Source organism: Hyla sarda, chromosome 1 (genome assembly GCF_029499605.1).
Source record: "Hyla sarda isolate aHylSar1 chromosome 1, aHylSar1.hap1, whole genome shotgun sequence".
NCBI lineage: Eukaryota > Metazoa > Chordata > Amphibia > Anura > Hylidae > Hyla > Hyla sarda.
In genome coordinates this window covers 477,002,488-477,579,203 of record NC_079189.1, presented here as the reverse complement: position 1 = coordinate 477,579,203, position 576,716 = coordinate 477,002,488, and the positions used below count along the sequence as shown (strand labels likewise).

Here is a 576,716-nt window from a genome sequence, read left to right as displayed (position 1 = left end):
CTGTAGGGGGCTTAGATATATAGACTATATGTCTGCCCCCCCCCTGCAGCGCTATATATCTTGCCCCCCACAGCGCTTTTAAGATAGATATGTCCCGCCTGCTACTCACAATGTACATTTTTAAATCTCTTGCTGGGAGCCTTGATTGGCTCCTCAGTACCGGCCATTCAGGGCTCCCCACAGGGGATTTAATAATGAAAGTTAAAACACACCATACATCGCAGGGTTGCGGAGCTTGCTGCCCGCTCTACTGCTTAATAACTTCTGATCACATGGGGTCTCACAAGTTAAACCCTGATGTCAACTCTTCTGAGCATGCTCAGAATAATGGATATTATAAACCAGGTGCAAATGGATGAAATAAAGGCTCATCCGTTTGCAATAGACTTCAATGTTAAAAATAACGGCTGTTAATTTACCCGTTTCTGGTGACGGAAGAAAAATTTGTGCATGTGCCGTTTTTTCTTTCATCACAAATAACGTCTGTTATTCATGACCGGCTATAACGGGTCATAACGGATAATCAAAAAATCCCATAGATTTGAATGGGATTTTGTAACGGATGTTTAACATCCGTTATTAAGGCTTTTCTAACGGATGTTTATAACAGCTCTTTTAACTGATGAATTTTATAGTGTGAAAGGGACCTTAGGAGGTACCAAGTCAAAAATGCTGGCCAACATCACCAAAGACTTTTGGCATTTTTGTCTAAATCAGAATATCACTCTTCAGGCAGAATATCTTCCAGGACTATCCAACTCTATTGCAGATTGGTATTCCCGATTCCTCATAGACAACAGTGATTGGAAGTTGGACCCCCTAATTTTCAATCAAATCAACTATGGGGCCCTCTTCATATAGACCTATTTGCATCTCGTCTGAATCATTAACTTCCTAATTTTTTCAGTTGGCGACCGGATCTGGAATCTTTAGGCACAGATGCATTGATTCAAATATGGCCAAGGAAAACACTATGGGGGAGATGTATCATTGCATTTAGACCATTTTTCACGTCTACAAATTTTGCGCAATTGCACTTTTTTTGCATAGAGCTGCGTTTTTTTTGGTGGACAGTTTTCTAAAGTTGTCACCAGTTTGGTCTACAGTACACCACCTAATCCAGTGGACTGGTATTTATCAATTGCGCAAAAAAAAAAGTAGATTTTTTTTTTTTTGCGCAATTGCGCTTTTTTTGCAAGAAAAGTAGTCTAAACCTAAGAGTGCTAGCAAGGACTCGTAGAAAATGGCAGACGGTGGAAGATGCAGGTGGGGGATGCAGGAGCTGTCTCTCAGCACTGCAGTACTACAACTACTCCCATCATGGGACAGAATCTGTCCTATAATGGGAGTAGTTGTAGAACCGCAGCGCTGAGAGACGCACATCCCCCATCTGCGGGACTCTATTGTGACTGTTAGGACTACTACTCCAATCATGGACAGACTCTGTCCATGATGGGAGTTGTAGTCCTGGGGCTGAAGGACAGATCGCAGCAGGTCATTCTCCAGAGACCCGCTGCAATCTGCATTTATTAACTTAAAAAGCCGGCGGTGCATGTGGCTCCCGTATGCAGATGTCACAATTCATAATCCCCGCCTCCAGGAGAGGGGAGCTCTGATTGGTGGAAAGCTATTCACCACTATTAGCCAATCAGAGCTCCTGTCTTCTGGTGGGGATTATGAATTGTGACAGGTCTATACAGGGGAGCGAGTGGAGCCGCTTCTACAGTATATAATTGTTATGTGTACTGTACCCCCCCCCCCCCCCCAGACTAATACTGACCCCTTCTATAGTGAGCGCTGGGACCACTGTGTGATTGACAGGTCCCCAGCGCAAGTGTCCGGTCCCACTGACCTTTATATGTTGTCAATCTTTATGATACACACTGCCCGTCCTCCTCTTCATTCTTCTGATACCGGAGACGAGCGGCTTCTGTACCATAGTCTATAGTCAGAGGGCCCCCTCCCTGCCTCCACACTGCACAGGGCTGGGGCCAGACAACGGCAGGGGGCGCTCTGACTATAGTGAAAGCAGAAGCCGCGCGACTCCGGTATCAGAAGAATGAAGAGGAGGACGGGCAGTGTGTATCATAAATATTTACAACATGTAAAGGTCAGTGGGGCCGGACACTTGCGCTGGGGACCTGTCAATCACACAGCGGTCCCAGCGCTCGCTTTACAGGGGGTCACTATTAGTCTGTGGTGGGGAAATACACATAACAATTATATACTGTAGAAGCGGCTCCACCTGCTCCCCTGTATAGACCTGTCACAATTCATAATCCCCGCCAGAAGACAGGAGCTCTGATTGGTGTATAGTGGTGAATAGCTTTCCACCAATCAGAGCTCCGGTCTCCCGGCGGCGGGGATTATGAATCGTGACATCTGTATACAGGAGGCGGCGGGGAGTGGAGTGTTGCCGCCGGATTTTTAAATTAATAAATGCAGATCGCAGCGGGTCTCTGGAGAATGACCTGCTGCGATCTGTCCTTCAGCCCAAGGACTACAAGGACCCAAGGAGTAGTAGTCCTGACAGTCACAATACAGTTTCACAGCTGGGGGATGTGTAAGAGCCATCCCTCAGCACTGCAGTACTACAACTACTCCCATCTTGGGACACAACATTTCCCATGATGGGAGTAGTAGTCCAAGGGCAGACTGACGGATCTCAGGGGTCTCACTCTTGAGACCCCTTGCAACTTCTCCGCCCCTGCCCCCTAGTGATGACATCATTAGGGGGCGGAGCTTCACAGTCCAGGCCTGAAGCCAGGGTGGTAAGTATGGCTCTGTTCTCATTATGCGTTTTGCATAATGGGAACAGAGCCTTTTTGGCAGTGTGTTCCCAAACAGGGAGACTCCAGCTGTTGTTTACCTACAGCCCCCATGATGGGAGTTGTAGTTTAGCAACAATTGGAGGCTCCCTCTTTAGGAACACACTGCATAATGTCCGCTCTCCCCAGGGGAGAGTGCCAAAAATGTACTGACCCATTTTTCGTGTTTTTATTTTCTTGTCATTTCAGAGAAGTGAATGCAGAGGACTACCTGAGATTCGGTGGAGTGTGATGAGGACTAGCATTTTTTAATGTCAATAAAAGGGTTAACGAGGGCTGTGGGGGAGTGTTTTTTTAAATACATTTTTTATTTCATGTGTTGTGTTTTTTATAATTGAAATTTCAGGCTTAGTAGTGGAAGCCGTCTTGTAGACGGAATCTATTACTAAGCTGGGCTTAGCGTTAGCCCCAAAAACAGCTAGCGCTAACCCCCAATTATTACCCCAGTACTCACCGCCACAGGGGTGCCGGGAAGAGCTGGTACCAACAGGCCCGGAGCATCAAAAAATAGCGCTCCTTGGCCTAGGCGGTAACAGGCTGGGGTTATTTAGGCTGGGGAGGGCCAGTAACAATGGTCCTCGCCTATCCTGGTAATGTCAGGCGGTTGCTGATTGGTTGGTGTCTGACTGACACTGAAAATATGGGGAACCCTATGTGTTGTTGTTTTTTTTGTAATAAAAAAAAAAGTGTGGTTCCCCATATTTTCAGTGTCAGTCAGACACCAACCAATCAGCAACAGCCTGACGTTACCAGGGTGGGCGAGGACCATTGTTACTGGCTCTCCCCAACCTAAATAACCTCAGCCAGGAGCGCTATTTTTGACACTCCAGGCCTGTTGGTACTGGCTCTTCCCGGCAACCCTGTGGCGGTGGGTAACGGGGTAATAATTGGGGGTTAGCGCTAGCTGTTTTTGTGGCTAACGCTAAGCCCGGCATTGAAAAAAAAATGTATTTAAAAAAAATAAAAACACTCCCCACACAGCCCTCATTAAACCTTTTATTGACATAAAAAAAAAGCTGGTCATCATCGCAATACACTGAATCTGACGTAGTCCTCCCCATTCACGTATCTGAAATGAGAAAAAAAAAAAAGGTTAGGACATCATTTGCGATCTCACCTGGTGAGTGCGCCCATACTGCAGTGTGTAACAGGGAGCCTCCAATTGCTCTTATCTGCCTACTTTATCCTGTATATACAGTCATCTATAGATGGCTGTATATACAGGAGAGCGCACAAAGATTTAACTCAGAGCTGCAGTGTGGGTTAACTCTTTCCTTGCTGGGCTCCTGTATAGTATACATGGATACACTATGCCCCCTGTATACTATACAGCGGGCGGAGGTAAGTAGTGATGCTCTGCACCCTGTATATGTATATGCTATACATCACTCCTCACCTCCTTACACTCCGTGGGGCGGGTGCTCTGCATCCGACCCATGGAGTAGTACCTGCAGTGAAAAAAATGCACACAGGGTACAAAAATGTTGGTTTCCGCACACCAGCAAAAATGCTAGAAAAAACACAAGGGGGGAGATTAATCAAAACCTATGTAGAGGAAGAGCGGTGCAGTTGCCCATAGCAACCTATCAGATTGCTCCTTTCATTTTTGTAAAGAAGCAATCTGATTGGTTGCCATGGGCAACTGCACTACTCTTTCTCTGTACAGTTTTTGATAAATCTCCACCAAGAAAAATTACCAAAATGCAGGAAAAGCTGGGACCGTTTTTCAGGGTTTTTTGCTGGTGGACAAAAAAAAACCTCAGTGGAATCCTGAAAAACAATAGAACAAAAGCCCAGCGTCCAGGATACACCACTATTCCTGTGAGGTGTAGAACAGGTCTACAAATAGAACTTTGTGGAGATTTAGACCATTGCACGAAATTTATCATGGGGCTTGCACAAGTTTGATAAATTTGGAGAAATTGCTCCAAATTTAGACCAACCAAAATGATCTACAAAAAACGTCTACCAATAACAACATTGATACATCTCCCCCTTAGACCATTGCACGAAATGTATCATGGGGCTTGCACAAGTTTGATAAATTTGGAGAAATTGCTCCAAATTTAGACCAACCAAAATGATCTACAAAAAACGTCTACCAATAACAACATTGATACATCTCCCCCTATGTGTTTCCACATATTCCTTTGAATCGAGACTTCTCCTTCTAACCAGATCACAGAAAGCGACATTAGTTGTGATAACTCCACTCTGGTCAGCCCAATCATGGTTCCCTCAAATTCTAGGAATGTTAATAAATTTCCCACGGATTTTACCAACTCACCAATTGATCTTAGTAGATCCCTCAGGGAACCCTCACCCTCTTGTACTATCAGGCCAACTACCTCTTGTAGCTTGGTTAATTTCAGGTCAACGGAATCTGAAAATTAGCTTTCACAATCAGCTCAAGACATACTCTCAGCTGCATGGGCTCCAGGTACCAGATCAGCTTATAAATCAGCCTGGAGAATTTGGTCTGATTGGTGCATACAAAGACAATTGGATCCCATACATGCACCTATAAGAAAGGTCATTAATTTCCTATCTCATTCTTTTAATATAGGTAAGGCATACCGTACCATCAATGTATATCGTTAAGCCATATCCTTTTATAACGCACCAATTCACTCTCTATCAATTGGTAAACACCCTTTAGTTTGCAAACTCATGAAGGGAATTAAATATAGGAGACCCCCTTTACCAGAATATCAATCTAGTATTAGATTTAATCAATTCTAGGGGAGACAATGAACTTCTGTCCTTAATGTTATTATCTTATAAACTTACCATGTCACAGTGTCTTATTTCTTTCAAAAGGGTGTCAGATGTTCGAGCATTCGATATTACACAGACAATTTTCTCCTCAAGGGGTTACCGTTTTAATATACAGAAGCACAAAAACCAACCTTCACGCCGTCTTTTACCCAGCTTTTCCCCATCAAGAAAATGCATGTGTTGTTAGTTGCTTAAAAGCCTAAAGAACTCAATCTCTCAGAAACCATTCATTTTCTCAATTATTTCTTTTTGCAAACCTCATTCACCTGTATCTTCCCCAACTTTAGCCAGATGTATTAGACAAACAATGGGGGAGATGTATCAATGTTGTTATTGGTAGACGTTTTTTGTAGATCATTTTGGTTGGTCTAAATTTGGAGCAATTTCTCCAAATTTATCAAACTTGTGCAAGCCCCATGATACATTTCGTGCAATGATCTAAATCTCCACACAGTTCTATTTGTAGACCTGTTCTACACCTCACAGGAAAAGTGGTGTATCCTGGACGCTGGGCTTTTGTTCTATTGTTTTTCAGAATTCCACTGAGGTTTTTTTTTTGTCCACCAGCAAAAAACGCCTGAAAAACGGTCCCAGCTTTTCCTGCATTTTGATAATTTTTCTTGGTGGAGATTTATCAAAAACTGTACAGAGGAAGAGTAGTGCAGTTGCCCATGGCAACCAGATTGCTTCTTTACAAAAATGAAAGGAGCAATCTGATAGGTTGCTATGGGCAACTGCACCGCTCTTCCTCTACACAGGTTTTGATTAATCTCCCCCTTGTGTTTTTTCTTGCATTTTTGCTGGTGTGCGGAAACAAACATTTTTGTACCCTGTGTGCATTTTTTTTCACTGCCTTCAGGTACTACTCCATGGGTCGGATGCAGAGCGCCCGCCCTACGGAGTGTAAGGAGGTGAGGAGTGATGTATAGCATATACATATACAGGGTGCAGAGCATCACTACTTACCTCCGCCCGCTGTATAGTATACAGGGGGCATAGTGTATCCATGTATACTATACAGGAGCCCAGCAAGGAAAGAGTTAGCCCACACTGCAGTTCTGAGTTAAATCTTTGTGCGCTCTCTTGTATATACAGCCATCTATAGATGACTGTATATACAGGATACAGTAGGCAGACAAGAACAGTTGGAGGCTCCCTGTTACATACTGCAGTATGGGCGCACTCCCCAGGTGAGATCGCAAATGATGTCCTCAACTTTTTTTTCTCATTTCAGATACGTGAATGGGGAGGAGTACGTCAGATTCAGTGTATTGCGATGATGACCAGCTTTTTTTTAATGTCAATAAAAGGTTTAATGAGGGCTGTGTGGGGAGTGTTTTTTTTTTTTAAATAAATTTTTTTTCAATGCCAGGCTTAGCGTTAGTCACAAAAACAGCTAGTGCTAACCCCCAATTATTACCCCGTTACCCACCGGCACAGGGTTGCCGGGAAGAGCCAGTACCAACAGGCCTGGAGTGTCAAAAATAGCGCTCCTGGCTGGGGTTATTTAGGTTGGGGAGAGCCAGTAACAATGGTCCTCGCCCACCCTGGTAACGTCAGGCTGTTGCTGATTGGTTGGTGTCTGACTGACACTGAAAATATGGGGAACCACATTTTTTTTTTTTATTACAAAAAAAAAAAACAACAACACATAGGGTTCCCCATATTTTCAGTGTCAGTCAGACATCAACCAATCAGCAACCGCCTGACATTACCAGGATAGGCGAGGACCATTGTTACTGGCCATCCCCAGCCTAAATAAACCCAGCCTGTTACCGCCTAGGCCAAGGAGCGCTATTTTTGATGCTCCGGGCCTGTTGGTACCAGCTCTTCCCGGCACCCCTGTGGCGGTGAGTACTGGGGTAATAATTGGGGGTTAGCGCTAGCTGTATTTGGGGCTAACGCTAAGCCCAGCTTAGTAATAGATTCTGTCTACAAGACGGCTTCCACTACTAAGCCTGAAATTTCAATTATAAAAAACACAACACATGAAATAAAAAATGTATTTAAAAAAACACTCCCCTACAGCCCTCGTTAACCCTTTTATTGACATTAAAAAATGCTAGTCCTCATCACACTCCACCGAATCTCAGGTAGTCCTCTGCATTCCCTTCTCTGAAATGACAAGAAAATAAAAACACGAAAAATGGGTCAGTACATTTTTGGCACTCTCCCCTGGGGAGAGCGCACATTATGCAGTGTGTTCCTAAAGAGGGAGCCTCCAATTGTTGCTAAACTACAACTCCCATCATGGGGGCTGTAGGTAAACAACAGCTGGAGTCTCCCTGTTTGGGAACACACTGCCAAAAAGGCTCTGTTCCCATTATGCAAAACGCATAATGAGAACAGAGCCATACTTACCACCCTGGCTTCAGGCCTGGACTGTGAAGCTCCGCCCCCTAATGATGTCATCACTAGGGGGCAGGGGCGGAGAAGTTGCAAGGGGTCTCAAGAGTGAGACCCCTGAGATCCGTCAGTCTGCCCTTGGACTACTACTCCCATCATGGGAAATTTTGTGTCCCATGATGGGAGTAGTTGTAGTACTGCAGTGCTGAGGGATGGCTCTTACACATCCCCCAGGTGTGAAACTGTATTGTGACTGTCAGGACTACTACTCCCATCATGGACAGACTCTGTTCATGATGGGAGTTGTAGTCCTTGGGCTGAAGGACAGATCGCAGCAGGTCATTCTCCAGAGACCCGCTGCGATACGCATTTATTAATTTAAAAAGCCGGCGGCAACACTCCACTCCCCGCCGCCTCTTGTATACAGATGTCACGATTCATAATCCCCGCCGCCGGGAGACCGGAGCTCTGATTGGTGGAAAGCTATTCACCACTATACACCAATCAGAGCTCCTGTCTTCTGGCGGGGATTATGAATTGTGACAGGTCTATACAGGGGAGCAGGTGGAGCCGCTTCTACAGTATATAATTGTTATGTGTATTTCCCCACCACAGACTAATAGTGACCCCCTGTAAAGCGAGCGCTGGGACCGCTGTGTGATTGACAGGTCCCCAGCGCAAGTGTCCGGCCCCACTGACCTTTACATGTTGTAAATCTTTATGATACACACTGCCCGTCCTCCTCTTCATTCTTCTGATACCGGAGTCGCGCGGCTTCTGCTTTCACTATAGTCAGAGCGCCCCCTGCCGTTGTCTGGCCCCAGCCCTGTGCAGTGTGGAGGCAGGGAGGGGGCGCTCTGACTATAGACTATGATACAGAAGCCGCTCGTCTCCGGTATCAGAAGAATGAAGAGGAGGACGGGCAGTGTGTATCATAAAGATTGATAACATATAAAGGTCAGTGGGACCGGACACTTGCGCTGGGGACCTGTCAATCACACAGTGGTCCCAGCGCTCACTATAGAAGGGGTCAGTATTAGTCTGGGGAGGGGGGGGGGGGGGTACAGTACACATAACAATTATATACTGTAGAAGCGGCTCCACTCGCTCCCCTGTATAAACCTGTCACAATTCATAATCCCCACCAGAAGACAGGAGCTCTGATTGGCTAATAGTGGTGAATAGCTTTCCACCAATCAGAGCTCCCCTCTCCTGGAGGCGGGGATTATGAATTGTGACATCTGCATACGGGAGCCGCATGCACCGCCGGCTTTTTAAGTTAATAAATGCAGATCGCAGCGGGTCTCTGGAGAATGACCTGCTGCGATCTGTCCTTCAGCCCCAGGACTACAACTCCCATCATGGACAGAGTCTGTCCATGATTGGAGTAGTAGTCCTAACAGTCACAATAGAGTCCCGCAGACGGGGGATGTGCGTCTCTCAGGCGCTGCAGTACTACAACTACTCCCATTATGGGACAGATTCTGTCCCATGATGGGAGTAGTTGTAGTACTGCAGTGCTGAGACACAGCACCTGCATCCCCCACCTGCATCTTCCACCGTCTGCCATTTTCTACGAGTCCTTGCTAGCACACTTAGGTTTAGACTACTTTTCTTGCAAAAAAGCGCAATTGCGCAAAAAAAAACATCTACTTTTTTTTTTGCGCAATTGATAAATACCAGTCCACTGGATTAGGTGGTGTACTGTAGACCAAACTGGTGACAACTTTAGAAAACTGTCCACCAAAAAAACGCAGCTCTATGCAAAAAAAGCGCAATTGCGCAAAATTTGTAGACGTGAAAAGTGGTCTAAATGCAAGGATACATCTCCCCCAATGTCTTTAGCTGGTATCGAGATCTCAATTTTTGGTGCTCATTCCACCAGAGGTGCTATGTCCACTAAAGTCAGGCAGGAGGCTCTTTATCATACATACTTAAAGCGGCCAACTGGTCTTCAGGATCATTATTTTAATTGTAATCCAGTATTTTGTATATTTATATATTTCTGGTATATATTTGTATAAGCTTTAAAACAAGCATAATGGGAGTCTCCTATCCTGTGATAAAATTGAAGATTTTCCTACCCTTGGTGATGGAAAATATAGATTTTATTAAGGACAGGAGACGAGCATTATCCCACCCATTACCCAACCCTGCTAACTCCTTTCATATTTATTTTGCAGATTAATCTATTCAGGCCTAAACAATTCCGAGTTCTTCTGTTCATTACATGGAATGTCTACATTTCAGTTAATGCTGCAATCAATACTTCACCAATGTTTCCTTTTTTTTATTCAAATAGATCTTCATATGTTATCTTCAGTTATTCCTATTATACATATTTTCTACATTAAAGAGGAGGAGCTACACCTGAGAGACCATTATATGCACATGGAACATACCAGTAGATGGACCACTATATATGTTACTCATCTTTAAAACTTTTTTTCTTTCTTGATACTTTTTAAAATTAACCCTATATTTGCTAATATTCTATCAGTAAAGAAAGATTTAAAGGGGCATTCCAGGCCCAAATTTTTTTTTATATATCAACTGGCTCCGGAAAGTTAAACAGATTTGTAAATTACTTCTACTAAAAAATCTTAATCCTTCCAATAGTTATTCGCTTCTGAAGTTGAATTGTTGTTTTCTGTCTAACTGCTCTCTGATGACTCACGTTCCGGGAGCTGTGCAGTTCCTATGGGGATATTCTCCCATCATGCACAGCTCCCGGGACGTGACATCATCATTGAGCAGTTAGACAGAAAACTTCAGAAGCTAATAACTATTGGAAGGATTAAGATTTATTAATAGAAGTAATTTACAAATCTGTTTAACTTTCCGGAGCCAGTTGATTTATATAAAAAAAGGTTTTGCCTGGAATACCCCTTGAAGCATAATGCTTGTCTCCTCTCCTTACTTAACCCCTTAAGGACTGAGCATTTTTCCACTTTCATTTTTTCCTGCTTACTTTTAAAAATCATAACCCTTTCAATTTTGCACCAGAAAATCCATATGATTGCTTATTTTTTGCACCACCAATTCTACTTTTTAATGACATCAGTTATTTTGCCCAAAAATCTACAGCGAAACGAAAAAAAAAACAAAAAACAGTGCAACAAAATTGAAGAAAAGACGCCATTTTGTAAATTTGGGGGCATCCGTTTCTACACAGTACATTTTCGGTAAAAATGACACCTTTTTATTCTGTAGGTCCATATGGTTAAAATGATACCCTACTTATATAGTTTTGATTTGTTGTACTTCTGGGAAAAATCATAATTACATGCAGGAAAATTTGTACGTTTAAAATGGTCATTTTCTGACCCCTATAACTTTTAAAATTTTCTGCATATGGGGTGGTATAAGGGCTTATTCTTGGCACCGTGATCTGAAGTTTTTAGCGGTACCATTTTTGTATTGATTGGACTTTTTGATCGCTTTTTATACATTTTTCATGATATAAAAAGTGACCAAAAATACTCTATTTTGGACTTTGGAATTTTTTTGTGCGTACGCCATTGATTGTGTGGTTTAATTAACGATATCTTTTTATATTTCCGCACGCGGCGATACCACACGTTTATTTTTATTTACACTTTTTTTTTACATGGGAAAAGGGGGGTGATTCAAACTTTTATTAGGGAAGAGGTTAAATCTTTAATAACTTTTTTTTTGCAATGTTATAGCTCCCATAGGGGGCTATAACACTGCACACACTGATCTTTTACATAGATTTTTGCTATCCCATAGGATAACATAGATCAATGATTCTGCCGCTTGACTGTTCATGCCTGGATCTCAGGCACTGAGCAGTCATTCGGCGATCGGACAGGAGGCAGGTAAGGCGACCCTCCTCGTGTCCTACATCTGTTCGGGATGCCGCGATTTCGCAGCGGCGATCCCGAACAACCCCCTGAGCTAACCGACAGCAGTTTAGTTTCACTTTAGACGCAGCAATCAACTTTGAGCGCCGCATCTAAAAGGGTTAATAGCACACGGCACCGTGCGCTAATAGCCAGGGGTCTTTGCCACGCCGTCGCCCCGCATTGTAAAAAGGGAGCTGACTCAGGGCATCCTTAAGGAGTTCAAATCTATATTTTCCGTCACCAAGGGTAGGAAAATCAAATTTTGTGGGTGGTAGGTTGACAGTCCAGTACATAAACTATGCCTTGCTCCTTGGAACAGCTTTAGAAGCCAGTTAAATCATTATTAGAGAAAAGCTGCAGAACTAGGCACCCTCCTCCTCCTCCTGTACTGTATACTACTGCTGGAAACTACCCTCTACTGATGTAAATCCAAAAAACAGGACGTCCAGCACAAATAAGGTATAAAGCAAAGGGCTTTATTAAAGGGGTACTCCGCTGCCCCAGTGTTTTGAAAATTTTGTTCTTATCGCTTGGAGCTGCGGCGGGGTCATGACGTAATGCCACGTCCCCTCAATGCAAGTCTATGGGAGAAGGTGTGATGGCCACGATGCCCCCTCACATCGACTTGCATTGAGGGGGCGTGGCATGACATCACAAGGAGCGTGGCCGTGATGTCACGATTAGAGATGAGCGAAGTTACAGTGATTAGCCACAAACTTCTCGGCTCAGCGTTTGCTGACTTTATCCTGCATAAATGAGTTCAGCTTTCAGGTGCTCTGGTGGCTGAAAAAGGTGGATACAGTCCTAGGAGAGAGAGTCTCCAGCCCACCGGAGCACCTGAAAGCTGAACTCATTTATGCAGGATAAAGTCAGCAAACGCCGAGCCGAGAAGATTGTGACTAATCAAATTACTGGAAGTTCGCTCATCTCTGGTCACAACCCCCGCCGCCCACACTCAGCGTTATAAACAAACTCCGGGTGCAGCACATAGATCGGGGGTCCCAGTGGCGGAACCCCCGCGATCAGACATCTTATCCCTTATCCTTTGGATCCTCTGTTGGCGAGTCTGTGCTCAGGTGTGATGCATGGAGATGGGAGAGGGCCTCTCCTTTTTTTTGTCACTACCATTACATACATGATAAAAAATGTTGTGGTCACCATAAATTTGAAGTTTATGGTGAGAAGTTCTCTGGTCGTCTCCCCCCCCCCCCCCCCTCTAAATCTGAAATACCCAGTAGGATTTAGGTAACCCCTTAGAGTACCTATCATCAAGTACTCCCCCCTACCTGTACATTACTCCCACCCTGATACCGGCAGGCAGGAGAGCATTCCCCGGCAGGCGCAACATCTTCTAAAGCCCTGCCGGGTGAACTTCTGGCCGCACTAATGAGCCCAGCATAGAAGAGGCACCCAATCGCTGCAGGCTTTTCACCCTCCCCTCCTCTCTGCATGAGGGGGGGAATGAGAGCAGACCTACAGCGATTAGCTGCACAAAGCAAGCGCTCTGCCCTGCATGATTGACAGCGCAGAGAGCAAACAGGGTGTATAGCTCATGTCCCGCCCGCACTTCCTGACTTTGGTCTCATGCTCGGCCGGCATGAGACCAAAGTCAGGTCCCGTGCAGACAAAAAAATGCAGTCAGCACTAGGAGGGAGATCCCTAATGGCCGTATTTTCGAAGTGTAGAAAAACCGTTACATATATGCGGGAGGAGACTACAGGGCAGGGGGTCTGTCATTGTGTCCCTTAAGTGCTGTGATCCCTATTGATTATTCCACATTAGGCGTAATGACGAAAATTGGCTGGATTGCAGATGTAAGTCATTGACAATGCATGGCTGACGATAGCAGCCACCACTCACAATCTGTGACAGCCAACAGCTGTCCGGGCTTGCTGGGAGTTGTAGTTTTGCAACAGCTTGAGGCACCCTGGTTGGGAAACACTGATCTACGAAATGGGCCCAGCCACAGATCTTTGGCTTCGGCTTATATAGTGTATAATGCATTTTGTCCACATATAAACAAACACACAATCAATAGGGCAAATATAATCTACTAAACCTTTATTTATTTAAAAGGAATATATCTTCTGTTTTGCATGAGAATTTTGCACATTTGAGGTTTTTACAAGGAAAAAAAAAATTTGAAAAAATTAAATGCTTACAAGGTTGTCAGTCAACATGATTTACTCGATGACTAACGCACGGTGTGTTCCATCTATTTGGGTACATTTTTCCTCCAATTTCGGTCGGAGACCCAGTGGTGGGACCCATACAATTCAGCTTCATATCCCCGATCCTGCACATAAGGAGTAACATTTGATCTTGGTAAAAACAAACCATTTTAAGCTGTTAAACGGTTTGCATACATAAAACCCTGTTATTCCATAGTCTAATATTCTGTAAACATACATCTGTAATATAATTCATACCAACCCCAAGCAGCAAGTATCAAAAGCAATATTATACATGCCATATCAATGAAAAAGCTAAACTGTGATATATTAACAATGATAGCTTTTTACTATCAATAAATACATTTGCTTTCCAGGACACATATATACATCTAAAAAATGTTTTACATGTTATACAGTAAGGCTCTGTCATTGCACAATGTAACTACTGAGGTCTACTCATAAGGCTTTGGCTAAACGCTACACACTGCAGACATCACATGGACTACACATGAATCGGCACAACATAAGGTGCTGTAAATACTAAGCAGGAGTGATTATTCTTTGTACCTAGCTTATGATTTTCTCCACCAACCCATTGGAACTAATAGCAGCATGGCCTTTACACCATAGTACCTCAAACTAAATAATATAACCTTACCTTCAAGAATACAGGTCTCAATAGATTTTAGAACATTATATGTTGGTAAAGTATTACCCTCTACATCGGTGTTTCCCAACCAGGGTGCCTCCAGCTGTTGCAAAACTACAACTCCCAGCATGCCCGGACAGCCATTGGCTGTCCGGGCATGCTGGGGGTTGTAGTTTTGCATCAGCTGGAGGCGCCCTGCTTGGAAACACTGCTCTACATCATTAGGAGTATATTGTTTGTGGTTTCAAGCACTTGAGTGGGCACTTAAGTATCATGACTAGAGATGAGCGAACTTACAGTAAATTCGATACGTCATGAACTTCTTGGCTCGGCAGTTGATGACTTATCCTGCATAAATTAGTTCAGCTTTCAGGTGCTCCGGTGGGCTGGAAAAGATGGATACAGTCCTAGGAAAGAGTCTTCTAGGACTGTATCCACCTTTTCCAGCCCACGGGAGCACCTGAAAGCTGAACTCATTTATGCAGGAAAAGTCATCAATTAACGAGCCAAGAAGTTCGTGATGAATCGAATTTACTGTAAGTTCACTCATCTCTAATCATGACAGCACTTTTTTCTTTTTCTTAATTTTTTTCACTTTTAAGTGAAAAAACAACAACCATTTGTGTCCCTTTGTGTTGTCAGATTAATCTATTTTGTCTCTCCACTTCGATACAAAGAAGACAATTTGGAAAAGAGGAGGGGGCTTTATCCTGTGTGTGTGTCCGGCTGGGGGCAAGCAAAGCCCCTTTCACAAAACACCATGGATAGGGGCCAGTCTAGCTTTTCAAGTCAGGACTGCAATTTTATTTCAAGAGCTTGCAGAAAGATGGTCAGAAAAAAGAAAAATACTTAATTCATAACTGTCTAGGTTCAGAGTGTATTCAACACCATCAGGGTTCTCAGCCACATACTGGCAATATAATCTTGTGACAAAACAGTACTACTTATGGGATAGAAACAGCACCATAATCACTACATGTATGTATATAGTGCAGGAAGCAATATATACCATTTAAAGTAAGAGTTCTTAAAAAAAAAAAACACTGGTGCAGCGCAACATAAAGCTACACAGTCAGGATGCAAGCTGAACTTATGTTGCCACTTAGAGGTGTACTCCCTTTAGTTGGCGAGGTTTAGACATTAATGGCTGTGTGTTGAGTTATTTTGAGGGGACACGACATTAACCCCTGAAGGACCGAGCGTTTCAGTTTTTTGCACTTTCGTTTTTTCCTCCTTACATTTTAAAAATCATAACCCTTTCAATTTTGCACCTAAAAATCCATATGATGGCTTTTTTTTTTCGCCACTAATTCTACTTTGTAATAACATCTGTCATTTTACCCAAAAATCTACGGCGAAACGGAAAAAAAAAATCATTATGCGACAAAATTGAAAAAAAAACGCAATATTGTAACTTTTGGGGGCTTCCGTTTCTATGCAGTACATTTTTCGGTAAAATTACACCTTGTCCTTATTCTGTAGGTCCATACAATTAAAAGGATACCCTACTTATGTAGGTTTGATTTTGTATTACTTCTGGAAAAAATCATAACTACATGCTGGAAAATTTATATGTTGCCCTCTTCTGACCCCTATAACTTTATTTTCCCACAAACGGGCTGGTATTTTTTGCACCGTGATCTGAAGTTTTTATCGGGACCATTTTTGTGTTGATCAGACTTTTTGATCGCTTTTTATTCATTTTTTATGGTATAAAAAGTGACCAAAAATACGCTATTTTGGACTTTTGATATTTTTTCCACGTACACCATTGACAGTGCGATTGAATTAATGATATATTTTTATGGTTCGGACATTTACGCACACAGCGATACCACGTTTATTTTCATTTTTAATTTACACACTTTTTACATGGGAAAAGGGGGGCGATTCCGATTATTAGGGAAGGGGTTAAATCACATTGATTAACTTTATTTTTTATGCAGTGTTATAGCCCCCTCTAGGGGCTAAAACACTGCATACACTGATGGCAGGCACTGGTCAATGCATTGCCATAGGAATGCATTAATCAGTGTTTTCTGCGCTTGATTGCTCAAGCCTGCATTTCAGGCTTGGAGCAATCAAACGCTGATCGGACAGCTGGGAAGAAGGTAAAACACCTCCAGCTGAGCCCGCTTCACAGATCGGGAGCCAGCCAGGGACGTAAATATATACATCCGTGGTCGTTAAGGGGTTAAACACTTACACAAGCTGTACACTCTTTACTACTTTACATTGTAGCAGCGCATTATTTCTTCAATGTTGTCACATGGAAAGATCGAATAAAATATTTACAATAATTTGAGGGGTGTAGTGCGTGTATATGTATATATTTAAAAAAGTATATATAATATATACACACACACACACACACACACACAAACGCATTTATTACCTGCATAGCTTGTTACATATTTACTTTTACTACAGCAAATTTATATTACTATTTATTAAAGGAGTAGTCCAGTGGTGACCAACTTATCCTTTATCCTAAGGATAGGGGATAAGTTTGAGATCGCGGAGGTCCGACCGCTGGGGCCCCCTGCGATCTCCTGTACGGAGCCCCGACAGCCCGCGGGAAGGGGGCGTGTCGACCTCCGCACAAAGCAGCGTATTTCGTGTGGAGGTCGACACCCGCTATCTGGCCGGAGAGCCTGGCCCCCGTACAGAGCGATCGCAGGGGGCCCCAGCTGTCGGACCCCCTGCGATCTCAAACTTATCCCCCTATCCTTAGGATAGGGGATAAGTTTCTCACCACTGGACTACCCCTTTAAACATGAGCCATTTATAGATGGGACAGAGTTGGAAGTTTGGCTTACAGACTCCACAGTTCCATGTGCACAGTATTTAAAGGCCCAAATGCCATCAGCACTTTCTATTTAGAAGACTATGAGCACTAACAACGATAACTATCGCATGTAAACAGATTTGTTACACCCAAGTACTACATGGTTGCCAGAGGTTTACACAGCTGGACTAGCAGCAAATCAGGCTAAAACACACCCTATAAACACAATAGGAAGGCACATAAACAGTACTTAACAAGACATTAGGGAAAATCCTACGAAGAGAACATATCAGTAAGACTTGGCATTAGTTAAAATAAAGCAACTGATACTTCATCTCAGTAGTAGCTTTTGCTTCTGATCTGTAATTCAGCTAGATTTTAAATAAACCTTTTATACAGTTTTGGGAAGGATTGTCATAAAGGACCACCCCCTACTTATGCTGCAGTAAATGAAGCGAACGCTTTCAGTTGTGAATGCAGTGTGAATGCTGCAATTCTTTGGATTATGAACACAATGCACTATGTGCTGCTTCCTCCACTGCTTTTCCCTGAGCTGCTGCTCTTCTGCATACGACTAGCACTAGACTGGCGGGGCACTCGCTGACTTGACCCTTCGCGACTGCTCCGTTCAGCTGGGCCTTGACTTGCATTTGTTGGAGGGTTCAGTTTATTTCTTCCTGCAGAGGAAAAACAGGGAGGCATTATTAAGCAAATTCTATTTAGAAAGGAACAATGTACATCATAGTCGTTTGGAATTGTTAATGTTCCTCCAAAAAGCTAAAGCAAGCACAAAAAGAGAGAAATCCACTAAGTTCTCAGAAAAAAAATCTGCATCATCCAGTGTCCCGATGCAATTGTCTTAGCTGTAGCGTGACATGTCAGGCCTGGGAAAAACCCGGCTTAATGTGTCATACTGCTAGTCAGCGAATGGCTGGTGGAGGCAGGACAATGCTGAGCAGCAGCAGGAGATAGAGGGTTTTGTTTTTTTACTCCTGCACAAGGTTTTGGGATAGGATTTCCACTCCCCATTTGTCTATATTTAAGTCTTGAAATCACAAATGTATTTACGAAAATTGCCATAGTTACTACAAATGCACATTTTGGGGAAAAGTTATCAAAACCTGTGCACAGGCAATGCTGACCAGTTGCTAAAAACAACCAATCAGATTGCTTCTTTTATTTTTCAGAGGCCTTTTTCAATATTAAAGACGTAATCTGATCGGTAGCTAAAGGCAACTTGTCAGCTTTTCCTCTGCACAGGTTTTGATAAATCTCACAAAAAGATTTCTCCCTTCCTGTGAAGCTGCAGACTGTAAAGCACTGTAAACATTTGGGGAGGTGTAAAGGAACATTAGCAACTCAAAGTCATCTAAGAGGGCAGACTGAGGAAACGCTGCTAATGTAGTTCACAGCCACGCAGCAAGCAGCAGCACCACAGCCCCAGGACCAAGCATTGGCATTACTGCTAAGGAAAGCAAATGGCAAATGAATACAAGCAATAAACAGGGCGACCATGAATTACAGGAAGAAGCAGCTTAGTGTAGATAGAATATAACTGGTGTGTACACACATTACATTATGGACTGCAAAATACTTCTCTTTCTACTGATTTATTTGATCATATATCGAATATATGAAAAGATTCTAGTTACTGCTTGGCTTATTGGTCTATTTCTCCCTTCTCATGTAATAAGCTAATTCTCATTTTCAGACCCAGATTAGCCCTCAGAGTGGTGATATTTTATACTGATAATCTGTATTTTCCATAGATCTCAGTTACATTTAATCATCGGAATACACTTGTGGTAAAATCCCATCGGGTGGACTATCATTCTTGTAAACCTGCATTTAGAGGTAAAAAAGTTGTAAATGTTTGTGCTGACTGCAGTTTTGGGCATCCCCATGCTACCTGTAACAAAAAAATTAAATAAAAAGTACTATACTTAAAATTTACTATACTTTAAATTTGGCATAGATTTCTAAGGCTGTCACACAGGCATTTATTAAGAGGCTAGTAAAATAAAGCTAAGGATAATGTTTTTGTGAGGGATACTGAGGAATACCTTCCCAAGGAGTCTGACAAATGCAGAATAAGGCATTTTCTGTAACAATTAGTGTTAAACTTTTTTTTTCTTTTTCTTTTTTTTTTATATCCTTAACGATTTATACAAAGGTTTGTTGAAAAGTTTGCGATTGTTTAAAGGAGTTATCCACAACCTTGCTGCATTCACTTTAATGAATCTGAACTGCAATACCACACACAACCTGAGGACAGACATGGTGGGAATAAAGGGAACACTAAGATAACACATCCTAGATCTGAATGAATGGACTAATCGTATGAAATACTTTCGTCTTTACATAGTTGAATGAGCGGACAACAAAATCACACAAAAATGATCAATGGAAATCAAGTTTATCAACCCATGGAGGTCTAGATATGGAGTCACACTCACAATCAAAGAGGAAAACCACACTACAGACTGATCCAACTTCTATCTAATGTCCTTAAAACAAGTCAGAATGAGGCTCAGTATTGTGTGTGTGGCCTCCATACGCCTGTATGACCTCCATACAATGCCTGGGCATGCTCCTGATGAGGTGGCGGATGGTGTCCCAGATGGTGTGAGGGATGTCCTCCCAGACCTGGACTAAAACATCCGCCTACTTCTGGACAGTCTGTGGTGGAACGTGGCATTGGTGGATGGAGCGAGACATGATGTCCCAGATGTGCGCAATGGGATTCAGGTCTGGGGAACAGGCCAATCTTGGTGTTCTCTGCCAAATTCCAAATGTCCTGCACGGTGTTGGGCTTTAAGCATAACCCCCACCTGTGGATGTCAGGCCTCCATATCACCCTCATGGAGTCTGTTTCCAACAGTTTGAGTGGACACATGCACATTTGTGGCCTGCTGGAGGCCATTTTGCAGGGCTCTGGCAGTGCTCCTCCTGCTGCTGGGTTGTTGCCCTCCTACAGCCTCCACGTCTCCTCCTCTTGTACTGGCCTGTTTCCTGGTAGCGCCTCCGTGCTCTGGACACTACACTGACAGATACAGCAAACCTTCTTGCCACAGCTCGCATTGATGTGCCATCCTGGATGAGCTGCACTACCTGAGCCACTTGTGAGGGTTGTAGACTCTGTATCATGCTACCACTAGAGTGAAAGCCCCGCCAGCATTCAAAAGTGACCAAAACATCAGCCAGGAGGCATAGGAACTGAGAAGTGGTCTGTGGTCACCACCTGCAGAACCACTCCTTTATTGGGGGTGTCTTGCTAATTGCCTATAATTTCCACCTGTTGTCTGTTCCATTTGCACAACAGCATGTGAAGTACATTGTCAATCAGTGTTGCTTCCTGAGTGGACAGTGTGATTGACTTGGAGTTACATTGTGTTGTTTAACCTCTTAAGGACCCATGACGTATGCATACGTCATCACACCCTGGGTCTTATGGACCCATGACGTATGCATGCGTCATGGTCTTTTCCTGGTCTCCGCCGCTCACCCGACGGAGATCGGAAGCGGATCCCTGCTGAAATCCTTCAGCAGGGATCCAGGGCAAACGCCGAGGGAGGCCATGTAGGCCCCCCATGTCGGCGATCGCCGCAAATCGCAAGGGAAATCGCCCTTGCGATCTGCGGCGATACCGGGCTGATCGGGTCTCTGGGACCCGACCGCCCGGTAATTTTGCATGATCCCGGCTGTCACAGACAGCCAGGACCATGCTGGAGTATAGGAGCGAGGTGGCAAGCCTGCCACCTCCTCCTATACCCTGCGATTCTTCGGTTAGTTAACCGACCAATCGCAGGGGAGGGGGGCGGTTACTTCCTCCCGTCCTGCCCGGCCCCTGGAAGTCCGGAGAGGATGGGAGGAAGACCGGAGGACGCGGCGGGGGACAGGGGAGTGCTGAGGACCGGCCCCAGAACTTACCTCGTCCCTGAAGACCCGGATCCCGGCGATGAAGACGGCAGCGACAGGTGAGTGGATCTTCAGCCGCGGTCGGGCCCTTTACAGCAATGCACGTCGACGTAAAGCGACATGCATTGCTGTATTGGGACCCTGTATACTACAACTCCCAGCATGCCCAGACAGCCCTTGGCATCTGGGCATGCTGGGAGTTGCAGTTTTGGGACCACTGTGCCCTTCCAGATGTTGCAAAACTACACATCCTCAGCATGCCCTTACTGTCCAGGCATGCTGGGAGTTGTAGTTCTGTAACATCTGGCCTTTCAGATGTTGCAGAACTACAACTCCCAGCATGCCTGGACAGTTTTGGCATACTGGGAGTTGTAGTTTTGCAACATCTGGAAGGGCACAGATTGGGAACCACTGTATTAGTGGTCTGCAAACTGTAGTCCTCCAGATATTGCAAACTACAACTCCAAGCATCCTGGGAGTTGTAGTTCGGCAACATCTGGCTCTAAAGAGGTTGCCGAACTACTACTTCCAGCATGCCTGAGAATGTTTGGGAGTTGTGGTTTTGCAACAACTCGAGGCACACTGGTTGGGAAACATTGTCTGTTTCCCAACTCAGTGTTTCCCAACCCGTGTGCCTCCAGCTGTTGCAAAACTATAACTACCAGCATGCACTGAGACTGTGCATGCTGGGAGTTGTAGTTTTGCAACAGCTGGAGGTCCCCCCCCCCCCTGTGAATGTACAGGGTACATTCACATGGGCAGGGGCTTACAGTGAGTATCAGGCTGCAAGTTTGCGATGCAGCAAATTTTGTGCGGCAGCTCAAACTCGCAGCGGGAAACTCTGTGTAACCCCCCGCCAGTGTGACTGTACCCTAAAAACACTACACAAAATAAAATAAAAAGTAAAAAACACTACATATACACATACCCCTACACAGCCCCCCTCCCCAATAAAAATGAAAAACGTCTGGTACGCCACTGTTTTCAAAATGGAGCCTCCAGCTGTTGCAAAACAACAACTCCCAGTATTGCCGGACAGCCGTCGACTGTCCAAGCATGCTGGGAGTTTTGCAACAGCTGGAGGCACCCTGTTTGGGAATCACTGGCGTAGAATACCCCTATGTCCACCCCTATGCAAATCCCCAATTCAGGCCTCAAATGCGCATGGCGCTCTCACTTTGGAGCCCTGTGGTATTTTAAGGCAACAGTTTAGGGTCACATATGGGGTATTGCCGTACTCTGGAGAAATTGTGTTACAAATTTTGGGGGGCTTTTTCTCCTTTCACCCCTTATGAAAAGGTGAAGTTGGGGTCTACACCAGCATGTTAGTGTAAAAAAATAAATTTTTTACACTAACATGCTGGTGTTGCCCTATACTTTTCATTTTGACAAGATGTAAAAGGGAAAAAAGCCCCCCAAAATTTGTAACGCAATTTCTCCCGACTACGGAGATACCCCATATGTGGGCGCAAAGTGCTCTGGGGGCGCACAACAAGGCCCAGAAGGGAGAGTGCACCATGTACATTTGAGGTGATTTGAACAGGGGTGGCTGATTGTTACAGCTGTTTTGACAAACGCAAAAAACAAAAAAAAACACATGTGACCCCATTTCGCAAACTACACCCCTCACGGAATGTAATGAGGGGTGCAATGAGAATTTACACCCCACTGGTGTCTGACAGATCTTTGGAACAGTGGGCTGCGCAAATAAAAAAATTTTTACAGCCCACTGTTCCAAAGATCTGACAGACACCAGTGGGGGGTAAATGCTCACTGTACCCTTTGTTACGTTCCTCAAGGGGTCTAGTTTCCAAAATGGTATGCCATGTGGTTTTTTTTTTTTCCTGTTCTGGCACCATAGGGGCTTCCTAAATGCAACATGCCCCCCAAAAACCATTTCAGAAAAACTTACGCTCCAAAATCCCCTTGTCGCTCCTTCCCTTCTGAGCCCTCTACTGTGCCCGCCGAACACTTTACATAGACATATGAGGTATGTGCTTACTCGAGAGAAATTGGGCTACAAATATAAGTACCGTATTTATCGGCGTATAACACGCACTTTTTAGGCTAAAATTTTTAGCCTAAAGTCTGTGTGCGTGTTATACGCCGATACACCCCCAGGAAAGGCAGGGGGAGAGAGGCCGTCGCTGCCCGCTTCTCTCCCCCTGCCTTTCCTGGGGTCTAGAGCGCTGCTGTCGGCCCTTTTCACCCCCTGGTTATCGGCGCCGCTGCCCGTTCTGTCCCCCTGACTATCGGTACCGGCGCCCCATTGCCGGCGCCGATAGCCAGGGAGAGAGAAGGGGCAGCGGCACCCATTGCCGGCGCCGCTGCCCCGTTGCCTCCCCCCATCCCCGGTGGCATAATTACCTGAGTCCGGTCCGCGCTGCTCCGCTGCTCCAGGCCTCCGTCGTGCGTCCCCGGCGTCATTGCTATGCACGGCGCGGCGCTTGACGTCAGAGCGCCGCGCCGTTCAGCGCATAGCAATGACGCCGGGGACGCACGACGGAGGCCTGGAGCAGCGGAGCAGCGCGAACCGGACTCAGGTAATTATGCCACCGGGGATGGGGGGAGGCAACGGGGCAGCGGCGCCGGCAATGGGTGCCGCTGCCCCTTCTTTCCCCTGGCTGTTGGCGCCGCTTCTCTCTCCCTGGCTATCGGCGCCGGCAATGGGGCGCCGGTACCGATAGTCAGGGGGACAGAACGGGCAGCGCCACCGATAACCAGGGGGTGAAAAGGGCCGACAGCAGCGCTCTAGACCCCAGGAAAGGCAGGGGGAGAGAAGGGGGCAGCGACGGCCTCTCTCCCCCTGCCTTTCCTGGGGGTATATCAGGGTATACACGCGCACCCTCATTTTTTCATGGATATTTGGGTAAAAAAACTTTTTTTACCCAAATATCCATGGTAAAATGAGGGTGCGTGTTATAGGCCGGTGCGTGGTATACCCCGATAAATACGGTATCCATTTTCTCCTTTTACCCCTTGTAAAAATTCAAAAATTGGGTCTACAAGAACATGCAAGTGTAAAAAATGAAGATTGTGAATTTTCTCCTTCACTTTGCTGCTATTCCTGTGAAACACCTGAAGGGTTAAATGCTGACTGAATGTCATTTTGAATACTTTGGGGGAGGGTGCAGTTTTTATAATGGGGTTATTTGTGGGGTATTTCTAAGATGAAGACCCTTCAAATCCACTTCAAACCTGAACTGGTCCCTGAAAAATTGTGATTTTGGAAATTCTGTGAAAAATTGGAAAATTGCTGCTGAACTTTGAAGCCCTCTGGTGTCTTCCAAAAGTAAAAACTTGTCAATTTTATGATGCAAATATAAAGTAGACATATTGTAGTGTGAATAAAAAAAAATAATATTTGGAATATCCATTTTCCTTACAAGCAGAGAGCTTCAAAGTTAGAAAAATGCAAAATTTTCAAATTTTTCATCAAATTTTGGTATTTTTCACCAAGAAAGGATGCAAGTTACCAAAAAATTTTACCACTAAGTTAAAGTAGAATATGTCACGAAAAAACAATCTCGGAATCAGAATGATTAATAACTCTGGAATGCTTTTAGTTATGTTTAAAGTGACAGTGGTCAGATGTGCAAAAAAATGGCCGGGTCCTAAGGTGTAAAATGGCTGGGTCCTTAAGGGGTTAAGTCTTCCCTTTATTTATTTTTGAGCAGTGTAGTCCCTAGATGTTTTTAATAAAAAAAATAAAAAGCTCAGTTTAGAAGGTTGTTACATGTCTCCAAGGCAGGAAGCATATATTGTTAAGAATGTGGCTGGGACAGCTTTTAGGCTGGGTTCACACCATGCTTTTGCAATATAGTTCCCGTATCAGGTTTTTGATAAAAAAAACGGATTACTCAAAACTTGACTAAACTGTATCAAAACGTGTGTACAAATTTTAATCCGTATACGGTTGAAAACTGTATATGGTTTGAAAAATGATGTCCGGTTGCATCAGTTTTTTAAGAGAAAAAAAAAAAAGTATGTTTTTAATTTTTCACTCCATTATGAATAAAGTTTCACTTGTTTGATTGAAAGTCCAAGAAAAAAAACTGTGCAAAGTCAAAAGATGTATGGTAAAAACCGGATGGAACCGTACACACATACAGTTCTGTACGATTCCCATTGACTCCATAAAAAAATAAAAACAACGTATAAAGTTTCAATACGGTTTTTCACCCGAACCAAAAACCGTGGTAGGCTACGTTGTGGGTACGGGAAAAAAAAACTGACAAAGCCGTACAGGATGCAAAACTGACACAACCTGATGCATCTTTTGGCATACGGATTTCAATGGAGAGTCAATGCACAGGTTTTAAATACGGTTCCGTACGGTTTTCAAATTGAAAACTTATACGGGAACTGTATTGCAAAAACGTGGTGTGAACCCAGCATTACACAAATTTGGAAATCGTTTTCTTGATGACCATTGAACCATGACAATCTCTATACAGTTCTGCAGGATACATTGGCACTATATAAATTAGAAGTCCTTTTGGCCTTCATTAGGATGGTATGTGTCAGTATACCCACCCCAAACACAATAGAAGCCTGTGAGTGATGGATGCCACCGTACACTGAAGGCAAGTCCTCCCAACTTAGGGTATGTTCACACTGAGGAATTGGAGAGGAATTTCCATGAGTAATTCTGCTTGCTTTTTCCTCTCCACATCATTCAGCAGTGAAAATCCCCATAGAGCTGTGCAGAATTTCTGCCCCTCCGTTCACACCTTTTTAGACAGCAGCAGGCGCCGCCCGCCCCCCCCCCCCCCTGCTTAGACAGCAGCAGTGGCTATACATATATATGTATAGCCACAGGACTACAATCTACTAGGGATGTAAGAAAAAATCGATTCTCGCGATAATCGCGATTTTTCATTTGCCGATACAGAATCGATTCAAAATATTTTTGAATCGATTCTTTTAGGGATGTGGAATTTTTAATAAAACGCACTTTATCTTACCTGCCAACGAGCCCGCGGAGCTCCGGTACAGGTGTTGGGTCCCCGGGCTGTATTCTTCTTACTTCCTGTTAGTCCGGCACGTCACATGGAGCTTCAGCCTATCACTGGCCGCAGCGATGTCCCGCCTCCGCTGGTGATAGGCTGAAGCTCCATGTGACGTGCCAGACTAACAGGAAGTAAGAAGAATACAGCCCGGGGACCCAACACCTGTACCGGAGCTCCGGGGGCTCGTTGGCAGGTAAGATAAAGTGCGTTTTATTTTATTTTGCAGCCCGGACAGGATAACTTGAGAAAAGTGCGCACCGGAGTACTAGATCGCCGCTGTCAAAGCTGACAGCGGCGTCTATTGGGATCTATGAATGCTCCCAGGTGGGCGATATATCGCGATGTATCGTCACCTAGACGGTATCGCGATATATCGCGATATATCGAATCGCCACACTGGTATCGCGATTCGAATCGAATCGCCAAATTCTTGGCGATTCACACCCCTACAATCTACTGACTACAACCTGAAACCTGTAGAATGGAATAATTTTTATATTACAGAGTGACTATTTAATGGCAAAAAGGCTTTGTTTATAATAGGACAGTGAGAATTTACAGAAAACAAACAACTAAATACAGTAAGTTTCTAAATAAAGCTGTTACATGTCTATGACAACTGCTTAGGGCCACTTGTTAGGTCGGTGTGAGATATTCCACATATGCCGGAGGAGCCTACCAAATAGACTGTACACAGCCAGCATTGCTGGTCACTGTCCTACAGCCTACTTTCTATATAGATCAATTTTCTGTATTTTATTAGTAATGGATGAGAAGAGTTTCCATTGAATGGAACCAATCGTTTAACAATCATCATTTTATGTATGTACAAAATAGGTAGAGCTGTATGGTACAGTGACCATGTTAAGGAAGCTGCATACAACTTTAGAAAGGATTTCAGCAGTTGGGCCCATGGCACACAGCTGACTGCCAGACTTGTTGTTTTACAAAGGGCTGTCTGGTTTGGGAATAACATTTTTAAACATCATACTAGGCCATTCTGAGTCAAACAGAGATCATCTATCGCTGAAGAACCCAAGAACTTCACACATTACATGGACAGATTACTGATTTCAATGTGCCAGTTTTCCAATTAACCCCTTCCCGACCTATGACATACCTGTACGTCATGGGTGGCAAGGTGTTCCCGACCCATGACATACAGGTACGTCATGGACATTACTGCCGCTACTCGCGGCATCCCGCAGCGCCCGGAAAGATGGTGGCTATCACTGATAGCCAGCCATCTTACCGTGCGACCACGGGGGGTTTCGTCCCCCACCCCCCCCAGCGATCGCTGCTATCAGCTGGTCAAATCTGACTAGCTGATAGCAGCGTTTCGCTATCAGAATACTTAGCAGCGCGGTGTGTGAGTTCCGATCACGGGGATCGGGACACACACCGCTCTGCTAAGTGTCCCTGACCCGTCCCCCGGCGTCACTTACCCGTCGGAGCGGTGTCCCGAGCGGTCCCGGCGTCCTCAGTGCGGTCCCGGCTGCGCTGCTTCCCGGAGGTGAGTTTCCGGCAGCAGTGCGGCATCTTCATTGGCAGCAGTGAGATCGCCGTAAAGCGATCTCACTGCTGCCTCTGAGAGTTTCAAAACTGCAACTCCCAGCATGCCCAGACAGGCTTTGGCTTTCTGGGCATGCTGGGAGTTGTAGTTTTGCAACATCTGGAGGTCCACAGTTTGGAGACCACTGTATAATGGTCTCCAATCTGTGCTCTTCCAGATGTTGCAAAACTACAAATCTCAGCATGCTCAGTCTGTCCAGGCATGCTGGGAGTTGTAGTTCTCTAACATCTGGAAGAGCACAGATTGGAGACAATTATACAGTGGTCTCCAAACTGTGGACCTCCAGATGTTGCAAAACTACAACTCCCAGCATGCCCAGTCTGCCCAAGCATGCTGGAAGTTGTAGTTCGGCAATATCTGATCCTTCAGATATTGCCGAACTACAACTTCCAGCATGCCTTGGCAGTCTGGGCATGCTGGGAGTTGTAGTTTTGCAACAACTGGAGGCACACTAGTTGGGAAACATTGTCCGTTTCCTACCTCAGTGCCTCCAGCTGTTGCAATTGTTGCAAAACTATAACTCCCAGCATGCACTGACAGACCATGCATGCTGGGAGTTGTAGTTTTGCAACAGCTGGAGGCACACTGGTTTGGAAACACTAAGTTTGGTTGCAAAACACTTGAAAGTTTATTACTTAACTTAGTGTTTCCAAACCAGTGTTCCTCCAGCTGTTGCAAAACTACAACTCCCAGCATGCACGGACAGCCAAAGGGCATGCTCGGAGTTTGCAACAGCTGGATGTTTGCCCCCTCCCCCCAATGTGAATGTACAGGGTACACTCACATGGGCGGAGGTTTACAGTGAGTGCTGCAAGTTTGAGATGGCGCAAATTTTGCGCTGCAGCTCAAACTTCCAGCGGCAAACTTGCTGTGAACCTCTGCCCATGTGACTGTACCCTAAAAACACTACACTACACTGACACTAACCTAAAATAAAAAGTAAAAAACACTACATATACACATACCCCTACACAGCCCCCCTCCCCCCAAAAAATGAAAAACGTCTGGTATGCTACTGTTTCCAAAACGGAGCCTCCAGCTGTTGCAAAATAATAACTCCCAGTATTGCCGGACAGCCATTGACTGTCCAGGCATGCTGGGAGTTTTGAAACAGCTGGAGGCACCCTGTTTGGGAATCACTGGCGTAGAATACCCCTATGTCCACCCCTATGCAAGTCCCTAATTCAGGCCTCAAATGCGCATGGCGCTCTCTCACTTTGGAGCCCTGTCGTATTTCAGGGCAACAGTTTTGGGACACATATGGGGTATCGCCGTACTCGGGAGAAATTGCCTTACAAATTTTGGGGGGCTTTTTCTTCTTTAACCCCTTATGAAAAGGTGAAGTTGGGGTCTACACCAGCATGTTAGTGTAAAAAAATAAATTTTTTACACTGACATGCTGGTGTTGCCCTATACTTTTCATTTTCACAAGAGGTAAAAGGGAAAAAAGACCCTCTAAATTTGTAACGCAATTTCTCCTGAGTACGGAGATACCCCATATGTGGGCGCAAAGTGCTCTGGGGGCGCACAACAAGGCCCAGAAGGGAGAGTGCACCATGTACATTTGAGGCGATTTGCACAGGGGTGGCTGATTGTTACAGCAGTTCTGACAAACGCAAAACAATAAATATCCACATGTGACCCCATTTTGGAAACTACACCCCTCACGGAATGTAATAAGGGGTGCAGTGAGAATTTACACCCCACTGGTGTATGACAGATTTTTGGAACAGTGGTCTGTGAAAATGAAAAATAAAATTTTTGATTTGCAGAGTCCACTGTTTCAAATATCTGTCAAACGCCAGTGGGGTGTAAATGCTCACTGCACCCCTTATTAAATTCCATGAGGGGTATAGTTCCCAAAATGGGGTCACATGTGGGGGGGGTCCACTGTTCTGGCACCATAGGGGCTTCCTAAATGGGACATGCCCCCCAAAAACCCTTTCAGAAAAACTCACTCTCCAAAATCCCATTGTCGCTCCTTCCCTTCTGAGCCCTCTACTGCGCCCGCCGAACACTTGACATACGCATATGAGGTATTTCCTTACTCAAGAGAAATTGGGTTACCAATTTTAGGGTGATTTCTCTCCTTTTACCCCTTGTAAAAATTCAAAAATTGGGTCTACAAGAAAATGCGAGTGTAAAAAATGAAGATTTAGAATTTTCTCCTTCACTTTGCTGCTATTCCTGTGAAACACCTAAAGGGTTAAAACACTTACTGAATGTCATTTTGAATACTTTGGGGGGTGCAGTTTTTATAATGGGGTCATTTATGGGGTATTTCTAATATGAAGATCCTTAAAATTCACTTCCAACCTGAACTGGGCCCTGAAAAATTACGATTTTGAAAATCTTGAGAAAAATTGGAAAATTGCTGCGGAACTTTGAAGCCCTCTGGTGTCTTCCAAAAGTAAAAATTTGTCAATTTTTTATGCAAACACAAAGTAGACATATTGTATATGTGAATCAATATGTAATTTATTTGGAATATCCATTTTCCTTTCAAGCAGAGACTTTCAAAGTTAGAAAAATACTAAATTTTCAAAATTTTCATGAAATTTTTAGATTTTTTACCAAGAAAGGATACAAATATCAGTGAAATTTTACCGATAACATAAAGTAGAATATGTCACGAAAAAACAATCTCGGAATCAGAATGATAAGTAAAAGCATTCCAAAGTTATTAATGTTTAAAGTGACAGTGGTCAGATTTTCCAAAAATGCCCAGGTCATGAAGGTGAAAATGGGCTGGGTCATGAAGGGGTTAAAGGGGTACTCCGCCCCTGGCATCTTATCCCCTATCCAAAGGATAGGGGATAAGACGTTAGATCGCCGCGGTGCCGCTGCTGGGGACCCCCGGGGATCGCTGCTGCGGCACCCCGCCATCATTACTGCACAGAGCGAGTTCGCTCTGTGCGTAATGCCGGGCAATACAGGGGACGGAGCAGCGTGACGTCACGGCTCCGCCCCTCATGACATCACGGCCCCGTCCCCTTAATGCAAGTCTATGGCAGGGGGCGGGACGACCGCCACGCCCCCTTCCCATAGACTTGTATTGACGGGGGTGGGCCGTGATGTCAGGCGGTGCCGTGACGTAACGATGCTCCGGTCTCTGTATTGCCCGTCATTACATGCAGAGCGATCTCGCTCTGCGCAGTGATGATAGCGGGGTGCTGCAGTAACGATCCCGGGGCTCCCCAGCAGCGGGACCCCCGCGATCTGACATCTTATCCCCTATCCTTTGGATAGGGGCTAAGATGTCTAGGGGCGGAGTACCCCTTTAAGGCACTGCAAGAGAAACACACTTCTTGTTGGTTTCCCTTTCAGATTACAGCAATAGTGGAGGCTGCCAGCAGCACGGCTGCATGTGATCAACATATTTTGGAGGACTTTTCAAACAAGAAGGGACCAAAAAATATGATCTTCCACTATTGTTTAAAGGACAACTGCAGCATTATTTCACTTATCCACAGGATAGGGGATAAGTGTTTGATTGTGGGGGGGTCCGACTGCTGGGACCCACCGCGATCAAACACTTATCCCCTATCCTGCAGATAGGGGATAAGTTGTTTTCGGCCACAGATGGCCTTTAAGACCTCTTATGGAGTTCTCCTTATAAAATACAATGGTCTACATAGATCATCCAATAAAAACCCTACTTGGCTCTAATAGTATCTGGGATAGATAACTGTACAGAAAAAGTTACCATGCTATACAGAACAGGTATTCCTCCAAGTCTCCCAGACATCAGATAAATGGCATCTCCCATACAACGAACTGTTCTAGGTCTCTTCTGCAGAGTGAAGACACTTTAGGGCCAATGCAAGGAGTTTCCTAGCTGAATTTCCTCAGTGGATCCACAATGCCCAGAATTGGTACTCATCTTGCAAAGAATTTTACCACAGAAAGTCAGATTCAAAAAGAAAAGTCCCATTGACTTTTCCAAGTGGATTCTAACAAAGGAATGAACATGTTCATTCTTTTGGCAGAATCTGTATCCACACCAAAAGTTCAGTTACAAAACATCCATATAGTGTGTACAATGCAGCAGAATCCCACTGAAATTGATGAGATTCTGCAAGCAGAACATCCGTAGTGTGCATGGGCCATTACACATATAGCTGGGCACAGTATATTCTTATAAGTTGCCGCCTTTTCTGCTCTGAATAAGAATAGATAGCAAATTGCTTGTATTCCACACATCATAAAAACTACCTACCTATACTACAAATTTTGATGCAAGCCGTTTACCTGTCAAGAATAGATATAGGAGCACTTGTTCAGTATAATTGTGTCTAAACCCCAAAGGAATTGACACTGCCATTGCATGAATGTACATACCAAGGCAAAGTCTACACATTAAGCCCCACTTGCAGCAGTCAGATCACAATAGGAACCATAACATTGCACATGCAACCAAGTAGTTTTTTGTAAATTGAGTCCGATAATGGTAGGTTCTCATGTACGTTTAACAGTTAACCTGAGGAATGTCATTTAAAGGCCTTATTCTAGGTCTTTTTTCCTTGATGGCCCAGAGTCAGGATAGGCCATCAATATTGGATTGGTCGGGTCCAACACCTAGCGCACCTGCCTCAGCATCCACAATGAATGACGTTGGTACCAGACAGCTCCACACATTGTAGTGTAGTGGTCATAGAGATACTGCAGCTTAGCTTCCATTTAAACAGGTACTCTGGAGAAAGAGAATGTTTTCAAGCCAACTGATGCCAGACAGTTAAATACGGTAGATTTGTAAATGATTTCTATTTAAAATCTACTAAAAGTTGACCCTACACAAGATGTTTCCACTAGTCTCTGACTTCTGCTGGAGATGTGGGGGAGCCCTGGGAACTTTGACTCACGTGTGGTGGTCATGTCCCTCTCTTCACCCATTCTGGACTGTAGTGTTGTCCCGTATACTAACCATCACTGGGGTATCCCAACGACCCGAAAGTCCTCCTGTTAACGATTCTCCCTAGATCGCAGAACTCTCCACCTAAGTTATTGGCACATTTCCTACTGATGGTGGCTAGGACGGTGATACCCAGACATTGGAAGGAGACCTGCCCTCCCTCACTTTCCGAATGGTATAAGGAGATCCACTTCATTAGTCGCATGGAGGAGCCCATGGCTGATTCCTCTGGTGCCTCTGCCAGATACTCTGCAGTTTGGCAACCATGGTTCACATTTACCGAAACCTCTCTCTACCATTCTGATTAGGCATACTCATATTTACTGGACCTCTTCCCTGACCTTGTGACCTTCACTTCTGTGCAGAGACCGGGTCGCGGAGCAGGTGACCTCTTGGCGTTCAGGTTTGTGGTTTTTGTTGTTCCTTTTTTTTAAATTTCCCCTCCTCCCCCCCCCCTTCTTTTTCTTCTACCTTTTCCTCTCCATCAATCCTTCCTGGATTTCCCCTCGCCCTCCCTTCCTCCCTACCCTCTCTGAATCCCCAACCTGTCGCCCCCTCCCTCGACCCCTCCCTATCCCCATTCTTACCCCTTCTATCTACCCACCTATGTGCCCCTCCCTGTTTTCCTCTTGTTTTTCTTTTTTCTCTGATCCACTGGATCTCCACTAATACCACTATGTTGTGATGCTATGCCCAGTGGGACTTGACGACACCACGTAGATACAACCGACATTGCATATTTGTTACCATGTCCCTCTCCTTTTGAGTGTTAAGTTTCGTGTGTTGTGCAACGCTATTACTGCTTCTCGTTGATTCCCACTCCACTGCGTTGGAGACAATGTGGTTCAGCTCTGTATGTTTTCCCTATTTTGTTATAATAAAACTACTTTTGAATAATAATAAGAAAAAAAAAAAAAATCTGCTAAAAACTGTTAAAACGTATCTGCTGCATGCCCAGCCAGAAGTCTATTCTTTCCAGTCAATTAGGGGGCTCTCTGTTGTCACCTCTGCCCATGCCCAAAACTGTTCAGAGCAGGACAGGTTTGCAATGGGGATTAGTTACTGCTCTGGACTGTTCCTGACACAGACAGAGGTGGCAGCAGGGAGCACTGTGTCTAATTGGAAAGAATTACAGTTCTTTTTCCACAGCATACAGCAGCTGATAAGTACTAGAATGCTAAAGATTTTTAAGTAGACTTAATTTACATATTTGTATAACTTTCTGGCACCAATTGGTATAAGAAAATGTTCTTGTCTCCACAATGGCCACTACACAATGCAGTAAGCCATCTGCTTCTGGCTACATTTTTATGTGCTAAAGCTATGGCAAATAGCTGATCGGCAGGGATGCCAGGTGTCAGACATCAATGGTCGATCCTGAGAACAAGCTATCAATAATAAAGTCCTGGTAATCCCTTTCATTTCCGCACTAGTATAAAGAAGTCAATATACCTGGTTCCTAGTATGAAAGCAGACTACTGGGGACTTTTATGAAAACATGTGCAGATAAAGTCGTGATGTAAATGGAGAAATGTGTTAATGTAAATCTGAGCACTATCTTGCAACAGTTTGCATAAATGTTCCCCAGAGCCATCCAAGTAGAATATACTAACAAAAGCAACCTGCAAATGGTGAGAACAGGCAGCAAGAAAGCTGGAAGGAACCAGGGGGACCTTGAGTAAGAGCTGAACAAGCATCGACAGGGCTGTAGACCACAATCTTAGCTCCTTTAATTCTTGGTGCTCGAAGATAAGAAGAGGAAAAGGAGTGTGGAGCTGGAATTTTACTGTTCTTGACTGTGAGAAATGGAAGTTCTAATATGAAGAGACAAACATCAAAAAAAGAAGCGACGTGGCGGATTTCAGAAACATTGGTTAAGAGCAAGGATATCACCTCCAAACATGTTAGTCATTCTAAGCAACACAATAAAAATGTGCACTTGCTTGAGTAAAAAAATGCATATATAAAAAGGCAGGAAAAAAAACTCTAACTCTAACTCTGAACTCTATACACACCACATTTATTTTCATCTGCCTATGCAAAAAAAATCTGTTTACTATGAGCAAGAAAGAACACTTTACTGTCTCTGCTTACTGCTATTCGCTCACTGGCGAAACAATAAACAATATGCCAAGGTATACACCAAATCAGAAAAATGTGCCAGCATTCTTGGCTGTAAGGATTATTTCACATGGGATGGAAATATTAAGGATATTCTACAGCAGTGATCTTATACCTGTGGACCTCCAGATGTTGCAAAACTACAACTCCCAGCATGCCCGGACAGCCGTTGGCTATCCGGGCATGCTGGGAGTTGTAGTTTTGCAACATCTGGAGGTCCGCAGGTTGAAGACCACTGTTCTACAGGTAAGTCTGCAGCAGCAAGTTTACACCAAATAGATCAGTTATCTGCAATGTTACTGCAGCTAAATCTGCAACACTAAAGGATTATTACAGGTTTTGCTGAGAATATAAAGATTGCAACACAGGTCAATTTCAACCCAGATTCTGAGCGGATCTTATCTGCAGTGTGTGGATAACCGTTCATAAAATCATATCCACTTAATAACTTCTGTACTACGCTGCAATGCTGAGCCAGGGGCAAATGTGAGTTCTGACATAAAAACAAGGCTTGTTAATAGATTGTGGGTGTAGAACTTTAAAAATACTGAAGAATTGACTAATGTGAGGAAATAGAGGAAATACAATTTTATTTCCAGTAAGACACCAAAACCATCACCAATCTGTTTTCATCTGCATCTGTTGGTAGTGGAAAAACTGAAAAAATTATGTGGTAAACAGTGTAAATATTCTGCCGAGAACTTTGGCAACTGGAAGAAGAAAAATCGGAACTTCTTTACAGAAGAGACAGTTATCAATCACATTATATTAAAGAGGACTGTTGTCTCTTTGTAAAAAGTGAGACACCGGGATAGTAAGGTGATCAGGCCCCCTGTTCTGGAAACATACGGCTTCTTAGCCCCTCTGATGAACTAGTTACTTCGTCAGATGGGCAGGGATGGCATTATACAGTGTAGTGCATTAACACTGTACCAGGATGGGAGATGTGCATACTTTCTGACCAGGTATGTTTTCAGCTCCCAAAGCTGGACACAGGCCCCGTCCATTAAATATGCACAGCCCCCCCATCCTATTACCGTGCACACTGTAAAGTGGCGTCCTGCCCATCTGATGGAGTAACTAGGGCAAATGAGCCCTATATCTTTGGAACAGGGGGGGGGGATCACCATACTATAAACATGTATGTGATCAGCCCCTCCTTGCTTATCTATAGATGCCAAGTCTGCTTTAAGGCATTGCTAGTGACCCAAATGATAAGTAAATTAGGAAAGTCATATCTCAATCAACAATGCACTGAGAAAGCTGTTGTTCCTAGTACCTACCTCTTGTATCTGAATGTGTAGTCAGTAAGGCAGCAGAATTTGCCTCAGCAGAGACAGGATCTGTAAGCCTGTGTCCAGCACACATGGATTTCAGCATCTGGAACACTGCCAGCGGAGCCACATTCATCTTTAATAAATCCACAATTATTCTGTAAATGCAAAGATAGAAAAAAATTATCTAAAAATGGAGCAGTTGTTGCACATAAAATAAAAAAGTAAAAAGTACACATCGACATCAGACAGAAGAAAGGGGTATACCAAATAACTGGCATGCTACACTATTCTACACCGAGATTACTAAAAATAAACAAAAAAAAAGTATGGTCACATTTTTAACATGGCAGCCTACAGGCAACAGAGGACTCAGAGTAGCAACTATTAAAGCAGCAGGTCAATGACGATTGTGCAGCACTGTGTCATCGTCCCCAACACTCTCTGCAGATCATGGCTGTGCGAAATCCATCTCCAGCACCATAGAATCAGATCACACTGAAAAATGACTCTTGTGCAAAGTGCTGTATTTATGGGAAGTCATTTGTCATTGATCATTATCTTAACCAGCAGCTTTTTCCCCCGAAGAAATCTCAATTTAGTCCCACTGCTGGTAGCATACAGCTGCTAAAAAGTACAGGAAGGGTAAAGATTGTTTAATAGAAGTAATTTACAAATCTGTTTAACTTTCTGGCACCAGTTGACTTCCAAATTTCTGAATGCGGATTCCGCACATATTCCGCACCAGCCAAAAACCACCCAAATGAATGCGGAAGCGAAATTTGTGTGGAAATTCTGCCGTGTGAATAGACCCAAAGGCAGAATTGGAGCACCATAGAGCGAGGAAAGGTAATACCTTGCTCCCAGATAACTTTTAAGTCTAGGCATGTTCCAACATCTCAAAAGTCAAAAGCACAGAAAGCTTTCTCACACCACATTTCTGATTTTGGGGGGCAGGGCAAATTATCACCCTTATATTTCTGAATATTGCATAAAGTGAATCTGTCAGCAGCACCACCTGCACTAACCTGCTGGTATAGAGTATTAGTGTCGGCGATGCTGATTCCAAAGTTGCTTACGTTTTAAGTGGCCCTGTTTCCGAGATATGCCCGGGCATTGAAATCAGTGTCACCCGCACTATTACCCTGAACCAGTGGCTTAGCGCAGGTGACATTACCTGTCACACATGCCGTATTTTTCTGCAGCTGATTTTGCTACCCATGGACTTCAATGGGTAGGAAAATACGTAGCAAAATAGGGTACATGTGACCATACCCTTAAGGTGGTTTTAAGGGGATGATAAACTAATTTGTGCTATAGCCCCCATGTAAAGTAAAAACAAAGAAACTTGCATACTCACCTCCACCGATCCCTTGCTGTGCCAATGGCATTTTGTGCAGGCAGGAACTACCCGCTTAGACCAGGAATTGGATTAGGCTCAGTGGGGGAGATTTATCAATTTTGTCTGTGAGAAGCAGCTTTTTATGCATTTTTTTTCTATTCTTTTCGAGGGCTGTGTGCCTTATTTTCAAAAAAGGCCCAGAGACTTGATAAATATGGCATATTTTTTTTTTTTATTACCTAAGAAAGCGCTTGGAGAAGCCAAAAGCACAGGCATTTTCCACAGAGCATTTTTTAAAAGGACACCACAATCTAAAATCAGGTAACACTATGTGCAACACAGCAATTTTTCCTTGTCAAAGGGTTAAATAATTCTGCCACACGTTGCTATTTACAGGACCTTAAAAAAAAAAAAATAAAAAAAAACTTGGAGGTAAAAAAAAAACAACAAAAAAGGGTTTGGCTTTTCACATGGAAATTTAGACTCAATTCAAAAAGCTGCGGCCAGGTGGAGATATTAAAGCAAAACTGTTCTTTAACAAAAATGCGGATTTGTAAATTAGAAAGAAACAAGATTTTTTACATTTAATTTGGTAAAAAGATGGAACAATTTAGTAAATGTAAAGCAGCGCATTAATAAAGCTATGACCCCCGCTGGCGCATATATATTTATATTAGGGATCGACCGATTATCGGTTTGGCCGATATTCACGATTTTGGACGTTATCGGTATTGCCCTCTTTAAATCAATGATCTGCAGCCACTTCTTCGGGGCCGGGGGGTTTGGGGGAGGTGTGTGTGGTGAAATAGCCGATAACTTATACCGGAATATCGGTATAAATTATCGGCTATTGGCCTGAAAGGCCACAGATTATCGGTATCGACCCTAAAAAAAAAGCAATATCGGTCGTTTCCTAATATATATCCCCTGCCGGCACATATATATGTATATGTGTGTGTGTGTGTATGTATGTGTTATACATACATATACACACACCCACACACACACACACCCACACGGCGCTTATCTATCAATAAATAAATATATATATATATATATTTTTTTTTTATTATACCCCCGCGCTGGCGCATTAATATTAATATGTATACACACATACTCTCACTCTCCCTCCCCCCCCCCCCCCGCATTAATAAAGTTACTACCCCCGCCAGCGCATTAGTCTTAATTTTCCATTGCAGCGCTATATGTGAATGGTATATCTATCAGAACGCATCCAGCAGCCACCAGCCAGATGATCCTGATAGATATACGATTCATTCATAGCCCTGGCGGCTGCATTTGTATATAGATGTGCTGGGGGGGGGGGCAGACATTTAGCGTTATCTGCCCCCGACAGCGCTTCTATATACATATGCAGCCGCCATGCTGGATGTGCTGCTATCAGATATACTTGTCACATATAGTGCTGCACGGGAAAATTAAGACAAATGCGCTATATGTGACATGTATAACTGTCAGCAGAGCATCCAGCAGCCGCCCAGCCGATGAGGGGGTATAAATATAAACAAAAAAGCTGGCGGGGGTCATTACTTTATTAATGCGCAGCGGGGGTATATTTTTATAATGCGCTGGGGGGGGCTAGATATATAGCGCTATATGTCTGCCCCCACTGGCAGCGCTATATATCTTGCCCGTCCCACGACACTTTTAATATACATATGTCCCCTCACATAGTTCATTTTTAAATCTCCTGCTGGGATCCCTGATTGACTCCTCAGTACAGACCATTCAGGGCTCCCAGCGGGGAATTTGAAAATATAAGTTAAAAAATACATTGTGATCGCAGGGTTGCGGAGCATGCCACCCGCTCCCCTGCTTAACTTCTGAACGGATTGGGTCTCAGAAGTGAGACCCGGTGTGATCAATCCCTCAGCCTGTACTACAACCCCCATCATGGAACAGAGTCTGATCCATGATGGGGATTGTAGTACAAACACTAATGTAGCCTCCCCAGCTGTCTGCAGACTCCTGCAGCCAGGGAATTACTACTCCCATCATAGAAACAAGTCTTTTCCATGATGGGAGTAGTAGTAGTCCCGGCTGTGGAAGCCTTTAGGCAGAGGTGTTAAACCGGCATTACATACATACGAATGTTATAACAGATCTTAATAGCAAGTAGCAAGGGACTAAACTGTAAGAGGGTTCTGCCGACGTTTTCAAAAGGTTGCCTCTACCCTGGTCTATATTTGCGCATTTTTTTTTACATTTTTTTATGATATGCACCAATTAATGTGCTTTATTTAAAAAGGCGCATATAGTAAATATCTTTCACTGCCTATGTCAAAACAGAATTCTGCTTCTCCCAGTCATTTTTGTTAAAACGACATATGAAAAAGGCGCAATTTTTTTTTCGCAAATAGCAAAAGATCCGCAACGGGAACAGCTTGATAAATCTCTCCCAGTATGTTTGGCATTTCATCAGGAGAGCAGATAATTGTAGCAAGTAAACAGGGTAGACTGAAGCATTGGAGCGGGTGAGGAGAGCACAATGTAAGGGTGCGTTCACACGGCCATCTGTCCCCGTTTTTTTATCCCCGTCTCGGTTCCGCTCTTGCAGGCTGTAAACGGATTAAAAACGGTTTTAACAAAATCCTATTCATGTCAATGGGATTTTTTACAATCCGTTTACATCCGTCTGCACTCATTTCATTTTTTTTGACGGCAGAAAAAACGGCACATGCAGTATTTTTTTTCTTCTGTCAAAAAAACGGAAGAAAAAAATAAAAATAAAATACAGTAAATTTAACATTGAAGTCTATGGAAAATGGATGAGACTTTAATGTCATCAGTTTGCATCCGTTTTTACTTCTTATAATTCTTAGAACCAAAAAAAATATATATTTTTTTTGTTTATTAACCCTTTGGGGATGGAGGGTTTTCCAGTTTTTGCACTTATGATTTTTAAAAGGTAAGGTGGAAAAAACAAAACTCAATTTTGCAGCTAAAAATCCATATAATGGCTTATTTTTTGCACCACCAATTCTACTTTGTAATGGCATCAGTCATTTTACCCAAAAATCTACGGCGAAACGGTAAAATAAATCATTGTGCAACAAAATTGGAGAAAAAATGCCATTTAGTAACTTTTGGGGGCTTCTGTTTCTACGCAGTGCATTTTTCGGTAAAAATAACACCTTATATTTATTCGATTAAAATGATACCCTACTTATATAGGTTTGATTTTGTCGTACTTCTGGAAAAAATCATAACTACATGCAGGAAAATGTAGTAGTTTAAAATTGTCATCTTCTGACCCCTATAACTTTTTATTTTTCCGCATATGGGTCGGTATGAGGGCTAATTTTTTGCACCGTGTTCTGACGTTTTTAGCGGTACCATTTTTGTATTGATCGGACTTTTTGATCACTTTTTATTCATTTTTTCATTATATAAAAACTGACCAAAAATACACAAATTTGGACTTTGGAATTTTTTTGCACGTACGCCATTGACAGCGCGGTTTAATTAATGATATATTTTTATAATTCGGACATTTCCACACACGGCGGAACCACATGTTTATTTTTAATTACACAGTTTTTTTCTTTAATTGGGAAAAGGGGGGTGATTCAAACTTATTAGGGAAGGGGTTAAATGATCTTCTTTCAGTTTTTTTTCCCCACATAGGGACCTATAACACTGCACACAAACTGATCTTTTACATTGATCAATGGTTTCTCATAGGAAACCATTGATCATTGATTCTGCCGCTTGACTGCTCATGCCTGGATCTCAGGCATTATGCAGTCATTCGGCAATCGGACAGCACGGAGGAAAGTAGGGACCCTCCTGCTGTCTTTACAGCTGTTCTGGATGCCGCAATTTCATTGCGGCAATCCTGAACAGCCCCCTGAGCTAACCGGCAGTGCTTTACTTTCACTTTAGATGTGGTGTTCAACTTTGAATGCCACGATCCGTGCCGCTCGCTATTAGCCACGGGTCCCGGCCGTTGTTTAACGGTCGGGCCCGACCCTCTATGAAGCGGGGCCATGGCGTGGCCCCGCGTTATAGAAAGGGAGTGGGCTGAGGGCGTACAGGTATGCCCTCCGTCTCCAAGGAGTTAACTGAACAATAACGGATACAAACGGATAACATCCGTTTGCATCCCTTATTGTCAATTTTTTTTAAAGTCCTTTTAGATTTTTGACAGGAGAAGAATGGGACAGGTCTAGATGGCAGTGTGATCGCAGCCTTATTTATTCATTATTTTCTAGCCCTAGCAGGCAGCTGTTAGTGTAATAAAATCAGAAACCCCCCTTTAAAAGTTTTGCCCAAGGCATTCTTTTTCCAGGTAAGGGTTTGTTCACACGACCGTTGCGTTCCAGTCAATAGGATCTATCAGTTGTGCCCTGACCTGTGTAAGGTTGTTTCAGCACCAAAAAAATAAATAAACAAATAGAAAATAAAAAAAATGGACCCTGAACAGGTAAGAGCTCAACAGTCATGTGGTGTCCTCGGTACTCACCTGCCCTGATGATTCCTTGTGCCACTGTATAGCACTTCCTGGGCTTGATTTCAACACAAGGAGATGCCCGCTAAGCAAAGCTTTGGCTGAGTTGAGTCCACACTGCGGCCAGTGATTTGCTGAATGGGCAATTACATATTTTGAGACAGACCTGGTGATGGTACACAGCAGGACAGGGCACCATCAGAGCATCTGTATGGCTGGGTTCACATCACCTTTTTTCCCGATACGGGACCGCATACGGTTGGGGGGAGCTAAAACCGGGCGCTCCCGTATCCCTGCCGTATGCTGCCTGTATGTAATGCATTTCAATGAGCCGACTAGAGATGAGCAAACTTACAGTAAATTCGATTAGTCACGAACTTCTCGGCTCGGCAGTTGATGACTTTTCCTGCATAAATTAGTTCAGCTTTCAGGTGCTCCGGTGGGCTGGAAAAGGTGGATACAGTCCTAGGAAAGAGTCTCCTAGGACTGTATCCACCTTTTCCAGCCCACCGGAGCACCTGAAAGCTGAACTAATTTATGCAGGAAAAGTCATCAACTGCCGAGCCGAGAAGTTCGTGACGAATCGAATTTACTGTAAGTTCGCTCATCTCTAGAGCCGACCGGAGTGAACCGTTCGGCTCATTTTTGCCTGTATGCGGTTTTCTACCGGACCAAAAACAGTGGTTGACTACGGTTTTAGGTCCAGTGGAAAAACACGTACGGGCAAAAAATGAGCCGACCGATTCACTCCGGTCGTCTCATTGAAATAGATTACATACGGCATACAGGCGGCATACGGCAGGGATACAGAAGCACATGATTTTAGCTCCCCCAGCCGTATGCTGTCCCCTATTGGGAAAAAATGTGATATGAACCCAGCCTAAGGATCAGAGCTGGTGAGTACAACTCATTGTAAAACTCACCTATAATACTCTAGAGTAGTGGTCTCCAACCTGTAGACCTCCAGATGTTGCAAAACTACAATTCCCAGCATGCCCGGACAGCCAACGGCTGTCCGGGAATGCTGGGAGTTGTAGTTTTGCAACATCTGAAGGTCCGCAGGTTGAAGACCACTGCTCTAGAGCAGTGTTTCCCAACCAGGGGTTTCCAGCTGTTGCAAAACTACAACTCCCAGCATGCCCGGACAGCCAGAGGCTGTCCAGGCATACTGAGAGTTGCAGTTTTGCAACAGCTGGAGACCCCTGGCTGGGAAACACTGCTCTTAAATGTTTACAGTGAACACAGCCTCAATCTCTGTATACAGCAGACAAGTGACGTGATAGCTTATGTAGGAGCCCAGCACCCGGTAGACTGAGCCTGGTCCGGATACAGATGTACACAAGACAGAGATGCTTCACCCCTGGTCAGCTATAAGCAGGCCCTCTGCCCAATTACACCCCAGCAGCCCGAGGCCTAGCTCTTACTTGAACACCTCCTGGTCCATGATAATGCCGGCCGCCTGCGCCAGCTCATACAGCTCAGCCTCCTCCGCCGTCAGCACCTTCTTCTTCTTACTCACGTACTTCTGCACCGAGCCGCTCACCGTCACCACAGCGTCTAGGCCGGGAGCGGGCGGAGGCGCGGCCATTGCTGCAGACCGCCGCTCTCCTCACACGGCCCCTGTGAAGGACAGAAGATAGCCGGTCACACGGTGTGAACAACGGGCTGGACGAAGCTCCGACAGCGGCCGTCAGTCCTACTTTCCCGCCCAAGGCCGCCGTCACACTACGCTTCCAGGTTGCCTAGCAACACAACGGAAACACCACTACTGTGCGCAATGGTAAAACTGCCGTCCGGAAACAAAAACCACTGTTCCGGAGTTTAGAAGGGAATGTCACAGATGGCTGCGTTCACACAGTCTTAGAATCAATCAAAATACACATGGAAGACTCTGCGCTGATTTTGAGGGGCTTATTCAGTGTAGTTCCCAAATAACACCCCGAAGAATTTATGGCTTCCTCCAGCTTCCATTGATTTTATAGTGTTAAAAAAAAAAGAAAAAAAGTGGTTTATAAATAAATAAACAAAACTGCAGGCCAGGGGGCAAGCGAACTACATGGGGGTCTTGAAACTACACACTGAGGGCAAGCTACAGGGTGTCCTAAATCGAAGTCCTTAAAGGAGAACTCCAGGATAGAAAAATTGTCCCCACATACTGCCGGGAGTAAAAAATAAAGGAGGTACATACCTTCCTTTGCTCCCCGGGGCCTCCCGTAACCTGCTCCGCTCCCCGCCACGATCCTCTTCCTGGTTGCTGGTGGTCGGCGAGTCATACTGCGCTCAGCCAATCACCGGCCGCAGCAAAGTCCCGACTCGGCAGGTGATAGGCTGAGCGGCAGTGTGAGAACACTTCAAGACACAAAATTCTTCACTACACCGGCACCTGCTGCCGAGGCCGAAAACGTCACACTGTCGTTCAGCCTATTGCCGGCCGAGTCGGAACTTCGCTGCGGCCGGTGATTGGCTGAGCGCAGTATGACTCGCCGACCACCAGCAACCAGGAAGAGGATCGCGGCGGAGACCGGAGCCGGTTACCGGAGGCCCCGGAGCAAAGGAAGGTTTGTACATCTTTATTTTTTACATCTTTATTTCTGGAGTTCTCCTTTAAGGACCCAGCCCATTTTCACTTTAAAGCGTACCCGTCAGATCCAACAAAAAACATTTTTTTTTATATATCACTCTACCTATTCCTGACCATGTACATCTAATTTTTATGTGTCTAGCACCTTTGTTTTTTTTATTACAATTTTAATTTAGCTCACTAGTCTGAAATCCTCTCAAAGGGAGGGGGTGTGGCCTCACTGTGCAGGTCTCCGCCCCCTCCCTCAGTATGCTGTCTGCTCACATCTCCCCTAGCATTAGCAAAACTACAACTCCCAGCTTGTCCTCACTGACCGTAGCGGGACACAAGCTGACAGTGGGAGGATTTTTCCTCCAGCTGTGAGCCCTGCACTCACAACTGTCAATCAAGGAAGTGTGTCCATGACATAGGTGATGATGCATGGACACAGCAGGATTAGTATGTGTCCAAGCAGGCAGGGGGGGGGCAGTTGTTTGACTGGCTTTTTCAGTATGAAATACTGAAATTTTATTAATGAAAGCAATTGCCAAACCTATTGGTTATACATGCTTTACAACATATCAAATGTTTTTGTATCTGACAGTGCCCATTTAAGGACGAGAGCATTTTTTGCAGATCTGACCACTGTCACTTTAAGCATTAATAACTCTGGGATGCTTTTACTTTTCATTCTGATTCCGAGATTGTTTTTTCGTGACACATTCTACTTTATGTCAGTGGTAAATATTCATCAATACTTGCATCATTTCTTGGTGAAAAATGCCAAAATTTTATGAAAAATTTGAAAATTTAGCATTTTTTTTATTTTAACTTTGAAACTCTCTGCTTATAATGAAAAAAGACATCCCAAATAAATGATATATTGACTCACATATACAATATGTCTACTTTATGTTTGCATCATAAAGTTGACATGTTTTTACTTTTGCAAGACATCAGAGGGCTTCAAAGTTCAACAGCAATTTTCCACAAAATTTTCTAAATCAGAATTTTTCAGGGGCCAGTTCTGTTTTGAAGTGGATTTGAAGGGCCTTCATATTAGAAATACCCCATAAATGACCCCATTATAAAAACTGCACCCCTCAATGTATTCAAAATGACATTCAGTAAGTGTGTTAACCCTTTAGGTGTTTCACAGGAATAGCAGCAAATTGAAGGAGAAAATTCAAAATCTTTTTTTACACTCGCATGTTCTTGTAGACCCAGTTTTTGAAATTTTACAAGGGTTAAAAGGAGAAAAAGCCCCCAAAATTTGTAACCCAATTTCTGTCAACTAAGGAAATACCTCATGTGTGGATGTAAAGTGCTCTCTGGATTCACTAGAGGGCTCAGAAGGGAAGGAGCAACAATGGGATTTTGGAGAGTGAGTTTTTCTGAAATGGTTTTAGGGGGGCATGTCACACTTAGGAAGCCCCTATGATGCCAGAACAGCAAAAAAACAAAAACAAAAAATCAACATGGCATACTATTTTGGAAACTACACCCCTCAAGGAACTTAACAAGGGGTCCAGTGAGCCTTAACACCCCACAGGTGTGCTCTCACTTCTTAGCCATGCTGTGCGCCCGCAGAGCATTTTATGCCCACATATGGGGTAGTTCCGTACTCAGGAGAAACTGCGTTACAAATTTTGGGGTTCTTTTCTTCCTTTTACCGCTTGTGAAAATTTAAAGTATGGGGCAAAACCAGAATGTTAGTGTAACAAATTTAAAGGGTACCTCTCATCAAAAAAACTTTTGATATATTATAGATTAATTTGCAACAAGGAAGATAGTCCGGCACAGAACTGTAGTATGCAGTTAAGAACTCAGAACTTTATTTCAGCATAACGCAGTACACAGAAGCCTGACGCGTTTCGCACCGGAGTGCTTAGTCGTACCACTAAGCACTCCGGTGCGAAACGCGTCAGGCTTCTGTGTACTGCGTTATGCTGAAATAAAGTTCTGAGTTCTTAACTGCATACTACAGTTCTGTGCCGGACTATCTTCCTTGTTGCAAATTGTGTGAGCCGGAGGCGGTACCGGCGTGTCCGCAGCACGGACTAAGGAGCAGTTGCGGGTGTGGTGAGCGGTAATCCATTGTTGTGCATTATAGATAAATGTATGCAGAATAACTTTACAATTGCATGTTATTAAAAAATATGCTTCTTTCTATTTAATTTTCCACTTTGAAGAAATGACCACTAGGGGTCTCCCTACCAGTCCTGGCAGCAAGCATTTCAGACTCGTGCTGGAGTCCTAAACACTACGAGCTGCCAATCTGCTTTGTTCACAAAGGAGAACACTCAGAGCTGCCAGCCTGCTTTGTTCACAGCCTGTTTGGCTGTGAACAAAGCAGGCTGGCAGCTCTGAGTGTTTAGGACTCCAACATGAGTCAGAAATGCTTGCTGACAGGACTGATCAGGAAAAATACAATAGAAAGAAGCATATTTTTCATTAACATGCTATTGGAAAGTTATTCAACATTCATTAATCTAAAATATATCAAAAGTTTATTTGATGAGAGGTACCCTTTAATTTTTTTACACTAACATGCTGGTGTACACCCAAACATTACCTTTTCATAAGGGGTAAAAGGAGAAAAAGCCCCCCAAAATTTGTAACACAATTTCTCCCGAGTACGGAAATACCCCATATGTGGCCCTAAACTGTTGCCTTGAAATACGACAGGGCTCCAAAGCGAGAGAGCGCCATGCGCATTTGAGTCCTATTTTGTTTCCCAAACAGGGAGCGCCATGCGCATTTGAGTCCTATTTTGTTTCCCAAACAGGGAGCGCCATGCACATTTGAGGCACTGTTTCCCAAACAGGGTGTCTCCAAAACTCAAAACAATTTTCACTTTTGCACTTTTGTTTTTTCCTTCTAAAAATCATAGCTCGTTCAATTTTGCACCTACAAAATGTTTATGTCACCAATTGTACTTTGTAATGACATCACTTATTTTATAACATAATATGCACAAAACAAAAAAAAACGTATTTAAGGGGTGAAATAAAAAAAAAGCCATTTTGAAACTTTTTAAAGCTTCCGTTTCTGCGCAGTGAACTTTTCAGTAAAAATAACACCTTTTCTTTATTCTGTAGGTCCATACAGTTACAAGCATACCTAATTTATATAGGTTTTATTTTACTACTTTAAAAAATTATAACTACATGTACCAAAATTAGTATTTTTAAAATTGTCATATTCTGACCCCTATAACTTTTTAATTTTTCTGCATACGGGGCTATATGAAGGCTCAATTTTTGCTCTGTGTTCTGCGGTTTTTATTGGTACCATTTTTGTTTTGACGGGACTTTTTGCTAGCTTTTTATTAATATTTTTAGGATATATGAAGTGAGCAAAAATGCACAATTTTGGACTTTATGGACTGGTATTTTTTGGACTGGTATTTTTTTCTTGTACGCCATCGACCGTGCAGTTTAGCTAACCTTATATTTTAATAGTTGGGACATTTACACATGCGGCAGTACCACATATGATTATTTTATTAGGGAAGGGGCTTATTCACATTTATTATTTTTTTTTTAGCCCCATAGGGGGCTATACCATGCAGACTTCTGACTGCATATACTGATCAATGCTATACCATAGCATAGCAAAGATTAGTGTTATCGGCGCTCTGCTGCTCCAGCCTGCATGGCAGGCTTGGAGCAATAGAGAACCGATCGGATGTCGAGAAGGGAGGTATGTACCCTCCCACTGTCCTCTCAGCTGATCAGGACATCACGATTTTGTCGCGATAGTCCTGATCAGCTCCGCTGATCTGCAGGGACGCTTTTACTTTCATTCTAGATTTGATTGCAGAGTCTAAAGGGTTAATGCCGGGCATAGGCCCGATCGGCAGTGCCCGGCATTAACCCTGGGTCCTGGCTGCTGATAGCAGTCGGGTCCCACGGGGATTGAAGCGTTCTCTGCTCATGATACTGGTAACGGGAATGGGAATACTGGTAACGGGACTCAGGGGCCTAAAACTACTGGGGGGGGTCCTAAAACTACCTACAGCAAGCGAGCTAAATTCAGAGGGTCCTAAAACTACCTGCAAGGGGGGGGGGGGAGAGAGTCATCCCGACGAAACGTACGTTGGAACGAGCGGTACTGGGCATAAGTACACTGGTAGCTGAACATGTGATCAAATGAGATATTGTAGCAGTACATGAGGCGTGGTTGTAGTCATTAAGACTGGCCGGGATAAAATGCATTCCACTTAGGACTCTGACCTAATATTGTGCAATAGAGGGCTATGAGCTATATGTAATTTCATCTTTGGGGCTCCCATCTCTTCACCCTGTTGTATATATTATTGTTTATATATAGGCATTTATCATCATTTTTTACAAACATCCAGTTCTGCCAGTATTGTTTTTAAATTCCTGATGTTTCCTGTGTATTATGTCACTTATATTTGATAAATAAAGTATATAAAATTTTCAGTAGCAGCTGCTCAGTTCTTTTTGTATAAAACTGCAAGGGGGGGGGGGTCCTAAAACTACCTGCAGGGGGGTTGTAAAACTGCCTGCGGGGTCCTAGAACAAGGATCAAGCTAACTACAGGGAGATCCTAACACTACCTCAAGGGGGCCAAGCTACAGGGGGTCCTAAAACTACCTACAGAGGGGTTGTTAAAACTATCTACGGGGGATTGGGGGCAAAACGACCCGCACATTTGACTAACCGGAAACCGCTTGGACTGCTTGAAAATGCAACGTCTCATAAATGGCAATGCATTTCCTTGCGGAATCCACAAAAACATGTTTAATGTTTTTGTGGACGACAGAATCCGGATTTCCGTGCCATGTGAACAGTTTAGCTGCTGCAGAATTTCTGTGCGGAATTCTTCTTCAGAATTCCCCACAAAAATTCCATCATGTAAACAAGGCCTAATTACAGACCAGTAGGAGGGCTTGTTTTATGCAAGACCAATTGTACTTTGTATTGACATCACTCACTTTACTACAAAGTCTACTGCAAAGCCAAAAATAAATTATTTGTAGGGCAAGATTGAAAGAAAAGAAACACAATTTAGCAATCCAGGGGAAGGGGGGGTTTGTAAAAAAAAAATCAAGATAAATCCCTAAATAAATGCAACAAAATAAAAACAACCCTTTTGTAATTCTGAATAACCCCTTTAAGGCTAAGTTTCCACAGTCCCTGGGGTGGAGCCCATCCGAGTTAATCATGCAGACAAAATTCCAGTATCCATGATACTGTTTTATTATTGTTATTACCATTCCTTTTAATGTTTCTATTGTTTTAGACTATTTTATCTCAGCATCTTATCATGATTCATAATGAGTGTCATTGTCCCACATTTTAGTGAAAGATAATGTATTTCAAGTAACATAGTAACAGAAAGATTATCAGAATTAGGGTTATTTAGTTTAGAAAAAAGAAGGCTTAGGGGAGACCTAATAACTATGTATAAATATATCAGGGGGCAGTACAGAGATCTCTCCCATGATCTATTTATACCCAGGACTGTATCTATAACAAGGCGGCATCCTCTACGTCTAGAGGAAAGAAGGTTTCTACACCAGCACAGACGTGGGTTCTTTACTGTAAGAGCAGTGAGACTGTGGAATTCTCTCCCGGAGGAGGTGGTCATGGTGAACTCTGTAAAAGAATTCAAAAGGGGTCTGGATGCATTTTTGGAGAGTAAGAACATCGCTGGTTATGTATACTAGATTTATAGGGACAGAACGTTGATCCAGGCATTTATTCTGATGTCATATTTGGAGTCGGGAAGGAATTTTTACCATGAGGGTTTTTTGCCTTCCTCTGGATCAACTCAGTAAGGACTCATTAGGGATATAGTTTGAACTTGATGGACCTTGGTCTTTTTTTCAACCCTTTGAACTATGTTACTATATCATGTACTGTATTTACACCGTACCATCTATGTCGTACCAGTTGCTCATCCTTTTCCTCTGTAACATAACTTATTTCAATGTAATTATTATAGTGATTTTAAGTAAAAAATATATATACATACACTTAGCACAATACTATTATATTTACTGTAACGACATATGCATCATCTAAACATGATATATACATATACAATCCATTTTTCTATTTTCCTTTATTCCTATTTTTTACTTTATTTAATGCAACTACTGTATAAACTTCTTTATACATAAATCAAATCTACTGTATTTATTTACTTTTTTGTTTCATAATTTAGACTCGGATAGACCCGGATCGGTGATGCCCGACTTTAGCCAGCATGAAGCAGCCACTCCACCCAATCCATGGCCTCCTCACCTGATCGTTGGAAGCATCGCTAAGCCAGTCATAGCTAGGCTGCAGGATTTCGAGGTAGTCTGAAGGCACGCGCCGCACTACACAGGGAGGGGGCGTGGGATCGTTGTGAGGCGGTGTGTTTGGGGAAATGGTTAGGGGTTTGTTCTGGGGGTGGGGGGAGTGTATGTTTCTCTATGGTGCACAGCGGTGGCATTGTGCAGCCTGGTGGGCAACGCAAGTGATTTCCAAAGAAAAAAATGGTTATTCATTTTTCACCCCCCCCCCCCCCCCCCCCCCGGCTCTGTAATCTGTGCGCCGTAAGGCAGTTGCTTGGTCTGCCTTTTTACAGTGCAGGGCCTGTATACACCTTCACTCCTGTCAGAGTGAGACAGCCTATACCGGGGGCACATATTAGGTACACTAATATAGTTACGGTAATTGTATCTAATAAACACCTTTATTATTTACTTCTCATTTGTGTCTAATTTACCTGAAAGTAAATCTGTTATCAGTGTCACATGCACTAACCTGTCGGTACAGACAACTAATGCAGGTGACACTGATGACAACAGTACTTATTGTCCTGTTCCGTGCAGTGGTTCTTTGGCTATCTTCTTCGGTATCTTCAGCTCATGGCCCAACTTGAAGCATGGGCGCAGCTTAGTGACATCACTGCTGCTGTTCTCTGCTGGGTCCCGCTGCTAGCAAACAGCAGCGGTGACGTCACTAAGCTCCACCATTGCTCCAAGTCACTCCCGGAGCTGAAGATACCGAAGAGGATAGCTGGAGAATCACAGCACAGAATGGGACAAGAAGTACTGTTGTCATCAGTGTCACCTGCACTAGCTGTTTGTACCGACAGGTTAGTGCATGTGACACTTATAACAGATTTCCTTTAAGGTCAATTTATTTTTTTTTATGTAGTTTTATAGATGTTAATATATCATTTACTGGTATTCTACTCGAATCTCTCCCATATAGCCTGAAGGACTGTATTCTTTTTGTTTCTGCACTTTTCTGAAACCAGCTGGCACTTTAGGCTGTTCATTTTCCAAATACTGCAGCAGTCTCAATTGAATAATCTTAGAATAGGACCACACTGTACTTTGCCTCCCGTTTGAGGTATCCATTAGCATCCTGCCAAACAGGGATGCCAACATATACTGTAACAGAGGGCAGCAGATACTGTTCATTTCAATGGCCCATTTGGATTGTATGTAAAAGTGAACTCAAAATTGTAGCAGAGTACCATCATACTCCTTGCTTAAAAGAGGCAAGCAAACAACAGGGTAAAGCAGCAACATCTCCATATATGTAGATACAAAATAATTTATATGCAAAAATATTGAAGAGCTTTATTGAAAAATATCACAAAGAGAATGAAGATACTGGATTTGCACTACTACAGGACAAGGCTGTGATCATACTGTGGCTTTGCAGTAGGCATTCACATGTACTCTACTATAATAGCATGCTCTGTTTCTAGTAGCTTGAGAATAAGTGTGGTGATGCTTGAAACAGAAGTTTTTCTACATATAGTGAGTGCCATTTTTCATTCTCTTTATGAAGATTTGTTTACTGAAAAATAGATTGCACAATTCATAAGATAAAATAAAAATATACGAAGAGAAATGTAAACCTCAACAAACACCGGAATCCACACATAAGAAAAGTACACATAAGAGTACTCTGGAGAGAGATTAACAACACACACAATGGCAAAAAGATTTAAATGCAGTGGGGAACAAACATCCACAATAAAAGTGCATTAATAAATAATCAATAGTAACGTAACATGTGCTATAAGAATTAATCATATAAAGTTATTATTATATACCCAAAGGCAAGTTAAACAGACTCCCGGATGAAGGTCCCACATGCAGAAACACATGTTGGAGTGGTGCTTTCCTGTTATAGGTAGTAATTGTTCTAGTGCAGGGTCTAAGATACCACCACTCCAATGTGCGTTTTGGCATGCGAGACCTTCGTCCAGGGGCTACTCCCAGACGATCTCACGTGCCGAAACATGCATTCGAGTGCTGCTATCCCGGATCCTGCACTAGAACAATTATTACCTACAACGGTTTGTATAGCTTGTACTTTTCTTATGTGCAGGTCCTGGCGATGTTGCCCTGTTTGTTGATGTTTGCATTCCTCCTCGTATATATATTTAATTTAAATATTTCTTTATTAAAAAGTTAAAACCGTATACATAAATAAAAAGACCATTACAATTCCATAATCACATAGAATAGAGTTCACATATACAAAGTCGTATTTATGTACAGCATATTCAACTATACATCTGTGACAAAAAATATGGGAAGCTTACAATTTCAAGAAAGAAACACAATATCCCATACAGTTCACAGTAGTATAGACAACTTTATAAATCATTTTCTATATTTTTCCCCTGATAACCAATTCCAACCAACGACCCCCCCCCCCCAACCAGGTTAGAAAAGAAAAATGTAATAAAAAAAATGTCAGTACATTTCCAAAAATCATTTATTTTATCTAATAAATGGTGCAGTCTATTGTTCAATAAAGCTCTCCAATATTTTTGCATACAAGTGACTCCTTTTCTGCTTCTTTGGGTTTGTATCACTATCATTCTCCCCACATTGCAGTTTCCCAATGCCCAGTTTCTTCTACAGCTTGTTTACTGCAGCTTCCACAGAAATTTAGGCCATTTCATGTAACACCTGCATTCAATTAACGCAAATCTATCTGCTAGTTACTGTCCAAGACTGATGCGTGTCCTGGCCGAGACTGGCACTAGGCCGAACAGCCCTCGATTTCAAGATAGGTGTCCGTTCCAGAGGTGGGACCCGATTTTAGGTGACATATCCAGAGAATATGCCATAAATGTCTGAAATTAGAATACCTCTATAGGCTGGTGTCACACACAGCAGTTTATTAATAAAGTGGTGCTGCAGTTTTTGAGCTAAAGCCAGAAGTGGATTTGGAAAGAATGGGAAATATAAAGGAAGGTATTGTACTTCCGGCTTTAACTTGCAGTGACACTCTTCCAAAATTCTGCTGTATGTCACACCAGCCTATAAAAGGTTCAGGAGGGAAATGTTAGACACAAGAACAAGGGTGCACAATCTGAGGTTATTATATAGGGCTAGGTTCACACTGGATCACCACCTGCCGTTTAATGTATTTTTCAGCATCCTGCGATAAACCCGATGTCGACATATACTGTAATGCATGGCGCTGGGTGGCATTCATTTTAATGGCCGAATGGAGTAATTGTTTGGACCACAAGCGTTGGGCGCCATTGAAAACAATGTCCTGGTTGGCCAGGACTCTTTGGCCCCCTCTGGTTGGCCTGGACTCTTTGGCCTCCTCTGGTTGACTGGGACTCTGCAGCTCCCTCTGGTTGGCTCAGCTATAAGCCCCCTATGGTTGGCAGGTACTTTGCGGGACCTTCTGGGACTCTATCGATACCTCTTTGTCCTCCTCAGGTTGGCCAGGACTCTGCGGTTACTTGGGACTTTTTGGCCCCCTCTGGCTGGCCAGGACTCTGCAGCCCCTAATGGTTGTCTGGGACTCTGTGGCCCCCTTTTTGGCTGGGACTCTGTGGCCCCCTGTGGATGGCTGGGACTCTGCGGCCCCCTGTGGTTGGCCAGGACTCTGCGGCCCCCTCTGGTTGGCCAGGACTCTGCAGGACTCTTTTTGGACAGAACTCTGCGGCCCCCTCTGGTTGGCCAGGGCTCTGCGCCCCCTCTGGTTGACTGGGACTCTGCAGCCCCCTTTGGATGGCTGGGACTCTGCAGCCCCCTCTGGTTGACCGGGACTCCCTGTGGTTGGCCAGGAATCTGTGGCCCTTTCTGATTGGCCAGGACTCTGCGGCCTCCTGTGGTTGGCCAGGACTCTGCGTCCCCTTCTTGTTGGCCGGGACTCTGTGGCCCCTTTGGGTGGCTGGGACTCTTTGGGACCCTTTGGGTAACTGGGACTCTTTGGCCCTTGTGGTTGACCGGGACTCTACAACCCCTTCTTTTTGACTGGGACTCTGTGGCCCCTATTGGTTGGCCAAGACTTTGTGACCTCTTTTGGTTGGCCATGACTCTGCAGCCCCCTATAGGTGATGGGGACTTGTGCCCTCCTCTTGTTGGCCAAGACTCTAGGACCTCTTTTGGTTGACCGGGACTCTGTGGCCCCCTGTGGTTGGCCAGGACTCTGCGGCCCCTTCTGGTTGGCCGACACTCTACGGCCCCTTGTGGTTGACCTGGACTCTGCGGCCCCCTTTAATTGGCCAGGACTCTTCAACCCCTACTGACTGTCCATGACTCTGAGGCCCTTTTTGGATGGCCAGGACTGTTTGGCGCCATGTAGTTGACCGGGAATCTGCGACCACCTCTAATTGACCAAGACTCTGTGGCTCTCTGTGGTTGACAGGGTCTCTTTGGCCTCTTCTTGTTGGCCAAGACACTCAGGCCCCCTGTGGTTGGCTGGGACTCTGAAGCCTCCTCTAATTGGCTGGGACTCTGTGGCCCCCTTTGGTTGGCCAGGACTCTGTGGCCCCTTCTGTTGGCCAAGACTCTGCAACATCTTCTGCTTGGCCACGACTCTTTTGCCCCCTATAGTTGACCAGGACTCTGTGGCCCCTGTGGTTAGCCAGGACTCTGTGCCCCCCCCCCCCACTTTTTGGCCTAGACTCTTTGGCCCCCTGTAGTTGACCGGGACTCTGCAGCCCCCTCTTTTTGGCCAGGACTCTGAGGCCTCTTGTGGTTGTCCGAGATTCTGCAGCCTCCTGTGGTTGGCCAGGACTCTGAGGCCCCTCTTTTTAGTTGGGACTCTGCGATCCCTTCTTTTTAGCCACTACTCTGAGACCCTCCCTGGTTGACCGGGATTTTGCATCCCCTATGGTTAGCCGGGACTCTTCAGCCCCCCTTTTTGGCCAGGACTCTGCGACCTCTTCTGGTGGGTCAAGACTCTGCAACCTCTTCTGGTTGGCTGGGACTCTTCGGCTTGCTGTAGTGGACTAAGACTCTGCTGCCCCCTTGGGTTAACAGGGACTCTGCTGCCCCATCTTATTGGCCAGGACTCTGAGGCCCCCTGTGGTTGGCTAGGACTCTGAGGCCCCCTATGGTTGGCTGGGACTCTGAGGCCCCGGTTTTTGGCCGGTACACTAAGCACCCTCTCTTGCCTGGGACTCTGCCTCAGAGTCCCGAATAAAAAGAGGGGACCACACTCTCTGGTTAGCCATGTGGAATCTGCCTGGCTCAGTGTGAACATGCTCTTATGTTTTATACACTTTATTAAAAATAAAACAGCACAGGTAAACAAAAAAGTTCTTTATTAAAAAAATATATATAAAGAACAGTATAAAAACCCAGATAACCATATAAAAATAATAATAAGGCATAGTTTTCCCGTTATCCTACAATAAATAAGTCACACCCTAAAGATACCATAGTGTATTTACACACAACCATGGTAAACTACTACAGTTCCATTATTTCTAAACCCACATTTTCACAGTATATATATTAAATTCACAGTGTTATATAAAGTTTCATGCTATTTTTGTCCAGTGTGAACATGCATACTGTCTATGATGCCGTTTAAAGCTAGGTTTCCTAGTTTTTTTTTTCTGAGTTTTATTTTTATTTTTTTTATTTTTATTTTTTTTACAAAAAACACCAGAAAAACTGCCATTAATTTCAGGCATTTTTGCCTTTGAGTGGAAATTGCATTTTTGGCCCCTTTGGCATTTGAATTTTTTTCAAAATTTGTTGGGTACAAAAAAATAAATAAAATAGATGCAGTAGGGATGGAAAAAGATGTATTTAATGAAATTTTTTTTTTTTTTGTAACAAAATTTTTATTAATTTTTTAAACAGGGACCAATCTATGTAGGCAGGCGGGGACCTAAAAAATGCAGCCGAAAATAATAAAAATGTAGAAAGGGGCCATTTAAATGTAAAAAATAATATATATTTTTTATAATTTTTATTAGTAATGTATTTTGATAATGGCCCTCATTTACTATTCTAAACCCGACTTCTTTTGTCGGGTTTTTTTGTCGCATCTTTGTCTGCGCCATGTCGCAGACATGGTGCGCCAGTCTGCGACACGATGCAACATTTTTTCCCGACGGACCCGATGTGGATTCTCCCAAACCCGAAAAAGGGGCGTAACCCGACATTTCTGAGCTTTCCCACGTATTTATAAAGGTTTCCAACCCGAATTTGTTGAATTGTTGTGGATTTTTTCCCGACAGCTCAGAGGAGTTGGAAACCAAAACCAACAAAACGCACGTGCGACAAACAAGATGCGACATAATAATACATACTAGGGGAAAAAAGCAGTCGGGTTAGAAAGCAAGATAGACTTACAACCCAATTTTCTAAGTAAATGAGGGCCAATGTGTTTAATAAAGTGTGTGTTTCACTTTTTTTTTTTCTCTATTTTTAATTTTTTTTAGGTAGTACTACTACTCCCAGCATGGAACAGACTGTTCCATGCTGGGAGTAGTATACCTGTACTAATAGACAGATTGCCCAGAGTGTCACTCCTGACACCTGAAGCCATCGTCCTTTCTATTGCAGAGATGTGGAGCGGCTTTCTCCTGCGCTCGCATCTCTGCACTATATTCCGGCCGGCCAGTGATGTGAATAGAAATTCACATCACTCATTCATATTTTCAACCCAGAGTGGTGATTGGCCGGATGGTGGCAGCCAATCACCGGGAAATATGAATGATGTGAATTTCTATTCACATCACTGGCCGGATGGAGTATAGTGTAGAGATGCGAGCGCAGGAGAAAGCCGCTCCGCATCTCAGAAGTATGAAGGACGATCGCAGCGGTGTCAGGAGTGACACCCGCTGTGATCTGTTCTTAACTGCAGGTACTACTGCTCCCAACATGGAGCACACTCTGCTCTATGCTGGGAGCTGTAGTACCTGCATTAATCAACAGATCGCAGCGGGTGTCACTTCTGAAACCTGTTGTACTCTTTTCTGCTACCACCATAGTATGGTCTGTAGTATATGCCGTGTATATACCTATTATTCATATTTCCCGTAGAGAGTTGTGATTGGCTGGAACCATCTGGCCAATCACAGTTCTCCGTGGGAAATATGAATCTGTGATGTGAAGAAATTCACATTGCAGAACATAATGCAGGATAGAGGAGAAGCGGCCGTGCCGCCGGCTTCTATACATTGTATAGGAGGATCGCAATGGGTGTCAGAAGTCACCCGGGCGATCTGTCTATTAGTACAGGTACTACTACTCCCAGCATGGAACAGTCTGTTCCATGCTGGGAGTAGTACTACCTAAAAAATTTTAAAGAAACAAAGAAAAAAAAAGTTTAAAAAGTTAAAAACACACACACACTTTATTAAACACATTATTAAAATACATTACTAATAAAAAGTTTAACAAAATTAATTAAAAATATATAATTTTACATTTAAGTGGCCCCTTACTACATTTTTATTATTGTCAGCTACATTATTTCCCTGCCCGCCCACATAAATTGATCCTTGTTTAAAAATAAAAATTTTGTTATAAAAAATATTAATTTTGTTAAATACAATTTTTTCCACCCCTACTGTATCTTTTCATTTAATGGTACCCTATGAAATTTTAATAAAATAATGTATCTCCATCCCTTTTTTGGATCGCTTAAGTCCAAAAAAAAGAATAAAAACCACCAGCAAATATTCTTGGCGCTTTTTCACACCCATAGGCTTCTATGGGAGGAAAACGCCAAGATTTTCCCGAAAAAACTCCAAAGTCTCAACAAGAGGTGGTTTTTGAAAAACTGCCAAGGAGCCAAAAATAGCTGAAAAACGACAAAAAGATAAAAAAAAATGCCAAACTGTAAAACACCAAGTGGATGTGGCATTTTGCAATTCCCTATTGACTTGCAGCTAACATCTGGCCACAGCGTTTAAAGAAAAAAAAAATCATGCGGCTGAATGGGCGTTTTTATTGGCGTTTTTGCAAAAAAGAAATTAGTGGAAATCTAGCCTAACACTAGTTAGAGTACATAGTAAATTAGTGAAGATTAGCTGAAATTAGTATAGAAAAAAATACTCTTGGTTGATCGCTGTGGTAGCACAGTGTACCAATGTGAACAGATGCTCGTAGCTGTGGGTTTTAATCTTGATGTCATCTCTCTCTCTCTCATGGTCTAGAATCCCACAAGATTTATTTCCTCATATATCCTTGGACCTGTGACATGGATCGCTCCATTATAATAGGCCTCTAAAATAGAATTTCAAATTTATTATTAGGTCACAACAGGGAACAACAACATCAAAATTGTGAATTTCATCAAAGCCATAAACTACCGTTCAGATTTCTAGGAAAGCTGTGTGGCATTCGCTGTGGAAGCTCTTAGGGCAGCTAGCTCTTTTTAAAAACAGAAATTACTAAGAAATTGGAAAATGTTTCTTAGGCTATGTTTACATACAGTTTTTTAAACCATTATTTTTAGCCTCAAGACTAAGGCTGAAATTACAGCTGTATTTTCAGCTGTTTTATTTTGCGCTGGGCTTTTTTTTCAGCCCACTTTTTTTCACCATTCTTGCAGCCATTTTTTTGCCCATATTCATAGTAACATAGTAAGCCTTTATGAAAACTTTCCATAAAAGTATGCAGTACAGCACTTAGCACTGGGTTCAGACCCTACGGGTTTCCGATGTATATGTCACATACTTACTCATGGGTGTCATCCAAACCCAGGCTCTATGAGTGTTCAATTGCCAGATGATAAAACTCACCTCCTGGCCTCAAGTGCAATGTGACAGATCAGCAGAGAGAATTGGTTTGTTTTCAGACATGGTTATAACTGGTTTTCAAACACATTTGGGGAGATTTATCGAAACATGTGCAGAGGAAAAGTCCACCAGTGTCCCATAGCAACCAGTCAGATTGCTTTTTTTATTTTTCAGAGGCCTTTCTAAAATTTAAAGAAGCAAACTGATTGGTTGCTTTTGGCAACTGGTAATTTTTCCTCTGCACAGGTTTTGCTAAATCTCCACACTAGAATGATAGATAACAAAATCTTATTCTCAGGGTGTTTGGTAATTTTCAGACATATGCTTACTGTTGTCATTTTGCTTTGATTCTGATCAGTTTTATATGACTACAGTCATGGCTGTAAATGTTGGCACCCCTGAAATTTTTCCAGAAAATGAAGTATTTCTCACAGAAAGGATTGCAGTAACACATGTTTTGCTATACACATGTTTATTCCCTTTGTGTGTATTGGAACCAAACCAAAAAAGGGAGGAAAAAAAAATAAAAAATAAAGATTATTGGACATAATGTCACACCAAACTCCAAAAATGGGCTGGACAAAATTATTGGCACCCTTAACTTAATATTTGGTTGAACACCCTTCGGAAAAAATAACTGAAATCAGTCGCTTCCTACAACCATCAATAAGCTTCTTACACCTCTCAGCCGGAATGTTGGACCACTCTTCCTTTGCAAACTGCTCCAGGTCTCTCTTATTGGAAGGGCGCCTTTTCCCATCAGCAATTTTATGATCTCTCCACAGGTGTTCAATGGGATTTAGATCTGGACTCATTGCTGCCACTTCAGAACTCTCCAGCGCTTTGTTGCCATCCATTTCTGGGTGCTTTTTGATGTATGTTTGGGGTCATTGTCCTGCTGAAGACCCAAGATCTCGAATGCAACCCAGCTTTCTGACACTGGGCTGTACAGTGTGACCCAAAATCCATTGGTAATCCTCAGATTTCATGATGCCTTGCACACATTCAAGACACTCAGTGCCAGAGGCAGCAAAACAATCCCAAAACAACATTGAACCTCCACCATATTTCACTGTAGGTACTGTGTTCTTTTCTTTGTAGGCCTCATTCCGTTTTCGGTAAACAGAAGAATGATTTGCTTTACCAAAAAGCTCTATCTTGGCCTCATCTGTCCACAAGACGTTTTCCCAGAAGCATTTTGACTTACTCAAGTTCATTTTGGCAAAATGTAGTCTTTCTTTTTAATGTCTCTTTGTCCGCAGTGGGGTCCTCCTGGGTCTTCTGCCATAGCGTTTAATTTCATTTAAATGTCGACTGATAGTTTGCGCTGACACTGATGCTCCCTGTGCCTGCAGGACAGCTTGAATATCTTTGGAACTTGTTTGGGGCTGCTTATCCACCATCTGGACTATCCTACGTTTTCACGCCCAGGGAGATTAGCTACAGTGCCATGGGTTGCAAATTCTTGATAATGTTGCGCACTGTGGACAAAGGCAAGTCTAGATCTCTGGAGATGGACTTGTAACCTTGAAATTGATGATATTTTTCCACAATTTTGGTTCTTAAGTCCTCAGATATTCTTCTCCTCTTTCTGTTATCCATGCTTAGTGTGGCACACACAGACACACAATGAAAAGACTAAGTGAACTTCTCTCCTTTTTATCTGCTTTCAGGTGTGATTTTTATATTGCCCACACCTGTTACTTGCCCCAGGTGAGTTTCAAGGAGCATCACATGCTTGAAACAATCACATTGTTCAACAATTTTGAAAGGGTGGCAATAATTTTGTCCAGCCCATTTTTGGAGTTTGATGTGACATTGTGTCCAATTTGCTTTTTTTTCTTCCCTTTTTTGGTTTAGTTCCAATACACGCAAAGGGAATAAACAAGTGTATAGCAAAACAAGTGTTACTGCAATCCTTTTCTGTGAGAAATACTTCATTTTCTAGAAAAATTTCAGGGGTGCCAACATTTACGGCCATGACTGTACATTGTGGGTCACTAATTTTATATGGTGTTTAAGAACCAGTCATAACCATGTCTGAATACAAACTAGTTCTGGTTGTGTCACACTGGAGGCCAGTAGGTGAGTTTTGTCATCTGGCAATTATATACTCATAAAGTCTGGTCTCGGATGACATGTGACACCCATTAGTAAGGACGTGATGTCTATGTCAGAAATGCGTAGTGTCTGATCCAAGCAACAAGTGCTGTACTGCATATTTTAATGGGGCATTTATTAAAGGCTATGTTTTGAAACACATACCGGGCTGGACATCCCCTTTGTTTTGCGAGTTGTGTTTGGGCTGGAAATTAAACCGTGTCCATGCTGATGAAAGAGTTTGAAGCCGAGAGGTGAGCTGAATTCATGGTGCCGCTGTGCACACTTATTTGCATTTGATAGCATTGTTCATATTCAGTTAAATCCAAGAAACCAAACAGTAGAGAACATGTGTCCAAAATGTGTACAATTATGGTAAATATTATAATCCACTACAACATAATATAAGCAAGCAGACATGTAAACATGGGAAATTTATCAAAACCTATGTAGAGGAAGAGTGGAGCAGTTGCCCAAAGCAACTAATCAGTTTTCTGCTTTTAATGTTCTGAGGCCTTTTTAAAAATGAAAGAAGCATTCTGATTGGTTTCTATGGACAACTTCACCACTCCTTCTCTACACAGGTTTTGATAAATCTCCCCCATTTGATACATTATATTAATAAATCAAAAAAGTGCCTATTGCAAAGATAACATACAGAAGACAATACCACAAGGCATTACCCGAAATAAAAGTCCTGCACAAGTTGCCCAAATGTGATATGTCTTTTACATATGTTTATATGTCTTCTTGCTGATATTATGCTGTAGTGTACCACAATATTTACCATACTACCCACAAAAACTTGCCATCAAGAAATGCCACAGTTCCCTGGTGGCTTACATGCATTTCAAGAAAAGAAATAAAAACACAAACAAAAAAGACAAACTTATTTTTCCCTTACTTTCTCTCGGTATGAGCCTCCTAGTAAACTTAAATCCTCCATGCTCCTGCCATGGTATCCTCCGTTGTCTGCCCGCAGTTCTTTCACTCTCCCTTGCAAATTGCGCAAAATCTTCAGTGCACTGAAATCATGCTGTGACACAGCACCATTGAGTGATGGGCTGGAGGCTGACCGCAGATGGGAATTGTCTTTTCTTTCCTGCCATTATAAAAAGCCAGTGTTCTATAACTATAAGCTCAATAAAATCCTCAATAAAAATGTTAGATAGCCTCTAAATAAACAGAGAATAAATTACAGCGCCCCTAAGGCGGTGATCCAGCATTTGCTATCAGGAACATGTTGTCCAATTTAGAGGAGGTTAAGGCAGTCTACTAGGCTGCAGGTACCTGAACGCTATGGAATGGTGGAGAAGTGGAGCTCAGTGGCTTTGGACTGGGATGTACTCTATTGTACGTATTAGTGTAGGAGAGAGTGAAGAGAGGCCAAGACATGATGTATAGCAATTATAAGGCTGGAACTCCACTGTGTTTTTTTTTGCAAAAACGCCGTCAAAAACGCCAATTTTCCCGCACGCCGTTTTTTCAGTGAAAAAACGCCGCGTCCAGATGTTAGCTGCAAGTCAGTGGTAAACTGCAAAATGCCAGATTCACTTGGCGTTTTTCAGTTTGCCATTTTTTTTTATCCTTTTGGCGTTTTACAGCAATTTCGGGCTCAGAGGCTGGATTTTCAAAACTAGTTTGGCGTTTTTTGCCCTGAAATTGTGACGTTTTCATCCCATAGAAGTCTATGGGAGAGCAAAAACGCCAAGAAAAACGCGATGTTGGTTTTAAATTTTGCGTTTTTGCAGGCAGTTTTTATTCTTTTTTTGACTTTAGAGATCCAAAAAAGTTATGGAGTTACCTTTTTTTTATAAAAATTTCATAGGGTACCATAAAAAAAAAAAAGCGCTCTCTTATGGTCCCCTGCACGGCCGTATATATACACCTTCTGATTTCCCGCAGAGAGCTGTGATTGGCCAGATGGTTCCAGCCAATCACAGCTCTCTGTGAGAAATCAGAATGTGTATATATACGGCCGTGCAGGGGACCATAAGAGAGCGCTGGCCGCTGCATCTATACATTATACAGGAGCATCGGGTGTCAGGAGTGATATCCGCAGTGATCTTTCCTTAACTACAAGTACTACTACTCCCAACATGGAGTACACTCTGCTCTATGCTGGGAGCTGTAGTACCTGCATTAATAGACAGATCGCAGCGAGTGTCAGAAATTACACTCGCTGCGATCTGTCTATTAATGCAGGTACAACAGCTCCCAGCATGGAGCAGAGTGTGCTCCAAGTTGGGAGTACTAGTGCCTGCTAAAGGACACATCACAGCAGGTGTCACTACTGACACCCGCTGTGACCGTCCTGTCTATAGCAGAGATGCAGAGCGGCTGTATACATCGCTCGCATCCCTGCTCTGCACTGTACTCCGGGCCGGCCGCTCATTCATTCATCTTTTCCTCAGAGCTGTGATTGGCTGCAACCATCCGCCCAATCACAGCTCTGGGCGGAAAATATGAATGAATGAATGAGTGATGTGAATAGAGCAGAGATGTGAGCGCTGTATAGAGCCACATCACTGCTATATTATGGACAATTGCATCGGGTGTCAGACTGACACCCGGGGCGATATGTCTATAGTACAGGTACTACTACTCCCATCATGGAACAGTCTTGTTACATGCTGGAGGTAGTAGTACTACATAAATAATGTGAAAAAAAAAGAGAGAAAAAAAAAGTTAAACACACACACACACACTTTATAAAAATGAAATATCAAAATTTTGTTATAAGAAATAAACATTTAGTTAAATACATTTTTACATCCCTACTGAATCCTTATTTTTTTTTTTTTTTTTTTGGTACCAAACTATTTTGTAAAAAAAAAAACGCAAAAGGGGCCAAAACTGCAAATTCCATACAAAGGTAAAAACGCCAGAAAAAACGCCAAAACACAGGGAAAAACTGTGGCAGTTTTTCTGGCGTTTTTAAACAACTAAAATCGCAGGGCAAAAATCTCAGTGGAGTCCTAGCCTAAGGCTGGAACTCCACTGAGTTTTTTTTTGGAAAAACGCCATTAAAAACGCCAAATTTCCCGCACAGCGTTTTCGTGGCATTTTCCTCCCATAGAAGTCTATGGGAGAGCAAAAACGCTAAGAAAAACGCCATGTTGGTTTTAAATTTTGTGTTTTTGCAGGCGGTTTTTATTCTTTTTTGGACTTTAGCGATCCCCAAAAATTATGGAGATACTTTTTTTATTAAAAATTTTTATAAAAAAGATACAGTACTGATGGAAAAAATTGTATCTAACAAAATGTATCTTTTTTATTATGAAATGTTTATACATTTTTAAACAGGGATCAATTTATGTGAGCGGGTAAAGCACTAAAAATGTAGCCGACAATAATAAAAATGTAGTCTGTGCGTGTTTTTCAAATTTTTTAGGTAGTATTACTACTCCCAGCATGGAACACACTGTTTCATGATGGGAGTAGCAGTACCTGTACTAATTGACAGATCGCCTGTTGCGATCCTTCTGTATAATTTATAGATGCGGCGGCCGCTCTTCTATGGTCCCCTGCACTGCCGTATATACACACATATTCATATTTCCCGCAGAGAGCTGTGATTGGCCAGATGGTTCCAGCCAATCACAGCTCTCTGTAAGAAATCGGAATGTGTATATATATGGCATGCAGGGGACCATAAGAGAGCGCCGGCCGCTGCAGCTATACATTATACCGGAGGATCGCAGAGCGTGTCAGGTGTGATACCCGCAGTGATCTTTCCTTAACTACAAGTACTACTACTCCCAACATAGAGCACACTCTGCTTCATGCTGGGAGCTGTAGTACCTGCATTAATAGACAGATCGCAGCGGGTGTCAGAAGTTACACTCGCTGCGATCTGTCTATTAATGCAGGTACTACAACTCCCAGCATGGAGCAGAGTGTGCTCCATGTTGGGAGCAGTAGTACCTCAGTAAGGGACAGATCACAGCGGATGTCACTCCTCCTGACGCCTGCTGCGATCCTCCTGAAGTGACTGTCGGGGTCAGCTGTTCTCAGGGCTACAGAGCCGGGAGAACAGCTGATCCTGAGCAGTAAGATATAGATCGTATACCTACTGCCCAGCAAGAACTTACAGTCAGCCTGCAATGTGTATACAGTATACACATTGCTGGCTCACTTAACCCCTTGCTGAGCTGTGCGCTATGGGCAAGCCCAGCAAGGAAAGAGTTAACTTACACTGCTGGACAGTGTAGGTTAACCCTTTGGGCGGTATACACTATATACAGCTATCTATAGATAGCTGTATATAGTGTATACAGAAGACGAAGTCAGCTTACTTCTCTCGAGTACCGGGCAGGTCAGTGTAGCTCCGCTCCATAGTGATGATGTAATTAGGGGGCGGAGCTACAGAAGGGAACCAGGATAGTAAATCTGAAGCTCTGTTCACATTGTCTGTTTTGTATAATGTGAACAGAGCCTTCTGGCAGTGTCTACCCAGACAGGGAGACTCCAGCTGTTGCTAAACTACAACTCCCAGCATGCCCAGACAGCCTTTGGCTGTCTGGGCATGCTGGGAGTTGTAGTTTTGCATCAATTGGTGGTTCCCTGTTTGGGTAGACATTGCATCATGGGTGCTCTCCCCAGCAAACAGCGCCAAAAATGGCATAACCAATTTTTTGTGTTTTTTTTCTTCTCTTTCAGATCCGTGTATGCAGATGATTACGGCGGATTCAATGGATTACAGCGGATTTTTTTTTCTTTTAATAAAATGGTTAAAGAGGGCTGTGGGGGAGTGTTTTTTCAAATAAAATAATTTTTCCAATGTGTTTTTTTTATTGAATTTTCAGGCTTAGTAGTGGAAGCCGGTCTTTTCGACGGAATCCATTACTAAGCCAGGGCTTAGCGCTAGCCCCAAAAACAGCTAGCGCTAAACCCCAATTATTACCCCTGTACCCACCGCCACAGGGGTGCCGGGAAGAGCCGGTACCAACAGGCCCGGAGCATCAAAAATGGCGCTCCTGGTCCTAGGCGGTAACAGGCTGGCATTATTTAGGCTGGGGAGGGCCAGTAACAATGGTCCTCGCCCACCCTGGTAACGTCAGGCTGTTGCTGTTTGCTTGGTATTGTGCTGAGAATGAAAATACAGGGAACCCTATACGTTTTTTATTTTATTTAAATAAATAAATAAATAAATAAAAACGCATAGGGTTCCCCGTATTTTCATTCTCAGCACAATACCAACCAAACAGCACAACAGCCTGACGTTACCAGGGTGGGCGAGGACCATTGTTACTGGTCCTCCCCACCCGAAATAACGCCAGCCTGTTACCGCCTAGGCCCAGGAGCGCCATTTTTGATGCTCCGGGCCTGTTGGTACCCGCTCTTGTACGGTGGGTACTAGGGTAATAATTGGGGGTTAGCGCTAGCTGTTTTTGGGGCTAGCGCTAAGCCCTGGCTTAGTAATGGATTCCGTCAAAAAGACCGGCTTCCACTACTAAGCCTGAAAATTCAATAAAAAAAAAAACACAACACATTGGAAAAATTATTTTATTTAAAAAAAAACACACCCCACAGCCCTCGTTAACCATTTTATTAAAAGAAAAAAAATGAATCCGTCGTAATCCATCGAATCCGCCGTAATCCTCTGCATACACGGATCTGAAACGAGAAGAAAAAAAAACAAAAAATTGGTTATGACATTTTTGGCGCTGTCCGCTGGGGAGAGCACCCATGATGCAATGTCTACCATAACAGGGAGCCACCAATTGGTGCAAAACTACAACTCGCAGCATGCCCAGAAAGCCTTTGGGGGCGGAGCTACACGGACCGTCCTGGGACTCGAGGGAAGTAAGCGGACTTCGTCTTCTGTATACACTATATACAGCTATCTATAGATAGCTGTATATACTGTATACTGCCCAAACGGCTATAGGAGCAGGGAGTCCTGTCAGTATAATGACAGGATTCCCGCCTCCTGTATAGTATACACAGGTACACTATGCTCCCCTGTATACTATACGGCCGGGGAGGTGAATATTGATGCTGTACATCACTCCTCATCTCCTTACACTCTGTGGACCGGGCGTTCAGCATCCGACCCACAGAGTGGTACCTGAAGACAGTGAGAAAACTGCAACAGGGGCCAAAACTGGCTATTTCCACACACCAGGAAAAACGCCAGAAAAACTTCCAACATACAAGGAAAATTCGTGGCAGTTTTCCTGGCAGTTTTTCCTGGCGGGAAAAAATCTCAGTGGAGTCCTAGCCTTATACTAGTAAATTTTTTAAATAAAATTTTTGCTAAAGTTACAGCAAGAAATGTGGTCATATTGTTTTTCACTTGCGAATCTGCTTATTGGTTGAACATACTGATCAAATGACAAATGACAGTTGATTTTTTTATTGAACACTTCCTTATTTCCTAATTGCAAAACAAAGCAACTTTTTAAATTATCTTCATTAACTATTTTAGCTGAAAAATAAGATAAATCCAATAAATCTTAAACAGCAGGTCAAAAGAAGGCGTTGTCCTCAGCAACTCGGAATGTGAACAGAGTGGAGAGCATACATGGAGGACAGCTCACAGAGGCGGTATATGGAAAGAAGAGCAAAGCAAACTCTAGACCCTTCTGAACACACAGACCTTACCATAATTTATAGGGAGAATACACACGCATAAGAAGACTTTGCACACTGAATATTAGAGGTCTGAACATGAATGAAGGATTAAAGGGGTACTCCGCCCCTAGACATCTTATCTAAGATGCGATAAGATGTCTGATCACAGGGGTCCCGCCGCTGGGACCCCCACGATCTTTGTACTGCGTTCAGGGTTCATTTAGAATGCTGGGTGCGTGCGGCAGGGGTCGTGACATCATGGCCACGCCCCCTCATGCTGTCACGGCCATGTCCCCTCATGCCGTCACGGCCATGCCTTCTCAATGCTATGGGAGGGGGCGTGGCATCCCATAGACTTGCATTGAGGGGGAGTGGCATGACATTGCAAGGGGCATGGTCGTGACCCCGCCGCGTGCTCCAATCGTTTGGAACAAAATGTTGCGAACACTGGGGTAGCGGAGTGTCCCTTTAAAGGTTGCAGACTATGATTTACTGCAATCTGAAAGAACAACTAACATATTTAAAAAAAAATGTCAAGATGTAAGTAAAAGATATGCAAACTTTAGCTACTGTAATATCATTGCAAATAGCAACCAATCAGGTTTGTTTTTACAAAGTACATCTGAAAAGCCCAAGCTAAAATCTATTAGGTTGCTTTTTTCTTGCACTAGTTTTGACAACAGACATAAATCCAAGATGTGGTTGGTTGGTTGGCGTGCAGTCCCACCACAGGCAGACCCTTACCAATGACAATCTCCGCACAGCTGATCCAATCCTCTCTGAGCTCCTGTGACTGTCTGAGGCCTTACTCCTGGACAAACTTCTGCACAAAAGATGTGAAATCGATCATTTATGTGAGAAATTTTAACAATAAAAAACGTAAGCACATTATCAAGTTGTTTAATGGATAGATCCTCTCCGTCACCCAAAAATTAAAGTGTAACTGTCATTTCAAATAAATTTGCATAAATCAATAGTTTAAGCAAATATAAGACACTGTACTACATGTTTTCAGAGAAAAAAGTTTTTTTCTCCACACCCAAGGATACTTTCCTCCCTCTCCAACTTCTTATCTGGTCACCATTAAAGGGGTATTTCAGGAAAAAACTTTTTTTTTATATCAACTGGCTCCAGAAAGTACAACAGATTTGTCAATTATTTTTATTAAAAAATCTTAATCCTTCCAATAGTTATCAGGTGCTGAAGTTGAGTTGTTTTTTTCTGTCAGGCAACAGTGCTCTCTGCTGACATCTTGGCTTGTCTCGGGAACTGCACAGAGTAGAAGAGGTTTGCTATGGGGATTTGCTTCTACTCTGGACAGTTCCTAAAACAGGTGTCATCAGAGAGCACTTAGAAAAGAACAACTCAACTTCAGTAGCTCATAAGTACTGAAAGGATTCAGATTTTTTTTATTAGAAGTCATTTACAAATCTGTTTAACTTTCTGGAGCCAGTTGATATATAAAAACATTTTTCCTGGATAACCCCTTTAAGGGAAATCCATCTTCAGCAGGGAGGGAGACCGGTTCTCAGCTTCAATTAAATCAGGTTCCACTGCCCATAGAAGTCTATGGAGAGGGAATGTGGAAGAGCAAGAAGGAGAGGAAGTGCAGGGACAAAACACTGATACAAACTCTGGATTCAAAGTATAGGCTGCTGTAAATGTCTTTCAAGCTGCTGCAACTTCTGAGTATTTTCTATAGAGAGAATGGGAAGCAGGATCTGCTGGTTTTTTTCTACGTAGTGTATGGGAGCCATTAAAGAGGATAGTCTACATCCACTCTGGAACTGAGCTCAGGAAAAGCTGACAAAGAGAAGGATTCTTCAGGGTGGGTTACCAAGAAGAAAATGCCATATACAAGATACATAATGGCCAGAAATAGTGCTGCCCTCATTTCAACACAAAACAGCTTATACAAAGAAAGTTACCTGAAATGACAGCTATTCTTTAAACAGAATCTGTCAGCAGTTCTGCTCACAGTCCTAAGCAGGCAATTGAAAGAGGAGAACATACATCATTTTGCTCTTAATCATGCCTATGACCAATAAGCAGGTTTTCAAAGGGAAACTGCCATCTGTGTCACCCGCACTAACCTGTTGGTACCCCAGACCCGGGGTCCTGTTTGTCTGTTATCTTCTTTAATCTGGTGGCAGGCTTGGTGCGCAGTCGGTGCTCCAGGAGCCCGCTGATGTTACCGCTGCTGTTTCCCCAAGCCTGTTTGCAGCGGGGCCCAGTGGAGAAGCAGCAGTGGTGACTTCAGCGTGGTCCTGAGGTGCACCAAGCCTGCGGACGGATTACAGATGATAAAAGACAAACTGGACCACGGATCGGGGGTAGGTAAGTATCATTATAATCAGCGTCACCCATACTACCTACCTGTACCAACAGGTTAGTGCATGTAACACTGATGACAGTTTCTAGCTACCACTCCTGAAGAGTCGGAGAAGCAGGGTCTTCCCCTGAAGTCCCCTCGGGCTCTGCCTCTCACCTTTGATAGACAGCTGTTTGGTCCACTTAAAAAATCGCTACTGCTATAAATCACAGGAGAGAAGCAGGACCAGGAAGGCTCTTATTACAAGACTCAAACTCTTTAGCAGCCAGGATTTTAAAACAGTTTGGTTGTGCAGAGATCAGAGGTATATCGGCCTTCCCCTTCACAGCACCTATTTATGGCTGTCAGCAGGTTTGCTGGCACACAATTGCTGACAGATTCCCTTTAGTGTTAATGCCATGTTCATTTTATAAAAGTGAGTTAATGACAAATAGTCAAAGTTATACTTACAGTCATTTCATTGAAAAATTTGTTTTTGTCCTTTTGTGGCATCACACATGACTAACAAATTGTTCAATAAAAATGTATGCTCCCCATGTACAGTTACACATTAACCACCAACCACAAGCAGACGCACAAGTATGTCACAATACCACTTTGACGATTAGCCCCCAAAGTTAAAAACAACTATTAAACAAGTTCCTGAATACCTGATAAATGCCAGATATTGTCATTATTTTCATAATAAACTGGCCATAGATGGCGAAATGGAAAACCTTCATTACAGTCAATGATTTAAATTCCCATGCTAAAGACAGATACAAACATTAGGCATTTGCTGTCAGATCACTGAATTTTTGTGCCATATGGTAAAAAGGCCATTTCTATGGTTTGCAATAAATATGATCATGTAAAAATCCGATTTATTTCCATGGGATTTAAGGTATATCATATCAGTTTTCATCAGCCTTCATCAGTTTCGTTCCTTAAAAAGTCACTGAATCTGCTAACAAATATTTAATGTTTATGGCAAAAAAAAAAGAGTATACAATGCTTCCCCTCTTCTATGATAAAAGCAAAGGGTGAGTTTATGAATGCCTGTCATCTCTTCTCACGTTGTAGTCAATACAGTGGTCCCTCAAGTTACAATATTAATTGGTTCCAGGACGACCATTGTATGTTGAAACCATAACTCTATGGAAACCTGGTAATTAGTTCTGAAGCCTTAAAATGTTATCCAAAAATAGGAAAATGTCAGGATTAAAGAAAAAGTAGATAATTAATACAGATAAAGCAAATCCTTACACATAAAAGTATGAAAGATCTGCTGGGAGCTGTAAATCACTGTCTATTTCAGTGTTTCCCAACCAGGGTGCCTCCAGCTGTTGCAAAACTACAACTCCCAGCATGCCCGGACAGCCGAAGGCTGTCTGGGCATGCTGGGAGTTGTAGTTTTGCAACAGTTGGAGGCACCCTCTTTTGGAAACACTGGTCTATGTGGAGGATAGAAGCTATACAGAACACGCAATGTCCTAAAAAAAAAGTAAAATGGAGCCGCCCTCACCTGGTGTTCAAAGAAGCAGCTAACTCTGGTACAGGCAAAGAGTACAGAAAATGTAATACCACCCTGTACTGTAGGGGGCGCTACCAGACACCAGTCAGTGCATACACTTTAGGACTACAGGGGTTTTACCAGTGAATGTCCATTCTGACTGGTAGATTCTTCCAGCCATTGACACGTTTCGCAGATTCCATAGCATTGTATGTTGAGTCTGGTTTCAAGTTACAATGGTCCAGAAAAGACCATTGTATGTTGAAACTATTGTATGTTGAGGCCATTGTAAGTTGAGGGATCACTGTACATGTATTCCCCATAAAATAACAATTTTGGAACATTTTCTCTTATAGGTCATGCCTCCTAGAATTTAAAACAAACAAACAAAAAAACTGACAACTGGGTGTTACTATCCTTCCTACTATAAAGTGTGTCCCTACGCAGTCTGACACTGGTGGCACTGATTGGACAGTTTTAAAGCATGTAAGACCACACCCCCAAATGGTAACACCCAGTTGCCAATTTGTTAATACATTTCTAGTAGGAATAACAGAGGAATGGAACAACGGTGTTATAAGAAAAAATGCTCAGGAACTGTTATAACCAGGGCTGTGGAGTCGGAGCCGAACGAAATTTTGGGTACCTGGAGTCGGAGTCGGCAAACAATGCACCAACTCCGACTCCTACTAAATTTAGATTGGAATACATTTTTTTTTTTTAAAAGCAAGTTTAAATGTCCCAATTCACAAAAAGTTATAATTAATGACTTCTCTACTATAAGAATAAAGACCAATGCATGCAGTGCCTCACGTAACCGCAAAACGAACACGTTAAGTGACCGTGAAGAAGCTTTTCATGTGCTTTACTATATAGCACACAACGCACAATTAGGAGCGGCAATACTTATACTTTCCATAGTGTTGTGTTCTGCTGTTACAGGGAACCCATGGGTAACCTAGCCTCTCACTGATAAGGATCAGAGGAAATATGTTTTTTGCAGGACTAGAGACACTTGTATAAGTGAAGGGAATGGAGGGTCAATAGTTCAAGACTGAAACTGTAAACCTTCGGAAAAACTGCTGCCATTCAGCTAAGGCTATAAAAACTTGTAAACTCAATTGTTAGCTTAAAGGGGTACTCCGCACCTAGACATCTTATCCCCTATCCAAAGGACAGAGGATAAGATGTCAGATCACCGGGGTCCCGCTGCTGGGGACTCCCGGGATTGCCGCTGCGGCACCGCACTATCATTACTGCACAGAGCAAGTTCGCTCTGTGCGTAATGACGGGCGATACAGGGGTTGGAGCACTGTTACGTCATGGCTCTGCCCCTCGTGATGTCATGGCCAGCCCCCTCAATACAAGTCTATGGGAGGGGGCATGGCGGTCTTCACGCCCCCTGCCATAGACTTGCATTAAGTGGGCGGGCAGTGATGTCACGAGGGGCGGAGCTATGACATTATGCTGCTCCGTCCACTGTATCGCTCTGTATCCGTCCCCCGAACTTGCTCTGTGTAGTAATGAAAGCGCAGTGTCGCAGCGGCGATCTCGGGGGTTGCCAGCAGCGGGACCCCGGGGATAAGATGTCTAAGGGCGGAGTACCCCTTTAAACTTTAAACATGACTATGGGATTCTACTAGGGAAATCATGTTTTATAATAAATGCCCCTTCCTTGATCCTCCCACTGCCCTATCTTCAGCAGCAGATCAGTACACAAACTGTTCAATACAGTAGATTGTTGGCTTCCCAGCCAGTAGTCCTGTGGTAATGACAGGTATGTTACCTTTCTTTCCTTCAAGGAATGTATAAAATACATTCACATATTAATACAGAGGAGTCGGAGTTGGAAGTACAGAAAAAGGTTTTAGTACTTATATTCTTTAATCGCTACATCTCACATACACTACTTGTAGTATAATTATATTGGTACACAATATGACACAATCACACATTTAATTTGGTCACATATGTCACCGCACACACTCACTATTATTTAATAGTTATTTCATTTACACATATAACACCATACACTCACATGGGGAGGGTTTTTGGTTTCAAAGACGGGCCCAGCGGCTTAAAGTAGAGAGAAGAGAAAAACTAAGGGCGAAATGGTTCAATTCTACATGATTTGGTTAACTGGACGAAGTGACATGGACTAAGTGGACACAAACTGTTAACAGAAGGAGTCCTGTTGATGGCCATGGGACCTGAGACTGCAGATATGGACCTCAATATGGAGACTGGAAACTTTTTGAGATGATCCAGACAAGGAGCAGATTTACAGGTCTTTTTCAGACCGTCCAATATGGACTTACTGATTTAGACTCTCTTGAGACATTATACATGGACTCGAGTATAGAGCAATTGGATGAAGGAAAGGACACTATGCCACATTCTTATACTGTGAATCAATGCTGAAGTATAAATTATGAAATAATATATATATATATTTTTGTATTTTAGTCAGGTGAAGTCGTAGGTCATGCGCCGTATTAGATGGAGGTAACTTTAATAGGCTATGTGATGTGGGTCTAAGACTAGGTGTGAGTGATTCGCTCTTGGGATATTAGCAGTGCACCTACATCTGCCAATGGTGAATATATGAATGGGAGATTAAGGGGATATAGCAGCACATTTGGATGTCTAATTATGTTATTCTGTTATATATTTGAAATTAATTACATTAAATTACTGATTGATGAGAATTGATGAATTGTTTTTATAATTGATCAATTGGTATTTACTATCATCAACCAGTATATCCATAATGATCAGCATTGTGTATAATATAAAAAATCTTTTTATCATATTATATCTGATTTTCTAGCATTTATTGGTATCAATGGATATATAATGTATAGTAATGTATAATGAGATATAACAGATATATAAAAAAAATATATATATAAATATATATATATATATATATATATATAATATTGGGCATTGTGTATAGTACATTCCAATAACATCTAGCACTATGCAAGGCACACATTTTTATTGTACATTAATATTATACTCAGATTTATTTATTTTGATTATTTATATTAGTTTACTTTACACTATTTCTTTTTTCTTTTTCTTATTTATATTTTTTTAATATTTTATTTTTTATTACATGACACATAATATATTACATGTCACTATATTGCATGTCACATGTTTTTCTCTTTTATCTATTTATTCTACATGACACAATATATCACATGTAAATACACTTTAATTATTCATTTTGGGGATAACTGTAAGCTTAGAATTACATTTTATTATTAATTTTTGATGAACTTTAGTATATTCTATGTTCAGTCATTGTTCACACTGGCAGATGCGGTGCATTGTTGATGTCATAATTTATCAAATGCATAGCGAAATCCCACTTACCATCTTGCAGTAAAAGCCTGGAAAATAAGACTATTAGGGTACACATGCGCAAAATAGAACCAAGTGTGCGCGATCTATAAAGTTATTTGAATACATGTGATCACATGGTGGACTCATGTGACCAGACGGGTCACGTGGGTCACCACACTATCGAGCGCCATATATTCGCGTGGGATAGTTTAGAATAGGGAAGCAGCGATCCAGTCATGTGACCCTAAGGGGTCACATGATCGGATGCGCTCGCATTACTTTGAATGGCACTCTCGGCCAGATACCGGAAGAGGGCGTGTGGGGCGGAAGTCCACGCCGATACTCACACAACGCGGCGCGATAGTCACAGACTCACCTGACAGGTATGATCATTATGTAGTAGACATATAAATATGCTGAGGGGGCATTATGACCACAACACCCCTATGGAAGTCACCGATCGTGACGGAACACGTGGGGCTCTGGGGTCCTGTCCCTGTGCACATTGTTATGGATCCTCTGTCTGTGGCTGCCGACATCTGGTGATATTATGTACTCTGTTTGTACTTATTTTATCCTTTCTATTTAGTAGTCATATTGTATCTGCTTGTCATTATTCAGAGTTGTTTAGCAGTTGCTATACATTGACTTGATTTTGTGCACCAGCAGCCACACTGAGTGAGTATATTACAGGGACAGGACATTGGTGAGGGGGGGGTTCATGGCGCCTCTCCCATGTTGGGTCATGCTTTGTTTAGCTTTTTAATAGATTTTAGCCCTTTATGTGTATTTGTACTGTATTTGGTAAATAATAAAGATTATTGATTATATTATATTTATGTGGTGTGAACTCTATACAGTATTTATTTTTCTTTGGTGTTATGGGAGTCGGAACATTTATCTACCGACTCCACAGCCCTGGTTATAAACATACAAGTATTTCCTAAACAGACATATAAGAATAGCTACAGATCTTGTGTAGCTACAAGATTTTAAAACATGTACAAATAGTAAATGCTAATTTAAATGATATGGCCACTATTAAAAAAATCAGATATGATAGGAAATCTGTCATAGAGTTAGCCATGCTTTAATACCCTAAAAAGATACTGTATCCACCACATAGCTTTTTGAGATTTCACTTGGGATGCTGCAAAAGAGTGGGTTGTATTTAGTTGCTAAGGCCTTGACCACTTCGCCACATTCACACCTCTTTTCTTACTTTGACCAGTTATGTTTATTGTCGCTAAACAAAGTATGTGGGTCTCACTCATCTATTGCCACGTGTAATCAGCGAATTGTGGCATTTATTCACACACTCATACATTGACACAATTAGGCTGGGATCACGCTACCAGATTTTTGAGGGCATTTCAAAGTGGAAATTCTGGTGCAGCAGAATCCCAGGGACCTTACTGCACAGACCACACAACGGAATTTCAGCAAATGAGCTCTCCGCTGCGGAAATTCAGCTAGCAAAATAATAAAATCAGTCATTCTTTGGGCGGCATATGTCCAATCTACAGGGACGGCAATGTCCACGTAGTCCAAGCGCTGACTGAATAATCTTTCTGCTTGTGGCCTTCCTTCTATAACTTCGGTTATGTTAGTGATGAAGATATTGAAAAATACATTAATGCGGGGCATTTATAACAGCACAGAGTAACTTTTTATAGGGATCTTATGAGTAGGACTAAAATTAAACCTACTGTGTAACTTACTAGAATTTTGTAAATAGCCACTTTAGACCATTCTTATATTCTTAGTGGTCTGTTTAGATGCCAAAATCTAGGTATACGTGTATAACTAGTTACTATAGGTCACGTTATGACTTCCTTTACTCTGAGCTTTATAAATGTCTCCTCAGTTTTTATAGACATGCTTTAGTATTACATGATGGATATCTACAACTAGTTCTCTGTTATTTCAACTATGTAACCAGTTACCTTTCTCTCAGAAAATCCACCTTGCATCTGTAGGAATAAACAGCTGCTTAAGTGCAAAATTCCACAGAGCAGAAGCAACCAAGTAAAAAAAAGAGAAAGTGAAGCAATGACAGATACACAGCAATGACTAGAAATGCGTCGGCCGCTGTGTCAAGATGTTTATTTCTAGAAGTAGCAAAATAATCAAGAATGGTTTGTTCCATAACTGAACATTAAAGGTAAAGTGGTGCAATTGCCTAATAAGGTTACTGCTTTGATTTTACAAAGGGAATCTGAAAAATGGAGGCAGAGTGTGCATGCTTGCTTTAAGTAAGGCAGTAGGGCATCTCTGGGTCTCGAGGGCCTGGTACATTGATGTATACATAGTAGGGATCGACCGATTATCGATATGGCCGATATTATCGACCGATAATCACGATTTTGGGCATTATCGGTATCGGCAATTACCTTGCCGATAAGCCGATAATGCACCGCGACAGCCCCCCCACACAGGGTCGCACCCCCCATTGCACCGCCCCCATTGCCTCCCCCATTCCCGGAGCCCACGCTACTTCTTGCTCCTGCTGCGTCCTGCGTTACGCTGTGCGCAATGACGAGTGACGTGACGTACGCGATGTGACGTCACCGTGAGTGCGCACAGTGACAGTTCAGGAGGACGCCACCGGAGCCAGATGTGGAGTGGACCCCGGGAACAGGTAATTATAAAACCGGGGATGGGGGAGGCAATGGGGCCGGTGCAGTGCGGGGGGGGGGGGCTGGGGGGGGCGGGCGCGGTGCGGCGGGTCGGGGGGGGGGGGGGGGGTGATTGCGGTGGCGGTGCGGCAGGGGGATCGGTGGCGGTGATAGGTCTCAAGACCCCCGGACAGGCAGGGGGAGAGTAGCCGGTGGCGGCGGCAGTCTCTGGCACCGCAAAAGCCGCTGCAGTTCATTGATTTAAAGCGCCCACTTTAAATCAATGATCTGCAGCGGTGTCGCGGGGGGATAAATAGCCGATAACTTATACCGGAATATCGGTATAAGATATCGGCTATCGGCCCTAACCTCCACCGATTATCGGTATCGGCTATCGGCCCTAAAAAAAACATATCGGTCGATCCCTAATACATAGATATCCTATTGCTTTTAAATTAAGCCATGTAATGTATCTTGAGAACACCTGGTCACAACAATACAACAATACCTTCTGCACAAAATAAGCGTCCTTTCACCAGATGCCCATGTCATGCTACTGGTTGTGACATCAATAGTGCACCACAATTACCTTGCATCCACCAGACCAGAGCAGAAATAACTATACCACAAAGTAAACAATGGGCATAGATGGGGCCATTACATTGAAATAATGCATACTTAAGAAGTATTCCCATCTCAAACATTTATGGTATATCCACAGGATATCTCCATCTCTAGGACCCATATCTGTTTTAAGAACCAAGGCCCCCTGCCTTATCCAGCCTGGTAGCAGTGGCTGGAGGTGGCCAGAAATGAGCAAACATCTAGGCTGGATGGGGCCAGGCCCCTTGCTGTAGAGAAAGGTGAAGGTCCCAGAGTTGGGACCCACATCTACCAGACATTTTTGGTACATCCCGTAGACATACCATAAAGGTTAAAATAGGAGTAACCCTTTAAAATAGATGTATTGTTGAAAGTTTTTTTTATCTTGCTGTTAGCGACAAATGCAGGGATTTGCAGAAATTCCCACTTAGATTGTTCAATTTTCTAAAGGTAAACTGACAGATAGATCAGCCCCACTAACTCTGGTGGCATACAGGTGGTTAGTGTGGGTGATCCTGGGTAAAACAATGTATTCCTTACCTGAAACCCTTCAGCTGTTCCCGAGAAATAAGCAGTTAACTGCACTGGAGGCAGATTTGAAGATTATCGGCACCTCTAAAACCATCCCTTGGGTCCCATTCACGCTACTCTGCTTATTAATATTCATCTCCTTTATATCCTTGATGAGGGAATGGCACGAACTTGACCCAGGGGATGGCATCAGAGGTGCAGACAATTAAGAGTGAATTTGCATATTGTAAGAATGTTCTATATCTCGGCTACAGTTGAATGGATTGGGGATAAGTAATATATTGTTTTACTCAGGATCCCCCACACTAACCACTTGTATTTTCAGAATACTGGGGTTGATCCATCTGTCGGTTTCCCTCTAAAAAGAAACCTCTGATATTGGCCAAATAATTGTGATCATTATTACAATCTTCTCTCATTTATAAAAGATACCATACCACTGACTTACTTTTCAAGCTCTGCATTAAGTTCCTCTTCAAATTTTTGAGCAAGTTTCGTGGCAGTCTCATCTTTCCATTTGGCCATGTTTCTCTGGATGGCTCTGAGCTCATTGTCCTTCTCTCTGAGCTGCTGCCGAAGAGACTGCTTCTCTCCTCCATTAGACTCTCTCAACTGGTCTTGCTGCAGGTTAGTGATTTCCTCTATGTGTTCCTGAGGGGCAAAAGCAGGTCATTCAGCTCCACAAGTAAATTAAAGTCTATGGTTAAAAGCTGAATTAAAATACAAGTAATAGTGTGTTGGGAAATTTTTATTCTCTTCCTAATTCTGTTTTACCAACCCTAATAATATGTTTCAAGGTAATTACCTTGAAATATCTTTACAAACTGAGCAAAGCATTCAAAAATACCAATTGCAATAGGAGCCAGAAATGCCATAAAAATAAACAACGTATAAAATTCTAAAACAGTACTGGTGAAGACTGATCCTCATGAGTAGTTTGGAAGAAGAGCTGCTGTACTTGCCTGTATGAGTCTCTCTTTTAACATTTCCAGAGCTTTTTCTTTCTCTAGCTGCAACTGTTCTCTTAATTGCTGAAATTCCCGTTCCTGTTCAATACACAAAGAAAATTTTATTTAAAAAAACAAATATATGTAAAACGTTCCCAAATCCACAGCAAAGAAGCAATATCTATTATTACAGTATAAGAAACGTATCCAGGTTGGTAGCTCATGGGAAAAGAAATGGAGGGTCTCATCCTGGTAGAAGTTATATAATATGTAGCTTACTTGGATAGAAGCATTATATAATTACCAGCATACCCCATTATTATCAACTGGAACCAACACCAATCTAATGTGCATAGGGCAGCCCCAATTTCCCTGGGGGAAGCAAATTTTGGACTACACAACCAACTAGAGTGATAAATGCTTTATTTTGTATTTTTAGTAAACTCCAACACCCTGTTCAAAAGGGGCAGGCTAAATTACAGTAGTAGTACATGTGCAATTTAGCATTAACAAAAATAAGGATCTAGTAGGAGATAAATTAAAGGAGTTATGTGGCGTTACAAATTTTTTTTATTTTTTTTTAAAAAAGGAACATGCTCAGACTGCTGGCATTTAAAAAAAAACAAAAAAAAAAAAACAGACTTACCTCCCGTTACTCCTCTGCTGCCTCCTGCTCTGTCCCCACTGCAGTCCTCCTTCTTGTTGCTAGGGGTCGACACGTCAGACTGCCAATCAGCTAGTTTCTGGCCACATCGTTGTTCTGCTTCAGCCAGTGGTAGGCTGTGCAGTAGTGTGACATTTTGGGCCCAGGCACCAGGAAGAAGACCGGGCCGGAGCTCAATACGCCACACACATCACTGCTGCCAGTGATTAGGGGAGTGTCAGTCTGACCCGTTGACCCCCAGCAACAAGAAAGAGGACAGCAACAGGATACTAGAAGCACAGGGAGAGTGTGGGAGGAAAGTCTTTTTTTTTTTGGGGGGGGGGGGGGTGGTTATGGTTTGTTTCAATGCTAGAGAGAGCTTCTCTGTGTCAAGGAAGTGCTCAGCTTGAAACCAGGCAGCATAGGCAGGGCATTGGGGAAGGGTAGTACATGAGTACAGCCTTCTTTGTTTTTATTTTGTTCTTTAGCCATGGACATCCCATTTACAGTTCTTTTACCCATGTGAGTTCCTCTTTTATGATTTGGTTTCTGGAAGCATAGTCTAGTAGATCAGTTTACTTACCTTCTCTCTTTGTAGATGCAGTGAAGTGCGCTTTTGAGCTTCTACATCTTGTTGTAACTTATGAATGAACTGGTTGGTCTCTTCACTTACTTCATGCAACACTTTCAATGCTTGGTTAGCTGAAGGGCGAGTAGGACTCCTGCAAGGTATATATTTCTATTATTTATCCAGTGGAAAACAATTTTTTCTTCTTTTAAAATATCTTAATCCTTCAAGTACTTTATCAGCTGCTGTAGGCTTCACAGGAAGTTTAGTTGCTGACACTTCTGTCCATGTCAGGAACTGTCCAGTGCAGGATACGTTTGCTATGGGGATTTGCTCCTACTCTGGACAGTTCCTGACATGGACAGAGGTGTCAACAGAGAGCACTGTGGTCAGACTGAAAATAAATTCACACATTTCTCCGTAGCATACAGCAGCTGATAAGTACTGGAAGGATTAAGATAGAAGTTATTTACAAATCTGTTTAACTTTTTGGCACCAGTTGATTTTAAAAAAGGAGATTTTTATGCTTACTGTAAAATCTTTTTCTCAGAGGATCCATTGGGGACACAGACCTTGGGGTATATGCTGCTGTCACTAGGAGGCTTGACACTATGGTAACAAAAAAATTCGGCCCCTCCCAGCAGGATATACCCGCCTACAGGCACCTGAGCTAATCAGTTTTTGTCCCAGAGCAGTAGGAGAGGACCGACAGGCAGAAAAAAAAAAGAACTGTCCGAGGAAACCACAGAATAAAAACTAAATGAACACACCCTTGGACAGGTAACCAAACCAGGAACACCAGAAGAGAAAGGGCGGGTGCTGTGTCCCCCCCAATGGATCCTCTGAGAAAAAGATTTTACGGTAAGCATAAAAATCTCCTTTTCTCCTCCATTGGGGGACACAGACCTTGGGATGTACCAAAGCAGTCCCTAGGGTGGGTAAAAGAAACCCAGTCAGGTGGAAGACTGGATCACCGCCACCTGAAACACCTTACGGCCCAGACTAGCATCAGCGGATGCGAAGGTATGAACCTGGTAGAATTTTGTAAAAGTGTGCAAAGACGACCAGGTGGCCACTTTACAGACTTGTGAGGCCGAAGCCCTGTTGCGGAGAGCCCAGGATGCTCCGACAGTACACATGGAATGAGCTGAGACCCTGAAGGGTGGGGGTCTTCCCTTTGCCGGGGTAAGTTTCCGAAATAGCAGACCGAATCCACCGTGAAATGGTGTCCTTTGAAGCAGGTTGTCCTCTATGGCGACCGTCCGTAAGAACAAAGGAGTCACACTGACAAAAAGAAGAAGTGATTGAGAGGTAGGTCTGGACAGCCCGCACCACATCCAGTTTGTGGAGCAAACGTTCCGTGGGATGAGATGGGGTCGGACAGAAGGACGGGAGGACGATGTCCTCATTGAGGTGAAAAACGGAAACAACCTTAGGTAAAAAGGACGGAACCGGACGAAAAACAACTTTGTCCTTTGACCAGGAAGGGAGAATGGCAGGAGAGAGCTTCCAGCTCTGAAACTCTCCTAATAGAGGTAATTGCAATAAGGAACGCCACCTTTCAGGAAAGGAGACGAAGAGAAACATCCGTGAGAGGTTCAAAGGGAGCACCCTGCAGGGCACCAAGAACCAAGTTCAAGTGCCAAGGGGGAGTAGGGTACCTATAAGGAGGTGCTGCATGAGCCACTCCCTGAAGGAAAGTCCAGATATGCAAATCGGACGCTACAGGACATTGAAAGAGAATGGAAAGGGCCGAAACCTGACCCTTAAGGGAGCTGAGAGCCAACCGTTGTTCCAGTCCCAACTGCAAAAAGGAAAGGAGTCGATGGAGAGAGAACGTAACAGGAGAAAAAGACTGAGATTCACACCAACGAAAATAAGACCACCAGGTATGGTGGTAAATCTTCGCAGAGGAGGGCTTGTGCGCCCTGGGCATGGTGCGAATCACTTGGGAAGAAAAACCACGAGCCCTTAGAACCGCGGTCTCAACCGCCACGCCATCAAATGCAGCGACGGTAAATTGAGGTGGCACAGGGGACCTTGAGGGAGGAGATCTAGACGAAGCGGGAGGCTCAGTGGTACGTCGTTCAGAAGTCTGACCACATTGGTGTGGTACGCCCTCCGGGGCCAGTCCAGAGCCACGAGAATGGCGGGGACGCCCTTTGCTTTGAGCTTCCTCAGGACCCTGGGAAGGAGAGGAAGAGGAGGGAAAAGAAAGGGTAGGGCAAAGTCCGACCAAGGGATCACAAGGGCATCCACATCCAGAGCCAAGGGATTCCGAGACTTCATCACAAAGTGAGGAACCTTCTGGTTGTGGCGGGACGCGAAAAGGTCCATGTCAGGAATGCCCCAGAGGTTGCAAATCTCTGCAAACACCTCCGGATGAAGAGACCACTCGCCGGGGTTGGCTGAAGACCAGCTGAGAAAGTCCGCTTCCCAGTTGTTCACTCCCGGAATGTGAATTGCTGAGATGGCCAGAACCCTGAGTTCCGCCCAGAGAAGAATTTTGGTCACCTCGGCCATCAATGCTGAGCTGCGAGTGCCACCCTGGCGATTGATATAGGCTACAGCAGTGGTGTTGTCCGACTGGACACGAACAGGACGGTCCCGAAGAAGGATCTCCCAATGGAGCAGGCAAAGATAGATTGCCCTCAGTTCTAATATGTTGATGGGGAGAAGGGCTTCTCGGGGGACCAAAGGCCTTGGACTGACCCGTCCCAGAAAACACCTCCCCAGCCCGAAAGTCTGGCATCCGTCGTGATGACTTGCCAGTGGAGGGTCAGGAAGGAGCGCCCCTGTAGAAGCAGGGGGGAATGAAGCCACCACAGAAGGGACCTCTGAGGAAGAATGATCCTGCGACACAGTGGAGAGAGACAATGGAGATCTGTCCCACTGGGATAGAATTGCAAGTTGAAGAGGCCTGTAATGAAACTGGGCAAATGGAACGGCCTCCATGGCCGCCACCATCAAACCCAGGACTTCCATGCAAAAGCGAATGGAAACCGGAACAGGGTTCCAAAGTATCCGAACTCCTGACAAAAGAGTCAGCTGCTTGTCCGGTGGAAGCCAAATCCTTTGAGACGCCGTGTCGAACAGGAAAATTAGAGACTGGGTGGGAGAGAGGTTGTACTTGTCCTGATTGACCATCCAGCCGAAACGAGACAAGGCCTGAAGGGGAAGACTGAGAGACTCCAGATTCTGGGCCCTGGTTGGAGCCTTGATCAGGAGTCATCTAAGTAAGAAATCACGGAGAGACCTCTCGTCCGTTAAAGGGCGATCACTGGCGCCAGGACCTTGGTGAAGAACCTCGGAGCAGTGGCCAGACTGAAAGGAAGAGCCACAAACTGAAAAAGGCCTTTTGGAACTGCAAAGCAGAGATACTGCTGATGTCCTGGAAATATTGGAATGTGGAGGTAGGGATCCCTGATGTCCACCGAAGAAAGAAATTCTCTTTGAACCATGGACGCCACAACCGAACCGAGAGACTCCATGCAGAAATGACGGAGGAGAAGATGTTGATTGGGGTGCTTCAGATCTAGGATTGGGTGCACGGAACCCCCTTTCTTGGGGACCATGAAGAGGTTGGAATAAAAACCTCAAAAAAGCTCCTTGGGAGGAACAGGAACGATTACTCCCTGGATGAGAAGGGACTGGAGTGCGCCCCGAAAAGCCTTTGCCAGAGAGGGGGAGCGGGGACCCGGGAACGAAAAAAGCAATCCCATGGAAGGGAGGCAAACTCGATCCGGTATCCGTTGGATACCACATCCCTGACCCAGGAGTCCTGCATGTGAGCAGACCAGACGTCCCGGAAGAGCAACAAACAACCTCCCACCCAAGAAAAATCTGTGGGTGGGGGCGTCCCTTCAGGCAGAGGTAGGTTTTTGGGTGCCCGCTTTGGCCGCAAAACGTCCGGAACGGTTGTCCATTTCCAGGAGGGACGGGTCTGGAATGAGGGAGCCTTCTTGTCCCGCAAAGGCGCCTGTCTGGATCCCCTATTGGAACCAAACACCTGAAAGGACCAAAAGGAGGTCGACTTTCGACGGGAAGCAGTACTGCGAGCCTTATTTTGAGGAAACAAGGAACTTTTACCACCCGTCGCCTCTGAGATAATCTCATCTAGGCGTTTACCAAACAGCCGAGAACCAGTAAAAGGAAGCTCAGTCAGACAGGAGGGGAAGAGTTCAGGACCAATGAAAAACGTGGCCCGGATTTGAGGCTAGGGCGCCTCTCATTGGTCTTAAGGGCAGACTGCCACGCGTGCAGAGCGCTGATTGGCAGATAAGCCGGGTGAATTTGCGGGTCTGCATTTGATAGGAAAGGAACCCCGCTGGCCGTAAGTGGGCGGAGCTAAAGCTGAGCAGGAGCCCGCGGCCGTTATGATTAAACACAACTGCGCCATAATGGAGCCCCAAGAAAGAAACAGAGCGCACAGAAAATGCTGCCGGCAGCGCGTGAACACTGTGCTCTGGTCGCCTAGCATATATGCGACCGAAGTAGGGGAGCCGGCGCCAGCCCGTGAGTGAAGGGAGGCTGTCGGCGGTGCGCGGCCACCGAAGAATGAATGAAGCCCTGCGCTCCCATAGAGAGATACGTGCCAGCATCTGCACACAGGCAGCGCCGGTAAGAGTGAGGGAAGGGAAACTAACAGTCCTACACCACTGAATAATACAGTCCTACAACACAGAATAATAGAGAAAACCCTCCCCATGTTGAGATAAATAGGGCAGGGATCCCTTAGCAAAAATAAACAGGAATGGGCTCCAGAAAGGGGTCTCCAGAGGTTGAAAATTCCTGTAACCTGAAAGAAAGAGGGGAGAAAATACTCACCTTAGTCTGAAGAACTTACCTAATGAAGTCTTCAGTCAGCTTTGGTCACCTGCATCATGCCGGGCTGTAACAGCAAGACAAGCAGGGAAGGTGGGGGACCCGGAACCATGAGGTACAACCCCAGGCGCTGACCATTAAGGAGAAGGGGTTGACAGTACATCCACGATGTCTGTGCCCCTTCAATCGTAAATGGGGAAACAGTGAACGCTATGTTCCTGAGTCCCTGAGTCCCCACCTGAAAACAAGGAAAATAAAAGGGAGAGAAAATTCTAACTATACGTCCCTAATCTTAAAAAATAATTCAACGGGTCTGGAGAACACCAAACCAGTGTCTGCCTCCTACAGACAATAAGCTAAAACTGATTATCTCAGGTGCCTGTAGGCAGGTATATCCTGCTGGGAGGGGCCGAATTTTTTTGTTACCATAGTGTCAAGCCAGCCTAGTGACAGCAGCATATCCCCTAAGGTCTGTGTCCCCCAATGGAGCCGATAGAGAGAAAAAATTTCCACTGGAGTACCCCTTTAACACTATAAAAGATGTCCTGTAGCAGTGCATTAAACATCTTACTTTCTGAGCTAGAGTAACCTAAAATGCTGTAATGTGTATATAAAATCACTGCTCTTTATGCTGCCCATAATACCATCTACGAATCTTCAGGTTTCTCAATGATCTGTGTGCTGCCACTTACCCATGGCTGCTTCGTGATGGACTTTGTACTTTAGACCTCCCGGGAATGCACTGCATGCGTTCACAAGCTGCATTGATCTCCCTGGCAAGGGCCCTTTCTGCTCGCTCTGCCTGGGCCATTGCCTCTCGCTCTCTGAAAATTGATTCATTCTTTTCAGCCCTTAGCTCATGCTGCTCCTCTTCCATTTGCTGCAGCCGCTGCTTCAGACGCTCAATGTCCCGCTCTTTTTCCTAAATAATTAACAAATAACTTAGTACATTGATAATTCAATACTTTCATCTAGGTCACTGGTGATTTTTCTGAAAGTAAATCTCATATAATGAATGAAAAATGAGTATTAAAGAAGTTAACTGAGCATGCAAAGTGAAATCTTTTTAACTCTGGCTATCACTGTCCTACAGGATGAAGGTAATTTTTACCAGTCAGGAAGAAGGGAGGCCTCTAGATCAATATATTACAACTTTATTAGTATAAATCTACTGTGTCTGTAAATATGAAAAAATGAAATGCTTAGGGACAGACTCTACAATATTTAATGGCAATAAGGGTTAGGTATCTGACCAGGAGTGGTGATGGTAAGATATAGTGGTAGGGTGAGAGAAGAGTGAGGGGGAGAGAACACATCAGTACAGGGCAGGGAGAGGGAATGGCAGTGCTGGAGTGCAGAGAGAATAAGCAGCCTATAACTGCTGGGGCCTCAGGAGACTGGGAAATCTGTGTGGCACTCTGCAGTATGCATGCTACTAAGCTTACCCAGTCTTCTGAAGAGCTACCTCCAATATGGCTGCTATATCAGACAGAAATTCTCTCCAGAAGACTGGGAAAACTAGGAAAGTACAGTGAGCCCTGCACAGTGTACTGCATGCTACCCAGTACACTGGGAAAGCTGGGTGGCAGGCAGTACACAGTGAAAAGCTCAAGGCACTCAGCCAGCTTTCCCAGTCTCTATCTATATATCTATATATATATCTATATCTGTGCTAGGGTCCCATCCTAAATGAGGCCACCTCCCCGTGGTGGATGGGGGATACGTTTTAATTAAAAAGAGCCTCAATTTTTTGACCAATGTGTGCTGCTGCAATCCTCTTTTTTTGTATACTCTATATCTATATATATCTCATTGTTCCCTGGGCAACGCCGGGTACTCAGCTAGTTATTTCAATACATGAAAACACATATTATTACCAGAAGAAGATAAACAGGAATAATGGACTCTGGTGGTAAAAAATAAACAAATGCACAAATATTCTATAAAATAGTTATCCAACATAAGGTGACTTTAGTAAATAACGTAAAACTGTAGTGCAATATAACTTATCTCCTATGCGAAGGATAGGGGATAAGTTACAGATCGCAGTGGAACCGACCTCTGTCGCCTGTACCGGTCTGCAGCAATCTGCAGGAAGTGCCTTGTCGTCCCCAGCAGGAACGGAACGCCCCTGTCCAGCATACTGCCGCGACCCTGTACAAGAGATTATGGGGTCCCAGTGGTCAGACCTCCTGCGATCTATAGGTGATAAGTTATATTGCAATACAGTTCTCCTTTAAGTGTCATACAGTAATGGACATCCTTATCAAGGATCTGTGCTTGTGTTGATGGTAAATGGCCACACTGCTGACTTGTTTTTTTAACTAGCTACTTCCTGTTTCTGTGGCCTCCCTCAGACTACAATCTCCAGGATCCTTTGTATTAAGATGGGAGGTGACTTATTTCCCTCTCATACATAAGTCGCCCCACCCTGACACTGCACAACCTGACACACAAGCTGTGCATCTGTGTGATGAAGAATGCACGCACGCACATGTGGGCTGGTAATGTCATCAGGGGGCTGACTTCATACACAACAGACAAGCAGCTAAGCCCTCTTTTCCTACCTGACTTGTTATATATTTTCTTGGACCACACAGCAAGCTGGAAAAGGTCTGGGACAACACTATTTCACCAGTTATAAGAGTGGTATAGCACAGAATAATGCATTACAATTACACACGATACCAAATATCTATGCATAATATAACATCATTTACAAATACGCATTCATTGAACAATATATATATATATACATTGAAAGGCTGGTAGCCAAAATAAACTGCTACTAGAAAAAAGTATAACTCAATATATAACCGCTTAAGTAATAATATTTGGGGCCAGTAAACAGAATGGGTATATGAACAATGAATAGTAGCCTTATATTGCACATGGTGCCATTATCATACATGAACAACTGTCCAAAATGCAGATAAAGTTATAAAGTGCTAGTGTGCCAAATAAGAAAACAAAAGGCAAAGGGAGAGGGATTCATGAAAACATGCCCATGGTAGACTGTGACATCAGGCAAAGGACCCATATTTGTAATTGTTGTTCTATACATAGGCATTTGGTATTGTGTAATTAGAATACATTAGGCATATTTTGACAACTGAAGTCCATAATTCCTGTTTATCTCTTACAGGTAATAACATGTATTTTAATGTAAAGAAAAGGGATGGAATTGTTTGAGTCGTCTTTCTGATGACTATAAAAAAAATCAAAAAAAGTATTCAGCAAACTATTGCTGAATACATTTAAAATAACAAAAGAAGGATACTACACTTCTACACCCCCATGCAGAGAATGATAAGTTATACTGAATGTGACCACTGAAGTCCCCTCAATGGATGTGGTAGGGACTTAGGCCTGGACCCGGGAACCAGTTATAATTTCCCTGCAGGAATGCATGGGGATTGAAAAGGCAATTACAACTACCTTTGTAATGTTACAATTTATGTGGGTGGAAGCCCCTTTAACCCCTTAACGACCACGGACGTAAATGTACGTCCTGGTTTGGCGGGACTTCCCGCACCAGGACGTACATTTACGTCCTGTGCATGACTGCGAGCATCGGAAGGGTGCTCGCGTCATACACGGCAGGTTCCGGCTGCTAGCAGCAGCCGGGGACCCGCCGGTAATGGCTGACATCCGCGATCGCGCGGATGTCCGCCATTAACCCCTCCGATGTCGTGATCAATACAGATCACGGCATCTTGATTGGATGATCGGATCCCCGCAGCGCTGCCGCGGGGATCCGATCATCCAGCATGAAAGCCGGATGTCCCCTTACCTAGCTCCGCCCGTCTCCCGGGGTCTTCTGCTCTGGTCTGCGATCGTGCAGACCAGAGCAGAAGATCACCGATAATACTGAGCAGTGCTGTGTCCTTTGCATAGCACTGCACAGTATTAGAAATCAAACGATTGCTATAGATAGTCCCCTATGGGGACATAAAAAGTGTAAAAAAAAAAGAGTTGAAAATTTTTAAAATAAAAAGTAAAAAAAAATTCAAAATCCCCCTCCCCCAATAAAAATGAAAATTGTCAGTTTTTCCCATTTTACCCCCAAAAAGCGTAAATTTTTTTTTTAATAAACATATTTGGTATCGCCGCATGCGTAAATGTCCGAACTATCAAAATATAATGTTAATGATCCCATACGGTGAATGGCGTAAACGTAAAAAATCCTGCTTTTTTGTCACATTTTATTTAAAAAAAATTAATAAAAAATGATGTAAAAGTTTTATACATGCAAATGTACAGATGACGGCGCAGAAAATGAGCCCTCACACCACCCTATATACGGAAAAATGAAAAAGTTATAGGTGGTCAAAATAGGGCGATTTTAGATTACTGATTTTGTACAAAAAGTTTTAGATTTTTTTTAAGCGGTACAAAAATATAAAAGTATCTAGCCATGGGTATCATTTTAATCGTATTGACCCACAGAATAAAGAACACATGTCATTTTTACCGTAAAGTGTACAGTGTGAAAACAAAAGCCTCCAAAATGTGCAAAATTTCGGTTTTCATTTAAATTTCTTCCCTAAAAAAAATTTTTTTGGGTTCGCCGTACATTTTAAGGTAAAATGAGAGGTTTCATTACAAAGTACAATTGGTCACGCAAAAAACAAGCCCTTATAAGGGTCTGTAGATGGAAATATAAAGGAGTTATGGATTTTAGAAAGCGAGGAGGGAAAAAACTAAAACGCAAAAAAAAAAGTGGCCTGGTCCTGGAGGTGAAAATGGGCTTGGTCATTAAGGGGTTAATATCAGCTGTCCAATCATACTTGTTCAAGTTCTTGCTCGAGTCTCCTCATCTCCTCTTGCTTTTCTTCTTTTAGGATAGCACGTTGTTCATCTAAAGCTTCTTGCTTCTCACGCTGTAGAGAACGCTGGTGAATTTCATGCTCCTGAATTATCTGTGAAAGAAAATTTACTGAATCATTATTAGGCTAATATGTGGAGGTACAGTGTTTTGTAATCTTGTTAAGTATAATTACCACAGCGCAGGTAGTAGTAAGACCTAAGCTTTTAATATGCAATGTTAGGCTGCATTCACACCTTGTTTTCAGCCTACACTTGGGGAGGGGAAAACTGGGCCCTCCCGTACCCCAGCTGGACCGGCTTTTACTTTAATGAGCTGAACGGTGTCAAACGGTGACTCCGGTCGGCTCATTTTTGACCCGTATCCGTTTTTTTGACCGGACCTAAAACCGGATACGGGTCAAAAATGAGCAGATTGGAGTCACCGTTTGACTCCGGTCGGTTCACTCAGGTGACTGGATTTCAGTGCTGATCCGGCTGGGGTACGGAAGCACTCGGTTTTCCCGTCCCCCAGCCGGATACGGCAACCGCAGGCTGAAAACTAGGTGTGAATGCAGCCTTAAAGAGGTATTTCATGTTACAAAGTGATGGCATATCACTAGATCCTGAAAATAAAGGGGTCTCAGTGCTGATGTAGTGCTGAAGTTTCCTCTGCACAACTGTGTTCTTATCTGAATAGGGCTGTATCAAAAGTCAGTGAGGTGATTTGAACACATTGGTTTTTACCGCTTATTCTGTATTGACACTTTCCAAAAAATTAAAGCCTTCGAGTTTCTTGACTTCGCTGGATTGTTAAGACTTTACCGTGCTTGAGGCAAGAAAGCTGAGTGATCAATGAGAGGGATTTCTGTGCTGGAATAAACTTTGTCTTTTTGTACCACAGTTCCCCTGCCTGCATATCCGGTACTGCTGTTTAAGAAAAAACATTAATGGGGGGGGGGGGGGGGGCGCAGCACTACACCAGCACTAGGACCCCTTTATTCTCCAGATTAGTGGGTGTTTCAGAGGTTATATGCCTTTATTTAAAACAACTTTTTACATGTTGCCCACGCGTCAAAGGTTTTGATCGCATCGGGTCTCACTCCTGGCTACGAATGAAGAAAGATTGGATCTGGACCTGAATGGAAGCATACAAAGGATTACATTGATCAGAATTCCCATGGTGTGACATTTTTTATCTAAAGTGAATAATTTATTAGGCTGCCCTAGTCATGAATATTACCATAACAGGTCTGAATAGCTTTTATACTAAACAGCACAAAAATATTGTGTTATGTACCATAACACAAACAAGAGACAAGCGCACAGCCTAAGACATAATGCAAACAGGTCAGTTACTCATCAGTAGTGAATTACCATAACCACTATAATAAAATGAAATGAACCAACAAATAATCACCATTCTGCTCCAACAAAGTCAGAAGAAAACCACCAAAATACACTGGGGCAGATTTGCTATTGCCAGACTTACATGACTCACTCCACATTTATTATGAAATTTGGGCACCTGATGTTTTAAGCACTTATGAGCCTCTTTCTATGATGACCTGGTTTAGCAGAAAGTGGGTGTGGCTTCACAAAGAAGGGGCGTGGCTTGTGTGCAACTCCATGCACAAAAATTGTGGCACTTTGAAGTAAACAAAGCCAACTGATAACTGGTCTAAACATAGACTAGATGGTCTAAAGATGTGCAAGATTTCTCAAACGGTATGATCTACTGTGATAAATCTGGAGCCTTTTTAGGTTTAGATTAGTCTAGGTCTGCACAGTTTAACTATTAGACAGTATTAGTACTGGGCCAATGTATCATTATTCTGTATATATATCAATATCGCATGTGCACATCAAATAAAAAAAAGAGAAGAAAAACAAAAACACAACTATTGTGTGGGTAAGTAACATGAAAGAGCATCTATACATATGGTAATGATAATCCCCCGTCCACTAGATTTGCCACAAATTTAAAGTACATAACTTTAAAGGGTCCCTACTAAGTTCAATTCGAGCCCGTTCCTTAAATTAAGTGTGGAGTGGTGCAGTCCACGATGGGCGGCACAGTTACTGATAACTGTATGGTATCCAGCGAGTTCCGTGCACTAGCCCACGCCAAATTAATTGGACTTGTGTACGAAACTCAGAGGGCTTCATATTGCTGCCTTGTTACCGCTCCACTTCATACCTGATCTGAAGAACAGGTGGGAGTTGATATTTGAAGGTCCACTTTAAACACCGCAGGAGGAGAAAAGTAAAAACCTGTCTCTGTATGCTGCTTCACTTTAGAATATAATGTTGCTATGTGACAGAAGGAATGAGGAGGCATTGGTCTGTAGCATCAATCCAAACAAACTGCCCTTGATGATGGACAGTGACAGATGAGTACAGGGATAACATAAGCTGCCATTCATAGTTGAAACCTGTTAGCTCCACTGATATACTGTATTTGTTTTAGTAAATACAAGATTTCCTTAAACTATAGTGGGTTGTTCCTATTCTACTTGTCAAAAGTGTGTGTGCCTACAGTCTGGTATTGTACTGGAGTAAGTAAGAACATGCCCCCAATTGGTAACACCCAAATGTCAGTTTACATCAGGGAGAAATAAGAAAAGATACTACATGACTGATATATCATGACCAACACAAATATTTACTAAAACAGATATGTCAGGAGAGACGGGTAACAGTCCAGTTATCATCCATTAGCATATGCTGGGCTGTGTGACAATGTATTTTGATAACTGGGCAGCCTTACATTTTGGAAGTCGGCACATTTCTTTTCCAATGTCATAGATGTCCTGCGCTCTCTTTCCAATGCTTCTCGTAGATCTGCCATTTCTTGAAATTTCTCTTCCTCCAACGTGTGCCTTTGTATTTGAAGGGCTTCCCTTTTTTCACTTTCCCACTTTTTCTGCTCTCTTACCAATGTATTGTGCACCTAAAATACAACAAAATGAATTGTACAAATATTCTTTATTAGCCATAATGATTCTGCAAAACTAAAGTACTAAGTAGTAAAGACCTTTATTCTTTAACCCATTCCCTCTCGGGCCATTTTTAATTTTTGCACTTTAGTTTTTTCCTCCTCATCTACTAAAAATCATAACACTTTACATTTTCCACCTACAGACCCATATGAGAGCTTTCTTTTTGCACCACCAATATTACTTTGTAATGCCATTAATCATTTCACCATACAATCTACGGCAAAACCAGAAAAAAAGATTTGTGGGGCAAAATTGAAAAAAAATACCGCCATTTTGTAAATTTTGGGGGCTTCCGATTCTACAAAGTACATTTTTCAGTAAAAATGACACCTTATCTTTATTCTGTAGGTCCATAAGGTTACAAGGATACCCAATTTATATAGGTTTTATTTTACTACTTAAAAAAATTATAACTACATGCACCAAAATTGGTATGTTTAACCTGTTGGGGACCACGGGCGTATGGGTATGCCCTTGCGCCCTGGTGCTTAAGGACCAAGGACATACCTGTGCGCCCGTGAGAATTTTGGTCCCCGCCGATAGCCGCACAGGGATCGGACCGGAATGCCTGCTGAAATCATTCAGCAGGCATCCCGTGCAAATGCCTGGGGGGTCCTGAGACCCCCCCATGCAAATCGCCGATCAGATCAGATCGGCGATTTGTGGCGATTCCAGGCTGATCGGGTCTCTGATGACCCGATAGCCCAGAAAATAGGGATGATCGGAGCTGTAAGAGACAGCTCCAACCATCCTGAAGGATAGGAGTGAGGTGGCAGGGGTGCCACCTCCTCCTACCCCCTGCGATTGCCGGCCGAGTCGGGACTTCACTGCGGCCGGTGATTGGCTGAGTGCAGTATGACTCGCCGACCACCGGCAACCAGGAAGAGGATCACGGCGGAGACCGGAGACGGTTACCGGAGGCCCTGTGGGAGCGAATGAAGGTATGTACATCTTTATTTTATTTTTTTACTGCCGGCAGTATGGGGGACAATTTTTATATTCTGGAGTTCTCCTTTAAAGAGTCTTTTTCCGTTTTTGCATTTTCATTTTTTCCTCATCACCTTCTAAAAATCATAATGCTTTCCATTTTGCACCTAAAAATCCATATTATGGCTTATTTTCTTATTTTTTTCCACCACCAATTCTACTTTGCAGTGACATTTTACCAAAAAATCCACAGCGAAACGGAAAAAAAATTCATTGTGCGACAAAATTGAAGAAAAAATTTCATTTTGTAACTTTTGGGGGCTTCCGTTTCTACCCAGTGCATTTTTCGGTAAAAATGACACCTTATCTTTATTCTATAGGTCCATACGGTTAAAATGATACCCTACTTATATAGGTTTGATTTTGTCGTATAATAATAACTACATGCAGGAAAATGTATACGTTAAAAATGCTCATCTTCTGACCTCTATAACTTTTTTATTTTTCCATGTAGGGGCCGGTATCATATTTTATCGGTACCATTTTTGTATTGATCGGACTTTTTGATCGCTTTTTATTCATTTTTTCATGATATAAAAAGTGACCAAAAATACGCAATTTTGGACTTTGGAATTTTTTTGCGTGTACGCCATTGACCGTGTGGTTTAATTAACAATATATTCTTATAGATCGGACATTTACGCACGCGGCGATACCACATATGTTTATTTTTATTTACACTGTTTTTTGTTTTTTTTATGGGAAAAGGGGGTCATTCAAACTTTTATTAGGGAAGGGGTTAAATGACCTTTATTAAAGGGGTTATCCAGGAAAACACTTTATATATATATATATATATATATATATATATATATATATCAACTGGCTCAAGAAAGTTAAACAGATTTGTAAATTACTTCTATTAAAAAATCTTAAGCCTTTCAGTACTTATGAGCTTCTGAAGTTAAGGTTGTTCATTTCTGTCTAAGTGTTCTCTGATGACACGTGTCTCGGGAACTGCCCAGTTTAGAAGCAAATCCCAATAGCAAACCTCTTCTAAACTGGGCGGTTCCCGAGACACGTGTCATAAGTGAGCACTTAGACAGAAAAAAACAACCTTAACTTCAGAAGCTCATAAGTACTGAAAGGATTAAGATTTTTTAATAGAAGTAATTTACAAATCTGTTTAACTTTCTGGAGCCAGTTGATATATAAAAAAAAAAGTTTTTTCCTGGAATACCCCTTTAACTTTTTTTTCACTTTTTTGCAGTGTTATAGCTCCCACTGCACACACTGATCTTTTACCCTGATCCCTGCAAAGCCATAGCTTTGCATGGATCCGCGTTCTAGGGGCTCGAATGCTCAAGCCTGTAGCTCAGGCTTGGAGCAATCAAACGCCGATCAGACGCAACGGAGCAAGGTAAGGGGGCCTCCGCTCGCCTCCTAGCTGATCGGGACATCACGATTTTATCGCGATAGTCCCGATCAGCCCGACTGAGCAGCCGGGAAGCTTTAACTTTCGTTTTGGATGCGGCAATCAACTTTGATCGCCGCGTCTGAAGGGTTAATAGCGCGCGGCACAACGATCTGTGCCGCACGCTTTTAGCCCAGGGTCCCAGCTATTATTAGCAGCCGGGACCGACCCGATATGATGAGGGGTCACGGCGTGACCCCGTTATAAATACCAAGACCGGGTATGTCCTGCGTCCTTAAGAGTTTAATGCTTAAAGTGACAGTGGTCAGATGTGCAAAAATTGCTCTGGTTCTTAGATTCAAAATGGGCTCGGTCCCCAAGGAGTTAAAATTGAACACTTCTGACCCCTATAACTTTAACATTTTTCCGTATATAGGGATGTATGAGGGCTCATTTTTTGTGCCATGATCTGAAATTTTTATCAGGGCCATTTTTATTTTGATAAGACTTTTTGATCACATGTTTATTCATTTATTTCTAGTATATGAAGTGCCCAAAAATATGCATTTCTGGACTTTTGAATTATTTTTATGCTTGCGCCTTTGACCATGCGGTTTAATTAACATTATATTTTAATAGTTCAGACATTTACGCACGTGACAATACCAAAAATGTTTAGGTTTGGTGTTTTTGGGGGGCAAAATGGGATTAAAAAGGGGTTAATGCATATTTATAAAAAAAAAATTTTTGGACACTTTTTTTTGTCCCCATAGTGGACTATAACATGCAATCTTTAGATTGCATACACTGATCAATGCTTCTCCATAGGATAGCATTGATCAGTGTTATTGCTCCATTACTTCAGCCTGGCAAAGCTGCACGCAAGGCTGGAGCACTGATCGGACGGCAGGAAAGAAGGTAAAATACCTCCCCCCATCCTCTCAGCTGATCGGGATGCAAATGTTTCGCCACGGCAGTCCCAATCAGTCCACTTAGCTAGCCGGGAACGGAATTAACCGCTTTTAGATGCCGTGATCAATTTTGATCGCGGCGTCTAAAGGGTTAATGCCGGACATCACCCCGATCGGCGATGTCCGGCATTAGCTGTGGGTCCGGTTTGCTGATAGCAACTGGGACCCACCGGCTATAATGCGCGCTCACCTGCTGAAAGTTTTAAAGTATTTTTCTTTTATTAGGCAGAAATTTGCCAACCTCTTTAAGGACCGAGCCATATTTCACTGAAACATTTAAAAACACAAGAGGAGTTGTATTTTTCAAAGGCACCATTTTTTCCTGCTGTTTACTGTGCAGTACAATATAATAACCTAACCTTATTCTATGGGTTAGTATGAATATGGCAATACCAATTATAGTCTTTTAAATGTTTTAGCAGTTTTACACAATAAAGTATACTTTACTCAAAGTCTTTTTTATTTTGCTGTATTTCATCTTTATAGTGAACTACTTTTTTAAATATATCTGCGGGTTGGAGTTTTTTTTTGTTTTTTTTTTTTACTCTTTTTTTGTGTTTTCTCTTGGGACTTGAAGCAACAATTTCAACAAACAAACAAAATTTGATCACTTACATGATGCTGTGGTCTGCGCCAGAATTGAAAAAGCCCGACAAACTCTCCATTTTACTCAGATAACCCCAAAAAAGGGGAGTGGTTGTCGGGAAAGGGGGCGTGGCCACAGAAAAGGGGCATGCCCCCAACATATTTACTAAGGTTTCCACATTAAATGTGGTGGATTTGAGCTGAGGAAAACCCTACAGATCAAAGCATGTGTAAAATAAAGCAAAATGTAGGGAAAAGTGCAAAATGTAGGGAAACCTTAGTAAATACCGTGGAAAATAAATTGTAGAGAATCAAAACCCACAAAGAAACCTACACTCCACTCTTAGTAAATCAGGGCCAATATGTCTCCTACCATTTCCCTTGCTTCTTGTTTAAGATCTGCAGCCAGTTTCTTCATTGATTCCTTCTGCAACTTCAGAGCCTCCCTCCATTTTTCAATATCTTTATCTTTAATCTGAATATAAAAGCACAGAATCACTAATAGTAAGAATTAATGGCTATAGCTAAAATTAGAATATAACAATAAACAATGTACTTTTACTAAGAAAATCCATTAGCGAGTATTGTAAGATCTTGCCAGCAATTGAAATAAATGCCTCTCAACCAAAACGAATCCTTTATGCATTGGGGATGTTACTTATTGAAGGGGTTACTTGGAATATGACAAAAAGGGTCTCGGTCAACATTCTTTTTACCCTTGTCTTTCTGCTATGTTCAGCACTGCAGCTCAGCCTGGTTTATTGAACCATATGTAGGTTGAGATACAGCCGGTGAACAATAGTGGGGCTGTTCATTGACATTTCAGGTCATTACATTACCTCTATTGATTTCACTACTTTATCCATTTCTTTTTTTAGAGATTCTGCTTGATCCAGTAGAGCTTTTGCTTTTACTTGTTCCATATTTTCTGCAAACTTCAATAAAAGAACAGTCAGAAACATCATGCACATAGTCAACTGGGAATCATAAAGAGGGGAAATCTGAAGTGTTTTTTTTCCATAGCTTCAACTAAGCAATAAAAATCACAGGATTAGATCTCATTTACTAATGCAGTGAATCCTCTTTAAAAGAAAAAATAAAATAAAGCTACACCCTTATCCAGACCATGTTTTCTGTGATGGATTTTAAAACCACTATGCATTATGCATTGTGGCTATTTTCTTTAAAAAAAAAAACTCCTCTGTAGAAGACAACATTTCAATGCAATTTTGGGTGGTTTCACTGTAATAATATCTTGGTAATGTTGTATTACCTTCTGCAAGATTAGGGGCATACCTGTTGGATTTCCTTTTGTTTTTGGATCTGCATTTCTTCCTTTAGTTTTGAGATATGGAGATCCTGGCAAAATAATTAAAGATAAAATTTTTATTTTTGTAATAAACACACACACATTAGGGTAGGGTCACACATGACATATTTTTCTGCGTATTTGCCTACCCATTGCAATTAATGGGTAGCAAAATCAGCTCATTGACTTATTGACTTCAATGGGTAGGAAAATATGCAGAAAAATCCGATACGTGTGACCCTACCCCAAGCGTATTTTGCTGCGTATTTCAGTGCGTATTTTGCTGCGGATTTTCAGCTGCTCATTTTCTGCTGCTTATTTTCTACAGCTTTTTTTCTGCTGCTTATTTTAGCTGGTAAGTCAATGATAAAATAAGCAGTAGAAAATAAGCAGCTAAAAATAAGCAGCAGAAAATAAAAAGCAGCACATCAGCTGCAGAAAATCCACACAAAAATCTGCTCATGTGCATGAGCCCTAAGGGTACGTATTTTACGCTGTGGATCCGCCGCCGAAGGACCCCTACAGGGTGCCTCAGATGTGCCTGCTCAGCATGGCAATACGTTGCTACGAGCAGACACACTGCTGCAATAAGCAAGTCGCCACACATGCACGGTGTGCTCGCACAGGTTGCGGACACTGCCCCTGATCCCTGAGCTTGACCGAGAGCAGCCGCCATGTGCGAGTATACTGTGCATGCGCGCAGCGACTCGCACATTGCAGTGTGTCTGCTCGTAGTGGCGTATTGCCACATCTAAAGGCACCATGGAGTGGTCCTTCGGTGGCGGATTAGCAGCGTAAAAAATGCTGTGGATCTGCTTGTCTGAACATACCCTTATACTGCATTGTTCACGATTTATATAGAAACAGTCAAAAACAAGTTCAGTAGTAAAATAACCATTACAGTAGTGTAGTTCATTGTTATTTATTTATTTACTTAACTTATTTATTTAAAATACCAATTTAAAGTTTGCTTTTCCAAGACAAGAAAATGACGCTCTAGCCTTATTATAGGACATCGATGACAGGTAATAGGTGTCAGACCCTAGGAACCTCCACCAATTAGCAGGATGAAAGGATTGTATAAGTAAGTGATATGACACCTTTTTATACACAGCAGCAGGTCTGTGAATGTGGCTGTGCCTGGTCTGGGTACATTTAGATTAGTGGTGCTATGCTGCAGTATCATGCTCTGTAGAATGTACACCATCAGTGTCTTAGTTCTTGAAAGAAATTGCTTTATTTTAGATCGTTAGTCTTTAGAGCAATTAGTGGACAGTAACTAACTCTATCCAGGTTACTGGTAAAGGAGTCAGGAGAAGTAATAAACACCAACAGAATTTGAATTCCTGCTGGACATTTAAGAAAACACCCCAATTTGCACAAGAAAGCCCACAAAACCTACCAATAATGTCAATTTGAGGCACATTATATAAACACTGGGGGGTATTTATCAATTTTGCCTGTTGACAGTTTCTTTTTACCCTTTTTTTTTCACTTTGGTTTTCGTGGACATGCACCAAATTTATCATTTGGTCATAGTTGTTAGTAATTTTGGCTCAAATGTTGAAATCAGCTGTTCACAGCGCCTTTTACACAGAACTTACCGCCACAGAGGACGCGTATTTTACCCCTTGTGCAGCCATTTCGGAGTCCCTCCTGCAGTATATCAGCAAGCGACATGAGGTATTTCTTTTGTGGGGTTTATAGCCACCATGTGAAATGGATTTTATTTTCAACTTGGGTAGTTTATTTTTGTTACTTTAGTGCAGTGGTCTTCAACCTGCGGACCTCCAGATGTTGCAAAACTACAATTCCCAGCATGTCCGGACAGCCGTTGGCTGTCCGGGCATGCTGGGAGTTGTAGTTTTGCAACATCTGGAGGTCCGCAGGTTGGAGACCACTGCTTTAGTGCTTACCTTTCCTGAACCTGTGTGGCCATGTCCAATGTTGGCTCAACGGAGGGTGAAGGTTCCTCAGAGACAACTATGTCGCAGGATAGTAATGAGAAGCCCTGGAGGCGTCGCTGCTTTCCCAAAAAAAAATTTTTAAGTATTTTGACGCCTTTACATTTTCAGACATTGCTATGTGTGTTTTCCATGTGCAACATTTCTTGGCGGTGATTTGCGCCCAAAAAAACCCTAAAGGCGCAAAATGATGAATTACTGACTAAAGTTAAAATCACACACAGGACCGTGTGATTTTGATAAAGTTGTAAAAATGACAGTGGAGAAAATGCGCCAAACTTTGGCGCAAAAAGACACTGCGCCAAAGTTACGTTAAAAAAAGACACAAATCCTTTGATAAACACCCCCCACTATCCCTTTTTAGTTCCATTAAATGGGACAGTTGATAGGTATGAAAATGTTAAATAAAGGGATATTTCTAACTTGCAACATAATCTCCTGTTCATAGGATTGGAAATAACAATTTGATTGTGGGGTCTGTCTTTCGAATGAATGGAGTGTACTGCACATGCACAGCTGGTGCTCCATTCATTCTCCATAGAGCTTTTTACCATTGCCAAGCTCAAATCCTGTAAATAGGGAATATCCCTTTAAACATACACATATCATCATGAGTTATGACATAAATGGGGAGATTTGTCACAAAGGAAGGAACAGTGGAGTAGTTGTCCATAGCAACCAATATTCCAGCTTTGTCAGAAGACTTTTTATCAAGAAAAGCTGAACTTCACTGTTCCTTTGGACATGCTTTGATAAATCTTCCTGCCTAAACAATGCACTGGATGTAGAGCCAGACGTACCTTATCTTGTTGATGCTGGACTTGCAGTTCAGTCAATCGTTTATTGTGTTCTTCTTTCAGAACCTCTGCTGCCAGCATCTGGGCTTCCTTTTCAGCATTTATTGAGGATATAACCTCTCTCAACTTCAGCAAGTCCAACTCTTTCTCAGACAGGATCTTCTCAAGGGAAGCAATCCTAGTGCCCTGCTCCCTAACCTGGGTGGTCAGATCAGTAATCTTTTGGTTGGACATGTCATTTTGTTCACTAGCTTCTTCTGCCTGAGTCTGAAATTGCAGAAAAAATGTGAAAAATGTTAAAAGTAGAAACAGAATTATAACGGGGCTCTTTACTTCATCATACTGCAAAACCTGATATTAAAGTGAAATGATTATTTATCTGCATTAGGGTGACATTCACAAACAACAAAATATAGGTGCTGTCCACAGTGCTGCATTCTGCGAATGTGGACAGGCGGTAACAGATTGCATTCATTCAGATGAATTTACCTGGATTTGGGTCTCATACGTCTTTTCAAGCTCTCGCAGCTGAGACTTAAGCTGCCGGTTCTTTTCCTGTTTCTCATCACAATCTGTCCTAGATTTTTCCAGTTTACTCTGACACTCCTCCAAACTCTGCAAACACAATCAAGTTTCTAAATATGTAAATAACTGTTGTAAATAATATTTTATAATATTTAATTATTTTAATGATTTACCCCTTGCAAAAAGTGCAATTGTGAACATACTGGATACAGTCTCTCTATACAAGCAAAATGTTTTACCCACTTAAAGGAAGAGAGAACAATAACTTCATTATAAAGTGCAGAGATTACGCTTTATTTACAGATAACACAGAAACCGTTAAAGGGGATGTCCAGGCAGCATACACTGTATAAATGACTCCATTGGGCTCCACTGCCCACCCCATGCTGACACAGCCTGAGAGTTTCCCCAGGATTGCAGGAGACTGATTGTGTAGCTGGGGCAGGTACTATATTCTGGCAGCCTCCTATGGGCAAAACCAAGCCCACATGCAGTGACCATCGATGTGCAATGTTGCTCCAGTGAGACTTACATAATAATGTCACTGCATTTACCACTCTGAGTGTCCGAACTGTGACACTAAAGAATACCAGACTAAAATTTCATATATGAAACTTGAATTCCCCAAAACAGCCTTAGTTTTTGTTCCTCTTACCTCATGCAACTTCTCTATCTTTGCTCTGGATGTTCGCTGCTCAGAGAACAGTTCAGACTTTGCATTATTCAGTTGACGTTCTAGTTCCTGCCTTTCCATAAATGTCAGGCTTCCCTCAAGTTGCCGCAGACGCGCCTTTAACTCGTCTCTTTCTGTTTTCAAAGAAGAGATCTATTTGGGAGATAGAATAATTCCAACTTAGTTCTTAACAGGTAGAATAGACTACTAGACTAATTCTATAACATCGGATTAATATAAACAAGAAAAGCAGAAGCCTGGCCCACCCTGCTGCGTTATGTAATGCTAGTATATATTGTAACAACTACTAAACAATAGGCGAGGACACTGTAGTGGTCAGAGACCTAGGCAAAAGTGATGTAGTCACTATATACGAGATACTGTAGATAGCGGGCTGTCACTGCGGGAGATCAGGGTGCTCGTGCCTGTGAGTCTGGGGGTGCTGGGGACCAAGAAGTCCAAAGTCATATAACAAATAATAGTACTGGAGAAACAGGTGCCCGCACTCAACGCTAGGCTGCTGTAGCTTGACTTCTCCGGCTGAACAGACGATCCGGTGTCAGACTTGTAGCAGGGCACTCAGAAGCGAGGCGACTGCTGGCAAAGTTTCGCGCTGATTGCGCTTCTTCCGGCCTCGTAGAGGCCGGAAGAAGCACAATCAGCCCGAAACTTCACCGGCAGTCGCCTCGCTTTTGAGCGCCCTGCTACCAGTCTGACACCAGATAGTCTATTCAGCCGGAGAAGTCGAGCTACAGCAGCCTAGTGGTGAGTGCGGGCACCTGTTTCTCCAGTACTATTATATATTGTATTGATGTGGATTACCTCGTACTGGAAGCTGGCCACTTGGCTGCTGTGAGTACTGGAGCATTGCTGTCGTATAGATTCCAGTTCCAGCTCAAGTTCCTGCAGTTCCTTCATGTACTCGCTGCGTTTGTACTCCAGGATCACTAGTTCACGCCTATGAACAGCAAAGGAAATTGCAATATAAAACCTCAACACCACTACAAAAAGTTATTAAACCTCAACTAATAATTCCCTTATATTATAAAGCATGTATTCACCCAAAACTAAAAAAAATATATAGTTTCTCAGAACTAAAAAGGTATTTCTTATTCAAGTATTTTTTCATTAATGGATGGATTATAAGGGCTCACACACACTATGGACATTCCAATGAAAATTCGGAGCGGAATCCACTTGTAGCAGCCTCACATTACATTGGATGGCATTCTGCTACCCAGTTCACATGTTGGAAATTCTGTAGCAGAACTTCCAATGCAGAATTGGATTTCACCAAGAGCCCATTAGTCAATGGGACTTAATTTTTTTTCCTTAAGTTTATTTCTGCTGTAAAATTCAGTGCACAATAAGTACCTATTCCAGGTGGGACAGATCTGCTGAGGAAATTCTTCACTTAATTTCCTCATTGTGCATGGGCCCTAACAAACACCAAAGAATTGTCCAGATGATTATCAGCTGAACAAACATATGAGATTTGGAGCACTGGGAAAAGTGTGTCCTCAATATTAATGGATTGTGAGAGGAAGATCAGAGATTGTGAGATTCATGCACTTCCTGGAAGATTACACTTGTCATATTCCAATGATCCATAATGTTTGCTATTTATACCATAGTAAAGCCATAGATAACATCCATGGCCGCAGAATGCTCACATGTCCGCAGGCTCTCATGACACTAGGATGTGAGAGTGAAAAATAATGAATGTTCATAAGCTGGACGGGCATTGCTCTATGTATAGAGGAGGCAGGGAAGCTCGGTAAGCCAACTCCCCGCTTCCAGTGCTGTAGCAATGCAGATACTGGGAGGCAGAACTTTTAATCTACTGCACCAATTTATGTAAGTGATCCCTCGTTGTAATGCTGTTGTCCCTCATTATAACCCAGTGTTATTAGTCTTACTGTGGGTAAATAGCCTGTAAGTTTCCCCTTAAACCTTGGGCTAAACTTGATTAATACACAACAACCGCATACTGAAAGCATATACCTTTTTCCCATTTATAATTATAATTTGTAGCTTTCTTCTGTTTTACTTGTTACCTGAAGTCCTCCTCTGTGATCTGGCTCTCCCTCATGCGTGACTCCATCTTCACAACTTCTTTTTGAGTACCCTCTAGTAAATCACGTAGGGACTGCAGCTCATGATAAGCTTCCTATCACAAACAGAGCATGTAATCTTTCACCATATGTCATATTTAGATCTTACAGTCTGTGTGTAATGTAACCAAGCAGATGTAGCAAATAATCTGATCTTATAAAGGGCAGAATTTTGAGTAAGGGCTCCGGTAACGCTCAATTTGAAGCATAAATCTGCAAACTGCTTCTTACAGAGATAGGAAGCAGCAAGACAAGGAATGTATGAGAGATTTAATTAAATTAAAGTTAAAAGGGTACTCCGGCCCTAAGACATCTTATCCCCTATCCAAAGGATAGGGGATAAGATGCCTGATCGCGGAGGGCCTGCTGCTGGGGACTCCCGCAATCTTTCATGCAGCACCCTGCTATCATCAGCCTCCAGAGCAAACAACAGCCGCCACGCCCCCTCCCATAGGCTTGCATTGAGGGGGCGGAGCATGACATTACACGGGGGCGGAGCCGTGATGTCACAATACTCCGGCCCCGTGATTGTGATTCATCAGACCTGGAGCGATGTTCGCTCCAGAGGCTGATGATAGCGGTGTGCTGCATGAAAGATTGTAGGGGTCCTCAGCGGCGGGACCCCCGCGATCAGGCATCTTATCCCCTATGCTTTGGATAGGGGATAAGATGTCTTAGGGCCAGAGTACCCCTTTAACAAAATAATAATTTAAAATATCTCCTCTAAAAAAAACTGCACTTAAAAGACAGGCTAGGGAACATAGGAAAGGCAGGAGGAACTTATAGAGGAAAAGCAAGAGTGGTTACCTTTTTCTGCTGCAGGATATCATTAAACAGCTGTTCTGCTTCCCTGTACTGGGATCTCCTTTGTGACAATCTGTCTTCTTCACATACTACATCCTATGATAATAAGATAATATAGCAAAATATTTAGGTCATTTTTACTATAGATATAATATAAAAAGTACTAGGCTAATAAAATCCATTCATTTGGGGGACATTTGTCTTCCATTCTCAGCAGTAGTGGGCCTATCAGAAGTCAGATCAGTACCAATCTGCTAGTTATTCCCTATACTGTGTGTAACTTTGATGATGAAAATACCTCTCTAGATAATATAAGTGCTTTATCATATATCATTGAATCTCACAAGATAGAGAACTGCATTAGCTCTGGTAAACTGTTTATATTACTTACCCTACGGAGTTTTGCAAGCGTTTCCTCAAGTAACACCTGTTCACCTGCGAGTTTCTCTGTGAGTCTTCTGCACTGTGCTTGCCCTGGGGAGCACTAAAAAAAAGTGAAACCTGAAGATGAGGATATAGCTACTTTTACAAAGGCTCCTGTGTTACCTCACTGCACAACTACCCATCCAAAATTCAACCATGGGACTCCAAGTTGTCCTACTTAGAACAGTTCACCACAGGCTGGGTCTCACAGGGGAACAGACCCCGCATACTGTAGTGTATACTGACAGTTATACTATACTGCAGTACAGATGTACCGAAGTATAGTATCAACATAAAAATGTTCTTCAATAAATAACGTGTAGTATAAATAAATGAATAAATGCACCTTTCAAAATGAATCCCTATATTATCATAAAAATATATTTTTTTAAAACAATACATAATAAGTATCGCCATGTTCGTAACAACCGACTTGTACTATGTATAAATAATGGTAATGTTATTTATCACTCATGATAAATGCTGTAAAAAAAAATGAAAAACGAGAATTGCTAATTTTGGTCACCTTGCCTCCAAAAAAGTGGGAAAAAAAATGATCAAACAGTAGCACGTATCGCAAAAATTAGGTATCAATAAAATGTACAGCTTGTCCCTCAAATAAGCCCTCACACAATGAATGAAAAAAAAAATATGGCTGGCAGAACATAAAAAAAATGGGAAAAAAAAAAGATTTTTTTGTGAAAAGGCAAAAAACATAAAAAGCTAAATAAAATGGGTATCGTCAATAACACTGTGGGAAATAATTTTATTTCTACGATATGAATTCGAGTAGAATACAGACATAGCGCACATCTACAATCTTGTATAATGATCTGATTGCTTCTCAGCACAATATCAAAAACTAACAGGTTGTTAGTATACATTTTTGATCAAAAAGGACCAAGCCCACTCGCCACGTCAAGGCCACCTATTCAGAGTGGGTCCCTAACGTCCCTAGCACTGGTGTGGTGCGGGGCGGCGTCCGTTGCTGCCGTGGCGCTGTGTCTGTGGGTGGGTGTGGCCCATAGACTGGTTTGAGAGGCATTGGGGCCGCTCTGCCAGTGGGTCGCTCCCCCCCGTGGGCATCTGTGTCGCGGCGGTGGTGGTCGCCGCCCGGTGCTACGCCATTTTATGCTAGGGACGTTAGGGACCCACTCTGAATAGGTGGCCTTGACGCGGCGAGTGGGCTTGTACTTTTTGATCAAAAATGTATACTAACAACCTGTTAGTTTTTGATATTGTGCTGAGAAGCAATCAGATCATTATACAAGATTGTAGATGTGCGCTATGTCTGTTTTCTACTCAAATTCATATTGTGATTTCTATCCTTCCTTTTTTTTTTTTTTTTTTTTTTTTTTTGAACATGTGCTGCACTCTTCCCCACCCCCTCAGCCCAAATCTGTATAGGTGGTAATTAGCCACACTAGGGCCATTTCACTCCTAGCAGCCTCCCAGTCTGACTGGGAGAGCATGGTAAGTGTGCTATTACACCTTGTTCACACTGGTGTGGTGCGGGGCGGCGTTCGTTGCTGCCGTGGCGCTGTGTCTGCGGGCGGGTGCGGCCCATAGACTGGTTTGAGAGGCATTGGGGCCGCTCTGCCAGTGGGTCGCTCCCCCCCGTGGGCATCTGTGTCGCGGCGGTGGTGGTCGCCGCCCAGTGCTACGCCATTTTATGCTAGGGACGTTAGGGACCCACTCTGAATAGGTGGCCTTGACGCGGCGAGTGGGCTTGTACTTTTTGATCAAAAATGTATACTAACAACCTGTTAGTTTTTGATATTGTGCTGAGAAGCAATCAGATCATTATACAAGATTGTAGATGTGCGCTATGTCTGTATTCTACTCGAATTCAATTTTATTTCTACATTGCTTATTGTGGAGGACCCTTACTCTTGGGTAGGGTATAATATTCAGACTGTTGGAGATGTATATGACCAAAATATCTATTTGTCCTTTGCACAGTTGCAGGAAAAATATGAGGTACCTGGCACCCAATTTATATCTTTATTTCCTTTGATAAGGATCTTAAAGGGGTACTCCGGTGGAAATGTTTTTTTTTTTTTTAATTAACTGGTGGCATAAAGTTAAACGGATTTGTAAATGACTTCTATTAAAAAATCTTAATCCTTCCAGTACTTATCAGCTGCTGTATAATACAGAGGAAGTTCTTTTCTTTTTGAATTTCTTTTCTGACCTCAGTGCTCTCTGCTGACATCTCTGTCCATGTCAGGAACAGTCCAGAGCAGGAACAGTTCCCCATAGCAAACCAACTCTGCTCTTGACAGTTCCTGACATTGGACAGAGGTGTCAGCAGAGAGCACTGTGGTCAGACAGAAAATAAATTAAAAAAGAAAAGAACTTCCTCTGTGTTATAGAGCAGCTGATTAGTACTGGAAGGATTAAGATTTTTAAATAGAAGTAATTTACAAATCTTTTTATCTTTCTTTAAAGTACCCTTTTAATCTTCCAGGACCCTCAGGTTTGTTCTCTGGTTTATACACACACTTGCTGTCTGCACACCTTCTGCCAGTTCATGATAAGTGGGCATTGGTAATCCCTGAGTTCCAGAATGATGACTGGGATCAGGCTATGGAGTCTCATCATACGTCAATCTTATCTTACACCCCTTGAGACTGTTTTGTATGCACCTGGACGCAGATTTTGTTAATCTCATTTGGTGTGTCCACATATTCAGTCCTTTTTGAGAGATGCACTATCTTTCCTTTCCTCTATGCTGGGTATCCAGTACCATTGACCATAGAGGTTTGTATCTTTGGATGAGGGAGTTTGACAGCATCATAATCGTATTTCCCTAAAAATATTGCGATGGATGGCAGATCAGCTTCCAGCTCTAACGATGTGGCAGGAGCTTGTTAACTCAGCCATTCCATATGAAAAGTTGGTGTACCAACACTGTCGCTGCCCACAAAAGTTCTCTGAGATTTGGGATGTCTGGAATGACTCTATACACATTGTCGGGGACGCCCCCACAAAATTCCCCTTACCTGTTACTCCTTGCTATGTTAGGCTCCTTTTACACTATATGTTGCTCTGTTTTAAAAACCCGTTACAATGTCCCATTAAGAAAACCATTAAAAATGGGCGTTAAAAAATCTCATTCAAGACTATGGGATTTTTAGATTATCCTTTATCACCCGTTATAGCCCGTTATGAATAACAGGTGTTATTTGTGATGGAAGGAAAAAAATTACATGCACTCATTTTTCTCCCATCACAAATAATGTCCGTTATTCATAATGGGCTATAACGGGTGATAACGGATAATCAAAAAATTCCCTGGACTTGAATGGGATTTTTACCGGACGTTTTTAAGGGTTTTCATAACAGGGCATTGTAACGGGTCTTTAAAATAGAGCAACATATAATGTGAAAGGAGTCTTAGGGTAGGCGGAACTTATGATGATATTTTTCTACTACTGTCCTTTTGGTGGACTATTAAGGAAGCCCCTGTAATTCTCTGTTTTGTTTACTGATGTCATAATTTGTGGTATTTGTTGTTGATATTATTATGCATGTACTTCTAAATGATATGTACATTTTCGGTGTCAATAAAATTAGTTTAATCGAACTGGCCCACAAAATAAAGAACACCATAAAAAAAAAAAACATGCTGCATGTATCAACCCAAATATACCACCAATATAAAGTACAATATGTCACAAAAAAATAAACAAACTCATAATCTATGCAATCAGTAAAAGCATTCCAAAGTTATTATCACATACAGAGACACATGTAGGACTTTAAAATGTTGCCCAGTCATTAAAGGGGTACTCCACTGGAAAACATTTTATTTTAAATCAATCGGTGCCAGCAAAGTAAACATATTTGTAAATTACTTCTATTTAAAAATATTAATCCTTCCAGTACTTATCAGCTGCTATATGGTTCACAGGAAGTTCTTTTTTTTAAAATTTCCTTTCTGTCTGACCACAGTGCTCTCTGCCGACACCTCTGTCGATTTTAAGAACTGTCCAGAGCAGAATGAGGATTTGCTCCTACTCTGGACAGTTCCTAAAATGGACAGAGAGCGCTGTGGAAAGAAAGGAAATTCATAAAGAAAATATCTTCCTGTGGACCATATAGCAGCTGATAAGTACTGGAAGGATTAAGATTTTTAAATAGAAGCAAAATCTGTTTAACTTTCTGGCACCAGCTGATTTTAAAATGTTTTCCAGTGGAGTACCCCTTTAATGCCAAAACAATCCCACGTCACTAAAGGGTTAATTTAAACTTAGTTATGAGATGTATTTGAGTGGCGGATGTTCCATAGCAAAACGTAGTAAATTTACCTGAGCCAGTGTAGTGATGACATAGTGGCTGTCAATTAGCAGTCCAAGAATAAATGTGACTATGAAATTATTTTATAAATTTTTGCAGCACCTTATTCCCTGAGTGATGATGATGACTATATTGATAAATATTCTGTGCGTTCAGATAGATATAAATCTTTAGCATAATTATACATGTATAACACTGACATAATTATACAATCATTAGAACATAGTAATTATTCCATACACGCTGTAGAGAAAGGATCAGGTCCGTGCAATTCACAGAGCTGATGTTAATATGAAGAGCTGTGAGACCGACATCTACTATGTAAATCCCCTTTAACTACAATAACCAGTGGTTGACATGCTTGCAGTTTATTTACATGACAGGTCAAGTTTATCAAAAATTACTAACAAACATGGCTGTGAATAAAAGTGAATTATACAGCAATTGAGAAATGTTTATATTTTGTTGGCTGTAATTATAGGTTGTTGTTAAAAGGTTAACAACTATCATCATTGCCTTCTTAATACCAGACTACAATTATATTTCAATATAAAAATCAGCTATTTGCTACATTTACAATTTTGTCTGGGGAATGCTTTTTACAGTGAACTCTGTGGAGTTTAGCATAAAAACTATAAAAAATGTGTACCTACTTGCCCCTGATCCCTCACTAGTGGCTGCAGGACAAGGCTCTGTCAGAATGGTGTACACAGGGGATCAGGGAGGTGAGTACACCTTTATTTTACCGTACCTGAGCCTATGTCACTGTTCAAAAAAAAAACCCTTTAAGTAAAAGAATCCAATGAATGACATAAGCACAGTCCCACATATAAAGTCATGGCTGTAAATGTTAGCAGCCCTGAAATATTTCAAGAAAATTAAGTATTTCTCACAGAAAAGGATTTCAGTAAAACGTGTTTCTCTATCGGCTCCATTGGGGGACACAGACCATGGGTATATGCTGCTGTCACTAGGAGGCTTGACACTATGGCAACAGAAAAGTCGGCTCCTCCCAGAAGGATATACCCGCCTCCAGGTCACTGAGCTAATCAGTTTTAGCTTAGTGTTTGCTATACACATGCTTATTCCCTTTGTGTGTATTGGAACTAAACCAAAAAAGGGAAGAAAAAAGCAAATTGGACATAATGTCACACCAAACTCCAAAAATGGCCTGGACAAAATGATTGGCACCCTTTTAAAATTGTGGATAAATAAGATTGTTTCAAGCATGTGATGCTCCATTAAACTCCCCTGGGGCAAGTAACAGGTGTGGGCAATATAAAAATCACACCTGAAAGCAGATAAAAAGGAGAGAAGTTCACTTAGTCTTTGCAATGTGTGTCTGTGTGGGCCACACTAAGCATGGACAACAGAAAGAGGAGAAGAGAACTGTCTGAGGACTTGAGAACCAAAATTGTAAAAAAAAATATCAACAATCTCAAGGTTACAAGTCCATTTCCAAAGACCTAGATTTGCCTTTGTCCACAGTGCGCAAGAAGTTTGCAACCCATGACACTGTAGCTAATCTCCCTGGGCGTGGACGGAAGAGAAAAATGTATGAAAGGTGTCAACGCAGGATAGTCTGGATGGTGGATAAGCAGCCCCAAACAAGTTCCAAAGATATTCAAGCTGTCCTGCAGGCTCAGGGAGCATCAGTGTCAGTGTGAACTATCCATCGACATTTTTAAATCAGATATTTTTTTATTAAAGTTTTAAACATGTTTTTACAAGAAACAGTTCACAAACAGCAAACCCCCCCTCCACCCACATCCATCGACATTTAAATGAAATGAAACGCTATGGCAGGAGACCCAGGAGGACCCCACTGCTGACACAGAGACATAAAAAAGCAAGACTACATTTTGCCAAAATGAGCTTGAGTAAGCCAAAATCCTTCTGGGAAAATGTCTTGTGGACAGAGGAAACCAAGATAAAGCTTTTTGGTAAAGCACATCATTGTTTACCGAAAATGGAATGAGGCCTACAAAGTAAAGAACACAGTACCTACAGTGAAATATGGTGGAGGTTCAATTATGTTTTGGGGTTGTTTTGCTGCCTCTGGCACTGGGTGCCATGAATGTGTACAAGGTATCATGAAATCTGAGGATTTCAATGGATTTTGGGTCGCACTGTACAGCCCAGTGTCAGAAAGCTGGGATTGGATCTGAGATCTTAGGTCTTCCAGGAGGACACTGACCCCAAACATACGTCAAAAAGCACCCAGAAATGGATGGCAACAAAGCGCTGGAGAGTTCTGAAGTGGCCAGCAATGAGTCCAGATCTAAATCCCATTGAACACCTGTGGAGAGATCTTAAAATTGCTGTTGGGAAAAGGCACCCTTCCAATAAGAGAGACCTGGAGCAGTTTGCAAAGGAAGAGTGGTCCAACATTCCAGCTGAGAGGTGTAAGAAGCTTATTTTTTCCAAAGGGTGTGCAACCAAATATTAAGTTAAGGGTGCCATTAATTTTGTCCAGCCCATTTTTGGAGTTTGGTGTGACATTATGTCCAATTTTCTTTTTTTTCCTCACTTTTTTTGGTTTAGTTCTAATACACACAAAGGGAATAAACATGTGTATAGCAAAACATGTGTTACTGCAATCCTTTTCTGTGAGAAATACTTCATTTTCTTGAAAAAGTTCAGGGGTGCCAACATTTACGGCCATGACTGTATAAAACTAAAAAATTAAGCAGGTGAACCAACAACATGCACTGGACTCCGGTGCGCTGCCAGGTTTCACGTAGTATAAAAAGTATAAAACTTAGGGATGATAATAGTGAAAATAATTCAGAAATGTTACCAAACTGTATATACTCACCAAAATGTCAAGGGGAACGCCCTTTGCATAGCTATTTTTGGGGGCCTCTGCTGATTTAATAGGGCTGGAGACCCATCGCTTAAAACTTTCATCCTTTAGTTCTCTATTTATAAGTGGTCTAGCAAAGTCTTCTTCATCATCTGTGGATACTTTACTAAAGTCAGGGTATCTGAAAGAGAACATACCAATGGATAAGTGAAGGAAATAATAGTCATTTCCACGTGCTTGCTTAAAATAAAAGAAGCGATCTGATTGGTTGCTATGGGCAAATCTCCCCCTATTTTCTTAGTATTTACAACAGCAGGGGATCTGACAGCAGGCTTACCTGCACTAACCTAAATACACAGGTTAATAGTGCAGGTGATCCTGATTAAATTGCTTCTTTCCTTATTAAAATCAGTCCAGCTGTTTCAAAATAATCCTTAGTTTTGCTAATATGCTAGTTTTATCATATGAGCAACAAGGCAGGATGCTGGTTTACTAGCAACCCCTCCTCCACCCTCTATGTCCTGTGATCAGCTCCCCCACAAACAAAAACCCAAGGGAAATACAACACCCCCCTGAAAGCCACCTACCAGCCCAACAAAACCACCCATCCCTCCCTACCCCCGAACAAAACTGTCTCAATTCCACCATAAATCTGTGTCCTTGTGCATCGACTTTCGAGGTGAACAGAAGCAAGACAGAGAGGATAATGTCCTGGGCATTCCTAACTATAATAGACTGCATTAGTACATAACATCTTAACCCCTTAACGACCACAGACGTATATTTACATCCTGTGGCCAGCTCCCGATCTGTGAAGCGCGCTCAGAAGCTTTGTATCTGCCGGGTCCCGGTTTCTATCAGCAACCAGGACCCGTGGCTAATACCGAACATCGCCGATCGGGCTGATGTCCGGTATTAACCCTTTAGACGCTGCGATCAAAGTTGATCGTGGCGTCTAAAACGGGAGAATACACTGCTGGTTAGCTCAGCGGAGCTGTTCGGAATCGCCGTGGTGAAATCATGTCATCCCGAACAGCTGACAGAACAGTGGGGGGTGTCTTACCTTGCTCTTTCCATATCAGGAACTGTCCAGAGCAGGAGAGGTTTGCTAAGGGGATTTGCTCCTACTCTGGACAGTTCCTGACATGGACAGAGGTATGAGCATAGAGCACTGTAGTCAGACAGGAAAGAAATTCAAAAAGAAAAGAACTTTCTGTGGAGCATATAGCAGCTGAGAAGTACTGGAAGGATTAAGATTTTTAAATAGAAGATTAACAGTGTACATGTACACGTAGAGCACCACCAGACTTGATAGCTTCCTTCGATTTATGCTCCCGGCCCAGGTGCAATTGGCTCACCTGGGAAGCAACATACTGTCAGTGAAGGTTCACATTATATGGTACTGGTGCCGTTTCCTTTTTCTATTAGAATTGGACTGTTCATAATTGACTAATCTGTTTAACATTTTGGCAACAGTTAATTAAAAAAAATAGTTTTCCACCCCTTTAACATGATGACAAGTCAGGAATGACCGTAACATACAAGAAAGTATCAGTCAGCAATGAATGCTAGTCAACTAAAAAATGCTGAGGGAGTAATGAGTGAAATGACCGCGAGCCAAGTGACCCTCTCCCCATAGGCTTCTTCGGACCAAAGAGAAGAGAACCCCTTAAGGTCACCCAGGGGCCCTACACCAAAAGAAACTTATGTTTTTCATAAGCTGGACCAATTTTATAAGGTAAACAGAATTTTTATCAGGATCACCTGCACTGCACATGTGTAGTATGGATGAGCCTGCTGTCAGATTTCCTTTAAATCACACTTTTCCTCTTATGATGATATTTTTATTAGTGTAAATTTACATAGTGAATATGTATTCAGCAAAAATGAAAGAACCTACCGTCCAGAGCTACTCCTACTGCGCGTAAATCTTCTGGTTTTGTGACTGGAGTCTGTCAAAGACATATATTTAGGATTTTCTATACAATTCATTTGTTTACCCAACAGAAAAACAGCATCAGAGATAAGACCGAACATTTTTACTCCACACCTACTGTAAATCAGCAAAAGATTTACAGCAAATTTGGATCATATGGATTATAACTATAAGGAGTATGGCTATAGAGCAAAAATATATAAAATAGTAGATAACAAGGAACAAGAATATATTAAACTTATTACAGTAAATATAGAAGACCCTTCAACCACCACTTCATGCTGCAGCCCTGACCCCACCAATAGGCAGATGCCATCCAACCAATACTAAAAGAAAAATATATATGCACAACAAATGTAAAACAAAAATCCCCTTTAGTATAAGCATAGTTCAAAAAACAAGCTAATGTATACAGTAAACCCTTCTATAACCTCTCACCTCCTTTGCTGTTGTTCAGAGCTTTACGGATGTGATCCCTGACTTTTTCTGTTGTCACAGAGTCCAAATCACTGTCAACAGTCACGGCATCAAAGCTCTTCAAAGGAACACCTTTATGGAAGGAATATGACAAGATTTACAATTATGTTGCCTAAAATTAGGAATCCAATACAAAATAATTCGCTTTTTGTCAGTATGACAAGCATTAGAGGTGGCCAGAATGAATTTATCAACCTAGCTTGAAATGGTGACAGACCGGATGTATAATACAAGGCACCTAAACTAAAAAAAAAATGTATTTAGGCCCTTTAAACAAGACTTAGTTGAAGCATCTCTGGCAGTGATTCAGCCTCCAGTCTTCTTGAGTATGATGCCACAAGGTTTGCACGCCTGGATTTGGGATTTTCTGCCATTCAGCTCTGCAGATCCTCTCAAGCTCAGATAGCACTATTGAGGGACAGCCATTTTTAGGTCTTTCCAGAGAAGTTCAGTTGTGCTCAAACAAGGTCTCTGGACCTAGACCACTTAAAGGGGTACTCCGGTCCTAAGACATATTCTAAGGATAGGGGATAAGATGTCTGATCGTGGGGATACCGCTGCTGGGGACAACTGCTATCTCGCATGCAGCACCCACCTCTGGGATCTGCATGCAGCGCTGCAGCCTCGGAATGTGCCGGGTCACGACTACGGAGCCGGAGTACCGTGATGTCACGTCTCCGCCCCCATGTGACACCACGCCCCGCCCCCGCAATCCAAGCCCCTTTACATAGACTTGCATTGCGGCGGCGGGGCCTGATGTCACACAGAGGCGGAGTCATGACGTCATGATACTCCGGCCCTGCTGCGTGTAGCTCCCAGAGGTGGGTGCTGCATGCAAGATAGCGGGGGTCCCCAGCAGTGGGGCCCCTGCGATCAGACATCTTATCCCCTATTCTTTGGATAGGGGATAAGATGTCTTAGGGCCGGAGTACCCATTTAAGGACATTCATAGAGTTGTCCCTAAGCCACTCCTGTGTTGTCTTGGCTGTATTCTTAGGGTTATTTTCTTGTTGGAAGGTGAACCTTAAGCCCAGTCTGAGGTCCAGAGCACTCTGGATCAGGTTTTCATTAAGAATATCTCTTTACTTTCTGCTGCTTTGAGCTTTCCCTCAACCACTACAGTCTCCCTAATCTCAAGCACTGCCACCACCATGCTTCACTGTAGGTATGGTATTAATCAGACGATGAGCACTGCCTGGTTTCGTCCAGAAATGAAGATTATAATAGAGACCAAAAAGTTCAATCTTGGTTTCATCAGACTACAGAATTTTGTTTCTCACAGTCATAGAGTCCTTATAGTGCTTTTTGCTAACTCCAGGCTGGCTTTTATGTCTCCTTTACAGAGAAGAGGCTTCTTTCTCTCCACTCTGCCATAAAGCCCAGATTGGTGGAGGCTGAAGTGATAGCTGACCTTCTGAAAGTTTACCCCATCTGCACAAAGGATCTTTGGAGCTTAGCCAGAGGAACCATTGGGTTCTTGGTCCCTTCTCTTACTAAAGCACTTTTCCCCTGATTACTGAGTCTGGTGAAGCAGCCAATTCTAGGAAGAGTCCTGGTTTTTCCAAAGTAATTTAATAATCATGGAGGCCATTGTACTGTTAGCAACATTCAGTGTGGCAGAAAAGTTTTTGCACCCTTCTCAAGCTCTGTGTTTCACACAATCGTGTCTCTGAGCTCTACATGCAGTCCTTCCCCTCATGGCGTGGTTTTTGTTTGCAATGCCAGCTGTGAGACCTTATATAGACAGGGGTGTGTCTTTCAAATTCCTATCCAATCAGCTGAATTTACCACAGGTGACTCCAATTAAGATATAGAAACATCTCAAAGATGATCAAGAGTCATAGCAAAGGATCTGAATACTTATGTCCATGTGAAATTTTGGTTTTTCTATTGTAATACATTTGCAAAAATTTCTAAACGTTCTGTTATCACGTTCTCAATTAGGAATATGGAGTGCAGATTGATAGGGAAATATGTAGAATACATATCTGTAAATAGCATTCCAGGATGGCTAAACTGAGTAGTTGTTTGGCAAAGATCTCATCTCGATGAAAACCTTATTTGGTCAGGAGTGGCACATACTGTATACCAACTATGGAATATATAATGCATTACATACCAGCCACATGTTTGTATAGACAAGAACTTTTGTTGTCTTCTGTCAATGAGGAGTCCACAGGGATCAGATCTTCCACTTGGTTGTTTTTTCCTGTGAAAACATAATCAAATACATAAAAAATCTAATCCTTAAAGGGGTACTCCGCCCCTGGCATCTTATTCCCTATCCAAAGGACCCCGGGGATCGCCACTGTGGCACCCCGCCATCATTACTGCACAGAGCGAGTTCGCTCTGTGCGTAATGACGGGCGATACAGGGGCCGGAGCAGCGTGACGTCATGGCTCCGCCCCTCATGACATCACGTCCCGTCCCCTTAATGCAAGTCTATGGCAGGGGGCGTGACGACCACCACGCCCCCTCCCATAGACTTGTATTGACGGGGGCGGACCGTGACATCACGAGGGGCGGAGCCGTGACGTAACGATGCTCCGGCCCCTGTATTGCCCGTCATTACGTGCAGAGCGATCTCGCTCTGTGCAGTAATGATAGCGGGGTGCTGCAGCAGCGATCCCCGGGGTCCCCAGCAGCGGGACACTGGCGATCTAACATCTTATCTCCTATCCTTTGGATAGGGGATAAGATGTCTAGGGGCGGAGTACCCCTTTATATAATCTAATCCTAAATAAAAAAAAGTTGAATAACATAAAATATGTTTGTTCATGACATACAGACTGACTGATTCACATAAAAGTCAATATATTCTGACTGCACAATTAATAATGGCAAGTAAGAGTTACAAAAGATTTGCTAGTTATATATCATTACTTTAGTTGATACTGTGTAAAGCCAAAATTAAAGATTTATTCCAGTAAAATATTTTTTTGATATGTTGCAGGGGTGGTAAAACAATAAAGAACAAGTACGACATAACTACTCAAAATGTATTTTTCCATGGTATTTACTATTGTATCATGTATATGGTGATTTTCCCTACATTTGGATCTTTTTACACCTGCTCTGAGTTGTCGGGTTTTCCAGAGCTCAAATCCACCACATTTTAGATGGAAACATTAGTAAATTTGTAGGTTTCTTTAGAAAATGTAGTGGTTTTTTTTAGGCACGCCCCTTTTCACTGATGGTCATGCCCCTTTGTAGGGTTTTCTGAGTTAAGGTATGTTCACACTACGGAATTCCGCGGTGTGAACTTAACATTAGTGTGAATGGGTCTCCGCAAGACCTGTCCACACTGCAGAATTTCAGCGGCGGACAATTCCGCCGCTGAAATTGTTCCGCGCAAAGAAAGAACATGTTCATTCTTTGCACGGAAGTCCGCGAGCACTGCATAGCTGTCAATGGTGACGGCGCAAACAATGCCGCGCGGTCCTACCGCCGCCGCCGGCTGCCAGGCTGAATCTCCGCTAGCTGAATTCAGCAAGCGGAGATTCCGTTCACACACTGTAGTGTGAACATACCCTTAAATGGAGAGTTAGTAGTTTTTTTTTGATTTTTTGTTGGAAATTCGGGTGCACGACACATGCGACACAAACAATCCTACAAAATCTACTCAGGAAGCCTTAGTTAATGAGGCCCAATGTCTCAGCAGGACCTGCTGGCAACCTATTACCAAGATGGGACACTGCTGTGGCCAGTAACTGTCTGGTAGGGAGGTAGGGAGAAGAAGCAAGCAGCGGGGGACCGGATCTCACTGGAATTGGAGCTGCATAAGAACGGGGTAGGTAAGTATCACCTGTTTTTATTTTTATACCACCCCAGCAAAACATCAAAAATAGTATGCTGGAATAACCCATTAAAGCTTTAAAGGGGTACTCCGGTGGAAAACTTTTTTTTTTTTTTTTAAATCAACTGGTGCCAGAAAGTTTAACAGATTAGTAAATTACTTCTATTAATAAAATATCAATCCTTCCAGTACTTATCAGTTGCTGAACACTACAGAGGAAATACATTTATTTTTGGAACATAGAGCTCTCTGCTGACATCATGAGCACAGTGCTCTCTGCTGACATCTCTGTCCATTTTAAGAACTGTCCAGAGTAGCAGAAACTCCCCATAGCAAACATGTGCTGTTTTGGAAAGTTCCTAAAATGGACAGAGATGTCAGCAGTGAGCACTGTGCTCGTGATGTCAACAGAGAGCACTGTGTTCCAAAAAGAAAATAATTTCCTCTGTAGTATTCAGCAGCTAATAAGTACTGGAAGGATTAAGATTTTTTAATAGAAGTCATTTACAAATCTGTTTAACTTTCTGGCACCAGTTGATTGAAAGAAAAAAAAAAAAGTTTTCCACTGGAGTACCCCTTTAATCACATATGAAGGTTGCAATGTCTCAACATTTCATCAAGCATAAGAAGCAAAAGGATACCTAAAAACACTAAGCAAAGTAAAGCCGAACTCACCAATTTCGGTGTCAAATGATTTGATTAAAGATGTTGCATATGCACACGTTCATAGATGACCATATACCACTGGCTAGCAAATATAGATGAGATAAGCAAGATAACCTCCCATCAGCTCAAAAATTAATCTCTGTCTGATGTGTATATTACACGGTATACAATGCATGTGTGAAGTCTTAAGACCAGGCATAACTTAAAGGTGCTGGGCTCCAATTAAAAAACTGTTACAGGGTCCACAGCTATAATGCTTATTTATAGCACTAGTCTACTGTTATAGGAAAGAGACCTTATGGGGTCCTAAGCTCCTGGGCCTGGTTGCAACCGCACCTCCTATAGTTGCACTTCTGCTTCAGACCCTTTCACTTTTTGTGGCACCTCTGAGCAGAACGCTCACCATCGGCAGGATATTGAATACATTAGCCTATTCTTCACAGGGGTGGGCCAGGCGGGGAATATTGAGGAGGCAAGAGGGCACACAGCAGAGCAATGGGAATAGAGGATTAAACAGACATAACTCTGCAACTACTACACAGATTATAGTAACCGATGACTGTTTTTAAAGCTGCTCACCAGCACTAGTGCGAGTGAACAGGCTGTCAATTTCTCTTTAAAGTTTTCCACATCAATTTGCACTCAATACTCCATAATGAAAATGTGAAACTGCTATGTGAGGTCACCCAATGATCATTCTAGCTGAGCTCCTAAGATCTTGTGTAGATTGGAGAAACTTCCAGAAGGGACAACTCTGTGAATGTCCTTGAGTGGCCAAGCCAGAGTTTTGACTTAAATGGGCACTGTCAGATTCAAAAACCTTTTTATATGTTGTACATCTTGGCAAAACATTAACTTATCTACTATACTTCATAAGAAATTAAAGGGGTACTCCGGCGCTTAGACATCTTATCCCCTATCCAAAGGATAGGGGATAAGATGCCTGATCGTAGGGGTCCCGCCGCTGAGGACCCCCGTGATCTTGCACACAGCACCCCAGTTAAAATCAGTCCCCGGAGCTGACAGCTATCACGCCCCCTCCCATGGGCTTGCGGGCGGAGCGTGACATCACACGAGGGGCGGAGGCGTGACGTCACACACCGCTGGCCCCGTGGTCGCCGGTAATCAGACCTGGAGCGAACATGCTACAGGGACTGATTTTAACTGGGGTGCTGCGTGCAAGATCACGGGGGTCCCCAGCGGCAGGACCCCCGCGATCAAGCATCTTATCCCCTATCCTTTGGATAGGGGATAAGATGTCTAAGCGCCGGTGTACCCCTTTAAGTAAATTAAATAAGAATTTTATTTCTTTTTTATAGAAATCATGGCTTATAAAATCATGGCTTTGTACAAGCTAAAGCACACTAAGTGAGGATGGCCTAGCACACTCCTCTGTGCGCTCTCCTGTCTAATGGGATTCCTCTGTGTCTGATAGGACTAAGGGGTACTATCAGACAGTAGAAAGCACAGATGAGTACTATCAGACAGTAGAAAGCACAGAGGAGTACTATCAGACAGAAAAGAGCACAGAGGAGAGAGCACAGAGGAGTACAATCAGACAGGGGAGAGCACAGAGGAGTACAATCAGACAGAGGCGAGCACAGAGGAGTGCTATCAGACAGGAGAGAGCACAGAGGAGTCCTATCAGACAGGAGAGAGCACAGAGGAGTGCTATCAGATAGGAGAGAGCACAGAGAAGTATTATCAGACAGGAGAGAGCACAGAGGAGTACTATCAGACAGGAGAGAGCACAGAGGAGTACTATCAGACAGGAGAGAGCACAGAGGAGTGCTATCAGACAGGATAGAGCATATAGGAGTAGTATCAGACAGGAGAGAGCACAGAGGAGTCCTATCAGACAAGATAGAGCATATAGGAGTAGTATCAGACAAGAGAGAGCACAGAGGAGTGCTATCAGACAGGAGAGAGCACAGAGGAGTGCTATCAGACACGAGAGAGCACAGAGGAGTGCTATCAGACAGGAGAGAGCACAGAGGAGTACTATCAGACAGGAGAGAGCGCAGAGGAGTGCAAGCCCACCCTCACTTACTGGACGTTGTCCATACCTGTGCTTTAGCTTGGACAAAGCCTGATTTTATAATCCATGATTTCTATAAAAAAAAATTTAATGAAGTATATTACAAAGGTCAATGTTTTTCTTTTGTTTGTTTTTTTACCAAGATGTACAACTAATTACTGAGCAAAGGGTCTAAAAACTAATGTCAATGCAATATATATATATTTTTTAATTTATAATTTTTTATTTAATTTTCAATAGAATAGAAAAAAATACCACAGTCACCATTACCCCCAATACATATTACATAATACCCTACTCCAACCCAACCACCCACCCGTCCCCCCAACCGAGGCAGGGGGAAAAAAAAAAGAAGAAGAAGAATAACTACTTTACAGGTTAGTCCATCTAGACTGGGGGGCCCTTTATTCCCATCTTCTAACCACACACCCCAGATCGCATTATATTCTTTAAGATTTAGACAGAATTTTCTCATGACGACATACTTTTTGTAGCAATAGCTGCCAATGCTGAACTTAAGGATGATTGGTATCAAACCACTTCCTCACCACCACTAGTTTAGCATATGAAAAAAGTCTTATTAAGGTTTTCTTATGAACTGACTCGCTACCAGCCCCCAGTATGAACTTTTTGGGATCGCCTGCCATTTTAATTTTTAGGGTGCGTTCACACGCTATTACTAGCAGTGGATTTCCCACTGCGGGAATCCTGCTGCGAGTTACGCTACCATTGATTTAAATGGGTCCACAGACAGTCCGCAATAGTGTCAGATTTGCGGACAGTCCGTGGACCCATTCAAATAAATGGTACTGTAACTCGCAGCGGGAACCCCCCCCCCCACCCCCACACCATCCCAGAAGGCCCGTATCTTAGGGCAACTCCAAAAAAGGTGCAGGAAGCCTTCCCACATTTTGCTTTGCAATATTTTAGTTTTTCTTTTACAAAAAATTATAAAAGATGTCCAACATTCTGTTTTTCACTGTCATTATGGGATATTTAAGGGGTACTCCGGTGGAAAACAATATTTTTAAAAACAACTGGTCCCAGAAAGTTATATAGATTTGTAAATTACTTCTATTCAAAAAATCTTAATCCTTCCAGTACTTATCAGCTGCTATATGCTCCACAGGAAGTTTTTTTCTTTTTAAATTTCTTTTCTGTCTGACCACAGTGCTACCACCTCTGTCCATGTCAGGAACTATCCAGGCAGAAGTAAATCCCCATAGCAAACCTCTCCTGCTCTGGACAGTTCCTGACATGGACAGAGGCGTCAGCAGAGAGCACTGTGGTCAGACTGAAAAGAAATTCAAAATGAAAAGAACTTCCTGTGGAGCATACAACAGCTGATAAGTACTGGAAAAATTAAGATTATTAAATAGAAGTACTCCACTGGAGTACCCCTTTAAGGGCAAAATGATGCAGGAAAACAAAAGCGTCTAAAAACTTCCTGAAAGCACGGTCTATCTAAAGAGGTGGTGACATCACTGGGATAACATTGGTTTACATGGGATTACTACTGTAGGAATTAGGTCACCACTCACCAGATAGAATAATCTTGTAGGCATCAGACAAATAACAAAGTGTTCCTATTTTATAGTTGCTATTACCAATAAACCTTGTATTGGAAAGATGCTAGGGTTCCATATGGCATTTGTGTAACTTTAACCAATGCGTTTGTGATAATCACAAGGTCACTTGTAACTCTCTCTTCCATAAGAAAACCATAGACTTAGTGCCATAGAATGTAATGGCACATGCTAGATAGTTACCTAGGAGGCCAAGTGGGAAGCTCTGTCTCCTTTTGCGCAGTTACAGTGGCTTGGAGCAGGGACAATGGCTACCTTGATCAGGTTTATGTAGCTTGCATGATATCAAACATTACATCGATGTAATGGTTACATTGCATCACATGGAAAATGCATTGTAGTAACAAAAGGAATAAATTTCCCTCAGTCAGAAAAGATCATTTTGCAATAATTAAGCTGATTGACTATAAACTGCTTAGAATATGTCTATAACCTGCTTACCATCAATGCCTTGTTTCTTTAAATAACTGAATAACATTATTGATTTGACCAAATTTATGATCTGACTAAACTGACAGTACAATTTCATCGGCCTATTTCTGTTTCCGAATATGATTTCTTACTAGGTAATGGAGTTCCTCCAGCATCGTCCTTCTTGTCCATACCACTTGGCAAACTGGAGTCAGACACTGTATGGGTACTTCTGGCAACTTCTTTTGTGGGAATTAAGGGATTTCCTTCAGATCTATTGATCCCGCTTGCATCCAGTGTGTCTGTAGGACAACCCGCACTTTCTGTGTCAGTAGTATTCATTATAAGATTTCTCGTTTTACAATCACTTTGCTCAACATCTGCAGGAAGCCTTTGCTCTTCATACAAATATGGAATCAGCTCCCTGACAGCCTGATAGTCGCTGAGTGACTGTGGAAGTTCAGTCTTGCTCATGTTTTCTCTTACAGCGGAGTTCCCAGTAAGAAGCACTGGCTGGTGCTCTTTACTACCTATGGACGACAAATGGCTTACCACAGAACTTCTCTCCAAACTTGGGAGGCTTGAAAGCTGAGAATGGTTTGCTTGGCTTAGTCTTGAAATCTGCCCACCTAAAGACTCCACGCTATCTTTTCTCTCCCTGTATCTGCCTGAAGCTTGATCCTCCACATTTTTGGTAAGAGCAGCTTGCAAGTCATCTTCCAACTCCTCTTTGAACTGTTGAAGAATGTCTTCTCTCCTTGCTGTGTTCAGATGGTCAACAGGGCTGTCATCAGACACTGGAAGTAACAGTGATCGACTTTCAGAATAATCTACCATAGTTTCCCCAGTGCCGTACTGTGCATTTTCATGAGCCTCTGAACTTGCCATTGGTTCCACCATCCTTTGTTTGAACTTGACTGCAAAGTCCTCTGTGCACACACTCTCTGCAGAGTTGGCGTCACTCTGGTATTCCTCACCCATTGTCTGTTCAGAGCCGAGTAGCTGTGATAGCCTCCATTTGTATTCATCTTTCTTACTGTCTGAATCCCTCCTTTGTTCACTAGCATCAGAGGTAACATCATCTTTAGCTTCATAAGCATTGACTTCATGCAGTTGCTGTTTATCTGCACAAGAGACTGAGAGGGTACAAGATAATATATAGTTATTGATGGTATAGGTCCTCCGTGTACATTTCCAAAGGTGTCAGGGCCTCACTAAATGAGGCACATGAAAACGCGCAAACTAAAGGGAATGTGTTTCTTACTTTTCCTCACATGTGCTTTCAAGCATTAGTAGCACATTCTTTTGCTCTGCTTTTTGTGTTCATATATAGTTTTGATTGAGCAACTACATCAATAATCCAATGCTGCAATCACATCATAAAGGCTTTTAGAGGTAACATGGAATAAAGCTTTAGAGCACTAAATGGAATTCCGAACTGTACAAAGCTCTTTTATAGACAAAGCTATGGAGTGTTTTGCAAGGGATGGGACGTGATTGTACCTTTTTGCATTTCCCATTTCACTATATGCCACTCAGACGTTCTATCTCATCTACATTATTAAAGTATTACATTTATTCCTCCAGTGGAGAGGACAAGGCTGCAATACATTGCACATACTTCTGCCTCAGACAGGAGTTCCAAATACGTTGAACTATTAGCAGAGTGTGCGCGGCCCTTCAATCAACTGCGGGATAGGGGGGAAAGTCAATCCAAAATTGATGCTATTAATATTCTTACCTAAGAAAACCCCTTTAGCTTTGACAAAAGATTGGTTTAGCCTGATGTGCCATGAAGCATGTCTGGCATTAATAACAGTCGCAGGCTCATGCTGTCATGACCCATTGTTCAAACAGTCACTGTCATTTCAAACAGCTTCCCTCCATTTGATGGCCTGTGTGAGTCCCAAAATATTTGTATATAATTTCCTTTACAAAAAAATTACTGTTTATCGGACTAGGTGTCTCACCATCCCTGCAATCTTCTGCCCACCGCCTCGTGTTAATGAAATTCCATCTCCAGCAGCAGAGAGACAAAAAAATAATAGTAATAAAAAGTGTGAGCAGGACTTAGTTTATACCAGTGTTTTTCAACCACTGTGCCACGGCACACTAGTGTGCCGTGACATAGTGTAAGGTGTGCCGTGGGAAAAACACCCGCCGGGTGTTTTTGCCACGGGACATCTCTGTGTCCCGAAAGTTGCTTTCGGGACACAGGGATGCCTCTAAGTCCCTGCGGCCCCGCGTTTACTTTAAAAACGCGGGGACCGCCGGGAGGTAGCGCATGCAGGGACGTCACTGACGTTGTCCCATGCGTGCACCCATAGCAACAATCGTGGAGGACCGGAGCAGCGAGGAGGACGCGTGCTGTCAACTTGGTAAGTGTTACCAGCGGCGCGTCTCCTTCGGTGTTCCGAGCACCGCTCCTCCGGTCCCGGGACCTACTGCTATAGCCGGACCGGAGGAGTGGTGGTCGTAACACCGAAGTGGGGCAGTACACAGGCATACAGCCTTCAGTAATACACTGTATGGCTGAAGGCTGTATGTCTGTGGGGGAACTATACTGCACCTAATGTGGGGGGACTATACTGGACCTAATGTGGGGGGGACTATACTGGGCCTAATGTGGGGGGACTATACTGCACCTAATGTGGGGGAACTATACTGGACCTCATGTGGGGGGACTATACTGGGCCTAATGTTGGGGAACTATACTGCACCTAATGTGGGGAGCTATACTGGGCCTAATGTGGGGGAACTATACTGGACCTAATGTGGGGGAACTACAACCTAATGTGGGGGTAACTATACTGCCAACCTAATGTGGGGGAAAATAAGATATATGCAAGATAAGATACATGCAGTGTGCATAGAAATTTGTTCATAGTTTTTTTTTTTTTTTTTTTAACTATAGTCCAGCCCTCCAAGGAGACAAGTGCAGTAAGTACTGAGTGACAGTGAGACAGATAAATAGATATAGTGCAGCGCGTTTTTTCCCTTTTTTTTTTGCTCGTCAACCTCGGTAGCGGTGCCCCGCGAAAAAGGTTGGGAAACACTGGTTTATACTATGTGTAGCATGCTAGCTGTGCATCTCTACCTCATTCAGAGGGTCCACACTGTGCCAGAAAAATAAATCAAGACTCTCTAATTTCTGACCACCCATTAAGTATTGGGCAATTGTCTCTTGTGTAAATAATTGTGTTATTAATGTGTACACAGTGCTGCCTCCTAAATGTAATCCTCGAAGCCTAATCCCTTTAGTTTGTAATTATGATTATCAACAGTTTATTGCTCTCAGGGCTGGTTAAAACAAAGACAACACCTGTGTGCATTAAACAGCATGCATGTCAATTATGTTGTGGATTTGTATGTTGCATATTTTTACAGTGAAATTCACCACTTTCTATGAAGCAAGGGTAACATACACAGTGAATCTTCTGCAAAATTCATCTGTAACACATGTGGCTTTTGCTGTTCATTCACTGAGGCTTTATGGTGAGATTCAGGATGGTAGGCAGGATTGTTGCATTTAAGTTTTTTTTAGGTGCTTCCTAATGTCATTTTGTGGCTTTTTTTTTTTTTTTTTTCAAAAAGAGTGTGTACATGCATTTTTTGTTTATTCATTGTGAATTAATTTATATTGAAGAATATAAAAACAAACACAAAACACAACAAAAAATGAAAAAAAAAAACATTGCCACATGCTTTTTCTTACAGCAGTTACTGAAGCCTGTTCTTGTTTTCTAATCTTTTTCTATATTCTGACTGTAATGTATTTTATTACATTTTTGGTACATTATAATAGGCTTCTATATTGTCTGAGCAGTTAGTGATATGCTTTAAAGGGGTAATCCAGTGGAAACTTTTTTTTTAATTAACTGGTGCCAGAAAGTTAAACTGTAAATTACTTCTATTTAAAAATCTTAATCTTTACAGTACTTACCAGCTGCTGTATACTACAAATGAAGTTCTTTTCTTATTAAATGTATTTTCTGTCTGACCACAGTTCTCTCTGCTGTGTCAGGAAATGTCCAGAGCAGGAGAGGTTTTCTATGAGGATATGCTTCTAATCTGAGCAGTTCCTCTCATGGACAGAGGTGTCAGCATAGAGCACTGTAGTCAGACAGAAAAGAAATTCAAAATAAAAGAACTTCCTGATGAGCATACAGCAGCTTATTATAGAAGTACTTTACAAATCTGTTTAACTTTTTTGGCACCATTTGATTTAAAAAAAAAAAAATAATTCTGCCGAAGTACCCCTTTAAAGAAGGACCCATGGACCATAGACAGCAATAGACAGGACATTTTCAAAGGTCAATCTACAGGGAGGCTGATCTGGTGGTGGATCCAGTATTATTTCTGTACTGGTGTCAACTTTCACTGTACTCCTGTCTCTGCTGAGAAGAAAGGCAGAGAAATTATCTGTACAGAACAGGAAGATACTGGTTTTAGACCAAGTGGCCAGCATGGAAAGTGCAAGATTTCAGAATTATTATAAAATATAGATAGGAAAATTGAAAATAATAAAAAAAAAAATGTTTCATGCCTCCCTATTGATTTCCAGCTAACATCTGTCTGCAGCCTTTTCTTGCACATAAAAAATAAATTCATGGATTTTTTTTTCCAAACCACTCTAAGTACAAGGACAAATGTGCACACGCCATTATTTAAAATTTTATAAACTAACACTAGATGGCAGACAAGGGACAACTGATATTTAAGAAGGATTTCATAGGATTTTGTGTGTGGTCAGATTAAAAAGATTATACATTTATGTAATGGAAAATAATCCACTTGCACTTTTATTACAAAATATGACTTTTATACTAGAGCATCTTGAATTTCACTAAACAAGGTAAAAAAAATGTAAGCCAGCTCACTGCTCTCCTCCATGTTGGCTGCACGGATCCACACTCCAGCCCTGTGCATATAGATACCTTACATCAAAAGTATTCAGTTCCAGAGTGTAGATGGAATTTAAAAAATATTACCTTTTTAATGAAATTGTGAAGAACAGACAGCGTGATAGCATTAGATGTCTTTGTAATCGGCCGACACATTATTATTATTTTTTTTAAATCAACTGGTGCCAAAAAGTTAAACAGATTTGTAAATTACTTCTATTAAAAAAATCTTAATCCTTCCAGTACTTATTAGCAGCGGTATACTACAGAGGAAATTATTTTCTTTTTGTCACAACCACAGTGCTCTCTGCTGACACCTCTGTCCATTTTAGGAAATGTCCAGAACAGCATATGTTTGCTATGGGGATTTTCTCCTGCTCTGGACAGTTCCTGACATGGACAGAGGTGTCAGCAGAGAGCACTGTGGTTGTGACAGAAAAGAAATTCAAAAAGAAAAGAACTTCCTCTGAAGTATACAGCCGCTAATAAGAACTGGAAGGATTAAGATTTTTAATAGAAGTCATTTACAAATCTTTTTAACTTTCTTGCATCAGTTGATGATTTAAAAAAAAAACGTTTTTCACTGCAGTGTACCCCTTTAAGCACCCTTACTTATGGCAGCCATAAGTAAGGGTGCTTAAAGGGGTTCTCCGGTGCTTAGACATCTTATCCCCTATCCAAAGGATAGGGGATAAGATGCCTGATCGTGGGAGTCCCGCCGCTGGGGACCCCTGGGATCATGCACCCCGGCACCCCGTTTGTAATCAGTCCCCGGAGCGTGTTCGCTCCGGGTCTGATTACAGACGCCCACAAGGCCGGCGGCGTGTGACGTCACTCCTCCGCCCCTCAATGCAAGGCTACGGGAGGGGGCGTGATAGCTGTCATGCCCCCTCCCGTCGGCTTGAATTGAGGGGCGGAGCGTGACGTCACAGGCCGCCGGCGGCGTGACGTCACACGCCGCCGGCCTTGTGGTCGTCCGTAATCAGACTGATCGGACTGATTACAAACTGGGTGCCGCGTGCATGATCCCGGGGGTCCCCAGTGGTGGGACTCCCGCGATCAAGCATCTTATCCCCTATCCTTCGGATAGGGGATAAGATGTCTAAGCACCGGAGAACCCCTTTAACAACTAGAAAGGCACAGGCCAATTATGTCCTCACAGAAAATCTCTGTATGGACATTTCAGAAACTGCGGGTGACATCATAATATGCTGGTGCTAGGACCACACGGGAATGTGCTGTCTCATAGACTTAGCGCCTGTCGGATCATTCAAATGTGTGGAATTCTGCCTGTGTTCCACACATTTTACTCCGTCTAAACATAGCCTTATATGTGTTGTAATGAGTAGTAATGCAGACATCAGTAAACCAGCAGGCTTCCTGGCAGTTTTAGTCCCTCTCCCCCATGCAACAAGGGACATTTTTATCTTACTTACCGTATATACTTTGTCTTCAAAGCATTAGTGTCAATAAATAAAAATAAAACTTTTGCCAACTATGGCCAAAAGTTTTAAACAGTCGGACTACTGAGACTCCCACCGTTCTCTAGACACAGCCAGGTGAACTGCAGAGCAGTGCATTCACTCCCCAGCTGGGAGCTTGTTGGAGACAACGGCCCACATTTATCATTGTCTTTAGACTGTTTTGTGTGTCTAAAAAGGGGCAAAAAAAGGAGCAAGCAGGTTTTTTTGCGCCTTTTTGTTTACACATTTCTGCTGATTTTGAGTTGTAATCCACTGATTTTGCCAATACACATGATATGGACGGGTTTTATCAACTGCTCCTTTTTGTGAAAAGGAGCAAAAAAGGCGCAAAGCCACTGAAAAGTCTCTAAGGGTGCGTTCACACGTGTGTATTTTCTGCTGCAGATCTTCTGCAGATTTGCTTTAGCAGATTTTGCAGCCCATTGAATTCAATGGGCAGCAAAATCTGCAGTAGGAAATCTGCTGCAGATCTGCAGCAAAAATACACACGTGTGAACGCACCCTAAAACGACACCAGCCCAGGCTTAACTTAGCTTTATGGTGTATGTGAAGACAGAAATTTCAGAAAATGTGACCTGCACAAAATTTATCAAATGGTCTGTGACCATTTAATAAATTTGGTGCTCCTACACATTACCAGCACACAAAAAAAGGTGTAGAAAAATGCTTCACTTACACCTACAATGATAAATGCTTCACTTACACCTACAATGATAAATGCTTCACTTACACTACAATGATAAATGTGGGCCGAAGAGTTCTATTACAAACGTAGCATCCGGTTGTGCGCATTTTGCATCATTTACGGTTTAATCTATTTTTTTTCCCCATACAAAAACTGTAGTCTATTACGGTTTTATGTCCGGGTGAAAAAACTGATAGAAACCGTATACATTTTTTTAAAAATGGTGGTCTATGGGAACTGTACAGAACCGTATGTGCGTACAGTTCCATCCGGTTTGCACCATATGGCTTTTGACTTTGCAGTTTTTTTTCTTGGAATTTCAATCAAACAAGTGAAACTTTATTCATAATGGAGTGAAAATTTAAAAACGTAAAAGTTTTTTTCTTAAAAAAACAGATGCAACCAGACATAATTTTTCAAACCGCATATGGTTTTTAACCTATATGGGTTAAAATTTGTACACACGTTTTGATACAGTTTGGTCCAGTTTTGAGGAATCCGTTTTTCATCAAAAAACCTGATACGGTAACTGTATTGCAAAAACGTGGTGTGAATGCAGCCTTGGCTGGTAAGAGCTAACACGCACTTCATCCGGCCATAGGTAGTCTCGTCCCTGAGACCCTGAAAGATCAAAACTTTAGATATGTCTGCATGCCAAAAGTTTTCTAATGACAGTAACATTTTAATTCCTTACAGTTGTAAAGTTCTCCATTTAGGTTTTCCCACCTATCAACACAGTAATAAATGTGAATGTCTGAGAAAGGTAGTCTGTTCCACCGACTACACTGTGATCATTCATTTTCTATTTTCTATTCCATGTGAATGGAGAGGCAGTGTGCTTGTGTGGCCAAACCATTGATTGTCTGTGGGGCTGATGGAGTATCATTGTAAATTAATAATAATAATGAATATTCAACAAAGATTTATAATTATAATAAGACCTGTTTCACACTACTGTTATATGGCCATATTTACAGCATTGCTGTCACAAAAAGCTTTCGGCAGGTCACACAGGCACATTTTTAAGTGCTGAGACCCACACCGATCACTAGCTAGGACAAGCAGGTGGCAGCATAGAGACCCTGACCAATCGACACTTGAGACATGTCAAAAGTTTTTTTAAGTGTTCATAAGTAACCACAAAATCTGCAATCAAATCTAGATAACCATTGAACTCTATATAGCTAAAATATGGTGGTGGATCAGATTTGATAAGGAGTCTAAATATGCTTGAAATAGACTTAAATGGGCACTGTCACCAAACTTTTTTTTTGATATGTTGTAGTACTTATGTAGTACAACATATCTCTAATATAAATCTATTAATTTTTTTTTCATTAAAATAGTTTATTTTAATGTTGAAAACCAGCCACTAGGGGTCTCCCTCCTAGTGGCCGGCTGCAGGCTGGCGTGACGTCACGCATGAATTCGGACCGATGCCAGCCGGGCATCGGTCCTAATTCAATTAGCCTGCGCTCGCTCCCTGCCTGTCAATCAGACAGGGGGGAGCGAGAACTGAGAGTGCATTGGCTCCCTGGCTTCACACCCCAGCCCCGTTTCCCGGCATCTACACGCCGCCGCCGCCGCTGCTGCTGCTGCTCTGCATTCGGGTATGACTGGGGGGGGGAGCGGGGTTCGAGGTAGCTCTGCGCCAACGATTGATTTCAATGGGGGGTGGGGGGAGCGGGGTAGCGCTGCGCCAACTATTGATTTCAACGGGGGGGGTGGGGGTAGCGCTGCGCCAACTATTGATTTCAATGGGGGGGGCGGGATTCATAAAAAGCTATTGATTTCAACAGGGGGGGGGAGCGGGGTTCGGGGTAACACAGGGTGCCTCCAGTTGTTTCACCACTACAACTCCCAGCATGCTCTGACAGCCACTAGATGTCAGGGCAAGCTGGGAGTTGTAGTGGTGAAACAGTTGGAGGCACCCTGTATAGTGAACTAAGGGCGGAAGTGTCGGCCCCAGCAGGCATCAGTGACGTTGTGAGCACACTACCAGGCAGACAAAAAGCCATTTTTAATATAGTAAAAAAAAAATGTAAAGGCAGGGAGGGGGTTAGGGATAGATGGGCAATAGGCAGGGACAGAAAAAAAATGGATGGTGGGAGCTACCCTTTAACTTATAAGGTAGACCTTTTCTTTTTAACATTATATAACATCTAAGCATTTTACAAAGCAGACTAGACCCCTTAAAGGGGTAATTTGGTGGAAAACTTTTTTTTATTTTTTTAAATCAACTGGTGCCAGAAAGTTTAACAAATTTGTAAATGACTTCTATTTAAAAATCTTAATCCTTCCAGTACTTATCAGCTGCTATTTTCTACAGGGGAAGTTCTTTTCTTTTTGGATTTCTTTTCTGTCATAGCCACAGTGCTCTCTGCTGACACCTCTGTCCATGTCAGGAACTGTCCAGAGCAGGAGAAAATCCCCATAGCAAACATATACTGCCCTGGACAGTTCCTAAAATGGACAGAGGTGTCAGCAGAGAGCACTGTGGTCGTTACAGAAAAGAAATCCTTATAGAAAAGAATTTCCTCTAGTATACAGCAGCTGATAAGTACTGGAAGGATTAAGAATTTTTAATAGAAGTAATTTACAAATCTGTTTAACTTTCTGGCACCAGTTGATTTAAAAAAAAAAAAAAAGTTTTCCATCAGAGTACCCCTTTAACTGTGATTTACATTTTTTTGGTAGGCTGGATAAAGTCTAAAACATAGTCTTACCTGTTGCACATGTATCTTTGGTGGTATTTCTCACGGAACTCTTGAAACTGGGTTGTGACTGAAAATCAAATAGACAGAAAAGAACTAGAAATGTACAATTTAAGGAAGCTATAGAAGATGTCAGTATACATTACCCCGGGCACACAGCAGCCTGGATGTCTTACTGCAGCCTTGTCTGTATTCTGAATATCTATTTTATGCAGATGAGCTATATCTGCTTTTTAAAGCTTTTAGTCTATTAGGTTCTGTTCACATTAACGTCATGGCATCTATTTATTTTTGAACTGATACTAAGCGAGCTTCAAAAGATCCCACTAACTACATGAAAAGATATTTCATTTGATCTTAACAATTGTTGATAGGAAACATTTTATTTTGATAACAAAATTCAGATAACAAAAGAAGGTCATTGGGGGATATGTATCATTATTTGTGTATGGTAGAACATCTGGAGGACATGCTCTACCAAAACGTGCGAAAAAAAAGGGCTTGTGCAAAATTTTGCGCAAAAAAATACACACAAAACAGGGGTAAAATCTTTTATACATGTCCCCCATTGAGCTTAAAGGAGTACTCTGCTGCTCAGCGTTTCAAACAAACTGTTCCGAACGCTGGAGCCGGGAGCTTGTGACATCATAGTCCCGCCCCCTCATGACGTCACACCCCACCCCCTCAATGCAAGTCTATGGGAGGGGGAATGACGGTTGTCACGCCCCCTCCCATAGACTTGTGTTGAGGGGGCGGGGCTATGGCATCATGAGCTCCCGGTGCCGGCTCCAGTGTTCGGAACAGTTTGTAAAACAATTAATAAAACTTAGTCTGGAGAAGGCACTCTAAGCACCTGAGATAGGCTGGGTCCACACTACGTTTTGTCCCATACGGGAGCGCATACGGCAGGAGGGAGCTAAAACCTCACGCTCCCGTATGTGACCGTATGCGCTCCCGTATGCCATTCACTTCAATGAGCCGACCGGAGTGAAACGTTCAGTCCGGTCGGCTCATTTTTGCGCCGTATGCGCTTTTACAACCGGACCTAAAACTGTGGTCAACCACGGTTTTAGGTCCGGTTGTAAAAGCGCATACGGCGCAAAAATGAGCCGACCGGACCGAACGTTTCACTCCGGTCGGCTCATTGAAGTGAATGGCATACGGGAGCGCATACGGTCACATACGGGAGCGCGAGGTTTTAGCTCCCTCCTGCCGTATGCGCTCCCGTATGGGACACAACGTAGTGTGGACCCAGCCATAGCTGGAGCAGTTTGCTTATGGGGAATGGGCCACCTGTAGACAAGTGCAGAAGTCTTAGGGCAGATTTATCAAACCCTGTCCAGGGGAAAAGTTGCCCAGTTGCCCATAGCAACCAATCAGATTGCTTCTTTCATTTTTAACAAGGCCTCTGCTAAATTAAAAAAGTGCACTGATTGGTTGCTATGGGCAACTGGGCAACTTTTCCTTTGTACACGTTTTGATAAATCTCCCCCACTGAGGTAATAAAATCACTTAGCAGTGACTGCCTCAAAAGGTTGTGCAACAAAATGTGAAGTTCAGGATACCATCATTTTTGTCCACGCCAGTTTACTATTTTGTATTTCAAAATGATTCTGTTAACCCCTTCCCTCTCAGGCCATTTTTCATTTTTGCACTTTAGTTTTTTCCTCCTCACCTTCTAAAAATCATAACGCTTTAAATTTTCCACCTACAGACCCATGTGAGGGCTTGTTTTTGGCACCACCAATTTTACTTTGTAATGACATCAATTATTTCCCCACAAAATTTACAGCGAAACCAGAAAAAACATATTTGGGGGCAAAATAAAAAACAAAACGCCCTTTTGTAACTTTTGAGGGCTTCCTATTCTATGCAGTGCACTGTTTGGCAAAATTGACACATTGGGGGGTATTTACCAATTTTGCCTGTTGACAGTTTCTTTTTACCCTTTTTTTTTCACTTTGGTTTTCGTGGACATGCACCAAATTTATCATTTGGTGCAAGTTGTTAGTAATTTTGGCCCAAATGTTGAAATCAGCTGTTCACAGCGCCTTTTACACAGAACTTACCGCCACAGAGGACGCGTATTTTACCCCTTGTGCAGCCATTTCGGAGTCCCTCCTGCAGTATATCAGCAAGCGACAGGAGTTATTTTCTTTTGTGGGGTTTATAGCCACCATGTGAAATGATTTTATTTTCAACTTGGGTAGTTTTTTTTTTTTTTGTTACTTTAGTGCAGTGGTCTTCAACCTGCGGACCTGCAGATGTTGCAAAACTACAATTCCCAGCATGCCTGGACAGCCGTTGGCTGTCCGGGAATGCTGGGAGTTGTAGTTTTGCAACATCTGGAGGTCCGCAGGTTGGAGACCACTGCTTTAGTGCTTACCTTTCCTGAACCTGTGTGGCCATGTCCAATGCTGGCTCAACGGAGGGTGAAGGTTCCTCAGAGATAACTATGTCGCAGGATAGTAATTTATATAGGTTTTATTTTGCTACCTAAAAAAAATTATAACTACATGAACCAAAATTAGTATGTTTAAAATTGTCATTTCTGACCCCTATAACTTTTTTATTTTTCCGTATATAGGGATGTATGAGGGATCTGAAGTTTTAACACCTTAAGGACTGAGCATTTTTCCACTTTCGTGCAAAACCCTTTCAATTTTGCACCTAAAAATCCATATGATGGCTTATTTTTTGCACCACCAATTCTACTTTGTAATGACAGTCATTGTACCCAAAAATCTACGGCGCCAAAATTGAAGAAAAAACGCAATTTTGTAACTTTTGGGGGCTTCTGTTTCTACACAGTACATTTTTGGGTAAAAATGACACCTTCTCTTTATTCTGTAGGTCCATACGATTAAAATGATACCCTACATATATAGGTTTGATTTTGTCGTACTTCTGGAAAAAATCCTAACTACATGCAGGAAAATGTATATGTTTAAAATTGTCATATTCTGACCCCTATAACTTTCTTAATATTCTGCGTACGGGGTGGTGTGAGGGCACATTTTTGCGCCGTGATCTGAAGTTTTTAGTGGTACCATTTCTGTATTAGCAATCAACTGATTGCTATGAATATTCCCCTATGGGGACATAAAAAGTGTATAAAAAAAAAAAGTAAAAAAAAGTCAAATAAAAAAGTAAAAAAAACTTGAAAAATTAAAACGTCCGTTTTTCCCATTTTGACTCCAAAAAAGCATAAAAAAATAATTAATACACATATTTGGTATCACCGCGTGCGTAAAAGTCTGAACTATTAAAATATATTGTTAATTATCCCATACGGTGAACAGCGTAAACGTTAAAAAAAAATTTAAAGTCCCAAATTTCTGCTTTTTTGTCCCATTTTATTCCAAAAAAATAAAAAAGAAAAAAAAATATAATAAGTAAAACCTAAGCAAAAGTGGTACAGATAACTGAAAACTACAGATCATGGCGCAAAAAATGAGTCCTCATATCGCCCCATATACGGAAAATGAGAAAGTTATAGGTGGTCAGAATAGGGCAATTTCAAACATACTAATTTTGTTAAAATTACAGAAAAGCATACAATGTGGGTATCATTTTAATCGTATTGACCCACAGAATAAAGAAAACAAGTAAAGTGTACAGCGTGAAAACAAAACCTTCCAAAATTTGCTAAATTGCGGTTTTCTTTTCAATTTTCCCACATAAATAATATTTGTTTGGTTGTGCCGTACATTTTATGGTAAAATAAGTGATGTATTTACAAAGTACAATTGGTGACGCAAAAAACAAGCCCTCATATGGGTCTGTGGATGGAAATATAAGAAAGTTATGAATTTTAGAAGGCGAGGAGGAAAAAACGAAAATGCTAAAATAAAATTGGTCTGGTCCTTAAGGGGTTAATGACTTGGAGAGGATCTGCAAAGAGGAGTGGGCCAAAACCCCTTCTGTGATGTGTGGCCAACTACAAGAAACGTTTAATCTCTGTAACCGTCAACAAGGGTTTTGCCACCAAGTACTAAGTCATATTTTGCAAAGGGGTCAAATACTTATTTCACTAATTAAAATGCACATTGATTTCAAATGCATTTTTCTGATTTTTTGTTGTTGTTATTCTTCCTCTCACTATACAAATGAATCTACCAAAATAATTATAAATTGATCATTTCTTCAGTGGGAAACCTAAAAAATCCGCTGGGGATCAAATATTTTGTTATATGCAAATTGGATATCATTGTTATCGTACCAATCTGAGGAATTCAGAACACATATTGCAGTGAATGGCATTAAATTAGATTTTTTTTTCTTGAATTTCACTATATCTGATGGTAACATGAAAGATGTCATTACAAATGACAATCAGCCCTGCAAAAAAAAAAAAAAACCCTCATATGGCTCTGTAGATTAAAAAAATAAAAAGGTTATGACTCGTAGGAGTAGATTAGGAAAACATGAAAACCCCAAAATTATATTTCCTGTACCATTAAGGAGTTAAAGGATATGTCCCCTTTTATCCCCCATTTGATCTAAAATAACAAATGAAATATCCTTGCAATAATAAAAAAACTCTCTATTGTTTTATGTCTACAGCTTAGGCTGCTTTCACACTATAAAAATTCATCCGATACAAACGTCCGTCAGAAAACCCATGTTAAACGGACTTTAAACAATCCCATTCAAGTCAATGGGATTTTTTTATTACCCTTTATGAACCGTTATAGCCCATCATGAATAACAGCCGTTAGTTGTGACGGGAAAAATAACGGGACATGCACTAATTGTTCGCCCCTCACGGGTAAATTAATGTCTGCTGGCACTATGCACTGCTAAAAGATATACTTTTCATTCATAGCGTTGCAGGGGTATATGTATATAGAAGCACTGGGGGGTGCAGACATATAGCGTTATGTGCACCCCACAGCGCTCCTATATACATATGCCGGCGCTCTGCTATGAATGAAAAGTATTTCTATCAGCAGCATCGGGCCGGCCGGCTGCTACTAGAATGCTTTTCATTCATAGCGCAGCGGTGACATATGTATATAGATGGCTGCGCTGCGAGGGCACAATATACATGCACTGCGGGGGGTATATATTTATTAATGTGCTGGCAGGAGGATATATTTTTTATGCGCCGGCGGGGGGTATACCTTTATGAATGCGCCGGCGGGGGGTATACATTTTTTAATGCACCGGCGGGGGGTATATATATTATATATATATATATAAATGCACTGCAGGGGGCATATTATAAATGTGCTGGGGGGCTAGGTATATAGGCTATATGTCTGCCCCCCCCTCCCTGCATTGCTATATATCTTGGCCCCCCCCCCCCCCCCACAGCGCTTTTAATATAGATATGGCCCCCCTACTACTCACAATGTTCATTTTTAAATCTCCCGCTAAGAGCCCTGAATGGCTCCTCGGTACCGGCCATTCAGGGCTCCCCGCGGGGGATTTAAAAATGAAAGTTAAAACACACCATACATCGCAGGGGAGCGGACCATGCCGCCCACTCTACTGCTTAATAACTTCAGATCGCATTGTGAAACCCAGTGCGATCAATCCCTCACCCCCTGTACTACAACTCCCATCATGGAACAGACTATGTTCCATGATGGGGGTAGTAGTACAAACACTAATGTAGCCTCCCCAGCTGTCTGCAGACTCCCGCAGCCAGGGAATTACTACTCCTATCATGGAAACAAGTCTGTTCCATAATGGGAGTAGTAGTCCCGGCTGTGGGAGTCTGTAGGCAGAGGTGTTACGGACATACATGAGGGATAACGGGTCTTACTGGATGAATATTTATTCATCTGTTAGCACCTGTTATTTCATCCGTTATTATACATCCGTTTTCACACAGAAAATGGACATTTAATAATGGATGAATGCTCATGGTGTGAAAGCAGCCTTATAGTAAAACCTATTGGCCTTCACAATTATAGAGTATGCATACAGACACCTTTTTGGAGATTTTGTAGTCATGTGTTCTAATAGAGTTGTTTGTATTGTTTGATATTTGCTATTATGCAATTTGCAAAGCAGCCAATTTTGCCATAAAAAGGGTGAAAAAGTGGGCTATATAATGTTGTGCCTATTGAAGTTTTCTGAACTGGAATTACTATAACTCAATAATCAGAAGAAAATAACTGAAAAAAAGCACACATTTTTTTTGGGATTGTATTTAGCATTTTATGGCTCTAAAACTACACAAACTACTGTGCGTCAACATAGCCTCCCTGTGTGTAGATCTTTTTCTTACTTGAAGCTGGTCGAGCTGTTCATCCAATGCATCCAGTAGGTAATCACAATGATCCCTATGCCTTTCATCTGATAGAAGTGGCATCGGAAGATCTGTAATAGTTTCAAGACATTATAGATAACAGAAATGTATAAACCAAATGATTTAACAAATGGGGTAAGCTTGTATTTCTATATGAATAAACAATAAAAAAAAACTAAATAATAATATTATTATTGGGCCTCACATAAAAAAATATATACATATATCTGTCTGCAGTGCCTAAAGATGCACAAAGTTTATTACAGTGGCTCAGTGTGTATGATAAATTTGGCACCTCTTTAGACACTATTGTCTTACTGTATCTTACCTATTGATTAGCTTTCTTTCAAATTTGCAATAAATTTTAGGGTGAAATTTAAGACTTGCATTGAGGGGGTGGGGCGTGACATCACGAGGGGGCGGGGCTATGACCTCACGAGCTCCCGGCGCTGGCTCCAGCGTTCGGAACAGTTTGTTCCAAAAGCTGAGCAGCAGAGTACCCCTTCAATGATCTGGCAAACACTATTTAACTTGCAGCCTAATTTTCCAGTTTTCACTGACTTTGCAAATATGGTGCGCCGTTCCAAAGTGACTGAAACCCTCCAGCAGCAGGTTGTCCAGATAAAGTCCAAAGGGGTGACCCTATCAGCAATAGCAAAAGAAGTTGGTCTTTCCAAGTCTGTCATTTCTAGAATATTGCATCTTTACATCACAAACTCATTCAAGTCCCCCAAGAAGGCTGGTCACCCTCGAAAGACAAATGCAAGAGAGGACATGATAATGCGGAGAATCTCCATGGGTAATCGTTTCACCACTGCAGCTGGAATTGCTCGCCAGTCCAGCACTGAACAGGGTAAAAATCTGTCTCATCATTTAGTGTCGCAATGTTTAAGAGCATTTGGACTGAAAGCCCACTCTGCAGTGACCAAACCAAGAATCAAATGGCTAGACTAACCTTTGCTGAGACGCATGTTGTGTGGACAGAGGAGAAGTAGTCCTGAGTTCATTTTAGTGCTGAAAGCAAGTTTAATTTATTTGGGTCTGATGGGAAACATTATGTCTGTCAAGAAACTGGGGAAAGACTGAACACAAAGTGTGTAAAGAAGTCAGTGAAAGATGGAGGAGGAAGTGTCATTATCTGAGGAATGTTTTGGAATGAGTTGGACCTCTTATACAGCTACATGGCAGAGTTAAAGCAAGTGTGTATCAGAACCTTCTTCAACAACACATGGTTCTTTCCTTGCGTTCATCACTCAATTAACAGTAATTTTCAAGCAGGACAACACCCCCTGTCACACAGCAAAATGGGTAAAGCAGTTCCATGAAACTGAAAACACTGAAACAATGAAATGGCTGCCCAGAGTCCTTATCTAAACCCAATAGAAAACCTCCTGGAAAATCCTTGGTGACAAAGTTATGGCCAAGAAACCCACAACAGTCACAGAACTGTGGAAGAGACTGGAAGAAGAGTGGAGCAAAATCCCACTGTTATGATTCGGCAAGCTGGAGGTGGATCCTCTGTGTCAGCGAGGGATTGGCGTGGACCGTGTCGGTGGACCGGTTCTAGGTTGCTACTGGTTTTCACCAGAGCCCGCCGCAAAGCGGGATGGCCTTGCTGCGGCGGTAGCAACCAGGTCGTATCCACCGGCAACAGCTCAACCTCGCTGACTGCTGAGAAGGCGTGGGACAGAAGGACTAGGCAGAGACAAGGTCAGACGTAGCAGAAGGTCGGGGCAGGCGGCAAGGTTCGTAGTCAATAGCAATAGCAGAAGGTCTGGAACACGGGCTTTGGACAACACTAAACGCTTTCTCTGGCACAAGGCAACAACATCCGGCCGGGAAGTGCAGGGGAAGTGAGGTTATATAGACAGGGAGCAGGTGGAAGCTAGTTAGACTGATTGGGCCAGGCACCAATCATTGGTGCACTGGCCCTTTAAATCTTAGAGAGCTGGCGCGCGCGCGCCCTAAGGAGCGGAGCCGCGCGCGCCAGGACGTGACAGCCGGGGACCGGGACAGGTGAGTGACTTGGGATGCGATTCGCGAGCGGGCGAGTCCCGCTATGCGAATCGCATCCCCACCGGCAGTGTCAGTGCAGCGCTCCCGGTCAGCGGGTCTGACCGGGGAGCTGCAGAGAGAGGAACGCCGCGAGCGCTCCGGGGAGGAGCAGGGACCCGGAGCGCGGCGCAGACGTGCGGAAGTCATTAAAAGCAAAGAAAACACTTCCTACCGATTGGTGACTGTTGGAACCTACAGAAAATTTACTTACAATCTTTCTCTGTGCTACAGTCATTGCTTTACTTGTATTGTATTATGCTGATATACTTTAGGTTATTTTGTAAAACAATGTTCTAATTGCATGCTGTACCCCCTGCGAAAAATCCTTCAAATGATGATCAATGTAGATTACATTATTTCTGAAAATATCAAGTGTTCATAAATTGTTCTCTAATTTTGATCTCCAGTGTAGATCATGAAATTATAATTCCATTTACCATGTAATTTGCAATGCAATCTAAATATGGAATTGTTGATAGATTTCTTACCAATTCCGATATCATCTTCTGCTAAATCTTCAAAATCTTTATCTTTGTCTTGTACTGTATCAGTCATATTGTCCTGAGGAGATAAACAGATGTATATAACATAATATATCATGGAAACCTTTCTTTCCTGTAACAAGTCTAAGACAAGGTTAGAGAAATGATTACTACAGACAATAGGAGCCAGGTCATTTATTCTGTGGTCATGAAACATGGACTATCCCAGGGATGTGGAAATCCTACTGCCAGACGCCGGGCAGGGGAATTTTTCATGCCCTTATCCCTGCTTTGGGCGTGCAGGGCTGGACCGGCTTCCCCCTTTGCTTTATTAACCCTTAACCATCCCTTGTGGTCTAGCGGGTGTCATTACAAAGTACAATTGGTCCCGCAAAAAAAAAAGCCCTCATTTGGGTCTGTAGATGAAAAAATAATAGTTATAGCTGTTATAGGGCGAGGAGTAAAAAACGAAAGTGCAAAAACGAAATAAATAAACAGCTTATTTACGTGCTATTTTGGTTGAAATTATTTTGTGTAGTAGGACAAATGGATTTTCATGAGGGACAAGTAGATTGTGTTCTGTTTTAGTCCCTTGGACAAGTAGTTTTTTTAATTTTTTTATTTCCACACCCCTTTATCCAATATGTCAATAGAAATAAAAATGAAAAAATGTAGATGAACTGGAAACCTGGTGATGGGTGCGAGCTCTAATTCGAGATATAAGGACCACACTGTCAAGGATCAACTACATTTATTTTTTTTTGGATAATAACCCCTAACAGCTAATATAAAGGAGGTTTCTGCATATGCTCATTGGGCTACTTGTTCCTTTTGCATACAAGGACTGTTACTGTGCAAGCCTTGTAAGCTGTTCGGCAAACACAAGAACCCCTCACAGGGGTGTGGAAATTTTATAAAAAACTACTTGTCCACGGGACAAAAATGGAGCAAAATCTACTTGTCCCTCATGACGATCCACTTGTCCAGGCCAATTTTCGCTTTTACGCTCTGATTTTTTCCTCCTCGCCCTATAATAGCCATAACTACCTACTATAATGATACCTTTAAAATTTTTAAATAACATATTCTCTGGACCCAAAAATATATATAATAAATATATATATATATATATTTATATATATTAGGGATCGACCGATATCCTTTTTTTAGGGCCGATACCGATAATCGGGGGAGGTTAGGGCCGATAGCCGATAACTTATACCGATATTCCGGTATAAGTTATCGGCTATTTATCCCCCCTCGACACCGCTGCAGGTCATTGATTTAAAGCGGGCGCTTTAAATCAATGCACTGCAGTGGCTTTTGCGGTGCCATAGGCCGCCGCCGCCACCCACTTCTCTCCCCCTACCTGTCCGGTAGGTCCGGGCCATCCATCCTTCCTGTAGTGTCCGGCGGCATTCCGGGTGGAGGGTGAACCGGTCCGGGCTGTCCTACTTCTCCGGGGGTCCTCTTCTCCACTCCGGGCAGGCTCCGGCCTAGTAGCGCAGCATAGACGCCGCTGCGCAGTGACGCCCGTGCGCAGCGACACACCTGACGTCACGGCGTAGCGGCGTACTAGGCCGGAGCCTGCTCGGAGTGGAGAAGAGTACCCCCGGAGAAGAAGGACAGCCCGGACCGGTTCACCCTCCACCCAGAATGGCGCCGGACAATACAGGAAGGAAGGATGGATGGCCCGGACCACCCCCATTACGGGTACGTTTATTTTTTTATATAGCGCCCAGCACTACGGTGGGGGGTGCGACACGGTGGGTCGGGGGGCGGTCGTGGTGCGGTGCAGCGGTTCGGGTGGGGGGGGGGGATGGCGGTCGCGGTGCAGGGGGCGGGGCATTATCGGCAAGGTAATTGCCGATACCATAATGCCCAAAATCGTGATTATCGACCGATAATATCGGCCATACCGATTATCGGCCATACCGATTATCGGTCGATCCCTAATATATATATATATGGTGAAGTGAAATAGTAAAAGATAATTTTGCTGATTTGGTGGTTTTTCTTTTCTACGCCATTTACCTTATGGTTGAGATAACATGTTACTTTCATACTTTAGGCCGGCCTGATTACAGCAATACCAGATTTCTATAGTTTACGTCATGTTTTACAAAAAAAAATTTATTTGCCATTTTTTTGACCCCTGTAGCTTTTTTTTCCCCACATATCAGGCTGTATGAGGGCTAATTTTTTGTGCCATAATCTGTTTTTTGTATCGGTACCATTTTGGTATTGATCTGACTCTTTAATCGCTTTTTAACTTTTTTTATGAGAATATTATAAAAATTGCAATTTTGTGGTTTGGTATATTTTTTTACATTTACCGTACGGAATACATAATGTTATATTTTAATAGGTTGTACAATTACGCACGAAGCGATACCAAATATGTTTATTTTTATTATGTTTGCATGTTTTTATATAGGAAAAGGGGGTGATTTGAACGTTTAACATAAAAGGGGTTAATGTGTGTCTATTAAACTTTTATTAAAACTTTTTTTTTTAAATTACACTTTATTAGACTTTTAGGAGGAATCATTAGATTCCTCATACAGATGAATAGAGTTCTATTGAACTCATTGATCTGTGTGCTCTGCAATCCATTGATAGAGCCTGGTCCAGCCAGGATCTATCAATGACAGAGCCACAGACGGCAGAAAACAGAGGTAAGTCCTCCGGCTACCTCTATAGTGGATCGCTCCCCTGCGATCACTCTGCAGGGGGGGCGATCCACACTACTAGCCCACAAGGGAGCATTCACATGTCCCTTTAGATGCTGCTGTCAGCTTTGACAGCAGCGATCTAATGGGTTAATAGCCAGCCACGGCGATCGTCACATGCTGGCTATTAGCGGCGGCACCCGGCTACTGAAAACAGCCGGGGGCTGCAGAGTATGGAGCAGGCAGGAGTCTGGAGCCCGCTCCATACAGACTGCAGAGCGCCGGAGCGCTTGTCAGGTCCGGCCCTGCTTGCCTGAACCCGGGCTAAGGGCCGGAAAAATTCACCTGCCCGGCGCCCGGAATTCACCTGCCCGGAATTCCATGTCCCTGCCCTCATACCTCATGCAGATAGGCACAAACGTGTTCACAACAACACAAGGTCAAAGTAAAAGTGCCATCCAAATGCATCTTATGACAGGGCCAGCTTCATTTATCAGTGACAATCCCATGCCATTTCTAACAGTGTCAGCCTTATGTCTCTATGCCAGTGCCAAATTATGCCCTTTTAACATTCTCTGCAATGGACGGCTGTCACACCCCCTCCCATAGACTTGCATTGAGGGGTGGGGCGTGATGTCATGAGGGGGCGGGGCTATGACATCAAGAGCTCCCGGCGCCGGCTCCAGCTTTCGGAACAGTTTGTTTCAAATGCTGAGCAGCGGAGTACCCCTTTAAATGACAATCTTTTTCAATGAAACTATATATGAATCTGCTCAGTTTTTCCTGCTCTTTAACATAATGCCATCAGATCGGACTATCAATCTGACAGGTTTCCTTTAAGATATGCATTTCCTACTGTAAAGTTTATTAACGCAGCAGTAATTGTTAACCCCTCCAGGACAATTAGTGGCTCACCACAATGATACACTTATTTCATGACATGAAAGGGGTACTCCACTGGAAAACATTTTTTTAAAATCAACTGGTGCCAGAAAGTTAAACAGATTTGTAAATTACTTCTATTAAAAAATCTTTACCCTTCCAGTATTTATCAGCTGCTGTATAATACACAGGAAGTTCTTGTCTTTTTTGAATTTCCTTTCTGTCTGACCACAGTGCTCTCTGAAAAAACCTCTGTCCATTTTAGGAACTGTCAAGAGTAGGAGCAAATCCTCATAGAAAACCTCTCCTGCTCTGGACAGTTCCAAAAATGGACAGATGTGTCAGCAGAGAGCACTGTGGTCAGGCAGAAAGGAAATTAAAAAAGAAAAGAACTTCCTGTGAAAAGTACTGGAAGGATTAAGATTTTTTAAATAGAAGTAATTTACAAATCTGTTTAACTTTCTGGCACCAGTTGATTTAACAAAATATTTTCCAGTGGAGTACCCCTTGAATGACTCTATTCACAGTTTAATAGAAAATGACAATTTAATTTGATAGAATTAATTCGTTTTCCATCAAGTATCTTAATAACCCACAGTAATTACCAGCTGCCACAGGTCCAGGGTGACGGATCAGCCTGACAGCAATGTGCATTATCTGGACTACCCGCAGTCACGTAAGTTGTTCTCGGTACCATAGATGGCACAAGATTGGGAAGAGGTTTGTAAGGGTGCATGCACACCACGTTTTTGCAATATAGTTCCCGTATCAGGTTTTTGATAAAAAACGGATTCTTCAAAACCTGACTAAACTGTATCAAAACGTGTGTACAAATTTCAACCTGTATACAGTTAAAAACCGTATACAGTTTGAATAATGATGTCTGGTTGCATGAGTTTTTTAAGAAAAAAACGTATACATGTTTAACTTTTCACTCCATTTTGAATAAAGTTTCACTTGTTTGATTGAAATTTCAAGAAAAAAAACTGTGCAAAGTCAAAAACAGTATGGTGCAAACCGGATGGAACCGTACGCACATACAGATCTGTACGGTTCCCATTGATTCCCATGTAAAAAAAAAAATGTATATGGTTTAATACAGTTTTTCACCTGGACCAAAAAACTTGGTAGTCTATGGTTTTGGGTACGAGTAAAAAAAACGTATAAGACGCATAACGGACTAAACCAGATGATGCGTTTGACATACGGTTTACAATGTTAAGTCAATGCATACGGTTTTCTATACGGCTCCATACGGTTTTTAACTTGAAACCATATACGGGAACTGTATAGTAAAAAGGTGGTGTGAATGAAGCCTAACAGATTTTGCATCAGGGTCCAGCCAGTAGTGTCCAACATGTTTCTCCATTTCAGTGCATAGACTCAGGTTTCAGGTTACTTTTTAATGCATTCTGCTGTTATATTTTCACCCAAATACAGCTATCACGCCCCCTCCCGTAGGCTTGCATTGAGGGGCGGAGCGTGACGTCACACAGGGGCGGAGGCGTGACGTCACACACCGCCGGCCGTGTGGTCGCAGGTAATCAGACCCGGAGCGAACACGCTCCGGGGACTGATTACAAACAGGGTGCCGCATGCAAGATCCCGGGGGTCCCCAGTGGCGGGACTCCTACGATCAGGCATCTTATCCCCTATCCTTTGGATAGGGGATAAGATGTGTAAGCACCGGAGTACCCCTTTAAAGGGGTTTCAAATCAACTGGTGCAAGGAAGTTAAACAGAATTGTATTAAAAAGTCTATATCCTTCCAGTACTTATCAGCTGCTGTATACTCCAGAGGAAGTTGAGTTGTTCTTTTCTGTCTGACCACATTGTTCTCTCCTGACACATCTGTCCGTGTCAGGAACTGTCCAGAGTAGGAGAGGTTTCCTATGAGGATTTGCTCCTACTCTGGACAGTTCCTGATACGGACAGAGGTGTCAGGAGAGAGAAATGTGGTCAGACTGAAAAGAACAACTCAACTTCCTCTGGAGCATACAGCAGCTCATAAGTCCTGGAAGGATTAAGATTTTTTAATGGAAGTAATTTACAAATCAGTTTAATTTTCTGGAACCAGTCGTTTTGAAAAATATTTTTTTCCACCGGAGTTCCCCTTTAACTTGATGGACCTAGGTGCTGGACATTGCCGCAATGATGATAGTGCAGAGGAGTTTAGAAAGGCGACAGGTCAAAGTTGATCGAGATCTTAGAATCTCAGCACACCTCTCTCCCACTCCTGCTGAGAAGAAATATTCCATGTAGAGGACCAGAAGTAATCTATCTTGCAGGTGGGGCGGTAGTGGGCAATATGTAAATCAGTGCACTGGCGGCATTGTTAACTTTGGCGACAATGTAATTTGGAGTGCTGAGGTGGCACTGTTCATGAGAGCTCTTAGGTAGCATTATTCCTGGAAGCACTGTGGTGCATTGTAAATGGGATCACCAGTTGGGCATTATCAAATAAAGACAAATTTTATTTGTACAATTTAGGATCTAGCGTAGTCAGCTTCCTGTACATACCGGTAACTCAATTTGTTTATTGCAGTAGATCTTACCGCATCTCTAAAGTCACAGTACAGAGATAATAAACATAGTGATGAAGTGCAATGATTTAATACCACTGAAGAAGAAGAAAAAAATATAGGAATGATGGCGCTTGTCCCAGAAGTATATGGCAGTAGATAAACTTGTTAATTCCATGAAAAACAATGCATTTCTTATCCTGGCACTTCATCATGTACATATATATATATATGTATATATATATATATATATATATATATATGTGGGTATCCAAGAAACGCATTGTATTATTGGAATGAACAAATTAATCTACTACCATATAAATCCGGGGCAACCAACATCATACCCCTATTTATTTTTCTTCAGTGGTTTAATCCTGTTACACTTCAATTGATGACCGGTCTACTTTATGAGACTCGGGTGGATGGAAAGGCTGCTATTCCGCTCCAAGAGTGATTCTACGTGCCTACAGAGGTGTTGTGTTTTTTTAAGACCGAATACGAGTACCGATACTTTTTCTTAACTACTCGCTGATACCAATTACCTTAGATACTTTTTTCAATGTCATGTGACAGGGTTTTTTTTTTTCCCCTTAAAGGACATCTGTAGTGCAATATAACTTATCCTCTATCCAAAGGATAGGGGATAAGTTATAGATCGCGGGGGATCCGAGCGCTGGGGCCCCCCGGGATCTCCTGGACGGGGCCGCAGCAGTATGCTGGAAAGGGGGCGTTCCGTACCCGCATAACGCTGTGGCCGACATGCCCTCCATGTATCCCATAGAGATACATGGAGGGGGCGTGTCTGCCGCGGCTTTCTACTGGGGACAAAACTTCACTTCCAGTAGACTGCTGCAGCCCTGTCCAGCAGATCCCGGGGGGGCCCCAGCGCTTGGACCCCCGTGATCTATAACTTATCCTCTATCCTTTGGTGCAACTTATCCCCTATCCTTTGGTGCATATGCGCAGTGTACTTGCACATTGCGGCCGCTCTCAGCCTAGCTCACGGAGCAGGGGGAACAGCCGCGAGGTGTGCGAGTACACCGCGCATGCTTTAGTGTGTCTGCTTGAGCGGCGTATTGCTGCTCCAAACAGGCACATCTAAAAGGCACCATGTAGCGGTCCTTCAGCGGCGGATCTGCAGCATAAAACATGTTGTGGATCCGCCCGTGTGAACGTACCCTTAATGGGAAAAAGGAGTGTATTTTTTGTTTTTATAAAAGAAAGGGCTTTTTTTTATATTAACAAAAATGTATAATTTTTATTTTATTTAAACTTTTTTGAAAAGGGGGTGATTAAATTTTTTTATTGCAAAGGGATTAAATCACATTTATTATGTTTTACAATTTTTTTAACTATTTTTTAGTCCCCATAGGGAACTATTACACGCAATCTGTAGACTGCATACACTGATCAATGCTATGCCGTAGCATAGCAGTGATCAGTGTTATCGGCACTCCTTGACTAATGGCTGTCATGGCTGGCAGCAGTAAAGTAGAGACGATCGGACACACAGAGCAGGGTAAGGGACCTCCGGCCATTCTCACGGCTGATCAGGACACCGCAGTTACACCTTGGTGATCCCTATCAGGCAGTTAACTTCAGGAATTTTAGATGCCGCGATCAGCTTTGATTGCGGCGTCTAAAGGGTTAATGCAGGTCCCGGCTATGATGTGTGCTCAGCTGCTGAGTGCACTGCATAGCTCAGGACCGGAGAGTGCAGGCAGCTTACCGCATCTCCGTGATACTTATCGGCGGGAGTCCCGCCGGCAGGTATCGGATTAGGTATCGGGACATCCCTAAAAACTGTGCAATTTTATATACACCATCTGTGGTACAGCGAACATAGTAATGTCACAGAACAGGAACAATATACAGTGCTACACCAAACTAAGTGATATCACAGTACAGGCATAATATACAGTGATGTCACAGTACAGGCATAATATACTGTGATGTCACAGTACAGGGATAATACACAGTCATGTGACAGTACAGGGATAATGCACAGTGATGTCACAGTACAGGGATAATATACAGTGATGTCACAGTACAGGGATAATATACAGTGATGTCACAGTACAGGCACAATATACAGTGCTACACCAAACTAAGTGATATCACAGTACAGGCAAAATATAGAGTGATGTCACAGTACAGGGATAATATACAGTGATGTCACAGTACAGGCATAATATACAGTGATGTCACAGTACAGGAAAAATATACAGTGCTACACCAAACTAAGTGATGTCACAGTACAGGCATATTATACAGTGATGTCACAGTACAGAGATAATACACAGAGATGTCACAGTACAGGGATAATATACAGTGATGTCACAGTACAGGGATAATATACAGTGATGTCACAGTACAGGCATAATATACAGTGATGTCACAGTACAGGAAAAATATACAGTGCTACACCAAACTAAGTGATGTCACAGTACAGGCATATTATACAGTGATGTCACAGTACAGAGATAATACACAGAGATGTCACAGTACAGGGATAATATACACAGTGATGTCACAGTACAGGGATAATATACACAGTGATGTCACAGTACAGGGATAATACACACAGTGATGTCACAGTACAGGGATAATACACACAGTGATGTCACAGTACAGGGATAATATACACAGTGATGTCACAGTATAGGGATAATATACACAGTGATGTCACAGTACAGGGATAATACACACAGAGATGTCACAGTACAGGGATAATACACACAGTGATGTCACAGTACAGGGATAATACACACAGTGATGTCACAGTACAGGGATAATATACACAGTGATGTCCCAGTACAGGGATATTACACACAGTGATGTCACAGTACAGGGATAATATACACAGTGATGTCACAGTATAGGGATAATATACACAGAGATGTCACAGTACAGGGATAATATACACAGTGATGTCACAGTACAGGGATAATACAAACAGTAATGTCACAGTATAGGGATAATACACACAGTGATGTCACAGTACAGGTATAATACACAGTGATGTCACAGTACAGGGATAATACACAGTGATGTCACAGTACAGGGATAATATACAGTGATGTCACAGTACAGGTATAATACACAGCGATGTGACAGTACAGGGATAATACACAGTCATGTGACAGTACAGGGATAATGGACACAGTGATGTCACAGTACAGGCATAATATACAGTGATGTCACAGTACAGGGATAATACACAGTGATGTCACAGTACAGGGATAATATACAGTGATGTCACAGTACAGGCATAATATACAGTGATGTCACAGAACAGGCATAATATACAGTGATGTCACAGTACAGGGATAATACACGGTGATGTCACAGTACAGGGATAATACACGGTGATGTCACAGTACAGGCATAATATACAGTGATATCACAGTACAGGGATAATACACAGTGATGTCACAGTACAGGCACAATATACAGTGATGTCCCAGTACAGGCATAATATACAGTGATGTCACAGTACAGGCATAATATACAGTGATGTCACAGTACATGCATACTTATCGGCGGGAGTCCCGCCGGCAGGTATCGGATTAGGTATCGGGACATCCCTAAAAACTGTGCAATTTTATATACACCATCTGTGGTACAGGGAACATAGTAATGTCACAGAACAGGAACAATATACAGTGCTACACCAAACTAAGTGATATCACAGTACAGGCATAATATACAGTGATGTCACAGTACAGGCATAATATACTGTGATGTCACAGTACAGGGATAATACACAGCGATGTGACAGTACAGGGATAATACACAGTCATGTGACAGTACAGGGATAATGCACAGTGATGTCACAGTACAGGGATAATATACAGTGATGTCACAGTACAGGGATAATATACAGTGATGTCACAGTACAGGCACAATATTCAGTGCTACACCAAACTAAGTGATATCACAGTACAGGCAAAATATAGAGTGATGTCACAGTACAGGGATAATATACAGTGATGTCACAGTACAGGCATAATATACAGTGATGTCACAGTACAGGAAAAATATACAGTGCTACACCAAACTAAGTGATGTCACAGTACAGGCATATTATACAGTGATGTCACAGTACAGAGATAATACACAGAGATGTCACAGTACAGGGATAATATACACAGTGATGTCACAGTACAGGGATAATATACACAGTGATGTCACAGTACAGGGATAATACACACAGTGATGTCACAGTACAGGGATAATACACACAGTGATGTCACAGTACAGGGATAATATACACAGTGATGTCACAGTATAGGGATAATATACACAGTGATGTCACAGTACAGGGATAATACACACAGAGATGTCACAGTACAGGGATAATACACACAGTGATGTCACAGTACAGGGATAATATACACAGTGATGTCACAGTACAGGGATATTACACACAGTGATGTCACAGTACAGGGATAATATACACAGTGATGTCACAGTATAGGGATAATATACACAGAGATGTCACAGTACAGGGATAATACAAACAGTAATGTCACAGTATAGGGATAATACACACAGTGATGTCACAGTACAGGTATAATACACAGTGATGTCACAGTACAGGGATAATACACAGTGATGTGACAGTACAGGGATAATACACAGTCATGTGACAGTACAGGGATAATGCACACAGTGATGTCACAGTACAGGCATAATATACAGTGATGTCACAGTACAGGGATAATACACAGTGATGTCACAGTACAGGGATAATATACAGTGATGTCACAGTACAGGCATAATATACAGTGATGTCACAGTACAGGCATAATATACAGTGATGTCACAGTACAGGGATAATACACGGTGATGTCACAGTACAGGGATAATACACGGTGATGTCACAGTACAGGCATAATATACAGTGATATCACAGTACAGGGATAATACACAGTGATGTCACAGTACAGGCACAATATACAGTGATGTCCCAGTACAGGCATAATATACAGTGATGTCACAGTACAGGCATAATATACAGTGATGTCACAGTACATGCATAATATACAGTGATGTCACAGTACAGGGATAATATACACAGTGATGTCACAGTACAGGCATAATATACAGTGATCTCACGGTACATCAATAATATACAGTGATGTCACAGAACTGGGCAAAAAAACTGTGACATTTAAGTATAGAATATATAAAACAAACACTGCTCTATACTGTGACATCATTGTGTTAGGGAACTTTGCTCTATACTGTGACATCATTGTGTTAGGGAACTTTGCTCTATACTGTGACATCATTGTGTTAGGGAACTTTGCTCTATACTGTGACATCATTGTGTTAGGGAACTTTGCTCTATACTGTGACATCATTGCGTTAGGGAACTTTGCTCTATACTGTGACATCGTTGCGTTAGGGAACTTCGCTCTATACTGTGATATAATTGTGTTAGGGAACTTTGCTCTATATACTGTGACATCATTGTGTTAGAGAACTTTGCTCTATATACTGTGACATCATTGTGTTAGGGAACTTTGCTCTATATACTGTGATATAATTGTGTTAGGGAACTTTGCTCTATACTGTGACATCATTGTGTTAGAGAACTTTGCTCTATATACTGTGACATCATTGTGTTAGGGAACTTTGCTCTATATACTGTGACATCATTGTGTTAGGGAACTTTGCTCTATATACTGTGACATCATTGTGTTAGGGAACTTTGCTCTATATACTGTGACATCATTGTGTTAGGGAACTTTGCTCTATATACTGTGACATCATTGTGTTAGGGAACTTTGCTCTATATACTGTGACATCATTGTGTTAGGGAACTTTGCTCTATATACTGTGACATCATTGTGTTAGGGAACTTTGCTCTATATACTGTGACATCATTGTGTTAGGGAACTTTGCTCTATATACTGTGACATCATTGTGTTAGGGAACTTTGCTCTATACTGTGATATAATTGTTGGGCATGCTGGGAGTTATAGTTTTGCAACAGCTGGAGGCACCTGGTTAGGAAACACTGCTCTTTATTGGGATAACTGGAGGCACTCAGGTTGGGTAACACTGGTATAGAGAATTAAAAATGTTATCCTCTTATGTGCTAGAGCACCCCTACCGCGACCCCTAACCTGTGGATCTCCAGCTGTTGCAATACTACAACTCCCAGCATGGCGCATGTGGTGAGTTGTAGTTTTGCACCTGAGAGAGACGCCGGTTGTAATCGTTACCATTGCCCTATAGTTACAATAATGAAAATAAAATCTATATCCAGCCCAACCATCGCCCCTGCAGTCCCCGCACTTACTGCTCCACGGTCCGGCCGCACGAGTTTACTCAAACTACTAGAGAAAAGTAGTCTCTCTGTGTCTCCTAGCAACGGCGAACGCCGGATGTCCCGGCCGGTGTAGTCATGGTAACGCCAGAGCTCGGGCGCGCTCATTGGTCAGGATGTACTGTTGTCTCCTAGCAACACTGTGAAAAGCTGTAGGAGCGCCAGACTGAGATTGTTAAGCGCGTATGTGAGAGAGAAGGACTGGAGAGGGGAAAGATGGCCGCAATGTGTGCGGAGCTGGAACAACATACAAAGAGCGAAAATGTTTGTAGGAGAGAGGTCTGAAAGGCGGAAAATGCGCTACCTCTGTCCTCAGGTTGTGTGTGGTATTGCAGCTCACTTTCATTGAAATGAATGGAGCCAAGTTGTAATACCACACACAACCTGAGGACAAGTGTGGAGCTGTTTTGGGGAATAAAAACAGCTATTGGGGAGATTTACTAAGCCCAGTGTTTCATACACCAGTTATAAGTGTGTAAATGACTGCGCAGGATTTATCTAGAGCTGTGTTTGCCAACCAGGGTGCCTCCAGCTGTTGCAAAACTATAACTCCCAGCATGCCCGGACAGCCAAAGGCTGTCCGGTCATGCTGGGAGTTGTAGTTTTGCAACAGCTGGAGGCACCCTGTTTGGGAAACACTTCTGTAGAGGCACATGTCTCAATAAAAGTATGGTTGGCCGAAGGCTGTCCGGGCATGCTGGGAGTTGTAGTTTTGCAACAGCTGGAGGCACCCTGGTTGGGAAACACTGCTCTAGAGGCACATGTCTCAATAAATGTATGGTTGGCCCATGCACCTCACTTATATCTAGGCTACAGATCACACCAGTTCTTTGGCATGTGCCGGAGGCCGTGCCCCCTTTACACCAAGCAATGCCCACTTTGTTGCAGCTGAGAGAAAAATGCAAAATGAATCAAATTGTAGCGCAAACTAGGGGCTTGCAGATATTAGGAGGCGCAGCTGCTTGAAGAATTTTCCCCAAGGTTTTTTTTATTTTTTAATCCTGGATTACTTAAAGTGCAACTTTCTCCTCAGTAGAAGGTACAGGGGTGCAGCAATAGGTAAGGCATAGGGAGATCCAACCCATGGTTCCTTTGAATCCTTATCCGGCATCTTGTAGACTTATATCGCCACTGTCTTGTATTTAGGCCAAACAATCGGAGGGGCCGGTGTTTCTAAAGTTTTCTTTAACACATGGGAAATTTCTAATGGAAGCGTTAACTACATCATGTGCAGTGTGCTGATTCATGTATACGCCTTCATCTCTTAAAACGGAGAATGCAGGCAGGGGGGGGGGGTGGTAGGGTCAGGGGGTTGAACTTCAAACCCGTGGATTTGTGATAACATAAAATATCATTGTGTAGGGGGAGCAGGGGGCCAAGACTCAGACCCAACATATACCATAATGTATGGGGGAGCAGGGGGCCAAGACTCAGTCCCAACATATACCATAGGGTATGGGGGAGCAGGGGGCCAAGACTCAGTCCCAACATATACCATAGTGTGGTAGCTTGGGGGGTGTAGGGTGAACAGGGGCGATGCTGAGTAGTGTTGCAGGGTCTAGCATTAACCCTTGAATGTCGTGACGCCAGGGTGTGGGTTCCTCTGTATATATATCCTACCGCCACCCGTCCCAGGAACGATAGGGAGGAATAAAGGATTGTCCACAGCCGGAATTGTAATAAACTTGAAATAAGATTTTATGCAGGATGCAATTAACAACAGTCTTTACAAGAGGACCGGGATTTAGGCTCCTCACAGGTTGGCTAGGACTTTGTAGGAAATAAACTTTGATTTCTTTCTATACGCTGTTCTGCTGGATTTAGGGGTATGTTTAGGTCCAGCAGTCACGTAGGATTAGCAGGATGGAGTTGGATTAAACTCACGGTTTAGGAAGGTGCAGAATTGGTAGGCTGCAGGTCTAGATTGTCATGCAGAATTGTACGGAGCTGTTACTGCTTTTTCAGTGCAGGAACAAGAAAGCAATAATTGGCTAACAGTGCCCTTATATCTCAAGAGGCAGGATCAAAGCTTATTGGTTCCCCAAACCTGTCAGTCCTAGTACAAAGGATTCTGGTTACATCACATGACCCAAAAGGTCCTTAACCTTAGCATAACGGAATTATTAAATATCACATGACCTAAGGTCCTGTACATTACTTATACCATTAGAAAATATATTAATTATATACATTTTTAAAGACACTATGAGGCGACTAGGGGTTAACCCACCAAGAGAGCCCCATCAGCACGGAGGAACTCTGACCATGGGGACCTACGGGACCAAGTCTAGTACCGGGACACCACAAATCCCCTTACTAAAGATGAGTCGGCCTCGACGATTGTCCCCTAAGACAGAGGGACGAAGTGCTAAGAGTCCTTGAACAGTCCTGGGCATAATGATAATGTCCTTTTTGTCAGGCTGTAGAAAACACATAACAAAGAGTCCTTGCGCATGGTGAGAACGTCCTTGCAAGCTCCAAAAATAAAACATATAAAAATGTTTCTTCTTTTTGTTTTTCTTCATATATATATATATATATATATATATATATATATATAGATAGATAGATATTATACAGGAAAAAAACAGCACAATCCAAAAAAATTGTTATGAATATATATATATATATATATATATATATATATATTAACAAGATTATTTTACATTAAATTACAAGATTGAAAGTACTAGTTAACTCACGAACAGGATTGTGAAATCCATGAATTCACGAACAGGATGATGTTACCCTAATTTGATAACAGGATTGGCAGAATCCGAGCAGGATTTTAGAGAGTTATGACTATGCATGTGTGGTAGCCTGGGGTTGTAGGGTATATGGGGTGTAGCTATGCGGTAACTAAAGGGTGCTTGTTTAAAGGAAGTACTCCAATGCACCACCCAAAACATGCCACAGTGTAGCCCATGCAATTACCTTTTAAACGACCCCTCTTTCATGAAAAATGGCCCAGCCTTTCTTCTTTTATTACCACCCGAAGTTTCCAGTACTTCCGGGTTCTCTTCCTTGCCCGCCATGTAAAAAACTACTTCTCCCAGCATGCCCGCTCCTGTCTTCCGGACAGCTCCTGTGAATAAGCGTATTTAGTACGCAAGATTTTTGCAATGGTGGGCCGTGCACATGCACGGTACGTAAGTGCTGATTGGAGGTCAGCGCTGCGATAGGTGTATGCTGAGCTGAGCCTATGGCAGCTCAGCGCATAAATGAATAAATTAAGTTAGGGGGAGTAGCCGACTCCGGGCTGGGAGGCCGGCACAGCCCGCAGTGACTCATGGGATCGATGAGTCACCGGGCAAAGATGGCGCAGGATCAAGAAAAAAACGCGGTCGAGCATCATCAAAGGCACCAGCTTCCGGCCTGATGGAAAACCGAAGAGAAGTCCGAGAAGAAGGCGATATGGACAAGGTGAGTAGCATTATTCATGCTTCTTTTCACAGGTAAAAGTTTTGTGTCGGAGTACTCCTTTAACCCTTATCACTCGTGACGCCAGGGTGTGGGCTCCTCTGTATATGCTTGTCCTATCGCCACCCATCCCATGAACGATACGGAAGTATAATAAATGATTGTCCACAACCGGAGGTTTTCATAAAACTGTCGGAACTTTTACTGCAGCTTTTATGCAACATTAAATAGGAACAGTCTTTGTATAAGAGTCTATTAAGAACCTGACAGTTGGTTGGGACCTTGTGAGTTCGGAGCTTAGAAAAGGATTAAGTGCTGTTCCGCTGGATTTAGGGGATTGAGTTTAGGTCTAGCAGTCACACTGCTGTGGGGCATTGATATTGTAACTATTAGATTCAGGCTGAGGCTGGCAGGCTTCAGGCCTAAGCTTGTCTTTGTAAGTAACACGGAACTCCTCTCTCTCTGATTGTCCGGCACCCAAGAGAGCTGTTACTGCTTTGTAGTACAGGAATAAGAGAAGATATGCTGCTTGCTTTGCAGCTCAGGAGCAAGAGAGCGATCATTGGTTGCAGCTCCCTTATATGGGTAGGGGCTGGTCTTAAGCTCACTGGTCCATACCATCTGTCATTCACGTTACAAGGAATTATGGTCTGACCATGTGACCACACACGTGTCCTAGGAAGGTCCTTCAACATACCTTACTAGAATTAACATTAGTCACGTGACCTAAGGTGTGACCTAAGGTCCTGCGACACTATATATACATATATATATATATATATATAAAATTAAATATACAATTATTTATACATGTAGACATCATAGAATTGAATAAGGAAGAGGCCACTAGGGGCTATCGCACTAGGAGGATGCTACTGGAACGAAGTAACTCTGACTTTGGGGACCACCACACAAGGTTCGGTATACCATACGGTACCGGGATACCACACATGAAATACATTTTATTATTTATTCACCATTATTGACTTTTTTTTCCTTTGACTGACAAAAGCTACTACTAGAAGTACGTATACTTATTTGAGCTTTCTACATACTAGAACATCAATAATCTCACTTACATTTTATTTATACCACATTAGATTACCTGTTTAATACACTGGTGGTGTATTGGCCTCAGGGCTGTCTGACCAATACCTAGCTACTAGGGTCTATTGGTTACACACTCTTATCCCTAGAACTCTTCCTAGATAACTCTGGCATAGGGTTACCTTACTGAATACGTGCTTTAACTTAGGCTTAGAGGAGCATCTTCTGGCCAGGAAGAACATCCTGAACACGTAGGAAAGAAAAGAACAAGTTAGTGTATAGTGGTATGGAACTGAGTAATGACATGTTACAGTCCCCAAAGCTTTTTGTTGAGTTTGGAAGTGTGAGATATTTATTTGCATTATGTGTACTGAATTTAGCATGAGGTAAGTACACTGAAGAATTATGAAATGTAATATGTGTACATGAAACTATATGAGATTAGTCTTGGTATCTTAGGGGAATGTTTTCCCAGAAGGTGCTAGTGAGGGGTGACAACAATGTTACTCCCAGAGGAGCTGGGAGAGCCACCTAAAACCAACTACTACAACACCCACAAGAATTTGTGTACAGGTGTACAGAGGTTGAAATTCTTGTACAATAACCATTTACATTGGGTTCACCTTTTAGCATAACTTTTATTGAAGAACACAAAAATTGCAGGTGCATTCACCTGCCATAAGTGCAAATTGGCAAGACAAGATAACAATATATTACTTTAGATATATATATATATATATATATATATATATATATATATATGTAAACAGTCACACAAGGATCAATAGTCCACCTATGCTAAGAGTCCACAAACACGTCTACCACGTATGCCGGGCACACACTTATGAATCTCCTAAGGACCAGGAGTCTCTTGGCCATAGGCCAGGCACAAGCTTGACATTTTCATTGCAGAACAAGAACTTTCGTGGCATAGTCCTGCCAGGCACCAGCTGGAACATAGTAACATAGTTCATGAGGTTAAAAAAGACCAGAGTCCATCAAGTTCAACCTATATGCCTACTGAGTCCCTACTGAGTTGATCCAGAGGAAGGCAAAAAACCCTTATACTAGAGATAAAAATTCCCTCCCGACTCCAAATATGCATTCAGAATAAATCCCCAGATCAACGTTCTGTCCCTATAAATCTAGTATACATAACCAGCGATGTTATTACTCTCCAAAATGCATCCAGACCCGTTTTGAACTCTTTTACAGAGTACACCATGACCACCTCCTCCGGGAGAGAATTCCACAGTCTCACTGCTCTTACAGTAAAGAACCCCTGTCTGTGCTGGTGTAGAAACCTTCTTTCCTCTAAACGTAGTGGATGCCCCCTTGTTATAGATACAGTCCTGGGTATAAATAGATCATGGGAGAGATCTCTGTATGGCCCCCTGATATATTTATACATAGTTATTAGGTCGCCCATAAGCCTTCTTTTTTCTAAACTAAATAACCCCAATTCTGATAATCTTTCTGTGTACTGTAGTCCTCCCATTCCCCGTATTACCCTGGTTGCCCGTCTTTGAACCCTTTCTAGCTCCACTATATCTTTCTTGTACACTGGTGCCCAGTACTGTACACAGTATTCCATGTGTGGTCTGACTAGTGATTTGTACAGCGGTAGAATTATTTCCTTGTCGTGGGCATCTATGCCCCTATTGATGCACCCAATTATTTTATTAGCCTTGGTAGAAGCTGCCTGACACTGGTCACTACAGCTAAATTTACTGTTAACTAAGACTCCCAAGTCCTTTTCTATGTCAGTCGTCCCAAGTGTTCTCCTATTTAATACATAATCCCAGCCCGGATTTTTCCTCCCCATGTACATTACCTTACATTTATCAGTGTTGAACCTCATCTGCCACTTCCCAGTCCAAACCTCTAACCTATCCAGATCCAGTTGTAATAGTGCCCTGCCCTCTATTGGGTTTACCGCTTTACAGAGTTTAGTATTATCTGCAAAGAATGTTACTTCACTATTCAACCCCTCAACAAGATCATTAATAAATATATTAAACACAACAGGACCCAAGACGGACCCCTGTGGTACCCCACTAGTAACAGTCACCCAATCAGAATAAGTACCATTAATAACCACCCCCTGTTTCCTATCACTGAGCCAGTTACTTACCCACTTACACACATTGTCCCGCAGCCCGATCCTTCTCATTTTATGCACCAACCTTTTATGTGGCACCATATTTAATGCTTTGGAAAAATCCAGATATACGACATCCAGAGATTCCCACAGGTCCAGTCTGGAGCTCACCTCCTCATAGAAGCTGATCAGGTTAGTTTGACAGGACCGATCCCTCATAAAGCCATGCTGATATGGAGTCATACATTTATTTGTATCAAGATATTCCAAAATAGCATCTCTTAGAAAACCCTCAAACAATTTACATACAACAGAGGTTAAACTAACAGGTCTATAATTCCCGGGGTCACCTTTTGTTCCCTTTTTAAATATTGGCACCACATTTGCCATGAGCCAGTCCAGGGGAACAGTCCCTGTTGCTATACAGGGGAACAGTCCCTGTTAGACAGGTGACCTGTACTGGGGATTTTACCTTATCACACTGTATTTCACCTGGCATGTTGCAGCACAGTCTGAGAAAGAAAAACAACTGAACCAAAGGAATTAGTGCAAGCTTCACTTGAATTCCTTCTGACGCCCCACCCTCTCCTGATTGGACTCTTGCCCCTTTGAGACTCAGGACCCCTTTACAGGATTGATGGTCGTATCCTAGGCAATGTTGGTGAGCTTAGATTGGGATACAAAAGGGTTCATATTGACCATGAAATTAACGTCTGCTGCTGTAGAGGCCGGTGGGACAATTGTTGGTGCCGGTTGATCCGGCCAACCTCCTTGGTAGGAGTGGACCGCGGCACGTCTGTAGGTGCCTGATAAATAGGCCAATCCTCAGGCAAGGAGTAGGCCTAGGCACAGTGGTTGGTGCCCGTAGTTTAGGCCTCACCTCCTTGGTAGGAGTAGGCCTAGGCACATTGGTGGGCATGAAGACATCTTGGTGGGACTCTGATTGACGCTGGAGGAAATCCTGTTCGCAGAACTTGACTTTGGAGGCAATAGGGGAAGACCTTTTTGGCCTCAGTCCAAATGGATCCGCCTCCCAGTCATCAGAGGGGAAGTGTTTGAATGGAAGCTGTGTGGGGTTTTTCGGCCTTGTGACCGCTGCAGCCCAATCACCCTGCAGACTTTATACTGGGGTGTATTGTACAATTTCTCCCTCTTCCAGGGAGTGATACTTCTTGGGTAAATAGTCCCTCTGAACGGCCCTCTGATTCAGCAGGATGGTACCCCCGAGCCTGCAATCTAGGAGGGTACCATATCTCCTGGCCTTATCAAATTTGGCCACTGTAGCGCAGCGGTGCTCCAGCTGTATTTCACCCTCTCGGGGATAGTCCCACATCCGCATGTAAAGGGCCTCCAGCTGTTTCGTGTCCTACTGTTGTCTAACACTTTCTTCATAAGGGAGATGGATAGATTTAGGGCCATAGAGCTCCCTATGTCAGGCTTTCAAGCTCTCCATGATCTTTGCCATTTCGGCCCCCCTGCGGGCCCTCTCTCTTTGTGCTGTGGGGATCGGTAGATGTGGCTTCTCGGGCTGAGGGAGGACAGTGTCATGCATAAACTGGATCAGCTCCGGTTCGTCCCCAAACACCCACTTAGGCAGAGGGGGTGAGCGCGGTCGTACACTCAGCAGGGTTAGGTGGGGACAGGGGAACCTCTGGCTCTGGGCTGGAGGAGGAGGAAAAATGCGGTACTCACAGAAGACTCCTCCCTCGGGATCTCGGCCCAGGATCCCCATGTCCGGTGGTGAGGGGACAGTCTCCCCGTTGATGCCGCCCTGGATGTCCCTGGAGATTCCCCTGTCGGGGTGGCCGGCCTGTAGTCGTCATCGGGCAATGGAGGTAGATCGCAGGTACCCTCAGTGCTGAGCGACAACCGCTGCAGGCGGTCGGCCAAGTCTTGTAATAGTTGCGCCGCGGCAACTTTACGATGTTAAGGCGCCATCTTTGGACTCCCAACACGTGGAACGCTGCTCTCCGCCATGTCTGTACTCTCCTCTTCCTCGTGCAGACTGAAGAGGTCGCTCTTCAGTGCTCCTTTTATATTGCGCTTCTCCAAAATGGCTGCCGACCGGAAGGACGTCATTGGTGCAGCCCCGACTTCCTGTCCCCCGGCAAACAACTGCAATTAATTTAAGTTCCCTTTCGGCTGCGACATGTGAACTTGATGGCCACTCCCAGGGGCGGGTCGTGGAGCAGCACGGGCTTTCTTCGCGCTCTTTTCGAGTAAACATTTAACCCCTGCAGTACTGAATGGCCCAGAGGATCGTAGCATGGCTTTGCTACGTACTTTACACATTTTCACAGAAAATAAATTATCTCCTCCCCCCTTACTTTTTGTGCGCACTTCTTACACACAGTAATATAAGCACCGTCCCGTACACTCGCGGCTTGCGAAATCTTTCACAGTATATTAATCACAGTTCTTAACGGGGGAGTACACTTTAAAGGTGGCAACAGCTGTAGGCACACACCCGTATCCTGTTCGTGATGCCAAAAAGTTATGTGGTAGCTTGGGGGGGTGTAGGGTGTATGGGGGAACAGGGGGCCAAGCCTCAGTCCCAACATATACCAAAATGTATGGGGGAGCAGGGGGCCAAGCCTCAGACCCAACCTATACCATAGGGTATGGGGGAGCAGGGGGCCAAGACTCAGTCCCGACATATACAATAATGTATGGGGGAGCAGGGGGCCAAGACTCAGACCCAACATATACCATAGTGTACGGGGGAGCAGGGGGCTAAGCCTCAGTCCCAACATATACCATAATATATGGGGGAGCAGGGGGCCAAGCCTCAGAACCAACATATACCATAGGGTATGGGGGAGCAGGGGGCCAAGCCTCAGACCCAACATATACCATAATGTATTGGGAAGCAGGGGGCCAAGACTCAGTCCCGACATATACCATAGTGTATTGGGGAGCAGGGGGCCAAGACTCAGTCCCGAAATATACCATAATGTATGGGGGAGCAGGGGGCCAAGCCTCAGTCCCAACATATACCATAATGTATGGGGGAACAGGGGGCCAAGACTCAGTCCCAACATATACCATAATGTATGGGGGAGCAGGGGGCCAAGATTCAGTCCCGACATATACCATAATGTACTGGGAAGCAGGGGCCACCAAGCCTCAGTCCCGACATATACCATAATGTATGGGGGAGCAGGGGGCCAAGACTCAGACCCAACATATACCATAGTGTACGGGGGAGCAGGGGGCCAAGCCTCAGTCCCAACATATACCATAATATATGGGGGAGCAGGGGGCCAAGCCTCAGAACCAACATATACCATAGGGTATGGGGGAGAAGGGGGCCAAGCCTCAGACCCAGCATATACCATAATGTATTGGGAAGCAGGGGGCCAAGACTCAGTCCCGACATATACCATAGTGTATGGGGGAGCAGGGGGCCAAGACTCAGTCCCGACATATACCATAATGTATGGGGAACAGGAGGCCAAGCTCAGTCCCAACATATACCATAATGTATGGGGGAGCAGGAGGCCAAGCCTCAGTCCCAACATATACCATAGTGTATAGGGGAGCAGGGGGCCGAGACTCAGTCCCAACATATACCATAATGTATGGGGGAGCAGGGGGCCAAGACTCAAACCCCACATATACCATAGTGTATGGCAGAGGAAGGGGCCAAGCCTCAGACCCAACATACCCCATAGTGTATGGGGGGCAGGGGGCCGAGACTCAGTCCCACCGTCCCACCAAATACCATAATGTATGGGGGAGCAGGGGGCCAAGACTCAGACCCAACATATACCATAGTGTATTGCACAGGACCGGGCCAAGCCTCAGACCCAACATATACCATAATGTATGGGGGAGCAGGGGGCCAAGCCTCAGACCCAACATATACCATAGTGTATGGGGGAGCAGGGGGGCCAAGCATCAGTCCCAACATATACCATAATGTATGGGGGAGCAGGGGGCCAAGACTCAGTCCCAACATATACCATAGTGTATGGGGGAGCAGGGGGCCGAGACTCAGTCCCAACATATACCATAATGTATGGGGGAGCAGGGGGCCAAGACTCAGACCCCACATATACCATAATGTATGGCAGAGGAGGGGGCCAAGCTTCAGACCCAACATATACCATAGTGTATGGGGGAGCAGGGGGCTAAGCCTCAGACCCAACATACCACATAGTGTATGGGGGGCAGGGGGCCGAGACTCAGTCCCACCGTCCCACCATATACCATAATGTATTGGGAAGCAGGGGGCCAAGACTCAGCCCTGACATATACCATAGTGTATGGGGGAGCAGGGGGCAAAGACTCAGTCCCAAAATATACCATAATGTATGGGGGAGCAGGGGGCCTAGACTCAGTCCTGACATATACCATAATGTATTGGGGAGCATTGGGCCAGGACTCAGTCCCGACATATACCATAATGTATGGGGGAGCAGGGGGCCAAGCCTCAGACCCAACATATAACCATAGTGTATGGGGGAACAGGGGGCCAAGCCTCAGTCCCAACATATACCATAATGTATGGGGGAGCAGGGGGCCAAGACTCAGTCCCAAAATATACCATAATGTATGGGGAGCAGGGGGCCAAGCCTCAGTCCCGACATATACCATAATGTATGGGGGAGCAGGGGGCCAAGCCTCATACCCAACATATACCATAGTGTACGGGGGAGCAGGGGGCCAAGCCTCAGTCCCAACATATACCATAATGTATGGGGGAGCAGGAGGCCAAGCCTCAGTCCCAACATATACCATAGTGTATGGGGGAGCAGGGGGCCGAGACTCAGTCCCAACATATAACAATGTATGGGGGGCAGGGGGCCGAGACTCAGTCCCACCGTCCCACCAAATACCATAATGTATGGGGGAGCAGGGGGCCAAGACTCAGACCCAACATATACCATAGTGTATTGCAGAGGAGGGGGCCAAGCCTCAGACCCAACATATACCATAGTGTATGGGGGGAGCAGGGGGCCAAGCCTCAGACCCAACATATACCATAATGTATGGGGGAGCAGGGGGCCAAGCCTCAGACCCAACATATACCATAGTGTATGGGGGAGCAGGGGGCCAAGCCTCAGTCCCAACATATACCATAATGTATGGGGGAACAGGGGGCCAAGACTCAGTCCCAACATAGACCATAGTGTATGGGGGAGCAGGGGGCCGAGACTAAGTCCCAACATATACCATAATGTAGGGGGGAGCAGGGGGCCAAGCCTCAGACCCAACATATACCATAGTGTATGGCAGAGCAGGGGGCCAAGCCTCAGACCCAACATATACCATAATGTATGGGGGAGCAGGGGGCCAAGACTCAGACCCAACATATACAATAATGTATGGGGGAGCAGGGGGCCAAGACTCAGACCCAACATATACCATAGTGTATTGCAGAGGAGGGGGCCAAGCCTCAGACCCAACATATACCATAGTGTATGGGGGGAGCAGGGGGCCAAGCCTCAGACCCAAAATATACCATAATGTATGGGGGAGCAGGGGGCCAAGACTCAGTCCCAACATATACCATAGGGTATGGGGGAGCAGGGGGCCAAGCCTCAGACCCCACATATACCATAGTGTATGGCAGAGCAGGGGGCAGACCTTAGACCCATGGATTTCTAAGACTCCCAGTATCACTTTTCTGCCCACCTCCTACTTCCCCCTACTCTTTCCACAGACCCATATGAGAGCTTGTTTTTTGCACAACTAATTGTACTTTGTAATGACACCTTTTATTTTACCATAAAATGTATTGTGCAACCAATAAAATACGATTTATAGCAGGAAATTAAAGAGAAAACCGCAATGTTTCAATGTTTCATTTTTAGGCAGTGCATTTTACAGTAAAATTGAGATGCTCTTTTTTACACCTTTAACCCCTTCAGGACATCGGCTTTTTAAATTTTTGCACTTTCATTTTTCCACCTTCTAAAAATCATAACGCTTAGACTTTTTCACCTACAGACCCATGAGGGCTTGCTTTTGCACCATCAATTTTATAATCACATAAGTAATTTCACCACAAAATCTACGGCGAAACAAAAAAAAAATATTTGTGGGGCAAAATAAAATAAAAAAAATACCATTTTGTAACTTTTGGGGGATTTTGATTCTAAGCAGAGCACTTTTTGGTAAAAATGACACCTTATTTTTATTCTGTAGGTCCATACCATTAAAATTATACCCAAATTATATAGGTTTTATTTAGTTTTACTTCTTTTTAAAAAATTATAACTTTTCATAGGAAAATTAGCATGCTTAAAATATTCTCTTCCGACCCCTATAACTTTTATTTATTTTTCTGTATATGGGGCTAAATGAGGGCTCATTTTTTTGCGCTGTGATCTCTAGTATATATTGGTATCATTTTTGTTTTAATCAGACTTTTTGGATTGCTTTTTATACTTTTTTTTAGTGTATACAATGTGACCAAAAATATGCAATTTTAGACTTTGGTATCATTTTTTATGTATACGCCATTGACCATGCAGTTTAATTAATGTTATATTTTTATAGTTCGGACATTTACGCATGTGTCGATACCACATATGTTTGTTTTTTGTTTTACATATTAACATATTTTTGTTTACATATTTTTTTTTAAATGGGAAAAGGGGATGATTCAAATTTTTATTAGGGAAGTAATCACTTTTAAAATAATTTATTACACAATAAATTTTTACACTACTTTATAGTGACTATTACATGCTTTAGATTGCATACACTGTTCAATGCTACACCATAGCATAGCATTGATCAGTGTTACTGTTGCTCGATTGCTCCAGGCTGCTGAGGTTTCCTGGAGCATCCTGGGAACCCCCGATCTGCTGGCGGCCAGAACGTCACGCCACATCCCCTCCATTCATGTCTCTGGGAGGGGGCATGACAGCTTGTACATAGCCGTCACTCCTCTTCCCATAGACATGAATGGAGGGGCATGGCGGCTGTGGTCACCAGTCATCCAGCACGGAGATCTGATGAATCAAGGAGTAAAATGTTTTTAAAAATATAAAATAAGCCCCTTGCCAAATAAAAATGTAATCACCCCATTTTACGAATGAAAAAAAGTAAAAAATAAATAAACAAACAAATTTGGTATCACCACATGTAGAAATGTCCGATCTCTTAAAATATAAAGTTAATGATCCTGTGCAGTGAACAGTGTAAGCGTAAAAAAATACCAAAAAAATCCTTTGGATAGGGGATAAGATGTTTTCCGGCAGAGTACCCCTATAAGACTGTCCTATTCTGACCCCTTCTAACTTTATTTTTTGTATATACGCTGCTGTATGAGGGCTCATTTTTTGTGCCGTGATCTTTCGTTTTTCTCATTACCCCATTTGCACATATGTGACTTTTTGAATACGTTTTATTCCATTTTTCTGAGATGTGATGTGACAAAAAATCTGCAATTTAGCACTTTGGTATTTTTTTTACATTGTTCACTGCACAGAATCATTAACATTATATTTTAAGAGATCGGACATTTCCACAGGTGGTGATACCAAATGTGTTTGGTTATTTATTTCTACTTTTTTTCATTCGTAAAATGGGGTGATTACATTTTTATTTGGAAAGGGGCTTATTTATATTTTTTACATTTTACACCTTGATTCATCAGATCCCGCAATCTCGGTGTGGTCCGATGGGTCTCACATAGACCCTCAACTGCTTTTGGATTTGTTATATATCAAAAGCACTAGAGATAACGCATGAGGTTTATCCCTATAAAAATACAATGGTTATTTAGAGATCAGTGAAACGATAAGTGAAAAAGTCACTCACATGTGTATCATGACTGATTAACTCATTCAGCGGCATCCCAGCTTCAAACATTGTTCACCAGTGATGACTTAACACGTATATGTTGAGTGTCAAAAATAAAGCTTTGTCCTGACATGTTTCCACACAATTCGTACACAGTTCATCAGGGGACTTTCTATCATGAAGAGGAAGGGGTATATAGCTATACTTGTTGCGAAAAAATATATACAATAATTGATAAAATATTACCTCTAAGCATTCAACTGTAGGGTGTTCCGATACATCCATTCCCTTGTCACAGTTGCATCTATAGCACGTTCAGATACATCCTTTCCATAGTCGCAGGGAATAGATATATTTGATTCTGTTTATATAGGAACACATACAATGGCCAGAGGATAGTTACTAAAGGGTGCCCTTATCTAGGGATAGTTTATTTTTGGATAAGCAGCTCCCTTTATGTGAAGGATATTTGAAGCTGGGACACCAATGAATGAGTTCAGTCATCATACACATGGAAGTGACTTTTTTACTTATTTCACGGATATTTGAATGACCATTGTAATTTTTATAGGTATATGCGTCATACCAATTATCTATGATGTTTTGTGATAAATGGTTTTTATTGGTAAATTAGTAAACGTTAGGTTTTAGCCAACTTTTCTCAGTGATAGTCCTTTGGACAATAAAATAACAGAATACAGGGGGGCACAATGATCAAACTGTAAGACTGTCCTTACTAACAACCAGAACTCAGCTTTCATTTCTTAAACCGCTCTGGTGCAAATAAAGCTGTGCTGTGATTGGTTGTTATGGGTAGACAGGTTTGGTAAATGAGACCAATGAAAGTCATCATTAGTACCATGTTACAGAACATTTTATAATGAATGTTATTCCAAAGGGTAGTTGTCAGATAATATAGCTACAGGGCTATATGTAATGTCTATACCAGAAAACCTGTCAGCAGAATGCATGGTACCATTTATAGCAGCCTGTAGTTTGTAAAGAGATTTCCGACAAAGATTGTCATAGAGTATCTTGCAGTGTATTCTTTAGGTGTGGAACAGCTGATGTCTTATGACCGGTACAGCACAACCACAGGAATGTGTTTTATTAGGGTAGAGCCTGAGGGCACATGATCTGTGGGGACCTTACAGCCCCATGATCACTTAGAGCATACCATATATATTTTTTTTAAGTAATACTCACCTTCCCTGATCCCCTGCGGCTTCTGTTTGGATGGCTCCCCATCCCCCCCTTCTCTCTTGTTCCTTTGATGCTGTGTCCCCAACAGGAACTGCCCCACTCAGCCAATCACTGGTCACAGTGGTGTCCCACCTTGGCCAGTGATTGGCTGAGCACGATGTTCCTGAGTAAACAACGCCTCACAGGAACAAGGAACAAACTATAACATACTGTATGTGGACAGGGAGCTGGGAGTTTTATTTTATAGCACCCCAGCCATATAAAAATATTTTTCCCCCTTTAAGGTCGATTTTCACACTATGGCATGTGCGCTCAGAAAAATTCCAGACTAACATTTCGTGTATAGCAGGCGTTGCATAAATCAGTCATGGATATGTACCGTCTCCATCGGAATTTGAATTTCCACAGCAGAAATTTTGCAGTGTGAATGGTGCAGCAGAATCCCAATAAAAAACAATAGGAGGCTGCTGCCACAGAAATTCCAAGCGGAATTTCCTTGACTGGAAATTTTCTAGTATAAATGGGTCCATCAAGTGTATAATGGTTATAGTAGTTGGTATAGGCCCCATGACCTTTACTACCCAGAGGCCCAGATCACTGGTCTATATGAAATAATACTCATTTTCCAGTATGAAGGACTCATTGAGTTTACACTGTGACTGAAGCATGACAACAAGATAAGATTGTATCCTTTATTGATGGGTTTGTGTGGGTGTTTCTGAGCCACAAAACAGGTTGTGCTTTTATTACAGTCTTTCAATGTCACAATCTCCACAGCTCAGAGTCTAAGAGACGTGAAACACATTTCCGGAGCATATCAACCTGTACACAGGAAAACACAGCGGGTAAGCTTCACAGCTTTTCTCCTTTATTCACATTTCAATACAGCCACCTTGTTTGTGACAGTACAGTCACTATCACAGTCCATCAATAACCAGTTCATATACATTCATCCTTTGGTTATTCTGACCCCAAGTCCTCCCTTCCATCTTATCACTGAGACTTTCCAGCGATGGGACCAGACGTTGTACTCTATTGAGTTTTAACTGCTTCACCTGAGATCTACGCACCTTTTTTCGGGATTGAAGGAGAGCTGCTGTTTTTATAGGGGATACACTTGGAGGTGTCAGTCCTGTGACCTTGTACCTTGATTCTACCTCTACCTGTATTCCTAAAAAAAATTCTTATATTGCATTAATAGATTACAGCATTCTGGAGCCGCTTGCTGATAAATATCCGGCCGCACCATTTAATATTATAAGGATTTACTACCTGCAAAATTCTGACTATTGTGACAGCTATGACTGAAAGGCTTTGCATGATGATTGAAGGCAGCAGATTCAGGCACTATAAAATGATTACAGCAAGATCCTACATAAACCCCACTGTGTAGAACAAGAAAACCTCAGCCAGTTTAGAGAGTACATACATATTAGAGCAGTGGTCTTCAAACTGTGGCCCTCCAGATGTTGCAAAACTACAATTCCCAGCATGCCCGGACAGCCGTTGGCTGTCCGGGCATGCTGGGAGTTGTAGTTTTGCAACAGCTGGAGGGCCACAGTTTGAAGACTGCTGTATTAGAGAGGCCCTGAAACCAGCCCTTTTACAAGTGTCACATTCCCTGGATCAATAAGAGACATGCCTGCTAAGGAAGTAACTGAAAAATGGGACAATCCATTCCTAAAAGAGATATATCCAGATCCTTTAAACATGACAAGTACATACGGTAATTTATTGTATATTTATCAGACATGAAGGTGGAGACAGGTCTGAATACATTTTAACAAAGGATGTATCACATGACCTACTGACCAATGTAAAACTGGGTTCACACCTGCATTGTCTTTTCTGTTGTTGTTCTGTTTTATCATTGGAGCAAAATAAAAGAAACCAGCACAGGCAGATCCCTTGCATGCCGGACACCAAAAGCGCCCAATAGACACCATTGACTTTAATTGGTATAATCAGATTTCAGTCATGGTGTCCGGCATGCTACACATCTTGTTCAGTATTTTTTACTTAACCTTATAATGCAGCCAACCAACTGTGCCTTCAATGCAGGTGTGAACCCAGTCTGAGGATGCTCATTACCTTTTTTTTTGCATTGTAGTCCTCAGGCTTTAAAAAAAAAAAAAAACTCTATTATGTCTGATATCATCCTTGTCATTTACTTTTGCTTTCATTTTTTTGTTTTAGCATAAACTGATGTTAAATAGGTACCCCAGCGCCTTAAAACTTGTGCGTCTGACCACGTTGAGTCTGACCAATGTGGCCCCCCGCCATCTCCAGAAATTACTTGTGCATGGAGCAAGGGATCAACACTCCCCCTCCATGCATTCTCAATGGGAGTGTCAGAGATACATAAGTACAGCACTCATGTATCTATGGCACTCCATTGAGAATGTATGGAGGGGGAGTGTTGACCCCACGCTCTGTGATTCGGGCAATGACTGGAGATTGCGGGGTATCCCAGTGGTTGGACCCCCATGATCAGATGCTTATCCCCTATACTTTGGATAGGGGATACGTTTTAAAAGGTAAAGTTGCTAGAAGGAGCTTTTCCCCCTTCATGACTTCCATTCCATAGTGCAGTAATACAAGAAAAGGGAAAACCACATTTAGGTCTCATGGACACAGCAGAGTTGTGTGCACTGAGCCCATACAGAGCTAATACTAGGAGAAAATAACTATGTATAGGGAAAGCCACCTTTTTCCTGTTATATACATTTGCTGATGCATCAGAGAAAATAACCTGTATGAAATTGGAGACACACGGAGATATATTGCTATTTTTTGTCTCCATACACCCCTTTATGGTAGCCATATACATCGCAAAGCTGTCAGCCAAATCATTATTAGGCCACCAGCTACAATAGCTGACTCATACTTAAAGGGGTACTCAGCGTTTGGAACAAAATGTTCCGAATGCTGGAGCCGGCACCGGGAGCTCATAACATCATAGCCCCGTCCCCTCAATGCAAGTCTATGGGAGGGGGCGTGACGCCCCCTCCCATAGACTTGCATTGAGGGGGCGGGGTGTGATGTCATGAAGGGGCGGGGCTATGACATAAACTGCCGGCTCCAGCGTTCGGAACAGTTTGTTGCAAACAATGAGCAGTGGAGTACCCCTTTAAAGGCATTGTCCAATTCAATAAAAAAAAAAGTGAAACTGCTGTCTACTGGTAAATAATAAAATACACTATGCTTAACTTATCCAGCCCACTCTGCTGCTTCTGTTCACTTCCCCTGATGACGTTCTCCTGGCTCTAAGAATAACGTGTAGTGTATTTTATTTTACAGCAGCTGCTAACCTCTTTGGTACAGCTTATCTCCAGGGGAAACAAAGGATCAAGGGGTTAAAATTCAACCAGTGATAACATTGTTAACCTTAACTAACAGATATTAGGGTTGTGTAGGCCATAGACTGTCAGCACCTCTAGATGGAATTAATGGGATTCATCAAATAAAAGATGAACGTCTATGGCCAGCTTTAGGACTGTAACCTCATTTTGTTATATTTACCAGCCATCAGGTAGTTAATTCTGTCCCCTCATTCTTTTAGCTTTTGGATGACGTGCCTTTTATGGCTCTGTGCTAGAATAAGGTTAACCATAGACCCTTAGGTTGTTAACTTACTGCACTGTATAGTGTGGCACAAGTTACATGTAAGAGGCCCCTGATATAGTTTACTGATCCATACACTATTATATAGATACGGTATATAAAAATACAGCTATAATATTATTTGGAGGAATATCTCCAGTGAAATGTCTAAAACTACTCTAGCTATTACACACTATATGGGGTCGATTATAGTCCCATGATTAGGAGTAATTAATGCATTAAAACTGAACGTAAGAGCTACTGTCACTAGTCACTGTAGCTACCTCACCATGATGTCTGTATAAAAAGGCAAATTGAGTCTTTTTATATACTTGATATAAAAATGGTTTATTCTTTTAAAAACTTAAGCCCAACAAAGCTCGTCCTGCTTTTAGATGGTATCATTAAAAATTATTTGCCATTAAATCTGAAATAGGTCATGACGGATTGGGGAAAAATATACCTTACCAGGGATCCATTGTTCTGCTTTTTGGTTTATTTTTTTTATTTTTTTAAGAAAAGCATCAGTAACCAGTAAGTGAAATGTATAGATAGTGTATATCATGTGTAGTGTTAGGGGATTCAAAACAGAAGTTTTTCATGTTTGTACTCCCAGACCACTGCGTGTCTAGTGGTGTTTAGTTAGTGGGTCTAAATCTGAATGCTTGTTATCTAATAGTTTAGTCTAAATAGGACTTTTGACAATTGGTGATCATAAAGGTCCACTGTTATGTCATGTTAACCCATTTATCAGTGTAAATAAATCTTATTGGATGCTCAAGTAAAAGAAGTAAGAATACAGATCACACAGGTATACTGTATCTTTAGTGCTGGTCATATTATTCATAATAGCACCATCCAGGCAATATGATGTGTCTGATGTTCAGGATATGCAGAATATATCTGAGGACTGTGGCCAGACGAAGGGCTCATACACACAGCAAAGCCATGCATGGACCCTGCACGATGGAACGCAGAGTCCCTAGGAATCCTTATTACAGAGCTGTAAGCACCTGGGTGCCATGGAGACATTGGTTCAGATTTACTATTGTTAAAGGTTTTTTCCTAGTTGAATGTTATCCGACTGGGTTTTTTTCCCACCAGATTTACTAATTTGGAGCACCAATAAAAGCCATTACCCAAACCATTAACCAAAAATGTATAATGCAAAAAATCCACAATAATTTTCCCCATCTAAAAAATTCTGCTGGATTTCCTGATTACTTTAAAATCTTTAAAGAAAACCAGCATAGACTTGCATTGAGGGGGCGGGGCGTGACATCATGAGGGGCGGGGCTATGACGTCACGAGCTCCCGGCGCCAGCTCTAAGCATTCGGAACATTTTGTTTCAAAAGCTGAGCAGCGGAGTACCCCTTTAAACTCCTTCACTATATTTACAGCTACCACTTCTGCAGGAAGGCTACAGGAAAGTAATATTTCCTAATATTACGACATAAACCTTTGATCCTCTATTATAAAACGATGTCCTCTTGTGGTAGTTTTTCTTCTTACAAATATTCTCTCCTCCTTTACCGTGTTGATTCCCTTTACGTATTTAAAAGTTTCTATCATATCCCCCCTGTCTCGTCTTTCTTCCAAGATATACATGTTAAGATCCTTTAACTTTTCCTGGTAAGTATATCTGGGCCATTGTATCCTTTCCTAGTAACAGTGTTTCTTGGGGAGAATACATATCATTGGAGATTCAGGGATTCATGAAGAAAAAATAGCAGTTTTTTGCCTCTATAGGAGCCTAAGGGCATCATATTATGGATTTGTACAGCATGGATCCATACCAAGGCAGTGTGCAACATGATTCCGTACCCAACATTATATCTTTACCACTACCAAAAAATAGAAAGTGATGTAAAACAATTGTAAAGATGTCTTGAGATAAAATCATGCTATGTAATGACATATTTTGAATAACCATTCATTATAAGGCCATGCTTACAAGGCAGTGCTGTCCTATAGGGTAGCCTTTTACCCTACTCTTAGAACAGGAACAGAAGGGCCTAATAAAAGATGGCAATGATAAAAAGTATCAATAAAAGTGCACTAGTCGATTATAAAATGAAGTGATGCTATTACACAGTGATCTTATGTGTAACTGAACATTGGATCCATCATTGAGTGTACAAAGTTTTCAAGAACGGTACAAATGCCCACTGTCATAAGAATCTGTCATTTCCTTGCTGCCCATAATGAAAAGCATAATATAATTTGTTAACAAGAATATACATATGCATCTAATGTACATAAATAAATAATATAGCTAAAAGTACCTTCATTTCCTAAGCTTTGCTTACAGTCTAAGATTGTACTTGTGAAAGATTGACTTCTGAACTAGAGGAAAACCCTTACTGAACAAAGTCCAATTATATATATATATATATATATATATATATATATATATTTATACATTTATGTATGTACGTGTATACATAGCAAATGTTAAAATAAACAGCAATAAAATAAATATTTTTCCCCCCAACTCTTATTAGTTGATAAAAAAGAAATTTCAAGGTTGTAAAACAAAAATATTTAGAAAATATGCTTCAGATCCCTGTTCCCCCTCGGATTTCCTCGCTCAGATGTGATTATTTTGGCATGTGTTTTGGTTTGTATTTCTGCTTTGTTCACATTGGAAGTCGGCCTTTGCCACCTGTTCCTGAGCGTTGAAGAGTCTTAGTCTGGTCTACGCAGTCCCCTCATCGAGGATGGCGAGATCTGTAAGCTTTAGTTGTCCAAGGCTCTGTCAGAAAATATCAGGACATTTAGACCAGTCTTGTTTTTCCTTGTACTCCCAGTAGCCTCCTTTATAAACGCACATGAGCTCATTGGTGTATGGATCGACTTTCCTCTCAAACCACAATGGCTGATATCCTTCATAGTCATTACCTGCAAAGAGAAGGTACAAGTGATGTGTAACAGAAAATGTTATAAAGGAAACTATAGCAAAATATTTTTGTGTAATAATAAATATGATGGGTTAAGTACAGTAAGGACTGTCATTTGAAAACACTGCATTGACAATGTATTCATGGTAGGCACCCAGGAAAAGTCTGAGAGAATGACCACCATACACTCAGAGTATGCCTTACCCTAATAGTGGGGGAAACTTTAGTTACCGTATTTTTCGCCATATAAGACGCACTTTTTCTTCCCCAAAACTGGGGGGAAAAAGTCTGTGTGTCTTATACGGCGAATACACCCCTATCGCGGCGGTCCCTGCGGCCATCAACGGCCAGGACCCGCGGCTAATACAGGACATCACCGATCGCGGAGATGCCCTGTATTAACCCTTCAGACGCGGCAATCAAAGCTGACCGCCGCGTCTGAAGGGAAAGTGACACTAACCCGGCTGTTCAGTCGGGCTGTTCGGGACCGCCGCGATTTCACAGCGGCGGTCCCGAACAGCCCGACTGAATAGCCGGGTTAGTGCTTACAGGACACCAGGAGGGACCTTACCTGCCTCCTCGGTGTCTTCTCCGTTCAGGGATCCCCTGTATGGCCGGCGCTCTCCTACCTCGTCATCACGTGCGTGCGTAACGACGTGATGGCGGCGACGGAGAGCAAGGATACCCGGCCGGCAGCAGAGACGTTCCGGAGCGATGGGGACACAACGACAGCGATGGAGCAACATCCAGGGCAGCGGTAACGGGTCCGGAGCGGCGGGGACACGTGAGTATTACCTCCTATGCAGTGGTCTTCAATCTGAGGAACTCCAGATGTTGCAAAACAACAACTCCCAGCATGCCCGGACAGCCAACGGCTGTCCGGGCATGCTGGGAGTTGTAGTTTTGCAACATCTGGAGGTCCGCAGGTTGAAGACCACTATTGGGTTCAAAATCTTTATTTTTTTAGATTTTGCACCTATAAATTGGGTGCGTCTTATACGCCGGTGCGTCCTATAGGACGAAAAATACGGTACTATGTAGCATCCCAAAGAGTAAATTTAAAGAGCTGGTGGCAGGGCTCACTTCCTTTGACCCTCTGAGTAACATTTTGGGGGCACAGTAAAATGTATAAAATTACCCCAACTTGTTTAACTTTAGTTTTTTGAAAGATATTTAGTGGAAAGCTTCTACACATATAGGTAAAGAAGATCGTATACCTTCTTCCAATGCCTCCACCGCCTCTGCCTCTCTCCTCCTTCGAACAGCTCTCTGTTTCTCTTCTAGTCGTTGCTTCTCCACATTGGCCTCATCCCACTTTCCATTTTCCATTAATCGCTGGTCTGGTCGATGCCGGCTATCCGTGGGGGCAGTGCTGTCATCAGGTTCATTCAGTGTTAGGGCGAGTTCAGAGAAGAAATACATATTTTCTGCATTCTCGCTGTAAAAAAATATATACCAAATTGTTTGAAATCGTCAAAGATATAAGAAGAAATCAAGAATTAGATTTTCTGTATTTCTTCTAATACAGCAGTTATTCCAGAATATTTGATAAATATTAAATCTCTTAGGATAGGTGATTAAATGGGCACTGTCATTAAAAATGTTTTTGCTATTGCACTGGTAAATAAAGAATCTTTTTAATGTACTTTTTTAATCGGATTAAAAAAAAAAAAAAAAAAAAGTTTTCTATGTTTTATTTGTGTTTAAAAAAGCTGCGACTAGGTGTCTCCCTATTTGTCCAGAGCACATTTCCACCCATCTCTTGCACAGACTTTGGACTCCTGTTGGCCTGGAAGAAGTCCGAATTCAGGAAATGCAGTCCAGGGTGCTGAGGGAGGTGTAGCCTAAAGTGCTCTGGGCTGTGTGTAGCAAAGTAAGGGAGGAAGTTCTCCCCTGTATGGCTTCAGATGATGTCACGCCTGCTGGGGAATGCCCCTTTCCAGTCTTTGAATCTGACTGAAAATAAGCTGAAAATACAGAGCAATATCAAGGTAGAAAACTAAAAAATAATAAAAATAAAGGCAGGGGGTGGTTTATCATGATGGGGGCAGTGAACTGGGAGGATTATAACATTTAACAAGATCATGACAGGTACTCTTTAAGTATCTGATGGGTGAAGTTCAACAGCTGGAAACCCCAATGATTATGACAATAGGGCTTTCTCTTCCCCAGTGTAAATGGAGCAGTGGACGAGCATGCACAATGCTGCTCAATTTACTCTCTATGTGAATGTCAAAATAGCCAAAAATGTGTATTTAGTATCTTTGTCAGTCCCACAGAGAGTAAATAGGTCAATCACAATCAACATTCATAAAAGGGGGGGCAAGAGACTCCCATTCTCAAGATCAGTGTTTTGGTCCCCGGAAGTGGACTTCAGCTGATCAGTTACTTATCACCTATACTGTGGATAGATGATATGTTTTAACTGTGAAATAACCCTTTTAATAAATTGAACGGGACTAAGCTGTAGTACCAGCCCAATATATGGAGAGGCTGATACATTTTTGTGAACAATAAAGAGGACACAGCACTTGCTAGAATGCTGTGGAACCTTCAGTCTGCTGATCAGTAGTCTGTCCCTAATGGTGGATGTACCAACAAAAATCAATTTTTTGATGGGGTCAGCTTCATTTTGGACATCCATTTAATGTGATGTTAGGCAACCTTATCTTATGACAATGTAACAACAATTAGGTATTATGGGGACAAGAAATTGCACAGCCATTTGTACACATTACATTAAAAGATCTATGGTTGAGAATTATTGTACCTCCATTTTAGGCTGGGGACAGGAGGTATAGATAAATGACCCCTTTCCCCATGATCACTACCTTACCTCACATATATCCAGTTTTAAAATATTTATAATTTATGTTGTTGACTTACGGTAAGGGATATTTTTTCCAGAGCAGTTTTGGAGGGAGGGTTTGGTATACTGTTTTCTGTTTTCCTTCAGCGCTGCCATTGCCTTGACTACTCTGCACAATCTTTGCACATTCCATCTTTTCATCCCATGTTCCAGATAGGACATAATGTGCTTTCCCATTTGCATCTGTCACAACTCCAGTCACCTACAAGAGATTGGTAAAGTTACTTTCTACCATTCTCCATTCCTCCAAGATTATTTCAAACATATTTGTAAATAATTTCATTTACCTAAAATGACTGCTTAACCAGGAAGAAGCCCTAAATTCTTTAGTACTAGGTGTCTCACTTCCCTGCTGACTACTATCTATTGTTAGGAGAATTCTGTTTTTAGCAGCAAAAAGACCAAGACTGAACACGGGAGAGCTAGTGCTATGCACAGACGAGGTCTTGGATTGTGTGCATGTAGTCTATCTGCGTCCTCTGTATCCTTCCCACTGTGACTGAAAGCTACTTTCTTTCTTTTTACACAGTGCTGCCCCCCTGAATGCAATCCCCCTTTCCCCCTCCCTTTAATTTTTGATTATCCTCAGTATTAGATGTTCGCTGTTTAGGCCAGGACTGTTTTTGTTACACCTTTCTCACTGTGATGTGGTTACCCCCTCTTCTCACATAACACCTTGAAAAGCCAATTGTGTATATAACAGGTAATTCCGAACGTGGTTCAACACTTTTATTATATTTTATAGCTAGGTATACATTGATACTTTTGATCTGTTTACTTTCTTATCTTGTAGCTCTTATTTTGAATCTTGTTGCTTTACATTTGGCTTTCGCTTGTTGCTTTGTTTCCGACTTTAACACTCAAGCAAACCATATCTATTTACTTAGCTATTGTGTGTGCACCTATTTTTTTTTACATAATTTTAGAATCTATTTTTTAACACCCTGGCATCAATAACCCTCTTCTCCAGCACTATGTGAAGGCATATCAGACAGGAGTGGGTGCTGTCCTGTGACTGGCCAGGGAAATAAGGGGAAGGAAGTTGATGTGTGAGTATTGCTGGCAGACAATCCAACTATGGTCCAGCCCCTTAAACAGAGAAAATAATAAATAGCTGTGAACCATTAAGGGCACTGGACTCTTGTGGGCTCAATAACAGCAGTGAAATCTGAAAAATTACCTAGTGACCACTTTGAAGAGTTAATATACTAAATTCATGCAAGTATTTTAAATTCTTTTGAAAGAAAAGGTCTTCTCTAAGCATATATATTAGCTAGAGTACCTAACAGTTCAGTAAGTTGCATTCTATAAACAAAAAACAAATAAGTTGTGTATCAGTGCTAATGGGGATGTATACCATGGATATAACTTACTTGGTTTCTGTAGAACGGGTTCATATGAAGCGTTCAGCATAGTCAGCATTCACTAGAAGAAAAGGACGTATGCCGTGATTTATCTTAATAATGATACGTTGCTGGTATGTACTCACAGCCCTGGTAAATATCATAAATGATAGGGATTTGCTTAGTGACATCACTTGCTGCAAAGGCAAAGGGCCAAAAAGGTTGTGGGATCCCACAACCTTTTTGGCCCTAGGCCTTTGCAGCAAGTGATGTCACTAAGCAAATTACGGGCCTCGGCTCAGTATTGTCAGACCATGGTAGCCAGCCGGTGAAACACTTCCGGCCGGAGTAGCTCTCCCGGCGTTCGGCCCCTGGTCGTTCATCCTGGACTATACCGATTACAGGAACATCAGTGCACCCCTGGAAGGACCAGGAAAGAGCCTAGCTGAACCCAGAGGTATGCAACAACTTTTGGGAGATCTGTTTGTATTATTTTCACTTTATGGAGGCACGTGTGCAGTAACGCACTGTTAGTTATTGCGGACAATAATTTTGACCTCATCGTATATACTAACAACTGCATCTGACGTGGGACCTTCAAATTAACCACAAGCTACAGTTCAAGTTGATACATAGTGCTCTTTTTATATTAACTACATCGGATAAAGTAGCTAGCTATGTGTATGGACATATCAAATGGTCTTGTAGTATATTCTATACCGGACACAATCGTTGTCTATATGTATAGACATATCCCTATCATTTGTGATATTTACCAGGGCTGTGAGTACATACCAGCAACGTATCATTATTAAGATAAATCACGGCATACGTCCTTTTCTTCTAGTGAATGCTGACTTCCACACGCTTCATATGAACCAGTTCTACAGAAACCAAGTAAGTTATATCCATGGTATACATCCCCATTAGCGCTGATACACAACTTTTTTGTTTTTGTTTTTAGTTTATCAAACATTTGAGGTGAAAAATCAGGGACCCACCCAGTGGTATCATAGCTGCTTTTATTTCCATCACTGCGCCGGTGCTATCAATTCTATTAAATTGAAGTTGCATTCTATGGGGGCATGTAATTTGGGATCAAGTCTGTTCTGTTGTGTTTAATACTTGTGATTCAAGTGCCACCAGTACCAACTCTGTACACAGCCAAATAATACAGACTAGTCAATACATTGCAAAGGGCAATAAATGAACAAAACATTATCCTGGTTTGACCAAGTCAGCATTTTATCAGCTTTCAGAGACATAATAGACTTCCCTTTGAATATTCTATGAGAAATGCACTTAGTGTTAAGAATTCTGTAAATTATGTCCCAGAACATCCTTCATTACGATCTCCTAAAGGAATAATGTATCTCTGGCTAAAGGAGAAAGCTGGCTTGCACAAAACATGAACTTTTCGTGCTAAGCAAGAAAGGAGACTGCTGAGTAATATATGTTCCTTCTTTCATCCAGGAGGCAGTGCTCAGCATGGATCCATTGTGTCCATGCTAGCTGAAGGAGAAGAACAGTGGTTAACAGTGGTTACATCCACTGCACACCATGATTTCATGATTAAATTAATGAAATGCACTAATAAACTACAGCAAACTAGATTAGTAAATGTCCCCATTACACTGTCATTTTACTACACAACTATTTTTAATATTAAACTGAATTTTGTTTCTTGTTTAGTTTTATCTCAGATCACTTAGGGCACTTTGATGCTGTCATGTTCTATGAGAGTTATTACAATATTATCTAACTGCACCATGGATTGAAGACATTGGCCCTCATTTACTATTGCAAACCCGACATGTTTTGTTGGGTTGTGCGCCAGATTCTGTCGCATTGCGCCAGAAATTTTGTCTGCGCCAGAATTTGCGCCAGATTTGAAAAAAACCCAGACTAACTCTCCATTTTGCTAAGAAAACCCGAAAAGGGGCGTGGTCGCCTTGAAAAGGGGGCATGGTCTCCGAAAAGGGGCGTGTTCCCAACTTTTTCACAAAAACCCAACATATTTACTAAGGTCTCCACAAAAAATGTGGTGGATTTGAGCTGAGGAAAACCCTACAGATCAGAGCATGTGTAAATGATGCAAAATGTAGGGAAAGTGGAAAATGTAGGGAAACCTTAGTAAATACTGTGGAAAATAAATTGTAAGGAATGAAAACCCACAAAGAAACCTACACTCCACTCTTAGTAAATAAGGGCCATAATCTCATAATAATCTCATCTGAGACTACCTCTTTCATTTTGGAAGCGCCTGCTGTTACAGAGCACCTTTTCACTCCGGCTCATAGAGGGTAGTCTCTAGCATGGGACCCCCTCTAAGGCTATGTTCACCCGGTGGAATGTTCACACAGAACATTTCTGTGCAGACATTCCACAGATAGAGGAGCGCCGGCACAACATGCCGGCGCTAGTACCACTCGAAAATGCCCCATCTCATAGATGGCAATACATTTCCGAGCGGAATCTGCAAAAACATTGAACAGGTTTAATGTTTTTGCGGACACTGGAATCAGGATTTCCACGGCAGATGTTGTTGCCATGGAAATTCTGCCATGTGATCAGAGCAGCAGAATCCCATTGAAATCAATGGGACTATGCTGCTATGAAATATGTGTGCGGAATATTCAGATAAACATTCTGTCTTGCGAACATAACCTAAGACATTCCAATGATCCTGATGGGCTTGTAAAAATGACCAGTTGTGCGATCATCTCCCCGTGTAAAAGGCACTTTATCTGTAGGACCTAAATCAGATTCTACTGTAGGGATTGCTTCTCTAGAGCAATGCAGAGATATGATTGGCTGGTATTGGTTAACCTCTGTCCCAGAACAACCAATGTTGTCGAACTATTGTACAGTACAGATGCCCCCTAAAGCATCATGGCGAAGGCCAGTAATAGAGAACATAGCATGTACAGAGACCTAAAATGGTTAGTGCCAGGAGTTACAATGCGCCAACTGCCAGAGTTACAACTACCCAATATTTAGGCTTTCATATTTATACTCCATCGTCATTTGGAAACCCCTAGATTATTTTTAATTGTAGTATAAACTACCCTATGTCATCCACCTTGCTGTGAATACTGTTCCACTGTTTGTTACCTTTACCATTTACATTAGGACTGGATACGTTTATAAGTTTACCAATAAGAAGCATTTCCACACACACAGTATTTTGCACCTTATTTTAGTCAGAATTATTACCAAAACCAAGAGTGGGTCCAAAAACACAGAAAACGTGCATATTTTTCAGGATTTTTTTTTCTGTGTCAGTTCTACTCCTGGTTTTGGTAAAACTACTGACCAAAATAACGCCCAAAATACTTTAAATGAATCCATCCAATTTCCATCTACAATGTCAAGCCAACCACTGTACTTTAAAGTGAAATGTTATTAAATCCTGTAAATGTGTAAGAAACCTGTTGGTACGTGACAAAACATGAATTCATGAACACAGTCACTACCTTTCTTGCAATGTCCCTTGAGAAGTAGCTATACGGGGTGAATTTTAGCTGGCATTTATCCTTGGTTTTATAGTTCGTAATCTCTATTTCTCCAGACTTGGGGGGAAAAAAGAGAGAAAAAGAGTTAAGTATTGATCATGTACTGCTGGAGGTGAAATAACAAAAAAGAAAAGAAAATGTACATTCTCACTTCTCAGTCCTATATTACTAGTCTTTTTCAAGCTGAGGGATATCACGTCTCATGTGTCTCTTATGGCAGCTACACTGAACATTTTCAAGAACCAGCTGTACGTTTTTTATGAAGCAGACAAAGGATGTTATTTTCAGATTTGGTGGTTGGGCAATATTCCAAAAAAAATGTAATTTTGTTTTGTTATTGACCAAGACATCTATATTAAATGTATCATTTTATGTGACTGTAACCTGGTAATGCAATAAGTATATATGGCTCCAAGTATGAATGGCTTGGAGTTATAGTTATAAAGGGCTGGACTAATCAGAATAGCAGAGGAGCCTCCAGTGGGTGTTGGTTTCCTCACAAAAATGAGCCCCCCCCCCCCCCCCCATATAAAGAAGACTTGAAGTCTTGCTACTTGGGTCCATATTTTATATGATATTTTTGTGTGTGCAATGATAACAACAAAGTTTATGATTCTGTTTAATGTGTACATGCACATGTTCTATATAGACAGGCCCTCGGAATCATTTATGTTGATGGGCACCTGGAACCCAAGGGGGCAGATTTATATTTAGATGGCACAACACTTAGACCAGTCAGCCTGAAGTTATGTCAAGTTTATCACAGTGGCTCACACTACAAGTTAAATTTAGTGCATCTTGTTAAGGTTGCATTCACACCATGTTTTCACAATACAGTTCCCGTATACGTTTTCTATGTGAAAACCGTACGGAACCGAATAGAAAACCGTATGTATTGACTCTCCATTGAAAACTGTATGCCAAAAGATGCATCAGGTTGTGTCTGTTTTGCATCCTGTAAGGTTTTGTCAGTATTTTTCCCGTACCCAAAACCGTAGCCTACGGCTGGGTTCACATCACGTTTTTGCCATACTGTTTTCAATCAGTTTTTCTGAAGAAAACCATATGGCAAAAAAACGGATGGAACAGTATGGGAAAAAGTAAACCGTATGCGTTTTTAAACTGTATACTGTTTTTAAAAGTGCATACAGTTCTGTCCGTTTTTATAAAAAAAATAAACATACGTTTTAGAAAATTTTGACCATTTTTAATGGGAGGGGTGTTGGGTGGGGACTTTAGGATGCAAATGCACATGTGCAAAGTAAAAACCGTATACGGTTTCCCGTTTGGGACTGTATACATGTGCATTTCCCATTGACGTCCATGTTAAAAAAAACTTATGCGGTTGCAGTATGGTTTTTATACCGGAGTCAAAACCGTGGTTCACCACGTTTTTGTCTCTGGTTTAACCTCTTCAGGACACAGGGCGTATGGATACGCCCTGCATTCCGAGTCCTTAAGGACCGAGGGCGTATCCATACGCCCGTGGGAAATCCGGTCCCTACCGCTAGCCGGTTGGGGACCGGAGCCGGATGCCTGCTGAAATCGTTCAGCAGGCATCGCGGCATATGTCGGCGATGGCCGCAGATCGCTGGACAATTCAGTCCAGCGATCTGCGGCGATTCTGGGTCAATCGGGTCTCCAGTGACCCGGTGACCCGGAATTACAAGCTGTTCGGGGCTTTCTCTGACGGCTCCGAACAGCCATAGCCAGCAGGGGTGAGGTGGCACTGGTGCCACCTCACGATCGCCCTGATTCGTCGGCCGGTTTACCGGCCGACCAATCAGGGCACCTGCTGCGGGTGTCACTCCCGCAACCCGCTCCGCCCCTCTTCCGGAGGACGTGAGCGGGTGCGGGAAGTTGACCCCGGCATCGGGGCCCCAGGAGCGGCGGCGATGACGAGGGACTGACCTGTGTGCGGCGGCGTGGAGCAGCAGTTGGAGGTGAGTGACAGCCTCCTGCTGTTGCTTAGCATCAGCTCCCAGCATGCAAAAAGGGCATGCTGGGAGCTTTAGTTATGCAACAGCAGGAGGCAGACCACCACAACTCCCAGCATTCCCTTATGGGCATGCTAGGACTTATAGTTTTGCAACAGCTGGAGGCACATTTTTTCTATGAAAAAGTGTACCTTCAGCTGTTGTATAACTACAACCCCCAGCTTGCACAAACAGCTAAAGTGCATGCTGGGAGTTGTAGTGGTGCATCTGTAGTGGTGCAACTCCAACATGCCCGTTGGCTGTCGGTGACTGCTGAGAGTTGTAGTTTTGAAACAGCTGAAGGCACACTGGTTGTGAAACTCTGTTTTTTTTTTTTTACCTAACTCAGTGTTTCACGACCGGTGTGCCTCCAGCTGTTGCAAACTACAACTCCCAGCATGCACCATACATGCTGGGAGTTGTAGTTTTGCAACAGCTGGAGGCACACTGGTTGTGAAACACTGAGTTAGGTCACAAACTCAGTGATACATAACCAATGTGCCTACACTAAAACTCAGCATGTACAGTCTGTCAGCGCATGCTGGGAGTTGTAGTTTTGCAACAGCTGGATGTTCCCCCCCCCCTCCCCAATGTGAACGTACAGGGCACACTCACATGGGGAGGAGGTTTACAGTAAGTATCCGGCTGCAAGTTTGAGCTGCAGCTCAAACTGCCAGCGAGAAACTACTGTGAACCCCCGCCCGTGCGACTGTACCCTAAAAACACTACACTAGCACACAATAAAATAAAAAGTAAAAAACACTACATATACACATACCCCTACACAGCCCCCCTCCCCAATAAAAATGAGAAACGTCTGGTACGCCACTGTTTCCAAAACGGAGCCTCCAGCTGTTGCAAAACTCCCAGTATTACCACTGACTGACAGCTACTGACTGTCCAGGCATGCTGGGAGTTTTACAACAGCTGGAGGCACCCTGTTTGGGAATCACTGGCGCAGAATACCCCTATGTCCACCCCTATGCAATCCCTAATTTAGGCCTCAAATGCGCATGGCGGTCTCACTTTGGAGCCCTGTCGTATTTCAAGGCAACAGTTTAGGGTCACATATGGGGTATCGCCGTACTCGGAAGAAATTGTGTTACAAATTTTTATCCTTTTTAAAAATGTAAAATTTTTGGGAAAACAAGCATTTTAGGTCTAAAAAAAAAATATTTTTTTTTACATATGCAAAAGTCGTGAAACACCTGTGGGGTATAAAGGTTCACTTAACCCCTTGTTACGTTCCCCGAGGTGGTCTAGTTTCCAAAATAGTATGCCATAAGGTTTTTTTTTTGCTGGCCTGGCACCATAGGGGCTTCCTAAATGCGGCATGCCCCCAGAGCAAAATTTGCTTCCAAAAAGCCAAATGTGACTACTCCTCTTCTGAGACCTGTAGTGCGCCAGCAGAGCACTTTTCACCCCCATATGGGGTGTTTTCTGAATCGGGAGAAATTGGGCTTCAAATTTTGGGGGGTATTTTCTGCTATTACCCTTTTTAAAAATGTAAAATTTTTGGGAAAACAAGCATTTTAGGTAAATGTTAATTTTTTTTACATTTGCAAAAGTCATGAAACACCTGTGGGGTATTAAGGCTCACTTTATCCCATGTTACATTCCCCGAGGGGTCTAGTTTCCAAAATGGTATGCCATGTGTTTTTTTTTGCTGTTTTGACACCCTAGGGGCTTCCTAAAGGTGACATGCCCCCCAAAAACCATTTCAGAAAAATGTTCTCTCTAAAATCCCTTCTGAGCCCTCTACTGTGCCCGCCGAACACTTTACATAGACATATGAGGTATGTGCTTACTCGAGAGAAATACAAATACAAGTAAAAATTTTCTCCTTTTACCACTTGCAAAAATTCTAAAATTGGGTCTACAAGAACATGCAAGTGTAAAAAATGAAGATTTTGAATTTTCTCCCTCACTTTGCTGCTATTCCTGCGAAACACCTAAAGGGTTAAAACACTGACTGAATGTCATTTTGAATACTTTGGGGGGTGTAGTTTTGATAATGGGGTCATTTATGGGGTATTTCTAATATGAAGACCCTTCAAATCCACTTCAAAACTGAACTGGTCTCTGAAAAATATTGAGTTTGAAAATTTTGTGAAAAATTGCTGCTGAACTTTGAAGCCCTCTGATGTCTTCCAAAAGTAAAAACTAATAAATTTTATGATGCAAACATAAAGTAGACATATTGTATAAGTGAATAAAAAAAAAATATTTGTAATATACATTTTCCTTACAAGCAGAAGGCTTCAAAGTTAGAAAAATGCAAAATTTTTCATCAAATTTTGGGATTTTTCACCAAGAAAGGATGCAAGTTACCACATAAATTTACTACTATGTTAAAGTAGAATATGTCACGAAAAAACAATCTCTGAATCAGAATGATAACTAAAAGCAAAAAGAGTTATTAATGTTTAAAGTGACAGTGGTCAGATGTGCAAAAAACGCTCTGGTCCTTAAAGGGTAGCTCCCACCATCCTATTTTTTTTTTTATTTCCCTGCCTATTGCCCATCTTTCCCTAACCCCCTCCCTGCCTTACATTTTTATTTTTTTTTTACTATTTTAGAAATGCCTTTGTCTGCCTGGTAGTGTGCTCACTTACCAGGCAGACTTCTCCAGCAGGCACCACGTCACTGATGCCTGCTGGGGCCGGCACTTCCGCCCTTAGTTCACCTATACAGGGTGCCTCCAGCTGTTTTACCACTACAACTACCAGCTTGCCCTGACATCTATCGGCTGTCAGGGCATGCTGGGAGTTGTAGTGGTGAAACAACTGGAGGCATCCACTAACCCCTGACCCCCCCCCCCCCCCCCGCTGAAAGCAATACATGCGGCGCTAACCCCCGCCGGCTCCGGTGAAAGCATTACACTTGTTTTTGCATAGCGCTGTGGCCGCGGCGCTAACCCCCGCCCGCCCCGCGGACAGCAATACATTTGTTATGGCCGCGGCACTATGCAAACCCCCCCACCACGTGCGCTAAAATCCCCCCACTCCAAGCAGACATACCCAAGTGCTGTGCTGAGTACTTCCTGAGGCAGCAGCAGCGTATGCCGGGAGGCGGGGCCGGTGTGTGAGGCCAGGGAGCCAATGCGCTCTCAGCGCTCTTCTGATTGACAGGCAGGGAGCGAGCGCAGGCTGAATGAAAAGGACCGATGCCTAGCCGCATCAGTCCTTTTTCAGCCGTGACGTCACGCCAGGCTGCAGCCGGCCAATAGGAGGGAGACCCCTAGTGGCCGGTTTTCAAACGTAAATTACACCATATTAATAAAAAAATAAAATAATGAAACTATATTAGAGATATGTTGTACTACAACATTTCAAAAAAAAAGTTGGTAACAGTGCCCATTTAAGGCCAAAATGGGCTTGGTCCTTAAGGGGTTAAAAACCGTACTGCAACCGCATACGTTTTTTTTAACATGGACGTCAATGGGAAACGCACATGTATACAGTTCCATACGGGAAACTGTATATGCTTTTTACTTTGCACATGCGCATTTGCATCCTAAATTCCCCACCAAACACCCCTCCCATTAAAAATGGACAACATTTTCAAAAATGTATGGGTTTCTTAAAAATAAAAACGGACAGAACTGTTTGCACTTTTAAAAAACAGTATACAGTTTAAAAACGCATACGGTTTACTTTTTCCCATACTGTTCCATCGGTTTTATTGCCATACAGTTTTCTTTAGAAAAACTGATTGAAAACAGTATGGCAAAAACGTGATGTGAACCCAGCCGCCATGGTTTTTGGTCCGGGTAAAAAACTGTATTTAACCGTATACTTTTTTTTTTTTAACATGGGAGTCAATGGGAACCGTACAGAACTGTATGTGCTTACGGTTCCATACGGTTTTCACCATCCGTTTTTTGACTTAGCACAGTTTTTTTTCTTGGAATTTCAATCAAACAAGTGAAACTTTATTCATAATGGAGTGAAAAGTTAAAAACGTAAACGTTTTTTTCTTTAAGAACGGATGCAACCGGACATCATTTTTTTTAACCGTATACAGTTTTTAACTGTATACGGGTTAAAATTTGTACACACGTTTTGATACAGTTTAGTCCGTTTTTGAGGAATCAGTTGATACGGGAACTGTATTGCAAAAACGTGGTGTGAATGCACCCTTATATATGTTAGTTGCTTCTGTCTATCTTTACAGTACCTATTGGCTTACTATGCACCAAGGTTGGGCCAAAATTTTGCTTTTAAAGCCACACCCTTTTCCCCTAAGCCATGCCAAAGCTCCCTCTAAGCCATGTCAAAAGTATCTAAAACAAATTACAACTATAATGCAAGCCATGTAACCTAGTTTATGCCACAAATCAAGCCAGAATATTGGGACTAGTAATTGTCATTGAGTTTACATTACAAAAGATAGGAGGCTGTACAATCATTATCTGACTATGTTAGGATTGAAGAAATCTTTGCCTTCGATGAATATTTTATATTCAATTAGATTAAGCCCATTCCCTTTATGATCCTTTCAATACATAAATAGAATGAACAGAATATAAACAATGGGGAAGACTTACCAAACCTGTGTAGAGTAAACATTGACCAGTCACCCATAGCAACCAATCAAATTACTTCTTTCATTTTTCAGAGGCCTTTTTATTTTTAAAGAAGTGATCTGATTGGTTGCTATGGGCAGCTGGTCAACGTTTCCTCTGCACAGGTTTTGGTAAATCTCTCCAATTGTGTGTGCTGTATGTGAAATGATCTGGAGCATAATATACTAGCACCAATGCCTAACATGCATTAATATGTACATTTGTTTTTCTGTTATGCCACAAAAAACGGTATACGGGAGGCACTACCAGATTCTCCTACACAGAGTTGGATATACTCAGGGATCAGCACTGAAGCGGGTGGAGAAGCAAATCAAGTAAATGTCTGGCGGTGGTGCTAGAAGAGGTGAATAGCACATAAATTATAGAAAGTCAATCCAAGAAAAAAACCTCTGCACTCACCGCAAGTTAATTGGCTGTCAGCTCCTAACTGGACGGTAACGGTTGACCGGCTCCCATAAGGTCTGTGGGCCCTCATAAGCGTCTGCAGACGCCTCTGAGCGCCCATGGATGTTCTGGGAGCCGGTCCACCGGTACCGTCCAGTTAGGAGCCGACAGCCAATTACCTTGCGGTGAGTGCAAATGTTTTTTTCTTCTTGGATTGACTTTCTATATTGTTCTTCTGTTACTACAACTATGGCAATAAAATATTCAGGGGAAAAAAATTACTTTGTAAATTATGATGGTTATGGATTGCTACCAAAAAAAATGTTTACTTTTCTCATGAGGTGAATAACCTTACCTGGTCTATCCAAAGCTTTCCTACAATGATGTTGTGCACCGTAGAGGTGACCTTCTTCCACACGTAATGGTTCCCACTGGAAAGAAACTCCAGGTGGATATCCCCTGTGACAAGCACAATGTGAATAGAAGACAATAAAATGGAGTAATTGGGATGGTAAGATGTTGCGTTACTACAAATCTGCCTCCAGATAAAACACAACTAAACACAGTAATGATTAAAATAGGGAAGTAGGTCAGAGGAAAGTGTATGCTGTTGTCTTGATAAAGATCTGAATAGATTAGGGAATTCAAGGCTCAGAGACTGAAGAGTATATTCTGTGGAAATACATGTAAACTTGAGTATTTGGGAATAATCACATTACACTTTTATGGTGCCATATACAATGTGACAATATACATGACAACCATATACATGACAACCAAACAAAAATAATACCTATTCCAATAAGGACACTTGTAAAGAACATCACATAAACAGACAAGACAAAGAATCAGCACTGCTACAACAAATCATATCCCACACTTTCACACATGCAATGCAATGCCCTCAACAGGGACAGCAGAACAAACCAGAAGGTGGCATCTAGGAAAATGTGTTAAACGTGCTCAGACTTGGTTAAAAAAAAGACAATACTAAAAAACTGTGGACCCAGGCACTGTCTGGCAGAATTGGCAAGGGAGTACTCTTAACATATTTTTCTATCACCAGAAATACCCCTCACCAGGACTGTGAAAACTGCACTGTATATGTTAGAGATGTGGGGGAGATTTATCAAAAACTGTGCAGAGGAAGAGTCGTACAGTTGCCCATGGCAACTAATCAGATGGCTTCTTTAATTTTTAAATATTTTTAAATAGCCCAAAATTTTTAAATAGCCCAAATTCACCTTAAGGACCAGAGCATTTTTTGCACATCTGACCACCGTCATTTTAAGCATTTAAGCACTCTGGGATGCTTTTACTTTTCATTCTGATTCCGAGATAGTTTTTTCGTGACATATTCTACTTTATGTTAGTGGTAAATTCTCATCAAAACTTGCATCATTTCTTGGTGAAAAATTACAAAATTTCATGAAAAATGTAAAAATTAAAAATTGCTTATAAGGAAAATGGACATCCCAAATAAATTACCGTATATATTGATTCACATATACAATATGTATGCAACATAAAGTTGACATGTTTTTACTTTTGGAAGACATCAGAGGGCTTCAAAGTTCAGCAGCAATTTTCCAATTTTTCACAAAATTTTCAAAATCTGAATTTTTCAGGGACAAGTTCAGTTTGAAGTGGATTTGTGGGGCTTTCAAGTTAGAAATACCCCATAAATTACCCCATTATAAAAAGTGCACCCCTCAAAGTATTCAAAATGACATTCAGAAAGTGTATTAACCCTTTAGGTGTTTCACAGGAATAGCAGCAAAGTGAAGGAGAAAATTCAAAATCTTCATTTTTTATACTCGCATGTTCTTGTAGACCCAGTTTTTGAAATTTTACAAAGGGTAAAAGGAGAAAAAGTCCCCCAAAATGTGTAACCCAATTTCTCTCGAGTAAGGAAATACCTCATATGTGGATGTAAAGTGCTCTGTGGGTGCATTAGAGGGCATCAAGTTTTGATGTGTAAATAAAAAAAAATTCTCAATAAAATGCAGTTTTCCCCCCAAATTTACCATTTTTACAAGAGGTAATAGGAGAAAATGCCCCCCCCCCCAATTTGTAACCCCATTTCTCCTGAGTATGGAAATACCCCATGTGTGGACGTAAAGTGCTCTGCAAGCGCACTACAATGCTCATAAGAGAAGGAGCGCCACTGAGCTTTTTGAAAGCTAATTTTGATTAAATGTTTTGGGGGGGGGGGGGCATAACGCATTTAGGAAGCCCCTGTGGTGCCAGAACAGCAAAAAAAAAAAAAATATGGCATACTATTTTGAAAACTACACCAGTCAAGGAATGTAACAAGGGGTACAGTTTGCCTTTACACCCCACATGTGTTTGACAAATTTCCACTAAAGTTGTATGTGAAAAAGAAAATTTTGATTTTTTTCACTAAAATGCTGGTGTGACCCCAAATTTTTCATTTTCAAAAGGGGTAATAGGAGATAAAGCCTCCCAAAATTTGTATGAGTATGGAAATACCCCATACGTGGATGTAAAGTGCTCTGCGGGCGAACTACAATGCTCAGAAGGGAAGGAGTGCCATTGAGCTTTTGGAGAGAGAATTTGGTTGGAATAGAAGTCGGGGGCCATGTGCGTTTACAAAGCCCCATTTCTATCTTGGACAGCCCCATTCACCCTTTTTTTCTGGGTCACCGGAGACCCGATTGACCCGAAATCGGGTCTTTTACTTGAACCAGTTAATGCTGACTTGTACTAATTTTCAGGTGTAAACTGTACATACTTAGGATAAAATCATTTAACAATACCACAAAAATGCATTGTGGGACCACTATAATATATTTACAGAAGTTGGAAGTCTTCCAGCTCTAAAAGCATAGTATGAGTTCCTTATCCTTACCTAATGGCATAATAGAAAGATATTTGCCCCTGAATTTGCTGGCAATGGTGATTTCCTGCCACAGGCTCCAGCCATTTTTGGAAAAGACATGATGAGCAGCAGCCGGAGGGTGATGACTGACCTGAAAGTAAAAACACAAAAAACATAGTCTTTCATACAGAACATTGTATTTTTTTAAATTCCCCATAATATACAATTCCTAAGGGTCGTTCATTGCAACTTTGGGGAAGATTTACTATTGCAAAGTGGCCGAATTCTGCTGCAATTGGCTCCAAATAGCTTACATGACTTTAAATACTCTTACATGGCTTCTGCCACATGGCCATGTTTTCAGATGAAGAATATGCTAGAATTCGGGGGCAGTTTAAGTAAACTAATAGTTGGTCTAACTTAGACAAACCGCTTTAGAATGCCACAGTTTTATCTTTCCATCTGATACACTTTGAGAAATCAGGCACATTCTTATTCTAATCTAAATTTACACTGTCTATGATTTAGACAGTTTTTGTAAATCTAGGCCTCTGTGTTGAGCCGATCCTATGTAGAAATCTAGGAATAAATTGAATACTGGGTGTTACCTTTACCTTGTCAGGCCCTCTTTAAATTTACAACTAAAGTGGACATTACTGTAAAGAATTGCATCACATGGGCCAAGCTAATTGCTTCCTGTTTGTTGTAATGAAAGAATTCCCCATATTTCACATTGCATTACACAGTTCTTCTCCTGATTTTAATAGCAGACAAAGACAGCTGCTAGCCTTTCCTTACGTATAACATTTTACAGGGCTGATCATGAATTTATCTTCTCCTACATGTACTGCCCTCCAACCATAGCTGCACACAGTCATCATGGAAAAAACATTTTTGCACATGAAAGTTGAACAGCTGCTCTCCATATAATCTTTGGCACATTGCCAGCGTCGGACTGGGATGCTAAAGGGCTCACCAGTGGAATTAATACTGGGGACTTAAAAGTGGTACTCAGCCCCTGGACATCTTATCCCCTATCCCGCCGCTGGGATCCCTTGCGATCTCTGCTGATCTTGCGATCTCGGCACCCTAGTCATCGAGTGCAAGGAGCGAACTTCGCTCCGTGTCGGATGACTGGCGATGCGACACTGGAGGCTCGTGACGTCATGGCCATGCCCCCCTCGTGATGTCGCACCCCCCTCAATGCAAGTCCATGGGAGGGGGTGTGACAGCCGCCACATCCCCTCCTATAGACTAGCATTTAGGGAGTGTGGCATGACATCATGGAGGAGGCGCAGCCATGACGTCATGAGCCTCCAGTGCCGCAGCTGGTGTTTTAAACGAACGCCGGTTGCTGCAGGGAGATCGTGGGGGGGGGGGAGGGGTGTTTTGTCCCAGTGGCAGGACCCCCGCGATCAGACATCTTATCCGCCATCCTTTGGATAGGGGATAAGATGTCCGGGGCGGAGTAAACCTTGAATCCACCGTTATTGTATATAAATTATTACTTTAAGGGTACACACATAAACACATGCTCTTACTGTCATTGATTAAAAGGGCACAGTGGCAATAACCATACGATCACCATGATGAAATAGTAAGTCATGGTGCTCTTACTATCTAAGGCCCTTGTGGTACTGTTATGTCAAGGTGTGGTAAGGGGTTAAAGTTGTGAGCCAGGCGGTGAGAGAAAGAAGTCGGACCCCCGTGATGGGCCATCACTATGATGACACAAATTGCAAGTGGCAAGATGACAATTTATCATCATGAAACTTGTTCAGTCAGTCAACCACAGAGACACAGTAAGTAACTTTGTCTCTTTCCAAACTAGAGACAAGAGAGGGACCACTCTACCATAGTGGCCAACCAGGGGATTCACCTGGTCCCATTTGGCCAGTCCAACCCTGCACATGGCTACCATGGAGGTCGGTCTCATCTATGTCAGCAGAATGCTAATGAGTATCTTAGAATCCTGATCCGACTACAGAATAACCACACAATTGTGTAGAGCTGCTGGGGTATCTAAAAATAACCTTATTAACAGATGTAATGCTTTAATTTTTTTACTTTTGCTTTGAGTATACTGTGAATCTCTAAAGCACTGACCAATCTATGTAATTCCCTATAGCTAGGGTAAAATAGGTTAAGCCTTTAATGCAGAAGTGTAAGATAGATTGTAGCACTAAATTGGTTTTCTAGAGAAAATGAAGGTGTCTATGGTTAAAAGGGGTTATCCAGGAAAAAACTTTTTTTTATACTTCAACTGGCTTCAGAAAGTTAAACAGATTTGTAAATTACTTCTATTAAAATTTTTTAATCTTTCCAATAATTATCAGCTGTTGAAGTTGAGTTGTTCTTTTTTGTCTGGCAACAGTGCTCTCTGCTGACATCTCTGCTTGTCTCGGGAACTGCACAGAGTAGGAGACGTTTGCTATGGGGATTTGCTTCTACTCTGGAAAGTTCCTGAGACAGGTGTCATCAGAGAGCACTTAGAAAAGAACAACTCAACTTCAGCAGCTCATAAGTACTGAAAGGATTAAGATTTTTAAATAGAAGTAATTTACAAACCTGTTTAACTTTCAGGAGCCAGTTGATTTAAAAAAAAGCCTTGTATTACATGAGGGTGTTCTGCACTATTAGCAATAGAAGAGGTCATCTATAATCTTTATTTCTTACAATGTTTCATCTCTTTCATCATCATTATATATCATTTTATATATATATATATATATATAAAAGTTTTTTCCTGGATAACCCCTTTACGGTATGTTCACACTACAGATTTGTAGCTGAATCTCTGCTTGTGGAATTCAGCGAGCGGTGATTCAGCCTGGCAGCCAGCGTCAGGATTGCCCGTCACTGCGCCGTCACCAGTGCTCGCGGACTTCCGCGCAAAGAATGAACATGTTCTTTCTTTGTGCGGAACAATTTCAGTGACTGAATTGTCCGCCGATGAAATTCTGCAGTGTGAACAGGTCTCGCGGAAGACCCATTCACATAGATGTTAACGTTCACTGGCCCAGATTTATCAAACTGTGTGAGAGAAAAAGTGGAGAGATTTTTCCACAGCAGCCAATCACAGCTCAGCTAACGAGCTCAGCTTTGGGAAAATCACTCCACTTTTTCTCTCACACAGTTTGATAAATAAGGGCCACTGTGCGGAATTTCACTCGCGGAATTCCGCACTGTGAAAATAATGTAATTTTCATCTGCAGGTTTATCATAGCCAAGGATACATGAGTACTAGAGATGAGCGAACTTACAGTAAATTCGATTCGTCACGAACTTCTCGGCTTGGCAGTAGACTTTCGCTGTGTAAATTAGTTCAGCCTTCAGGTGCTCCGGTGGGCTGGAAAAGGTGGATACAGTCCTAGGAAAGAGTCTCCTAGGACTGTATCCACCTTTTCCAGCCCACCGGAGCACCTGAAAGCTGAACTAATTTATGCAGGAAAAGTCATCAACTGCTGAGCCGAGAAGTTCGTGACGAATCGAATTTACTGTAAGTTCGCTCATCTCTAATGAGTACCACACCGTACAGTCTAAAACCCAGCCAGTATTGATTGGAATAGGATAAAGCTCACAAAGAATGGCAAACAATATAGACCAACGAAATGCAAAGGAGAAGCCAATGAAATTGTGTGGATAAAAGAGCTTATAGATCTTACAGATGTTAAACCTGACTGTTGTTTACACACGTATTGTTAGGATAGAACCAATTGTTGGCCTCTTTATCTTATATGGCCCTACTAAAGCCCAAAGGTGCATTTCCCCACAACTTGCAGGATCTTCAGTTCTAGAATAGAAATTCAGGCAATTCATGTGTACGTGCACCAAATGTACTAAATGGGGCTAGTACACACTTTTTTGCAATAATACTTTCGTACACCACTCTGTAAGGTTTTTGCTCTGTGACTTTGTAGAGAATTTTTAATCCATTGTGCAACTTTTTTTAAATGCTGTCCACAACATATTTTGTCAGCCAGGCCTGGTGTGTGTTTATGGTGTGATTGAGGGCATTACAGCAAACTTTTTTTTTTTTAAAGAAAAGTCGCACTTCATAAATCAGCAACCACCGCAAAGTGAAAAAGTGTATATGTAAGTCATTTAAGTCAAACTCACTTCAGCAAAAAGGCACAAAAATTTTACTCAACAGAGACATTTCTGCGACTTTTCTATACCAAAAAGACTCTAAATCTGTTGCTAAATTTCTCCGGAGTGTTTCAAGACCCCACCTTCCTGCACCTGTTTCAGGCTGTATGTGATTTGGGCAGCATAAAACAGGTGACAGATTCTCTCTAAATCTACAGTTAGATGCCAGTGAGTTCAGTGCCACTATCATCCGCTATGGTCTGAGCTTATAAGGTTTCAGAAAGGGTTGGTGTGATGGTGTAAAGAACCCCTGTCACATGTCCTTTTCATCTCCAGTTCTACTTACCTGTTCACAAATCGACCTGAACCCTAAATCTTCCAATCGGTCAAGTTCAAATGTTTCTCCTAATAAAGGATTGAATGGTTTTGCTGTCCGGTGGACTGTGGTGGAATAGGAGGACACAGAGAAGGCAGCAACAAAGCACATCTGCTCAACAGAATTTTCACACTTGACTGCCTTGTCCAGAAGTTCATGGTACTCCATGTCTTCAGTAAGTCTTTGCAGCATGGAGAGTGGCTCATTGAAATTGACCTACAATGAACAAAAAGTGAGACTTAAATGGGCACTGTCAGATATAAAAACTTTTGATATGTTGTAAAACTAATAGGTTTTGCAATTGCTTTCATTAAAAAAATTTCAGTATTTCATACTGAAAAAGCCAGTCAAAAAACTGCCTCCCTGCCTCCTGGAATACATACCAGTCTGGCTGTGTCCACTCGTCATCACCTACATCATGGACCCACTTCATGATTGACAGGTCTGCAGATCTAAAGCTGCTGTGATTGGCTCCCTCACTGTCTGTGTTTACTTCCCAGTCACCTGTGTGAGGAGAAGGGGCGAGGGGTGGGAGTACACTGCTGCCTGTCAGCAGATGATGAAAGAAGCTGGGGACTGAAAATAGCGACTGAATGGAGGATTTATTGTTTAAAAATTAAGTGTCCCTGAATGTATATATGTGTGTGTGGATATGTATGTGTGTAAATCTGTGTTGTCTAGGTAATGTGCATATGTATGAATAAATTAAGTCAATGTGTGTGTGTGTATGTATCTAATACAGGGGGACTACAATCATATGCTTCCAGCTGTTGCAAAACTACAACTCCCAGCATGCCTGCAAAGCCAAATGATACATGGGCACGCTGGGGGTTGTAGTTTTGCAACAGTAGGAGGAAAACAGCTTGTAGCAACACTGCTGTAAATAGAGTTTTACCAATCACATGCCTCCAACTGTTGCAAAACTACAACTCAAAAGGATGTGCGGGCATGCTGGGAGCTGTAGTTTTGCAAAAGCTGTAAGCACACAGTGGCCCTGATTTATCAATCTGTCTGAGACAGAAACTGGAGTGATTTTCCCAAGCAACCAATCACTGCTCAGCTTTCATTTTACCAGAGCTCCCTAAAATATAAAACATGAGCTGTGATTGGTTGCTTGGGAAAATCACTCCAGTTTCTGTCTCAGACAGATTGACAAATCAGGGTCAGTGTGTGTGCGCGTGTGTATGTATATAACATAAAACCAGAAAGGAAAGGGTTACAGATGCTCACTCCCGAGACCAGTGACTGAGGAGAGTGATGGGGAGGAGGGGGAGTGGTTATCACCTGAGGAGAAGAAAGGGACCCCCCCCCCCCCCCGCTTCTGGTCGACAGCATTAAAGTATTTCAGAAATAAAGCTAATTCTGAGAGAAATATAGGTCATAGACAAATAAAAATGATATGTACACGATCAGGATGAGATACTTTTTGAGATATGAGATATTTTTTTTTTTTTTTGAGTGATCTGACAGGTACGCTTTGAGCCAAAAGTGAGACTTATAGGGGTACTCTGGTGGAAAACTTTTTTTTTTTTTTAAATCAACTGGTGCCAGAATGTTAAACAGATTTGTAAATTACTTCTATTAAAAATTCTTAATCCTTCCAGTACTTATTAGCGACTGTATACTACAGAGGAAATTCTTTTCTTTTGGGATTTCTTTTCTGTCATGACCACAATGCTCTCGGCTGACACCTCTGTCCATTTTAGGAACTGTCCAGAGCAGCATATGTTTGCTATGAGGATTTTCTCCTGCTCTGGACAGTTCCTGACATGGATAAGAGGTGTCAGCAGAGAGCACTGGAGTACCCCTTTAAACATAGTGAGATGATCTAGTCTAGGGATTCTCCACATACCTGACGCTGATCATACCCATTAGATATAAATCAAACCTGTTGCGTCAGACAATGATCAAATGTGTATAGGAGACTCCCAAGCATTGGATATTAAACATTCCTAATCGAAGAGGTGACTGGCAGCTGCTTATTTCTTTCTCCCCTCTGAAATAAACATGTATGCATGCTCTTTGGACTCCCAGCTATTGCACATGTATGTCCATGTACCCCTTATTCAAACTAATTACCTTAAAATACCAAGTGATAAGGTCAAACTCTGTGCTGCCACAGCATAAGAACAGTGGGAGTACCCCTACAAAATAGCATGTATTCCCTTCCCCTGGGGTACACATTCCATGTTTTGAGAACCTACATTATAGACATACATACATACATAGGTTATGCTAAGAAAACTCCAAAAGAACGTGATTGGAAATGCTGCATAATTCTGCTCGATCAAGATCAGAAACAATAATGATGATGAAAGAGATGAAACATTGTAAGAAATAAAGAATATAGATGACCTCTTCTATTGCTAATAGTGCAGAACATCCTCGTGTAATACAAGGCTTTTTTTTTTAAATCAACTGGTGCCAGAAAGTTAAACAGATTTGTAAATTTGTAAATGTAAGTGTAAATGACTTCTATTAAAAAATCTTTACCCTTCCAGTACTTTTTAGCAGTTGTATGCTACAGAGGAAATTCTTTTCTTTTTGAATTTCTTTTTTGTCTTGTCCACAGTGCTCTCTGCTGACACCTGATGCCCGTATCAGGAGCTGTCCAGAGCAGGAGAAAATCCCCATTGCAAACCTATGCTGCTCTGGACAGTTCCTGATACAGACAGATGTGTCAGCAGAGAGCAGTGTGGACAAGACAAAAAAGAAAAGAATTTCCTCTGTAGCATACAGCCGCTAAAAAGTACTGAAAGGGTAAAGATTTTTTAATAAGAGTCATTTACAAATCTGTTTAACTTTCTGGCACCAGTTGATAAAAAATCAAAAAAAATGTTTTCCACCGGAATACCCCTTTAAATCTCTAACTGGGTTCTTAATTGTAGTAAAAACTGTGTAAGGCTGGGTTCACACCACGTTTTGTTAAATACGGCTCCCGTATACGGCTGGGAGGAGGTGGGGCGGGGCTTAATCGCGGCGCCCGCACTCAGCCGTATTCGGGAACCGTATTTAATGTATGTCTATGAGCCGACCGGAGTGAACCGCAACCTCCGGTCGGCTTCGTTTTCGGCCGCATGCGGTTTCCCGACCGCAGGCAAAAACGTGGTCGACCACGTTTTTGCCTGCGGTCGGGAAACCGCATACGGACGAAAAAGCAGCCGACCGGAGGTTGCGGTTCACTCCGGTCGTCTCATAGACATACATTAAATACGGTTCCCGAATACGGCTGAGTGCGGGCGCCGCAATTAAGCCCCCTCCTCCCAGCCGTATACGGGAACCGTATTTAACAAAACGTGGTGTGAACCCAGCCTAACATGGCAAGTTCCTGTAGAAGGATAGCACCCACTGGTACACTTCTCATGGTAATAGCTATCACATTATAATATACTAAATAGAACATGTTTGATAATATCTAATACATCTTGTCATCATACATACATCTTGTTTTTGTAAGAGGTAATGCCTCCCCTCTTTGCCTCTCAAATATGGGGGCGATATATATAATGGGGGAGATTTATCAAAATCTGTGCAGAGGAAAAGTTGACCAGTTGCCCATAGTAACCAATCAGATTGCTTCTATCATTTATCAGAGGTGTTTTAAAATGAAAGAAGCGATCTGATTGGTTGCTATGGGCAACTGGGCAACTTTTCCTCTGCACAGGGTTTGATAAATGTCCCCCAATAACCCTATACATGCTTTTCACATGGAAAGAATTAATAGTACTAGTAACATTTAAAAACATTTCTGCTGTACCAGAAGTTAAAACACTCTTTTTTAATATTACATATTTGCTGTGATATACGATATACAATCCCCATGCAAGCCATACATTTAAAATGCTACTTGGTGCAAGAAATTAAATAATTAAAGGGGTACTCTGGTGGAAAACTTTTTTTTTTTTTTTAAATCAACTGGGGCCAGAAAGTTAAACAGATTTGTAAATTACTTGTAAATGAAGACCCAGAGCATAGCCAAAAGTAAAAAAAATGCCCACCCCAAACCCTATGCTCTGAATCATCATTCTGGGAATGTGATGTGTGTGGTTGTCCCTAACCTGTTGCCTCAAATGTACACACCGCTCAGGTGGAGAGAGAGCGCTGCGCATTTGAGGCAACATAAAAAAAAACCTGGTGATAGTGACTCAGTGACCCATGGAAAAAATACCCCCAGAGGGCAATTTAGTGGTTTATGGGGTTAAAATCTGGAACGTACTCAGGACTTGGTACATTGGGGTCAAATTATGGGAAACTAAAATGAAAAGGGAGTAGTACTCCATGGAAGTGTGATACTCCCTGAAGCAGTTTTTAATGCAGAGGCCCGGATGATCGGGGGAAGTGTCACACTGAGTGGTGGTGTCCTTCCGTATCCCCCTCCTGTGACACACTCCGCATTTTTTCTGGGATCGTCCCTTCTTTCCAGTGTGGGGACTTTACCTGGATAGTGTTGGCCTAGGACAATCCTGGCACCTATAACTTCAGTTCCTTGGGAACTCCGTCCTGCTCTTTACCGATCGCTAAAGATCAGGGCCTTTAGGACTTCATCTTGGAACTGGAGGAATGTCCCTATGTTGCCAGCGTACTGGGACAGTACAAAAGAGTTGTACATGGCAACCTGTACCAAGTAGACCGCAACTTTTTTGTACCAAATCTGTGTTTTCCACATGTCATTATATGGCTTGAGGACTTGATCAGAGAGATCAACTCCCCCCCCCCCCCCCCCCCCCATATACTGATTGTAGCTCAGAATACAATCAGGATTGAGGACCAGTGTTGTGGTAACTCGCACAGGGACAGGTGAGCTGCCGTTACCATGAATTGTGGTCAGTATAAGGACATCCCTCTTATCCTTATACCTGACTAGCAACAGGTTTTCATGGGTAAGGGCACGGGACTCACCCTTGAGCATGGGTGTCTGAACAAAATTTAGAGGGAGGCCTCTCTGGTTCTTCCACACGGTCCCACAAGTGGATCTGGCGGAAAGGGATGTGAACAGAGGGACGTGGTAACCCTTATCCAGCAATGGGTGCACAAGGTCCCAAAGATTTTCCCGCTAACACCCAGAGTGGGGGGACATTCTGGGGGGTTCAATACGGGAATGTCGTCATCCCTCACATACTCTAAACTTGCAAGTGTACCCTGAGGTACTCTTGCAAAGTTTGTAGAGTTTCGCACCATACTGCGCCCGCTTCGAAGGAATATACTGGCGGAAGATGAGTCTCCACTTAAAACTGCCGCATTATCAGTGTAATGCAGGCATTTCCGTATGGCCTCGAACCGCCTCTGTGTCATGGCCATACTGTAGAGTGGGGTCTGGTAAAGGACGTCCCCACTCTGGTACTGCCTGACACTGGGTTTTTCGACTAGGTCCATATGCAGCACAAGGCCCCAAAATGTCCTCATTTTGGCTGCATTGATGGCATACCATTCATTGGGCCTAGCCAAAAGCAAATCTGAGTGGTGGGCAATGAACTGTTGGGTGTACAAGTTTGTTTGCTCCACAATATGATTCACAAAGTCGTTACTGAAATAACTAAAAAAGTCTGTTTCAGTGTATCCTATGTCAATCTGGATTCCCTAGTTGCCAACAAACTCAGGTATCCATGGCTGATATCCCTCTTGGGGTCTCCAGACAGGTTCACTGGAAGGGAGCTCCGGTACGCTTGTCTGGGGGGATAGACTCCTATTACGGGCGGCATGGCCACTCGTACTAGTGTCGCCCACTGGGTCACTATCATGGGGGATGCGTGGTCTCGCCTGGTGGCATCTCCGCCGCCGTGCAGGGGGCTCATCATCAGAACTAGATGATGACGAGGAAGAACACAGAAAAGTAGGATCTTCCTCATCCTCACTTGCAGATTCGGTGTCGGAGGCAAGTAAGGTATACGTCTCCTCCACTGGTGGGTCATCAGGGGGGGGCGATGTGTGCAGGGGTTGGGGAAGTGTCTATGTATGCGTGCAAACTATTTGGTGCAAACTTTATATCACACACCGTTATAACAAAAAAATAGGGCCCGGGTCACGCTGCAAAATGTGCGGCGGACCCTTGAGGACCTATTAGGGGATGGGGGGAAATTTTTTTTTTAACTCCATTTTTACTCTTTTTTTCAAAACTCCTACCTGTCCCTTCACACAAAACTCACCCTGACTACAGGTGGAGGCCACTTCTACTGGAGGCCACCTCTTCTGCCCTGAGGGGCACAGATCTGGTTGGGGGGGGGGGGGGGTCCCTATCTCCAATAGCAAACTAACCCCTCCTCTGCCAACCAATAGCAGCTTATTTTGGGGGGGGGGGTGACGTGATTGCCACCTCCCCCCAGCAACAGGAGGTGATTGGCTGTGTGTATTACTCCGCCGATCACCTTCTAATTCTAGGTCACGTGACCAGTATGGCCGGAATCGCCACAGATAGCCGGTGTGATTTCAGGATTTCAGGACCCCCCCCAGGCGTTTACACGGGATTCCTGCTGAATGATTTCAGCAGGCATCCCGGTCCAGTCCCTGCCCGGCGAGTGGCGGGGACCGGAATTCTCACGGGTGTACAGGTACGCCCTTGATCCTTAAGTTCCAGGGTGTACCTGTATGCCCTTGGTCCTTAAGTGGTTAAAGGAAATTAAAGGAGTACTCTGGGATATCAAAACTTATCCCCTTTCCTAAGGATAGGGGATACGTTTCAGATCACGGGGGGGGGGGGGGGGGGTCCGACCGCTGGGGCCCCCTGTGATCGCCCATACAGGGCCCCGGCAAGGGTCAGCAGCAAGAGGGCGTGTCCGACCACCACATGACACGGCGGCTGACACACACCCTCAATACATCTCTATAGGAGAACCGGAACATTGCATTCGGCAGTCTCCTGTTCTGCCATTGAGATGTATTGAGGGGGCGTTTTGGCCACCGCATCATGTGGAGCTTGAAATGCGCTATTTCAGCAAAGAGCCAAGGGCCCCGTACTGTAGATCGCTGGGGGCCTCAGCGGTCGGACGCCCTGCGATCTGAAACTTATCTACTATCCTTAGTATAGGGGATACATTTTCATATTCCGGAGTACTCCTTTAAGGTTTTCTCCAGACACAATGGATCCTGATCCCAACGTGTTATCCTGCTATATTTTATGGGGATCGAATATGTCTAGCAAATAAAGCATAGTACAGCAATATATACAGTATATATATATATATATATATATATACAGGATATGTGCTCAGTACTTACTATTTAGTGTGGACAGTGTCTATAAATATAAATACAGGGGCTCAGAATGGAGCCACCTTTTACACCCATTGGGGGACATGTATCATTGCATTTAGACCATTTTTCACGTCTACAAATTTTGCGCAATTGCGCTTTTTTTGTATAGAGCTGCGTTTTTTTTGGTGGACAGTTTTCTAAAGTTGTCACCAGTTTGGTCTACAGTACACCACCTAATCCAGTGGACTGGTATTTATCAATTGCGCAAAAAAAAAGTAGATGTTTTTTTTTGCGCAATTGCGCTTTTTTGCAAGAAAAGTAGTCTAAACCTAAGAGTGCTAGCAAGGACTCGTAGAAAATGGCAGACGGTGGAAGATGCAGGTGGGGGATGCAGGAGCTGTCTCTCAGCACTGCAGTACTACAACTACTCCCATCATGGGACAGAATCTGTCCCATAATGGGAGTAGTTGTAGTACCGGAGCGCTGAGAGACGCACATCCCCTGTCTGCGGGACTCTATTGTGACTGTTAGGACTACTACTCCCATCATGGACAGACTCTGTCCATGATGGGAGTTGTAGTCCTGGGGCTGAAGGACAGATCGCAGCAGGTCATTCTCCAGAGACCCGCTGCGATCTGCATTTATTAACATAAAAAGCCGGCGGTATATGCGGCTCCACTGCGCTGCCATCGGCTCCTGTATACAGATGTCACGATTCATAATCCCCGCCTCCAGGAGAGGGGAGCTCTGATTGGTGGAAAGCTATTCACCACTATTAGCCAATCAGAGCTCCTGTCTTCTGGCGGGGATTATGAATTGTGACAGGTCTATACAGGGGAGCGAGTGGAGCCGCTTCTACGGTATATAATTGTTATGTGTACTGTACCCCCCCCCCCCAGACTAATACTGACCCCTTCTACAGTATATAATTGTCATGTGTACTGCCCCCCCCAGACTAATACTGACCCCTTCTATAGTGAGCGCTGGGACCGCTGTGTGATTGACAGGTCCCCAGCGCAAGTGTCCGGCCCCACTGACCTTTATATGTTATAAATCTTTATGATACACACTGCCCGTCCTCCTCTTCATTCCTCTGATACCGGAGACGCGCGGCTTCTGCTTTCAGTCAGAGCGCCCCCTGCCGTTGTCTGGCCCCAGCCCTGTGCAGTGTGGAGGCCGGGAGGGGGCGCTCTGTCTATAGACTATGATACAGAAGTCCCTCTATGAGAAGAATGAAGAGGAGGATGGGCAGTGCGTATCATAAAGATTTATAACAAGGTCAGTGGGGCCGGACACTTGTGCTGGGGACCTGTCAATCACACAGCGGTCCCAGCGCTCACTATAGAAGGGGTCAGTATTAGTCTGGGGGGGGGGGTACAGTACACATAACAATTATATACTGTAGAAGCGGCTCCACTCGCTCCCCTGTATAGACCTGTCACAATTCATAATCCCCACCAGAAGACAGGAGCTGTAATTGGTGTATAGTGGTGAATAGCTTTCCACCAATCAGAGCTCCCCTCTCCAGGCGGCGGGGATTATGAATCGTGACATCTGTATACAGGAGGAGGGGGGGGGGGGGAGTGCAGTGTTGCCGCTGGCTTTTTAACCCCTTAAGGACCCGGGCTTTTTCCGTTTTTTCATTTTCAATTTTTCCTCCTTAACTTAAAAAAATCATAACTCTTAAAAATTTTCACCTAAAATTATATATAATGGCTTAATTTTTGCGTCACTAATTCTACTTTGTAATGACATTAGTCATTTTACCCAAAAATCTACGGTGAAACGGGAAAAAAAATCAATGTGCGACAAAATTGATGAAAAAACACTATTTTGTAAGTTTTGGGGGCTTCTATTTTTACGCAGTACATTTTTTGTCAAAAATGATACCTTATCTTTATTCTGTAGGTCCATACGGTTAAAATGATACCCTACTTGTATAGGTTTGAATTTGTATCACTTCCGAAAAAAATCATGAATACATGCAGGAAAATTTATACGTTTAAAATGGTCATCTTTTGACCCCTATAACTTTTTTATTTTTCTGTGTTCAGGGCGCTTTGAGGACTAATTTTTTGCGCCGTCATCTGAAGTTTTTAGCGGTACCATTTTTGTTCTGATCAGACTTTTTGATCACTTTTTATTCACTTTTTTGTGGTATAAAAAGTGATCAAAAATGCGCTATTTTGGACTTTGGAATTTTTTTGCGCGTACGCCATTGAACGAGCGGTTTAAAAAGCGGTATATTTTTATAATAAATGCAGATCGCAGCGGGTCTCTGGAGAATGACCTGCTGCGATCTGTCCTTCAGCCCGAGGACTACAAGTCCCATCATGGACAGAGTTTGTCCATGATGGGAGTAGTAGTCCTAACAGTCACAATACAGTTTCGCAGCTGGGGGATGTGTAAGAGCCATCCCTCAGCACTGCGGTACTACAACTACTCCCATCATGGAACACAAAATTTCCCATGATGGGAGTAGTAGTCCAAGGGCAGACAGACGGATCTCAGGGGTCTCACTCTTGAGACCCCTTGCAACTTCTCCGCCCCTGCCCCCTAGTGATGACATCATTAGGGGGCGGAGCTTCACAGTCCAGGCCTGAAGCCAGGGTGGTATGCGTTTTGCATAATGGGAACAGAGCCTTTTTGGCAGTGTGTTCCCAAACAGGGAGACTCCAGCTGTTGTTTACCTACAGCCCCCATGATGGGAGTTGTAGTTTAGCAACAATTGGAGGCTCCCTCTTTAGGAACACACTGCATTATGTGCGCTCTCCCCAGGGGAGAGCGACAAAAATGTACTGACCCATTTTTCGTGTTTTTATTTTCTTGTAATTTCAGATAAGTGAATGCAGAGGACTACCTGAGATTCGGTGGAGTGTGACGATGACTAGCATTTTTTTAATGTCAAGAAAAGGGTTAACGAGGGCTGTGGGGGAGTGTTTTTTTAAATACATTTTTTATTTCATGTGTCGTGTTTTTTATAATTGAAATTTCAGGTTTAGTAGTGGAAGCTGTCTTGTAGACGGAATCTATTACTAAGCTGGGCTTAGCGTTAGCCCCGAAAACAGCTAGCGCTAACCCCCAATTATTACCCGGTACTCACCGCCACAGGGGTGCCGGGAAGAGCCGGTACCAACAGGCCCGGAGCATCAAAAATAGCGCTCCTTGGCCTAGGCGGTAACAGGCTGGGGTTATTTAGGCTGGGGAGGGCCAGTAACAATGGTCCTCGCCCATCCTGGTAATGTCAGGCTGTTGCTGATTGGTTGGTGTCTGATTGACACTGAAAATATGGGGAAGCCTATGTGTTGTTTTTTTTTTGTAATAAAAAAAAGTGTGTGGTTCCCCATATTTTCAGTGTCAGTCAGATACCAACCAATCAGCAACAGCCTGACGTTACCAGGGTGGGCGAGGACCATTGTTACTGGCTCTCCCCAACCTAAATAACCCCAGCCAGGAGCGCTATTTTTGACACTCCAGGCCTGTTGGTACTGGCTCTTCCCGGCAACCCTGTGGCGGTGGGTAACGGGGTAATAATTGGAGTTAGCGCTAGCTGTTTTTTTGGCTAACGCTAAGCCCGGCATTGAAAAAAAAATGTATTTAAAAAAAAATAAAAAATCCCCACACAACCCTCATTAAACCTTTTATTGACATTAAAAAAAAGCTGGTCATCATCGCAATACACTGAATCTGACGGAGTCCTCCCCATTCACGTATCTGAAATGAGAAAAAAAAAGGTTAGGACATCATTTGCGATCTCACCTGGTGAGTGCGCCCATACTGCAGTGTGTAACAGGGAGCCTCCAATTGTTCTTGTCTGCCTACTGTATCCTGTATATACAGTCATCTATAGATGGCTGTATATACAGGAGAGCGCACAAAGATTTAACTCAGAGCTGCAGTGTGGGTTAACTCTTTCCTTGCTGGGCTCCTGTATAGTATACATGGATACACTATGCCCCCTGTATACTATACAGCGGGCGGAGGTAAGTAGTGATGCTCTGCACCCTGTATATGTATATGCTATACATCACTCCTCACCTCCTTACACTCCGTGGGGCGGGCGCTCTGCATCCGACCCCTGGAGTAGTACCTGCAGTGAAAAAAATGCACACAGGGTACAAAAATGTTTGTTTCCGCACACCAGCAAAAATGCAAGAAAAAACACAAGGGGGAGATTAATCAAAACCTATGTAGAGGAAGAGCGGTGCAGTTGCCCATAGCAACCTATCAGATTGCTCCTTTCATTTTTGTAAAGAAGCAATCTGATTGGTTGCCATGGGCAACTGCACTACTCTTCCTCTGTACAGTTTTTGATAAATCTCCCCCAAGAAAAATTACCAAAATGCAGGAAAAGCTGGGACCGTTTTTCAGGCGTTTTTGCTGGTGGACAAAAAAAAACCTCAGTGGAATCCTGAAAAACAATAGAACAAAAGCCCAGCGTCCAGGATACACCACTATTCCTGTGAGGTGTAGAACAGGTCTACAAATAGAACTTTGTGGAGATTTAGACCATTGCACGAAATTTATCATGGGGCTTGCACAAGTTTGATAAATTTGGAGAAATTGCTCCAAATTTAGACCAACCAAAATGATCTACAAAAAACGTCTACCAATAACAACATTGATACATCTCCCCCATTGTTCCTTGACAATGGAGACCTGCTCTGATATTGCCTTCCAAATGTGATGATCGTGTTTGACATATATTTATCACTATACTATGCATTATTTGCTAGCCATTTTGTTTTAAACTGTAAATTTTTATTAGAGTTTTTACAAAGTAATACAAACACACAATAAAAGTTGGGGATAAATTCCCTAGTGATAAGGAACACGCATAAAATAATAACATATGACATCCTGAGTAAACATATCAGCAATGCAATATAGAACGAATCCAAAGATCACTGAAATCTACTCTGTGTCCGATCAACATTGCTAGCCATTTTGACCTTCTGATAAAGCGTTAAGAAAAAGTGGAGAAACATGTCAGGCATAAAAAACTTAATGCAAGACGCGTTTCGGGAGTCACAGCTCCCTTTCTCAATTGCAGGTGGCGGATAAATGAACACATCTGAGTAATATGTTTCTACATAAGACTAATAATAAAGGTTACTTTCACCCAAATACTCTGTGAACATCTACAGGGCTTAACAACAGTTGGTTAGTGGGTGGTATTTTTTAGCAGTTGGGACAGGAACACTGGTCAGGGTTGAGGGAAAGCTAAATGGAGCAAAGTACAGAGATATTATTGTAAACCTGATCCAGAGGGTTCTGGACCTTAAACTGGTCTGGAGTTCATGTTACAACAATACAATGACCCTACGCACACATCCAAGACAACACAGGAGTGGCTTAGGGACAACTCTGTGAATATTCTTTAGTGGTCCTGCTAGAGTCCTAAACATCCCTGGAGAGAGCTGAAATTAGCAGTCTACCGACAGCCCCCATCTAACCGGACAGGGCTTGAGAGAATCTGCAGAGAAAAATTGTATAAATTCCCAAATCCCATTTTGCAAACCTTGTGGCATCATATTCAAGAAGACTGGAGGCTGTAATTAAATACTGAGTAAAGGGTCTGAATACTGATGTCATTGTAATATTTTAGTTTTTGCTTTTCCATAAATTACTGAAGATTTCTAATATTCAATTTTTACTCTGTCACTATGGGGGATTGAGTGCCAAATGATAGAGGAAAACTTTTTTAAATTTTATTTCAGTACACGATATAAATATTTTTTCTCTCACACAGTTCGATAAATCCGGGCCTTTGGCCCAGATTTATCAAACGGTGAGAGAAAAAATAGAGTGATTTTCCCACAACAACCAATCACAGCTCAGCTTTCACTTTACCAGAGCTAGTTAGCTGAGCTGTGATTGGTTACTGTGGGAAGATCACTCCATTTTTCTCTCACACAGTTTGATAAATCTGGGTCAAAGTATAAAAAAAATTAAAAGGGCTCAAGGCTTTCCATATGTACTGTATGTATATGTCCATATAGGAGTGGGCAGTGGTGGTCTCACTCATATCTGTTGAAGACATCACATTCTAACACATGTTGACAAGGGATCAATCGAAAGTCTCTTATTCACCAATGAAACAATAAAGGTGGTCAAACATTCACTTGTTACACTCAGTTTCAAGATAAAGGTCCTCATTCTCAGACCGTTGGGACACCCTTCCCCCCCCCCCCCCCCCCCCCCCCGCGATCTCCTGCAGGGCACCCCAGCAGTCCCCAAGGTTCAGGTATCTCCGGCTCTCCCATAGAGATACATGGAGGGGGGCATGTCCGCCACTTCGTACGGGGGACCGACACTCTCCCTTTCTGGGGACTGCTGGGGTGCCAAGCAGGAGATAGCGGGGGATCCCAGCGGTCAGACCCCAATAATGTAAAACTTATCCCCTATCCTTTGGCACAGGGGCTAATAAAGGAGGAGGAATGATGTGGAACAGGGGGAGGGAATCAGACTGAGGAACAGGGGGAATGATTGATGTGGCAAATGTTGAGGGAATGGTGTGACATTCCAAATAATTTATTTATTTTTTATTTAAATTTCCCTATTGAAATGAGGGAGCGTGTTATATGATATATATATATATATATATATATATATATATATATATAAAACTTTATATATATTTATCTAACTTTATATTAATGTTGGACACTTAGGTGCTCGGGACTGCGTTAGGGGTATGTGACCTCCCGCTCTCACTTTTCAAAGTTGTTAGTATAAAGGCCCTATTTCCTGCATAACATCCTGAGTGGGATGGAGGGGGGGGGGGGGGGGGGTCATAAGTGTCAGATTTGATGTCAGTCCCACCTCTTGGGGGGAAGGGGGAGTCATAATTGTCAGATTTTATGTCAGTCCCACTTCTGAGACCCACACCCTAGAATGCCACATCCAGGCAGTAGATGTACAGATGGAAACAGCTAAGCTCACACTGACCTGCTGTTACCGTAAATGAATGGGAATGGGGGTCGCGGAGTATAAGCAGAGAAAATCGGCACGCCGGCTCACCGCCTCCAATGCGCGCTGACGCACACTATATTCATATTGCACACCAGTGCACATTGGAGGTGGGCAACTGGCTCACTAAGCTCCCCTGCCTCATCTATATTCCACCCCAGGCTGCCCCCGTCTTGATTTCTTGATCCGTGGCTTATGTGCTGAATGAATGCTGAATAAAGGGATCAGTTTCTGCATAATAATGGTCATGAAAGGAAAGTACTGTGTAAAGTCTATAGGAAACTACAGTATACCGTGTTATACAACGACTATTGTAAAAGCAATGTGTTTACAAATGAGGGAGAAGATAATATTATGATTCTAACTATTATGACAAACCAGATAGGAACCATTAAGTCATATGTCTCATTCCCACTGGATCCATTAAGAAGCCATTAGCACCACTTTAGGTAACAGCAAGATCCGTTTGCCATGGTCATTGCTTATAAATAGCAGGGTAGATGGCACAGAGCCATACCTGTAAATAGCATGAATTATATCAGACACTGTGGATTGCTTATTTCCGTTGTGTGGGCTAAGGGTGTGAATGGAAGGTGAATCTGCTGACATATTTTAGAAAGCATATGTTATTACACAGATTAGAAAATTTGTTTTTGAATAAACAAGGATGGATGGATGGTGAAAAAGACTATGCATTCTGTATTGCAAATGTATCGAAGAAAGGTTTTTAGAGCAACACTTTTCTAAAAAACCCATGGACATATGACTGCTATTAAAGGTTTACCAGAGGCTGCTAGGGGAAATTTACTTATATAGGCATTGATACTTTCCTCTCTTGTGTATCATCGCATAATATGCCAGATTTAACAGGTCAGGTATAGGTGGTATAAGTGCTGCTTAGTTTTGCACGCACCCCTTGAGTGATTATATTTGCTACTTAGCGTACTGCGTTAAAAAGAATAGAATGAATATGGTAAAGGAAAGTGAAGAATAGTATCTGGAGAGACAGAGGAAAACAGATGAATAGTTGTAATGGACTGAAACCCAGAGGACAACGATGTTGGTAAAGAGCAGTACATTTTGCAGGAGGGGGGAGGGGCAGGCAGGAATAAGATTCTATTCTACATGGCTATTTGTAAGATGCTATTTCATTGATCACTTGCACATTACAGTTTGCATTATCCATCAAACGAAGAGGTGTGGGTGTTTCGAAATGTGTTATGAGCTTGGTGTTATAATAAAGAATTGGAAATTCTCTTTACAGTCAACTGGTCAGGAGAAGTGGTTTGCACCAGGAGTTTTGGGGTTTTTCCTTGTGTTTGTTATAGGGATCGACCCATATTGATTTTTTAGGGCCGATACCGATAATCTGTGACCTTTCAGACCGATAGCCGATACCTTATGCCGATATTCCGGTATGAGTTATCAGCTATTTCTCCTCCCTACCACCCCACCCCCCCCAGCGGGGCAGAAGCCGTTGCAGATCAATGATTTAAAGCGGGCGCTTTAAATCAATGAACTGCAGCGGCTTTTGTGGGGCCAGAGACCGCCGCCACCAGCTGCTTCTCTCCCCCTGCCTGTCCTGGGGTCCTCCTGAGTCCAACCACCACCGCCGCTGCCCTATTGCATCCCCCATCCCCGGTGCTATAATTACCTGCTCCCGGGGTCCGCCCTACATCTGGCTCCGGTGGCGTCCTGCGCTGTCACTGTGCGCACTGACGGTGACGTCGCGTTGAGGACGTCACTCGTCATTGCACATCACAGAGCACAGCAACAGCACAGGACGTCGCAGGAGCCAGAAGTAGCGGGGACCCCGGCAACAGGTAATTATAACATTGGGGATGGGGGAGGCAATGGGACAGCAGCGGCGGCGGTATGTGGCCAGAGGATGGGGACAGAACAGTACTACATGCCATGTGCTAGGATGGAATTCTCCTTTGGACACCAATCTATAATTCTGGCACACTGGAACAGATTTGCTATTGCAAATACACCAGAATTACTGGCACAATTTGCAACCCAAAACTACCAAACATGTCTTGTACCATATTTAGCTATGTTTCTTAGACATGTATTATGCCTTGTCAGACAAAAGGTGTGGCTTAGCAGAGAGGGGGTGGGATGGCTTGAGATCTAACACCATGTGCTAAAATTGTCAAAAATTTGTCACAAAATTCTGGTGCCAATTATGCCAACTAATAGGTGATGGAAAGTTAGACTAAAGATGCAAAAACTTGAGATTATCTGTAGATTTTTGTAAGTGAAAGCCACAGCAAGTAAAGTACATATAAATGTATCTTTAGAATGTTTTCTGAGCAATTTTATGCTCTTTTTTGGATGTATTTCAAGACCATTTTTTGGGCTTGAGCTAAAGCTTTTCCATCCCATAGAATTTATTTCCATAGAATTATACCAACAATCAAAAAGGTGATATGGCACTTGTAAAGACGACTTTGACACTTACATGAAAATTATTTATATGGACATGCAACTATCTACACCCCTTAATCCATGACTACTGTGACTGAGGAATCGGAAAAGAGTCTTTCTTCACATGTATTGGTGGCTTAATAGCATTTAATTCATACTTTAAGGTCAAAGCAACGACTAAAATAGTAAATGCCTTCTGTTCAAATCAGAGAACAAAAGTACAAGAGCAGCTGGAGGAAAACACTGTTTCTTCAAAATAACAAAATGCAAGGGGAGGAGCGCACAGATAAAAAAGGAAAAATCACAGGTACACAGCTAGGAGCACATGTGAGCAGCTAGAACACTTGACCAAAGATGGATGAAATACGGTAGTTGGCTACAAAGTTAAAAAAAATACAGAATGAAAGGGCACTTTGACATACATTACAGCTATTATGGACAGCTCTGCAGTTAAAGGCTGTTTCCTGAATGATGAAAAAAGCAACTTCTGTCTTCATTATAAATGTCCTACCATTTAGCTACTAATCAGAGTAAGATAAGATAAATCAGTTGGACAGACTCTCTGCCTGCTCTCACCGTGTAAAGGATAACAGCAGGGAAGAAAAGCGGATAACACACTAAGTCAAAGAATGGGATGTTTGTTGAGATGTGCGTGGGGGTGATAAAAGTATATCCTACAACCAACCTGGCACAAAAGAGAAAACCAAACATTCACTACCTACAGCACCCTTGATGTAAAAGACCAAGTATAAAACTCAAAGTGGTGTATGAAGTACTGTCATTTATTTTATTGATACATGTCTCCAAGTATCCAGTAAAATCCTAAACAAACAAGGTATAATTAATAATAGGACAAAGGAGCACAAAGATCTAAAAAATAAATTCATATAGGTAACATGAAAAAACACACTAAATACGAATATAAAAAGGTTTGGTATAAGCCCTACATACCGATGTTGCACACAGCCCAAAGGATTTAACATAAAGCCTCAAAGTGCCCCTTCCCTTCCATATTTTTTGTAGTCTCACTACTGCAGTGGTCTTTAGTATTATTACTAGCCGAGTACCCGGTGTTGCCCCGGTTTTTCCTTCCTCATCCTTGTTGGGGAGGAAAATCAACAAAGGAGGAAGCTTTTGACTTCATATCCCATCCCCATAGATTGTTGTCATATCCAAACCCCATATCCCGTCCTCATATCTCAACCTCATATCTCAACCTCATATCCCATCCTCATATCCCGTTCTCATATCCCGTCCTCATATCTCGACAACGGCAGGAAGAAAAAATTGCTGCGGTGGTGCTGCCCAGGTAGGTAGCAAGAAGATCGGACTCGGAGGATGTGGTGAAACATGTATTTTATTCATACATGGATCGGTTGTCCAAGACGCGCTTCGAGGGTACAGCTTCCCTCTTTATCAATTGCATACAGTAAGGTAATAACATAGTTACTTATATACAGATGTGGAGGGCGCCAAAACCGCTGGCGGGAGTTACAGGGTCAGGGTGGGCGGTACCACAGATGTGCTGGTAAAGGTGGCAGAGTTATAAGAAATCACAATATAAAGTAAAAAAACACATGCATGGTATAGCACATTAGTGTAGACATAAGGTCATATGTCTAATAGATGTGGTATTGAGTTGGGTACAGTGTTTTGGGTTTGTTACACTATGTACGGGGTGGATTTTTCCCGCTTTGTGATTCATAAAAAGCAGCGACCAATCGGGTTGCAGTATTAGCGTGACGTATTCCGTGTCATGTGGGGAGGGGTAGGTTAGTACAAGGTTCAAAATAGCCTTTTGTGATGGTTTAGAAAGTGCAGCCGGTCCGTGTGTGCCACGTGACTGGGTGGCGACCAATGGAGGGAGGGTTAAGGATGACGTACGGTGTGTCCAGCTTGTATGTTGAAGTGTTGGCCAATAATAGCTTACGGTTGTGATGGCACGTCGTCCAATCAGGACGGCATCTACTTTTTCAATGAAGGGCTATGGACCGGCTGCGTGATGAATCATGATGGTGTATGGACCAATCAGAGATTGCAGTTTGTGCGATACATGTGACGCGGGGGCGACCAATGAGGGAGAGGCAGAGTTAGCCAGTAAGATGTACTGTGAATTAGATATGTCCGCGATGATCCTGGCTACTATTGCTCGTTGCGTGATGGTGTGTCATCCAATCAAGACGGCGCCTACAGGTCCTCATATCTCGACCTCATATGCCAATCTTCTATCCCGACTTCCTATCCCGTCCTCATATCCCGACCTCATATCCCATCCTCATATCCCATCCTCATATCCCGACCTCCTATCCCGTCCTCGTAACCCGATCTCCTTTCCTGTCCTCATATCCCAACCTCCTTTCCCGTCCTCATATCTCGACCTCATATTCTGACGTCTTATCCCGTCCTCATATCTTGACCTCATATCCCGACCTCATATCCCATCCTTATATCCCGACCTGCTATCCCGACCTCCTATCCCGTCCTCCTATCTCAACCTCATATCCCATCCTCATATCCCGTCCTCATATCCCGACCTCCTATCCTGTCCTCCTATCTCGACCTCATATCCTGTCCTCATATCTCGTCCTCATATACCGACCTCCTATCCCGACCTATCCCATCCTCATATCCTGTCCTCCTATCTTGACATCATATCCTGTCCTCATATCCCATCCTCATATCTCGACCTCCTATCCTGATCGCCTATCCCAACCTCCTCTCTTTGTGAGATGGGGTGTGGCTTGCAAGCCGGATTGACCCATTCACCAGGAGATGCAGAGCGGAGCTTGTGGAGTAAGGTACTGGAAGTCCCATATACTCGCATGGGAATTGAAACAAAAACCCATCTTTTATGTAAGGGTGTAGATAAGGGTTAATTTAACTATCATATCTTTTTATTTGACATATAAGTAATAAGTGTACCAGGTATTATTGAAATATCTCCAGCCTTACGGAAGTTATATGGGAACATACATTTCCCATTGATTTGCATGGGACTCTAAACAAAAACCCCAACCCTCACAAATGGGGGTAGTTAAGGGTTAAAATAACTATCCTATATTTTAAGTGGACATATAAGTAACATGTGACCAAGCATTATCGAAACATCTCCAGCCTTTTGGAAGTTATGCAGTAACATATATTTCCCATAGACTTGTATGGGACTTTAAACAAAAAACCTGACCCTGGCAAATGGGGGTGAGTAAGGGTTAAATTACCTATCCTATGTTTGTTGTTGACATATAAGTAACATGTGTGGCAAGTTTCATGTTAATATCTTTAGCCGTTTGGACGTGATGCTGGAACATACACACATACATACATACATATACACACACACACATACATACATACATACATACATACACACACACATACATACACACACACTGAGTTTTAGATTTATAGATTTGTAGGACTTTAGTGCATATTCTATCTGTATTTAGTGGGTTGTTTTTCATGTTTCTATGATTATGATTTTATGAATTGCAATACAATACCAGCAGTATGATATAGATATATTGAAGCTATCTAGCTGAAGAAATAACATAAATGTGTGTACTGTATGTATACTCAGGCTTGGTATCTCACTTACAGGCATGGGGATCTTGGACAGCTCTTTTCCTATGCAGTTTTTCATTATACTCCAGAGATTAAGGCTGTAGTTTGGTTTGTCTGGAATTCGAGTTCTTCTCCTTTTCTTAGGTAAGAGATCTTTGCGTTTAGAGTCATAGAAGCTGCTTTCATGTGAGCTATGGAACACCTAGGTAAAAAATATAAAATATAGACATTAGGGCTATAGTTCAGGGAATGCATAATTAAATTCTGCTTATGTACTTATAAGTAGTGTTGCTCGCGAATATTCGCAATTCGAATTTTATTCACGAATATCGCATATTCACGAATTCGCGAATATTCGCGAATTCGCGAATATTCGCAAATATAGCGCTATATATTCGTAATTACGAATATTCTTTTTTTTTTTTTTCACAGTACACATCACAGTGATCATCCCTCTCTGCTTCCAGCTTATGTGGTGTAAGAAGGCTCTAATACTACTGTGTGAGACTGGTGTGCTTGCTTTTTTCTGGTGTGCTTGCTAATTTTCGCATAAGCGAATTTTCACTTATGCTAATTTTTTTATATGCACATTTTCGCATATGTTAATTTTCGCATACGCGAATATTCGCATATGCGAAAATAAAACGAGCATATTACGAATATGCGAATATTCGCGAATATGACGAATATTCGTCCATATATTCGCGAATATTCGCGAATTCGAATATGGCCTATGCCGCTCAACACTACTTATAAGGTTCACGTGTGGTCTAAAGTAGTGCTTCTCCAACTGTGAGGCGCCCCATAGTTGTTGGTGAGGTCCAGCTGGGGAGGCAGTTTTTACAAAAGTGGCTATAAGCCTTTTCCTGGCTCAAACAATCTCAGGTTTAGCAACATTATTGACACATTTTGTTCATAATTACAATGTTATACAGAGTTAAGTAAGGCAAATGAAAGGTAAGCTGGGCAATATTTAGAAATTTTGCGTTGACTTCCACCATAGATGGTAAGATCCAGGCATTCGCTTGGTCTCTCTTGTGAGGACTTTGGTCTCCAATAGTAAAAGTTTGAGAAGCCCTGGTCTAAATGTAATATTGTCTTTTCATGGTTAACGAGACATTGAATTAGCAAGATCATATCATTATCAGCAGGATCTCAGTGACCAAATGTGTATTGGAGCTAAAAAGTGTCATCTGGTGGCTGTTCCCTACGCCACTGGCAGGAACATACATGTGTGGCCCAATGTGCATATTAACTGAGACTGAAAAAGAGAATCAAAGGCCAAAATGTTCTTATAGCTCAATGTGAAATAACTGGCACGGATCCTGGTTGGCTTAAAATGACCATAAGTAATAGTTGTTTTGTTGACAGACCTTGCCAACTTCAGTCTTAGGGCTGGTTCACATCACGTTTTCTCCCATACAGGAGCGCATACGGTAGGATGGAGCTAAAACCTCGCGCTCCCGTATGCTTTTGTATGCGCTCCCGTATGTAGTTCATTTCAATGAGCCGGCCGGGGTGAAACGTTCGGTTGGCTCATTTTTGCGCTGTATGGGCTTTTTCCCTGGACCTAAAACTGTGGTCAACCACGGTTTTAGGTCCGGTTGTAAAAGCGCCGGCCGGCTCATTGAAATGAATTACATACGGGAGCGCATACAAAAGCATACAGGAGCGTGAGGTTTTAGCTCCCCCCTGCCATATACGCTCCGGTACGGGAGAAAACATGATGTGAACCCAGCCTTATTCTTGGGTGGGGTGTGCTGTGTTTGCCTTCTATAGCCAGTTATCTAATCATTTTAGCTCTGTAAATCCTCATTTTTGCGGGAATATACTTACATTGTCATCTAGATGCCATTCATCAGGGTGGCCTCCACTTGCACTACTCAGATTGCTGCCAGAACGCCTGCCAATACATATACAGATATGTTACTATGACAGACATCATACTGAGAAAAAAAGGAAGCTTAGACGAGCTATTTATAGTTGGGTGCTTTATCTTAAATGCTAAGTCAATTGGTGAAAAGTGAACGTACAATACACAGCCGTGTTCTGCTTCTTGATTCAATGCACATGATAAAGGTGCTTAGTTATTATACGGATATGGACAGATTTGAGCCCATCACGGGCAATGCATTGTGAAGTTACTCAATCACATCTGATAGGGGCTGTTGAGAATCAGAGTTTATTAGACTTTAGCTTATGATATACTATAGATCAAAGTCAGTTAAAGCCACTTCTTTATGTGACATCTGCTTCAATATCATCTGTATGGAGCTTTCCAATAGTCTAATGATGGCACATGGGGGAAAAAGGCATTGACAGAATACCCGATATTTTGTTCCCATGAGAAATTTGCCACTTGCAGATGTGTCTTACATCAGCTAATTACACATTCCCCAGTGAAATAAACATATATGTTCAGCCAAGTGTGTATGTTCATATTCAAAGTAATAAAGGGCATGGAGGATCTTCATTATGAGGATAGATTAATGGTCTATTCACACGTACAGTATTCTGTGCAGATTTGATGTCCAGGATTTTCTGCTGCAGCTTTCAATGTAAACTGTATGACTGAATACAGCTGGAAATCCTGCGCATCAAATCTGCACAGAGTACTGTATGTGTGAATAGACCCTAAAAGAGTTAAATCTTGATGTCTCAAGAGATGTGTAAGGAGGGACAAGATCAACATCCTATACAAAATAAAAATGTCTAAAGTTTTCGCATACAACTACCCCAAAGGACAAGGGGGCACTCCATCTGTTTATTCAACTTCTAGAGTTTTTAAGAACTATAAATCTGTGGCAAAGTATACAGTCTAAAGCTCCATACATTTATTACTGTAAAATTAATACATGTGTGCACAAACAAGATGTTTTCAATACAACTTTCTTCCACATCTTCTCCTATACCTTGGTTGAACTTGATGGACATGTGTCATTTTTTAACTGCACTAAGTAACTATCCCTCCCCTTCTCAATTCATTTGCATATTTGTCACAATTGAATGTTCCAGATCATAATACTACTTTAAGGGTATGTTCACATGTAGCGTATACTCACTGATGGAAATCCGCAGATAAAATATTCTATTCACTTTCTATTCACAGAATACATGCTGCAGATTTTACTGCTTGTATTAAAGTGGTACTCCGCTGCTCAGCGTTTGGAACAAACAGTTCCGAACGCTGGAGCCGGCACAGAGAGTTTGTGATGTCATAGCCACACCCCCTCATGACGTCACACCCCACGCCCCCTCCCATAGACTTGCATTGAAGAGGCGGGTGTGATGTCATAAGGGGGCAGGGCTATGACGTCACAAGCTCCCGGCGCCGGCTCCAGTGTTCGGAACAGTTTGTTTTAAACACTGAGCAGCAGAGTACCCCTTTAAGTGCATATACTAGTGTGATATCCATGGTGTATACATGACCTCTTAGCATACTCTTAATATTAGAAAGAGAATCCAAGTAAACAAAGATGCTTTCTAGGCTATGTTCAACATTGCATTGTACTTGCAGTATTGTTGCAGTACCTTGCATGTTCTTGACGCTTTTTACAACAAATGACTGAAATCGGAGGCAGAATACCAGTAGAATAGCCTCATATTTTTAGCATATTTCATCATTTGACACAAAAACACATGCGATACCCCTACAGTACCGCAAATGAAAACGCAACACGTAAACACGCCTTAAATGATGATTTAATTTATTGAAGGAAAAATACTGTATAGCCCTAGCTGGCCTTATGTGAAAAAGTAATTGACCCCTTAACTACTAAATCAACCAGGTAACTAAATTCAATTGACAATTCGGTTCAGTTTCACTAGCCACACCTAGTCCTGTTAAATCTACACATCAGTGGATTAAAACAATTCTGTAGGGAAGATGGGTCTGAAAATCCTGACCAGGTATGTAAAAAACTTATTGCAAACATTTGATCGCAACGCAGTTGTTACTGTCAAGGGAGGAACCACCTGTTATTTGGTTAAAGGGGTACTCCGCCCCTAGACATCTTATCTTCTATCTTATCTCCTACCCGCAGCTGGGACCCCCACGATCTCTGTGCAGCACCCCGCATTCGTTTAGAATGCTGGGTGCGGGCGGCGATGATCCTGATGTCACGGTCACGCCCCTTATGACGTCACGCCATGCCCCCTCAATGCAAGTCCATAGACTTGCATTGAAGGGGCGTGGTGTGACATCATGAGGGGCGTGACCATGACATCAGGACCCCTGCCACCCGCTCCAAGCATTCGGAACAGAATGGGACAGTGGAGTACCCCTTTAATAGGGGCAAATACTTTTTCACATGGCTGATTTATATTTTAGGAAAAAAATATCTCTTACTTCAGTATTACAATATTACAATTTGTTGGATGATCTGAAACACTTACATGTGACAAATTAGCAAAATAGAAGAATTAGAGCAAATACTTTTCATGTCATTGTATATACGTTGCACAAAATGAGAATTATAAAAAAGCGGTAAACTGTTCTTTGTGTTTCGGTGGCATAGGCCACCGAAACACAAACTGTAATCTGTTCCATACTTTTTATCCCTGTTGATAGTTCACACATGGGATGGGAACCTTTTATGATCACCGCTGTCTTGATATAGAGTGATGGAGACTACCCATCCCTAGTTTATACATAGACGTGAGGAATTCTGGGAGTGTGGCTTGTCAGTATCAGGCTTCTCCAGGCATTCGGTCAGAAAGCCATCATGACAGGCGGGCAGTTGTTGTCTACAAATTCCCTGGCTGGATATTTTTTTCTATGAAGAAAATATCCATCCGAGAAAAATTGTAAATCCACAGAACAATACAAGGACAAACAGCGCCCTGTGACGTATGAGTCCAACCAGATGAGACATCTGTCTTTTTCATCTACGCTGATCTACTGGTGATACTGAACTCTACGTCAGAGCAGTAAGGTGGGATCTGCCATGAAGTGGCAGCAAATGTCTCTAAGGCATGGATAGTGCATACATGTGTCATAATAGATATGCCCATGTTCTGTCCAACATGGCCAAAATTATGAATTGGTTGCTGTTTTGCAAAATGTACTAGGCCTACCTGTGCTGTTTGGGGTCAGTTGTTACTGTGATAAAGGCTGGTGCGTCCTCCATGGCATCAAAGTACTCTGTCTCCTCATCTTCATCACTGGCCTCCCCTTTTACAGCTTGTACACTCCCTGAAATAAGCAAATATGCACACAGGTATTGAATACAGGTAGGACCGGACTATTTACCTCACCTGATAATACAGTACATTTACATATCCCACCATTTGCTGGGAACTTTTATAATCAATATCAGGATGAAAACCAAACAGACCTAAAGGTGGCCATTAGAGATGAGCGAAGTTACAGTGATTCAATTCATCACAAACTTCTCGGCTCGGCAGTTGCTGACTTTAGCCTGCATAAATTAGTTCAGCTTTCAGGTGCTTCGGTGGGCTGGAGACTCTCTCCTAGGACTATATCCACTTTTTCCAGCCCACTGGAGCACCTGCAAACTGAACTAATTTGTGCAGGCTAAAGTCAGCAACTGCCGAGCCGAGAAGTTAGTGAAAAATCGAATCACTGTAATTTCGCACATCTTTAGTGGCCATACACATTGGTGGATGGTTTTTTGGATGAACGATCATGTCATAGCCATGAACATGTCAGTCCATATTGGCCTTCACAGTTGTTCAAACCGGCCATACACGATCACTGATACTGGGCAACCACAAAAGATCTTTATGTGAATATTCTTGGAAATTTCTGAGGTTCTTATTTCCTGACAGATTGTTTGCAGACATCCGGCTGAACTTTTCAAACATGGTCATGAAATCGTCCATTTTTATCAACTTTACTCTAATTTGTATACGTACCTCAACACTTTTCACAACTGAGATATTGTTACAATTGAATCCATTTTTGGCAACCCAATAAAAATAGTCAGAACTATCACTGTGTAAGTAGAAACTACCAGGCACAGTCCAAACTCTTACAACAACCGGGATGGTGTAATAGCGGCCACAAAAGATCTCAGGCGGTGCTACTCGATGTGTGAAGTCCATAAACTAACAATGAAGAGAAAAGAAGATAGGTGCACTCACCCTCCAGATATAAAATTATTATTCCATATGCTCAGCAGCAAATGTCCAACATCACAGGGTGCAGAGAATGCGTGCAGGCAGAAGCATCTCACCGAGCAGGCGACCGGACTTCTGGATCGGTGAGTGCTGTCTACTGTCCTTTCTTCACACCGCAAGTTTTATATTCTTCTTCCGGACACTGCACCCCATTATCCAGCCATCCGGGGTCTCCCCAGCACTATCCTGTATATGATCTGAGCACTTCTAGTGCTGCTGTGCTGTGCTGGCCTTTACATACATCTTTCTATTGGCATAGTCAGAACTTTTCATGCTTGAAATAGTTTGAAAAGCTTGGTAATACTGCAAAGCTATCTGTTATACAGTAGGAGCAGGGGATGCTAGGCAAGTTTGCCATTTAGAATGCTAGGAAAGCTGACAATCTATAGTCCATATAGACTGTCCAAGTGAAAAACTTGTAATGTATACTATTAAAGAAAAATGCTTCTTTATCAAGAATGGGGGGGGGGGGGGGTTGTAAGTGGAGAGGCTGGCAATTGCAGAGGGACAGCAAAGAGTGTACACAGGCACATCTGTAAGTAAAAGATCTCACCCTAAGGCTATGTTCACATGTTGGAATGTCCGCACGGAAAATCTCTGTGCAGACATTCCACAAACTGCGATTGACGGCTATGCATTCCGTGCAGTGTCCTTTCTGTCTGGCACGGAAATTCTGCGGTGTGCACAGCGCAGCAGAATCCCATTGAATTCAACGGGACTCTGCTGCAGCTGAATCTTCGTACCAAATTCCAATGTGGAATCTGGCATGGAAATTCCGAAATGTGAACATGGCCTCAGGCTTAAATCAGCTCAGACTATTCACTACTGTTCTTTAATGTTGCTGCTACTTCTAAGGGTATATGTGGAGAGATAGTAAAAAAGGATCTCCGGTTCTATGGGTGTGCAGTGTGTGGGAGACAACCAAGCTGTTAACTAATAAATAATACTCCTTATTTTGAAAAGTCAACTAAAACTACAGCTATGCTTAAAGGAATACTCTGATAAAAATGTATACCCACCAAATGTACCCCATGGCTGTACCTCTCTACGCATGTACTTATTTCTGAAATCGTTGCAGCCATTCTCCCGGTGCGGGGCCCTGTATTTTCTGCCACTTCCTGGTTATGGTGGTGTGGAGGATGACATAAAAATAATCATCCCCTATTCTGCATTGCTATAATTTCCTGTCCCTCCGTGCCTTCCTCCTCCTCAACCCCTCCCCTCCCTCCTGTTCTCCCCTCCCTAATAACTTAAATAAAAACGTCCCCCACTGCCGCCCATGCCCCGAAACACACCCCTATCATCTTTATCTCCCTCTCCCTCCATTGTACCAATGAAATGGAGCTCCGCCGCTGCACTCGGCTCCCAGTGGACATATAGCTATGTGAGTACACCCTGCTCTCATAGCTACATCTCCCGTGGTGCCTGAGAAGAAGTTTGCAATGGATTGCTTTTACTGTATTCAAGTAGCGCATGCACTTTGAATTGAGGCTACGCTACAAAAGTTACTAAGTAGTTTGTAGAATATCCCTGATAGTTATGCCAGCGTAATTATCAGGAATATCATTGGCCTACAGTAATTACATGTCTGGTCCCGAGGAGATGGTATGTGCGTATGCGCGGCCCGTTTGCGCTGATAGGCGCAGGGCATTCTGACGCATTTGCACAGATCACCCAATGACGGCTTTGCAAACAAAGACCAGATAAACCGGATTGCAGCGAGGCGGCAGGCTGAGAGCGGGGAGGACTATGAGAGCGGTGACGTTTTGTTAACCAAGATGGCTGCGGTCGGTTAACCACACCGGGTACCAAATTCATAATTCTGGCAGACAGGCTGTACTTCCGGATATTGAAGAAGTCGGGGATGCGTACAAGTGAGACTACTGAGGTAATTGACTTTCTTATAAAACGTCTTGCTAGCTGTGCATGCCATAAAAACACGTTGCTCCAGAATACTCCTTTAAATGTCAGCCTCCTGACACCCAGATGTAAAAGCTTAAGCTAGGTTCATATCTGCATCAGAGATCTGTTCAAATAGCTCTGTTCGCAGAACCCTTTAAAAAAAAAACTTTAAAAAAGTGGGGCATGAGCGGAGAAAAAAATACTGCGAGACATACATTTTTCTCTGCTCAAAACCTGCTAAGAAATGGACACCAGACGAAATCCAGACAGACCCTATTAAAGTCAATGGAATCCGTCAGGACCCATTGGTGTCCGTTTTCTGTCATGAACAGAGATCCGACACAGCTGTAAACCTTGCGTTAGAGACAGCTAAATACAACATTTAAATACTTCACACAAGAGTGGGACTTAGTTATTCTTATTTTAGGTTAAGAAGCTCTTGACAGATTTACTAAGACATCTCCTGCATTGTTCAGAGTCTGGTATAGTTTTTATCCTACACAATATCCCCTTTCATATCTATATACTTACACAATATGCTAGGTCAGATTCTGTTCCCACTTTGTTAACATACTTGTACATGGAAAATTCTATTCTATTCCTATTTCATCAGGCTGGCAATGAATTCCGCACAGACGTAAAGAGACTCACATCAAACCGATACAATGTTTTGGATCCCAGCAGATAATATGACTATACATATTGCCTAGGAATCAGATCAGACGTTTGATAAACAGGCAGAGACACTCACCCATTGTCAGTTGTCAAAGTAGAAAACTCAGCACCGCCGCTAAAAATATCACTGGTGCCAACCGAAAATCCAGGAAGAATTAAAACCAACGTCAGCTGAAAAACGCAGACTACCAGTGAAATACAACTTAACAAAGTGGATTTAGGATGCAGAAGTGCGGAGGGTCAATTTTAGTCCTGGTTTCTGTGTGTAAAAATAATAGCAGCAGCTATTTCTGCCTTTGGTCTACACACAAAAATAGTTAGGTATTTTAGGCCTGTGGAACTGCTACAACGTAAACCTTAAAGGGGTACTCCGCTGCTCAGCATTCGGAACAGTTTGTTCCAAACGCTGAGCAGGGGAGTATCCCTTTAAGGTTTACGACACAGAGACTGGAAAAGGCTTTTCACTTGTGCTGTATGAATTTAACCATTTATCATGGACATGTCTACTGTCTTTTTTTTTTTTTACTTATTTCATTTGCCCAAATTAATCTAAAATAAAAAATAAGCCAATGATGGTATTGGTTAAAAAATCCTATAGTGCTGTGTATCAGCTCCTATGCAGACTTATGTGTCTCCATGGTTACAGACTACTAAAAAAATCATTTTCAGGAGTCATACATTTATAGAGATCAGACAGTCTCAAGAAAGGATTGACTTGATCAAACATGGTGATCTGAGACTGAGATGTATTGTGCATAAAGGCCATGGGCCTCTTCCAACCATTATAGCAAAGATACCTGTTAGGCTGCATATAAAGGGACCTGTCACCAATTTCATTATTCATTGTTCAGGCAGCATGAAAGTGACAACAGAAGCACTACTAATCTCTTCATTGTTTTTTGCAGGCATTGCACATGAACTTTAAAGGTGGCTCCCACCATCCTATTTTTTTTTCTGTCCCTGCCTATTGCCAATCTATCCCTAACCCCCTCCCTGCTGTTAATTTTTATTTTTACTATATTAAAAATGCCTTTTGTCTGCCTGGCAGTGTGCTCCCTACCAGGCAGACTTCCCCAGCAGGCGCGACATCACTGATGCTTGCTGGGGGGGATTTACGCCCTTAGTTCATCTACACAGGGTGCCTCCAGCTGTTTCATCCGAAAAAACAACTCCCAGCTTGCCCTGACATCTATTGGCTGTCAGGGCATGCTGGGAGTTGTAGTACTGAAACAGCTGGAGGCACCCTGTGTAGATAAACTATTAGTTACATGCGGCGCTAGCCCGTCCCCTCTGTCTCCCTCCCCCCGTGCCATACCCCGTTCCCTCCATCACAACCCCCCCCCGCATACCCCATTCCCTCCATCACAAACCCCCCCTCCCGCATACCCCGTTCCCCCATTACACTTACTGCAGAGTCCGGCAGCAGGCGTGCAGGGACAGCGGCGGCGACGAGGCGGCGATGTGCAGGAGGAGTGGCCTCCCCGCCAGTGGCCGGGGAGCCAATGCGCTCGCTTCCTGCCTGCCTGATTGACAGGCAGGGAGCGAACGCAGGCTGAATGAAAAAGGACCGATGCCCGGCCGCATCAGTCCTTTTTCAGGCGTGACGTCACGCCACGTCACGCCCCTCAATGTACAACATTCGCACCCCATCCTATAGTGTCCCACCCATCACCCGATCGCTCCCATTATTGAAATTAAGTTCCTGCCCATTTGATTCCCTGAATTGTCAAACAAAATATAAACCTTCATATTTCAGGAACGGAAGGGCGTATCAAGAAATTGTAAAAGGGTGTGTGATCAGGGCACCCTGGGCATTTATTTATTGACAGTAAAATCCAATTTTTGGGTTGACCACAGGTCCTCTTTAATAAGCAAATTTTAATATCTTACATTAAACAGACTTTCCATATGGTGTCTGCAAAATAATTACACAGTATACAGAGCTATAAATAACTTGGCTGGGCATAAACTGCTTCTAAAACCGCTTAGACATGCTGTACTATTTGACGGGTTTTCATCACTCATAGCGGTGCTAGATCAATGACAGCTGTTGGTGGTTACTAAAAACAAACACAGAATAAGGCTGCATTCACACACACTTTCATGGCATTTATTTGAAAAAATAAAATAAAATTTACCTAAAGAACTGCAACATTTTCCTGCGCTTCCAGCGTATTTTTATGCAGCTTTTGTACTGTTTTTATTTCCCTTCAAAACAGTGGCTTATATTTATCAATCTGTTTGAGACAAAAACATAACAACCAATCACAGCTCAGCTTTCATATCTTAATGAATTCTGGTAAAACATAAGCTTAGCTGTGATTGGTTGCTATGGGCAAATTCAGACTGTATGGATGCATCTGGGCCAGTGTGTTTTTGATAGTGTTCTTTTGATGTGTTTTTATTGTTACAAGTCGTGAACAACACTTAGAGCATACTTTTGCCCCAAAAACACACCTCAAGTGAGGAAACTTACCAATGAGTATCCCGCTGAAGGTTTGAGTTTCTGGCTGCGGATTTTTAGCAGTGGAATCTCCGCAGCCAACAAACCACAGCAGTGTACAATGACCTCAGTGGGGTCTGCTGCTGATTTTCAGCCGTGGGAACATACCCTAAGAGGGGAATTCATCAAGATCAGTTTCTTATGCTGGTCTTGAAAAGAAGTGCACTGGTTCAGGATGTACCAAATTTTTTAAGAGCAAATCTTTAGCCGTCTGTGCTCCTGCAGCAGCCTGTTGCCTTACAAATCTATGGGTCAGAGAGGAAATATGTATTTTTGTTGTTTACACGATATAATCAAAGGAGAGTAGGATATTGTTTATAAACTATATTATTGTGGTGTCCCTGTACCGCATCCTATACGTACATACCTGTATATAGGTCCCCATAGCCAGAGTCCCTAGGACGTCGGGGTCCTTCTTATTTAGTCCACCCCTTGTCACCTCTCATCTAGATATTAGTTATCTTACAGTTTACTCTGGATTTCTATAAATATAGTTGTACAAATGTATATAAGTGGTTAATTACCTGTACGGAGCGTAGCAGGACCTGCGGGTCACGCGATCAGGTAAACTCTATGGTTTTTGCTTAACCTCTTAAGGACCCATGACGTATGCATACGTCATGGGTCCCGGTCCTGCGATATAACGCGGGGTCACACGGTGACCCCGCATCATATCGCGGCGGGCCCGGCGTCATAGTGAAGCCGGGACCCGCCTCTAATAGCGCGCGGCACTGATCGCTGTGCCGCGCGCTATTAACCCTTTAGCCGCGCGCTCAAAGCTGAGCCGCGCGGCTAAAAACGAAAGTAAAAGTGCCCGGCTAGCTCAGGGAGCTGTTCGGGATCGCCGCGGTATAATCGCGGCATCCCGAACAGCTGTAGCACAGGAGGAAGGTCTCTTACCTTCCTTCCTGCAGTCCGATCGCCGAATGAATGCTTCAAGCCTGAGATCCAGGCTTGAGCATTCAATCGCCTAAAACACTGATTGATCCATTCCTATGGAGATGGATCAATCAGTGTAAAAGATCAGTAAATGCAATGTTATAGCCCCTTATGGGAGCTATAATGTTGCATAAGAAAAGTGTAAAAAAATCATTAACCCTTTCAATTATCCCTTCCCCTAATAAAAGTTTAAATCACCCGGCATTTCCAAAAATAAAAAAAACATTATGTAAATAATAATAAAAATAAACATATGTGGTATCGTCGCGTGCGGAAATGTCCGATTTATAAAAATATACCGCTTTTTAAACCGCTCGTTCAATGGCGTACGCGCAAAAAAATTCCAAAGTCCAAAATAGCGCATTTTTGATCACTTTTTATACCACAAAAAAGTGAATAAAAAGTGATCAAAAAGTCTGATCAGAACAAAAATGGTACCGCTAAAAACTTCAGATGACGGCGCAAAAAATGAGTCCTCAAAGCGCCCTGAACACAGAAAAATAAAAAAGTTATAGGGGTCAAAAGATGACCATTTTAAACGTATAAATTTTCCTGCATGTATTCATGATTTTTTTCGGAAGTGATACAAATTCAAACCTATACAAGTAGGGTATCATTTTAACCGTATGGACCTACAGAATAAAGATAAGGTATCATTTTTGACAAAAAATGTACAGCGTAAAAATAGAAGCCCCCAAAACTTACAAAATAGTGTTTTTTCATCAATTTTGTCGCACATTGATTTTTTTTCCCGTTTCACCGTAGATTTTTGGGTAAAATGACTAATGTCATTACAAAGTAGAATTAGTGACGCAAAAATTAAGCCATTATATATAATTTTAGGTGAAAATTTTTAAGAGTTATGATTTTTTAAAGTTAAGGAGGAAAAATTGAAAATGAAAAAACGGAAAAAGCCCGGGTCCTTAAGGGGTTAAGGACCTTTGGAGGTCCCTGTGACGTATTGCACCCACAATTCCTTGTAACAGTGAGTGACAGATATTCGGACCAATTTAAACGGCCCTGCCCATATAAGGGAGCGGCGGCCATTGTTAGATCTCTTGTTCCCGGGCTTTGATGAGAGAAGGATCTGCGCTGCTGTCATCAGTGAGTTTAGGCCTGAGCCTTGCGGCAATGGCTGATCATTACCAAACCGTGAGTGTATCAATCCCTAAGCACTCTGCAAGATCACCGGACCTTATCTATCCACCAAATCCGGACAGATCTTCGCAATTAACCCTAAATTCAGAGACTTCTAAAACAAGTCAAGGTCCGCAACAACTGCCAGTCACTGAAGTGTATAGAGACTGTATTGATGAGACTGTTACTGTTCATTGGATGTACTTTAAGTAAAGTTTATCCAAGTTCAAGTTCAGCTACCTTGTGGACCTTCAGTCATTATTTGCATGCACCTATTGTTACTGGGAAGGGCGGCGATAGGCCGGAGAATTACCTCAGCATACTAGCGCTCAGCCTGGAGTCACGAACTATAGGGTTAACATTAACCCCTGATATACTAAAGCAAAACCCTGACTATACAACCACTACCCCAGAGGCCTACCACATTATGTTGTGTATTTTGTACATCTAGTGCTTCTTTAAGTGCTCTTGTATTGCTTTGATTTTCTACTTGCTTGTTCTGCTGAGTAGTCAAGTTCCGACAACAGCTGTGATAAAAATATGTACCTTTTACAGAACTGGGAATTCCTGTAGTGTTAGACGACAGACCAGGTGCTCCTCGACAAGCTCTTTCAAGGCTATTATGCTGTTTTGCTAATTGCTCAATGGTTTCTTCCAAACGTACTCTCTGCTCACGCTCATATTGCAAAGCACGATGCCATTTTCTACTATGAGATTCTGCTAATTCCAAGAAATCGCGACATGCCTAAAACAGGAGAGAAAGAAAAGAGAAGTTAGGTACCTACAGATTAGATTACTGGGTTTACCTTGCAGTTGGTCACTATTAGGTATATTTCCGCATTAACTATGTGATGTTTTTGGAAGTCCTATAAACCTAAAGCATTAGGGTATGTTCACATGAGGCGTACTATTTGGATTTTTGCCACATATTTTCACTCTTTATGCCATGGAGTCTCATTCAATTGAGATAATCTGTGTGCTGGCTCCTATCCGCCACTACTGTGCATTGGCCATCCTTACAGTCTAAGATGGCTGTGGCTATGAAGCAGCGTCGCACGCTGTTTCTGAAAGTACCCTGGAAGCGGCACGTGCACAGTACCTACATATAGGAGCAAGCAGGTGGATGGAGCTTTATGAATATTCATTAGCCAGGCAGACAGAGGATGAAGAAGTGAACCAAGTCTGGTAGTTTGCATATACCGAAACTGAAGCATAACCGACGAATGAAGTCACGGATCTGGCGGTGGTATCATCTTCATCACTATCACCCACAATACAAGCCTGTACCAACAGGTTAGTGGGGATGATACCGATGACAGATTTCCTTTAAATGATTACAAGTCTGCATAAAAGCCGACCAGTCTTGGATTTTTTAAAGAACCGACTTCTATACAGATAATAGTTTAGCGCATCTGCAGTATATTACAGCTGATGAACAAATATAAAGAAGTAAATAATAAAGTGATGCTATCACAGGAAAAAGGTCACTGATGTAATGATAAGTAAGGATCCAATATGAAAAAATTCACAGTAGAAGTAGTATTAGCTCTATTACAACATAACTTTTCTTATGTCAATTAAAATAAAGCGTCCTCAAATCAAATAATATCAACAAAGAAAGAATATGTGCAAGCAGGGTGGGGACAGGAGGTTAACAATGGACCACCTCACTGTTAGTCCCACCTCAGAGACTCAAAATGATTTCCTACACAGTGAAGACAAAATTGTGGTATCAATGGCCACAGTCGGATTATAACAGTCCCGACACGTTCCCCCCCCCCCCCAAAAAAAAAAAAAAAATAGATAGTAGGAGCTAATGCGGGGTTCATCAGGGAAACATAGGCAGGAAAATAAAGCATAAGTAAATCACATTTGATGTGGCTACCATTGACTTTTGCCAAAGAATGAAATAATGCCAGGTCCAGTATGGACCACTCACTCAGACCCTTGGATGTAATGGATGTAACAGGTGGGGGACAGAGGATGAAGGTATCTCCCCTGCCGCCTTGTAGGAGAGATACCTTCACCCTGTGTCCCCCACCTGTTACATCCAAGGGTCTGAGTGAGTGGTCCATACTGGACCTGGCATTATTTCATTCTTTGGCAAAAGTCAATGGAAGCCACATCAAATGTGATTTACTTATGCTTGTTTTTCCTGCCTATGTTCCCCTGATGAACCCCGCATTAGCTCCTACTATCTATTTTGGAGGGAGGAGGTGGGGAGGTGTTGGGACTGCTATAATCAGACTGTGGCCATTGATACCACAGTTTTTTCTTCACTGTGTAGGAAATCATTTTGAGCTTCTGAGGTGGAACTAACAGTGAGGTGGTCCATTGTTAACCTCCAGTCCCAACCCTGCTTGCACATATTCTTTCTTTGTTGATATTATTTGATTTGAGGACACTTTATTTTAATAGACATTAGTAAAAGTTATGTTTTAATAGAGCTAATACTACTTCTACTGTGAAATAATAAAATGACCCAGAGCCTTTGGCTGTCCGACCATGCTGGGAGTTATAGTTTTGCAACAGCTAGAAACAGTTGGGACAAACTTTTTGCATACTTGTGCACATATACTTTTCTATACATGCTGCGACTTTTAGATTTTTGCTTATTTCTGAAATCTGCTCACGTAATTTTTTTTTTACTTTGCAGTGGTCATGTATTTATCAAATGCGATAGTCGTTATTTATGACGAAAAATGTTGCCTCTCCAATTAAAAGTCGCATATGTATTCCAGGTCCAACCTGGCTTACGTCTGCTGAAAAGGAAATTAACACCCAATTTAACAATTGTTCTTGTTCTGCATCATGAAACAAAGCTACTACATTAATGTTAATGTTAATTATAGAAAAACATTATTATATAACTAATAACTATAAATTTTAAGGTTGAAAATACACACTGCACACCTTGTTAATTTAAATTTTTACTTACATGCTGGTGCACCCACTTGTTGTGTTAAAATAGAATAAGGCACAAAATAATTGTGTAAGAATTTTTACAGACTACGTAAATAACCCATATGTGGCACTAAAAATTTTCCTTAAAAAAAAACAAACATCCATAGTAATACAGCTTCATGAACATTTTGGGGTGGGTAAGGTACCGAGGTATTTAGATTTTTTCTTTTTTTGTGGCTTCACTATTGTTTATGTGCCTGCTGGTGCCTGTTTATGTTCCTTCCTGACGTAAACTCCGGCCTCAGCGCAGCGACACAAGACTCTGCCATCAAAGTCACAAAATGCGGGCTCAAGATTAAACAAAAAAGCCTCCAGAGTACGGATATTCATGGTGCGGCATAGTATGTTTTTAATATTTTTTAATTTCTGAGGAGGGTGGATGGGTTGTTGCCAGATAGTTGAAGTGCAGCTATTTAGTGTCAGGCAGGCCAGTCAGGGTGTCACCCGATGCGGTACGCCCCCCCTCCCCGTCACTCTCTAGCAACACTACTGGTAATAAAGGGTAGATAAAGAACTTCGGCTATTAACATGAGGGAAAATAAAATTTTCTGCTTTAAAAAATGCTTTTGTAAGCGAGTTTTCCGGGTTTTGCTTACGTGTGATTTATTTATCAAGGTCGTGCGACTATTTGGTAAATGGGCAGCACGTAAGCAAAAGTAAGAAAGAAAAATTGTCATATAAAAGCCATATGTTTGAAGAGAATGATAAATCTCCTTCTAGGAATATAGAAGTGAACACAAACAGGACTAATAGAGAAAGCCAAGGATTTTCTATAGTCCAGTCTTTATCCCGAACATGAAATATGATGACAAACAGCAATAGGAATTCATCTGGAAAAGGATGGTAACATTTTTTTTTAGAATTCTACCTGTAATTTATAACACATAGCATAAACCCACACCTTCTATTAAAAAAAGATAAGAAAGTTTGCACCAAAAACCACTTAAACCATAGATCTGACAGTATAGGCACAGTACAGGACAAGAACCTGGGGGCAGGTAGACGGCGCTGAGCCAGGAGTCTTCTGCTGTAAAGATCTAATCAGGAAATCTCCTCCGTAAATTACAATCTCATATAATTCCCCGGAGATTATTCTTCAGGATTACTGCACGGGATCTGGCTGCTGTGGTAGCATCAAAGTAATATCAATTCTCCAATGATGTGAATCCAAAAAGAAATGATATTCAATTCCTTAAAAGGTCACAGTAACTATTACGTCACATCATACTGAATTATTTTTGTATAACGTAACAGAATTTATACAGCCGAATGCACATATCCCATTATCAGTATCTATAGAATACCTATGGATTTCACAGGGGGAAAGCCAAACCTCCAGGAACAATAATTGCTATTCTGTAGGAACTGTATACTGACATAACAATACGTCCCAGGTATTGCCATCAAAAAAAGAAGGCAAACATATAGTGTGGTGCACAGCAGGGGGTCTATTCACTCGGATATCCTGTACACAGTCAGCTGGTGACTATAATGTTCTGGACGCTTCTAATGTGTACATGTTCATTTTGCTGAATTCAATGGTGTACTCTGAAGATCATGTTCAGGATATCAATATCATTTGACACTGTTGCGGATGAAAACTTTCAGCAGAATCATTGGCCCAGATTTATCAAAGAATGTCTATGGTAGAGGTAATTTCCCACATTTATTTGGGTGATGGGTCTGACCAGCGTGCATCTTATTTATCAAGAAGGTGCAGCAGGATGATGAATTTTGCGCAGCTCTGCTGTGGTGGGAAAAGCTCGACAACATACACTTTTTCTAGACACTCGTGAGGGAGTGAAGTAGACACTTTCCCGGGTCCTGAATTTGGCAGGTTAGGTGTTTTTATTTCCTTTCACAGAGCTGCCTGGATATTTTTACTTGCATTTAAGATGCTACAATCAATTTGATTGCGGTGTCTAAGGGGTTAAAGCCGGGCATCATCATGATCGGTGATGTATGGCATTAGAGATGGGTCTCGGCGGCTATCTGCCACTGGGTCCATTTGGTCCAATGATATTGATATCCTGAACATAATCTGCAGAGTACACCATTGAGTTCAGCAAAATTAACATGTACACATTGGAAGCGACCAGAACATTATTGGGGAGATTTATCAAAACCTGTGCAAAGGAAAAGTTTCCCAGTTGCCCATAACAACCAATCAGATCGCTTCTTTCATTTTTAACAAGGCCTCTGCAAAATGAAAGGAACGATCTTATTGGTTGCTATGGGCAACTGGGCAACTTTTCCTTTGCACAGGTTTTGATAAATCTCCCCCAGTATAGTCACCAGCTGACTGTGTACAGGATATCCGAGTGAATAGACCCCCTGCTGAGCACCACACTATATGTTTGCCTTCTTTTTTTGATGGCAATACCTGGGACGTATTGTTATGTCAGTATACAGTTCCTACAGAATAGCAATCAGTGTTTTTTTTTTTTTTTTGCGCAAACCTATTATTTTTGGGCAAATCTACACCACCAAATAGGACACATACAAAAGTGTCTATGCTGCAGCACAAAGCTTAAACCATTCTTTGCAGCTCACCGGTTTCTATAATTGTACAACATTTATCAAGCCCTGTGCACCTTTTTGGTAAATTTTGAGCAACTGTGCAAACAATACACCAAGCAAATAGGTAAAATCTATTCCACCTTACACCAACATTGATAAATGTCCCCCTATACCACTGTTACAACAAAGGAAGAAGGGCTCAACCAATATATTACAACAATATGGTTGGGGTGCTACTTACAGCAAAAAGACACATACTATCTATTTAAAAGAAAGCAAGCTGCAGACAGTGCACACCCAAAATGAGTATAAATGCAAAAAACTTTATTAGTAGAAACCATAAGAGGAGACACATACATCTAAAACCATTTTAAAAGGCTCCTAAGTGAGCCTAAAAACATCGCTGGGGAAGGGGACATGACCCCTTCCCCAGTGATGTTTTTAGGCTCACTTAGGAGCCTTTTTAAATGGTTTTAGATGCATGTGTCTCCTCTTATGGTTTCTACTAATAAAGTTTTTTGCATTTATACTCATTTTGGGTGTGCACTGACCCCTATGCCACTGGACTCTGGAGCAGTAGGCCCTTTGCAGGAATATTCTGTGCCCAGTGCACAATACCAGGTCCATGAAGCCATAAATAGATGGGTCTAGTATGGAAGGACTTAACTGGCCTATGCAGAGCTCTAACCTCAATCCTACCGAACACCTTTGTATAAACTAGAATGGAGATTGTAGGCCCTCTTGTTCTACAAAAATGTCTGACCTCTCAAATGCTCTTCTGGATGAATGGACAAAACAATTCCCATAGACACACTCCAAAATCTTGTACAAAGTCTTCCGAGTAGAGTAGAATACCTATGGAGATGGAATGGGATGTCCTAATAGCTCCTGTAGGCATCACAATTGTTTTTGTCCATAGTGTATATGATTTTATTAATGTTCTTATGGCCTGCCTTTTCTACCACTACTACATCTCGTCTGTGATATTGCAGATCTAGCACTCTTACTTCTCCTACTGCATTTGCTGCTCCTATTCTCAAAGGGAAAATGCGCACACAATTAAAGTTTCCTACAAAAATCTATATGGCCACATTGAACAACACTGCTACTAGTAAAGGGGGAAATCTGCAGCTTGTTCAACTTTCTGTGCTGGAAATGTCTGCAGCACGTGAACGCGAATTGTAAAGTATCATCCACACATATTGTACTATAATCCGCTGCACTAATCTGAAAGTATAACCCCTAGCAGGAATTTACCTTGTAAATTTAGCCATAAAGGAGAACTCCGGTGGAAAAATAAACGTTTTCAAATCAACTGGTACCAGAAAGTTAAAACAATTTGTAAATTACTTCTGTGGTGGCGGGGCGTGTGATGCAGGGCAGATGTTGTTACCCTAGGGGCAGATGGCATTAACCCCTTGTATTCATGACGCCAGGGTGTGGTTTAGCCTAATACCACCCGAAAGGTGAACCACTGGAGCCTGGGCTAGGCACCGAGGCAATTAAGACTCCGACGCCAAGTTACGGACAACGGTAGCTTTACTGAGGGTAGACAGTTGGTAAAGTCTATACAGTTATAACAGGGCCCAAGGAGGTGATCAGTGACTCAGAGACCTTAAGGGCTTGCTGGGACTAGTAGGACTGGACAATTGAATACAGACCATGGTGACTTGACAAATGACAGGGACTGACTTGACTCGTAAAGCTTTAGCTTACTTGACTTGATGGTGGCTGCAGGACTTGACTTTGAGGTCTCCAACACTCTGGACACACACACTAGGCCCAACTGCACTGGACCTCAGCAGGAAACAAGAGCTAAGAGCTCCAAGAGAGAAGCTCCACCAAGGGCTTATATGGGGGAGACTAGCAGGGAGCCCACAGGTCACTCTTGGGATCACCTGGTCACTGGTATCTCCTGGGTAACAATCACATGATATATCACATGGTATAACTCTTACAGCAACATTACATTTTATAACCCTTTACATGGTAAAACATATTTATAATGGGGAAACAAGTACTGGGGACACTGGGGAGGCTGCCTGACAGGACTTGGGGACACTGAAGGAGGCTGCCTGACAGGACAGCAGAAGCAAGGGGTAACACCTCCTGTACTGGGCCACCACACTTCTATTTAAAAGTCTTAACCCTTCTAGTATGCAACAGCTGCTGTATACCACAGATATACTACAGATACATTTTTTAAGTTCTCTCCAGTCTGACAACAGTTCTATCTGCTGACACCTCTGTCCCTGTCAGGAACTGTCCAGAGCTGGAAGAAAAAAACGATGTAAATAAAAATAAACATATGTGGTATTGCCGCATGCGTAAATGTCCAAACTTTAAAAATATATAATTAATTAAACTGCACGGTCAATGGTGTACACATAAAAAACTTCCAATGTCCACAATAGCATATTTTTGGTCACTTTTTATACTAAAACAAAATGAATAAAAAGTGATAAAAAAATGTCAGATCAAAACAAAAATGGTACCAATAAAAACTTCAGATCACGGCGCAAAAAATGAGCCCTCATACCACACCTTATACGGAAAAATAAAAAAGTTATAGGGGTCAGAAGAGGACATTTTTCAACATGTAAATTTTGGTGCATGTAGTTATGATTTTTTTTTGTAGTAAAATAACCGCTTTTCGTTCCCCTGCGCTAAAGACTCAATTACCTATCTAGGCATCCAATTGACATTCCCATGTAGTAAACTTTTTGAGGCCAACTATTCTACTTTGTTGAAAAGCCTGACTAACACGGTAGCAAATTTTCCAACTATGGGCATCTTGTGGTTGGGTAGAATAGCGGCTATCAAAATGATAATCTTACCCAAAATTATATATACGTTTAGAAATGTGCCTATTTATCTTCCTCCCCATTATTTGAGAAAGATCCAATCTATCATAATGCGATTTGTGTGGTCTGGGAGAAAATCTAGGATACAGATCAACTCACTTTTTCCCCCCATAACAGAGGGTGGTGTTGGTTGTTCCTCAATCTCCCACTATTACAGGGCGCTCCACTTAGATCAACTCAAAAGTCTGTGGCTTTATGACACTTCTAAACTGTGGGTAACAATGGAAACATCACTACTTGGAGGTATCCCTGTTAATCATTTTCTTGTTGCGGTACACGTCTTTAAAACTAGTTTTTCCTACAAACACCCCACTTTAGGAGCCACTCTCCATAGTTGGAATTGTTATATTACAAGTTGTGCACTGTTGATGTACTCCAGTCATCCACATATACTTTCATGGCCCACATATACCTGATCTCAACATCCGGAGCTGGATTTCGAAGGGTGTGCAGTGCATTGCTGAAGTCTGGGATGGTGGTAGTTGCGTGACATTTGAATCGTTGCATGATAAATTTCATATTCCTCATAAGGAGTTTTACAAATTTCTCCAGATTCGGCATGCAATGCGATCTGCTTCACTGCCCTTAGAAAACAGTAATTCCGCGCTCATTAATTGGTTGATGGACACATCTCTAGTGAGGCACAACATTTCATGGGGCTATGCCTTCCTTTTGAGGTCTACTTTGGAAATCCCCATCTCCTATAAGAGTAAGTGGGAATCCGATCTAAAATGTGAGCTCACAGATCATCAATGGAATAGAGCCCACTCTATTATCCCTAAATTCTCCAAATGTGCTAGCCACCTAGAAACTACAAAAAAATTTATATATAGGTGGTATTTAACCCCTTCTCGCCTTGCCCGATTTACCCCCTCCCCTGACACATGCTGGAGATGCCCAAACTCAGGCTCTTTCCTGCATATTTGGTGGGAATGCCCAAAACTGATTATATTTTGGAGAAAGTTGGGTAGATTCCTATCTCAGATCTGTGGTCTACCGATAATATTAAACCCCGCCCTAGCATTACTCAACATAGGCATTGATGCTTACTAATTTTTCCATAAGACTATTATTACTCATGCACTTATAGCAGCAAGCCATAATATCACTAGGAAATGGAAAACAGCGACGATACCTACGGTCAAAGAAATCATATGCAATATTAACTCGAATTGCTGGCATGAATATGAAACAGCGTGTGCCTTGGGAAGTGATCGCATCTTCCCGTCCAGATGGGATATATGGTTGAATTGTTCTCATAACACAGTGCAAATATGACTAACACCTATGCATTACTACTTGCCGGAAGGGAATACTTATCCCTAGACTTCCCCCTCCCCATTTTTTTTTTCTTTTTTTTTTTCAAGTATATCTTTTACATAACGTGGTGATGAGTACCCTGATATGGTACATATTCAGTTCTTTTTTTTCTCTTAATTTTTGTTTGTGTTTAGATTATGTCAATTCTACTGTATGGAGCTGTATATCTAGCATTTATGTACAATTAGCCTGGATTTGGCTTTTTTTTTAGCCCATATAACAACTGACTTGATGTAATGTACGTATGTTATTAACCCCTTAACGACGCAGGACGTATATTTACGTCCTGCGCCGGCTCCCGCGATATGAAGCGGGATCGCGCCGCGATCCCGCATCATATCGCGTCGGTCCCGGCGCTCATCAATGGCCGGGACCCGCAGCTAATACCACACATCGCCGATCGCGGCGATGTGTGGTATTAACCCTTTAGAAGCGGCGGTCAAAGCTGACCGCCGCTTCTAAAGCGAAACTGAAAGTGACCCGGCTGCTCAGTCAGGCTGTTCGGGACCGCCGCGGTGAAATCGCGGCGTCCAGAACAGCTGACCGGACACCGGGAGGGCCCTTACCTGCCTCCTCAGTGTCCGATCGGCAAATGACTGCTCCGTGCCTGAGATCCAGGCAGGAGTAGTCAAGCGCCGATAACACTGATCACAGGCGTGTTAATACACGCCTGTGATCTGTGTAGAAGATCAGTGTGTGCAGTGTTATAGGTCCCTATGGGACCTATAACACTGCAAAAAAATGTAAAAAAAAAGTGTTAATAAAGGTCATTTAACCCCTTCCCTAATAAAAGTTTGAATCACCCCCCTTTTCCCATAAAAAAAATAAAACAGTGTAAAAAAATAAATAAATAAACATATGTGATATCGCCGCTAGCGTAAATGTCCGAACTATAAAAATATTTCATTAATTAAACCGCACGGTCAATGGCGTGCGCGCAAAAAAATTCCAAAGTCCAAAAAAGTGTATTTTGGTCACTTTTTATACCATTAAAAAATGAATAAGAAGTGATCAAAAAGTCAGATCAAAACAAAATCATACCAAAATTTCAGATGATGGCGCAAAAAATGAGTCCTCATACCGCCCTGTACGTGGAAAAATAAAAAAAGTTATAGGGGTCAGAAGATGACATTTTTAAACGTATAAATTTTCCTGCATGTAGTTATGATTTTTTCCAGAAGTGCGACAAAATCAAACCTATATAAGTAGGGTATCATTTTAACCGTATGGACCTACAGAATAATGATAAGGCGTAATTTTTACCGAAATATGCACTGCGTAGAAACGGAAGCCCCCAAAAGTTACAAAATGGCGTTTTTTCTTCGATTTTGTCGCACAATAATTTTTTTTACCGTTTCGCCGTGCATTTTTGGGTAAAATGACTAATGTCACTGCAAAGTAGAATTGGCGACGCAAATAATAAGCCATAATATGGATTTTTAGGTGGAAAATTGAAAGGGTTATGATTTTTAAAAGGTAAGGAGGAAAAAACGAAAGTGCAAAAACTGAAAAACCCTGAGTCCTTAAGGGGTTAATTTATGTACGACTTCTTTTTATTTGTACAATTTTCTCAATAAAAATTTCCATGTTCAAAATAAAATAAAATCAAACCTATATAAATTGGGTATCACTGCAACCATATGGAACTACAGAATAAATATAAGGTGCAATTTTTACCGAAAACTGCACTGTGTGGAAACGGAAGCTGCTAAAACTGACAAAATGGCTTTTTTCAATTTTTTTTAATTTTGGTTCACAAATATTTTTTTTTCTGGTTTCCAGTAGATTTTGTGTAAAATTATTAATTGTATTACAAAGTAAAATTGTTGGTGCAAAGAACAAGCCCTCATATGGATTTTTAGGTGGAAAATTGAAAGTGTTAGGATTTTTAGAAGGTCAGGAGGAAAAAACAAAAGTGCAAAAATGAAAAATCGCCAAAAAGGGAAGGGGTTTAAGAAAAGTCTTGTGGGGTGTTTCCTTTGTGTAGTGCTTAGTACCTACCAAAAGTGGTCCAAGGAAGAAAACCCAGTGAATCAGCGTCTGGGTCATAGACATCCAAGATTCAATGATTGACATGGGAAGTAGAGGCTAGCCTGTCTGGTCCGATCCCATAGGAAGAGCTACTGTAGCACAAATTGCTGAAAGAGTTACTGCTGGCTTTGATAGCAAAATGTTAATGTTATGGTTATCACTGGCCATGCCTCATAAGTAAGCGTCAGATTAATTACAGATACTGCACTACAATTTGCAGTTTCATTTTATCCCTTTCCTTATATTCAGCACCAAATAAATCCACTTAGTTTCATTTACTTGCTAAATCCTGCATTCATTTCTCTAGAGCCTCTGACATATTCCCTACTCTCTTAAACCACATTTTACAATGCAGCACATATCAGCGCATTGATTCCAGCAATATTGTTTTGTATCCCTGAAATAGGACTCCAATGTAATTAACTAAATACACTTTTTAATATTTAAATTGCAACATTAAGAAGAAAAAGTTGTATAGAAATCACAGGGTCAAGTATGAGCACCATGGTATGCCTTGGCATGCTATCAATGAGGTTATTATTGGCTGAGGAATGTTCTGCCACCCTGAATGCACTTGGGCATGCAAATCATCAAGATCTTCTGATGGCATTCCCTTTGCTATTGCCGACCAATGATGTCCCAGACGTGCTTGATAAGAGGCAAGTCTGAAGACGTTGTAGATCATAGTAACTTATTTAGGCCATGGCAGGATGTTCACAGCACGAGCAACATGCGGCCTTGAGTTGTTTTGAAAAATGGCTCCTGAGACAATTCAGACCAACGGCAGTACCACTGGATCCACAGCCGCATCAATGTAACACTGGGCTGTTAGTGTACCTGAAATGAAGACTAAAGGGGTCTGGTTACCAAACAATATGCCAACCTACACCATAATCCTGGCAGTAGGACCAGTGTTACAATTCCTCATGAAAGCCTCTTTATGGTGTTACCCACATGGTCTCCAGATTAATCTCCCGTTATCATATCAAACACAAAAGCAGGACTCATCTCTGAAGAGGATAGACCTTCACTGCCATCTTGCTCCGCACCATGATAGCCTTTGTAAGCACTGGCGTCAGGTCAATGGAACACCTTTCATGCATGGGCCTTTTGATGGTTTCTGATACAGTAGACCCAGTGCATACATGAACAGATAGTGTCCCTTAGTGGGGACTACAGTTACACTGTCAACAATGTTTAAGGCATTGGCAATGAGTGGCAATGGCAATGAGTGATTCAAAGGAGAACACTGTGCCTGTGCCATCAAAAAAGAAGTCAAATAGATAACACACCATAGAAGAAAGATATAAATACACGGGCAGCCCTCAAAAAAACATAAAAAATATAGGTAATTACAGTGAGTTGTACAGTATCAGGTTTTAGTACACATTGGCCCTCATTTACTAAGCGTGTCGGTTTAATCTCTGAGTGTTTTCCCTGAATTCTCTGAGTGAAAATCTCCATATTTACTAATCTGTCGCTCGACAATTTTTTTTTGGCGCACGGGTTTGGAAATGTGTCCCACAGGTTTCCTGAAAGTGTTGCATGTTCTCGGAGTAAAAAAAAAAAAGGTGAAACATCTCCCTGATTTACTAATGTGTCGCATGGGAAAAAATTGTGTCCCACGGGTTGGAAATTGTGTTGCACGGTAAATTGTATATATGTCCCCGCACAGCGCATGTATATATGTCCCGCACAGCGCAATCATATGTCCCGCACAGCGCATCTATATACACATGCCTCTGAAGCGCTATCAATGACTAATGCAGTGGTCTCAGACTTGTGGACCTCCAGATGTTGCAAAACTACAACTCCCAGCATGCATGGAGCATTCTGGGAGTTGTAGTTTTGCAACATCTGGAGGTCCGCAAGTTGGAAACCACTGGCTAATACTTGTCAATGATAGCGCTTCAGAGGCATGTGTGTAGAAGCGAAGTGGGGAGCAGACATATAGCGTTATCTGGTCTCCACTTCGCTACAATACACAATCCTCAGCCATCACCGGAGCTGCCCCATCGCCTCCCCCATCCCCGGTGTTATAATTACCTATTGCCGGGGTCCGAGGTCCGCGATGCTCCTGGCTTCGATGCTCTTGCTGTGCGCTGTCACTGTGCGCACTGATGGTGACGTCCCCAACGCACGTCGTGACATCACCATCAGTGCGCACAGTGACAGCGCACAGCAAGATAACCACATAACTCTATATGTCTGCTCCCCACTTCGCTTCTACACACATGCCTCTGAAGCGCTATCATTGACAAGTATTAGCCAGTGGTCTCCAACTTGCGGACCTCCAGATGTTGCAAAACTACAACTCCCAGAATGCTCCATGCATGCTGGGAGTAGTAGTTTTGCAACATCTGGAGACCACAGCATCAGTCATTGATAGCGCTTCAGAGGCATGTGTATATAGATGGGCTGTGCGGGGGCATCTATAATCTATATCTGCATGCGCTGGGGGGGTATATAATAGCGCTATGCGGGGGAGTATATAGTATATATATGTGTGTACAAATGCGCTGCGGGGGGTATATAATAGCGCTATGCAGGGGGGTATATAGTATATATATATGTTTACACATGCGCTGCGGGGGGTATATAATAGCGCGGCGGGGGACAAGACATATTGCGCAGCGGGGGCAAGATATATAGAAGCTGTGGGGACATATACATTCTGTGGGGACATATATCTTTCCCCACCACAGCTCACAGGGAATAACTTTTGATCGAATCGGGTCTCAGAAGTGAGACCCGATGCGATCAACCCCTGTACTACTACCCCCAACATGGAACAGACCCTGTTCCATGATCGGGGTAGGATTCACTCGGTTTTCAGTAATTTCCCGACAGCTCAGAGCTGTCGGGTTTTGGTGAAGAAAAATTCACAGGTTTTCCTGTGAGTTTTTCATCATACTCCGAGTGTTTTTTCTTTTTTGGCGGGAACACGCCCCTTTTTGTGATAACCACGCCCATTTTGACGGGTTTAAAAAACACTCGGAGTGATGATATCTTTTGTCGGGTTGTGCGACCAAATTTGTGTCGCATGGGCAAATTTGTGTCGGTTTCACGTTAGTAAATGAGGGCCAGTGTGCACAGTTGACAGGAGGACAGGATGGGTTTATACAAGAAAACAAAAGAACCGTGTTTGTCCTGTCAGTCTACTACAAAATCTATTATTCATTATCATAAAAGATGTAAGTGAGAATGACACTCATAGAGAGATCATGACTATTATGATTCAGCCTGTTATTACAGTAGAATCTCCCAATAGTGGACATTCATGGGGGAAGAAAAAGTGTCCGCTATTGAGAGAAGTCCCTTATTGGGAAAAAAAAAGGCTCAAAAATCTTCCTGAATGATGGAATACTGTACTGTACTCACTACAGAGTGTAATTACCTATAAAACACAATTAAAAGCTATATTAGTTTCATTTCCCTTATCACTCCCCGGTACCATTTTAATGGACAGTTTTTAATTCCCCGGCAGAGTCCCATAAGACTTAAAGGGGTACTCCGCCCCTAGACATCTTATCCCCTATCATATCGCCGCGGTCCCGCTGCTGGGGAGCCTTGGGATCCCTGCTGCGGCACCCCACTATCATTACAGCACAGCGCGAGTTTCCTCTGCACGTAATGACGGGCAAAACAGGGGACGGAGCATCGTTACGTCACAGCTCCGCCCCTCATGACGTCACAGCCCGCCCCTTTCAATACAAGTCTATGGTAGGGGGCGTGGCGGTCGTCACACCCCCTGCCATAGACTTGCATTAAGGGGACGGGCCGTGATGTCATGAGGGGCGGAGCCATGATGTAACGCTGCTCCATCCCCTGTATCGCCCATCATTACGCACAGAGCGAACTCGCTCTGTGCTGTAATGATAGCGGGGTGCCGCAGCGGGGATCCCAAGGCTCCCCAGCAGCGGGACCGCGGCGATATGACATCTTATCCCCTATGCTTTGGATAGGGGATAAGATGTCTAGGGGCGGAGTACCCCTTTAATGTATTTTTCCACTCCGAATAAGGGACATTCCCAATACCGGACGTGGACACACCCAATCAGGGGCAAAAGGGGACAAAACACTCCTATTAAGAGACAAAACACTCCCAATAGGGGACAACCAGGCTTATGTGCTGGCTCTACCTTGTACACAGGGCCACCATCAGCGGGTACAGCCAATACCCCAGTAAGGCCCCCCCTTGCATTGTGCCAAATTATACTCCCATTACCCCCTGTGCCATTTCATTCCCTCTTTATTACCATCTGTGTAAATTCATCACCCCCCCCCCCCCTTAATGAAGTGGCACAGGGAGATAAAGGGGGAACAAAATAGCACAGGGAAAAAGGGGAAATGAAATGGCACAGGGGGTGGTAAAGAAGGGGTGATGAATTTACATAGAGGGAAATTAAAGGGGAATTAAATAGCACAGGGGGTGATGAACTGGAAGTGATGTGGCACAGGGGGTAATAAAGGGAGAGGGGGTGGCTCAGGGGAAATAAAGTGGCACGGGGGAAGGGGGTCAGGAAAGGAGGGGGGTGAATTATGTGGCCGGCAGACATACAGGAGCAGGAGACCACTGTTTAAACATCGGTCTTCTGCTTCTGTGCTGGGGCTACTGCAGGGGGGGAGGGGGGCCTTACTGGGGTATTGGCTGTACCCGCTGATGGTGGCCCTGTGTACAAGGTAGAGCCAGCACATAAGCCTGGTTGTCCCCTATTGGGAGTGTTTTGTCTCTTAATAGGAGTGTTTTGTCCCCTTTTGCCGGTGTGTCCACGTCCGGTATTGGGAGTGTCCCTTATTGGGAGGGGACAAATACATTAAGTCTTATGGGACTCTGTCGGGGAATTAAAAACTGTCCACTATTGGGAGGTGTCCCCTAAGGGAGATTCTACTGTACCTTAACCTATGTGCGTGTATATGTGTGTGTATGTTCCAGCATCACTTCCACACAAGTGCTAAAGATATTAACATGAAACTTGGCACACATGTTACTTATATGTCAACAACAAACATATATAATATATGTAATTTAACCCTGACCCACCCCCATTTGTGAGAGTCTGGGTTTTTATTTAAAGTCCCATACAAGTCAATGGGAAATATATGTTACTCCAAACACTGCTCTCAGAGCTGGGGGAATGTCTCTACTACTGAAGCACATTGTAGTAAAGTAGACTAAGAAGCTGACAGCTATTTTAGATGAATGTAGAGAGGATTGGAAATTAGCAGGTCTGCCACGGTATGACTAAAAAGTAGCCCACTAGGTGCTTTAAAGCATAACTGCAATGATCCTCCGATGGCAGGATACCTGTTAAAGATGATGTCCAGTGCTATGAAATGTATCCCCTATCAGCAGGATTAGGGATAAATGTCTGAATGCTGGGGGTCCGACCGCTGGGACCCCCCCGAGATCTTCTGTACGTGAAACCAACTTGGGCCCCGGTTGAAGTGCTGTGTGTGATGTTTCGCACACAGCAGGTCAGGTGGTACAAACACTCTGTGTCTCCACCTCTCCCATAGACATTAATGGAAGGGGCGTGTTTGTACCAGCTGAGTACGAAACACGCTATAGCCACACCCCTCTGTGTTTCCGGGACTGGAGATGTGATGCTCCCTCCCATTGTGACGTCACGAAGGGGGTGTGGCGTGTCACGTCTTCAGTCCCGGAAACACAGAGGTTTCCGAGACTGGAGCAGCAGCCCAGCATAGAATGTGGGTGCTGCATGAAGATCACGGGGGGTCTCAGCGGCAGGCCCCCCGCAATCAGACATCTTAAGATGTCTATGGCTGGAATACCCATTTAAGTATACATTTCCCATGCTATGTTTAATTTTCATTGAGAATCAGAGGGTCACTTTAAATGACCTTAAAGATTGTGTTACCTTACCTAGAGGATGCAATAACAACTACTAAATCAAATAGATGGGGGCCTCAACAGATTAACCTGAAAGAGCACCATATACTGTATTGCTACCATTTTTGGAAAAACGCAACAGGAAGTTCAGCCATATTGTTTTTCACATTTAAATTAGTATTAGAAACTATGGCATGAAATCCAAAAATAGCAAAATCGTGGCAGTGTCTCAAGGAGCGCAGATTTTGGCAATAATTCCACTTCTCGGTCTTCACAGGCAATAGCTTTATTATGTCTTACATGAACGCTTTTTTGGAGGATATTTATCCTTTGCACACTTTATAGATACATTTAGTTTGTAAATATGCGCACATTTATTTAACTTTGATAGGAATTCATACATTAATACACATTGTTGTCGGTTAAAGAGCCGCTGATCTGGTGGCAGGTTCTCTTTAAGAAACCCCCAAGAACTAAAACCAACTCTCTTGCATGCTGCAGATAAAATGTTTAAAGTTCTCCATTAATATCCGCAAAGAACATCATCCTTCACATATTAAACAAGTGTGATACATAATAAATCTGAGCACTAGAATAGAAAGCAATATAGCAGCATCACACATTCTAGTGCTGTGGTATAAATAGCTTCCCCCATGGATAGAAGCTGATATAGCGCTCACTTGGCATACACAGCAGAGAGAAATCAGAATGTATATTTGCTCACAGAAATAGAACAACTTCCTCCCAGCGATATAGATATTAATAAATGATGCCATTTGTAAACATGAGCTCCATGTGGGACTCCGATTTCCTTGCCGCTAAACATTTATATTTGATGAACTAAATCCGTATGACAAAACCTTAGCGCTGTATAATGATAGTTCAGTATCCAGCCAGATATTCAATGATCAGCACAGGATGGGAATATGTAATACTCACTCAAGAACAATTTGGGAGCGATGGGGGGTTATAAAGTCAGGGGGAGTGAATATTTTACATTGAGGGGCAGATATATCTAATACATCCCCCCTTACTGTAGTATCTCACCCCTAACTCCTATGACTGAAATTAAAATGCACCTGTCACATCCCACAATAAGTACCTAATCCTGACCATAGACATCTAATTTCTATGCCTCTCTCACCTATACAGTCATGGCCGTAAATGTTGGCACCCCTGAAATGTTCAAGAAAATGAAGTATTTCTCACAGAAAAGGATTGCAGTAACACATGTTTTGTTATACACATGTTTATTCCCTTTGTGTGTATTGGAACTAAACCAAAAAAGGGAGGGAAAAAAAAGAAAATTGGACATAATGTCACACCAAACTCCAAAAATGGTCTGGACAAAATTATTGGCACCCTTAACTTAATATTTGGTTGCACACCCTTTGGAAAAAATTACTGAAATTAGTCGCTTCCTATAACCATGAATAAGCTTCTTACACCTCTCAGCCGGAATGTTGGACCACTCTTCGTTTACAAACTGCTCCAGGTCTCTCTTATTGGAACACCAATTTTAAGATCTCTCCACAGGTGTTCAATGGGATTTAGATCTGGACTCATTGTTGGCCACTTCAGAACTCTCCAGCGCTTTGTTGCCATCCATTTCTGGGTGCTTTTTGACGTATGTTTGGGGTCATTGTTCTGCTGGAAGACCCAATATCTCGGACGCAAACCCAGCTTTCTGACACTGAGCTGTACAGTGTGACCCAAAATCCATTGGTAATCCTCAGATTTCATGATGCCTTGTACACATTCAAGACACTCAGTGCCAGAGACAGCAAAACAACCCCAAAACATCATTGAACCTCCACTATATTTCACTGTAGGTACTGTGTTCTTTTCTTTGTAGGCCTCATTCAGTTTTCTGTAAACAGTAGAATGATGTGCTTTATCTGTCCACAAGATGATTTCCCAGAAGGATTTTGGCAAAATGTAGTCTTGCTTTTTTATGTCTCTGTGTCAGCAGTGGTGTCCTCCTGGATCTCCTGCCATAGCGTTTCATTTCATTTAAATGTCGACAGATAGTTTGCGCTGACACTGATGCCCTTGAGCCTGCAGGACAGCTTGAATATCTTTGGAACTTGTTTGGGGCTGCTTATCCACCATCCGGACTATCTTGCGTTGACACCTTTCATAAATTTTCTCTTCCGTCCACAACCAAGGAGATTAGCTGCAGTGCCATGGGTTGCAAACTTCTTGATAATGTTGCACACTGGACAAAGGCAAATCTAGATCTCTAGAGATGGACTTGTAACCTTGATCTTGAGATTTTTCCTCAATTTTGGTTCTCAAGTCCTCAGACAGTTCTCTTCTCCTCTTTCTGTTGTCTATGCTTAGTGTGGCACACACAGACACACAATGCAAAGACTAAGTGAACTTCTCTCCTTTTTACCTACTTTCAGGTGTGATTTTTATATTGCCCACACCTTTTACTTGCTCCAGGCAAGTTTAAAGGAGCATAACATGCTTGAAACAATCTTATTTTCCCACAATTTTGAAAGGGTGCCAATAATTTTGTCCAGCCCATTTTTAGAGTTTGGTGTGACATTATGTACAATTTGCTTTTTTCCTCCCTTTTTTGGTTTAGTACCAATACACACAAAGGGAATAAATATGTGTATAGCAAAACATGTGTTACTGCAATCCATTTACTGTGAGAAATACTTTGTTTTCTTGAAAAATGTCAGGGGTGCCAACATTTACAGCCATGACTGAATTTATTATAAAAAAAAAACCTTTTCATTAGCTCACAGTGTTAGAAATCCTCTCAGGAGAAGGGGGCGTGCCCCTCACTTGCAGTGGTGAGAAGTGATTGGTGTATCTGCTCATGCAGCCTTTCAGGAGCCGTTTTCTTTATTAAAGGGGTATTCCAGCCATAGACATCTTATCCCTTATCCAAAGGATAGAGCTAAACCTTTAGCTTATCTCCTGTTCCTTCCTAGCCTCCACATGTGCTTGAGGCAGCGGCCCTGGGTGGAATGCAAGCTGATGGATTCTTATACTTTTTCTTTTCATTTGATAAGCCATTCTCTGCCCGAAGGTAACTGGGAAGCAGGGTGGCTCAGTGGTTAACACTGTTGCCTTGCAGTCCTAGGTTTAAATTCCACCATGGACAACATCTACAAGGGGTTTGTATGTTCCCCCAATGCTTGCATGGGTTTCCTCCGGGTACTCAGATTTCCTCCCACAGTCCAAAAACAAACAAACAAAAATAGGTGAATTTGTAATTTAAAGTGCAAACCTCAATAGGGACAGTGACCAATTTCAGAAAGCCAAGCTCTGTACCGCACTGCAGAATATGTTGTGTCAAAAGGGTCAGAAAACCCCTTCAACCATAGCAGCAACAATTTTTAATGAAAACAGATTCGTTTTGTACTATCCATACTATGGCCACAAGTCCTAGCCCAAACAGGAGTCTAATGTGTCTTTGAAGCTATAAGTTTCTGTTGTTAGGGGCTGTGTCTAAACAAGTGCTGATCTCGTTTATAGGGTGGCTTGGCCAGAGGCAACTTTACCATTAGGAGAGTTAGGCAGCCACCTAAGGCCTTACACTCGAGGGGGCCTCATGGCCTAAATTGCCTCCCCCCTAAGAATCTAAAGTAAGTGGCGATGCATACAATGTACACATGGCCACTTGGCAATGCTGTCACTAGGGGTGGGCTACTAGGGTTAGCCTCCATAGCCAAGAGTCTTCAGTGCAGGCACTTCAAAAAGACCTGCAGTCTAAGATGCTTTGACAGGCATGATGATATAATGTCTTTGTGCCTGCCTGGGGGACCTACTGGAGTGTCTCATAGACTGCAAGCCGGAAGAGGCACTAAACAGTATCATGGGAGAAAGCAGTCTAGGTAAGTATTAGTTTTATTTTTTTTATTTAGCTACAGCACATACACTACAAGGAGCATTGGGGGGGGGGGGGCAATGAGGGGGCAGTATTACTAAGTTTAGCAAAATGGGTGCCTAAACTACCTACCTATGTACACAAAAAACGTTACACAATTTGTTCAGCTCCTCCTTAATAACATGATGCCAGTAGACTGAATAGAATTTTTATCTTCTTCCTGTGAATCTTCAACTAAAGTAGTAGGAAAACACACCGAGCCGAATACATAATCTCAGTACAGATCAAAAGTTTGGACACACCTTCTCATTCAGAGTTTTCTTTATTTTCATGACTATTAAAATTGTAGATTCACACTGAAGGCATCAAAACTATCAATTAACACATGTGGAATTATATACATAACAAAAAAGTGTGAAACAACTGAAAATATGTCATATTCTAGGTTCTTCAAATTCTCTTGATGAGCTTCAAGAGGTAGTCACCTGAAATGGTCTTCCAACAGTCTTGAAGGAGTTCCCAGAGATGCTTAGCACTTGTTGGCCCTTTTGCCTTCACTCTGCGGTCCAGCTCACCCCAAACCATCTTGATTGGGTTCAGGTCCGGTGACTGTGAAGGCCAGGTCATCTGGCACAGCACCCCATCACTTTCCTTCTTGGTCAAATAGCCCTTACACAGCCTGGAGGTGTGTTTGGGGTCATTGTCCTGTTGAAAAATAAATGATGATCCAACTAAACGCAAACCGGATGGAATAGCATGCCGCTGCAAGATGCTGTGGTAGACATGCTGGTTCAGTATGCCTTCAACTTTGAATAAATCCCCAACAGTGTCATCAGCAAAGCACCCCCACACCATCACACCTCCTCCTCCACACCAGCACACCTGTGAAGTGAAAACCATTTCAGGTGACTACCTCTTGAAGCTCAACAAGAGAATGCCAAGAGTGTGCAAAGCAGTAATCAAAGCAAAAGGTGGCTACTTTGAGGAACCTAGAATATGACATATTTTCAGTTGTTTCACACTTTTTTGTTATGTATATAATTCCACATGTGTTAATTCATAGTTTTGATGCCTTCAGTGTGAATCTACAATTTTCATAGTCATGAAAATAAAGAAAACTCTGAATGAAAAGGTGTGTCCAAACTTTTGGTCTGTACTGTATGTACCAGTCAAGATAAAAAAGCTAAATTATTCCAACCCCCTATTATGTCCCAATGTGCTCTATCTAGACTATATACCCGTTTTCCACGCAAACAATTATGATAGTCTGCATACAGTTATGACTTCTCTGTATTAAAGTGGCTATCCAAAGACCTATCTCCTATACACAGGATAGGTCTACAGAAATCTCTTCTCTCCCAAGTATGTGTGCAGCTACATTCACTTGCTATGGACCTGCTGAAGATAGCTGAGTACAGCACTCAGTGGCTGCTGAATGAAGGAGCATACGTGCTTGACTGCTTCTCCATTCTCTATCATATGGATAAGTGATTAGCTTTAATCTTGTTAAAACCCCTTTAAGGGTGTGCTCACACATACTTAATAGGCTGTGGATTTCACGCTATGGATTTAGTCAATCACGCTGTGGATTTCGTAAAAATAAACAGTGGATTAGGTACATGTGAATGTACCCTTAGGGGATGTTTACTCCTACTCTATAGGCGGAATTTATCATGATGTTTAGAGGGTCTTTTTGGAGCAACACTTTTTTACGTCAAAAGTGTGCACATTTTGAAATCGAGAAATTTGTGAAGTGTTCTACAGTAGTTAGTTTTTTGGATTGGTTTGTGCAGTGGACATGCATTTACTATGTTTTTTTTTTAAGTTGCATAATTCTGGTGAAAACAGCCCTCAAATTGCACAACTCCATCTCACACTTAGAAAAGTAGAAAAGTGCTTGTGCAGAGAAATTAATGGATGCTGTTTAATTTGCGCCAAATTTACCACATGCTGTGCATACCACAATCACTTTTGATGAACACCCCCCCCCCCCCGCCTTTAAGCTGCAGATTTTAGGGGTTATCCACCATAAGGTGATTTTAGTACATACCTGCCAGAACAGGGTATTTCCTGTTGGATTTTGTGCTTTAAACTACACATCCCATAGTTTCATGCTTGAAAGTTCAAGATCACTTTCCTTCCTTCAACACATCAGCCACCCCACCCATTGAAACAAAGTGTTTTCTAATCAGAGGGCCTACAGTTGTTGTAAAATTGAAACAGGACTGGCTTCCTCTGATCACCTGACAGGTCTCGACGCACTGCAACCTGGGAAATCCCGAGATATGAGTAATATAGTATGCTGTTAAAAATAAATATTGGGGCGATAATCACAGAAGAATTGTGGGAAAACAGTCACACACAGGTACAGACACTATATTATTAACTACACTAACTTTACAGCCCCTGTTGCATAGTCAAATTAAATAAAATCCTGGAATACCCCTTTAAGCTTTAACATAAACTTTAAACCTTCTAGTGTAAGGGCCATATTATGGCTGAGTTGTCCTGTAAACACAATCTCATAGATAGTGTCAGGCAGGGAGGGCTGTAAAAACCATAGCCGGATCACTTTTGCAGCCCTTTGTGATCAGCTGTCGGCTGCACATCTACTTTTACAAAGGGGGATGTGCAAATCTACGCAGAATAATGTCTGTCTGTTTGACATATAAAATGCTTGGCTGGGGTGTGTTTAACATAAAAAGGAATTATACTCACCAACCCCGATCTATCCCAGTCTCATCATTACCCCTGGTTCTTGTTGATACTCTGTCTAGGTAGGCACTGCTCCCTTCACTGTGTACTGCCTCAGTGCTGAGATGGCACCTCAGGAACCAGGAAGTAACAGTTATGAGCGGGGATCAGGAGACGTCAGACCGGGAGAAGGGTATGTTAGTATAACATTTTTTATTCCTTTCTTGGACAACACCTTTAATTTGCTCCTTGATGACCAATGCAAGTTGAAAACATGGTTTTAAACCACAACGCCATATATAAAAGGTGGTATGGTGCAACCAAAATTAAAAACAAATTAAATGATATTAAAAATGAACATTACAGTACCTACAGGAGGAGACGCACAACCGCACCACCAATCTCTTGGTACTTGGCTCCATTCCTCCCAAAGGATCAGCACCACAACAACAGAGATCACTACAAAGCCCCTCTGAGAACACATAGAAAGAACTCTTCACAGTGTTACTGTCATTTCAAAAAAAAATTGACATGTCTAAAGTTTTGATCAGTCTAGGTCTCGATGTTCAGACAGCCACCGAATGTTAAGATGAGCCGGGAGAAGCTTCTGGCTGAGCCCTTCTCTCCCAGGCTCCATAGACTTATAGTAGAACTCATCTCCTACAGATATATAATCACATAGAATGTCGTACATCAAACAAGAAGTCTATGTGAAAAACTAAGCTATTATGTTTGATGACACTAATTATAATAGATTTAGATAATTTATATATGCAGGTTGTACAGAGGCCATTGGAAAAAAAAATATAATCAAACCTACGACCCTGAGTTACCTCAAAGCCGACCACAAACTGACATAGCTTTAAATAATGGCTGCATACTGATCTTACAATGTATCAATCTAATAAATATGTCATCTCCATCTTGCTATCTCTATGTCTGTCTATCAACAATCATAAAGTATTGTAAATGTTTCAGCTCTATAACTAATCCAACACTGCATGCAGAGCAGACATTAGAAACTGCACACTCACCACATCCCCTTTCCCAACAACTTCACAACTGTTACAGAATTTCCTTAAACTGTGAAACTGTGTTAAGCAACCTAATGTTCCAAAACAACAACAAAAATGACCTCCTTTTGCAGGGCAATGTTAAAGGAGAACTATCAGGCACAGACGCCCCCCAACCCGCGTTCTGCTGCATGGGACTCTGGCTCTCCTCAGGGACAGAGTGCGTCGACCCTCGCACGGAGTGGCAGCCAACACCCCCCCTCCATAGTTACATAGTTAGTATGGTTGAAAAAAGACATACGTCCATCAAGTCCAACCAGGTAATTGAAGGGAAGGGTGTAAGGGGATAACGGAAAGGGATGTAGTTTTATAATTCTGCATAAGCATTAATGTTATTTTGTTCCAGGAATGTATCTAACCCTGTTTTAAAGCTGTTAATTGTTCCTGCTATGACCAGTTCCTGAGGTAGACCGTTCCATAAATTCACAGTCCTCACAGTAAAGAAGGCGTGTCGCCCCTTTAGACTAAACCTTTTCTTCTCCAGACGGAGGGAGTGCCCCCTCGTCCTTTGGGGGGGTTTAACCTGGAACAGTTTTTCTCCATTTTTTTTTTTGTATCTCCAAAGATAGTGAACACTGTATCTCCGGCCCGGCTGTCTGCCACCGCTTCATGGTGGGGTTGACAGACCCTTTCACACAGCGGTTGGACTCCTTGCGATTTAAAACTGTATAGCGGATACATTTTTGTGCAAGACATAACATAACATATAACACTGCCTATAATATGTCTATGCAAGCATAAAGTTCCTATAACTACACTGTATTGCTGCATATTTTATGTTTTATTGGGTAACTGCACTGAACAGCAGTATATGTACGGGATATGTACAGCTTTGCAACTAGATTTTAATGTCCCAGTGCATTTAAACTAAAAAAACTAAGTAACCTTGCAAACCGTCTTGATTAAAATGTCTTTGTTTATACAGCTTCTATGTGTCGCCACGGTTACAGACTACAAGTAACCCCTGTGTAGTCTGATTGATTTTACAGCCAAATGTAAGTCTACTCTCTGATCTTGTTCACTTACAAATAAAGGGATTTACCCATCCAGGACATTTATGGTTTATCCACAAAATAACCCTTCTGTTCCTGAAAAGAATTGTTGCAAAGACAGGACGGGCTATCAATGCATGACAGAACTTCATGGCTTTCACTTTTTGGCTGTCCTTTGACACTCTTATGGCAACACGAGCACTCTTTTATGATCCGTTTGACCAGGGCTTGTGGTGCACTCCCACTCCTAGACAGGAAAAAACAGTTATGCCCTTGAAGGCTGCCCTTTTCTGTCTACTCCCAACCTCAGCCCTGTAAATGGATAGCTAGGGGTCTCCTTCATTTTCTAAAAAAATAAATAAATAAATAAAAAAAAGTTGTACTGTATACAATAACCCGGACATACATTCTTATTTTACCAATGTATAATGCAGTTTCCCAACCAGTGTGCCGCTGCATTGCCGTGGAATGAGATTTGCCATAGAATGAGATGGTCCGCCTCCATCACATCCTATTGGCTCTCTCTTGTCACGTGACCTATTTAAACGTCATGCATCGATGCGCACAGTAGTGTCAGTTTGGCTATCACAGGGAGAGGATCTCCTCACCCTGTGATAGCTGAAGCTGCACGGAGCTCTCATGGCCTCTGTGGCCCCACAGAAGTTCACACATGTACGCAGCTCATACGGCTGCCTCATATACACTTACTCTATTATTACATCCACAGCGCTATCGGGATCCCTATGCCCGATGGCGCTGTCATCAGTGTGCGTCCCCGCGAGCGCCCCACGCCCGCAGCTCCACTCCCCGTCCCCCGCAGCTGTACTCCCCGTCCCCCGCAGCTGTACTCCCCGTCCCCCGTAGGTCTATTCCCAGTCCCCTGTTAACGCTCAGGGAGCGATCAACAGCGCTATGGGGATTCCTATGCCCGATGCCGCTGTCATCACTGTGCCTCCCCCCGAGCGCCCCACGCCCGCAGCTGTACTCCCCGTCCCGTTAACGCTCAGGGAGCAGGGAACAGAAAATAGAGCATCGGGCGCAGGTAAAGTAGTACTGCGCATGCGCAGCACTACACGAATAAATTAACCTGCGCCCGATGCTCTACTTTCTGTTCCCCGCTCCCTGAGCGTTAACGGGACGGGGAGTACAGCTGCGAGCGTGGGGCGCTCGGGGGGAGGCACAGTGATGACAGCGGCATCGGGATCCCGATAGCGCTGTGGATCAACAGTAAATGTATATGAGGCAGCCGTATGAGCTGCGTACATGTGTGAACTTCTGTCGGGCCACAGAGGCCATGAGAGCTCCGTGCAGCTTCAGCTATCACAGGGTGAGGAGATCCTCTCCCTGTGATAGCCAAACTGACACTGCTGTGCGCATCGATGCATGACGTTTAAATATGTCACGTGACAAGAGAGAGCCAATAGGATGTGATGGAGGCGGACCATCTCATTCTATGGCAAATCTCATTCCACGGCAATGCACCGCCACCATTTGCAAAACTAGAACTCCCAGCATGCCCGGACAGCCAAAGGCTGTCCGCGCATGCTGGGAGTTCTAGTTTTGCTACAGCTGGAGGAATAATGGTTGGAATACACTGGTCTAACTTCACTGATACCAATACTCACATTGATCATTGCATTGGAAGTGATCCTGAAGAGAGTGGCCCTTTCGTTCACGGATTTGATCTTCTCGCTGCTCTCTGCCGGCAATTTAAGGTTCTCCAGCTCACTCAGGGAGCGCTGCAGTGCTGCTCCATGCTTGGCGATGAGGTCATTACAAGTACTGAGGTCATCTAGCTTACTGGTCAGAGACTTCAGGGAGCTGTGTAACTCGCTCTTATCAGACTGCGAACTTGGTTCATCGTCCCCAGAGTCATCTGCACAAAGAGAAATATCCCATTAGGTCTTACAACTCACAATATGCTGCTAGATTACCATCTGCAAATATTAACTAAATGAGAGAAAGCTCATGTATGAAAATGAAGGCCAGAGGCAAAGACATCTTGTATCCAGACAAGTCCCTATCATATCCCAATAGTGTTCACACTGCCCAAAAAAAGACAGCACAAGCAATACACATATTATATTACACAAAGGGCCACAGTGCAGACAGACTAGGAGGCCACCTAAACCTGTAAGACCTCACAAGGGCTGGTGGAATTTGTGCGGAATGTGCTCGCGGAAAACACGGATGGGCATTCCGCATATTTGACTAATCCGCTGGGCGCTGGGACTGCTCGGAAATGCGCCGTCTCATAAACGGCAATAGACATGTCTATTCTCTCTATGAATGCCGGAATCGGAATTTGTGTGGCAGAAACATCTGGCGCAGAGAATCTGCTGTGTGAACAGTGCAGCAGAATCCCATTGAAATCAATGGGACTCTGCTGCAGCTGAATGTCGGTGTGGAATGTTCTGTGCAAAAAATCTGTACAAATGCCACCGTGGGAACATACCCAAATTCACCCAAATGAAAGAACGTAAATGTACGTTCCTGTGCTCGCTCCCACTTTATGAAGCGTGCTCGGGGGCTGAGCAGGCTTCATAACCGGTAGGTATGCTGATGTCCGGCATTAACCCCTTAGAGGCCGCAAAGTTGATTGCTGTGTCTTAATGCAGGAGAAATCTCTGCCAGTTAGCTCAGGGGGCTGATCTAGACCACTGCGATGAAATTGTGGGGCCCCCATCAGCTGTTAGGAAGGGCAGGTTTCCACCCCCTCCTATAGGTGTTCCATCTGTGCAGAAAGCCATGGCAGTCTGCACTAATGGAGTGCCAATAATACTGATCAGCATTGTTCAGTGTTTGCAATCACAAGACTGCATGTAGTAGTCTCATATGGGGACTAAAACATAATGAACAAAATGTGTTAAAAAAAATAGATAATAAATGTGAATAAGCCCCTTCCCTAATAAAAGTTTATATAACATTTTTCTATTTTTAAATACTGTAAAAAAAAATATACAAACATATGTGGTATTTCCATGTGCGTAAATGTCCGAACTACACTGCTCAAAAAAATTAAGGGAACACTTTAACAACACAATGTAACTCCAAGTCAATCACACTTCTGTGAAATCACACTGTCCACTCAGGAAGCAACACTGATTGACAATCAATTTCACCTGCTGTTGTGCAAATGAAACAGACAACAGGCGGAAATTATAGGCAATTAGCAAGACACCCCCAATAAAGGAATGGCTCTGCAGGTGGTGACCACAGACCACTTTCCTTCCTGGCTGATGTTATGGTCACTTTTGAATGCTGCCAGTGCTTTCACTCTAGTGGTAGCATGAGACGGAGTCTTCAACCCACACAAGTGGCTCAGGTAGTGCAGCTCATCCAGGATGGCACAATTCGAGCTGTGGCAAGAAGGCCCAGCAAAATGACCTCTAGCAAGCCACAAATGTGCATGTGTCCACTCAAACAGTCAGAAACAGACTCCATAAAGGTGGTATGAGGGCCCAGCATCCACAGGTGGGGGTTGTGCTTACAGCCCAACACCGTGCAGGACATTTGGCATTTGCCAGAGAACACCAAGATTAGCAAATTCACCACTGGCGCCCTGTGCTCTTCACAGATGAAAGCAGGTTCACTCTGAGAACATCTGACAGATGTGACAAAGTATGGAGATGCCGTGGAGAACATTCTGCTGTCTGCAACATCCTCCAGCATGACCGGTTTGGTGGTGGGTCAGTAATGGTGTGGGGTGGCATTTCTTTGGGGGGGGGGGGGCACACAACCCTCCATGTGCTTGCCAGAGGTAGCCTGACTGCCATTAGATACCGAGATGAGATCCTCAGACCCCTTCTGAGGCCATATGCTGGTGTGGTTGGCTCTGGGTTCTTCCTAATGCAAGACAATGCTAGACCCCATGTGGCTGGAGTGTGTCAGCAGTTCCTGCAAGAGGAAGGCATTAATGCTATGGACTGGCCCACCCGTTCCCCAGACCTGAATCAGATTGAGCAAATCTGGGACATCATGTCTCGCTCCATCCACCAACGCCACGTTGCACCACAGACTGTCCAGGAGTTGGCAAATGCTTTAGTCCAGGTCTGGGAGGACATCCCTCAGGAGACCATCCGCCACCTCATCAGGAGCATGCCCAGGCGTTGTAGGGAGGTCATACGGGCACGTGGAGGCCACACACACTACTGAGCCTGATTTTGGCTTGTTTTAAGGACATTATATCAAAGTTGGATCAGCCTGTAGTGGGGTTTTTCACTTTGATTTTGAGTGTGACTCCATATCCAGACCTCCATGATGGGTTGATAAATTTGATTTCCATTGACATTTTTTGTGTAATTTTGTTGTCAGCACATTCAACTATGTAAAGTATTTAATACGATTAGTATATTCATTCTGATCTAGGATGTGTTATTTCAGTGTTCTCTTTATTTTTTTGAGCAGTGTATTAAAATATTAATGTTAAATAATGAATTACCTCTGATATTGTTCTTACTGCTTCCTATGCTCTACACATGATGCCTTAGTTTGCAGAGAGTGGGAGTGGAGTCTCATCACTGCATTTGCTCTGATCGTGGGGGGAGGGCCCTGAATCTCATCACTGCATCAAATGTGGGGTTGGCACATGCTCCATGCAGTCTCTATGTGAGCACTGGAGATACCTGAGTACAGCGCTTGTGTATCTCTGGCATTTCTATAGAGACAAGTTGGATTTTTTTGTTTTAACATTTTGCACCCAGCCTAAGCTTTACCAAAACTTGTGCAGATGAATAGTGGATTTCAGCTTTCATTTGTGATTTAATTCACCATGTTTAAGATACCTGAATACTGTCAGAGGACATTTTTTACAGAAAATCTATACATTGCTAGTCCTACCCTCAGGTGACAAGTAAGTCTCCAGTTTAGACAATGAACTTAAAGGGGTATTCCAGGAAAAAACGTAATCCTTTCAATTACTATCAGCTGCTGAAGTTGAGTTGTTCTTTTCTGTCTGGCAACAGTGCTCTCTGCTGACATCTCTGTTTGTCTTGGGAACTGCATCTCTGCTTGTCTCGTGTTTCCTGGATAACCCCTTTAATGCAGCAGCTACACAAATCTCTTTGGTACCGTATTTTTCGCCATATAAGACGCACTATTTCTTCCCCCAAACTGGGGAGAAAAAGTGGGTGCGTCTTATACGGCGAATACACCCCTATCGCGGCGGTCCCTGCGGCCATCAACGGCCGGGACCCGTAGCTAATACAGGACATCACCGATCGCGGTGATGCCCTGTATTAACCCTTCAGACGCGGCGATCAAAGCTGACCGCCGCGTCTGAAGGGAAAGTGACACTAACCCGGCTGTTCAGTCGGGCTGTTCGGGACCGCTGCAATTTCACCGCGGCGGTCCCGAACAGCCCGACTGAATAGCCGGGTTAGTGCTTACAGGACACCGGGAGGGACCTTACCTGCCTCCTCGGTGACTTCTCCGTTTAGGGGTCCCCTGTATGGCCGGATCTCCTTCCTCGTCATCACGTCGTCGTGTACGTGCGTCGGCGTGCGTAAAGACGTGATGGCGGCGACGGAGAGCGACGAAACCCGGCCAGCTCCGTTCCGGAGCAACGGAGACACGGCGACAGCGATGGAGCGACATCCAGGGCAGCGGTGACGGGTCCGGAGCGGCGGGGACACGTGAGTGTTACCTCCTATGCAGTGGTCTTCAATCTGAGGACCTCCAAATGTTGCAAAACTACAACTCCCAGCATGCCCGGACAGCCAACGGCTGTCCGGGCATGCTGGGAGTTGTAGTTTTGCAACATCTGGAGGTCCGCAGGTTGAAGACCACTATTGGGTTCAAAATCTTTATTTTTTTTAGATTTTGCACCTATAAATTGGGTGCGTCTTATACGCCGGTGCGTCCTATAGGGCGAAAAATACGGTAATTTGATACAATATATTAATTGGAAGCCCACAGAGCATTGTCTAGACTTGCATGTATGTTTAAAGATATCCCTGCACATTAATTTATGTAATATATGGAAGCTGTGATTTTTGTCTTCCTAAAATTAAAATAAAGAAAACAATGCATCAATGTGTGTTCTTTGTTCTTAGTTCTCTGTTATAAAAAGCCGATCATTGTAGTGGCCATCATATCACTGCATTAATGAGGCAGAATGTCATTTTTTGCTAGTTAAAGCCTAGGGGAAATAATCTGTTTTATTATGTGATGGCTTCTTTCAGATTTAATAAGTGTCATGAAGTATATTTTGCCATGGGCTATTGGATTATCCAAAATACAAGCAGCTGACTATAGTCACATTGTAGATGTTATACTCAGGTAAGCCTGTTGGGTTGTGTGAATCATCGAACCCCTAAAGTAATCATATCTATGTTAGAGTTGTGTGAATGGAGCCACGTGGCTCCACACTGCTGACCATAGGCACAGGTAAGTAGCCACATGGTGTCTCTGTATAGTTCAGTCAGATGTTGGCGATATACGGAAGTACAGTACTGCTGTGTCACAATTCAGCCTTTAGCTTGTGTATTGTGCAACTTCTGGAGGAGATAACATACAGCATATATACCTTCAGAACAGAGGACAGCATTACATAAAGGTTTAATGTATATTAGTATAGGGTCTCAGCATCTAATACACATGACACCTTTTTAATACAGAATCTTACAGAAAAAGTTCCTCAGTATAAAAAAAATGTACAGTAGGTCCCCTAGACTTACATAGGTAAAATAATATGACCATGTGTATGGGCATTATTGATATACCAATGTACTCAACATGAATGTCACAATGTCTAAAATGAAAGGAGACATCAGAGAACTCAATTAAATATTGAGTTTGAACATTAGTTTGAAGGGGTATTCCAGCATTATTATTTTTTTATATTTTGCGGGTGGTGCTGTAAAAATAAATACATCATACTTACCTACACCAGTCCTATGACTTCTAGTCCCCCACTGGCCACCACTAATTGCCTCTTACAAGATAAGCCGTTTCAGCAGGATCTCCCTGCTCAGCCAATAACTGATGGAGGTGTGACACTGCTGCAACTAGTGATTGGCTGAGCAGGCAGGGCCAGCTGAGAAGGCTCGTCTTGTAAACAATGAGTGGTGACCGGTAGGGGACTGAAAGTCACTGGAACAGGAGCTGCCAGGGAATGGAGTAGTAGAGTCTACATTTACTTTTCAGCATTTTTAAACAGAATAATCTGACTGCTCAGAGTATGGTTCCTCCTAAAGGGTTCTGCAAAAATAGTGTGTGTGCAAATAATATTGGTCTGAGGCAATAGTGTGACTCCTTGAAGAGACTGTCCAGCTGACATAGGGAGTCTTATAAGAAATGCAATGCTCCTTGGGAAAAAAAAAAGTATTACCCTTACAACAACTATTTAGCTCTGTTTACATGGGAAACCAATTTTACGTAGAAGCTTAGCAGAGAAAACTGTGTGTACCGTATAAAATACCTTAACTCATTATTTCCTAAGAACTACAGCTTAAAGTATACCAGTCAATTAAGAAAAACATTTCACATGACACCGACACTAAGACCCCGACAGATCACGCTCCTCTGCGCACTCCTCTCCCTGCTCCGTGGGGGAGATTTATCACAGCCTGTGTAGGGAAAGAGTGACACATTGCCCATAGCAACCAATCAGATCGCTTCTTTCATTTTTTAAAAAGCCTCTGAAAAATGAAAGAAGCAATCTGATTGGTTGCAATGGGCAACTGCACCACTCTTTCCCTACACGGGTTTTGTTAATTCTCCAAGAAAGAAAGTACGGAGGGTCCAGCACTTCGTTGCAAGCAGCTTTATTGAAGATACATCACACCATAAAAACGACAGTCAGTCAGTCAGACATGTTTCGAGCGCAAGCGCTCGAAACATGTCTGACTGACTGACTGTCATTTTTATGGTGTGATATATCTTCAATAAAGCTGCTTGCAATGAAGTGCTGGACCCTCCGTACTTTCTTTCTTCAATATTGGATGCCTTGCCGGCTACCGGTCCGAGCACCGTACATCAGGGAAGGTGAGCTGGATCACTTGTTTGTTGCATTTGTTAATTCTCCGCCTGTGTCTATGAGACCTGGATGGCACGATAGAAAAACGTACTTAGCGCAAAGTTTTCCTGGCTCATTCTTGTGATCTGCTGGGGCCTGAACCCTCCCGATAAAAGACCACAACCGATTAAACCTCTAAAATATCCTTCTATGACATTTCAAATGTTTTTTAAACAAGGTACACTTTAACTGTACGATGTATAGTGCAAAGTTCATTTCATTCAATACGGTTAGAAGGGTTCTCCCTTGTTTATACTGTTTTTTGTTATTATGTTTGTGTGTTATGTGTGTATAAGTATGTGTTTTTTTTATGTGTGTTGTGATTATGTATATATCTATTTTCTTACCTTTTGTGAAGATCCGGAAGCTGACCCCTTTTTCTTCCAGCGGCTTGCTGTGTAACCTCGGCCTCCGCCATGTTGTGTTCGGTAAGTGGGATGTCAGGGGGTGTGTTCTTGCTTCTGTCCTTCCTATCTTCTGACGTCCGAGGCAAATCTTTTCTTCCTGTTTCTTCCGTGGCTCAGTGACGAATCTGCGGCCTCTTCCGGCGCATGCGCAATTTTTTTTTGTCTAATTGGCAAACTGTCTGCGCATGCGCCAGTACGCAAGTGCTACTCTAACAGCGTAGCGTACGTTATGTCTACGCTAATAGCGTTGATTCGCGCAAGCGCAGGCAGTTTGTCAATTAGACAAAAAAACTACCTGCGCATGCGCTGCAAGAGGCCGCAGATTCGTCGCCGAGCCACGGAAGAAACAGGAAGAAAAGATTCGCCTCGGACGTCAGAAACACCCCCCCCCCCCGACATCCCACTTACCGAAAACAACATGGCGGAGGCTGAGGTACACAGCAAGCCGCTGGAAGAAAAAGGGGCCAGCTTCCGGATCTTCACAAAAGGTAAGAAAATACATATATACATAATCACAACCCACATAAAAAACACATACTTATACACACATAACACACAAACATAATAACAAAAAACAGTATAAACAAGGGTGAACCCCTTTAAATTATATAAATATAATGTCCTGTAGTTTATTAAATAGACTTTTGAAGGTTTTATGCTGCTAATTTCCAACAATGGATGAGCCCTTGCGTGTAATTTCACTGCATATTTATTATTCATGTTCAGTGATTCTGCACTTTCGCTTGATCACCGTTAATACGCAGAAGCATTTGCTTTTTCATGTTTTTTTTGGGTCTTGCAAGCCCCAGGGTTCACAGTAGAGGGACATTTCCAAGAAAAGGGATGTATGATATGTGCTGGAAGACAAAACCCTAGCAGTCGTCTTCAGTATGTCTATAAGTGGCACTTACAATGCTTTTCCCTTGCCAATGTCCCTGTCATGCACACAAAGCCCAGTGTTTTTGGCTTGTATATTGAGAATAGTGACAGTCAGACTCTAGGACAGCAGAATTAATGAATTCCCCAAAGAGCAAACAAAGCGCTTTTTCCACCTGAAACCATTTTGCATGCAGAACAGCCCTAATGAAGCTTTAAAGTGTTTACTTCCAGCAAGCCCTAAAATGCTGAATCAACTAATGCTTAGAAGGCAATATATTGTTCTGTCCCGCCATTAATCTCTGCTACAGATCCAACTCCACAGATTAACTGCAGATGAAATGAGGCTGTGCCACTGTAAATATGTACATTTGCTACTGACATTTGTTTTGGCTGCAGAAATATAGTATACTTATCCGTGGAGCTTTGTACATACAGCTGAGAATGACAATTGCATCATGGTCATGCAGCTCAATTTTGAAGAAGCACTCTGGCTTGTTGCTTTTTTTTTAACCAATATAATGCATACTCCCACCAGTATTCCTGTAGTTTCATCTGTTTCATCACAGTTCCACTGCATCTATACAATTAATTACTGTTGCTGGGTCATGTAATCAACAGTTTGACAACCAATCTCTTTCCTGCTTTACTGGATGGCCCCATTATAAGTCTATAGTGCCTTCCAGTAAAGCAGGACAGAGATAGCATGCTTATCCAGGTTTTTTCTAATGATTGGTGGGGGTCTCAGCACCCAAAACCCAACCGATCAAAACTTTTGACATGTCTCTGTGTCACAGGAAGTGATCTGTCCGGTGTCACCTGTCTTCCTGTGAACTACATGATTGCATCATCACCTATCAGATCCCTCCCCTTTCAGCTCCAGCATCCTGAAAAATACATCCCCTGTATTAAAGCCCCATTCACATTACGTTTCAGGGCATACATTGGCTTATATGTTGGCAACATGTCAAAAAAGGGATGAAGATATTTAGCCTGAAGTGTTCCCAACAGGTCCATTGACTTTAATGGGCTGAGAGTAATCTAACCATGAACCACATTTTTGAGTCCTGCACAGACACAAGATCAGTTTGTAATATAGACAGAGCGTTGTCAAAATAACACTAAAGTCAATTGGCACATCAGGCTGTACTTAGACTTTCCTAGACAATTTCCTTTTTTTTTTTTATTCTCAAATCCACAAAGCAGTAATATAAAAGATACCCAACAAATAACACATTGGGTCAACTGGCTTTCTAAGATATTGAACAAAATAATGAGTTTGACTGATAAGCTTTTTCATTATAGACTGATAATGATATAAGGGACTACTTTCTGTGAAAAGTACAGAAATACATTTTGAGTCTATCATAATAAATCATTACTAACTGAAACATTAACTTTTTAATTAATCTGTTTTTCTTACTGATTGTAATTATTTTTAATTTTTTTTTGTACATTATGATTGGGGCAGCCATGTTGCCTAAGCTGCTTTTAACAGCATTTAGAGATATGCATTACAGCAACCCCCATGGACCAAGGCAAAACAGACAGGAGCTGTCCCATTGACATGAATAGAAAGAGTTACTGTGCATACTCTTTGATCTTTGTAGAGCTCATTTAAAGGGGTATTCTGGCCTAACACATTTTATCCCCTATCCAAAGCATAGGGGATAAGATATCTGATCGCAGGGGTCCCGTCGCTGGGACTGTGCTGGGCGCTGTCTCTGAGACCGAGACGTGATGTCACGGCCACGCCCCCTCGTGATGTCCTGCCATGCCCCTGCATTCATGTCTAGGGGATAAGATGTATAAGGCTGAAATACCCCTTTGACAATGAAGGGGGGGGGGGGGGGGGGCTAAGTGGCGAACATCACCTATTGTCATCTCTATCTGCTGGTGTCATCTTTCACTGTAATGTTGTACAGGTCACTCTCCAGGTGTCTCCACCTTATCACAGACATAGCATGAAGTCTCAGCTTTGTTTTATGTCTAGTGGTCAGAATTAATACTGGATTTTTAGGATTACTTTACTTGATTTAAATGATAGGTTATTTTCTGATGACACATTATCTTTAACCCTTCTGTGCCAATAGGTACATATACAGTCACTTTAACACATATGTATTGTAATTAACTGTTTGAGCAGTAAAGCTCAGCCCAAGCTAACTAAAATTAAAAAAAATTCTAAATATAAAAAATCACCTAAATATAAATTCAAATCACCCCATTTCCTAATTGTTTATTAAAAAGTTAAGACTCCTCCCAAAATGAATATAATTGGTGCTCTCACCGTTGGGATAGGTGAAAAGTAGAAAGTAAAAGACGTGCAGTTACCCTTAGCAACCAACCAGATAGCTCTCCTATCTCAACAATCAGATTTCATTTTGCACAAGTTGTATAGCTGCTGTCACCACCCCTCAATGTTAGAGAGAGAAGACTGACTGTAGGTCACATCTCCTGTCTCTCCTTGATGGAGAGAATAAATGAGAGTACAAGCACCAGTTATACTGTATGAAAACTATTAATAACATGTAATACATTAGACACAAATATGTATGCTAATAAAAGAACCACGGTTGTGTTCTTACCACCTACGCCTTGACTTATCCAGACCTTGACTTTTCTTTGAATCATTGTCAGTCTCTCTGATCCCAGCAATTATTTCCCTATAAGCGACTTCCCCTCTTCCTCACACTATTGTCCCCAACAACAGAAACAGCCTGCAGGAGCCATGTCCCTATGGAATGCTGCTATTTATGTGTTATCTAGGAACAGCAAAGATGTGAGGGAACATACAGTGGATATAAAATGTCTACATACCCTTTTAAAATGCCAGGTTCTAGTGATGTTAAAGAATGAGACAAATAAAGGTTAGAATTTATTTCAATTGCAAAATAAACTGGAATCTTTGGAAGGGGTAAAGAAATTAAAGTAACGCATTAAAATAATGCATCCTGGTTGCATAAGTGTGCACACCCTTAAACTAAGACCTTTTGATTTTATTACAACAATCAGTCTTTTTTTTGGGTAGGAGTCTATTAGCAATGAAGTATTGAAGTATTCTCTGTGCTTTGGGTGGGCCATTCCAAAACGTAGATGTATGTGCTTTGGGTCATTGTCATGCTGAAAGGTGAAGTTTCTCTATATCGTACGCCTTTGATGTTTGTTTTTGCAAACTTCAGAGGAGCTTGAATGTTTTTCTTTGTATGAAAAGGCTTCTGTGTCTGATAGGCCATTCATATGAAGAATACAGGAGATTGTTGTCAAATGTAGCTCACAGCCAGTACTTGCCAGAAATTCTTGGAGTTTCTTAAAGGGGTACTCCACCCCTAGACATCTTATCCCCATCTCTGTTGTGGCACCACAGTCCTCAAGTGCAAGGAGCGTACTTCGCTCCGTGCCTGATGACTAGCAATGCGGTGCTGACGCCCCCTCGTGACGCTGCCACGCCCCCTCCCATAGACTTGCATTGAGGGGGCATGGCAGTGATGTCACGAGGGGCGGGGTGGGGCCGTGACGTTATGAGCCTCTGATGCAGCAGCCAGCATTCTAAACGAATGCCAGGTGCTGCAGGGAGATTGCGGGGGGACCCAGCGGTGGGATCCCCGCAATCAGACAACTTATATAGGGGATAAGATGTCTAGGGGTGGAGTACCCCTTTAATTTTGAAGTATGCCTCATGGAAGCCTCCTTAACCACAGTTTTCTTATCTTTTCATCAATTTTGGGAGGGATGTCCAGTTCTTGGAAATGTCTCTCCCGCACATCGCCGCCGCCTCGTTGCCGCCACTGTCCCTGCACGCCCGCTGCCGGACTCTGCAATAACTGCAAGTGTAATGAAGGAACGGGGTATGCGGGGCGGGGGGGAGGAGGGAACGGGCTAGTGCCGTAGCGGAGGGAACGGGCTAGCAACCAAAAAAAAATAGGATGGTGGGAGCTACCCTTTAACATGAGTTTGAATGTGATTGGTTAATTCTGAACACAGCCACATCCCCAGTTATGAGGGTGTTCACACTTATGCATCCAGGTTATTTTTCTTCCCCCCCCTCAAAGATTTCAGTTTGTTTTCCAATTGAATTGATCATATTATAGGTCACATTAAAGGTGTAAAAAGTTCTGAGATGATTTATCGTTGTCTCATTCTTTAACATCACAAGAATCTGGCATTTTAAAAGCATGTAAACTTTTTATATGTATTGTTTTTACAGTATATATCTTACTTCAGGGTAGCAGCACTAATGCATCACAATGTTACAGGACCATGGCTACCTACAGAATTCAAAAAATGATATTATTTATGTGCAGAATTAATTCCAAAACTTAGTGTTTATACTTAGAAACTAGGACTTGGAAAAGAAACAGGTTGCTATGGAAACCGTTCTATTTTTATGCCGATTACGTCACTTAATCTCCTTACTGAACAAAAAGAGATCTGCGTCTACCAGGTATCTGCCGTTTGGTTCTCTCACCAGGAGGCTAAGCAGATAGTTGGTAAAGGAAATAAAGCCACACGCGCAGTAAGACTAGATATTGTCACGTACTGCTTACCGCCATGCACCCAGGCAGACAAAAAATCTTACAGCTTGAACAAAGATAGAGGTTTTGTAGATTCTGATTTAAAACAAAACAAAAAAAAAAACTACAAATAAATACTTAAAAATACAAATCACCTGTGTGGTGAAAAAAGGAAGATCATTTTTGATGGAAATGGAAAACAGCTTTTTACCTGTCAGGATCTAGAGTCTCAACGTCCATGTTTGCTGGTCTATGTGCGATGGGGAATTCATCATTTTTCCAAGAATAAACATTTTGTGACTTAAAGTCCTACTATACCCATATGGCGGTGCCCAAGTTATAGATCTGAAAGCGTTAGGAAAGCTCCTAGTATATAATGAAGTGGAAAGTGGTCAACATGTGGTTTATACAGAAAATATTCTACTCTACGTTACAGTCAGGGGTCAAGTCCTGGGGGAAAAAGTGTGGGAACTCTTCCACTCAAGGGCTGGTCCTGCAGAACTCCTACTAATGGGAATGGTGTTCTTAATGTGGAAATAGTGCAGGAACTCAGTTCCCACGCGTTCCTGCAGGACTTGAGCCCTGATTACAGTGGATGATAAATCAGAATTGTACAGAAATGATCTTGAGGAGTGGGATAAGCTTTCTGCAGTTCAGCATGATGGCTGATCAATTTTTGGCTGATCAACCCTCTTTACTCTGCTGCTCAGCGTTTTGAACAAACTGTTCCGAACGCTGGTGCTTTTGTCACACAGAAAGCTGCACGGGGTCTACTTGGACCCACCTTATCTCTTTCCCTATTCAACATCCAGTGATTAGATTAGGTTACCAAATGTATTTAGCGTTGGGTATTTCCAAACTCTTTTATTACTAAAATTATTGCCACCAAAAAGCTCCTTTTTTATCTTAACCTCTTATCCATAAAGAATTTAGAATTAAATTAGAGCTTTAAAATGACATTTATTTTTTTTTAAAAACTCCCTTTCCCTCCCTACAGCATGCTAAACATTGCAGACGTGCTTGGTGTGAACATAGCCCCCTAACACACAGTGGGCGTGCAAAGTGACTCAGTACTGGAGGTGCCTATTGTTAACATAAAGCAACACCCACTTACCTGTTAGGCCAACCCCTTTCAAGTAAGGGGCAACAATCTCTAAAAGTTGTCTAAAACAATTTGGAGACATGGTGAACGTTATGTAAGATTAGCAGATTTAGTCACATCTACTTTATATTGGAATGGAGGAAATTTCCCTTCTTTGGACATTTGATGTCAAGCAGTGGGGGGGGCGTTTGAAGACCTATTCCAATTACTGGAATCAAGGAAATTGGAAGAGGGATTATGGAAAAAAAAAACATCTTGGTAAGGGGGGTAGCTAAAACATGGAAAACATAAAAAAAATAATTGGATATAGAAGGTATACTGGGCATCACCCCACTGTTTGACAATAACAAGTTAGATAAAATGAATCTATTAGATAAATTGGGTACAATCGGTTGCAGAAATAATATAATGATTAAAGAAATTTGGGAGAGTGATAATATGATAGACTGGAATGTATTCAAAGAGAGACTAAAAATAAAAGAAGGGGGTGGTTGAACTATAAGAGTCTCAAAGAAATTCTCGGAATATAAAAGGAATGGTGGAAAGATACACTCTTCGCACCCTATCTTATTGGAAAAGATATTAACTAACAGGATTTAAAAAAAATCATATATCTAAAATATATAATTTGTTAATGAGTACAAATAAGGGACTCAAGGTTCATAGGTCTTATAAGCAACGGCAGGAGGAGATTGGATATATTGATAAGACAGAGTGGGAAATGGTGCTAAAAAAACATTGGACAGGGCATAACAAACTTAAACTATAAGCTAATACAATTTAAAAGGAAAACTGTGACATATTTTCCAATACCTGTGGGAGACGCTGATTAAAACAAGCCCTACCTTGGTCTGATCCGCGCCGCCGTTTGCCCACAATTGTAGTTTTAATCTCTGTGTATATCCTGCTGTAACTGGCAAAGGCGGTGCTTCTGCGGGCTAACGGACACTGACGTCAGCGCCGCTCATGAATATTTATCCCTCCCTCTGGTTAGGAGCGGCGAAGAGAGGGTGAACAGGAGGGATGAATATTCATGAGCGGCGCTGACGTCAGTGTCCATTAGCCCGCAGAAGCACCGCCTTTGCCAGTTACAGCAGGATATACACAGAGATTAAAACTACAATTGCGGGCGAACGTCGGCGCGGATCAGACCAAGGTAGGGCTCGTTTTAATCAGCGTCTCCCGCACTATCCACCGATATCTGTGGATAGTGCGGGAGAAAATATGTGACAGTTTTCCTTTAATTTAGTTCACAGAATTTATTATACCCCCTTATTTTTTGAAAAAATAGGACTAAGAAATAACAGTAATTGCAGCCGGTGTAAACAGGGCGGGGCTGGACAGCTTCATATGTTATGGGGCTGCCCAGAACTGTCAAAACTTTGGAGAGAAGTTTACGAGCTGATTAATAGAGAAACAGGGGTCCTTATTGATTATTCACCAAAAGTAGCTATATTGGGGGCCATCATGGAGAATCTCGGGGAAAAAAAGAAAGTGTGTATGAGAATGCTCTTTTATGCCAGATTATTGATTGTTAGGAACTGGAAATCACCAAAAGGTCCCAGTAGCATAGCGTGGTATAGGTACATGTGTAAATTTGAGTCGTACATTAGGAGAGAGGTAAATTAGGAAGCAGGAGGAGGAACGAGGAGGAAAATGAGGGAAAGGGAAAGAATGGTTAGGGGAAAACATTAAATAAAAAATAAAAAACTTATTTAAAAAAAAACATTTATTTTTTTTGGAACTTTGCAATAGGTTCTGGGAAACTGGGGGACGGGCCACTTCAAATTTATGTGTTGTGTAGGGTTTACGATTATTTGTAGTATTTGCTGCTTTTGTGGTTTTTGTAGTATGTGGAGGGGTTATATTTTTTAGTGTACATTATTAGAGGTTCGGAAATAGATATCTGTCAGATACCCCCGTTTCCCACTACTTAAAGGAAAGGTCTGTGCTGCCTGTGGAGGAGATGGGAGGGTGGGGGGGGGGGGGGGGGGGAGGGAGATGAACAATTTAATTAAGGATTTGTTGTATGTTTCTTTTTTATGATTGTGTATAAAAGACAAATAATAATTAAAAAAAATAAAAGATTGGCAGATTTTTGTTTGACAAAAACAGAGTAAAACTTTTTTAAGTTTTATAAAAGGGTATGGTCATGCAACTGAAACAGAATGACATTGGAACTGAGCTGTGATATGGTGGTGTGTGAGCAAAGCACCCAGGATCCGCTCTAGGGATCAAATAGCATAGTCATTGGTGTGCCTCTGTTGTCCTGCAATGTGGCGCAGAGACCGAACATACACAGGAAGATAGATGACCATGGAAAGAGAGCAGTGAGTACAGTACTCTGCATGTACAGGTTTTCATTGTTTATGACATTTTATCCCATAGTGATTGTAAAGTATGTCCAATCTTTGAGCTATGACAGGGTTACAGATGCCTTCAGGAAAAAGAGAAGCCTGACAAAATATGAAGCAATTCAGCCAACACCAGCCATGTTCTCCAGGCAGATAATGAGCTGAGGATGGTAACAGGACCTGACCATCAGCTCCTAATCATGTGAAGCTCCCCGCTAACCCTATTAATGCAAGACTTGGTTTTGTTGCCATAGAGATCCACAAAAAGCCACATCAGCATACATAGAATGTCACAGAGCTCGAGGGAATCTGTGCCACCCTTTGGATCATTATAAGGATGAAGCCTCATTTACTGGTTCTGAGTCAGAATATTCAGCTTTACCTACGAGGCTGATTAACACCGCGCCCGCACCATCTTTGATGTTCTTCCTGTCATTGGCATAGCAATTTAGGAAGCACAGAACAAGATTTCGCTTCTTCTGGGAATAATGTGTGAGGACATACAGGCACAGTCATATACACTATATAAAGTCTAGAAAAAATGTAATGTTTGCATGTTGTAACACCTCAGATTCCCTGTTACTCACCCACCATTGACCTTCTTTCACAATGAAACAAACAGGAGTCACAAAGGCAATAGAAAAAAAAAAACTCTGAAAAAATTGGATGGAAAGGAGAGAAATTAGAGGAAACTGCACAAGGCCAAGGGAAACAATGCAATTCTATGAGGCTTCTGGCTGTTATGTATACCTCTCGCTTTAGCTGAAATCAAAGGCTTTGAGCTGCACAACTTTTTAAAAATGAGAGCTACACATTAACTTCTGTAGGTCAGCAGACTTATGGCGATACTAAATTAAATTTTTTTTATGTTTAACCGCTTTTACAAAATATATAAATATTTTCTGTTTCTGTACTTAAGTGCTTGGCTTGCCCCCTTTTTGGGCACAAGTTGATATTTTTGTGCTGTTTTTTACTAAATTCAACTTTTTTAAAGCATTTATTTCATTTTTTGAAGACGCGTGTAACAAAAAAAAAATGTAATTTTGCCAATGATTATAGCATTATACATTATAGCTTGGTTATTACAGGCATGGTGATACCAATTATGTGTATTTTATCTTTTGTATATATTGTTTTACATTATTAAAAAAAACAGTGGATCTGCCGTGAATGTCTCCAGCTTCAGGAGCAGGTATAGAGCAATGGATTCTACAGCACCAGACAGGTCAGATAAAAGTTCTTGATTTATTAAAGAATTCCTTCTAAACCAAAGAGCATACAAAAGAGCAGAGGAAACAGGTGATACGTTTTGTGCGTTAGTGTGCCACATTATGATTATTAAGTGCTAGAGGGCGTGAAACGCATCTGCTATTTCCTGTGCTCCTTAGTATGCTCTTTGATTTAGAAGGAATTCTCTAATAGCAAAAAACATTAATGTGACCCGTCTGATGCTGACAATCCACTATTCCAACATTCTTTTTTATTGAATGAAAGCTTTTTTTTTGTTTTGTTTTTTATTCCATTGGGAATTTGACCAAAAAAAGTAACAAAAATAACCAGTTTAGGACAGGCCTGTTAAACTCCTATAGATAGTGTGGACTAGAAATGGGTGAGCTGAGCCCAGTCAACCTGGTCTCGCGCAGAACTTTAACCACATGTTTTTCCATTTTTGAACTTTTGTTTTTTCCTTATGCATGCAGTGATACCACATATATTTTTATTATGTTTATATATTTTTTATACAGAATTTGGGAAAAGGGGGGTGATTTAAACTTTTAATATGAAGGGGTTAATGGGTGTTTTTTTTTTTTTTTTTTACTTTTATTAAACTATTTTTTTTACACTTTATTAGTCCAATCTCAGAGACGCAGCGAGCGCTGGAGGAGAGGTAAGCCCTTTGGCTATCTCAGAAGTGGATCACTTCCCTGCGATCATGCTGCAGGGGGGGGGGGGGGGGCAATCCACCCCACTGGACCACCAGGGAGTGTTTATAGGTCCTTTTAGATGCCACTTTAAGCTCTGACAGCGGCAATCTAAAGGGTTAATAGCCGGTCACGGCGATCGCCACATGTCGGCTATTAACGGCGGTCCTCAGCTACAAGAATCAGCTGAGGGCCGTGCGGTATGGCACGAGCTCGAGTCGGGAGCCTGCGCCATACACTGTTAACCAGTAGTATATGCGTTATGTCCGCTCACTCGTGCTGCCAAACTCCAGCCCACCTGTGCTGCGGACACGCCGTTCCCACTCTCGGCTTAATCTGGATACGCAGGAAGCAATGTGTCAGGCACTCAAGGTATGCAGGTGAAATGAAGCTTGCTTCATTATAATCAAGGACAAATATCATACACAGAGGAGCATGTCTGGACCCATTCCTTACTACATACACTGTTAATGGCACAAGGATGTTTATACACAACCTTGGTGATTAACCAGTTAAGGGAAATTTGGCTTGCAGGACTCGGCTCATGCGAGTCTAGCAACAGCGGTAATAAAAGCAGAAAAGATGAGGAACACATAGTGTTTTGGCGCCTGAACGAATGAAGACTGGAAGGCATTTGCCAATAAAGTGGGATATTTTATGCACCTTTATTATAGTCTTTATTATAGTCTTAAAAAATCCCCTAGTGGAGTTTTTCAGTTTTTAAACCACAAGCTGTTAGGATGTGGTCGTAATGTCAACCGAGTACCCCCCCCCCCCCCCCCCCCGCGATCAGACATCTTATCCCCTATCCTTTGGATAGGGGATAAAATGTTTTTGCCCGGAATACCCCTTTCAGGGTAAGGTCACACATAGCGCTTCCGTAGCGTATTTGATGCTGTCGATGTGCACGCGCAGCGTACTCACAGACATTGCGGTCTTACTTTGCCTAGCCCAGAGATCAGGGGGAGAGACTGTGAGGTCTGTAAGTACACTGCACATGCATGCTGTGATTTGCAGATCACTGTGTCTGCTTGGAGCGGTAGATTGCAGCTAAAAGAGAAGACAAAGCATGCACAGCCAGAGGCATACTTTAGGGACAGTCAGTAGCGCATCCGCAGTGTCAAATACACTGCGGATGCGCTACATGTGACCCTACCTAAAGCTTATTTCATTGCCTGTTTGCCACAAGCTAAACTTTTTCTAAAAGTTTTGCGAGCCTGCTGAAAAGTTATTTCAAATCTAGTATAGACCAACTGGCTTTGTAAAATAAATTGCAATGACTATACCGGTGTAAGGCCTTATAATGTATTGTGTTGAATTATGTTCTTTTATATTGACATGTTATATTAAATTCCTGTAAAACAGAATCAGTTCACAATGAAAACAGTTCACATTTGCTCCCAGCCATGAGATATAAGCAGCTTCCTACTAAAAGATTATCCTCCTCTAAATGAGATTTATTGTAATACATTACATGGTATTGCCACAGTCTTAACACCAAGCTTTTGAGAAGAGCGAAGTAAAAGGGGATTATTCAGCAGGAGAGATGCTCAAGCCTGCGAGCCTTTGAAAAAAAACAACATCGAATTTTAAAAAGTAGAAAATATTTGCTAAGCAAACATGCAATCATTTATAATAGTATACTGTAGTTTGTTTAGAAGTATGGTGTATAGGGATTTAGGCCTTGCAATGTCTGGTGGGCTCTCATAGCTATAGGTTATAGCTTCAATAAGACAATTTCATGAATTTTATCTTATTTATCACCAGACTAACTTAATTTGAACAGACTAACCAATGTACATATCACATTAAAGGGGTATTCCAGGCAAAACCTTTTTTTATATACATCAACTGGCTCCGGAAAGTTAAACAGATTTGTAAATTACTTCTATTTAAAAATCTTAATCCTTCCAATAGTTATTAGCTTCTGAAGTTGAGTTGTTGTTTTCTGTCTAACTGCTCTCTGATGACTCACGTCCCGGGAGCTGTGCATGCTGGGAGAATATCCCCATAGGAACTGCACAGCTCCCGGGACGTGAGTCATCAGAGAGCAGTTAGACAGAAAACAACAACTCAACTTCAGAAGCTAATAACTATTGGAAGGATTAAGATTTTTTAATAGAAGTAATGTACAAATCTGTTTAACTTTCCGGAGCCAGTTGATATATAAAAAAAAAAAGTTTTGGCCTGGAATACCCCTTTAAAGCTTTCCTTCAAGGTCTTTTCTAAAGCACGTCTTTTTATACGTTTATTAGCGTGTCCGATCATTGTCCTCTGCATGGGACCCTGCTTTATTAGCCAATGTGAGCTGCCGCTAACAAAGAGTGGATCTTGCTTTGCTGGGTCTAGTCCGTCCATGTGCAATATAGTCAGCGATATATTTTCTCTGATGTCTCACAAAGTTTATAGCAGCAAAAGAGAGACTAATAAAACATAATATGCAAATATTTATGGAGATTGCCATGACGGGAGATATGTCAGATAAAATAAATAGTTATTGGGCAGACATTTTTCTAGGCTTTCCTTTAGTAATTTCACTGAAGGACAATACAGACAGCCTCTAAGCTCAACACTACATATATACATAGAAACATAGTAAAACCTGAAAAAGACATAAGTCAATACAGTTCAGCCTATTACCCTGCAAAGTAAAAAAAAAAGATCAGTGTTATCGGCGGTCGATTGCTCAAGCCTGGATTTCAGGCTTGGAGCAATCGATCGCCAATCGGACGTGACAGAGGCAGGTAAGGGGACCTCCGCTCGCGCTCTAGCTGATTGGGACATCGCAATTTTACTGTGATGGTCCCGATCAGTCCAACTGAGCTGCCGGGAAGCTTTTACTTTCATTTTAGACGCGGCGATCAACTTTGAACGTTGCGTCTAAATGGTTAATAGCGCGCAGCACAACGATCGGTGCTGCACGCTATTAGCCCAGGGTCTCGGCTGTCATTAGCTGCCGGGACCGACCCGGTATGACGCGGGGTCACGGCATGACCCCGCATTATATACCAGGACCAGGCGCAGGGCATACAGGTACGCCCTGCGTCCTTAAAGGGTACCTCTCATCAAATAAACTTTTGATATATTTTAGATTAATGAATGTTGAATAACTTTCCAATAGCATGTTAATGAAAAATATGCTTCTTTCTATTGTATTTTTCCCGATCAGTCCTGTCAGCAAGCATTTCTGACTCATGCTGGAGTCCTAAACACTCAGAGCTGCCAGCCTGCTTTGTTCACAGCCAAACAGGCTGTGAACAAAGCAGGCTGGCAGCTCTGAGTGTTCTCCTTTGTGAACAAAGCAGACTGGCAGCTCGTAGTGTTTAGGACTTCAGCATGAGTCTGAAATGCTTGCTGCCAGGACTGGTAGGGAGACCCCTAGTGATAATTTCTTCAAAGTGGAAAATTAAATAGACTGAAGCATATTTTTTAATAACATGCAATTGTAAAGTTATTCTGCATACATTAATCTATAATATATTTTAAAAAATTTTGATGAGAGGTACCCTTTAAGAGGTTAAAGGGGTGCTCCACTGGAAAAAAATAAAGTTATCAACTGATGCCAGAAAGTTAAACAGATTTGTAAATTTCTTCTATTAAAAAAGATTAACCCTTCCAGTACTTATCAGCTGTTGAATGCTACAGACGAAGTTCTTTTCTTTTTTAATTTCCTTTTCTGTCTGAGCACAGTGCTCTCTGCTGACACCTCTGTCCATGTCAGTAACTGTCCAGAGTGGGAGCAAATTCCCATAACAAACCTCTGCTGCTCTAGACAGTTCCTGACATGGGCAGAGGTGTCAGGAGAGAGCACTGTGGTCAGACAGAAAATAAATTCAAAAAGAAAAGAACTTCCTCTGTGGTATACAGCAGCTGATAAGTACTGGAAGGTTTAAGATTTAAATAGAAGCAATTTACAAATCTGTTTAACTTTCTGGCACCAGTTGATTAAAAAAAAAAAAAAAAATGTTTTCCAGTGGAGTACCCCTTTAACACCTTTTTAGGTTCCCCTAGTTCTCCACTCCTACCAGAAATATTTTACAGAATACCCACAGCTTAAATACTTTGTGGATAGAGATAGACCTAATCTGAATCTAGCATTCTCTATATTCCCATATTATACATAGTAGTTGCACTGCGCTATGTAGAAATGGTGAGTCAAAAGATGATTCGCCCACCCGATTTAATTTTGACAGACCCTGGATGGCCCAATTGTTCTTTAAGCCGCGGTCGGGCCCATTATAGCAATGCACGTCGCCGTAAAGCGACATGCATTGCTGTAATGGGACCCTGTATACTACAACTCCCAGCATGCCCAGACAGCCCTTGGCGTCTGGGCATGCTGGGAGTTGCAGTTTTGCAACATCTGGAGGTCTACAGTTTGGAGACCACTGTGCCCTTCCAGATGTTGCAAAACTACACATCCTCAGCATGCCCTTACTGTCCAGGCATGCTGGGAGTTGTAGTTCTGTAACATCTGGCCCTTAGATGTTGCAGAACTAAAACTCCCAGCATGCCTGGACAGTTTTGGCATATTGGGAGTTGTAGTTTTGCAACATCTGGAAGGGCACAGATTGGGAACCACTGTATTAGTGGTCTGCAAACTGTAGTCCTCCAGATGTTGCAAAACTACAACTCCAAGCATGCTGGGAGTTGTAGTTCAGCAACATCTGGCTCTAAAGATGTTGCCGAACTACTACTTCCAGCATGCCTGAGAATGTTTGGGAGTAGTGGTTTTGCAACAACTGGAGGCACACTGGTTGGGAAACATTGTCTGTTTCCTAACTCAGTGTTTCCCAACCCGTGTGCCTCCAGCTGTTGCAAAACTATAACTACCAGCATGCCCTGATAGACTGTACATGCTGGGAGTTGTAGTTTTGCAACAGCTGGAGGCCCCCCCCTGTGAATGTACAGGGTACATTCACATGGGCAGGGGGCTTACAGTGAGTATCAGGCTGCAAGTTTGCGATGCAGCAAATTTTGCGCCGCAGCTCAAACTCGCAGTGGGAAACTCTCTGTAATCCCCCGCCCGTGTGACTGTACCCTAAAAACACTACACTACACTACCACAAAATAAAATAAAAAGTAAAAAACACTACATATACACATACCCCTACACAGCCCCCCTCCCCTCCCAAATAAAAATGAAAAATGTCTGGTACGCCACTGTTTCCAAAATGGAGCCTCCAGCTGTTGCAATACAACAACTCCCAGTATTGCCGGACAGCCGTTGACTGTCCAAGCATGCTGGGAGTTTTGCAACAGCTGGAGGTACCCTGTTTGGGAATCACTGGCGTAGAATACCCCTATTTCCACCCCTATGCAAATCCCCAATTCAGGCCTCAAATGCGCATGGCGCTCTCACTTTGGAGCCCTGTCGTATTTCAAGGCAACAGTTTAGGGCCACATATGGGGTATCGCCATACTCAGGAGAAATTGCCTAACAAATTTTGGGGGGCTTTTTCTCCTTTCACCCCTTATGAAAAGGTGAAGTTGGGGTCTACACCAGCATGTTAGTGTAAAAAAATTATTTTTTTTTACACTAACATGCTGTGTTGCCCTATACTTTTTATTTTGACAAGAGGTCAAAGGGAAAAAACGCCCCCTAAAATTTGTAAAGCAATTTCTCCCGACTACGGAGATACCCCATATGTGGGCGCAAAGTGCTCTGGGGGCCCACAACAAGGCCCAGAAGGGAGAGTGCACCATGTACATTTGAGGTGATTTGCACAGGGGTGGCTGATTGTTACAGCGGTTTTGACAAACGCAAAAAAAAAAAAAAAAAACATGTGACCCCATTTCGGAAACTACACCCCTCACGGAATGTAATGAGGGGTGCAGTGAGAATTTACACCCCACTGGTGTCTGACAGAGCTTTGGAACAGTGGGCTGTGCAAATAAAAAATTTTGTACAGCCCACTGTTTCAAAGATCTGACAGACATCAGTGGGGGGGTAAATGCTCACTGTACCCCTTGTTACGTTCCTCAAGGGGTCTAGTTTCCAAAATGGTATGCCATGGGGGGTTATTTTGCTGTCCTGGCACCATAGGGGCTTCCTAAATGCGACATGCCCCCAAGCAAAATTTGATCTCAAAAAGCCAAATATGACTCCTTCTCTTCTGAGCATTGTAGTTCGCCCGTAGTGCACTTCAGGTCAACTTATGGGGTACCTCTATACTCAGAATAGATGGGGTTACAAATTTTGGGGGGGGGGGGGTATTTTCTGCTATTAACTCTTGCAAAAATGTGAAATTTGGGGGGAAACACACATTTTAGTGAAAAAAATTATATATTTTTTTACATATGCAAAAGTCGTGAAACACCTGTGGGGTATTAAGGCTCACATGTTCCTCAAGGGGTCTAGTTTCCAAAATGGTATGCCATGTGGGGGGGGTTTGCTGTTCTGGCACCATAGGGGCTTCCTAAATGCAACATGCCCCCCAAAAACCATTTCAGAAAAACGTACTCTCCAAAATCCCCTTGTCGCTCCTTCGCTTCTGAGCCCTCTACTGCGCCCACCGAATACTTTACATAGACATATGAGGTATGTGCTTACGAGAGAGAAATTGGGCTACAAAAATAACAATCCATTTTCTCCTTTTACCCCTTGTAAAAATTCAACAAATTTGGTCTACAAGAACATGCGAGTGTAAAAAATGAAGATTGTGAATTTTCTCCTTCACTTTGCTGCTATTCCTGTGAAACACCTAAAGGGTTAAAATGCTGACTGAATGTAATTTTGAATACTTTGGGGGGTGCAGTTTTTATAATGGGGTCATTTGTGGGGTATTTCTAAGATGAAGACCCTTCAAATCCACTTCAAACCTGAACTGGTCCCTGAAAAATTGTGATTTTGGAAATTTTGTGAAAAATTGGAAAATTGCTGCTGAACTTTGAAGCCCTCTGGTGTCTTCCAAAAGTAAAAACACGTAAATTTTATGATGCAAACATAAAGTAGACATATTGTATATGTGAATTTAAAAAAAAATATTTGGAATATCCATTTTCCTTACAAGCAGAGAGCTTCAAAGTCAGAAAAATGCAAAATTTTCAAATTTTTCATCAAATTTTGGGATTTTTCACCAAGAAAGGATGCAAGTTACCACACAATTTTACCACTATGTTAAAGTAGAATATGTCATGAAAAAACTATCTCAGAATCAGAATAACAAAGTATTCCAGAGTTATTAATGTTTAAAGTGACAGTGGTCAGATGTTCAAAAAATGGCCGGGTCCTAAGGTGTAAAATGGCTGGGTCCTTAAGGTGTTAAGTTAACATTTTGGCCATTGGTTACAAACTATTTGCTCCAGCACTTAGTTATGTCTGGCCTGTGTCCATTAGCAAAAGCCTTGAGAGTAACTTTTTGTTTGCACATCACTTGTATAGATGGTCATTATTCCCGCCTGCTGCCATAGGACGCTGTTCTGCATCATGTATACCATGTCATTTTTCTTTTTCCCCTTTTTTTCTGTATCCTATTTTGTTTTCTTAATAAAATATTTTAATACAATTAAAAGGGTACAAAAGATTATATTGCCCTTTAGGTCACTGGGTTGCAGAGCACATAAAATAATCTACATAATATCCTACATCTTAACCATAAATATGGGAAATTTTGTTTTAGAGATTTCTTAAAAATTCGACTGCATGCTTAGAAAATACAAGACTTTACATAACAGACTTTACCCTCAGGATACTCTGAATAGAACATAAAAATGATAACAAAATCTCACAGTGCATATCCATGGAAAAAGCTAAAACCCCTTGTCACATTAACTAGATTTGATAAACTTACTCGCACTATTTTATTAATAAAGTTACTAGCCAACCGAGCGCGTTCTCCACATCAGACGCTCTGTCTGGTCTATTCTATATAAAACCCTCTAATTACAGAAGAACAGGAATTCGGAACACTCGATAGTTAATAAAAACCTTCATGTTTACTCTCAATGATGGAATTACAAAATCTGCAGATTCTATAACACACAAGGAGACAAACTGGCTACTGTGGCTGAAAACAAACCTGCTTTAATAGATGTGATTCCTCCCTAAAGGGCATGTTGAGCCAGCACTGAAAATAGTATAAGCAGATGAACATGGCTTGTCTCTAGCTGTACCAAGGTCACCGAGCCCGACGTTACAGAAACCTGCGACACAGATAATTCCCAATGTCTTATAGAACAGCCCCAGAGGCTATTTCTGTTCAGCTAATCTTTTTATGCATTGGGGTGAACAAAGAAATACATACACTGAGCCAAACAAACGTTATCACTATATGTATCACTAGAATTAGCGAAAAAATAGCATATAATAAAATTGTTATCACAGGCAAGCCCTTTTAATATGAGAGTGCGTTCTGAGACCACTCTCATATTAAAGGGGTACTCCACTGGAATATATATATTTTTTAAATCAACTGGTGCCCAAAAGTTAAACAGATTTGTAAATTACTTCCATTAAAAAATCTTAATCCTTCCAATTCAGCTGCTGTATGAGCCACAAGAAGTTCTTTTCTTTTAGAATTTCAGCAAGATAGGGTTTCTATGGGGATTTGCTCCTACTCTAGACAGTTATTAAAATGGTCAGAGGTGTCAGCAGAGAGCACTGTGGTCAGACAGAAAAGAAATTCAAAAAGAAAAGAACTTCCTGCAGAAGTTCCTTCATACAGGAGCTGATAAGTACTGGAAGGATTAAGATTTTTTTTTGTAGAAGTAATTTACAAATCTGTTTTACTTTCTGGCACCAGTTGATTTAAGGAGAAAAAAAAAAAGTTTTCCAGTGGAGTACCCCTTTAAACGTGAGAAATTACCTTCAAATATAATGGCTATACTTGTGGACAGATTAAAGGGGTTATCCTCCATAAGGTGGTTTTAGTACATACCTGGCAGACAGTAATGGACATGCTTAGGAAGGATCTGCACTTGTCTTGGGACTAAATGGCTATGTCATGAGATTACAATAACACTGTGGCTAGCTATTTGTGAATTTGTATTTCCTACAAATCCCACAATGCCATTTTCCTCCCTCCCACACATCAGCCACACCACCCATTGAAACAAAAGACCTGTGGTTTTCAATCAGGGTGCCTACAGCTGTTGCATTAGTTGCAGATTGATCCCTCCACCCATTGAAGCAGACAGGCTCCCTGTCATCAGCTGACTAGTGAGTCAGGTCTCGGACGCATTGCAAGCTGGGAAAAATCAGAGACAACAGTCATTTTGTATGCTGATAAAAATAATTATTGGGGTGAAAAGCACATAAGAATTGTGAGAAAACTGTCACACACAGGTACAGACACTATATTATGAACTACACTAACTTTACAGCCCCTGTAGCATAGTCAGTATCTATACACACTGCTCAAAAAAATTAAGGGAACACTAAGATAGCACATCCTAAATCTGAATGAATGAACTAATCATATGAAATACTTTTGTCTTTACATAGTTGAATGTTCTGACAACAAAATCACACAAAAATTATCAGTGGAAATCAAATTTATCAACCCATGGAGGTCTGGATATGGAGTCACACTCAAAATCAAAATGGAAAACCAAACTACAGCCTGATCCAACTTTGATGTAATGTCCTTAAAACAAGTAATAATGAGGCTCAGTAGTGTGTGTGGCCTCCTCGTGCCCGTATGACCTCCCTACAATGCCTGGACATACTCCTGATGAGGTGGTGGATGATCTCCTGAGGGATGTCCTCCCAGACCTGGACTAAAGCATCCGCCTACTCCTGGACAGACTGTGCAACGTGGCGTTGATGGATGGAGCGAGACATGATGTCCCAGATGTGCTCAATTGGATTCAGGTCTGGGGAATGGGCGGGCCAGTCCATAGCATCAATGCCTTCCTCTTGCAGGAACTGCTGACACACTCCAGCCACATGAGGTCTAGCATTGTCTTGCATTAGGAGGAACCCAGGGCCAACCACACCAGCATATGGTCTCACAAGGGGTCTAAGGATCTTATCTCAGTACCTAATCGCAGTCAGACTACCTCTGGCAAGCACATGGAGGGCTGTGTGACCCCACAAAGAAATGCCACCCCACACCAATACTGACCCACCGCCAAACCGGTCATGCTGGAGGATGCTGCAGAACGTTCTCCACAGCATCTCCAGACTGTGTCACGCCTGTCACATGTAATCAGTGTGATCCTGCTTTCATCTGTGAAGAGCACAGGGCGCCAGTGGTGAATTTGCCAATCTTGGTGTTCTCTGGCAAATGCCAAACGTCTTGTTGGGCTGTAAGCACAACCCCCACCTGTGGACGTCGGGCCCTCATACCACCCTCATGACAGTTTGAGTGGCCACATGCACATTTGTGGCCTGCTGGGGGTCGTTTTGCAGGGCTCTGGCAGTGCTCCTCCTTGCACAAAGGCAGAGGTAGCGGTCCTGCTGCTGGGTTGTTGCCCTCCTATGGCCTCCTCCACGTCTCCTGATGTACTGGCCTGTCTCCTGGTAGCGCCTCCATGCTCTGGACAATATGCTGTGATCACGCGGGGACCAGTGGCTGAAAGGACAGCAGGCAAGTGGCGGCTCAAACTGTGTCCTTCCAGATATTGCAAAACTACAACTCTCAGCATGCCCAGACAGTCCAGGCAGTTCTGTAACATCTGGCCCTTCAGATGTTGCAGAATTACAACTCCCAGAATGCCTTGACAGTCTCGGCATGCTGGGCTTTGTAGTTTTGCAACATCTGGAAGGGCACCGTTTGGAGACCACTATACAGTGGTGTCCAAACTGTAAAACATCTTGTACGTCAGTTTTTCCAAAATGGAGCCTCCGGCTGTTGCAAAATAACAACTCCCAGTATTGCTGGAGAGCCATTGACTCTCCAGGCATGTTGGGAGTTTTACAACAGCTGGAGGTACCCTGTTTGGGGAAAACTGACGTACAGTATTCAGGCCTCAAAAGCGCATGGCGCTCTCTCAATTCGGAGCCCTTTCGTATTTCAAGGCAACAGTTTAGGGCCACATATGGGGTATTTCAGCAAAATTCGCTTTCCAAAACCCCAATGTTGCTCCTTCCCTTCTGAGCCCTCTAGTGCATCCATAGATCACTTTAAATCCACATATGAGGTATTCCCTTACTCGAGAGAAATAGGGTTTCAAATTTTGGGGGACATTTTCACCTATTACCCCTTGTGAAAATGAAAAATTTGGGGTAACATCAGCATTTTAGTAAAAAAAAAAATAAACATTTCTATTTTCATGTCCAACTTCAACACAAAGTCGTCAAACACCTGTGGAGTGTTCAGGCTCACTGTACCCCTTGTTATCTTCCTTGAGGGGTGTAGTTTTCCAAATAATATGCCATGTGGGGTGTTTTTTGCTGTTCTGGCACCATAGGGGCTTCCTAAATGCGACATGCCCCCCAAAAAAACATTTCAGCTAAATTTGCTTTCCAAAATCCCATTGTCGCTACCTCTAGTGCACCCACACTGAATTTTCGCCTCCACTTTGCTGCTATTCCTGTAAAACACCTAAAGGGTTAACAAACTTTCTGAATGTAATTTTGAATACTTTGAGGGGCGCAGTTTTCATAATGGGATCCATTATGGGGTATTTCTAACATAAAGACCCTCAAATTCACTTCAAAACTGAACTGGTCCCTGAAAAATTCAGATTTTGAAATTTACTTGAAAAATTGGAAAATTGCTGCTGAACCTTGAAGCCCTCTGGTGTCTTCCAAAAGTAAAAACATGTCAACTTTATGATGCAAATATAAAGTAGACATATTGTATATGTGAATCCATATATAATTTATTTGGTATGTCTAAGTATCGACGAAAATTTACCACTAACATAAAGTAGAATATTAGTAAAAATTAAAAGGAGGTGGGGGGCTCACACTATGAAGAAATGAATGTGAATCAAGGTGCTGTATGTTACACGTTAACCCTATGTGTCAAAATATAATAGAGATAATAAATGGGAATACAGACCTTTAGATACACATGTGGTGGTGTTCTGTATGAAAATAGCTGGGATTCTATAATGAATGCTAGGATAGAAGTAATAGTGTTCCAAATATAACCATATATACCATAAATAGATAATATAATAATATGCAGGCTAAGTGATTATCTTGATAATAATGTACATTTTAATTATTAAATATTAAATGTGTGGCTGTGCAGGGCCCTTGCACAGACTGCACCATCAATACAAATATTTAAATAAAATAGAAGACATAAAAAATAGACAATAGAAAGGTGTTAAAAATAGATATAGGCAATTTAAATATACGCTGATATAAAAATTGCTGGAAGTATGAGATAATCAGTCCCCAATATTAGCAGCTAGATAGGATGGATAAATCAATGCTCAATTTGTAAATGGAGGAGTTATAGTAAAGTTCAAGTCCTATACAATATATGAGATCTTCCGCTGTATCATTGTAGATTTTATAGCTAGTGTATTTAAAGTTCAAGTGCTATACAGTACATGATAGAGATCCTCCACTGTATCAGTTAGGACTTTGCCGCAAGATGCAACGGATATATCAAATTGGAACTGAAAGTTATTGGTGCACGGCACCGCTCACCGCTTCTGCTGATGCACTCCGATGTTCTGTGCGGTCCTTCTCCTTCCCGGGCTGGTACAGCTCGGCAGCTGGCCTGATGGAAGAGCCTGGGATCTCCCTGCGCTGGCTCTGGAACTGGAAACCGGGAGCTGGTGAATGCCGTAGAGCCGGTGTAGTGCGCTGGGGGGAGGCTGCACTTTGGTGGTCTGGAGGCTGGCACAGATCGGCGTCTGGCCCGTAGGTAGTAGTGGCGAGTGCGGCAAAGTCCTAACTGATACAGTGGAGGATCTCTATCATGTACTGTATAGCACTTGAACTTTAAATACACTAGCTATAAAATCTTCAATGATACAGCGGAAGATCTCATATATTGTATAGGACTTGAACTTTACTATAACTCCTCCATTTACAAATTGAGCATTGATTTATCCATCCTATCTAGCTGCTAATATTGGGGACTGATTATCTCATACTTCCAGCAATTTTTATATCAGCGTATATTTAAATTGCCTATATCTATTTTTAACACCTTTCTATTGTCTATTTTTTATGTCTTCTATTTTATTTAAATATTTGTATTGATGGTGCGGTCTGTGCAAGGGCCCTGCACAGCCACACATTTAATATTTAATAATTAAAATGTACATTATTATCAAGATAATCACTTAGCCTGCATATTATTATATTATCTATTTATGGTATATATGGTTATATTTGGAACACTATTACTTCTATCCTAGCATTCATTATAGAATCCCAGCTATTTTCATACAGAACACCACCACATGTGTATCTAGAGGTCTGTATTCCCATTTATTATCTCTATAAAGTAGAATATGTCACGAAAAAACTCTCGGAATCAAATTACCGTATTTATGGGGGTATTCCACGCACCGGCCTATAACACGCACCCTCATTTTACCAAGGATATTTGGGTAAAAAAAGTTTTTTCACCCCCTGGTTATCGGCGCCGCTGCCCGTTCTGTCTCTCTGACTATCAGTGCCGGCGCCGATAGCCAGGGGGAGAGAAGCGGCGCCGACAGCCAGGGGGAGAGAAGGGGCAGCGGCACCCATTGCCGGCGCCGCTGCCCCGTTGCCTCCCCCCATCCCCGGTGGCATAATTACCTGAGTCGGGTCCGCGCTGCTCCAGGCCTCCGTCGTGCGTCCCCAGCGTCGTTGCTATGCACGGCGCGGCGCTCTGACGTCATGCGCCGCGCCGTTCAGCGCATAGCAACGACACAGGGGACGCACGCCGGAGGCCTGGAGCAGCGCGGACCCGACTCAGGTAATTATGCCACCGGGGATGGGGGGAGGCAACGGGGCAGCGGCGCCGGCAATGGGTGCCGCTGCCCCTTCTCTCCCCCTGGCTGTCGGCGCCGCTTCTCTCCCCCTGGCTATCGGCGCCGGCACCGATAGTCAGGGAGACAGAACGGGCAGCGGCGCCGATAACCAGGGGGTGAAAAAGGCCGACAGCAGCGCTCTAGACCCCAGGAAAGGCAGGGGGAGAGAAGCGGGCAGCGACGGCCTCTCTCCCCCTGCCTTTCCTGGGGGTGTATCGGCGTATAACACGCACACAGACTTTAGGCTAAAAATTTTAGCCTAAAAAGTGCGTGTTATACGCCGATAAATACGGTAATAAGTACAAGCATCCCAGAGTTATTAATGCTTAAAGGGGTACTCCGGTGGTAAATTTTTTTGACTATATGGCATCTTCTTTGTAAGTTTAGTTTTTTTGCAATATACATGTGTTCTATGTTTTGGCAGCATGTATGTGTTTTTCTTACCTGTTTGTTGGGCAGGAAGTTCTGTAATTCAGAGGGTTTTCTTTTACTGTCGTCCACAGTTCTGAGTTTGTTGTGGACAAGATGTCACAGCTTTTTTTTTTTTTCCCCCTCTGTCTGCATGAGAGGAATAAGCCACGCCCCCTCATCTCATCCAGCTGAGTACACAGCTCCTCCCCTCCCCCCTCTCTGTATTCTAAGGACACAGGTCTGTACAGGAGAAGGACCTCACAGAGAAGATAAGTGTTATCTGAAGGGGAGGATGAGAAGGTGCACGGGCTGGGGATGTATGGACTGCAGGGGAATAAATCTCATACTGGGAATGATCTCTATATGTGAAGGGGGGACTCCTGAATGACACATGCTGGGAGTTGTAGTCCCTGTTGTGTGTGTGTGTGTGTGTATGCTAGTGTTTACAAACCAGTGTGCCTCCAGCTGTTGCAAAACTACAACTCCCAGCATGTCCTAAGTATGTCAGGACATTCTGGGAGTTGTAGATTTGCAACAGCTGGAGGTACACTGGTTGGGAAACACTGTTCTTGCCTATTCAGCATACACATCATGTTACACCAGTGTTTCCCAACCAGTGTGCCTCCAGCTGTTGCAAAACTACAACTACTAGCATGTCCAAAGGCTGTCAGGGCATGCTGGGAGTTGTAGTTTTGCAACACCTGGAGGCACCCTGCTTGGGAAACACTGGTGTATGCCCTACAGAGGTGTGGTGAACTACAACCCCCAGGAGACTACAGAGGCAGCATGCTGGTGTTATACCACAGACTGAAGACTCCTGAATGACACATGCTGGGAGTTGTAGTCCCTTTTGTGTGTATATGCCAGTGTATCCCAACCAAGGCTGATTATATTAGTGTGCTGTGTATAAGGGGGCCGACCTGGGAAAATAGTAGGATGGGTAAAGGGCGGAAAAAACAAACAAGAAAAAAGGAGCCGCCCCAAACCTGCAATGCATGTGGCATGCTGGGATTTGTAGTTTTCAGCACAGCAAGAAACAGGAAATAGAAGCAAAGATAAGAAAATAAAGTGGGGGATAAAAAGACAACAAAGAACGGAAATAGAGTAGGATAAACAACAAGAATAGAAATGAAACAAAACAAATAGGGTAAGTTAAAAACAGAAAAACACGTTGACCACTGGAGTACCCCTTTAAAGTGACAGTGGTCACAATTGCAAAAAATGTACTGGTCCTTAAGGTCAAAATGGGCTCGGTCTCCAAGGGGTTAAAGTCCAAACAAATCTATGGGAAATGTTTGTTCCCACATAACTTCTGTACAGCTGTAGATATGTAAATAATAACTGGTACACATATTACTTATATGTCAAATAAAAATATATGATAGTTAAATTAACCCTTACCTACACCCTTATATAAAAGATGGGTTTTTGTTTCAAGTCCCATGCAAGTATATGGGACTTCCAGTACCTTACTCCACAAGCTCCGCTCTGCATCTGGTGAATGTGTCAGTCCGGCTTGCAAGCCACACCCCATCTCACAAAGACATGCCCACTGTTTAAGCCCCACCTCATCGACCCTTTATCATCTACCCTTTTTGTGCATCGGTCTCGCTTGCAAATCATGCCCAGTCCCACAAAGCCATGTCCCTTCTATTTTCAGCTTACAATATCTTCATCACAAATCAGTCCCACCTGAGGACAGGATATGAGGATGGGATATGAGGACTGGATATGAGGACTGGATATGAGGTCAGGAAATGAGGATGAGACATAAAGACGGGATATGAGGACGGGATATGAGGTCGGTATATGAGAACGGGATATGAGGACGGGACATGAGGACGGGACATGAGGACGGGACATGAGGTCGAGATAGGAGGACTGGATAGGAGGATGGGATATGAGGACAGCATATGAGGACAGGATATGAGTACGGGATATGAGATCGAGATATGAGGACAGAATATAAGGTCAGGATATGGGGACAGGCTATGGGGATAGGAAATGGGGACGGGATAGTAGGTTGGGATAGGAGGATGGAATAGGAGGTCAGGATAGGACGGTGAGATATGAGGTTGAGATATGAGGTTGAGATATGTTGATTTTCCTCCCCAACAAGGATTAGGAAGGAAAAACGGGCAAAGCCGGGTACTCAGCTGGTCTTCAATAAATGAGAGAGCACCTGCACTCACCGCAAATTCGCCATTCAATACGAAGAGACCGTCATGGAGATTTGGAAGTTGCACGTGGGGCTCAGAGGCTACAACTGCTAGTTTCAAGCAACAGGTGCACTTCTTCCAGCCTGAGGCCTGAAGAAGTGCACTTGTTGCACAAAACTACCGGTTGTAACCTCTGAGCCCCCTGTGCAACCTCCGAATCTCCATGACGGTCTCTTCGTATTGAATGGCGGATTTGCTGTGAGTGAAAGAACTCTCCCATTTATTGATGTTACTTTGGTTTCTATTTTTGGCTTTTCCTAGCACCCCCGCACCACCTTGCATATTATTGTAAACATGGTTTTTGCAGGACTATTATTTAAGTGGTAGTTGTTATATTTGGGCTTTCTCCAGAATAGTGCCTCCATATATTTTTCTCTTGACTCGTTTACATTACATTTCAGTATCTCTCTTTATTTTGAAACACATGGGGGAACCCAAGTGACATATTGTCTCCCTACTATATATGTGCCCTATTAGGACAGATGGAAAGGTGCTGTCTTGAGATTACATTGTGGCCTATATATACACTTATTAGGCTGAATACACAAACATCGGATTTTGTGTTGTGTATTTGCTAAGAATTTTGTAAGGTCAATGTGATTTGCTAATAGGGTATTCAGACTAAGGGGGACAATGCTGCGGCCAACGGCTGAGCAGAAAGGGGACACAGACACAAGGAGGTGCATCGAGGACCATAACTGAGATAGCGAAGCAGGTAGGGATAAGTATAGTTTTTTTTGTTTTTTTATTTAACCTTGCCCACAGTACAGTTACATAGAAGAAAATCCTCTTAGCTTCTATTCTAATGTGCAGTGGATTTTCTCGCTACAAATCCATTACGGTACTGGCAGCAGTAGATTTATCCCTTACTTTAGGCGTTCCATAATATTATTGCATGCTAAATACAATATTTATATACCGTATTTAATATTTGGGTTGTGTAATATATATTTTTTTGCTTTTGTGAATTTTGCCTGTGTAATTTTCATGGGCGTAAATAAATGCCGTGTAGAGGTTACTGTCACACTTGGGACATGGTGTCTGATATGGCTTAAAGATTTTTCAGCCACGTAAGAACGGATGATGTGGGCTGGAACTCCGAACAATGCAGAACTAATACACTGTGCACAATAAACCAAAACCCATTTCTTTACCATATTTTTCTATATTCTGTACAGAAACAAGGACAATATTAACCAATGGTGTAAAGATAAAATGTAAAGATCCAAAATCTTTTACAGGACTCCTAACTTAGAGGGTCTGTGCTCCTTCTGACAAGACTGTTTTAGTATAAACATGAATTTTCCATGAAACAACAATTCGGGAACATCCTTTCTTATAGCTCTGTGTTGTGTCATTCCTATGTTATTTTAACTTTTTAGAATTAGAGGAACAGCACAAGACAAATCTATAAGAAAAGATGGTTCAGAATGTTTATTTTGTGGGAAATGCACACATTTACATAAACAGACATGTCAGGAGACGCAATGGATCATGTTTAAAGGGAACCTGTCATCAGATTTTACCATATATAACACATGGCAAACCATTATATACGGTAAAATCTTCTTCTTCACCATTCGTGGGAGATGTTCCTGCCCACAGGGATGGTGAGGATGTATAGCTCAAAGGTGTCCCCACAGGTCTGTAAGTAGCCCCCTGAGCGAGGAGCTATACTCACCTAATCCTGTCTGCTGCGCTTTAATCACATCCCTTCAGTGTGATTGACAGCGCTCATCCCCATTGTGCTCCCTCAGCAGATGGAGCCAAACATTAATGTGGGCCCCACCTAGACTATCAATCCGCCCAGGGGACTACTTACGGGGCTGGTGGGGGACACAAACTATATATTCTCACCAGCCCTGTGGGCAGGAACATTTCCCCAGGGATGGTGAGGAAGAAGATTTTACCATATTTAACACGTGGCCGGTACCCTTTAGGTTGGGGGGGGGGGGGGGGGTGAAATATGGCTGCAGATAATATTTGGCAGCTATACTTACCTAGTCTTGTCTGCTGCACTGTAATCAAGCCCCCTCAGTATGATTGACAGCGCTCGTCCCCGCTCTGCTACCTAAGCAGACATAGCAGAATGTTGAAGTGGGCCACACCCGGGCTGCAGAGGAAGGGGGGGGGGGCTGCTACAGATTTAGCATCAGGCCCTTTATCTTTACCCTAACCTACAAAAAGATTGGTCACACAATATAAAAAAAAGGTAATCTTGATTAATAATTCCAAATTCAGTACAAAAAGAATAGCACTCCCATTTAAATAACCCACCCTTAAAACACACACACACACCAAAACCAACCAGAGGAGAGCCCCCCTCGGATATGACAACAATGCACAGATAATTATGTATCACACCAGCTCTATACACGATCTCTATCAACATATCCAAACAATATAGTAAGCTAGTGAATTACCCGATTGGGACATGCTGGTATCCAGGGAGCATCCCCACCACCACCACCTCGACACGTGTTTTGGGTAAAACCCTTTCTCAAGAGGTCAATTATCTTTACCCCTCTGGTTATTGATCTATCCTGATTTCTATAAAGAAATGATTTTGGATTATTACATTATGTTGTGTACAGTGTATTTGGAGCTCTAACTCACATGATGCACAGCGGGAGGGATGAAATATGGCTGCAGATAATATTCGGCAGATGTTTTCAATATCGAATGCTTCTGGGGAAGATTTGAAACCATGGAAACCAACACTGCTTGTCTCCCTATGTCCAGATGTAGCCAAGTACAGTCGGGTCTTTCATTTACCAAATAGCAGGTACAAATATCATGTGTTATACACTTTGGAAATATCTGCACAACTTTCAGGTCACAAATAGTGTTTAAAGGGGTATTCCAGGAAGATTAAATTATTGCTCAATAAATCCCATGTCTAAAAGATCTTTGTGCAGTTCCAACTGGAAATGTTGTAGTTCCATCTTTTTCTGTGCCATTCCGCAGCTTCTGCCCACAGACAATTCCATCATCTCAGGGTTGGTTTGATGAAGCCTCCACTAAGGATGTGTAATTTGTATCGCTCAATGCCTGGGACATGCAGTTCCGGGCACCAGGCAGGCGATTTCTTCAGGCATTTAGCCCTGCTTTGGGCAAGTAGCGCTAAATGCCGAAAGACTTCACAAGACCTCGGTGTGTGTGTGCCTGGCAGGTCTTCATCTGCGTACTCGCTGCCACCAGTACACCTCCCCTCCCCTGGTCTTCATCTGCGTCCACGATCAAAACCCGCCTGCCCTGTCCAATAGAGCCCATTACCTTCACTTACTCTGCCCACCCCCACCCCCACCCCCGTCTCCAGTCGGCCGGCCTGAGTCTGATGAGGGACATCGTGCATGTGACCTCCTTCTGCAGACCCACGCAGGAGGATGTCAGTGACGTCACTCGTCAGTGTCTGTGTGTCTGTCTGTCTGTGTGTGTGTGTCAGGGGGGGGAGGCGTGATACAATGCTACCTAATATGGGGAACATGCTGCTACCTAATGTGTGAAATCTATGCTACCTAATGTGGGGAAACTATACTACCTAATGTGGTGAATCTATGCTACCTAATGTGGTGAATCTATGCTACCTAATGTGGGGTAACTGCTACCTAATGTGGGGAAAAAATACTACCTAATGTAGGGAATCTATGCTACCTAATGTGGGGAATCTATGCTACCTAATGTGGGGAATCTACGCTACCTAAAGTGGGGAATCTATGCTACCTAATGTGGGAAACTATGCTACCCAATGTGGGGAAAACATACGTGCACAGAACAGGTATGGGATGACACCAACTGCATACAGCAACACTGGGGTTAAATGTCAATATGTAATATCAACAAGGTATATAAAAAAAGATGTATGGGGCTGTTGCTGGGGGATGATGGGGGTGCTACTGCTGGAGGGGGGTGTTGCTGGTGGATGATGAGGGGTGCATGATGGGGGTATTATATGTGAGGGGCGCATAATGGGGGCGTTATATGTGAGGGGCGCATGCGGCCCACCCTCGCCCAGCCACTACCTCCAGTGGCTCCCAGATAACTTGAGTTTGAGACCCCTGCAGTATATACACCAGTGATGTCCATAGGATTACTCTGACTTAAAATCCTTCGGGCTCTGTTATGGTGGGTGTCATTTTAAATAGTCATTCCTATCAAATATAACAGAATCTGCACACAGAGCCTCGAATGCTTCCTAAGTAATTTACATTATTTCAACATTTCAGCTGTATTTTTGCTAAGGGAAGTTACTGAGACACAAGACACTTGGGCAGCAGTCCCTCCCACTACTTAAAGAGGCATTCCCATCTGAGGATGTTATCCTCTTTCTACAGTATAGTGGATACCATGCTCACTGATGACCCCCGCATATCCATGGAATAAAGTTGAAATGGCCCCGTGAATGGAGGACACATGCACCGCCAACACTTCATTCTTCATCTTTGGCACCTCCAAACACTGAGAAGATCAGTGCTCGGCAATGTTCGTACGCCCCATAGAGAATGGATGTGGGTATTGTGCCATGTGCTCTGTTAATTCCCAGGGATATTTTAACTCAATTCTATGGATCCAGTAGAGGGGATAACATGAAGAGATAGAAATACTATGAGCTTTACACATGTGGCAGTAAAAGATATAAAGGTGTATTCCAGGGAACTGTACTTTTTAGACACTTATCCCTTACCCACAGGATAGGTGATAAGTCTCTGATCGCAGGGGTCCAACCACTAGGACATCTTTGTCTACGGGATCTCCGGCACATAACTTCGCTATTTACGTGTCCTTGGTGCCCTATGGCCCCCACCTTCCTGAACGAACACAAGTAACGCCACACTCAGCCAATCACCGGCTGAGGCATGACATTGCTGTGGCCGGTGATTGGCTGAGTGGGCCGTCACTTGCATTTTTCCAGGAAGGTGGGGTCCGCTCTGCTCAAGGGCCATGTAAGTAGCAGAGGCCCCGTACAGGAAATCAAGGCAGGGTGGGGGCAGATGTCCCAGCGAGTAGACCCCCGCGATCAGAGACTTATCCCCTAGCCACAGATAGGGGATAAGTGTCTAAAACATTTAATTCCCTAGACTACACCTTTAAACAAGAATGATTCTGTGATTCTGCTCACTAACTTCAAGTTGCATAACTTTTCATTATAAAATCAATCATTTCCATTTTCATAAAATCAGAAAACCCTTTTAAAGTTTCCCATTTTCTCTGTTTCTAGCTATAGACAGAAGACATAACCCCGTGTGCTAAGAGGAAAGAAATGGTTTTGTGTGGATAGAAAAATGGTGTAAGCCATAAATGAATCCATCGTTACGAAGGGGGAAATTTATCAAAACCTGTGCAGTGGGAAATTGGTTGCCCATAGGAACCAATAACATTGCTTCCTTTATTTAAAAAAAATGCCTATGAAAAATAATATTAATACAGTAATTTGATTGGTTGCTATGAGCAATTGGTAAACATTTCCTCTTCACAGGTTTTGATAAATCTCCCCATAAGTCTTTACAAATTCCACCAATCTGTACTTTCTATGCAGGTCACAGGGTTGCTAATAGATTTTATTCTTCAAGACTCCTTATTAAATCTTGCTCATTCTCTTATGTCAGCATTACGTCTCCGGAACTCCTTCTCTAGACACTCTCCTCTCGTGCTGTGAATATGAAATAACCATTTCAGCCAGGCACATTGCAGAAAAACTGTGGATTATATGACAAAAAAATAAATAAAATACTGCTTCAACTCTGTGTCCTTGTAGATTTTACTGCGTCAATACAAATTATGGTTTAAAGGTTATATATAACACCTCCACCTACATCTTTATTACCAGTATCACTTGTACCAATTAACATTCTACCTTTTTTAAACCTATTACACTCGGTTGTTTCCATTTGAAATGATGGATTTAGTTATTATTATTAACCCCTTAAGGACTAGGGGGGTTTCCGTTTTTGCACGTTCGTTTTTTCCTCCTTACCTTTAAAAAATCATAACCCTTTAAATTTTGCACCTAATAATCCATATTATGGCCTATTTTTTGCACCACCAATTCTACTTTTTAATCACGTCAGTCATTTTACCCCAAAATCTACGGCGAAACGAAAAAAAAAATATAATTGTGAGACAGAATTGAAAAAAAAACCCGCCATTTTGTAACTTTTGGTTGTACTTCTGAAAAAAATCATAACTTCAAGCAGGAAAATGTATACGTTTAAAATTGTCATCTTCTGACCCCTATAACTTTTTTATTTTACCGCATATGGGTCGGTTTGAGGGCTAATTTTTTGCGCCGTGATCTGAAGTTTTTAGCGGTACCCTTTTTGTATTGATCGGACTTTTTGATCGCTTTTTATTCATTTTTTCATGATATAAAAAGTGACCAAAAATACACTATTTCGGAATTTGGAATTTTTTTGCGCGTACACCATTGACCGTGCGGTTTAATTAACGATATATTTTTATAATTCGGACATTACCGCACACGGCGATACCACATATGTTTATTTTTATTTACACAGTTTTTTTTTTTAAATGGGAAAAGGGGGGTGATTCAAACTTTTAATCGGCGAGGTGTTAAATAATCTTTATTCACTTTTTTTTTGCAGTGTTATAGCTCCCATAGGGACCTATAACACTGCACACACTGATCTTTTACATTGATCACTGGTTTCTCATAGGAAACCAGTGATCGATGATTCTGCCGCTTGACTGCTCATGCCTGGATCTCAGGCTCTGAGCAGTCATTCGGCGATCGGACACCAGGAGGCAAGGTAGCTGTTCGGGACGCCGCCATTTCGCCGCAGCGATCCCGAACAGCTCCCTGAGCTAACTGGCATGGTTTCACTTTCACTTTAGACGCAGCGTTCAATTTTGAGCGCCGCGTCTAAAGGGTTAATAGCGTGCGGCACCGCGATCACTGCCGCGTGCTATTAGCCACGGGCCCAACCCGCTATGACGTGGCCCCGCGTTATAGAAAGGGAAAGGACTCAGGACGTATCGGTACGTCCTTGGTCCTTAAGGGGTTAAGGGGGATTTTCCTACAGAGCTTAATAACTTCTCAATAAGACGCATCAAAAACCATCACAAGTTTTACGAAGATTATAAGTTGTATATTAGCTCTTTCATTATTGCAGCTGGGTCATGTGATTCCAACTCATACCAGATCATACCAGTGGTAAATGGCATGGTGTCTTCAACAGACAGTAAACAAGTTTTCTGTGTCACTGACTTTTTGTAAATTACAGGAATACATCATTGCCTCAAATCCCTCCTGGTGGCTCATTCTCATGGCCACGCTCCCCTCAATGCAAGTCTATGGGAGGGGGTGTGACAGTTGTCACGCCCCCTCCCATAGACTTGCATTGAGGGGGCATGGGTGTGATGTCATGAAGGGCAAGGCCGACCCCGGCTGTCATGACCGACCGGGGGACAGGGAGAGTGAGCCCTAAACTAACCCTAAAACCGCTCTCCCTGCCTACTTGCCCATCCACCCTAAACGGTGGATTAACAACTGGGCGCCGCTCCCTTCCTGCGCTAAAGTACAGTGGCGTAAAAACACATAATATACATAGTCGGTCACAGGCCAGAAACGGAAAACTACTAGGAGATGAATGGGGTTAAACAGGAGAACTGAGAGCCAAAACACTAAACTGAACAGGTAAGTTACTAAGAACTATCACAAGCAGGTACAAGTACAAAGGACGAAGATCAGATCAACCAAACAGGATATAAATATAGGACACTGTTCACACTGGGACACAGACCATACAAACTGGACTCCCCACTCCACTATAGGAGTAGCCATTAATAATAGGCTACTGGCCAGTGGACACACTCCACCGTGTGGACAAAATGCTGACCCAGTAGGAAACGGAAATATAATACATGAAACACTAGACTAGTCTGTATAGACTCCAGAATACCAAACAAGAATATAACATACAAACTAGAACCGGATGAGTCTGAATGGACTCCAGAATACCGACCAGGAATATAACATACAGAGCACAGGGTACAAGCTAGACTCAGACACAATGTGAACACAGACAGAGTAGAACGAACAAACATAATCCTAAAACCGACTAATGTAACACAGACTAAAATACAAGGAGCATGCTATATAACCATGGCTAAAAATCCAGATAATATGGCAAGATAAATACAAGCTAAATGCTCAAGCAGACATAGTCAGAATATAGCACAAACAGACATAGTGGCATTAAACTAAATTACCAGCACCAGAATGCAGGAGAACTCTGGATAAATAACTCCACCCGAGTTCTCATTCGCTCAGAGTATTAACTATTCCCTATCCAGGTGGAATAGCAAACTGCTCTTCACAAAGGTGAATACACACCTAAACAGAAAAAAAAATAAAAAAAATAAATGGACATTACACCGGCAGCGTGAAAACGGCATTCAAAACATTTATTTGCAAACACTGGTCAGTGGAGTACCCCTTTAATGATGGTCTGGTTTAGTCCCCTTTGCAATGGGAAAACACACTGTGATTTCTATTTATTAAAAAAGCTGGAATACCAAACAACAATTCTGTGAATATACAACTTGCAATCCAAGCTCACAAGCGATTTTGATATACATTTGTAGCCAATCCTCAAGCAAGCAGAGATATTGACAATAGTAAGGATTTAGAAAGAATTGAAACACTAAGTTCCTGTCAGATTAGTACATCCTGGGTGTTACTAGTGCACAATAATATTTTGGGCTTTCACCAACTGAAGAGCCATATGCAGGAGGCCAGAAGGCCACATCTATCTCCCACCCTGCTGGTAGAGGACACTGTAGTAAAATGTATATATGAGTATTTTACAAGAAAAGGATAGTATAAGGCATAGATAAGTAAAAACCTCAAAAAGCCAATGGAAGACTTAAATGGTGGCCCAACACTTATTTTGGCCCAATTATGAAGTTGACTGTGATCTAATATTTGGTCACTACTGTACATCATGGCAGGAACATTTTCACACATTTTGGAGACACTAAGGCCCCTTTTACATGGCAATACAATGTAAGTGGTTAGCATTATAATTGTTCCCTGTTTATGATCTGCTAATGTTTTTAACTTACAAAATACAGAAGTGAAATTGTGACTAAACATTTTTGATGCTGTAGGTTGTACAAATAATTAGTAGTATTCAAAAATGCAAACAGGTTTCACCTTTTATATGCAATATAAATATATATATATATATATATATATATATATATATTTATATATATATATATATATATATATATATATACTTTTTAATATGTTCTGTTATGCTGGCGGATGAGCTGACCAGCCGGAATTGGTGAGCCCCTGTAGTGCTTGATTGGCGCTGCCGGAGCCCCCGTTGTAGCGCATTGCACTTGGAATCTATGATTTCATTGTGCACTGCGCTCCGGCTGCTCTGCCCTTCGCTTCAGTAGAATTTGCCCTTACATGCTATGGGGCCGCACGGCGCAGCATACACTTGCGATCTCTAAGGAGACATGATGCCTCTTTGTGATTGGTTGCGCTTGATCCTTTGAGATACGAGGCAGATCCTCCCCTCCGATGTGCGGATGCGGGCTTTTGCCTGCATGTGCGCAGTTAATCCTGACCCACGCTAACCTGTTGACATACTGTAATAGCGGTGAGTGTTCCGCCCCCTTCATGCCCTTCCGATATTGTTTTTAATTACACTGTCACTTTATTACACTTGTGCTGGTATCCCATAATGCACATGGACAGTATACTGCACATTCATTTCTGGATACCATTATATGTAACTGCACATTATATGATTGCACAATATTTGAGCTCTTTTATATATGATGTAATATTTATTAAGTATATGCACATGCACTTTTCTGTTATTTGTTGTGATTTATTGTATCTTGCATTTGATTGGTTGTATTTGAACTCATGATGTCACTTGTGGCTATTTAAAGCCAGTGTTTGCACAATGCACTATGCCTGAAGATGGTGGTGTGAGACTACCGAAACGTAGCTTCCTTTTTTGCTTGCTGTTTTTATGGAATAAATTCACTTTTTTACATTGGAATATATCGTGTGTGCTGCGGTCTTTCCACTACTACTTAAGTTGGGACTCCTAACCAGTACCCGTGTGACGGCGTGCACCTCTCTATGTTTTTTGGCTGCTTATATATATATATATATATATATATATATATATATATATATATACACAGTAGATTATAAAAAAAAAACAAGCTTCCCAGCTTTCCTTCTGGAGAAATGCACCGTGGTGTCTTATTATTGCATCAACGGCCTGTCCATCTGGTATATAACAAGGCAGATGCTCCAACAGTACATGATTAATTCACCCTCAAACTTCAATGAGCCAAAGTGGTAAGCGACAGAGCAGGCACAACCGGAAGCATGTAGGAACACGCTCCAATCCACAGATGTCTACGAGTACTAGAGGCCAATGCTTGCCAACGCACTAGAATAGTCTCACAGATGACTAATATAGACTTTCTGTTTCCTGCAGAAGCAACTGAATTCTAATTATGCGGAAGGGAAAAGTCTTGCCGCATCCTTTTGCACAGATTTGTGAAGTGCCAAATAAAAGCCTGGTATCTACTGTAATGCTACTGAAAATGCATACCCAAGTCTATGCAGAACTAGTTCTCACAATTTACAGTCATGCCCTCCTTGTTCAATCTGGAAAAGTATTCTCGGGATCAGTTGGGATTCCAGCAGTTGGACCCCCGTCAAAAAGCTAGATATCCCCTATACGGTGGATAGGTAACAACATTTGGTCTTGAACAAATCACATACATGTCAGTTTGGCCAATGTGACAATTCTGCCAACAACTAGAAGAAAATGGCTGCAATGGCTTTGCTTTGTGGACACCACGGTTCGCCATTAACTAGGATCCCATGACTACACAACCAGCTAACTCTATGTCATTACTTGTGACAAGGTTGTAATGACTGTAACAATCGGATGCGGAGAGAAATATATAATTATTTTTTAATGAACTTATTTTAAATCATAATAATTACATAAGATTAGACTACTAGAAAGGAACTACCAAGAAAGAAATTCTTAACTACAATCTTATTACAAAGAAAGGTCTATAATTTACCATTGTCTTCCCAGTAATATATTCCCTGTGGTAGACAACATGTAAGAGCAGGAAAGAGCCTGAGGCCCCTTTCACACTACAAAATTACTCTGTTTTAAAGATCAGTACGAAGTTCCGTCTGAAAATCAGCTGTAGAAATGGCAGTTACAAAATCCTATACGGCCGTTAGAAAATCCCATTATAGTCTATGGGATTTTTCTAATTGCCCTTTTAACCTGTTATAGCCCGTTATTAATAACGGGCGTTATTTTGTGACGGAAGATAGTAACAGGAGAAATAGAGCATGGGTATGTCCACCTTACAACACAATTTTTACAGTTTATACATAGATATAATTTGCATTAACTATTGACTTTTAGGGTACGTTCACATAGGTGGATTTGCGGGTTTCCCGCTGCGTATTTGAAAGGGGGTGGGCTCCTCTCAGCTGTCCACAGCAGATTTTCCGCTGCAGACCCTAAAAACTTCAATGGGGCTTACGGCGGATTCTCCGCAGAGGAAAATCTGCCATGGACAACCGCAAAGAGCCCGCCCCCTTTCAAAATACGCAGCAGGAAACCCGCAAATAAATCCGCCCATGTGAACGTACCCTAAATCTGTACTCCAGAGCTGCATTCACAGCTCTGCTGGTTAGCACTGCAAAGTCAACAAACTTGGTCTGTCCTGCTGCTAACACATGTGCATGGCTTAGGCTAGGTTCACATCACGTTTTCTCCCATACGGGAGCGCATACGGTAGGGTGGAGCTAAAACCTCGCGTATCCGTATGCCTTTGTATGCGCTCCTGTATGCAATTCATTTCAATGAGCCGTCCGGCGTGAAACGTTCGGTCGGCTCATTTTTGGGCTGTATGCGCTTTTTCCCCAGACCTAAAACTGTGGTCAACCACGGTTTTAGGTCCGGTTGTAAAAGCGCATACGGCGCAAAAATGAGCTGACCGGACCGAACGTTTCACCCCGGACGGAAATTAATTACATACGGGAGTGTATATGAAGGCATACGGGAGCGCAAGGTTTTAGCTCCCCCCTGCCGTATGCACTCCCGTATGGGAGAAAACGTGATGTGAACCAGCCCTTAGTACAAGCTCTGATAAGAGTCTGTTCACATGTGCATTGGAAGCTCTGTTTGGAGTCTCCATCACAGATTCATACTTGACAAGAAGACTTGTACAGCATGCAGAGCGGTGTTATCAGACTTCTAGCCTTAAAGGGGTACTCCACTGTAAAACATTTTTTTTTTTTTTTTTTTTTATCAACTGGTGCCAGAAAGTTAAACAGATTTGTAAATGACTTCTATTTAAAAATCTTAATCCTTCCAGTATTTGTCAGCTGCTATATGCGCCACAAGAAGTTCTTTTCATTTGAATTTCCTTTCTGTCTGACCACAGTGCTCTCTGCTGACACCTCTGTCCCTTTTAGGAACTGTCCAGAGTAGGAGCAAACCTCTCCTGCTCCGGACAGTTCCTGACATGGACAGAGATGTCAGTAGAGAGCACTGTGGTCAGACAGAAAGGAAATTCAAAAAGAAAAGAACTTCCGGTGGAGCAAATAGCAGCTAATAAGTACTGGAAGGATTAAGATTTTTAAATAGAAGTCATTTACAAATCTGTTCAACTTTCTGGCACCAGTTGATTTGACAAAAGTACCCTTTACAGGTCTGTCTCTGTGACTTATTAATATTAGTGCACCCCTTGGGCCTCTCTCCTGAAGGTTGGATAGAGCATTGTTTCACCACTTTTGTAGACAGAAAAGATCCCCTTTGACTTCTGACACATTCAGACATGTGGTGCACAGGCTTCATACATAATTTACAGGTCCTAAAGACATAATAACTGCCCAGAAATCCTATGTGCTAATGCTTCCCCCGGTTAAGGTACAGCTAAGTGCACATTTGTGTTGGAGCACTGTTCTGGAGTTCCGCCGCAGATTCTTGCTAGCGACAAACAACGGACTTGGGTGGTTCATTGCGCAGCAAACACCAGTGGGTCCTGGCAGATCCCATTCCCATTGAGATCCCTCGGGTTTCTGTCTGGTATACACTGTTTTTCAGGAGTTCAGCTCAACTCCTTTCATCTGAACTACCCCAGAAATCTGAGCTCCACTAAAAGAATATTAAAGGGGTACTCCAGTGGAAAAAAAATGTTTTCAAATCTACTGGTGCCAGAAAGCTAAACAGATTTGTAAATGACTTCAATTAAAAATTCTTAATCCTTCCAGTACTTATCAGCTGCTTTTAATAGAAGTAATTGACAAGTCTGTCTAACTTTCTGAAACCAGTTGATTTGAAAAAAAAAAGTGTTTTCCACCGGAGTACCCCTTTAACACCGGTGACAAACTGGCCTAAGCTTGAGTTTCTGAAAAATACCATTCACAAATAATGAAGCCCCTTGTAAAAGACAAATCTTGACTGCTTAAAAATTTGGGTTACCTCTTGTCTTGTAGTTGTTTTTTGTTTTTTTTGCTGTACTTGCGCCTAATTTATCAAAAGGCGCACACAGTATATCATGCAAGAAATCTCATGCAAGGAACATTGGTACAGACGGGTTGATGGTGTAAAATTGCATCAAAGCTTCATGCCTTGCGCCATTATTTGCAGCTAAATGCTAAAAGATGCTTTTCATAACTACATTACCATTGCAAAGGTATACAGGGAAATCATTCTACAAAACCAATTTCTAAAACTGCTACATCATCTTACAAGGCACAAAAATCGGCATCTTATGTAATCGTCTCATGTAGACAACTATCCTAATCCCCCACCCTCATATTCATAACCATCACATCACGAATGACATTGAAGGTGACCCTGCATTCCGGTGCTATCTATACTGCATATAAAGCAAGTCCCTGAAATGAAGGCAGTCAAGCTGGATTAATATTTCAGAAGCATCCAGTACATTTGTTGATCCGAAACCTCACAATTTCACTTGCATTACCGAGAATCAAAATGGATGCTGTTAGTCTACTGACATTAAAGTTGTCAGATGAATCCCACCGCTCTGCCATGGTACAAATCCCCCTCTGTGGACCTATCTCCACCTGCAGACAGCTTCCCACCTCGCCTACAGATTGCATCGTACCACATGACAGGTCAGGGGCACTGAAGCCAACCCTGCTGCATTCTCACTATCAGAAGGAAAAAAGAAGAAGAAAAAACACATACACATGCATGCTGTTAAATCCGCCTCCAGCCGCTGTACGTAGTCAATCATGCAATAACAATACCCACAGGAGATCACTTATTATTCCCTTGAAAACCAGAGCTGTGTCAGCAAGCCGGGGAGGCCACTAACCCTTCTTATACTTATTCAGACAGCCGGTGTTGCAGAAGGAACGAGCGGATGGCGACTCCCAGCAGCCCCTGCCCTTCATTCCCTCAGGAAGCTCGTGGCTGCAGCAAAATGATTCACGTTAACATTAAGGTAATGAAAAAAGTAAAAAAAGAAATAAGTAACATTTAAAAAACAATTAAATGAAATGAATCTGTGAACATGGCTGTCTCTACCACCGAGCTGTCAGTTGCATCGCTGCACTGAGAGCTGCTGTAGCACCGAGGAGATGCCTGCCACATGCTCTTATCAATGCCGCACAGCCATAGAAGTTAACGGGAATCACCAAAGCCTGTTACCAGAATGCATCAGGGCTCACTCCAGGATACAAGGCATCGCTTAACTCCCTGTGTGCTGGGAAGAGGCAGGAGGGAGCTGATCTACACATCTGTATGAAGCACGATGCGACGGCTAACACTCACCTAATGGACTACTGAAGGTGCCTGCTGGAAAATATTATGCAAGAGGATTTTAAGATGCCAAACTGAAAAAATTATACTGTGGCAAAAATGCTTATGCCATTTTATGTTATGTTTATAGCATCAATGTAATATTTACTTTATTAACATTGATCTAATCATACAGTAACGTAATGTAATGTACTCTATTTCATACGGATAACAACGTATATGTTAACCCTTTCAAGACTGGAAAATTTTTTTGTTTTTTGTTTTCTTTTTTTCCTCCAGGGTTTCTAAAAGCCATAACTTTTTCATTTACATTTTTTATTATTTTTTTGTGGGATCAATTGTACTTCGTATCAACTTCTTTTGTTTTACCATAAACTGTATGGCAAAGTAAAAAAATATATATATTTTTTGTGGGATAAAATATATACAAAAATATAATAAAATTTGTGGGGGTTGTTTTTATACAGTGTAACTGAGGGTAAGTTGACACATGGGTAAACTTTATTGACGTATTTTATTTTACGCATCCCTTTTCATTTGTAATTGGCAAAAAAGATAAACCACCGTGCTAAATGCAGAAGAAAAAATCCACCAATACATTTTATGATGAGTGAAATTACCCTTACGGTAAACTGACATGTTATTTTATTGTACGGACCAATACCTTTACAGTGACACAAAACTTATAGATTTCTTAATTTTACTACTTAAAAATATTAAAACGAAAAAATATGAAACATAAAAACTAATATTCTAATATTAAAAATAAAAACGAAAAATATTAAAACGTATAGAAAATGTTTAAAATTGCCCCATTTTGACCAGTACAACTTTTTCGTTTTTTCATCTATGTAGCTGTTTGAAGAGGTTTCATGTTGTGTACCAAGATCTGTAAATATTATAATGGTACCATACTAGGGTAGACAGAACTTAAAGGACTTTGAGTACATTTTTTTCTGCGATGTGATATGTGGTAATTTTTTTTCCCCATGTACATGGTTCCCTGTGTGGGATCAATAACATTATATTTTAATAGTTTGTTTTATTTTTTGGAATTTATTACGCCATAGAAGTCCATGTTTATGCTCACGTCTACATTTCTGTCCTTTTCAAGAGAATAAAAATGGGCATGTCAAACTACACATCCCATAGTTCCATGTTTGTATGTGTGAAGTTACATTCCTCCAGCCCACACATTAGTCACCGCACCCATTGCAGCACAAATGAGCTGCATTCTATTCAAAAGATCAGTGTTTTCTAACCAGGCACATACAGCTGTTGCAAAATAATTTCGCTTTCACCCAGCGGTTGCTCCACCCATTGAAGCAGGAATGGCTCCCTTTGCACAACTGACTAGTGAGGTCATGTCTCGATGCTCTGCAACCTGGGAAAACCAGAGACCCGAGTCATTTTTGCTAAAAATAAATATTGGAGCAAAAATCACAGAAGAATTGCAAGACCACCGTCACACACAGGTACAGACACTATATTATTAACTACACTAACTTTACAGCCCCTGAAGAACAGCCAAAAAAATTCAAAATTCAAAAAAATTCAAAATTCCCAAAAAAATTCTTGGAATACCCCTTAAAGGAGCTGCATTATCACAAGAATAGCTGTCAGTATATAGCTACAGTACTTGTTATAACTGGGTTCACAAAATTCAGGAGCTGTATTTTTATAATGGTTCTGCAGGACTGATACTGTTACCACTTGTTATGGGTTATTAGTTGTCCTTTTTTGTATAAAATGCAGCAGCATTGCATTAAAGGAAATCTGTCACCAGTGTCACCTGCACTAACCTGTTGGTATCGGCAGATAGTGCAGGTGACACTGATGACAACGGTACTTACCTTGTCCCGTTCCGTGCAGGTGATCTTCAGTAATCTCCTCCGTTAGCTCCGCTCTGGGCACCCTGCTTGGGGCACAGGCGGAGCTTACTGATGTCACTGCTGCTATTCTCTCACAGCGAGACCCAGCAGAGAGCGCTCCGCCCATGCCCCAAACCGCTGTTGCTCTCTGCTGGGTCTCGCTGTGAGAGAACAGCAGTGGTGACGTCAGTAAGCTCCGCCTGTGCCCCAAGCAGGGTGCCTGGAGCGGAGCTAACGGAGGAGATTACCGAAGATCCCCTGCACAGAACGGGACAAGGTGAGTTCCGTTGTCATCAGTGTCTGTCAGTAACAATGGGTCAAAGCAAAGCGCTGTCTCAAGACCTTGTTGTTGGAAAACCACAATGGTGTTGGTTACAGGCACATTTCTAAGACTGTGAATGTTCCACTGGGCACTGTTAGGGCCATAATACGGAAGCAGAAAGACAATAATTTCCCCATAAATTTGTCTTGACCAGGTGTTCCTCACAAGATTTCTGAGGAGTGAAAAGAATAATCAGAAGACCCCAGCATGGACCACTTGTTGAGAGTCTTAAAAATACCTGGTACTGTTCTGCCAAAGAAAACAAATAATACACAACATTTGGAAAAGCCAGTGAAATACTGGAAGAATATAGTGTGGTCAGATAAAAGCAATTAGAGATGAGCGAAGTTACAGTAATTCATCTCGATCTTCTCGACTCGGCAGTTGCTGACTTTAGCCTGCATAAATTAGTTCAGCTTTCAGGTGCTCCGGTGGCTGGAAAAGGTGGATACAGTCCTAGGAGAGAGTCTCCAGCCCACCGGAGCCCCTGAAAGCTGAACTAATTTATGCAGGCTAAAGTCAGCAACTGCCGAGCCGCAAGGTTCGTGACGAATCAAATCACTCTAACTTCGCTCATCTCTAAAAGCTATATTGAACTGTTTGGATGCCATAATACACACCACATTTGGAGAAGAAATGGCACTTTATATAACCCTACAACACCAAACCAACAGTAAAGTTTGAAGGGAGGAACATCATGGTGTGGGGCTGCTTTTTAGCAAAAGGTACTGGCAAACTTCACATAACTGAAGGAAGGACAAATAGGCTTTACAGAGACATTTGTGACAAAATGCTGCCATCTACTAGGGTGGACATTTCAGCAAGAAAATGGCCCTGCTTTACTAAGAGTGGAATGTAGTTTTCTTTGTGTTTATTTTTTTTTTCCTCAACATATTTTTCCACAGTATTTTCTAAGTTTTCCCTAAGTTTTGTACTTTTCCCTACGTTTAGCTTTTTTTACACATGCTCTGAGATGTGGGGTTTTCCAGAGCTCAAATCTACTGTTACGCCGAGCGCTCCGGGTCCCCGCTCCTCCCCGGAGCGCTCGCTACACTTCCCTCACTGCAGCGCCCCGGTCGGTTCCACGGACCCGGGGCGCTGCGTTACCACCTCCGGCCGGGATGCGATTCGCGATGCGGGTAGCGCCCGCTCGCGATGCGCACCCCGGCTCCCGTACCTTACTCGCTCCCCGTCAGTTCTGTCCCGGCGCGCGCGGCCCCGCTCCCTAGGGCGCGCGCGCGCCGGGTCTTTGCGATTTAAAGGGCCACTGCACCGCTGATTGGTGCAGTGGTTCCAATTAGTGTTTACACCTGTGCACTTCCCTATATCACCTCACTTCCCCTTCACTCCCTCGCCGGATCTTGTTGCCCTAGTGCCAGTGAAAGCGTTCCTTGTGTGTTCCTTGCCTGTGATTCCAGACCTTCTGCCGTTGCCCCTGACTACGATCCTTGCTGCCTGCCCCGACCTTCTGCTACGTCCGACCTTGCTTCTGTCTACTCCCTTGTACCGCGCCTATCTTCAGCAGCCAGAGAGGTTGAGCCGTTGCTAGGGGATACGACCTGGTCACTACCGCCGCAGCAAGACCATCCCGCTTTGCGGCGGGCTCTGGTGAAAACCAGTAGTGACTTAGAACCGATCCTCTAGCACGGTCCACGCCAATCCCTCTCTGGCACAGAGGATCCACTACCTGCCAGCCGGCATCGTGACAGTAGATCCGGCCATGGATCCCGCTGAAGTTCCTCTGCCAGTTGTCGCTGACCTCACCACGGTGGTCGCCCAGCAGTCACAACAGATTGCGCAACAAGGCCAACAGCTGTCTCAACTGACTGTTATGCTACAACAGTTACTACCACAGCTCCAGCAATCATCTCCTCCGCCAGCTCCTGTACCTCCTCCGCAGCGAGTGGCCGCTTCTGGAATACGACTATCCTTGCCGGATAAATTTGATGGGGACTCTAAGTTTTGCCGTGGCTTTCTTTCCCAATGTTCATTACACTTGGAGATGATGTCGGACCAGTTCCCCACTGAAAGGTCTAAGGTGGCTTTCGTAGTCAGCCTGCTGTCTGGAAAAGCCCTGGCTTGGGCCACACCGCTCTGGGACCGCAATGACCCCGTCACTGCCTCTGTACACTCCTTCTTCTCGGAGATTCGAAGTGTCTTTGAGGAACCTGCCCGAGCCTCTTCTGCTGAGACTGCCCTGTTGAACCTGGTCCAGGGTAATTCTTCCGTTGGCGAGTATGCCGTACAGTTCCGTACCCTTGCTTCAGAATTGTCCTGGAATAATGAGGCACTCTGCGCGACCTTTAAAAAAGGCCTATCCAGCAACATTAAAGATGTTCTGGCCGCACGAGAAATCCCTGCTAACCTACATGAACTCATCCATCTTGCCACTCGCATTGACATGCGTTTTTCCGAACGGCGTCAGGAGCTCCGCCAGGATATGGACTCTGTTCGCACGAGGCGTTTCTTCTCCCCGGCTCCTCTCTCCTCTGGTCCCCTGCAATCTGTTCCTGTGCCTCCCGCCGTGGAGGCTATGCAGGTCGACCGGTCTCGCCTGACACCCCAAGAGAGGACACGACGCCGCATGGAGAATCTCTGCCTGTACTGTGCTAGTACCGAACACTTCCTGAGGGATTGTCCTATCCGTCCTCCCCGCCTGGAAAGACGTCCGCTGACTCCGCACAAGGGTGAGACAGTCCTTGATGTCTACTCTGCTTCTCCACGTCTTACTGTGCCTGTGCGGATGTCTGCCTCTGCCTTCTCCTTCTCTGCTGTGGCCTTCTTGGACTCTGGATCTGCAGGAAATTTCATCTTAGCCTCTCTCGTCAACAGGTTCAACATCCCGGTGACCAGTCTCGCCAGACCCCTCTACATCAATTGTGTAAACAATGAAAGATTGGACTGTACTATACGTTTCCGCACGGAGCCCCTTCTAATGTGCATCGGATCTCATCACGAGAGGATTGAACTGTTGGTCCTCCCCAATTGCACTTCTGAAATCCTTCTTGGACTTCCCTGGCTTCAACTCCATTCCCCAATCCTGGATTGGTCCACTGGGGAGATCAAGAGTTGGGGGCCCTCTTGTTCCAAGGACTGCTTAAAACCGGTTCCCAGTAAACCTTGCCGTGTCCCTGTGCTTCCTCATGTAACCGGTCTCCCTAAGGCCTATATGGACTTTGCGGACGTTTTTTGCAAAAAACAAGCTGAGACTCTACCTCCTCACAGGCCTTATGATTGTCCCATTGACCTCCTCCCGGGCACTACTCCACCCCGGGGCAGAATCTATCCTCTGTCCGTCCCAGAGACTCTTGCCATGTCTGAATACGTCCAAGAAAATTTAAAAAAGGGCTTTATCCGTAAATCCTCCTCTCCTGCCGGAGCCGGATTTTTCTTTGTGTCCAAAAAAGATGGCTCTCTACGTCCTTGCATTGACTACCGCGGTCTTAATAAAATCACGGTTAAGAACCGCTACCCCCTACCCCTCATCTCTGAACTCTTTGATCGTCTCCAAGGTGCCCATATTTTTACCAAACTGGACTTAAGAGGTGCTTATAATCTCATCCGCATCAGAGAGGGGGATGAATGGAAAACGGCATTTAACACCAGAGATGGACACTTTGAGTATCTGGTCATGCCCTTTGGTCTATGCAACGCCCCTGCCGTCTTCCAAGACTTTGTTAATGAAATTTTTCGTGATCTACTATACTCTTGTGTTGTTGTATATCTGGACGATATCCTGATTTTTTCTGCCAATCTTGAAGAACACCGCCAGCATGTCCGTATGGTTCTTCAGAGACTTCGTGATAATCAACTCTATGCCAAAATAGAGAAATGTCTGTTTGAATGCCAATCTCTTCCTTTTCTAGGATACTTGGTCTCTGGCCAGGGACTACAAATGGACCCAGATAAACTCTCTGCCGTCTTAGATTGGCCACGCCCCTCCGGACTCCGTGCCATCCAACGTTTTTTGGGGTTCGCCAATTATTACAGGCAATTTATTCCACATTTTTCTACCATTGTGGCTCCTATTGTGGCTTTAACAAAAAAAAATGCCGATCCCAAGTCTTGGCCTCCTCAAGCGGAAGACGCCTTTAAACGACTCAAGTCTGCCTTTTCTTCGGCTCCCGTGCTCTCCAGACCTGACCCATCTAAACCCTTCCTATTGGAGGTTGATGCCTCCTCAGTGGGAGCTGGAGCTGTCCTTCTACAAAAAAACTCTTCCGGGCATGCTGTTACTTGTGGTTTTTTTTCCAGGACCTTCTCTCCGGCGGAGAGGAACTACTCCATCGGGGATCGAGAGCTTCTAGCCATTAAATTAGCACTTGAGGAATGGAGGCATCTGCTGGAGGGATCAAGATTTCCAGTTATTATTTACACCGATCACAAGAACCTCTCCTACCTCCAGTCTGCCCAACGGCTGAATCCTCGTCAGGCCAGGTGGTCTCTGTTCTTTGCCCGATTTAATTTTGAAATTCACTTTCGGCCTGCTGATAAAAACATTAGGGCCGATGCTCTCTCTCGTTCCTCAGATGCCTCTGAAATTGAACTCTCTCCTCAACACATCATTCCTCCTGACTGCCTGATTTCCACTTCTCCAGCCTCCATCAGGCAAACTCCTCCAGGAAAGACCTTTGTTTCTCCACGCCAACGCCTTGGGATCCTCAAATGGGGTCACTCCTCCCATCTCGCAGGTCATGCGGGCATCAAGAAATCTGTGCAACTCATCTCTCGCTTCTATTGGTGGCCGACTCTAGAGACTGATGTGGTGGACTTTGTGCGAGCCTGCACTATCTGTGCCCGGGATAAGACTCCTCGCCAGAAGCCCGCTGGTTTTCTTCATCCTCTACCTGTCCCCGAACAACCTTGGTCTCTGATTGGTATGGATTTTATTACTGACTTACCCCCATCCCATGGCAACACTGTTATTTGGGTGGTCGTTGATCGATTCTCCAAAATGGCACATTTCATCCCTCTTCCTGGTCTTCCTTCAGCGCCTCAGTTGGCTAAACAATTTTTTGTACACATTTTTCGTCTTCACGGGTTGCCTACACAGATCGTCTCGGATAGAGGCGTCCAATTTGTGTCTAAATTCTGGAGGGCTCTCTGTAAACAACTCAAGATTAAATTAAATTTTTCTTCTGCATACCATCCTCAATCCAATGGACAAGTAGAGAGAATTAACCAGATCTTGGGTGACTATTTACGACATTTTGTTTCCTCCCGCCAGGATGACTGGGCAGATCTTCTACCTTGGGCCGAATTCTCGTATAATTTCAGAATCTCTGAATCTTCCTCCAAATCTCCGTTTTTCGTGGTGTACGGCCGTCACCCTCTTCCCCCCCTCCCTACCCCCTTGCCCTCTGGTCTGCCCGCTGTGGATGAAATTTCTCGTGATCTTTCCACCATATGGAAAGAGACCCAAAATTCTCTCTTACAGGCTTCTTCTCGCATGAAGAGATTCGCAGATAAGAAGAGAAGAGCTCCTCCCATTTTTTCCCCTGGAGACAAGGTATGGCTCTCCGCTAAATATGTCCGTTTCCGTGTCCCGAGCTATAAGTTGGGACCACGCTATCTTGGTCCTTTTAAAGTTTTGTGTCAAATTAATCCTGTCTCTTACAAACTTCTTCTTCCTCCTTCTCTTCGTATCCCTAATGCCTTTCACGTCTCTCTTCTTAAACCTCTCATCCTCAACCGTTTTTCTCCTAAATCTGTTCCTCCCACTCCTGTTTCCGGCTCCTCGGACATCTTCTCTGTCAAAGAGATTTTGGCCTCTAAAAAGGTCAGGGGAAGAACTTTTTTTTTAGTGGATTGGGAGGGTTGTGGTCCAGAAGAGAGGTCCTGGGAACCTGAGGACAATATCCTGGACAAAAGTCTGATCCTCAGGTTCTCAGGCCCCAAGAAGAGGGGGAGACCCAAGGGGGGGGGTACTGTTACGCCGAGCGCTCCGGGTCCCCGCTCCTCCCCGGAGCGCTCGCTACACTTCCCTCACTGCAGCGCCCCGGTCGGTTCCACGGACCCGGGGCGCTGCGTTACCACCTCCGGCCGGGATGCGATTCGCGATGCGGGTAGCGCCCGCTCGCGATGCGCACCCCGGCTCCCGTACCTTACTCGCTCCCCGTCAGTTCTGTCCCGGCGCGCGCGGCCCCGCTCCCTAGGGCGCGCGCGCGCCGGGTCTTTGCGATTTAAAGGGCCACTGCACCGCTGATTGGTGCAGTGGTTCCAATTAGTGTTTACACCTGTGCACTTCCCTATATCACCTCACTTCCCCTTCACTCCCTCGCCGGATCTTGTTGCCCTAGTGCCAGTGAAAGCGTTCCTTGTGTGTTCCTTGCCTGTGATTCCAGACCTTCTGCCGTTGCCCCTGACTACGATCCTTGCTGCCTGCCCCGACCTTCTGCTACGTCCGACCTTGCTTCTGTCTACTCCCTTGTACCGCGCCTATCTTCAGCAGCCAGAGAGGTTGAGCCGTTGCTAGGGGATACGACCTGGTCACTACCGCCGCAGCAAGACCATCCCGCTTTGCGGCGGGCTCTGGTGAAAACCAGTAGTGACTTAGAACCGATCCTCTAGCACGGTCCACGCCAATCCCTCTCTGGCACAGAGGATCCACTACCTGCCAGCCGGCATCGTGACATCTACATTTTCTGTGGAAACCTTATTAAAAAATGTTGGGATTTTTTTAAATGTCGGGGATACGCCCCTTTGGCAACCACACCGCCTTCACAGTGACCACACCCCTTTTTCAGGTTTTCTGAGTAAAATGGAGAGTTGGTCAGTTTTCTTTTTTTTTGGTGCATTTTTCTGGGGCAGACACAAATTCTGGCAAAATGTCAAATTCTGGTGCACAACCTGACAAAACAGGTCAGGTTTACAATAGTAAATCCGGGCCAATGAGGTAGATTTATTAAAACCTGTGCAGATGAAGAGTGGTGAAGTTTCCCATAGAAACCATTAGATTGTCACCCTGGTACTTAAGGACCAAGGGCGTACATGTACGCCAGTGGGAATTTCGGTACCTGCCGCGTGCCGGGCGGGGACCGGACTAGAATGCCTGCTGAAATCATTCAGCAGGCATCCCGTGGCAATGCCCAGGGGGGTCCTGAGACCAGACCAGCGATTTGCGGCGATTCCGGTCATGTGGGTCACGTGTGCCCCGATGACCTGGAGTTAGATAATGATCGGTGGTGTAGTATACACCGCCAATCACCTCCTGTAGCTAGGGAAGGTGGCGATCCCGTCATCCCCTCAGGAGCGCTGACCAACCAATAGCAGCCAGCAAAGGAGTGGTTAATGTCCCCTTCTCTCAGCTCTGCTCGCCCACCGAGTTCAATCAGTGGGCAGAGCTGAGAGAAAGAGCCAGCGACCTCCCCTCTGTGAAGATCTGTGCCCCTCAGGGCTTAAGAAGTGTCTGCAGTGCAGGGTGAGTGTATGTACTACAGACACAGGTAGGAGGTTAAAAATAAAAATAAAAGTTTAAAAAAATCCATCCCCCGACCCCCTAATAGGTCCTCAAGGGTCCAACGCAGTTTTTTCAGCATGACCTGAGCCCTATTAGGGGTTCAGGGCGCTGCATTTGGCCCCCACCCCCTTTTTTTTTGGGCCACAGCGTTTTTTTATTTTATTATAACGGTGTTTCTAATCACACACCGTTATATAAGGTTCACACCAAACACATACACACTACAAATACCAAACACATACACACTAGGGACGTCCTCTACCAGAGCCCGCTTTACAGTTTGGTAATGACACAGAAGCAGTTTGAGGCCATTCGGAAATGCCTCCATTACACTGATAATGCGGCATGTCCCCCCCCCCTCCAATTTTTGGAGGCCTATGTACCCCTGAGGGAGCTCTTGGTAGATGAGTCTCTTATCAGCTTTAAGGGAAGACTCATCTTCCGCCAGTATATTCCCTCGAAGCGTGCGTGGTATGGCGTAAAATTCTACGAACTTTCTGAGAGTACCTCCGGGTACACTTACAAGTTTACAGTATATGGAGGGACGAGATTCCGGTATTGAACCCGCAGAATGTCTCTCTACTCTGGGTGTCAGCGGGAAAATCGTTTGGGACCTTGTGCACCCATTGCTGGATAAGGGTTACCACGTATATGTGGACAACTTTTATACCAGCATCCCTCTGTTCACATGCCTTGCTGCCAGATCCACGTCCGCTTGTAGGACCGTGCGGAAGAACCAGAGAGGCCTCCCTCTAAATGCCCATGGGTGAGTCCCGTGCCCTTACCCATGAAAACCTGTTGCTGGTCAGGTATAAGGATAAGAGGGATGTCATTATTCAGCTCACCTGTCCCTATGCGAGGTACCACAACAACAGTCCTCAAGCCTGATTGTATTATGGGCTACAATCGGTATATGGGGGGAGTTGATCTCTCTGATCAAATCCTCAAGCCATGTAACGCCATGCGCAAACCACAGGTATGGTACAAAAAAGTTGAGGTCTACTTGGTAAAACTCTTTTGTACTGTCCCAGCACGCTGGCAACACAGGGACATACCTTCAGTTCCAAGAAGAAGTCCTAAAGGCCCTGATCTTTGGCGACCGGGAAAGAGCAGGCCGGACTTCCCAAGGAACTGGAGTTATAGGTGCCAGGATCGTCCCAGGCCAACACTTTCCAGGTGAGGTCCCCCACACTGGAAAGAAGGGATGATCCCAGAAAAAATGCAGTGTGTAACAAGAGGGGGATACGGAAGGACACCATCACTCAGTGTTGCACTTCCCCCGATCATCCGGGCCTCTGCATTAAAAACTGCTTCAGGGTGTATCACACTTCCATGCAGTACAAAATTTTCCCTTTTCATTTTAATTTCCCATAATTTGACCCCAATCTACCAAGTCCAGAGTACATTCCAAGTTTTAACTCCATAAGCCACTAAATTGCCAAAATAAAAAGCCTTATAAGACCTCTGGGGGTATTTTTTCCAAAAATGGGTCATGGGTAACTGAGTCACTATCATCGGGCACTTTTTTATGTTTCCTCAAATGCGCAGCGCTTTCTCTCCACCTGAGCGAGGTGCACATTTGAGGAAACAGGTTAGGGACGGCCACACACATCACATTCCCAGAATGATGATTCAGAGCATAGGGTTTGGGGTGGGCATATTTTTTTGGTTTTGGCTATGCTCTGGGTCATCATTCTGGGAACATAACCTGTTTTATCATTTTACGTCCCGCTGTACCCCACTTTAGTGACTTAGTGTACCCCATGTAACGCTGCTTGGGGGGGGGGGGCGCTGTTCTGGCTCCATAGGCAGCTATGTAAATGCTCAAGCCCCCTGACTGCACTCCTGCTCTTCTCAGACCTGGTGTGCACCCGAAGCTGTTTATGTCCAGATATGTTCCTTACTCCAAAGAAATGTATTTACAAATTTACGGTGACATTTTCTCCTGTTACCACATGTACCACATGTGAAAATTTCCTTTTTTATACCAAGGAAGAATCAATTTATTAAGATGCACAAGATGATAACCTAATATGCATTTTGGGAACAGGTAATTTACACAAGAACCCCTGTATTAATAAAATCAATAAAAAAAAAAATACTTCATTGGGAACAAGACAACAATACAGACAATCCACAGCAGATTCTGTTATATTAGTCACAAAGAGACAATTGATCAATATTAGAATGCTGATGAAAAAAAATGGGGAACAAGAGTCCCAGTATATCTCAACATCAAAGTGTATGAATGAAAAAAGATCATGGAAGCGTCAGAATGTGTGTCACAGTGGAGGCAGAATAATATCATTATTCAATAACCTTGTACTGGAGTGGTTCGAATAGAATAGAAATTTAGATGCAAATTAGTCAAGAATGTATCACCTTTTTTTTAGTGATCACAGCCAGATACAGAAACATTCTGTTTTTCTTATGGCTACGTTCACACAATTATTTTTCAGGCCTACGTTAATAAAAATGCATTCATTTTTTTTTCTTTTTTTAATTAATTTTTAAATTAATGGGATCTTTGGTAAGTCTATAGGAAAGTGCATATGCAGGGTAGTGGTCTCAGCACCTTCCCTATATTGCATAAAATCAGCAGGCAGACACCTGATTCACACAGTCCCTGGAAGCCAATTCAGACACACTCTTCGGTGCTACCACGCAATATGAGTAAAGCAGCTAATATGAACCATAAAAGAACTGCGGAGCACTCACCAGGTCTTTTCAGCCAGCGGCTTCTTTAGTGTAGCATATTACAGTCGGGATACATGCAGGGGAGATTGGTGTGGACGTGGGGGTATTCAAGACGACGATGGGCCGTTTACGCGCCGAAGCGCTTCGTCAGGCCGTAGAATGTATAAAACAGACACAATGTATAAAAAACTGTTCTATTTTTACCTCCATAAAAATAAGTGATTTATTTGCAAACACATTTTTTCAAGTATGACTACATTGATCACACGTTTTTTTTTTTCTTCCCAGGTGTAAATCATTAAAAACATTGACCAATTTTAACTAAACTAATTAAACTAATGGATTGCCCCAGTACGCCCTGCTGCAAACCTTGGCCAAACTGCATGCTCGGCTCCCCCTCCCTGGTACAGACTCCAGACATCCTCCTCTGTTCTCTTGTAGGCAGCAACAGATTCTGGTGCACCCTGTAAGGGCCGCACGCCTGCACGGGCTGTTGCTCCTGTCTTCCTTCAATCCCTGCTAGTCACCACCTATATGAGAGAACTTCTTCCTTCTTGGGGTGCTTGAGAAACAGTAGTAGTTTTCTACAATGAAGGTTCCTGTCTCCTGTGTTCCTGCAATATAAAACAAAGTCCAGCTCACCTCTTACCACTCGGTGCTCGGACCGGTGCCCGGCTAGGCACCCAGCAATACTGAAGAATAGGCAGGAGGTCCAGCACTACGATAATATGCAGCTTTATTCAGATGAACAACACACGTAAAATCGACAGACGCATTTCGAGTGCATGCGCTCTTCCTCTGTGACGTCAGTGTGTTTAAATACCTGGGAATAAGGCAGAGAGTTAGCTTATAATACCTCCCATCTCACCGGAGATACAACTGACTGGAGGATCAATATACAAAGGTAAAAAGATATTAAAACATATAAATGCAAATCATTAAGACCATGTAATAAATACCGATGTATGTGGCACGAGGAAGGGATGAGGCTCAGTAATGAAATAATAATTCACGGCGAACATTTAAACCCGTTGAGGCACGAGTCCCCACGTACACCAGTATGCTTCCCTGTCAGCAAATTTTTTGTGGAGACATCCCTTTCTTATGCCAGCATTGACATGTTCAATGGCATGGATTTTGAACGAGTTCACATTACCATCATGTACTGAATAAAAATGGGTCGATGCAGCTGACCTATGTCTTACAGATGTGGTGCTACTGTCATTGAGATGCTCTATTGCTCGCGTTTTCAACTTCCTCGTGGTATAACCCACATATTTTAATTTGCATGCAGTACATTCGATGACATACACCACATTACTGTAATTACAGTTAATATAAGATTGTATTGGATATTTTTTAGTGCAATCAGCGTTTTCGAATTGTTTCATAGGTTTGGCATAATGGCACATGCAGCTAATTTTCTGGCCACACTTGAAAAAGCCCTTGTGGGCTAACCAACTAGTGTTACTGTTGGTTTGAGTATGCTCCACACTGGGGACAACTGATCCCCCTCCCCCCCCCCCCCAATGTGGGTGCCCTTTTAGGGACTACATGGCATCCCTCGCTTAAAATTATGGACAATATTTCATCTCATTTTAATAGATGCAAATGTCTATGTATAATCTGCCTGATGCTATTAAAGTGAGAGGAAAATGTAAGTGCTACAAGAGGTTTCTTTATTTGGTTTTTGGAAATGTGCCGAGGAGGAATAAGTGTCTTTCTATCCTTACCCATCACTTTATGTTTGACTCTCTCCAATGTGTGTGAGGAATATCCCCTACATTTTAACCTGGTTTCTAATTCAGACGATTGTCTTTAAGTGCTGTTTCTTTTTAATCTGGTGAATTCACCTACTGGGATAGCCCTAGTGGTATGATGAGGGTGATTGCTATCTGCTCTAAGTACTGTATTGCCTGATATGGGTTTGCGATGAGTGGCAATGGAGATGGTACCCTGTGGAGTGTTCGTATGTACTAAGTCCAAAAAGACTATGGATGAAGTATTGACCTGGTATGTAAATGTCAAATTATATGGGTTATTATTTAAGTATTCTGCAAACAATGGTACGGCCACAACGTCCACCCTCCAAACTAGGAGGAGGTCGTCTATAAAGCGGCCGTACCACTGTATGCTACCTCCAAACGGATTGTCTGGGGTAAAGATGTATTTTGACTCCCAATAAGACATGGTCAGGTTAGCCAAAGACACTCTCCATCTTTGGATAACCTGACCATGTCTTATTGGGAGTCAAAATACATCTTTACCCCAGACAATCCGTTTGGAGGTAGCATACAGTGTTTGCAGAATACCTAAATAATAACCCATATAATTTGACATTTACCTACCAGGTCAATACTTCATCCATAGTCTTTTTGGACTTAGTACTTACGAACACTCCACAGGGTACCATCTCTATTGCCACTAATCTCAAACCCATATCAGGCAATACAGTACTTAGAGCAGATAGCAATCACCTTAATCATACCACTAGTGCTATCCCAGTAGGTGAATTCACCAGATTGCAAAGAAACAGCACCGATCCTGATAGTTTCCAAAGACAATCTTCTGAATTAGAAACCAGGTTAAAATGTAGGGGATATTCCTCACACACATTGGAGAGAGTCAAACATAAAGTGATGGGTAAGGATAGAAAGACACTTATTCCTCCTCAGCACATTTCCAAAAATTATACATACACATTTGCATCTATTAAAACGAGATGAAATATTGTCCATAATTTTAAGCAAGGGATGCCATGTAGTCTCTAAAAGGGCACCCACATTGGGGGATCTGAGTTGTCCCCAGTGTGGTGTATATTCAAACCAACAGTAACACTAGTTGGTTAGCCCACAAGGACTTTTTCAAGTGTGGCCAGAAAATTTGCTGCATGTGCCATTATGCCAAACCTATGAAACAATTCGAAAACGCTGATTGTACTAAAAAATATCCAATACAATCTTATATTAACTGTAATTACAGTAATGTGGTGTATGTCATCGAATGTACTGCATGCAAATTAATATATGTGGGTTAGCTGCATCGACCCATTGTTATTCAGTACATGATGGTAAAATCCATGCCATTGAACATGTCAATGCTGGCATAAGAAAGGGATGTCTCCACAAAAAAATGGCTGACAGGGAAGCATAATGGCAGTTTACGTGCCCCAACGGGTTTAAGTTTTTGCCGTGAATTATTATTTAATTACTGAGCCTCATCCCTTCCTTGTGCCACAAACACACAAACATCGGTATTTATTACATGGTCTAAATGATTTGCATTTATATGTTTTAATTTCTTTTTACCTTTGTATATTGATCCTCCAGTCAGTTGTATCTCCGGTGAGGTGGGAGGTATTATCAGCTAACTCTCCGCCTTATTCCCAGGTATTTAAACCTCACCTGAGTACACACTGACATCACAGAGGAAAAGCACATATGCTCAAAACGCATCTGACTTTTGATTTTACCGTGTGTAATTCATCTGAATAAAGCTGCATATTATCGTAGTGCTGGACCTCCTGCCTATTCCTGTGTTCCTGGCCAGTTTCCTGACTCTATCTCTGCCTGATCCTCCTGTTCTTCGCTGTCCTCCAGTATTTGACCTGTATTGTTGACCATTCCTCTGAACTAGTAAACACCAACTAGAGAGCTACTCAGCTCTTCTGCAAACACCATCTCTGCTCTGCTGCATAAGACTCTATTATCTGTGCTACTACCATCTACAATATCAGCTCACCCCTCCTGATTGTATCCCTGGTGTTTGGCACCTTCTGGCCAGCTGCCATTTTACTGGGACACCTTCTGCAGTAGCGACCTGGTATTTCTTACTAGCGACCTGGAGTGGGATAAAGGGTGAAGACCAGGGGAATGCTTAGACTCCACTCCCAAGTTTGGTCCAACTTGGAGCAGAGTCTAAGTATACTGAATGGGGCTTATTCACGTTCACGGTTACAACACAAACAGACAGTGCCCTTATCTGAGGCAGAAATCCAAGGGTCTGCCATGGTTGTCATCTTATGCACTGTTTTCTCCGCATCGGTTATTGCCCAGCCTTGCATGTCATGATGCACAGACTGCAGGGCCTGGCAGGACCATCCTATGCTCACCTATCACCAAATCTGCATCCCTGTGTGTAGGCATAAAGGGGAACTCTGACATTAGGTAAAAAAAAAATGCTGCAGAAGCTTATAGTATTGCTCACCTGTCTGTCCCAGTTCTGAAACCACCAAAAGTCCATTTATTTTGGTGGTCTTAGCCTGTATCTCCTGGTTGAGCAGTACAAGTCCCCGAATGCATTGTCTTCCTTCTTCTTTATAGTCCCTGCCTACTTCCTGTCCACATTTCACAGTAGACTCATCCCCGTCTGCTCCTTTGTCTGTGGCATTGCTTAGCACAAGGTAGCATGGTGTAAACACACCTCATTCTCCCTAAAAGCTGGAGACAATACTACATTGAAAGTGAAGGAACTGCACTCCATGCAAAAAAAAAAGCATGCGGAAGCCAGTACAATTTGTGATAATACTATAATTAGAAAGTTATACTGTACATCTTGAGGTCTTGTTTTCTGAAGCTGAAATACCCCTTTAACTAGGCCTCCACATGGATGTTTTGATACAGATGGTGTTAATGGTCTTGTTAATTTCAACTTCCGGTTCAGACTTATATAAATCAGAGGAGTGGGATGTAAGTTAAAGGAGTAGTCCAGTGGTGATTCAGTGGTGAGCAACTTATCCCCTATCCTAAGGATAGGGGATAAGTTGCAGATCGTGGGGGGGTCCGACCGCTGGGGCCCCCTGCGATCTCCTGTACGGAGCCCCGACAGCCCGCGGGAAGGGGGCGTGTCGACCTCCGCACGAGGCGGCGGCCGACACGCCCCCTCAATACAACTCTATGGCAGAGCCGAAGCGCTGCCTTCGGCAATCTCCGGCTCTGCCATAGAGATGTATTGAGGGGGCGTGTCGGCCGCCGCCTCGTGCGGGGGTCGACACCCGCTATCTCGGCGGAGAGCCGGGGCCCCGTACAGAGAGATCGCAGGGGGCCCCAGCGGTCGGACCCCCCGCGATCTCAAACTTATCCCCTATCCTTAGGATAGGGGATAAGTTTTTGACCACTGGACTACCCCTTTAAGAGTCCCGCTTTATTAGAGCTGCCTGGTCTTTTAGAGAGAATACCACTTGTAATGGCCTTAACTTACATTGTGTATCCCTATTATTAGCTGTGTGTAATAGTACAGTATAAGATTCCTATATTATGTATTCTATCTTTATATATGGTATATGATCCCTATACTCCTTGTACTATCCTTATATATAGTGTATAATCCCTATATTCTCTATAATATCCGTATATACAGTATATGACCACTATATTACCTGTACTATCCTTATATACAGTTTATGGCTAGGTTTTCACACAGGTTTTTTTCTGGCGTCTGCCACTGCAGATTTTGAGCCAGAAGTAAATCCAGTAGGAAGGAGAAGTATTCTTCCTTAACATTTCCTATTTCTTTTAAATCCACTTCTGGTTTTGGCTCAAGAACTGCAGTGACAGTTTTCAAAAAAAAAAAAAAAAAAAACTCCAGAAAAGACCTGTGTGGAAACATAGAAAATAACTTCTTAAATACTAATATGTAACCATAAAAAAAACACATAAAAGGCTGCATTCACATCACGATTGCAGCCTACGCCTTCCAGATCCGGCTGGGGGAAGGAAAACCAGGTGCTCCCATACCCCAGCCAGACCCGGCCCCCTTCTCATTTATTTGAATGAGCAGACCGGAGCCAAACAGTGACTCTGGTCGGCTAATTTTTGCCTTGTATCCGGTTTTGTGACTGTACCTAAAACGTAGTATACAGCGGTTTTAGGTCCGGTCACAAAACGGATACAGGGCAAAAATGAGCCAACCGGAGTCACTGTTTGACTCCGGTCGGCTCATTAAAGTGAATGGGTTTCCGTCCCCCAGATGGTTTTGGCAGTTGTAGGCTGCAATCGTGATGTGAATGCAGTCATACAAAGAATCTACATCTTTTCTTTACATAACTGAGCTTTAGGATTATCTCAGAGCAAATCCCTTCCTGATGGATTGTACAAGCTAGTCATACATCATAAGACATCTCCTGCTCTAGGGTCACCAGGACAGCAGCAGATCCTTTCCTATCCCAGAAATACCGCAGAGCACCAACTGAGCTTTCTTTACCAATACTAAATATAAAAAGTGGCTTTCTACTTTGGAATATTGGTTTCTAAGAAGGACTTCTCATCACAGACCTCAGGTTCAACTGTTGTAACACCCAGCTATCAGCTGTAATCTGTGTGGGAACCCCTACATACATTTATTGTCCCACTAAAGTGAATGTGATTTACTGTCATGTACAGAGGTGCTGGGTCCTCCAGGAGGGAGAGATGCACCTTGTAGCCAACACTGACACTAGCTTCTATTAGCTTGCCTAACATTTTCACCCCTTTTTTTTGGCTTACCTAACTTTAAATGCATTCAAATTTACCAAACCCACCAATGATGTCATGTGTATGGGGGTGTTGGGGAAACGAAGAGTTGGGTATGGTTTGAATCCCAATTCTTTTGTTATCCTGGAGATAAGCTGCTGCCAGAGATGTCTGGCAACAGCCTCCACATTAAAAACACATGCACAGTCAGCAGAGCTAAGAATGCCCGTTTGGTAGTTCAGGAATAAAACAGAACTTGTTAGCTGACATCTAATTAAGGGTGTAAAGTGTCCCTGTCATTTAACAAAAAATTTCACCCATCAGGTGGTCCACGTTTGATCCCCCCGCTTCCGACAGCATTAACAGGTTAAATAAAATAAAAAAATGTATTAAAAAAAACAAGAGTCCATCAAGTTCAACCTAAAATCTTATAAGTGAGGCTTCTGGAATTAGTGCATATTCACCAATTATATTTATTCATATTTCCTTTCCTCTAATCAGTTATGTGTCTCTACACCCACAGTTTTATTACTTTTTCCCTAGCCTTCGATTTATACAGTCTTCTCCTGCCAAATTGTAGTGCCCTCCCAGTCCCTAGTTAGTCCTCCAACCTTCTGGTCCTCCCAATGAGCATCTCCTCCCATGGGCAGGTCATCCCTACAGTAGAGCCTGTATCCGACAGAGAAGTTGGCCCAGTTCTCCACAAACTCAAACCCCTCTTTTCTAAACCAGTTTCTGCCCACTTATTTACCTCCCAGACCTCCTGCTGCCTCTTTGGTAACGTGGTGTAGGTAGAATTTTAAAAAATACTAACTTGGAGGTTCCTACCCTAAACTAAATCCCTGAAATTTCTGTGTACCATAAACCCTGGGTCATTATCAGCCCGTCGCAGTAATCTGACAACCCGATCCACAATGTGTCAAACTCAAGCATCAGGAAGACAACACCCTGTTCAACAAATCCAGTCTGTGTGACAGATCGCCCTTTCCGTACCCCTAATAATTAAGTCACCCACTATCAACATCTGTCTGGCCTGCCCTTTACTCCTTCTCCCCTCCTTACTGGAGCAGACACCCCTTTGGCTGTCAGAGGCAGTGTTTTGCTGCAGCACTGCTACCTCTGAACTGACATCCCCTTACCTGCCAACTGGGCAAGCTTGTTGGGATGTGCCAGATCAGGGCTAGCCTCCCTAACCCTATACCTTGCCTTCTAGCTGTCTCAAATCTACCTACCTCTTTTTCCAGCACCTCCATATAACTGTATACAGCCCCAGAAACTGTTCCCCATACAATGACCATATATATATACCAACATATATAACATATATACCAACTCTACACAGGCTCTGCAAACTGTAAAAGTGATCACATAAAGGTGCATCCAGCGTCTCACAAGTGAAGTCTTCTCTGATTAAAATCATTCATTTTTCCTTTTTTTCTTTACCCAGCCAGGCCATCATGAAGACTTCTCCTGGCCTTGACATGTCTCTGCAGAATCTGCCAAACTTTTTCGGATCCTCATGGCAAACCAGCCCCACCTCTATAAACTTCCCATCTATACATACAGTATTCCCCCATACAGTATTAGTGCTAACTTTATATTCCCTCTGTGAGCCCATGTAGTATTAGGGTCACCTCTGTGCCACCATATAGTATTAGGTGCACATCCGTGCTCCCATATATTAGGCCCACTTCTGCCACCCTATAGTATTCGGTACCCTCTGTTCCCCTATAAAGTATTAGGCACACCGGAGGTTTCCTGCAGGCAAACACATCTAAAAATGATTCTCATGCAGGAACCTGGAACATGTTTCCTGGATTCTATGTAGGGGCCCCCATGTGCCACTGGCTCAACCTGCTTTTATTACAGAGACATGTCAAACATTTTAATGGGTTGGTGTCTCAGTGCTGAGACCCCACCAATCATTAGAACAAGGGGAGAAGAACTGTGCAGCTGTGCACCTCATTCCCTACGATCTCTGTCCAGGTGCAATAGTCAAGCTCCTTAGGCTTATAGTTTATATAATTAGGTTTTAATTTGACATGCACTGTATGTAAATCAAGTCCATCTAGTCATTGGGGCATGCATCAGCTGAGAATTAGTCAACTTGTCACATCTGTTATAAAGCCAGATCGTGATTACATCATCTTTTTATTTCTCCCCAGAGCTGCTTCTCCATTACACTGTGTCTGTGCAACAACATGGAAGACTTGGGGAGAGCTTTGGCAGATACAAATGTAGGAATCAGTTGCCAGGAAAGTGTTAATAATTATTGTTAAAACATTTTTTATGTGTTTCAGGTGATTTCAGCACAATGTTTGTGCTGACAGGTTACCTTTAAGAAGGGTTAAGTTTACATATAACATTTCCACATTTTTTTAGTTAATGGAAGATAGTTACTGTGTTACCCAAGCATGCAGTGACTGTGGATATTTGGGGACACGCTTGAGATGTCTCGTAACTCGGTTCTTCAGCTAACATGCTTATTTTGAACTTGTTTAAGTGAAAAACTGTGCAAGATTATCCTGACACTGAGATGTGAAGGCTGCAAGATGAATGTGGCTCCAAACAGATTTCTTTCAAAACACTTTGATACATTTCACTCTTTTGTAGCACATAATGTATTCTGAGGTTACCCATAGCACATCAACAGGAATGACAATGAATACCAATGGCAGAAATGTCCTTTTATCACAGGAGACGAGAAAATGATTGGTATTCTATGTAATTGAAAATGATAATGCGTAGGAAAATGTCCGCTTCTAGGTAGAGAGAAATATTTTCTTTGTAGAGCGATGTGAAAAGGTTTGTGTAAGCTACATAGACGACGTGATGTGGACCATCACCATCAAATATTGCTATATAAGCCTTGTTTGGGGTCCACTGAAATATACAACATTTTCTAATGGGTGCTATATGCTTTTGATGTTGTAGAAACATTAGTTGTTTAGGTTTAATGGCTTAGATAATGAATGTTCATGTATCTGTATCACAATATGTAGAACTTGAAAATAAATATGCTAAAAGGGTAGAAAAAAAGTGGATGGTTCTCGCTCACATGCACTTGGTATCACAGAATCTCCTTTACAGTCTGGTGGTTTATCAAGCATAATCACTACCACCCAAATACAAAACCATATACAAAATGTGGAAGCGGCATTGTAACCTTGAGGATGGTCCAATCTATTAGCTGAAGATGTCAGAACAGATTAATAAAGAGGTTATCCACCATAAGGGGATTTTAGTATGTACCTGCCAGTCAGTAATGGATATGCTTAGAAAGGATTTCATTCTCTAACTACAAGTCCCATAGTTCCATAGTTTGTAAGTGTGAGGCCACTTTCCTCCCTCCCACACATCAGCCACCCCACCCATTGAAACACGAATGGACTGCATCCATTCAAAAGACCAATGTTTTCTTACCAGGGTCCCTACAGCTGTTGCTAAATGATCTCGACGCACTGCAAACTGGGAAATCCCGAGACCTGAGTAATTTTGTATGCTGTTAAAAATAAATATTGGGGTGAAAAACACAGAAGAATTGTGAGACCCCCATCACACACAGGAACAGACACTAAATTATGAACTACACTAACTATACAGCCCCTGTAGCATAGTCAAATATAAAAAAAATTCGGGAATACCCCTTGAAGTGGAGCAGCCCCAAGGTAACCACGTCACTTCCACATTTTGTATATAAGTAACTGTAGCATATCAGAAGTTAGCAAATCTCCACATTCAAACAGCTGTGATAGAGCCCTGAATTGGGATTTAAATCCCGTGGGACCCAACCCAAAATGTGCAGGCGGTCAGTAGGCTGTTGCGAGCGGGCACGGCGGTCAGGCACTATGCCTGTGGGTCCTGCAAATCCTGCAGCAGCCTCAGTGACTCAGCCCGACCCTCCGCTTACAGTCAGGGTTGGCTGCCACCTATAGGCTAGGTAGGCAGCCGCCTAGAGCACACAGTGGTGCTGTAACCTCCCGGCTGGTGCCCTAATATCTCTCTCACTAGCTGCATAGTACTGAGCCGGAATGTCAACATAGAGATCACATGACCTGACACCACCCAATCACCTCAGAGCCTGAAGCAGGAGTCTGGGTGAGTACTGAACTCACCAGCTCCTTGTGGCAGCAGACAGCATGGAGGAAGAAACAGAGGAGACTTGAGTGACATGTGGTTCTGTAAGTGTGGAGTCTGTGTATAATTGTCTCTGTACACACTTATTATTAGCCCTCATACATCCCCATAGGCCAAGTATGCGCAGAGCATTGCAACGATCAGTGACCCAGGGCCTCTGAGTCTGCACAGTCACTGCAATTCACATCTGTACATACACTAGAGTGCAATGCTCTGCACATACCTCCCATGTATACCAGTGTGTGTACTGCATGTATACATGGGGAGTATGTGCAGAGCATTTCACCCTAGTGTCTGTATATTCCTATGTTAGCGGAAGCGGGTGGGATTGGTCAAAAAAGTCATCGGGAGCGGGCGGCATTGGTCAAAAAAGTCATCGGGAGCGGGCGGGAGTGGGATTGAAATACCAGTCCCGCAAAGGGCTCTAAGCTGTGACACCTTAGTCAAACCCCTCCTCCCAGATCTCAAAATCCTTAATTTTATTAAATTCTATGATACATGTTTATTATTCCATATGGGTGTAAAAAGTAGGCTACAAGAAAATGTCAGCAAATTCTGCATTTTCAGCCACATTTTTTTTTAACAAAATTACGATTAAACCCAGTTGTGATGCTGAAATATCTCTTTAAACTTTCACCAGACAGACAAGAAGAAAAGAAGGACATGTATAAGAACTAGTGCTATGCTGTAGTTTAAATGGCACCGGTCACCATCAATTAAATTTAATATATTATTTGATTTACTTTTCTAATTTAAAATTTTTGTAACTTTATGTGTTGAACTAACCCCTAAAAATGTGGCCACCAGGGGTCCTCCTTCTGGTCCTGCCTTTAGTCCTGCTAGCAAACTGTCTCCTGTAGCAGCCTGGCAAAGACTAAAGTCAGGAAATGCAGGGTGGACCTCAGCTCAGCACAGTGTATAGAGCCAAAAGCTGTTCTGGCATGCAGGAGTTTTGAAACAGCTGGAATCACCATGATGCCTTCAGTGCATAGTGCTGAATATTGTGCTAAATATTGTGCTGGATATTTCTGCTCCTTTTGCAGCTGCTGGGGAGAGCTGACATACTGTACAGTTCAGTGCACAGAGCTGAGAGGGGGGTGCAGTCTCAGCCAGTCACAGCCCATCTTACACTGAACTGCTCTAGTTTGTGTGTTTAAGCAGCATAGAGTGAGGAAGGAAGTTCTCCCCAGCAGGGCTTCAGATGATATAACGCCTGCTGGGTAACGCCCCTTCCCAGTCCATGGAGCTGACTGAGATTGAGCAGATTATACAGCACAATATCAAGGTAGAAAACAAAAAAATACTAAAATGAAGGCAAGGGGTGGTTTATCATGATGAGGGGAGTGAACTGGGAAGACTAAAATGTATCAAGATCATGACAGGTACTCTTTACATGGTTGCTAGTGGCATTATCACTACTTTTGTTGCACCGTAATTGAAAGCATATGCAGTATATACAGAGCTTTGGGTTTTACTTTGAAGCTATTTGTTAGTTATAAGTGAACTGAAGATTGATAGAGGGGGCATGTTTGTACCAGCTGATCTGCAGGGTACGAAACACGCTCGAGCAGTGCAGAGCTGGGGCCCCATACTCGAGATCGTGGAGGGGTCCCAGTGGTAGGACGACCCCTTATCAGACATTTAGCCCCTATCTTGCGGATAGGGGATGAATTGCTTAGCACTGGACATTATCTTTAAAGGGGTACTCCTGTGAAAACCTTTTTTCTTTTAAATCAACTGGTGGCAGAAAGTTAAACATATTTGTAAATTACTTCTATTAAAAAATCTTAATCCTTCCTGTACTTATTAGCTGCTGAATACTACAGAGGAAATTCTTTTATTTTTTGGAATGCTCTCTGATGACATCACGAGCACAGTTCTCTCTGCTGACGTTATTATAATAATAATAATAACGCTTTATTTATTGTTGTCCTTAGTGGGATTTGAACCACTGAGCCACCATGCTGCCCTTAGCATACATCTGCTATGCATGGTTGCTAAAATGGACAGAGATGTCAGCAGAGAGCACTGTGCTCGTGATGTCATCAGTGTTCCAAAAAGAAAGGAATTTCCTCTGTAGCATTCAGCAGCTAATAAGTACTGGAAGGATTAAGATTTTTTAATAGAAGTAATTTACAAATATGTTTAACTTTCTGCCAACAGTTGATTTAAAAGAAAAAAGGTTTTCACCGGAGTACCCCTTTAAGTAAGAATGATGACCTAGTATCACCTAATAACATAAAAGTCAGTGATCAAGATACCATACAACTCTGACACATATAATTTATGGCTGCACATCTTATTTGAAAAATAAATTACCTTTATTAGCACACACACACACATATATATATATATATATATATATATATATATATATAAATAAACAGACAACAGATTGTCATAAAAGCCGTATTGCCCAAAGATGCATCAGAACATATAAAAAGAGATTGCACTTCAATAATACATCCCGTTACATTTCAACAATACATCCCATGGTGGAAACAAAAATAAAGGCAGTCATTGACAGGAAGGACTAGATAGAAGGACTATCAATAGAAGGATTATCAAGAACCCTTAATTGGTAAATGAAATAAATTGTTTCTGATAGACTAGGTTCAAACTGCCATTGTGCCAGGACCAGTTCACTAGGTCCTGACAGATCTAATTGACTTGAATGAGGGCCGTGGTTTGTCCAGTATTTTGCAGTAGAGGAGCTAAGGAAAAAAGGACAGATATTTTTTCTCCCCTCAATTCCTGTCCTTTCAACAGATTGCCCAACAGAGCTCCTTTTAGCGGAGCACAGCTGCAGTGAGAACATAGCCATAGCAGATTGAATGCAAAAAACTCTTGAGAAGGGAAAATATTGCAGTATCAATTTATTGTTTTATAAACATTACTGCCAATTTTTCCCCAACAATATGCAATGGGGGAATTGAAACCCCACTTAATCCCATTTCCTCTCAATGTTTCATCAGGGGTTATGAACCACTTAGCCCAACACTACATCCTTGATATAACTATTTTACAATCATGTCACATAAATAGTTACAGTAGGTGTCATGTCTGAACTTTTGTACTTCTAAACTAGCATTATTAAAGTAAAGCTTTACTTTTGATCTCTTCTTATATGAGCTATTAAGAGCTTAGCACTTACCTTTCCAACATCACAGGGTCAACCAAAATGAAGTGATCTCTTGTCTGTGACAACCACTAAAGGTCAGTTATGGACGGTAATGTGTGTTATATATGTGGAACCTCCCTGCACTAGACAATAATTGCTCCCTTTCTGTCAGCTGGATGAAGGATGAATCCATCCATCTTTTAGCTCTTCAGCATCCATCACACCTTTAAAGTATACGTCAGAAGCCTTTCATAGAGTATAAGCTATATGTAAAAAAAAATAAGAGAAAATGTAACCCTAAAGTATAAAGAGAACATATTACCAATAATATTTAATGCCATGTTTAATAATAAAGTCTCTTGCCAGGCCATATTTCCCAATAAGGCTTAAAGGGAATATGTTATTTTTTCTGATTAGAGAAATACTGAATCTTTCTTCTTTTTTTCTAATATGTTTCTATTCTGACTGTCATTTTTTGTATATTATTGTGGGGGCTTCCATCTTGCCTGAGCTATTTAGTTATATGCTTTACAGCAAGCCCCATGAACCATAGACAACAATAGACAGGACCTGTCCAATTCACATGAATTGAAAACATTACTGAGCATTCTTTGTGACCTTTTCAGAGGTCATTTTACAGGTAGGGGGGATGCTGGGCTCGGTTTTGAATGGTAGCAGGTCCAGTGTTATGGTGTCAGCTTTCACTGTACTCTTGTCTCAGTTGATAAGGAAGAGACTGCAGGTAAATTATCTGTACAGAACATGAAGTATTCACTTAGATTTAGGCCTAGTGAGCAGAAACTGTATGATTTCAGTATTATTTAAAAATAATCTATAAATAATAAAAGGGAAAATTGGAAAAAAGCCCAAAAATCGCACAAAATACAGGAAACATAACAACTTGATTTAAACAAGTTTGCTTTAAAATGTTTCCCATATATACCTTTTATAATACAATCAAATGCCTTACATCATAGGCTAATATATACAGAATTCAGCAGCACTTAATTTGTAGTTTATGAGATGATTTAGATGCCTGTTTGTCTTTGCCAATCCCCATCTGGTATACAGTGGAATATAATAGAGATTTATGAAGTTAGTATAATGTTCTGGCTGATCGATGTATATACACACACTTCATGTCACACACCGTCCATTTATCATTTACATCCCCTGTGAACATCAATGTGTAACTAATCTCTATGACACATTACTTTACCCCTTGAAATCTCTGTAAACACTGAATAACCATAACGCACACATACCTTATATACTCGAGTATAAGCCGACCCGAATATAAGCCGAGGCCCCTAATTTTACCCCAAAAACCCAGGAAAAGTTATTGACTCGACTATAAGCCTTGGGTGGGAAATACATCATCCCCCCATGTCATCATCACCCTGTCATCATCCAGACTCCTGCCATCATCACCCTGTCATCATCCAGACCCCCGTCATCATCACCCTGTCATCATCCAGACCGCCGTCATCATCCTGACCCCATCACCATCCCCCCCTTCATCATCCCCGCCTGTCAATCCCTTCATCAGTGGTCTTCAACTTGCGGACCTCCAGATGTTGCAAAACTACAACTCCCAGCATGCCCGGACAGCCATCGGCTGTCCGGGCATGCTGGGAGTTGTAGTTTTAAAACCTCTGGAGGTCTGCAGGTTGAAGACCACTGCGGCCTTCGTCATCATCCAGACACCCCCTTTAGTTTTCTATTCACCTCCCCTCGGTGGGAAGGAAGGGTGAGCTGGTCCGGGCCATCTATGCTGCAGGGACTGTCCGGTGGGGAGGGTTAGTCGTTCCGGGCTGTTCATTTTCACCGGGGGGGCCCTCTTCTCCACGCTCCGGGCCCGGACTAGTGACGTTGCCTTGACGACGCACAGGGATGTTCAAGCGCATCCCTGTGCGCCATCGTCAAGGCAACGTCACTAGTCCGGGGCCGGGCCCGGAGAAGAGGGCCCCAGAGTAAAAATGGACAGCCCGCAATGACTAACCCTCCCAACCGGACGGTCCCTGCAGCATAGATGACCCGGACCAGCTCACCCTTCCTACCCACCGAGGGGAGGTGAGTAGAAAACTAAAGGGGGTGTCTGGATGATGACAAAGGCCGCAGTGGTCTTCAACCTGCGGACCTCCAAAGGTTTCAAAACTACATGCTGGGAGTTGTAGTTTTGCAACATCTGGAGGTCCGCAGGTTGAAGACCACTGAGAAGGGATTGATAGGCGGAGCGTTCACTCGAGTATAAGCCATAAAAATCGTGCTGAAAAACTCGGCTTATACTTGAGTATATACGGTAACACACCAATGAGAACATATAAAGGGCCCTTTGCATTTATGAATGATAAAGTAAGGAATAGCATTGTTTACGTAAAAGCATTATGTCTACAGGAGCTGATGTCACATGAATCATAATTTGGCTGGGACACAGACAACAGCCATTCATCGGCTTCTAATACACCAGTCACTAATACCTCGTTGCTATAGCAGTAAATTGAATTCACTAAATGAGGGATAAGCTGAAATCCTGTATCTGGAGATGAAAGAAAATAATTCCATATTTATCGGCCAAAGTGTAAATGGCATCAGATGAAAATAAATCTCTGTCAGTCATTACATTATCAACATTATTTCTATAAAATTCAAGGCAGAGCATTTTGGCATGTATAGAGTTAACCTGCTCCACATAACAGATGCTTGAAGCCATTTATAACACTTTGGTAAATAGGGTTTCAGCAGCAGAACATTGCAGTATGCTCGTATCCCATAGTGTGGAGCCTAAGACCATCATCCCCGCACTATAGGGCACTGTGGTATCTGTTATATATTCAGGGGTTCTCATTTATGATGTCTGACCTTGGCAACTGGTAGCAGCAGGTAGCGCCTTCTGGTAGGGCATGAGGCAGAGGTGACCGATGAAGTTCAGGCACATCCTTCTCCAGAAAGCGGTCCCTATACGGAATGTTCCTTACCATCCTTTTCCTGCTGACCTGGAACTGCTTACTCAACAAGAGCTGACCGCTACTAGAGCAATTTACCTCATCTCCTCTGACTGTCATTCAGCCACCATATCAAGAATCCTCGTATACATGCAAATATTGATCCACCTGCCAATAAGCCAGCCATCCAATATGCAAGTCTGTACACGTAAACACAACACCTTAATAAGAAATAGATGTCACAAATACCTGTGTTAACTTTCGTAAGTCTGACTGTTTACAGCCCAGCTGTCATCCAAAAGAAGGTACCAAAAAGGAATATGTATAGTGCATAAGAAACAAGAACATATAAAAAAAACTGATAGTAACTAAGTCACTAGAATACTGCCAAGCTATCATTTAAAAGAGGAGCCATAAAAAAAGAAATATGTATAGTGCATAAAACATTAATGTATCAAATAACTGATAGCAAGAATACAAGAGACACAGGGAAACGTATTAGTGTTTCCTGCTATGAAAACATCCAGCTAAATCTCTAAGTGCCTGCGAAATGCTTTGTCTCAATATGTGCTGATCCTTCCAGCAGAGATAGAAGATCCCTGTTGTCCCTCTCATGTATGCCAGGTCTATTGTTTATTAACATACTCCTCCTCTGTGGTCATCGGACCCAGATATACTGATACGAATGAGAAAGGATGGCTCCCCTGCTCAGATCAATACCATAAACATAAAGAAAGTACCTTACTTCCTTGTAGATGCTCCTTCTGTCAACAAGGATGAAGGGAAGGGAAGAGGAGGTGTCATCACATTATTCAGTTCTCCGAGACAAGATCGGTGGTAAGGAAGAAGACAAGTTCCCAGTCCTTCCCCTGATGCACTCACAGAATTCCTGAGGAGATACTGAGAGTCGGGTGTCAGGTCCCAGCCAGTCCTGGGAGAGTGCCAACTTCAATAGAGAAGCATTGAACAGCTTGTGACACGTACAACGGCTCAACAGAGCCACCCTCAGTCCAAACCTAGATGATTTCCTTCCTGTCTGAATAGAGGACTCATTACTATGGATGACACAACAGCATCCCTACATAGCAACGTGTATGTGTGTGTGTAGTCACTACAAAGCGCGGCTTGCCAGCCCTCCTATATATAGCTACAAGCCATTAGTGAGCTTTTATTAATTCTTCGCAGCTGACTTACAACACGCAGGTCATGATGATAGGAATTAGAAGGATATTTAGGCAGAATATTCAATGTACAGTGTAAAGGGCAGGAAGCTTGGACACGATTACTCCTTGTCGCCCCAGGTCCGTTTTCAGCACCAAGGACAGCTATCAGTCAGCTAGCTCTCCTCGGTTTATTGGCGAGCAGAACATGCTCCTCCATAAATATTTTATAAGCCGAATGGTTGATTTGATGAAAATTTGAATAAATGAGGAATTTTAAATCTTATTACTTTTATCTTACCTGGTTGCTCTGGACTACAGGCTTCTAAAATAGGTGAAAAAAAAATAATTTCATCATCTTCGATTCTTAACTCCTTAAGGACGCAGCTCATTTTCACCTTAACCCCTTAAGGACTCAGGGTTTTTCCGTTTTTGCACTTTCGTTTTTTCCTCCTTACCTTTTAAAAATCATAACCCTTTCAATTTTCCACCTAAAAATCCATATTATGGCTTATTTTTTGCGTCGCCAATTCTACTTTGCAGTGACATTAGTCATTTTACCCAAAAATGCACGGCGAAACGGAAAAAAAAATCATTGTGCGACAAAATCGAAAAAAAAACGCCATTTTGTAACTTTTGGGGGCTTTCGTTTCTACGCAGTGCATATTTCGGTAAAAATTACACCTTATCATTATTCTGTAGGTCCATACGGTTAAAATGATACCCTACTTATATAGGTTTGATTTTGTCGCACTTCTGGAAAAAATCATAACTACATGCAGGAAAATTTATACGTTTAAAAATGTCATCTTCTGACCCCTATAACTTTTTTATTTTTCCATGTATGGGGTGGTATGAGGACTCATTTTTTGCGCCGTGATCTGAAGTTTTTATCGGTATGATTTTTGTTTTGATCGGACTTTTTGATCACTTTTTATTCATTTTTTAATGATATAAAAAGTGACCAAAATACGCTTTTTTGGACTTTGGAATTTTTTTGCGCGTACGCCATTGACCGTACGGCTTCATTAATGATATATTTTTATAGTTCGGACATTTACGCACACGGCGATACCACATATGTTTATTTTTTATTTTTTTTACACTGTTTTATTTTTTTTATGGGAAAAGGGGGGTGATTCAAACTTTTATTAGGGAAGGGGTTAAATGACCTTTATTAACACTTTTTTTTTACATTTTTTTTGCAGTGTTATAGGTCCCATAGGGACCTATAACACTGCACACACTGATCTCTAATGCTGATCACTGGCGTGTATTAACACGCCTGTGATCAGCATTATCGGCGCTTGACTGCTCCTGCCTGGATCTCAGGCACGGAGCAGTCATTCGTCGATCGGACACCGGGGAGGCAGGTAAGAGCCCTCCCGGTGTCCGATCAGCTGTTCGGGACGCCGCGATTTCACCGCGGCGGTCCCGAACAGCCCGACTGAGCAGCCGGGTCACTTTCACTTTCACTTTAGAAGCGGCGGTCAGCTTTGACCGCCGCTTCTAAAGGGTTAATACCGCACATCGCCGCGATCGGCGATGTGTGGTATTAGCCGCGGGTCCCGGCCGTTGATTAGCGCCGGGACCGACGCGATATGATGCGGGATCGCGGCGCGATCCCGCTTCATATCGCGGGAGCCGGCGCAGGACGTAAATATACGTCCTGCGTCGTTAAGGGGTTAAGGACGCAGACCTTTTTTGCAATTCTGACCACTGTCACTTTATGCATTAATAACTCTAAGATGCTTTTACCGATTATTCTGAGATAGTTTTTTCGTGAAATATTCTACTTTATTTTAGTGGTAAATTTTCGTTGTTACTTGCATCCTTTATTGGTGAAAAATCCCCAAATTTAATGAAAATTTAGAAAATTTTGCATTTTTCTAACTTTGAAGCTCTCTGCTTGTAAGGAAAATGGATATTCACAATAAATGTTATATTGATTCACAAATACAATATGTCTACTTTATGTTGACATATATATCAGAGGGCTTCAAAGTATAGCAGCAATTTTCAAAATTTTCATGAAAATTGCAAAATCTGAAGGGACAGATGTTACAGAACTACAACTCCCAGCATGGCTGGGCAGTCTAGGCATGCTGAGAGTTGTAGTTTTGCAACATCTGGAGGGCTACCGTTTGGGCACCACTGTAATAGTGGTCTCCAAACTGTGACCCTCCAGATGTTGCAAAACTACAACTCCCAGCATGCCCAGAAAGCCTTTGGCTGTCTGGGCATGCTGGGAGTTGCTGTTTGGCAACCACTAGGAAGGCAGCAGTAAATATCGCTTTACTGCCACCTTCCTTGATGCTCCGCGCCATCGCCTCTCTACCTGCGCCGCTGATACCACCGATGATCGCCGGTCATGACCGCATCTTCTCCCCCCATTCTGCCCGACATCCAGGGGTGAGCAGAGCGGGGGGTTTCCATGGCAACCCCCGTCTTTAACTGTCATTGGTCAGTACTCATTGCTGACTAATGGCAGGGGATAGGAGGGGGTGGCACCACTGCAACCTCGCTCCTATCCCTTAGGATGATCGGGGCTGTCACTGACAGTTCCAATCATCCCTATTTTCCGGGCGATCAGGTCATCAGAGACCCGATCAGCCCGGAATAGCAGAAAATCGCATGTCTGAATTGACATGCTATTTCCTGCGATCGGTGACATGGGGGGGTCTCAGGACTCCCCTCGGCGATGTGCCGGGATGCCTGCTGAATGATTTCAGCAGGCATTCCGGTCTGGTCTCCGACCGGCTAATGGCGGGGACCGGAATTCCCACGGGCGTATCCATACGTCCTAGGTCCTTAAGGGGACTCGAGATGCAGGGCGTATCCATACGCCCTGCATCCTGAACAGGTTAATGTGGTCTAAGATGCATTCCACTGTTGTCAGAGGAAAAACTTAGGGTATGTATGATCTGCATGTGGGAACAGAAGGGTTCTACTGCTGGGAGCCGCCGCGATCTCCCACCAGGCGCCCTGGCTCTCCTCCTGAATTGGGTGGCGGCTGACATGCCCCCTCAATGCAGCACTACGGGAGAGCCAAAGTGCTGCACTCAGGAATCTCTGACTCTCCCATAGAGCTGCATGGGGGGGGGGCATGTCGGTTGCAGATTTGTGGAATTGTCAACACGCTCCATTTAGAAGAAGAGCCGGGGCACTGTGTGGGAGATCACGGTGGTCCCAGAGGTCAGACCCCCCATGATTTGACACTTATCTCCTATCCTTAGGATAGGCAATACATTTGTCTATCCTGGAGTACTCCTTCAAGACATATTGCCTCTGGCTGCATGGAATGCTGGAAAAGGTCAGAGACAATAGTAAAATAAAAAAACTTTAACTACATCACTTCCGTGTGTGGGTACTGTGCATGAAAACAGGACAATGCAGCGCACAGAGGTAATAATAGAAGCATAGTACACAGTATTAAAAGTTGTCATCATGGGCTCAAAGGCTGAAGAAAATATCTGGAATACCCCTTTTATTTTCCTCACATGTTACCATGTGATCAACATTTTGTCAGGTGAATCACCAAACTAAAAAAAAAGTTTTAAAAGCTAACACAGTAAAAAAGAGTTTGTTCATGGGTTATGCAACAAGACAAGACAATGTAGAATTAGTTCACCGGACATATATTATTACAGGTGGAGATTTGTTTTCGTATGTGTCTAGATGTGTATGACCAGAAATGACGTAGTCCTATAAAATGATCTACAATAGAGTGTCACACATTTTAATTAAAACAAGTCACTGCTTATAATTTATAAAGTGGAATTGTTCAGTTTTAGCTAAAGGAAGATCAATAAGATCTGACCTATATTAACATCTAGTAAAATCCACACTAATATGACTCACAGTGATCTCATTGTGCTACTCCCACAGAATACACCAGGGGGTATCTCACATTACGTCGTGTTGAAGACACTTAAGAATCGGATAAATGCCATGTTCTACTAAGAATGAATCTTTTCCTATTGATATAACCAATTCTCATATTATCAAAAAGGGTAAAAACGTCCAGACCACACAAACTAGGATAAGAGATTTGCCTACAGAAAAAGTGTAAGAAACCTACTTAGGTTGCACCACAAATATGGTGTGAATGGAGCCTTACAGTGTTTTTGTGTTTTAGAGAAAGTAATGTCAGTCTCTGTACAGCACTTTGGAATATGTCAGCACTACTGTATATAAACCATATCATTCGAATTCTCCCTTTGAGCAGTGCGGTTCTTCTTCAATATAGGACAAGTCTCCTACATTCTGCAGCTTTTCAGGCTGGCACTGTGGGGCTCCCGTAAACTCCTGTCAGATATAGGTCACTATAACAGTGGTAGTTAAGTGAGATATAGTTCAGCAGAAGCTTTCCTATTCCTTGGTTATATAAAGAAATACAGACTCTCTGTAGAGCTGCCTTAAACATACCTGTCATTTGCAAATAGTTTTATATAATGTGGATAACATTTTAAAGGGGTACTCCGGTGAAAAACGTTTTTCTTTTAAATCAACTGGTCCCAGAAACTTAAACAGATTTGTAAATTACTTCTATTAAAAAATCTTAATTCTTCCTGTACTTATTAGCTGCTGAATACTACAGAGGAAATACTTTTATTTTTGGAACACTGTGCAGAGAGCACAGTGTTCCAAAAATAAAAGCTGACATCATGACCACAGTGCTCTCTGCTGACATTTTTATAATAATAACTCTTTTTTTGTATAGCGCTCACACCTATTTGTAGATGTTGTCCTTAGTGGGATTTGAACCCTCAACCCCAGGGCTGCAAGGTAACACTGCTAACCACTGAGCCACTGGGCTGTTCTAACCATATATTTGCTAAAATGGACAGAGATGTCAGCAGAGAGCACTGTGGTCATGATGTCATCAGAATCTCCTCTGTAGTATTCAGCAGGTAATAAGTACAGGAAGGACTAAGATTTTTTTTAATAGAAGTAATTTACAAATCTGTTTAACTTTATGGCACCAGTTGATTTAAAAGAAAAAAGGTTTTCACCGGAGTACCCCTTTAAGTCAACATTTCTCTTGCTAAATAATGTTTCTTTGACAGAACAGTACCTGCTAATTCCAGGTCTTTCTGAATCTCTCACAAGTGGCCCTAGACTTTTGGACAACTCTTCTGATTATTTCCAGTTTTTTTTTTCTTTGGTGCACTGTACCCAAAGATACGGCTGTGGTGTTCCAGTATGGGATACGGTCCTTCTGTCCAGTCAGGTTGAGTCCCTGTCTGTCCCCGGGGCTCTCCTGTAGTGTCTCCCCTTTTGTATATAGGTTTCCCATAAAGGGTTTTCACATAATTAGTAAAGGACCTTTATTGCATGTCACATGATTATATTTGTACCACATGATTGTGTTGAAGTCACATGTTCAAGTCATATGATTGTTACCCAGAGAACCCCACCAGTGACCAGGTGACCTACCAAGTAACCTATGGGCTCCTTGCACAGCCCCCCTATATAATATGGGGAGGAGCTGCAATCGCTCTTTCATCTCTCTTGTTCCTGAGGTCCATTGCAGCCAAGTCGTCTCAGTATCAGTGTCCAGAGCATTGGAGGCCTCAAGCCTAAAGTCTGCAGCCACCTGTCAATTACAAGTAAGCTAAAGTAATCTAATTGTCATTCATCAAGTCAGTCAAATCAAATCTACTGTCTAGTCACCGTGGCCTGCATTATAGTCAGTCTACCTACTGCAAGTCCCAGCAGGCCTGCGAGGTCTCTCTGTGGCACTGGCCACCTCTGTGAGATACTGGCTGAACTGTATAGACTGTACCACCTGTCTAACCTCAGTAAAAGCTACCATTACCCTTAAACTGGCCTTGGACTCTTTATTGCCCCTGCCTGACCTAGGACTAGGGGTACTACCTTCAGGTGTTTATATAGGAAAACCACGCCCTGGCGTCACAAACACGAATAGGTTAATACCATCTGCCCCTTACACCTCACACCCCGTGGCACACTACACTGCCATATGGGTTCAATGTATAGGGCGACAGAAGCAAGTTTAAAATATGCCCCCATTCTTTTCACTCACAAATCTTGTAAGAAGCACCTGGTTGAAGTAAATTTATGGTGAAATGATTGTTTTTCCACTTATGTATAATGGCCCCATGAGTGCTTCATTGGAACATTCAGAAGCTTACAAATGCATCAGTAACCAACATCATTGTTATGTTTTGCAACAATTAGGTTTTGAGGATCTTGAGACAGCTCTTTGCAACACCATGGCAATGAGACCTTTTTCCTTGTGTCAGTTCACAATACACATAATTTCGAAGCTTGTTACTTTTGGTTTCTTTGTATGTAATGATTACTTTGGTTGTTACCAACATCTGGTAAAAATGTAAGGTCAATGCACAAGACTAAAATTGTAGTGACCTCTAAACCCCTCAGACACATGAACAGAGTGATGGGGTCACATGCATTATTGCCACCTATGATGACCATTCAACTCTCATCTATGACATCTTACAGAGACAATGGTCTATCCTCCAAACTGATCCACTTCTTGATAGGGTTGTATCCTCCTGACCTTTAATCACTTATCGCAAAGGGAGGAGTCTGCAAGATCGTTTGGTACATAGCCACTACTCTCGACCGACTTCACCTGGTACGTGGCTAGAACAACGTGTCTGTGGCAATTTTGCTTGTAGTGGATGCCGTGCCTGTCCATATATGATGAGAACTAAATCTGTCACCAGTTCATCAACAGGTGAGAGATATGATAATCAGGGACTTCGGCAATTGTCGCACTAAGGGGTTTGTATATTTATGTCAATGTAGTTGCCCAATGGACTACATTGGCAAAACCATCCATGAATTTAGGAGAAGGGTCTGTGAACACCTTAATGATATTAAACATCATCGCACCACTCCTATATCCAGCCATATGCATGAAAAGCATAATGGGGACCCGAGACATCTTAAATTTTCTATTCTTGAAGTAGTACGCCCTTCACCACGGGGAGGTGACTTTGATAAGTTCCTCCTACAAAAAGTAACTCAGTGGATTTTTCGTTTTAAGTCCACTACGCCATTGGGTATGAATGAAGTCCTGTCCTATACCTGTTTCATTTAAGCACTCAATATTATGATCTTGGACTCTTGGCTACAGGGCCAATCATGGGAATAAAATAAGATATTCCCTATGAGTTATCATGGTCCCACAGTCTACAGGTTTCCAGTCTTGATGATCTGCACCCAATAGTGCCTCACTTTATGTTTATCCCTGACCGATTGGTGGTCAGAGACCATTTAACAAGGGAGACCTGGATATGTATCCACCATGTCTTCCTCAGTCTATCTTAAAATTCCATGATAAAAACTTGGTATTTTTAGTGCATTTTTTACACTATAATTATGCATTGATCATAGTCCTTTTCCCGTAGATGTATACAGGATAGTACTCTAGAAAATAGCTGTCAGGAATATCATCACTTTCAAATACTATAAAGTATCCATGTTAACAGTGTGTTCCCTTCCAGACATTATGTCACCAGTGTCTGTCAAAATTAATTGTTTTCTTACTTTAAATACAATATGCGTTTATGGTTTCAAAATAGTCAACAAGAAGGATTACATCAGTCCCTGCTATGACCAGTATTCCGCATATAGTGTTCAATCCCTTAGACCAGCTGCGGGCGCATAGCAAGCCGATCGGCTGCATAAATCTTCTAAGTCCTAAATAACTCATTCTGCGCATGCGCCACATCGGGACTCTGTTTACAAACACAGATGACGCTTATAGATGGTCATGTGATCGGTGAGCAGGGTCACGTGACCATCGCATCATCAGCTAGCAATGCGGAAGAGCCTTCCACGATTACATAGCCGGACCGGAACAAGTATCTCTGCTCCGGGCGGCATTCCAACTGACGTCACCCACAGGTGAGTGTAGTCGGCATCCGGCTAAGCTATTAGCCAGTTCTACCGCCACTCATAGATCCAACTTTGGACTGATTGGTTAGGTAAGATAGAGGACAGGTATTTAAGGAGGGATGTGTGAACACACCAACATGGCGCTCGGGACCATCTGACAGCATTGTCATCTCTGGCCATTAGATCATATACATTTGATCATGAGTTCATCTACTGCCCCCCATTGTCCCCTGATGACTGGGGCAATAAACGCATTAAAGGGACGTTTGTGCTAAACTACATTTGCCATACATGGGGTGCAGATAAGTACCTTTTCATATCTGTACCAGGTGACATACTCTATCTGTTTTAGTGTACATCTGTGGTCATTATTCCCAGATCTAATTGTAGGATTGTGTTTTGATATGAAGTAATATTATTTACATGCAATATCTTGATATGCAACAATACTGGCTGCTAAGAGGTTTATCTGTCTCTGAAATCACAAATCATCAAGCTTTGTCCATTTGTAATTGAGATAGGGACATTATCCTTGCTCCACATCTGAGGGCCATTGATAGGATACTGATATATTCATAGGGTATTTTCCCTTCTCCTATCCAACTTAGACCAGATAGAATAAACCAAGTGCGACAGAGAGCCTCCTCATTGTGTTATAGATAGGGCCATATTAGGCCATTATAGGGGTAGGTTCCTGTGCGGGACCGTCCCATCAGGGCAAGGAGATAGAGGCCGTTCATCCATAAGGCCAATCACTCCCCTAGGCCCTTCCCCCCCCTACCTACCAACCTTATCCCCCATCCTACCCTATAGCACCTGGTCTGTACTCCAACTAGGGCAAGTCTCCAGATTGGTGGAGCAGAATAATATTGTCTTGTCACATTTGGGGATTATTGATCCCAAGACGATATATATTTTTAATTCACATTTAGTTTTGGGCAATTATATGCCTCGTTAAAATCTTTTTTCACATTTTTTCTAGATTTTTTGGCATTTTAGTGTAAAAATTAATAAAAGTTATGTTTTAGTGTCCTTTCAGTGATTCTATTTTGGCTGACACTAATTATAGACCTTGCTGTCTGTGAATTCAATAGCACCTTTGGAAATATATATAGAGAGAAAAATGTATATTTGTACAATTGCTTTACATTGGTTAAAACAGGGCTGGCCCTACCATGGGACCACTGGCACCTTTCAGCACCTTTTTTTTTTGGGGGGGGGGGCACCTAGGTCCATGGTCGGGCCGGCCCTGTTGCTGCTCACTGATCCAAAGTGCCCGCAGCGCCAATGCAGCCCGAGCTACTTAAAGGAAAACTGTCAGATATTTTCTTCCGCACTATCCACAGGTACTGATGGATAGTGCGGGAGACGCTGATTAAAACGGGCCCTACCTTACCCGGATCTGCCCGGCCATTCTCCCGCAATTGTAGTTTTATTCTATGTGTATATCTTGCTGTAACTGGCACAGGCGGGGCTTCTGTAGGTTAACTTGCACTGATGTCAGCGCCTCTTATGAATATTCATCCCGCCCTCCCTCCAGTTAGGAGCGACGAAGAGAGGGAGAACTGGAGGGAGGGGAGATGAATATTCATAAGCGGCGCTGACGTCAGTGCCAGTTAACCTGCAGAAGCCGCCCGTGCCAGTTACTACAATTGCAGGCGAACGGCCGGGCGGATCCGAGTAAGGTAGGGCTCATTGGAATCAGCGTCTCCCACACTATCCACGAGTACTGTAGATAGTACGGGAGAAAATATCTGACAGTTTTCCTTTAATTGTGCAGCGTCCACTTTAAGACAGAGAGCTTTCCGGCCAGGCCAGGTATACAGATATACATATAAAGTTATTATCTACATTATATAAAAAGTTTTTGAAAATGATGACCGTGCCCATTTAAGGTTATACCATAAAAGGCAGTAATTAATTACTGGTAATCATGTTTCCCCGAGCTGTTACAGCAACACTTTAGAGGGACTCCGCCCTAGGGACAGGAAACTTGGAGGATAAATGGAAGAGCCTTTCTCTCCAGGCTCAGTAAGTTTCAGAGACCAAAAGGAGCCATATTTACTGACAATCACAAATATATATTACCGTATTTATCGGGGTATACCACGCACCGGCCTATAACACGCACCCTCATTTTACCACGGATATTTGGGTAAAAAAAGTTTTTTACCCAAATATCCATGAAAAAATGAGGGTGCGTGTGTGCGCGTGTATACCCCGATATACCCCCAGGAAAGGCAGGGGGAGAGAGGCCGTCGCTGCCCGCTTCTCTCCCCCTGCCTTTCCTGGGGTCTAGAGCGCTGCTGTCGGCCCTTCTCACCCCCTGGTTATCGGCGCCGCTGCCCGTTCTGTCCCCCTGACTATCGGTGCCTGCGCCGATAGCCAGGGGGAGAGAAGCGGCGCCGACAGCCAGGGGGAGAGAAGGGGCAGCGGCACCCATTGCCGGCGCCGCTGCCCCGTTGCCTCCCCCCATCCCCGGTGGCATAATTACCTGAGTCCGGTCCGCGCTGCTCCAGGCCTCCGTCGTGCGTCCCCAGCGTCGTTGCTATGCACGGCGCGGCGCTCTGACGTCATGCGCCGTGCCGTTCAGCGCATAGCAATGACGCCGGGGACGCACGACGGAGGCCTGGAGCAGCGCGGACCGGACTCAGGTAATTATGCCACCGGGGATGGGGGGAGGCAACGGGGCAGCGGCGCCGGCAATGGGTGCCGCTGCCCCTTCTCTCCCCCTGGCTGTCGGCGCCGCTTCTCTCTCCCTAGCTATCGGCGCCGGCACCGATAGTCAGGGGGACAGAACGGGCAGCAGCGCCGATAACCAGGGGGTGAAAAGGGCCGACAGCAGCGCTCTGGACCCCAGGAAAGGTAGGGGGAGACAAGCGGGCAGCGACGGCCTCTCTCCCCCTGCCTTTCCTGGGGGTGTATCGGCGTATAACACGCACACAGACTTTAGGCTAAAAATTTTAGCCTAAAAAGTGCGTGTTATACGCCGATAAATACGGTATATTACAAAACATAACAACCCAACACCAGTACTCTTTAAAAAAAACAAAAACAAAAGCTCATGTATGAATATAGGGGGAGATTTATCAAAACCTGTGTAGAGGAAGAGTGGTTGAGTTGCCCATAGCCACCAATCAGATCACTTCTTTCATTTTACACAGGCCTTTTCAAATATGAAAGAAGTAATATGATTAGTTGCTATGGGCAACTCAATCATTTTTCCTCTACATAGGTTTTGATCAATCTCCTTCATAGGGTATGAATGCTGTCATGGCTAGGGGAAACAAAATTACTGATGAATAATTACTGACTTTTCCTTTGGCCATGACAGCACCATCTGCAGTGTGGGAGACCAGAAGTGATGTAGAAAGACGTCAGACAATGGGCGCAGGAGGATGACGCGTCACATGGCGGAGCTGTCTGAAAACACATTTACATTTTTCTCCTGAAGACAGTGCTTCTAAGAGACTGTGGTGTACTGCAAAAAGTAATGCAGTCTGAGGAAAATATATGGCTCCCTGAAGGTCTTTGGAGGGGGGGGGGGGGGGGGCGGGGGGAATTAACAAGAGTGGTGTAGTTCTCCTCTGCAACTTTTTCACCCATTTGCATCAAGATGTGCAACTTGCCAGTTTTGTAAGACAGCCAACTGAGGGCTTTGCCACAAATTGTGCAAAAAAATCGCTATGCTTAATCTATTATTATTGCATTAAAGTTACTACAAATCTGCCACACAACACATCTTGGTTTCTTGTGTAAACCAAAATTCATTTAATGGGCTGGCGTCTGTAGTTAATACCATAGGGTTTTCTAATCTCCAATTTAATCTCCACTCCCCTACCTTATGTAGGCCGCTTATGATTTTGGTGAATACCATGAGCGCTACTGCTATGCCAAGGGCGGTGTGGGGCACAAAACTGGAGACGAACTCTCTCTGAGTTTATTCTTATTGCAATTCTTAGAAATTGGTGGAAAACCTTGTAAATAGATAATTGCAGGTAAGTGTCTTTTCGATCTAATGATATCATGTTGCAATTCTTTGTTAACAAATTTATGGTAGACTTGTTCGTCTTCATCTTTAACTTTTGATATGATTTAGATTTATGAAGAGTCTGAAAGAGTTGTCTGGTTTCCTTCCTAGGAAGAGGGATGAATGGAATCCTCAACCTCTTTCTTCCCAGGGAATTGGGACAAGAATTCCTTTTCAAATAACTGAAGTAACTGGAGCTATAGGCAATTCAACAGGCTCTGTCGGCGATGGGGGTGGAGCTGGGACTGGGGCTCCCTGGGGCATAATATTAGCTGCCCTTAGGCTATTTTGAAATTCCCTCCCAATCATCTCTGGCATGGAGGATAAGACCATAGGAACCTCGGTCGAGACTAAATTTGTTGTGCAGGATGCCGAAGTTAGTTTTCCATTCTGAGAAGGCAATTTACCCTTATAGATATTGCATTCTCTATTTTTGGCCTTTTGGTCTTTATTTTTTAGGTGCATCATCCCCCCTATAAAAAAGACAAGACCATATTTAACATTAATACATTAAAACAAAAACAAAAGAATGGAAAAGAAACAGTCATCTCAGGTATCAATGCCAGCAGGTACTGAGGCCGGAATCTTTGCTATAATATCAACTAGGGGTCTTCCTTAGTCGCACTTTTGGCCTTCTCCTCAATCCTCTGAAGTTTTCACCTCCTGGAGCAAAAATTGAGCTGGCTAACTCCATGTGGAGACGTTCTAACCTTAAGGGCTACTTAAATACCACCAAGCCTCTGCACCGCTGCACAGTGTCTGAAGTTCCTATGTATGCACTGTAAAAAGTCATCCTCCTGCATCTGGCGTCTTTGTACACAACTTCCAGTCTTCTGCACTGCAAGGCCAGAAGAGATGTGCTGGGATAAACAGGCGACAACTGGCGCCCTTCACCAACAATGCTGTGTCTGTGGACCTTGCCGCATGGCCACCTGGAGGACCGGCAGCCATATTCCCTTGCACCATAACCCAAGTACCGAGGGCTTTTAAGGAGAGGTGGGCAAAGGGAACTGTGGAATCTGCTGAGGATTTGGGTGCCCTGTGACTCCAGGGACTTCAATCCAACAACCCTCCAACTGTGAAAAACGATTGCACTTGAGACAGGGACTCCTCCCTCAGACCAGACTTCCAAGGGACATGAAACCACTAAGCTTGAAGAGGAGGGTACTTCCTTTTATCCGCAAAGTTTCCTTTCCTTAAGGACGGAGTCTCTCAGATGGCGCTATCATGGCAAAAGGAAAATCCGTATTAAGCCTGTATAGAGATTAATATCTAGAGCAATAAAATAATCTTCCATCTGCTGCTTCAGAAAAAATAAGCCACTCTAATGCCTTGCCTGGATCAGCCTTTCCTCAGTCCTTTTTATTCTTTTATCTATTGCATTTAAAAATACAACCATAAAGATATTAACATTTTTCCTCTAATGCATTGCTCCAACCTGTACCTTAGAGAAATCACTGCAGACGGACAAACAAATATAGATATTAACATTACAATGCTCTACAATACACAAAAGACATTGGTGCATAGTGAGGAATTAGATTTACAAAAGGCCATATTATACATAATAGACACGCACACGGTACATAAAAAGCATGATACTAGGCAGTACATAAACACAATGGAAGATCACATTATATCTACATTTCTACATCTAGTCCGGACCACTGTATTGTTTGACTTTGTTCTCATTCTGTCTCTCATAGTTGAGGTATACCGGTGAGGGAAATTACAGGCCCCTCTCATCTTTTTAAGTGGAAAAAAATTTAAACAAATTAGGAGCTCGGCCCCACTATCATTGATGTGTCTGAAGACCAGCCTGTCAGCTGTCTACAAGAACAACCAGCAGAATTATGAATGCAGCTCTATTATTACTATAAGAGGAATTGTGATAATGGAAGATCAAACAGACATGTATTACTAAATCTGAAAACACCTTCATAGAAAAAAAAAAGGACCAGGAAAAAAATAAAAGTCTATGACTGAGATTAAGAAACCTACAAAGCCATCAAATGTTTTCAATAAAAAAAAAATTGGATTTCTAGTGGAATTTGGGGACACTATTGTGTTAGAAATTTGGCCCAGTTGAGGATCCTTTGATGCTGTGGTGGGCCAGTCCTACCCTAAAGACATTATCACCACATAAAACTAATAAATAAAGGCACTCATAGATTGTAAGCTCTCATGAACAGGGCCCTAACTCCTTTCCTTTGAATGTTTAATGTATATTGTAACTTCTTTATATGTACCCTCAAAAAAGCGTTGCGAAATCTGTTGTCGCTATATAAAAAAATCACAATAATTATTATTATATGGCGCAATCTAGCTGTGACATAATCATAATAAAACAAAGGTTAACCCCTTAACGACATAGGGTGTAAATGTATGTCCTGATGCCATGGTACTTAACGCAACAGGACATACATTTATGTCCTATACATGACGCGAGCACTGCACCGGTGCTCGCATCATGCACAGAATGTCCCGGATGCTATACAGCCAGGTATCATCAGCCGGTAATGGCGGACATCAGCAATCACGCTTATGTTCACCATTAACCCATCAGATGCCGTGATCAATACAGATCACGGCATCTGCGGCAATGTGGTCGTTAAAATGGATGATCAGATTGGCAGCGGCGCTACCATCAAACATGGCGACCGGAGGTCCTCTTACATGTTCTGGCCGTCATACCGGGGTCTTCTTCTCTGGACTGCGATCGAGCATCGAGAGGAAGATCACCGATAGTACTGATCAATGCTATACCTATGCATAGCACTGTTCAGTATATGCAATTTAATGATTGCTATAAATAGTGTAAAAAAAAAAGTTAACGTTTTTTAAAAAAATGTACAAAAAGCGCCCCCCCCCCATAAAAATTTTAATGACCCCCTTCCCCCCCCCAAAAAAAAATGTATAAACATTTTTGGCATCACTACGTTACATATATACAAAAGTTCCATATATGCATATACAGATAAAAAGTACAGATAACTGCGCAAAAAATTTGCCCTCGTACAGCTCCTTTAATGGAAAAATTAGAACATTATAGGTGGCAAAATAGAGTGATTTTAAACATAATAATTTTGTTTAAAAATGTTGAGATTTTTTTTGAAGCCGCATAATAAAAAAAGTATATAACATGAGTATCATTTTAATCGTACTGACCCACAGAATAAAGAAAACATGTCATTTTTACCGGAAAGTGTACAGCATGAAAACGAAACATTCCAAAATTTGCGGTTTTCTTTTCAATTTCCCCAAATAATATTTTTTTGGTTGCGTTATACATTTTATGGTAAAATGATTGATGTTATTACGTAGGACAATTGGTAGTGCAAAAAACAAGCCCTCACAAGGGGCTGTGGATAAAAATATAAAAGAGTTATGATGTTTAGAATGCGAGGAGGAAAAAATGAAAATGCTAAAATAAAATTGGCTGTGTCCTTAACCCCTTAACCACCACAGACGTAAATGTACGTCCTGGTGCGGAGGTACTTCGCGCACCAGGACATACATTTACCTCCTGTCCGAGCATCGAAGCAGCATCTGCGGCAATGTGCTGGTAAATAGATGATCGGATCACCCGCGGAGCTGCCGCGGGGATCTGATAATCTAAAATGGCGGACAGAGGTCCCCTCACCTGCCTCCAGCTGTGACCTGGGGTCTTCTGCTCTGGTCTGAGATCGAGCAGACCAGAGCAGAAGATCACCGATAACACTGATCAGTGCTATGTCCTATGCATAGCACGGAACAGTATTAGCAATCAAATGATTGCTATAGATAGTCCCCTATGGGGACATAAAAAGTGTAAAACAAAAGTTAAAAAATGTCATGTAAATTGTAAAAAAAATTAATAAAGTCATTTAAAAGTTTTATATAAGCAAATGTGGCATATGAGCCCTCATACCACCCCATATACGGAAAAATGAAAAAGTTATAGGTGGTCAAATAGGGTGATTTTAAACCTACTGATTTTGTACAAAAAGTAAGCAATACAATAATAGAAAGGTATGTAACCATGGGTATAATTCTAATTGTATTGACCCAATAAATAAAGAAAACATCAACTTTTCCGTAAAGTGTACAGTGTGAAAACCAAACCCTCCAAAATTAGCAAAATTGTGGTTTTCATTTAAATTTCCTCCCTAAAAAAATAATTTTTTGGATTCATCATACATTTTATGGAAAAATGAGAGGTGTCATTACAAAGGACAATTGGTCACGCAAAAAACAAGCCCTTATATGGGTCTGTAGATGAAAATATAAAAAAGTTATGGATTTTAAAAGGCGAGGAGGAAAAAACGAAAAACGCAAAAATAAAATTAGCCTGGTCCTTAAATGGGCACTGTCAGACACAAAAACTTTTGATATGTTGTAAGGCATGCAAAACCAATAGGTTTTGCAATTGCTTTAATTAGAAAATTTTCAGTATTTCATACTGAAAAAGCCAGTCAAACAACTGCCCGCTTGGACACATACTAATCCTGCTTTGTCCATGCATCATCACCTATGTTATGGACACACTTCCTTGATTGACAGCTGTGAGCGCAGGGCTCACAGGAGGAAAAATCATCCCACTGTCAGCTTGTGTCCCGCTACTGTCAGTGAGGACAAGGAGTCGTAGTTTTGCTAATGCTAGGGGAGATGTGGGCAGACAGCATACTGAGGGAGGGGGCGGAGACCTGCACAGTGAGGCCACGCCCACTCCATTTGAGAGGAATTCAGACTAGTGAGCTAAATTAAAAGTGTAATAAAAAAAAAATAAAGGTGCTAGATACATAAAAATTATTGATGTACATGATCAGGATTAGGTACTGAGTGATTTATTTAAAAAAATGTTTTTTGTTGTATCTGATGAGTACGCTTTAAGGTGAAAATGGGCTTGGTCCTTAAGGGGTTAAAGAGTACCTGTCACCAAACTAAACGTTTAATATATTGTTCCAAACTAATTATAATTTTACACAACTGGTCCCTAAAGGAATTCAGGGATCACTTTCTACAAAAAATTACTAAAGCCCGGGGCAAAGAAAGCCCAGGGCACAAGATCCCTATTGCAGGGAGACTTCCCTAAAACTTAACTTTTAATGGTGCTCTCATAAAATAGTTTATGACCAAAACGTTAAAAAATCCATGTCAAGGTCCACTGTAATCTGATAACTGTGAATAAGTTCACTAAGGTAATTGTATAGGGAACTGCAGTTTCCCTTTATCTAAGTGAACCTAGACAGATTTAAAACACTAACTTTTGCCCCCCTCTACTAGTTTCGGCGCTACTGTACCGTCCTCAGGAGGAACAATGGGCAAACACCTTCCCACGTGTCAAGCACTTCCTTATATATGGCCTGTTTATGCTGTCATCACTCAGCGACAGGTGTATCAACCTATCCTGAGTGCTTGATGTAAGGGAACCAATCACATAAGTCCATTCTGGTTTACCTGTCTTGGATTGTCCAATCTCTAGGTTGCTACCTCACCTGTAAACTCTGTGCGCCGTACTTCCGCATAGTGCCCGCTCACTATGCACCACTATGCATGAGAGCACCATTAAAAGTTAAGTTTTAGGGAAGTCTCCCTGCAATAGGGATCTTGTGCCCTGGGCTTTCTTTGCCCCAAACTAATTATAAGACACTTTGCTATTCACTTGCTGTTAAAATTCTCAACATTTATAGGTTTTAAGTGTGGTTAAAAAAACGACCACTAGGTGGCTCTGTTCTGTTGCTTGCCAAACATCAAACAGTTAGTTTGGTCTCCTCCCAGCCTGGCAGGAGACCAAACTCAGGAAATGCATTCGGGACATGGCACGGCACAGTTCTCGCAGGCTTCAGTGCGTCGCCATGCTCCGCACACACCTGCTAGGGAACGCCCACTTCCTCCTGCCGGGAGCTCACTCAATGTGAGCAAGGGGAAAGGTATAATACAGAGATTTTTAAAGCTAGGAAATTTAGGAATAGTTAGGGAATATAATGAGTTAGTTTAGAAAATTTGGTTTGATGCCAGGTACTCTTTAAGGCCAAAATGGGCTGTGTTCTTAAGGGGTTATATATGCAGAGACTGCCTATTGTAATATCATCTAACAAAACACAGCCATGAAATAAGAATAATCACCATTGTAACACCACCATAGCAGAATACAGTCTAGTAATAAAGACTACTGTGGCATCATTCCACACATAATATGGATGAAGGCACAATCTAACTGTGACCAAATACTGTTGAACCATCAACAGAGTATAGACTAGAAGTAAACATAAAAGACCTCCTTTATTAAAACAGGGGAGTTTGAATGGGGGTGAGCTCTCTTATCTGCAGGCGGAAAATCAGCCATAGACCCCATTGACGTCAAATTCTGTTCTGGCTTTAGCAAAAAAAAAAAAAAAAAACTAAACTGAATGAACAATTAGCACAAAAATTACAAACAAAAGGAAAGACGTATACCTCTCCTTTTGCTGCTATTTATTTATTTTTTTTCTATAACTATGCCCTTTGTATGTGTGTGTGTGTGTGTGTGTGTGTATATATATATATATATATATATATTTTTTTTTTTTTTTTCATTTTTTGCGTGCTTATTGAGACATATGAACTATGTACAGTTTTAATGCATGTGATTGATAAAAAACATATTAGGAATTTTTTGTGGGGTCTATTTTATGTAGCTGTTATATTAAATAAGTTGACAATATCTCACAGCTCTTACAGAAATAAACTACAGCTGTGTCATGGCCTTGTATCTCTAACCTCTTTATAGAAGTAACAAACAGCACGCACATTTAAATACATTTATACATTAATTAAATGTGCATTTAGACATTTAGTCTGGTACTAGGTGCCATCTAGTGGCCATGACTGAAAATTGCATCAAAAGGACAACCACTTTAGGCTGCAGGAGTTTTAAAAAAAGCATATAAAAAGGTTCACACATAAATATGACCCAAAAGAGAGAAAGAAATTCTACATACATTGGTATTGGGACTTTTTTCTGTTCTTTGGATTAACATGCCATTTTCAATTAATATTGTCAACATTCTGAGGGGTTTAAATCCAAAGCCAAGGCTGCATTTAGAAAAAAAAGACAGCTTGCCTGTATTTTGGCATATTTTGCACCGATTTTTCATGGCCACCTTCATTTTAGCATATTTTGCATCTTTGGTGCAATTATTAGTCAGATTTTAGCTTTCTGGATGATGAAAAAGACAAAGAAAACAAAAAATGGGAGCGGCCTTCTATTCCATTAGCAAAAACACTTCTTTTATATAATAAACCAAAGAGAGACAGGGATTACTCACACTTCGTGACTGGTTACTTGGCAACCACTCACAAATACCAAAATACACATATTTCAGTCTGAACAAACTCCTATATCCGCTCACTCGTATCCGGTGAACGCAAGTCCCACTCGATCAATATAGCAATGTGAGAGTAAGAAAAATAATGGGAGCGGACACTCCATTCTGAAATCTTTATCAATAGCATATGTTCTATGCTACCTTAAAGGGGTACTCCGCCCCTAGCATCTTATCCCCTAACCAAAGGATAGGGGATAAGATGTCAGATCGCGGGGGTCCCGCCGCTAGGGACTCCCGGGATCTCCGCTGCAGTACCCCGCTATCATTACTGCGCAGAGCAAACTCGGAGCATCGTGACATCACAGCCCACCCCTTAATGCAAGTCTATGGAAGGGGGCGTGGCGGCCATCACGCCCCCTCCCATAGACTTGTATTGAGGGAGCGGGCTGTGATATCACGAGGGGGCAGGGCTGTTACGGCACGATGCTCCGGCCCCTGTATCGCCGGTCATTACATACAGAGCGAGTTTGCTCTGTGCAGTAATGAAAGCAGGGTGCTGCAGTGGAGATCCCGCGGGACCCCGCGATCTGACATCTAATCCCCTATCATTTGGATAGGGGGTAAGATGCTAGGAGCGGAGTACCCCTTTAACCCCTTAAGGACCAGGGGTTTTTACACTTTCATTTTTTCCTCCTTACCTTTAACCCCTTAAGGACTCAGGGTTTTTCCGTTTTTGCACTTTCGTTTTTTCCTCCTTACCTTTTAAAAATCATAACCCTTTCAATTTTCCACCTAAAAATCCATATTATGGCTTATTTTTTGCGTTGCCAATTCTACTTTGCAGTGAAATTAGTCATTTTACCCAAAAATGCACGGCGAAACGAAAAAAAAAATCATTGTGCGACAAAATCGAAAAAAAAATGCCTTTTTGTAACTTTTGGGGGCTTCCGTTTCTACGCAGTGCATATTTCGGTAAAAATGACACCTTATCATTATTCTGTAGGTCCATACGGTTAAAATGATACCCTACTTATATAGGTTTGATTTTGTCGCACTTCTGGAAAAAATCATAACTACATGCAGGAAAATTTATACGTTTAAAAATGTCATTTTTGACCCCTATAACTTTTTTATTTTTCCACGTACAGGGCGGTATGAGGACTCATTTTTTGCGCCGTGATCTGAAGTTTTTATCGGTATGATTTTTGTTTTGATCGGACTTTTTGCTCACTTTTTATTCATTTTTTTAATGGTATAAAAAGTGACCAAAATACGCTTTTTTGGACTTTGGAATTTTTTTACGCGTACACCATTGACCGTGCGGTTTAATTAATGATATATTTTTATAGTTCGGACATTTACGCACGCGGCGATACCACATATGTTTATTTATTTATTTTTTTACACTGTTTTATTTTTTTTTATGGGAAAAGGGGGGTGATTCAAACTTTTATTAGGGAAGGGGTTAAATGACCTTTATTAACACTTTTTTTTTTACCCATAGGTCCCATAGGGACCTATAACACTGCACACACTGATCTCCTATGCTGATCACTGGCGTGTATTAACACGCCTGTGATCAGCATTATCGGCGCTTGACTGCTCCTGCCTGGATCTCAGGCACGGAGCAGTCATTCGTCGATCGGACACCGAGGAGGCAGGTAAGGGCCCTCCCGGTGTCCGATCAGCTGTTCGGGACGCCGCGATTTCACCGCGGCGGTCCCGAACAGCCCGACTGAGCAGCTGGGATACTTTCAGTTTCACTTTAGAAGCGGCGGTCAGCTTTGACCGCCGCTTCTAAAGGGTTAATACCGCACATCGCCGCGATCGGCGATGTGTGGTATTAGCCGCGGGTCCCGGCCGTTGATGAGCGCCGGGACCGAAGCGATATGATGCAGGATCGCGGCGCGATCCCACTTCATATCGCGGGAGCCGGTGCAGGACGTAAATATACGTCCTGCGTCGTTAAGGGGTTAAAAAAATCATAACTCTTTAAATTTTGCACCTAAAAATCCATATGATGGCTTATTTTTTGCGCCACCAATTCTACTTTGTAATGATATCAGTCATTTTACCCAAAAATCTATGACCAAATGGGGAAAAAAAATCATTGTGTGACAAAATTGAAGAAAAAACACCATTTTGTAAATTTTGGGGGCTTCTGTTTCTACGCAGTACATTTTTTGGTAAAAATGACACCTTATCTTTATTCTATAGGTCCATACGATTAAAATGATACCTAATTATATAGGTTTGATTTTGTCATACTTCTGGAAAAAATCATAACTACATGCAGGAAAATTTATACGTTTAAAATTGGCATCTTCTGACCCCTATAACTTTTTTCTTTTTCCGCCTATGGGCCGATATGAGGTTCCTTTTTTGCGCCGTGATCTGAAGTTTTTTGTATTGATCGGACTTTTTGATCGCTCTTTATTAATATTTTTCATGATATAAAAAGTGATAAAAAAATACGCTATTTTGGACTTTGGAATTTTTTTGCGCCTACGCCATTGACCGTGCGGTTTAATTAACAATATATTTTTATAATTCGGATATTTCCGCACGCGGCAATACCACGTTTATTTTTATTTATACAGTTTTTTGTTTTTTTAATGGGAAAAGGGGGGTGATTCCACGATTTCACTGTGGCAGTCCCGAACAGCCCACTGAGCTAGCCGGGGGTAGTTTAGTTTGACTTTAGACGCAGCGATGAACTTTGAACACCGCGTCTAAAGGGTTAATAGCGCACGGCACTGCGATCAGTGCCGCGCGCAAATAGCCACGGGTCCTGGACGTTGTTATAGGCCAGGCCCTACCCACTATGATGCATTATAGAAAGGGAGCGCACTCAGGGCGTACAGGTACCCCTTGGTCCTTAACAGGTTAAAGAAATAGTTTCACTTACTTCACTGAGGGGAGCAATTCCCAGTGAAGATCCCCCCCCCCCCCCCCCCGATCCGGCTTGCTTGTCACAGCAACTCTGTGCAGCTGGTCATAACCCGGGACCTCTGGTATCTTGTGGGTTCATAATACTTCAATGCCTGACTTTTCAGGTAAAAAAAAAAAAGACAAAGAATCCAGCGCGTTGATGAAACATGATGCAAGTTAAACCAGTATTTTCCACCTACTAACAGAAATGACATGTCTTTTTACCCCATTAATTCACGTGTTGGAAACTGTGTACCTGCACCAGATTTATTACATGGTGCAGGGCAAGTGATAAATCTGGAGCTGATCACATTTCTTACTTCAGTACTCTACTTTGGATGTTACCCCTCTGTGACTTTCTGTGTGACTTTTTATCCCATGCGACAAAATGTGCGACTTTTTAATAATGCTGTTTGCAGTCAGTTTGTAAGCCAAGTCAGAGCTGGTGTAGATTTGCGCCTCAGTATAGACAGTTGCGACAAAAGATGCGACAAACTGAAAAGTCGCACATCATAAACCTGACCACTGCATGATATCAACTGAAATCACCACTTGGTATGTTACTTTTAAAAAACCTTCTAAAGCAAAAGTCGCAATGAAAAGTCTCAAAACAGCAACTGAGACAAACTGTGAGACAAATGTACACCACAAAATCAGGGTAAAACCAATGATAAATTCTCTTATTAACCGTATCTCAGCCAACTTAAAAAAAAGAGACGGAGTCATACCCGCTTCAAAGCCACATTGAAACCATTCAGAACTAATGTGTCCAGTTTAAAGGGGTACTCCCATGGAAAACTTTTTTTTTTTTTAATCAACTGGTGCCAGAAAATGGAGTTGGAAGCTTTTAATAAAGAGCTTGATGAGAACCTTAATATATGGGAAAAAGATATTCAAACTATGAAAACTAAAAAAATACCAATGAGACTCAATGGACGCCCAATCCAACAGGGTCTATAACTGGAGACAGAACCAAACAAGACCCCTTGCTAGATCACTTTCGGTGTCCTCATTGGCATCTGTGGGGGCAGAATCAACAACATCATCCTCCTACAGACAGCAATTCTCTGGAAGGAAGAGAAAAATAGAACATAGCTATGGTGGAAGGAATACTTTTAGGAAACGCAATTACAATTCTCGTGACCAAAACCAGGTGAGTACCAAAGTCATTAATCTTACAGATCATGTACTTACTAAAGCCCAAAATAAAGTATTGAGTTTAGGGCTTACATTTTGTCCAACGGCAAAATTTGATCGCTTTACTGCCATCAAAGATTTGCAGTTGTTTGCACGTAAGCTAGCATTCAAAAAGATGTTTAATCATAACATTGAAGTTTCCAACTCTGATCTTTCCACCAGGACTGACCAAGAAGCGGTACACACTCTGATTGAACTCATGGATGAACAAGAACCACAACCCACAGGTAAGTTTCCTACACACCTTTTACCCAAATCCAAAAATTTCCCACAGCTGACACAGTTCCCAGAGATTGATCTTTTTGTCAAATTAGTCTCTCAGGAGTTCAATCAGATCCCAGAGACAATACAAAATGATAATTTGACATATCACCAACGTCAAGCATTACGTGAGATCCAATCTTTAAAAAATGTCATTATTAAGCCGTCCGATAAAGGCGGCAATGTAGTGTTATGGCCCCTAGAAATGTATGAGAGGGAGATGCTACGCCAACTACGACAAAGCGACTGTTATAAAAAACTTACTTTTAATCCTACCTTAAGGTTTTTATCTGAATTAAATATTATTTTAAACCAAGCAGTCGACCAAGGCATTTTATCAGCCAAACAGATGGAGGCCCTTTTACCAAAAAATCCTACGGTATCCTCCATCTATTTACTCCCTAAAATACACAAAAGTGCCACCTGTCCGCCGGGTAGACCGATTGTGTCTGGCTGTGGAAATTTATGTGAACCGCTATGCCGCCTCATTGATTATCATCTAACCTCTATTGTAGAGACCCTGCCATCTTTTTTAAAAGACACCAATGATGTGCTAAGAAAATTAGACAACCTGCAACTCGAATCCGATATGGTGATAGCCACCTGTGATGTGGAGGCACTTTACACCTCTATTCGACATAGTGACGGAATACGAGCGGTAAGATTCTTTTTGTCTTCCAGTGCCCTGGATTCTGACTTATGTAATTTTCTAATAGTGGCCCTTGAGTACATTTTGACTCATAATTTTTTTATGTTTAAGGAGTCTCTCTTCCTGCAGCTCCAGGGCACGGCAATGGGGGCATCTTGTGCGCCCTCGTATGCCAACCTGTTCCTGGGGCTGTGGGAGAGAGACATTTTTATTTCAGATCCCATTCCAGGTATAGAGAACATACAATATTGGTGGCGATATATTGATGATATCCTACTAGTGTGGCAGGGACCGGTCACTGAATTACAAGACCTAATTACTAGACTTAATCAAAATGACTTAAATATTAAATTAACTACCAATATAGGCAGCACATCTACTGAATTCCTTGATGTTAAGATCACAAGAGATGATAACGGTTTCCTTTCCACAGACCTTTTTAGAAAAAGCACCTCTGCCAACACTATACTTCATGCAAAATCCGGACACCCACGACATCTAGTGAATAACATCCCGACTGGACAATATCTTCGGGCACGAAGCATCTGTTCCAATACCTCGGACTTCGAGAAACAAGCTGAAGATCTTCAGGTACGATTTAAAGAGAGAGGCTATCATGACAATTGTTTGACTAAAGCATATCATAGAGCCAAAAAGAGTGATCGCAATACTCTTTTACAGGTTAAAAGACCTACCAACAAACAGGATTCCGATACCGTCAGATTCATCACAACATACCATTCACGGACCCAAGATATGAACACAGCAATTGCAAAATACTGGCCCTTACTTACGACAGACCAGGTACTTCTTGGATGCCTTCCCAAAAATCCTTCTGTCACTTTTAGAAGGTCGAAAAATATCAAAGATTCTTTGGTTCGTAGTTACCATCAGGGACCTAATAAATCTCATCTTTTTGGATCAAAGGGGCCCAAATGGGGCAGTTTCAACTGCGGGCAGTGTGTTGCATGTGCAAACATAGAAAAGAATACTACCTTTGAAAATGCCAGTGGAATGAAATCTTACAAAATTACTCATCATATTAACTGTGCAACCAAGGGTGTAGTGTACTATGCTAAGTGCCCATGCAACAAAATTTATATCGGCATGACAACACACGAACTTCGCAGACGCGTGAGGGAACATGTTCTGGACATAAAAGCAGGGAAGGATGGACCAGATCCATTCTATCAGAAGTCTTTGGCAAGACATTTTAAGAAGTACCATGGTAGTGATTCATCTCTTTTACAGGTTCGGGGCATTGATCGGGTCTATGCTGGCCCACGTGGCGGCAATTGGAAAACTCTACTTGCTCAAAAGGAATGTAAATGGATCGAAACTTTGGGAACAAAAACTCCTGCTGGATTGAACGAGATCAACAGTTTTGCTTCCTATTTGTAAGTATAATCTATATATTAGATATTTCTGTATTTATTTTCATTACTTTTTACATTGCTATTATTATTATGATATCACTATCATCACTCTTCCTCTAAATCACTATATGTTACGATTTTCTCCATATGTTATTATTTCCCTTTGTGTTCATTTTCTCTTCTTCCATATTATGGTCATACATCTTTTACACTTTTCCTCCACATCCTTAGTCCTCCCTTATCCTTCCTCCCCCATTCCTCCCCCCCCCTTTCCCCCCCCCCCCTCCCTTCCACTGTCCACCCAACTTCCCCCCTCCTCCCCTCCTCTTCCCCTTTCCCCTCATGGTCCGTACACACATATATTTCTTGCACTTGTTCACTTAATCCTATTATTGTTTTCTCTGTCTCTTATGTGGTTTTCATCCATGTTATGTGTATTCATTTTACTTAAATTTCCTTATTTATGTTTGTTATCGTTGTTTGTAATTTTGATATTCTCCTTTTTTTCATTATTTGTAATTTTCTCTTTTTTCATCCAATTGTCTTTTATTTATGTAGGGTCTACATTACATCTTGCTCATCATCCTATCAATATGGCGGGAGACCCCTTTCCTTCCTCCTCCCTCTTCTTCTCCCATGTTCCCCATCCTTATGTACTATTCAACATATCTTTAATGTATTTATTATTGTTGTTATTATCAGTAGTGTTGTCCAATTAACTATCTGTGGATGGTTCATGTATGCATGTTCATACAATATTGATTTGTTGCTCTTGTGATTTTCTTCTTAATTATGTTTAAAGCTATATGGGGGGCCCCCCACCTTATTATGTATGTTTATTTATAACCTATATCTTATTTATAATTATCAATATTTGGCTATTATATTACCATTCTCTTTTATTGATGTACAATTCATCTATTATGTACAATTCATATCACGCCCCTCTCTATTGGTTCCCATACCCTCTCACTTGCCAATATTAATGTATTAATTATTTTCCATACTTTTTATATTCATTTATTTATCTCATCACTTCCACTCACTCACCCTCTTAGCATCAAATACCATTGCATATTTGCACACCCAGGTTTATCACACTATATTATTCCCATTCACACCTCCCCTTCTTCTCCTTCCCTTCTATTTCTCCCTGCCCTCTCACCACTTTGCACAATGTTGTTTATTCCCACGTGCACACACACATCCTTACACATTTCTGTATCACATACATCCTATATGGTCGATTCAATTTAGATCCTACCTTTTCCCCCCATTAAGTATTACTTTTCAATTATTTTTCATACATTACTTCATTCCCTTAGTTTATTATCAGCATTCAGCCATTTTAGTGAGGCCACAGGCATGTTTTGCCTCTAGGGACCGGGACCGGTGCACATGCGCATTATCATAGCATACGGCCATGTTTGTGTGGCCTACGCTAATAGTTCCATCCTTGCGCGTCTCTGGCTCCCTGTATGGGAGTCGAGCCGGCATACATGCGCAGTAGTGTACCCCAGTCGAGGACGGCTTACACGGCCCTCCTCTCGCGAGATCCCGGTCTTATTCACATGAGCTGATCTGCTCATGTGACCTGACGCTATTTCCGGTTTACATCACCCAGTGTCTCGTAACAGGTGCGTTCCTCACTCCCCATTGGCATACACATACTACTTATAGCGAGGCTATCCCAGTCCACCTCACTCCTTGACAAAGCCGCTTCCGGCGAAACGCGTCGGAGTTGTGGAGGTGGATTGGGGTGAGTCCTGTGCCAGCCTATACCAAACCGTTTCTTCCCTGCATACTACTCTTTGCTGTTAGTCACCACTCAAACTTGCTGCTATCTATCTGCTGCTATCTATATTATTGCTGCTAATTGCCTGTTGGTTGTTATTGCTTATTATCAGCATTATACTGTGTGACCCAGGTGATATTATTCCCCCTTTTTTTGGGCTGCATGTTCAAGTCCTTGTCCACTTCAAATGCACGGTTAATTAATTTTCTAATTTTTTGCACTTGTTGTAACTCACTTGAGTGTTATGTTTCATTCATTTGCCTTCTGCCTTGGTTATTAATCAATAATTTTATCACATATATTTGTTTGCCCTCACCGGCCATTGCGTGGTAATTCAATTCCACAAGTATTGCACATTTTTTTTTTGCACATATTTTGCACCACGCCCTTCCCCCCCCCCCTTCTTCCCCTCACCTTGTGCATGCAACCCCTGCAGATATTAATTTATTTATTATTATCAATCTACTTATTTATAATCATTAATTGCAGCTCACTACTAGCATTGTGACTCCTCAAAGAACTATTTTATCTCTTTATTTTTTATTTTATTGGCATACAGGCTCTCTCACCCCAGCATCCACCTTATACTTTTATACTTATACTTTTATACATCCTCTATTTTTATACTACTGTTTATGAATTGATTCTGTGATTTCAGATATACTATATGTATTTTTTAAACTATATATTTCAATAAAATCACTTTTATACATGATTATACTTGTCATAAATTATTTTTAACTGGGGTATATTCACCATTTTATTGTGTGGTTCTCCACACCTGTAGGTTGTTGTTCAACTGGTGCCAGAAAGTTAAACAGATTTGTAAATCACTTCTATTAAAAAAATCTTAATCCTTCCAGTACTTTTTAGGGGCTGTATACTAAAGAGAAAGCCAAAAAAGAAATGCATTTCCTCTGATGTCATGACCACAGTGCTCTCTGCTGACATCTCTGTCCATTTCAGGAAGAAAATCCCCATAGCAAACATATGCTGCTCTGGACAGTTCCCAAAATGGACAGCAGAGGTCAGCAGAGAGCACTGTGGTCATGACATCAGAGGAAATGCATTTTCTTTTTTGGATTTCTCTTTAGTATACAGCCCCTAAAAAGTACTGGAAGGATTAAGATTTTTTTTAATAGAACTGATTTACAAATCTGTTTAACTTTCTGACACCAGTTGATTTAAAAAAAAAAAGTTTTCCACGGGAGTACCCCTTTAAAGATAAAAAAAACATTTCTCTTTTGCACAACGTGGCATACCTTCTCAGACTATCCTGGACCTGTTTAATAGGAACAACTGTCAACAGGTCTGGGTCCGCATTACTGAAAAGAGAAAAATGTCGGGAAATACTGTGTTTTGAATACCAATGTTTAATACAAGATCTGTGAGCATGAATACTCCTTCTCAGGGTTTGCAATGTCCTCCCCATGTATTGTGTGCCACAAGGGCATTGTGGCATAGTGCCCTTGTGGCACACAATAGGAACTATTTATTTAAGGTAGCATAGAACATATGTTTTTGATAAAGATTTCAGAAGGAAGTGTCCGCTCCTGTTATTATTCTTTCACATTGCTTTCTGTAAGATGTAGTAGACGCAGCTTAGCCTAAGTAAGGTTTTCAGACATACTTCAAAAAAGTGATTAGAAAAATGCTCCAAATTTGCCATACATTGTGCAACAATATAGTACATTTGGTGTGTGTGACATTAGCATAAAGAAAATAAAGCAAGCTAGAAAAGTGGAGTCAAAAAGGCACAAATATAACATTCCTACCAAATAATCCACATTCTCTTTGATAACGAGCCTTGGGTTGCCCTTTTACACTGCCCTGCCCTCACACAAACCTAAATCAGTCTCCTAACTTTTCATTTATTAGCAGCTAAACAGGGATTTAAATCTATAATGGACTTTATCGCTGCATATTGAGGAGGCAGGGGAGCTCAGCAAGCCGGCTTCCCACCTCCATTACACACAGAAGCACTATAGCCATGCTGCTACCAGGAGGGAGAACTTTTATTCCGTAGGACAGAACTATGTAGGTAACCCCCACGTTTTACTGCTGTTCACTCGCACTAAAACTCAGTGTATTGGGTTTAGTACGGTTGAACAGGAAGTCAGTTTCCCTTTAATTTTTTTTCTGGCTTTGTAATAAATTGGTAATAATATGGTAAAATAAAAAGGTAACAGTAAAAAGTACGGACACAAAAAAGAAGTCCCTGTCAGTAGAAAAATAAAAACATTATGGCCCAGATTTATCAAACTGTGTGACAGAAAAAGTGGAGAGATTTTCCCACTGCAGCCAATCACAGCTCAGCCAACGAGCTCTGGTAAAGTGAAAGCTGAGCTGTGATTGGTTGCTGTGGAAAAATCTCTCCCCTTTTTCTCTCACACAGTTTGATAAATCTGGGCCTATGGGTCTTAGAAGATGAGGAGGAAGAAAACACATTAGAAAAGTATTACATTAAGAAAACAAGTGGTTCGGAAGGGGTTAATGAACTCTGGAATAAAGAGCTAAAGAGACTCTGTTTGTGAGGCCTCCATAGGGATTTCCAGATCTTGATGACACAGGTTAGTTTTCAGAAAACATGCATAGGAACTATTACTTTATATAAGGCCCCTTGCCCCAACTTCACTGACAACATACAGTGAGGCCATCGTCTACAAGAAGTACGTAGCATTGATTGGTCCTCCCGGATTCACAAGAGCCATCTAATGTGTCGGAGGATGCGTCACTTCGGATCCCTGTAGAGCCATTTCTTAGCCGAACGACTATACTTATCATCGTTTTTTCTACCAGATTCTTTTCCTCTTAAAAGGTTTTGTAACCATTTGCCAGTACAGGCCCCTGACTTCACATTGAATTCATGTCTCTGGAGTCCAATATATACGCTTTCAAACTAGAATGGAAATAATAGTAGGTAGAACATCTCCTGGTGCTGCTCTCTTGTATTAATAATGAGGTAGAGCGGTGACAACAATGTATCAGCCTCTCTCCAGCCTTTGGGGAGTACAAACAAGATCCTCGGCTGTGTACCAGGATATAGAGCTTTTCAGTAGCAACAAATTCAAGATTGTACAGATCCTCACCATCCTGCGTCCCATCACAAATGGTGTTTTATGGAAGCAATGTATCTCAACTAAACAGAAGCCAAAAGTAAGCCATCATAGGGTGAAGACGATGGAAAAGTCATTAACCTATTACCTCTTTATATTACAGACATTTTATTGGTGTAAAGAAGTTTTTGGTTTAAAGGTCGTATAAGCTTCTTAAAGGGGTTATCCACCATAAGGGGATTTTAGTATGTACCTGGCAGACAGTAATGGACATGCTTAGGAAGGATCTGTGCTTGTCTTGGGGCTAAATTACTACGTTGTGAGATTACCATAACACTGTGGCTAGCTTTTTGTGAACTGGTATTTCTTGTTTGAGTTTCATTCTTTGCCTACAAATCCCATAATTCCCTTTTCCTCCCTCCTACACATCAGCCATCCAGCCATTGAAACATAAATGAGCTGTATCTATACAAAAGACCCGTATTTTTCCATCAGGGTGCCTACAGCTGTTGCAAAAATACAATTCGTTACAGATTGATCTCTCTCCCACCAAGCGATTCCTCCACCCATTGAAGCAGACAGGCTCCCTGTCATCAGCTGACTAGTGAGTCAAGTCTCGGTCACATTGCAACCTGGGAAAAATCTGAGACAACAGTCATTTTGTATGCTGTTAAAAATAAATATTGGGATGAAAATCACAGAAGAATTGCGAGAAAACCGTCACACACAGGTACAGACAATATATTATGAACTACACCATTTTTACAGCCACTGTAGCATAGTCAAATAAAAAACAATCCTGGAATACCCATGTTTGTTCTTGATTTCAAATCCATGACCAGACTTTACTAGCACTTTTCCTAGGGACTATGCTTTTCATTTTGTATTTAGCAGTAGACAAAGGGGGAATTTAACAAAAATTTGCGCCATAAAAGTAGCATTAAAAAGTTGTAACTTTTGCGCACTGCTCAGTTGCACAAAAATTTGTGTCTGTATTTTAACAGATTTATACCGTGCTCACCACTTTTATAAAATGCAAGCATGGCTTGGCATAAAGGGAGCAAGGCCACAGAACCCTGGTAAACTTACTATGATTTACGCCAGGAAACTTGTGTACTATAAGTCATAGCTGAGATCTAGGGCAGCTTGGAGCTGGTGTAGATTTCAAAGTCCGGTACCAGGGCAGCTGCTGATATACAAGATTCATTAAGTGACATGTATCTCTTAAAGGGGTACTCTGGTGCTTACACATCTTATCCCCTATCCAAACCTATAGTGGGGTTTCCATTAATTTCCCCACTATTGATGTCAGACTTACTGGCCTATAGTTGCTTGATTCCTCCCTACTACCTTTCTTGTGAATGGGCACGACATTTGCTAATTTCCAATCTTCCGGGATGACTCCTGTTACCAGTGATTGGTTAAATAAATCTGTTAACGGTTTTGCTAGCTCACCACTAAGCTCTTTTAATAATTAAAAAAAAAGGGGCACTCTGCCCCTAGACATCTTATCCCCTATCCAAAGGATAGGGGATAAGATGTCCAATCACCCAGCCATGGCCACGCCCCCTCAATGCAAGTCTATGGGAGGGGGCGTAATGGCTGTCCCATAGACTTGCATTGAGGGGGCATGGCCGTGACGTCATGAGCGGGGAGTGATGTCACGAGCCTCTGCCCTGCATTGCCAGTCATCTGGCACAGTACACTGGATGTCTGGGGTGCCGCAGCCGAGATTACGGGGGTTCCAGCAGCAGGACCGCCGCGATCAGACATCTTATCCCCTATCCTTTGGATAGGGGATAAGATGTCTAGGGGCGGAGTACCCCTTTAATATACACAAATTCTGGGTGTTCTAATTCTACATTATCGCTTTGTTTAAAGTTTAGCCACTACTTTATCCTCAGACAGTAAATGGGATTTTAAAAAGGTGTTGTCCCACCTTGTCTCTTCTGTGTTTTCCGTCCAGTTCTTGCCTGTCTGCAGCACCAAAAGTTGGTCCGAAAAACGGAAAGCAATTTGCGTAACTCCTATGGACATTAATGGAAGGTGCACACATGGCATAGCCCCGCAGCTACGCTGTTTTAGTTACTGCGTAACTTTCCTGCTTTGGCCACTTTTGGCTTTTCCTACCACCTGTGGCTGCTGAAAATAGGCAGGAGGTGGCCGGAAAACCTGGAAGAGCTGAGGTGGGACAATCCCTTTAAATCAACCTACCTGTACATTGTAGCATGCCCTGTCCACTGCATTTTGTTGTACATTTCAGCATAAAAAACAGCACTCTTAACACTTTACATTTTGTCTTTTCAAGACCAGTGCAGTGTCATGGCCAGTACCATAACCAGAAACATGTACTGTAGATTGGTGAAGTGTTCTTTTCAGTGGCACAAGCTGCACTCGCTTAAGGCATATTTTTTAATATTTTTTTGTGGTGTTATTTCTTATGTAGCGTTTTACTATTTATATTTTAAAATAATCATTAAATATTGCAGTTTTAATTCTGGCCACTAGAACTAAAGCTTAGTTGAGACTGTCTGTTCTCTACAGATCATTTCCCAGAAATGCCTTTTTTCTCAGAACAGACAAGGAGCAAAGCGACGGGTGACCAAGGCTAGGTAAGTATGTTTGTTTTCTATCCCATCCCCCAACACCAAATAATTACATATAAAATTATAAACTTACATTCAATTACATTAAAACAAGTCTGGATAACCTCTTTAATCTGGATTCAGGACCAGACTTAGGGGAGGCTAACCTGTGCAGATGTATAGGGACATCACCACTACTAATAGAAAGACACTATGTATTAAATGGGAGCACACTTGGGATGACTGACATGGAAAAGGATTTAGGAGTCTTAGTTAATAGTACATTTAGCTATAGTGACCAGTGTCAGACAGCTGCTGCCAAGGCAAATAAAATCATGGGGTGCATCAATAGGGGCATAGATGCCCACGACAAGGAAATAATTCTACCGCTGTACAAATCAGTCAGACCACACATAGAATACTGTGTACAGTACTGGGCACCAGTGTACAAGAAAGACAACCAGAGTAATAAGGGGAATGGGAGGATTACAGTACCCAGAAAGATTATCAGAATTAGGGTTACTTAGTTTAGAAAAAAGAAGGCTTAGGGGCGACCTAATTACTATGTATAAATATATCAGGGGGCGTACAGAGATCTCTCCCATGATCTATTTATACCCAGGACTGTATCTATAACAAGGGGTCATCCTCTACGTTTAGAGGAAAGAAGGTTTCTACACCAGCACAGACGGGGGTTCTTTACTGTAAGAGCAGTGAGATTGTGGAATTCTCTCCTGGAGGAGGTGGTCATGGGGAACTCTGTAAAAGAATTTAAAAGGGGCTGGATGCATTTTTGGAGAATAAAAACATCACCGGTTATGTATACTAGATTTATAGGGACAGAATGTTGATCCAGGGATTTATTCTGATGCCATATTTGGAGTCGGGAAGGAATTTTTACCTCTAGTATGAGGGTTTTTTGCCTTCCTCTGGATCAACTCAGTAGGGACTCATTAGGGTTATAGGTTGAACTTGATGGACTTTTTTCAACCTTATGAACTATGTTACTATGTTACATTATTCCATCTCTCCTCTAACTCCTGACATCTTTCCTCAAACAAAAAGCAAGTATCTTGCAGGGTTGCATTATATTCTCTCTACACTTGTAGTATAGCACAGTAACTAAGCACAGGAGCTGTAAGAGCAATTGACAGTTCCAGTATTATGCTGCAAAAGAGGTTATGGTGCATGCCACCGTCCCAGTAAGATATTTGCCTTCTAATAATGATAATTAGGAGATTATACTTGGTGGGTGATACTAGAGGGAGGGGATGATACCTATCTAAAGGAAGAGTAAAATAATATCTAGAAGGATAGGTTAAAGGGGTATCCACCCCTAGACATCTTATCCCCCTATCTAAAGGATAGGGGATAAGATGTCTGATTGCGGGGGTCCCGCAGCTGGGAATTCCCGCAATCTCTCCTGCAGCACCCTGTGTCATCTGCTGCATAGAGCAAACTTAGCTCCGTGCCTAATGACGGGCGAAGCAGGGGCCGGAGGCACGTGATGTCACAGCCCCACCCAATCGTGAAGTCACGCAAGTCTATGGGAGGGGGCATGACGACGGCCACGCCCCCTCCCACAGACTTGCATTGTGGGGGGTGAGGGTGAGGCTTGAAGGGGCAGGGCCGTGACATCATCCCGCCCCCTCAATGCCTTCGGCCCCTGCATCGCCAGTCATCAGGCACAGAGTGAAGTTTGCTCCATGCAGCAGATGACACAGGGTGCTGCAGGAGAGATCGCAGGGGTTCTCAGCGGCGGGACGCCTGCGATCAGACATCTTACCCCCATTCTTTGTATAGAGGATAAGAGGTCTAGGGGAGGAGTAGCCCTTTAAGGAAGGAGATCTTGTTTCTAGAGGGATGAGTATATAGGATATAAAGGCAGCTCCGTGAGGAGTATTGGACAGTGTAAAAACATGTTGACACTTGCTTTGGATAGGGGATAAGATGTCTAGGGGCGGAGTACCCCTTTAAGTAGCTCAATGAAAATAAATGTATAACTTAACACAAGCATGGGTTTATGAGGGATAGGTCCCGTCAAACTAATCTGATCAGCTTTTAGAAGGGGATAAGTTAAAGGGGTACTCCGCCCCTAGACATCTTATCCCCTATATATCCCTATCCAGCAGCCGGATCCCCGTGATCTCCAGCGTGGCACACCAGTCATTCGGTTCATGGAACGAACTCCACTCCGTGTCGGCTGCCAGGCGACCACAGCCTTCACACCTCCTCCATTCATGTCTATGGGAGAGAGCGTGACGGCTGTGTACTTCTGCTTCATAGCCCTCCCATAGACATGAATGGAGAGGCCGTGAAGGCTGTTGTGACTTCATGAACCCCCCAGCCCAGTGTTCTTGATAGGGGATAAATGTCTAGGGGCAGAGTACTCCTTTAAAGGCAGGACTGAGCTAAGTTGATAGATTTTGTAGATCTTGATTTTTCTAAAGCACTATGCTGCATAAAACATTGGTACATAAAACGAGAATGTGTGGGCTGGGGAAAGATGTTAGTAAGTAACAGGCTCAGTGATAAAAAAAAACAGAATAATTATATAGTGTACATATGCTGATTTAGTCATTGTTACTAGTGGGAATCAGTATTCTCTTTAACAAAAAGTGTAGGATTTATAACTGTGGAATTCTGTTTACTACAAGTATGAAACATGTGGTGTACTGGAACAGACTGGGATTTACTGAAACATGCATAATACTACTACATGTGATGCTTAAATACGCTTGTTTCCTGTCATTTCTGGTCTTGGTGTAGCCGAAAAATTCTAGTATCCAAGATTGGATACCCTGGAATAAACCCTGGAACATGTCCAAAAAATTAGTCTAAATAAAAAAGATATTGTGTTATTATATTGAATAGTGAATTAAAGCTGTAAAGCAATGAGTCCATCCAGTGGGAGAACGTGAAATTGCAACAAGCTGACAATCTTACATAACTGACCCGAATCAGACATTCTGTTTTGTGTGACTTGTTTAACCCCTTAAAAGGACCAGGCCAATTTTATTTTTCCATTTTCGTTTTTGAGTCAATACAATTAAAATGATACCCATTTTATATGATTTTTTATAATTGTACTACTTTAAAAAAAATCTCAAACTATTTTAACAAAATTAGTATGTTTGAAATTGCCCTATTTTGACCACCTATAACTTTCTAATTTCTTCGTATATAGGGCGGTTTAAGAGCTAATTTTTTGCGCCGTGATCTGTAGATTTTATCGGTACCACTTTTGCTTATATTTTATTAATTTTTTATTAATTTTTTTGGGAATAAAACAAAAAAGCTGCAATTTTGGACTTTTTTTTTCTTTTTTATGTTTACGCCATTTACCGTACGGGATAATTAACCGCTTAAGGACTCAGCCCATTTTGGCCTTAAGGACTCAGACAATTTAATTTTTACGTTTTCATTTTTTCCTCCTCGCCTTCTAAAAATCATAACTCTTTTATGTTTTCATCCACAGACTAGTATGAGGACTTGTTTTTTGCGCGACCAGTTTTCCTTTGTAATGACATTTCTCATTATATCATAAAATGTATGGCGCAACCTAAAAACACTATTTTTGTGGGGAAATAAAAAAGAAAAACGCAATTTTGCTAATTTTGGAAGGTTTCGTTTTCATGCCGTACAATTTACGGTAAAAATGACGTGTGTTCTTTATTCTGAGGGTCAATACGATTAAAATGATACCCATTATTATATACTTTTATATTATTGTTGTGCTTTAAAAAAATCACAAACTTTTTAATCAGATTAGTACATTTATAATCCCTTTATTTTGATGACCTATAACTTTTTCATTTTTCCATATAAGCGGCGGTATGAGGGCTTATTTTTGCGCCATAATCTGTACTTTTTTTATACCACATTTGCTTATATAAAACTTTGAATACTTTTTTATATTTTTTTTTTTAATAAAATGTATTAAAAAAATAGCAATTTTAGACTATTTTTTATTACGTTCACGCCGCTCACCGTACGGGATCATTAAAATTTTATTTTAATAGTTTGAACATTTACGCACGCGGCGATACCAAATATGTCTATAAAATAAATTTTTTACGCTTTTTGAGGGTAAAATAGGAAAAAAACGGACGTTTTTCTTTTTTATTGGGGAGGGGATTTTTCACTTTTTTTTACATTTTTTTTACACTTGAATAGTCCCCATAGGGGACTATTCATAGCAATACCATGATTGCTAATACTGATCTGTTGTATAGGACATAGAATGGATCAGTGTTATCGGTTATCTTCTGCTCGGGTCTGCTCGATCTCAGACCAGAGCAGAAGACGCCGGGAGCCGGACAGAGGCAGGCGAGGGGACCTCCGTGCGGCGTTCTGAATGACCGGATCCCCGCAGCAGCGCTGCGGGCAATCAGATCATTCATTGAAATCGCGTACTGCCGCAGATGCCGGGATCTGTATTGATCCCGGCATCTGAGGGGTTAATGGCGGACGCCCGCGAGATCGCGGGCGTCGGCCATTGCCGGCGGGTCCCTGGCTGCGATCAGCAGCCGGGATCAGCCGCGCATTACACGGGCATCGCTCCGATGCCCGCGGTTATGTACAGGACGTAAATGTACGTCCTGGTGCGTTAAGTACCACCGCACCAGGACGTACATTTACGTCCTGCGTCCTTAAGGGGTTAACAATATATTTTGATAGTTCAGACTTTTATGCAAGCGGCGATACCTAATAGGTTTATTAATTATTTGTTTTACGCTTTTTGGGGGGAAAAAATGGGGAAAAGGGGACGATTTACATTTTTATAGGGGGAAGGGATTTTTCCCATTTTCCCATTTTTTTGGGGGAAAACCAACACGGCAATATTTTCCAGCCACAGGCAGAAGTGGGTCCAGCAGGAAGAAGTTATTTTCCTATATTTTTCATTCCTGTTGAATCCACTTTTTGGTTCACAAATTGGTTTACAAACCGCATTGGTGTTTTACCTTAAAAAAAAAAAATAAAAAAAAATAAAAAAAAAAAGAAGAAAGAAAGATAAGAAAAGAAAAATCAGGGCAACTTCAGAAGGTTTTTCTCTTTTTAAATGCACTTCATATGTATTTAATGCGGGCAGACAAAGGAAAAAAAAATCTGAAAAACAAAACAACAAATTGTGAAACCATAAAATTATATGTAGCTTTTTGCAGAGATTTGAGGCATTTTAGTTTTTTTCTTCTTCTTTACGTTCTTAACCCCTTCCCGACCCATGACATACATGTATGTCATGGGTCGGCTCCCATTCTATAACGCAGGGCCACGCCGTGGCCCAGAGTCATAGCGGGTCGGGCCCGGCACCTAGCAACGGCCGGGACCCGTGGCTAATAGCGCGCGGCAGTGATCACGGTGCCGCACGCTATTAACCCTTCAGTGAAAGTAAACTAATGCTGGTTAGCTCAGGGAGCTGTTTGGGATCGCCGCGGCGAAATCCCGGCATCCCGAACAGCTTACAGGACAGCAGGAGGATCCCTACCTGCCTCCTCGCGGTCCGATCACCGAATGACTGCTCAGTGCTGAGATCCAGGCATGAGCAGTCAAGCGGCAGAATCATCGATCACTGGTTTCCTATTAGAAACCAGTGATGAATGTAATAGATCAGTGTGTGCAGTGTTATAGGTCCCTATGGGAGCTATAACACTGCAAAAAAAAAAAAGTGAAAAAAAGTGAATAAAGATCATTTAACCCCTTCCCTAATAAAAGTTTAAATCACCCCCCTTTTCCCATAAAAAAAAAACCCAGTGTAAATAAAAATAAACATATAGGGTATCGCCGCGTGCGGAAATGTCCGATTTATAAAAATATATAGTTAATTAAACCGCATGGTCAATGGCGTACGCGCCCAAAAATTCCAAAGTCCAAAATAGTGTATTTTTGGTCACCTTTTATATCATGAAAAAATGAATAAAAAGCGATCAAAAAGTCTTATCATTACAAAAATGGTACAGATAAAAACTTCAGAACATGGCGCAAAAAATTTGCCCTCATACCGCCCCATACGCAGCAAAATAAAAAAGTTATAGGGGTTAGAAGATGAGAATTTTAAACGTATTAATTTTCCTGCATGAAGTTATGATTTTTTCCAGAAGTACGAAAAAATCAAACCTATATAAGTAGGGTACCATTTTAACCGTATGGACCTACAGAATAAAGATAAGGTGTATATTTTACCGTAAAATGCACTGCGTAAAAACGGAAGCCCCCAAAATTTACAAAATGGTGTTTTTTCTTCAATTTTGTCTCACAATGATTTTTTTTTCCGTTTCGCTGTAGATTTTTGGGTAAAATGACTGATGTCATTACAAAGTAGAATTGGTGGCGCAAAAAATAAGCCATCATATGGATTTTTAGGTGCAAAATTGAAAGAGTTATGGTTTTTTAAAGGTAAGGAGGAAAAAACGAAAGTGCAAAAACGGAAAAACCCTGGGTCAAAAGGGTTAATTTTTTATTTTTCCATTGACAGAGCTGTTATATTTTGTAGACATATTATTATAACACTAAGGGGGACGGGTTTCCTTAACAGACTACAGCAATATAATGTAACTTTTGCTTTACTACTGACCAAATGTAACTTTTGCTTTACTACTGACCCTTTAACTTTACTGACACTATATTCTGTCTATGAAGCTGTGTGGTGGCTTGTTCTTTGTGGGGTGAGCTAAAGATGTTATCGTTACTATTTAGGTTTATAACTCACGTTGGCGAGGTGACCAAAAACAAGTTACGGTATTGTGTAATTTTTTTCCTCTGATGGCATTCACTGTGTGGGATAAATATTATTATATTTAATGGTATGGACATTTCCAATTGCGTCAATACTACTTTATTTTTGTACTATTTTTGTATATTACATGATAAATGCTTTTAATATTTAATTTAAAAAAAATTATTATTTTTTTTACATTCTTCTATTTATACTTTTAATCACCTTTATGTACTTGAACAAGTAATAAAATTTCATTAGGGAATAAGCTTTTTTAGGGCTGCTATGCATAAAACAATCAGAGGATGCAACCCACTTTTTACTGCCTAGGATGCTGGTGGTCACTAATGACTGCAGCATTTAAGGGGTTAAATGGCTGGGATCAGAGTTCTCTCTTATGTAAAAGCTTATACTTTCTAACAATCCATGTAATTACTTAAATCAGTGGTCTCAAACTGTGGCTCTCTAAATGTTGCAAAACTTCAAATCCCAGCATGCCCGGACAGCCATTGGCTGTCCGGGCATGCTGGGAGTTGAAGTTTTGCAACATCTGGAGGGCCACAGTTTGAGACTACTGATTTAAATACAGACAAGACACAACAAATGAGAAAACAACAAAATGAAAGTGATCAGTCAATGACATTTATTTACATCAATGTGATGGACACAAAACAAGGAACAAAAACACCAAACACATGAACCTTTTGTTGTTGAATATTAACACCAATAAAACAAAGAAAAACAATCAGGAATTACTATGTATTATACACATGTATGCAAAACACAACTAAACTAAAAAAAAAAGGAAATACTCGAACCATGCTGTAAAAAACAATACAAAAACAATACAAGTTGTGTTATGTTCAATTATTCTAGTGAACAATGAAGCTATAAAGGCTACTTTTTTGGACCATTCTTATTTGGTTTTCAAATAAAGCTGTATAAGGAAATTTTTTATGGCACCATTTTTGGGTACATGTAAGTTAATAAATAACTTTAACTCTTTCTGGCAAGAAAAAGGGAACATTTTAATTAACCATTGTTTATTGGCTTTAAATATTGCACCATTCACCATAGAAATGTTACCCATATTCTTTCCCAGAGCTCTTCTAATTGTCTATAATAGTAGATACATAAGGACTTGTCTTTAGCTGGATAATAAGTGCAGTGAGCTGATCGGAGTACTGTGTTTTATTTATATCGTATATACCGTATTTTTCACCGTATAAGACGCACCTTTTCATCCCCAAAACTGGGGGGGAAAAGTCGGTGTGTCTTATACGGCGAACACACCCCTATCGCGGCGGTCCCTGCGGCCATCAACGGCCGGGACCCGCGGCTAATACAGGACATCACCGATCGCGGTGATGCCCTGTATTAACCCTTCAGATGCGGCGATCAAAGCTGACCGCCGCGTCTGAATGGAAAGTGACACTAACTCGGCTGTTCAGTCGGGCTGTTCGGGACCGATTTCACCGCGGCGGTCCCGAACAGCCCGACTGAATAGCCGGGTTAGTGCTTACAGGACACCGGGAGGGACCTTACCTGCCTCCTCAGTGTCTTCCGTGCGTCGGCGTGCGTAACAACGTGATGGCGGCGACTGAGAGCGAGGATACCCGGCCGGCAGCAGAGACGTTCCGGAGCGACGGGGACACGGCGACAGCGATGGAGCGACATCCAGGGCAGCGGTGACGGGTCCGGAGCGGCAGGGACACGTGAGTATTACCTCCTATGCAGTGGTCTTCAATCTGCGGACCTCCAGATGTGGCAAAACTACAACTCCCAGCATGCTCGGACAGCCAACGGCTGTCCGGGCATGCTGGGAGTTGTAGTTTTGCAATATCTGGAGGTCCGCAGATTGAAGACCACTGCATAGGAGGTAATACCCACTATTGGGTTCAAAATCTAAATTTTTTTAGATTTTGCACCTATAAATTGGGTGCGTCTTATACGCCGGTGCGTCCTATAGGGCGAAAAATACGGTATTTACACCAAAGCATTATTGGCAGAAGTAAACTAATATGTGAATATAACAAAGCAAATATAGGAAACTGTAGTCTAGCTGTTAGGAGACACTTTTTTTTTTTCTTCCCCCCGTCTTCTGCACTGGGCATTCACTCTCAGTTCACTGCTAAAATCTGCTTTGAGAGACTCAATGGATTATCAGCTCTCTGAGAGATCAGGTTACATGCTGTGCACAGAAGTCTGTGGAGAGGGGAGGAGAAAGAGGTAGAGGGAGTAGGTGCAGTGTGAGAGACAGAGACTTATACAGACACAGTGTTTGGCTGTCTCACTAAGACATGCCCCCCCCCCCCCCCCACCACCACCACCACACACATCAAAAAAGACACAAAACTAATAAACCTTCATTTCAAAGCACAGGACATCTGTATATTACAATGAAAGTATGTGTGTCTGCTGCACCTAAAACACACTGTTAAAGGGTACTCCCGTGGAAAACTTTTTTTTTTTTAATCAACTGGTGCCAGAAAGTTAAACAGATTTGTAAATCACTTCTATAAAAAAATTTTACTCCTTCCAGTACCTTTTAGTGGCTGTATACTAAAGAGAAATCCAAAAAAGAAATGTATTTCCTCTGAAGTCATGACCACAGTGCTCTCTGCTGACCTCTGCTGTCCATTTTAGGACTGTCCAGAGCAGCATATGTTTGTATGGGGATTTTCTCCTGCTCTGGACAGTTCCTAAAATGGACAGCAGAGGTCACTGTGGTCATGATATCAGAGGAAATGCATTTCTTTTTGGGATTTCTCTTTAGTACACAGCTTCTAAAAAGTACTGGAAGGATTAAGATTTTTTAATAGAAGCGATTTACAAATCTGTTTAACTTTCTGGCACCAGTTGATTTAAAAATAAAAAAAAAGTTTTCCACGGGAGTACACCCATAAAGCAAGTATAGACCTAAACACTGCTGAAGTTTACATACAGCAACGCTCAGGTCAAGACTGTGTAAACATTACAAAAAATAATTACAGACACAACAGTGCTTAACAGAACAACCCAAAGCCCACCACACCCCCGACTTCAAATAGGGGTTGTGTGTTTGTTTTCAGCGTCTTTCGCCTCAACATTGATAGTGCTACATCTATATACACACATTTGGGGAGCTTTATCAAAACCTGTCCAGAGGAGAAGTTGCTTAGTTGCCCATAGCACAACCAATCAGATCGCTTCTTTCATTTTTGAAAAGACCTCTGCAAAATGAAAGAAGCAATCTGATTGGTTGCTATGGGCTACTCAGCAACTTTTCCTCTGGACAGGTTTTGGTAAATCTCCCCCATTCTCTTCTGGTACATGACAGCAGGATGGGTGCAGGTGAGCGAGTCTAAATAATAAAGGTGAATATGCCAGTCGTCAGGTTGATGCACTGAGAATGTTACCTGTTCTGCTCTGTCTTGTTTGTAGAACTGGTAAATAACACCAGGCAGGCTGCTTATTAGAAAGGAATGAAATTACAAATGAAAAAATTGGTAGCAGCATGGGGCTAATAAATCTGGTTTACTAACCAATAGTTTGTCCCCTTTGTAACACTGGTAAACTGCCTATGGAAGCTGGAGGGAGAAGCAAGTTAATTTATCGTTACACAGTGAAATCATATCCAAATGCAGTAAGGACAGAGGGAGCTTGTGTGACAAAGCCTTTTCTGTTTCAGTGTAATTCAGCCCTTTGTTCTCACCCACCAAGGACACAGAGTGTTACCGAGAGATTTACATCAATGACCTGATGTACGGAGAAAGTCGTCGCTGGGGGAAAATGGGCAAGATGCTACTGAATTATTGTCATTGGCTATTACAGCTTGTATGACTAGAACACATCACTGACACTTGGCCTCATGGGTAAACACTCCAGAATTTTAATATTAACAAAGATCCTCATTGTATAATTGAAACCAGGCATGGAGCTCAGACCCTCAAATGGCTTAGAACTAGACTACTGACACTTGACGTTCAGGGTAAGCAATTTAGGATTTGGGTTTTGGAACTTCAGGCACGGTCAGAATGCCAGATACCAGACCCAAGGTCCGAAAAAATAAATCACTGCCGTGTGGGATTATGGTTAGCAATTTATACAAGACCCTTATCTGTACAGTCTTCAAGCAATAACTGGCAGCAAGATCAACCAAATTGCGTCTACCAAAAGATCGGTTCTGTAGTAAGTCAGTTAGAAGTTTTCATGTCCTCCCTATGTTCTGGTGGGTTTCTTGAGTGTATTCCAATCTCCAGATGAGAACTGCCAGAGATGCTGGCCCCTTGTCCTGTATATGGGGGAGATGTCCTCAGACACAGATGCTGGGAAAAATATCCTCATCAAGATCTCCATGTTCATTAGACTCCAATTCCAAACTTTCCTGAGACTATAATCCTATTCACCTTCCCTACTACTTTCTCCACAAATCAAAAAGATATTTTCAGCAGCTAAAACAGGTAAAAACATGTTAAACCCTGTAAAGATGTACAAAGCATTACCTCCACCTCTCTAGGAGGGTATCTTTCATTGATTAAACAGAGGTGCCAATGTCCCTGACACCAAAACAGAGTCAACCCAGGCACATGAATTTCTACAATTCTCATTCAGATGACTGGGACAGCGGCAGAATTTTTATAACAAAGTCAGCTGTGTGTGAATTCAGCCTTATTTTTCTACTGGCTAACGGTGCGTTCACACGGCCGTCTATCCCAGTTTTTTTTTATCCCCGTTTCGGTTCTTGCAGGCTGCAAAGGGATTAAAAAACGGTTTAAAAAAAATCTCATTCATGTCAATGGGATTTTTTTTTTTTACAACCTGTTTACATCCGTTTGTACCCGTCTGCACTCATTTCCGTTTTATAATGTCAGAAAAAAACGACACATGCAGTATTTTTTCTTCCGTCAAGAAAATGGAAGAAAAAACGGATACAGTAAATTTAGCATTGAAGTCTATGGAAAACGGATGAGACTTAAATGTCATCCGTTTGCATCCATTTTTTCAATCCATTTTTTGTTCCGTTTTTACTTCTGAGCATGCTCAGAACAAAAAAAAAAAAATTTTTTTTTGGTTTATTAACTGAACAATAACGGATCCAAACGGATAATATTCGTTACTGTCCGTTTTTTTAAAAAATCCGTTTTTATTTTTGACAGGAGAATGGGACGGGTCTAGACGGCCGTGTGAACGCAGCCTAACATAGCATGAGTCTGGCATGTAACCAAAAGGCCTGTCTGGTTTTATCGCTATCTGCACTCCATACAACCAGCACACAATCTTAGCTTACAAATCTAACCCAGTGTTTCCCAACCATGGTATTTCAGCATATTTATTCATCTTGTAGTCCACACTATTGACTTTCAATAATCAGTGCTGACAGGACGGTCTGCGGACATGAATGATGACAAATGACATCATAGATCCGGTCTACGCTTCTAATGGTTAGGTCAGTGTTTCCCAACCAGGGTGCCTCCAGCTGTTGCAAAACTACAATTCCCAGCATGCCCAGGCATGCTGGGAGTTGTAGTTGTGCAACAGCTGGAGGGACCTTGGTTGGGAAACACTGATCTAACCATTAGAAAGAAGCATAGACCGGATCTATGATGTCATACGTCATCATTCATGTCCGCAGACCGTCCTGTCAGCACTGATTATTGAAAGTCAATAGTGTGGACTACAAGATGAATAAATATGCTGAAATACCATCTGTCTTGAGAATGGAGCTTTATGGGCTTCTAAGATACCAGAGTGATTTTCTGCCTGCTGTAATAGAAAGGAATATGAGAACTATAAAATACATAAATAGCAACCAATTCTACTGTAGTAGTAATAAAAGCGGTAATAAAACTAAACCATAACTGTGGCCATAACAGCAGTATCAATACCTGAGAGTTATAGGCTTCACACACTACTGTCAGACTCATGACACAAGATGGATATGCATAGAAACATCTCCCCCACGTAGATCCTAAAAGCGACTTTTTGATATACATAAATACACTAAGAACAGAAGGCAATGTCCAGCGGGGTAGTTCAAGTAATACTCAACGATTTATTCAGCAATTAGCCAACATGGAGAACAGGTGATGCGTTTCGGCCACAGTGCGCAGCCTTGGTCGTACGACTAAGGCTGTGCACTGTGGACAAAACGCGTCACCTGTTCTCGGTGTTGGCTAATTGCTAAATAAATCGTTGAGTATTGCTTGAACTACCCCGCTGGACATTGCCTTCTGTTCTTGCTGTTAATCTGGACTGGGGGGTCCGGTCCTGTCTCGTGTCGTGGTGTGGGCGAGAGGGTGAGCTGTGTCTACCACTGCTTGCTTAACATAAATACACTGCAGCAGACATGAAACACATTTGCCACTATATAGTTGATTCATTGAATCATTTTAAACATAGTAGATACCCTGGCAATACAGGCATGTACAGTGTTTCCATTTGATAACAGTACAGTAGATACTTTAGTAGAAGGTGTTTGTCATTTAGAATCAAATGCTTATTACCATAAATGTGATTATTGCTAATGCAAACAAAGCACCAAGATCAATAGAATTTTCCAGCATTGAACTGGCCTATGAGCCCAAATGTGGACAAGTGAGCCCAAATGTGGACAAGTGAGCCCAAATGTGGACAAGTGAGCCCAAATGTGGACAAGGACTGACACAGAAACAGGAAATACGGTATATAAAATTATAAATCATGCTTTTGGCCACCTTTATGGGAGATGTGTATGGACACTGATAAAACCATTTGCCAAATACTAAAATCCAGTGGGGGGTAAATGTAATAACTCTGGCATAGTACACAAACAGTGGCATGTGCTATCCCCATAACACAGCACACATATTGAAGAATATGGTGCATTCATCACCACTTTTCAGGCCCTACCAAACAAGTACATTCTCCTTCAGTTTAGTAAACTTATTTCATTTTCTATCCATACATTCCCACTCAACAAAAAAGTCTCTTCAATTTTTAAATCAAAAATGAGAAAAAATACCAGCAGAGGGTAAAAACTTCTCCAGTCTTTCATGGGGGCAGTTTTCCTTTCCGCTGGAATCCATTCCCATTTTTTGGCTTAAAAAGAAAAAAAAGAAAAAAAGAAAAAAAAGAAAGAAAGAAAATAATTAGAGAATGTATAGAGACTCCTTTTATCTAAGTCATAAATATTCTGATTCTCAAGTTAATATTGTGATTTTGTTGCATCATTTTTGAAACCTTCCAAGACAATGGGAATATTTATTAATGTATGTTTCCCAATTTTCTAATGAAAAATGGTCACAAAAGTTTGTGCTAAGTTCCTTTGTGCAGAAATTTGCAACTTTTTGGCTGAGTTACATAATGCTTTTCTCTTTAAAAAGAAAAATAAAATAAAAAGGTGAGGCTCCACATAAAGGGGGCCTTACCTCCATTGCCCAGCACATTTGCTATAAATTACATCAGTAACTGGCTCATAGGCAGCCACAGATGTGCCAAATTTATTGAGAGGCCTCTGCTTCTTGATACATTCGGCGCATTTTACATCAATGTGATTTCACGTAAGACCAGCGTATGAAACCCCAGTCTTATGCCCAATATGAAAAAAAAATAAAAATAAATTAAGCCTTACTTAAAATTATTTATTTTATGCAGATGAATTTAATCTTTACTAAAGTATAAGGCGTGTAAGCTTACTGCCTATATTGCAATATATCACCTTTTTGGCCACCATTCAGATTTTACAGCAGGTGTGGGGGTCAGTGTATCCGCAATGAACAGTAACTGATCTCATCATATAAAGAGGTAACATATAACATACAATACCCATGTAGGACGTTTTATCATGGCTGCAAAGTACTAGGAGGCTGGCAGGAGGGATGTTCAATTGGGCAATATATGATGACCAAACTAGATGTATCACCCAATCCCCATATCACAAAGTAAGGTCAACCTGCATAGTGTAAATTGCTTAAACCTGCATTTGCTTACAGTAAAACACTCATGATATTCAAGATCTAATGGGACATTTTATAAATATTCTTTGGATATCGAAAAAAAAAACTTAATTTCTTGCTACAAAAGCAAACCCCAGTGATTTCCTTTGGTGATCTATGAAGAACACTACCTGACAGGTTGTTCATCATGCGGACAGCCTTGGCTTTGGCCAGTTCCAAAGCTGTGACCCATCTCTGTCTCTCCACTTCACAGCTTGCCTTGAGATGATATGTACGACCACCATTGGACAGAACAATGTTACATGAATCTTCTGTGTCAATATGAGCTGTAGACAGGTTAATGGTTCCTCGGCACGTGTGGGCCATCTCAGCCTGTGTCCTGAGTGATAAAAGATTGTGAAATAATGTAAGTAGAAAGATTCATAACCAAGAAATTAAAGTGGTACTCTGCTGCTCAGTGTTTGGAACAAACCGGGAGCTCGTGAAGTCATGGTCCCACCCCCTCAATGCAAGTCTATGGGAGGGGGCGTGATAGCAGTCACACCCCCTCCCATATACTTGCATTGAGGGGGTGGGACGTGATGTCATGAGGGGGCAGGGCTATGACATCACGATCTACCAGCACCGGCTCAAGCATTTTGAAACAGTTTGTTCCAAATGCTGAGCAGCGAAGTACCCCTTTAAATGCCATCAAAATGCATCTATGAGTTTAAAAAACTTCTCACATGTCATTGGGATTTCTTAGAAGTTGTGATCCGTGGGGGTCTGGGTGCTAAAACCTCCACATTTTGCTAGAGTGGAGGGGAAGGCCATTCAGGTGAGCACTGTGTCCCTTTGTTTCTGCTCAGTGCTCCTTAAAAAGCAAAGCCAGCAGTATATGGATTTGTAGAAAGTTTCATAGAATTTGTATACTGCTGGCTCGGCTTTCTAAGGAGAATCAAGTGTAAACTTAAGAGCACATTGCCTAGCGCCTTCAACTAGCGATCGGTTGGGCCCTCAGCACATCGACCCCCACCAGAACTTCTGACATATTATAGAAAAGGAGTACAGAGAGGAGACTGTCTTAGCATTCAGGCCAGGTCAACAGGAACTCCTTCATTTAGAACCTGGGCTACAGAATCAAAACACCAGTTCATTTCCCAAAACAGGAGTAATAACAAGGAAAATTGGGAATGCAAAATAGAGAAAAAAAATAAGGGTCTAATATGAGCACTGCTATTAGGTAGGCATAAAGAATTTCCAAACCACCACAGAGGCACAGGACATAAAAATATTCAAGGTAAGAAATGGACAACGCGTTTCAGCACCTGCTCGTTCCTTTCTCAGGTCCAACAGTAGGCAAGGTGTCCTGTCAGAAGTCTGGGTACTGTGGTGGAATTTCTTCACCACAGCAGGGTTAGGGTTGAGCAACATTTACCGTATATCTGGTTGCAAAAAGGCAAATTATGGCTAAGCAAGGATTTGTATTAGTCCGTGGACATAAAAGGTAGAGTAGAAGGACCATGCCTCTATGAACCTATTTACAGTGTGTTCAAGGCCTCTCAGACCTTGAGGAGTCACATATGACAGGAGCAGGGTCCAGAATGTCACCACAGCAGCGGCACACAGGCCCGAACAACAAAGTGACTAACTCTTTAATGGGATATCACTGAGATGGAGCAGGAACAAGGCTAGGAAGCACAAGAGGGAAGTTTATGCAGGCAATGACACATTTTTGGGAAAGTATGTGTCATTTTGAAGCTGTAAATATGTACCGGTACCTAACCAAATCAGGAACTATTGTAGCTTTTACTTTCTCTATGTAAGATCAACATTATCATTGTAGTCAATAGGTGTAACCCATAGAATAGGTGATTAATGTGTAATTGGCAGGGATCTGACCCCCCCAGGTCTTTCACTTATCTGCAGGAAGAAGCATGGAGGCAGCACGGCCCATTCACTGCAGCACTGGACACCATGACACGCATATCATACCTCAACCTCATGCTATAACAGACACATGGATGACAGAACATGCCATAGCCCTTTCTTTTTTGCATCAGTGGGGTGGGGGGGGGGCACCTCTGGAACCTCCCCTGTTCCTGAGAATAAGGCACTGCAGAGCTGATTCAGCAGCAACAATTTTTTAGGATTTTAGGGGGCCCTGAGATCAGAACCCTAATGATCATAAAATGATGGCACAAAAATCCAGGTTATGATATAAGATGCATTTGGTATATGATACTGAAGCACACTGCCGTTTTGCATATTCCTGCAATTGGGGCTAATCATTAAATTACAATAGAGCTCATGAACCCAGCAATACAAGAGAATCAATAGCTTCCAACAAGTACTAACCACCACTGCATTCAACTAAAATAACTTCACTTTATTCTTTATACTTGGACAGGATACAATGGGAAGCAGAAGTCGAAACTTATTACAACAGACGGCAATGTGAAAAACAATTAGAGAGCAGATAAACATGCTGGAAATAAAGAAGATAAAAAGGGACTGCAATATATTATTAACAACAGGGCCAATGGCGATGTAATAGTCTACAGAGTACCTAGATAAATCCCATAGCCACTGCAAGAAAAAGTGTAAAGCCAGTAAGAGCATAAAGCCTATGGATGCAGTAATCCCTGGATATTCTAGCTCTCACAAGATCTCACATTTATATTACATACAATAGATTCAATCATGTATACAGCTATAAGCGGACAGGGCTCCAAAAGCACCCTAGTGTTGTAGTAATGTAGTAATCCAGAGCTCAGAGTCACTCAAATCCCAAATGTAGTACTCAATGTAGACAAAAACCAGTGTCTTGAGTGTATATAAAATAGAAAAAAAATGTATTGCTAGAAAATATCATAAAACCACATCAGTGTACACACTTTTAAAATCAAGCTCAATTCAAGCTAATCCACAACCCTGTAAGGGGCCATGGACCCCTCCAAATGGTAACCACCCTAAATAAGTATAGAAAAGGGCACTCTATTGCCAAAATAACAACAATAACAGATAAATAAACACTGCCCTACAAACTTTACCAATAGCGCACTCAATGGAGGAGATTTATCAAAACCTGTCCAGAAGAAAAGTTGGGCAAGTATGGGCAACTCAGCAACTTTTCCTCAGGACAGGTTGTGATAAATCTCCCCCAATGTCTTACAAATCATTACAAAAGGAAAGTGTCAAATACATAGGTACTTAGGCAGGCATAAAATGAAGGTACTTAGGCAGGCAAAAAATGGCAAAAACAGTGGGTGATAAGGTAGATCAGATGGACGGGACCACTCTGAATCCAGAGTACTAGTAGTGGACTTATGAAAGGAAATCTGTCACCAGTGTAACCTGCACTAACCTGTCAAGTACCGACAGATGACACAGTGCAGGTGACACTGATGACAACAGTACTTACCTTCTCCCATTCCGTGGCAGGGATCTTCGGTAATTTCCTCCTTTAGCTCCAGTCCTGGCAGCCAGCTTGCGGCTTGAACAGAGCTTAGTAACGTCACCACTGCTGCTCCCACCACTAGAATACGAGTGGGCTCAGCACCATCTATTTAAACAAGGGGTGCTGCTATACGCATCAAATGTAGCACAATATCCAAAAGAAAAAGAAACACGCAAAACAGCGCACACACATATATTAGGTATTTATCAATATATACCTAATATATTGGTGTGCGCTGTTTTTTTTTTTCTTTTGGATATTGTACCACTGCTGCTCCCTGCTGGGTCCCGCTGCTAGAGAACAGCAGCAGTGACGTCGGTAAGCTCCGCCCATGCCCCAAGCCGGGTCCCCGGAACGGAGCTGACGGAGGAGATTACCGAAGATCCCCACGACGGAACAGGACAAGGTGAGTACCGTTGTCATCTGTCCGACAGGTTAGTGCAGGTGACAGATTTCCTTTTAGGGTAAAGAGACAATGTAGTCAACTAGTGACTATGTTTGGTCCACTTCCTACAGGTATGTCTTTATTTTGTGGGACTTAAAAGCATAGTATAATGTGCTTTTGAGTCCCTAAAAACGAATGCATATGTGCAGGAAATGGACTGAACATGTTCATCGGTTGACTATTAAACACATTGGGGGCACTGCCAGTATGCTAAGGTACACAATGCATTTGAAAAGTCTTCAGACCATTTCATATGTTTACATTTTGTTATATTGTGTTGAAATAAAAAAAATAAAAATAAATAAAGTTTCCCCTCATTTTGCACTCAATACCGCATCAGCACGTGATCATCAAGTAAGAACAGAATGTTAGAAATCTTTGCTAATTTATTGAAAAGGAAAATATTGCATTGACATAAGTATTTATGCCCTTTATTGAAGCCCCTTTGTCTCCTCTGCCTCCTCGCTGTCCAATCGCCGAATGACTGCTCAGTGCCTGAGATCCAGGCATGAGCAGTCAAGCGGCAGAATCATCGATCACTGGTTTCCTATGAGAAACCAGTGATCAATGATAAAGATCATTGTGTGCAGTGTTATAGGTCCCTATGGGAGCTATAACATTGCAAAAAAAAAAGTAAAAAAAAAAAAAGTGAATAAAGATCATTTAACCCCTATTAAAAGTTTGAATCACACCCCTTTTCCCATAAAAAAACCAGTGTAAATAAAAATAAAAATATATGGTATCACCGCGTGCGGAAATGTTCGAATTATAAAAATATATCGTTAATTAAACCGCTCGGTCAATGGTGTACGCGCAAAAAAATTCCAAAGTCCAAAATAGTGCATTTTTGGTCACTTTTTATATCATGAAAAAATCAATAAGTCCTATCAATGCAAAAATGGTACCGCTAAAAACTTCAGATAACGGCGCTAAAAATTAGCCCTCATACCGCCCCATACGCGGAAAAATAAAAAAGTTATAGGGATCAGAAGATGACAATTTTAAACGTGTTAATTTTCCTGCATGTAGTTATGATTTTTTCCAGAAGTCCGACAAAATCAAACCTATATAAATAGGGTATCATTTTAATCGTATGAACCTACAGAATAAAGATAAGGTGTAATTTTTACCGAAAAATGTACTACGTAGAAACGAAGCCCCCAAAAGTTACAAAACAGCATTTTTTTTTCCAATTTTGTCTCACAATGATTTTTTTTCCGTTTCGACGGATTTTTGATTTTTGGGCAAAATGACTGATGTCATTACAAAGTAGAATTATGATTTTTTAAAGGCAAGGAGGAAAAAATTAAAATGCAACAACAGAAAAACCCTCGGTCCTTAAGGGGTTAAACACGTTATGATTTTTAGAAGGGGAGGAGGAAAAACCGAAAGTGCAAAAACGAAAATAGTTTTGAGCCCTTAAAGGTGAAAATGGTCCTTAAGGGGTTAATAATGCTGTCCACAGTTAGTTTCTAAACCTACCAAGGAGGGGTGTAGAATTGCACCTCAGCACAGTTTCGCCAAACGATGCAACAAACTGAAAAGTAGCAAATCATAAATTCCTGACCACTGCATGATTTCAACTGAAATCACGACTTCCAACATCACTTTGAAATAATGTTCTATTTGCTTTGTCGCAAAACTTTGTCTCTATAAACAAATGCACCAAAGAATAGAGACAAACTACTGCCAAAAAAATGGAGTCAAATGTTTTATAAATACCCCTTATTGTCTTGTTGGAAGGTGAATCTTTGACCAAGAGCACTCTGGATCAGGTTTTTTATATATTTTTGTACTTTGCTCCATTCAGCTTTTCCACAACCCTGACCAGTCTCACTGTCCCAGCCATTGAAAAATAACCACAGCATAAAACAGCCACAACCATGTTTTGCTTGGTTTTTGCTTTGATATACATTGTCAGCTGTAAGACCTTATATAGACAGGGCTGTGAATTTCCAAATAATGTCCGATCCACTAAATTTACCACAGGTGACTCTGGTCAGGTAGTAAAAGCATTTTAAAGATGATCATGAGAAATAGGAGGCCCCAAGAGCTACATTCCAAGTGTTATAGCAATGGGTATGAATACTTATGTCCATGCAAAATATTTCTTTTTTAATAAATTAGAAAAGATTTCCAAAATTCTGTTTTCACAGTCTCCTTATGGGGTATTGAATGCAGAATGATAGGGGGGGAACACTTGACTATTGTTCTTCACAACCGCCACACCTGGATGTGCAGAGTGAATGGAGCCAGAAGCGTGGCTCATCTCATAGTGTACAAGTCTTGTCTGTTTACTCTAGCTCAGCTCCCATTTATTTTAGGGTGGGTTCACACGCTTTTACTAGCAGCGGGTTCCACGCTGGAGGAAACCTACTGCGAGTTACGCTACCATTGATTCGAATGGGTCCACAGACAGTCCACAATAGTGTCATATTTGCAGACTGTCCGCGGACCCATTTAAATCAATGGTAGTGTAACTCGCACCAGGTTTCCCGCAGCGGGAAACTCGCTGCTAGCTCCTAGCGTGTGAACGCACCCTTAATAGGAGGTGAGCTGCAGGAACCTGACATGCATCAAATACATTCCTCATGGTTAACAACTGGCTGATGCCTGCCAAAAAGTGGAAAACAAGTTAGATTTTTTCGGATGTTGGCTAAATCTACATGCTTTGAACTAAAGAAGAACCTATGAACCTTATTGCTCAGGCAGGGAGCATAGGGAGGAGAAGTCTTAAATAACCTAAGTCAAAACAGCCAACAGTTTGCCATTTAAAAAAATTTTTTTTTTTACATGGGGCCTAACTGGCAGAAGATGTCCATCCTGGATTGCTACAAATTTATTGTAATGCTAAACTAGGGACAGAGTCTAAGGTATCCATTGGTCTTCACTCTGTGCAGGTATCTGAACTGTGATGCAGGGAACCCCCAGGTTGCTACTGTTAGGACAGTCTCTAATAGCAACAGCTGAAAATCCTAGTATAGTGCCGAAGGAGTAGATTTGACAGGAGTTAAAGGGGTACTCCACTGCTCAGCGTTTGGAACAAACTGTTCCGAATGCTGCAGCCGGGAGCTCGTGACATCATAGCCCCGCCCCCTCATGACATCTCCGCCCACTCAATGCAAGTCTATGGGAGGGGGCGTGACGGCTGTCACTCCCCCTCCCATAGACTTGCATTGAGGGGGCGGGGCGTGATGTAATGAGGGGCGGGGCTATGACGTCACGAGCCCCCGGCGCCAACTCCAGCGTTCGGAACAGTTTGTTCCAAACGCTGAGCAGCGGAGTACCCCTTTAAACCCAATGATAGTGCCATGTGCCCCTGGCAGTTGTCCTTCTCACTGAGGCTTCTTGACAGCTCCCTTGCTGAAAGCATTGTGTAGGTTCTAGGTCTTGTTTTTAATAAGGCTTCTTAAATAGACTTCATGCATAAGCTCAGCCTTAGCACTTCCTGTGTGTAAGAATATTGAGGGGAATTCATCAATTGTTGTCTAGTATACCTACTATTTTAGAGCAGAAAAGTCACGTTTGAGGTTACCTTCCTGCGCCAAATTTATCAAAAGTCGCATGCCACGTGATAAATTTACCGGCTCCTACGCCCATGGTACCCATTTAGCTTTACAGGGCTGAAGTAAATGAGTGTGGGTTTGTGTCTAAAAGACGGCTGCTGCGACTTTTTTTGCGGCTTTCTGAGAAAAGTCGCACATAATGAACCCGTGACCACTGCATAAAACTAGTCTACAGCAATGCAAATGGTGGTTCACTTTCAAATATGAACAAAAGCAAAAGTCTCACAAAAGTTGCATGGCAATTGACAGACTTTTTGTGCGACAATTTAAGACTTAAAAAAAGGTTCTAAATAGCTTGATGAATTCCCCTCATTGTGCTTCCAACCTTTACCAAGCCTACAACTGCACCGCTGCCATTTTCTGAGATATTGCAAACTCTGGTTATGTATTCATAAGGCTAGGCTTCCACACAGGATTTTTACTGGCGTTCTTTTGGAAAACAGTCACTGCAGTTTTTGAGCCAAAGCCAGAAAAGGATCCAGCAGGAAGGAGAAGTATACATCCTTCCTTTATATTTCTTATTCCTTTTGAAAACACTTCTGGATTTAGCTAAAAAACCGGAGTGGCAGTTTTCCAAAAAACGCCAGTAAAAAACCTATGTGGAAACCTAGCCTAATTCTTCTGTTTTGCCCATATTGCTTATACCAGTGTACAGATCTCTGGCTGACTATCGACCATGTTTGTATCGCCATATATTTTGCTGTTCCTGAGTACCGACCTCTAGTCGACTATTGACCATGACGTGTTGTATGCTGCATGTATCATCCAGTAACAGCAACTGGACTCTTCTCATCCTGACCCCAGACCTATACTAAAAAAGTACTGTAGTTCAGTCAGGCAGAGGCCAAAGCAAGTGGAGTTCAGTCAATAGTTGGACAGTCTGGCCAAGTTACAGGTAGAGTTCTTTTAATACTTTAGGGAAGGTAGCAGAGGCCACTAAACAAATAAAGAGGAGCCTATGCACCTTATTGCTCAGGCAGGAAGCATAGGAAGGAAAATTCTTCAATAAAGTTAAAAGGGGATTAGTAGAGGACACAGACATGTCGATGCACCTTTAAGAGGCTGGAAGGCAGCATGTACGCATCCTATAGTTGTAGAGATGTCCCAGTAGGTAGATACAGTGGTGGTCAGAGTGCCCAGTCAAGAGACATGGGGAATTAGGAGAATGTTGCTGGGAGAGAGTAAGCCACGGCATTGAGAGATTTCTTTTCTTTTTAACTTTTGTTCTAAAACATCCCCCAATCTGTCACCTTAGTCTACAATTTGGTTGGACATTTATGGCCAGTTTAACCCAGTGCAACTGTGATCCTAAGTTCTGCTTTTTACAAACAGATGAATATGGAGCTGTATTCTTGCAAACATGACACAATTCATCAAATTGTTTACCCTGTTTATTTAGTCTATATTTGTCTCATAAATTTTCGCAGCCAGTTCCCATGCAAATGTTCTTTCTTATTTAGAGCAATCCAGAATGATATCCACACTGCGGACTGCTTTACAAAAGTTTTTAGCAGTGGTTAGAGATTTAGGTGCGTCTTTTTGCAAATAGTCACAAATTAATTGCACATGGCCTCTTTTACACACTAACTCAGACCAACTCCTACCAGCCCTACAAAGGCATCTAAACTGGCAGCACCATTTGGGCGTGCGGCAAATTTATCAAGTGGAGTGCGACATTTGATGAATTTGTTCCACGCAAACCTGCACGGAGAGTAGACCATAGATGATGAATTCCCCCATAGACTCTACTACGCGTAGCAATAAATCAGTGAAACAAATCATCGAATTGATTATATTTTTCACTTCTTGTTTAAATAACATCTTTCCTCAACCGAAATCCACTGTTGTGGGTGTATGTCACTGTGCAAAAGATTAGGGCCACGGGTGAACAGTTTACTCTATCTGTAAGTCAGCAAAATGCCAGGCTTTATCAGACACACAAAACATGTTTTGACAGCATTGGATTCTGTGACTTGGGCCAGCAATTATTCCTGGCTGACTTGTGGTGATGCATCATTATTCTTCTGTTCCTCGTAATTCAACGACTGTTGTGTTGCATCATTTACACAAGTACAGAAAACTAAGTCATTTAAATAATTCATATAGATGTTTAGAGATCTTGTATTAAAGAACGCTGCATTCAAAGAAAAAAATATATACAGTTTACTGGTGCTTTATGGCTAACATATACATGGTGAGCAGGACAGTATATTTTTACTGCTCATCCATTCTTCTCCGCCTAATAAGGCAGAGTTCACACTATGAAATTTCCAACCGGAATTCCGCATTAGAATTTCGGTTAGAAATTTGGTTGCATGAAGCTTAACATGCAGATGAATTGATTTTCCATGAACCATTCACACAGGAATTTTCTGATTTAAAAACTGCCAAAATTTTGAACCTGCTCAATGTTCTGACTGAATGCGCTCAGCAGACATTGCTGTCTATGGGAATGGCAATGTCTGCATGGTCCTAGCGCCGACTGATTCAGCTGGCCTCTTTCAGAAGCTCCAGACGGAAGTTTTCAGTCCGGAGCTTCTCAAGTGTGATCCCGGCCTAAGTGTACCTCCAAAGTTTGTGACCTGCGCGATCTTCAGCTCCAGCATGAGGATACACAGTCCATGCTGGGCAGTTCAGTTGCCAAGGCAACCTTACAATACCCACTGAGTTCCGTGCACAATTTCCCATTTCTAATTAATAAGACTTGTGCACAGAATTTGCTTAACATTGAAGGCAGTGAGGCAGAGCCAAGCTTCTCAAGTGCCACAGCTTGGCTCGCTTTACTTGCCCTTCCCTCCCAGACTCATGTACAGGGCTCTATATGTCAAGGGCTAGGTGAGGGTGAGTGAAGAAGCGAGCCAGGCTGCAGCATTTGAGCAACTTGGACCCACATCCATGACACTTGGCTGAGAAATAAAATAATTAAAAAATAATTTTATAAATTTAGCAACCACCATCAGCTACAGGAAAGGTACAATTTGCTTTTATACTACAACAGCTGTTCAAATGTGTCTGCAGCTCTTAGCAGCAAATACAGCTGAAAAGTTGCCTTTAACTTGTTGGGGACCAAGGGCCCTTGCGTCCCATACTTAACTACCTGTATGCCATGGTCCAGTTATCGGGGATTGAAGCGTGTTCACGAGCTGAGTACGCTTCAAACCCTGTGGATTCTGACTGCTATCAGCAGCCAGGACCAAGGGTTAATGCCAGGGACCGCCAATTGGGCAGATGCATGGCCTAAACCCTTTAGAGGCCATGATCAAAGTTGATCGCAGCGTCTAAACCGAAAGTAAAAGTATCCTGGCAGCTCAGCGGAAGTGATCAGAATCATCGCGGTGAAAGCGCAATGTCCTGATCAGCTGAGAGGACAGCATGAGGGCCCTTATCTGCCTCCTCGCCGTCCGATCGGTGATCTGCTGCTCCAAGCCTGCATAGCAGGCTGGAGCAGCAGAGCACCGATAACACTGATTAATGCTATGCTATGGCATAGGCAAGTTTTTTTTTTTGTTTTGTCGCACATTTTGATATAAAATAAGTGATGTCATTACAAATGGCAATTGGTGACACAAAAAAGAAGCCCTTGCATGGGTCTGTAGGTGCAAAATTCAAAGCGTTATGATTTTTAGGAGAAGGGGAGGTGGAAAAAAATGAAAGTGAGAAAATGAAAATTGGCCTGGTCCTTAAAAGGGGTACTCCAGTATTTCTTTAGGGAGCTAGCTACTAGTAAGGCATTTTTGCAATTGACATGTATAACAAGTTTCCCCTGGTTATCCTGTTTTACTGACAGAGTAAGCTCTGTAGTTTTTTTGTGCCTGCTCTTACTATCGTCCACCGCAGGCGTCATGTAGCTTGTATGCTGTGGACAAATGTCAGCTCTGCAGGCGTGTTTGCTTGGTGGGGGGCGGACACTGTGGACAGGTCTGGATACTCCTCTGAAATGAATATTCATTAAAGTTAACTGCGCCCCTCATCCCTATTCGTTTGGCGCTTTCTCTGTCATTACACATGTTTCGCTCGTAGCACCAATTGTAAGCTGGCCCTGTCGCTTGCGCACTTTGTATGGTTTTCTGGCATGACACTCAAGGTGGCGGTCAGTGTTGTGATGTCCCAACGCAGCATTTATAAAAATATGACCCCTCACCAGCCCATTTATAAATATATACCCCCCCGCCGACGCATTTAAACTATATACCCCCGAAGTGCATTGATCATATTATGCCACCACAGCGCTATATATGAATAGTATTCTATGAGCAGCGCATCGGGCCAGCAGTCAGCCAGCCTGATCTTGCTGATAGAATACTTTTCACATATAGCGTTGCAGGGGGCAAACGTCTATAGAAGCGCTGGGGGGCCGACATATCGTATTCTCTGTCCCCTTCCCCAGCGCTTCTATACAGATATGCCCCCACAACGATATGTATGAAAAGTATTATATCAGCAGTGCATCTGCCAGGGAAGCCGGTCGACTAATTTACATTCATAGCGCTGTCTGTGCATATGTATATGGAAGCACTGGGGGGGACAAATAGTACCATATGTCGGCCCCCCAGCGCATCTATAGACATATGCCCCCTGCAACGCTATATGTGAAAAGTAATCTATCAGCAGCATCGGGCCGGCTGGCTGCTGGCCCGATACACTGTTCATAGAATACTGTTCAAAAATAACGCTACGTTGGCATTATATGAAAAATGCTCAGCAGGGGTTTATAGTTAAAAATGTGCCGGTGGGGGTGGGGGGGGGGGGGGGGTGGAGTGGGGGTTGTTGGTGATATAGTTAAAAATGCGTCTCAGGGGGGTATATATATTTCGAAATGCGCCGGCGGAGGGGAATATATTTCGAAATGCGCCGGCGGGGGGGGGTCATATTTTTATAAATGCTGCGCTGGGACGTCACAACACTGACCGCCACCTGAGTGTCATGCCAGGAAAACATACAAAGTGCACAAGCGCCAGGGCCAGCTTACAATAGGTGCTACAAGCGAAACGTGGATTGTCAGAGAAAGCGCCGAACAAATAGGGAAGAGGGGTGCAGTAAACTTTAATGAATATTCATTTCAGAGGAGGGTCCAGACCCATCCACAGTGTCCGCCCCCCACCAAGCAAACATGCCTGCAGACCTGACGTTTTGTCCACAGCATACAAGCTCCATGGTGCCTGTGGTGGACGATAGTAAGAGCAGGCATAAAAAACTACAAAGCTTCCTCAACAGATAACCGGTCAGTAAAACAGAATAACCAGGGGAAACATGTAATACATGTCAATTACAGAAATGCCTTACTAGTAGCTAGCTCCCTAAAGAACCCCCCCCCTCCCAAAAATTGTATAATATAATATCGCCCAAACCAATCATCGGTCAATCCCTAATACATACACAAACATAAGCTTGTGCATGGCATTCTATGAACTTTAGTATGCACAAAAGTTATATCATTGCTTTTTTTTTTTTTTTTTTTTTTTTTTTTTTAAAGGGGTACTCCAGTGGAAAACATTATTATTTTTTTTAAATCAACTGGTGCCAGAAAGTTAAACAGATTTGTAAATGACTTTAAAAAATCTTTACCCTTCCAGTACTTTTTAGCAGCTTTATATTACAGAGGAAATTCTTCTCTTTTTGAATTTCTTTTTTTTTTGTCTTGTCCACAGTGCTCTTTGCTGACACCTCTGTCCGTGTCAGGAACTGTCCAGAGCAGCATAGGTTTGCAATGGGGATTTTCTCCTGCTCTGGACAGTTCCTGATACGGGCATCAGGTGTCAGCAGAGAGCACTGTGGACAAGACAAAAAAGAAATTAAAAAAGAGAAGAATTTCCTCTGTAGTATAAAGCTGCTAAAAAAGTACTGGAAGGGTAAAGATTTTTTAATAGAAGTCATTTACAAATCTGTTTAACTTTCTGGTACAAAATGTTTTCCACTAAGTACCCCTTTAAGGGCTTGTGTCCTTAAACCAGGACACTGTAAATGAGTGAGACAGCTACACCCACTAGGATAAAATGTGAATGGATAACAGAGCATTACCTAACATGCTGTATAGCAGTTAACTGAGCAGTAAAATCTTTAGTCTATCATAATATATAGGGGGTTTTATTCATCATGTTAATGGATATTAACATCAAATGACAATTACTAGCACTTTCTGGACTTAGTAGTCATGTGGGTGGCCCTACTCATTGAGCAGGACCGCCCACAAGACTACTAATCCAGAATGATCAGAGATTCACATGCATAAAATGAGGAGTTATCCCGAAATTTTTCCACAGAATTATATATCAATCTAATGAGCTTCTCCTGTTCTATAACATCATGCCTGCGGATTAGACTGCATTTTCAGTCTGACAGTTTTCCTTTAAGCCAAGTACCCCCACTCACATACATTACATCAAAGCATCCCTATGGCTATGATCATGGTCCGTGCTGCCTTTTAAGATAGACAGATATATAGATATAGAATAATGGTCATCACAGATAACTTCATCAGCCATGTGCTGTGCAGGTGAATGATCGGCAAACTGCTTTTTAGATTTTATTTTTAGATTTTATCTGGGGACTTGTAAAGTAGGACACATGTCTGCGCAAGTGATTGTGCTATCAGGGAAATAAATACTGGATTACTTCTTCACCAAGAATCATGTATAGAAGCGGGAGCTCCATGTCACAATATCATGATGTAGAGCAGTGGTCTTCAACCTGCGGACCTCCAGATGTTGCAAAACTACAACTCCCTGCATGCCCGGACAGCCGTTGGCTGTCCGGGCATGCTGGGAGTTGTAGTTTTGCAACATCTGGAGGTCCGCAGGTTGAAGACCACTGATGTAGAGGGTGTCACCATGCATAATCCAGAGCCTCCAAATGCTCAAACTCAACGCCATCATTGTTATGTTAAAATGACTGTTTCTTTAAGACAGCAGCCTTCTCTCCACTGCTCCAGAGTGTTGTGCTGGTGAGAATATAAAAAGGAGTAAAAACGTTAAATCCCAGGAGTATAATACACAGAAGCCTCCGCTGCATGATGGATGTTGTTCTGTTACACTGCAGTGTCACCCAGACCTAGCAAAAGAAGGCGCCTGACACAACAAAGGAGAGATCATAGAATTCGGCTCTAATGATGTAAGAATAAACACACCAGAACATTTCTATTGTTAAGTGATGTTACCAGGTGCCTGCTTTTAGGTGATACACTTGATCTACCATGACATGAGCGAAGATCGCATTGTTTAAGCCTTGCAATTATATGTTTATAAGTGCAAAAGAAAAGATCAACGTGAAGCTAACACTAATTCAAATGACTGTTTAAGTGCTCAGCTAAATTAACAAAATATAAATAAACAAACAAATACATGTATATAAATAAAGAACAAACAGGTCTTCCTTATACTTTTAATTCATGTTCATAAAACATTTCATCAGAAAGAACAAAGAAAATCTGTGCAGCAGGAGTGGGAGCATGGAGACACACCCAGGTGCCAGTGGGTGTGGAAATGTTACTAGGTCAGCAGTACCAGTCTTCGAAGAATTAATGCGCTCTAATCCCCAAGCGCAGGTCAGCAGGAAACACGGAAATCTAAATTATATTCCAGGGATTTATTGTAAAAAAAACACTGCATTTAATGAAACACATTTAGGCTATGTACACGCACTGTTAAAGAAAATAAAATAAAAAGCGGTATAAAAGCAACTTTTTTTTAACCCCTTAAGGACCAAGCCCATTTTGACCTTAACCCCTTAAGGACCAGGCCCATTTTGGCCTTAAGGGCCAGACCAATTTTATTTTAGCATTTTCATTTTTTCCTCCTCGCCTTCTAAAAATCATAACTCTCTTTTATTTCCATCCAAAGTCCCATATGAGGGCTTGTTTTTTGCGTCACCAATTGTACTTTGTAATAACATCACTTATTTTACCATAAAATGTACGGCGCAACCAAACAAATATTATTTATGTGGGAAAACTGAAAAGAAAACCGCGATTTAGCAAATTTTGGAAGGTTTTGTTTTCATGCTGTACATCTTCCGGTAAAAATTACATGTTTACCGGAAAGTGTCCGGTAAACATTCTTTATTCTGTGGGTCAATACAATTAAAATGATACCCATGTTATATGCTTTTCTATAATTGTACCGCTTAAAAAAAATCTCAAACCATTTTAACAAAATTTGTATGTTTGAAATTGCCCTATTTTGACCTCCTCTAACCTTCTAATCTTTCTGTATATGGGGTGATATGAGGGCTCAGTTTTTGCGCCATGATCTGTAGTGTATATCAGTCCCACTTTTGCTTAGGTTTTACTTTTTATAAATTTTTTATACATTTTTTTTGGAATAAAATGTGACAAAAAAGCAGCAATTTTTGACTTTTTTTTAAAAAAAAATTACGTTTACGCCGTTCACCATAAGGGATAATTAACAATATATTTTAATAGTTCAGACTTTTACGCACGCGGCGATACCAAATATGTGTATTAATTATTTTTTACGCTTTTTGGGGGTAAAATGGGAAAAACGAACGTTTTACTTTTTTATTGGGGAGGGGATTTTTCACATTTTTTTACTTTTCTATTTTACTTTTTTTTTACTAAACTTTTTATGTCCCCATAGGGGACTATTCATAGCAATCAGCTGATTGCTAATACTGTTCAGTGCTATGTATAGGACATAGCACTGCTCAGTATCATCGGTGATCTTCTGCTCTGGTCTGCTCGATCTCAGACCAGAGCAGAAGACGTACATTTACGTCCATTGTCGATAAGGGGTTAAAGACCAGGCCAATTTTATTTTTGTGTTTTAGTTTTTCCTCCTCGTCTTCTAAAATCCATAACTTTTTTAGATTGCCATCTACAGACCCATATAAGGGCTTGTTTTTTGGCATGACCAATTGTGCTTTGTAATGACACCTCTCATTTTACCAAAAAATGTACGGCGAACCCAAAGAATATTTTTTTTAGGGAGGAAATTGAAATGAAAACCACAATTTTGAAAATTTTGGAGGGTTTCTTTTTCACACTGTACAATTTACGATAAAAATGACATTCTGAAGGTCAATACGATCATCTATTTTAACATGCGCATTGCCAAAGATGCTGTGATCTGTATTGATCACGGCATCTGAGGGGTTAATGGGGGGTCCCTGGCATCTGAGGGGTACCGGCGGGTCCCTGGCTGCTGAAAGCAGCCGGAACCTGCAGAGTATGGCGTGAGCACCGCTCCGATGCTTATGGTCATACACAGGACATAAATGTACGTCCTGGTGCGCTATGTAGCCGCCGCACCAGAGCGTATATTTACGTCCGTGGTCGTTAAGGGGTTAAATATATGTGTTCTATTAATGTCTATGGAAAAGCTGCACAAATTATATGTACACCGACTGGTAGACTGGTAGATGATATTCATGTATGCCACCCCAGGGAAAACTTACAGATAACTTTACACTTGTGTTCGTAGGTTGTGTTACAATTTTTCGTTTGGGTATTCTCAGCTTAGCTATACACAATAGTAATAATAATGGAAAATAAATAATAAATAAGTGGTTGCACGTGCCGGGTGATATAGTTATGCAATGATTGTTGAATTACATGTCAGGTAAATCTGGCAAAAAATAAAATAAAATAAAAAATAGAATTATTTAAAATGCATAATATTTGCATAATATATGGACATCAAAATGCCCTTGCGCAATGCAAGGAGAGAAAAAAATGTTCACCCTCTGAAGCAGTAAGAACATTCTCTGGTACTATAAATGGGATGTTATTCTTGGTCCTGCTGATGCCTGGGATATCAGACACAACTGATTACATACTGCTTGGCTGGAGAATGCTGAAACTGCTCATTTCTAAATGCTGTTGCGGGTGACAAAAGTTACATCCGACAGGTCACTAAATAAGCAAATGAAATAGCAAGTGAAATTTTTATTAACAAATTATTCAGAATTAGTACCAAGGGTCTGCAAAACGGTACTACCACAGTGTATCCATAATGCATAAAGCTCTAGGAATTTATGAAGAATTTATAAATGATAATCAAAAAGATCAAATAATACCTAGACATCAAGGTGTACATAAAAATATATGACATGTGCACCATCTAGAGCTGCATGATGCACTGATTTTTCAATTAAATTTCGATACTTATAGTTCATAAGGTTGAAAAAAAGACCAGAGTCCATCAAGTTCAACATTTAACCCTAAGTTGATCCAGAGGTAGGCAAAAAGACCCTCATACTAGAGGTAAAAATTCCTTCCAGACTCCAAATATGGCATCAAAATAAATCCCTGTATCAATGTTCTGTCCTTATAGATCTAGAATCCATAACCTGTAATGTTATTATTCTCCAAAAATGCATCCAGACCCCTTTTAAATTATGTTACCGAGTTAACCATGACCACCTCCTCCTGGAGAGAATTCCACAGTCTCACTGCTCTTACAGTAAAGAACCCCCGTCTGTGCTGGTGTAGAAACCTTCTTTCCTCTAGACGTAGAGGATGCCCCCTTGTTATAGATACAGTCCTGGGTATAAATAGATCATGGGAGAGATCTCTGTACAGTCCACTGATATATTTATACATAGTTATTAGATCGCCCCTAAGCCTTCTTTTTTCTGAACTAAATAACCCTAATTCTGATAATCTTTCTGGGTACTGTAGTCCTCCCATTCCCCGTATTACTCTGGTCGCCCGTCTTTGAACCCTCTCCAGCTCCACTATATCTTTTTTGTACACTGGTGCCCAGTACTGTACACAGTATTCTATGTGTGGTCTGACTAGTGATTTATACAGCGGTAGAATTATTTCCTTGTCGTGGGAAACTATGCCCCTATTGATGCACCCCATGATTTTATTTGCCTTGGCAGCAGCTGTCCGACACTGGTCACTACAGCTAAATTTACTGTTAACTAGTCCCTTTCCACGTCAGTCGTCCCAAGTGTGCACCCATTTAATACATAATCCCAGCTTGGATTTTTCTTCCCCATGTGCATTACCTTACATTTATCAGTGTTGAGCCTCATCTGCCATTTCCCAGCCCAAAGCTCCAACCTATCCAGATTCATTTGTAACAGTGCACTGTCCTCTATTGTGTTTACCGCTTTACAGAGTTTAGTATCATCTGCAAAGATTGCTACTTTACTATTCAACCCTTCTATAAGGTCATTAATAAATATATTAAATAGAACAAGACTGACCCCTGTGGTACCACACTAGTAACAGTCACCCAATCAGAATAAGTACCATTTATAACCACCCTCTGTTTCCTATCACTGAGCCAGGTACTTACCCACTTGTACACATTTTCCTCTAGTCCAAGCATTCTCATTTTATGCACCAACCTTTTATGTGGCACCGTATCAAATGCTTTGGAAAAATCCAGATATACGACATCCACTGATTGCCCCTGGTCCAGTCTGGAGCTCACCTCTCTAATAAAAGCTGATCAGGTTAGTTTGACAGGACCGATCCCTCATAAACCCATGCTGATATGGAGTCATACATTTATTTTTATCAAGATACTCCAAAATAGCATCCCTTAGAAAACAATTTACATACAACAGAGGTTAAACTAACAGGCCTATAATTCCCGGGGTCACCTTTTGACCCCTTTTTAAATATTGGCACCACATTTGCCATGTGCCAGTCCTGGGGAACAGTCCCTGTTACTATAGAGTCCCTGAATATAAAAAATAGGGGTCTGTCTATTACATTACTTAATTCCTTTAGAACACGGGGGTGAATGCCATCTGGACCTGGTGATTTGTCTATTTTGATTTTTTGTAGGCGGAACTGTACTTCTTCCTGGGTTAGACAGGTGACCTGTACTGGGGAGTTTACCTTATCTCGCTGTATTTCACCTGGCATTTCATTTTCCTCGGTGAATACAGTGGAGAAGAACTTGTTTAATATATTTGCTTTTTCCTGATCCCTGTTTATAATTTCTTCTTTATCGTTTTTTAAAGGGCCAACACTTTCATTTTTAACTTTTTTACTATTTATATAGTTAAAGAACATTGTGGGGCTAGTTTTACTCTCTTTGGCAATGAGTCTGTCTGTCTTTTATCTGTTTTTTACATACTTTAAATTTTTCTCTATAGCTTTTTAAAGGGGTACTCCACCCCTAGACATCTTATCCCCTATCCAAAGGATAGGGGATAATATGTCTGATCGCGGGGGTCCCGCTGCTGGGGACCCCCGCAATATAGCATGCAGCACCCACCTGTATCTGCTTCCAGCAGCGCTGGAGGTTCTGGCTCCCGACCACGGGAACGGAAGATTGTGACATCACGACTCCGCCCCCATGTGACGTCACATCCCGCCCCCTCAATGCAAGTCTATGGGAGGGTGCGTGATAGCCGTGATCGACAGTAATCAGACCCGGAGCTTGGGGTCCCCAGCGATCATGCATCTTATCCCCTATCCTTTGGATAGGGGATAAGATCTCATCTAAGCGCCGGAGTACCCCTTTAATGCTTCTTCACTGCCGTCCTGTTTTAGTAGTTTAAATATTTTAATTTTGTCGTTTATTGTCCCCTTAACATTTTTATTCATCCATATTGGTTTTCTTTTATTACTGACCGTTTTATTCCCATAAGGTATATACCTCTTACAGTGAAACTTTGTGGGGTCAAACAGCTTAAAACCAGGATTTCATCAAGTCTTGCTCAGCCCGACACTTGCCATGTTCTCTGCCTCCCATCCCAAAATACGTGTTACGCCTAGCGCTCCGGGTCCCCGCTCCTCCCCGGAGCGCTCACGGCGTCTTTCTCCCTGCAGCTCCCCGGTCAGTCCCGCTGACCGGGAGCGCTGCTCTGTCATGGCCGTTGGGGATGCGATTCGCACAGCGGGACGCGCCCGCTCGCGAATCGCATCCCAGGTCACTTACCCGTTCCCGTCCCCTGCTGTCATGTGCTGGCGCGCGCGGCTCCGCTCTCTAGGGCGCGCGCGCGCCAGCTCCCTGAGACTTAAAGGGCCAGTGCACCAATGATTGGTGCCTGGCCCAATTAGCTTAATTGGCTTCCACCTGGTCCCTGACTATATCTATCCTCCTCCCATGCACTTCCTTGCCGGATCTTGTTGCCCTTGTGCCTAGTGAAAGCGTTTTGTGTGTTTAAAGCCTGTGTACCAGAATTTCTGCTATCTCCCCTGACTACGAACCTTGCCGCCTGCCCCCGACCTTCTGCTACGTCCGACTTTGCTTCTGCCTACTCCCTTGTACCTCGCCTATCTTCAGCAGCCAGAGAGGTGAGCCGTTGCTAGTGGATACGACCTGGTCACTACCGCCGCAGCAAGACCATCCCGCTTTGCGGCGGGCTCTGGTGAAAACCAGTAGTGTCTTAGAACCGGTCCACTAGCACGGTCCTCGCTATCCCTCTCTGGCACAGAGGATCCACCTCCTGCCAGCCGGCATCGTGACAGTAGATCCGGCCATGGATCCCGCTGAAGTTCCTCTGCCAGTTGTCGCTGACCTCCCTACGCTGGTCGCCCAGCAAGCTCGTCAGATCGCCCAACAAGATCACCAGCTGTCGTACTTGACCACCATGACACAGCAACTCCAGTCACAACTACAGCAAGTACAGTCACAGCTACAGCAGCAACAACCATCTCCTCCGCCAGCTCCTGCACCCCTTCCGCAGCGAGTGGCCACTCCTAGCCTCCGCCTGTCCTTGCCGGACAAATTTAATGGGGACTCTAAGTTTTGCCGTGGCTTTCTTTCGCAATGTTCCCTGCACATGGAGATGATGTCGGACCAGTTTCCTACTGAAAGGTCTAAGGTGGCTTTCGTAGTCAGCCTTCTGTCTGGAAAAGCCCTGTCATGGGCCACACCGCTCTGGGACCGCAATGACCCCGTCACTGCCTCTGTACACTCCTTCTTCTCGGAAATTCGAAGTGTCTTTGAGGAACCTGCCCGAGCCTCTTCTGCTGAGACTGCCCTGCTGAACCTGGTCCAGGGTAATTCCTCCGTTGGCGAGTACGCCATACAATTCCGTACTCTTGCCTCTGAACTATCCTGGAATAATGAGGCTCTCTGCGCGACCTTTAAAAAAGGCCTATCCAGCAACATTAAAGATGTTCTGGCCGCACGAGAGACTCCTGCTAACCTGCATGAACTCATTCATCTAGCCACTCGCATTGACATGCGTTTTTCTGAGAGGCATCAAGAGCTCCGCCAGGAAAAAGACTTAGATCTCTGGACACCTCTCCCACAGTCTCCACTGCAATCTGCGCCTAGGCCTCCCGCCGAGGAGGCCATGCAAGTGGATCGGTCTCGCCTGACCCTGGAAGAGAGGAATCGCCGTAAGGAAGAGAATCTTTGTCTGTACTGTGCCAGTACTGAACATTTTTTGGTGGATTGCCCAATCCGTCCTCCACGTCTGGGAAACGCACGCTCGCACCCAGCTCTCGTGGGTGTGGCGTCTCTTGATGCTAAGTCGGCTTCTCCACGTCTCACGGTGCCTGTTCGGATTTCTACTTCAGCCAGCTCTTCCCTCTCAGCCGTGGCCTGCCTGGACTCTGGAGCTTCTGGGAATTTTATTCGGGAGTCCTTAGTGAATAAATTCCGCATTCCGGTGACCCGTCTTGTCAAGCCACTCCACGTTTCCGCGGTCAACGGAGCCAGGTTGGATTGCACCGTGCGTTTCCGCACGGAGCCCCTCCTAATGTGCATCGGACCTCATCACGAGGAAATTGTATTTTTGGTCCTTCCTAATTGCACTTCTGAAGTTCTCCTTGGACTACCCTGGCTTCAACACCATTCCCCAACCCTGGATTGGTCCACTGGGGAGATCAAGAGTTGGGGCCCCTCTTGTTCCAAGGACTGCCTTCAACCGGTTCCCAGTACTCCCTGCCGTGACCCTGTGGTTCCTCCTGTATCCGGTCCCCCTAAGGTCATTAAGGACTCTGCCTGCCACAGGAAATGCCTCTCCCCCCCTCCCAGTCCCATCAGGCAAGCCCCTGTGTCCCCGCATGGCCCTCGTCCTGGTGTCACACTGCCCCGTGCCAGGTCTCGCCCTCTGCCCTCTCTCCCCATTCCTACTCCTGCTGTTCTGCCTGCCGTTGAGGAATCCCTCCATCCTTTCCCGGTGTCCTCATCCCAGGGGAGGCAGTTACCGGATAAAGAGAAGGGGAGACCTAAGGGGGGGGGGTACTGTTACGCCTAGCGCTCCGGGTCCCCGCTCCTCCCCGGAGCGCTCACGGCGTCTTTCTCCCTGCAGCTCCCCGGTCAGTCCCGCTGACCGGGAGCGCTGCTCTGTCATGGCCGTTGGGGATGCGATTCGCACAGCGGGACGCGCCCGCTCGCGAATCGCATCCCAGGTCACTTACCCGTTCCCGTCCCCTGCTGTCATGTGCTGGCGCGCGCGGCGCGGCTCCGCTCTCTAGGGCGCGCGCGCCCCAGCTCCCTGAGACTTAAAGGGCCAGTGCACCAATGATTGGTGCCTGGCCCAATTAGCTTAATTGGCTTCCACCTGGTCCCTGACTATATCTATCCTCCTCCCATGCACTTCCTTGCCGGATCTTGTTGCCCTTGTGCCTAGTGAAAGCGTTTTGTGTGTTTAAAGCCTGTGTACCAGAATTTCTGCTATCTCCCCTGACTACGAACCTTGCCGCCTGCCCCCGACCTTCTGCTACGTCCGACTTTGCTTCTGCCTACTCCCTTGTACCTCGCCTATCTTCAGCAGCCAGAGAGGTGAGCCGTTGCTAGTGGATACGACCTGGTCACTACCGCCGCAGCAAGACCATCCCGCTTTGCGGCGGGCTCTGGTGAAAACCAGTAGTGTCTTAGAACCGGTCCACTAGCACGGTCCTCGCTATCCCTCTCTGGCACAGAGGATCCACCTCCTGCCAGCCGGCATCGTGACAATACGGCTTGTTAGTGCCTGCATGAGAAAGAAATATGGCTGCACTAAAACCAAAAGATGTTCTTTCGCATTCACAACTTTTGGGCTAATTCCAGATTTCTTTTTTCAGAGATCTATTTAAACATAAAACAAGAAATTTGATTGGACGTTTTACTGTTCCTGTGCAAAAAAGATCTGATAAATTTCAGAAAATGAAAGCACTATACATTTTTGTGGGTGTTAATTTTTTGCAAAGTATCGTTTTGGTATTGAGAATACTCTACTAAGTATCGGTGTCCAAGTCCATATTGTGATATGGTGACTACTCTAGCAGAGTCTGCGTTCCACTCCTTACAGGAGTTCTCCAACAAGAACACCTATTTAAGACTGTTCTCCAGTGTCCTCATTTTAAAGAAACATTTTAGCGCATGAATTTAAGTCAATTGGTAATCTATTAATACTGGGCACTAAGTGTGGTGGAACCACTTGGTAATGTCCATTCCCCTGATGGGTTACCTGAAACAGGGTTGTTCTGATGAGAAAAAGTAAGTCTTCTGTACATTCCCAAAAGGCATCCATTTTGCCCCTTCGGCCACTTACACACAGTAGTATTTATCTTAATATTTGTAAGCCGAAACCCAAGACTTGAACAAACATAAAAACTATAGTGGAAAGATTTTTGTGTCTTCCATTTTTTTTGGACCAATCCTGGTTTTGGCTTAGTCAATTTCATCCAACTATGTTTTGTTTGTTTCAAAACTGTATACATTTTGTATGTGGGTGGGGGCCGGAGTACACTTAGGAGGTGAAGGTAGACAGGGCTCCGTTCTGGAGATTGCGGAGGGCAGTCTCAGCAGTCAAACCCCCACAATCAGACACTTATCCTCTTCAGGACGCCGGGCGTTGGGGACTGGACCAGGATGCCTGCTGGAATCCTTCAGCAGGCATCCAGGCACATCGCCGAGGGGGGTCCTGTAATTGCAAGATTACAATAAAATATAGCACCAGTAGACAGGATGAGGATATCCATAATAGGTGATGGTTACAGCTGACCTCTTCTCCCCTCCCTGCACAATGACCTCTACAGTGGCCACAGAGCATGCCTAGAAAACTCTCCTGTATAAGTCAATGCGTCCCCTCCGCATATCTCTAAATGCTGTTAACAGAGCAGAAGCTCCAAAAATATGACTGCCCCCATAATAATGTACAAAACATGAAATAAGGAAGAAGATAAACAGATTAGAAAAAAGACCTGTTTTAGTAAAGAAAAAAAATCTAGTTAGCACAGTCCCTTTAAATCTTGATATTTCAATGTTTGAGCTTTCACTATATTTAGCAGGTAATAAAGAAGACACCTACACATCCAAAAATTACACTGATGTAACTTCCATCGTTGGATCTATGGAACATAAAATCTTTTAACGGTTTATGCATCTGTAACAAGTATACAGAGGCTTTGTTGGAATACAGTATATTGGAGATGAGGACATGTGACATTGTGGTCTGCCAAGTGTAATGATAGCTGCAGACAATAATCAGCTAACAATAACACCATGAAAAACTCCACATCACGAACAAAAAGTCTTCCAAGTTATTTTCTTACTATATAAACATCAACATTTTCACAAGCCCAAAAAGAAAAGCCTCCAGAGAAGTTTCAGATAAAGGGTATGTGCACTTTTGTAACTTACTAGAGATGAGCGAACTTACAGTAAATTCGATTTGTCACGAACTTATCGGCTCGGCAGTTGATGACTTATCCTGCATAAATGAGTTCAGCTTTCAGGTGCTCCGGTGGGCTGGAAAAGGTGGATACAGTCCTAGGAAAGAATCTCCTAGGACTGTATCCACTTTTTCCAGCCCACGGGAGCACCTGAAAGCTGAACTAATTTATGCAGGAAAAGTCATCAACTGCCGAGCCGAGAAGTTCGTGACGAATCGAATTTACTGTAAGTTCGCTAATCTCTATAACTTACCATGCCAATGCATATAAACTAAAAATAAGAGACAATACTGCTGATAGTCTTGGTAAAAAATGTTCTACCATTTTATCTTCAGTCCCTTTACATCTCCATGGTTACAGACTACACGCAGACACAGTGTGCAGTCCTGATCCTGTGTTATATCACTCCCTCTACTCCCTAAACTACAGACAGGGGGAAAGGTCAGTTTATCTAGAATACCACCACTAAGATCAAAACTGAGACATTTCATTACAAAATTGTAGCTCCTCTACAAACCTGTCCCAGCACCCAAGCATCATAGTCACCTATCATGTTATTTATACAGGGAAGGAACAGAACAACCTGCAGGATACAAAGGGATCCTGTCTGTCATCTCTAATAGTGTCTGTTGAGCAGAGATATTTTCTAAAAAATGTATAATAGTATTATAAGAGGATAATGGAGCACAAAATATTCCAGAAGAGTAGAACAATGGTGCAAATAACAACCATCATATATAAACAGTGTCCGGGCATGATGGGAGTTGAAGTTTTGCAACATCTGGAGGGCCATAGTTTGAGACCACTGATGTATAAGGGCTTGCAGTATTTTTAATCCTATACTGTGATTTGCTGCAGTCCTGCAGTCTGAATATATCCTAAGAGTTTCTTCCACATATGCCCATATATTACACGAACAGCCATTTATATGCACGGCCAGCATGAAATGCTAGGTTTTCCAGCAGCAGCTGGTGTATAGGGGAAATGAATAATCAGATGTGGCTTATGGCTTATTCCTTACATAAAGCCCCCATGATTTACAGATATGTCAGCATGGGCATATAAGCTGTGCCCTTGTTATCAACAGCAGTAGTTACTGCTGCATCTAAGGTGCTCAACAGAGGGAGGGTCTGTCTAGAAGGCAATTTTTCTAGTAGACGTGCCCCCAGACCCCAATTTAGCTAACCTTCTATCTACAAGTGCCCTTCCGTCTACGCGAGTGTCCAATTGCAGTTCAACGTGGCTATGATTGAAGGGCTTTTTCAAGTGTGGCCATGCATGATGTGTAGTTTGTAAACATGCGGTTAAAACTAGAACCCTTTAGTGTAACCGCATCAAAGTCTTTTGCCATTCATCAATTTATGAATTGTCAATCTTCCTATGTGGTGTATAGGATATGGTGCAAGACTTGCAACATATCCTATATTGGAAGTACAAAACGGCCACTGAAAAAAAGAATCCAGGAACATCTACGAGGTGTGCACAGTGCCGAGATGTTAATGCTTCCAGTGTGTCTAAACACTTTGAAACCGTGCACTCTCGGGATACATCAGGTTTTATGTTCCACGGCACAGAGATTGTCAATCTTTCAGCTAGGGGAGGTGATGGAACTTTATTGGATTTATTCCTTACATACGTTCCAACCCTATGGTCAATAGAGATGAGCGAACTTACAGTAAATTCGATTCATCACAAACTTCTCGGCTCGGCAGTTGATGACTTATCCTGCATAAATTAGTTCAGCTTTCAGGTGCTCCGGTGGGCTGGAAAAGGTGGATACAGTCCTAGCAAAGAGTCTCCTAGGACGGTATCCACCTTTTCCAGCCCACAGGAGCACCTGAAAGCTGAACTAATTTATGCAGGATAAGTCATCAACTGCCGAGCCGAGAAGGTCGTGACGAATCAAATTTACTGTAAGTTCGTTCATCTCTAATGGTCAATCTCAGATCTGATATTATTTTGCACTACTAAATGTTTTTTCTAATCTTACATGTTTTTATTGTATATTTGGTGTGGAGCATATGGTTGTATATTTGGTGTGGAGCATATGGTTGCATATTTGGTGTGGAGCATATGGTTGCATATTTGGTGTGGAGCATATGGTTGTATATTTGGTGTGGAGCATATGGTTGTATATTTGGTGTGGAGCATATGGTTGTATATTTGGTGTGGAGCATATGGTTGTATATTTGGTGTGGAGCATATGGTTGTATATTTGGTGTGGAGCATATGGCTGTATATTTGGTGTGGAGCATATGGCTGTATATTTGGTGTGGAGCATATGGTTTTATATTTGGTGTGGAGCATATGGTTTTATATTTGGTGTGGAGCATATGGTTGTATATTTGGTGTGGAGCATATGGTTGTATAGTTGGTGTGGAGCATATGGTTGTATATTTGGTGTGGAGCATATGGTTGTATATTTGGTGTGGAGCATATGGTTGTATATTTGGTGTGGAGCATATGGTTGTATATTTGGTGTGGAGCATATGGCTGTATATTTGGTGTGGAGCATATGGTTGTATATTTGGTGTGGAGCATATGGTATATGGTTGTATATTTGGTGTGGAGTATATGGTTGTATATTTGGTGTGGAGCATATGGTATATGGTTGTATATTTGGTGTGGAGCATATGGTATATGGTTGTATATTTGGTGTGGAGTATATGGTTGTATATTTGGTGTGGAGCATATGGTATATGGTTGTATATTTGGTGTGGAGCATATGTATGGCTGTATATTTGGTGTGGAACATATGTATGGCTGTATATTTGGTGTGGAGCATATGGTATATGGTTGTATATTTGGTGTGGAGCATATGGTATATGGTTGTATATTTGGTGTGGAGCATATGTATGGCTGTATATTTGGTGTGGAACATATGTATGGCTGTATATTTGGTGTGGAGCATATGTATGGCTGTATATTTGGTGTGGAACATATGTATGGCTGTATATTTGGTGTGGAGCATATGGTATATGGTTGTATATTTGGTGTGGAGCATATGGTATATGGTTGTATATTTGGTGTGGAGCATATGGTTCTCATGTTCTTTTGTTTCTGGACCAGGTGTCATATTATGATACTGGTGGACATGTGGAATAGGCCTTGGCATATATGGGGTTACTTCCCCATGTGCAATTTATGCACCGGTTTCCTTCGGCCCGATATATTCTCACACCTCTCCACCACAAATCATGCATCTGAGAAAGGGTCACATGACCTGAAACGCCTCATGCAGAGCATTTCCTGAGTTCCATGTTGATGTACCAGAGATCTTCCACTGTCTGTTGTTTTATCTGGATTTTTCAATAAAGGAGAAGTTATTTTACCGCTGGCACTTGTTCTTGAAATTCTAGATTTGTAAATTACTTCTATTTAAAAATGTAAATAATTCCAGTATTTATCAGCTGCTGTATGCTCCAGAGGAAGTTGGGTAGTTCTTTCCAGTCAGACCACAGTGTTCTCTGCTGACACCTCTGTCCTGTCCGGAACTGTCCAGAGTAGAAAAGGTTTGCTGTGGGGAATTACTCCTACTCTGGACAGTTCCTGACACGGACAGAGGTGTCAGCAGAGAGCACTGTGGTCAGACTGGAAAGAACTACATAATTTCCTCTGGATCATACAGCAGCTGATAAGTCATGGAAGGAATGATACCTCAAGGAAGAAAAAAAAGGATAAAATATGAGGAAATGAAGTCCTTCCTTTTTATAGTTGGACTGTGTTGTATTTTCTTGGTAGCCATCGATATTGAAATAAATAACATTATATAAATAAATATATATATATATATATTTTTTTTTTTTTGACAACAGGAGATTTTGGATTTGTGCCAACAACTGGACTTTATCCCTTTAATAATTTGATAAAGTGAGGATCATACACAGAGAATGAAAAGACTAAAGAGGTCCTCCCCTGAAAAGTGGCACCCAGCCACCCACTGTGCAGGGACACAGCAGCACAGCTTTTCTCAGGTACATGTGGTGCACAGTCAGGACACAGTGCTATACCAGTGATTTGTCCCTTTCATACTCAGAACCCTCAATAAAGAAAGTGACGGCAATATGTCAGCACTTTATAATATGGGAATACTCTTTCAACCAATGTCCTATCTCTAATGAAGAGTCCCTTATGTATTATCATGAAATAATGCCATCTGTTCTGTTACTTCACCACAGCGCTGTCCTAAATACATTTTCCATCCAACTTTACACCTTTCCGTTTTCTAGCTCCCTACTACTGCCTGTAATACACCCTGAAGCATATACAGTGATCCCTCAACTTACAATGGCCTCAACATACAATAGTTTCAACATACAATGGTCTTTTCTGGACCATTGTAAGTTGAAACCAGACAACATACAATGCTACAGACAGTCCAGATCTGTTAAATGTGTCAATGGCTGGAAGAACCGACCAATCAGAATGGGCATTTTACTGGTAAAACACCTGTATTACTGAAGTGTATGCACTGACTGATGTCTGGTAGCGCACCCTACAGGGAGGTATTACATGTTCTGTACGCTTTACGTGTACCAGGGTTATCTGCTCCTTTGGACACCAGGTAAGGGCGACTCCATGTTACTTTTTTAGGACATTGCATGTACTGGACAGGACCCTGAAGAAGCTCCTGTCCTCTGCATAGACCAGTGTTTCCCAAGCAGGGTGCCCCCAGCTGTTACAAAACTACAACTCCCAGCATGCCCGAACAGCCTTTGGCTGTCCGGGCATGCTGGGAGTTGTAGTTTTGCAACAGCTGGAGGCTCCCTGCTTGGAAAACACTGACATAGACAGTGATTACAGCTCCCAGCAGCTCTTTCTTACTTTTGCATATAAGAACTTGCTTTATCTATATTATCTACTTATTTTTCTTTAATTCTCACTTTTTCCTATTTTTGGATGACATTTTGGTGGCTTTAGAACCAATTACCAGGTTTCCATAGAGTTCTGGTCTCAACATACAATGGTTTCAACATACAATGGTCGTCCCAGACCCAATTAACATTGTAACTTGAGGGACCTCTGTACATTCTCTCCACAACAACTACATGTGAAAAATGCAGGAGTGCAGCCTGACAGTAACTTGTGATGTTTATACTGGCAGCGATGTCTGTTTGGAAACATCTATCTGAACATTCATGTGAATCATTCTGTACAGTGACTCATCCCCAAACCATTAGCAGAAATCAGCTTTCTATAAAATATGTCCAATGCCCTTGAGCAATGATGTTCTTTATATTTGGCTTCTGATTTCTGTGCTTCTTACAGTCATGGGGACTTAGCGGGCATTAACCCTCTCTCACCTACCGGTCTGGGAGATCACATACGAGAAAAGAGTCGGACGCGATGACAGCCAAGTGGACAGTTATTGTGACAATCAATAGTGGTGCTTGAGTGTAAGGCTGGGTTCACACTACGGTTTGTAACTACGGTTCCCGTATACGGCTGGGAGGGGGGGCGGGGCTTAATCACAGCGTCCGCACTCTGCCGTATTCGAGAACCGTATTTAATGTAGGTCTATGAGCCGACCGGAGTGAACCACAGCCTCCGGTCGGCTGCGTTTTCAGCCGTATGCGGTTTCCCGACCGCAGGCAAAAATGTGGTCGACCATGTTTTTGCCTGCAGTCGGGAAACTGCATACGGCCGAAAAAGCAGCCGACCGGAGGCTGCGGTTCACTCCGGTCGGCTCATAGACATACATTAAATACGGTTCTCGAATACGGCAGAGTGCGGGCGCCGCGATTAAGCCCCGCCCTCCCAGCCGTATACGGGAACCGTAGTTACAAACTGTAGTGTGAACCCAGCCTAAGGCAGAATTCACATTGCTGTCATAGGCTCAACCAGATTTGGCAGCAAGAACACAACGTACATCACTATTCCTTCTTCCAAAACACTGGCCATGATGAGGGAATCCAAGGGACCACGTTATAAGTCCATCAGTCTAAATGACACTGGTTTGTTTTAACATTACCATTAAAGAGTCTTTCAAAGGGAATGTTAAGGAAAAAAAAAGAAAGCACAAAACAAAAATAAATACAGTGGCCCCTCAAGTTACAATATTAATCGGTTCCAAGACGACCATTGTATGTTGAAACCATGGTATGTTGAGACCATAACTCTATGGAAACATGGTAATTGGTTCTGACGCCACCAAAATGTCATCCAAAAATAGGAAAAAGTGAGGATTAAAGAAAAATAAGTAGATGACTAATATAGATAAAGCAAGTCCTTACATATAAAAGTAATAAAGATCTGCTGGGAGCTGTAAATCACTGTCTATGTCAGTGTTTTCCAACCAGGATGCCTCCAGCTGTTGCAAAACTACAACTCCCAGCATGCCTGGACAGCCTTCGGCTGTCCGGGCATGCTGGGAGTTGTAGTTTTGCAACAGCTGGAGGCACCCTGTGTGGAAACACTGGTCTAGGTAGAGGACAAGAGCTTTCTTCAGGGTCCGGTACAGTACATGAAATGTCCTTAAAAAAAAAAAAAAAGGTAAAATGGGGCCGCACTTACTTGGTGTCCAAAAGGAGCAGCTAACCATGGCATAGGTTAAAAGTAGTACAGAATATGTAATACCTCCCTGTAATGTAGGGGGCGCTACCAGACAGGAATTCAGTGCAGGCACTTTAGGAATACAGGGGTTTTACCAGTGAATGCCCATTCTGATTGGTCGGATTTTCCAGCCATTGACATGTTTCGCAGATTTCATAGCATTGTATGTTGAGTCTGGTTTCAAGTTACAATGGTCCAGAAAAGACCATTGTATGTTGAAACTATTGTATGTTGAGGCCATGGTCTACTCAAAAAGGTTTACTTTCAAAGTCACTCTCAAGCTGTCCATACATATGAAAAGAGTCAGTGAGATGTGTAAGAAGTACTCCTATCTCTCCCCAAACAGCAAATGTTGGGATATAAAATGGAAGAAACATGTTTGATTTCAACCTAACCCTCTTTTCCTGCTGCAGATACTCTGTTGTCAGAGATGAGCATGCATATATATGGGAGTCCGGGCCTCAGCAAATCAGAGGGCGGGGGGTCGTTTGGGGGGAGTCAGGGCAGACAAACTGTTAAATATTTGTATTTGTTAAAGGGGTATTCCAGGCAAAAACTTTTTTTTATATATCAACTCGAACCGGAAAGTTAAACAGATTTGTAAATTTCTACTATTAAAAAATCTTAATCCTTCCAATAGTTATTAGCTTCTGAAGTTGAGTTGCTGTTTTCTGTCTAACTGCTTTCTGATGACTCACGTCCCGGGAGCTGTCCAGCTCCTATGGGGATATTTTCCCATCATGCAAGGCATATTTTCCCATCATGCACAGCTCCCCGGACGTGACATCATCATTGAGCAGTTAGACAGAAAACTTCAGAAGCTAATAACTATTGGAAGGATTAAGATTTTTTACACATGCTCTGATCTGTCGGGTTTTCCTCAGCTCATATCCACTACATTTTCTGTGGAAACCTTAGTAAATATGTTGGGATTTTTCAAAACTGTCGGGGATACGTCCCTTTTGTCGGGACCATGCCCACTTTTCAGGTTTTCCTTATAAAATGGAGGGTTTTGGATTTTTTGGGTCGCAAATTGTGTCGCATGGAAAGTGCAACACAATTTGGGTGCAAAACCCAACAAAAAAATTCGGGATCACATTAGTAAATAAACCCCAATGAGTTTAACCCCTTAAGGATTGAGCGTTTTTCTGTTTTTGCACTTTCGTTTTTTCCTCCTTACCTTTTAAAAATCATAACCCTTTCAATTTTGCACCTAAAAATCCATATGAGGGCTTATTTTTTGCGCCACCAATTCTACTTTGTAATGAAGTCAGTCATTTTACCCAAAAATCCATGGCGAAACAGAAAAAAAAAGTCAAAAGACAAAATTGAAGAAAAAAACACCATTTTGTAAATTTGGGGGGTTTCTATTTCCAAGCCATAAATTTTTCGGTAAAAATTACACCTTATCATTATTCTGTAGGTCCATACGATTAAAATGATACCCTACTTATATAGGTTTGATTTTGTCGTACTTTTGGAAAAAATCATAACTACATGAAGGAAAATTAATACATTTAAAATTGTCATCTTCTGAACCCTATAACATTTTAATTTTTCCTCATACGGGGTTGTAGGAGGGCTAATTCTTTGCGCCGTGATCTGAAGTTTTAATCGGTATCATTGTTTTCATCAGACTTTTTGATCGCTTTTTATTCCTTTATTTAAGGTAGGAAAAGTGACCAAAATTACGCAATTTTGGACTTTGGAATTTTTGTGCGCGTACGCCATTGACCGTGCGGTTCAATTTACGATATATTTTTATAGTTCGGACATTTACGCACGCGATGATACCACATATGTTTATTTTTATTATGTTTATATGGAATTTGAGAAAAAAAGGGGGTAATTAAAACTTTTAATTAGGAAGGGGGTTAATGTGTGTGTGTGTGTGTTTCAAAAAAAAAAAATGTACTTTTTTTTAAATTTTTTTTTTTTTTTAACACTTTCAGTCCCCTTAGGGGACTTTTAGGAAGAGCAGGAGAGGTAAGCCCTCAGGCTACCTCAGCAGTGGATCGCTCCCCCCCTTCGCAATCGCCCTGCGGGGGGGGGGGGGGGCATCAACCCCACTGGACCACCAGGGACTGTATACAGGCACCTTTAGACGCCACTGTCAACTTTGTCAGCGGCGATCTAAAAGGTTAATAGCCGTCCGCGGCGATCGCGGGTACAGGAATCAGCTGGGGGCCGCCCGGTATGACGTGGGCTCGAGTTGGTAGCCCGCGTCATACCCTGTTAACGGCCATTGGACGAGCATAGATATCCATGGATGTTATGGGGTTAAACCTGTCAGATCCCACAAAAAATAGAAAGCTGCTATATGTTACTCAGTACCTAATCCTGATCATGTACATATCATTTATGTCTCTAAGGCTGGGTTCACACCCCTTTTTTCAATACAGTTCCCATATACGTTTTCAATTTGAGAACCGTATGGAATCGCATTGAAAACCGTATGCATTGACTCTCTATTGAAAACCGTATGCCAAAAGATGCATCAGGTTGTGTCCGTTTTGCATCCTGTTTTGTCAGTCTTTTCCCCATGCCCAAAACCGTAGCCTATCACAGTGTTTGGTCCGGGTGAAAAACCGTATTGAAACGTATACGTTTTTAAACATGGGAGTCAATGGGAACTGTACAAAGCCGTATGTGCATACGGTTCCATCCAGTTTTCACTATACGGTTTTTGACTTTGCACAGTTTTTATCTTGGAATTTCAATCAAACAAGTGAAACTTTCTTCATAATGGAATGAAAAGTTAAAAACTGGACATCATTTTTCAAACTGTATACGGATTCAAATTTGTATATACATTTTGATACAGTTTAGTCAGGTTTTGAGGAACCCTTTTTTTTTTTTTTTTTTAAATCAAAAACCTGATACGGGAACTGTATTGCAAAAACATTGTGTGAATTCAGCCGAACACCCATATTTCACAAAAAAAATTACATATTAAAAGGGGTACTCCGGCCCTAAGAAATCTGATGAAATGTCTGACCGTGGGGGGTCCCACCGCTGGGGACCCCCATAATCTTGCATTCAGCACCCACCTTGGGGAGCTGCACTGCCGTCACGGGGAGTGACGTCACACGGGGGCGGAGTCGTAACGTCACGATACTCTGGTCCCGTGGTCGTAACACGGCAGATTCGGACCTGGCGTGCAGCTTCAGAGCTGGTGTGCAGCTCCCCGAGGTGAGTGCTGAATGCAAGATTGTGGGGGTCCCCAGCGGCAGGACCCCCACGGTCAGACATCTTATCCCCTATCCATTGGATAGGGGATAAGATCTCTTAGGGCCAGAGTGCCAAGCTGCAGCATATATGCCTCCTTCTTCCCAGTCCCTCCCGGCTTTGACCAATTGATGTACAGGGCTTTGCTTCTAGCACTGAGCCCTGTACATCAATCAGTCAAAGGAGGAGCGGAGGAGGAAGGAGATGTGCTTTCTACAGCTCGGCAATGCATACTAGACACTTGAGCTCGGAGCATGACCTAAAGCGGATAGATTTTCTTAGATAAGAAACACCATTATGTTGCTGGTACAATTACGAGAGACTATGTATAGTAAAAAGATAGTAATTTCATAACAGCTCTTAGGATTGGACATTTATTCATGAGTCGAGGGAGATTCTGAAGGGTATATCTTGGAAACTGCTCAAGTTTATGATAGTTTTACAGAGTGCTGAAAGCCATCCAAAGGGACATTATTCTTGTATGAGAGAGACCCTTTGTGTTTGTATTAATGAGAAAAACTTATATTTGCATTTTTTTTTTATAGAACAGAAAGATGTAATTATTCTGGTCAGACTAATCATTTGACATTTTATCTTCTTTTTGGAAGTGCTCGCCTGTTATTACAAATCTAACAGAGCTCCGTGAAGGCTGAATTATTTTTGCCTTCTTTCTGATTTAATAGAAAACCAAACCAAGTATAAAGAATACAGTTCTACTGACCGATACCCCCCACTCCCCCCCCCCCCCCCACACACACACCAGTACAGCAACTTTACTGTCACACAGTGTTTTTAACATTTCCAGTTGTGCAGCACAAAGCATATAATCCAGTCACATTGCAAATAAAACTCTCGAACAAACTGTTCTAAAATTAAATAAAAATGACGTCTTCCTCGGTGTGGAGGTCACACGGTGACTGTCATAGGTAGCATCATAGCAAAGCTGCTATTTAAGGATTATTTGACCATTTTCTGCAGTCGTAGATCTAACTGATAAGGATTTACAATCCCTTATAACACATAGGTCACATATATTTATCAGTGTGAGAAATTGGATAAAATCATCATAAACCTATTTTTAACCCCTTAAAAGACCAAGCCCATTTTCACCTTAAAGGGAACCAATCATCAGATTTTACCCTATATAGCGCTTAGTAAAGTGTTATATAGGGTAAAATCTTTATTTTCGTCATTCCCGGGGGACACTCCTGCCCCCAGGGATGGTGAAGATATGAAGTTATAAACTAGTCACCGCCGCCGCCGTAAGTAGTCACCTGGGCGGGGAGCTCTTCTCATCTACTCCCGTTCTTCTGCCGGCAGCGACGCCCCCTCCGGTTGATTGACGGGCCACGTCATCACTCTGCTCCATCTGTTCAGTGAGCGGAACGATGACACGGCCCATCAATCAAGCGGAGGGGGCGTCGCTGCCGGCCGAAGAATGGGAGTATATGAGAAGAGCTCCCCGCCCAGGGGACTACTTATGGCGGCGGCGGTGACTAGTTTATAACTTCATATCTTCACCATCCCTGGGGGCAGCAGCATCCCCTGGGAATGGCAAAAATAAAGATTTTACCCTATATAATGCTTTGCCAAGCGTTATATAGGGTAAAATCTGATGATTGGTTCCCTTTAAGGACCAGAAAATTTTTTGCACATCTGACCACGGTCACTTTAAGCATTAATAAATCTGGGATGCTTTCACTTTTCATTCTGTTTTTAAGATAATTTTTTCGTGATATATTCTACTTTATATTAGTGGTAAAATTTTGTCGATACTTCTTTTCTTGGTGAAAAATTCCAACATTTAAAAAAAAATTTGAAACTATCTGCTTAAAAGGAAAATGGACATCCCAAATAAATTATATATTGATTCACATATACAATATGTCTACTTTATATTTGCATCATAAAGTTGATGAGTTTTTACTTTTGGAAGACATCAGAGAGCTTCAAAATTCAGCAGCAATTTTCCACAAAATTTTCAAAATCGGAATTTTTCCAGGGACCAGTACAGTTTTGAAGTGGATTTGAGGGGCCTTTATATTAGAAATACCCCACAAATGACCCCATTATAACAACTGCACCCCTCAAAGTATTCAAAATGACATTCAGTAAGTGTGTTAACCCTTTAGGTGTTTCACAGGAATAGCAGCAAAGTGAAGGAGAAAATTCTAAATTTTCATTTTTTACACTCGCATGTTCTTGTAGACCCGTTTTTTTTATTTTTACAAGGGGTAAAAGGAGAGAAAATCACCCTAAATTTTGTAACCCCATTTCTCTCGAGTAAGGAAATATCTCATATGTGTATGTCAAGTGCTCTGTGGGTGAACTAGAGGGCTCAGAAGGGAAGGAGCGACAGTGGGATTTTGGAGAGTGAGTTTTTCTGAGATGGTTTTTGGGGGCATGTCACAATTAGGAAGCCCCTATGGTGCCAGAACAGCAAAAAAAAAAAAAAAAACACATGGCATGCTATTTTGGAAACCACACCCCTCAAGGAACATAACAAGGGGTACAGTGAGCCTTAACACCCCACTGGTGTTTGACGACTTTTCGTTAAAGTCGGATGTGTAAATTAAAATATATATATATTTGTTTTCACTAAAATGCTGGATTTTCCCCAAATTTTACATTTTTACAAGGGGTAATAGGAGAAAGTGCCCCCCAAAATTTGTAACCCCATTTCTTCTGAGTATGGAAATACCCCATGTGTGGACATCAAGTGCTCTGCTGGCGCACTACAATGCTCAGAAGAGAAGGAGCGCCGTTGAGCTTTTGGAGAGAGAATTTGGTTGGAATTCAAGTCGGGTGCCTTGTGAGTTTACAAAGCCCCCCCTGTGGTGCCAGAACAGAGGATCCCCCACATGTGAGCCCATTTTTGGAAACTACACCCCTCACATAATTTAATAAGAGGTGCAGTGAGCATTTAGACCCCACTGTCATTTGAAAGATCTTTGGAACAGTGGGCTGAGCAAATGAAAAACTACATTTTTCATTTTCACGGACCACTGTTCCAAAAATCTGTCAGACACCTGTCAGGTGTAAATGCTCACTGTACCCCTTATTACATTACGTGAGGGGTGTAGTTTCCAAAATGGGGTCACATGTGAGGTGGGGGGTCCATTGTTCTGGCACTATGGGGGCTTTGTAAACGCATTTGGCCTTCAATTCCAGACACATTTTCTCTCCAAAAGCCCAATGGCGCTCCCTCTATTCTGAGCATTGTAGTGTGCCCGCAGAGCACTATAAAATTTAGGGTAACACCAACATATTTTTTTCATTTTTTCATCCAACTTTAACGAAAATTCATCAAACACCTGTGGGGTGTTAAGGCTCACTATACCCCTTTTTACGTTCTGTGAGGGGTGTAGTTTCCAAAATGGGGTCACATGTGGGTATTTATTTTTTTAATTTATTTATTTTTCAAAGTAAAGGGGTATTTATTTTTATGAGTTTGTCAGACCGCTGTAAAATCAGCCACCCTTGTGCAAATCACCAATTTAGGCCTCAAATGTAAATAGTGCGCTCTCACTCCTGAGCCTTGTTGTGCGTCCACAGAGCATTTTACATCCACATATGGGGTATTTCCATACATATTGTGTTACAAATCTTGGGGGTCTTTTTTTCCTTTTACCTCTTGTGAAAATAAAAAGTATGGGGCAACACCAGCATGTTAATGTAAAATTTGTTATTTTTTTACCCTAACAGTCTGGTGTAGACCCCAACTTTTCCTTTTCATAAGGGGTAAAAGGAGAAAAAGACCCTCAAAATGTGTAGTGTTTTACCCTTTATTATGTGTTAGTGTAGTGTAGTGTTTTTAGGGTACATTCACATGGGTGGGGGTTTACAGTGAGTTTCCCGCTAGGAAAATTTGCCACAGCTCAAACTTGAAGCAGGAAACTTACTGTAAACCCGCTTGTGTGAATGTACCCTGTACATTTTTTATGGGGGGGCAAACCTCCAGCTGTTGCAAAACTACAACTCCCAACATGCACTGACAGGTTGGAAAATCTTCAGTTAGGTTCTGTTATCTAAATCAGTATTTTCCAACCAGTGTGCCTCTAGCTGTTGCAAAACTACAGCTCCCAGCATGTACTGATTGCTGAAGGGCATGCTGGGAGATGTAGTTATGCAACAGCTGGAGGTACGCAACTGCAACTCCCAGCATGGCCAGATAGCCGTTTGCTGTTCGTGCATGCTGGGAGTTGTAGTTTTGCAAGATCTAGAGGGCCACAGTTTAGAGACCACTGCACAGTGATCTCCAAACTGTAGCCCTCCAACTGTTGCAAAACTACAAATCCCAGCATTCCCAAACAGCTGTCTGGGCATGCTGGGAGTTGTAGTTTTGCAACATCTGGAGGGCTACAGTTTAGAGACCACTGTATAGTGGTCTCCAAACTGTATCCCTCCAGACGTTGCTAGGCAACAACTCACCGGCTTCCGTAGTCACAGGATCACCGCACCAGGGAGAGGATCGCCGCCAATACGTGGACCTCCACCGCTGCTCCGGTCAAAGGACAGTTCCCCTGTTCTGCCTGGATTACCATGGGTGTGCAGAACAGGGGAACCGAACTTTAACGCCCCCGATCTGCTATTGGTCAGCCGCTTCTGACCGACCAATAGCAGGGATAGGAGGGGTGGCACCACCTCACTCCTATCCCTTCAGGGGGATCGTGGGTGTCTTGGACAGCCCCGATCCCCCTTATTTTCGGGGTCACTGGAGACCCGTATGACCCAGAATTGCCGGTCTGAATCGCCACTGATCGCCGACATGGGGGGGGGGTTCAAGGGGTGCCTTCTGATGGATATCAGCAGTCATCCCCGTCCGGGAGGGGACCGAAATTCCCACAGGCGTACAGGTACGCCCCGGGTCCTTAAGTCCCTAAGTGGTTAAAGAGCACCTGTCACTAAACTAAACCTTTAATATGTTCCTTGTATAATTATAAGACACTGCTATTTACTTGCTGTTAAAATTCTCAACCTTTATATGTTTGTAATTTGATTAAAAAAAGGTCCACTATGTGGCTCTGTTCTGTACCCTCATGCAAGTCAAACAGTTAGTTTGGTCTCCCCCCGGCCTGGCAGGAAACCAAACTCTGGAAATCCGTGCCGGGCATGGCGAGATACAGCTCTCGCAAGCTTCAATGACGTCGCCCCTGCTGGGGAACGCCCACTTTCTACTGACGGGAGCTCACACAATGTGAGTTAGGGGAAAAATTATACACAGCTTTTTAAAGCTTGGATAATTTTTTTAAGGGCAGGAGGGGTGTTAGTGAGTTAGGGGAGATGAGTTAGTTTAGAAATTATGGTTTGATGACAGGTACTCTTTAACAAACAGGTAGAGAGATTTTAAAATGGTATTCTCATCTTAGACATTTATAGCATATTCTAAAGGAGAATACCTGATTGGTAGGGGTTCCTTTTATGGAATCCTCACCTGAAAAGAATAGGGTCCTGTGACAAATTGGCTGAATTTACTATTAAACTCATTGGAGAGGTAGCCCTTACAAGTAGTCCATTTAAGTCTATGGGAAAGGCTAAGCAACTGCACTGAATCAGCACACAGACATAATAGTACCCCTGTTCTCCCAACAGACAAGCCATTAATAGTAAAAACCCTTAAAAAGAAAAAAGTCTCTAAGGAAACGACAGACTGTCACATGATTGCCTTTTCTTGTGACACATCCTCTTAATATGTGGGATTCCTGGGTGGATAAGTTTGGGGTCTGCTTACGCCCTGGCCCAATGTCACCAATGCTAAAAAAAAAAGCATTCCTCCACTGGCTGGTAAGTTACTCGTTTTGTTTAGGGACCACTCCTCTCGCACTTGGGTGAAGGACTGCCTGATTGCAGGCGCTATGCCCTCCCTGACTTTATTGCAAGACTGTGCAAGTGTCTGATCGCTTTCGTGGATAGAATGCTGGCATTGTCATTCTGAGGTGTTTGCTCCATATTTGCTGGGCATGTCCTGGCATTCATTCCTTTTGGGATATAGTGCTTGAGGTTTACTTTGCTTCCTGTGGTAAACGGGTTCCCAACACACCGCTGTTACTGCTGGGTTTTTCAGCTAGTGTCAATCGACATTTAGACATTGAGCGTATGAAAGAGCTTATGCGGAGTCACATGATCGGTCCAGATCCGTAAAAAAAAAAAAAAAATGTGGTTCCCGTGGCACTCCTTTATCGACTTCAAGGAGTTCTTGGGGCTTCTCAGTTGAGCCTACAGCCCCTACCAAAAAACTATTCACAAAAAATATCTAGAAAATTTGCTTTATTATAAACCACATAAAAACCTATATAAAATCTACAGGGGATGATATCCTACTGAGTAAACATTGTTCTCCTGCTATAGACACCAATTAAGTCCCAACGCATTTCCCCGTGTATCTGATACAATACATTGGTTCATCAGGGGATCACAGAATAACAAACAGGAGTGGGAAATCCACATACAGTAAGGCATACATGTAATCAATGCATACAAAAGCATAGATAGGGGGTAGACATAAATTGGACGTACAATTAGCACTTTAAAAAAAAGCACATTGAATTGTTAAACAGATTGCTTGTAGTTCCTTGATCCTCAAAAGAGCAATAGGAGTAATTAAGATATTTAAAGATGATAATAGGAGGAGATACTCCTACAGGTCCATCACAAATACGAGGGAGTCCGATAATCCATATTGTATACTTATTCTCTAGAGTAGGTATCCCGATCTAGCGACTACCTCTCACTGTCAATAGTATCTTTCCACATCAGATAGAAAACACATTCAGCTTTCACTAATCCATAAGACACAGATAGCCACAGGTTTTCAAATATCACCTACACCACAGTAACTCCCTATGTACTCAATCCAAAATCTGCTCATAACAGGTCTTATAGCAACCCCCTTAGCTCCAGTAGTTTCCTAGTATAAGTCCTCACTCCTGAGTATGGATATCGCACACTTAAACTGCCGATCCTACAGCCCCTACCCTTCTCTCATTTCCCTTCCTTTCTCTCCCTTTGCTTCTTTCATGTATTTCTTAGTCGTTTTAGTTTATGTTTCTTTATTTCAATTTCATTTCTCTTCTTGACACTATGTTTTCTTTTGGATTAGTAGAGTTTAGTTTTGGAAGTTAGGGTGTTATGCTCCCGCTATGTTTAGTAGGGGGTCCTATGTGACCTAAGGGTCCTAGTTCCAGCCTGGATCTTACATTTACCCCTGCTTGCTTGTGAATGCTGTTTTCCCTCATTTTATTTGTTGATATATTGATTTAATTGCTGTTTTCATTATACTCTTTGTGCATATTATGTGCTTCTTATTATTGCCATCATCTTTGTACTGTTGTACTATATGGTGTATTTTGCCAATAAGAAGAACAAATTACACAAAAAGCCCCAAAAGAGAATCAAATAAAAATTGGATTAATTTCCCCTACAGAGCTGATCTATTATATATTGTAATAGGACAATATAGCCTTTGTCTCTCAGAGCATGATGTAAGTTGTAATTTTGAACAGCTGAAGATCCACAGGGTGGGGAACATTGGCCTAGTCCCTTCACTTACTCTAGAGCCACTACAATCTGATGGTCATATAAAAGATAACCTGACACCTCAGATTTTCCCAGGAACGAGTAATTCTTAGGAAGCCTTATAGAATCTTGTATTAAGAAAACGTTGAATTGTCGTAAATCTTCTCTATTTACCTGAAATTTCCAAGTTGGGTTAAGCAGGAAGCCAGCAGAGTTATGGGCAGGAAGGGAGTCTGAGGTTGCGGAATGCCAGGAGGGAATGCAAAATGCTCAAACTATGTGGAACTCCTTAAAACAAATGAGGCTGGGAAGGTCCAGAGGGGACCAGCACTAGTTCCGGAATGCAGCTTCATCTACAACCACAGTTTTGTTCTTTTTTTGTTTCCCTTCTGTAGAAATACATTTATATACAGATGCACCTGGTCACAGGGAAGGGAAGGGGACCATGGCACTATGGAAGAAAGTGGCCTGTTCTGATGAATCATGTTTTCTATTACATCTTGAGGACAACTGGGTGTGTGTTTTGCTTACCTGGGGAAAAGATGGCACAAGGATGTATTGAAAGGAAGGTTAGTTGGTGGAGCAGTGTGATGCTCTTTACAATGTACTGCTGGGCGACCTTGTATCCTTGCCTGTGGATGCAGAAGGCACTTTGACATAAACCCCACCCCCCAAACATGGTTTGTTAGCTTCTCATGGTTATGGTATTCTCTAATTTAGTGGCTTCCTTCAGCAGGATATTCCTTCCTGATCTCAATCTCTATGGGGGAGATTTATCAAAACCAGTGCAGAGGCAAAGTTGCCCATAGCAACCAATCAGATCGCTTCTTACATTCTTAACAAGGCCCCTGAAAAATGAAAGAAGCAATCTGGTTGGTTGCTATTGGCAACTGGGCAACTTTGCCTCTGCACAAGTTTTGATAAATCTCCCCATATATGATCTGTGGGATATGCTGGAAAAACAAGTCTGATCCATGGAGTTCACACATCAAAACTTACAGAAAAAGGGTTTGTCCACAAACATTAGACTCTCTGACTACTGGGACCCCCTGCAATTTCCAGAGTGGGGAATCAAGTCTTCACTAAGAACAGAACTGCAGTTGTATGTGTGCACTTGTACGCCATTTATTCTATCGCCTATCCTATCGAATATCCCATAAAGAATGGAGTGGAGGTGTGCGTGTACGGCTGCAGCTACGTTCTTAGGGAAGACTTGATTATCTAACCTCAGGTTCTGTTAGGGAGCATTCACACCACGTTTTTGCAATACAGTTCCCGTATATGTTTTCTATGTGAAAACCGTATGGAATCGTATGCATTGACTCTCCATTGAAAGCCGTATGCCAAAAGATGCATCAGGTGTGTCCGTTTTGCAACCTGTATGGTTTTGTCAGGTTTTTTACCCATACCCAAAACCGTAGTCTATGGCTGGGTTCACATCACGTTTTTTGCCATACTGTTTTCAAACCGTTTTTCTAAAGAAAACCGTATGGCAAAAAACCGGAGTCAAAACCGTGGTCTCCGGTTTAAATACTTTACTGCAACCGCATACGTTTTTTTTAACATGGACGTCAATGGGAAACGCACATGTATACAGTTGTATAGGTATATGGTTTTTACTTTGCACATGCGCATTTGCATCCTAAAGTCCCCACCCAAGACCACTCCCATTAAAAATTGACAAAATTTTCAAAAATGTATGGCTTTTTTTTCTATAAAAACAGACGGAACTGTATGCAATTTTAAAAACAGTATACTGTTTAAAAACGCATACGGATTACTTTTTCCCATACTGTTCCATACGTTTTTTGCCATATGGTTTCCTTTAGAAAAACGGATTGAAAACAGTATGGCAAAAACGTGATGTGAACCCAGCCTTAGGGAGAATCCTGTTCTGGAAATTGGCGGAAGAGGGGTTTAGTGGTTGATTCGGGGAGAATTATCATGAAAGAAAAAAAACTGATAAGGTTTAGATTGGGGCCCCCCGTGATCTCCTGTTTGGAGCCCCGGCTCTCCTTCACAGCAGCACATCACGACCCCCGCCTGAAGCGGAGGCTGCCACGCCTCCTCCATATAGCTCTATGGGAGAGCCATTCGGCAATCTTCGGCTCTCCCAAAGAGCTATATAGAGAGGGGTGGCAGCCACCGCTTTGGGCGGGGGTCGTGACATGCCACTGTGAAGGAGAGCCGGGGCTCCAACAGTAGATTGTGGGGGGCCCCAGCACTTGGACCTCCGTGATCTAAAACTTTTCTCCTATCCTTTGGATACTTCTTCTTTAACATGATGCCTGAATACTGGATTGCAATTTCTATGTGACAGGTTCCCTTTAAAGGGGTTCTCCGTTGTGGACATATAAATTCCTATTTTTTTTTTTGTTTAGCGTACCTTATTTACCGTAGTGCTGTGTGGCGTTCACTCCTTCGTGCTTTAGTGTTTGCTGTTACCTTGTTCCACACACTTCCTGTCTTCCGGTATGCGTTGAACTACACATCCCATCATCTCTAGCGTTCTCAGTTTGGTGGTGTATTCCGCCTCTCTCCTTTGTTTTGCCTCCCCTATGTTGTTGCCACTCCACCTCTTCGCCTGCCTTCCTTATTCGCACATCCCTGCCTATTATTAAAATTTTCCCTCAGGTTTCCTTTTCTTTTGGGCTGCACAGGGCGTTGCTCCGTGAGCATGTAGGAGTAAGACAGCCTAACTTACTGTCTGTGCTGCAAGTTCTGCTCTGCCCAATTAGAACCCGGTCTTGTTTTTCTCTATGTGACATCACCCTTCTGCCCTCTGTTGCCGGTTGTAAGTAAATTACAGACATGTTAACCCATGAGTGCTGGAAAAAGCCTCTCCTATCATACGGGGACACAGGTTGCAAATAGCGCTTCTGTATGTCCACACATCATTTAGCCAGCAGAAGCATACTAGCCAACCACACTACCTAGGCAACCAATCACAAAAAGAATACATCTGCGCATGCATCCGCAGATGCCTATGATTGGAAAAGATCCAGCCAATCATGACGCTTGCAGCAGAAAGCAAGAACACGCAACGTAAGCACGTCACCCACACTTATGAATAATCATGAAGGGGGGGGGGGGTAAACAACAACGGGCAGCAGAGGATGGCGCTAGCAGGAGGCCCAACCTAGGAAGTAACCACACGACCACAACATGGCGCCCGGAGTGAAACTGAAAAGGTGGTCGCCAGCACAGCAGGGTTCAGGAAACTACACAAGTTCCGGCAGAGAGGCAAGGTAAACTTTACAACACACACAGCGAGCAAAAAAAAATGTAGAACTAGGGATTACAAAAGTTCAACACCGTAGGAAAGATAGGGCAAAACCTGTTGAGGCAACAGAGTACCCCTTTAAGTGGTTTACTTATTGGGAAAAGCACCTGACATTTATGTAATGTATGCCCATCACTCCTTGTATTAAAAAATTCCCACCACGCAGTATACCTTTTTAATGATTGTATGGAATGGCATTACATGTAAGAGGCCTGCTGTGAATAGGGTAGAGTGTACATGGAGTGGCATACTTATTTGCTGATATGCAGATGTAGTCCACTGATGTGCTGCCTGAATGCAGTTTAAAGAGCCAACTGCTGGCAGAACAGGGGATCAGCACGGGAACAGAGGCGGAGGTAAATAAAACAGTTTTTTGTTTTTTTTTTGTTTTTTTTTTAAAGATGGACAATCTTTATTGGAAAGGGCTGACAAAAACCTTGACGCCACCACAAAATTCCTAGTCACCGCTACAGCACCTGTTCTATGACATCACAATCTGATTACAAAACAACCCACTATACATATTGGCACAGAGTTATCAAACTGTATGATACAAACAATAGAAGGATTTTCCCACAACAGCCAATCACAGCTCAGCTTTCACTTTCCTGGAGCTCATTAGCTGAGCAGTGATTGGTTGTTGTGGGAAAATACCTCTATTTTTTCTCTCACACATTTTGATAAATCTGGGCCACTGTGAGCACTGGCATAGTGATAGTGACACACTAACCTGCTTTTAGACTAAAGAAGGCTCCCACACTGTGTTAAAGGAGTACTCTGGTGGGAAAAAAAAAAATTCAAATCAACTGGTGCCAGAAAGTTAAACAGATTTGTAAATTACTTAATCCTTCCAGTACTTATCAGCTGCTGTATACTAAAGAGGAAGTCTTTTCAGTCTGACCACCGTGCTCTCTGCTGCCACCTCTGTCCGTGTCAGGAACTGTCCAGAGAAAGAGAGGGATGTTCTAAATCCCTATCTGCCGCCAACCCTTAGAAATCACATCAGACCTTTGTCTTTGCGCAGTTGTGAAGGTGCAACAATTTAATAGATCAGGTACACAATCTAAAGTACATAAGGAACCTTCCACAAATAGAGCAGGTGTCAAAAATACTGTATGGAGAGATCGCTCATAATAACTAGGAAGAAAGAGTATGGAACAAAATGACTGGAACAGACGGAGAGTGGTAACAATCATTTGGGATACCAAAAGAACACTGTGATCATCACTGAGTTTCTTTTGTTCTGTTGTTCTGTCAAAATAATAGTTTTGGGTTGGCTAAGGGAACATTCTGGACCTGAATGTAACAGAAATGCATTGGCAACCTGAAACAAGCAGTTTATGAATGGAAACCTACCAATGTATCCAAATAAGGGGGACATTTACACGGAGACTTGGTGCTGACCAAACAAAAAAATGATCCATTCAGTATGAAATGCATTTTACGTCTGGAGACAATTTACTCTATGTTAAAATACTTCACAAAAGAAGCTTCAAGCATATGAATTGCCACCAGCACTTCTTGTACTGACTGTAAGGATCTGTCATGTAGAGAAAAATATGGCATCAAGCAGGAAAAAAAAGTCAATATACAATAGAACCTTACAAAATGTTTTCTTGCTTTACATTACTGAAAAAAATAAACGAAAAATCCATTGCATCCCATAACCTGATCACTAAACCCTACACCAAAAATTCTCATCCATTAAATTGGCCGCTCACCCGTCATTAACTCTACTTAACCCCAGATCAACAAACTAAACACCACGGAACCCTATTACCATCCCCACACCATCACCTGTCACTTCATCAGACCCCGCACCATCACCTGTCACTTCACCAGACCCCGCACCATCACCTGTCACTTCATCAGACCCCGCACCATCACCTGTCACTTCATCAGACCCCGCACCATCACCTGTCACTTCACCAGACCCCGCACCATCACCTGTCACTTCATCAGACCCCGCACCATCACCTGTCACTTCATCAGACCCCGCACCATCACCTGTCACTTCACCAGACCCCGCACCATCACCTGTCACTTCATCAGACCCCGCACCATCACCTGTCACTTCACCAGACCCCGCACCATCACCTGTCACTTCACCAGACCCCGCACCATCACCTGTCACTTCACCAGACCCCGCACCATCACCTGTCACTTCACCAGACCCCGCACCATCACCTGTCACTTCACCAGACCCCGCACCATCACCTGTCACTTCACCAGACCCCGCACCATCACCTGTCACTTCACCAGACCCCGCACCATCACCTGTCACTTCACCAGACCCCGCACCATCACCTGTCACTTCATCAGACCCCGCACCATCACCTGTCACTTCACCAGACTCTGCACCATCACCTGTCACTTCACCCACACTGTCACCCTACACCAGAGCCCGCACTGTCACCTCTCACTTCACCAGAGTCCGCACCATCAGCTGTCACTTCACCAGACCCCGCATCATCACCTGTCACTTCACCAGACCCCGCACCATCACCTGTCACTTCACCAGACCCCGCACCATCACCTGTCACTTCACCAGACCCTGCACCATCACCTGTCACTTCATCAGACCCCGCACCATCACCTGTCACTTCACCAGACCCTGCACCATCACCTGTCACTTCAACAGACCCCGCACCATCACCTGTCACTTCACCAGACCCTGCACCATCACCTGTCACTTCATCCGCACTGTCACCTGTCACTTCACCAGACTCTGCACCATCACCTGTTACTTCACCAGACCCTGCACCATCACCTGTCACTTCACCAGACCCCGCACCATCACCTGTTACTTCACCAGACTCTGCACCATCACCTGTCACTTCACCCACACTGTCACCCTACACCAGAGCCCGCACTGTCACCTCTCACTTCACCAGAGCCCGCACCATCAGCTGTCACTTCACCAGACCCCGCACCATCACCTGTCACTTCATCCGCACTGTCACCTGTCACTTCACCAGACCCCGGACCATCACCTGTCACTTCACCAGACCCCGCACCATCACCTGTCACTTCACCCGCACTGTCACCTGTCACTTCATCAGACCCCGCACCATCACCTGTCACTTCACCAGACCCCGCACCATCACCTGTCACTTCACCCGCACTGTCACCTCTCACTTCACCAGACCCCGCACCATCACCTGTCACTTCACCAGACCCCGCACCATCACCTGTCACTTCATCCGCACTGTCACCTGTCACTTCACCAGACCCCGGACCATCACCTGTCACTTCACCAGACCCCGCACCATCACCTGTCACTTCACCCGCACTGTCATCTGTCACCATACACCAGACCCTGCAGCATCACCTGTCACTTCACCAGACCCCACACCATCACCTGTCACTTCACCCGCACTGTCACCTGTCACCATACACCAGACCCTGCAGCATCACCTGTCACTTCACCAGACCCCGCACCATCACCTGTCACTTCACCTGCACTGTCACCTCTCACCTAACCAGACCCTGCACCATCACCTGTCACTTCACCCGCACTGTCACCTGTCACCCTACACCAGAGCCCGCATTGTCACCTCTCACTTCACCAGACCCCACACCATCAGCTGTCACTTCACCAGACCCTGCACCTTAACCTGTCACTTCACCCGCACTGTCACCTCTCACTTCACCAGACACTGCACCATCACCTGTCACTTCATCCGACTCTGCACCATCACCTGTCACTTCATCCGCACTGTCACTTGTCACCCTACACCAGAACCCGCACTGTCACCAGTCACTTCACCAGACCCCACACCATCAGCTGTCACTTCACCAGACCCCGCACCATCACCTGTCACTTCACCCGCACTGTCACCTCTCACTTCACCAGAGCCCGCACCATCACCTGTCACTTCACCAGACTCTGCACCATCACCTGTCACTTCATCCGCACTGTCACTTGTCACCCTACACCAGAACCCGCACTGTCACCAGTCACTTCACCAGACCCCACACCATCAGCTGTCACTTCACCAGACCCCGCACCATCACCTGTCACTTCACCCGCACTGTCACCTCTCACTTCACCAGAGCCCGCACCATCACCTGTCACTTCACCAGAATCCGCATCATAACCTGTCACTTCAGCAGAAACTGCATCATCACCTATCACTTCACCAGACCCCGCACCATCACCTGTCACTTCACCAGACTCTGCACCATCCCCTGTCACTTCACCAGACTCTGCACCATCACCTGTCACTTCATCCGCACTGTCACTTGTCACCCTACACCAGAACCCGCACTGTCACCAGTCACTTCACCAGACCCCGCACCATCACCTGTCACTTCACCCGCACTGTCACCTCTCACTTCACCAGAGCCCGCACCATCACCTGTCACTTCAGCAGAACCTGCATCATAACCTATCACTTCACCAGACCCCGCACCATCACCTATCACTTCACCCGCACTGTCATCTGTCACCATACACCAGACCCTGCAGCATCACCTGTCACTTCACCAGACCCCGCACCATCACCTGTCACTTCACCAGACCCCGCACCATCATCTGTCACTTCACCCGACCCCGCACCATCACCTGTCACTTCACCCGCACTGTCATCTGTCATCATACACCAGACCCTGCAGCATCACCTGTCACTTCATCAGACCCCGCACCATCACCTGTCACTTCATCCGCACTGTCACCTGTCACTTCACCAGACTCTGCACCATCACCTGTTACTTCACCCGCACTGTCACCTGTCACCCTACACCAGAGCCCGCACTGTCACCTCTCACTTCACCAGAGCCCGCACCATCACCTGTCACTTCACCAGAACCCGCATCATCACCTGTCACTTCATCAGACCCCGCACCATCACCTGTTACATCACCCGCACCGTCACCTGTCACTTCACCAGACCCCGCACCATCACCTGTCACTTCACCCGCACTGTCACCTCTCACTTCACCAGAGCCCGCACCATCACCTGTCACTTCAGCAGCACTGTCACCTCTCACTTCACCAGAGCCCGCACCATCACCTGTCACTTCAGCAGAACCTGCATCATAACCTATCACTTCACCAGACCCCGCACCATCACCTATCACTTCACCCGCACTGTCATCTGTCACCATACACCAGACCCTGCAGCATCACCTGTCACTTCACCAGACCCCGCACCATCACCTGTCACTTCACCAGACCCCGCACCATCATCTGTCACTTCACCCGACCCCGCACCATCACCTGTCACTTCACCCGCACTGTCATCTGTCATCATACACCAGACCCTGCAGCATCACCTGTCACTTCATCAGACCCCGCACCATCACCTGTCACTTCATCCGCACTGTCACCTGTCACTTCACCAGACTCTGCACCATCACCTGTTACTTCACCCGCACTGTCACCTGTCACCCTACACCAGAGCCCGCACTGTCACCTCTCACTTCACCAGAGCCCGCACCATCACCTGTCACTTCACCAGAACCCGCATCATCACCTGTCACTTCATCAGACCCCGCACCATCACCTGTTACATCACCCGCACCGTCACCTGTCACTTCACCAGAGCCAGCACTGTCACCTGTCACTTCACCAGACCCCGCACCATCACCTGTCAATTCACCAGACCCTGCAGCATCACCTGTCACTTCACCAGACCCCGCACCATCACCTGTTACATCACCCGCACCGTCACCTGTCACTTCACCAGACCCCGCACCATCACCTGTCACTTCACCAGACCCCGCACCATCACCTGTTACATCACCCGCACCGTCACCTGTCACTTCACCAGACCCCGCACCATCACCTGTCAATTCACCAGACCCTGCACCATCACCTGTCACTTCACCCGACCCCGCACCATCACCTGTCACTTCACCAGACCCCGCACCATCACCTGTTACATCACCCGCACCGTCACCTGTCACTTCACCAGAGCCAGCACTGTCACCTGTCACTTCACCCGACCCCGCACCATCACCTGTCACTTCATCAGACCCCGCACCATCACCTGTTACATCACCCGCACCGTCACCTGTCACTTCACCAGAGCCAGCACTGTCACCTGTCACTTCACCAGACCCCGCACCATCACCTGTCAATTCACCAGACCCTGCAGCATCACCTGTCACTTCATCAGACCCCGCACCATCACCTGTCACTTCACCCGACCCCGCACCATCACCTGTCACTTCACCAGACCCCGCACCATCACCTGTTACATCACCCGCACCGTCACCTGTCACTTCACCAGAGCCAGCACTGTCACCTGTCACTTCACCAGACCCCGCACCATCACCTGTCAATTCACCAGACCCTGCAGCATCACCTGTCACTTCATCAGACCCCGCACCATCACCTGTCACTTCACCCGACCCCGCACCATCACCTGTCACTTCACCAGACCCCGCACCATCACCTGTTACATCACCCGCACCGTCACCTGTCACTTCACCAGAGCCAGCACTGTCACCTGTCACTTCACCCGACCCCGCACCATCACCTGTCACTTCATCAGACCCCGCACCATCACCTGTTACATCACCCGCACCGTCACCTGTCACTTCACCAGAGCCAGCACTGTCACCTGTCACTTCACCAGACCCCGCACCATCACCTGTCAATTCACCAGACCCTGCAGCATCACCTGTCACTTCATCAGACCCCGCACCATCACCTGTCACTTCACCAGACCCTGCACCATCACCTGTCACTTCACCAGACCCCGCACCATCACCTGTCACTTCATCCACACTGTCACCTGTCACTTCACCAGACCCTGCACCATCACCTGTCACTTCATCCACACTGTCACCTGTCACTTCACCAGACCCTGCACCATCACCTTTCACTTCACCCGCACTGTCACCTGTCACCCTACACCAGAGCCCGCACTGTCACCTCTCACTTCACCAGACCCCCCGCACCATCACCTGTCACTTCATCCACACTGTCACCTGTCACTTCACCAGACCCTGCACCATCACCTGTCACTTCATCCGCACTGTCACCTGTCACTTCACCAGACCCCCGCACCATCACCTGTCACTTCACCAGACCCTGCACCATCACCTTTCACTTCACCCGCACTGTCACCTGTCACTTCACCAGACCCCCCGCACCATCACCTGTCACTTCACCAGACCCTGCACCATCACCTGTCACTTCATCCGCACTGTCACCTGTCACCCTACACCAGAGCCCGCACTGTCACCTCTCACTTCACCAGAGCCCGCACCATCACCTGTTAGATGACAGCACATCGGACACTGTGTGGCACATCACTTACCTGTAATAAGACAGCAGACCATTGCTCAACACAAACCATCGCCTCTGATACCCCTTCAGGTAGTTGGTCCATTTGAAGAGCCAGCCTTTGTACATGTCAGGTCCGGGGGCGGCCGGGGTGCCCGGGAGGGACGATCCTGAATTACTCATGTCTGTGGCCCCGGAGCTCACCGCACTGATCTGCGGACAGGTGAGACAAGACACAGCGGAGAGGAGAGACACCAACCCGCTACAGCCAGAAGCGGCCGCTCTCCCCATACACCAGCTCCGAAGAGGGCAGGGAACAAACCTTACGCCACACCCCCTCGACCACGTGACTCCAGGAGGCGCCAGCATCAAAACAAATACACCTCACGTGACCGGCTGTGATCTCGACGGGATCCTCGCGGGATGAAGAGAAGCCGTCACGTGATAGCGCGGTGAGCGACGTTATTTCGGGCGTTATTCCGGAGAACTACGGTTCCTAATGCTCAGAGCCGTGGAAAGTGTAGTGACATAACGTGAGGGGGACCGATATTTACCTGGACTCCTGCCCGCATACACCTCAGGAATGTAACATTGTAACGTTATCTGCCACCACATAACATTGTAAATATTGTGCGGGGAAAGCCGGGGCGCGGTCCATAACAGCCAATCAGCGTACTGCTTATTAAGGATAACTGCTGTCTGATTGGTTATCCCTTTGCATAGTTTATATACTTAGGGCTGCCATCAGAAGTTTTGGGGCCCCTTACACAAGTCATACAAGAGCCCTTCAGTTCAATGAGGAAAGATGTAGGAAATATTCTCATCATACTGTTACTGACCAAATCCATGTTCAGTGATCTTTATACAGTCGCTATGTGGTGACAGTACTATTTTACCTTGTGTACTGTTATTATTGGTAATACCAATAATGGTAGAATAGTACTGTCACATCATGACCACCATCACCACATAGCGACTGTATAAAGATCACTGAACATACACCATACAAAGCCCATATAGTGGTGACCCAGCTCTTCACAGGGACTGCAGACCGTATAAGTGATTAGAGTGCGATTACATTTACTGACTGCACGCCCCCTCCCATAGGCTTGCATTGAGGGCGCGGAGCGTGACGTCACACGCCGCCGGCCCTGTGATCGGTAGTAATCAGACCTGGAGCGAACACGCTCCGGGGACTGATTATAACGGGGTGCTGCGTGCAAGATCACGGGGGTCTCCAGTGGCGGGACCCCCACGATCAGGCATCTTATCCCCTATCCTTTGGATAGGGGATAAGAGGTCTTAGTGCCAGAGTACCCCTTTAAAGTCATTCCCTTTCTCTTTCTTCTTTGTCTTGCTCAGACCGCCATAAAGTCTTCTAACCATGATATACAAACACACAGATACACTCTGCAAAGTTCACTCAGTTGAAGCAGTGTCCCACCGGGAGCTCCACTACTCCCTTAAAGGGGTTCTCCGGTGCTTAGACATCTTATCCCCTATCCAAAGGATAGGGGATAAGATGCCTGATCGCGGGAGTCCCGCCGCTGGGGACCCCGGTGATCTTGCATGCGGCACCCCGTTTGATAGCTGTCACGCCCCCTCCCATAGGCTTGCATTGAGGGGCGGAGTGTGACGTCACACGGGGGCGGAGCGTGACGTCACACGGGGGCGGAGGCGTGACGTCACACGCCGCCGACCCTGTGGTGGCCGGTAATCAGACCCGGAGCGAACACGCTTCGGTGACAGATTACAAACGGAGTGCCGCGTGCATGATCCCGGGGACGCCCCCGTGTGACGTCACGCTCCGCCCCTCAATGCAAGCCTATGGGAGGGGGCGTGACAGCTATCAAACGGGGTGCCGCATGCAAGATCACCGGGGTCCCCAGCGGCTGGACTCCCGCGATCAGGCATCTTATCCCATATCCTTTGGATAGGGAGTAAGATGTCTAAGCACCGGAGTACCCCTTTTTAGCCTATTTGCAAAACACACAGTGGGCATAGATGATAGATGTAGAGAGGTTCATATTTGTACAATATGAACATTTTACAATACGAACATTTTTACAGCTATCATCTAATCCCACTGTGTGTTACTGCAACTTCTTCCAACCATGACTCCTCACAGCAGAATATGTTAGACAACAAACATATTAGGCTCCAATTTTTTTCAGCACATTACCCACCTGTTCCCTACCCTCAATACCACAGATAATGTCCCCCTTGGTGCCCTGCATAGTATGAGGGAGTAGGTAAGTGTGTTTTGGGGAAAGGGTAGGGAGATTGGGTGGTGATGAGTAGGTAATTCCCCCCCTCTATTAGGTTGGGAATTTCCCCTTTAAGATAGAAGCCCCCAGTCAGTCTGTAATTCCTCCATTTGGTGGGCAACAGCTGGAGGCACAAAATGGGTCGGGTCACCGGCGGATCCACAGTGTATTTCACAGTTACGTGTGAGCCTACCCTAACAGTGATCTTCTCAGTGCTGCCTGTAAGTAATAGTGCTCATTTTATTCTTTACACAGTAATAGTTTTCCTCTTAATGCCCCACACTGTACAAAGTTGGGATCGACCGATATGGGTTATTTAGGGCTGATACCGATAATCGGTGGAGGTTAGGGCCGATAGCCGATAACTTATACCGATATTCCGGTATAAGTTATCAGCAATTTATCCCCCCGCGACACCGCTGCAGATCATTGATTTAAAGCGGGCGCTTTAAATCAATGCACTGCAGTGGCTTTTGCGGTGCCATAGACCGCCGCCACCACCCGCTTCTCTCCCCCTACCTGTCAGGGTGGTCCAGGCCATCCATCCTTCCTGTAGTGTCTGGCGGCATTCCGGGTGGAGGGTGAACCGGTCCGGGCTGTCCTTCTTCTCCGGGGGTGCTCTTCTCCACTCCGGGCAGGCTCCTGCCTAGTAACGCAGCATAGACGCCGCTCCGCAGTGACGCCCGTGCGCAGCGACGCACCTGGCGTCACTGCGCAGCGGCGTCTATGCAGCGTACTAGGCCGGAGCCTGCCTGGAGTGGAGAAGAGCACCCCCGGAGAAGAAGGACAGCCCGGACCGGTTGACCATCCACCCGGAATGCCGCCGGACACTACAGGAAGGATGGATGGCCCGGACCACCCCAATTACGGGTAAGTTTAATTTTATTGACTCGGAGGGTGGGGGAGGGGCCCGACCGGTATAGTGGTATGGGCAAAAATCCATACCGTGGGAGAAAGAAAACTATCCGATTCATACCGGTATACCGCCCAGCACTACGGTGGGGGGTGCGACGCGGTGCGGTGGGTCTGGGGGGCGGTCACGGTGCGGCGGGTCGGGGGGGGCATTATCGGCTTATCGGCAAGGTAATTGCCGATACCGATAATGCCCAAAATCGTGATTATCGCCCGATAATATCGGCCATACCGACCCTTACTGTGTAATAATGCCCACCTTCATGCTCCTTACTGTACTACGTTTTTTTCCTCCTCTTCTAAAAATTATAACGCTTTCAATTTTGCACCTACAGACCAATAAAAGGTTTTATTTTGCATCACCAATTGTCCTTTGTAATGACATCACTTATTTTATAATATAAACTGCAGCGAAACAAAAAATTAATATTTGTGGGGTAAAATAAAAAATTAAAAAAAAACGCCATTTTGTAAATTTTGAGGGCTCCTGTTTCTACGCAGTGCACTTTTCGGTGAAAATGACAGCTTATGTTTATTCTGTAGATCCATACGGTTACAAGGATACCCAATTTTGATGGGTTTTATTATATTTGGATACTTTAAAAAATTATATACTACATGCAACACAATTAGTATGTTTAACCTCTTAAGGACACATGACGTACTGGAACGTCATGTGTCCGCTCCCGATCTAAAGCGTCATAGCGGGTCGGGCCCGGCCTCTAACAACGGCCGGGACCCGTGGCTAATTGATTGCGGTGCCGCGCGCTATTAACCCTTTAGATGCGGCGTTCAAAGTTGAACGCCGCGTCTAAAGTGAAAGTGAAAGCATGTCGGTTAGCTCAGGGAGATGTTCGGGATAGCCCCGGTGAAATCGCGGCATTCCGAACAGCTTACAGGATAGCAGGAGGGTCCCTACCTGCCTCCTCGCTGTCCGATCGCCGAATGACTGCTCAGTGACTGAGATCCAGGCATGAGCAGTCAAGCGGCAGAATCATCGATCACTGGTTTCCTATGAGAAACCAGTGATCAATGTGAAAGATCAGTGTGTGTAGTGTTATAGGTCCCTATGGGAGCTATAACACTGCAAAAAAAAAGTGAATAAAGATCATTTAACCCCTTCCCTATTAAAAGTTTGAATCACCCCCCTTTTCCCATAAAAAAAACTGTGTAAATAAAAATAAACATATGTGGTATCGCCGCGTGCGGAAATGTCCGAATTATAAAAATATATCGTTAATTAAACCACACGGTTAATGGCGTACGTGCAAAAAAATTCCAAAGTCCAAAATAGTGTATTTTTGGTCACTTTTTATATCATGAAAAAATGAATAAAAAGAAGCGATCAATAAGTCCTATCAATGCAAAAATGGTACCAATAAAAACTTCAGATCACGGCGCAAAAATGAGCCCTCATACCGCCCCATACGCGGAAAAATAAAAAAGTTATAGGGGTCAGAAGATGACAATTTTAAACGTATTAATTTTCCTGCATGAAGTTATGATTTTTTCCAGAAGTATGACAAAATCAAAACTATATAAGTAGGGCATCATTTTAATCGTATGGACCTACAGAATAAAGATAAGGTGGGGGGGGGGGTGATTTAAACTTTTAATAGGGAAGGGGATAATGAACTTTTGTTAACTCTTTTTTTTCTTTCTTTTAGCCCACATAGGGAGCTACAACATGCAATCTTCTGATTGGATATACTGATCAATGCTATGCCATGGAGCAGTAGATCGCCGATCGGACGACAGAGAGGCAGGTGAGACCCTCCCATTGTCCTCTCAGCTGATCGGGACATCGTGATTTTGTCGCCAGTATTCTTTTACTTTCGTTTTAGACACCGCAATCAACTTTAATCGCGGTGTCTAAAAGTATAATGCTGGGCTTCGACCCAATCGGCAGAGCCCAGCATTAGCCGTGGGTCCTGGCTGCCCATTGCAAACGGGACCTACCAGGTTTAATCCGTTCTCCGCTCATGAGAATGGTTTAAACCCGGTAAACAGGACCAGGGTGTACAGGTACGCCCTGTGTCCTTAAGGGGTTAAAGGTAGTACAATAATATAAAAGCATATAATTTGGGGATCATTTACATCATATGGACCTACAGAATAAAGAGAACCTGTCAGTTTTACCATAAAGTGCACTGCATGAAAAATAATCCTCCAAAATTAGCAAAATTGCGTTTTTCTTTTCAATTTTCCCACAAAATAATATATTTTCGGATTTTATGGTAGAATGAAAGGTGTTATTACAAAAGTACAATAGATACATAAAAAACAAGTACTATATGGGTCTGTGGATGGAAAAATATAAGAGTTATGGCAAAAATCTGATTTAGCTGTGTCCTCAAGGGGTTAAAATCTTAATTCAGCCCCCAAAATATCTGTCAGTGGTTCCACACTGGTTACAGCAATATTTATGTGCTATGTCAATATTGATTCATCGCAGGTCCTAGAAGTTCCATAGTACGTCTATTAGTACTATCTATGGGCTGTCTGTAGCCCGGTCAGCTTTAGGGCTATACTTACACTACCAATACTGCATTTTGGGCAAAATGCAGTATTGTTAGCAATGCCCTAAAGCTTTTCAGGGGCCCCCTTTTGGATGGTTGCCCCGCCATAATGCCAGCTCTGTAGGTAGATAGTAGGTAATGCCCCCGTTAGATAGGTTGTAACTGATGCCTCCAGTTAGTAGTAGGTAATGTCTCCAGGTAGGTTGGTAGTAGGTAATGCCTCCAGTAGGTAGTACCCCCAGGTAGGTAATGCCCCCAGTAGGTAGTAGATAATGCCCACAGTTAGGTAATGCTCCTAGTTCGCTAATGCCCCTAGTAGATAGTGCCCCCCTTAGATAGCACCCCCCCAGGTATATAGTTCCCCCTGGTAGATTTTGTCCTCAGTAGACATTGTCCCCCAGTAGTCATTGCCCCCCAGTAGTGGCTACTCTTAGCAGCCTCTGTGCTGATTATAAAGGGCCTGCAGCCTGTCCCAGCATTTGAGTAGGTGCTCGACTTTGGGTCAGGGATTGGTGGTGGGCCCCCTTTCTGGTCCGACCAGGCCTATAAGTAGGCTGAAGGTAGATTTAAGAAAACGTAGGTGCTGGCAGCGGCAAGCCTCTCTCAGGCACGGGCCCTTGGGCAGTGCCTGGGTGCCCGATCTGTCAGTCTGCCCCTGGGTATGAGATAGATAGAAATGCTTGAGAAAGACTGTGTGTGACTTTAGAAAGATAGATGTTGTATCGTTCCATCACAACGGGCTATCGCTGCATCTGGAGGAATTTATCCGTTATTTCATTCCATCACAACCATTGGTGAACGGACCCATGGGTATCTGAGTCAGTGGTCCCAGAGTAGACCGTGGTCTTTTTTTTTATCAATCCTTTGATCTGTGGCAAGAATTGATAAGATACCATTTATTCCCGGTGTTGCTATACACCCTTGAAGAACCCTGTTGATTATCGGGGGGAAACACGTCGGGTTGTAGTATTGTAGTATCTAATATCATTGTTTATGCCCGTGCCACTAACCACTTAGTATTTGACCTTATCCTATCTATCCATTTGGGTTGATACTTGTTTATCTGTGTGTTGTGGCCAAAAGGGCATTGTCTTCATCCTGGTGATATTTTCTTGCTTATTACAAATCTGTAATTGTCTTCCCAACATGAGGGTCTTTTTCATATCGTTAGAGAACATCCTGTTGTATTTCCGGTCTCTGCCGCTCGCCGGGCAGAGATCGGAACCGGATGCCTGCTGAAATCCTTCAGCAGGCATCCAGGGCAAATGCCGAGGGAGGCCATGTAGGCCCCCCATGTCGGCAATCGCCGCAAATCGCAAGGGAAATCGCCCTTGCCATCTGCGGCGATACCGGGCTGATCGGGTCTCTGGGACCCGACCGCCCGGTAATTTTGCATGATCCCGGCTGTCACAGACAGCCAGGACCATGCTGAAGGCTAGGAGCGAGGTGGCAAGCCTGCCACCTCCTCCTATCCCCTGCGATCTGTCGGTTAACCGACCAATCGCAAGGGGGGGGCGGTTACTTCCTCCCGTCCTGCCAGGCCCCTTGAAGTCCGGAGAGGACGGGAGGAAGACCAGAGGACGCGGCGGAAGACGGGGAAGTGCTGGGGCCCGACCTCGTCCCTGAAGACCCGGATCCCGGCGATGAAGACGGCGGCGACATGTGAGTTCCTCTTCAGCCGCGGTCGGGCCCTTTACAGCAATGCACGTCGCCGTAAAGCGACATGTATTGCTGTAATGGGACCCTGTATACTACAACTCCCATCATGCCCAGCCAGCCCTTGGTGTCTGGGCATGCTGGGAGTTGCAGTTTTGCAACATCTGGAGGTCCACAGTTTGGAGACCACTGTGCCCTTCCAGATGTTGCAAAACTACACATCCTCAGCATGCCTTTACTGTCCAGGCATGCTGGGAGTTGTAGTTTTGTAACATCTGGCCCTTCAGATGTTGCAGAACTACAACTTCCAGCATGCCTGGACAGTTTTGGCATACTGGGAGTTGTAGTTTTGCAACATCTGGAAGGGCACAGATTGGGAACCACTGTATTAGTGGTCTGCAAACTGTAGTCCTCCAGATGTTGCAAAACTACAACTCCAAGCATGCTGGGAGTTGTAGTTCGGCAACATCTGGCTCTAAAGATGTTGCCGAACTACTGCTTCCAGCATGCCTGAGAATGTTTGGAAGTTGTGGTTTTGCAACAACTGGAGGCACACTGGTTGGGAAACATTGTCTGTTTCCTAACTCAGTGTTTCCCAACTCGTGTGCCTCCAGCTGTTGCAAAACTATAACTACCAGCATGCACTGATAGACTGTGCATGCTGGGAGTTGTAGTTTTGCAGCTGGAGGTCCCCCCCCCCCCGTGAATGTATCAGGCTGCAAGTTTGCGATGCAGCAAATTTTGCGCGGCGGCTCAAACTCGCAGCGGGAAACTCACTCTAATCCCCCGCCCGTGTGACTGTACCCTAAAAACACTACACTACACTAACACAAAATAAAATAAAAAGTAAAAAATACTACATATACACACACCCCTACACAGCCCCCCTCCCCTCCCCAATAAAAATGAAAACGTCTGGTACGCCACTGTTTCCAAAATGGAGCCTCCAGCTGTTGCAAAACAACAACTCTCAGTATTGCCGGACAGCCGTTGACTGTCCAAGCATGCTGGGAGTTTTGCAACAGCTGGAGGCACCCTGTTTGGGAATCACTGGCGTAGAATACCCCTATGTCCACCCCTATGCAAATCCCTAATTCAGACCTCAAATGCACATGGCGCTCTCACTTTGGAGCCCTGTCGTATTTCAAGGCAACAGTTTAGGGCCACATATGGGGTATAGCCGTACTCGGGAGAAATTGTGTTACAAATTTTGGGGGGCTTTTTCTCCTTTAACCCCTTATGAAAAGGTGCAGTTGGGGTCTACAACAGCATGTTAGTGTAAAAAAATAAATTTTTTACACTAACACGCTGGTGTTGCCCTATACTGTTCATTATGACAATAGGTAAATGGGGAATAAAGCCCCCCAAAATTTGTTATGCATCTTCTCCCGACTACGGAGATACCACATATGTGGGCGCAAAGTGCTCTGGGGGCGCACAACAAGGCCCAGAAGGGAGAGTGCACCATGTACATTTGAGGTGATTTGCACAGGGGTGGCTGATTGTTACAGCGGTTTTGACAAACGCAAAAAAAAAAAAAAAAAAACACATGTGACCCCCATTTTGGAAACTACACCCCTCACGGAATGTAATGAGGGGTGCAGTGATAATTTACACCCCACTGGTGTCTGACAGATCTTTGGAACAGTGGGCTGTGCAAATTAAAAATTTTGTACAGCCCACTGTTCCAAAGATCTGACAGACACCAGTGGAGGGTAAATGCTCACTGTACCCCTTGATACGTTCCTCAAGGGGTCTAGTTTCCAAAATGGTATGCCATGTGGGGGTTATTTTGCTGTCCTGGCACCATAGGGGCTTCCTAAATTCAACATGCCCCCCGAGCAAAATTTGCTCTCCAAAAGCCAAATATGACTACTCTTCTGAGCATTGTAGTTCGCCCGTAGTGCGTAGTGCACTTCAGGTCCACTTATGGGGTACCTTGATACTCAGAAAAGATGGGGTTACACATTTTTGGGGGTCTTTTCTGCTATTAACCCTTGCAAAAATGTGAAATTTGGGGGGAAACACATATTTTAGTGAAACATTTTTTTTTTTTCATATGCAAAAGTCGTGAAACCCCTGTGGGGTATTAAGGCTCACTTTATTCCTTGTTACGTTCCTCAAGGGGTCTAGTTTCCAAAATGGTATGCCATGTGTTTTTTTTTTTTGCTGTTCTGGCACCATAGGGGCTTCCTAAATGTGACATGCCCCCCGACCAAAATTTGCTCTCAAAAAGCCAAATATGACTCCTTCTCTTCTGAGCATTGTAGTTCGCCCGTAGTGCACTTCAGGTCAACTTATGGGGTACCTCCATACTCAGAAGAGGTGGAGTTACAAATTTTGGGGGGTATTTTCTGCTATTAACCCTTGCAAAAATGTGAAATTTGGGGGGAAACACACATTTTAGTGAAAAAAAAATATATATTTTTTTACATATGCAAAAGTCGTGAAACACCTGTGGGGTATTAAGGTTCACTTTACCCCTTGTTACGTTCCCCAAGGGGTCTAGTTTCCAAAATGGTATGCCATGTGGGGATTTTTTGCTGTTCTGGTACCATAGGGGCTTCCTAAATGCAACATGCCCCCCAAAAACCATTTCAGAAAAACGTACTCTCCAAAATCCCCTTGTTGCTCCTTCGCTTCTGAGCCCTCTACTGCGCCCGCCGAACACTTTACATAGACATATTAGGTATATGCTTACTCGAGAGAAATTGGGCTACAAATATAAGTATACATTTTCTCCTTCTACCCCTTGTAAAAATAAACAAATTGGGTCTACAAGAACATGCGAGTGTAAAAAATGAAGATTGTGAATTTTCTCCTTCACTTTGCTGCTATTCCTGTCAAAATGCTGACTGAATGTCATTTTGAATACTTTGGGGGGTGCAGTTTTTATAATGGGGTCATTTGTGGGGTATTTCTAATATGAAGACCCTTCAAATCCACTTCAAACCTGAACTGGTCCCTGAAAAATAGTGAGTTTAAAAATTTTGAGAAAAATTGGAAAATTGCTGCTGAACTTTGAAGCCCTCTGGTGTCTTCCAAAAGTAAAATCACGTCAATTTTATGATGCAAACATAAAGTAGACATATTGTATATGTGAATAAAATTTTTTTTTATTTGGAATATCCATTTTCCTTAGAAGCAGAGAGCTTCAAAGTTAGAAAAATGCAAAATTTTAAATTTTTTTCATCAAATTTTGGAATTTTTCACTAAGAAACGATGCAAGTATCGACAAAATTTTACTAATAACATAAAGTAGAATATGTCACGAAAAAACTGTCTAGGAATCAGAATGAGAGGTAAAAGCATCCCAGAGTTATTAATGTTTAAAGTGACAGTGGTCAGTTGTTCAAAAAACGCTCCGGTCCCAAGGTGTAAAATGGCCTGGTCCTTAAGGGGTTAAAATTGTGGAAAAATAAGATTGTTTCAAGAATGTGATGCGCCTTTAAACTCACCTGGGGCAAGTAACAGGTGTGAGCAATATAATAATCACACCTGAAAGTAGGTAAAAAGGAGAGAAGTTCACTTAGTCTTGGCATTGTGTGTCTGTGTGTGCCCCACTAAGCATGGACAAAAGAAAGAGAACTGTCTGAGGACTTGAGAACCAAAATTGTGGAAAAATATCAATAATCTCAAGGTTACGCTTCCATCTCCAGAGATCTAGATTATCCTTTGTCCATAGTGCGCAACATTATCAAGAAGTTTGCCACCCATGGCCCTGTAGCTAATCTCCCTGGGCGTGGACGGAAGATAAAAATTGATTAAAGGTGTCAACTCAGGATAGTCCAGATGGTGGATAAGCATCCCCAGACATAACCAGTGATGTTGTTCTCCAAAAATGCACCCAGACCCCTTTTGAACTCTTTTACAGAGTTCACCATGACCACCTCCTCAGGCAGAGAATTCCACAGTCTCACTGCTCTTACAGTAAAGAAACCACGTCTGTGCTGGTGTAGAAACCTTCTTTCCTCTAAAAGTAGAGGATATCTCCTTGTTATAGATACAGTCCTGGGTATAAATAGATCATGGGAGAGATTTCTGTACGCTCCCCTGATATATTTATACATAGTTATTAGGTCTCCCCTAAGCCTTCTTTTTTCTAAATTAAATAACCCTAATTCTGATAATCTTTTTGGGTACTGTAGTCCTCCAATTCCCCGTATTACTCTGGTTGCTCATCTTTGAACCCTCTCCAGTTCCACTACATCTTTCTTGTACACTGGTGCCCAGTACTCTACACAGTATTCTTTGTGTGGTCTGACTAGTGATATGTACAGCGGTAGAATTATCTCCTTGTTGTGGGCATCTATGCCCCTATTGATGCACCCCATGATTTTATTTGCCTTGGCAGCAGCTGCCCGACACTTGTCACTACAGCAAAATTTACTGTTCACTAAATAAGAAATAGAGAATGAGGAGGCACTCACGGTTTCTGGGCATCAGACCTGAAATGCCCAGAAGGGGCTTGAAACAATTGTCACTGCACCTGTGCTCCTGCAATGGCGTCCTGCGGATGCTGTACTGCTCCAACCCTGCACTGAAAATAAAGAAAACTGCTGCACCGTGAAACCGTGAGTGCCTCCTCATTCTCAATTTCTTATTTATGGATGTTGCACTGTATGCTCTGGAGGATTGAGCACCTTGTTTGGTTTCAGCCAGTTGATTGCTTTGCTACAGTGCTGAGTGTTTGGCTGATAGCCAGAGCCTGCAAGAGACTGTTTAAGGCCATAGACGTCAGTGCCGGTCTTTGTCTACCTTTTTCATGTGTTTTACTGTTAACTCCCAAGTCCCAAGTCCTTTTCCACGTCAATCGTCCCAAGTGTTCTTCCATTGAATACATAATCCCAGCCCAGATTTTTCTTCCTCATGTGGATAACCTTACATTTATCAGTGTTGAACCTCATGTGCCACTTCCCAGCCCAAACCTCCAACCTATCCAGATCCATCTGTAACAGTACACTGTCCTCTGTTGTGTTTACCGCTTTACAGAGTTTAGTATCATCTGCAAAGATTGCTTCTTTACTATTCAACCCCTCTTCAAGGTCATTAATGAATATATTAAATAGGACAGGACCCAAGACTGACCCCTGTGGTACCCCACTAGTAACAGTCACCCAATCAGAATAAGTACCATTAACCTCTTGAGGACCGAATGTTTTTCAATTTTTGCACTTTTGTTTTTTCCTCCTTACCTTTTAAAAATCATAACCCTTTCCATTTTGCACCTAAAAATCTATATGATGGCTTATTTTTTTTTTGTGCCACCAGTTCTACTTTGTAATGACATCAGTCATTTTATGCTAAAATCTACAGCAAAATGGGAAAAAAAAGATCATAGTGTGACAAAATGGAAGAAAAAACGCAATTTTGTTACTTTTGGGGGCTTTTGTTTCTACGCAGTAAATTTATCAGTAAAAATGACACCTTATCTTCTCTAAAGCAGTGCTCATCCTTTGCATGGGCACGGTCCGATATCTGATACCTGGGGGTGCGGGTCTCGGAAGACCTCGGGGACCTATTCCACTTGAACTACACTCCCCTCCTATTTAAGATAGACAGACTACTGAAGGAAAATGATTTGCCGTTGATATCGTGGTTAGGCAAAAAAAACCTGATTCAAACTTACATAATGCCAAAACTATTGTACTGTATGACTATGGTTACGATTTCTCTCCCGCAGTCCTTCTTTAAATCCTTACGTGCCCTCTTTACAAAATTTGTCTGGCGGGGCAAAAGACCCCGCCTGGCTCATTCATTACTGATAAAATCCAGGAGCAAGGGGGGTATTGTTCTGCCGGACCCGTCCGCCTATTATAGAGCTATCCAGCTTCAGAGATGGGCAGAGCTGGTAGATCCCAGCCCACCAATTGTCCTATGGGAGCTATTTGCACTACCACACCCAGGCGCTCTCCTCAAGGACTTGTGGCTCCCTCCACCTCGTGCATCTCGAAACACTGCCTACTCACCAATGCTCCAGGGTATCTTTGAGGTATGGGCTACTCTTTCTCCTACACTTGCCCCCTCTCCCTCACCCATCATGCCTGCATCTTTATTACCCTGCCTGTCCGGCCTGTATGCTCCTACCTACCAACCAATGTGGGACAAACTCCGATGCATACGTATATCCTCTTTACTTGATTCAACCAGCCACATAGATCACACACAAGTTGCTCCACTACTGAATACCTATGCCATGTCATTCTTGCATCACGCTCATGTGACCGCTTGCTGCGAGAAAGCTCATGTTGACAATGACCTGCGTACATCACTTACCGATCAAGAATCCATACTCACCAAAGACACTACCCGCAGACTAAGAATATTTACGCTCTATAACCTCTTAAAGGAACCCTGTGACCTTCACAAACCATCCTTCCTCCTTGCGTGGGAGAGGGAGTTGGGCATCTCTCTATCCGAGTCGGAGTCCACGTGGATCCTGGGTAACAGTCATGGTTTCTCAAGATGTGTGAGGCTTCAGGAGAATGCCTTCAAGCTAACCTCCAGATGGTACAAAACACCTGAGTGGCTGTTCGCATATTAATTGTCTCCCATGAACCTATGCTGGAGATGCGAGACCGACCCTGGCTCGTATACCCATATCTGGTGGTCATGTCCTCTGATTACTGCATTCTGGGAGAGAGTTGAGGAGATTGTACGAGAGGTCACTTCGACTAATATCACCCTCTCAATGCACAATTAGCCTTAAATATGCCCACCAAAAATTTCACACCCTCTAAGACAGACCTGGCCACCCATCTTATTGCAGCTGCGAAAACACTTATTCCTCTCTATTGAAAACAATCCTGCTCCCCCTCCATAGAGGAGTGGAGAAACAAAATTAAAGGGTTATTCCAGGCCAAAACTTTTTTTTTTTTTTATATATCAACTGGCTCTGGAAAGTTAAAAAGATTTGTAAATTACTTCTATTAAAAAATCGTAATCCTTCCAATAGTTTTTAGCTTCTGAAGTTGAGGTGTTGTTTTCTGTCTAACTGCTCTCTGATGACTCACGTCCCGGGAGCTGTGCAGTTCCTATGGGGATATTCTCCCATCATGCACAGCTCCCGGGACGTGACATCATTGAGCAGTTAGACAGAAAACTTCAGAAGCTAATAACTATTGGAAAGATTAAGATTTTTTTAATAGAAGTAATTTACAAATCTGTTTAACTTTCCGGAGCCAGTTGATATATATAAAAAAAAGGTTTTGCCTGGAATACCCCTTTAACCAGATATGCTGCTTTGAGGAGTTGATTTGCTGCACAAGTAGAACCCATGATAGGTTCCTGAAAACTTGATCACCTTGGCGTGACTCCCCTTACTACACCTCCAATATTCCCTTGCCGCCGTCTCCTCTGGTCTCACCCACACCCTCAGTGGCTAATCTCCCTCTGTAAATGTCAGCTAAGAGGCCTCCCTTCTTACTTCTTATCTCCTACTCTAAATCTCATTCCTTTCTGTATCTCTTCTCTCCTTTCATCGCTCTTTGAGGCTCTTGACCTCCTCCCCCCCACTGACCACTAATGTGGTCCCCTTTCTCCTAGATCTCCACCCATAATTTTCATGCACCAATTAGGATCGTGACCGAGTATCACGTCATCTAGCCGCACTCAAGTACACCACGCACCCTTACCCCCTTCCTCACCCCTCCCCTTTTTTTTTCTCTTTTTCTCTCGCCATCCCTACTATGCAGTAAACTGGAGGAAACCTAGAACTTGATATGACTAGCTTATCTTATTCTATGTTATTTGCTTAGAATTCATAGCAAGACCTACAACTCTAACCGTGATACGCTTTTAAAGGTCTTGTATTATGTCCTCTGTCTAATATTACACGTTCATGTCGGTTGTTTAAACTTTTTGTATGTTTTGTATTATTGAAAAAAAAAAAGACCAATAAAAATCGAATAAAAAAAAAATTAAAATGACACCTTATCACTTTTTCCTCTCTCTCCCTTCTTGTTCCTTCTTTCCCTCCCTTCCTTTTTCCTCCCTTCCCTCTTCCCTTTTGTGGTCGGTTGTGTCTGTCTTTTGTGTTGTCTGTCTGTTAACTCCACTCCACCCCCTCCTTTGTTTTTGGCTTGCCAAGCCTTTTCAGTTATGTCACCTGCCGGTGGATTGCTCGATTACCCTGACTACTTTCCACTTGTTGATTGCTGGGCGTTCGTTTTATTGCTGCCTACTGGCTTGATCTGATTGCCTAAAGATAAGGTGTAAAAAAAAATTACACCTTATCTTTATCCTGTAGGTCCATAGAGTTAAAATGATACCCTACTTATATTGGTTTGATTTTGTATTACTTCTGCAAAAAATCATAACTACATGCAGGAAAATGTATACGTTTAAAATTGTTCTATTCTGACCCCTATTTCTGTATAAGGGGCGGTATGAGGGCTCATTTTTTGCGCCGTGATCTGAAGTTTTTATCAGTACCATTTTTGTTTTGATCTGACTTTTTGATCGCTTTTTATTCATTTTTTTATGGTATAAAAAGTTACCGAAAATACACCATTTTGCACTTTGGAATTTTTTTGCGTGTATACCATTGACCATGCAGTTTAATTAAAAATATATTTTTTAATGAATTCAGGTAGAGAAAACAGACATGGTCGCACATCTACGTTTTGTATTTTGATCTACTTGCTTCTCAGCATAAATTCAAAAACTAACAGGTTGTTAGTATACATTTTGATCAAAAGGTACAAGCCCAGTCGCCACGTCAAGGCCACCTATTTAGAGTGGGTCCCTAATGTCCTAGCATAAAATGGCGTAGCAATGGGCTACATGACAGTGCGCTCAACCTATCACCGGCCGAAGCGGAACATCGCTGCGGCCGGTGATAGGCTGACGGCTCTCCGATGTTCCCGTCCCCAGGAAGCAGGTGAGGCCGGTACCGGACCAACGGGAGGTGAGTTAAAGTTTATTTTGTTTATCTTTTGCATCCCGGGCATAGGGATACAGCGTACAGTACAGATTTCTTGTGCCGGCGGCCCGCAACAAAAAGGAGGACGAGGAAGTCAGCGCTTGTGGATTACATGTGATTAGTTCCCAATGGAGACAGCACAGCGCTGGGCTGATAATTAATTGGGCGGGGAGGGGAGGGAGAATCAGAACAGCGCTCGGAGGTCACATGATTTGTGGGGGGGAGAGAAATACCGTTATATACCGTGGAACCGCCATAAGTTACAGAAATACTGTGATACACATTTTTGGTCATACTGCCCAGCTCTATTTCTACTTGCACATTAGTTACTCTGTCAGGTCTGTTGGTTAATATTAAGTCCAGTAGGGTGCCCCCGCTGGTCGGGCACTGCACCATTTGGGACAGATGATTGTCTTTAGCCATAGTCAGAAACCTGTTTCCTTTATGAGATTCACAAGTCTCAGTCTCCCAGTTTATATCAGGATAGTTAAAGTCCCCCATTATTATCACATCATTCTGATTTGCTGCCTTGTTTATTTGCCTCAGTAATTGATCTTCTACCTCTTCCATTATGTTTGGTGGCTTATAACAAACCCCTATCAGAATTTTTTTATTCTTATCTCCATATATTTCTTCCCATAATGACTCCACATTATAGTAGTACAAACTCCTCCCACTTTCCGTTTTGACCGATCCTTCCTGAATAGAATATAACCCTGTATGTTGACCACCCAGTCACAGCTATCGTCCAACCAAGTCTCTGTCATACCCACTATGTCATAATCCTCCTCAGACATTTCAATGGTGTATGTTTTTTTTTTCCTATGACGCCTATCCGATCACCGCCGGCATCCCATGCCAATGCCCAGTCAGGTCCTGAGACACCCCCCATGTCGTCAATAGCCGCAAATCGCCGGTGAATTCACACCGGCGTTTTGCGGCTGTTCCGGGTCATATGGGTCTACGGTGACCCGGAAAATAAGGGGGATCGGGGTTGTCCAAGACACCCACGATCCCCCTGAAGGGATAGGAGTGATGTGGCAGGGGTGCCACCCATCCTATCCCTGCTATTGTTCATCTAGAAGCGACGACCAATAGCAGATCGGGGACAGGGGGGGGGTTAACTTTCGGTTTCCCCATTCTGCCCACCCACAATAGGCGGGGCAGAACGGGGAAACCGAGGAGGACCGACGCCGAAGATCCACTTACCCATCGGCGGTGGCAGAGGCGACGATTGGCGGCAGCGGCTCCCTGGATCCTACAGAAGCCGGTGAGTTGCCGAGCACCATCTGGAGGGCTACAGTTTGAGACCACTATATAGTGGTTTCTAAACTGTAGCCCTCCAGATGTTGCAAAGCTACAATAAGTCCCCCCTCTCTATCTACACTATCTTCCCCCTCTATATTGTAGGTTCCTTCCCCCCAGTCCCCAGTTTAACCCGTTGGGGACGGAGGGCGTATGGATACGCCCTTGCGTCCCGTCACTTATGGAGGGAGGGTGTACCTGTACGCCATCCGCATTTCCAATTACCGCCGCTCGCCAAGCGATGATCGGACCGGGATGACTGCTGAAATCATTCAGCAGGCATCCCGTGCCAATGCCCAGGGGGGTCCTGAGACACCCCCATGTCATCGATAGCTGCAAATCACCGGTGAATTCACACCAGCGTTTTGTGGCTATTACGGGTCTACGGTGACCCGGAAAAAAAGGGGATCGGGGTTGTCCAAGACACCCACGATCCCCCTGAAGGGATAGGAGTGAGGTGGCAGGGGTGCCACCCCTCTTATCCCTGCTATTGGTCATCTAGAAGCGACGACCAATAGCAGATCGGGGACTGGGGGGGGGGGGTTAACTTTCGGTTTCCCCGTTCTGCCCACCCACAATAGGCGGGGCAGAACCGGGAAACCGAGGAGGACCGACACCGAAGATCCACTTACCCATCGGCGGCGGCAGATGCGACGATCGGCGGCAGAAGAGGATGGCGATGCGGCTCCCTGGATCCTATGGAAGCCGGTGAGTTGCCTAGCAACATCTGGAGGGCTACAGTTTGAGACCACTATATAGTGGTCTCTAAACTGTAGCCCTCCAGATGTTGCAAAACTACAACTCCCAGCATGCCCAGACAGCTGTTTGGTGTATGGGCATGCTGGGATTTGTAGTTTTGGAACATCTGGAGGGCCACAGTTTGGAGATCACTGTGCAGTGGTCTCTAAACTGTAGTCCTCCAGATGTTGCAAAACTACAACTTCCAGCATGCCCAAACAGCTGTCTCAGCATGCTGGGATTTGTAGTTGCATACCTCCAGCTGTTGCATAACTACATCTCCCAGCATGCCCTTCGGCGATGAGTACAAGCTGGGAGTTGTAGTTTTAAAACAGCTGGAGGTTTGCCCCCCCCCCATGTGAATGTACAGGGTACATTCACACGGGCGGGTTTACAGAGGGTTTCCTGCGGCAAAGTTTGAGCTGTGGCATAAAACCTCCGCTCGTGTGAATGTACCCTAAAAACACTACACTACACTAACACAAAATAAATGGTAAAGCACAACATATACACCCCTTAGACTGTCCTCCCCTATAAAAATGAAAACGTATCGTACGGCAGTGTTTCCAAAATGGAGCCTCCAGCTGTTGCAAAACAACAAATCCCAGAATTTCTGGACAGCCACTGACTGTCCAGGCATGCTGGGAGTTTAGCAACAGCTGGAGGCACCTTGTTTGGGAATCACTGGCGTAGAATATCCCTATGTCCACCCCTATGCAATCCCTAATTTAGTCCTCAAATACGCATGGCGCTCTCTCACTTCGGAGCCCTGTCATATTTCAAGAAAACAGTTTAGGGCCACATATGGGGTATTTCCGTACTCGGGAGAAATTGCACTACAAATTTTGGGGGGCTTTTTCTCCTTTTACCCCTTAAAAAGGAAAAGTTGGGGTCTACACCAGCCTGTTAGGGTAAAAAAATATAAAATGTTACATTAACATGCTGGTGTTGCCCCATACTTTTTATTTTCACAAGAGGTAAAAGGAAAAAAAGACCCCCAAGATTTCTAACGCAATTTCTCCTGAGTATGGAAATACCCCATATGTGGGCGTAAAATGCTCTGCGGGCGCACAACAAGGCTCAGGAGTGAGAGCGCACTATGTACAGTTGAGGCCTGAATTGGTGATTTGAACAGGGGTGGCTGATTTACAGCAGTTCTTACATAAACGCAAAAAAAATAAATACCTACGTGTGACCCCATTTTGGAAACTACACCCCTCACGGAAAGTAACAAGGTGTTTGACGAATTTTTGTTAAAGTTGGATGGGAAAATTAAGAAAAAAAAAATTCTCACTAAAATGCTGGTGTTACCCTAAATTTTTCATTTTCACAAGGGCAAATAAGTAAAAAGCCCCCCAAAATTTGTAACCCCATTTCTTCAGAGTAATAACATACCCCATATGTGGATGTAAACTGCTCTGCGGGTTTTGAAGGCCACGTGTGTTTACAAAGCCCCCATAGTGCCAGAACAATGGACCCCCCTCACATAATGTATTAAGGGGTACAGTGAGCATTTACGCCCCACAGGTGTCTGACAGATTTTTGGAACAATGGTCCGTGAAAATGAAAAATTTAATTTTTAATTTGCACAGCCCACTGTTCCAAAGATCTGTCAAACGCCAGTGGGGTGTAAATGCTCACTGCACCCCTTATTAAATTCTGAGAGATGTGTAGTTTCCAAAATGGGGTCACATGTGGGGGGGGGGTTCACTGTTCTGGCACCACGGGGGGCTTTGTAAATGCACATGGCCCCCGACTTCCATTCCAAACAAATTCTGTCTCCAAAAGCCCAATGGCGCTCCTTCTCTTCTGAGCATTGTAGTGTGCCAGCAGAGCACTTGATGTCCACACATGGGGTATTTCCATACTCAGAAGAAATGGGGTTACAAATTTTGGGGGCATGTTCTTCTATTACCCCTTGTAAAATTTGGAGGCGGGGGAAGCATTTTAGTGAAAAAAATAATTTTTCTCATTTCCACATCCGACTTTAACAAAAAGTCGTCAAACACCTGTGGAGTGTTAAGGCTCACTGGACCCCTTGTTACATGCCTTGAGGGGTGTAGTTTCCAAAATAGTATGCCATGTGTGTTTTTCTTTTTTTTTGCTGTTCTGGCACCATAGGGGCTTCTTAAATGTGACATGCCCCCAAAAAACCATTTCAGAAAAACTCACTCTCCAAAATCCCATTGTCGCTCCTTCCCTTCTGAGCCCTCTACTGCGCTCGCCGAGCACTTCACATACACATGAGGTATTTCCTTACTCGACTGAAATTGGGTTACAAATTTTGGGGGGCTTTTTCTCCTATTACCCCTTGTTAAAATTCAAAAACTGGGTCTACACATGTGAGTGTAAAAAATGAAGATTCCGAATTTTCTCCTTCACTTTGCTGCTATTCCTGTGAAACACCTAAAGGGTTAACAAACTTTCTGAATGTCATTTTCAATACTTTGAGGGGTGCAGTTTTTATAATGGGGTAATTTGTGGGGTATTGCTGAACTTTGAAGCCCTCTAGTGTCTTCCAAAAGTAAAAACATGTTAACTTTATGATGCAAACATAAAGTAGACATATTGTATTTGTGAATCGATATATCATTTATTTGGAATATCTATTTTCCTTACAGTCAGAGAGCTTTAAAGTCAGAAAAATGCAAAATGTTCTATTTTTTCATCAAGTTTTGGAATTTTTCACCAAGAAATGATGCAAGTATCGACAAAAATTTAACATAAACTAGAATATGTCACGAAAAAACTATCTCGGAATCAGAAAGAAAAGCATCCTAGAGTTATTAATGCTTAAAGTGACAGTGGTCAGAATTGCAAAAAATGCTCCCATCCTTAGGGTTATAATGAGCTCCGCCCCGAAGGGGTTTGCTGTCAAGCCCCCTCCCATAGACCTGCATAGCGGGGGGGTGACGTCACACGGGGGCGGAGTCGTAATGTCACGATACTCCTGCCCCATGTTCGCCACCCGGCTGTTTGTGAGCTGGCACCGAAGCGTGCAGCTCAAACAGGTGGGTGGCGAATACAAGATTGCTAGGGTCCCCAGTGGCGGGACCCCCATGGTGAGACATCTTATCCCCTATCCTTTGGATAGGGGATAAGATGTCTCAGGGCCGGAGTACCACTTTAAGCTTGCGGCCTAGGTCCCTGAAATCATTTTCAAGGACACTCCACCTACCTCTTACTTTGTCATTGGTGGCAATATGCACCATGACTGCTGGGTCCTCTCCAGCCCCACCCAGCAACCTGTCAACCCGATCCACGATGTGCCGAACTAGAGCGCCAGGAAGACAACATACTGTTCGGCGATCCCGCCCTGTCTGTCCCCTTAATAATGGAGTCCCCCACTACCAGTACCTGTCTGGCCTGCCCTGCACTCCTCCCTCCCTCCTTACTGGAGCAGACACCCCTCTGGCAGTCAGAGGCAGAGTCCTGCTGCAGTACTGCTAGCTCTGAAATGGCATCCCCCTCATCTGCCAACTGGGCAAACTTGTTGGGGTGTGCCAGATCAGGGCTAGCCTCCCTGACACTTTTCCCTCTACCCAGTTTTCTAACTGTAACCCAGCTAACTGCCTGACTGTCCTGCACCTCCGTCCCACTATCCACCCCCACCTCTACCCCAGAGAGTACTTGCTCAGTGAGCAGGAGACTCCTCTCCAAGTTGTCAATGTGTCTCAGTGCTGACAGTTGCTCCTCTAGATCCAGGATCTGGGCTTCCAAATGAACAACTCGCACAACAATATGCACCCTCAAACTGCTGTTCAAGGATTGCATACATTGTGAAGATGCACACTGGACTGCCTTTTCCAACATGGAGGCCATACTAGATTTGGGGATTGCAAAAATTAACAGTAAAAAAACAATCAAATATTTCAATTTAAAGTCCCTTAAATTTTAAGTACCTCTCACTTGTATACTTTGCATTCTTGTATACAGACGCACAATCGCCAGCTCAACAATCGCTTAGTGTACTTAGTGCTTTTATATTTACCACAAACCACCTCTCTCTTCCACTGCCTGGAAGTGAATGCAAATGGATAGCTGGCTGCAAGCAGCTGCAATTTATCAGCTGCTAATTATTTAACCCCTTAACGACGCAGGACGTATATTTACGTCCTCCGCCGGCTCCCGCGATATGCCGCGGGGTCATGCGGTGTCCCCGCGTCATATCGGGTTGGTCCCGGCGGCTATCAATGGCCAGGACCCGCGGTTAATACAGGACATCACCGTATTAACTCTTCAGACGCGGCGATCAAAGCTGACCGCTGCATCTGAAGTGAAAGTATCCCGGCTGCTCAGTCGGGCTGTTCGGGACCTCCGCGGTGAAACAGCTTACAGGACACCGGGTGGGCCCTTACCTGCTTCCTCGGTGTCCGATCGACGAATGACTGCTCCATGCCTGAGATCCAGGCAGGAGCAGTCAAGCGCCGATAACACTGATCACAGGCGTGTTAATACACGCCAGTGATCAGCATGAGAGATCAGTGTGTGCAGTGTTATAGGTCCCTATGGGACCTATAATACTGCAATAAAAAAGTAAAAAAAAAGTGTTAATAAAGGTCATTTAACCCCTTCCCTAATAAAAGTTTGAATCACCCCCCTTTTCCCATAAAAAAATAAAAGTGTAAATAAAAAAAATAAACATATGTGTTATCGCCGTGTGCATAAATGTCCGAACTATAAAAATATATCATTAATTAAACCACACGGTCAATGGCGTATGCGCAAAAAAATTCCAAAGTCCAAAAAAGCGCATTTTTGGTCACTTTTTATATAATTAAAAAATGAATAAAAAGTGATAAAGTCTGATCAAAACAAAAATTGTACCAATAAAAACTTCAGATCACAGTGCAAAAAATTAGTCCTCATACCGCCCTGTACATGGAAAAATTAAAAAGTTATAGGGGTCAAAAGATGACATTTTTAAACGTATAAATTTTCCTGCATGTAGTTATGATTTTTTCCAGAAGTACGACAAAATCAAACCTATATAAGTAGGGTATCATTTTACCCGTATGGACCTACAGAATAATAAGGTGTCATTTTTACCGAAATATGCACTGCGTAGAAACGGAAGCCCCCAAAAGTTACAAAATTATGTTTTTTCTTCGATTTTGTCGCACAATGATTTTTTTTTTTCGTTTCGCCGTGAATTTTTTAGTAAAATGATTAATGTCACTGCAAAGTAGAATTGGTGATGCAAAAAATAAGCCATAATATGGATTTTTAGGTGGAAAATTTTAATGGTTATGATTTTTAAAAGGTAAGGAGGAAAAAACGAAAGTGCAAAAACTGAAAAACCTTGAGTCCTTAAGGGGTTAAGGACGCAGCTCATTTTCACCTTAAGGACGCAGGCCTTTTTTGCAAATCAGGGCCGGAGTACCACTGATTTAAAGTCCCTTAAATTTTAAGTACCTCTCACTTGTATACTTTGCATTCTTGTATACAGAAGCACAATCGTCACTTTAAGCATTAATAACTCTGGGATGGTTTTACTTTTCATTCTGATTCCGATATAATTTTTTCGTGACATATTCTACTTTATGTTAGTGGTAAAATTTCGTCGATACTTGCATCATTTCTTGGTGAAAAATTCCAAAATTTGATGAAAAATTTAAAATTTTGCATTTTTTTAACTTTGAAACTCTCTGCTTATAAGAAAAATGGACATCCCAAATAAATGATATATTGATTCACATTTACAATATGTCTACTTTATGTTTGCATCATAAAGTTGACATGTTTTTACTTTTGAAAGACATCAGAGGGCTTCAAAGTTCAGCAGCAATTTTTCAATTTTTCACAACATTTTCAAAATCAGAATTTTTCAGGGACCAGTTCAGTTTTGAAGTGGATTTGAGGGGCCTTCATATTAGAAATACCCCACAAATTACCCCATAATAAAAACTGCACCCCTCAAAGTATTCAAAATGACATTCAGTAAGTGTGTTAACCCTTTAGGTGTTTCACAGGAATAGCAACAAAATGAAGGAGAAAATTCATTTTTTTTACACTCTCATGTTCTTGTAGACCCAGTTTTTTAATTTTTACAAGGGGTAAAAGGAGAAACATTTTCCTAAAATTTGTAACCCAATTTCTCTCGAGTAAGGAAATATCTCATATGTGTATGTGAAGTGTTCACTGGGTTCACTAGATGGCTCAGAAGAGAGAGCACGACAATGGGATTTTGGAGAGTGAGTTTTTCTGAAATGTTTTTTGGTGGGCATGTCACATTTAGGAAGCCCCTATGTTGCCAGAACAGCAAGAAAACCCCCACATGGCATACCGTTTTGGAAACTACACCCCTCAGGGAACGTAACAAGGGGTCCAGTGAGCCTTAACACCCCACAGGTGTTTGACGACTTTTCGTTGAAGTTGGACGTGTAAATACTTTTTTTTTCTTTTTTTCACAAAAATGCTGTTTTTTCCCCCAAATTTTACATTTTTCAAGGAGCAATAGAAGAAAATGTCCCCATAATTTGTAACCCCATCCCTTCTGAGTATGGAAATATCCCATGTGTGGACGTCAAGTGCACTGCGGGCGCACTACAATGCTCAGATTTGGCTTTTGGAAACAAAATTTAGCTGAAATGGTTTTTGGGGGCATGTCACATTTAGGAAGCCCCTATGGTGCCAGAATAGCAAAAAAAAAAAAAAAACACATGGCATATTATTTTGGAAACTACACCCCTCAAGGAACGTAACAAGGGGTACAGTGAGCCTTAAGACCCCACAGGTGTTTGACGACTTTTAAAGTTGGATGTGTAAATGAATTTTTTTTCACAAAAATGCAGTTTTTTCCCCAAATTTTACATTCCATATCGTCCCTCGGCGGCACACAAAGGGTTATGTCTTTCCTTTTTTCCTACTGGACAGAAGAATATGATCCTAATAAGATTAATTAAACAATCAATTAATCAATTAACCTGGCACCTGATAACCGTCTACTATAAAACACCCCCAAAAAGAGAGACACATGTTTTTTTCTTCTGTCCTGCGGACACTATGATCTCGGGCACACTGTGGTATATAGCCATCCCCTTAGGGGTTTTTTCTCTCTTATGCTACTGGCTCTGCCTGCGGGTTTCTCAGGCCTCCGGTACGCTTTACGGGACATGCGACTTCCAGGATCTGGAAGTGCATGTAGATCAGGGCCGACGGGGGAGACTGGAGAGATTTTTTGTATCGGGATCTCTTTAGTTCTCTTACCGTTTCAGTTCCTGCTCTTTCCCCAGCCTCTGTGCCTTGTTAGACACATATTGTGGTGGCGTGCACTTCCGGGTCTCACTCTGTTTGTGCGCCTCGGCCGGAGCGCGCGCCTGTGGATGACGTACTTCCGGAGTCCACGCTGGAGACAGTTTTTCTTCCACTTTGTCAGATGCGAGTATTCCCCTATCGTTGCATCTCACTTCCGGTTTATGGCAAGATCATTTAAGCAGAGCGGTTCCGGTCCTCGGTCTAGCCTCGGCCAGGCGCGCTAATCTGCTAGTTAAAAGGTATGTCTGTTTTGATTCTCAGTACTGCCTTTTATTGCCCTTATGATACCGTTAGGTATGAAGTGGTCAATCCTTGCAATATATAGGGATTGGGGTCCTCTGGCCGTGCATAGTTTATGTCATCTGCCGATAGCACTGTGACAGATCCTAGAGTCACCCTACCTACTTGGATGGACTTTAGGACATCACTATTTGTACCCCTCAGTTTATATTGTCCAGTGACATAAAGCTCAGATTTAAAATACTTTTATTTACTGTTTTCATACACTTTCTGTGCACAATACACCTTTGGCACTCAATGCACTGTATAGGGAGAGCTAATTACCTTTATTGGATTATCTCCCATACTATCTGTCACCTGGATTACCTTTATTGGATTATCTCACAGACTACCTGTCACCTGGATTACCTTTATTGGATTATCTCACAGACTACCTGTCACCTGGATTAACTTTGTTGGATTATCTCCCAGACTACCTGTCACCTGGATTACCTTTATTGGATTATCTCACAGACTATCTGTCACCTCTATTGTCTTTACTGCCCTTCCCCCTGTGATGTCCTTCCTATAAAAGAAGACACTTGTTCCTCAATAAAGAGTTCGGATTTTATACCTGAAGACTGGTGTTGCCTGGTTCTTTGGGTACAAGGATGCAATAATCTCTAGTTCTGCCTGGGGATATTGCCTGGGATATGCTGTGGCTTGTCATCCGGAAGGAGAAGTCACTTTTGGCGGAGTCAGTCCGTCACAAGCACCTTTCTTATTCTTTGTCCTCTGATTTCTATTTTTAGAATGGACAGATCTACTGACCTCTGGTCTAGGAAAAGGAAGAAGCACCATATATGTTGCCTTCATTGTTCACAACCCTTACCGGATGAGTACACCCAGGATGTGTGTGTGAATTTTGTTGAACATACTCTTGCTCCCAGCTCTTTTCAGTCTGAGGCAAAGCAGTTTCTGGGTTGGTTCAAAACTAGCCTCCAATCCGTTTTGTCTGAGGTATCATCTCATCATAAATCCTCCAAGTCCAAGCCCAAAGCTTCTAAGACTCCATGTTCTCCTATATCATCCTCTGATACATCCTCTGAGGGTCAAATAAATTCTTCTTCTTCCCCTGAACCAAAAGATCTTGGTACCACGGAGGACTGCTTTCTCTTCAAAAAAGAGAAAGTTAACTCATTAATTAGGGCAGTTAAGAAGACTGTGGAAGGGGAGCCTGTGGAAAAGGACTTGTCTAAAAAGGACTCTCTTTTTTATTTTCCCCACTCTAGTAGTTCTTCTTTTCCCGGTCAACCGCTTTTGGATCCGCTTATTAAAGCAGAATGGCAAAAGCCGGAAAAGAAGCTGGATCTTGGATCCAGGTTCAAAGCAACCTATAAAATGGATCCAGGGATCACAGAATCATGGGATTCACTTCCACGAGTGGATCTAGCTGTGGTGAGGCTATCAAAGAAATCTATGTTTCCCTCTGATGAATCCTCCCTTTTGCGTGATCAAATGGATAGGAGAGCAGAGGGGTCCCTCAAAAGGATCTCAGCATGCAAGGCCGCCTCAGCTTCAGTCTCAGTGGGACGCGTGCTCCGAACATGGCTCACTCAATTAACTTGTGATTTACTGGAAGTAGTCCCTAGAAATGAGATTTTACATATCTAAGATGAAGATGGCAGCAGACTTCTTTGCAGATTTTCCGTTGGATGTAATAAGAATCAACTCCCAAGATTCTCACCAGTTCCACTACTGCAAGGAGAGCCCTCTGGTTAAAGGAATGGTCAGGTGATATACCCGCCAAAAATCATTTTTGCTCTCTCCCCTTCGAAGGACGGGAACTGTTTGGTTCTCAGCTCAACCCTATCTTAGAAGGCATGAGTAACAAGAAGGGGGTGTTTTTCTCATCGCCTTCTAAGAAGCCTAAGTTCCTTCCTAAAAGGAGGCAGTACAGGTCCTCTCCACAAAACAGAAGATTCATGTCTCAAAGAGGCAGACCGAGGCGTCAATCCAGGCCACAATCTTCCTATAAGAAGAAATCGCCTCAGGGAGGTGATATGTCAAAAGGTTTTTGACGCCAACTGTTGTTTACCCCGAGTCGGCGCCAGACTCTCCCTTTTTGCCTCTCTCTGGTGTCAAACATCATCAGACTTGTGGGTAAACTCTGTTGTGTCAAAGGGCTATGCCCTAGAGTTCACAAGAATCCCTCCAAACAAATTCTTCATCAACAGGCAAGATCACCGTGTGCTTCCGTTAGTCCTCGAGTTTCTCCAGAAAGTAGCGCTGGAACCGGTCCCCTCATCTCAGAAAGGTTTTGCGGTTTATTCCAGAGTGTTTGCGGTCCCCAAGAAAGGAGGGTCTTGGAGACTTGTAATCGATCTCACGTTCCTAAACAAGTACATCATGAAAAAACATTTCAAGATGGAGTCCATCAGATCTGTGACAGGTCTCCTAGAAGAAGGAGATTTCATGGCATCTATAGACATGAAGGATGCCTACCTTCATGTTCCTATCCTCAAGTCACATCGCAGGTTTCTCAGACTAGCAATAGTCAGAGACCAGGACATTCTTAATTTCCAGTTCACCTGCCTGCCCTTCGGCCTGTCATCAGCCCCTCGGGTATTTACCAAAGTGGCGGTGGTACTGGCTGCTCATCTCCGTCTTCAGGGAGTGAACCTAATCCCTTACTTAGATGACTGGCTGGTTCTTGCCCACTCAGAAGAGACTCTGGTTCATCATCTTCACATCACAATCGAGGTGCTTCAGTTCCTTCTCAACTTCCAGAAGTCCATGCTGACTCCCACGTCTCGGGGGAAGTTCCTGGGCTTCTTGATCGACTCAGTAACCATGAGGTTATACTTGTCAGAAGACAGGCTTGCCAAGCTGAAGACGGAGGTAAATTGTCTTTTGAATTGTACAGAGTTTTCGGTGCGTTCTGCCATGAGCGTACTGGGTTTAATGACGTCAGCTCTGGATGCAGTGCCTTGGGGAAGAGCTCACATGAGACCTCTCCAGCTAGACATCTTGAACCAGCGGAACAGGAGGGCTTGGACAAACTTATGTCTCTCTCCTCCTCCACTAAGCAGGATCTAGTCTGGTGGTTGCACCCGGATAAGGTTGATTCAGGCAGATCCTTGCGGTCCTTTCCTCAGGTTTCCCTAACCACGGATGCCTCTGCCAGCGGTTGGGGAGCGCATTTAGGGTTCGAATGGGCACAGGGTACATAGAATAAGTCCGAGGCGTCTCTGTCTTCTAACCGCAGAGAGCTTAGAGCTATACGTCTTGCCTTAACTCATTTTTCCTCTCTGTTACAGGGCTTTCAAGCCCTGGTTCAATCAGACAACCTCCCGTCTGTTTACTATCTCAACAAGCAGGGCGGAATTAGATCTCCTCAGATGATGGAGGAATGTCGCCCTTTGATGGCTTGGGCAGAAGACCATCTTGTGGACCTCCGTGCAGTACACATCAGAGGTTCTCTAAATTTCCAGGCAGATTTCCTGAGCAGGAGGAAATTCAATCCAGCGTAATGGAGTCTCAATCCAGAAATCTTCAGGCTGAAAACCAAGAAGTTCGGTCATCCAGAAATGGATGTCATGGCTACAAGAGCAAATCGGAAGATCTATGCCTTTTACTCCATTTATCGCAAAGACCTCCCAGACCACCTGGACGGTCTCTCCTTTCCTTGGAACAACAGATTCCTATTTGCGTTCCCGCCTTTTCCACTCATACCTCGGATGTTATTGAAAATCAAACTAGATCATGCCACAGTTCTAGCAGTTCTCCCGTTCTGGCCCAGGAGGGCATGGTTTCAGATCGCGTGGAGGCTTTCGAAAGGATGTCTTTGGGAGTTGCCTCTTCTCCCAGACCTCCTACTACAAGAGGGTCTTTGCCATCCTGCTCTTCACAAGCTGAGATTGATGGCCTGGCTTCTGAGAGGGTAATACTTCGTTCTCTTGGTTTCTCTAAAGATGTTATGGACTTATTAGATGCCTCAAGAAAACCATCTACTCTTAAGGTCTATTCCAGAGTCATGAAATGCTTCAAGGCCTGGTGTTTAGTTCCTCATATAGACTCTCCTTCCCTTTCTCAAGTTCTCGAATTTCTGAAGGATGGCTACAAAAAAGGTCTCAAACCTAACACACTACGTGTTCAGTTTTCAGCCATTAACAGTTTTCATCAAGGCCGTTTCTCTAACAATGCATTAGTGTCAAGATTCTTCAAGGCTTTGTCTAATCTTAGTCCAGCAGTATCGCCTCCAGTTCCTGCCTGGGACCTACCTTCTGTTCTCCGTTCTCTGGAAGGTCATCCTTTTGAGCCTATAGAGGATTCTGACATCAAGTTTCTGTCATGGAAAGTTTTATTCTTGGTGGCCATTACGTCAGCGAAAAGAGTGTCTGAGCTCCAAGCTTTTTCCATTCAGCCTCCTTACATGAAGATACAGCAGGACTGGCTTCTCTTTCGCTTAAACCCTTCCTTCAGACCAAAGGTGTGTTCAATTACTAATCTTAACCAGGAGATTTTCTTAACAGATTTCTATCCATCTCCTCATGATGAACATCAAGCCTCCCTCCATACTCTTGATGTAAAGCGGGCGGTTCTCTCCTATATCAACAGAACCAAAGATTTCAGATCCTCAGAGGCCTTATTTCTTCAATTTACCGGTCCTAACAAGGTTAAACCAGCCTCTAAGGCCTCACTGGTGCGTTGATTAAAGGACTTAATTTCCCTTTGCTATTCCATCAGGGGAGAAGTCTGTCCATTGGGTATCCATGCACATTCCACCAGAGCGGTTTCTACGTCATGGGCAAACTTGGCCCAAGTCTCTTTTGACCAAATTTGCAGAGCTGCAACATGGGCATCCTCGGACACGTTTATAGATCACTACAAGCTGGATATAACTAGCAGAGAGGCGTCCTTTGGCAGACACGTGCTGGAAATAGCTTCTTCTCTACCCCCCCCCCCCCCTTTAATGTACTCCTTTGCATGTCCTTTTCTGTGCCGCCGAGGGACGATATGGAAGGTTAAAATTTACTCACCGAAATGTTTTCTTTCCATGAGTCCCGAGGCGGCACAGTTCCCTCCCTATTAAAAAATGTTTTTGTTTGCTGCATACTATACATGTGTCTCTCTTTTTGGGGGTGTTTTATAGTAGACAGTTATCAGGTGCCAGGTTAATTGATTAATTGATTGTTTAATTAATCTTATTAGGACCATATTCTTCTGTCCAGTAGGAAAACAGGAAAGATATAACCCTTTGTGTGCCGCCTCGGGACTCATGGAAAGAAAACATTTCGGTAAGTAAATTTTAACCTTTCTACAAGGGGTAATAGAAGAAAATGCCCCCCAAAATGTGTAACCCCATTTCTTCTGAGTATGGACATACCCCATGTGTGGACGTCAAGTGCTCTGCTGGCGCACTACAATGCTCAGAAGAGAAGGAGCGCCATTGAGATTATGGAGAGAGAATTTGGTTGGAATAGAAGTCGGGGGCCTTGTGCATGTACAAAGCCCCCCGTGGTGCCAGAACAGTGAACCCCCCACATGTGACCCTATTTTGGAAACTACACCTCTCACAGAATTTAATAAGGGGTGCAGTGAGTATTTACACCCCACTGACGTTTGACAGATCTTTGGAACAGTGGGCTGTGGAAATGAAAAATTTAATTTTTTATTTTCACGGACCACTGTTCCAAAAATTGGTCAGACACCTGTGGGGGGGGGGGGGGGGGTAAATTCTCACTGCACCCCTTATTACATTCCGTGAGGGGTGTAGTTTCCAAAATGGGGTCACATGTGGGGTCCATTGTTTTGGCACTATGGGGGCTTTGTAAACACGTGCCCTTCAATTCGGAAAAAAATTTCTCTTCAAAATCCCAATGGCGCTCTTTCTCTTCTGAGCATTGTAGTTCGCCCGCAGAGCACTTTACATCCACATATGGGGTATTTTCCATTTCCAAGAAATGGGGTTACAAATTTTGGGGGGCTTTCTTCCTATTTTTCCTTGTGAAAATGAAAAATTTAGGGCAACGCCAGCATTTTTTTTCATTTTCCCATCCAAATTTTACGAAAATTTGTCAAACACCTGTGGGGTGTTCAGGCTCACTATACCCCTCGTTACTTTCCGTGAGGAGTGTAGTTTCCAAAATGGGGTCACATATGGGTATTTAGTTTTTTGCGTTTGTGTCAGAACCGCTGTAAAATCAGCCACCCCTGTGCAAATCACCAATTTAGGCCTCAAATGTACATAGTGCGCTCTCACTCATGAGCCTTATTGTGTGCCCGCAGGGTATTTTACGCCCACATATGGGTATTTCCGTACTCAGGAGAAATTGTGTTACTAATTTTGGGGGTCTTTTTTTGCTTTTTGGGGTCTTCGTTTTTACACTAACCGGCTGATGTAGACCCCAACTTTTCCTTTTCATAAGGGGTAAAAGGAGAAATAGCCACCCAAAGTTTGTAGTGCAATTTCTCCCGAGTACGGAGATACCCCATATGTGGCCCTAAACTGTCTCCTTGAAATACGACAGGGCTCCGAAGTGAGAGAGCGCCATGCGCATTTGAGGACTAAAATAGGGATTGCATAGGTGTATTCTACACCAGTGATTCACAAACAGGCTGCCTCCAGCTGTTGCTAAACTCCCAGCATGGCTGGACAGTCAGTGGCTGTCCAGATATGCTAGGAGTTGTTGTTTTGCAACAGCTGGAGGCTCCGTTTTGGAAACACTGCCGTACAATGTTTTTTATTATTGGGGGGGGGGGGGGGGGGACAGTGTAAGGGGGTGTATATGTAGTGTTTTACCCTTTATTATGTGTTAGTGTAGTGTAGTGTAGTGTTTTTAGGGTACATTCGCACTGGCGCACGTTTACAGTGAGTTTCCCGCAGCTCTTGCCGCAGCTCAAACTTGAAGCAGGAAACTTACTGTAAACCTGCCCGTGTGTATGTACCCTGTACAGCTACTTTTGCAACAGCTGGAGGCACACTGGTTGGAAAACCTTCAGTTAGGTTCTGTTACCTAACTCAGTATTTTTCAACCAGGGTGCCTCCAGCTGTTACAAAACTCCAACACCAAGCATGTACTGATCACCGAAGGGCATGCTGGGAGATGTAGTTATGCAACAGCTGGAGGTACGCAACTACAACTCCCAGCATGGCGAGACAGCTGTTATCTGTTTGGGCATGCTGGGATTTGCAGTTTTGCAACATCTGGAGGGCTACTGCACAGTGATCTCCAAACTGTGGCCCTCCAGATGTTGCAAAACTACAACTCCCAGCATGCCCAGACAGCAAACTGCTGTGTGGGCATGCTGGGAGTTGTAGTTTTGCAAGATCTGGAGTGCCACAGTTTAGAGACCACTGCACAGTTATCTGCAAACTGTAGCCCTCTAAATCTTGCAAAACTACACATCCTAGCATGCCCAAACTGCTATCTGGGCATGCTGGGAGTTGTAGTTTTGCAACATCTGGGGGGGGGGGGCTACAGTTTAGAGAGCACTGTATAGTGGTCTCCAAACTTTAGCCCCCTCCCCAGTTGTTGCTAGGCAACTACTCACCGGCTTCCGTAGTCTTCACCAGGGAGCCGCGCGTCACCGCCGCAACCGGTCAGGTAAAGGACCGCCACCGCCGGTCACGCTACAGTTCCCCCGTTATACCCGGATTATCATCGGTGGGTAGGACGGGGGAACCGAACTTTAACCCCCCGCCCCGATCTGCTATTGGTCGTCGCTTCTTGACGACCAATAGCAGGGATAGGAGGGGTGACACCCCTGCCACCTAACTCCTATCCCTTCAGGGGGACCGGGGGTGTCTTGGACACCCCCGATCCCCCTGATTTTGCGGGGACACCGCTATGACCCGGATCTGCCGAAAGTTGGTCTAAATTGACCGTCGATTTCTGGAGAACGCCGCCATGGGGGGGTCTCAGGACCCCCTGGGCATATGCATGGGATGCCTGCTGATAGATATCAGCAGTCATCCCGGTCCGGTCCCCGACCGGCTAGCGGCGGGGACCGGAATTTACCACGGGCATATCCTTACGCCCTCCATCCTTAAGGACTCAGGATGCAGGGCGTATGCATGCGCCCTTCGTCCTGAAGAGGTTAACTACCCCACCCTCTCTCCACCTGAATTCCTCCCAGACAGAGAGAGAGAAAAAAAAAAGTATGCAACAAAGGGGCATAGACATAGAGTATGTACTGTTAACCCCTTCTCTCCAATGGCCAGCGCCTGGAGGTTGTACCCTGGGTCTGGGTCCCCCACTGTCCCTGCTCGCCCCACTATCTTAGCCTGGTATTATGCAGTGTGGCCACAAGCTGGTTGAAGCCATGGGTGAGTATATCATCCCCTCCACCTGCCAGTGTACTCACAGTTACGGCAGCCGTTTCTGTCTCAGGGCAGCTGCCGGCTTTTGCAGCGGCTCCCTGTACTTTCTGCAGCTCCTGATTTTCTATACTTCAGCTGATCGGATCTCCTCCAGCTTGCTGGCCAGCGGGACCCATAATGGCGGCAGGCAGCTCCGCCCCCCTTCTCCCTGTGCTCGGCACAGGAAGCTGGAGACTAACTGAGAGAGGACAATCTCTTCCCTCTGTCGGCGATGTCTTGGGATCACCGGACAGGAAAAGCCCAGTGCCTTTCTGTGCCTCTCATGAACAGAGCTTCCACCCCTCCTCCCGAAACAAGCCCTCCAGGCTTAGGGCACTGCAGTAGTTGTTCACGCTAACAAGGGGTCCAGTTAGCCTTAACACCCCACAGGTGTTTGACAACTTTTCGTTAAAATCGGATGTGTAAATGGAAAAAAAAAATTCACACTAAAGTGCAGTTTTTCCCCCAAATTTACCATTTTTACAAAGGGTAATGGGAGAAAATGCCCCCCCAAATTTGTAACCCCATCTCTTCTGAGTATGGAAATACCCCATGTTAGGACGTAAAATGCTTTGCGGGCGAACTACAATGCTCAGAAGAGAAGGAGTCACATTTGGCTTTTTGAAAGCAACTTTTGCTGAAATGGTTTTTTGGGGGTATGTTGCATTTAGGAAGGCCCTGTGGTGCCAGAACAGCAAATACCCACATGGCATACTATTTTGGATACTGCACCCCTCAAGGAACGTAACAAGGGGTCCGCTGAGCCTTAACACCCCACAGCTGTTTGACGACTTTTCGTTAAAGTTGGATGTGTAAATGCAAAAAAAAATTAGTTTTTACTAAAATGCAGTTTTTCCCCTAAATTTTACATTGTTACAAGGGGTAATAGGAGAAAATGACCCCCAAAATTTGTAACCCCATTTCTTCTGAGTATGGAAATACCCCATGTTAAGACGTAAAATGTTCTGCTGGCGAACTACAATGCTCAGAAGAGGAGGAGTGCCATTGAGCTTTTGGAACGAGAATTCGTTTGGAATGGTAGTCAGGGGCTATGTGCGTTTACAGTGGCTGTCCAGAAATGCTGGGAGTTGTTGTTTTGCAACAGCTGGAGGCTCCGTTTTGGAAACACTGCCGTACAATACGTTTTTAATTTTTATTGGGGGGGACAGTGTTATGGGGGTGTATATGTAGTGTTTTACCCTTTATTATGTGTTAGTGTAGTGTTTTTAGGGTACTTTCGCACTGTTGGGTTACGGTGAGTTTCCCGCTAGGAGTTTGCGCTGCGGCGTATCCATACGCCCTAGGTCCTTAAGTGGTTAATCACAATTTTTTTTTAGTTTCACAAGTAGTATGAGAAAAAAATCTCCACAAAATTTGTAGCCCAATTTCTCCAAAATAAGGAAATACCCCATATAAGATGGAAAAGCAGCATTCGGGTGCAAAACAGGGCTTAGGAGTGAGACAGCACCTATGAGATTTGAGGCCTAAAGTGGTGATCTGAGGTACTCCCTGAGGTACTCTCGTAAAGTTTATACATCTTTACACCATACCGCGCTCGCTTGGTTGGGATGTATTGCCAAAAGCTGAGTCTCCCCTTAAAGCTAATGAGAGACTCATCAATAGCGACCTCCCCCCAGGGACATAGGCCTTCCAAAATTTGACCCCAAAGTGGTTGATGACCGGCCTGATTTTATACAGGCGGTCATACGCGGGATCAGTTTGGGGGGGGGACATGCAGCATTATCAGCATAATGCAAACATTTCCGAATGGCCTTGAACTGGGGACGGGTTATGGCCATACTGTAGAGCGGGGTCTGGTAGAGGAAGTCCCCGTTCCAGTATTGCCTGACCGTTGGCTTTTTAACTAGGTCCATATGCAGCACGAGGCCCCAAACGGTCCTCATTTCAGTTGCACTGACTGGGAATTAGCCACCAGGCCTAGCTAAAAAGGAGCCCGGGTTTGCGGTGACGAACTGTTGGGTGTACAGATTCGTCTGGTCAACCATTAGATTGACAAAGTTGTCACTGAAAAAAAAAACTGAAATAGTCCATTTCAGTGAACCCGACAATGTCAATATTGATTACTGAGTCACCAACAAACTCAGGAATCACGGGCTCGCTGGCTGAGTCCAGACAAGTTCGCCGGTACCAGGCACCAGTAAACTTGGCTGGGGGGCTTGACTAATATGAGCGCCAGGGGGACTCATACTAGCATGGGGCACAGGAGGTTTGTGGCCTCGCTTGGTGGCATCTCCACCGCCCTGGTGGCTCATCATCAGAACTAGATGATGAGGAGGGCGAGGAAATAAGGAGGATGGGGTCTTCCTTGTCCCCTGAGGCGCTTTCAGTATCGGAGGCAAGTATGGCATATGCCTCCTCCACTGAAAATGCCCTGCGGGCCATTTCCCTACTCTAATGGGGATGGGGGGGGTGTATGTGTGTGGGAAAAACTTTATTAGTGTATGTGCTGCGTGTGGTGTGGTGCGAGACTACTTCCCTAACCCGCCCTAACCTAACTAAACCTACCCTAATAGAAAAAAATATAAACTAAAAAGGGAAAAACATATTTTTTTACTTTTTTTAAAGACTTCTAGCGCAAAAAAAGCCCTGCGAAAAAAAAAAAAGCGTTTACCTAATCAGCGGTGTGCACACTGATTAGCGCTTAGTGGCGGCGGGAGCGCAGAAGTCAATGGGGGTTCCGGCCACTCAGCCCAGAACAGTGGCTGGTGGCACGTACAGACTCCCACACAAAATACCCGAAAAATAAAATTTAAAAAACGCTTAACCCCGGAAAAATGCACCCGCCTGAACCCAGAAAAAAATGCTGATCAGTGATAACTCACTGACAGCGGTGGGGCAGGCCGCACACAGAGGTACGGTCCGTCCACACAGCACAAGCCTGCTTGTGGTGGCACGGACCGCCTATCAATGCAAAATATAAAAATAAAAAAAGCCGCTATAACCCGAAAAAACGCCTGCACCGCAAAAAAAAACAAAATGCTGATCAGTACTACGGGACTGATCAGCGGCAGGTGGGCTTTAGCTAATGGTGGCAGACCACTCTTTTATGGCTAAGAGGGCCAGGCTACACGTTTAGCAAAAAAAAGGTCTGCGCCCAAAAAAAACACTGGCTCATACCGCAGTGACCCTGTAGGGCCCGGGTCACGCAGCTAAAGGTGCTGCGGACCCCCAGACACCTACAGATGTGCACTGAAAAAAAATTTTTTTTTTACCTCCTAATCTCTTTCCCTGCCTAATCTAAAACTGTCCCTAAACGCTGCTGTGCCAGGGGGGCACAGAACATTGCCAAATGGCACTTTTTGGACTGTGAGGGGGGAGATACAGGACAGAGCTCCGCTCTGATCAGCACCAGATGTGAAATGGTGCTGATCAGTGCGGAGCAACATGCTCCTGCTCTCCTCCACCCTCCTCATACACTGTGATTGGTGCGGTCACTTCGGCCGCCCAATCACATCTGTACTTGGGGGGGGGGGCTACATTGCCACCTCCCAGTACAGTACGGATGGTGATTGGTGGTGTATACTACACCACTGATCACCATCCTTATCCGGTACATGTGACCCAGATGACCCGGAATCGCCACAGATCGCTGGTTTGTATTTACCGGCAATCTGCGGCGATCGCTGATATGGAGGGTCCTCAGGACCTTCCTCGGCGAAGTGCCGGGATGCCTGCTGAATGATTTCAGCAGGCATCCGACTCCGATCCCCGCCCGGCGAGCAGCGGGAAATGGAATCGTAGCAAATCGCCGGTCTGAATTGACCGGCAATTTGCAGTGATCGCCGATATGGGCCCCTCGGTGATGTGTCGGGATGCCTGCTGGTCCGGTCCCCACCCAGTGAGCGGCGGGGAACGGAAATGCTCAGGACGTACAGGTACGCCCTTAGTCCTTAAGGATCGGGGATGCAGGGCATATGCATACGCCCTGCATCCCTAAGAGGTTAATGGAACCACATAGTCAATGGCGTAAATGTAAAAAAAATACCAAAGTCAAGGATTGCGTATTTTTGCTTAATATACCAGAAGAAAATTTTTTATAAAAAGCAATCAAAAGTCCCATCAAAACAAAAATGGTATCAATAAAAATTAAAGGCCATGGCACAAAAAATGAGCCCTTATACAGCCCCTTATACGAAAAATAAACGAGTTAAGGAGGGACAGAAGGACAATTTTAAAGGGGTACTCCGCCCCCAGACATCTTATCCCCTATCCAAAGGATAGGGGATAAGATTTTAGATCACCGCAGTCCCGCTGCGAGTTCGCTCTGCGCGTAATGACGGGCAATACAGGGGCCGGAGCATCGTTACGTCACGGCTCCGCCCCTCGACGTCACGGCCCGCCCCCCTCAATACAAGTCTATGGGAGGGGGCGTGGCGGTCGTCACACCTCCTGCCATAGACTTGCATTAAGGGGACGGGCCGTGATGTCACGAGGGGCGGAGCCATGACGTCACGCTGCTCTGTCCCCTGTATCGCCTGTCATTACCCACAAAGCGAACTCGCTCTGTGCATTAATGATAGCGCAGTGCCGCAGCGGCGATCCCCGGGGTTCCCAGCAGCGGGACTGCGGCTATCTGACATCTTATCCCCTATCTTTGGATAGGGGATAAGATGTCTAGGGGCGGAATACCCCTTTAAGCATACTAATTAACATAAAAAATATAACTTTTTCTAAGTAGTAAAATAAAACAAAACCTATATAAATTGGGTATGAACCTACAGAAAAAAGATAATGTGTCATCTGTACCAAAAAGAGCACTTCATAGAAACGGGAGCCCCCAAAAATGCTAAATTGCTTTTTATTTTAATTTCTCCCCACAAATATTATTATTTAATTTTTTATTTTGCTGTAGATTGTTTAGTAAAATAAGCGATGTCCTTTACAAAGTACAGTAAGTGGCATAAGAAAACAAGCCCTCCTATGGGTCTGTAAAAGGAAAATTGTAAGTGTTATGGCTATTAGAAGGGGAGAAGGAAAAGACTGATTGTCGTGAGGGACTCCCGTTTTAGTCCCTTGGACAAGTAGTTTTTTGGCCGTTTGGCTGGCAGAACAGTGGATTGTGCTGCATGTGGGCGATCCATACCACTGCACCACCAATGACAGCTGTATCTGTCATCTATACACTGCTGTCAACAGTTGACAGCAGTGTCTAAATGGATATTTGCCTGCCGTGGTGATCGCCGCATGGCAGCTATGCCATTGGCCTTAGCGGGTCGTTGTTTAAGGGTTCCTGACCAATGATGCACATCTACCTTATAGGATGCACTCTGGCATTGTGTCCACGCCGTAACCGGCAGATGCCCGCTGCAGTGATGGACATCGAAAAGAGCACTTTGATGTCTGTCATTTAACTGTTTAAATTCTGCAATCTATACTGATCCCTGTTGACTTGGTCATCTCTGGTGTCTAGTTGCCCTATTGCTTAGGGTCAATGGGTTGCTGGGAAAGCCAGAAGCCTTACTTTTGCCTCAGCATCTTTTATGGATCGACCATTGTTAAAGAAATAGAGTGCCGATTACATGGATCAGTGTAATGTAATACTAAGTAAAGGGTGTGACACATCTATGGATTTGATAAATTATGAAAAGGAAATATATGCAAGAATTATTTCTGTAACAAATACCAGAGCGAATACACAATCAATATTTGCTATTTGTTTCTAACACTCCAGGAAGTGGCCACTTGTTGTTCTATAAGCACGCCCTTCCTCCCCCTGCACCACCCATGGGCCAACTTAGAAATTTGGATATAAATCCAGTGAGAGGAAAATGACTAGTGTGCTTTCTGGGGGTTATATATTGCCATTACCTTCTGGTTATGGTGCTCCCCTAGTGTTCTGTTGATTCCCTATGTCTAGTTCTGGTGAGAAGAAGCTGTTTTGGTGCATTAAGGGCTAGTTTACGCTTAGGAAACAGGTGTAATCCACAAGGAATTTAATGCATAGTCTTCCTTGAATCAGAGTCTCATAGATTGTAATGGGGCTTTAGTGATACTGTTCACACAGCGTAATTTCTGCACAGATATTTCCGCTGTGGATCTGAGTTCGGCAGTAAGAACCTGTAAAATCCCATAAAGTCAATGGGACTTTGTATTTCTTAGCCAAATAAGCGCCAACTCTGCGTCATTTCTGCTTTATTAATGTGTGATTTTATTATTTTTTTAATTGGCAAAAGACACACAATAGTACAACAGTACAAAGATAATGACAATCATAAGAAGCCAATGCAAACATTAATATGAAAACACAAAATTAGGAAGTGCTAAAGAAAATTATGAAAAAAGCAATAAAAGCAAAATATAAACAAAGAAAATGAGGGGAAACCTTAACCCCTTAAGGACGCAGGACGTAAATGTACATCCTGGTGCGGTGGTACTTAACGCACCAGGACGTACATTTACGTCCTGTGCATAACCGCGGGCATCGGAGCGATGCCCGTGTCATGCGCGGCTGATCCTGGCTGCTGATTGCAGCCAGGGACCCGCCGGCAATGGCCGACGCCCGCGATCTCGCGGGCGTCCGCCATTAACCCCTCAGGTGCCAGGATCAATACAGATCCCGGCATCTGCGGCAGTGCGCGATTTCAATGAATGATCGGATCGCCCGCAGCGCTGCTACGGGGATCCGATCATTCAGAACGCCGCACGGAGGTCCCCTCACCTTCCTCCGTGCGGCTCCCGGCGTCTCCTGCTCTGGTCTGAGATCGAGCAGTTCTATACATAGAACAGATCAGTATTAGCAATCATGGTATTGCTATGAATAGTCCCCTATGGGGACTATTCAAGTGTAAAAAAAAATGTAAAAGTAAAAGTTAAAAATAAGTGAAAAATGCCCTCCCCCAATAAAAAAGTAAAACGTCCATTTTTTCCTATTTTACCCCCAAAAAGCGTAAAAAATAAATTTAATAGACACATTTGGTATCACCGCGTGCGTAAATGTCCGAACTATTAAAATAAAATGTTAATGATCCCGTACGGTGAACGGCGTGAACGTAAAAAAATTAAAAAAAAAAAGTCAAAAATTGCTACTTTTTTTAATACATTTTATTTAAAAAAATTATAAAAAATGTATTAAAAGTTTTTTATATGCAGATGTGGTATCAAAAAAAAGTACAGATCATGGCGCAAAAAAATGAGCCCTCATACCGCTGCTTATACGGAAAAATAAAAAAGTTAGAGGTCATCAAAATAAAGGGATTATAAACTTACTAATTTGGTTAAAAAGTTTGTGATTTTTTTTTAAGCACAACAATAATATAAAAGTATGTAATAAGGGGTATCATTTTAATCGTATTGCCCCTCAGAATAAAGAACATGTCATTTTTACCGTAAATTGTACGGCGTGAAAACGAAACCTTCCAAAATTAGCAAAATTGCGTTTTTCTTTTCAATTTCCCCACAAAAATAGTGTTTTTTGGTTGCGCTATACATTTTATGATATAATGAGTGATGTCATTACAAAGGACAACTGGTCACACAAAAACCAAGCCCTCATACTAGTCTGTGGATGAAAATATAAAAGAGTTATGATTTTTAGAAGGCGAGGAGGAAAAAATGAAAACGTAAAAATTAAGAGTCCTTAAGGCCAAAATGGGCTGAGTCCTTAAGGGTTATCCAGGAAAAAACTTTTTATATATATATATCAACTGGCTCCATAAAGTTAAACAGATTTGTAAATTACTTCTATTAAAAAATCTTAATCCTTTCAGTACTTATGAGCTGCTGAAGTTGAGTTGTTCTTTTCTGTCTAAGTGCTCTCTGATGACGCCTGTCTCGGGAACCGCCCAGTTTAGAAGCAAATCCCCATAGCAAACCTCTTCTACTCTGTGCAGTTCCCGAGACAAGCAGAGATGTCAGCAGAGAGCACTGTTGCCAGACAGAAAACAACAACTCAACTTCATCAGCTGATAATTATTGAAAGGATTAAGATTTTTTAATAGAAGTAATTTACAAATCTGTTTAACTTTATGGAGCCAGTTGATCCCAGTTTTTTCCTGGAATACCCCTTTAAAAAAACAGCATTAACAAGCAGTGGTAATTGAAAGATCCAGGGCAGAACTTAGGCCACATATGCTCCCTCTATGTTCATTAGGGATTCTAATACCCTGACTTCCAAAACTAAGCTCTACTCATCCCATCTCTGCTTTATTTTAGTCAGGAGCAGAAAGAGGATTTTCTGCTCCAAAAATTGTAGCAGAAATCACTCACTATACTATTGGCATTTGAATCAAGCTATACATATTTGCAAGGATTCTAAACAAGGTCACCTTTTGGTTTTAAAGCAGTAGAAAAATAGGTTTTTATGACTAGTGTGGAATACACTGTATAGAGAAGTGGTACTCAACTGGTGGACTTCAGTCCAACCACATTGTAGCTGCCAATCATCCAGACCGCCAGCCGATTTCCTGAGGAGGATCCACTCAACCCCCCCATTAATTTGTATTATCGGTTCAAATCAATAGTCGAGTGTGGCCCAGAGCAAGGGAACACTCAGTTTAATGCTGGGCCAGCACGTTCTTTGTGAGGCAGATAGTGTGATCACCGCTGCATGCATCATTTTGCTTTTGCCAGGCCCGACTTGAAGAGGCCAGAGCAGAGGATCAGCAAGGGACATTGGACAGGGGATCATTGTCAGGTGAACAGTCATGTACCCCCACCTGTAGCTCTCCGGTTGTTGCAGACCTGCAGCTCCTATCATGACTTTTTGTCCGTGCATGATAGGGTTGTTGTTTGCAACAGCTGTAGAGTCACAGAAAAATTATTTAAGTGCACATTTTATATGGAGTCATAGTGGCACAGTTCATAGGGGGGGCATAGTGGCACAGTTTATGTGGGGGGGCATTGTGGTCGAGTTTATGCGATGGATTAGTGGAACAGTTTTTATGGGGGCATAGGGGCATCATTCATTGAGAAGGCACAGACATTCATTGTTTTAAGGGACACATAGGTATAGTTATTCGGTCCAAAGCACAGTGTTTGTCAATATTAAAATAGTTTGGGCACAGCATGTGCCAGTATTCAGGGGCGCGATGTGTAGCTGTATTGTACTCGGGGGCACAGTGTGTGACAGTATTATACCAGGGGCACAGTAGGTGGCAGTATTCTACTCATGGGCTCAGTGTGTGGCAGTATTCTACTCACGGGCACAGTGTGTGGCAGTATTCTACTCACGGGCACAGTGTGCAGCAGTATTCTACTTACGGGCACAGTGTGCAGCAGTATTCTATTCACGGGCACAGTGTGTGGCAGTATTCTACTCACGGGCACAGTGTGTGGCAGTATTCTACTCATGGGCACAGTGTGCGGCAGTATCCTACACATGGGCACAGTGTGCGGCAGTATCCTACTCATGGGCACAGTGTGCGGCAGTATCCTACTCATGGGCACAGTGTGCGGCAGTATCCTACTCATGGGCACAGTGTGTGGCAGTATTCTACTCATGGGCACAGTGTGCGGCAGTATTCTACTCATGGGCACAGTGTGCGGCAGTATTCTACTCATGGACGTAGTGTGCGGCAGTATTCTACTCATGGACATAGCGTGTGGCAGTATTCTACTCATGGACATAGTGTGTGGCAGTATTCTAATCATGGACGCAGTGTGTGGCAGTATTCTAATCATGGACGCAGTGTGTGGCAGTATTCTAATCATGGACGCAGTGTGTGGCAGTATTCTAATCATGGACGCAGTGTGTGGCAGTATTCTACTCATGGACGTAGTGTGCGGCAGTATTCTACTCATGGACATAGCGTGTGGCAGTATTCTAATCATGGACGCAGTGTGTGGCAGTATTCTAATCATGGGCACAGTGTGCGGCAGTATTCTACTCATGGGCACAGTGTGCGGCAGTATTCAGGGCATACAGGAAATAGTAGATTACATCCTCCACACTTCAGTAGCTTCTTTTACCCGGTTGTTACTTATTAGGGTAATAATAATGTTCTACTACAGGGAGTGCCTACTTCTTGCATGGTACTAAAGCCACAAGATGATGACCATGCCTTAGCATTCAGCTCAGACTGGATGGCAGACCTGGATAAGCGGACTTTTACTGAAAATAATTGAGTACCCCTGGCGAGCTGTAATGTGCCCATTGTATCCCTGTCCCCTATCCCTATCATTTCAATAGTTGGGTAACTGAAATTCCTGCTCCACTTTATTGATGCGACAGAGTTTAATAGGACAATAAGGAATGGACATAGGTATTCCTAAAGATAAAGTGCAGAGAAGCTGGTTACTGGAGGCAGTGAATTAGTCTATGTGGTCTATAACTTTCTCCATGTCCATGGTCCCGCATCAGTTTAAGTTGTAGTGTCTGCAGTTTTCACATGGTGGCACTTTCTGTCGGTGACCTTGGTCGGCTTGTGACAGTAACATTTCTTCACCACTAGAGGCTGAGGCTTTCCAGATGGCAATGCGATGGAGTGTCTACTCTTTTTGTCCAGATGAAGATATTTCATGAAAGCCTTGTGTTCTTTTTCCCAGCGATCGCTCTTCTTGTGCAGCTCACTAACAAATTTCTCTTTCAGAAACTCGTTGAAGTGTAAGGTTTCACTTGTTGTTCTGCTTAGTTGTTTCAGCTGTAACACACAAGTATGCCAACCACATTTTTATGACAAAGAAATATTACCATATGATTAAGAAAAATCTGCCTAAGGGTAGGGTCACACATGCCGTATTTTGCTGCATATCTGCTTCTGCGTCTTTTCCTAACCATTTAACCCCTAAATGACAATGGATGTATATTTATGCCCATTGCTGGCTCCTGCTGAATGAAGCACGTTCATACCCAGTGGGTCTCGGGTGCTGTCAGGAATCAGGACCCGCAGCTAATGCTGGACTTCACTGATCGGGCTGATGTCTGGCATTAACCCTTTAGACGTTTCAATAAAAGTTGATTGCAAATTCTACATGCGGGGAAATGGCATTGCTGGTTAGCTCAGTGGGCTGATCTGGACCATCACGACATCCTGATTAGCTGAGTGGACAGCGGGAGGTCTCTTACCTGGCTCCCTGCCGTCCGATCGGTGCTTCAAGGCTCCAGTCAGGCTGATCGGACGTTAATGTGAATTAACCCCTTCCCTCATAAAAGTTTGAATCACCCCCCTTTTCCTATTTTTTTAATTTAAATATTGTATACAAAAAAAACACATGTGGTGTCGATGTGTGCGTAAATATTCTAACTATTAAAATATAACATTAATTAAACTGTGCGGTACGGTATTTTTCACACGTAAAAAAAAACAGTCCAGTATTGCTTCATATATCATAAAATTTTTTTAATAAAAAGCAATCAAAAAGTCCCATCACAGCAAAAATGGTACCAATAAGAACTATAAATCGTGACACAAAAAATTTGCCCTTTTATAGCCCAGTATATGGAAAAATAAAAAAGATATAGGGGTTAGAAGAGGACAGTTTTAAAGGAAAACTGTCAGCCAGTTCCCCCACACTAAACCCAATATACTGGGTGATAGTGTGGGTGAACTGAAGTCCAACGAGGGGTCACTTTAGTGTGTGCACTGGCTGCTGAGTTCTCCCCCGATAAATTTTTGTTTGTCCTCTCTGTAGTAGCGCTTTGTAGGCGGTCCCCCGGCATCCATATTTCTTTGGGTCCCGGAGGAAGGGGCCTAAGCCCACCCCCGTGGCCTGCAGAGCTTGTGCTCTTGAAGATTTTACGCAGCTCTCACGTCCTGATGACGTGAGAGCTGTGCGTCCCCAGAGAGCACTCTGCGCAGTGTAACTGCGCATGCGCCGGGCCCTCGTTACAGAAGTCAGGATTAGCGAGGGCCAGGCGCATGCACAGTTACACTGCGCAGAGCGCTCTCCGGGGACGCACGCCTCTCACGTCATCAGGATCCCTCCCATAGACTTGCATTTAGGGGGCGGGGCGTGGTGGCACAAGGGGGCGGAGTAGTGACGTCACTATACTCTGGCCCCGTGGTCGTGAGGCTTCAGACAGGGAGCCTTCAGCGCTGCATGCAGCTGAGACAGATGGGTGCTGCTTGAGAGCTTGCGGGGGTTCCCAGTGGCGGGACCCCCACGATTAGACATCTTATCCCCTATCCCTTGGATAGGGGATAAGATGTCTTAGGTCCGGAGTACCCTTTTAAGTCAATGGGTAGCAATATCAACTTCAAAAAATATAAAGCAAAATACGGCACATGTGACCCTCCCCTGAAGCCTTGTAGTTTTATCTGTGTCTTAATCCATTTGTGACCTTAAAGGGGTACTCCGGTGAAAACCTTTTTTCTTTTAAATCAACTGGTGCCAGAAAGTTAAACATATTTGTAAATGACTTATATTAAAAAATCTTAATCCTTCCAGTACTTATTAGCTGCTGAATGCTAGAGAGGAAATTCCTTTCTTTTTGGAACACTGATGACATCACGAGCACAGTGCTCTCTTGTCTTGCTAACTAGTTTGAAACTCCTCAAAACGCTCACTGTTATACAAAACAGGCACACTTCTAAGCATAAGACATATTTTATTTACCTATTTGCTAAAATCTAAACATAATGAAATATAAACAATGAATCATGGAAGTAAGAATCAATACATTTACTGGATATTACAGTATATCACAGAACGTGGGGGTGTATGTTGATAGAGTCCTTAGACACTTTGTCATGTCATTACCATCATTTACACGTGACACAATGGACCTTCTATCTAAACTTGATGGATTAGTGGTGGAGGAGAATACCCTTTTGGGTGGAATCGATGTGGAAGCATTGTATTCCTCAATTCCGCACGACCAAGGCCTCAAAGCTGTATCTTATTATCTGTCCTCAAGGGGCACATACATGCAGAGTCATAATGCCCTCGTTTTGAAATTGATGGAATATATCCTTATCCACAATTATTTTCTCTTCGACGGACGCCATTACCACCAACTAAAGGGGACTGCCGTGGGCAGTCCCTGTGCGCCAACCTATGCTAACATCTTCTTAGGTTGGTGGGAGGCTACAATGGCGTTCGTCGGAGATAGAGAAAAATACCTGGACCTTGTCCCATTTTGGACAAGGTATATAGATGATGTTCTTGTTTTGTGGACGGGTACAGCTTGCGAATTTAAACAATTCATGGAATCCATCAATCAGAACGAGTTGGGCCTTACATTTACCTTCACTTTGGACCCATCCTCCCTTGATTTTTTGGATGTCACCATTGTGAAGGATGCACTAGGTGGGCTTACTACTAAGGTCTTTCGGAAGGCCACTGCTACTAACAGCCTCCTGAGGTGGGAGAGTTGTCACCCGGGACCCCTCAAGAGGGGTATCCCGAAGGGACAATATCTCCGCCTCAGGAGGAACTGTACACAGGAGAGGGAGTTCCTCAGACAGGCTGGGGATCTGAGATCCAGATTCAGAGACAGAGGTTACCCGGACCGGGTGCTTATTCCAGCTTTTAAACATGCAAGGGCTACCCCTAGACAACAATTATTGGTACCCAAAAAGCACCCGGAGACGACATCTCTATGTAGGGTGATTGGTACCTTCGACAACATGTCAGGCCCCATACGTGAGATACTACAACGTCACTGGGGCATATTACAGATGGATAAGGATCTTAGGACATTTGTCGGAGATTACCCACAAATTACATACAGAAAAGGGAAAAGCATAGGGGACATGGTCACACATAGTCATCTGGCCCCTCTTCCCCCTCCGAGTACCTGGCTAGACAGAAGTAACATCACAGGATCCCACAAATGTGGTCACTGCCGAGCATGTCCCTTTATGAAAAAAACAGAAAGTGTTACCATCACAATTTCTAACAAACTATTTAAGATCAAAGAGTTCATTAATTGCAGTACCAGGGCGGTTGTCTATGTCGCTGTGTGCTCGTGCACCCTGATGTACGTGGGTAAGACTATCAGAGAATTACGTCGAAGGGTGCTTGAGCACATAGGTGACATTAGAAATAAGAGAGACACTGCCCTGGCTAGGCATGTTAATGAGATACATGGTGGGGATACTAAGGGCATGACATTTTTTGGAATTGAAAAGATGAATCCATCTTCTCGAGGTGGGGACCTAGACAAGCTTCTTTTACAGCGTGAAGCACGCTGGATCTTTAATCTAGAAACTGTCACACCAAAAGGATTGAATGAGCTACTCTGCTATGGGAGTTTTCTCTAAGAGTGTCCGTAAGGGTATTTTAATTAGGGGTGTTTGTTAGGTAGTTAGGGGTGGCTGTAGTCAGCCAATTAGCTAGTACACCCCCTAGTTAGGGATCACTAGGGTACACTAGGCTTAGGTTCCAGAGCGGGACCGCCCTTTTTAGGGCGGCCACCCCGCCTAGGCATAGGGCCTAGTATAGGGACGCCTAGGAATATCTATAGGCTCACTAGGCCCCTGCCAATCCCCCTTCCCCTCTTTTTTAGGGCCCCCCCCGTATATCACAATACCCTTCGGACACCCTGGATACGGATACCCCATTTTGAGGGTATTGGGTATCACTACCTTTCTTACCAGAGTTGCTATTGGTTATTTCTATCCGCGATCTCTCTCTGTGAAATTCTTGGTCTCTGATTCCTAGCCTGTTTACTCCTAATTTTACTCCTAATTATATAAAAATTAAAATTCAATAATTTAATTCTATTGGTACTATCTGGATGTGCTATTCTATGTACTGTTCCCCTATTATACATTAATTAATGTCTAATATCTGACTCAGTATATATAAGTGTCTGGCTAGGTCCTCGCCTACTCTAATCTATATATCCAGTGTGTATTTTTGGGCTGCCATAGAAGCTAATTTCTTTACTTGTCTAACCATTGGACATTGTAACTGGCTTACCTTCGGGTTGGATGGGGTTAATTATGCCTGTGCTACCGCCCCGCGAGATCAGCGGAACGGATGACGCGCTCTCCAGTGTTTGGCGCTGGCATGGAGACGGCGTTGTTAGCCAGGCCACGCCCACCCAGACCGGAAGCGGATAAGTCGTCAGACGCCGCTCTTCTCTGACATGTGTGTTAGCAGCCGGCTTGGATGCTAGGCTCCCCACCACTGCGGGTTACACACACATCATCAGGATTTATCCCAGATAGACGCCATAACCGTGAGTAACTATCTTTTTTGCTTTACAGGTACCCTACTCTTTATGGTAACGATATGTTTACTGAGGACCATTGTCTTTATGTGCTTCCTTGCAGGTTGCGTCCGGGTCCTGTCATCTATATGCTGTACTGAGTAATTGTGCATTACATCCAGCACGCTTTTTGTAGGGGTCGTTAATGTATCTAGTTACCCCGATATTAATTATCATATGCAATGACTGTATTGTTCTATGCCAGTTAGCCCCTGATGAGGTCACATGTAACAATGTGCTGAAACGCGTTGGGCATAGCTAGTATCTATCTAATCATCTAATAGCAGCATACAATTGATTTTGGCTTTTGCATCTGTGGGGCAATCCCTTTATATGCAATTTTAACAGCCTTGTTAGTGTCTATCTTTTAGTCACAGGGCTGACAATTGCCTTGTCACTTATCTATACATCACTTTGTTTAATCAGTGTGTTTTATACGATTTATTAAAAGCTATGTTTTATTAGCACTTATATAGTTTTCTCCCCCCTGTAATCATTTGTATAATTTTTGGGAGTTGTCTATACTAGGTAGTGGACACCATTACCTGTCCACAAGATTATTATCTAAACCAATCACCATCCATTCTCCTCATGTGCAGATAAGATATGGAACTCGTTATTCTGAAGTAACCCTTTTTTATACAATTTCATAGAGAACAAGAGCCATTACTATTCTTTATACAATTCATCATGATTCTAGCTATGCTAAATCAGACATCTCTGTCCATTTTAGCAACCGTGCAGATGTATGCTAAGGGCAGCATGGTGGCTCAGTGGTTAGCACTGCTGCCCTGCAGTGCTGTGTCCTTGGGTTCAAATCCCACTAAGGACAACAATAAATAAAGAGTTATTATTATTATTATAATGACGTCAGCAAAGAGCACTGTACTCGTGATGTCATCAGAGAGAATTCCAAAAAGAAAATTGGTCCATTGGTCCAGCTTGCAAGATACACCCCCTCCCCATTGCCATGACCCTTCTATTGTTGACCCTTTTTTGTTTGTCGGTCTGGCTTGCAAGCCACGCCCACTTCCAGTTTCAGCCTACAATCTCTTCATCACAGCTCAGCCCTCACCTGAGGAAGGGATTTGAGGTGGGTATACGAGGTGGGCAATGCTAAATACTTAGCTAGTAGATTTATAAATGAGCTTTTTTGGTATTTGTGTGTAGCATTCTCCTGCAGTTTTAACAATGTTCTGTCCCAAGGATAGCTGTAATGTTTGTGAGGTCATTGCGCTTCTTCAGCCTATGTTAAACAGCAGAAGGGTATGTTCACACTGTAAATTTGAGGGAAATTTCCTCTCGCGGAATTGCACGTTAGAACATTGCGTTGCACTGGGAACATTACCATTTGGGTGAATAGGTCTTCCGTAAACCCGTTTACACTGTGGAATTTCAGTGGTGGACAATTCCGCCGCTGAAATTGATTCGCACAAAGAACCTCCCCTCTTTGATTAGCAGTGGGCACAGAGGCAGTGAATAAGAGGAGATGGACTGTTAACTCGGGACTCTTATCTTGTTGTGAAACACCCCCTGGGCATTTAGCATAAAGGCTTATATCTTGGCGCTGGAAAGGACTGTGGAGATAAGAAAGGTAATGCCTAAAATCCTAATGAACTGCAGATAGGTCCGCTTTCAAGGTATCTCATGTCCGTGTATAGTTTTGCTTGTTTGTGTGAAGAGACAAATACTGGTTTTGTAGGAGCCTGGCAGTGCCTATGCCACAAAGATATTATAAGGATACATACACAAGCAAAGTTCATGCAACAACTAAAACTTTACTTCACTGGGGGGGGTAAAGAGCTTAAAGGGGTACTCCGGTGAAAACCCTTTTTCTTTTAAATCAACTGGTGGCAGAAAGTCAAACATATTTGTAAATAACTTTTATATTAAAAAATCTTAATCCTTCCAGTACTTATTAGCTGCTGAATGCTACAGAGGAAATTCCTTTCTTTTTGGAACACTGATGACATCACGAGCACAGTGCTCTCTGCTGACATCTCTGACCATTTTAGCAACCATGCATAGCAGATGTATGCTAAGTGCAGCATGGTGGCCCAGTGGTTAGCACTGCTGCCTTGCAGTGCTGGGGACTTGGGTTCAAATCCCACTAAGGACAACAATAAATAAAGTGTGATTATTATTAGAATAACGTCAGCAGAGAGAACTGTGGTCGTGATGTCATCAGAGAGCATTCCAAAAAGAAAAGAATTTCCTCTGTAGTATTCAGCAGCTAATAAGTACAGGAAGGATTAAGATTTTTTAATAGAAGTAATTTACAAATATGTTTAACTTTCTGACACCAGTTGATTTAAAAGAAAAAAGGTTTTCACCACAGTACCCCTTTAACCCCTTAACGACGCAGGACGTATATTTACGTCCTGCGCCGGCTCCCGCGATATGAAGCGGGATCGCGCCGCGATCCCGGATCATATCGCGTCGGTCCCGGCGCTAATCAACGGCCGGGACCCGCGGCTAATACCACACATCGCCGATCGCGGCGATGTGCGGTATTAACCCTTTAGAAGCGGCGGTCAAAGCTGACCGCCGCTTCTAAAGTGAAAGTGACCCGGCTGCTCAGTCGGGCTGTTCGGGACCGCCGTGGTGAAATCGCGGCGTCCCGAACAGCTGATCGGACACCGGGAGGGCTCTTACCTGCCTCCTCGGTGTCCGAACGACGAATGACTGCTCCGTGCCTGAGATCCAGGCAGGAGCAGTCAAGCGCCGATAATGCTGATCACAGGCGTGTTAATGCACGCCAGTGATCAGCATTAGAGATCAGTGTGTGCAGTGTTATAGGTCCCTATGGGACCTATAACACTGCAAAAAAAATGTAAAAAAAAGTGTTAATAAAGGTCATTTAACCCCTTCCCTAATAAAAGTTTGAATCACCCCCCTTTTCCCATAAAAAAAATAAAACAGTGTAAAAAAAATAAAAAATAAACATATGTGGTATCGCCGCGTGCGTAAATGTCCGAACTATAAAAATATATCATTAATTAAGCCGTACGGTCAATGGCGTACGCGCAAAAAAATTCCAAAGTCCAAAAAAGCGTATTTTGGTCACTTTTTATATCATTAAAAAATGAATAAAAAGTGATCAAAAAGTCCGATCAAAACAAAAATCATACCGATAAAAACTTCAGATCACGGCGCAAAAAATGAGTCCTCATACCGCCCTGTACGTGGAAAAATAAAAAAGTTATAGGGGTCAGAAGATGACATTTTTAAACGTATAAATTTTCCTGCATGTAGTTATGATTTTTTCCAGAAGTGCGACAAAATCAAACCTATATAAGTAGGGTATCATTATAATCGTATGGACCTACAGAATAATAAGGTGTAATTTTTACCGAAATATGCACTGCGTAGAAACGGAAGCCCCCAAAAGTTACAAAATGGCGTTTTTTTTCGATTTTGTCGCACAATGATTTTTTTTTCCGTTTCGCCATGCATTTTTGGGTAAAATGACTAATGTCACTGCAAAGTAGAATTGGCGACGCAAAAAATAAGCCATAATATGGATTTTTAGGTGGAAAATTGAAAGGGTTATGATTTTTAAAAGGTAAGGAGGAAAAAACGAAAGTGCAAAAACGGAAAAACCCTGAGTCCTTAAGGGGTTAAAGGGGACAGGGGTGTCAGCAGAGAGCACTATTGTCAGACAAAAGAAATTCACAAATTTCAGTTTTATACAGCAGCTAATAAGTACTGGAAAGAATAACATTTTTTAATAGAAGTCATTTATAGGTTTGTTTAACTTTCAGGCACCAGTTGATTTGAAAACATTTGTTTTCTACTTGTTTCCACCTGAGTTCCCCTTTAATAGCTACAAAATAAAGGTGCAGTATTTTAGTTTCAGCTCACACACTGACTGGAAGCTGACTAACCACAAAAATCACTATGGTCTCTGTAAATGCTGGACCTTGCAATGTGCTCTTTTATATGGTGCACATGCTACTCCCTTGTGAGAAGGCACCCTTTGACCCATAATCACTCGCTGCCCACCTGTAGTGCCATTGGCTTTGCAGCAGTTCTAACCAATATGGGCGCTCTCACAGAACTATTGCAGCATCTCAGCATGCCATTCTTGGCTCTAAGTCTACAACATTTCAGCAGATTGCTCTGTGTCACACAGTTATAGGCACAGCACATTACACACCAGTTTTAAACTACTTCTAAGGCTGCATTCACATCTCATTTTTGCAATACGGTTCCCGTATCGGGTTTTTTGTAAAAAAAAAACGTATGTCTCAAGACCGGACCGAACCGTACAACGCGTACAACCGTATATACCTCTGTACGGTTTGAAAACGAATGTCCGGTTGCATAAAGTTTAATAAGTTTTTTGAGAAAAAAACTGATACGGTTTTATGTTTGTCCTTAAAGTTCTTCTTGTTCTATTTGTTGGAAGAACTTTCGGCATGCACTGAGCATGTGCAAACTGCAAAACCGTATTGTGCAAACTGGATGGGAACCGTATGCACATACATTTCAGTACGGTTCCCATAGACCACCATTTAAAAAAAAAAAACATATACTGTTGTATCCGGTTTTTCACCCGGACATATAACCCTAGTAGACTACGGTTTTGTGTACGGGAAAAAAAACAATAAGGGTACATTCCCACACGGCGTATTTGCTGCGGCGTATTTTATTTTCTCTGTTGAAGTCAATGGGTAGGAAAATACGCAGCAGCAAATACGCCGTGTGGGAACATACCCTAAAACAGTAAATGATGCAAAACGTACACAACCGGATTCTACGGTTAACATACATTTTTCTATGAAATGTCTATACATACAGTTTGCAATACGGTTCCATACGTTTTTTTCACTGAAACCGGATACGGGAACCGTATTGCAAAAACGAGATGTGAATGCAGCCTAACTCAGTCCTCTGCTGGGACTGTGTTGTGAAACTAGGACTGACCTACCAATAACTACAGGGTCTACACACAAGCCTCTGTACATTATTCCTATTGTTTGGGGCCTAATCAATAGTCAGTGGTAAAAACAAGTAAACGGCATGAAAAACACGTGTTTAAGAAAATAAAGTCAGGATGGCCAAGGTCACCTAGATTCAGCAAAAAAAATGTAAGAATATTAACCAGAACATAGAAACTGGACTTTCTTATTTACAATGCCTCAGGCATACCTTAAAGCTGTAAGATAAACATAGTAAAATGAACTGTGAAATGCCTCACCTTCAGCTCCAGCATCCTCTTCTCCCTCATATTATTTTGAGTTATTACATCAGTAAGATGGCTTCTAGGCAAAAGACCTCGCTCTGCACTAAATGTTAAGTTGGAGTATATAGAAAATAAGCATTGTGTATATGAGACCAACAAAGAAATAAAACAAATAAGGCATAACGACTATTGTACAGGCAGGGGCAGGACCCTTGACAATCATTTCTTTAGAAAGTGATCAGATGTAATCTGTGCAGACATTTGGCAATAAATGTTTTATCCCCTGCAGCACTACCACTGACTAAACATAATCCTTACACTGGACCATTCAAATCATAGGGTTGTCTCTGTACTGCAGGAAAGGGCAGGTCCTCAAAAGTAAAGCTAGGTTCACACTGTGGAATTTCTGGGCAGAATTTCTGCCAGAGATCGAGCCAGCGGCACTAGGACCGTGCGGACTACATCGCTGCCCTCATAGATGGCCATGCATTTCTGAGCAGACCTTCCAAAAGATCCACCCAGAAATGCATTGCAGTCTATGGGGGCAGCAATGCAGTCTGCTGGGTCCTAGCTCTGCCGGCTCGATCTCCAGCAGAAATTCTGCCCGGAAATTCTGTAGTGTGAACCCAGCCTAAGAGACACCCTTTGCAACTGCTGCTAAACTAGGCAAGAGATAAGGATTGCTCAGAATTAGGCTAGGTTCAGACTACGGAATTTCCGCCTGCAAATCCGCTTTGAAATTGCAGGCGGAAATTCCACTTGCTAAAATGTATAGTGTAGTGAATGGGTTTCCGTTCACTAATTCACACATCGGAATTTGTGAAGTGGAATTTGTGAACGGAAAATCCGCTTGGAAATTTCCACCTGAAGAATGGCGTTGCGCTTCCTTCAGGTGGAAATCCGCGCGGAACACATTGCAGTCTATTGGAGACTGCAGTGTCCGCACGGTCCTAGCGCCGACTGATTCAGCCGGCGCTGGCCGCACTCGTAATCTCCGGGCGGAAATCTTCTGCCCGGAGATTCCGTAGTCTGAACCTAGCCTTAGGGTCTATTCACACGGCTGAATTTCTGCTAGCAGAATTCCGCAAGCGGAACTTCAGAAGTGTGAATGGGAGTTCGGAATCCCATAGAAGGGCTTTAATTTGAGGCAGAATTCCGCAGGCAGAAATTCTGCCATGTGACTGGACCCTTACCTAACAGGGTATATGAAAATGGGGTTTCTATACTAGACAACCCTTTAACAAGACTTTTGAATTCTTTTTCAAGGTCTGTCCTAATAGGAAAGTACCAGTGGACCATTTTGCTGGGAAATCTCTAATCTTCTCAGGTAAGTTTGCCCCATCTGTTGGCAGTCATTATGGGTGTAATTTATACATAGTATATATTATTATCTTTAGTAAAAGTAAATCGGGCTATAATTCCTGGGAAAATTGCCTTTTCTAGATTAGCAGAAAATTGTCTAATGGTCCTGTACTTTAAAGGGAGATAAAAGCTATTACCTTTCTAGCTGCTTAGTTCTCCACTTCCAGATACATGCCAACACTACCTGATAGCTTTATTCCCACTTGAAGGGCCACAATATGAGAGTATGCTTTAACTTGCATGTAGCAGTTAGGCTGGGTTCACATCACGTTTTTTCCCATACGGGAACGCATACGGCTGGGGGGAGCTAAAAATGTGCGCTCCTGTATCCCTGCCTTGTGTCGCCCGTATGTAATTCATTTCAATGAGCCGACCCAAGTGAACTGGTCGGCTCATTTTTCCCTGTATGTTTTCTACCGGACCTAAAACCGTGGTTGACTACAGCAGGGATACGGGAGCACAAGTTTTTAGCTCCCCCAGCCGTATGCGCTCCCGCATGGGGAATAGCGTGAGGTAAACCCAGCCTTAGACTTAGTACATGCCCTGGTGATACAGCTTTCAGATGATAGTATAAGGCCTGAAGACTTACCAAAATGTCGTTGTTGCCTAAAATGGGTGTTCAGCTTCTCTCTTCCTGTTCAATCTGGTATGGGGTGTAAAGAGATGCTGCAAGTATTGTACATGTGTCCTATACTGTTTAGTAGAGCACGTATATGATGTTTGCCAGACACTGGAAAGTTGCCGAGGCAAGTAACCCATCCAGAGTCTAGCAGTGCCATTCTGTGCCTGACGCCATATTGGTAGAAAAGGGAATGGAGATGAAAAACCTCAAACTATGTGCCAGGATCTATCTTACCTGCATCTGATCTGAATCTATTCAAACATACTCTGTGTCATTATGAGAATATGTGGTAGACATCACCCAAATGTCTGAACTCAGAATTTGTTCCTGTTGAAGTATAATGGAATTGATAAATCTTCCCTAGTACTTAGCAGTAGGGTACAAACCTGTACAACGTTGGACCATCTGTGCATTTTTTTGTGAAGGAAGTTACCATGGGACCCTGGGATGTCTCCTTAGACATTTTACACTAGAAGAGGAGTGTAAAGAAAGAGTAGGTCAGACATAAGATAGACAAATATGTTGAATATAACGGAAGGACACCTGTGTGAATAGCAATGGTAACCGGTAGGTTTGTGATGTCATAGTTGCTTGATGGCTGGATATGATTCCTCTAAATAGACTTGCTTTGTACTAACTGTTGAGTGTGGCTGACCTTTTACAGACCTGTGGGGGCACTATATACATACACAGAAAACATGTTCTATATAGCAAAGAAGAAAAAGGAAAAAAAGGTGCGCATCTAGAGGAGCCCATACTACAGTATTGTAATAGAGGGTAGTAGATATTTACTTCTTACCAAATGGTTTTACACTGAGAGCATAACACCTCTATGAACATGTAGATATTAGATGGGTCCGCTGCTTCGTGGTTTGTCCAGTGCTGGTATGCTTAATCAAAGAGTATGATGCAGGAGTGAAAGGCCAAAAGATATGGCCGAATTTAGCTTAGAAAGTTCTGGGCATGGAGGATCACTAACAAAAGTGGCGTAATCTGTGTGTACGGTGTCCATTTTAGGTTCTGTCCTCAGTCAGGCGAAACGGCGTCCCGCCTCCTCCCTCACACCAATCGCTGTCATCCTTCAGCCACAACTCCCTCATCTGAAAGTCCCTCATCCAAAACACAGTCATGCCTCAGACGATTCTCCCTCAGACGCATAGCAGAGCCGACGCTGCACAGCACTGTATAGCAGAGCCAACATTGAAGAGCATGTACAGCAGAACCCGTATAGCAGAGAGCCGACACTGACTTGGCTCTGCTACACGACAGGAATGTTTTTCGTCTGAGGGATGACAGAGTTTTGGATGAGAGACTTGACAGAGATGACAAAGGAGGGAGGAGGGAGTTGCGGCCGACGCCTGACTGAGATTGGTCCGAGGGAGGAGGCGGGACGCTGTTTTGCCGGACAAAGGTACGGCTGACGACTGACGATATCCAAAAATGGACACCGCATGCGTGACAGGGAACATGAAAGCGGCCAAGAGATCACTTTTGACCTGGAAGTAATATGTATGGTTAATAAATATATATATTTATATATATGCTACTGTTTTAAAACTTTGAAGAAATGCCGGAGGAGGAATCCAGTTTGGATTCGACACATATTACATACTGTATGTCCTAATAAAAGAACATTGTGTTATAGAACCATGACCCAAATTGGTCTATTGAGAGAAGTGCCCTGGAAAGGTTTGTGTTTTTGCTTTTTTTTTTTTTTTTTGCAGGTTATACACTTTTTTTTTTTTAAAGGAAATGTCATGTTTGCATTGAGAAGCACTATTTAATGTTATAGCTATAAACTGTATGTGAAGATCTTGCACCGTTTATTTTTGCACTCTGGATGTTACAAACCAAAGAGTCCTGGCATCTTAATAATGTCACCTATAGTCAATATAGTTGATGACATCAAACTTCTTGGCTGCCATCTTGCAGGTGAGGAAGGTGCTTTTGAACAGGGACATTCCTTGGCTTTGGGCTGACTTGACCATGGTGGTAGCAGAGGCAGAAGGAATTGCTCTGCAGTGTCGGGGGGGGGGTAGTCAAAAGTTAAAAGTTTGTTGTCTTTTTTTTAAAGCTCCAGTGTGTCTTAATGCACAGCAAGTACTGGAGAGAGAGCGCTACTTGCGGAGAGATTAGGCGGAGGTCTGCGCCTAGTCAGCAACCTGGTAAAACAGTAGTAGTTGTTAATGCGGTTTGTGAGTACACTAATAAAATAAGATCATGGGTATTGTATACGGTGTAATAAAACAGTATATATAACCAAATAATTTTAATGTATCATATACTTTCATTGCAGCTTGAGCAAATCTAAAGAAAAGAAAAGGCCTGTCTGTGTAAAAAAGAAAGCAATGTCAATTTCAGGGCTTAACCAAGTAACTGACGGACTGTTCTTGAGCAATGCAGCAGCGGCAAGAAAGGCAACCTTACTTACTAGCCACCATATTACATGTGTCATTAATGTGTCACAAGATTACAGAATGCATGTCATCCCTGACTTGGAGTATCTACATTTCCCTCTAGCCGACCTACCCGAAACCCGTTTGTATGATCTCTTTGAATATATCTCACATAAGATTCATGAAGTAAAAGCTGCTGGTGGACAGACACTTCTTCATTGTGCTGCAGGTATCAGCAGATCTGCTACACTCTGTCTTGCTTATCTCATGAAGTATCATGGACTAACCCTTCTGGCAGCACATGCTCACTTAAAAGCCCGCAGGCCTATCATACACCCCAACATTGGCTTCTGGAGACAACTGATCGCCTATGAACTACATTTATTTGGAAAAAATACAGTACAAATTATTGACTCTCCTGTGGGACCTATTCCAGACATTTATGAGACTGAAACGAAGAACATGCTTCCATTCTGAGGAGAAATGTAGATCCTAAAAAGATTTGTGTCTGGTTTTTTTTATGCTAAATAAGCACATTATTATCTTGGTCATTAGTAGTAAATTTAAAAATTGAAGCATTTGCACAAAAAAAAAAAAAAAACACTACCCTCTGTTTGACTAGCATTCCGAATGCAAAACTCATGGCGTGTCCTTAGGAAAGGCCATCAATATTAGATTGGTGCCCTTCTGCTCCCCGATAGGGTTGTGTCCTCCCTGAACTTACAGATCAGATCTGTAGAGGAGGCCATGATGCTTGTGTGAGAGCTGCAGCCTCCTCATTGTTTACATGTGTTTGTATTATTATACGCTGCACGTTTTGTAGCACCTGTTCTAGTAGAAATTAAGAGGCTGAAGCTCTCACCAGAGTGCCATGACCCTTTCAAACTGCTGATTGGTGGAGGTGCCAAGAGACAGCCCCTTGCTGATCTAATATTGATGGCCTATAATGAGGATAGGTAATCAATTCTAACTCCTTCCCGACATGACTATATGTACACCACATGGGAAGGGAAGTATGAAGCAGGAGCTGAGCCTGCTCCATACATTGTGGTTGCCACCTAGTACCTGGATCTTACACCCAACAATCAGCATTAGAAATCAGTCCAGCTCTAGTTATCTTACTCGCTAGATGCATTGGTCAATAGCGACTTAATTATGTAGGAAATTATTTCACAGGTGTCACACCTCTCTGGGGTACAGCTGACACCACCTTGGGTTACTAATAGGATTTCATGGCAGCCAGGCCTTCATGGCTGAAGGGCTCAATAGTTGTTATGTTCGATCTGCTAGTACAGTCTGCCATAGGAAAGGTTGTACTAGCAGAGCACTGATAAAGCAGTACAGTAGTATTGCAGTGCATGGTGTAAGCTATAAAATAATTGCTTGTATAAAAGTCCTGTAAGTCAAAGTATATGTTTTAAAAATATAAATAAAATCCTTTTCCAATTTTCTAAACAGCAAAAACGTTAATATTTTTGGTATTGTGACATGTGGAAATGTCCGAAATATTCAAGGGGTTTTTCCATCTGACAAAGCTATGCTCTGTCCACAGGCCAATTTTGGAGTATCCGACCGCTGAGGCGCCAGGTGAGAACAGGCATCCCAGTCTTCTATTAGAATAGAGAGGCAGGTTGCGCATTTGCATCACTGCTCCATTTATTCTATATGGGAGCTGCAGACTACAATGTTTGGATGGAGATGTGTTATGCACAGCTCCAGTCTAATGAGAGATTGGGGTCCCCATTTTCAAGACTGTGGAGGGGCGACAACCTCCCCCCCCCCCCCGTTGTCAGCTAGCTTGTCGAATTGGAAAACCCCTATAAAATATAACCTTAAAGGGGTACTTTGCCCCTAGACATCTTATCCCCTATCCAATGGATATGGGATTAGATGTCAGATCGCCGCACCCCCGCTGCTGGGGAGCCCTGGGATCCCCGCTGCGGCACTGCGCTATCGTTACAGCACAGAGAGAGTTCGCTCTGCACGTAATGACGGGCAATACAGGGACCGGAGCATAGTTTCATCACGGCTCCGCCCCTCGTGACGTCACGGTCCGCCCCTTTCAATACAAGTCTATGTGAGGGGGCGTGGCGGTCATCACGCCCCCTGCCATAGACTTGCATTAAGGGGACGGGTCGTGATGTTACGAGGGGCGGAGCCACGACGTCACGCTGCTCCGTCCCCTGTATCGCCCGTCTTTACACACAGAGCGAACTCTGGGGGTCCTCTGCAGCGGCACCGTGGTGATCTGACATCTTATCCCCTATCCTTTGGATAGGGGATAAGATGTCTAGGGGCGGAGTACCCCTTTAATTGTTCTGCACGGTGAATAGGGCTCTTCGTTTTTAAAGTTATCTAAAAATCTAAGCAGAAGAATTTGTTTTATAGTCGCTCCACAGTCCACACTGTAGAGTTGCTTTAGCTGTGCCAGCCTGTGACATGGTAAGAACACTGTAATCACCAATCATTTCCCTCAGTAACAAAGAATGGCATTGCAGGGTCAAGAGCTAAAAACAGATAACTCTGCAGAGCTAAGGGAAAGAAAAACCCAGCTGATCTTTCATGGTATCAGTTCGACCAGATAACACTTATTTATATTGTGAGGACCTTACTAAACAACTTTATCATCACTGGGATACTAACTACTTGGCATCACAATATAAAATAACACTTTACAGTCACATTATAAGTAATGACAAATTTTATTTGACAACATATTTCTAACAAATAAGAGTCCATACCGTGCATTATGGCTTTGTTTGCGTAAAAAAAAAAGGTACAGAGCATTTCAGATTCTTTTTTCTTTTCTTTTTGAATGTTCACTTGTTCCAGTCTCACAGTTTTCACTGTTAAGAGTGTTTTCACTTTTATAAAGTACTAGCTGAGTACCCGGCGTTGCCTGGTTTTTCCTTCCTAATCCTTGTTGGGGAGGAAAATAAACAAACGAGGAAGCTTTTGACTTCATATCCCATCCTCATATATTGTTGTCATATCCCAACCCCATATCCCATCCTCCTATCCCGACCTCCTATCCCGTCCTCCTATCTCGACCTCCCATCCCGTCCTCCTATCTCGACCTCCTATCCAGACCTGTAATATGTGCACCAGGTATTGAAATATCTCCAGCCGTACTGAAGTTATGTGGGAACATACATTTCCCATGGATTTACATGAGACTTTAAACAAAAACCCTGACCCTTTCAAATGGGGGTAGTTAAGGGTTAAATGAACTATCCTATATTTTAAGTGGACATATAAGTAACATGTGACCAACTATTATCGAATTATCTCCAGCCATTTGGAAGTTATGCAGTAACATATATTTCCCATTGACTTGTATGGGACTTTAAACATAAACCCCGCCTGGCAAATGGGGGTGGGTAAGGGTTAAATTACCTATCCTATGTTTGTTGTTGACATATAAGTAACATGTGTGCCAAGTTTAATGTTAATATCTTTAGCCGTTTGGACGTGATACTGTAACATACACACACATACACACATACGTACATACACACATTCATACACACGTTGAGTTTTATATATATAGATTCATGACAGTCACTCGCTTCTGTGACAATTTTAGGGGGAATTAATCAGAATTGCCATCTCCTGGGTTAGACAGACCCTTCAAGACACCAGTAAACTTGATTCAAAAGCAGAAGCTTGTTTGCATTTGACATGGTCTTAACATGGTTTTTTTGCTTCTCATCTACACAAAGCAATAACACATTATGGAGAAAATCGTAGGCCAGCTAGCCCCTAATTATACATCATAGCTTCCCAAGCTACCAGGTGCAGGTATACAGCTCAATACCTCAAACAATACACAATGGGGGGGATTTATCAATGCATTTAGAGATTTTTTGCCCCCTACACTGAGCGCATGAAAAGTCACACGTGTACCTAAGCACTATTTTTTGTGACTTTACACAGTATTCAAAAACCAGCAGACGATCTTTGCAGTGGTAACACATTAATCTGGTGCAAATGTCGCACAAAAAGTCACAAGTCACAAACTGGCTTTGCACAGCATGTTTCACATGTTGCCCTGTTAGGATGAGTCGGCTCATCCTAATTAGCAGGTACTTACCGCATTAGGACAAGGTAACAAGGGTCTCTGACAGCACAATCACCGTGAAGCTCGTGCCCATCTTCTGCTAGTTCATATTTCCTGCCTGTCTCAGATTTCACCGGGAGCCGTAACTGGTCAGGACTGGGACCAACTTAAAAACAGCACAAGTCTATGCACAAAATAAAAACACATTGGGCATGCAATTTTGCAGGCGCACGCTACTTGATAGCATTGCAAACATTAATCACATAAAATAGCAGGGTCCAAACCATTGCATTTAATCAGAACATATTTTCTGCTCCTTATCTAGATCTGAATGTTTTTCAGATTCACCACTTTGTAGTGCGCCATTATGTATAAGGGAAATCTTCAACACTTGATTTCTTCCATATGATAAAAATGACAACTTTTAATTCGGCCATAGTTCCTCTGTGCATCCCTTTGGCATCAATGAGTCCAACTGCATTTGTTCTTATGTGACAGAAAATATGTTTCTTTCATATGTATGGAGTTATTGTTTTGGTGGCAAGCGCATGGATTTCTACAAGTTCCATTAGGATTAAACAGAAGTTCACAAAAAATAAAAACATGTGGCAAAAAAATAGATTCGATAAAATAAATAAATTTTATCCTTGTGCTTAGTCCATAAAATCCCAAGATCTTCATTGTGTCACAACTCATCCTTGTTTAGTTTTACACAAGCAGTGCAGTTACTGGGACAAGTCGGAACTGGCAGAGTACAGTCCACACAGTGTAGCCAGAAGTTGGCACAGCTGGGGTGATAGAAGCGGCCTCCAGTATTAAGCATGCTATTTTGCACTTCACATGGGAACTAGAATAAAAAATCAAAAAACAGGTAAGCACAATCTCAAATGTTCGAGAAGTTGTTAACAATGGCTTAAAGGGTTACTCCGCTGCTCAGCATTTGGAACAAACTCTTCCGAACACTGGAGCTGGCGCCGGGAGCTTGTGAAGTCATAGCTTCGCCCCCTCAATGCAAGTCTATGGTAGGGGGGCGTGACAGCCCACTCCCATAGATGTGCATTGAGGCGGCACGGCATGACATCATAAGGGGGCGGGGCCATGATGTCACAAGCTGCGGGCTCCAGCGTTCGGAACAGTTTGTTCCAAACGCTGAGCAGCAGAGTACCCCTTTAACCCCTTAAGGACCCAGCCCATTTATACCTTAAAGACCCGGCCATTTTTTGAACATCTGACCACTGTCACTTTAAACATTAATCACTCTGGCATGCTTTTACTTTTCATTCTGATTCTGAGATTGTTTTTTTGTGACATATTCTACTTTATGTTAGTGGTAAAATTTTGTCGATACATTTATTGGGAAAAAATTCCAAAATTTGATGAAAAAATTTAAAATTTTGCTTTTTTGTTTACTTTGAAGCTCTCTGCTGATAAGGAAAATGGATATTCCAAATAAATTATATATTGATTCACATATACAATATGTCTACTTTATGTTTGCATCATAAAGATGACATATTTTTACTTTTTGAAGACATTAAAGGGCTTCAAAGTTCAGCAGCAATTTTCTAATTTTTCACTAAATTTTCAAAATCTGAATTTTTCAGGGACCAGTTCAGATTTTAAGTGGATTTGAAGGGCCTTCATATTAGAAATACTCCACAAATGACCCCATTATAAAAACTGCACCCCTCAATGTATACAAAATGACATTCACAGTGTGTTAACCCTTTAGGTGTTTCACAGGAATAGCAGCAAAGTGAAGGAGAAAATTCTAAATTTTCATTTTTTACACTCGCATGTTCTTGTAGACCCAGTTTTTACATTTTTACAAGTGGTAATAGGAGAAAAAGCCCCACAAAATTTGTAACCCAATTTCTCTCGAGTAAGAAAATACCTCATATGTGTATGTAAAGTGTTTGGGAAGGAGCAACAATGGGATTTTGGAGAGTGAATTTTGCTGAAATGGTTTTTGGGGGCAGAAAACAGAACAGAACAGCAGAAAACACCACATGGCATACCATTTTGGAAACTACACCCCTCAAGGCACGTAAAAAAGGGGTCCAGTGAGCCTTAACACCCCACAGGTGTTTGGCGACTTTTCGTTAAATTCGGATGTGTAAATGAAAAAAAACATTTTCCCCAAATTTACCATTTTTACAAAGGGTAATGGGAGAAAATGCCCCCCAAAATTTGTAACCCCATCTCTTCTGAGTATGGAAATACCCCATGTTAGGACGTAAAATGCTCTGCAGGCGAACTACAATGCTCAGAAGAGGAGTCACATTTGGCTTTTGGAAAGCAAATTTTGCTGAAATGGTTTTTGGGGGGCATGTCGCATTTAGAAAGCCCCTGTGGTGCCAGAACAGCAAAAAAAAACACATCGCATACTATTTTGGAAACTACACCCCTTAAGGAACGTAACAAGGGGTACAGCGAGCCTTAACACCTCCCAGGTGATTGATGACTTTTTGTTCATTTTCACGGACCACTGTTCCAAAAATCTGTCAGACACCTGTGGGGTGTAAATTCTCACTGCACCCCTTATTATGTGAGGGGTGCAGTATCCAAAATGGGGTCACATGGGGGGGGGGGGGGGAGGTCCATTGTTCTGGCTCTATGGGGGCTTTGTAAACACAAGTGGCCTTCAATTCCGGACAAATTTTCTCTTCGAAAGCCCAATGGCGCTCCTTCTCTTCTGAGCATTGTAGTGCGCCAGCAGAACAATTTACATCCACATATGGGGTATGTTCTTACTCAGAAGAAATGGTTACAAATTTTGCAGGGCTTTTCCTATTTTCCCTTGTGAAAATGAAAAATTTAGGGTAACACCTGCATTTTAATGAAAAAAACGTTTTTTTTTCATTTTCCCATCCAACTTTAATGAAAATTCGTCAAACGCCTGTGGGGTGTTAAGGCTCACTATACCCCTTGTTACGTTCCGTGAGGGGTGTAGTTTCCAAAATCGGGTCACATGTGGGTATTTATTTTTTTGCGTTTATGTCAGAACCGCTGTAAAATTAGCCACCCCTGTGCAAATCACCAATTTAGGCCTCAAATGTACATGGTGCGCTCTCACTCCTGAGCCTTGTTGTGCGTCCGCAGAGCATTTTACGCCCACAAATTGCGTTACAAATTTTGGGGATCTTTTTTTGCTTTTACTGCTTGTGAAAATAAAAGGTATGGGGCAACACCAGCATGTTAGTGTAAAAATTTACATTTTTTTTACACTAAAAGGCTGGTGTAGCCCCCAACTTTTTCTTTTCATAAGAGGTAAAAGGAGAAAAAGCCTCCCAAAACTTGTAGTGCAATTTCTACCGAGTACGGAAATACCCCATATGTGGCCCTAAACTGTTTCATTGAAATACGACAGGGCTCCGAAGTGAGAGAGCACCATGCGCATTTGAGGACTACATTAGGGATTGCATAGGGGTGGACATAGGGCTATTCAACACCAGTGATTCCCAAACAGGGTATCTCCAGCTGTTACTAAACTCCCAGCATGCCTGGACAGTCAGTGGCTGTCCGGAAATGCTGGCAGTTGTTGTCATGCAATAGCTGGAGGCTCCGTTTTGGAAACACTGCCGTACAATACGTTTTTCATTTTTATTGGGGGGGACAGTGTAAGGGGGTGTATATGTAGTGTTTTATCCTTTATTATGTGTTTGTGTAGTGTAGTGTTTTTAGGGTACATTTGCACTGGCGGATTACGTCGAGTTTCCCACTATGAGTTTGCACTGCGGTGAAAAATTTGCCACAGCCCAAACTTGAAGCAGGAAACTTACTGTAAACCTGCCCATGTGAATGTACCCTGTACATTCACATGAGGGGGCAAACCTCAAGCTGTTTCAAAACTAAAACTCCCAGCATGTACTGACAGACCGTGCATGCTGGGAGTTGTACTTTTGCAACAGCTGGAGGCACACTGGTTGGAAAACCTTCAGTTAGGTTCTGTTACCTAACTCAGTATTTTCCAACCAGTGTGCCTCCAGCTGTTGCAAAACTACAACTCCCAGCATGTACTGATCGCCGAAGGGCATGCTGGGAGATGTAGTTATGCAACAGCTGGAGGTACGCAACTACAACTCCCAGCATGCCGAGACAGCTGTTTGCTGTTTGGGCATGCTGGGATTTGCAGTTTTGCAACATCTGGAGGGCTGCAGTTTAGAGTCCACTGCACAGTGATCTCCAAAATGTGGCTCTCTAGATGTTGCAAAACTACAAATTCCAGCATGCCCAGACAACAAACTGCTGTGTGGGCATGCTAGGAGTTGTAGTTTTGCAAGATCTAGAGGCCTACTGTTTAGAGACCACTGTATAGTGGTCTGGATACGTATGGATACGTCCTGGGTCCTTACGTCCTGGGTCCTTAAGTACCAGGAAGCCAGGGCGTATCCATACCCCCTAGGTCCTTAAGGGGTTAAAGGGGTACTCCGGCCATAAGACATCTTATCCCCTATCCAAAGGATAGGGGATAAGATGTATGACCGTGGGGGTCCCGCCGCTGGGGACCCACCCAATTTTGCATTCGGCACCCACCTCTTTGAGCTGCGCTGCCAGCTCACAAACTGCCGGGTGCTGACCACGCCCCCTCCCATAGACTTGCATAGCGGGGGTGGGGCATGATGTCACATGGGAGCAGAGTCATGAAGTCACGATACTCTGGCCCGTGGTCGGCACCCGGCAGTTTGTGAGCAGCTCAAAGAGGTGGGTGCCGAATGCAAGATTCCTTTGGATAGGTGATAAGATGTCTTAGGGCTTGAGTACCCCTTTAAGGTAGCCATGTGCATAAAATGAAAGTCTACCAAACACACTCATTTCAGGGGGATCTACCCACTTTCTAAGAAGTATTGGGGCTTCCCACCCGTCAAACATTGGGAAAAAAGAGGGTTTGGGCATATTGGATTTCAACATGCCCAATGCTTTGTATCCACTGGGAAGCTTGTACACCCCCCTCCCCAACCCTACCAAGAACGAAAAAGCAAAGGCTGAACACAAGGTTGAGAAGTTTCCATGTGATTTGTGCGTAGGCTACACCGGACCAATACATTATATTTGCATTTTTTTTACATTGTGTTTTTCAACAAAGTTACCCTAACAATGCTTACTGTGTTAACAAGCTTAAGGCTTACATAACGTGCAAGTGAACTAGGGGGGGGAAAGTTTGACAGAAATGGAGTAGGGATATAGTACACAGTATTTCTATCAGTATTGCTGCTGGCTCAGCAGTATTAAAAGGGGTACATCCTTGGAAAAAAAATTTTTTTTTAATCAAATGGTTCCAGAAGGTTAAACATATTTGTAAATTACTTCTATTAAAAAAAAAATCTTAATCCTTCCAGTACTTTTTAGGGTCTGTTTACTACAGAGGAAATTATTTTCTTTTTGAACACAGTGCTCTCTGCTGACATCATGATCACAGTGCTCTCTGCTCACATCTCTGTCCATTTTAGGAACTGTCCAGAGAAGCATATGTTTGCTATGGGGATTTTCTCCTACTCTGGACAGTTCTTAAAATGGACAGAGATGTCAGCAGAGAGCACTGTGCTCATGATGTCAGCAGAGAGCTCTGTGTTCCAAAAAGAAAACCATTTCCTCTGTAGTATTCAGCAGCTAATAAGTACTGGAAGGATTAAGATTTTTCTTAATAGAAGTAATTTACAAATCTGTTTAACTTTCTGGCACCAGTTGATTAAAAAAAAAAAAAAAGGGTTTCCATGGGAGTACCCCTTTAATAACGTCAATAGGGCTACAATGCTTTTGATATAACACACATGCATTATTAAAGGGGTACTCTGGTGAAAACCTTTTTTCTTTTAAATCAACTGGTGCCAGAAAGTTAAACAGATTTGTAAATTACTTCTATTAAAAAATCTTAATCCTTCCTGTACTTATTAGCTGCTGAATACTACAGAGGAAACTCTTTTCTTTTTGGAATTCTCTCTGATGACATCACGAGCACAGTTCTCTCTGCTGACATTATTATAATAATAATAACGCTTTATTTGTTGTTGTCCTTAGTGGGATTTGAACCCAAGTCCCCAGCACTGCAAGGCAGCAGTGCTAACCAGTGAGCCACCATGCTGCCCTTAGCATACATCTGCTATGTACGGTTGCTAAAATGGACAGAGATGTCAGCAGAGAGCACTGTGCTCATGATGTCATCAGTGTTCCAAAAAGAAAGGAATTTCCTCTGTAGCATTCAGCAGCTAATAAGTACTGGAAGGATTAAGATTTTTTAATAGAAGTAATTTACAAATATGTTTAACTTTCTAGCACCAGTTGATTTAAAAGAAAAAAGGTTTTCACCGGAGTACCCCTTTAATTATCTTATCTTTATATGGACAAATATATGTACATTTTTTCTATATTATATTTGAAAGTCATTGTTGAAATGTTCCTTTTGTGTAATTCTTATGAAAAAAAAAACTATAAAAATGATGTTAAACGGGAGCAGAAGATAAATAAGAAAAAGAATACAAACATTTCTGAAGCAGTCACTTACCTCTTCTACTGGTCTGTCCAGCAGACAAACTCCACAACAGCTCTGAAGACATGGACTTGAGTCCGAGAATGCTCCTATGGCTACAATATCTAAGGCTGACTGTGAGGGCTGTAGAGAGGTGGAAGCACATTGTAAGAGGTCATTTGAAGTAAAGCATCTTCTGCATGTGATAGTCAGGCTGTAATATGTAAGGTGCATTTGGTCATTTTCAAGATAATGGGGAGAATGTATCAATCCCTGCGCCAGCACAATTTATTCCAAAAGGAAGTCTGCACAAATATTTAGTGAAAAGATGGGGCTTGCATAAAACAAGTGCGCAATTCTGCCAGTCTGTGCTGGTGCATGGAATGATAAATTCCTCTGGTTGGGTTTTTTGTTTGCAAAAATAAGCTTTCGTATATGTTCACACGTCACATTTTTGTTGCAGATTTTAACCTACCTATTAAAGATAATTAGGAAAATCAGAAGCAAATTCCGGTCTTAACATTGTGGATAAAGAATTTGTATAGTCTTGTCCCCTCTTATCATGGGGACTGCAGCTTCTGGGGCCAGTCTGCAGGCTTGCATTAACCGAATGACTGGTTGGGCATGCCTTTAAAGGGATTTTTTTTATATCAGTTGGCTCCAAAAAGTTAAACAGATTTGTTAATTATTTCTATTAAAAAATCTTAATCCTTCCAATAATTATCAGCTGCTGAAGTTGAGTTATTTTCTGGCTGGCAACAGTGCTCTCTGCTGACATCTCTGCTTGTCTCGGGGATTTGCTTCTACTCTGGACAGTTCCCGAGACACGTGTCATCAGAGAGCACTTAGACAGAAAAGAACAATTCAACTTCAGCAGCTCATAAGTACTGAAAGGATTAATAATTTTTTAATAGAAGTAATTTGCAAATCGGTTTAACTTTCTGGAGCCAGTTGATATATATAAAAAAAGTTTTTTCCTGGATAACCCCTTTAATATAACTTTCTAATATATAAAAAGTTAAGCCCTTAGACAATGATAAATAGGCCTCACACATGTAACCCACCCTCTCAATTTTCTCCAAAACTCCAAACTGCAATTCTAACAATGTCTCAGCTTGTAGATAAATATGAAGTGAGTCCCCTGCAAGGGTGTTCAGGAGTCTCTTAAAAGGATACTCTGCTGCTCAGCGTTTGGAACAAAATTTTCCAAATGCTTAGAGCAGGCGCCGGGAGCTCGTGACATCATAGCCCCGCCCCTCATGATGTCACGCCCCGCCCCCTCAATGCAAGTCTATGGTGGGGCATGACTGTGGACCCATTCAAATCAATGGTAGTGTAACTCGCAACAGGTTTTCCACAGCGTGAAACCCACTGCTAGTAATAGAGTGTGAACGCACCCTTACAGTTCCCTCATGCACTACCACTTCCCTCTTTCACTACCCTCTATGACATGATCTACAGCTAAAGCAGATAAAACACTGAATTAAAATTCCACATGGCTTATTTGCAACTCCTCTACAAACGACAGTCCCTGGCCTGCAGTCATGGCCAGAAGCTTTGAGACTTACAAAAACTTTGATCTATACTGTTTGCTTCTTAAAGGGGTATTCCAGGCAAAACTTTTTTTTTTTATATACATTATATATATATATATATATATATATATATATACTGGCTCCAGAAAGTTAAACAGATTTGTAAATTAGGGTAGAAAACAGCCCAACCCTATATAAGTAGTAATTAGCTACACAAGGGCCATTTCTTTCCTAGCAGCCTCCCAGTCTGACTGGGAGAGCATGGTAAGCGAGCTATTGCACCTTGTTCACACTGGTGTGGTGCTGTGCGGTGTCCGTTGCTGCCGTGTCTGCGGGGAGGTGCGACCCATAGACTGGTTTGAGAGGCATTGGGGCCGCTCTGCCAGTGGGTCGTTTTCCCCCCCCCCCCCCCCCCCCCCCGTGGGCACTGGTGTCGCGGCGGTGGTGCCCGCCCGGTGCTGCGCCATTTTATGCTAGGGATGTTAGGGACCCACTCTGAATAGGTGGCCTTGACGTGGCGAGTGGGCTTGTACTTTTTGATCAAAAATGTATACTAACAACCTGTTAGTTTTTGATATTGTGCTGAGAAGCAATCAGATCATTATACAAGATTGTAGATGTGCGCTATGTCTGTTTTCTACCCGAATTCAGATTTGTAAATTACTTCTATTAAAAAATCATAATCCTTTCAGTACTTATGAGCTTCTGAAGTTTAGTTTGTTCTTTTCTGTCTAAGTAATCTCTGATGACACGTGTCTCAGGAACCGCCCAGTTTAGAAGAGGTTTGCTATGGGAATTTGCTTCTAAACTGGGTGGTTCCCGAGACACGTGTCATCAGACATTACTTAGACAGAATAGAACAACCCTAACTTCAGAAGCTCATAAGTACTGAAAGGATTAAGATTTTTTAATAGAAGTAATTTACAAATCTGTTTAACTTTCTGGAGCCCAGTTGATATATATAAAAGAAAGTTTTTCCTGGAATACCCCTTTAAGTGATTTTAGATCTTTAGTCAGATGTTTCTATGGTATACTGAAGGACAGATGTAAACATTAAATACATTTTTTGACAAATACATCAAGTTTATGCAAAGACTTATAAATTTACAGTGTTGATTCTTCTTTTCAAGACCACTACAATTTGTCCTGTCATGCTGGATATTAGCTTTTGGGCCAAATCCTGACTAGTGTTTTTGTTTGTCCATCCACTTTTTCGGGATTGATCACAAGTTCTCAATGAGATTGATATCTGGGGAGTTTCCTGGACATTGACCCAAAATGACAATGATTTGTTCACGGAGCTATCACTTTTGCATTGTGACATGGTGCTTAATCCTGCTGGGAAACCATTGGGGGGAGATTTATCAAAACCTGTCCAGAGGGAAAGTTGCCCAGTTGCCCATAGCAACCAATCAGCTCCCTTCTTTCATTTTTAACAAGGCCTCTGCTGCAAAATGAAAGAAGTGATCTGATTGGTTGCTATGGGCAACTAGGCAACTTTCCCTCTAGACAGGTTTTGATAAATTTCCCCCATTGTGCCTCACCAAATTGTTCATTGATTATTAAAGGGGTACTCTGCTGCTCAGCGTTTGGAACAAACTGTTCCTAACGCTGGAGCCGGGAGCTTGTGACGTCAAAGCCCCGCCCCCTCATGACATCACGCCCGCCCCCTCAATGCAAGTCAATGGGAGGGGGCATGACAGCTGTCATGCCCCCTCCCATAGACTTGCATTGAGGGGGCAGGGCTATGACGTCACGAGCTCCCAAACACTGAGCAGCGGAGTACCCCTTTAACAGAAGTTACGCTTAGAGAATGTTTAGATACCACCAAGTTCCAGGTCCATCTCCTAAAGAGGATTCAGCTACAGAATCGATTCAACACCAGTGTAGAGCTTCCTTAGGAATGTCGCTCTTAAAATTTTTAGCCTATGACTGTACGCTCCATATTAACACTGAGACTGAACGGCCTAGTTTGCTAAACGTCTCTAATGATAATGTAGAAAATTGAAATTCTTTACATAGCCTCTTCGTAACACAAAGTCATATTTAATGGGAATTGCCCACCATTAGACTGGACAGGGATGTGATTGTGCAAGGAAAAAGCTTACAGGGGTGTTTACGTGATTAGGTCTGACCCCCAAGGACCATGATGTGAAAGCATATCCAAGCAGCATTTTTTATGAAGAACCCCCCTTTTAAAGTGTATGGGACAAATACTAATTTCTAACAAGTACAGTCACAAATTGCATTTGCTTTATAATGTCCTGTAAAATATAAATGTCAATTATTCTCACCAATGTTTGTAGTAAGCTTGGACAAATAGACAGAAAAGCCTGCAAATTATTCCACGATAGGTCAATATCCCTGAGAACAAGTTGTAATTGCTCACAGTCAATGTTATGTATTCTGATCCCACCTTCCATTCTCTTTGATAGCCTGTAAACTTCTACTACACCTGCAATATCAAAGTCACAAAATAGCCATGAAAACCATCAGCATATGAAATTGGATGTTTACAGTCATTTACTTGCTTAACCTTCTTAACCCCTTAAGGACCAAGCCCATTTTCACCTTAAAGGGGTACTCTGGGGAAAACCTCTTTTCTTTTAAAATCAACTGGTGGCAGAAAGTTAAACATATTTGTAAATTACTTCTATTAAAAAATCTTAATCTTTCCAGTACTTATTAGCTGCTGAATGCTACAGAGGAAATTCCTTTCTTTTTGGAACACTGATGACATCACAAACACAGTGCTCTCTGCTGACATCTCTGTCCAGTTTAGCAACCTTGCATAGCAGATGTATGCTAAGGGCAGCATGGTGGCTCAGTGGTTAGCACTGCTGCCTTGCATTGCTGGGGACTTGGGCTCAAATCCCACTAAGGACAACAATAAATAAAGCGTTATTATTATTATAATAACGTCAGCAGAGAGAACTGTGGTTGTGATGTCATCAGAGAGCATTCAAAAAAGAAAATAATTTCCTCTGTAGTATTCAGCTGCTAATAAGTACAGGAAGGATTAAGATTTTTTAATAGAAGTAATTTCAAAATTTGAGGAAAATTTTTTAAATTTATCATTTTTTTAAACTTTGAAACTCTGTTTATAAAGGAAAATTGACATCCCAAATACATTATATCTTGATTCACATATACAATATGTCTACTTTATGTTTGCATCATAAAGTTGACATGTTTTTACTTTTGGAAGACACCAGAGGGCTTCAAAGTTCAGGAGCAATTTTTCACAAAATTTTCTAAATCGGAATTTTTCAGGGACCAGTTCAGTTTTGAAGTGGATTTAAAAGGGCCTTCATATTAGAAATACCCCATAAATGACCCCATTATAAAAACTGTACCCCTCAAAGTATTCAAAATGGCATTCAGAAAGTGTGTTAACCCTTTAGGTGTTTCACAGGAATAGCAGCAAAGTAAAAGAGAAAATTCTAAATCTTCATTTTTTACACTCATGTTCTTGTAGACCCAGTTTTTTAATTTTTACAAGCGGTAAAAGGAGAGAAATCTCCCTACAATTTGTAACCCAATTTCTCTTGAGTAAAGAAAAATATCTCATATGTGGGTGTCAAGTGCTCTGCATGTGCACTACAAGGCTTAGAAGGGAAAGAGCGACAATGGGATTTTGGAGAGTATTTCTGAAATGTTTTTTTTTTTTGGGTGGCATGTCACATTTAAGAAGCCCTTATGGTGCCAGAACAGCAAAAAAAAAAATAATTTAAAAAACCCCACATGGCATACTATTTTGGAAACTACACCCCTCAAGGAACGTAACAAGGGGTACAGAGAGCCTTAACACTCCACAGGTGTTTGATAACTTTTCGTTAAAGTTGGACGTGTAAATGAAATGCTGGCGTTTCCTTAAATTTTACATTTTTACAAGGGGTAATAGGAGAAAATGTCCCCCAAAATGTGTAACCCCATCTCTTCTGAATATGGAAATACCCATGTGTGGATGTCAAGTGCACTGCGGGCGCACTACAATGCTCAGAAGAGAAGGAGTCACATTTGGCTTTCGGAAAGCAAATTTTGCTGAAATGGTTTTTGTGGGTCATGTCACATTTTGGAAGCCCCTATGGTGCCAGAACAGCAAAGAAAAACCCACATGGCATACTATTTTGGAAGCTACACCCCTCAAGGAACTTAACAAGGGGTACAGTGAGCCTTAACACCCCACAAATGTTTGACGATTTTTCATTAAAGTCGGATGTGTAAATGAAAACATTTTTATTTCACTAAAATGCAGTTTTTCCCCCAAATTTTTCATTTTTACAAGAGATAATGGGAGAAAATGACCCCCCCCCCCCCCCAAATTTGTAACCCTGTTTCTTTTGAGTATGGAAATATCCCTTGTGTGGATGTAAAGTGCTCTGCGGGTGAACTACAATGCTCAGAAGAGACAGAGCGCCATTGGAGAGAGAATTTGGCTGAAAGTCAGGGGCCATGTGCGTTTACAAAGCCTCCATGGTGCCAGAACAGTGCCCCTCCCCACATGTGACCCTATTTCGGAATTTACACCCCTCACAGAATGTAACAATGGGAGCTGTGAATTCTCAGCAGGCATCCCGTTCTGGTCCCCGCCCGGTGCAAGGCGGGGACTGAAATTCCTACGGGTGTACAGGTATACCCTGGGTCCTTAAGTACCCGTACGCCCTAGGTCCTTAAGGGGTTAATGACCAGGGTTATTTTCATTTTTGCTTTTTCCATCTCGACTTCTAAGGCTATGTTCACATGGCGGAATATCCGGAATTCCACGCAAATTTCACGAATTTCCACGAAATTCAAAGCCCTATTGAGTGAAATGGGATTCTGCCTGCAAAATGTAAAGGCAGGTCCCATTAAACATAATGGGGGAGATTTATCAAAACCTGTCCAGAGAAAAAGTTGCCCAATTCTTTCATTTTTAAAAAGGCCTCTGCAAAATTAAAGAAGTGATCTGATTGGTTGCTATGGGCAACTGGGCAACTTTGCATAGGTTTTAATAAATCTCCCCCAAAGTGCTTTAAATTTCAGCGGGCGATTCTTCTGCAATTTTCCACATGGAAATTCCGCTGTGTGAACATAGCCTAAAAGCTATAACTGTATGATGTTTCCATCCACAGAGCCATATCAGAGTTTGTTTTTTGTAGGAACAATTGTACATGCTTTTCATTCACTTCCATGCAGATAGTCCTTTGCACTTACTTCCAAGCAGATGCAAAGAGAGAGGCGTTTAAATTTTTTTTTTTTTGTACCACTAAGCGATTGTGTGTGATTCATATAAGTGTGTAAGTATAAGTGTGGGGACTTAAAATTAAGGGACTTTAAACTCAGGGAGTTTAATTGAAATTTTTACTGTCTGTTTATCTGTGCAATCCCAGTAGAGGGATTGAGTTGACAAATCAGCAAAAATCAGCAATTTCGGCATTTAGTATTTTTCTCTTTTAGGTCTTTACTATGTGGGATCAATATACAGTGGCCCCTCAACATACGATGGTAATTCGTTCCAAATGAACCATCGTTTGTTGAAACCATCGTATGTTGAGGGATCCGTGCAATGTTAAATATAGGAAGTTATACTCACCTGTCCCTGCCGCTCCGGACTGTCACCGCTGCCCTGGATGTCGCCGTCCATCGCTGTTGCAGTGTCCCTGTGGTGTCCCCGTCGCTCCAGACCGTCTCCACTGCACGGGATCGTCGTTCCTTATCGCCGTCATCATGTCGCTATGCACGCCGCTCCTATTGGATGACGGGACGGCGTGCGCGGCGACATGATGACGACGATTAAGGGGATCCCGAAGAGGACGGTCCGGAGCGCTGGGGACATGTAAGTGACCGTCACCGGACCACATGGGGCACCTTAAACGGCTATCCGGTGGTAGCTGATGCAGTCTGCGCTGCCGGATAGCCGTTTATGCAATGGCCCAGACATACGAAAGCATCGTATTTTGATGCTGCCTTCAACATGCGATGACCTCTGAGAGGCCATCATATGTTGAAATGATCGTATGTCGGGGCCATCACAGGTGGGGGGGCACTAGGTCAGATATTTCCGTATAGCAGATATGCATATGTTAAATAACATCCAACACTGCTCCTACAGTGATCTGGATATACTGACAGTGTCATTTTAACCTAAAGTTTTATTTGTTTACATTTGTGCTACACATATTTAGTGCTATAGGATGAACAAAATTAACAATATTATTACTGTAACCGATCATGTAATTTAAATGATAACACTGTGTCGCTCTGAAAAATAGAACAGGTTTACCTGATATATAATCTGCCCCTCTGGAAGACAGGAGCACTTCACTGCACACCGAGGGTTGACTTATGCTACTTAGTATTTCATTGGCTGTCTGTATCACCTTCACATTGAAAAGAGAATAGGAGGTTTAGACTCATAGTCAACTCATACTTCAGAAAATGTACTTGAATGGGACAGTGCTGCAGTTCCTTGCACCTTCACCTTGCAAGGACGAGTGTAAGTAAACATTAAGGGTACATTCCCACACGGCGTATTTGCTGCGTATTTGCTGCTGCGTATTTTATTTTCTCTGTTGAAGTCAATGGGTAGGAAAATACGCAGCACCAAATACGCAGCAAATACGCAGCAAAATATGTCGTGTAGGAACGTACCCTAAAAAGGCTGCGGCTCTTGCACAAGCAGCACGACCCCTTCATGCAGATGATTAGCAGGGGTGCTGGGAGTCTGACCCCCTCTGATCTAATATTGACAGCCTATTCACAGACCATCAATTTTTTACAGGCTGAATTATTCCGGTTCAGCAGATTTCCATTGCTGTCAATGGATTTTTGATGCACTGTGCAGACTACGGAATTTCAGTAGTGAATATTCTTCAGTCCATTCTTTTGGCAGAATCCAAGCGGAATGCATTGCCATCAATGGGGATGGCAATGTACAAATTGTCCTAATGCCAACTGATTCATTTGGCACAGGCCACTCTTGGAATCATATAAATAATAAAGGAACTCTAGGTGGTGTAGAGGAAATAGTTGCTTCTAAATGGCTTGCCTGATGTTAAATGGAATACTATTTCTGTATCATAAACAAGCAACCTAGTCAAGAGACCAAATTCATTATTCAAGGTATAATCCAAGGAAAGATATATTCTTGAGGTCTTTATGAGAAAGTGTTTTCCATATTTAACCCCTTAAGGATCAAGCCCATTTTCACCTTAAGGACCAGAGCATTTTTTGCACATCTGACCACTGTCACTTTAAAGGGGTATTCCAGGCAAAAACTTTTTTTTTTTTACATCAACTGGCTTCGGAAAGTTAAACAGATTTGTAAATTACTTCTATTAAAAAATCTTAATCCTTCCAATAGTTATTAGCTTCTGAAGTTTTCTGTCTAACTGCTCAATGATGATGTCACGTCCCAGGAGCTTTGCATGATGGGAGAATATCCCCATAGGAACTGCACAGCTCCCGGGACGTGAGTCATCAGAGAGCAGTTAGACAGAAAACAACAACTCAACTTCAGAAGCTAATAACTATTGGAAGGATTAAGATTTTTTAATAGAAGTCATTTACAAATCTGTTTAACTTTCCGGAGCCAGTTGATATATAAAAAAAAAAAAAGTTTTGGCCTGGAATACCCCTTTAAGCATTAATAACTCTGGGATGTTTTTACCTATTAATTTGATTCATAGTTTGTTTTTTCGTGACATATTCTACTTTAACATAGTGGTAAATTTTTGTTGATACTTGCATAGTTTCTTGGTGAAAAATTCCAAAATTTCATGAAAAATTTGAATTTTTTTTTACTTTGAAGCTCTCTGCTTGTAAGGAAACTAGACATACAAAAAATGACATATTGATTCACACATACAATATGTCTTCTTTATATTTGCATCATAAAGTTGACATGTTTTTACTTTTGGAAGACATCAGAGGGCTTCAAAGTTCAGCAACAATTTTCCAATTTTTTACAACATTTTCAAAATTGGAATTTTTCAGGGACCAGTTCAGTTTTTAAGTGGATTTGAAGGGCCTCCATATTAGAAATACCAGTAAGTGTGTTAACCCTTTAGGTGTTTCACAGGAATAGCAGCAAAGTGAAGGAGAAAATTCTAAATCTTCATTTTTTACACTCGCATGTTCTTCTAGACCCAGTTTTTGAATTTTTACAAGGGGTAGAAGGAGAGAAATCTCCCCCCAAAATTTGTACCCAATTTCTCTTGAGTAAGGAAATACCTCATATGTGTATGTAAAGTGTCCTGCGTAGAGGGCTCAGAATGGAAGGAGGGACAATGGAATTTTGGAGAGTGAGTTTTTCTGAAATGGTTTTTAGGGGGCATGTCACATTTAGGAAGCCCCTATGTTGCCAGAACCGCAAAAAAACAAAAACAAACAAACAAACAGAAAATACAACATGACATACCATTTTGGGAACTACACCCCTCAAGGAACATAACAAGGGGTACAGTGAGTGATCAGTGAGCATTTACACCCCCACTGGTGTTTGACAGATCTTTGGAACAATGGGCTGTGCAAATGAAAAATAAAATTTTTCATTTTCACAGACTACTGTTCCAAAAATCTGTCAGACACCTGTGGGGTGTAAATGCTCACTGTACATTACGTGAGGGGTGTAGTTTCCAAAATGGGGTCACATGTGTGGGGGTCCACTGTTCTGGCACTATGGGGGCTTTGTAAACACACATGGCCTTCAATTTCGGACACATTCTCTCTCCAAAAGCCCAATGGTGCTCCTTCTGTTCTGAGCATTGTAGTTCGCCCGCAGAGCACTTTACATCCACATATGTGGTATTTCCATACTCAGAAGAAATGGGGCTGCAAATTATTTTTTGTTTTCATTTTCACATCCGACTTTAACGAAAATTCGTCAAACACCTGTGGGGTGTTAAAGGGGTACTCTGCCCCTAGACATCTTATCCCCTATCCAAAGGATAGGGGATAAGATGTCAGATCACCGCAGTCCCGCTGCTGGGGAGCCCCGGGATCCCTGCTGCAGCACCATGCTATCATTACAGCACAGAGTGAGTTCGCTCTGCACGTAATGACGGGCGATACAGGGGACGGAGCAGCGCGACGTCATGGCTCCGCCCCTCGTGACATCACGGCCTGTCCCCTTAATGCAAGTCTATGGCAGGGGGCGTGACAACCGCCATGCCCCCTCCCCTAGACTTGTATTGAAAGGGCCGTAACGTCACGAGGGGCGGAGCCGCGACCTAACGATGCTCCGGCACCTGTATTGCCCGTCATTACGTGCAGAGCGAACTCGCTCTGTGCTGTAATGATAGCGCAGTGCTGCAGCGGGGATCCCGGAGATCCCCAGCAGCGGTACCGCGGCGATCTGACATCTTATCCCCTATCCTTTGAATAGGGGATAAGATGTCTAGGGGCGGAGTACCCCTTTAAGGCTCACTGTACCCCTTATGTTCCGTGAGGGGTGTAGTTTCAAAAATGGGGTCACATGTGGGTATATATTGTTTTGCATTTATGTCAGAACCGCTGTAAAATCACCCCTTGTGCGCCCGCAGAGCATTTTACGTCCACATAAGGGGTATTTCCGGACTTGGGAGAAATTGCGTCACAAATTTTTACACTAACATGCTTGTGTAGACCCCACAAATTGGGGATTTGTATCCGCCACCAAAATACCCTATGGCAGTGTTTCCCCAACAGGGTGTCTCCAGCTGTTGCAAAACTCCCAGCATGCCTTGACAGTCACTGGCTGTCCGACAATACTGGGAATTGTTGTTTTTGAACTGCTGGAGGCTCTGTTTTGGAAACACTGCCATACGATATGTTTTTAATTTTTATTGGGGGGGGGCAGTGTAAGGGGGTGTATATGTAGTGTTTTACCCTCTATTTTGTGTAGTGTAGTGTTTTTAGGGTACAATCACACTGGTGGGGGTTCATAGTGAGTCTCTAGCTGGAAGTTTGAGCTGCAGCAGAAAATTTGCTGCATCTCAAACTTGCAGCGAGAAACTCACTGTAAACCCAGGCCCATGTGAATGTACCCTTCAGCTGTTGAAAAACTACAACTCCCAGTATGCACTGACAGACCATACATGCTGGGAGTTGTAGTTATTCAACAGCTGGAGGCTCATTGGTTGCGAAACACTGATTGAGTTAAGTAAAAAACTATCAGTGTTTCGCTACCAGTGTGCCTCCAGCTGTTGCAAAACTAGAACTCCCAGCATGTACAGTCTCTTCCTGCATGCTGGGAGTTGTATTTTTGCAACAGCTGGAGACACACTGGTTGCGAAACACTGAGTTAGGACACAAATTCTGTTTCGCAACCAGTGTGCCTTCAGCTGTTGCAAAACCAACTCTCTACATGCATTGACAGCCGAAGGGCATACTGAGAGTTGTAGTTTTGCAACAGCTGGAGGCACACTGCTACAACTCCCAGCATGCCCTTTGCCTGTCCATGCATGCTGGGAGTTGTAGTTATGCACCAGCTGGAGGCACACTTTTTCATAGAAAAAATGTGCCTCCAGCTGTTGCATACACATAATACCAAAGGGCATTCTGAGAGTTGTAGTTGGAACTCCAGCTGTTGCAAAACTACAACTCCCAGCATGCCCTTTGGCTGTGCATGAGCTGAGATGCTTCACCTCCTGCTGTATCCTGCTGCCTGTACCGCCGGGCCCGCTGCCGCTGCTGCCACCGCTCCTGCTGCTCCTGGCTGCCGCCGCTCCTGAGGGGACCCCCGCCAGGCCAGGCAAATGTAGGAGACCCCCGCCTGCCCCGATCACCGGATACCTAACTCCTGCTGGGTAAGGGTGAATGGGGCTGTCTCTGACTGATTTTGAATGATTTCAGCAGGCATCCCGGTCCGGCGAGCGGCGGGGATAGGAATTCCCACGGGCGGACAGGTACACACTTGGTTCTTAAGTACCAGGACGTCAGGGTATATCAGTACACTTGTGGTCCTTAAGGGGTTAAGGACTCAGACAGTTTTCATTTTTGCACTTTTTTTTTCCTCCTCTCTATCTAAAAATCATAACGCATTCAATTTTACACCTACAGACCCATATAAGGGCTTGTTTTTTGCATTACCAAATTGTACTTTTTAATGATATCACTTATTTTATAACAATCTGCAGCGAAACTAAAAAAAAATATTTGTGGGGTGAAATAAAAAAAAATGCAATTTTGTAATTTTTGCGTGCTTCTGTTTCTATGCAGTGCACTTTTTGGTAAAAATGACACCTTATCTTTATTCTGTAGGTCCATACAATTACTAGGATACCCCATTTATGTAGGTTTTATTTTATTTTACTATTTACATTTTTTTTATAACTACATGCACCAGTATGTTCAAAATTGTCATCTTCTTTTTATTTATTTTTTTATAGCATATGAAGTGACCAAAAATGCACAGATTTTACATGTATTCCATTGATCGTGTGGTTTAGCTAACCCTATATTTTAATAGTTTGGACATTTACGCACACGGTGATATCATATACGTTTGTGTTTATTTTTGATTCGTTTTTCTTTTTCGTTTTAGTCCCCATAGTGGACTATACCATAGAACAGCATTGATCAGTGTTATCGGTGGTCTGCTGCTCCAGCCTGCAGGACCTGGCTGGCTACATCAGAGCTCCAATTGGACAGCAAGGAGGTAGGTAAGCGCCCCTTCCAGACGCCACAATCAACTTTGATCGCAGTGTCTAAGGGGTTAATACCGGGCAACGGCCCGACCCTTGATGTCCGGCATTAACCCTGGTTCCTGGCTGTGCGTGCTTCAAACAGGGGTAATGGGACCATGGAGTACAGGTACGCCCCTGCTTCCTTAACTGCCAGGACGCAAGGGTGTACCCACACGCATTGCATCCTTAATGGGTTAAGAGCGCACAACCAAGCTGGTGGACTATAGTTGTTTTTTAGAGGAAATCAAAAAAGTATACCCCCCCCAACAGACAACTATTTGCTAAAAAGGGAATATATAGTAACAGAACTAACAACTTTCTACACCAGGTACTCTGTTACCACTGAAATACATATTTTCTAGTTTCTAGATATGAGGCCAGAAGAAGTGCGAACAGCGCAAAACCAGCCGGCAGTCGCCCAGCAGCGCGTCTGACACTGGTGATGTCCTTGGAAGCGGATGTAGCTGAGTCGTCTAACTGAAGCCTAGCGGTGAGTGCAGGTAAACGCTTTTCTCATTTAGTGGATTCTATTGTGACAGAGTTCCCAGGACCACCGGACTCACATGCCAAGGACCCCGATCTCCCACAGTGATAAATAGAAGAGCCGGTGTCCTGTAGTATATGTCAGCAAAGCTACAATAGTGCCACTTTATCTCCTTGAGTGTTTCCTTATATTTTCTAGTTTGTACAACCACATGTCCATATACAGGGTCCTGCTGCATCATCATCATTATTTTGGTTGGAACGAGTATGTAATTGAAAAACTTCAAGATCCTGAATCTCTAGAAGCAATAGCCTTGCTAAAAGTACCTCATGACACTAATCACAGATAACTCTTAACATAATGTTAAATATTAAAGGGTACCTTTCATCAAAAAAACTTTTGATATATTATAAATTAATGTATGCAGAATAACTTATTAAAAATATGCTTCTTTCTATTTCATTTTCCACTTTGAAAAAATGACCACTAGGGGTCTCCCTACCAGTCCTTTTTTTTTAAATAGATTTCAGACTCCTGCAGGAGTCCTAAATCTCAGACTGCAGCTAAGACACAGACAAGCTCAACACTGCTCCCTGGCAGTGTGCAGTGGTGAGTTTGTCTGTGTTCTGGCTGCAGTCTGAGATTTAGGACTCCTGCATGAGTCTGAAATAGGGATCGACCGATATCGTTTTTTTAGGGCCGATACCGATAATCGGTAGAGGTTCGGGCCGATAGCCAATAACTTATACCGATATTCCGGTACAAGTTATCGGCTATTTATCCCCCCGTGACACTGCTGCAGATCATTGATTTAAAGCGGGCGCTTTAAATCAATGAACTGCAGTGGCTTTTGTGGTGCCATAGACCGCCACCGCCACCCGCTTCTCTCCCCCTGCCTGTCCGGGGGTCCTGAGTCCTATCACCGCCACCGCCCAACCCCCCACCCCCCACCGCTGCACCGCTCTGCGCCCCCTACAGCCCCACCGCACCACGCCGCGTCACACCCCCCACCACACCGCCCTGCCCCGGCCCCATTGCCTCCCCCATCCCCGGTTTTACAATTACCTGTTCCCGGGGTCCACTCTACATCTGGCTCCGGTGGCGTCCTCCTGAGCTGTCACTGTGCGCACTGACGGTGACGTCACGTCACTCGTCATTGCGCACAGCGTAACGCAGGACGCAGCAGGATCCCTAGTCTGAAATCAATTTTTTTTTAAAGGACTGGTAGGGAGACCCCTAGTGGCCATTTTTTCAAAGTGGAAAATTAAATAGAAAGAAGCATATTTTTTAATAACATGCTATTGGAAAGTTATTCTGCATACATTAGTCTATAATATATCAAAAGTTTATTTGATGAAAGGTACCCTTTAAGTAAAACCTCTTTGAGCTGGAATTCCACTTTTTTTTTTGTGCGAGAAAAACGCCATTTCTGACACATGGCGTTTTTTCGGCCAAAAAACGCTGTGGCTAGGTGTTAGCTGTAAATCAATGAGAAATCACAAAATTCTTTTTCCACTTGGTGTTTTTCAGTTATTTTTTTTTTTAAATCCTTTTGCCGTTTTTTTCACCCTTTTTTTTTAGCGTTTTTCAGCTCCTTGGCAGTTTTGCAAAATTGCAGCATGTTGAGCCTATGGCGTTTTTTCCCCCTGAAATCATGGCGTTTTTCTCCCATATAAATCTATGGGAGTACAAAAAAGGCAAGAAAAAACGCCATGTGGGTTTTAACTTTGGCGTTTTTGCAGGCGGTTTTTATTCTCTTTTGGACTTTAATAAAATTTCGTAGGATACCATGAAAAAAAAATTATAAAAAAACATACACAGTGATGGAAAAAATTGTATTTAACGAAATTTAATCTTTTTTACAACAACATTTTTATTAATTTTTAAACAGGGATCAATTTATGTGGGCGGGCAGGGCACTAAAAATATAGCCGACAATAATAAAAATGTAGTGTGTGTGTGTTTTGCACTTTTTTTCTTTATTTGTTAGGTGGTACCACTACTCCCAGCATGGAACACACACTGTTCCATGATGGGAGTAGTAGTACCTGTACTAATTGACAGATCGCCCGGGGTTCCGTTGCAATCATTCTGTATAATTAATAGATGCAGCCGGCCGCTCTTCTATGGTCCCCTGCACTGCCGTATTTATATACACCTATTCATATTTCCCACAGAGAGCTGTGATTGGTCAGATGGTTCCAGCCAATCACAACTCTGTGGGAAATATGAATAGGTATATATATATATATATATATATATATATATATATATATATATGCACAGATGTGTGAATAAACTCACGTTTTCATTGGTATACTGGTGTGCCGCTTCTACTTGATTATATATATGTGTCAGTGCAGGGGACCATAGAAGAGCGGACGGCTGCATCTATACATTATACAGCAGGATCACAGCGGGTGTCAGGAGTGACATCTGCTGTGATATTTCCTTAACTGCAGGTACTACAGCTCCCAGCATGGAGCAGAGTGTGCTCCATGAAGGGAGTAGTAGTACCTGCAGTTAAGGACAGATCACAGTGGGTATCACTCATGACATCTGCTGTGATCGTCCTATCTATTGCAGAGATGCGGAGTGGCTCTATACAGCGCTCACATCTCTGCACTATACTCCGGCCAGTGATGTGAATAGAACATCGCTCATCCATATTTCCTGCAAAGAGCAGTGATTGGCTGCAACCATCCGGCCAATCACCACTCTGGGCGGAAAATATGAATGAGTGATGTTCTATTTACATCACTGGCCAGAGTATAGTGCAGAGATGTGAGCGCTGTATAGAGCCGCTCTGCATCTCTGCTATATTATGAAGGATCGCATCGGGTGTCAGGACTGACACCCGGGGCGATATGTCTATTAGTACAGGTACTACTACTCCCATCATGGAACAGTCTGTTCCATGCTGGGAGTAGTAGTATTATCTAAGAAATGTAAAAATAAATAAATAAATGAAACACGCATACACACTTAATTAAAAATTAATGAAAAGTTCATTATAAAAATTAAAAATTACCTTAAATAATTTTTTTCCCCCATCCCTACTGCATCTTTTTTTTTTTTTTTTGGTACCCAACACATTTTGATAAAAAAACAACCAAAGGGGCCAAAAATGCAACTTCAACTCAAATGCAAAAACGCCAGAAAAACCGTCAGATGCAGGAAATTGCACTGGCGTTTTTTCAGGCATTTTTTTTCAGTGAAAAAAAATGCTGGATGAAAAAACAAGTGGGATCCTAGCCTTAGAGGGATGGTCCTCTCAGAAAACAAATGGGTCTAGAAAGGTTGTCTTCTGAAAGAAGTGGTCTTTTGGAAAGGTTTTTGGTACATAATTACCCGATGGATGTTCTTTAAGCAGGTCTTCAAGTGTGTAGCACATGTATCAAGCTAAAAAGAAAACAAAAAAAGTAAAAAGCTACAGACATTTTGCAATACAAAAACTGTACAATTGTCTTATTTTCTACACATTGCTGTGTGCATTGGGAAATCAGTTCATTTTGCCTTTATACTAGATATGATTGTACAGTGGTGGTAAGCAGAGTTGAGAGAAATTTTGTCCAGTTTTACGGGCTCACAGAACTTTTCAAAAAAGTTTGGTTTGTGACTAATAAATTCTACGCGAACCCACAGTGCATTAACAAGAAAAAACTTGTGTATAGCAATGCTAGGGTCACCAAGGGCCAATTAAATCAGTTTTATAGTTACAGTGACATGAGGAAATCCATGATAACTAGAGATGAGCGAACTTACAGTAAATTCGATTTGTCACGAACTTCTCGGCTCGGCAGTTGATGACTTTTCCTGCATAAATTAATTCAGCTTTCCGGTGCTCCAGTGGGCTGGAAAAGGTGGATACATTCCTAGGAGACTCTTTCCTAGGAATGTATCCATCTTTTCCTGCCCACCGGAGCACCTGAAGACTGAACTAATTTATGCAGGATAAGTCATCAACTGCCGAGCCGAGAAGTTCATGACGAATCGAATTTACTGTAAGTTCGCTCATCTCTAATGATAACTAACAGCTTGTTTAACCCCTTAAGGACTTTTTCAGTTTTTGCACTTTTATTTTTTCCTCCTCGCCTTTTAAAAATCATAACCCTTTAAATTTTGCACGTACAGACCCATATGATGGCTTTTTTTTTTTGCGCCACCAATTCTACTTTGTAATGACAACAAGAAGAAAAAACGTGATCTCAAAAAGCAGGAGGTGCTTAACCCCAAATGCAGTTGTGCATGTATGCTGGAGGAGCAGATCCTACCCTTGTGGTCCATTGCTAAGGGCGATCCCCAGCATACAATGCATACAATAGGGGATGCCTGCAGCTGACTACAAGTGCCACAATGACATCCTACACCAAATGAAAGGTGTCAATGTTTAACATATAGAGTAGAACATAAATTTAGGTGCACTACTGTGGTAGATGTAAACAGTGACGTATGGCTAACCCTCAAACTGATGTTAAAATTGAGACATTAGCCAGTATATCCTTATATGGAGGACATACCTGAGCCCGCACACCAATGCCAAGGTTGATTACTACTATAGGCAGCATTAAGGTTCACCTGTGAGGCTGGCAACACATTAGCCAACTTGGGTGGGGCTCATAGTCTGTCTCCCTCTTCCCATTGTATTTGTACTCAGCCACACTGGAGTGAACAGGGAGCAGGCTGTGAGTTGGCCTAATGCTGCTATAATTGCCCACATGGCACAGGTAGGTTTATCGTTAGGTCCCGTACCACTTGAGAAACCTTGGTGTTGGTGTGCGGGCTCAGGTATGTCCTTCATCTAAGGATATACTGGCTAATGTCTCAATTTTAACATTAGTTTGAGGGTTGGCCATATGTCATTGTACACATCTACCACAGTAGTGCACCTAAATTCATGTATTACATCAGTCATTTTACCCAAAAATCTATAGCGGAACCAAAGAAAAATTGTGCGACAAAATAAAAAATAAAACAAAATGCAATTTAGTAATTTTTGGGGGCTTCCGTTTCTATGCAGTGCATTTTTCAGTTAAAATGACACCTTATCATTATTCTGTAGGTCCATACAGTTAAAATGATACCCTACTTATATAGGTTTGATTTTGTCGTACTTCTGAAAAAAAATCATAACTCCATGCAAGAAAATTTATATGTTTAAAAATGTCCTCTTCTGACCCCTATAACTTTTTTTTTATTTTTCCGTGTACGGGGATGTTTGAGGGCTCATTTTGTGCACAGTGATCTGAAGTTTTTTATCTATCATTTTTATGTTGGTCGGACTTTCTGATCGTTTTTTATTCATTTTTTTTATGGTATAAAAAGTGACCAAAGATACACTATTTTGGACTTTGGAATTTTTTTTTTTACGTGGACGCCATTGACCGTGCGGTTTAATTAATGATATATTTTTTATAGTTCCCTTTTTTATGGGAAAAGGGGGGTGATTCAAACTTTTATTAGGGAAGGGGTTAAATATTCTTTATCAACTTTTTTACACTTTTTTTTTTTTGCAATGTTATAGACCCCATAGGGAACTATAACATGCATTACACTGATTCCCCATACTGTTTAATACTATGACATAGCATACTGCATAGCATTGATCAGTGTTTTCGGCACTCGACTGCTCCTGCCTGGATCTCAGGCACGGAGCAGTCATTAGACTATCGGACACCGATGAGGCAGGTAGGGACCCTCCTCGTGTCCATACAGCTGATCGGGACACGCTGCCAGGAATGCTTTTTTTTTTTTTTTACTTTGATCGCTGCGTCTAAAGGGTTAATACCAGACATCACTGCGATCGGTGATGTCCGATATTAGCCACGGGTCCCGGCTACTGTTGGCCGCCGGGACCGACCCGATATGACGCGTTATATCGCGGACACAGGCGTACAGGCGGCTAACAGTAGCCGGGACCCGTGGCTAATATCGGACATCACCGATCGTGGTGAGGTCTGGTATTAACCCTTTAGACGCGGCAATGAAAGGTGGACAAAGTATCCCTTTTTGTTGAAAGATGCCTGTGTTGGTGTTAAAAAAAATGCACATGGAAATAATCCATTTTCTAATAATTATCCTTTTCTAGGAGTAGCAACAGGTTTCAAGTCTGGCAAGTAAAGACACTTTGAAAAAAGCTATATGTATGGTGATCATGGGTTGTGTATATGTAGGTCTGGCTAGTAGTACCTAGCAGCAGCAAGAGTCGTGGACTGGTGGTAGTTGTAGCCAGGGGACAACAGGCAGTGGTGGACTGTAGTAGCCACTGAGGCCAGTTCACTGCACAATGCTTTGCTCAAATTACTTTGTGTTGTACTGTGATAGATTTCTATGGGCTCATTCTGCAGTCACGCTGCTGGGATATGTAGAGTAGCAACTGGACACAGTAGCTCATCTACACTGCGGACATTCAGCAGGAATAATTCTGCTTGCAGCAGAGTCCCCTCTTCAATGGGATTCTGCTGCTCTGTGCATACTTCAGCGGAATTATGTCAGCAGAATGGACATCTGCCCAAAGAATGAACATGTTCATTCTTTGTCTGGAATTTTGCAAGACTGTATTGCCGTCTATGAGATGACGCACATCCACAGTCTTACCGCTGATAATTTTAGCAGCGTCTGCTGCAAGCAGAATCCAATGGCTGCATTCCCCCAGCTGATTGTCTGTAGTGTGAACGAGCGCTAATGCAAGTCACTAAGGTCAGCCCGCTGCACAATGCTTTGCTCAACTTGCTTAGTATTGTAGTGAGATAGCTTTCTATGGGCTTATTCTACAGTCACACTGCTGGGATTTGTAGTGCAGCTACTGGACACAGGCTGCATTCACATCACGGTTAGTCACTATGGCTGCCGGGTCCAGCTGGGGAATTTAAAAACCGGGTGCTCCCATATCTGGCGCCAAATCTCATTCACTTAAATGAGCCGACTGGAGTCAGATAGTGACTCTCGCCGGCTCATTTTTGCCCCGTATCCGGTTTTGTCACCGGACTTAAATCGTAGCATACCACTCACCTTTCTCTCCAAGATGGCAGCCACAATGCAACTATGCTGTCTCCTGATTGGCCTGGGCAGCTGTATGCAAGCAATGATTGGCTATCCTGCAACATGTGCTCCTTCTGCTACCTGCAAAGTATCCTGAGTTACCCTGATATCATCTCAGTATTCCTACTTCCTCATCCTATGCTAAAATGGTGCCAAAATGCCATGTGCTCCTCATCCCTTCTACTACAAAAAGCGCAGTCGCAAATAGAACTTGGCAAAGATCAAATGTTCGCTGAACCTTATTCTAGCCAAAGTTCTGAGTGAGACTGGTTCTACAGGCCAGGCTCGCTCATCTCTAGTGGTAACCGTAGTCCAAACTTAGTAGATTCAGCGCACTTGTCCAGTCTAAACACATGACCGCACATGGGATAAGTATTATAGTATTTTTTTGTTATTTCCTTATTTACTGCATTGTATGAGCTAGGTATGGTCTAGTTTTATAAGTATTATAGTCATTTTTTTTATTTTGTTATTTCCTTATTTACTGGGTTGTGTTAGCTAAGCATGGGACTCTGCATCACTTGTAGTGTCAGTTTCAGAGTTAACCAGATTGGGTTGTGGTATGAAGTTCCACATGTCAGACAATATTTTGCCTAATAACTACCAGCGGTAATGCTTGGCAATGAGAGGGAAAAGGACTGACTAAGCCATGAAACTCGGCCCAATGAGACTGACTAAGCCATGAAACTCGGCCCAATGAGACTGACTAAGCCATGAAACTCGGCCCAATGAGACTGACTAAGCCATGAAACTCGGCCCAATGAGACTGACTAAGCCATGAAACTCGGCCCAATGAGACTGACTAAGCCATGAAACTCGGCCCAATGAGACTGACTAAGCCATGAAACTCGGCCCAATGAGACTGACTAAGCCATGAAACTCGGCCCAATGAGTCACTTTTTTTTCCACATCTATTTACAGTTACCAGCTGATCCTCCAGTAAAGCCCATCCCAACGGATTGTATTTGTGTATGATTTTCTCCTATTTTTGTTCATTGTGGCAAAATAACTCTTTGCCCAGAAAAAGCCTCCTGCACCCAGCAGCCTCTATGGCAGCACATCCTTTAAGCTTCACTCCATGATGTCTCCATATGCATTAACATTAGAAAAAAAAAAAATCGGCCCTCAAAGTGAGTACTACGGAAGAACATTTCAGTAAAATTACATTCATTGGAATATGTCACATTTTGCTCTCTGTTCTCACCGTATGAATCTGACATGACCTAAACATTTTGTGCGCTCCTGTATAAAAGAATATTGTGGTATGACAGAACCTCATTGACTGGTATAAACAGGGCTCAAGTACTGCAGAAATGCATGGGAACGGAGTTCCTGTACTTTTTCCACAGCAGGAACCTTTGGGGAGATTTATCAAAACCTGTGCAGAGGAAGAGTCCTGCAGTTGCCCATAGCAACCAAAAAGATTGCTTCTTTCATTTTTAAAAAGGCATCTGAAAAATGAAAGAAGCGATCTGATTGGTTGCTATAGGCAACTGCACCACTTTTCCTCTGAACAGATTTTAATACATTTCCCCAATTGTTCCCATTAGCAGGACCAGCTCTTGAGTGGAAACCTTTGGTGAGTTTCCATACTTTTTTTCCCAGGACTTGACCCCTGGGTATAAAGGATATATTTGGATGGATTTTTGAGGCCTTAAAGTAGGAGTACATTCTTGTGTCACAGCTTGGATCCATAGTCTCAGAAAGCTGGGTGACAAAGCGGGAACAGGGTTATATTGGTTCTGAACACAAATAAACAGGAAAAACTAAGAAACAACTATATAGAATAGGGATATGATTTTCGGTAGAGTATCGTAAATGTTATTGTTAAAAGTGGTATTTTGGCCTTAGACATCTTATCCCCTATCCCATAGACATGAATGGAGGGGGCGTGGCGTGACGAGACATCCCCGTCTTGGGAGCAGTGCCCGGCACAGAATTCTGGGAGCTGCACGGAGATTGCAGGGGGTCCCAGCTGTGGGACCCCAGTGATCAGACATCTTAGTCCCTATGCTTTGGATAGGGAATAAGATGTCTAAGACCAGAATCTCTGCTCGCAGAATTCTGCAAGTGGAGACGGCCGCTGCTGAAAGCACTTCGGCGGTAGGACCGCGCGGCACTGTGCAGTCACCATTGACAGCCAGACTGTGTTCGCGGACTTCGGCGCAAAGAATGAACATGTTCATTCTTTGTGTAGAAAAATTTCTGTGGCAGAATTTTCCGCCACTGAAATTCCTCAGTGTTCGCAGGTCTTGCGGAAGACCCATTCACACTGATTGTAATGTTCACAGCCCGTAATTCCGCTTGAGGAATTCTGCAGGAATTACGCAGTGTGAACGTACCCTAAAGGTGTTGTTCCGGAGCTTGTACACAAAATAGAAGCAGTAGGCATGGGGTCCTTGGATAAGATCAATCAGATCACGTACATGACTTATATGAAATAGTCTGCCATAGAAGCAGTGCTTCTGTGCTAAGAAAGAACCTATACTGAAGTATACAGATTTAACGCTTGTTTTATGCATTCTCTTGTACCCTGATGTTACTTTGAAGTCTAAAGTAAAATATACAATGCACTACATACTAAATATTTTGCTTTGTGGCTTATTGTCATTTTTTTAATGCAGCATATGCTATAAGTATAGCATTTGTTTGTCATTTTTCTTATAGGCCTCCTTAAAAATCTGCATGTAAAAACTCTCTCTCTCTCTATATATATATATATATATATATATATATATATATATATATAAATAAAAATAAAAAAAAATACACACTGACATTACAAGTTTAAAGTGGCAGAGAAAAACAGTGTAAAGGATGCCTTATAACACCAAACCAGGGCTCAGATCCTGCAGAAACGCATGGGAACGGAGTTCCAGCACTTTCTACAGCAGGAACTCTGGGGGAGATTTATCAAAACCTGTGTGAGGAAAAGTCTGCACATGTTTTGATAAATTTCCCCCTCTGTTCCCATTAGCAGAAGTCCTGCAGGACCAGCCCTTGAGTGGAAATCTGGGCTGAGTTCCCTCACTTTTTTCTTTCCCCAGGACTTGACCCCTGACCAAAACCCTATAACCCTGTGTAAAGGAGCCTGTAACATTTGGCACCAATGATTTTATAGACAGCCCTGGGAACATTGTGCTGCTATAACATCATGTTTATTGCGATCTGTCAGGTGACACTTGTGCTTTTACTACTCATCTGACAAACAGTTCATTTAATGCAGTGTTTGCACAGCCAATACTTTGGGTATAGACGTGACCATAGGAGTACCTGCTATGCCTGTAATATAGTACTGATACTTACCAGAGAAGGTTCTATAGCCATTGCGCTCTATTCCTCTTGTATTAGATCAGTCAGGGCGAAGAGAAATGTAAGGGAAACACACAGAAACCAGTTGCTGCACCCAGTGAAAGGACAGTCAGGGTGAAGTAGGCCCCATAGCCGCCCAGCACTGTCCTCACCCAAAAACAATGCTGATAAGACGGAAGGAGTGCAGCAGGTTTTCTGGGAGTGGTTGTGCTGGAGGCCAAGTGACACGTTACCTGAGGGAGCCCTCCCAGGTCATTCCACAGGACAGTGTAATGCATAGAAAAGCAAACATGGTTACTCAGTGTGTGCTTACCCTTGTAGAAATCCTAAATCCCTCTGTATAACACATACTCTGCCTATAGAGACAGCTGAGACACACAGCTCCTCCATTCCTAGTGCTGCTCCAGCTGAATACAATCTATGTATTACAGAACAAACCGCCCTGGAATATATAGAAGATATAGCTCTACTACATTGCATTAGGACTAAGGCTAGGGCTACTTACTGACTTTGGTCACAGGACTTGAAAATCACAGTGTCGCCCTACAATGGTGTGAGGCAGGACAGAATGAGGGATGAGGGAGGAAGGAGTTTGGGATGATGCCTGAGGATGTCCTAATATGGACACTATTATTGACTGGTATAAACAGGGCTCAAATACTGCAGAAACGCATGGGAACAGAGTCCCTGTACTTTTTCCACAGCAGGAACATTTGGGAAGACTTATCAAACCCTGTGCATAGAAAGAGTCCTGCAGTCGCCCATAGCAACCAAAAGATTGCTTCTTTCATTTTTAAAAAGGCATCTAAAAAAATGAAAGAAGCAATCTGGTTGCTATGGGCAACTGTACGGCTCGGCACAGATTTTTATACATTTCCCCAATAGTTCCCATTAGCAGGAGTCCAGCTCTTGAGTGGAAATCTTGGGTGAGTTCCCGCACTACAATGTTGCACCTAATGTTGCACCTAATGTTAGTGGATGGTGTCAAGTTGTGACATGTGATATAAAGCAACTGCAAAAAATCCAAGGTCACAAGTTGCACGCGACTTTGTTACTATCAACCTCAATGCAAGTCACCTGCTTGTGAGTTTTCTGCGATTTTGTTCTTTTTTTGAGCTGTGACGTCACGAGCCTCCAGCGCTGCACCCGATGCTCTAAACGAATGCCGGATGCAGGAGGGTCCAAGAAGAAAAGAGTTTCAGTAGTATACAGCCGCTAATAAGTACTGGAAGGATTAAGATTTTTTTAATAGAAGTAATTTACAAAACTGTTTAACTTTATGGCATCAGTTGATAAAAAAAAAAAAAAAAAAATGTGATTGTTTGGCGTAGCGGGCACGCTTCCTCTAGCCAACGCTCCATCCAAAGCGAAACAGATCTGTCCCTTGGAGGCGCCCCTGCACGACTGAACCCGCTGTATATGACTGAATAACTATCGCTGCTACAGAGTGGTGAGTGCCATCACTTCATTTCTTCATTTGTTGCTGTATACTGACTTGTGTTTTTTCTGATCTGCACCACAAGCTTAGCAAATTTGCTGACACAGTTCACACTGCTAAGAAGCGTCCCATGTCAGTGGATCATACCGGTATTGAAGTGCCAGACTACACCCTGTTACACAGATTTCAGTATATATATTTTATATACTTATACTGCCCATTTGTCCTGTTTAAAAGGATTATCTGGGCAGCAATTTTATTTTTATTTTTTTAAATCAGCTCAGGGAGGTATTGAATTAATAAATAAAAACAAAACATACATTGCCTTCCTCATTGCTCTGCCACTGGTGTCACTAAACCCGGGTACCTGTTGTGCAATGCTTCTGAGTTTGGGGACGTGATGTCTTGGGCCCGCTCAGCCAACTAGTGGCCATTGCATTCTTTTTTTTTTCCATTTATTTACAAGCTCCCTGGGCATAATAAAAAAAAAAAAAAAAGAAAATTGCCCCCTTTAAAGCTCAACTGTCGTAAAATTTTGGTGCAATATCCTGCGCACAGCCTTTGGACTGTGTGCAGGTGGTGGGTATAGCAATATTTTTACCTCATATTTGCAGTCTTTCATGACTGCAAAAAAGGCTTTTATTCAAAGCCACTGACGGTCGGATAGCAGCGCGCAATCAGGTTAGTTCTCGGTACTAGGTGCAGAGAGGAAGCGCGCTCTCTGCACCTAGCACTGCGCAGGCGCACTGAGGAGGAGGACGGCGGCGGGAGCGAGTGCTTGCTGGATGACACACAGCGGCGCGCAGGTTAGATTAGCTGAAGGGCGCATGCGCTGGGACCTGTGTGTCAATTACACAGAGGTCCCAGCGTGGAGATACGGGGTAGGCGTGGGGTGGGCGTGACGGCGGCGGGGCTTTGAATAAAAGCATTTTTTGGGGTCATGAAAGCCTGCAAATATCAGGTAAAAATATTGCTATACACAGTACAAAGGCTGTATGCAGGTTATTGCACCAAACTGTCATGAAAGTTGCGCTTTAAGATTATTTGGACACAGAAATTTTAAATGTGTCTATACCTTTACAGAGAAAGTCAGTACATTAGCTGAAATTATATCAATTATTTTAAAATGTCACATTTTTGGTTTACGGCACTGCACGGCTGCCATATAGAGATGAGCGAACTTACAGTAAATTCGATTCGTCACGAACTTCTCGGCTCGGCAGTTGATGACTTATCCTGCGTAAATTAGTTCAGCTTTCAGGTGCTCCGGTGGGCTGGAAAAGGTGGATACATTCCTAGGAAAGAATCTCCTAGGACTGTATCCACCTTCTCCAGCCCACCGGAGTACCTGAAAGCTGAACTAATTTACGCAGGAAATGTAATCAACTGCCGAGCCGAGAAGTTCGTGACGAATCAAATTTACTGTAAGTTCGCTCATCTCTACTGCCATACATTTAAAAAAAAAATTTTGGGAAAATATTTTGTACCTTCACAATAAATTTGCCATGACTTGATGGCCACACCTATTTTATGCACTTACAACTACGGTATATCAGGAAGTAGAGAGATAAAAGGTGTTATCCAGGATTAGAAAACCAGAGCTGAAACCCTTCTTACTGGGTGGACATGCTTCTTAACCATTAAAATAAACACGCTACAATTAACTTGCAACTTTGATCACAATGCACTTAGGGGATCACATGACATAAAATCCCAGAACTGAGGCAACCTGTTAAACCAGTTCTGGCTACAAGGTTATGAATCCTGTGCTATGACAGCAAGTTACTTCTTTTGAAAGAAAATAAAAAAACACTGACATTACCTAGGTTGGATTTGTTCTAAACCTATAAAGTTGAATGAGGGCCCTTACAAAAAATGTACAATGTCATTAATAAATCTGATATCTTCTACTAAATAACTTAAAAGAAAATGGAAACTATGATTTTAGCCCTGCGGATATGTATAGTATATAACATATAATATATTACATGTGACAACTCCCACGCTGCAATGTATACAGCCTGTTCAGTGTCTCCTGAAGAATTGCTCAGTGATCTTCTAATGTCCATCATCCATCACAAGTGAGTAGATCCACTGATCCGGGAGAACAGTAGCCTCTGCACCTTCTGTGGAATTTTCCAGGACAGGCCCCATGTTAATCCCTTACAGTAATCTCTGTAAAACCTTTTGTCTTCTGTAGAGGGCTTCACTTAAAATGTAGCTCCCAAAAACTTCTGCACTTGCCGTCTTCATAGGTTAAGTTACAAGGGTTAAACATATGGAAAGAATCTACTGCCGATACCAATAGCTGATTTCTATTGGAAATATCTTAAAAGAAATCTTTGTAATATACCTCAATAGCGCCAGAGTTAAAGGGAACCCTTCATCACTTTCATGCTGCCTGAATCACAAGTCATCCAGGTGGTTGCTACTCTTCCTCGACACTGGTTTTTATTTATATAGGTTGTGCCTTTTGGTATATTAAACCCAAAGAGTCTTATTACTGTATTACCTCTATAGTTTTCTATGTAGATTGTTACAAAAATGTTGACAAGAACAATTTAGTACACAGTGGCCCTCATTTACTAAGAAAATCGGGTTGTAAGTCTATGTTGCTTTCTTACCCGACTGCTTTTTTCCCCTGGTATTTATTATTATGTTGCATCCTGTTTGTCGCACGTGTTTTTTGTTTGTTTTGGTTTCCAACTCCTCTGAGTTGTCGGGAAAAAATCCACAACAATTCAACAAATTCGGGTTGGAAACCTTTTATAAATACGTGGGAAAGTTCAGAAATGTCGGGTTACGCCCCTTTTTCGGGTTTGGGAGAATCCACATCGGGTCCGTTGGGGAAAAAATGTCGCATCGTGTCGCAGACTGGCGCATGATGTCTGCGACATGTCGCAGACAAAGATGCGCCAAAAAACCCCGACAAAAGAAGTCGGGTTTAGAATAGTAAATGAGGGCCAATATTTATATGCATACGGGATAAACTAAGGTTTGAATTCATGAAGAACTAGTGTTAAATCTTAATTTTTTTAGTGTATTGGTTGGTTTATATGTTCTTCGGAAAAAGATGCCTCTGTGTACTCTTTATTACACCATACCCTTTTTGGCACATCAGAGAAAATGTGGAACATGAGGAACATGGATTTACAATGATTTATATCACTGATCATTGTTTTCTAAAAATGTGATTGCACCAACCAACTGCATACTCTACCATAATGAGGCTACGTTCACATCTACTAAATGTACTATGCCACTGGTATACCAGCAAAAAGGTATTTGGCTGTATAATGCAGGGTACCTGCAGTATATCACACTGAAAAGTCACTAGTAGGCTACATCTTTTAGCCGGTATCTAAATGTATTCCAGCAATTAAATCAATTAAAGAGGCAAATAAACATGGCAGAAAATCAGAATGAGGTGATAATAATGGGGGACTTCAACTATCCTGATATAAATTGGGAGACTGAGACCTGTCAATCTCATAAAGGAAACAGGTTTCTGACTATAGCTAAAGACAATTATCTGTCCCTAAATGGTACAGGGCCCGACCAGAGGGGGCGCCCTACTAGACTTAATATTAACCAACAGACCTGACAGAATAACTGATGTGCAAGTAGAAGGACACCTAGTAAATAGTAATCATAATATAATACATTATAACTTGTTCTTCAATAAGAGAATCTCTCGAGGGGCCACAAAAACAATGAACTTTAGGAAGGCAAAGTTTGATCAACTCAGAGAAGCCCTTAACAATATAAAATGGGATAATGTCCTCAAAAAGAACAATACTGACACTAAATGGGAGACTTTTGTGAGGCCATGCACCTATATCAGCCAACTTGGGTGGGGCTTGTAGCCTCTATCCCCCCTTCCATTGTATGTGTGCTCAGTCACACCAGAGAGAACTGGGAGCAGGCTGCATGTCGGCCTAGTGCTACTGTAAATGCCCACTGGCACCTGTTTTGCTTATTACGCACAGGTAGGTTAGCGTTAGGTCCCGCGCCATTTGAGAAACCTTGGCGTTGGTGTGCAGGCTCTGGTGTGTCCTTCATATAAGGATACACTGGCGAATGTCTCAATTTTAACATCAGTGTTGAGGGATTAGCCAATGTCATTGTATACATCTACCACAGTAGTGCACCTAAATTTCTGTATTGTATTATTCTAATTGTTACGCATCCATACTGTTTATCTGGTGTAGGATTCTATTGTGGCACTTGTAGTCCGCTGCAGGCATCCTCCATTGTATGCATTTTTATGCTGGGGATCGTCCCTAGCAACGGACTACAAGGGCAGGATCTGCTCCCCCAGTATAAATGCACAACTGCATTTGGGGTTGAGCACCTCCAGCCATTTGAGACCACGTTTTTTTATTGTTGTTTACATCTTTTAGCCGGTATCCCAATGTATACCAGCAACTAAATCAATTAAAGAGACAAATAAACATGGCAGCAAATCAGAATGAGGTGATAATAATGGGGGACTTTAACTATCGGTCTGAAAAACCCTTAGTATAGCACACAAAGAGTATGGGGAGTGACTCTATTAAAACATAACTTTTACTAGATCAAAGTAAAATATCAAAAAATAAGTGCTGCATCCAGTGTGGATGACTCAGTGCAAATACCGGACAAACATGAAAACAATCTTCTCAATACTCATTATGGGTTTATGGATCGGATATGCCCCAATTAGAAAAGTATGAAGAAATATAAAATAGTATTAAATCTTGTCACAAATAATGTGAACTTGCTCATACAATAATTCTAGAACAAAGGTTTCTCGACGCGTTTCTGCCGAAGTGCCTCGGCGTCCTCAGGGGAAACCCTTATAGATTATTATTTTAAATCAAATAGGTGATAAAAGTCAAATACAACCCTCACAGACTAATGCAGGTCTGATGGTTATTATGTCAAGCATCCCCAGACCTATGATACTGTAGGGGTGGCCACAGGACATCAGGTACCTAGATACACTATCATGTGCCTTTTCTTTTTTCTAGGTACCTGATGTCCTGTGGCCACCCCTACAGTATCATATGTCTGGGGATGCTTGACATTATAACCATCAGACCTGCATTAGTCTGTGAGGGTTGTATTTGACTTTTATCACCTATTTGATTTAAAATAATAATCTATAAGGGTTTCCCCTGAGGACGCCGAGGCACTTCGGCAGAAACGCGTCGAGAAACCTTTGTTCTAGAATTATTGTATGAGCAAGTTCACATTATTTGTGACAAGATTTAATACTATTTTATATTTCTTCATACTTTTCTAATTGGGGCATATTCGATCCATAAACCCATAATGAGTATTGAGAAGATTGTTTTCATGTTTGTCCGGTATTTGCACTGAGTCATCCACACTGGATGCAGCACTTATTTTTTGATATTTTACTTTGATCTAGTAAAAGTTATGTTTTAATAGAGTCACTCCCCATACTCTTTGTGTGCTATACTAAGGGTTTTTCAGACCAATTGTTTATTGTTGACTGGGAGCTAGAGGTCTTCTGCCAGACCTGCATATCCTGAGCAGTAGTGTATTATTTTGGACTTTAACTATCCTTATATAAACTGGGAGACTGAGACCTGTGAATCTCATAAAGGAAACAGGTTTCTGACTATGGCTAAAGACAATTATCTGTCCCAAATGGCGCAGAGCCTGACCAGAGGTGGCGCCCTCCTAGACTTAATATTAACCAACAGACCTGACAGAGTAACTAATGTGCAAGTAGAAGGACACCTAGGAAATAGTGATCATAATATAATACATTATAACTTGTTCTTCAATAAGGGAATCTCTCGAGGGGCCACAAAAACAATGAACTTTAGGAAGGCAAAGTTTAATCAACTCAGAGAAGCCCTTAACAATATAAAATGGGATAATGTCCTCAAAAAGAACAATACTGACACTAAATGGGAGACTTTTAAAAATATCTTAAACTCCCACTGTAAGATGTATATACCTTATGGGAATAAAGGGGTCAGAAATAAAAGAAAACCAATATGGATGAATAAAAACATTAAGGGGGCAATAAATGACAAAAATAAAGCATTTAAACTACTAAAACAGGACGGCAGTGAAGAAGCATTAAAAAGCTATAGAGAAAAATGTAAAATATGTAAAAAACAGATGAAAGCCGCATAAAAAGAGACAGACTCATTGCCAAAGAGAGTAAAACTAACCCCAAAACTGTATAAATATCAAAAAAGGTCAAAAATGAAAGTGTTGACCCTTTAAAAAATGTTGAGGAAGAAATTATAAACAGGGATCAGGAAAAGGCTAAATATATTAAACAAATTCTTCTCCACTGTGTTCACCGAGGAAAAATGAAATACCAGGTGAAATACAGCGAGATAAGGTAAACTCCCCAGTACAGGTCACCTGTCTAACCCAGGAAGAAGTACAGTGCCGCCTACAAAAAGTCAAAATAGACAAATCACCAGGTCCAGATGGCATTCACCCCTGTGTTCTAAAGGAATTAAGTAATGTAATAGACAGACCCCAATTTTTAATATTCAGGGACTCTATAGTAACAGGGACTGTTCCCCAGGACTGGCGCATGGCAAATGTAGTGCCAATATTTAAAATGGGGACAAAAGGTGATTATAGGCCTGTTAGTTTAACCTCTGTTGTATGTAAATTGTTTGAGGGTTTTCTAAGAGATGCTATTTTGGAATATCTAGATATGAATAAATGTATGACTCCATATCAGCCTGGCTTTATGAGGGATCGGTCCTGTCAAACTAACCTGATCAGCTTTTATGAGGAGGTGAGCTCCATACTGCACCAAGGGGAATCGCTGGATGTCGTATATCTGGATTTTTCCAAAGCATTTGATACAGTGCCACATAAACGATTGGTGCATAAAATTGAGAAGGATTGGGCTGGGGGAGAATGTGTGTAAGTGGGTAACTGGCTCAGTGATAGGAAACAGAGGGTGGTTATTAATGGTACTTATTCTGATTGGGTGACTGTTACTAGTGGGGTACCACAGGGGTCCGTCTTGGGTCCTGTCCTATTTAATATATTAATTAATGACCTTGTAGAGGGGTTGAATAGTAAAGTAGCAATCCTTGCAGATGATACTAAACTCTGTAAAGTGGTAAACACAATAGAGGACAGTGCACTGTTACAGATGGATCTGGATAGGTGGAGGTTTGGACTGGGAAGTGGCAGATGAGGTTCAACACTGATAAATGTAAGGTAATGCACATGAGGAGGAAAAATCCAGGCTGGGATTATGTATTAAATGGTAGAACACTTGGGACAACTGACATGGAAAAGGACTTGGGAGTCTTAGTTAACAGTAAATTTAGCTGTAGTGACCAGTGTCAGGCAGCTGCTGCCAAGGCAAATAAAATCATGTGGTGCATAAATAGGGGGCATAGATGCCCACGACAAGGAAATAATTCTACCGCTGTACAAATCACTTGAAAGACCACACATAGAAAACTGTGTACAGTACTGGGCATCAGTTTACAAGAAAGATATAGTGGAGCTGGAGAGGGTTCAAAGACGGGCAACCAGAGGAAAACGGGGAATGGGAGGACTACAGTAACCCAGAAAGATGATCAGAATTAGGGTTATTTAGTTTAGAAAAAAAAAGGCTTAGGGGTGACCTAATAACTATGTATCAATATATCAGGGGGCCGTACAGAGATCTCTCCCATGACCTATTTATACCCAGGACTGTATCTATAATAAGGGGTCATCCTCTACGTCTAGAGAAAAGAAGGTTCCTACACCAACACATATGGGGGTTCTTTACTGTAAGAGCAGTGAGACTGTGGAATTCTCTCCCGGAGGAGGTGGTCATGGGGAACTCTGTAAAAGAATTTAAAAGGGGTCTGGATGGATTTTTGGAGAGTAAGAACATTGCTGGTTATATTAGATTTATAGGGACAGAACAGTGATCCAGGGATTTATTCTAGTATGAGTGACTCATTGGGGCTATAGGTTGAACTTGATGGACTCTGGTCTTTTTTCAACCTTATGAACTACGTTACTATGTTACTAATGTAGTGTCGTTAATAGGTGTGAACAGTGTTATAGAGCTCTTTTCATTAAATAGAAATCCTAAGCACAGAAGTTAATTATTATTTTTTAGCTTGCAGTGTGTGTGTGGTCACTTTAATATTACTCTTTCCTGGTATATTAATCCAGTTGGGTATGAGGGAACAGCTAAGGAATGGAAGCAATGCACACACCTTAATATAAGAGGGGGAAGGAGAACAGAGGAAAGTTTATACTTGTGCAAAAGGGTACTAAATGATAAATAGTTATCTGTAACTACAAAAATGACAGTTTTATTAACTGGATTGTTTTCAAAATCCCATTCCCCTGTTGTAGAAAATTCTCTGACAAAAAAAAAATATATCTTTTTATAAAGTTATTTTCTGTGTGATAGTTTTACCCTTTACTAAGAGGAGAACAATATGTAGGTTGGCCCTTTAAAAGTGTCAACATCTTTCTTCCACATACTATAGGACCACCTTTACAGGTTCATGACAGGTCAGAGATGTTTTGGCTGAGGGGGGCCTACACAATGAAAGGAGGTGGTTTTAATGATGTTAGTAATCGTGTATGTTCTAGTAGAGAATATTTACAGGGGTAGTCCTGAAATGACTAATTCATCAATGTTGATAAGATCTTCTTCTGGGAACTGAAACATAACATAACATACAGGGATGACCCGATACCATATTTTTTTAAGTCCTGCTGCTAGTGAGCAGATTATAGAGAGGGTGGCTTGGACAGCCGTCCGAACCGGACACTTAAAGGAGTAGTCCAGTGCTGAAAAACGTATCCCCTATCCTAAGGATAGGGGATAAGTTTCAAATCACGGGGGTCCGACCGCTGGGGCCCTCCGCGATCTCCTTTACGGGGGCCCTGGCTCGCTGGCCAGATAGCGGGTGTCGGGTATCGACGGCCGACACTCCACCTCAATAAAGCGCTATGGCAGAGCCAGAGATTGCCGAAGGCAGCGCTCCGACTCTGCCATAGGCGTGTCAGCCGCGGCTTCGTGCGGTGGTCAACACGCCCCCTTTCCACGGGCTGCCGGGGCCCCCAGAGGTTGGACCCCCGCGTTCTGAAACTTATCCCCTATGCTGAGGATAGGGGATACGTTTTTCAGCAGTGGATATCTCCTTTAAATCCACACTGAGAGTGCAGTAGGCCTACTGCACCTCCGTAAAACCTGCTGGCGGGGAGGATTAGGTATAGTGCAAATGTTCATTATCGGTATTGATACCAGTATCGGGACATCCCTAGTAACATGCCTAATAATCATGCTTGCAGGCAGGACAAAGGCATCTGTTATGCCCTCTCTACAGGATAGCATTCAGCCCTTTATTCATTCCTATTGAGTCGCCCTTCATTCAGTCCAATAAGGCTGCACGACTTGAGTACTCTGGACTGTTCAGTGGCCATAAAGAATGGAGTGTTAACTGCACACTATTTGATCCGGGGAGGATTTTGTCCCTGTTCTCAGGATCAGTGAGGACCCCAGTGGTCGGACCCTCAGCAAACATCATGTCCTGAGGATAGGGAATAACATGCTCAGATCGGTATATCCCTTTAATGTTTTTAGAACATACTACATAATAGCAGAGTTTCTATACTGTAAGAGAACTCATAACTATATTATTGATTCAGATGTGATATTCATTAAACAATATAGGAATATACAGTAATGTATGAAGTGTGTCTGCAGATGAAAAATGAGACACTTACTGATTCTTTGTGCACTGACAATTTATCATAAACTACGGGGCTGGATACAGTAACACTGGTAGGAGAAAACTATTCCACGGAAACTTCAATAAGAACAGGATGCTTAATAATAAAATATATCTCATTGCATTTTGAGAAATAATCACAGTTCAAACATGCTTGTACCTGGAGAACAAAACAAGTGAGAAAATAATAACATTACCAATAGGCAAGTTTGCTGAGCTGACATCCAGGAGAAAACACAATGCCTTCAATATGGGTTCATAGATATTATACAAAATAATGAATATACTTTTCAGCTGACATAAAATGTCTATAAATAGTAACCTTTTCCTATGAATGCATTAATGCAAATAGAATAAGAGCGTATGGAATTAAACATTGTGCTTTCACTTGTGCTATAGGGCAGAACTATGGAAACATTGCTATTTATAGCACAAAAGAACAAAAAGTCACTTTCTCCCCATCATGAGGCCTCTTTTATACTTTCTGAAATCCTGGCTCTATCTAATGGGACTAGCAACTATCCTCCTCTCCTGAAACTGGTGAAGCTTCTTCACTATTAATGTTCTAAGAAATATCCTATGGTTTTGTTACTACAGCTTCTTGGCGGAGCTATGTGTCTCCATGGTAACAGACTACAAACAAAACCTATTTGGTTAAAGGGGTTGTCCCATCTCCTTACTTGCGCTTTTTCCCGCTCCTCTGGCCTGTTTGCAGTGGCTGGATGTAGTCTGGAAAGCCGAAAGCAGCTGAAGTGGGGAAAATACGCAATCTGTGTAGCTCCTACTGACTTTATTGAGAATTGCACAAATGGCGTAGCCCCATGGGCTACTCTGTTTACGTAACTAGTGTAAGTTGCAGGGCTACTCAGTTTGTGTAACTCCCATTAAAGTCAATAGGAGATGCACAAATTGCTTAACTTCCCTGCTTCAGCTGCTTTTGGCTTTCCCAACCACTTACGGCCACTAAAAAAGCAGAAAGTAAGGAGATAGGACAGCACCCTTAACCCATCTGAGGTATTTGATCGCGAACAGACAATTGCATAACTGCATGAACAAGGTTTGTTGTGTAGTCTGTTGGCACAGAGATGCAAGGATCTGCATAGGAGTTGAAGGGGAACTCCGGTGATAATTTTTTTTTCAAATCAACTGGTGGCAGAAAGTGAAACAGATTTATAACTTACTTCTATTAAAAAATCTTACCCCTTCCAGTACTTATCAGCTGCTGTATGCTACAGATATACTACAGACAAATTTGTGAAGTTCTTTCCAGTCTGACCACAGTGTTCTTTACTGACACCTCTGTCCATGTCAAGAACTGTCCAGAGCAGGATAGGTTTGCCATGGGGATTTGCTTCTAATCTGGACAGTTCCTGACACGAACAGAGCAGAGAGCACTGTGGTCAGACTGAAAAGAACCACACAATTTTCTCTGTAGAATACAGCAGCTGATAAGTACTGGAAGGGTTAAGATTTTTTAATATAAGCAATTTACAAATCTGTTTACCTTTCTGGCACCAGTTGATTTGAAAACATTTGTTTTCCACATGTTTCCACTGGAGTTCCCCTTTAAAGGACATCTGTAGTGCAATATAACTGATCCCCAATCCGAAGGATAGGGGATAAGTTATAGATCAAGGGGGGTTCCGAGCGCTGGGGCCCCCCCCCCGGGATCTCCTGGACGAGGCCGCAGCAGTATGCTGGAAAGGGGGCGTTCTGTCCACGCATGACGCGGCGGCAGACACGCCCCTTCCAGCAGACTGCCGCGGTCCCGTCCAGGAGATCCCGGGGGGCCCCAGCGCTCGGACCCCCCGCAATCTATAACTTATCCCCTATCCTTCGGATTGGGGATAAATTATTTTGCGCTGGAATACTCCTTTAAGGCCACAAAATAGTAAGCTATTTATAATGAAGACTATTCCTAAATTGCACTTTGGATGCATTGAAGCAATTAATAAAATGAGGTGGACATCACCTTTAAATAAAGGCGCCCACTTCACGACAGTGACTCTTAAAAGGGAACATGTTAGGTGCTTCATACTGCCTGTACCCTTTGTACTATGAGTTTACTCTGTAATGCTGCGGTGTTACAGAGGAATCTTAGTTTACCGATAGACTGGGAACGGCATATAAACACAAGGAGGCTGGCTCTCCTTCAAGCTCTCCCCAATAGGCTTCTTTGAAAGGTCTCTCTCTTTACATAAATAAGGAGAGACTTGTCAGTCAAGCCAAGTAGGATGGGGAGAAGCTGGCAGAGAGAAGCCTCCTTGATGATATGCCCTAATCTTCTTGCATTGTTTGAGAGTGTCCTAGCTCACTGTAGTAAAGGAGCCTATGCATGTTTTATGGTGCCCATGGTTTGGCCAAAATGAAGCACCTGAGAGGTCCCCTTACTTTTTGCCAGTTTCCCCTTTGTAAAAGACTGATGATACACAATATCTTATAGTGGGTAATAAGACACACAACAAATTCCCTCCCTAATATCAATATACTGTGTGCTATATTTAGTTATGAAGGCATCACATCACATGTACTGGTTACAGTTAGTACAGAAAGACATATGCCCATCAAGTTACACCAGGGCAGGGTGCAGTCAGCTGGCTAGTATGTTTTGGCTGTTTTCCAGGTATAATAACATGGTGTTCAGTACTGAACACTATTGCATGAAGTACAGATAAGAAAATATATTATTCCTCTGAAAAACCAGAGTGAATTCAAATAAAAGAGCTAATATTAAATTAATACACCGTTTCTCGAAAGAAACATTCAGTCACTGGTGCCCTCTAGATGGCCTGATAAAATCTTCAGAAATGTTTAGATGCCAGGTGGACATCTGACGTCTTCACGCTGGATTGGCACTCAGAAGTCATTCTATTCCTTGCAGAGACCTCAATACACCGTTTAGTAGGAAAGTTCTTGGCATGAAGGATCTAGTCAGTCTTGACACGTTTTTCTGTGGCATGGAGAGACCGTCTGGAGCCAATGTATCCAGCTATAAAATCACAGTTATGATATATAAACATTCCAGCCAAAGTCAGACCAATGCCCATGTAACTGAGAAATGTCAAATGGCTTCCAAAGACCACCCTGGACAAGACAAGGTTCCCAATCACATTGAGGTTGCCTAGTACGTGTATGGTGACAGCAGAGGTAAGTGTGATGACGCAGAAACTTGCAAGGTTGTATAGGACCGATCCCAAGCAGCTGAGAAGGATGAAGAGCCACAGTCTGTTGTCGCAGTCAGGTGGGCTCTCCCATACCACCCCCCACTCAAGCAGCACCGCAGCCAAGAGCAGGATACAGAAACTGGGGATGGACATCAGGTACAGCAGTGTCACTGAATGGATGTTTTCATTTTTGAGGAGGAAACCTAAAATCAGAACAAGGATTTATTCATTAGAAATGCTGAAATCGATATTCATATACCTTAGTATAGAATAACAGAAACATTGCCCATATAGCTAAAGCACAAAGAACATAGTTGTCTCTTATATATACAATGGCCATAGAGAAATGCCTGTAAAAGTAAGGCTATGTTAATATGGTGGAAGACATTCTGCAGACAGCAGGCACCGGCGGAACATGCCGGCACTAGGACCAGATAGAAATGTGCTGTCTCCATAGACGGCAATGCATTCCGCAGAAAAAGGTGACAGATCAATTCTTCTGCGGAGACTCGAATTGAAATTTCTGAGGCAGATGTGTGCCTGCTGTAGTGGAATCCCATTAAAAACAATGGGACTCTGCTGCAACAGAATTTCCGAGCTGAATTTTTCACTGGATTCTGCTCGGAAATGTTGCTGTGTGAACGAGGCCTTAGGGTAGTTCTGGTTTAAAAAGATGAAGTTTATTCTTTGCATTATCAACTGTTATACAAGCATAAAAGATTGTCTGGCTTGCAGTCATTCAATAGGAACCTTCAGAGTATGTTCAACTATTTCTTTATATTGATTTACACAGCATAAAATCTGCAGCGTATGGAGTATATGCGAACATAACCTTATTGTTTACTTCAAGTGGATGAAAAAAAAATATATATAATGTAACTGCAATCGGTCAGGTGCTCCTGCATTCATCACATGACCACGACAGAGTTTTATCCATAGAGGTAAACAATGGACGTTCCCTTTGAGTAACAGCAAAAATAGATCATTTATATTGGAAAACTGTATTGCTTTTCATTATACAAAGAATAACATTCATTTACTGAAACTTACCCTAAGATCTTCCTTTATATAAAATAAAATTAGCGTACGAAGTGAGAAAGTTTATGTTTATCTTTCAACATACATTTTCATATTGATGGAACCTTCATTATAATGCCATATATAGTGCCTGCAGTTATATAATAAGGAGCTGCAGGGAGTCAACAATCCATGTCTTAGCCTTTTTATGCAATTTTGCATATCATATAGGATATTATGTAATTTTTTTTTAAATTCCGAGATATCACATTCATATTACATAATGTACATTTAGATATTTCTAATTTTAAAGCCTAGCATGCTGGATATATATATATATGGGGTGTATATATATATATATATATATATATATATATACACACACACTATATATAAATATATATATTTAAAAAAAAATTATATATATATATATATATATATATATATATATATATATATATATAAAAAATTTTTTAGTGGTTGTTTTATAGCAATTTGTCATAGTATCTTCTCCTATCACTGGAAACAAACATGTGAGTGATCATTGTTTCCATTTTAACCTGTGGGTTTAGTCCTTTATGATCTATTCACACATCCAGTATTCTGCACAGACATGAAATCTGCACAGAATAATGTACATGTGAATAAATCATACAGTAAGTCAGAAGTCTGGTAGCTATGGTTATAGCACAACCTGATGAAAATGCTGCTTACCATGGTGACTCCTCAATTGTGACTAAGGCTTCATTCACACTGCCATTGTGACACGGCAGTGCAACACACTTTAGGGAACCAGGGGAGAATAGTGGGAGAAAAAAAATACTGCAAGCACCCTCTTTTTCTCCCGTTAAAAAACAACGGTGCTCGACGGACCCCATAATAGTAAATGGAATCTGTAGGGACCCGTTGTTGCCCATTGTGCCCCGTCTGGATAAGGCAAAAGAAAAAGAGTAGCCTAACAGACGTTTTCCAACGGGGCACAACAGCAGTGTGAAAGTAGCCTAAACTAGGTAGTACACCAGTGTTTCCCAACCAGGGTGTCTCGCGCTGTTGCAAAACTACAACCTCCAGCATGCCCGGACAGCCAAAGGCTAGCACACTGTTGCTCCTCAATTATTGCACGTAAGGTCCTATTCAAATCATGTTTGGTATCTCTGCTGTCTGTGTACATCAGATACTGTCTCAAAAGGTATTCAAACATAAAACACAGATTTAATAGGCCAAACATATACACCAGGATATATTTTATATGCAGGACACAAAGGCGTGGTAGACTATACTTTGGTGTCCTGCAAATAAAACATAACAGTATTCTATGGGTATTTCAGAAAAGTTTTTTAAAGTATACCAGCCGCAGAGTTTTTGCCTATTGTATTCTTGACAACCCTGACATACTAAAATAACCACTGATAGTGACAGGTTTATTGGGTCATTTGGGAAAACCTCAATACAGCTTTTTACTGTTTTGTCACTTTTATTATTACTGCTGTGATTGTTATTATTAATAATCTCCTGACCTCAACATAATTGAAAATCTATGGATAGACCTTAAAAGAGCAGTGCGTGACAGACAGCCCAGAAATCTCAAAGAACTGGAAGACTTTTGTAAGGAAGAATGGGCAAAGATACATCAAACAAGAATTGAAAGACTCTTGGCTGGCTACAAAAAGCGTTTACAAGCTGTGATACTTGCCAAAGGGGGCAGTACAAGATATTAACTCTGCAGGGTGCCCAAACTTTTGCAGACACCATTTTTTTGTTTTCTGTTATTTTGAAAGTGTAAATGATGTAAATAAAATCTAACTTTTGTTGACAAATTATAATAATGTCTAATCTGTAATATGATGCCTTTTGGAGATTTTTCCATCTTTCCTTGGCTTCTTTATGCACATTAATACAAATTTTTACATGGGGTGCCCAAACTTTTGATCCCCACTGTATATATCATTCACTGCACCAGAGCAAAGTGGCAAAATTATGCAAAAAATTTTAAGCAAGCTCCAGTTTGTGTGCTAAAGCACAACTTTGCCACTCTTTACTGGTGGAGGAAATGATTCCCACCCAAAGTTTATAACAGCATTTTGCTTGATCATTTGTTTTTTTTGGGAGGTTATTTTTTGCTATGCATTCCATCAGCAAAAACAAATCTGTCACTGTATATTGAAAAGGGCTTTTTAACTCCCTTTTATAATCCACACTTCCAGAGCCCTGTCTGGACACAAAGGTAATGCCCATTATTCAACCAATCACTGGCCATAGAAGTTACCCACCTCAACCAGTGATTGGCTGTGCGGGGATTCACTGTGTATCGAAACAGGAACCAAAAATCACTGACTGGCCAATGGTAGCGACAGCAGGTGAGTATTTTTATTTTTAAGCTAGTTTGAAAAAAAACAACAACAAAATGACCGACACCAGGCAACCCCTTTCAGCTGTCAGAGTGTGAGCAGCTGTTTGCTGTCAAGCTCAAAATTAAAAATGCAAAAAAAAAAAATCTACCAAATTCTCTTCCGTAGGTATTTGGCTCCTTCCGCAGAGTTACTACAGTAGTTTGCCGTTAACCAATGTAAAATAGACTCTTCAGACTATTGCCAGCAGTGTCATCATCCAATGCTAAATAACAACTCTGAAATGAAGCCTTATAATGTCTACTCCTAATGTAAAGGGACTATAAGTGGCAAATGGTGGATTCGCCTGCTCTTTGAAGTTTATTACAGAACAATGACACTGAATTGCCCTTAGGGATAATGTAAAAGGTATATCCAAAGTTACAATCATTTTGTTTACATACAATGGCTTTAGTACTGACATTCATGACAGCACTAAATAAAGACATATACAGTGGTGCCTCAACATACGATGGTAATCCGTTCCAAATGAACCATCGTTTGTTGAAACCATCGTATGTTGAGGGATCTGTGCAATGTAAAGTATAGGACAGTGGTCTACAACCTCCGGACCTCCAGATGTTGCAAAACAACAACACCCAGCATGCCCGGACAGCCAACAGCCGTCCAGGCATGCTGGGAGTTGTAGTTTTGCTAAATCTGGAGGTCTGCAGGTTGAAGACCACTGGTAGAGGAAGTTGTACTCACCTTTCCCCACCGCTCCGGACCGTCACCGCTGCCCTTGATGTCGCCCTTCATCGCTGTCGCCGCGCCCCCGGGGTGTCCCTGCCGCTCCGGCAAGGCCTCTGCTTCCCAGCATCCTCGCTCTCCGTCGCCGCCATCACGTCGCTATGCACGCCGCTCCTATTTGATGACGGGACGGCGTGCGCAGCGACATGATGACGATGGAGAGCGCCGACGATGCAGAGGATCCCGAAGAAGACGCTCCGGAGCCCCGAGGACAGGTGAGTGATAATCAGCGGACCACACGGGGCACCATAAACGGCTATTCGGCGGCAGCTGAAGCAGTCGGTGTTCTCAGATAGCCGTTTATGTGATGGCCCCGACATACAAAAGCATCGTATGTTGATGTTGCCAACTCTGAAAGGCCATCATATGTTGAAATGATCGTATGTCGGGGCCATCGTAGGTCGGAGGGGGTCACTGTAATATTATTGTAAATGTGGTTACACAGCAAGCTGCACTGCACTGTGGGGGGCATTTACGATTGTAGGTGTAAGTGAAGCATTTACGATTGTAGGTGTAAGTGAAGCATTTTTTTTACACCTTTTTTTTGTGTGCTGGTAATGTGTAGAAGCACCAAATTTATTAAATGGTCACACAGCATTTGATAAATTTTGTGCAGGTCACATTTTCTGAAATTTCTCTCTTCACATACAGCAAAAAGTTAAGCTAAGCTGGTGTAGTTTTAGAAACTTTTCGGTGGTTTTGCGCCTTTTTTGCGCCTTTTCACAAAAAGGCACAGTTCATAAACCCCACCCATATCATGTGTATTGCCAAAATCAGTGGATTACAACGCAAAATCAGTAGAAATGTGAAAACCAAAAAGGCGCAAAAAAAAACAAAACACTTGCGTCAAATATAGATGGGGGATAAGATGTCTTAGGGACGGAGTACCCCTTTAAGCAAGATTAAATCCCAGGACCACAAGGCTGCAAGAGCAAGCAAAAATCCCCATGCATGCTTTGCAGTGTGAAAATAATGACAATGGTGGTGGATACCAGACCTCTCTGTTTGCACAGTCAGTGCAGTGTATCCACTAGCTAAATGAATAGGACCAAACATGGTATCAGGCAGGTGACACCCCCACATACATCGTGAAGCCTGGCTTCTAGTTAACAATAGGATTACAGGAGAAAATACAGGAGGCATTTATGGGTTAAATGAATAAACATGGTGCCAGTTCTGTGATCTACACCTATCTCATGTAATAAGATTATCTATGGACCTCTTACATTCATGTGTATTGTATATCAGCAGCTATAACATTGGTACTTTGTTACATCTGGCTTCTATCTTTGACTTTTACCCTAACTAAATCAGACAGTATCAGATAATAACAAAGCTTTAATTAAAGTACTAAACTTAAAGGGGTGTTCCAGGAAAAAACTATATATATATATATATATATATATATATATATATATATATATATATATATACTGGCTCCAGAAAGTTAAACAGATTTGTAATTACTTCTATTAAAAAATCTTAATCCTTCCAATAATTATCAGCTGCTGAAGTTGAGTTGTTCTTTTCTGTCTGGCAACAGTGCTCTCTGCTGACATCTCTGCTTGTCTCGGGAACTGTACAGAGTAGAAGAGGTTTGCTATGGGGATTTGCTTCTACTCTGGTCTGTTCCTGAGACAGGTGTCATCAGAGAACACTGAGACAGAAAAGAACAACTCAACTTCAGCAGCTAAAAAGTACTGAAAGGATTAAGATTTTTTAATATAAGTAATTTACAAATCTGTTTAACTTTCTGGAGCCAGTTGATATACATAAAAAAGTTTTTCCTGGATAACCCCTTTAACTAAAATAGTACAGTGAGTACATACTGAGTCATAAACAGCCAAGCCCTGTTCTGCAGAAATATTCTCAAAGCTCCCTCTGTGAAATTCTGGTAGGAATAAAATATTAATATTGAGAAAATAAGTACAGTAAGTAGTTCAGATGTTTGGTAGAGGGGAAAATCCACATCTGACAACTGTCACCAATTGTTAAAGATTTTTTTTATTCCTGGCACTGTTACCCTATGCCCTTATTCTGTGCCAGTTTATAGGGCATTTCTCTGTCTAGACACACGTGTAAGGCCTTGTTCACATATGCTTTACAGGCCCGGTGGGGCCAAAAAACTAAACAGGACATTCAACTGAACCACATCAACGGATCCCATTGACTTTAATGGGGTCTGTCTGGTTTTCGTCTGGTGTCTGTTTATTAAGCAGGATGCGACTGGACATACTACTTGCAGGTGTATTCACACACATCGGATCTGAAGTTGCAGATTTTCCAATGCCATAAAAAATTGACTTGTAAAATCCACAGTTGAGGATCCGCAATTGTGGATTCTACAACTTCCAATCCGCAGTTGATCCTGTGTGTGTAAACAGACCAGCATTTTTTGTCAGCTTAGGTCCCAACTGTTTAAACAGATTCTTTAATGGAGCCCCCGAACTCAGCCTTAGGGTATGTTCACACGGGTGGCTTTACAGTAAGTTTCCTGCTGCTTAATTTCTGCTGCAAAAAAACCCTGCGGCTCAAATTCACAGCAGTAAACTCGCTGTGAATCCACTGTGTGAACATACCCTAAGTTTTATTAATAAGAAAGTCATTTAAACAGAGCAAACAGATGATTCCCAGATCCCCCAGGGCTAATACAAGTGACAGTTTATATCTCTTATTCTGGATGCAAATCAGTCATGAGTTATAGTATAAACTGGTTTTCAACGTTAAGTAGAGAAATTTACAGTTGGCCTCATGCAGACATGACTGATGCAATAATATTTCTATTAGTCCTCAGGACAACATAATAAAGTGAACACAGACTGGGCTTTATGCACTCACAATTTTACTGTGAATTTCCATAAAGAGGTTGGCTGGAGACAAAAAAAAAAAATTGCATATGGCTGGAGGGATATAAAAATAAAAAATAAGTAATACTTACTTCCTTTGATTCCCCCCAGCTCCCGCTCTGGCGTTGTCCATTCTGCACTTGAATCCACCTCCTCCTGCTTCCGAGATGAGCCATCCCGCCTCAGTGACTGTTGAGTGGGCAGTTCCTGCAGAGACCGCTCATCTTGGAAGGATGAGGTGACAAGTGGGAACAGAGTAAGGCGAGTCTCATTTTTTATTTTTGCACCACTCCTAGCCATATATAAAAAATGTTATGGCCCTGGAAATCCGCTTTAAATTGTCACACAATAAAATATTTTACACTAAACTGGTAAGATATTTTTAACTAACAAAAGAGCAGCATAAAAAAGACAGAGTATGTTCTCACATTTAGGAATGGATCATTAGGAAGGAAATACTGGGACTTTTTCTCTTTTTAAATCCATTCATGTCTGTGGAACACTGCATCAATAACCTGAACATGGGAAGACACCCTTTAAAGGGTTACTCCGCTCCTAAACATCTTATTCCCTATCCAGTGTACTAGCTGTCACGCCCCCTCTCATAGACATGAACGGAGGGGGTGAGGCGTGACATCACAAACACGGAAGCTCCAAGCTTCTGTGTTCTGAACACCGTGTTCAGCCCGGAGATCGCGGGGGTCCCAGCGGCTGGACCCCCTCCCCCCTGTGATAAGACATCATTTTTTTTTTTAAGTATTTATTTAGATTTTGCAATTTTATAATCTACAACACCAACATGGTGAAACAGAAAAACAACAGTCTCTGTAGGTCAGAGATCAGTATCACAACAAGCACAAGGATTCAAGGTAGGATTAATCACATGCCTCCAGCTTATAAGAGTCTGATCCGAGACCCGACTGGAGAAAGGCCCAACACAGACGGACAAAAACAGACACTCATACATGCTCACATCCCAGCAAGATGAGTCCCCCAGAAGCAGACTTCCTGTAACCCATGCAGGTGTGGAAAATGCACATTCCCCCACAAGGGTGCCCTAGGAGATACCAGGGGTTGTGGAAATTTACCCGACACCACGGACCACACTTTCGCCATTGTCTGAAGGGGAAGGAAAGTGAGTATGGTACCTGTAGAATGAGTTGGTAAGAGCTCTGTAGGAGCCCATAAGTGCTCCAGCAAAGGCAGTAGCAGAATTTGAAGGATCCAGGTCGATCCACCACGCTGCATATACCAGTTGGGATGCAAGAACATAGTTATAGGGGCATGGAGGAGAGCCCAACCAAGTCTGGGAGGCTTGCCCTGCCAATAGAAGGATCCCAGAGCACCACACAGCATACAAAAATATTTCTTAGGAGGAATACGAGGAGCTAAATAGAACAAATAAAGAAACTTAGCAAGGTAAATCATTTTAAATATGTTAATCCTGCCTGCTAAGGACAAGGGGAGCGAGGACCAGGCATTCAGCGGTTCCACAGTAGAGCTCAAAAGTGGTTCCAAATTCAGGGAAATATATTCCTCAAGGGAAGTAGTAACCTCCACCCCCAGATATCTAAAATGAGGAACCACCTGCAAACCAGCTGGGAGAGTAAAAGGAAGGGGAACCCCAGGAGCAAGCGCCATTAGGGAAGACTTAGCCCAGTTGACCCGCAAGCCCAAAATCGAGCCAAACCGGTCAAGAAGGTCAATTAAAGACAGGAGAGAAGCCTCCGCATCCGCCAAGTTCACTAAAGAGTTGGAGACCCCTCAAACAATGTCAGTGGTGGATCAGGAGAGTCGCCCATAGGACGGTCCAGATTTCTAGAGAAAAGCTCAGCGCTTTCACCGCTTACACACAGAGACTTTAGCAGCAAGCGGGGGGGGCTGAGCACCAGGGTCCCGATGGGATGGACACAGGATCGGGAGGAACCATCATCAGAGGAGGCATCCTCCTCAGAAGTCGGCCAAGAGGCTGTAGCATTCAGTTTTGGATTTCTTACGTCTATTGCCACCACAGGAGCCACCCATGGCTGACAGAGACACACAGAGAGCAGGTAGAAAGTCACTAGGAACACAGTCCAATAAGCGCAGGTCTCCCCAATCAGTAGAGCAGACCCCAGCAAATGTGTGATGCACCACAAGACCCAGCAAGCCTAGATGAAGTCAACAAGGGTAATCACAGACAGAGGGCAAGGCAGCAGGCAATCAATAAAGCAGAGGTCTCCTCTGCACTGCAGTCCGCAGATAGCAGCAGGAATATGAGGCCAAATGGAGTGCAGGGTATTGGGGACACCACAACAGCAGCCCAGACAGTCTCTTTATAACTCAGCGCGGCCTTTTTCTTTTGGAGGAGCAGTCCAGGCAGCAATAGATCTCACCTCTCCTGCTTAAGATAGCAGAGACCCCACAAGATGTGCGCTCCTCCCCCACAAGCGAGCTCCCGCCAGCCGCGGGAATTGCCACAGCAACCAGGGAGAGAAGAAGGCCCCGCCCACGAAGGCCTACAATGGCTCCAGACCACAGACCTTCAATGCAGGGCACCCAGGACTTCACAGCAGCTGGGGAGAGCCTCTGCACACTGCACCAACAGCAGCCAGGGACCCAGGGGCCGCTCCACCAGACCATAGCAGCCGCAGCCCTAGACCAGCCTTCTCACCACCAGGACCCGAAGACCACAGCACCGGGAGCCACCCGTTCCATCAAAAGACACCGGAGCCCGCCGAGGACACAACCGGAGGACCACTCAACACCAGTGATTCCAATACCATCCAGACGGTAAATATGCAGGGTAATTTTAGCAGGGGAAGTGGGAGCCCTCACACGATGCGGCCGCTCACGCCGGCATCTAGGCCATGCCCCGTGCGATTAGGCATCTTATCCCCTATCCTTTGGATAATTTTTAGGACACTGCATTCATATTATGCACCTCTGACCCTGAATTCAATGGCCCGAACTCACAGTTTGTAGGTCAGTTTCCTTATGATGCTTTCAGTTGGGGTCATTAGACCCGAAGTCATTCAGGGACTTGTGGCCTGAATGTCAAATGTACTGAAAACTGAACTGAACTGAAATTTTGAAGCCATGAAAAAAAAAAAAAACATTTCCGAGAAAAATTCTATAATTGGGAAAAATTTTTAATGCAGAGTGGGGTACTTTTATAATTATTCATCAATTATTAATGAATAATTTATCTATTTAAAATAATTTCAATGCTAGATGTTGGTCCCAGAAAAATAAAACCAACATCTAGCAAACAAGCACACATTCAAACATTATCTGTGATGGGGGAGAATATCAGGAATAAATGTCATTTAAAGGGGTACTCCCGTGGAAAACTTTTTTTTTTTTTTTTTTTTTAATCAACTGGTGCCAGAAAGTTAAACAGATTTGTAAATTACTTCTATTAAAAAATCTTAATCCTTCCAGTACTTATTAGCTGCTGAATATTACAGAGTATATGGTTTTCTTTTTGGAACACAGAGCTCTCTGCTGACATCATGACCACAGTGCTCTCTGCTGACATCTCTGTCCATTTTAAGAACTGTCCAGAGTAGGAGAAAATCCCCATAGCAAACATATGCTGCTCTGGACAGTTCCTAAAATGGACAGAGATGTCAGCAGAGAGCACTGTGGTCATGATGTCAGCAGAGAACTCTGTGTTTCAAAAAGAAACACTTCCAGCAGCTAATAAGTACTGGAAGGATTAAGATTTTTTTTTTTAATAGAAGTAATTTACAAATCTGTTTAACTTTCTGGCACCAGTTGATTTAAAAAAAAAAAAAATAAGTTTTCCACGGGAGTACCCCTTTAATTTTCCTAGCCAAATTCTGATTAAAAGAATATGGTGCAGCAGCCTCTCATTGTTTTCAATTGGATTCTGCTGCACCATTCACACTACAGAATTTCCACTGCAGATGTCCTAGCAGTCATAGCTCCAGTGTTTGAACAAATGGAACCTTTGCCCAGGATATCAGTATATCCGGGCAGAGATTCCATAGTGTGAATGAGTCCTAATACCAACAAGATGAAGCCCAGCAACAACCAAACTAAACCTAGTATAGTGGTGTTCGACCTGATCTGCTAAACTGCATTCTCACCCAACAATTGTTTGGTGTTTAAAATAAAGTACAAACAAGAGGTTACTATTTGGGTCACAAATTGAGGCAGCACATGGATCCCCATATGGCCACAGTCACATGTCTACCCCAGGTATATTTGTTTCCAATTAAGCACTTTGGCTTTTGATTTATTAAACTTTATGCACATTGTGGTCTTTATTATTTTTCTGGTAGTGGCATATGCCCAATAACTTTCCATCTGATACAGTAGTCCCTCAAGTTACAATATTAATTGGTTCCAGGATGACCATTGTATGTTGAAACCATTGTATGTTGACACCAGAACTCTATGGAAACCTGGTAATTGGTTCTGAAGCCTCAAAATGTCATCCAAAAATAGGAAAAATTGAGGATTAAAGAAAAATAAGTAGATAACTAATATAGATAAAGCAAATCCTTACATATAAAAGTAATAAAGATCTGCTGGGAGCTGTAAATCACTGTCTATGTCAGTGTTTCCCAAGCAGGGAGCCTCCAGCTGTTGCAAAACTACAACTCCCAGCATGCCCGGACAGCCTTTGGCTGTCCGGGCATGCTGGGAGTTGTAGTTTTGCAACAGTTGGGAGCACCCTGCTTGGGAAACACTGGTCTATGTAGAGGACAGGAGCTTCTCCGGGGTCCTGTACAGTACACACAGTGTCCTAAAAAAGTAATGGAGTCGCCCTTACCTGGTGTCCAAAGGAGCAGATAACCCTGGTACAGGTAAAGTGTACAGAACATGTAATACCTCCCTGTACTGTAGGGGGCGCTACCAGACATCAGTCAGTGCATACACTTCAGTAATACAGGGGTTTTACTAGTGAATTCCCATTCTGATTGGTCGGTTCTTCCAGTCATTGACACGTGTCGCAGTTCTGGACTGTCTGTACATTGTATGTTGAGTCTGGTTTCAACTTACGATGGTCCAGAAAAGACCATTGTATGTTGTTGAGGGATCACTGTATTGCCATATGGGTTTTCTCTGTATATTTGGGATGCATGTTTTTTAAGGTTAGGGGATTTTTTTGTCCGTGCCTTGTATTGTTATTTGGTAATAAAGAGATTTTTTTGTTTTGGTTATTTTATGTGTGGTTTATGGGCGACAATTATAGGTTATGTACAATTTGGGTGAATTGAAACATGAATTATTATATACATAACATGTCCTATACAATGGATTACATTGTGGACTTATCTATGGTCACATGTACAAGGACCTGGGTATAGTATGGTCCTGTACAACCATAATTCAGTACTTGTATGAGTATTTGGGGCTCTACTGTAAATTGGTATGCCTCGGATTTCATCAGAATTTTTTTTCTGTAGAATTCAATAAAAATCTAAAAAAACAAAACAAAACTATGCCATGCTTTGTCAGACAACGCCACTGCTTCTAGAGGAGAATGTCTGTATAATGTGGTGCCATATGGAGTACAATGAATTAAATCTTTTTTTTCCCAGCTACACTTAAAGAGGTACTCCACTGGAAAAACAAAAACAAATTTAATCAACTGGTGCCAGAAAGTTAAACAGATTTGTAAATTACTTCTATTTAAAAATCTTAATCCTCCCAGTATCTATCAGCTGCTGTATACTACAGAGGAAGTTCTTCTCTTTTTTTAAATTTCCTTTCTGTATGACCACAGTGCTCTCTGCTGACACCTCTGTCCATTTTAAGGAACTGTCCAGAGCAGGATAGGTTTGCTAGGGAGATTTACTCCTGCTCTGGACAGTTCCTAAAATGGACAGTGGTGTCAGCAGAGAGCACTGTGGTCATACAGAAAGGAAGTTCAGAAAAGAGAAGAACTTCCTCTGTAGTATACAGCAGCAAAGTACTGGAAGGGTTAAGATTTTTAAACACAAGTAATTTACAAATCTGTTTAACTTCCTGGCATCAGTTGATTAAAGGGGTACTCCACTGGAAAATATTTTTTTAATGTCCCTGCATGAACTCGAGAACTGTAGTTACATATACTTGTACTATTTCCTATAAAAAATATTTTTTTTTTCTCGTTAAAGGGGTACTCCGATGGAAAACGTTTTTTATTTATTTATTTTTTTTATTTTTTTTAAATCAACTGGTGCCAGAACGTTAAACAGATTTGTAATTTACTTTGATTAAAAAATCTTAATCCTTCCAGTACTTTTTAGCTGCTGAATACTACAGAGGAAATTCTTTTCTTTTTGGAACACAGAGCTCTCTGCTGACATCACGAGCACAGTGCTCTCTGCTGACATCTCTGTCCATTTCAGGAACTGTCCAGAGCAGCATATGTTTTCTATGGGGATTTTCTCTGATTCAGCAGAGAGCTCTGTGTTCCAAAAATAAAAGAATTTCCTCTCTAGTATTCAGCAACTAATAAGTACTGGAAAAATTAAGATTTTTTAATAGAAGTAATTTACAAATTGTTGATTTAAAAAAAAAAAAAAAGTTTTCCACTGGAGTACCCCTTTAATATGGGACATAAATAGTCCAAAAAACCCAACCTATTTTTTACAAGACATTGGTGCATACTTGTAAAGTACAGCTAATACTACAATATGCATCGATCAATATCTACTATTGGCAGGTACTTACTCTGCTGTATGGATTTCAGCCCCCTGAGAAACGTTGATGCAAAAAGGTAGATGCATCCAGTCTGGTCAAATTGCACCTCTCCAATAATACTAAAACAAGCTCCCAGACATATAGGTATCATGGCAGTATATTTTAGGACATGGTGTTTGGTGCCCAGGAAAAGTTTTGAAAGAGCCAAGGTGAAGATAGGGGTAGTTGTGTAAATCATCTGTGCAAAAGAAAGCTGAACACAGCTCAGTCCAAGATTCCCAAAGGCAATGCTGGAACAGAATGTCACGCTCAATAGGAACACTTTAAAGCGAGCACCAGTATTCAGGGGAAGTTCTTCCTCTGTTTTATCCTGGATCAATCCAAACCTGAGAATTGGATAGTCCAACAGAATGGCTGTGAGCATGTGAAGCGACGACAGTAACAACGGGTACTTAAAGTTGTAAACGGCAAATATCCATTTGTTAAGACTAGAGATGGTGGTACCGGTTATCAACCAGGTAAGTATTGCAGCAATGAGGTACAGTTTGTTGGTGCCTCCTCGCTCCTGGGGGGCTTGTTCTGGTTTGGGATGCATGACAGAATCAGCAGACGTTCTATCAGAAGGATCCATTTTAACCTCATCTTTCCTGTTGGGTGCTAAACACATTGAACGTTTTGGCAACTTTCCTCCTTGGACTACGTCACTGCCGGATCTGCATGCCTTCTTATTAATCGTCTCCACTGGTATATTTCCTTGTCTTCATAGACTCTGTCTTTCCAGGACTATCTAGCTGTATACTGTAGTTCTTGAAGTATTCTGTGCTACGTAATAATAAAATTCCTTGTCTTCAAGAATTCTCAGTCTTTCCAGGACTCTCTGTTTTCATACTGAACACTTGAAGAATTCTGTGTTATATAATAGTAAACATAGTGGTTTAATACAATAAATACACAATAGAAAAACAAACAAACAGACTTCGTATTGCTCACGTACAGGCTGTGATATGTTATTGAAAACCAGACTTTGTATTGCTTGTGTAAAGCAAAACTGTGTGTTATGATTAAAAACAATAACATTTTAAGTTACAAACAAAACAAATAGACATTTATTTAGTATCTAAATGGTTTCTAATGCTTTTCAATCTTCTATGGCAGGGTTTCCCAATCAGGGTGCTTCCGGTTGTTGCAAAACTACAACTCCCAGCATGCCCGGACCGCCGTTGGCGGTCCGGGCATGCTGGGAGTTGTAGTTTTGCAACAGGTGTACAGTGATTCCTCAACTTACAATGGCCTGAGGTTTCAATAGTTTCAACATACAATTGTCTTTTCTGGACCGTTGTAACTTGAAACCAGACTCAACATACAATGCTACGGACAGTCCTGATCGTTGGGGTTCTCTATGGCAAACAGTCTGCTTCATATATAATAATATGGATCATATATAAAAATAATAAACAATCATTGTTTTCACAAAGAAAAGACAATGTAACCATGCTACGTTGTTATCCTGATGTAGTATGTCTGTTTTTATACCCTAATAAGGCTGGGTTCACATCACGTTTTGTCCCATACGGGACCGCATACGGCAGGGGCATTTTTTCCCCGTATACGGTTTTCCCACCGCACCTAAAATCATGGTCGACTACGATTTTAGGTCCGGTGGAAAACCGCATACGGGGCAAAAGTGAGCCAACCGAAGTCACCGTTTCACTCCGGTCGGCTCATTGCAATGAATTACATACGGGACCGCATACGAAGGCATACAGGAGCGCAAGTTTTCAGCTGCCCCTGCCGTATGCGGTCCCGTATGGGACAAAACGTGATGTGAACCCAGCCTAACCCATGGTGTCATCAGATCTGCCAGTACTACAGACTCTGATTGTTGTATATTGTAAGAAATCATTCCATTTGTGGTGAAGCCACCTACCTCATAGGGGATCTACAGATGAGGCGTCTGACGGTCAGCCATTGTTCACCTTCACCCCAGTGTGACCCTGTGTGATCAGCGCCCGGTATAAATATCTGACCTGCTGTGATGATGATGATGGTGATGTGGGCAGCAGCCTCCTCCTTCCCTGTGTATTCACCATCCAGGATCCTGCAGAAGACTGGAGCAGATCTCAAGGCTCATTCAGAAATAAGGACATTACACTGTTACATACTATCCCCCAATCAGTCTCCTAGCAACAAGAGAGTGAAGGGAACATAACAAAACATATGATGTCTGGTGATTCATGGGCACCTCCTTTCCTGTGCCCTCCTCCCCTGAACATCCCATACCTCCCATGTCAGCCTTCCAAATATAGAACCCCTGCCCTGGAAAAGTAAACAGTTCCTGGAAGCAGTCCCCATCTAATAGAGTAACATTATACAGCCACTAATAGTACACAAAGCATCGATGTGCAGTCCAATACACAAGTGACTTAGGGAACAGCTGATGCTTTATAAAGGGTTAATGTGCGTGTCCGCTTACAGGGCCAGTGGTGACGTCACTCACCGACCTCCCACAGTCATGTACACTCTACTTACAGATGCGTAGTGACTGCTACATGGTCAGTGACAGCGCAACACAATAGACGACACGTGATTGGCTCAGCCCGCTGTCAGTCACAGCGCACGCCTGCTACTGAATGAGAGCAGGAAGTGACGATAGGGTAAAAGTAATAAAGGGGCGGGGCTTGTCGCCTTTCCTTTCTTCTGATTGGTGCCCAATGTGTGGTTATCGATCGCTCCGGCTGGACCAGTTTGCGTTGCTTAGCGACTTTTCAGTGAGGGTCATAATCTGTTGTCATGGTGACGCTGTGGCCTAGTGCAGTGTTTCCCAACCAGGGTGCCTCCAGCTGTTGCAAAACTACAACTCCCAGCATGCCCGGACAGCCTCTGGCTGTCCGGGCATGCTGAGAGTTGTAGTTCTGCAACAGCTGGAGGCACCCTGGTTGGGAAACACTGGTCTAGTGTGTTAGGTCCAGCATAACCTCATTTATTCCTTTTTTTTTTTTATATATTTTTTTTTTAAACGACTTGGTTTTTAACCCCTTAAGGACTCAGCCCATTTGGGCCTTAAAGGGGTTCTCCCTTGTTTATACTGTTTTTTGTTATTATGTTTGTGTGTTATGTGTGTATAAGTATGTGTTTTTTTTATGTATGTTGTGATGTATATATGTATTTTCTTACCTTTTGTGAAGATCCGGAAGCTGACCCCTTTTTCTTCCAGTGGCTTGCTGTGTAACCTCGGCCTCCGCCATGTTGTTTTCGGTAAGTGGGATGTCGGGGGGGGGGGGGGGGTGTTCTTGCTTCTGTCCTTCCTATTTTCTGACGTCCAAGGCAAATGTTATCTTCCTGTTTCTTCCGTGGCTCAGCGACGAATCTGCGGCCTCTTCCGGCGCATGCGCAGGTAGTTTTTTTTTTACCAATAAAGTTTTTTTTGTCTAAATGACAAACTGCGCGAAGCTACGCTATTAGCGTAGACCTACCATACGCTACGCTGTTAGTGTAGCACTTGCGTACTCGCACATGCGCAGACAGTGTCAATTAGACAAAAAAAAACTTTATTGGTAAAAAAAACAGACAAACTACCTGCGCATGCACTGGAAGAGGCCGCAGATTCGTCGCTGAGCCACGGAAGAAACAGGGAGAAAAGATTTGCCTCGGACGTCAGAAGATAGGAAGGACAGAAGCAAGAACACCCCCCCCCCCCCCCCGACATCCCACTTACCGAACACAACATGGCGGAGGCCGAGGTGCACAGCAAGCCGCTGGAGGAAAAAGGGGCCAGCTTCCGGATCTTCACAAAAGATAAGATAATACATATATACATAATCACAACACACATAAAAAAACACATACTTATACACACATAACACACAAACATAATAACAAAAAACAGTATAAACAAGAGAGAACTCCTTTAAGCACTCAGACAATTTTATTTTTACGTTTTCGTTTTTTCCTCCTCGCTTTCAAAAAATCATAACTCTTCTATATTTTCATCCACATACTAGTATGAGGGCTTGTTTTTTGCGTGACCAGTTGTCCGTTGTAATGCCATCACTCACTTTACCATAAAATGTATGGCGCAGCCAAAAAAATACTATTTGTGTGGGAAATTAAAAAGAAAACCGCAATTTAGCAAATTTTGGAGGGTTTGGTTTTCACGCCGTACAATTTGCGGTAAAAATGACCTGTGTTCTTTATTCTTTGGGTCAATACGATTAAAATGATACCCATGATAATATACTTTTCTATTACTGTTGGGCTTTAAAAAAATCGCAAACTTTTTAACCAAATTAGTACGTTTAAAATCCCCCTATTTTGAAGACCTATAACTTTTTCATTTTTCCGTATAAGCGGCGGTATGAGGGCTCATTTTTTGCGCCATGATCTGTACTTTTTATTGATACTATATTTGCTTATATAAAACTTTCAATACATATTTTATAAATATGTATATAAAATATTTTTGTTTTACACTTTTTGGGGGTGAAATAGGGAAAATGTTTTTATTGGGGGAGGGGGTTTTTCCACATTTTTTTTACTTATTTTTTTTATTTTTCACTCTTGTTTACTTTTATTTGAACACTTTAATAGTCCCCATAGGGGACTATTTATAGCAATCGATTGCTAATACTGTTCAGTGCTATGCATAGGACATAGCACTGATCAGTATTATCGGTCATCTTCTGCTCTGGTCTGCTCGATCTCAGACCAGAGCAGAAGACCCGTGGAAGGCAGCGGAGGCAGGCGAGGGGACCTCCGTTTGCCGTTATGGATGATCGTATTACCGCGGCAGTGCTGCGGGCGATCCGATCATCCATTTTAGTGACCGCAATGCTGCAGATGCCGTGATCTGTATTGATCACGGCATCTGAGGGGTTAATGGCGGCCATCCGCACGATTACCGGCGGGTCCCTGGCTGCTATCAGCAGCCGGGACCTGCCGCCCATGACCCGAGCATCACTCCGATGCTCGCGGTTATGTATAGAATGTAAATGTATGTCCTGGTGCGTTAAGCACCCGCTCACCAGGACTTACATTTACATCCGGTGTCGTTAAGGGGTTAAGTATCTGCTCTGTAGTAGGACAACATTGTGCAAGTCACTTAGGCTGCATGCACACCATGTTTTGCAATACAGTTCCTGTATCAGGTTTTTGATGAAAAACGGATTCCTCAAAACTGGCCTAAACTGTATCAAAACGTGTGTACAAATTTTAACCCTTATACGGTTTGAAAAATGATGTCCGGTTGCATCTGTTTTTTAAGAAAAAAACGTATACGTTTTTAACTTTTCACTCCATTTTGAATTAAGTTTTACTTGTTTGATTGAAATTCCAATAAAAAACTGTGCAAAGTCAAAAACCGTAGGGTGCAAACTGGATGGAACCGTACGCACATACAGTTCTTTACTGTTCCCATTGACTCCCATGTTAAGGTAAAAAAAAAAAAACAACATATATGGTTTAATACTTTCACCCGGACCAAAAAACGTGGTAGTCTAAGTTTTTTTGTACAGGAAAAAAAAAAACGGACAAAACCGTTTTAGATGCAAAATGGACTAAACCAAATGATGCATTTGACATACGGTTTACAATGTTAAGTCAATGGTCTATACAGTTCTGTACGGTTTTTAACTTGAAACCGTATACGGGAACTGTGTAGCAAAAACATGGTGTGCTTGCACCCTCAGGGGGAGATTTATCAAAAACTGTCCAGAGGAAGAGTTGCCCATAGCAACCAATCAGATCGCTTCTTTTGTTTTTAAAAAGGCCTCTGAAAAATGAAAGAAGCGATCTAATTGGTTGCTATGGGCAACTCATACACTTTATCTCTGGACAGTTTTTGATAAATCTCCCCCTATGATCCCTTCTACAGAGGTTATCATGTATTAGGGTCCTGCGTGAATAGTGGTGTAATGTTTTATTATCCCTTTTACTAGCAGGATCACTTATAGGCTTATAGAATTACAGGGAGTTCGGGTTCCCACAGTTTTCCTACAAATATGGTGCTCATTTAAGAGTAGGGTTGCATGTAACGGACAGCAGCGTATTTTACTCTGCTGATCCACCGGTGACTCATATTGTGCCTCCTGCTGTTGCCGAACTCACCCAACCCGCCCCCTTTCCTGCTCGTCCCGCCCTCTGGTCTGCTCGCATGATAATCCAAGACATCCCAGAGCAGGCACAATGTTTGTGTACACTGCGGATGCACATTCACAGTGTACTCAGACATCGCGGCTACACCGTGATGTCTGAGTGCACTTGGCGACTCGCAGGCCCCCAGTGTGGCTGCTCGGAGCAGTGGATTGCCGCTGCGAGCAGTCCAGGGGGGAGGGTGAGCAGGCCAGGGGGCGGGGTGAGGGGGGCACATGGGTTTGGCAACAGCAGGAGGTAGAAAATGGGTCGAGTCACCAGCAAATCCCCAGCATAAAATACGCTGTGGATCCGTTACGTGTGACCCTATCCTAAAAGTTGTCTTCTCTCCTCAGGATAGGGGATAACTAGCTGATCTGCAGGGGTCTCACCACTATGAGAAGAATGGAGGTCCCTTACTTCCCAAGGGAACAAAGCAGCACACATGCTTGGCTACTGCTCCATTTACTCTATATGGCACAGTGTGGTACTTGGCTATGTTTAGCGAGTGGCTGAAGTGGTGACCAAGCATGCACTGTACTCAGGGGCTTACCTAGTGCCCTGTGTATGATACCGTACATGTATTTTTCCTAGCTTACCCACACACCTATACAGTGTCATACAGTAAGTATTTATTGGAGATATATGTAGGAGAATACTCCTAATCTTCTAATTCCTGCAAACATCTGGTTATTTCAATAGGAAACAATCCAATTATATTTTAGTCTCCTGTTTCTGGCATAAGCCACTTGGCAGGCAGCGTAGGAAATACTACTATTCCATTTAGCAGTTGTAGTAGTGCCTATGGAGACTGATGAAAAAGAACATTGGGGGCTATTTATTAAAACCTAATAAGATTGCTTCTTTCATTTTTAACCAAGCTAAATGGTTACTATGGGCAACAGATCAACTTTTCCTCTGCACAGGTTTTGATAAATCTCCCCCCATTGTGTGCACTGTGCAGAGAAATCTCATTGGCAGCAATGGCTGCACCAGAATGAGTGAAATTTCAAAGCAGAATTTTATTTTTTGAGGCAGGATGACCAAGATGACAGTTTTCCCCTGATGGTATTCACCAAGAAATTTTTTTTATATTGTAATACTTTGCATATTTCTGAATATGATAAATGCTAGGGTAGGGGGGTTGCATTTTTAATACGTTTATTTTTTATGTTTTTTTTTTTTAAACTTCTTTTACATTTCATTTACATTTTTTTTACTTATAAGCTAGTTTCACACAACGGAATTTTCGTTGAAAATTCTGGAACAGTCTATATTCTGCTGCTGAAATTCTGTTGCCAAAAGAATGAGATTGCTCATTTTTTTAGGCGGAATCCATGCAGAAGACATTGCCATGTATAAGGGAAAGTGCTAACACATCACAACAACTCACAACAACGGTACATAGAACATCAGTATTGCATATGGTCTAGAACCTTATGCAGAACTGCTCCATATTGAAAAATGCAAGCCATATTGCATGTGAAATTATTTTGTGATTCCCATTCACAAGTGCCAAAAATATAAAGAAAAAAAAAACACTATAAATTGGTGCACACCATATCAATATAGTACATTTATTGAGATACACAAAAATGATATACACACAAGCAGATTGCAGTGCAAAAAATTTGCCCTTATACATTTGTCATACAGAAAAATAAAAGTGTTATAGGGGTCAGAAGAGGACAATTTTAAACATTAATTTTCATACAAAAATAATAATAAAAATTGTGTATTATTTTAACCCCTTAACGACAATGGACGTAAATGTACGTCATGGTGCCATGGTACTAAGTGCACCATGACGTACATTTACACTCTGTAATGACCGCGAGCACCGGACCGGCTGCTATCAGCGATCGCACTGATGTCCGCCATCAATACAGATCACAACATCTGCGGCAGTGCGGCACCTAAAATGGATGATCGGTGCGGCACCTAAAATGGATGATCGGATCGCCCGCAGCGCTGCCGCGGGGATCCGATCATCCAGCATGGCGGCCGGAGGTTCCCTCACCTGCCTCCAGCCATCCCCTGGGGTCTTCTGCTCTGGTCTGAGATCGAGAAGATCGCCAATAATACTGATCAGTGCTATGCCCTATGCATAGCACTGAACAGTATTAGCAATCAACTGATTTCTATAAATAATCCCCTATGGTGACATGAAAAGTAAAAAAAATGTAAAAAAAAAAAGGAAAAAATTTCCTCCCCCAATAAAAATGTAAATTGTCCTTTTTTTCACATTTTACCCACACAAAGCTTTAAAAAAAAAAAAACATATTTGGTATTGCTGTAAATGTCCGGACTATCAAAATATAATGTTAATTATACCGTATGGTGAACGGTGTAAACGTAAAAAAAAATGTATTCATTTATTTTTTTCAATTTTTGCCCCTCAAATTTTTTTTTTCTTTCAGTTTCACCATAGATTTAGTGGTTAAATGATTGGTTAGATTACAAAGTACAACGTCATTGGTATGCCCATCATTCTTACTGGCCCGTTTTTACTAGCAGGAACCAGACAGTTCTTCATAACAATAAATTACCTGTCTTTCTCTATCGGCTCCATTGGGGGACACAGACCGTGGGTGTATGCTGCTGTCTCTAGGAGGTGTGACACTATGGTAATAAAAAAAGTCGGCTCCTCCCAGCAGGATATACCCGCCTTCAGGCCCTGAGCTAATCAGTTTAGGCTTAGTGTCTGAAGGAGGTGGACATGGTCTGGAATTCTCCAGACCAGGTCTTCTGTTTTTGGTTTTCCAAGTATAGGGACGTGTTAGTTTTTTATTTCTTTTTCTTTTCTGTTTTCAGGTGGGGACTCAGGGACTCCGGTTCCCTGTTTCCCCATTGCAAGTAAGGGGGCACAGACATTGCGTATATGCGCTATTCAACCCCCCTCGCCAACGGTCAGCGCCTGGGTTGGTACCTCATGGGTCCGGGTCCCCTATTTCCCTGCTCGCCTCGCTCGCGCATAGCAGCCAGGCGTGATGCAGGTAACTAAAGCTGACTGAAGACTTCACTGAAGACTCCATTAGGTAAGTTCTTCTGACTGAGGTAAGTACTTCCCCACTTTTCTCCTTAGGTGCGGACTTGCAACCTCTGGAGACCCCCTGTTTTTGGCCTTTTCAGGTTATGGGGCTGGACTTTTATTCTGAGGGAGCAGTGGCATCTGAGGGGGCATGTTCTCTATGTTTTAATTGTGTACTTCAGTGTGTGTGTGTGGGACTGCGACTGCAGCGCCTTATATGCGGCTGTCAGCCGAGGCGCTGGTATGAGCCATGCGCTCTCTGCGCCGGCTTACTTTCACTTTCTCTGGCAGCGCCTTATATGCGGCAGTTTTCTCCGGCAGTATCTGCCGACGTGTTGGCCGCCTGTTCTGTTCCTCCGAGCGCATATGCGACTGACATGTGAGCTCGGGACAAGGAGCGGGCGCCTTTACAGTTTCTTTTCGGCCTGTCTTTAGCTCCGCCCATAGGGCTGTCGGAGCTCTTCAGAGGCGCGAAGTAGCCTCCAGTCAGCGCCGTGGGCGCGATTTTCAGTCAGAAGGGGGCCAATTAGTTAGTGCCTCTGCTTCAGGCATGCCCCCCTCTACTATTGGCTGGCCTGTTTCTCACTCTAGCTGCACGTTCTCCTCACTGCAGCTGCCAGGGGACACAGACTAGGGTGAGAAAGTTCCTGTCTTTTTTTCTCATAATGTCCGTACCCAGAGCTGTTCCTCCGTCTAAACAGAATCCTGGAAGGTCAGTGACTTATTTTGTCTGTAAGCACTGTAGTATCAAGATGCCTGGCTCTACCGAGCCCACTTGCCCTGCCTGCTCCACTGCTCCCCCAGACCCCCTGGTACCCCCTGATGCCTTTCGGTTCCTGTGGATTCAGCCGCTCCACCAGCCTGGGTTTCTTCCCTGAGCCAGTATATGGCTGACTTGACCCAAGTCTCCCGTTCGGTGGCATAGGCCTCCCGGGAAGTGTTGTCTGCCTTGAAGGGGTCTTCCCTGCGCAGGGCTTCTGAGAGGGCCCGCTCCTCGTCTCCACATACTTCACGCTCTCACAATCGTACTAGGGGTGCCTCGTCTGACTCTTCCATTGAGTCTTCAGATAGACGTGAGCGTTCCCCTCGTGGGTCCCGCCCCCCCCCCCATCATCTGGGCACAAACGTCGCTCCTCCAGAGGACGTTCTCGGAGTCGCCGCTCTGCCACGCCAGAGTCGCGTACCAGGTCAGGGTCGCCCCCCTCCAGGACTGCCTCTACTCGTTCACATTCTCCTGGTGAACTGGTGGACGAGGCTTCCGAGCCGGCATCTTACTCAGAGGACCGCTCGGACTCAATTGAAACGGTGAACTCATTGGTGACAGCCATAAGAGACACCTTTCACTTAGAGGACCCAGGATCTTCGGATGTCACTCCAGGAGTATCCTTTCATCGTGCTAAGCCAGCACCTCAAAGGTTTAGCTCTCATACTGACTTTGACGACATTCTGGAATCTGCATGGAAACATCCAGACAAGAGGTTCCCGGGAATCAAGACGATTCAAGAACGTTATCCATTTGACAAAGACTTTGTCACTAAGGTGGTTTCCCCTCCCTCAGTGGATCCACCAATCTCCCAGATCTCTAAGGCGACTACACTACCTCTGGCAGATGCCGCTGCCTTCAAGGATCCCACGGACAAGAAGGTAGAATCCTTAGCGAATTTTGCCTCTGAAGCAGCTGGCTCTTCTCTTCTTCCCATCTTCGCTTCGACATGGGTGTCCAAGGCCCTGTCCGAGTGTTGCCAAAAGCTCCATCAGGATATCTTAGCGGGATCCCCCCCAGAGGATCTATCTGCTATGGCTCTCCAATGCTCTAAAGCTGGGGACTTCCTGTGCGCAGCTTCCATGCAGTCAGCCCGTTGTTCTGCCTTTGCTGTGGGTCATCTAGCGGCTCTCCGCCGCTCTATGTGGCTTAAATCTTGGAATGCGGATGCCGCTTCCAAAAGGTCTCTCACTGAGCTTCCTTTTATGGGTGGCCGTCTTTTTGGAAAACGCCTTGATGAGATTATCTCTGAGGCGACGGGAGGTAAGAGTTCCTTGTTGCCTCAAAATAAGGCTTGCCCTACTTCCCAAAGGAAGTCCTTTTCCTTTCGGACCTCTGACTCCAGCAAAGGGTCCGGGCAGGTGCCCTCGCGGGACAAGAAGGCTCCCTCGTTCCGGGCACGCCCGTCTTGGAAGTCGGACTCCAACCGGTCCGGCCGTTTTGCGCCCAAATCAGGCAACCGCAAACCCACTTCTGCATGAAGTGAGGCCCCCACCCTCGTTTTTTTCTCGGGTGGGAGGTCGTCTCTTACTTTTTCGAGACATCTGGACCTCACACATTCAGGACTCTTGGGTCAGGGACGTGGTGTCCAACGGTTACCGAATCGAATTCGCCTCCCTTCCGAGGGATCGCTTTTTTCGATCACGGGCCCCCGGTCTCCTTTTCTGGCAAAGCAATTTCGAGCGGCTCTCCAGTCTCTGCTTCTATAGGGGGTTATCGTTCCCGTTCCTCCAGGGGAACGGTTTTGGGGTTTCTATTCCAATCTTTTTGTGGTTCCCAAGAAGGACGGTTCTGTGCGACCAATCCTAGACCTCAAGCGTCTCAACCGTCATCTTCTTGTCCGACACTTCCGAATGGAATCTCTCCGCTCGGTGGTGGCGTCCCTGGAACAAGGGGAGTTCCTTTCATCGGTGGACATCAAGGATGCCTACCTCCATGATGTGCCAATATTTCCAGGCCATCATCGGTACCTCCGCTTTGCGGTTCCGGAGAGGCATTTTCAATTCATAGCCCTCGCCTTTGGTCTAGCCACGGCTCCTCGGGTCTTTACAAAGATCCTTGCGCCAGTGATGGGCCTGTTACGGTCGAGGGGAATCTCTGTGATACCCTACCTGGACGACCTTCTCATCAAGGCTCCTAGCAGAGCCCAGACTCTGGAGAATCTGGATGTCACTCTCCACACTCTGGATCGCTTCGGGTGGATGGTCAACTGGGACAAGTCAGTCCTCCGTCCTACCCAGTCTCTAACCTTCTTGGGACTTCGATTCGACACGGCCTCTGCCCGAATTTGCCTCCCGCCGGATAAAACGTCTGGCGCTTCTGTCGGGGTCCGCTCCCTTCGGACCCAGGTCTCAGTCCCCATCCACACTTGTATGGAAGTCGTGGGTCGGATGGTGGCAACTATGGAGGCCGTACCCTTTGTCCAGTTTCATTACCTCCCCCTTCAACTGGCGATTCTCTCTCGATGGAACAGGTCTCCTCTGATCGTCAGATTGCTCTCCCTCGAAGGGTCCGTCAGTATCTGCTCTGGTGGCTCCGCTTCCCCCTTCTTCTCCAAGGGCGGTCATTTCTTCCCCTTCACTGGCAGGTAGTTACAACAGATGCCAGCCTGTCGGGCGTGTTCAGGGATTGGATGGTTCAGGGACTCTGGTCTCCCCGAGAGACCCTTCTTCCGATAAACATATTGGAATTTTGGGCGATTCTTCTTTGTCTTCTTCATTGGGAGTCCCCTCTTCAGTCCCGTCCTGTCCGCGTCCATTCGGACAACGCCATGGCCGTGGCGTACATAAATCGACAGGGCGGCACTCGCAGCTCGGCAGCCATGGCCGAGGTGACCAAGATTCTCACCTGGGCAGAAAGCAAAGTTCCGTCCATTTCGGCGATTCACATTACGGGAGTACTCAACTGGGAAGCGGACTACCTCAGTCGGTCCCCACCCGACCCCGGCGAGTGGTCTCTACATCCAGAGGTCTTCGCACAACTCTGCGACCTCTGGGGCATTCCAGACGTGGACCTCTTTGCGTCCCGGCACAATCGAAAGATCCTTCCTTTTGTGTCCAAGTCCCTCAGGCTCTGGCCGTACACGCCCTAGTGATTCCTTGGGCGGGGTTTGCCCTACCCTATCTGTTCCCTCCCCTTCCGCTCCTTCCCAGGGTTCTGAGGAAGCTCAAAACAGAGGGCATCCCCGCCATTCTGGTAGCTCCAGATTGGCCCTGAAGGTCGTGGTATGCCGACGTAGTCAGGCTCCTGGACGACGCTCCACTGAGCCTTCCGCTCTGTCCGGACCTGCTCTCTTAGGGTCCTCTTTGCCACCCCAATTTACAGTCGCTGCATTTGACGGCGTGGCGGTTGAGACCGCGGTTTTGAGGGCCCGCGGGTTCTCTTCCCAAGTCATTCACACCATGCTCAGGGCTCGTAAGCCCTCCTCCGCAAGAATTTACCACCGTACTTGGCGGTCTTATTTTCGTTGGTGTGAAGCTCAGGACTTATCCCCGGTAACCTTCTCGGTTCCCCGTCTTCTCTCAGACCCTTCCTTTTTGCCTAAGGTGGTTTCGGCCTTTCATCTCAATGAGGACATCGTCCTCCCGTCTTTTTGTCCTGCTCCTTCTCATCCTAAGGAGAGCTTACTACACAAGCTGGATGTAGTTCGGGCTGTTCGGTCTTATCTCTCCATCACTTCTTCGTTTCGTCAGTGTGATTCGTTTTTTGTCCTTACGGTAGGTCGTCGTAAGGGACAACCTGCTTCAAAGGCCACAATTTCTCGGTGGATTCGGTCCCCCATTTCGGAAGCCTATCGCTGTAAGGGGAAGATTCCTCCTTTCAGGGTTGTGGCTCATTCTACCCGTGCTGTTGGGGCATCCTGGGCTCTCCAGAATAGGGCCTCGGCCTCGCAGATTTGCAAGGCGGCTACCTGGTCGTCTTTGCACACTTTCTCGAGGTTCTACCGAGTTTATACCTTCGCATCGGCTGATGCTAGTCTGGGTCGTAAAGTGTTGCAGGCGGCAGTGGATCGGCTGTCTGCCTGACTGCTTATCTGCCCACCCAAGGGACGGCTTTGGTATGTCCCACGGTCTGTGTCCCCCAATGGAGCTAATAGAGAAAAGGAGATTTTTGTTTACTTACCGTAAAATCTCTTTCTCGGAGGATCCATTGGGGGACACAGCTCCCGCCCTTTTTGGGGTTTCCTTTGGTTTTCTGTCCGAGGGTGTGTTCGGTTATGTTTTTTTTTTTTCATCTGGTTCTCGGACAGTTTGGGTTTTTTCTTGACCTGTTCGTCTCCTCCTATTGCTCTGGAACTTAAACTGATTAGCTCAGGGCCTGAAGGCGGGTATATCCTGCTGGGAGGAGCTGACTTTTTTTATTACCATAATGTCACACCTCCTAGAGACAGCAGCATACACCCACAGTCTGTGTCCCCCAATGGATCCTCCGAGAAAGAGATTTTAAATCTCCTTTTTTTGGAAACATGGAAAGTGCTAACACATTTTACTATTTTTCAGTAACTAAAACTCACAACAATGGTACATAGAACATCAGTATTGCATATGCTCTAGATCTAGAACCTCATGCAGAACTGCTCCATATTAAAAAAATGCAAGCCATATTGCATGTGAAATTATTTTGTGGTTCACATTCACAAGTGCCACAAATATAAAGAAAAACAAAATGACATAAAAATTACATACACACAAGCAGCTCTTTAAAAACATTTAAAATTGCTCCCCAAAAAATTCCACAACCCAAAGGGTGGGGGCCATGAATCTCACCCCAGGAACACTCTGAGGAACCCCTGCTGAAGTCGCCTTAAGAGGATGGAACACGTGGGGTTTCTCAGTGGGGCACTTACTCCCTATTAATTTTTTCCTGTCCCTCCATGTAGTCTGTGTCCAACCACTATGATCCCTGATACCGTAGAGGTTGTATACCGTAACATTTTCATTGATGTCCTCTCTGGATGTGGCCCAGTATCTGGCGGCACTAATGTTTATGCTGTAATACAGTATAAGGGTACGTTCACATGAACGGATCCCCAGCGCATATTACGTTGCGGATCCGCCGC

General features: G+C 42.9%; 7 protein-coding genes and 1 long non-coding RNA gene across 43 annotated transcripts; 2 read left to right on the top strand and 6 right to left on the bottom strand.

The window, feature by feature from the left end:
- Positions 1 to 13,862: 13,862 nt before the first annotated feature.
- MZT2B (mitotic spindle organizing protein 2B) lies at positions 13,863 to 43,792 on the bottom strand. 2 transcript variants are annotated; one of them, XR_008847411.1, is made up of 5 exons: positions 43,480 to 43,792; positions 36,252 to 36,400; positions 34,470 to 34,661; positions 17,868 to 18,109; positions 13,863 to 14,117 (listed from the first exon to the last, which is right to left on the bottom strand). XR_008847411.1 is itself a non-coding variant. In XM_056537277.1 (4 exons), exons 1-4 carry the CDS (start codon positions 43,641 to 43,643, stop codon positions 17,952 to 17,954), a joined length of 663 nt encoding a protein of 220 aa, XP_056393252.1. In that variant the 5' UTR covers positions 43,644 to 43,792; the 3' UTR covers positions 17,332 to 17,951. The 2 variants fall into 2 exon arrangements, 1 of the variants encoding a protein (XP_056393252.1); XM_056537277.1 differs by lacking the exon at positions 13,863 to 14,117 and having other exon boundaries at positions 17,332 to 18,109.
- LOC130286498 (uncharacterized) lies at positions 43,699 to 77,587 on the top strand. 2 transcript variants are annotated; one of them, XR_008847413.1, is made up of 4 exons: positions 43,699 to 43,835; positions 50,817 to 50,950; positions 68,972 to 69,154; positions 77,436 to 77,587. It is a non-coding gene; the product is annotated as an uncharacterized LOC130286498 (long non-coding RNA). The 2 variants fall into 2 exon arrangements; XR_008847412.1 differs by lacking the exon at positions 77,436 to 77,587 and having other exon boundaries at positions 68,972 to 69,366.
- On the bottom strand, positions 57,782 to 155,874 carry LOC130286426 (trichohyalin-like). 5 transcript variants are annotated; one of them, XM_056537273.1, is made up of 29 exons: positions 155,523 to 155,873; positions 143,138 to 143,210; positions 140,574 to 140,665; positions 134,345 to 134,402; positions 124,698 to 125,681; positions 118,167 to 118,256; positions 116,009 to 116,119; positions 115,535 to 115,586; positions 113,647 to 113,815; positions 106,495 to 106,587; positions 106,107 to 106,199; positions 105,243 to 105,355; positions 104,008 to 104,143; positions 103,168 to 103,338; positions 102,477 to 102,602; positions 101,991 to 102,254; positions 99,214 to 99,276; positions 98,757 to 98,852; positions 98,291 to 98,392; positions 93,789 to 93,971; positions 91,003 to 91,134; positions 86,905 to 87,134; positions 81,404 to 81,542; positions 80,193 to 80,276; positions 79,679 to 79,881; positions 77,425 to 77,451; positions 69,045 to 69,123; positions 62,626 to 62,823; positions 57,782 to 59,106 (listed from the first exon to the last, which is right to left on the bottom strand). In XM_056537273.1, the coding sequence occupies exons 1-29, from the start codon at positions 155,655 to 155,657 to the stop codon at positions 59,050 to 59,052; spliced, it is 4,353 nt and encodes a 1,450-aa protein (XP_056393248.1). In that variant the 5' UTR covers positions 155,658 to 155,873; the 3' UTR covers positions 57,782 to 59,049. The 5 variants fall into 5 exon arrangements, 4 of the variants coding, with proteins under 4 accessions (XP_056393248.1, XP_056393250.1, XP_056393249.1 ...); XM_056537275.1 differs by lacking the exon at positions 155,523 to 155,873 and adding an exon at positions 155,417 to 155,494; XM_056537274.1 differs by lacking the exon at positions 77,425 to 77,451 and having other exon boundaries at positions 155,523 to 155,872.
- Positions 155,875 to 172,623: 16,749 nt separating this feature from the next.
- Positions 172,624 to 440,723, bottom strand: OSBP2 (oxysterol binding protein 2). Of its 11 annotated transcripts, XM_056537248.1 has the most exons (17): positions 440,389 to 440,523; positions 433,848 to 433,894; positions 387,724 to 387,932; positions 386,620 to 386,697; positions 300,478 to 300,561; positions 260,797 to 261,047; positions 233,559 to 233,757; positions 224,792 to 224,909; positions 221,552 to 221,618; positions 219,750 to 219,917; positions 199,535 to 199,780; positions 195,130 to 195,250; positions 192,613 to 192,716; positions 185,271 to 185,366; positions 180,469 to 180,653; positions 178,800 to 179,020; positions 172,624 to 177,583 (listed from the first exon to the last, which is right to left on the bottom strand). In XM_056537248.1, the coding sequence occupies exons 3-17, from the start codon at positions 387,917 to 387,919 to the stop codon at positions 177,441 to 177,443; spliced, it is 2,277 nt and encodes a 758-aa protein (XP_056393223.1). In that variant the 5' UTR covers positions 387,920 to 387,932; positions 433,848 to 433,894; positions 440,389 to 440,523; the 3' UTR covers positions 172,624 to 177,440. The 11 variants fall into 11 exon arrangements, with proteins under 11 accessions (XP_056393223.1, XP_056393219.1, XP_056393222.1 ...); XM_056537244.1 differs by lacking the exon at positions 433,848 to 433,894 and having other exon boundaries at positions 440,389 to 440,723; XM_056537247.1 differs by lacking the exons at positions 433,848 to 433,894; positions 440,389 to 440,523 and adding an exon at positions 430,366 to 430,553.
- On the top strand, positions 432,979 to 500,662 carry DUSP18 (dual specificity phosphatase 18). Of its 14 annotated transcripts, XM_056537268.1 has the most exons (4): positions 471,391 to 471,450; positions 493,395 to 493,469; positions 496,085 to 496,145; positions 499,099 to 500,662. In XM_056537268.1, the coding sequence occupies exon 4, from the start codon at positions 499,151 to 499,153 to the stop codon at positions 499,673 to 499,675; it is 525 nt and encodes a 174-aa protein (XP_056393243.1). In that variant the 5' UTR covers positions 471,391 to 471,450; positions 493,395 to 493,469; positions 496,085 to 496,145; positions 499,099 to 499,150; the 3' UTR covers positions 499,676 to 500,662. The 14 variants fall into 14 exon arrangements, with proteins under 14 accessions (XP_056393236.1, XP_056393237.1, XP_056393231.1 ...); XM_056537261.1 differs by lacking the exons at positions 471,391 to 471,450; positions 493,395 to 493,469; positions 496,085 to 496,145 and adding exons at positions 432,979 to 433,082; positions 445,201 to 445,299; XM_056537262.1 differs by lacking the exons at positions 471,391 to 471,450; positions 493,395 to 493,469; positions 496,085 to 496,145 and adding exons at positions 440,429 to 440,447; positions 445,201 to 445,299.
- Positions 484,684 to 497,340, bottom strand: LOC130286400 (uncharacterized protein C5orf52 homolog). Of its 2 annotated transcripts, none has more exons than XM_056537270.1 (3): positions 497,189 to 497,340; positions 494,834 to 494,921; positions 484,684 to 485,113 (listed from the first exon to the last, which is right to left on the bottom strand). In XM_056537270.1, the coding sequence occupies exons 1-3, from the start codon at positions 497,263 to 497,265 to the stop codon at positions 484,835 to 484,837; spliced, it is 444 nt and encodes a 147-aa protein (XP_056393245.1). In that variant the 5' UTR covers positions 497,266 to 497,340; the 3' UTR covers positions 484,684 to 484,834. The 2 variants fall into 2 exon arrangements, with proteins under 2 accessions (XP_056393245.1, XP_056393246.1); XM_056537271.1 differs by having other exon boundaries at positions 494,834 to 494,916; positions 497,189 to 497,222.
- Positions 500,663 to 501,531: 869 nt separating the features above from the next.
- On the bottom strand, positions 501,532 to 534,068 carry LOC130310020 (synergin gamma-like). Its single transcript, XM_056552363.1, has 6 exons — positions 534,058 to 534,068; positions 526,743 to 526,793; positions 517,525 to 517,621; positions 513,554 to 513,714; positions 509,761 to 509,868; positions 501,532 to 504,105 (listed from the first exon to the last, which is right to left on the bottom strand). The coding sequence occupies exons 4-6, from the start codon at positions 513,680 to 513,682 to the stop codon at positions 503,944 to 503,946; spliced, it is 399 nt and encodes a 132-aa protein (XP_056408338.1). The 5' UTR covers positions 513,683 to 513,714; positions 517,525 to 517,621; positions 526,743 to 526,793; positions 534,058 to 534,068; the 3' UTR covers positions 501,532 to 503,943.
- A 10,672-nt stretch (positions 534,069 to 544,740) lies between these two features.
- SLC35E4 (solute carrier family 35 member E4) lies at positions 544,741 to 564,930 on the bottom strand. Of its 6 annotated transcripts, none has more exons than XM_056537241.1 (4): positions 564,912 to 564,930; positions 563,665 to 563,845; positions 561,768 to 562,643; positions 544,741 to 548,298 (listed from the first exon to the last, which is right to left on the bottom strand). In XM_056537241.1, the coding sequence occupies exons 3-4, from the start codon at positions 562,402 to 562,404 to the stop codon at positions 547,859 to 547,861; spliced, it is 1,077 nt and encodes a 358-aa protein (XP_056393216.1). In that variant the 5' UTR covers positions 562,405 to 562,643; positions 563,665 to 563,845; positions 564,912 to 564,930; the 3' UTR covers positions 544,741 to 547,858. The 6 variants fall into 6 exon arrangements, with proteins under 6 accessions (XP_056393216.1, XP_056393214.1, XP_056393218.1 ...); XM_056537239.1 differs by lacking the exon at positions 564,912 to 564,930 and adding an exon at positions 564,267 to 564,374; XM_056537243.1 differs by lacking the exon at positions 564,912 to 564,930 and adding an exon at positions 564,267 to 564,374 and having other exon boundaries at positions 563,765 to 563,845.
- Positions 564,931 to 576,716: the final 11,786 nt, after the last annotated feature.

What these genes read in the sequence shown, in the direction of transcription:
- OSBP2 (XM_056537244.1), bottom strand. Translation starts at nt 440,723, where the DNA reads ATGCTGGCGCCTCCTGGAGTCACGTGGTCGAGGGGGTGTGGCGTAAGG. An exon ending in GGTCTGCTGTCTTATTACAG is followed by an intron (nt 387,933 to 440,388) that starts GTAAGTGATGTG and finishes TTTATCACTCAG; the next exon opens with GACACAGGCTGAGATGGCCC. An exon ending in CATGATGAACAACCTGTCAG is followed by an intron (nt 386,698 to 387,723) that starts GTAGTGTTCTTC and finishes TTTTCTTTTTAA; the next exon opens with GCCAAAAAATGGGAATGGAT.
- LOC130286400 (XM_056537270.1), bottom strand. Translation starts at nt 497,265, where the DNA reads ATGTCTAAGGAGACATCCCAGGGTCCCATGGTAACTTCCTTCACAAAA. An exon ending in GATGGTCCAACGTTGTACAG is followed by an intron (nt 494,922 to 497,188) that starts GTTTGTACCCTA and finishes CTTAACATTTAG; the next exon opens with TGCAGAGCGAGGTCTTTTGC. An exon ending in AGAGGATGCTGGAGCTGAAG is followed by an intron (nt 485,114 to 494,833) that starts GTGAGGCATTTC and finishes TGTGTGTTACAG; the next exon opens with CTGAAACAACTAAGCAGAAC.
- LOC130286426 (XM_056537273.1), bottom strand. Translation starts at nt 155,657, where the DNA reads ATGAGCGCGCCCGAGCTCTGGCGTTACCATGACTACACCGGCCGGGAC. An exon ending in TGCGGCCGGACCGTGGAGCA is followed by an intron (nt 143,211 to 155,522) that starts GTAAGTGCGGGG and finishes TTATCTCCTCAG; the next exon opens with GACAATATGACTGATACAGT. An exon ending in AACAAAAGGAAATCCAACAG is followed by an intron (nt 98,853 to 99,213) that starts GTATGCCCCTAA and finishes CTTTTATTGAAG; the next exon opens with TTTGCAGAAAATATGGAACA.
- SLC35E4 (XM_056537241.1), bottom strand. Translation starts at nt 562,404, where the DNA reads ATGTGTTTAGCACCCAACAGGAAAGATGAGGTTAAAATGGATCCTTCT. An exon ending in GCTGAAATCCATACAGCAGA is followed by an intron (nt 548,299 to 561,767) that starts GTAAGTACCTGC and finishes TTCTGATTTTAG; the next exon opens with GTTTCCTCCTCAAAAATGAA.
- MZT2B (XM_056537277.1), bottom strand. Translation starts at nt 43,643, where the DNA reads ATGGCCGCGCCTCCGCCCGCTCCCGGCCTAGACGCTGTGGTGACGGTG. An exon ending in TACACATTCAGATACAAGAG is followed by an intron (nt 34,662 to 36,251) that starts GTAGGTACTAGG and finishes TCTTCATATTAG; the next exon opens with AACTTCCATTTCTCACAGTC. An exon ending in CCTGTTCTCACCATTTGCAG is followed by an intron (nt 18,110 to 34,469) that starts GTTGCTTTTGTT and finishes TTTCCTCTGCAG; the next exon opens with GAAGAAATAAACTGAACCCT.
- DUSP18 (XM_056537261.1), top strand. Translation starts at nt 445,256, where the DNA reads ATGCCATGGAGCAGTAGATCGCCGATCGGACGACAGAGAGGCAG. An exon ending in ATCGGACGACAGAGAGGCAG is followed by an intron (nt 445,300 to 499,098) that starts GTGAGACCCTCC and finishes CTTTCATTGCAG; the next exon opens with CTTGAGCAAATCTAAAGAAA.
- LOC130310020 (XM_056552363.1), bottom strand. Translation starts at nt 513,682, where the DNA reads ATGGAAGGTGGGATCAGAATACATAACATTGACTGTGAGCAATTACAA. An exon ending in CAAGCTTACTACAAACATTG is followed by an intron (nt 509,869 to 513,553) that starts GTGAGAATAATT and finishes ACCTCTCTACAG; the next exon opens with CCCTCACAGTCAGCCTTAGA. An exon ending in TGGACAGACCAGTAGAAGAG is followed by an intron (nt 504,106 to 509,760) that starts GTAAGTGACTGC and finishes TTTTTATTCTAG; the next exon opens with TTCCCATGTGAAGTGCAAAA.